Source organism: Capra hircus, chromosome 25, assembly GCF_001704415.2.
Source record: "Capra hircus breed San Clemente chromosome 25, ASM170441v1, whole genome shotgun sequence".
NCBI lineage: Eukaryota > Metazoa > Chordata > Mammalia > Artiodactyla > Bovidae > Capra > Capra hircus.
This window is the reverse complement of record NC_030832.1, coordinates 28,956,549-29,533,264: the sequence shown is the minus strand read 5'-3', so window position 1 is coordinate 29,533,264 and position 576,716 is coordinate 28,956,549. Positions and strand designations below refer to the sequence as shown.

Genomic DNA, 576,716 nt, shown 5'->3' with positions numbered 1-576,716 from the left:
AAGAAAAAATATTCTCAGAAACTTCTACTTTTTTTTTTTTTTAATGAGCATCGGCAACTTCATTTTTTTGGCTGCAAGGCATGTAGGATCTTAGTTCCCTGATGAACCAGCGTACCCGGCATTAGAAGTGTGAAGTCTTTTTTAAATTTAATTTAATTTATTTATTTTTGGCTGTGCTGGATCGTCACTGTTGCTTGGGGTTTTTCTCTAGCTATGGAGGCAGGGGACTACTCTCAGGTTGCCGTGTGAGGGCTTCTCACAGCAGTGCCTTCTCGTTGCAGAACATGGACTCGAGAGCGAGGGCTTAGTAGTTGGGGCACACAGGCTTAGTAACTTTGTGGCATGTGGGATCTTACCGGATCAGGGGTTGAACCCATGTCTCCTGCATTGGCAGGTGGATTCTTTATCACTGAGCCAAGAGGGAAGTCCAGGAAGTGTGAAGTTTTAACCACTAGACCTCCAGGGAAGTCCCAAATTTCCACCTTTCTATCAGAGAGGAGGAATCTTCTCAAGAATCCTGCTGGCTTACTATTGCATTGGCTAGAACTGTATTTACGTGGCTACTGTTAGCTACCAGGGCAGATGCAAATATTGTATTCCAGTCTGTAGCTTGTCTTTGAATTCTCTTAACATGTCTCTTGCAGAGCAAAAATTTTAAACTTTGATGAGGTCCCAATTTGTCGCTTTTTTCCTTACATGGATCAGACTTTTGGTTATCATGTCTAAGAACGCCTTCTCTAACTCAGATCATGAAAATTTTCTCTTGTGTCTAAATTACGTTTGCATTTTCTAGTTAGATCTGTGAGCCGTTTTGAATTAATTTCTACATGAGGTGTGAGGTCTCCCTGGCCCCATCGCTGAGTTACAAAGCAGAAGGGCAGATAAAGGGCAGAGACCACTGTCTGCAGCCAACACTGGCCATGCCTCTTAGAAGAGACACGTATTCTGAGAGCTGGAGGAAGCCCTCTGTTCCTGGGTGCCCCCTGGGCAGATGGCACTCACCTGGAGGGTGCCCTGGTCACTGCTGGCCCCTCCTGGCCATCAAAGCCATTCCATTGTCCCTTCTAACAGGGCCAAGACAGTAGCCTTTAAGATCACCATGATCTGACTTGTCCTGCCCAGAGCAGGCTCTGTGCTCAGGTGCATAAATATTTCAGGCTTTGCCGCTTAGTTATTAATGGAGTGAAATGAAAGGGAATTCTTTAGCCTCTCCCCTTCTCCACGGATTGAAAATGAGAGCCAGTATTTGAGAGGCTGGAGTGACTGGCGTTTAGGGACTTCGGATGCTGGCAGGAGTGGCCGATGGACTTGCTCTGTCCCGCCCTCATTATGGAAAAGGAGACACTGGCATCCTTGTCCCCAAACTGCGCAGAGCTGCCTTCTTTCCTTTTTTCTAATTTTAAAAATAATTTTATTTATTTATTTTTGGCTGTGCCTGATCTTTGTTGCTGAGCGCAGGCTTTTCTCTAGTTGCAGCAAGTGGGGGCTACTCTCTAGTCGCAACGTGTGGGCTTCTCATTGCAGTGGCTTTTGTTGAGGAGCATGGGTTCTAGGGCACGTGGGCTGAGTAGTGGTGGTTCCTGGGCTCTAGAGCACAGACTCAACAGTTGTGGCACAGGGGCTTACTTGCTCCGTGGCATGTGGGATCTTTTTGGAGCAGGGATTGAACCCATGTTTCTTTCATTGGCAGGTGGATTCTTTACCACTGAGCCACTAGGGAAGCCCCAGAGGTGCCTTCTTTTCCTTGCTCCTTCCAGACTATGCACCCCTGCTCTTGGGGGCAGGAGGGGTGGGTGCTGTCCTTTAACCTCTGTCTTCATTCCTCCATGGAACATATGTTCAACATGCACGTGGTTGACTGCAATGCCCACCTTCTGCAGCGTGAGCCTGGGGAACCCCCTGGAGAGCCCCACTTGGGGTGGGGCAGGACCCATTAGATGCTCTCAGATCACATCACTGAGCTATAGGCTGGCTGTACCATAGGCATTTGGCTTCCCACCCTGCCCTCGCCACTTCCTATCTCAGACCTGAAGAAGAGCCATTTCTCAGAGTGGTCCAGGGCCATAATTTCTGCGTCATCTTTGCCTCCTATGGGTTGGAAGGAGCCAGGAAGAACCGGCTTTTTCTGAGAGAGGAAGTGGGGGCAATGGTTTATCTTGCTGTTCCTTTTCATTTGGAACATAATACACCCCAGAAAGCTTAGACCCCACGCTGAAGAAACCAATTACACCGCACAGCATTTTTAGTGCTCCAAGTCTCTAAGCAAAGGAATAGGTGAGACATCGTCGTCATGGTAGCTAGTCACAAATTGTCTCTTAAAATAGTATCCGTGCTTCCTAAGAAGGGGCTTAATGCTTCCAGACTGGTAGTGAAGACATGCTATCACCAGGCATGCCCTCACCGGGCCACTGTTCCCCCAAGGTCTGGGAGGATGTCCTCTGGGTATCGAGAGGACCAGGAGACACCCTAACCCAGGCCACAGTTAAAGGGATTTAGTCTCAGAGATTCCTACTCTTGTCTCTTCATTAAAAAATCTTTGTTGAACACCTGCAATGTACCAGGTCCTGTCCTAGGCACTGAGGTAGTAATGGTGGACAAGACAACGGGCCACCGAACTCACAGGGCTTACGTTCCAGGGGTGATGACTGATTATCTACGGATGCAAAGAAATGACTAGAGTAAAGATGGAAGGAGAGACTGAGTGTATGTGTAAGGGGTGAGGGTGGGAGGCAACTCTCTCTTTTAAAAAAAACTTATTTATATTTTTGGCTGAGTTGGGTCGTTATTACTGAGTACGGGCTTTCTCAGGGCGGGTTGCAGTGAGCAGGGGCTGCTGTCTAGTTGTGTGCCTGGGCTTCTCACTGTGGTGGCTTCTCTTGTGATGGAGCCCAGGCTCTAGAGGGTGTGGGCTCAGTAGTGGAAGCACCTGGGCTCTAGAATGCAGGCTCAGTAGTTCATTGTGGCACCTGGGCTGACTGCTCCACAGCATGTGGAATCGTCCCAGACTAGGGATCTCTGTATTGGCATATTCTTAACCATTGGACCACCATGGAAGTCTAAGAAGCATCTGTTACATGGAGGGATCAGCAAGGATCTCTCTGAGATTTGAGAAATGGAGATGAGATAGGTATTTGGAGACCTTGATTCCTGGGGAGGCACTCTGTCCACCCCTGATGTGGTCTTCCACTCCTGCTTTCTCTCTGCCTTTCCTTCACCACACCCAGGGTCAGTCGAGGGGCTGATCAGATTAGCAGAGCTGGGAAGAACCAACCAGGTGTCCCTAGCTCTTCCCTATCCCTCCATCCCTTATTCTCCTCTCCTCTTCCATCTGAGGAGCAAGCTGCTCTGGGGTACAGGGCTTCTCCCCTGTTCCTCCATGCTGTCTTCTCTTGGCAAGACCTGCCTTTGCAGAGAGATTGGGTCTGAGTGGAGAGACTGTGACAGTTCTGGGGTCTGCAGACCATCCCATTTCTTCCTTCAGCTACATCCTCCAACATGGCATTTATCAGTCATAAAAATGAATTTTGATCTTCCTTTGTTATTTCTATATTATGTCTCTCGTTGTTCAGACTCAGAGTGGGAAGAGGAGAGCTTTTATTTGGTCCTTTTCCAAATCCCAACTTTGGAAGGGAGGCCCAGGATGAAGAAAAGAGAATGTGAGAAAAATCTGGGGCAGGAGGGAAACTGGCATGTTTGAAGACCAGACAGAGAGGTCAACTAGGAGAGTGTCAAAGATGAGTCAGAGAGCTGAGAGAGCTGGGTCCAGATACACAGCTCAGACACTTTGGGCTGGAATGTGCACAACGGGAAGCCAAGGGGAGGATTTGAAGCACTGGGGTGACATGAAGTGATTTCTATTAAGCAAAAAACAAAACAAAACCAGAGAAAGAAGACCAGCTAAAAGAATGCAACCGTTTTCTGGTGGCTTGGGAAAAGGTATGTGCCAAGAAGAGTAGCAGTTATAGCCTGGAGGTGGAGCTGAGAGGGCTTGTTGAAGGGTTAGAGGCATTTGGGAATGAAAGATTACAGAGAAAACTTAAGCAGCCACCTACTCCGGCTCAGTGAAGCTTAGTGATAGAGCTGTTGTTGCTGCTGCCGCTAAGGCGCTCCAGTCGTGTCCGACTCCGTGTGACTCCATAGACGGCAGCCCACCAGACTCCCCCGTCCCTGGGATTCTCCAGGCCAGAACACTGGAGTGGGTTGCCTTTTCCTTCTCCAATGCATGAAAGTGAAAAGTGAAAGGGAAGCCACTCAGTCGTGTCCGACTCTTCGCGACCCCATGGACTGCAGCCCACCAGGCTCCTCCACCCATGGGATTTTCCAGGCAAGAGTACTGGAGTGGGGTGCCATTGCCTTCTCCAGTGATAGGGCTAGGATATCTAATCAAGTTGTTCTGGGCATACACAGGACTTTGGTGGTGTGGCCATGGTCCAGGGGACAAGGGGTGAATACCCAAGAGGAAACCTGGTTAATAGCCCTAGGAAGAGGCCAGGGTACTAGCCTTGCTTTACATGAAGCCATGCCATTTGTTAAATGAATGCACCCTCCTATCTTATTCCATTAATGAATTACTGTCCTTCTGGTCTACCAAGCTAGACCCTTGGGCTCACTATCTATAGCATCTTTCTTCTAACTTTCTCTTTCTTTCCACATTCTCAGTCATTCACCACTCTACTCACCTCCCAACCCCCAATGTCTTTGCCATTTTCCTTCCGCATGTTTAGTGTGAACTTTCATCTCCTCCCTAGATTCTTACAACAGCTTCACTGCCCTCACTGGTTGCTCATTTTCATTCACCTTCTTGTCTTTCCATTCCATCCTTCAAACTGTCAGAATGGTCTTTCTAAGATATATAGGCTGAATCATGTAACTCTCCATCCGGAAAACAGTAGTATTGCTTAGTTTTGTAAAGAATAAAGCAAATTCCTTAGCAGGACATACAGCGTCCTTGATAATTCTTCCAGGCTGTTTCAGTTACTATGGCTGCAAAACCAACTGCCCCAAAACTTAGTGACTGAAAATCATGGCGTTAATTATGTTCATGGATAATGTGAGTCATGAATTCAGAAACAACTTGGGGTGTCTCATGCCACAGTTAGAGGTCAGCTGCAGGAATCTTCTGAAAGCTTGTCCAAGGCTGAGAGATCCATTTGCAAGGTGACTTACTCACAAGGCTGGCAAGTGATGATGGCTGTTGCCTAGAGGGCTCGGCTTCTATCCACAGGGCTGTTTGAGTGTCTCTGTGTCATGTCCACAGGATTCCCCTACAATGAATGATCCAAGAGGCCATGTAGAAGTTTCAATGCCTTTTATAATTTGGCTTTGGAGTCTGCATAGTACTTCTGTCATATTCTACTGGTCAAGGTGGTTCCAAAGTCCACCCAGGTTTAAGGAGAGGGAACAAAGATTCTTGTCTCTTGACAGAGAGGTGTCAGTGTCGTGAAGAGAAGAGCAAGTAAAGGATATCCCATCCTGTACTAAATCGGTGCAACCATCTTTGGAGGATGCAATCTGCCACTCTGGGCTCATTCTGGGCTCCACTCACTTGTTCACGGCTGAGCTACATATTTTCACAACTTTGTTTCTCTCTTCTGCCATTCCATTGACCAGACCCTTATCCACATCATCATCCCTCAAAATCAGCTCAACTAACACTTTCTGGTTGAACTTTCCCTGATCTTTCCAGGCAGAATGAATTCTCCTCCTTGTATGTTCCCACTGCATCCTGCTTATACCTTCACTTAGCATGTTTTCCTCTATGCTGTATGTGAAATCACTTATTTAAGAGCTTGTCTCTGGGACTTCCCTGGTGGTCCAGTGGCTAAGACTGCCCCCAGTGCAGGGGGTCCGGGTTCGGTCCCTGGTCAGGGAACTAGATCCCACATGCCGCAACGAAGAACAAAAAAAGATTCTGCATGCCTCAACTAAAAGGCTCGCGCATGCCACAGCAAAGATCCCGTGTGCTGCAACGAAGACCTGATGCAGCCAAATAAATATTTTTTTGAAATTAAAAAATAATAAATGGAATCATACAACATGTGGCCTTAAAAAGAAAAGTCTAGATCCTCCACGAGACTATTAAGTTTATCTTTCCATCTCCACTTCCTTGTACATGGTCAAGCCCAGAGGCAGTTCTGAATAATAACAATTGCCCAGAGGCAGTTCTGAATAATAACAATAATAACAATTATATGTACACCTGAGAGACGGCCCAGGTAAGATGGCTGTGCTGCTGGGGAAGGCTGTCAGGCCATGATTCTGTGGTGCTGTCAGTTTCTAGTTCCATCAGACTTGCTCCAAGTTCAAGTCAAGGGATTTCCATGGAGGAGCTCCGCTTCTGCATATTGACGCCAAAGCCGGTGCTCTTGACCGCTGTCCAGGGTTGAAATCGGGATGCAGAGTCTTATCTCGGAATTTTCCCTGGCCGGCTCTAGAGGGCAGCAGCCAAGGGGAAGAGCGTTTTTAGTTACAGTCAGGTGGCGCTAGCGGTAAAGAACCTGCCTGCCCGTGCAGGAGACATAGGAGATGCAGGTTCGAGCCCTGGGTTGAGACGATCCCCTGGAGAAGGGCCTGGCAACCCACCCCAGTATCCTTGCCTAGAGAACCTCATGGACAGAGGCACCTGGTGGCCCATAGTCCACAGGGTTGCAAAGAGTTGAACATGACTGAAGTACACAGCACGTGCACACACTTGCCCAGCCTCTACAACAGCCCAGCACTGCATATCCCTGATCTCAAATGTACTACATCCAGGAGAATTCTTAATTCCTTGTTTCCCCCACCAGACTCTGGCTCATCCCTTCCTTCCCCCAGTCTCCCCAGCCCTGAGACAGGCCCCCTTTGCTCAGTCGGGAAAGCCCTAGGACTGCTCTTCAGATCTACTCTCTTGTTCCCTCCCCATGCCACCTAGCCACCAGACCCAGCTCCACTACCTTGAATCTGACGGCTTCTCATCCCCTGCCACCAGCACTGTGGGCCAAGCCGCCGTCATCTTGCTGAGACAACTGGAGAGACTCCTGATGATGCTGACGGTTCTGTCTGCTTCTACATCCGCCTTTTCCAGCTGTCCTGGGGCCCATGTTGATGTGGTATCAAAGCGTAGCACATCCGAGTCCAAAGCTGCCGTAACAGTGGGTCCTGGAGCTTTAAAGAGATCCTAGAACTCTCAGGGTTGCTCAAAAGGAGTCTCTGGGACCTAGGAGAAAAGGGGTGTGTGTGACATGGTAGGCCACCAGACTTACATGAAGTCTTTGTACAAATTGTTAAAAGCAGCCCTCTTTGGGCAGCCTCTAGGCACCAGCCTGGCATCAGATAGGGTCTTTTTGCAAAACAAAAGGCACAGGACTTGGCCAATGAACCACACGATTCCAAATGAACCAGAAGGCACAAATGGTTTGGATTTTTGGTGCCTTTTGCAACCCAGAGTCTGCTCATATATGGCCTGTGGTAGGCTGAATAATGGACCTACCATTTTTAGCCCATTCTTTATCATTTGAAGAGTTTGCCTGCAATGCGCAAGACCTGGGTTAGATCCCTGGGTTGAGGGAATGGCGAACCACTCCAGTTATTTTTGCCTGGAGAATTCCATGGACAGGGGAGTGTAGCGGGCTACAGTCCGTGGGATCGCAAAGAGTCAGACATGGCTGAGCATCTCTCTCACACACACAACATACACAGGCTGAATAATGACCCTCCAAAAAATATTCACTTGTTAATCCCCAGACCTCATAAATGTTACCTTTCTGGTAAAAGGGGCTTACAGATGTGAATAAGTTAAGGATTCTGAGATAGGGAGATGCTCCTGGATTATTTGGGGGCCCCTAAGTCTCAGGTAACATTATGTGGAATTGTCTTAAAAAACCAACAAATGAGTCCATTTTTAAACAACCACCTCCTTTAAAAAAAAAAAAATTACAGGGCATGGTAGTATGGTAGTTCAGAGAAAGAATTGTGGTGATCAGCATCAACAAAATGCCATCAGTAAACTCATAAGGGATTTAAACCTGACTTAAGCTGATCATCTTTGGAGAAGGAAATGGCAACCCACTCCAGTATTCTTGCCTGGAGAATCCCATGGACAGAGGAACCTTGTGGGGTACAGTCCATGGGGTCGCAAGAGTCAGACACGACTGAGTGACTTTCACTCACTAAGTCTCAGGGGTCCTTGTAAGAGGCAGGTAAGGTGGTCCAATGAGGAGGTAGGAGGCAAGAGGATGGAGTGATTCAAAGCAGAGGTCATGAGCCAAGGGGGGCAGACGGTCACCAGAAGTCGAGGAGCCATGATAATGGGTTCCCTCAGGCCTCCAAAGGGATTAGCCCTGCAACATCCTGACTTTAATCCTATGAGACTGAGTTTGGACTTCTAACCTCCAGAACGGTACAATAATAAATCTGCGTTGCTTCAAGTTGCCAGGTCTGTAACTGGCTGCAGAGGCTTCAGGAAATGAATGCACAGCCCCCGTGCTGCCTGTTCTGGCGGGTGAGCCTTCTGGCTCCATCTGCGATGCGCGTGGGGATCCCAAGCAGGACTGTGTCTGAAGAAGGGATACTGCTGCTGAATGTATTTCAAACATCAAGTGCTGGATGGTAGACCAGATGAAGTCTTGTTTTCAGTGTTAAATTTACTGAAGTTGATAAATGCACTGTAGTTGTAAGAGAATATCTTTAGTCTCAGGAAATACACCCAGGAGCACTTAATATAATGTGTGGCACTTATTCTCAAATGATTTAGAAAAAAAGGGTGCATGTTTATATATATGTATACACGCACATATATATATATATATATATATATATATGAAAAGAGAGTATGTGATAAAGCAAATGGGGAAATATTCACAACAGGCAAGTCTCAGTAAAAGTATATATACATGGTCTCTGTATTCTTCTTGTGACCTGACTACAAGTTTGAAATTATTTCCAAATGTGTGCATGCATACTCAGTCGCTTTAGTTGTGTCCAACTCTTTTGTGACCCCATGGACTGTAGCCCACTAGGCTCCTCTGTCCATGGAACTCTCCAGGCAAGAATACTAGATTGGGTTGCCATACCCCTGTCCAGGGGATCTTTCCAGCCCAGGAATCGAACCTGTGTCTCCTGTATCTCCTGCATTGCAGGCTCATTCTTTACCTACGGAGCCACCTAGGAAGCCCTATTTCAAAATGACAAGGGGAAAAAAAAAAACGGTGCTGTGAACTAGCTCCTCTCAGGGTATAAGTGAGAACATGGAGGTGGTCAGGAGCTTACACATGGTCTCAAGAACAGTTTGTGGCTGAGCTGGAACAATGTTTTTTGAGGCAAATGCCCATGCAAAGTCATTGTATATGAAACTAGTTCATACTAAATTATTGATGACTTCCTGGCCTGTTCTCCTGGTCCTGGAATCTTGGCTACTTGAAAGTGTTTTGATTCTGCAGGCAGAGGCAGGGAATGATCTGGAAATGAGCCAGGTCTTCTATGAGTCATCTTGTCCGCAAGCATCCCATCATGGCATTATTTGCCACTATCCTGAGAGTGGAAATGTATATGATTAGCTAGATGTCCTTCCGCAAAGCCCCGGGGAAGGCTCTGTTTATTTGCTCAATCAGTCAATAAATGTTTACTGGACACACACATATGTGCTCAACGTATAAGAGCTGCTCACACAGATAATACGGCATGAACAAGAGAGATGGATCTTGGGTGGTTTCCTTTCAAGAGGAGAGAGAGAGACAACAAATAAACAAAAGGAAACAAAAGAAAAGCTTAGTGGTAAGTGACAAAAAGACAATAAAATAGTAGTAGAATAGGCTAGAATAGTAGCAGTTTTCAACTTTTTTTCCCAATTTTATTTGTTTATTTTTGAGTGTGCTGGGTCTTTGTCCCTGCTCAGACTTTTCTCTAGTTGCATCCATCATGTGGGCTCAGTAGTTGCATCTCCCAGGTTGTAGAGCACAGTAGTTGTAATATAAGGGTTTAGTTGCTCCAAGGCACGTGGGTGATCTTCCTGGATCAGGGATTGAACCCATGTCTCCTGCACTGGTGGGCAGATTCTTTACCACTGAGCCACCAGGGAAGCCCAATTTTTTTGATTATTTGTATCTGTCAAAAATTTTTGAACATCTGCCATACACACACACATTTAGACATATATGTAGTGGTTTATCAATGATACTCGGGCTTCCCTGGTGGCTCAGAGATTAAAGCGTCTGCCTCCAATGTGGGAAACCCGGGTTCGATCCCTGGGTTGGGAAGATCCCCTGGAGATGGAAATGGCAACCCACTCCAGTATTCTTGCCTGGAGAATCCCATGGACAGAGGAGCTTGGTAGGCTACAGTCCACGGGGTCACAAAGAGTCGGACACGACTGAGTGACTTCACTTTCACTTTCATCAATGATACTCATGTGCCTCTGTACTAATGCAGTATAAAATACACACAACATAAAAAATGTTATAAACATGGAGTAAAAAGTAATAGAAATAGAAACCCTACCACTTTCTTCTTACATCTGATTGTATCCTCTTTGGCACCCCAGCGTGTGTATCCTGTTCTAGGGATACTGAGAGAGGGGGAAAGGGAAGGGCTTGCTGTCAACAGTACAGTCAAGGACATTTTCTCTGAGACGGTACCACTCACCCTAAGACCTGACCAATGAGAAGGAGCCACCAAGAGATCTGGGGGAGAATCTTCCAGACGGAGGTGCCAGCATCTACGAGGCCCAGAGGAGGGAGCAGGTTTGGTGTTTCTGAAGAAGAGACAGACGGTGCGGGTGTCTGGAGCAGAGGGCCTGAGGAGCAGAATGGCCAGAGGGTGGTCTGTGGGGAGGACAGAGGCCAGATCCTGGAGGCCGGCAGACCACACTGGGCATATGGATTTTATTCTAAGCCCCCCGAAAACCATTAGAGGGTTTCCAGCAAGATGGTGGCGGGATCAGCTGTGCATTTTAAACCGTCTCACCAGCTGCTCCGTGGGAAGGGATCGTGGAGGCAGAATCAGAAGCAGTGAGACCGGGTCAGAATTTCTTGCAATAGTCCACGCGAGAGACGATGATGGCTTGCAGTCAGGAGGTGGCTGAAAAGGAAGTGGATGAATTGGGATATGTGTTGGAGGAAAAGCTGACAGGATTGGGTTGGAAACGGGGGTGACAGATGGGTGATGATGGGAGGAGAAGCATCAAGACTGACTCCTGGGTTTCCGGCCTGAGTCACCGGATGCAGAGTGGTGCCATTTACTTGTCTGAGGAAGTTGGGGTGAAGACGTAGTGCTCCCTTCTGCTCCAGATGGGGGAGGCAATAAGTAGGCGCTTGTGTATACAAGTCTGTGTATGCCCGTAGCGGGGATCAGGACCGTGAGTGTCACTTCAGCTGTCACAGGGGACAGAGGCGAGGTGACCGGGAAGGGCCGGTCCATGCGTGGCGTCCGAGGGCAGCCGGTGGGCAGCAGGGGGCAGCCAGGGAGCCCACGATAGGGAGGCCGTGCAGACGGGAAGTAGGTTATCATCCGAGAGAAACTGCACCCTCGTCAAGTTTTGCCCAGTTGGTTTCGGCCCAAATGGTTTCACATTGTGAAGCAATGCAGTTTCGCTGCAACCTAGAGCTGCCCCCGCGGTCCTGAAGGATGGACAGCTGGAGGGCCCTGGGCCCCTTTGCTGGAAGGCATGTCAAGGTCAGACCCTGGCAGCAGGTGGCCGGGTTGGTAGCCCCTGCATGCTGGCCCCTGAGGAAGGCCCAAGAAGACTCGCACACTCGGCCTCGTGTTCCCGCTGACTGCTGGCACTACAGCTGCTTCCCGGATCTGGAGCTCATGACATCTTGACAAATGATGCAGCCGGCAAAGCAAATCAACGTTCCAGCCAGAGAGATGCAGGCTTCCCCAGGGGCGGAGTGGGGGAATGGGGTGCGAATGCATTTGCCCACGAAGCGGGTGTGAAGCCCAGCCACGAATCCCTCCCATAAGAAATCGTGTTTTATTTTCTTATAACTGAACGTAATTTCTATGTCAAGTTCTCATGCCACCAGCGGCGGAAGACATTGCCTCTGCCAAGTCTGACTCCCCTTTCCTTGTGGCTGTGTCCAAATGCCAGGGCTCGCAGAGGCGGGAGGTGTTGGCGGGAGGTCAGGAGGGAGGCCTGTGGGTCTTGGTGTTGTCACCTGTGTGGGATGGCACATTCTCGTGTCCCTCCCGTCTTTGGTCATCTGTCCACTACCCTTGGGTCCAGCCGCGCTCGCTGCCTCTCCTGAGCCATCCTTGGGTCCGTGGCAGATATTCCACTGTGTCCCAGTTTCTGGGCCCTTGGAATGTCTGCTTCAGGCTCCTCTCCATATGGGGGTTCATGTCTCTTAAGTGCTGCAACAGGAGCTGTGATCCCATCATAGACAGCCTTCCCAGTTCAACACCTATAGCTGACTCGGCTTCTGTCCGATCACACTGGGCCTGGTGGTCCCGAACTTGGGCCACTTCTTGGGGTTCTTCCAGGTCACAGGCTGCTTCTCCTTTTGGGGGCCCGAGTGTATCTAGAAATTATGGCTGGAGGGGTCCCTGTGCTCTTTGCTGCCTGGTTGCTGATGTCCTAAGGGGCTAGAACTGCCAGCCTGCCATGCTGTGACTTAGCCCCTGTCCCCACATTTCCCTGACACTTGGCTCTTTTTGAAAAATATTTTTGGCTGCGCTGGGTCTTCGTTGCTGCTTGCGGGCTTCCTCTAGTTGCGGCAAGTGGGGGCTGTTCCCTAGTTGCAGTACGCTGGCTTCTCATCACTCTGGCTTCTCATGTTGGGGAGGATGGGCTCCAGAGCTCGGGCTCAGTAGTCATGGTGCACAGGCTTAGTTGCCCCTCAGCATGCGGAATCTTCCCAGACCAGGGATCGAACCCCTGTCTCCTGCATCGGCAGGTGGATTCTTAACCACTGGACCACCAGCGAGGTCCCACACTTGACTCTCAACAGAGGCAAACAAGGAGGATGGGGCAGAGACTGACCAATCAAGCAAAAATTGCTAGAGAACTTGCCCCACCATCCGTGTGTTAAGTTGGGTTTGCTTAAGGCAGAAAACTCACCTTCATTTACCGGGTTGCTTGGGGTTCAATTAGGTAGCAGCCTCAGTGTGGTTCCCTTTGTGAGGGGTTTGGAATGGAGCAATTTAAGTGTGTCTGTAGGCTGGGCCTAATGATGACTAGAGACCCAGTTTCTAGGTGAAAATTAGTCTAACAAGAGGACTTTCTCTTACAACTGCTTTTATGGTGAGTGTATTTTATGCCCACAAAAGCAGCTGAGCAGTGACAACTTTAATCCAACACAATAATTCATTGGTCTACAAAGCCTTGTATGTTGCAACCTGTTTTACTATCTGCATCCTCATAGGGGAGCCATAAACACCCCAAGAGACAGGCAAGCTGTGTGTTAGTTATCCCCATCTTGCCAACAGGGGAAAGTAACGACTGGGTATGGGATCTGTAATCTCCCACCTCTGCTCCGGCACCCTTTCAGCTCCCTGGTGCTCCATGGATAATATCTTCCCACTGAAGTGCTTGGTTTTACAACATGCGCTCTTGTGGACATAGCTACCCTGACCCACTCTGGCCAGCTGTAGACACTGCCTGGGATGCATGCTGACCCTCCTATGTTCTGCAGCCACAGGACGAATCCTTGTATTCCTGCCTCCAGTGCCAGAGATGAGAGAGCGATTCTAGCACTCAAGAGTGAGGGCCCACCTCAGCGTGGGCCAGGATCACTCGGGAACTTTAAAAAAACAACGTGTCTGCTATGGAAAGCAGCATGGAGGTTCCTCAGAAAACTAAAGATAGAATTACCCTATGGTCCAGCAATCCCACTCCTGCGCATATATCCAGACAAAACTATAATTCAAAAAGATATGTGCACCCTATATTCATAACAGCACTACTCAATAATAGCCAAGACACAGAAATAACCTCAATGTCCATTGACAGATGAATGGATAAAGAGGGTGAGAAGATGGGTACATAAGTACAATGGAATACTGCTCAGCCACAAAAAAGGATGAAATAATGCCATTTGCTACAACATGGATGCAAGTAGAGATGATTATACTAAGTGAAGTAAGTCAGACAGAGGAAGACAAATACCATAGGATGTCACTCATATGTGGAATCTGAAATAGGACAGAAGTGAAGTTATCTACAAAACAAATAGCTTCATGGACGCAGACAGCAGAATTGTGATTGCCAAAGGAGGGGTTAGGGGAGCGGTGGAGCGGAAGGTTGGAGCTGGCAGATGTAAGTTAGGTTAGGTGACCGGTTCAAGGAACAGCCCCAACTCTGAACCATGAGGCCTCACCACCTTGCTAGGAGGTCAGCTGGAGAGGGCAGGGGTGTCTGGGCCAGTCAAGGGCGAGTGTGGATCTGGGGCTGCAAAGACTTCCTCATCTGAGCCTCCTGCCTGTGGCTAGGGGAGAGCTCACCCCGCTGGCTTGTTGTGATGGTGAGATGAGGTCCCCTCTGCAGAGCACCCAGTACCGTGCTGGGAACCCAGTCATGCTTGCAGTGCGTTGGGGGGTCTGACTCTGAAACCCATCTTGTGCATATAGATCAGGTCAGAGGGGACGGGGGCGGGGGACGGTGGGGAGTCTAGGGGGAAGGCCTGGAAGACCCAGTGAGGAGATCTCGCTCTCTGACGGGACTTGCAGTGCCCCGCACCATGCTCCACAAAAACTGCTCCCTCGGCCGAAGCAGAATGTCGAACTAGAACTGGAAATGTGGCATTAAAAAATTGCCACAGCGGAACCAGCAGCCGTTGGGAATCCATGCAGTAATAAATTAAATGATGCTCCCAGCATATGTGGCTTCCTTCTGGCCTCTCAGGAACACATTTCAATATAAATAATTTACCAGGTAAAGGGATATTGAGCTGGCCACCCGGAGCTGCAGGAATAATAATAAATTCTGGTTTTGTGAGTCAAAGAGAGGTGCCACTTTGTAAAGCAAGGGCCCTGGACCAGGAGTCTGAAGTTATGGGCCCCTGTTTTGGGCTGGGTCATGGGACAGCAAACCCACTGAATGGCTTCAGGCAGACCCCCTCCACATCCCCCGGCCTCTGTCCTCCTTGCACAGTGCTCTGGCCAGAACATCGTGCAAGCGTTTTCCTCCACCTTCTCTTGCTTCCTGCTGTGCTCAGTTGGTCAGTCCTGTCCGAGTCTTTGCCACCCCATGACTGTAGCCCTCCAGGCTCCTCTGTCCATGGAATTTTACGGGCAAGAATACTGGAGTGGGCTGCCAGTTCCTTCTCCAGGGGATCTTCCTGATCCAAGGATCGAACCCTCGTCTCCTGCATTGACAGGGGGATCCTTTACCACTGGTGGCTCCCCAGATAGTGAGCACTTTGGTAAGTCAGGCTGACCGCAGGTTGTGTGAGGTGCGCTTCCCACACACCCATGCACACCCATGTGACACTGCAGAAAGAAGTCCTTCTCCTAAGTGTTACTGTGAACAGATGAAAAGTAATGCAAGTGATTTTCCAATGCAAGGGAGAGCAGAAGGCAAATGGTCAGGAGGGCGACGTGATAATGACCATGACCAAAGCCCCTGGCTGGAAACATTAACTGTCTCCTGGTGACAGTGTGGAGGAGGGGCAGCTCTCACCCCAGGAAAGGATCCGGGATGTATCCTTGGCGGTGTGTCTCCAAACCTCCCTCCTTTGGTTCCAGGCCAGCCTGGCTTCTTGGGCAGGTGGGTCAGCTTCTCTTCTTCTATCAGGACAGCGGTGCTGCTCTGAGCAGAGATGCTCCTGCTCTGTGACATCGCCAGACCCAGCAACCTCTTCCCGGGCCGCCCCCTGCCTCTGCTTCCTGCCCCAGCTCTTGTGTGGGCTGTCTTCTTCTCCAGAGTCGCTGATTTTTATTGCCACCACGTCCCAGAGCTGAGCCTCGGTCAGGAGCTGAGTGCTGGAGCCAACAAAGCCAGCCTGTCCCAACCATCTCAGCCAGGAAATGAGCACAGAGAGACATGAGAAGCTATTCAGCTCCAGACCAGAACCAGAAAACCTTTACATTCTAATTGTACCTCTATTCCAAAAGAGAATGTATTCCACGACACACTTTGTGATCAGAAATAGGTACTGAGTGCACCAAAAGTCACCTCAGGACACCAGAATTCTCTCTCTCCTTCTCTCATCCCTCCTTCTTTATGGAAATATTTCTCAAGCACATGGTGGGAGGAGGAAGCTCAAAGAGAGACAGAGAGGGTGGGGAGAGAAGACAGAGCCTCTGGTCTCCCACTGGAGACACGGAAACATTAGCCAACAATTTGAAAGCAGTGCATTAAGTGTAATCATAGAAGAAACACAGGCTGCAAAGAAGAAGCATCTTATTCGATTATGAAATAAATAAGATTTAACATCAGCAAAGCTTCCAAGGAGAGGCACTACTCAACCTGAGCTGCAAGAACAAGGTGGGGCTCAGAGCAGTCAAGGTGGGCCGGAGTAGCCTTCCAGACAGCACGGGCAAAGCAACCAGCCAGAGAGAGCAATGTCTGCAGCCGGGTGCAGTAGGATGGTGAGCCAGCCTGGAAAAGTCAAAGTGTTAGTTGCTCAGTCGTGTCTGACTCTTTGCCACCCCTTGGACTGTAGCCCACCAGGCTCCTCTGCCCATGGAATTCTCCAGGCAAGAGTACTGGAATGTGCTGCCATTCCCTTCTCTCAGGGATTAAACCTGAGTTTCCTGCATTGGCAGGCGGATTCTTTACCAGTGAGCCACCTGGGAAGCCTTGAGGCCAGCTTGGACTGCATCTGAAATGAGACAGAGGCATGGGCTGGGGTTCAGTGCAGAAGAAGAGATGGGATTCAAGGCTGAATTACAGGCACCAACTTGGGCAAAGGCAAGTGGTGGTACTGCTCCCAGCATTAAGCATGCGGAGGAAGATGAGGAAGAGGAGTGGGTGGGGGGAGACAGCCATTGTACAGCTTCTAGAACAGGAATGGCCTTCCTCAGAGGACAGCATCCCGCCAGACCCCACTATTGCCAATGACCCTGCCCTTTTACAGAGGAAACAACTGCCTTCCACAGTCTCCACGCACAGATCTTAACATTGCCCTCCAGAGCCACACAGAACATTTCTCTTCTCTCAGACAAATATTTGAAGACAACTTTTAGCAAAAAGAATGAATAAGAGGTGTGCGAAGGGTTGTAATTCAACTTCAAATGCTTAGAGTGTTTGTTATTTGGCCCAAAGCAGCCAAAAGCAGGCAGGCACTCCAGGCTGAGAGAACGTGACAGAAGCCTGAGCCTCTGGATGGGGGTTTTTCAGGGAGGGCCATGAACCCCCCGGCAGAACAGAGGAGGTGGCGCAGGAAGGAAAGGGGAAACGAGGAGGAGGAAGGGTGGGGGATGGCTTTGGAGGGAGGCAGGGTCAGACTCCAGCCCCTGGGAAGCCATGCTCCGATTGGTCAGGGGATTCCCAAAGGGTTAGCCTATCAGTGCTGAGAGTGATGATGTGATGGGCATGGCTGTGGTCTTGACCTTGGAGACTGTCTGGTCAAGAACAGAGGCCTGATAAGGTGGTGGGGACACACAGCTCCTCACTGGGAAGTGACAGAGACCAGAGAGAGACCCTACCTATGCCCCCATGCAGGGACATGTGAGGGGCCCGAGGAGACCTGGGAGGAGTCCACGGCGCTGTGGTCACAGACGATGCAAGAATTGGGACTGTGGAAGGCAGTGAGGTGGGGGTGGTGGTGATCAAAGAGACGCAATTTCTGATCACTCCTCTAAACCTCTTTACGAGGGCGGCCGTAAGCCGCAGATGGGGTAGATAAGAGCATAGACTTTTATTTTTTCACAGTTCTAGAGGCTAGACATCCAAGACCATGGTGTCAGCAGGGTTGGCTTCCTTTGAGACCTTTCTCCTAGGTTTGCAGACGGCTGTCCTTTCCCTGTGTTCGCACATGGCCTTCTCTTTGTGTATATTTTTGGTCTCTCTGGGTCTTTGTCGTTGCATGCATAGTTGTGGTGAGCAGGGGCTATTGTCTAGTTGTGGAGCGTGGGCTTCTTTTTGCAGTGGCTTCTCTTGTTGGGGAGCATGGGCCCTAGAGCACGTGGGCTTCAGTAGTTGGGGGACACTGGCTTAGTCGCTGTGTGGCATGTGGAATCCTCCCAGACCAGGGATCAAACCCATGTCCCTCTGCACTGGCAGGTGGATTCTCAAACACTGGATCACCAGGGAAGTCCCCTAATCTCCTCTTTTTATAAGGACACAAGTCATATTTGGTTCAGTTCAGTTCAGTTCAGTCGATCAGTTGTGTCCGACTCTTTGAGACCCCATGAATCGCAGCACACCAGACCTCCCTGTCCATCACCAACTCCCGGAGTTCACTCAGACTCACGTCCATCGAGTCAGTGATGCCATCCAGCCATCTCATCCTCTGTCGTCCCCTGCTCCTCCTGCCCCCAATCGCTCCCAGCATCAGAGTCTTTTCCAATGAGTCAACCCTTCATATGAGGTGGCCAAAGTACTGGAGTTTCAGCTTCAGCATCATTCCCTCCAAGGAAATCCCAGGGCTGATCTCTTTCAGGATGGACTGGTTGGATCTCCTTGCAGTCCAAAGGACTCTCAAGAGTCTTCTCCAACACCACATTTCAAAAGCATCAATTCTTTGGCTCTCAGCTTTGAGGCCCACTATAATGACCTCATGTTAGCTTAATTACCTATTCAAAGACCCTATCTCCCATTGACAGAGGAATGGATAATGAGATATATAGATATACACACACATACACATACTATATACACAATAAAATACTACTCAGCCATAGAAAACAATGAAATAATGCTGTCTGCAGCAACATGGATGGACCTAGAGATTATCATACAAAGTGAAGTAGGTCAGAGACAAATACCATATTATATCACTTATATGTGGAATCTAAAAAGATGGTACAAATAAACTTATTTACAAAGCAGAAAAAAAATTAAGACCCGATCTCAAAATATAATCATGTTCGGAGGTACTAGGAGTTAGAACTTCAACACATGAATTAGACAGGGAACACAATTTAGCCCATAACACCCTCTGAAACCAGGGACCATGTCTTCTATTTTCAATGCTCTTTTTATACAGCTCATTCTCAGACCCCAGACATATCTGACCCACATTAACTGACTTGAAAACCTAGTCTGGACCCAGCCGTAAAATATCCCTCATCTGTTCTCTTGACTTCTTATCACTTTTTCAGGGCCTGGGTGGAACCCCTTAGGCTCTGCCTAAACGTGCAGACTGAGTTAAGAGCTTTTAGTAAACCATGAAGCGTTTGTGAATGAAATCTATCAAAACCCTGCAAATTATTATTCATGCAGTTTTCATGTACAGAGTGATAACTTGTTGGGTTTTTCCCAGAAGCCTAGAGAGATTTCTTTTTTTTTTTTTTTCTCTTGTTCCAATGGAAGGTAGACATTAATAATCTTTAGGAGAGAAAGTTAATAATTCAATATGATGCATCATGGGCACATCTGTACAAAAGTATATCTGTCAATGTTTCAGGACATTTAGAGAAGGAAGTGACATGTCATGTTCCACTGCCTCTAGGCCCTCCAGAAAGGGCAGAGGAAGCCTTATCCATCAAGAAAATGGCTGGAGTTCTTTCTAAACTTTTTGGTGAAGCATGACTACTCAGAATGGATAGCTTTCTCTTTTCCCTGTTGGATGTCTCATTTGAAATGGGCATGAAGACTTGTTTCTGATTTCACTGGATGGATGAAATATACATTGAAGCTTGCTGTTATACTCAAACATAAGATATCATACATTTTTTATTTCCTATGCCTTGAAGACCCAAATTCATCAGAAACTTATTAATTCAAACTTGCCTTAAAGCTCCTGATTGCCAAAGGTTTTAAAAAGATTATAGCTTTGCTCTACGAGCCTACAGAAGAGCCTTCACATTATTAATAATAATGGCTAACATTTATAAAGTTCTTACTCTGAGCCAGGCGCTCCGCTGTATATTTTACATGGCATCATTTCGTTTAATTCTCATAGTAAGTCTGCGAGGTAAGGGTGATAATATCTCCATTTCCCCGCAGCTTAGACAGCTCATATAACTTGCCCAAGGTCACGTGGCTAGAAACTGTTGGAGCTGAGAGTCAGATCCGAGTCGGCCTGCTGCAGCCTGACTCTACAAAACCCCGGTCATAGCCTGCCATGGTCAAGGAAGACTGGGATCCAAGATGGCGGCCAGCTACTACTGTCTAGCACAGGGAACTCTGCTCAATATTCTGGAATAACCTCTATGGGAAAAGAATCTGAAAAAGTGGGCACATAACTGACTCACTTTCTGTACACCTGAAACTAACACAACATTGTAAAGCAACTACACTTCAGTAAAAATTAAAAAAAAAATTCATAGACATGCATACAAACTGGCGGTCAGGAATTCCTACTCTGTCACTTGATATAATATGTACTAGGGTTAGACTCTGTGCTAGATACTATTTATTTAAAAAAAGGAAAAGAAGCTGCCTTTCAGAGCCCCGAGCCTGGAGGGAAGGCAGCCCTGAACAGGGTAGATGGCTCCATGACAGGAAAGGCGCCTGATGCTATGTGAGCGTGAAGGGACAAGCAACTAATTGCCTGGGAAGAGAGCAGAGGTGCACGAGAGGAGGCCGCTGACCTTTGCCCTGAGTTTACAGGTAGAAGCAGAAATTTGCCAGGCAAACAAGGGTGGTAAAGGCACAGAAGACAGAATGATCACAGCTGTGAAAGGGCCTGGCTGGTTTGAGGAGCGGCGAAGAGTTCAGCAGGAGTGGTGAAGAATGACTGATGTTATCAGCTTGGAAGGCTGGATAGATGGTGATGTTAAGTGAGATCAGAGAGAGAAGAAGACGAGTCTGGTGATGGGGTGTGGGACACGGGGGGACCTGTGGTACTTTCCAGGTAGGTCAAGAGTAAGAGTTGATGGAGGCTTGGATTTGGGCGTCATTAATAGACAAGGGATTGTTGAAGCTGAAGCTGTTGAGAAGGTCACCCAGGGAGGCATGTAGAATGAGAAGATGAAGACAGCAAAGGAGAAGCTGTGGGGAAAAGCAAAATCCAGGGGAAGGCAGGGATGTTGGAACTGGACCAGAAGCCCAGGAGGATTTTCAGAGAGGTAAGGGGGAAACCAGGAAAGACTTTGAGACTGTGGATGGTTAACTGTGTTAGAGGCCTCGCAGAGCACTGGGGGTTGGGTCGGGGGTGGGGTGGGTGTTGGTGATAGTTCACTGGCAGAATTCTTGGTTTCTTATGTTTCAGCAAATGGTCCAGGTTGAAGAAGGAAGAGACTGACTCTGGAGAGACTTGACTATGTTGATGAGCTGAGTAGATGGAGGTGGAGAACAGGGGAGACAATGTCATTAAAGCGGAGATGGGTTAACAAGCTGAACCAGGAGAGGAAGAGGAGGACAGGGCTGAGAAGCTGGGCTCACACAGGGCAGCCAGTGTCTCTCAAAGGCAGGGGAGACAGATGGGTGACTCCACAGAGATGGGAAGGAAGGAAGGAAGTGAAGATGAAGGAATTCCTGGGTGGTGACTTCTGTTTGCCCTGAAAAGCTGGGGGAAGCTCACTTGCAAAGAGAAGGGTGGGGCAGGTAAGCTGTGAGAGAAGGATGATGGGGATGGTGAAAGTGAGTAAAAGCTGGTGAGAAAGGTGGGTCGGGGCTTGATAAGGGGCCGATGAGTGTGGTTAGGAGCTATACACCTGTGGCCTCATGACCTAAATATTTATGTGATTTTCCTTAGTAGCACCTGGCCCATTGGGAGGAAGATAAAAGAAAACTGACAGAAGACCTTGACCTGGAGGGTCTCCAGGCAGGAGTCGGGGATGACAGGGAGACAAGAGACATGCAAGTATCGGCAGCAGAGTCTTCATAGTGACAAGCGGGTCAGGCCGGGTAGGGAAGCCAACGGAGCAAGATGAAGAGGGCTGAAGGTTGATGAGAGTAAAGGATATCAATAGAAATCTCATTGAGACTTTTTTGAAAAGGCAGCAAGGAGAACAAAAGGGCTGGAGCTGGCAAGCCACATTATAAAACTCCTAGAAAAGAGCAATCTGGGTAAGGTTGGGGTCCAGGGTGGGACCAAGGACAGAGGAAGCTGGGCATGGAGGAGCCATCTTCCTGAGCTCTATCCATTCCCCTGGTCACACACACTTCCCCCAAGCTTGCGTCTGGCCCAGCTTCCAGGCTTCTCTCCCTGTGGAAGACGGATGGGGTGATCGAGGAGGACAAGCAAAGTCTGCGTGGTCTCCTGTCTCTGAAGCATGTGGTGCTGGCCCCCGTCTGACATGGGCCTCCACACTTCAGCCCTGGGCTCAGCTCACGGAACCAGTCTGACAGACGCCCAATGTCGCTAAACCCATCTTCTTCCACCCCTAGAGTTTGGGGGATCTCGTTAGGTAGGTGTGAGATGGGTGTGTGTTGGGTGCACGCCCAGTTGTTCTGACTCTTTGTAACCCCATGGACTGTAGCCTGCAAGGCTCTTCTGACCATGGAATTTTGCAGTGAAGAAATACAGGAGTCGATTGCCATGACATCCTCTTGGGGATCTTCTCAACCCAGGATCAAACCGGAGTCTCCCGTGCCTCCTGCATTGGCAGGCGGATTCTTTATCACTTGAGCCACCTGGGAAAATCCTGTGAGATGGATACACTGTTTATTTATTTTTTTATTATTAACTAGAACAGGGAAAGCGGAGAAGGCAATGGCACCCCACTCCAGTACTCTTGCCTGGAAAATCCCATGGATGGAGGAGGCTGGTAGGCTGCAGTCCATGGGGTTACTATGAGTCTGACACGACTGAGTGACTTCACTTTCACTTTTCACTTTCATGCACTGGAGAAGGAAATGGCAACCCACTCCAGTGTTCTTGCCTGGAGAATCGCAGGGACGGGGGAGCCTGGTGGGCTGTCATCTATGGGGCTGCACAGAGTTGGACACGACTGAAGCGACTTAGCAGCAGCAGCAGCAGAACAGGGAAAGAGGGCCAGAGCTGCCATCTGCAGAGATCACCGTGATGGGAATCAGCAGGGCTTATTGACTACAGGTGGGAAACCAGGTAGAAAGCCTGTCCCCCTCTTCCACCAACCACCCTCACTGGGCCACACCTGATCACTCAGAAGACTGGAAGCTGCGACTCTTGGGATGCACACTTTGGCAGTCTGTGGCCTGATGGAAGGCAAGCAGGCCCAGGGGCACTAGCCTCTGACAGGTTGTGGCAGGTGCCTCGCCTTCCCCAGGAGCAACATGAATTGGCCCCTCTCAGCCCTGCACCTGCCAAGAGCCGAAGACACTCTTCATGGCTGCAAACGCCTGCTCTGTTCATCTCAAAGTTCCTGGAATGTCTACAACATGCTCCTGCAGCCCTGGGCCTGAATGGATGAGGATCCCCTACAGAACACTGAGGGTGTAGGGTCAGAGGAGATGCGGTAATTGCCTGTGGCTGGGCCAAGGCCCCTGCTGGGAGAATGAAGGGGATTTGTTCTCTTTCTGTGAAAGAGACAGAACGCAGACAATGGAGAAGCATTCACAGGTTCCCAGTTCGATGGGCGGAGGTCTTGGCTCCATCAGAGCAGCCAGTGTGGCCAAGACTAGTTAAAGGTGACCACAAACCCCCTCCTCTGCCAGTCCTAAGTCTGATGTTTGTTTTTAATTTTTGGCCGCACCACGCGGCATGTGGGATCTTAGTTCCCAGACCATGAATTGAAACTGTGTCCCCTCCATTGGAATTGCAGTCTTAACTGCTCGACTCTCAGGGAAGTCCCTCCCAGCCCTAAGTCTGGATCTTGGGAAGCCAGGCTGGTTTACACCCCCTACACTGAGGCTTCCAAGCAATCAGACCAGAACTTGCTGGTTTCTTCCTGCTCTGTGATTCTGTGTCGAAAATGAAACATCTCAGACTCAATTGAACATGCAGTCCTGGATTTTTTTTTTCCTTCTTTGAGTGAAACTGTGATGGAGGTACAAAGTGCCGTTAGCTTTCTTTACCAGAGATTTCGCTCCAGAAAATGAACTCTGTTTCTTGGCAAGTGGTTCCAAAAATAAAGATGTTAAAAGTGATGCCTTCAGGGACTTCTAGGATGGCAGAGTGTCTCCAGACTGTGACTATCCTAAACACCATTGCTCTTAAAAAAAAAAACCAAAAGCAAAAAACCTCTTACCAAAAAAAGCAGAAGTTTTCGTTCTTACTGTTTTTTTTTTTAGTCTTTCAAAAACTACAAGCTTCCCAGTGGAAGGGAGTGATAAGGTGGCAAGTTGCCGAGGAGGTTTTCTTTCAGGGACAAACAGCCAGTCACTCCCAGTGGCTCTGGACTCCATCCTGCATTTGACTCAGCTTAGTTAGGGCTGGACTTCTAGACATTTCTCAAGCTTCTGTGTTCCCCACTGCAGACAGACCAACCATCTGTTCTGTAGATGAAATTCTGTTATTTACGAAGCCACATGGCAAGCTAACCATCAACCATGCCACAGATACATGTACAAGCAACACTGGTATTTTTCTGGCACCCGAGAAGACAAAAGAACCATCCCCCAATCTGCAACCACAACGAAACATTCAGGCATTTTGTTGAGTGTCCAAGAAACAGCAATGATTGGTTCAAAGAAATCTGAAGATCTCTCTAGGTGGTGTAGCCAGTGTTCAGTCACTAAGTCATGTCCAGCTCTTTGCAACCCCATGGCGTGGTGTTATTATGTCTTAACATAATAGAGGTTCTTTTATGAATGCATGTTTATTGGTAAAGCAATATGATTACGACATTAAAGCCACATAAAACAGAAATAGGCAACTTATAATATCATAACCTGAACACGACTATTATAAATAATACTGCAAGTACATTTAGTAATCAATCTTTATCCACGTCTCTGGTTATTGCCTAAGAATTTAACCCTAAAAGAGGCATTATTGGCTCTCAGAGCATGGGCATTTTTCAAGATTATTGATATATATTGCCAGATGGCTTTCCAGAAATAGTGTTTTATTTACCACCTCATTGTTAATGTACATTTCTTTGGTTATTAATGAGCTTAAGTGATACTTTAAATATTTATTAGCCATTGATATTTCTTTCTGTGCGTTGTTTACTTCCTTTGTCTCTCTACCTTTTTGTCAATTTGTATGAACTCTTTATTTATTAAGGCTCTCATATGTGTTGGCAACATTTCCCCATCTGTCCTTTAATTTTATTGATATTTGATATATAAAATTTTATAATGCTGTTTACAGCAACATGAAAACATGGCAACCCCCCCCAGGATTCTTGCCTGGGAATCCTATGAACAGAGGAGGCTGGTGGGCTACAGTCCATAGTGTGCAAGGACTGAAGCAACTTAGCACGCATGCATGCATGTAAGTCAGACAGAGAAAGACAAATATTGTATGATATCACTCATATATGGAACATAATCTTTAAAAAATTATATAATTTATTTACAAAACATAAACAGACTCACAGATTTTGAAAACAAACTAATGATTACCAGAAGGGAAACACTGGGCAGGGAGGGATAAATTAGAAGCTTGAGATTAACATACACACACCACTATATATAAAATAGATAACCAACAAGGACCTGTTGTATAGTATAGAGAACTGTACTCAATAGTCTGTAATAACCTATATGGGAAAAAAATCTGAGGCTTCCCTGGTGGCACTTGTGGTTAAGAATCTGCCTGCCAATGCAAGAGACATAGAGATGTGGGTTCAATCCCTGGGTTGGAAAGATCCCCTGGAGGAGGAAACGGCAACCCACTCCAGTATTTTCCTGGAGAATCCCATGGACAGAGGAGCCTGGCAGGCTATAGTCCATAGAGTCGCAAAGAGTCAGACTCAACTGAAGCAACTGAGCATGCACTCATATATACAACTGAATCACTAAGCTGTACACCTGAAACAAACACAACATTGTAAGTCAACTGTACTCCAATAAAATTCTTTAAATGAATTTTAGCAATTTATGTTCAAATATATCCAACTATTTATTATTATTTCTTAAATAACATATACCATTTATGGATCACCTATTACATGCCAGGCAATCCATAAGATGGTTAAGATTCTGCTCACCTGTTGCATGGGCCATGGGTTCGATCCCTGGTCAAGGAACTAAGATCCCACATGTTATGCAATGAGGCCAAAAAAAAAAAAAAAAAAAAAAAGAGCAAAGGGCTGGCCTTGAGTTGGGGTTTTATGCAGGGAGCAAGGCTGGGTCATTTAGCTCACCTACACACATTTCAGAGCGATCATAAGAGTATATTTTCCTGCTTCTCGGGATCTCTGGTGATTTAAAATTGTGTTTTCTTCCTTTACATATTGTGTTGAGCTTTCGGCAGGCAGACAAGCCACCTGTGGATCACTTTGATCCCTTTGAGCTTTGCTAGAGTGGATCTGTGCTTCCCCTATGGCTCAGCGGGTAAAGAACCCACCTGCAATGCAGTAGGCACAGCCCTGGGTTGGGAAGATCCCCTGGAGGAGGAAAACGGCAACCCATTCCAGTATTCTTGCCTGAAAAACTCCATGGGCAAAGGAGCCTGGCCGACTATGGTCCATGGGATCGCAGAGTCAGACAAGACTGAAGCGACTGAGCACGTACATAGCCAGTACCCAGCAAAAATCGGGGACCCCTGTGCACCTCTATGAAACACTTGTCATGCATAGCTCTGTCCTTTCCAGAACTCTGCCCTGAATTTCCAGCTGTGTCAGCCTCCCCAAGCTTCCAGCTCTATCTCCTCAGCTCAGAGAGGCTCTGTGTGTGTGCCCTTTCCCACTCCTGTGCTCTGGAAAGAGAGCTGGGCAGTCAGAGGGCCACCTCGTTTGTTTCTCTTCCCCCAGGATTCAAAGCCCTGTGCTACCAGTGCTGTGAAGTCTGAAAACACCTGATCCCTAGTCCGACACCTGGAAACAGTGTCCCGTTTCCTAGCTGTTTGTGGTGGAAGGTGAAGTCCAGCCCTTATTATTCCCAAATAGCCTAGCAAGAATGAGAGCAGTTCAAATACCACCAGCTAATCTGCTTGGTGAGTGAATGCCCCGACATGCTGTGTGAAAGAAGGCATGGCTCTCCTGCTCCCTTGGTTTGTCTTAGGGCCCTCAGCTTCATCCTGGTTCATCCTGTTTATAGAGATGTTTTCACACAGCATGGCCCCACGGGGCACGTCAACAGATTCATCTGGTGCTCATTCAAAGAACAAAGATCTGTTCTCACCGGAGGCAGAAGTGCCTGTTTGGACTTCCTGAGGTAAAGTATGTTATCTTCCAATGGAGTGGACTTTCAAATGGACATTTTTTCACTCTAGACAAGTTTTATATTATGGGCTGTTAGAAGTCAACCTCCTCCTAAGACACATTCTACTTAGATCCTTCCTCCCTATTTTTGGCCTCGTGGCATGCGGGATCTTCCCCAACCAGGGACTGAAGCCTCACTGCCTGCAGTGGAAGCTCGGAGTCTAATCACTGGACCACTATATCACCTCTTAGAGGCTCGGTGAACCTGCCTTTCTGCTCAGGAGTCTTGAATGAGGAGTTTTGCTCTACTTTTCAACTGGAGTTCCCAGAATGCTCTGCCACCAACATTGGACTATTTATGACCAATCGTTCCCACTTTAACCCAGGCCCTGCTTCTACCTAATGACATTTTATACCTTTCAGCTTTCTTCCATGGAAGAACCCAACATTATAAATCTGGGCAGGCTTGGTATTAAATTTTCGCTCTTCCTCCTGCAGTATAAAAGCCACGGCAGTCTTTACAGCTCTGAGCCTTGGTTCTCTCGTCTATCAATGACGGTGATGATTTTCACCTTGCAGTGTAGTTGGGGCAATGAAATGAGTGCATGCCTTTATTTTTCATTTCTCTGGAAACTCATCGCTCCATGGAAACTGCTCCTATCAAAGTCAACACCATCTATCAGGTACCAAACCTAAAGACCTTTTCTTTGGTCCTAATTTTACTAGGTGGCTCAGCAATGCTTGATATTATGACCACCTTTTCCTTTAAATACTTTAACAAACGTCATGACACCCTATTCTGCTAGTTTTACCTCTGGCTCTCTGGCTACTCCTTGGTTGGCTCACCTTCTTCTACCCCAACCTCCAAATCAGTGTTCTTTAGCTTTATATTACTTTTTATTTAAATTGATTTCAATTTAAAAAAATCCATAATGTACAGAATATTTGAGGACAGTGGCTCATGTACCTAATTTTAAGTAAATGTGCATATTGGAAGGAGAAGCTAAACATCTCTTTTGATGGAGGTGGAGTTGGAATTGCTTTAGAGGCTACCACTGCTGTAAATGTTGGAAATCCTCAAGGCTTGACTGTGAAACCTATTCTCTTCTTTTACACTGTCTCCCTAAATGCCCATTTCCAAATGGTGACCCACTCCAGTACTCTTGTCTGGAAAATCCCATGGACGGAGGAGGCTGGTAGGCTGCAGTCCATAGGGTTGCTAGGTGTCGGACACGACTGAGCGACTTCACTTTCACTTTTCACTTTCATGCATTGAAGAAGGAAATGGCAACCCACTCGAGTGTTCTTGCCTGGAGAATCCCAGGGATGAGGGAGCCTAGTGGGCTGCTGTCTATGGGGTCGCACAGAGTCGGACACAACTGAAGTGACTTAGCAGCAGCAGCAGCAACTCTGCAATTTACATGGGCATCCAGACTTCTCTCACAAGCCATAACTTGTATATTCAACCTCCTGTCGAATGATTTCCTATGTTTTTAGAGGACTTCTCAAACTAAAGAGCGCCCAAATGAAAATCTTTTGTCTTCTCACCTAAATAGGTGTTCTTCTTCCAGGCTTCTCCTCTCAGGTAATGTCATACCCATGATATCCCCCTATACTGGCTAGTTCTTTGAACATACAAAGCTTTTTCTGATGACCTTGTCTTCATTCCTGTCATCCCTCAACCTTTAGTCTCTCTCTTTTTTTTTTTTTTTTTGTCCTCATTGAAAATGATGTTCTATTGCTTTTGTTTTGTGGTTTGGTTTTTTGGCTGCAAGGCATGTAGGATCTTAGCTTCCCTGCCAGGGACTGAACCAGCACCTCCTGCAGTGGGGGTGTGGAGTCAACCACCGAACCACCAGGAAAGGCCCTGTGTGCCTAGTTTCTCATCAACCTTTGCGAGTCAGCAGAAAGACCACTTCCCCAGAGAGCCACTTACTCTGTGCTTCCTTTCAGGCATCTCTGTCCTTTTCTTACTAGCACTCTGATTCGCTTTTGGGGAAGCAAGTAGTCTTCATGGGTTGGGCTGTCAAGATGCCCGGTTTTCCTAATTAATTTCCACCAGGCCTCCAAGGAGTTGACACATGACGAAAGCTAAACCAATTTGCTTCTCTCTCTCTCTCTCAGAACTTTGAATTTTGGTCAGATGAGTCCAAGGAAATAGAATAGTGGGAACACACTTCTTCTGAGAGTGATGCCCAGGCGAGTCTGCCTATTCATTTGGGCTCCCAGATCCCAGAACTGCCATGGTTTCTGATTTTCCAAGACTTGCTTATTCAGCGTTTACTCTGATTTTTCTGGGCTAAAAGTAAATTGATTTCATTTGATTAAATTCCTTGTTTTTAAATGAGTCAGCATGTCTTTCTATTATTTACTCTCAAAGAAAGCTAATGGACACATACCCCAGTCTAAATTAGGCCCCACCTCTTATTCTGTCTTACATAGCACCCACATTAGTTTCCAAAGGCTTACAAAGTACCATGACTTGGGTGGCTTAAAACAGCAGAAATCAGGGGTGGGGTGGGGGTGGGGAGCTTTGGGAGAGAGGGGAATATATGTATACATATAGCTGATGTGCGTTGTTGTACAGCCGAAACTAACACAACATTGTAAAGCAACTATACTCCAACAAAAAGGGCCCCTATCACCTATGAAGTATTCTCGGCAAAGTAACAAAACTCGGACTCTCACCAGGCTTCTAGGTCTAGCCAGAATTTTAAAGAAAGCAATGGGGATAGAGAAGCAGGTTTGACAATGCCAATGGAATCTGATTTATAAAACTGATAGATTTTCCAGGATTAAAGTCCCAGAGAAGAGAATGATGAATACCTCGTATTGACAGAGAAATGTCAGATGGCAATGTATACACACCGTTTAGCTCTAGATTACAAGTATACAAATCATTAAAATATTTATGATACAATGAAGGGTATTTGAAAATTGCTTGTATATCTAATGATATTAAAATACATTGTTTTATTTAGGTAGAATAATAATATTGCATTTACTTTTAAAATATTTTAGATGTGCATACTGAATTTGCTATGGGTAGAATTATATTGAAATTTATTCCAAAAAGTAATCTGCTGTGGGTGAAAGAAAGAAAAGTGAAGTCGCTCAGTCATGTCTGACTCTTTGCGACCCCGTGGACTGTAGCCCACAAGGCTCCTCCGTCCATGGGATTCTCCAGGCAAGAATACTGGAGTGGGTTGCCATTTCCTTCTCCAGGGGATCTTCCCAACCCAGGGATTGAACCCAGGTCTCCCACATTGCAGGCAGACGCTTTAACCTCTGAGCCGCCAGGGAATCTGTGGTGGGGGGCTGGGGGGCGGCAAAAATAGGTAGGGTTGCAGTTGAAGTAAAATTGACCCTGGGTTGATAATTATGTAATCTGGATAATGGTTATATGAAACTCAACATATTATTCACTCTACTTTGGAAATGTTTAGTTTCAAAAATGAGATTACATAAAGCCACTTTAAATAGAATCTAATGAAGCAATTAAGAAGACAGCAGAAATGTACTCTCTTACAGTTCTGGAGGCTGGACGTCTCAAGCCAAGGTGCTGGCAGGGCCCCGTGCTCTCTGGGGCCTCTAGTAGGATGATCCCTCCTTATCTCTTCTTAGCATCCAGTTGGCCCCTGGCGTGCCTTGGTTTCTGGTAGTGTAACTCCAGTCTCCGTCTCCCTTCTCACAGGGCCATCTTCCCTCTCTTTGTCTTCATGTGACTTCTCTATGCTTCTCTTTTCTTCCTAATAAGGACAGCGGTTGTGTTGGGTTAAGAGCCCACCCTGCTGTAGTATGACACATCTTAACTCAGCTAATTATATCTATAACTATCCTATTTCCAAACAAGTTTCCATTCTGAGGTCCTGGGGTGTTTTTAGGGGGAGTGGGGCATGGGACACAATTCAACCCATAATCACACCATACTTTTTCTTTGGTAGCAATTTCATTGTTTACAATTATATTTTGATTTGTGAGCTTACTTATTTAAAGCTTGTCTCCCCTATTAATCCATGACAGTAAAAACTGTGTCCAGTTGATCATCACTGTCTACCCAGAGCCTGGTACAGCTGGCATAACTATGATGCCAGATAGTGCACCCAGCTAATACCTGGTGCATCCAAGACTCCTTCTGGTTCTTTAAGGAATTGTTGGGATATTTTCCACTGTTAGTGTCTTATCAGAATCTATTGCATTCTTGGGATATTTTCCGTTGTTAGTATCTTATCAGATTCTATTGCATTCTGTACATGTCCAAGGACGGGATGAGGGTGGAGTTAAAATACCCAAGGGACCTGTATGCTCATCTTTAAGTATCATGAGGCATGCGCGGCTGAGGAGTGGAAAGGCCCTGCCAGGCTCCAGGTGTGTCTGAGGGGACCACGAGCTGCCACGTAAGAATAAGGCCTCCACTGTGATGCTGAGGGGCACAGACAGCCCCCAACCGTCTGGAGGAGTGTCTGCCTCGCTGCCAGTGCTCATCCTTTACCTCTGTCATCCATTTCCCATGGCAGGGCTTCCTCTGCCTGGCTCAGGGGTGGAATATGAATCAGGCTGTCCCCAGTATCCAGAATTAATCATTTCTCCTTCAGGTTGATTGTGTACCCCCAGAGAACTGAGTTGGACCAGAAGGTGTAGAATTTGTTTTCTAAAAAGATTCTCCAAGTTGGCAAAAATGTTCCTGCTGGTGGAGGGGGAATGGGTGAGCTAGGGAGGAGATTGTTAAAGGTTTGAAATAAGGGAAATGATTGTGGGGAGTTGAGATGAGATCTGACTGCTGGCCAATAGGAGGATGGCCAGGCAGGTAGTGGGAGATGAGGGGGGAACCAGATGGGATCAAGAATCAGGAATTCACAGTGGCATCTGTCTGGGGTGGGGAGTGGTCTAACTTTCTCTAGCAACTCAGTCCCCTGAGAACCAGAATGTGAACTTCATTGCTGCTGGGCGGTGCAATGGATGAGGGGAAGGACAAAAGTATTTTAGTATGGAAGAAAAAGAACTGAAGAAAGTAAGAGTATTAGAAGAAGAAATGAAGGGGTTGAGGAGAAATGGAGCAAAAGAAAGGGTATGGTGGTGGGACAGGCTGGGACCAGGACCCTCTGCCGAGTGCTTGCACCTGAACAAATGTCTTCTTGAGCAACAAAGTACAAAGAAAATTTTACAGGACTAAAAATAGCTATTTGCACGCTCAGTTGGGGCAAATTGTGGACAAAAAGATACAAAAAAAGACCCAAAACCCAGCTGCCCCTTCTGAAGAGCCAGGAACAAAAGCAGGGTACTACCCATGCACCCTGCACACAGCACCACCAAGGGGGTGGGCAGACCACATAAGCCATCTCCCCCACTGGAACCCTGGACCTGCCCCTGCCCTCACCCCATGAGGAACCAGCTTGCTCCCCTCGGGGAGTGAGAAATGGGATCTGTTGCTTGCTTTTACTTTCTTGCGCTGCCACAGGAGCCCTAGTGAAGCCTTGCCTGAGTTTCTTGTTTATCCTCTTTTCAGGATAGGCCAATAACTTCTATTCCTATTGATTAAGGAAGGCCAATAACTCAGGTCAGTAACAGTGAGATAAAGAAGGGAAGTGCTGAAAGGACTGAGCTTATAACACTTGAGTTTAAGATTTGAGAAGGCAGGTGTTCAGACTAAAGGGGAGAGAAAATCCAGTAGTGTGTGGCTGAATTGGAACGGTGGTGGAAGTGACTGGAATTCCAAGACCTGGGAAGGACAGCAGTGTTATAACTAAGTCTACCAGCCAACCATCCAGGCAGGCTTTGAGGCAATTGCTCTCATCAAGGGCCGTGATGACCTCCTGTTGCTGTGTCTCATCTCATCACATTTCACTTGTTGGCCCTTTGACAAGTTGACCATTCCCTCTTCCTGGAAATGCTTCCTTACTTGGTGCTCGGCTCTCCAACCTCTTGGCTTCCATCTCTCCTGCCCACTTCACTGGCCAGTCCTTATTTCCTTTGCTGGCTCCTCTTTCTGACCGCCTAACGTGCCCAGACTGCATCCCCAGACTGTCCTCTGCACTCTTGCTTAGATGTTCCCTTCCAGTACCGTGGCTTAACTGTGACCCACACCCTCATGTCTCCCAGTTTACATTCCTAGTTTTCACTTTGCTCTGAATTTCAGGCATCAGGGTCCAAAGGCTTCCTTGATTTTTCCCCTTAGGTGCCGCATTGGCACCTCAGTTTTAACTTGTCCAGAAAAAGAAGTCATGATTTTCCCTGCTTAAAAGTTCACCTCTATTGGTCTTCATCCTAGGAACTGGTGACTCCATCCTTCCTGTTCCTCAGATTTGGTGCAAGATGCTAAGCTTCTTTGTGTTTCTGTTTTCTCATTTATAAAACAGAGTGAATGATGGTACTTACTGTATAGGGATCCTGTAAGGACTAATTAATTATTGCATTTAAAGCACTTAACATTGTGTCCCAAATATTCCATAGTTGTGGTCTATTATTGCTATTAATATATATATGCAAAATCCTGACTCTGTATTGCCTTCATTAACTGATAATGAACTCCTGATAATGTAACTGACTTAAAATGGAGTTGTTCTTGCTTAAAAACCACTTAGTCTGGCTTAATAAGAGTTCAAGATCAGTGTGGGCACATAGGACTGGGGAAGGTTAAGAAATTCCTTACGCTGTTTTAAATTTTGTTTTGGTGGCCAAAACATCTGGATAAAAATGAGCATTTCATCTGGACAAAAATGAGCATTTCTGCTTTCAGACATTCTGAGTCTGTGAGGCCAAATGTCTGGTTTTTGGCAACCTTGGGGAAACCCATTCCCCAGGCAGCCTGTGCTGGGGCCCTGGCAGGGTCTTGTGGCCAAAGGCCCAGGCTACAGTGTAAGAGTGGGCGGTGGGAAGAGATCCCTGGCTAAGCTTTGTTCCAGGGTCTGGAATTTAAACAAATCCTGTTTTCAATTATCTAAATATTTCCTAGAAAACAGATGTTTAACATCACATAGCTGTAATATGCCAATAATCAGCTAAAATTCCCAAGCAGCCAAGAGAAAAGTGGAAAAGAACCATCCCTCTGCTGGAGGGTAGTTACAAAGGTTTTTACTGCTGGGATTCTGTACTTTCTTTTTTCCCTTTTACAAACCCTTAGGAGTATTCTTCAGCTGTGAGGGGGGATGCCACGGCAGAGCTCCCAACAGTTTCTCCTTCAGTTGCCATCACAGTCACCCCATCCCCTTGTACATGGATCTCAAGTTGGGAAAGTATTCTTCCCACCCTCATGTTTGGAGAATGCCCTTCTTGGTTGAGAAGGCCAGCCTCTTCCACCAAAATACGCAATGGAGGGAATGCCTTCAAAGGATTAAGGAGAACTGGAACTGCCCTTCTGGACAATCCAGTAAGGCTGCTCCTTAGGGACTCAACAGAATGACAGAGGTCTCAGGCAGATCTTCTCAGCTCCAGGATGGTAGTTAAAGCAACTTGAAGGAGCACCCTTTAAATTTCAAGAAAGAAATCAATAAACCAAGGGCTGCTAAATTTAAACTGCTCAAAGGAAATCAAACACAGAATCTGGAGAGAGAATCAGTTCACTTCAGTTGCACAGTCTGACATGACTGAGTCCGACTGTGCAACCCCATGGACTGCAGCACCCCAGGCTTCCCTGTCCAGCACCGACTCCTGGAGCTTACTCAAACTCATGTCCATTGAGTCAGTGATGCCATTCCAACCATCTCATCCTCTGTCACCCCCTTCTCCTCCTGCCCTCAATCTCTCCCAGCATCAGGGTCTTTTCCAATGAGTCAGCTCTTCGAATCAGGTGGCCAAAGTATTAGACTTTCAGCTTCATTCATTAGTCCTTCCAATGAATATTCAGCATTGATTTCCTTTAGGACTGACAGGTTTGATCTTCATGCTGTCCAAGGGACTCTCAACAGTTTTCTCTAGCATCACATTTCGAAAGCATCAGTTCTTCAGCACCCAACTTTTTTATGGTCCAACTTTCACATCCCCATCTGACTGGAAAAACCGTATCTTTGACTATATTTATCTTTGTCACAAAGTGATGTCTCTCCTTTATAATACACTGTCTAGGTTGGTCATAGCTTTTCTTCCAAGTAGCAAGTGTCTTTTAATTTCATGGCTGCAGTCACCATATGCAGTGATTTTGGAACCCAAGAAAGTAAAATCTGTCACTGTTTGCAATTTTTCCCCCATCTATTTGCCATGAAGTGATGGGACCAGATGCCATGATCTTTGTTTTCTGAATGTTGAATTTTAAGCCAGCTTTTTCACTCTCCTCTTTCACCCACGTCAAGAAGCTCTTTAGTTCCTCTTCACTCTCTGACATTAGAGTGGTATCATTTGCATACGTGAGGCTGTTAATATTTCTCCCAGCAATCTTGATTCCACCTTGTGAGTCATCCAGCCTGGCATTTTACATGATGTACTCTGCATATAAGTTAAATAATCCAAGTAGAAGGGGCATAAACAGGGCCGGAGAAAAAGAAGGGGAAGGGGGCTGTAGTAATGTATGTGTCTATGAATCCCCACCATGAAATGAACCACATCATAAGCGTGCAGGTATTTTGTGTACATTACCTCTGTGAATAGACCCGTTTCATCTTCAATTTACCACTAAATACTTGGTATTATTTAAATACTAAATATTTAAGCACCTGGTTTATGCCCACAGCCTGACAGATGACTGGAGCTTCAGTGCCTTTATTTTTCATTAATCCAGCCAAAACTTACTGAAGCAGATGGGGTGGGTGGGGGGCAGTCCTACTGCAGAACCTGCCACAAGTCCTATCACTGGATCCTGCTGGCCAGCAAAAGATACAGGGAAATTACGTTACAAAAACTTGAAGGGAATAAAAAAAGAAAGAACAAAGACCCCAGAGCAGGGGTTCCCAATCTCTGGGATCTAAATGAGTAATGATCTGAGGTGGAGCTGAGGTAATAACAGAGCATACAGTAAGTAAATGTAATGCATTGAATCATCCTAAACCATCACCCCTGCCCCAGTTCATAGAAAAAACGCGTTCCGTGAAACTGGTCCCTGGTGCCGAAAAGGTTGGGGACCACTGCTCCAAAGAATAAAAGTGGTACATGGTAGGTGAGGGGCTTCTGTGCCTGATGTCAGGGAAAGGTTTGAGAGACAGGAGTGAACCTGCACATACAAAAAATAATCGCCCTCCTCTCCAAGCAGAGTCCCTTTGAGAGTGAATTAGTTACATCATTTTCCTGGAAATATGCTAGCTGTGTTTATCATGAACCCCAAAATTTTCATACAATTTGAACAGTCACCTTTCTATTAGGAGCCAAGTTTAATAATCTGAAATAAGAAACTGTTTTGTATGCAAAGACGTGCATCTCAAAGTGTGGTCCTCAACACTCTTCATACACTATAATTACCTGGGGAGTTTTTCTTCTTTTAAAGGACTAGTGCCTAGGCCTCAACCCAAACCCGAGGGTGGAGCCAAAGTACAGCTAGTAGTGTTTGCTTTTGTGGTTGATAATTTGTTTTTCAACTCCCTGGATGGAGATCTTTCCTCACACTGGTCAGGACTATTTCAAATTTCATTACCTGTGAAATGTTGTCTGGACCCTCTACCCAACCCCACATTCCATCCCAGATACTCTATTTTCCTATTTCACTTTCTTCAAGGTTTATCATCTGTTTCTTTCTCTTGTCTTCTTTTTCCCTAAGGAGTTCTTATTTTTATTTGGTCTCTAATTCTGAGGAATTATACTTATGGTAGCTGTATGGTAGGAGGCTGGGGGCAGGCAATGGGTTGAGAGGCATCTGGTCCCATCACTTCATGGCAAATAGATGGGGGAAAAATTGCAAACAGTGACAGATTTTATTTTCTTGGGTTCCAAAATTTGGGTTTTAAAAATTTGCCATTTTTAAAAATTTATTTATTTTAACTTCTGGCCATACCCTACAGTGTGTGGGAGCTTAGTTCCCCAACGAGGGAGTTAATTCACACTCCTTGCACTGGAAGCTGGAGACTTAACCACTGAACTGCTGGAGAAGTCTGGCTGCTGGTTATTTAAATTCTAGCCTGGAGTGGCTATAAAGAAAGCTCTGCTGGCTTCTCTGGCTTCCTCGATTTCCCTCAGCAACAGTCAGAGACTCCTACCCTCCAGGCCAGTGGGGTTTCCACGACTCCTCCCGGGGCAGCCTCTTCAGTCCCTCAGGTCATCTGTTTAGAGGATGCTATGAAACCCCCCAGGCTTTGTTGCTTCACAACTCACCTTCTCTGTGGGTCAGAAGTCACACTAGAATTCTGCTCACCAGAATCTTCCATCAGCTACCACTTTTTCAGAGGGTAAGCTGGCAAGTTGTGCCCTTCCTTGTTCCTGGGAATTTTGGAGCTGTTTTTTCCCATTTCAATTATTTCTATTTTCCTTGGCTCATTTTGTTAGCCTGGGGAAGAGGAAGAATTATCAAGCCCATTTGACTCCTTATTGTTATCAGGAAGTCAGCCAAAAAATTTTCTTGGTAATGTAATAAAATGCTGATAATATGGTGTTCAATCCCCAAACCAGGCTAGATAGATAGAGACTATATTTAATACAAAAATTGTGGGCAGAAATACAACAAAATGATAACAGTTGCGGAATTTTTATGAAGAAATTTTGAAAGATTAGTTTAAAACTTTTAACTACTTCTCAAGTTTTCCACAACATTCTTATTTTGCTTTTACAGTGATAAAACATGCTGTTAAAAAAAAAAAAAACAACCAAAAGCTGTCCTTGGAGGCTGAACCCTTTATCACATAATTCAGCCATTGCTCAGATAGTAGAATTGTCTAGATTCCATGGCCTCTTCTTATGACTGTTATAATTGAGGCCCATCTTCACCCAAAGACTTGGGCTGGGCTTGGTAAATCAGTGAGTGATTGAGCTTGGAAATGCAATTTCACGCCACTGACAGAAAGTGTGGCTAAGTGGTTGGCTTGGAGGTCCCCTCCCAGGGAAGAGCCCCAAGCTATTTTGCACACTGACAACAGCTTAAGTTTCTGAAGTACGTCCCCTATGCCAGGACTCCACATGTTCAAGTGTACTTAATACACAGGACAACTCAAAGCATCTGGAATTCTTTCCATTCCAGTTTTGTAGATGAGAAAACCAAGGATAAGTAACTTTCTCAAGATCCTAGAGTATGTGGCAGTGGAAAAAAAGTAAAAGTGTTAGCTGCTCAGTCGTGTCCAACACTTTGTGACCCCCTGGACTATAAGCCTGCCAGGTTCCTCTGTCCATGGGTTTTCCAGGCAAGAATACTGGAGTGGGTAGCCATTCCCTTCTCTGGGGGATCTTTCTGACCCAAGGATCAAACCTGGGTCTCCTGCATTACAGGCAGATTCTTTACTGTCTACGTCACCCAGGAAGCAAACTTGAATCAAAACTCCAGAGCCCACCCTCTCAACTGCTATTCTGTACTAATCCTTGTAGAAGACGGTGGCCTCATTGGAAAGATCCAACATCCCAGGGAGATATGTTGAAGAGGGCAGGCGTGACAGATCTGGTATTATTTGTTCCAAGTTGATTGTTTAACTGCAGAGTGATGGAGTATGAATGACTAGGGGATGGAATGCTAGAGTATTATCTGATCTGTCCTCAAACACATGGACCCTTAACTCGTGCCAGGACTCAGCAAGGCCAATCCCTATAGCTGAAGGCACATTAATACTAATCAAGCATCTTCATAAAGATGCTCACCTGCTATTTTGCCTTGAGAGGGGAAGTTGGCCAAACAGGGCAGGACAGGGGTCATGGGTTCATCTGGTCCCCAGGATTTGTTATCTCAGAAGCATGCACCTGTGCTCACTGATGGTTAGAAAGTGTGGCGTCTTCTCTCTGCACTAACCCACACTCTTTGTCTCTGTGCACTAACACACTAATGGGCACTTAAGCATTTGGCATATTTTAGAAATAAGATAGGGCTCCAGTGCTCCACCTACAGGCTTCAGTGTGTGGGACGGTTCTTATTTCTCTCACTTCCCTGCCTTTTCTCTCTGTGTCCTCTTTAGTCTTCCTTTACCCTGACATTCCTCTTCTCCCCCTCTTTCTTAGCTCATCTGCCTTTAAACTGTACTCCTTAATCTTCTAAGAGGTCACAGATGCCTTTGAGAGTCTATGAAAGCTACCCTTCTCCCTGAGTAACTGTGCATATACACATACGTACACAGATTCACATACACATGTGCATGTATGTGGAAAGCTTTTTCACGGACTCATTATGCGCCTCTCTGCCTTCGTAAATTCCCTCATCTCTGGGTGGAATTATCCGTTCATACTTTCCAGTCCCCTGCAGATGAGAGCATCCATTTGGCTTCTACCATCCTCTTTACAGACTGGAGTGAGGGAGTGGTCCCTAGGCTCCTCTCCAGCTTTTCTGATGGTCAAACGATTACAGGCACAGATCCTGAGGATGGATCATCTGCATGAAAATCTTGGTTCTTTCCTTCAGTTCTATGCCCTTGAGCAAGTTTCTTCACCAACAAATAAAGAATAACTATACCTTCCCTATAGGGCTTTATTGTAATTTCTTGTGTTAATAAATATAAAAGCCCTTAGAACAATGGCTGGCAGGAAGGAAACTTCACTACTTGCCATTTTTACTATTTGAGGGCTCAGTGATAGAGGGAACAGAATGAGTCGCTGTTTTGCAAGCTCGTGGTAGCTTCTCCCCCTCCATCCTTGTTTCGGGCGGAGGGGCGCAGAACCGACTAAGAACAACCTTGAATAATTTAAACATCTAGGAAACACTGAAACCCTCTGGAGATGACTAAGATACACTTATGACCATCAGGGAGCTTAACGCTTAGCCCCAGAAATAAAATAACCCAAACAACTCCAATGCAAGGCAGAATTTGACAAATGGTTCAAGGGAGGAATAAATCCAAGACTGAGAACAAGATTCTGTCCAGCTTTGAGGGAGGGGAGAGGGGTGGGTTTGGGATGGGGGCCATGAAGAAGGCGCAGGGCAGGCTGGGGTGAGGAGCAAAGGATTTTGCAGCAGAAGTGGCGTGGAGAGGTTCCGAGGCTGCTGGTATTGGAGGGGTCTGGGAGACAAGCGAGTCTGGAAAGGACTGTCCTGGGAAGTGTCAGAAGAAATCTTAAATCTTTCACCACACATGTCTTAGAGATAATTTGGTTGCAAGAGCAGAAACCCGCTCAAGCAAACTTACATAAATAGCGATTTATTTTAAGCTAATATAGTTTCTCACAAAGCTCATGGAGATGAAGTAGAGGCAAGTCTCTCAAGAGATAAACTGGGAACCAGAAGAAGTACCCATCTGGGTATCTTTCACACTCTTTCCTTGTCCATCCACCGCCCCATCTCTCTGCCCTTCTGTGCCTTCATCACTTTCAAGACTGCCTCCCACGTGTCTCTCTATTCTCTCTGCTGCCTCCCCAGCATTCAGGATCTTGCAGTGGTGGTCCTACACCCATGTCCATGTGATTTCTGGGATCCATGTCCCTACAGACTGATTCCATCTCAGCAGGGTTGCTGTGTACGGTTGGGCAGGTTGTGCCCTATACAAGGGTTCTCTGCCAAGGGGGTGAGGGTGACTGACAGCAGAAGCCCAGTGAAATTCTCCCACTGATGTATATTGATCAAAGCAAGGCTCACGGACAACTTTCAAAGAAGATGGTGACTCGTTTTTCTGTCATGGATCCAGAAGGACTCTATGGGTCCAGAAATGTTTGGGAACAACTGGACGATCCCAGGGTCAGGAAGACCCCCTGGAGAAAGAAATGGCAACCCACTCCAGTATTCTTGCCTGAGAAATTCCATGGACAGAGGAGCCTGGCGGGCTACAGTCCATGGGGTCAAAAAAGAGCTGGTCACAACTTAGCAACTAAACAACAACCTGAAGTGGATCACATGGTAAAAAAAGTTTAAAGGATACAAAACTGTATTCAATGAGAATAATTTTCAGTATCAGCACATTCCCTTTAAGTGCTGAACATCTCATTCCTATTACGATATGGTGCAGAATATTCTGTGGCTGTATCACCATTTGTTTATGCTTTCTTTTTAAGGGACATTTGGGTTATTTTCAGTCTTTATATTGGATAGATAATGAGGCAGCTCATTTTATTGTATATATAAAGAGTTTTTTCATTTGAGAACATATATCTTTAGGATATAAGGAGAATCCAAAAATGATCATCTCCCACTGTTACAATAAGATAAAAGCTGACCAGGCATCACATTAATGACTTTTTGTGAACCTATCAGAGAGCTATAGTCACAAACAACTGTCCTGAAGAGACAACAGTGCCTGTAGAGAAACACAGGACCTGAGAATTTGCTTATCTCAAGGCAGAAACCACTGGATACCATATAACCTGGTAGAAGCATTAAACTAGAAGTTTTAGTGGTTTGCTGGAGACCAGATATGGACTAGGGCTTCCCTGGTGGTTCAGTAGGTAAAGAATCCGCCTGCAATGCAGGAGACCTGGGTTTGATCCCTGGGTTGGGAAGATTCCCTGGAGAAGGGAAAGGCTACCCACTCCAGTATTCTTGCTTGGAAAATCCCATGGACAGAGGAGCCTGGTGGGCTACAGTTCATGGAGTCTCAAAGAGTCAGACATGACTGAGTGACAAAGAGATGCAGACTAGTTTGACAGTGTGAGGCTCTGGGGGGCTATAACGTGGGCAAAGATTCTCAGCCTCTTTTGGGCTTTTCTTCCAAGAAACCCGCCAGGCCTCACATGAAGGTTGGGGAAAATTTAGAGACACTGGCTGTAGGAGGGGAATGACAGGCACTGCTGAAACTCCACAGAGCCTTTTCTTCCTTACAGAACAAAGTGTTTTATCTGCAGGTGGATGCACATTGCCAGAGGCCACTCTACCCAGCCTCAGCCTCCAGGTCTCACTCAGGGGAAATAAAAACTGGAACTTAGTCTGCAGGGATGTTCTCTTCAGAGATACAGATAGAAGATGTTGGAAGCTATTCACTGCTGCAGGGCAAAGGAAGGGGTAGAGGGATAAGACAGGGGAGAAGGGACAGAAGCCATTCCTAAGGCTATGATCCAAGATAGAGTATACCCCCTGCAACTCCAAAGACTGAGACTTCAACAGAACATTAGAGAAGGCTCTCTGTGCTCCATACCTACCAATGTGCTAGCAAGCTTTGGGTAATAATGATAGTAAGTAAATCATAGTCAGCACACAGATGGGGGAGCGCAAGAGGCAAAGACAAAATCTTGAAAATAACTGCAGAGGGAGAGAAAGAAGGAAAAAAAAAAAACACCTTACTAACAGAGCAACAGGATATGGCAGTTTTCTCCTCAGAAGCCATGCAAGCAAGAAGACAAGGGAAGAACACCTTTAAAATGTTGCAAGAAAAACACCTGCTGACCTAGAATTCTATATCCAGTGAAAATATGCTACAAACGCGAAGGAGAACTGCAGACGTTCTCAAACAAAAACAGTGAATTCCAGCAGGCCGCTATACAAAATATATCACAAGAGGTTCTTTAGGCAGAAGAAACACTATTAAGAGAGAAACTTAGATCTGCCCAAGGAAATCAAAAGGACTGGAAATGGGATAAAGGTAAAATATCATATTTTATCTTGTTTGTAACTGCTCTAAAACTGTGTAAAGCAGTAAGAGCAATGATGTATTGGTGTCTATATCATATGTAAATATTTGTCCACAGTGACACAAAGGAAGGAAGGAGCAAGGCGCATTCTGTTATAAGGTTCTTTCACTACATGTGAAGTGATATTATGATAAAATATCTTATTGTGATAAAAGATGGATTATTTAAAAAGTTTTATTGTGAGCCCTAAGGAAACCACTAGAAAAGTCAAAAAGAAATGTCAACAGAGAGGATAAAATGGAATCATAAGCTCATAAGCGTGTTTAATTAAAAACAGAGAAGGCAGGGCTTCCCTGGTAGTCCAGTGGTTAAGGATCTGCCTGCTAATGCAGGGGACAGGGGTTCAATTCCAGGTCTGGGAAGATCCCACATGCCAAGAGGCAACTAAGCCCGTGTGCCACATCTACTGAGCCCATGCACCCTAGAGTCTGTGCTCTGCAAAGAGAAGACACTGCAATGAGAAACCATGCACCACCGACTCGAGACCACCCCCACTTGTCTCAACTAGAGAAAGCTGGTGTGTTGCAATGAAGACCTAGTGCAGCCAAAAATAAATAAAATTAAAATACAAACCCCAAAAAAGCAGAGAAGGCAAAAAAAGGAGGAAATAACAACAACAAAAAAAAGAAAACATGTAGCAAAAAAGATAGATTTTAATCCAAAGATTCAACAGGCACTTTAAATGTGAATGGTATAAACACACAGTTAAAAGATATTATCAGATGGGATTTAAAAAAAACTACATGCTGTCCACAATAAGCCCATCTGAAATATAATGACAAGAATAGGTTAAACGAAAAGGGGTGGAGAAAATCTATCTTGAAAACATTAACCAAAAGAAAGCAGGAGTGGTTATACTAATTTTGGATAAAGTGAACTTTAGAATAAAGAAGATTATCAAGGATAGAGAGGGATATTATGTAATAATAAAAAGGTCAGTTCTCTAAAAACAAATAACATTCCCGCACCTGTATGAACCTAACAATGGACATTCAAAATACTTCAAGCAAAAATTGATAGGTCTGCAAGGAGAAGTAGCAAATCGACAGTTATAGCCGAAGACCTTAGCCCTCCTCTCTCGATGATTGCTAGAACAAGTAGGCCAAAACCAGAAGACAGGAAGAAACTTTCAACCAATTTGATCTAACTGACATTCATAGAATACCTTAACAATAGCAGAACACACGCTCACCGCAAGTGTATATGGATCATTCATCAAGAAAGACCATACTGCGGACATGAACTAAACCTTAACAAGTTTAAAGGAGTTTTTCTAGTCTTTTAAATATGCTGTCTTATGTCACATCAAAACTAAACAAGAAATTAATGACAGAAAGATACTGGGAAAAGCCCAAATAACTTAAACAATATACTTCTAAATAGCCCATGGGTCAAAAAAGAAGTCTCAAGGGAAACAAAAACATATTTTTGATGCAAATGAAACTATAACTTACCAAAATTTGTAGGCTGCAGCAACACTGCAGGATATATTAAAAAGTGTAAACATAGCACTTCTTTTAAACAACAAAAATCATAGTATACATCCTGTTTTATCACTGCGTTTTCCAACTCACAGTATACTGTGACTGTTTTTCTAGGTGCCTATTTTCAGGTGAACTGTGGGTTGAAACCAGGATTGTGAGGCCTGGGGAGTGAGAGCAAGGTGAAGGCTTGGAGGTGTTTGGACTAACGCCTCCACAAAACTCACTGGTAACAGGAAGGAGAAACATGGGGCAGCAGCCTGAGGACCCGCTGGATTGAGGAGTCCTATTTTAAGGATGGATGAAACCATCCTCTTGAAGAGCAAAATACAACTGGGAAAGTGAGAGGGGACTAAAGGGAGGAGGGAGGCAGAGGGGAGGGGTGCTTTTGCCAGGAGATGAGAGTGAAGGAGGGCAGGGTGGGTGAAGAGACAGAAAAACTGATGCAGAGGGGATGGAATTTAAAGGAGTTTTCTTTGTGCAATTCCAGTCTCCCCGAAGCAGATGAGGTCACTGGCTGAGTGCAGTTGAGACCCATGAGTGTTTGGGGCCTCCAGGAAGTGGAAACATTGGAGCAGGGGCTCTAGGAAATGCAGCAGGGAGCCAGCCAGAGCAGCAGTGAGATGCCTGAAGAATCTAAGCATCCACCCTGCTCTTTCCAGGACCACTCCTGACTCCCAGGGTGGGAAAGATGAGGGGGAGGCTTGGGCATGGCCAGGGTGCAGACAGCAAGGAGAGATGGGTACAGCACAGCCGTCTGGCCGAGAGGAAGCACACGCTGGTGTCCGGAACCAAAGGACAAAAGCAGGGGAAAGCTAGCTTTTGTGAGCACTGTGCTCTGCCATCTGCTCAGATGACCTGCCTTCTGACTTCTTACTTGAGGGCTGCCAGCTATTTTTGTTGTTTAGTTGCTAAGTTGTGTCTGACTCTTTGAGAGCCCATGGAAAGTAGCCCGTCAGGCTCCTCTGTCCATGGGATTTCCCAGGCAAGAATACTGGAGTGGGTTGCTATTTCCTACTCCAGGTGATGGCCTCTCCCCACCTCCATAATCTGTTTGGCCCTGCCTGGCTCATCATCCCATCCTCCTCATACCTGAGGGCTCCTGATCTCCAGATACAGACCCTCTTCGTCCCCAGATCCCAGGGAGCAGGGAAATCAAGCAATGACCCCCTGTATCCTTGAATTCCTCAGCAAGGCACTTGGGTTCTCCACTGACCCTGCCCCAAAATGTTCAGACAGCTTCCCATCACCCCTAGGTCCCACCTGCATGATTGTTCAGATTGACAATGTCTTGAGCATCCTGGGAGTCAGGCCCTTTGCTGGGTGCTAGGGGTGCAGAGATGGATCCACTCAAGCCACTGCTGGAACAGAGACAACAGGGGTAACCTCTACCTCATCCAAGCAAACGATGCCAGCACAGCAGTTTCCAACACAACAGAGGTCTGCGAAGGGCGGCTCTAGACGTGAGCCCTGTAGCACAGCAGGAGGGAACAGGGTGCATAGAAGGAACCCCAGGAGTAGAGGCTCAGAGTCCAGACAAGCCTGCAGTGTGGGGTCACCAGGATCAGGGCGACTAGAGCCCTGGGCCCCAGGGGCCCCCACCCGCAGGCTCGCATATGCTCTGCTGTGGGCTGGGCCCTGGTGCTGCCACTGCTTCGGTGTGACCAGGCAAGGTTTCCACTTGGTCTCAGATGCTGGCCCTGCTCTCAGGGCTGCTCAGCAATGTGGGGCCTGAGCCTCTGGCGTGGGCACTGTGCTCTGCGTCCCCTCACATGTATTCCTGCCTGTGGAAACCTCTCCCTTCCTTTCCTCAAGGCCTAGTGAACGTGGCGCGGGCAGACACTCGCACCCCTTGATCTGAGTTTAATGGACTGCATTTCCCAGCAGGGTCGCTCCCTCGGCCTGGGTGTCAATTTCTTCACCCTCCAGGCAGAGAGGGGGCCTCCATCCAGGTGCCTGCACCCCCAGTTTGCCCCACGTCACCCTCCCTCCTTCCCTCTGCTGAGTCTGCAGTGCATCCTAATTTTGCCAGAGGGACACACTGTGTACCGCAGTTCATCCTATGCTGATAATGTAATTATGTGATTATAGGATCATGTCAGTGGAACACCAGCCAGGGTGGGAAAAAAATCAAAGCTGGGTGTTGCAGGGAGAAGGTCCAAAATGTCTCTTCAGCAAGGCCTCTCTGGGCTCCCAGCCCAGGGCCTGAGGCCCCTGGACCGGGGAGGGAATTTGATGCAGCTGCCTGGCTGTTAAATGGAGGGAGGGGTAAGTGTGGACAGAGCCAGCCCCTCCCAGAGCAGCAGCCATGGAGCATAGTCCCCAACCAGCATGGAAAAATGGGGTCAGCCTCCAAGTGTTCAGGGACTTCTTCCCTTCCAAAGGTGGCCTTGATCTTTGTCTGGTGTGGTCCTCAAACCCCTGTTAAAGAGAGCAGAGAAACACCTCAAAGTACATTAACTTGTTAGTTAGGCATACTAACTAGCTCCTTAGTGCTTGACTGAGGGACTAGACCCTGGTCTATCTAAGTCAGTTTTAGTTGCTCAGTCATATCCCGACTCTTTGCGACCCCATGGACTGTAACCCACCAGACTCCTCTGTCCATGGGATTCTCCAGGCAAGAATACTGGAGTGGGTTGCCATTTCCTTCTCCAGGGAATCTTCCCGATCCAGGGATCACACCCACGTCTCTTGCATCTCCTGCAGTCCAGGTGGATTCTTTACCACTGAGCCACCAAGGAAGCGTTCTAACCCCAGAGAGAAGTGATTTTCCTTCCACTCAATGTCTCCTCCGGTAACTGCCCATCAGTCTGGTTCCTTTGGAGCTGAAGAATGGCAGGGAGGAGGCATGGATGCTTGCGCTGGGGCGAGCACAGTTCACCCCAACAGGGTACATGGACTCCCTCAGATAGTGCTTTTGATATGGCGAGTAATTGAATTCCCATGACATCCCTTTTCAATAGGTACCGTTCCTCTGATCTCGTATTCATGAGCAAACTGAAGCTTGTGTAAGTAATAAGGTTGAATAAGCAATAGCTGACTCCACACACGGGGCCCTGATCTTGCAGTCTATCTGCGGGAGTCAACTTTACATCCATCCTGGGACCTCTGGAATTGCAGTGACCTGAGCGGACCCACCAGAGAAGGCAATGGCACCCCACTCCAGTACTCTTGCCTGGAAAATCCCGTGGATGGAGGAGCCTGGTAGGCTGCAGTCCATGGGGTCTTGAAGAGTAGGACACGACTGAGTGACTTCAATTTCATGCATTGGAGAAGGAAATGGGAACCCACTCCAGTACTCTTGCCTGGAAAATCCCATGGACGGAGGAGCCTGGTGGGCTGCAGTCCGTGGGGTCGCTAGGAGTCGCACATGACTGAGCGACTTCCCTTTCACTTTTCACTTTCATGCATTGGAGAAGGAAATGGCAACCCACTCGAGTGTTCTTGCCTGGAGAATCCCAGGGATGGGGGAGCCTGGTGGGCTGCCATCTACGGGGTCGCACAGTCGGACACAACTGAAGTGACTTAGCAGCAGCAGCAGAGTGGACCCACCGCTCTGCCAGGGGAGGCAGGCTTTCATAGAAGTTGAAGGAGTATTACCAGTTCAGTTCAGTCGCTCAGTCATGTCCGACTATTTGCGACGCCATGAATCGCAGCACGCCAGGCCTCCCTGTCCATCACCAACTCCCGGAGTTCACTCAGACTCACGTCCATCCAGCCATCTCATCCTCTGTCATCCCCTTCTCCTCCTGCCCCTAATCCCTCCCAGCATCCGAGTCTTTTCCAATGAGTCAACTCTTCGCATGAGGTGGCCAAAGTACTGGAGTTTCAGCTTTAGCATCATTCCTTCCAAAGAAATCCCAGGGCTGATCTCCTTCAGAATGGACTGGTTGGATCTCCTTGCAGTCCAAGGGACTGTCAAGAGTCTTCTCCAACACCACAGTTCAAAAGCATCAATTCTTCGGCACTCAGCCTTCTTCACAGTCCAACTCTCACATCCATACATGACCACAGGAAAAACCATAGCCTTGACTAGACGGACCTTTGTTGGCAAAGTGATGTCTCTGCTTTTGAATATGCTGTCTAGGTTGGTCATAACTTTTCTTCCAAGGAGTATGCGTCTTTTAATTTCATGGCTGCAATCACCATCTGCAGTGATTTTGGAGCCCCCAAAAACAAAGTCTGACACTGTTTCCACTGTTTCCCCATCTATTTCCCATGAAGTGATGGGACCAGATGCCATGATCTTCGTTTTCTGAATGTTGAGCTTTAAGCCAACTTTTTCACTCTCTTCTTTCACTTTCATCAAGAGGCTTTTGAGTTCCTCTTCACTTTCTGCCATAAGGGTGGTGTCATTTGCATATCTGACGTTATTGATATTTCTCCCAGCAATCTTGATTCCAGCTTGTGTTTCTTCCAGCCCAGCATTTCTCATGATGTACTCTGCTTATAAGTTAAATAAGCAGGGTAACAATATACAGACTTGACGGACTCCTTTTCCTATTTGGAACCAGTCTGTTGTTCCATGTCCAGTTCTAACTGTTGCTTCCTGACCTGCATACAGATTTCTCAAGAGGCAGGTCAGATGGTCTGGTATTCCCATCTCTCTCAGAATTTTCCACAGTTTATTGTGATCCACATAGTCAAAGGCTTTGGCATAGTCAATAAAGCAGAAATAGATGTTTTTCTGGAACTCTCTTCCTTTTTCCATGATCCAGTGGATGTTGGCAATTTGATCTCTGGTTCCTCTGCCTTTTCTAAAACCAGCTTGAACATCAGGAAGTTCACGGTTCACGTATTGCTGAAGCCTGGCTTGGAGAATTTTGAGCATTACTTTACTAGCATGTGAGTTGAGTGCAATTGTGCGGTAGTTTGAGCATTCTTTTGCATTGCCTTCCTTTGGGATTGGAATGAAAACTGACCTTTTCCAGTTCTGTGGCCACTGCTGAGTTTTCCAAATTTGCTGGCATATTGAGTGCAGCACTTTCACAGCATCATCTTTCAGGATTTGAAATAGCTCAACTGGAATTCCATCACCTCCACTAGCTTTGTTTGTAGTGATGCTTTCTAAGGCCCACTTGACTTCACATTCCAGGATGTCTGGCTCTAGATTAGTGATCACATCATCATGATTATCTGGGTTGTGAAGATCTTTTTTGTACAGTTCTTCCGTGTATTCTTGCCACCTCTTCTTAATAACTTCTGCTTCTGTTAGGTCCATACCATTTCTGTCCTTTATCGAGCCCATATTTGCATGAAATGTTCCCTTGGAATCTCTAATTTTCTTGAAGAGACCTCTAGTCTTTCCCATTCTGTTCTTTTCCTCTATTTCTTTGCATTGATCACTGAAGAAGGCTTTCTTATCTCTTCTTGCTATTCTTTGGGATTCTGCATTCAGATGCTTATATCTTTCCTTTTCTCCTTTGTTTTTCGCCTCTCTTTTCACAGCTATTTGTAAGGCCTCCCCAGACAGCCATTGTGCTTTTTTGCATTTCTTTTCCATGGAGATGGTCTTGATCCCTGTCTCCTGTACAATGTCACAAACCTCATTCCATAGTTCATCAGGCACTCTATCTATCAGATCTAGGCCCTTAAATCTATTTCTCACTTCCACTGTACAATCATAACGGATTTGATTTAGGTCATACCTGAATGGTCTAGCAGTTTTCCCTACTTTCTTCAATTTGAGTCTGAATTTGGTAATAAGGAGTTCATGATCTGAGTCACAGTCAGCTCCTGGTCTTGTTTTTGTTGAGTGTATAGAGCTTCTCCATCTTTGGCTGCAAAGAATATAATCAATCTGATTTCAGCGTTGACCATCTGGTGATGTCCATGTGTAGAGTCTTCTCTTGCATTGTTGGAAGAGGGTGTTTGCTATGTATTACCGGAGGATGCTTACTCACCTGGGACCTCCTCTCTCCCAACTGTGGGAAAGATTTGCTTATGCAAAAATGTAGCTTCCCTAAAGTGAAGTGCTGGCTTTGAAGGGAAGGGTTCTTTGGGGGATGGCTTCAGACTGTGAAAATAAGTGAAAGCTGACTAGCAGAAAAAAAGAGAAAAAAATTCTAAGCACTGGGACTTCCTTGGTGGTCCAGTGGCTGAGACTCCCTGCTCCCAAAGCAGGGGGCCCAAATTCAATCCCTGGTCAGGGAACTAACTAGATTCCACATGCTGCAACTAAAGATCTTGCATACCAACAAATATTGAAGAGCCTGCATGCCACAACTAAGGCCCAGTACAGCCAAATAAATACATAAATAAATATTAAAAAAAGAATTCTAAATATTAAGGAGGAATGAATAGGTAGGTCCGGGGAGGACCCTCAACCTCACCCTTGTGGTGGCAGCTGCTAGCTTGGCCACAAAAAGCCACTCCTCAGCCCCCAGTGACCCTGAGAATTCCACTCCAGGGGGCAGCTACAGAGGAGTGCTAAGCTGCTGATTTTTAGTTACTAACTTTGGGGTTGAAAGGGGAAAGAGATAAGATGAAAAGGAGGGAGAAAGAAGATGTGTGTGGGGCTAGACAAGGAAGGAGGCAGACCCCTGTGAAATAGGCCAGGGGTACAGACAGCTCAATAATTGTCATACCCCCACTGACCGGGGCCTCTCACTTTCCTGTCTCTGCTGGCAGGATGGGCTTTCCAAGGCCAGGACCGTGAGCAAAGGATTTGTTCATGGAAATCCAAAGGGAGAGATAATGAGACTGGCCAGAGGCCCCCTCTCATCTCTTTTCTGGAAGCTCTCACTCCCAGGGGCCCCTTTCCCCTCCAAGAACCTCCCAGGACCTGGATTTCATTAAATACCAGGAGGTAAAACGCTTTCTAAGCATCTGTGAGATTTGAAGTCTTACAGGCCCGCATCAGTGGTTCTCAAAATGCAGGCCTTGGACGGGCACCGCTGGCAGCGCCTGGGGGCTTGTTAGAGCAGCAGAGGCAGCTGGATTCAATAGCAGTAGATTGGAAAGCGTCTCTCCTTCAGTAGTTACCCTCATCTGCTGATGCCCAGCTAAACTGCCCTTGTCCTGCAGAAGCAAGGAGAGACCAATATTGACCAAGCACATCGCTGTGCCAGGGATGGCGGCAAGCACTTCATTAAGACACCTCTGTTCTGCAGAGGCAGAGACTGAAGGTCAGAGAATTTCAATGGCTTGTCCAAGGCTGTACTGCCAGGAGGTCATGGGCTGGTGTCTCTGAACTCAGGTCTAACCCCTCTCTTCTGACTTACCAGTTTTTCTGGAGAAGCCGTCTTCCTTGGGGGATCCTTCCCGCTGGGAAACTGAGTCCAGGAGGCAGGTCAGCAGAGTCAGTGTCTTAAAACCCTTAAGGCCCTTTGAGGGCCTGTTTTCAACAGTTTTCAGAGCAGCTGTTTTCATGTCTTTTGATTTGGGGCTATCTTTGCATTCTGAAAAATTATCTTGGACCTCAAAAACCTTTTTTTACTGTGTGTGTGTGTGTGTGTGAAACCCAGTGATATTTGCCAGAGTAGAGACTAGAGCTAAGCAATCCTTAAAATACTAATTAATTCGTTGAAGGCCTGATCCTGAAGCTGAAGATCCAATACTCTGGCCACCTGATGCAATGAGTTAACTCATTGGAAAAGACCCTGATGCTGGCAAAGATTGAGGGCAGGAGGAGAAGGGGGTGACAGGATGAGATGGTTGGATGGCATCACCAAGTCAATGGACATGAGTCTGAGCAAACCCCAGGAGATAGAGGAGGAAAGGGAAGTCTGGTGTGCTGCAATCCATGGGGTTGCAAAGAGTTGGACACAACTTAGCAGCTGAAAAACCACAAACAAAAATAAGCCCATTACATACCATTACATATTAACATAAGTAATGTGTTTGGGGGAAAAAAATCAACCTAGTTTTTTTTAATAGTGAGAAAATGGCATTGTTTTACAGTTTCGTAAATCTAATATCTGGCTGCATTCTCATAGCTGCATTTAATCTGTTGTGATATCCAATGTCATTTAGCTTCTAGAAAACTCTACTGTAGGCTTGTGAGAGAATGAGGGAGAGAGGGCAAACATGTTCTTATCACTGTCAAGTAGTTTTGATCTTGCAGAGCCCCTGAAATGTCCTCAGGGACCCCAGAGCTCCCTGGTCTACACTTTGAGTAGGGCTGGACCAGAGAACGGCTGAGGAATCATCTCGAGTGCTTTCAGATGTTCACTTTTAGAATCTATCTTTCATAAGTAAAGACTGGATGATGGTCCCCAGTTTGGCTTCTGCTAGATTTTTTTAAACTTTTTATTCATCTTTGGCCGCACTGGCTCTTCGTTGCTGCGTGTGGGTTTTCTCTAGCTGTGGTGTACAGGTTTCTGTACAATGGCTTCTCTTGTTGCAGAGCGCGGGCTCGAGGGTGCTTGGACTTCAGTAGTTGCAACTCATGGGCTCCAGAGCAAGGCTCAGTAATTGTGGTGCATGGGCTCAGTTGCCCTGTGGCATGTGGGATCCTCCCCAACCAGACATGGAGCCAGCTTTCCCTGTATCACAAGGCAGACTTTCAACCACTGTGCCCACCAGGGAAGCCATCGGCCGGAATTTTATTTGGAGACTGAGAGAAGGGTTGCAGATGAGAGGGAGAGGAAGCAGACAGTGCTGGGTCACAGAACATGGTGCTGCCAGTCACCACTAAGAAAGAGTGGGTGGCTGGCAGCCTGCTGGGGTCTTTGCAGGCCTTCCCAGGGATGCCGCCCCTGGAGGAGGGATGCCCAGCCCAGATCTGATGCCAATGGCTAGTAGAGTCCACGACCAGCACAGCCCATGACCTAGCTGTGGCCTAAAGTCCATCCCAAGTCAGGCGTGTGTGGTGGAATCGCAGCCTCTAGAATATTCAACATGGGCAGGGCCCAGAAGTGGGGAAACTAAGGCCCGGAGAGGACCGCCTGTCTGAGATTTCACAGTGCTGTTCCTGGGAGAACTGACTGGGAAACCAGCGGCTACTTCTACCTGCTGACCTGAGGGATTCAATTTTCCAGCTGGGTGCATCCCTTGGGGGAAAACTGCTTCTCCGGGGGCAGCTCAGAGTCAGAGGAGAGGGGCCTTGAGCCAGGGCCAGTTGTGACCGTATGTTGTAGATCGAAGTAACCTCTTCCTTGGGCTTCCCTGGTGACTCAGTGGTAAAGAATCCACCTGCTAATGCAGGAGACACAGGTTCGACCCCTGGTCTGGAAAGATCCACTGAAGACGAAAATGGCAACCCACTCCAGTCTTCTTGCCTGGGAAATCCCATGGACAGAGGAGCCTGGTGGGCTTCAGTCCATAGGGTCACAAAAGAGTCAGACACAACTTAGCGACTGAACAACAACAACCTGTACCTTCGATGCTGTTTTCCCTGCTTCATACTTTAATAGTATCTCTGGGGACAAATGTGGTTTCCACACTCAACCAAGTCCAACACATCACCGTGGCAATAAACAGAGGGAAAGCTTCAGGCCTCCCTCCATGAGGTTCTTGGCTCTGCTGCTCTTCCCGCCCTCCTCCCTGCACCCATGTGCCCTCCCCTCTTCACCAGGCGTGGCCCAGGGCCTTTCCTTCCTCTTTGCCTTCCCTGATCATTTGCAACATCCCTTCTGCCACTGCTGAGATGCGTCAACAGCTCATGGTCCACGCCCTTTAAAAGCCCGTGATACCAGTGGAGAGAGGAAATTAAAGGAACACATGGATAGGCTGTGATATTCCCCAGGGATAAGCAGGAAACAGATAAGGCCAGGCACTTAGCCAGCTGTGAAAAGTGGGGAGATGCAGAGCACTGGAAAGCCCACACCTTGGAATGTGAAGCCAAGGGGCTGGGAGTGGCTGGAGGGGCTGAGAAGCTGGGGGACAGGGGTGTCCTTTGCCCTCACCACCAAGGAACTGGATCCTCAGTGATCTAGGTGGCCCAGGGCTGCAGGATCATAACACCTCCTACAAAAGAATTCAGTGTGGCTTCTCTAAATGTTAACAGCCACAATGATCTGTCTGTCCCATTGCCGGGCAGGAGTCTGCCTGTCTCTTGCCCCTGGTGAAGTAGGGATTCTCCAGGGACTAGACTGGGCTGATGGTGAGCCTTGTTCCAAGTAAGAGGAGACGAGGGGAGAGCTGGGAAAGGAGGGGCAGCTGGATCTGGAGGGAAGACGGATCTGGGCTCCGCGATTATTGCCTCTGGGTTAATTAGCACCTCTGGGCTTGTTACGGTGCCTGACAGTGCCCCTGCTCTCTAGGGACTTGGATGTAGGCCTCCCTTGGGGACTTCCAGAGCCAGGGCAGGCAAGCAATCTGTGTCTGGGTTGCTCACATCCCATGGTCCTCTCTCTCTCCACCCGGCATCTCCTTTCCTTCAGGTGGGATGATGGAGGAGGCTCCGACAGTCTCCTTGGATGGAGCCCTCTCTGTCACAAGGGTTTTGTTCAGCTGTTTTTCCATTTCAACCTCTTTGTCTCCAGAAAGCTATAAATTAAACGTTTAGATTTACCCTGTTTTGAAAATCCTCCCTGGGTTAAGATGATCACCGATTACAAATGTTTGGAGGATGAAAGTTTCTAAATCCCTGCCATCACGTGGCATCAACACTGAAATTCAAGGGTGGGTCGAGGGGAGCTGAGTGTGGGTTCTTGTAAAACATGGGCAGAGCTAGAAGGCAAACCCGAGGCTGTGTGAGTCACCCTGCCCTTCCCGTTTCACAGATGGAAACCTGAGGTCCACTTAAGGAGGGTAATGACAGGTCCAAGTGCTGGTTGAGACGGTACAGGACTTGAAGGGGATCTCATAGCTGGCTGCTGCAAGGGCGGTCTCTCTGAGCAATATTAGGGGTCCCTGTGCCCTTTGAAGCCTCTCCATGTTTGCTGGGGGTTGGGCCTGACAGAGGACCTCTTGGCCTGATGCTATTGGCAGGTTTGGGCTTCAGGGGGCCCTGGTTCTAGACAAACGTAGCCCCAGCCCGAGGCCTCTGTCTGCCAGCCTTCAGTGTCTCTGAAGGGTTCTTAGCCGAACGAGAGCCACACCTGCAGTATCAGCAGCCACGGCTGCCACTCACTGCCCACCTGCTGTGTTCCCAGACACCCACTCTCTACTGTCCCCAAACACCAGACATACGCTGTCACATTTAATTCTTACAACCCCATTTTGCAGCCTTGGAAACTGAGGCATGAAGTGGCTACAAGACTCACCTCAGATCCCATGTCAGTTCAAGGCATAGAGTTGGAGTTTGATTCTATGTCTAGTCCTAAAGCCTTCTTTTATTTATTTATTATTTATTTATTTATTTATTTATTTTTGCCACACCATGCAGCATGCAGGATCTTAGTTTCCTGACCAAGAATGAAACCTGCACCCCTTGCATTGGCAGCACTCTTAACCACTGGGCCACAGGGAAGTGCCATAAAGGCTTCTTTCTCAATTGGAGAGTTGATTTACAATATTGTTAGTTTCAGGTGTGCAGCAAGTGCAGCAAAGAATATATATATATATACATCCTTTTTCAGATTCATTTCCATTGTAAGTTATTATAAGATAATGAATATAGTTCCCTGTGCTATACAGTAAATCCTTGTAGCTTATCTATTCTGTATATAATAGTGTGTGTCTGTTAACCCCATACTCCTAATTTATTCTTCCCCGTCTCCTCTTTAGTAACCATAAGTGTATTTTCTGTGTCGATGAGTCTGTTTCTGTTTTGTAAATATTAATAAATTCATCTATATTTTAAGTGATATCTAAAGCCTTGCTTTTAACAACTATGATAGAAGCTTCTCCCCCAGAGCCCAAGGAGCAAAGGCAACTCCCAACTAGACTCTCAGGGGTGCACGTGCCATGGGGACCTCGGGACTGTATAAGGCTTTCACACCACAGCAGCCTCATCACTCGGGGTCCTCCAGAACTAGACACCAAGACAGGAACTAGACAAGCAGATTATGGGGAAATGCCCATGAGGGAAGGTAGGAAGGGAGTGGGCATGGGCTGGGGAGGACAAGAGACTGTAATGCAAGCCTGACCCCATGAAGGAGAGAGATGGAAGGGAAGAAGGAAAGAAGGTAGGTAGGCAGTAGGTGGATCTGGGGCTGTGTGTGGTGCTAACGTGGCTCTGGCGAGGCTGATGGGGATACTCAGCCAGGGTGCGAGTCTCCCAGGAGCTAGCTTGCCTGAGTGTCCTGAGAGCACTCAGATGGCTAGGAACACAGCCTTAGTGTAAAGGCCGTGATCATCTATCTCAGAGCACACCCGCTGGGGCCCCAGAGGGGCTCTGCAGATGCGTTTTCATGGTCTCCACAGAGCAATGCCTTTGCTGGTCAGAACCAAAGGCCTCCTGGGTTTGACTCATGAGGGTGCAAAACAATCAAGCTGACATACACAGGCAGACACAGTGATCCACCCAGAAAATGCCACTGGGCTCCCTTGCTTTCAAGCTCCAGCTGGACTCTCCATGGGCCCCATGGAGACAAACCCTCTGAAGCAGCTCACAGGAGGAGGGCAGTGCCCCCGGGTTCGATGATGGGAGCTGTCACGCTGCCAACCAGCAGGTGAGGAGAGAGGTGGTTGCAGGACCAGCCACAGGCATGGAGAGAAAACCAAGTCATCCGAGAAAAGAAGGGAGCATCCCACCCAGGAGGCTAAGTCATGAGGAGGTAGGATAGGAAGGGGGTTCAGGGATATGGAGAGGCTGAGTCAGGCTCCAGGAGGAGAATTCGATGGAAAGAAGCTGCAGGATGAGGCCTCACAGTATGTGTCCCCTCAACATCTGGGAAAAACAGAAGGGCCTTCAATGGTCTAATTGCCAGTTCCCCTCCCCGCTCTGCCGCTGCAGATAAGATGCCCACAGCCAAACCACCTTCCTTATCAAAGTGGCCAGGCACAGTTTCAATTTATCCTAAGTAGCGGACTTCTGTTCTCTCCAGCTCATGGAATTATTCAAGTAAGCCAATCACACCTTCCTGTGGGAACCAGGGTTCACCCCCACGCTCTTGATACTATGAAGCCTGCCTGGCCCAGCCCTTCCTTGTTTACTCAAGTGCCTGGTACAACCCCCATGTGGTCCTGTGTGGTGTGCAAAGAACGTTCTCTCCCTCCATGCTGTGAGTACATGTGATTCAGAAACAGCGGTTGATCTCATCTGCTCAGTGTCAGATATTGTGTGCTTAACCAAGTCTAGAGTCCAAGGGCAGGAATCCCTCCCGCATCAATTAGAAGAATAAGAAAAGGGAACACTTTTGCACTGTTGGTGGGAATATAAATTGATACAGCCACTATGGAGAACAGTATGGAGACTTTTTAAAAACTAGGAATAAAACTACCATATGACCCAGCAATCCCATGTACTCTACTTGCCATACCCCTAAGAAAACCATAATCCAAAAAGACACATGTATTCCAGTGTTCATTGCAGCACTATTTACAATAGCCAGGACATGGAAGCAATTTATATGTCCATCAACAGATGAATGGATAAAGAAGCTGTGGTACATATATACAATGGAATATTACTCAATGACAAAAAGGAAGAAATTAGAGTCAGTTGAACTGAGGTGGGTGAACCTAGCGCTTGCTATACAGAGTGAAGTAAGTCAGAAAGAGGAAAACAAATAACATATATTAAAGCATATATATGGAATCTGATGAACCTATTTGCAAGGCAGGAATAGAGATGCAGATATAGAGAAAGGTCTTCTGGACACAGTGGGGGAAGGAGCGGGTGGGACGAACTAAGAGAGTAGCACTGAAATATTCAGTTTAGTCCAGTCACTCAGTCGTGTCTGACTCTTTGCGACCCCATGAATTGCAGCACGCCAGGCCTCCCTGTCCATCACCAACTCCCGGAGTTCACTCAAACTCACGTCCATTGAGTCGGTGATGCCATCCAACCATCTCATCCTCTGGTGTCGCCTTCTCCTCCTGCCCCCAATCCCTCCCAGCATCAGGGTCTTTTCCAATGAGTCAACTCTTCGCATGAGGTGGCCAAATTAGTGGAGTTTCAGCTTTAGCATCATTCCTTCCAAAGATCACCCAGGCCTGATCTCCTTTAGAATGGACTTGTTGGATCTTCTTGCAGTCCAAGGGACTCTCAAGAGTCTTCTCCAACACCACAGTTCAGAAGTATCAATTCTTTGGCACTCAGCTTTCTTCACAGTCCAACTCTCACATCCATACATGACCACTGGAAAAACCATAGCCTTGACTAGACGGACCTTTGTTGGCAAAGTAATGTCTCTGCTTTTGAATATGCTGTCTAGGTTGGTCATAACTTTCCTTCCAAGGAGTAAATGTCTTTTAACATATATCAAATGTGTCAAATAGATAGCTAGTGGGAAGTTGTAGAGACTTTGGGGAACGTTTGAAAACTTCCAAAATAAAAAGTTAAATAGAAGCAAACAAATAAAGCAAATTGGCAAATAATGATGAAGCCAAGGCCAGGTAACTACCATGTAGGTCAGGAAATAAAAAACTGCCAGTTCCCCAAACCCTCTGTCCCCTTACCCTCGCCAGAGAGAACCATTATCCAGCTTCTGTGATGATCATTTCCCATTTCTTTATAGTTTCACTAAACAATAAAACCCAGTGTCGCCTGTTACTGAGTCATGTAAATGGAATCACATAGTCTGTGTTCTGTGACAAGAGGAAAAAGGATATGAAGATTGGGGGAGGGAGCAGGGCTGAAGTGGGAATGGTTTGAGTCTGTTCTTGTATGATTCGGGAAACTGAAGTCCAGAGAGGTGGAATTTTCACTCCTGGGCTCACAGGAGAAAGAGGCTGGACACGAGGTCTCCTGACCACAGGGCAGAGCTATTCTGCTTACCTAGCATTTTTGTTCAGGGTCATGTGTTAAGCAGGAGGACTGGAAGAGGGCCATCATAACAGCTTGAGTGAACTTCACGAGGACTTCTGGCCACCAGGTGGATCTCATGTGAGGCAGGCTGCTCAAGGTGGATTCAGCTCAAAGAGGTGTAGTTTGTGAAGGACCAAAATACTGCCACACAGAAGTGACAGAGAACACAGCCTAACCTTAAGGATAGTATCATAGGAAGGGGAGCCAATGCTTTACTCTACAGAAATGTAGGTGGTGCTACTACATAGCACCTCATAGCTCAGCACCTCATAGCTCTCTCATAGTTCAGTCGGTAAAGAATCTGCCTGCAATGCAGGAGACCCGGGTTCAATCCCTGGGTCGGGTAGATCCCCTGGAGATGGAAAAGGCAACCCACTCCAGTATTCTTGCCTGGAGAATCTCCATGGACAGAGGAGCCCGGCGGACTACAGTCCACAGGGTTGCAGAGAGTCAGACACAACTTAGCAACTGAGCACACAGCACAGGTGGTGCCAGAAGTGAAGAATCCTCCTGCCAATGCAGGAGATGCAAGAGACTTGGGTTCCATCTCTGGGTAGGGAAGATCCCCTGAAGGAGGAAATGCCAAACCACTCCAGTAGTCTTACCTGGAAAATCCCATGGACAGAGGAGCTTGGTGGGCTACAGTCCAAGGGGTCACAAAGAGTTGGACATGATCAAGTACATGCATGCATGCCATCTGTAACCTATGATGTAGGTAGGCTGAATAATGGCCCCCAGGCCGTCCATGTGCTGATACCTAGAATCTGTGGATATTACTTTAGCAAAACCTATTCGGGTGTCATTAAGTTGAGGACCTGGAGATGGGGAGATTTTCCTGCATTATATGGTGGTCCATAAATGCAAACACAAACATCCTTATAAGAAGGAGGAAGAGAGAGATCACAGACAGAAGGGGAGAAGGCAATGTGATCACAAAGGTAAAGGCTGGAGTGATACAGCTGCAAGCCAAGGAGTACCAGCCTCACCAGCATAACAAGAGGCAAGGAATGAGCCCTTCTTAGAGCCCGCGAAGAGAGCACAACCTTGCCAACAACAACTTGATCTGGGCTCAGTGAAACTGATTTCAGATTTCTGAGACTTCCGGCTTTCAGAACTGGTGAGAGAAGAAATCTGTATTGTAGGCTACCAATTTTGTGGCAATTTGTTACAGAGGACACAGGAAAATTATACAGATGTATGTGTCAAATATCTACAGTTCTAGGTACTTTAGATAAAAGAATAAATTAGACTTAGCCCCTTATGTCAAGAAATCTAAATAGTCTGATGGGAGGAGAGATATGTGAAGGGAGGCTTCTTGGAGGAGGTGGTGCTCAAATGTAGATTGAGCACTCTAAAGCCAATCTAAAAAGGATGAGCAGGAATTAACCAGCTGAAGAGAAGAAAGCACAGGCCAAGAGGAGGAGCAGCAGCTATACCATGAGGATGCACAGAAGCTCAGGAAGGTCTGAGAGCACTCAGAGGGCATGCAAACAGGAGTGATCCTCAAGGTTGCACTGTACAGAGGCTTCATGGAGACATGGCTGTCACAGGGTGACACTCTTCCTACCCCTCCACTGGGGACCGCATGGGAACTGACTCCTCGTGAATCAGGAATCAGGATTCCAATTGAAGCTGCCACACCAGCAGCAAAATGATGCCAGGTGTCCCCTGATTCTTCACATTTCTAACTTTCAACCTGGAGCCCAGGCAGAACACTTAGCTGAGCCGGGATGTGGTTCCATGCCTAGCTGCAAGGGAGGCGGGGAAAGTAAGTATTTTGCACTTTTGGCTTCTTGATAAAAGGTATGCTTGATTAAGAGAGCTCAGCAGCCAGAAAGAACAATTACCACCAGGACTGGAAATGAGGGGATGGATTTAAATGGCTTTGCAGACTTCCTCAGAGAAAAAGTGCCTCAACAACTGAAGGAAATTAGGAACTCCTGGTCATTAGGATTTTATTAACGCCTAAGGAGAGCCCTCAGAGAAGGCAATGACACCCCACTCCAGTACTCTTGCCTGGAAAATCCCATGGATGGAGGAGTCTGGTAGGCTGCAGTCCGTGGGGTCGCTAGGAGTCAGGCATGACTGAGCGACTTCACTTTCACTTTTCACTTTCATGTATTGGAGAAGGAAATGGCAACCCACTCCAGTGTTCTTGCCTGGAGAATCCCAGGGATGAGGGAGCCTGGTGGGCTGCCGTCTCTGGGGTTGCAGAGTCGGACACAACTGAAGCAACTTAGCACCAGCAGCAGCAGCAGCAAGGAGAGCCCTCCACTGCCTAAGCAGCTGCTCTGGCCCTGCAAGTTGAACGCTGCTCTCAGCCATTGCATGATGTTTTACGATCAGTGTACGTGAATGCTGTCCTTTAAAGACCACTGGCCATTATGGAAACAGTGAGTGTTTTCATCATCACTGCTTCTCTGATCAATCCAACCTGACATTTCACGTATTTTCTATTTCAGCTGAGAAGGCCACGGTTCATGTCTTTATCCTGAGCATCTCAGAAGGCTGAGGAGATGATCCTTGGGGCTACGTCTTGCCTAACAGGGATGTGGGAGATCCTGGGGGCATCTTGGGTTACTCAGTCTTTGTTAGGAGGCCCTAGTTCTTCTTAGAGGGATGCTCTCCCTGGAGGTGAATCTTTTCTTGCATCTTATTCTGCGAGGATTTCCTGAAGCCCAGACATTTGGGGAAGATTTCCCTTTTCCCAGAAAACTTGAACTCATACATCATCTTCATCATTGTTACAATAATCAAGTTTCATGGCTCAACAAGAACTATAGCATTCCTTCACATAAGACCACAACAGCCTCTTGAAGACATATATATTGTAATTCATTTCGCAGGTGGCTCAGAGGCTAAGGAATCCGCCTGCCATGCGGGAGACTCAGGGTCCATCCCTGGATTGGGAAGATCCCCTGGAGAAGGAAATGGCAATCCACTCTAGTATTCTTGCCTGGGAAATCCCATGGATAGAAGAGCCTGGTGGGCTATAGTCTATGGGGTCACAAAAAAGTTAGACAGGACTTAGCAACTAAAACAACAACTCAAATGTTGCCAAGAGGAGCCTGGTGGGCTACAGTCCACATGCTCTCACAGAGTTCGACACGATTGAGTGACGAAGACAAACACATTGTAATTCACTATTTTTTAATTTTTTTTTGGCTGCACTGCAGGTCTTGTGGGATCTTGGTTCCCTGATCAGGGACCAAACCCTGATCCCCAGTGAAAGCCTTGATTCCTAACCACTAGACTGCCAGGGATTGCTTTTTAATTCACATTTCATAGATGGGGAAACTGAGACAATGAGAGATTAAGTGATTTAGGTAATGAGGGCTCCGAGGTGTGGGTCAAGGCCAGAGAGAATTGTCTCTCTACGTACTTAATCTTAGCTCTGGTCACTCACAAGGGCATAGCAGGGCTCGACACTCAGGTCCTGCTACAGTGGCATAAAGGAACCCTCTGGGAAAGTGTGAAGAAAGGCAAGGGTTTGCAGCAACAAAATTACAGTTAGACCCCAGACACCTCGAGAGACATCGACACCTGCTGTGTGTGTGTGTTGGGGGTGGGGGTGTGGGTGGAGGGGGTGAGGATGAAGGGAGGGGCATTAAGCAAAAGCCAGTTCCATATTCAAGACTTGGGACAGAGGAACAATGGCCTCTTGGTCTTGAGTGGCCGAAGTGGCCGCGGCCCTGAGAGGCTGGCTCCTGGACGGTGGGGACTGGTCAACAGGGGTAGGAACAGGCAGAGGCAAGGGCAGACGCAGCAGCGCCAGGAGCATGGAGGGGCTTCTATCAGCTGTGAGGACTCTGCTCACAGCCAGGTTGGGGGCCTCAGTGCCGCAGCCCACGGGTGGAGGGCGGAGGTGACCCCTCTTGGAGCCACAAGCTGGCGGAGGCTGGGGTGCAGGCGGTCACATCTGTGCTCCTCGCCCTCCTCAGTCTCTGCCGGCTCCGCTGCCTTTCCGCTGTGTCCCTCGCATTTATCTTGGCCACTCGCCCTCTGTGGTGCTCACCGCTTGACCCCTCTCAGACATAAACATTAATGCTGTGGGGAGTAGTTATTAATAGCTCTGAGTTGTCACACGGCTAATTTAGGGGAGATAAACAGCTTTGCAGCTTTCATCTTCCCCAAATGAGAGAGAAAAGGGGAAAAAAAAAATTGCGGGTACCAAAATAGATGTTTCTGGATAGCAGCTTCTAACATGAGGACGACGCTGAGATTTCCCATTTATTTTATGTGCTGTGAAGTCAAATCATTTATAGGCAAAAACAAACACATTACTGAATTTAAAAAACAGATTATTTTAAAATGCTCTTTATATCTGGTAAAACTAATTGAGCAGGAAGTACGTGGTGGGGAAACATAACATCTGCATTTCAGAGGATGCTGGGCCCAAGGTAGGTGAGCTCACTAGGGTGTGGAATATGCTCACCCCATCTACTGTCTTTCTCATCCTTCGGCCTTCTCTCTGGCCAGTCAACTCATCACTGTCACAAGCTGGGTGCTAAACAATACAGCAGGATACAAATCTTGGCATGTAGAAGGGATCCTGACCCATTGCCTGCTGGTGCTCTAGTCTTGACCTTTGAGCCTCGTGTGCCTTAGCTGTCAGTGGAGAAAGTGTTTCCCTCATGGAAACAAATCAACACAGAGATGCTCCCTAAACCCAGAAGTGACTCATGTGTCTATTTATTTTTTTAATTTTATTTATTTATTTTTGGGGCCCTGGGTCTTTGTTGCTGTGCCTGGGGTTTCTCTGGTTGCGGTGAGCATGGTCTACTCTCTAGATCTGGCGCTTGGGCTTCTCACTGCAGTGACTTCTCTTGCTGCAGAGCCCAGGCTCTAGGCGCACAGTCTTCAGCAGGACATAGGTTTAGTCTCTCTGAGGCACATGGAATCTTCCCGGACCAGGGATCAAACCCACATCCCCTGCATTGGCAGGCAGATTCTGAACCACTGGACTCCCTGGGAAGTTCTCTTATGTCTCTTTAGAGTGGTGGCCTTCCTGTTCTTCAGCCACAGCTTGCAGCTGCAGGCACTGAAGACCACTTAACCCACCTGCACCCATATGCTTCCCCAGGGGGAAAAAAAATCACTCATCAAAATGAGAGAAAGGGCTCCTGCGGCTGGTGAGACACCGACAGGAAGTAAATGGTGTTAGCCTGTTGATTCGTTTCCGAAAATAAAGATGAACATAGCCAAATCCTAAACACAAGCCATGTTGCTGGGTCAGGAAACAAAAACAGCTGTCTCATTAGCCTGAGCTTTTTCTGTATGAGCGTGATGTGTTTCAGGAGACTCAATTTAGAGGCCAGCCCTAGGAGCCTCTGCAAGACTTCTGTGGACATCCAGGTTCCACAGACATCCTGTGATCTGTGCAGCGTGTGGAGGCCATTAGCAGTCTACACGGCTGCAGGCTTGGTAATCACTTCTCTAGGGTCTTAACTGAAAGTCTGGAGATGTGAGCCCCGTTTCAGACGTGCCCACTATGGGAGCCAATTCCACCAGAGTGGATTAAAGGTGTGAGTGGTAGGACAAATCTCTTCCTCTGTTAAAGCCGTCTTATCCTTGCCTTTTGAAGATGACACTGCTAAGCCACAGTCATCAGCATGTAAACGAGGAGCTGTTTTCCCAGGAGTGGAGGGGGATTTATCCTGTTCTGTCCACACGTTCTGGCCTGCTGCCTCTGCAAGATTTGTCAGGCACCTGGCCAAGGGCAAGAGAATTGTCTGTGCCCCAGAGCCTGGGATTCAGTAAACTGGCTGAGAAGGGAGGTGCTGCTGTGGGTTTTTGAGCCAGCTTGGCTCATCAGACTCCAGAGGTACAGGCAGACATGGGGAGGGGGAAGAACCCCTGGAGGAAAAACAGGTGACACTTGGACAATGCGGGGTTCACAGGTGCCAACCCTTGTGCAGCCAAACATCTGCCTATGATTTGTGACTCCTCCACACTTAACTGGGCTCCCCTGGTGGCTCTGGGAGATGGTGAAGGACACGAAAGCCCGGCATACTGCAGTTCATAGGGTGGCAAGAGTCGGATATGACTTAGTGACTAAACAACAACAACAACAAGGAACCCAACTATTAATAGCCTCCTGTTGACCAGAAGCTTTACTGATAATATGAACAGTTGAGTAACATATATTTTGTATATTTATATATATATACACACACACACACACAGAGTTGAGTTCAGTCGCTCAGTTGCGTCTGACTCTTTGCAACCCCATGGACTGCAGCAGGCCAAGCTTCCCTGTCCATCACCAACTCCTCAGCCTACTCAGACTCATGTCCATTGAGTCGGTGACGTCATCCAACCATCTCACCTTCTGTCATCTCCCTCTCCTCCTGCCTTCAGTCTTTCCCAGCATTAGGATCTTTTCAAATGAGTCAGCTCTTCGCATGAGGTGGCCAAAGTACTGGAGTTTCAGCTTCAGCATCAGTCCTTCCAATGAACACCCAGGACTGATCTCCTTTAGGATGGACTGGTTGGATCTCCTTGTAGTCCAAGGGACCCTCAAGAGTCTTCTCCAACACCACAGTTCAAAAGCACCAGTTCTTTGGTGCTCAGCTTTCTTTACAGTTCTATATATATATATATATGCATATACATATATTTTATGCATTCATGACACCTTTTATATATATATATATATTTCTAGGCTACACAGTTCATCATTACCTTTCCAAATTTTCACAAATCTCCAAATTTTTTAAAAAGGATTCTGCTTCACTGAATGGTGTTTTCTTTAATTGATTTATTTATTTTTGGCTGCACCGGGTCTTCTTTGCTGTGCACAGTCTTCCTCTAGTTGTAGTGAGCGGGGACGATTCTTCACAGTAGTGCTCAGGCTTCTCATTGCGGTGGCTTCTCTTGCTGCAGAGTACAGGCTGTAGGCACATGGGCTTCAGGAGTTGCAGCATGTGGGCTCAATAGTCATGGCTCACAGACTTAGCTGCCCCAAGGCATGTGGAACCTTCCCAGATCACAGATTGAACCCATGTCCCCTGCTTTGGCAGCTGGATTCTTAAGCACTAGACCAACCAGGGAAATCCTTTCAATGTATTTATAGAAAAAAATCTGGTATAAGTTGGCCCATGCAGTTCAAACCTGTGCTGATGAAGGGGCAACGGTACCCAGATTTGCTTCATTGTGAAACTCTCAAAATCATTCATGTTAATCACAGCAATCTCCATGCAGCTTTTAATCAATGGCCTCATCCTTCTTTTTAATAACATCCTTAGCACCTTTTTTGGTGAAAATGCTAAATGGATTGAGGAAAATGCTAAATGGAGAGAGACATCATGGTGGTGCTGATTGTACAAAACAGTCAGCACTTGAGAAGTTTTAATAGAAAAACAAATGAAGACATTTACAAATAACTCTCCCACACCACACCTCATTCTACAAAGGCTCTGAGGTAGCTTGCGTACATACTCAGCTGTGTCCAACTCTTTTCGACCCCAAGGACCACTGTCCACCAGGCTCCTCTATTCATGGGATTTCTCAGGCAAGAATACTGGAGCAGGTTGCCATTTCCTTCTCCAGGGGATCTTCCTGACCCAGGGATCGAACCTGCTGTTACTGTGTCTGCTGCATTGGCAGGAGGATTCTGTGCCACTGAGCCACCTGGGAAGCCCTCTGAGGTAGCTTACAAGAATATAAATAATATGATAAATGAGATGAACTTTTAAATTATAGCTGGAGGAGGAAATGGCAACCCACTCCAGTACTTTTCCCTGGAAAATCCCATGGATGGAGGAGCGTGGTAGGCTACAGTCCATGAGGTTGCAAAGAGTTGGACACAACTGAGCGACTTCACTTCACTTTAAATTATAGCATAGGAAAATATAGATATAATAAAGAGATACATCTGGTAGAAACACAGAGTTATATATGATTAAATGAAGCAAAAAGTTAACTATTCAAATTGGGGAGAGTTTCTCATTTACGAAAATAAATCATAAATATAATTTATCACAAATATCACTGTTTTGATCCCTTTCCCTTGAATTATATTAATTCTTCAGGCCAAAACAAAATTTTCTGGACCAACGTGTCTAAAAATTTTTTTTGCCACACAGAACATCATGAGAAAGACAAAACAATGGGTTCAACATCATGCCTGCAGTAATGGAGAAGTGGGTTTGTGCAGTAGCTTCTTATAACATTCCTCAATGCGAGCAGAGGGGCCACTTAGGAAAGGCTGTTTTACAAATCATTGAGCTGGAAGACAGAGTGGTGGAAATCACTGCCATGGAACAGAATAAAAAAAAAAAGAATGAAAAGAAAAGAGGATAGTTTACGAGACCTCTGGAACAACATTAAACGTACCAACATTCACATCACAGGGGTCCCAGAAGGAGAAGAGGGAGAGAAAAGGCCTGAGAAAATATCTGAAGAATAGAAATAGAGTCACAAATGTAGAAAACATACTTATGGTTACCAGGGGGATGAGGATAAATTGGGAGATTGGGATTGACATATACACACTACTATATATAATATCTTATATTATAACTAGTAAGAACCTAGTGTATGGCACAGGGAACCCTACTCTATACTCTAATGACCTATATGGGAAAAGAATCTTAAAAAGAGTAGATATATGTATAACTGACTCACTTTGCTGTACACCTGAAACTAACACAACATTGTAAATCAACTCTACTCCAATACAAATTTTAAAGAAAGAGATAATAGCTGAAAACAAAGGAAATGATCACTCAAGTCCAGGAATCACAGAGAGTGTCATACAGAATTAACCTAAGGAAGAACACACCGAGGCACATAGTAATCAACTGACATAAATTAAGACAAAGAGAAAACATTAAAAGCAACAAGGGAAAAACAACAAATAACACACAAGGGAACTCCCATTAGACTAGCAGCTGGCTTTCCAGCAGAAACTCTATAGGCCAGAAAAGAATGGCATGATATAAAGTGATGAAAGAGAAAAGCCTACAACCAAGAACACTCTACCTAGCTAGGCTCTCATTTGGATTTGACAGCGAAATCAAAAGCTTTACAGACAAGCAAAAGCAAAGACTCTTGAGATTCCCCTGGTCTGCAAGGAGATCCAACCAGTTAACCCTAAAGGAAATCAACCCTGAATATTCATTGGAAGGACTGATGTTGAAACTGAAGCTCCAATACTTTGGCCACCTGATGCAAAGAACTGACTCACTGGAAAAGACCCTGATGCTGGGGAAGATTGAAGGCAGGAGCAGAGAGTGGCAGAGCACGAAGGGGTTAGATAGCATCACCGACTCAATGCACATGAATTTGAGCAAACTCCAGGAGATAGTGAAGGACGGGGAAACCTGGTGTGCTGCAGTCCATGGGGTCACAAAGAGTCAGACACAATCTAGCAACCAAACAACAGCAACAACAAAAGCTAAAAGAATCCAGGAAAGGCTCTTTTGCTGCAGAACTAAGCAATATGTAGTTCACCACTGGTTTAGGTCGAAAGTCCTCAAGTACACTTGATGTACCTGATGTAGATCAGAATTCTCTGCTAACTTGTTTAACAAAATATGTAGATACTCAGATTCAGTATCTTGTCATAGATTCAGACTCCATGAATTGAAGTGAGCATCTCTACTTTTAATGTTCTCCCCAGGGGCCTCTTACATCTTCCAAAGACTGAAAATCATTGGTCTGTTCTGGTCCTCAGACTCCATGAGCCTTGCCAGGCCACTGGTCCCACCAGCCAGGGTCCTTCTCTGGGGCTTCTTTTTAGATTTGCTTAACATATTGAGACACTTTGGGTAATTGCTTCAAAAGACACCCCACTGGACTTCCCCAAGTCAACAACCAAATCAATAATCTCTAGACATTTAAAGCTTTACTTTTATATTCCAGATCAGTGAGTGCAAGGAAACTTCCCCTGTGTCTTGAATTCTAGCAGATTTAAATTGTATTGCGTGAGTTAAAGTTGTATTCATTAAACACCAGGAAGGTAATTATGTTTGGGAAGATGTAAGTGCTTTCCCCCGTGGGTAGGAAGAAAGGCATATTAGAATCTCGACTGGATTCATTTTCCTTTCTCTTGGTAACTTTTCCCCTCCCGGGATGTTTTCTTTGTGTCTACATGGGGCTCCCAGTTCAGCAATTTGGCTGAAATAGCTAGCTGAAAATGAGTTAGCCGGGTTAACAAAAAGTTAATTAAGTTCGTTTCTTATTAATTAAATAAACACGTGTTTAACAAAAACTGGCCTTCAAAACCTACAAAACTATGACATGTACACAAAACTGTTCAATGAATCATTAAATATGTTAGCAAAATATACATTTAAACATTTATGAATGTAACTGGTGGCTAATTAAATTATGTTGCATTCACAGGATAAATACATGCAGTCATTAAAAGTAATCCATTCATCATAAAAAGGAACAAAGTACCGATGTTTTGTGAATGAGCCTCAAAAATATGCTGAGAGAGGGGAGTGATATTAACAAAATGGCAAATTGGATGTCCCCAGCTCACATCCGCACACACAAGTAACAATCCGTTGGCCATTCATGAGGTGGGAGCTTTAGGAACCAGGTAGAAGGCTGCAAAATCCTAGTGAAGCCCAAGACCCAAAAGAGCTGCTTTGAGGAGGCATGTCCATGTCCCAGTGGAAGGCTTGTTGAATGTGGTCCCACCTGCAGACTTTGGGATCCCCTTCCTTTGTGGACACAGCTCTAGCTTCTCTTGGTCATGGACCTGCAACCAGCCCCAATTGCCAAAAGACCTGGGAGGAAATCTACCCACCCATCCCCCTGGTAAGAAGCTCGCTGACATTGGTTCCAACTGCAGATTCTGAATCAGCCCTGTGACCCAACTGCAGTCCCCACTTGACCATAGTCCACAGTCAGCCCTGTCTCCCCTGGGACCCAGTGATGCCAGTCTGGATGCCTGATATCAGACTCACAAGCCTCAGTCCTGACTGTGAATCCTGAAGTAGCCCTGTGGCCAGCTCCACCACCCTTGTAGTGAGGGCTCAGACAAGGTTCTGCCTGTCCAGGAGCTGATCCAGGGACCTGGGAGGATCCAACAGGAGCCATGTTCATCTATGTCCCTGGGAACAGGCCTGCCTGCCACGCACCCGTGGCCCCAGCAGTGGCTACAGGTCCATGCTCCAGCCCCACTCAACTGATCCCAGAGGCCATCTCAGTAGGAGAAAGCCTTTACCTGCGAACATCAGCCTGTAAAGGTGTGTCTGCTCCTTCAGATGCAGACCTCAGCGTAAGGTTACATGGATCACGAAAAAATCAGGCAAACATGACACCACCAAAGGAAACTAACAAAGCCCTGGTAACTGGCCCCAAAGAAACAGAGATCACTTTTCGACCTTTTGGCTAAGGTCAAGTGTAGTACAGGGGCTTCCCAGGTGGCACAGTAGTAAAGAATCTGCCTCTCAATGCAGGAGATCCGAGAGACGCAGGTTCGAACCTGGGGTTGGGAAGATCCCCTACAGCAGGAAATGGCAACCTGCTCCAGTATTCCTGCCTGAAAAATCCCACGGACAGAGGAGCCTGGTGGGCTACAGTTCATGGGGTTGCAAAGAGTCAAACATGACTGAGCTACTGAGCACAGCACACATGAACTGCCTGACAAAGAATTCAAGATAATTTTCCAAAGAAGTTCAGTGAGCTGTGAGAAAACAAAGATGAGTCAACAAAATCAGGAAAACAAACAAAATGAAAATGTCCTCAAAGAAATAAAAATTATACAACTAGACAAAGAGAAAGTCTGGAGCTGAAGAATACAGAAGTGGAATGGAAAAATGCAATAAAGGTTCAACAGCACAGAAGACAGAATCCGTGACGAAAGTGGAGGGAAAGATCAGTGAATCTGAAGATAGCTCATTTGAAGTTATCCAGTCAGAGGAGAAAAAGGGGGGAAAAAAAAAGAATTTAAAAAGTGAAGAAAGCCAGCAGCATTTATGAAAACCATTGCTGCTGTTGTTCAGTCGCGTCCAACTCTTTTGTGACCCTACAGACTGTACCTGCCAGGCTCCTAGCTCTGTCCATGGAATTTCCCAGGCAAGAATACTGGAGTGGGTTGCCATTTCCTTTTCCAGGGGATCTTCCCAGGCCAGGGATTGAACCTGAATCTCCTGCACTGCAGGCTGATTCTTTACCTGCTGAGACACCCAGGAAGCCCTAAGAGAACCATAAAGTAAATCAATTTAGGGATTATGAGATTCTTGAAAGGAGAAAAGCAAGTTGAAGGGGTAGAAAGTTTATTTAAAGAAATAGTGGCTGAAAACCCTCAACCTGGGGAGGAATACGGACATCCAGCTTCATGAAAGTCAAAACTCTGTAAACAGGATCAATGCAAAGACAATTACACCAGACATATTACAGAAGTATCAAAAGTCAAAGACAGAATTTTGAAAGTATCAAGGGAAAAGTGATTTGTCATATACAAGGGAACCCTATAAGTCTATCAACAAATTTATCAGCAGAAACCTTGCTGCCAAGAGAGAGTGGGATGACGGAGTCAAGTCCTAAAAGATAAAACTGCCAACCTGGAATACTGCATCCTGAGAAGCTGTCCTATACGCTATTGATGCCTTGTGGAAAGCATACTAGATAACTAATGAGAACTTACTGGACTGTTCATTGCTGTAGTTCAGTCACTCAGTCGTGTTCAACTTTTTGTGACCCCATGGACTGCAGCATGCCAGGCTTCCCCGCCCTTCACTATCTCTCCTGGAGTTTGCTCAGATTCATGTACATTAAGTTGATGATACCATCCAACCATCTCATCTCTGTTGTCCCCTTCTGCCCTCAGTCTTTCTCAGCATCAGGGTCTTTTCCAGTGAGTTCACTCTTTACATCAGGTGACCAAAGTATTGGAGTTTCAGTTTCAGCATCAGTCCTTCCAGTGAAATTCAGGGTAGATTTCCTTTAGGATTGACTGGTTTCATCTCCTTGTTGTCCAAAGGACTCTCAAGAGTCTTCTCTAGCACCATAGTGCAAAAGCATCAATTCTTCAGCACCCAGCCTTCCTTATGGTCCAACTCTCACATCCATACATGACTACCGGAAAAACCAAAGCTTTGACTACATGGACCTTTGTCGGCCAAGTAAATGTCTCTGCTTTTCAATACGCTGTCTAGGTTTGTCATAGCTTTTCTTCCAAGGAGCAGCCATCTTTTAATTTCATGGCTGCAGTCAACATCCGCAGTGATTGTGGAGCCCAAGAAAATAAAGTCTGTCATTGTTTCCATTTTTTCCCCATGTATTTACCATGAAGTGATGGAACTGGATGTTATGATCTTAGTGTTTTGAATGTTGAGTTAGCACCAGAAACTCTATACTTAGTGCTCTGGGTGACCTAAGTGGGAAGGAAATCAATAAAAGATGGGATGTATGTATATGTACAGCTGATTCACTTTGCTGTACAGTAGAAACTAACAACATTGTAAAGCAACTATATTCCAATAAAAACAAGAAAAGAAAAGCTGTCCTACAGAAATGAAAGAGAGATAAAGACTTTATCAGATGAACAAAAGCTGAGTTCAGTGCAGTTCAGTCACTCAGTCCTACTCTTTGCGACCCCATGGACTGCAGCACGCCAGGCTTCCCCATCCATCACTAACTTCCGGAGCCTGCTCAAGCTCATGTCCATCGAGTCAGTGATGCCATCCAACCATCTCATCCTCTGTTGTGTCCTTCTTCTCCTGCCTTCAACCTTTCCCAGCATCAGGGTCTTTTCAAATGAGTCAGTTCTTTGCATCAGGTGGCCAAAGTATTGGAGCTTCAGCTTCAGTATCAGTCCTTCCAATTAATATTCAGGGTTGATTTCCTTTAGGATGGACTGGTTGGATCTCCTTGCAGTCCAAGGGACTCTCAAGGGTCTTCTCCAACACCACAGTTCAAAAGCATCAATTCTTCCGCACTCAACTTTCTTTATAGTCCAACACTCACATCCATACGTGACCACTGGGCAAAACGGTCATTATCATCAGACCTACCTTACAAAATGCAAAAGGGAGTTCTTCCAGTTGAAACAAAGGGATATTAATTAATAACATGAAAATGTATGGAACTATAAAACTCACTGGTGAAGGTAAGCACATTGGATGTACAATATAAAAAGATGTAAATTGTGACAACAATAATATAAAATGAAGGGGGAGCAAAAGTGTAGAGTTTTGTACACAACTGAAGTTATAAAATTAACATACACTGTTACAGTTTATTACGCTATTTTATGTATGACTCACGGTAACCTCAAAGGAAAAAAGTCTCTAGTAGATACACAAAGAGAAAGAGAAAGAAGCCAGGAACTTTCCCAGTAGACTAATGTCTGGAACTCCATGCTCCTAATGCAGGGGGCCTGGGTTCAATCCCTGGTCAGGGAATGAGATCTCACATGCCAAAACTAAGCCCCAGCACAGCCAAATGAATAAATGAATAAAAATAACTATTTAAAAAAGAGAAAGAAGTGAAAAAATACCACTACAAAAAATTACCAAGTCACAAAGGAAGATAGCTAGAGAGGGAGAAAGGAACAAAAAAACTACAAAACATTCAGAGAACAATGAACAAAACAGCAATAGTAAGTCCTTAGTGACCATTAATTGCTCTAAAGATATATGGATTAAATTCTCCAATCAAAAGATATACAGTGACTGAATGGGGAAATAAAAAAACAAAACAGATCCAACTGTATGCTGCCTATAGGAGACTCACTTGCCTTAAAGAAATATACCACTATTCTTTATATCCCTTTCTTGAAACTAAAGGGATGGAAAAAGGTATTCTATGTAAAGGTTAACCAAAAGGGAGTGAGAGGGGCTGTGTTGATACCAGACAAAATTGACTGTAAGTCAAAAGAGAGATTCAGGTGGTTACAAGAGAGATTTCCCAGTGGTTAGTACTCTGCACTTCTACTGCAGAGGGCCCAGGTTTGATCCCGGGTTCGGGAACTAAGATTACAAGTCACACGGTGTGGCAAAACAAACAAACAAAAGTGTCACATGAAACAAAGAAGGTCATTATATGATGATGAAAGGGTCAATTTAACAGGAAGACATAAAATCATAAAAATACGTGCAACCAGCATCAGAGTCCCCAAATGTATGAAAGTATTCTCTAAAGGTGATCTGGACCTGGAAAAATACACGCTGAACTGAACTCAGTGGAGAGAAAAGAATACCACATGGTGAGTTAGGGGTGGGCGCTGTGGGGTGGAAAGACCTTTAGCCCCTCCAGGCCTTGGTTTCTGTATTATTCAAGCTCCCCCCGAGAAACAGAATCAATAGGAGATACATATTACATATATAATGCTCACATACCTATGAAATCATATAGGAACAGCTCATGTGATTATGGAAGCTGAAAATTCCTATGACCTGCCATCTGCAAGCTGGAGACCCAGGAAAGCCTGTGGTGTAATTCAGTCCAAGTCCAAAGGCATGGGGACCAGGAACCCCGGGGTCTTGTGGCAAGAGAAGGATGACCCAGCTTAAGCCATGAGAACAAATTTGCCTTTCCTCTGATTTTTTGTTCTACTCAGGACCCCGATGGATTGAATGATGCCAGTCTGTTTTATTCAGTCCATTGATTCAAACACTAATCTTTTCCAGGAGCATCTTCACGGATACACCCAGAAATCATGTTTCACCAGCTAACTGGGTATCCCTTAGTGTTGTCAAGTTGACATAAAATTAACCATCACAGTCTCCTTTCTTATAAAATGATAAAGTTGGAATTCAATGATCTATAACATTTGCTCTTTCTGGAGCCAACATTCACTCTGAGGTTCTAACTCCATCGCCCAGAGTGTCCTGCCAGCCCTGATCCTGCCTATTTCCCCTCGTCCCTTTCCCGTGTCCACTGTCACCGAGAGCTTTAGAGCCTGGCGACACCAGCTGCATGCTGCGGCCTGGGTCTGTTACATCTGCTCACTCTTCGGGGCGTCCTGACTTTTTGTTCTTCACGGGTCTTTGAGAGGACATGGGCCTGTGGATTGATCAGACAGCCCTGCTCTGCTGACCCAAAGCCTGCTGCTCAGAAAATCACAGGTAAAGCCTCTGACGGCACCATTAGTATGAGTCATCGTGCTGTTCAGGCCCAGGACAAAGTGGGGGAGAGAAGGGTGTAATTTCCCTAAACACACACTCTCCTGCAGAGTAATTACTTGGCAGCCCACATAATTCTGGGGGGCCAGAACTCCTCTTGAACCAAGCACAGCCTTGAACCAAGCATTGCCATATTCTGTCTGAAGAAAGATAGCTGCTCCTTAGTCAAAGATGCAAGGATGAGAAACAAATGGAAAAACAAATAACGCGGGGAGGCAGGATTTTTTTGGGGGGAGGCAGGATTTTTTTTTTTTTTTTGCATCGTGCGCTGCTCAAAGGCTGAGTAGACACCCACACGCTTCACTGTTCTGGACTTCAGTACAAGCCCAAACAGAAGACCTCTCTAGCTTCCAAGCAAGTCAGTTTCTCCAAAGGACAGCACTGCTGATGGCATATGACACTTTCACCCGTACATGTCTCTCCCAACCTGTGGAAATACGCCCGAGGTTCCTCCCCAACCCTGGCCTGTCATCACCTCTGTTCTGTGTTATGGATCTGGGCCTTGGTCTGTGGGTTGACCACCTCAGGCCCTGGTTTCCTCTCTTGTAAAATGATAAGGTTGGAACAAACAACCTGTAAATTTTGCTCCTTCTAGAGCCAACATTCCATGGTTCTATCTCCATTGGCCAGGGTGTTCTTCTGACCCTCATACTGCCCCCTTGACCCTTTCCTACCCACTGTAGTTGAGAGGGGTGGATATTTGAAAACACTGAAGACATACCACCATGGTTTCAGTGATTTAACATAATACAGGTACAATAAATACCAGCGCAGTGAGGTTATTCCCATTATCCTTCCTTGACTATTCATACAGTAATGGATTTTGGGCTTCTGCTTTGGGCATGGCTTGGCACTGGGCTCTGTGAAACTGAACAGAATCAAAGGTTCACTTGAAGATATTCAGCCCTCATGAACTGAGTGGGAATGTGTGGGCTGACACAAGAGAATAAAAGAAGCCCAGAGAAGTGGAAGATGCACGTGGATGGAGGTGGAGAGAAGTACTTGGGAGCAAGGTGGGGCTGACATTGGGCCTTCAAAGATGGGTGGGACCTGGATGGGCAGAAAGAACCCAAGAAAGAGGGCAGGGGGAGAAGGTAACATTTGTGCTTAGGTGGCAGTGAAGACCCTGTGCTATCTGGAACAGAAATTACATGTTGGAAATGAGGTGAAGTAAAATAGAGGTGGTTGTAATTATGCACATAAAGCACCTGGCCCACTAAAGAGCTCGTTGTTGTTGTTGTTGTTGTTGTTGTTGTTGTTGTTGCTCAGTCTCGTCTGACTCTCTGTGACCCCATGGACTACAGCATGTCAGGCCTCCCTGTCCTTCACCATCTCCCGGAGCTTGCTCAAACTTATGTCTATTGAGTCGGTGATGCCATCCAACCATCTCATCCTCTGTCATCTGCTTCTCCTCCCACCTTCAATCTTTCCCAGCATCAGGGTCTTTTCCAATGACCCAGTTCTTCATATCAGGTAGCCAAAGTATTGGAATTTCAGCTTCAGCATCAGTCCTTCCAATGAATATTCAGGACTGATTTCCTTTAGGATGGACTGGTTGGATCTCCTTGCAGTCCAAGGGACTCTCAAGAGTCTTCTCCAACAACAGTTCAAAAGCATCAATTCTTTGGCGCTCAGCTTTCTTTATAGTCCAACTCTCACATCTGTACATGACCACTGGAAAAACCATAGCTTCGACTAGACAGACCTTTGTTGGCAAAGTAATGTTTCTGCTTCTTAATATGCTGTCTAGGTTGATCATAACTTTTCTTCCAAGGAGCACGTGTTTTTTAATTTCATGGCTGCAGTCACCATCTGCAGTCATTTGGGAGTCCCCCAAAATAAAGTCTCTTACTGTTTCCATTGTTTCCGCATCTATCTGCCATGAAGTGATGGGACCAGATGCCATGATCTTCGTTTTTTCTGAATGTTGAGTTTCAAGCTAAACTTTTCACTCTCCTCTTTCACTTTCATCAAGAGGCTCTTTAGCTCTTCACTTTCTGCCATAAGGGTAGTGTCATCTGCATATCTGAGGTTATTGATATTTCTCCCAGCAATCTTGATTCCAGCTTGTGCTTCATCCAGCCCAGCATTTCTCATGATGTACTCTGCATATAAATTAAATAAGCAGGGTGACAATAAACAGCCTTGACATACTCCTTTCCCAATTTGGAACCAGTCTGTTGTTTCATGTCCAGTTCTAACTGTTGCCTCCTGACCTGCATACAGATTTCTCAGGAAGTAGGTAAGGTAGTCTGGTATTCCCCTCTCGAATAATTTTCCAGTTTGTTGTGATCCATGCAGTCAAAGGCTTTGCATAGTTAATAAAGCAGATGTAGGTTTTTTTCTGGAACTTTCTTGCTTTTTCGATGATCCAGCGGTTGTTGGCAACTTGATCTCTGGTTCCTCTGCCTTTTCTAAATCCAGCTTGAACATCTGGAGGGTCATAGTTCACATACTGTTGAAGCCCAGCTGGGAGAATTTTGAGCATTGCTTTGCTAGTGTGTGAGACGAGTGCAATTGTGCAGTAGTTTGAACGTTTTTTGGGATTGCCTTTCTTTGGGATTGGAATGAAGAATGACCTTTTCCAGTCCTGTGGCCACTGCTGAGTTTTCCAGATTTGCTGGCATATTGAGCGCAGCACTTTCACAGCATCGTCTTTTAGGATTTGAAATAGCTCAACTGGAATTTCATTACCTCCACTAGTTTTGTTCATAGAGATACTTCCTAAGGCCCACTTGACTTTGCATTCCAGGGTGTCTGGCTCTCGGTGAGTGATCAAACCATCATGATTATCTGGGTCGTGAAGATCTTTTTTGCATAGTTCTTCTGTGTATTCTTGCCACCTCTTCTTAATATCTTCTGCTTCTGTTAGGTCCATACCATTTCTGTCCTTTATTGTGTCCATCTTTGCATGAAATGTTCCCTTGGTATCTCTAATTTTCTTGAAGTTTTTCTTTTCTTCATCTCTAGTCTTTCCCATTCTATTGTTTTCCTCTATCTCTCTGCATTGATCACTGAGGAAGGCTTTCTTCTCTCTCTTTGCTATTCTTTGGAACTCTGCATTCAAATGGGTATATCTTGCCTTTCCTCCTTTGCCTTTAGCTTCTCTTCTTTTCTCAGCTATTTTTAAGGTCTTCTCAGACAACCATTTTGCCTTTTGCATTTCTTTTTCTTGGGGACAGTCTTGATCCCTGCCTCCTGTACAATGTCACAAACCTCTATCCATAGTTCTTCAGACACTCTGTCTATCAGATCTAATCCCGTGAATCTATTTGTCACTTCCACTATATAATTGTAAAAGATTTCATTTAGGTCATGCCTGAATGGTCTAGTGGTTTTCTGTACTTTCTTCAATTTAAGGCTGAATTTAGCAATAAGGAGTACCTGATCTGAGCCACAGTCAGCTCCCAGTCTTGTATTTGCTGACTGTATAGAGCTTCTCCATCTTTGGCTGCAGAGAATATAATCTTTAGGTTATCTCATTTAATTCTTCTATCATCCCTCTGAGTGGATCTTATTATCTCTTTTGTAAAGGGGAACAAACTGTGACTCAGAGAGGTTATATAACTTGCCAACAGTCACACAGCTAATATTAGAAGGAAGGGTCATGGCTTCTGAATTTAAATCCAAGTTCCTTTTCTTCTGCAATGCTTTGAAAGCCAGATTACAGTGGCCATTTACTGATAAGCCAGCCAGCAGGAGGGAAGGCCCAGGACTCTAGACTCACAAAGGAACCATTGTAACTTCTGTTTTCTCATGTTGTCCCAGCAATTTTTACCTGATTGCCTGACCTGGCATAGAGCCATGGGCTTCTGAGAGGAACAGCTGGAGAGCAGACAGGGTAAAGCACATGTCCAACATGAAGGATTGGTCTGACTAGGAACTTTGAGGTAGACTGGACCAATCGTGGAGGAGAAAAACTCAGTTGGAGGAAGTTAATTCATGGAGAATGCACCACTTCAAGATTCTTTTTACATATTAAGTGCTTTATTGAGTGCCTACTCTGAGCTAGGCACTAGGTCAGGTCCTACTTTTTCTTCTTTAATGTCATGGTCAGCCAGGCCCACAATGTCTCATCATCTTTCAACACCTTCCCTCTGTGCCCTCCCACTGTTCTGACTTACCATTATAAATTCATTTGCTGATCACCTATAATGTAGTCAGTGCTATGTTAGGTTTCGATGAAACACACACACAAATGACCTGCTCCCAACTTCCGGTAGGAAAATGAAAAAATTAACTAATAGGATAGAGTTAAAACTAGACGTCTCTGGAAACACACACACACACACACACACACACACACACAGAAGGCTCTGAAATAGACACAAAATAAATATTGAAATATGAAATGTAATTGGAATGGCATTTAAAATTATTGGATAGTGCAAAGATAACACACAAATTGGAAGGCCTTAAACTTGGATCCCTAACCTATACAATAAATTCTGGATGGACAAAGAGTTAAATATAAAGAAGAAAACCCATAAGAAGATATTGGAAGACCATGTTTCTCTCCCCTAAGGATGGGAGAGATTTTTCTAAGTGTAAAATCCAGGAAAGAAATAATATAAAAATATCAATAGATCTAACTTCACAATTTAAAAAAAAATATACACACAAAGAAAAATACTATAAACAATATTGATGGAGGTCTTCCAGGGCAATTTGATGCTGTGAGTTCACGGTTGAATGATGCTCTTTGCGAGAAACTCAGCAATGATGGATAAAACACAAAAGGGAAAACTGAAAGATGGATTGGGGCTCAAGTACAGGATAAACGTCTTTGTGGATTGGACACAGCAGAAAAACAAGCTGAAGCCATGGGCTTGCTGGATCCTGGGTACAGAATCAGGCTGAGAGTGGGGTGTCTAAGCTAAAATCACTGCTCTGTTTGAAAACAGTTGCTGAAGAGAGGCCTACAAACATCACAGAAGCAGGCTGAAAGCAAAATGCAACAGAATGCTGCTGAAGGAAAACATTTTCAGATCCTACATCTCATAAGAACTTGCATCAAGATCACATAAATAATTGTTACAGTCTAACAAAAAAAGACAAAAAGCAATTATACATGGGCAAAGGATTTGAATAGCCGTTTCTCCAAAGAAAATACTCAAGTGGCCAATAAATAAATGAGAAGGTGCTCAACTTCCCTCTTGAGTCATCAGGGAAATGCAAAGCAAAACCACTTCATAGTCATTGTTATTGTTAATTCACAAAATCCTGCCTGACATTTTTGTGACCCCATGGACTGCAGCCCACCAGAGGAGCCTAGTGGGCTACAGTTCATGGGATTTCCCAGGCAAGAATACTGGAGTGCCATTCCCTTCAGGAGATCTTCCTGACCCGGGGATCAAACCTGCGTCTCCTACGTCTCCTACATTGCAGGCAGATTCTTTACCACTGAGCCACCAGGGAAGGCCCCAATTAGCATATGACCGTGGAATTCCATTCCTAGGTATATAGTCAAGGTGTAAATTCCCGTGTAAAAATGTATATAGAAATTATCATAGCAGGTGCTGTTTTCCCTCCAAATTCATGTTGGAAGCCCTATCACCCAGTGGGAGGATATTTGGAGATATTAATAATTCGGTTTAGACAAGGTTGTTGGAAAACACCCTGATGCTGGGAAAGATTGAGGGCAGGAGGAGACGAGGGGGTTGGACAGAGGATGAGATGGTTAGATGGCATCATCAACTCAATGAACATGAGTTTGAGCAAACTCCAAGAGATAGAAAAGGACAGGGAAGCCTGGCGTGCTGCAGTCCATAGTGCTACAAAGAGTCAGACTCTTAGTGACCGGACAACAACAGTGAGAGTCGGGCCTCTGTGATGGGATTAGTACCCTCATAAGAGACACCAGGAGAGCTTGCTCTCTATCTCTGCCATGTGAGGACCCAGCAAGAAGGTGGCCAGGGACTTCCCTGCTGGTCCAGTGGTTAAGATTCTGCAGGAGGTACAACTAAGATCCCAGGTGCCACACAGCATGGCCACAAAGTTGAAAAATAAAAACAATAAATAAAATTTTTTAAAAAAGAGAAGGTGGCCATCTGCAAGCCAGGAAGGTAGTTTTCACCAACCATGCAGGCACCCAAACTCAAAACTGCAGCCTCCAGAATCATGAAAAAGAAATGTGTAGCTTTAGCCACCTAGTCTAGAGTATTTTGTTATGGCAGCCTGAGCTAAGACAGATTTTTAGAACCAAAAAGTGGGATGCGTGATGGTTGTGTGCTCAGTCGTGTCTGCCTCTTTGTGACCCCATGGACTATACCCCACCAGGCTCCTCTGTCCATGGGGTTTTCCAGGTAAGAATATCAGAGCAGGTTGCCATTTCCTCCTCCAGGGGCTCTTCCCAACCCAGGGACTGAAGCTGTGTCTCCTACGTCTCCTGCAGATTCTTTACCACTGAGACACCAGGGAAGCCCAAGAAGTGGGGTGCTGCTGTAGCAAATAGCTAAATACATGGAAGCAGCTTTGGAACTGGGTAATGGGTAGAAGCTAAAAGAGTTCTGAGGTCCGTGCTAGAACTACGGCCATTATGATTCTGACATTCATTCCAATGCATGGGGTTGTTGTTTCTTTAACCCACACCAAGCCCAAGCAATTCTCTGACACAGCAGGGTGTCCTACAATTTAACTCGATTCTGATACTATCTACCTGGAATAGAATCAGACCTCACAGGTTAAGGGCTCAGTTCCAGAAGACTGCTCACAATTCAGATGCCAATCGTAAGTACAGGTTGTTACCTGTGCTTCTGACTGTAAATCAGAGGTTCCCAGGACCCCTTTCTTGGGTCTGACTCATTTGCACAGAACTCAGGAAACCAGTTTATGCACTAGATTACTACTACAAAGGATATTAAAGGAGACAAATCAATTGCCAGATGAAGAGAAATATAGGGTGTGGTTCTGAACAAAGGAGCTTCTGTCCTCATGGAGCTAGGAGCCTGGCATGGCAGCACACGGATGCACTCTGGTTCACCAACCTGGAAATGCCCTGAACCCCCTCCTTTTGGGTTTTTATGGAGGCTTCATGACATGGACACGACTGAATAAATCACTGGCCGTTGGCAGTTAAACTCGATTTCCAGCCTCTCTCCCCCACACGATGCCCAGGGACGGGACTGAAGCTTAATCCTCTAATCACATGGTTGGTTCTCTGTTGATTGGCCTAAGGTGACCTAAGGGCTTTCCAAAAGTCACTCAGTTAACATAAAAAAGACACCTTTAAAGCTCTCCTCACTCTGGACATTCCAAGGCTTTTAGGAACTCTGTTTTACGAACAGGGATGATGATGAAATATGTATTTCTTGTTACAAATCACAATATCACAGATGTTCATGGTGATTCTGGTGAGGAACCTGATGGACATGAGGACCATGATGTTGAAAACTGGAGGAAAGGCAAGCCTTGCTTTAAAGTGGCAAAGAACTTGGCTGACCTATGTTCTAGAGTTTCATGGAACGTAGAGCTTGTGAATGATGAAGCTGGACATTTAGCTGAGATCATTCTAAGCAAAGAGTATAAGGAGCAGCTTGGTTCTTCCTGATTCCTTATAGAAAAATACAAAAGGAGAGAGATAAATTGAAGAAGAAATTGTTAAGCCAAAAGGAACCTGGCTTTGAAGACTTGGGACATTCTCAAACTATACGCATATTGCAAAAGACGAGAAAACTTTGTTCTATAGAGAATACTAACGGTGTGATGGAGCAACTGTTTGCTAAAGAGATCATGGGTGCAACTCATGAATATAATCAACCCTCTTGGAAGAAGCAGAAAAATAGAGATGGTACTATCCCGGCAAAGACACTGCCAGTATAAAGTCACAGGGTCAGAGAAAGTGGGATGGAGTTAAGGAATGCTTTCCTACTTCTTGGATTCTACAGAACTAGACCAATATTGAAATACTCAGCTATGAACACGCACTATTCTTCCTTAAAAAAGGAAAAACGACCATAAAGGCCATTCAGAGATCATCAGGATTGCCTCCTCAGTTTCAGAGTGAGGTCACTGCCTCTATTTCAACTGGCTGGACAGCCTCCACTAGGGTGGAGGGCTGGATTGACAAGAACCTTGGAGGCAAGACCCCTGCCTGAAGAGAAGGCACGATTGCCACCTGAATGTATCATAAGATCAGGACTGCCACCTCAGTGGGTCCAGAAGATGGGATAACAGGCCAAAGAAGATTATAAGCCTACAGATGCAATTTTCCTTGCAGAGTTTTGGACTTGCTTGGGACCTGCCACCCCTTCATTCCTTCCTACCTCACCCTTTCAGCATGGCAATGTCTATCTTGTGCCCTAATTATATTGCACATAATTTGTTGGGTTTCACAAGTTCACAGGTAGAAAGGAGTTTTCCTTGACTGGGATGATATTTAGATAACTCTTTAGAATTTAGACATTAAAGTTGACGCTGCAATGAAGTTTGGAGGCCTGTTTAAGGTGAAATTAATGTATGTTTTCGGTAAGGAAAAAGTTGAGTAACCTTAATGCTAACAGTATTAAGAGATCATTTGCAAGAAGAATACCAATAACTTATGAACTTATGAAAGCAAATTTAACATCACTACAGAAATGCAGATTGAAGCAGCAATGAAGTATACTTTTTTTACTACCAAATTCTAGGCATTTTCCCTTAGGAAGTGGCTAGGAATTCTATAAAACTTTATTTTCAGAAATATTATTCACGGTTCGTTAGAATGATGAAAAAAGATACAGCAATAAGGTGCATGCCTCTGCCTAAGCCAGATATCTGGGAGAATTTTTTGATTCATTTTATCCTTTTACTCCCCATTACCTAATACTGATAGTTCTGCTCACTAAATGCAATGTCACACATTTTTGCTTCACATTTTAGCATCTGTGAAAGTGGGATGTGTCTTACAGCCACTGCCAGCCAAGGGGCAGTCATGATGGAGCTGTCATGGTCTACAGGTGCTCATCAACGCTCGTAGAAATAAATAGGTGTCACATTCTTTTCATAAGCTTTGTAAATGCTATATAAACTTCACATGTGCAAACAAACTGAGAAATGCATACCCATCTCAAAAGTACTGTCTTAGTACAAGTTAGAGCAAATGGAGATGAATCTAAGTAGGCTACATGCGTGCTAAGTCACTTCAGTTGTGTCTGACTCTTTATGATCCTATGGACTGTAGCCCGTTGGGCTCCTCTGTCCAAGGGATTTTCCAAGTAAGAATAGTGGAGTGGGTGGCCATTTCCTCTTCCAGGGAATAGTCCCAACCCAGGGATTGAACCCGTGTCTTTTTTTGTCTACAGCATTAGCAGGTGGGTACTTTACCACCAGCGCCACCCAACCCCTAAGCAGGTTAAGTTAGGCAATGTCAAAATCATGCATTTATATCTAAGGTAACTTCCTAAGGTGACATAGGACAAATCTAAGCAGACTGTTTGAAACAAGCAAAAAAATTACACTTTTAATTCAAATGGAATGGGAGTTAGGGTGAGTTTAGACAAAACTAAGGAGTTTGACTCAAACAAGCTCAGAATCTATCAGTCTTCTTAAAACCAATTCCTTATGAGGCTTTAAAGCAAGTTCTAGTTGATTCTAAACAGCTTATATGAAACCAAGCTCAAAATCCCTTGTTCACATCAAACAAAAGTCCTCATTGCTCCTTAGAACTAATTAATACGAAACTAAATAGTTTATATTAAACCAAATGCAGACTCAAACATTCTTTTCAAAAGTAACATCCTAGGATGAGTTAGAGTGTGTATCATTGGAAATAAGCACTCTATGTGAAATAAGGCTCGAAATCCCCCATTTCAAACACAACTTCTAAGCTTCATAGTTACTATGTGCAAATAAGACAGAAAAAATGTTTGTTGCCTTGGTTATCGAGGGGTCACTGGATGTAGTGACGATGTGTTGCCCACCCCTTGAAAGTCAGAGCTGGATGCTCGGATGAAAGGATAATCTTAGCAGCTCCTTGAGGAAAGCACGTGAGGGACATGTTAAGGAGGATGTGTAGGTACCCTAAAGCAGGCATCCTCAACCTCCACAATATAATACCTGACGATCTGAGGTGGAGCTGATGTAACAACAATAGAAATAAAGTGCACAATAAATGTAATGTGCTTGAATCATCCCCAAACCCCCTTGGTCCATGGAAAACTAATCTTCCACAAAACCAGTCCCTGGTGCCAAAAAGATTGAGGATTTCTGGTCTAAAGGAATGTACAATGATGGGACAAAAAGTTAATATCCTCACTGTGTAAAGGGCTAATGAGAATCTGTAGGAAAAACTGTGAGTCTGCAATAGAGGAACTGGCCAAGAACAGAGCTCACAAAGGAGGAAAGGTAATCAGCCAAGAAATATTTGAAACATATATAACCTCGAAGGAAATCAGAAAATGCAAATGAGGACAAGGAGTTAATTTTGCTTCTCAGATTACCAAAGATGGAAATGGCAAACTCTCACTGTCGCTTCAGATCAGTCCAGTCGCTCAGTCGTGTCCGACGCTTTGCGACCCCATGAACCGCAGCACGCCAGGCCTCCTTGTCCATCACCAACTCCTGGAGTTCACTCAGACTCACGTCCATCGAGTCCGTGATGCCATCCAGCCATCTCATCCTCTGGCGTCCCCTGCTCCTCCTGCCCCCAATCCCTCCTAGCACCAGAGTCTTTTCCAATGAGTCAACTCTTCGCATGAGGTGGCCGAAGTACTGGAGTTTCAGCTTTAGCATCAGTCCTTCCAATGAACACCCAGGACTGATTTCCTTTAGAATGGACTGGTTGGATCTCCTTGCTGTCCAAGGGACTCTCAAGAGTCTTCTCCAACACCACAGTTCATAAGCATCAATTCTTCAGCACTCAGCTTTCTTCACCATCCAACTCTCACATCCATACATGACCACAGGAAAAACCACTGTTGCTTAGGTTACAGTAAAACAAAAAACTGTTTGTCCCCCTTCTGGGAGGGCTCATGGAAGCAGTCTGTCTGGAAACCCATTTGCTAACACGCAAAAGGAGCCTGAGACACATCCACACCTTGCTTATTTATGCAAAAATAAAAAATATAGGAAGGATAAACCAAAAAGTAACCAAATTGGTTATCTATGGGGGCGGGGCACGGTGGGGGAAAAGTATAAAAAAGGGGAAAGAGGAAGGAAATCTTAGGGACAGGAAGAAAAAGACCCTTGCCTGAGTATATGTACCTTCTATATAGTTCTGAACTTTAGAAACAAAGTAATGCTTTACATGCGTTTCCCTGGTGGCTCAGTGGCAGAGAATCTGCCTGCCAATGCAGAAGACACGGGTTCAATCCCTGGTCCGGGAAGATCCCCTGGAGAAGGAAATGGCAATGCCCTCCAGTATTGTTGCCCCCAAATCCTCAGGGATAGAGGAGCCTGGTGGGCTACAGTCCTTGGAGTCACAAAGAGTCAGACACGACTTAGGAATTAAACAACAACAATGCCTTGCTGCTGCTGCTGCTACTAAGTCCCTTCAGTCGTGTCTGACTCTGTGCGACCCCACAGACGGCAGCCCACCAGGCTCCCCCATCCCTGGGATTCTCCAGGCAAGAATACTGGAGTGGGGTGCCATTTCCTTCTCCAATGCATGAAAGTGAAAAGTGAAAGTGAAGTCGCTCAGTCGTGTCCGACTCTTAGTGACCCCATGGACTGCAGCCTACCAGGCTCCTCCGTCCATGGGATTTTCCAGGCAAGAGTACTGGAGTGGGGTGCCATTGCCCTCTCCAACAATGCCTTACATACCCCCAAATTCATAAATAATTAAAAATAATTCAGGATGTGGGGAGATTCCCAAACAATACAGATAGCAACAAACAAATCTAATTATGTTACAAATGATTAACCATACTGAACATAGTAGGGAAGAAAGGCACTAACCTTAGTAACTCTGGAAAATATAATTTTGACTAGATATTGTAAGACTAAAGACCCAAAGAATGATACATACACTGTGCTCAAACTGATAAGTGTGTTTCCCTCAGGGATTTGGGGTAACAACTAGGAAACTATGTGTATACTAGGATGGGAGAAATAAATAAATACACTGTAGACAGTATCTGCAGGGCTTCTCATTGTCAGAGAAAGAAGTTGCAAATAAGGAAAAGGCGAAGACAGAATCAACTCTGGTTTGGGATTGCAATGGGAGGCATCAATATGAACTCATAGTCCTCAGACAGAAAAATGCAGAAATGCAGAAATAAGCATGAAGTTGTTTGTATGTATGTATTAGTATAGTTTCATAAAATTTCTAGCTTTTGTCCACCAAGAAGGCCTACAGGCAGTGAGGCGGTGGCAATGAGGACAATTAGCAACTAGACCTTCTCTTCTAAATACCCAGTGAAAAGAACCAGACTTGTTGGAGAAGTGAATGATTCCAGAACTGGGGCAGGGAAAAATGCAAGATGAGCCTGGAGCATCTTGCGTTGCCAGAAATTAAGGAAGTGCTCAACAGGAAAGAAAACACTGAAGAAGCCTCTAATAGCCAAAGTTAGAACAGATGTAGCAGCAAACCAACTATATTGTTGGATTTTTAACTCTTAGAGTGAAAAACAAAGAAACAAAGAAAAGAAAAGAAAATCTTTGAGTCTATGTTGATTCCAAAAAATAACTGAATAAATACATTAATAAGTGTAAAAGAATAACTCCTTTTTACAGAAGAATTCCAATCCATGAGTGTAAGAGGAATAAAGACAATTTTAAAAAGGCAAACACCACAGTAATACCTGTAAGCAAGTTCCACCAACAGATGCTAAAATTAGTAGTAAAAAATTGACATTAATTGCACTTCTATACACTAGCAATAGGCTTCCCTGCTAGTTCAGTTGGTAAAGAATCTGCCTGCAATGCAGGAGACCCTGGTTCGATTCCTGGATCAGGAAGATCTGCTGGAGAACAGATAGGCTACCCACTCCAGTATTCTTGGGCTTCCCTGGTGGCTCAGCTGGTAAAGAATCTGCCTGCAATGCAGGAGATCTGGGTTCGATCCCTGGGTTGGGAAGATCCACTGGAGAAAGAAAAGGCTACCCATTCCAGTACTCTGGCCTGGAGAATTCCATGGACTGTATAGCCCATGGGGTCGCCAAGAGTCAGACACGACTAAGCAACTTTCAAAAAATAAAAACACTAGCAATGAATCATCTGAAAAGGAAATTCTTATAATAGCATCTGAAAAGAATTAAATGCTTTGCAATAAATCTGATCAAGGAGGTAAGACGTATACAGTGAAAACTAGAACACTTTGCTGAAAGAAATCAAAGAATACACAAGTGGAGAGACATCCATGTTCATACACTGGAAAACTTAACATTGTTGAGATGTCCATACAACCCAAAGCAATCTATAGACTGAATATCATCCGTATCAAAACCCCAATGGTGGTTTTTTTTTCCAGAAATAGAAAAACATTTCCTAAAATGCATATGGAATCTGAAGGGGCTCAAAATAGCCAAAGTCATTTTGAAAGAGAAGAATAAAGTTGGTGGACCCACACTTTTTAATTTTAAAACATTAAAAACCTACACTAAACAAAGGATACAGACAGACATATTGACCAATTGAAAAGAGAGTCTAATAACAAATACTGAGTATATGATCAAATGATCTTTGATAAGGGTACCAAGGCCACTCAACAGAGAAAGAACAGTCTCTTCATACCATGATGCTAGGGAAACTTGATATCTACATTCCAAAGAATGAAATTGGGCCCTTATCTTATACAATTATTAACCAAAATTGAACTACAAAAATTCATTTTTAGTACAAAGTTTATCTAAAAATGAATTAAAGACATAGATGTAATATCTAAAACTATAAAATACTTTTTTAAAAAGAAAATGTAGGGAAAACCTTCATGACATTGGACTTGGCAATGATCTCTTGGATATGACACCAAAAACACAGGCAGTCAAAGCAAAAATAGATAAATGGGACTGTGTCAAACTTTAAAAACTTTTATGCATCAAAGAATACCATCAATAGAATGAAAAGGCAACCTACAGAATGGGAGCTAACTGCCAATTATATCTCTGATAACGGGTTAATACTCAGAATATATAAAGCACTACAACTCAACAATAAAATCAAATTAATCAGTTTAAAAAAGGGCAAAGGACTTGAATTGAACTTTCTCCAAAGATGATACACAAATGACCAAGAAGCATATGAAAAGACTGTCAACAGTGCTAGTTATCAGGGGAAAAAAAAATCAAACCACAGTGAATACTACCTCACACCCTTCAGGACGGCTATTATTTAAAAGACCAAAAAACAAAACAAAACTGGAAAATAACAACTGTTGACAACGGTGTGGAGAAATTGAAACTTCGTACTCTGTTGGTGGGATTACCAAATGGTGCAGCTGCTATGGAAAGCAGGTAGATGTTCCTCAAAAACGTAAACATAGAACTACCATATGATCCTGAAATCCCACTTCTGGGCATGTAGATTCAAATGAACTGAAATCAGAGTCTTGAAGAAGAGATATCTGCACACCCATGTTCATAGAAGCATTCTTCACAACAGCCAGGAGGTGGAAACAATCCAGATGTTGGTCAACAGATGAGTGGATAAACAAAATGGGGTATACCCAAATAATGGAACACTAGTCGGGCTTAAAAAGAAAGGAAAGCCTAGCATACGCTACAACATGGATGGACCTCGAGGACATTATGCCAAGTGACGTGAAGCCAGTCACCAGACAGGTCCTGCACGATTCCACTCCTGTGAAGCACCTACAATCGTCACATTCATAGAAACAGCAGGGAGAATGTGGTTACCAGGAGCTAGGGGTGGGCGGGGAGTGGGGGAAATGGAGCTGTTACTTAATGAGTTTAGTTTCAAATTTGTGAGGAAAAACGTTCTGGAGATCTGTTTCACAACAGATGTGAATATACTAAATGCGAATGTGAACACTACTGGACTGCACACTTCAAAATACTAAAAATGGTAACTTTTACAATAAATTGGTAAAAACGGCTTTTACAATAAAAATAAATAAACTTTGAGAAGAAAGAGGATATTTGCATAGAGTTAACAGATAAATGGGCTTCCCTGGTACCTCAGTGGTAAAGAACCCACCTGTCAATGCAGTAGACCTGGGTTTGATCTCTGGACCAGGAAGGTCCCCTGGAGAAGGAAATGGTAACCTACTCCAGTATTCTTGCCTGGGAAAATCCCATGGATAAAGGAGCCTGGGGGGCTGCAGTCCATGGGGTCGCAAAAGAGCTGGATACGAGTAAGCACCTAAGCATAAGCACCTGGGTATCATCTGTTAAGATGCTGGATACGCACGTACACACACGTTAATGTCAATTTGACTTTTCCCTTCTGGTTCAGAATCAAATCTAGTGCCAAATGTTGTATTTGGTTGTGTCTGTTTAGTCTCTTTCAGTCAATTTGCCTCTTTACTTTTTCATGCTGCTGGCTTTTTTGAAGAGCCTGTGTTCTTCAAAGATCCCCCAGAGCTCATCTGTCTTGCAGAATGCATTACACTCTGAATTTCTCAGATTACTTCCTTATAGTGTCACTTGACTCTATCCTCCTTGTTTTCTTTCAGCTAGAGTTTGGCAATGGCACCCCACTCCAGTACTCTTGCCTGGAAAATCCCATGGACGGAGGAGCCTGGTGGGCTGCAGTCCATGGGGTCGCTAAGAGTTGGACACGACTGAGCGACTTCCCTTTCACTTTTCACTTTCATGCACTGGAGAAGGAAATGGCAACCCACTCCAGTGTTCTTGCCTGGAGAATCCCAGGGACAGGGGAGCCTGGTGGCCACCATCTATGGGGTCGCACAGAGTCGGACACGACTGAAGGGACAACAGTAGTAGTAGCAGAGTTTAACTCCAGAGCCACACTGTACAATATGGTGGTTACTGGCCCCATGTGGCAATTGGGCCCTTGAAATGTATCTAGGGTGACCAAGGAACTGAATTTTTACTTTCCTACAGCTTTAATTAATTTATATTTAAAAACAGATACTCTTTACATTCTTTGGGAATTTTCAAAGTAGTATCAGTCACATGCAGATCTATTTTTTTTTCACTGTATGTTATGAACACTGATTTGGCTATCTGATTCAGGTATAAAATACAAACTGAATTTTGAAGACTTAGAGATGAAAAGGAATTCATCCATCCGTCCACAAATCTGAATTCAAGCAGTGGTTAGGAAATGCAGTGAAACACACAATTTTAAAAAGTCAGAGAGGCAGAGGCAAAAGCAGGCTGAAAAATGACTCACCAGGTGGGAATCCTCTATCTCTTACTCACCAGTGTATCTGTACTATCTGCACAATACTGGCATGGCTAATGGGTATTTGCAGAATAAATGAGAGACAGGGAAGGAGTGACCAAATCGTCCGGCCTTCAAGGAAGGAAGAATGGCTTTCTTTGCTCAGAGAGCTAAGGGGGCTCTTCCCAGTGGAGCAGCCAGCAAGAACAGGCCAACAATGATGCCCTACTGTTATTATTTAAAAAGTGACTTGAGGGACCTCTCTGGTTGTCCACTGGTTAAGACCCCATGCTTCCACTGTAGGTTGCACGGGTTTGATCTCTGGTTGGGGAACTAAGATCCCACATGCTGTTCTGTGAAGCCAAAAAAAAAAAAAAAAAAAAGACTCAAGTGAACAGAGTCAGGGAGGGCTGGGAAAACCAGGCAAGAGCCCAGGAGAGCATTCAGGGTCCCCGGCACTGACTCTGCCCATACAGCAGGGCTGCCAAGCGGGGCGGGGAGAGAGTAATGGAGGGAAACAGGACCTGGACTTTGGACGTTCTAAGAGTGGGCTTGTTTTGGCTAAAACGACCCCTGGGGTGGGGGCAGCCCGGTCGGGTCTCCACCTGGACGTGGCTCCTGGCAAGCAGGGGTGCAGGGTGACACTTGCGTTGGCAAGTGTCCTGGCCTGGCAAGCTGCATCTGGCCCGCCTGTGCCCAGGACAGACAGACAGACAGAGCGACAGCAGCAGAGACCCTCCTGTCTCTCTTGGGCACCACATTTGTCTCTCTTTCCTGATGGAGGGATTGGCAGGTTGAGAACTACCACATTTTATCGCAAGAGTTTACTGGGCCAGGTACTTGTGCTCCAGATAGTCTAATCATGATGCAAACTTTGCAACGTAGGTCTTATTAGCCTCCTTTTAGAAAGGAAGACATTTGGGTTCAGATAGGTTGAATAGGTTGAATAGTTTACCTAAGGTCACAAAACTGGTCAGTGTCTGTGCTGGCTTCTGAGAGTAGCTGAGCCCCAAATTGACACTCTTTTTTTTTCCCATTTCTCTAGCTTTCTTGAGAGAGAAGACTATGTAATTACAGTTCCTGTCTGGGTTGTCTTTGCACAGCTCTGGTATCTGTGCCCTACAATAATTTCCTCTTATTAAGTTGTGCTGCTCTGGAAGTATATTTGCCACTGTCTGCATTTATATGTAAACATAAATATTATATATATGCCTACTACATATATATTGCAGTTTTTCTAATTACATTATAGGAAGGAAGTCTTGCCATCCAAATGTCTGGTTCACATTACTAGAAGCTTGACAGAAAAACTATTAAATCATAGCTCAACTGACACCAAGCGATTCCTCAGAAAAATGGTTTTCCACATTTGAATCAAATCCGACCCCTCGAACGGCATGGGAACTGTCTTCTTGGAAGACGAGCGCTTCCAATCAGTGTCAGGCTTTATTGTTTACTACAAAATTGTAGCCTTGGCTTGAGCTGCCAAATTCTGGGAAGGCAACGCTATGCCTGTCTAAGTGCTTTTATCTAAACATTCTTCCATTGAAAGGTTGAGTGTTTCTGTTTGAGAGGGCTTCAGTTTTATAATGATCAGAAAGGGGAGGGGGGCATTGATGCTCCGGTTCCCCCACTGAAGAGCATGGTCCATGGAAAGCATTTAAGAGACACTGAACAACAAGATCCACTTTAAACCACAAATAAACTTCATGGTGACGAGGTCTGGGAAAACTGTGTTTTTCAGAGCTCTTGAAGACTGCTACGTTAAAATGTGAGTTGAATGCGTACACTTTTTTTCCCACTTCCTTCCTCAGTCCCACTGAGACTGTAGAAAAGAGATTTTAAAACAAACATGTAAACACAAAGGTATGGGGAAAATAGATGAGAAGATAGCAAAAAATATTTGGCAGATGGATGGAAACAGATGTATGTTTGGAGACTGACTGAGGAAATCCAATAAAGCTACATCCTAAGCCACAGTGGGCAGAGCTGTGAACAGTGCTGATATGTCTTGCAAAATTCTTAAGAGCTGCAGAAAGTGGTACCTCTGAGCGCAGGGGGAAGGCGGTGGCCAGAGTGAGAGAGCTGGATAAAAACCAAAAAGATCCAAAAGGAGGGAAGTTGAGGAATTATAGCTCTGGGACCTACATCCTTCTGTGTGTAGAATCCAAAGCCAGCCTGAGATGCCTAAGCGAGGCAAAGCCTTCTGTGTGTTTCTTTCCACATCGGCCTAACATTAAACACACTAAGTAAAATCTGTTAAAATAAATGTCAAAAAGCAACTTTTTGTAAACAGAGTGAGACTCTGCAGATTAATTGTACATGTATAAGAATTAGTGTGTTTTTCAAATATTGTATGGTGGCTCAGTGGTAAAAGAATCCTCCTGCCAATGCTAGCGATGTGGGTTTGATTTCTGGGACAGGAGCAAAGAACCCTTGGAGAAGGAAATGGCAATCCACTCCAGTGTTCTTGCCTAGGAAATCCCATGGACAGAGGAACCTGGTGGGCTACAGTCCATAGGGTCGCAAAAGAGTCACAGACAACTTAAGTGTCTAAGCAACAACAACATATTAATGCATGTATGTGGAATCTAGAAAAATGGTACAGATGAGCCTCTCTGCAGAGCAGGAATAGAGATACAGACGTAAAGAATGCAGACACAGCAGGGGAAGGGGACGGTGGGATGAACTGGGAGATTAGGACTGACACATATACCTGCATGCGTGCTTAGCAGCTCAGTCGTGTCTGACTATTTGCAGCCCCACAGACTATAGTCCACTAGGCTCCTCTTGTCCATGGAGTATTCCAGGCAAGACTACTGGAGTGGGTTGCCGTCTCTTACTCCAGGGGATCTTCCTGACCCAGAGATCATGCCCGTGTCACTGTGTCTCCTGCACCAGCAGTCAGTCAGTCCAGTCGCTCAGCCGTGTCCGACTCTCTGTGACCCCGTGGACTGCAGCACGCCAGGCTTCCCTGTCCATCACCAACTCCCGGTGCTTGCTCAAACTCATGCCTATCAAGTCGGTGATGCCATCCAACCATCTCATCCTCAGAGATGAGAACCAACCATCTCATCTTCTGTCGTCCCCTTCTCCTCCTAATCAGTCTTTCCCATCATCCGGGTCTTTTCCAATGAGTCAGTTCTTTGCATCAGGTGGCCAAAGTATTGGAGCTTCAGCTTCAACATCAGTCCTTTCCATCAGTCGTTCCAATGCACTGGCAGGCGGGTTCCTTACCACTAGCGGCACCTGGGAAGTTTATATATACATGGTCCTGCGTAAAACAGATAGCTGTTGGGAACTGGCTACATAGCACAAGGAGCTCAGCCTGGTGCGCTATGAAGACCTAGAGGAGTGGGACTGTGGGGTGTGTGGAAGGCAGGTGCAAGAGGGAGGGAATAGATGCACGCATAGAGCTGAGTCACTCCGTTGCACAGCAGAGACCAACATAACCTGGAAAAGCAAATATACTCCAATTTAAAAAAAAGACTTACTGTGTTTTTGCCCCATCAGTTTAAATCCTCTCACTGCCTCTGATGGTTGGTGGTGGGAAGTTTCTAAAGTATAGAACTCTGGGGAATGTCTCAAATTTCCTATAACTAAAAGAAAAATCTCCACCTAAAGGCCACACAGCTGCTGATAGAAAAACTGTCAGCTTCCTAGAATTTCTTTCTTGCCACCAACTGCTATAAACACCTTTGGGTGTTTCTGAAATTCACCGAGAATTATCTTCTAGAAATAATACTGAAAAAGTCTCTGTCTGGGCTTGGCGGTTTGATTTTTCAGCTATCTGAATTTAGTTCTTGGTCAAATATAGTAACCTGCCATAGCATCAGCACCAATGTTATTATGAAACAGCATAGAAATAATTTTTATGACAGGTTTGAGTAGTAAATAGAGAAACAGCTTAGTGTGGCATAGCATTTTTTGATTTTAAGTGAAAGAATCTCCTTGAAAGGGAGATTAAAAAAATATCTTTAATATACTTCAAGCATTGACTCAAATTATTTTTTGTTACTGAAACATATACAAACATTAAAACAAGACATAAATTCTTTGTGTTTATAGCTCTTAAGCTATATATAAAGCCAAAAGAGATACTCAAATTTAAACAAAATAGAGCAAAAAAAAAAAAAACCCAATATTTTAAAATTGATGGAGTTCTCTATAGTTTGGATATAGAAGGTCATGGCAGGACTTCTTCCCTGGAGGTACAGTGGACAGGAATCTGCCTGCCAATGCAGGGGACATGGGTTCAATCCCTGGTCAGAAAACACTCCACATGCTGCAGAACAATGAAACCTGCTAGCTGCAACTTCTGAGCCAACATCCTTCAACTGCTGAAGTCCACACACCCTAGAGCCCGTGCTCCACAGGACGCCGCAGTGAGAAGCCCGTGTACTGCAACAAAAAGCAGCCCCTGCTCGCTGTGACTAGAGGAAGCCCGCCCATGGCAACAAGACCCAGCACAGCCAAAACCAATCAGTAATTTAAAAACGAAGGTCATGGCAGATTACTGCTCTTGTCATAATGACTAGAAAATAACTGGATAAAGGGAAACATTTTAAAGATTCCTCTGATGCCCTCTTGCAACACCTACCATCTTACTTGGGTTTCTCTTACCTTGGGCGTGGGGTATTTCTTCAAGGCTGCTCCAGCAAAGCACAGCCACTGCTCCTTACCTTGGATGAGGGGTATCTCCTTACCGCCACCATTCCTGACCTTCAACGTGGGATAGCTCCTCTAGGCCCTCCTGTGCCTGAGCAGCCACTGCTCCTCCGGTTGTTCCTCCCAGCTGCCAGCCCTGGCCTCGGGCGTGGAAACCATACTCACAGAAAACTAGTCAATCTAATCACACTAGGACCATAGCCTTGTCTAACTCAATGAAACCAAGCCATGCCTGCGGGGCAACCCAAGACGGGCGGGTCATGGTGGAGAGGTCTGACAGAATGTGGTTCACTAGAGAAGGGAATGGCAAACCACCTCAGTATTCTTGCCTCGAGAACCCCATGAACAGTATGAAAAGGCAAAATGATAGGATACCAAAAGAGGAACTCCCCAGGTCATTAGGTGCCCAATATGCTACTAGAGATCAGTGGAGAAATAACTCCAAAAAGAATGAACGGATGGAGCCAAAGCAAAAACAATACCCAGTTGTGGATGTGACTGGTGATAGAAGCAAGATCCGATGCTGTAAAGAGCAATATTGCATAGGAACCTCGAATGTCAGGTCTATGAATCAAGGAAAATTGGAAGTGGTCAAACAAGAGATGGCAAGGGTGAACGTTGACATTCTAGGAATCAGCGAACTAAAGTGGACTGGAATGGGTGAATTTAACTCAGATGACCATTATATCTACTACTGTGGGCAGGAATCCCGCAGAAGAAATGGAGTAGCCATCATGGTCAACAAAAGAGTCCGAAATGCAGTGCTTGGATGCAATCTCAAAAACGACAGAATGATCTCTGTTCGTTTCCAAGGCAAACCATTCAATATCACAGTTATCCAAGTCTATGCCCCAACCAGTAACGCTGAAGAAGCTGAAGTTGAATGGTTTTATGAAGACCTACAAGACCTTTTAGAACTAACACCCCAAAAAGATGTCCTTTTCATAATAGGGGACTGGAATGCAAAAGTAGGAAGTCAAGAAACACCTGGAGTAACAGGCAAATTTGGCCTTGGAATGCGGAATGAAGCAGGGCAAAGACTAATAGAGTTTTGCCAAGAAAATGCACTGGTCATAGCAAACACCCTCTTCCAACAACACAAGAGACGACTCTACACATGGACATCACCAGATGGTCAATATCGAAACCAGAATGATTATATTCTTTGCAGCCAAAGATGGAGAAGCTCTAAACAGTCAACAAAAACATAGCCCAGGAGCTGACTGTGGCTCAGATCATGAACTCCTTATTACCAAATTCAGACTCAAATTGAAGAAACTAGGGAAAACTGCTAGACCATTCAGCTATGACCTAAATCAAATCCCTTATGATTATACAGTGGAAGTGAGAAATAGATTTAAGGGCCTAGATCTGATAGACAGAGTGCCTGATGAACTATGGAATGAGGTTCCTGACATTGTACAGGAGACAGGGATCAAGACCATCCCCAAGAAAAAGAAATGCAAAAAAGCAAAATGGCTGTCTGGGGAGGTCTTACAAATAGCTGTGAAAAGAAGAGAGGTGAAAAGCAAAGGAGAAAAGGAAAGATATAAGCATCTGAATGCAGAGTTCCAAAGAATAGCAAGAAGAGATAAGAAAGCCTTCTTCAGTGATCAATGCAAAGAAATAGAGGAAAAGAACAGAATGGGAAAGACTAGAGGTCTCTTCAAGAAAATCAGAGATACCAAGGGAACATTTCATGCAAAGATGGGCTCGATAAAGGACAGAAATGGTATGGACCTAACAGAAGCAGAAGTTATTAAGAAGAGGTGGCAAGAATACATGGAAGAACTGTACAAAAAAGATCTTCACAACCCAGATAATCATGATGATGTGATCACTAATCTAGACCCAGACATCTTGAAATGTGAAGTCAAGTGGGCCTTAGAAAGCATCACTACAAACAAAGCTAGTGGAGGTGATGGAATTCCAGTGGAGCTGTTTCAAATCCTAAAAGATGATGCTGTGAAAGTGCTGCACTCAATATGCCAGCAAATTTGGAAAACTCAGTAGTGGCCACAGGACTGGAAAAGGTCAGTTTTCATTCCAATCCCAAAGAAAGGCAATGCAAAAGAATGCTCAAACTACCGCACAATTGCACTCATCTCACACGCTAGTTAAGTAATGCTCAAAATTCTCCAAGCCACACTTCAGCAATACGTGAACTGTGAACTTCCTGATGTTCAAGCTGGTTTTAGAAAAGGCACAGGAACCAGAGATCAAATTGCCAACATCCATTGGATCATGGAAAAAGGAAGAGAGTTCCAGAAAAACATCTATTTCTGCTTTATTGACTATGCCAAAGCCTTTGACTGTGTGGATCACAATAAACTGTGGAAAATTCTGAGAGAGATGGGAATACCAGACCACCTAACCTGCCTCTTGAGAAATCTGTATGCAGGACAGGAAGCAACAGTTAGAACTGGATATGGAACAACAGATTGGTTCCAAATAGGAAAAGGAGTGCATCAAGGCTGTATATTGTCACCCTGCTTATTTAACTTCCATGCAGAGTACATCATGAGAAACGCTGGACTGGAAGAAACACAAGCTGGAATCAAGATTGCCGGGAGAAATATCAATAACCTCAGATATGCAGATGACACCACCCTTATGGCAGAAAGTGAAGAGGAGCTAAAAAGCCTCTTGATGAAAGTGAAAGAGGAGAGTGAAAAAGTTGGCTTAAAGCTCAACATTCAGAAAACAAAGATCATGGCATCTGGTCCCATCACTTCATGGGAAATAGATGGGGAAACAGTGGAAACAGTGTCAGACTTTATTTTTGGGGGCTCCAAAATCACTGCAGATGGTGACTGCAGCCATGAAATTAAAAGACACTTACTCCTTAGAAGAAAAGTTATGACCAACGTAGGTAGTATATTCAAAAGCAGAGACATTACTTTGCCGATTAAAGTCCGTCTAGTCAAGGCTATGGTTTTTCCTGTGGTCATGTATGGATATGAGAGTTGGACTGTGAATTGCATTCAGAATAGCACTGAAGAACTGATGCTATTGAACTGTGGTGTTGGAGAAGACTCTTGAGAGTCCCTTGGACTGCAAGGAGATCCAACCAGTCCATTCTGAAGGAGATCAACCCTGGGACTTCTTTGGAAGGAATGATGCTAAAGCTGAAGCTCCAGTACTTTGGCCACCTCATGCAAAGAGTTGACTCATTGGAAAAGACTCTGATGCTGGGAGGGATTGGGGGCAGGAGGAGAAGGGGAAGACCGAGGAAGAGATGGCTGGATGGCATCACTGACTCAATGGACGTGAGTCTGAGTGAACTCCGGGAGATGGTGATGGACAGGGAGGCCTGGCGTGCTGCAATTCATGGGGTCGCAAAGAGTCAGACACGACTGAGTGACTGAACTGAACTGAACTGAACTTTAAAGATTCCAGAGAGCTGTGGGTGCATATAAATTAAAAAGAATAAATTCCAGGAAGGAGAAAGCCCTTTCTAGGTGAGCAGAGATCAGCAAGCTTCCTTCCTAAAGGAATCTGCCAAGTTTGGTCACAAGTAGAGGCTCAGGCTTTCCATAGGCAGGTAATTTAGCAAAATTCATGTGGTGGGAAACTGGGAGGTGAGAGAAACCATCTTCCACTTCATGACAAGCCAAAACGTCATTAAAAATTTCAATGGCTTCTCTCTTCCTCATAAAGTTTACCAGGGTAGTGATTAAGACTAGGGTTCGGCTATAAAGGCAGAAAAAGGGTCCCTACAACCTTCTCATTTGGGGAAGGACCACCATTGGAGGGGGTGACCCTGAAATAAACATAAGACAAGTCTTGCCCTCAACAGAAACATAAGCCAAGTCTCACCCTCAATATTCTTGGAAGCAAAGGAGAACTGTAACTGCACCTGAAACACGGCCCCAGCGCAGCTCTGTTCCTTCAGAGAGAAAAGAGCGTGTATTTTCTGGGAAAATAGCCTAGTCTCAGTCTCTGTGGCTCTTACAGAAAACATCCAGCAGACAATAAAGAATAAGTGATTTGCAAGGAAACAGTAAAATATGGTTCATAATCAAGAGAAATAACATTCCACTGAAACAGACATGCAGACAATCCCTGTTTTAGAATTAGCAGAGAACCTTAAAATAATCATTATAGATGTGTTTTTTTAATAAAAAATTTAAAAATCTAGACAATGATGAACAAAAAGAGAAATTCAACAAATAAATAGAATCTATATCATGAACCAAATGTTATCCTGGAACTTAAAATATACAATATTTGGAAGGAAGAATGGAAGGGGAGGTGGGCAAGAGGGGAGACAGGCCCCAAAAGCAAGTCTAAAACTGGGCACAATGATCAATTATTGGACTCTAGAAATTGGCCAAAGTTATACAAAAAATTCAATTGCGTTTTCTTTTTATTTATTGAAAGGATAATTGCTTTACAGAATTTTGTTGTTTTCTGTCAAACCCCAACATGAATCAGCCACAGGTCTACATATATGCCCTCCCTTTTGAAACTCCCTCCCATCTCCCTCCCCATCTCACCCCTCTAGATTGATACAGAGCCCCTGTTTGAGTTTCCTGAGCCATACAGCATATTCCCATTGGCTATCTATTTTATACATGGTAATGTAAGTTTCCACATTTGAGAAAAACAACTGGGCTTCAGGTGAGAACAGAGGGAATCTATGGCGTTTTAGCCTGGTGCTTTTGTGCTTAGCTGCTTAGTCATGTCTGACTCTTTGCAACACTGCGGTCTGTAGTCCAACAGGCTCTTCTGTCCATGGGAATTCTCCAGGCCAGAATACTGGAGTGGGTTGCCATGCTCTCCTCCAGGGAATCTTCCCAACCCAGGGATCGAACCTAGGTCTCCCACATTGCAGGCGGATTCTTTACCATCTGGAGCCACTTCTATATGCCATACTTCCCTCCTCAGCTCTACCTAGGCAAGCCAAGAAATCCTTCAGCTTTACTGCTGAAAGGGTCTGACTTGATTTGTTGTTAAATCCAGAAAACCACACTCAGGGCATTCTTGAAAACTATAGCACTCATGGTAGCAAACCATCAGAAAAAGCCAATGTTTTAATTAGCCTGTTACTGCACTGAGAAACAGATGAGGCATCTTAGCCAGAAAGAGATCCAGGGAATGAGACAGCCATAATGGGCTTTGATGAGCTTGCTGGTAACCTGGAAATTTATATGCATGCTCAAGAATGCTCAGAAATTCAGAAGAGACTGGGGAGGACCCTAACGATCTCCCCTACATGTATAGAAGGCCCAGGAGAAAGTCTGAACTAGGACCAGGACCAGCTAGATAATTTACAGAGCCTGTTTGTTCCAAAAGTGCAAATGCAGGAGTCCTTGTCAGAAAATTATAATGAATTTCAAGATGGCAATAAAACCGCATTAAACCATGAGGCCCTTCTGAGCAAGGGACCCCACATGACTGTATAGGACACACACTCATAAAACTGGCTCTGGCTGGAGCTTTCCATACAGTCTGAGCTTTGATGTGTTTCCCAAACTAAACAGAAATTGGTAAAGAGTAGAAGATTTACTGGCTAAACGTAGGCTTAAACATAAACAAACAAAAAGCACTGAAAACTGAATAAACACACTAGTAATTATACACTGTGGGGGAGAGAGTCTATAAAATTAATATGGGTAAATCACTAAGCAAACAGAAACAGCAGCAGTATCTCAGGAGAGAATAGAATCCAGATTTGTTACAATATATTACCTAAAATATTTAGTTTTCAAAAACATATAAACTATGAGACATGCAAAGAAACAAAGGGTGACCCATACCCAGGAAACAAAGAAGTCAGTCGAAACTGTCTCTAAGTTTGACTGCTGGTATTAGCAGCTGAGACTTGAAAGAAGTTACAAATATGTTAAAAGAACAAAAGGAAACCAAGTTTAATAAAGTGTAATGACAATTTCTCAAAGGAATATCAAGAAAAAAGACATAAACATAAAACACATGAATAAATAAGAACATGAGGATTCTGAAATTGAACAGTCCTGAAATGAAAAAAAATTAGAGGGGTTAAAAAGTAGATGTGATATGAGTTGGCAGAAGACAGAATCAGTGAACTTGAAGAAAGACCAATAAAAATGATCTAAATTTCAGGTAAGAATGAAGAAAAGGGAACAGCATCTCAGAGACCTAGGGAAAACCATCAGGTAAAAGCAAAAGGGAGTTCCAGGAGCAGAAAAGAGAGAGAAAGGGACAGAAAAAAAAATAAAGAAATAATGGATGAAATCTCAAATTGCATTAAAGACATTAATCAACTATATCCAAGAAGTTCCTTGAACTCTATTTATTATAAGCACAAAGATATCCAAACCTAGGTACATCAGATGAGGGAAATTAAAAATCTAAATAAATAAAGAGACATTCCATATTCACGTGTAGGAGTATCGATATTAAGATGACAGTTCTCCCAAGTTGTGCAGCAAATTCAATGCAATCCCTATCAAATCCAAGCAGGACTTTTCGGAGGAGAAACTAACAAGCTACTGCTAAAATTTATATGGAAATTTTAAAAACTTAGAATAGCCCAAGCAATTTTGAACAAAAACAAAGTTTGAGAACTTCCAGTAGCTGATTTCATAACTCTTTATAATCAAGAAAGTGATATATTAATGCAAGTATCAAAGTGACAGTGTTAGTGGCTCAGTTGTGTCTGACTCTGCGACCCCACAGACTGTAGCCCACCAGGCTTTTATGTCCATGGGATTCTCCAGGAAAGGCAGCCATTCCCTTCTCCAGGGTATCTTCCCAACCTGGGGATCAAACCCAGGTCTCCTGCATTGCAGGCAGATTCTTTACCATCTGAGCCACCAGGGAACATATATTAATGGGACTGAATAGAATGTCCAGAAATAAATCCTTACATTTATGGTCAATTGATTAGTGCGTGCAAACTCAGCTTAACTAGTTGCTTGTCTCCTCTGGTGGTTGGAGGATCCAGGCCTCTGCCTCAGTGGGAGCTTTGCTGGGAGCATGGATTGGGCTGCTGCCTGTGCCTAGGCCATGAGGCACATTCAGTACTTGAGCCTCAGTCAGATGAGTGGGACTCGGGCTGTGGCTCTAAGCAGATGGGCTTCCCCACCGCTGACCTTCCAGAAAAGCCGGGATCAGCTTCTGGTTCGTGTGTTTACTGGCCGTTACTATGGCTATACTGATGCAGGTAACTGAGATGTCCATAAGATGGCAGTGAGTCTAGGAACCTACACTACAGTAGTATTAAACAGTCCATGAAAACTCCTTATACATAATACATAAGCAGGAGTCTATGGAGGAAATCCTCAGTGTGGCCGCTTTTTTGTCATGTTGGAGAATGTTTAATCCTACAGAGGAAAAAATATACATTAAGGATACATAAAGAATAGCCTGGGCTTCCCTGATAGCTCAGTTGGTAAAGAATCCACCTGCAATGCGGGAGACCTGGGTTTGATCCCTGGGTTGGGAAGATCCCCTGGAGAAGGGAAAGGCTACCCACTCCAGTATTCTGGCCTGTGGTTTAGTGGTTTAGTCACTAAGTCGTGTCCGACTTTTGCAACCCCATGGACTGTAGCCCACCAGGCTTCTCGGTCCATGAGATTTTCCAGGCAAGAATACTGGAGTGGATTGCCATTTCCTTCTCCAGTATTCTGGCCTAGAGAACTCCACTTACTGTAGAGCCCATAGGGTTGCAAAGAGTCAGACATGACTAAGTGACTTTTATTTTCACTTTCAAAGAATAATCTAGTTGTGTCAACTCTTTGTGACCCCGTGGACTGTAGCCCGCTAGGCTCCTCAGTCCACGGAATTCTCCAGTCAAGAATACTGGAGTGGGTTGCCATTCTCTTCTCCAGGGGATCTTCCCTACCCAGGGATCGAACCCAGGTCTCCTGCATTGCAGGCAGATTCTTAACCATGTGAGCTACCAAGGAAGCCCCATTAGCCCATGATATATAGCCAGAATTCCTAAGGAATGTGAAGTTTAGACAGTAATTAAGCAGGTAACCTGAAAAGTGTTTCCTCTGGAAAAAAAAATGCAATACTTAAAAATGTTACTTATAGAAAGGGATGAAAGTAGGTACACATCATGCCCCCACTAGCATGACAGCTGTTTTATCCCCAAATTGGTTATTCACTGGTGTACCCCACATCTGGCCCACATCTACTCTGCCCAAGAAATGCAGATGAAATTCCACAGGTGTTCATTACTCTAGTTGGTGCCTCAGCTGTAGGTGGGCATACTTGTCCCTGATTTTCCATCATAGAGCAAATAAAGGGGTTTATTGACCCCAGGTTCCTCCATCCTCTTGCTTCCTTGTATGAACTGAACTGTGGTCATAGTAACCGCAGCATGTACTAGAAAGGCTGATGTGGGAGAGAGAGGATGAGAGAGAGAGAGAGAAAGAAAGAGAAAAAAAATGAATACAATCAGATTTCACGTTGCATACTTCTATACCATCTCCATCTCTTCTTCCTGGCTGCTTTCTGGGTGTTTTAAGCACCTTATTCTGGTCTCTGGGTCTTTCTGTTCTGTGACCTCCGGCAGATTCTGCCAGATAATTCACTTGAGTATCATTTCCTCAAAGTAATTTCCCACATGACACCATTATTGGCTACCTCAAGCCAGAAACTATTTGTGATTGTTCAGACTCGCTTATTTTAGCAACTCAATATAATAGGAAACTAAGATAGATTTACCAAACCATGAACGGATTTGCTGAATGTTTGAAACCTAAAAAAGATAATTTCTCCCTGGTTTCTCAATACTGAGAAAACATCTTATTTTATCTGTTCACTGTTATCATGATTCACTTGTCTCTCTACAGTCTCATTCTTGGTTATATTTTTAGATTGAAATAATTTCCTACAGTTGAAATTCATTTAAATGATATAACGTAGTATATTTTCAATGTTGTATTAAGCCCATATTTTAAGAGTATTAAGGAGATCAGTTTCAAATCCAAGACACTTTGGTTTTTCTTTTTCTCTCTCCTTTCTTTCTGTCCTTTCTCTTCCTTCTCTTTCTCTTTCCTCCCCTTTCTGACTTTTTTCTTTCCCTTCCTTTGCTTCCCTAAACAATTCAGTCCTGAGGCTGTTAGATAAAACATTGCAATTGAGGTATCTATGGTGAAAATCATGATGGCAAGAGTGGGGTGGGGAGGGTATCCATACAGGGATGGCCAGAGTGGGATATCAGAGCCATAACAGGGTCATATACCAAATTTGATTCTAGGTTCATTATAGAATTAAATGTGGGGAATGAAACAACAAAACTTCTAGAAAATAATATGAAAGAAAACTTTATAAGCCTTGAATATGGAAACATTTCTTAATCAGGGCCATGAAACTAACATATTAATAAAAGAGATTAAACATTAAAAACAAGAACTTTGTTCAAGAAAAAGCACCATTAAGAGAACAAAAAGGCAATCAACAGGGCAGCAGAAGAAATCTGCAATACAAATAAACAACAAAAGGGCTTATGAAAGAATATATAAACAACGCCAGCAAATCGATGAGAAAAAGTCAGGGAACAGAAGATAAAAATTGACAAGGGTCTTGAACAAGTACTTCAAAAAAGAGTACTGATGAATTTATTTTCAGGGCAGCAATGGAGAAACAGACATAGAGTACAGACCTATGGACATGGGGGGAGGAGAGGAGGGAGAAGGGGAGATGTACGGAGAGCGTAACAGAAATTTACAATACCTTATGTCAAATAGATAGCTAATGGGAATTTGCTTATGACTCAGGGAACTCAAACAGGGGCTCTGTGACAGGATGAAGGATGGAATGGGGAGGAAGATGGGAGGGAGGCCCGAGAGGGAGGGGACATGTGTGTACCATTCTTGTTGATGTATGACAGAAGACCACAAAATTCTGTAAATCAATTATCCTTCAATTAAAAAAAACTTTTTAAAAAGAGTGTACCTTCCAAAGAAGACATACAGATGGTCAATAAACACATGAAAGGATGCTCAACATCACTCATTATTAGAGAAATGCAAATCAAAACTATAATGAGGTATCGCCTCATACCAGTCAGAATGGCCATCACCAAAAAAATCTACAAACAATAAATGCTTGGAGAGGATGTGGAGAAAAGGTGACCCTCTTGTACTGTTGGTGGGAATGTAAATTGATACAGCCACCATGGAGAACAGTATGGAGGTTCCTTAAAAAAGTAGCAATAAAACTACCATATGACCCAACAATCCCACTACTGGGCATATACCCTGAGGAAACCATAACTGAAAAAGACACATGTACCCCAGTGTTCTTTGTAGCACTATTTACAATAGCTAGGGCATGGAAGCTAGATGTCCATCAGTAGATGAATGGATAAAGACGGTATGGTACATATATGCGTACCTTTTGTTGCCAGTATCACTGATGAACACAGACACAAAAACCTTCAACAAAATACTAGCAAACCGAATTCAACAACACATTAAAAGGTACGCATACACGATAGCCACTCAGTCATGTCCAACTCTTTGGGACCCCATAGCCTGCCAGGATCCTTTGTCCATGGGATTATCCTGGCAAGAATACTGGAGTGGGTTGCCATTTCCTCCTCCAGGGGATCCTCCCGACCCAGGGATCGAACCCACGTCTCCTGCAGCTCCTGTATTAGCAGGTGGATTGCTTAACCACTGAGCCACTGGGAAGCCCCATGGTACATACATACAATGGAATATTACTCAGCCACCAAGAAGAATGAAATTGGGTCATCTGTAGTGACGTGGATGGATCTAGAGGCTGTCATACAGAGTGAAGTAAGTCAGAGAGAGAAAAACAAATATATAATAACGCATATAGATGAAACCTAGAAAAATGGTATTGATGAACCTATTTGCAGGGAAGGAGTGGAGATGCAGATACAGAGAATGGACTTGCGGACACAGCGGGGGAAGGAGAAACTGGGATGAATGGGCAAAGTAACACAGACATATACACACCACCATGTGCAAAACAGATAGCTGGTGAGAAGCTGCTGTGTAACACAGGGAGCCCAGCCAAGTGCTCTATGATGATCTAGAGAGGTGTGGCGGTGGGGTGGGGAGGGAGGCAATGTATGTATCATTATGGCTGATTTGCATTGTTGTACACCATAAACCATCATGATATTATAAAGTAATTTTCTTCCAATTAAAAATAAATTTTAAAAAGGGCATACTTAAACATCCAATAATCATATGAAAAGGTATTAAATGTCACTAGTAATCATGAAAATGCAAATTAAAACCACAAAGTTATACCACTGCATATCTACCAGCGTGGCTAACATTTAAAAGTCTGACAATAACACATTTGTTGGCAAAGATGTTAAGCAAGAAGAATTCTCCTATACTATTTGTGATAGTGTAAATTGTTAAAACAACTTTGGAAAATAGTTTTTTAAGATATATTAAATTTAAAGACGCACATGACCAAAAAAATTCACTCCTAAAAATTCAACCCAATATGAATGCATCCTTATGTGTGCTAAAAAACATAAATAAGAATGTTCTTGAAAGCATTACTCATACAACGTGCTGCTGCTGCTAAGTCGCTTCAGTCGTGCCCGACTCTGTGCGACCCCAGAAACGGCAGCCCACCAGGCTCCTCTGACCATGGGATTTTTCAGGCAAAAGTACTGGAGTGGGGTGCCATTGCCTTCTCCATATAACATGCTAGTAATAAAGAACTTGTAATCAAACTATATATACCTTCTTGTGCACCAAGAAGAAAATAACCAACAGGAAAAGCATATAAACACTTTTCAAAATAATAATACAAATGGCCAATAACATTTGAAAAGATGTTAACCTTGTTAATCACCAGGAAAATGCAAACGAAAACCCCTATTCAGCAACACTATCCACCTACTTGACTAGCCAAAGGCAACCAGGGAAATTTGAACGGTTTGACACTGAAACCATCTGCATGGTTAGAGCTCTCCTGTATTGCTGGTGGGAGTTCAAGCTTTTTGCAAATCAGTTTGAACTGAAGTTAGGCATCCCATGACCCTATGACATAGTTATTCTTCCACTTTTAGGTACATACCTAAAGGAAATATGGACACATTCATGGCAGCCTCATTTCTGTGATGGTCCTAAAATGAGACAACCCAAGTCCCTAGATAAGTCAGTTGTGATACAGTGATTCAGTGGAACACTCGACAGCAACAGAAATGGACCAACCAGATCTACATACAACCAGCCAAGTGGACCTCATAAATATAATGTTGAAAGATGCAGGCATGAAGAATGCGTAATGTATGAAGCCAAACAAACAGGAAAAAGGCCAAAAGGCTTCGCAGGCAAATTCAATCATTTAGAGAAAAGTTGATAACCTATCCTTCTCAAACTAGTCCAAAAACTGCAGAGGAAGGAACACTCCCATGCTCATTCTACAAGGTCATCATCACCCCGAATTCCAAAAGCAAAGACATCACACAAAAAAAGAAAATGACATGCCAGTATCACTGATGAACACAGACACAAAAACCTTCAACAAAATACTAGCAAACCGAATTCAACAACACATTAAAAGAATCATACACCATGATCAAGTGGGATTTATCCCAGGGATGCAAAGATTCTTCATTCTATGTAAATCAATCAATGTGATATACCACATTAATAAACTGAAGAATAAAAAGCATGTGATCATCTCAATCAGTTCAGTTCAGTCACTCAGTCGTGTCAACTCTCTTTGACCCCATGGACTGCAGCACCCCAGGCTTCCCTGTCCATCACCAATTCCCGGAGTTTACTCAAACTCATGTCCATTGAGTTGGTGATGCCATCCAACCATCTCATCCTCTGTCGTCCCCTTGTCCTCCCACCTTCAATCTTTTCCAGCATCAGGGTCTTTTCCAATCAGTCAGTTCTTTGCATCAGGTGGCCAAAGTATTGGAGTTTCAGCTTCAGCATCAGTCCTTCCAATGAATATTCAGGATTGATTTCCTTCTCAATAGATGCAGGAAAAAGGGAAATAATGTGATTAGGGATGTGTGATTAGGTAGTAAAACTGTAAGAAAAAACAAGGAAGTGCTTACCATCCACAAAGACTGTCTCCTCGGCCAAACTGTAGCTGGGTTTCTAGGACCCTCTTTTCGACTTCATCTCAACCTTGGCTTATAACAACTGCAGACTCTCACTGCATTCCCTCACATTCAAAGGCTTCAATAAATACTAACACAGTTTCTAGCAGCAAAAGGCTCATCCCTAAGGTGACCTAAGTCCCCTTAAAGCGCCTGCCTGAGAAAGTGCAAGGCTGCCAAGAGGATTTACTGTTTGTTCTAGCCAACCCCTGAAGATAGGCCCCCAGCCATGCTTCTTACAGCAGGAGCTAAAAATCCTTCCTCTGTCCTTTTGAGATGTATCTGTACCTCTTACAGCTCGGAACTGTCCTTCTCAAGCACCTGAAAGCCATTCCTTTAAAATGTGATCTTTACAAAGCACAGAGGCCCAGTCTTGTGGGAGGAGGGGAATCCTAAGGATAATTGCCAGTGAACAAACACACCTTCCCTAATCAGCACTGATACTAATCAAGCCTTTGTAATATTTCACTCACCTGACTCTATTGAGCCCCTACTTTCTCCCTACTCACTCATCCTTGCTTTAGGGCAGTGGTCCCCCATATGTTTGGCAACAGGGACCAGTTTCTTGGAAGCCCATTTTTCCAAGGTCCAGAGTTGGGGGTGGGGTTGGTTTGGAGATAATTCAAGTGTGTTACATTGATGGTGCCCTTTATTTCTATTATTATTACGTTGTGATATACAATAAATAATTATACAACTCATCACAATGCAGTATCAGTGGGAGCCCTGAGCTTGTTTTCCTGCAACGAGAGGCTGTAAATACAGATGAAGCTTCACTCACTCACCCGCCGCTCACCTCCTGCTGTGTGGCCTGATTCCTAACAGGCCACGGACTGGACCCCTGCTTTAATAGACAGTACCCAGCCACCTCTGTGCAAATCAAAGTTAAATTCCAGCTGGGCCCTCTTTCCTGCTTCAATAGCATATTGCTGGTCAAAGTCTGTCCCCTCAGCACTTTAACTGGCGTCTGGCTTTGTTTATCTCTGACGTAAAAATGGGGGTGGGGGAGGCGGAGAGGGATGGCTAGGGTGCAAAGCTAGCTCCTGATGCTGAACTTCTGGTTCTTGACTAGGGTATTGGTGACACAAGGGGCTTCTTGCTGTTGAATCCTTGCCCATTTCTGATTTGTAACCACTTCTGTAGGTGTGTTACATTTCATCAATTTTTTTCTCTTTTGATTTGTTTTTAATTGAAGGATAATTGCTTGATAATGTTTTGTGAGTGTCTGCCATACATCCACACGAATCAGCCATAGATACACTCTCCCTCTTGAACCTTCCTCCGACCTCCCACCCTATCCCACCCTTCTAGGTTGTCACAGAGCTCCAGGTTGAGCCTGCTACATCATACAGTAAAGCACTTTTGATTTGTGGCCATTTCTGTAGATGTGTTATGTTCCACTATTTTTAAAAAGGATTTTTTTTTTTAAAGCAAATTGACTCTACTTCCCCCTGGGAGGCTGGTACACAACCAATAGAATGTAAACACAAGTGCTGCTTATTATCAGCATCAGGAGAAAAACTGTGAGGATTTGGGTGTTGCTGATATGATTTACAGTAAGGAAGAATTAGATTTTCATGTATTTGCAACATTTCTGAGAAGCCACTTAGATTAGATTTTAAACTGTTGCTATTGACTCTTTCTACACGCTTAATGGTTTCTTTACATTTCCTGAAGTGTGTATTATAGCACAGGAACCTCCTAGGGACTAGGATCCTAGTAAACCTTGGACTGTGAAGGAAGTTGTGTCTTGCTGTTATTCTTTGTTTTTTCTTTAAATAGTCACCTCCTTGCACAACCACACCAAAACTATCTGTAGCACAACCATCAGTGAAAAAGAACAAAACCTGTCAGAAAAGATCTTCTACAACTAAAGACGTAAAGACACCAGTCGGAGGGATGGAATCATGATGTAACCAAGTCCCGTAATCCCCGAGTTGAGTGACCTACAAACTGGAGAACAGTTATAATGCAGAGGAGCTTTCCAAGGTGGCACTAGTGGTGAAGAAACCGCCTGCCAATTCAGGAGAACCAAGAGACACAGATTCCATACCTGGGTTGGGAAGATCCCCTGGAGTAGGAAATAGCAACCCATTCCAGTATTCCTTCCCTGGAGAATTCCATGGGCAGGTGAGCCCCACAAGCTACGGTCTTTGGGGCCACAAAGAGTTGGACACGACTGAGTGAGCACAAGGAGAGTTTGCCCCACAGGAGCGAGAGTTCTGAGTCCCATCTCAGGCTCTCAGACCTGGGGGTTCGGCACTGGGAAGAAGAGGGCCCAGAGGGCTTGGCTCTGTAGGCCCCTGGGGCTTAATTTTAGGAGCCCCAAGGGACTGGAGGAATAGAGATTTACTCTTAGAGGGTGCACACAGAATCTCACACATACTGGGACCCCGGGCAGGAGCAGTAACTTGATAGGAGCCTGGGTCAGACCTACATGCTGGTCTTAGAGGCTCTGCTGGGGAAGTGGGGGCAGCTGTGACTCACCCTGGGGACACCTACCGTAGCAGCAGCCATATTTGGGAGCTTGTCCAACCGCGCAGATGCCGACGTGGGCGGGGCCCACGGCTCAGTAGCGCCAAGACCTGACCCCGCCCACAGCCTGCGGGTGTCAGCGCCGGAAGCCTCGGCCAGCCCCAACACCTAACTGGGTGAGGACACAGCCCCGCTCATCAGCAGCGGTTGTTGTTCATTCACTCAGTCGTGTCTGACACTCCGTGACCCCACCGACTGCAGCACACCCGGCTCCTCTGTCCTCCACTGTCTCCCAGCATTTGCTCACATTCATGTCCACTGAGTCAGTCTAACCTTCTCATCCTCTGCCACCCCCTTCTCCTCCTGCCCTCAATCTTTCCCAGCATCAGGGTCTTTTCCAATGAGTCGGCTGTTCGCATCAGGTGGCCAGAGTATTGGAGCTTCAGCCTCAGCGTCAGTCCTTCCAATGAATATTCAGGGTTGATTTCCTTTAGGATTGGCTGGCTTGATCTCCTTGCTGTCCCAGGGATTCTCAAGAGTCTTCTCCAGCCCCACAGTTTGAAAGCATCAATTCTTCAGCACTCAGCTTTCTTTATAGTCCAGCTCTCACATCTGTACATGACTATGGGAAAAACCATAGCTTTGCTTATGGACCTTTGTCAGCAAAGTGATGTGTCTGCTTTTTAGCATGCTGTCTAGGTTTGTCATAGCTTTCCTCCCAACAACAAGCGTCTTTTAATTTCATGGCTGCAGATGCTGCCTTAAGTCTTCCCAGGCCCACAGCTGCCTCTGGATCTGTATCTAGAGACAGCCCTGCCCAGGGATGGGCCAAGACCCAGTTCCACCCACCAGCAGGGAAGCCCTGGCCCTGCCCCCCAGGAAGCCTGCTCTAGCCACGAGACCAGCTTCTGCCACCAGGGGGCAGACCCCAGACACAAGAAAACCACAGTCCCACTGCCTGCAGACCAAGGCTGCCCACAGTAGGCTAGACCTTGCCCTGGGACCCACTAGCAGACCAACACAAGCTTCAGGACACCCTGTACCCAAGTATGTCAGAGCAACCCTTCACCCCACCCCTGCAGTGATCTGACACCACCTCTGGCATCCCTGGGCGCTGTACCCAGACTCCAGAGTGCAGCTCTGCCTGCCAGTAGGCCTGCACTAACCCCAGGACCTGGCTTCACCCCCCTGTGGAGGGGGTGGGGAGGATCAGCCCCAGAGTCTTCTGGACACTGAATCCGCCCACCAATGATCCAGTACTATCCCCAGGGTTCCCTGGGGTTCTGCAGTCAGTCACTTCATGACCGAAACCTGCTAACCATGTCAACAGCATCCATACAAGGTATGGCTTGACAACACAGCAAGACAGGAGATAACCAAGCCTACCAGATATATTCACATTATAGGAGTCCCAGAAGAGAGAGAAAGGGGCTGAGCGCATATTTAGAAACATAATAGCTGAAAACTTCCCTACCCTAAGAAAGGAAGCAGTCACCCAAGTCCAGAAAGTGCAGAGGCCCGTACAGGATGAACCCAAAGAGGAACACACCAAGACACACTGTAATTCACATGACAAAAATGAAAGAAAAAATATGAAAAGCAGCAGTGGAAAAACAACGAATAACATACAAGGGAACTCCCATAAGGCTATCAGCTGATTTTTCAGTAGAAACTCGGTAGGCACGGCACAATATATTCAAAGTGGTGAAAGGGGAAAATCTACAACCAAGAACACTCTACTCAGCAAGATGCTCCTTCAGATTTGATGGAGAAGTCAAAAGCTTTACAGACAAGCAAAAAACTAAGAGTTTAGCACCACCAAACCAACTTTACAACAAATAAAAGAACGTCTTTAGGCAAAATAAGAAAAGGCCACAACTAGAAATGAGAAAATCACAAAATGAAAAGCTCACCAGTAAAGGCAAACAGATAGAAAAGGCAGGAAATCATCCACAGGCAAAGGAAGTTAAAAGACAAAAGCGGCAAAATCCTCTATGTTCACAATAAGCATTAAGGGATACACATAACAATTGGATGTAAAATATGATGTCAAAAACAGTAGTTGGGAGAGAGGAGGGTACAAATGCAGGGGTTTAAAAACTCATTAGAAATTAAGAGATCAGCAACTTAAAATGGCACAGCGGTTCAGTCGTGTCTGACTCTTTATGACTCTATCTATAGCCTGCCAAGGCTCCTCTGTCCATGGGATTCTTCAGCCAAGAATACTAGAGCAGGTTGCTATGCCCTCCTCCAGGGAATCTTCCTGACCTAGGAATTGAGCCTGAGGCTCTTGCATCTCCTGCATTGGCAGGCACGTTCTCTACTACTAGAGGCACCCGGGAACCATATATATATATACCTCATGGTAATGGCAAACCAAAAATTTGTAATAGATGTACGTACAAGAAAGACAAAGGGATCCAAAGACAGTCGCCATGAAAGACAGTTGTCAAATCACAAGAGAAGAGAACAAAAAAGGGAGAGATGGCATGAGAAAGAAAAAAATAAATAAATTAAAAAAATAAAATAAAAAAACAATGAATAAAATGGCAATAAGAATATATGTATCAATAATTACCTAATTATGAACTAAATCCTCCCACCAAAACACATAAACTGGCTAAATGGATATAGAAACAAGACCCCTATAATGCTGCCTACAAGAGACTCACTTTAGATATAGAAACACATAGAGAATGAAGATAAGGGGATGCAAAAAGTTATCCCATGAGAACAGAAACCAGAATAAAGCCAGAGTAGCAAAACTTAGACAAAACAGACTTTAAAATAAAGACTGTTAACAGTTCAGTTCAGTTCAGTTGCTCAGTCGTGTCCAACTCTTTGCGACCCCGTGAATTGCAGCACGCCAGGCCTCCCTGTCCATCACCAACTCCCGGAGTTCACTCAGACTCACGTCCATTGAGTCAGTGATACCATCCAGCCATCTCATCCTCTGTCGTCCCCTTCTCCTCCTGCCCCCAATCCCTCCCAGCATCAGAGTCTTTTCCAATGAGTCAACTCTTTTCATGAGGTGGCCAAAGTACTGGAGTTTCAGCTTTAGCATCATTCCTTCCAAAGAAATCCCAGGGCTGATCTCCTTCAGAATGGACTGGCTGGATCTTGCAGCATAATTTACAATTGTCAAGATTCGGAAGCAACTCAAGCATCCATCAACAGATGAATGGATTAAGAAGAGGTGGTATGTATACACACAGTAGAATACTGCTCAATCATGAAAAAGAATGAAAATTTCCCATTTGCTGCAATATGGATACTTTTGGAAAGCATTATGTTAAGTCAGACAGAGGAAGACAAACATTGTATGATATCACTTATATATGGAATCTAAAATACAATAAACTAGTAAATAAAGCAAAACAGAAGCAGACTCACAGACATAGAGAATGAACTAGTGGTTACCAGTGCAAGACGGAGAAGGGAAGGACAATATAGGGAGAGGGAAAAAAAAGGGGGAGTGTTATATGAAATCCCCTGGATAAGGGAATGGCAACCCACTCCAGTATTCTTGCCTGGAGAATTCCACAGTCAGAGGAGCCTGGTGAGCTATAGTCCATGAGGTCACAAAGAGTTGGATACAACTGCACAATTAACACTTTGTGTGAAATCGTGTGTGTGAAACTTTTGAAAACGATAAAGCACTATAAAATGTAAAGAATCTTTTATTCAATGAAATAAAAAACACGTCAATAACTACATCAGTCATGCTTTCATCTCTGTGGATACATGATCAACAGCCATTAGTTGGCTATTGGGTTGGCCAGAAAGTTTCTTCTTTCAGAAAATTGCAAATGAACTTTCTGGCCAACCCAATATTTCCATCAGTCTGCCCTCGAGTTTAACTAATAATATAAATTGAGTCCATTGTAAGAAGTCCTGGATACTCCAGCCCCTTCCAAATTTCTAGCCAGCAATCATTTCCCTCCCTTTTTGCCCCCAAGGCCTGTCTTGGACCCCAGCCCCAAACAGCAAATAAACTTTGGATGAAGTTTCTGAAAACAGCCTTGGAATTTCCTTCTGGGCTGTATGCCTCAGGACCATTACAAGAGAGGGCTCAACTGATCTATCCTGCAAAGACAAAGGAGAAACGACTACTTGACTTTTAAAACCTCTATTCCAACTGTGAGATTCTGCAGTTTCCTGATTAGACAGAATGAAGGATGGAAGCCTGGCATTTACCCATTAAAGCAATGACGAGTAGGTCTAATTTGTGGCATCTCTAACTGATAGTTTGCATTTTAAGGTTAAGATATTTTATGGCTTCCAGATGGTCAGCTAACTTCCAGCCAGAGGAACATTACTGCAGAGTTTAAGAATAGCTATGATGCAAAGAGAGATTTTAATTATCATGTGAAGGAGCTAATTAAAAAGACATACAGTAGTCGGCTTTTCACATGCTCAAGCCTATAAAAATCAGTAGTTTAAAAAATTACCTTAAGGAGGAAATTGGAAAATTATTCAATTTGAACCAGAGACACTTGAGGAATTTCTCAAATTAGGGAACTGGAATTAGGTTAACTGCTTGTTTCTAGATGCCTTGATTTCCATGTTGTTCCTTCTATTCTGTTTTATGGCACAAACTCATGAAGGTTCTTTGAGTCTTTTCGCCTCTGTTTTAAAAAAACATTTATTTGGCTGTGTGGGGTCTTAGCACATGGGCTCTTCCTTGGGTCAAGCAGGATCTTTTTTTGTGTTGCACGGACTCTCCAGTTGCTGCGCATGGGTTCCAGATCACACGGGTTCAGTTCCTGTGATGCTCAGGCTTATTTGCTCCATAGCATACGAGATCTCAGTTCCTTGACCAGGGATCGCACCCCTGCATTGCAAGGTGGATTCTTTTTTTTTTTTTTGGCTATGCCAGGTCTTAGTTGCAGCATGTGGGATCTAGTTCCTTGACCAAGGATTGAACCCAGGGCCCCTACATTGGGAAGATGAAGTTTTAGCCAGTGGACAAACTAGGAAGCCCCTGCAAGGTGGATTCTTAACCACTGGACCAGCAGGGAAATCCCTCTTTTTGCTTGTTAGTTTATTTCTGGGAAAAGGCAGAGTCTCTTCAATCAATCAAGCAAGCAAGCAAGCAATTGATCAATTTCTATGTCTCTGAACTTGACATCTGTATTCAGATCCAGATTCTTCCACATACTGGATGACCTTGGGAAAAGCACATAACATCTGAGCCTCAGCTTCCTGGTTTGTAAAATGATATGCCCTCTCCTTAGGGTTTCTGGGGCATACCATGAGGCAATAAGTTAGGCACATCTGCAGAGCTTTAGCATTTGCAGCTATTCACAGATGAGTTCAAGCACAGCAGAAGAGGGGTAACTAGTGGGTGGAATTCTACAGGCAGATATTCTGCAAGGCATTGTCTTCTCTGTGACTTCCTCTCCCTGGCTCCTGAGCTCTGCAGCACAGAAATATTTTGCAAGAGCATCAGAGGTTGCTGTTTGTAGGAGGGATGGGCAAAAAATCTTGTTGCAGTACACTGAACTCTCTGGATTTAATGATACAGAGCCAGAGAGCTATTGAACTGTGACATAGTGACCTTGAATCAACACAGTCTCCCCACTTCCCTACATGAGACATCAAGACCTCCTCACTCACCCATCCCATTTTTTCTGTTTGGCACCTTGGTGTAGTACTGGAATGAAAAGCTGAAAATGGCCAGCAAAGTCAATTTAAAAACCCCATTCATACTTTTTAACTTTGTGGACTCCAGTTGTCTTTTTTTTTTTTTTTTTTTTTTTGCCTTTTGTAAAAGTTGAAATACAGTTGATTTGCAATGTTGCGTTAGTTTCAGGGTACAGCAAAATGATTCAGTTATACGTGTGTGTGTGTATGTGCGTATGTGTTTGTGTGTGTGTTTATGTGTGTGTGTGCTCAGTCATTCAGTCGTGTCTGACTCTCCTGCACCCCATGGATAGGAGCCCACCAGGCTCCTCTGTCCATGGAAATTTCCAGGCAAAGATATGGGAGTGGGTTGCAATTTTCTTCTCCAAGGGATCTTCCCGACCCAGGGATCAAACCTGTGTCTCTTGCATCTCCTGCGCTGGCAGGCAGATTCTTTACCCAGGAAGTCCTTTATTCTTTTCTTCAGTTCTTCTCCACTGTAGGTTATTACAAGATATTGAAGTAGTTCCCTGTGCTACACAGTAGGGCCTTGTTGTTTATTTTATTTGTGCTAAATCGCTTCAGTTGTGTCTGACTCTTTATGACCTCATGGACTGTAGCCCATCAAGCTCCTCTGTCCATGGGATTCTCCAGGCAAGAATACTGGAGTGGGTTGCCGTGTCCTCCTCCAGGGGATCTTCCCAACCTAGGAATCGAACTCTCATTTACCACTAGCGCCACCTGGGAAGCTCATCTATTTTGTATATAGTAGTATCTCAGAGAGGGCAATGGCCCCCCACTCCAATACTCTTGCCTAGAAAATCCCATGGACGGAGGAGCCTGGTGAGCTGCAGTCCATGAGGTCGCTAAAAGTCGGACACAACTGAGCGACTTCACTTTCACTTTTCACTTTCATGCATTAGAGAAGGAAATGGCAACCCACTCCAGTATTCTTGCCTGGAGAATCCCAGGGACGGGGGAGCCTGGTAGGAGGCCATCTATGGGATCGCACAGAGTCAGACACGACTGAAGCGACTTAGCAGCAGCAGCAGCAGCAACAGTATATATCTGTTAATCCCAAACTCCTAATTTATCCGTCCCTGCCTTTCCCCTTTGGAAACAGTAAGTTTGTCTTCTGTATCTGTGAGTCTATTTCTCGTTTGTAAATAAGCTTATTTGTATCAGGCCTCCGGGTTTCTGAAAGTCGCTCTAGGCTCTCCATGCTTCCTTTCCCTGCTTCCCATTGCAACTTGACCCAGGGACTTCATTTAACCTGAACAAACCTGAAGACCCCACATATGTCAGTCCTGCTTAGAGGCTGATGTTTCTACAACCCGGTCTCCTCCATAGCTCTGCTAAGTGCAATAGGCTTGGCCAGATGCTATGAAAGGAAAAACATCCCTTCTCCTCTTGCTCCTTGTTGGAAACCTAATTTATTTGGCACCGAGCCTTCCTCTTGATGAATAATCCACAGCCTGTGGAATCTTTACATTTCTGAGGGGGTCGGTGGTTGGAAGCTGGCGGGGTGATGCTGTAGTGCAGAGGTCTAATGGACAGCATGGTGACTGGAGTTAGCAATCCTGAACTGAACACTGAATTTTGCTAAAAAAGTGATTTCAGTTACTCTCATCACAGGAAAAAAAGCATATGAGGAGATGTGTTAATTTGCTTAATTGCAGTCATCATTTCACTTGCTATATATACATACATATCAAATCATTGTGTTGTACACCCTAAATATAAATAATTTTATATAAGAATAAAATTTAATAAATAGCTAACATCTTTATCTTAAAAGTGGCAGTTGTTATTATGAATGCATATATTTATTTTAAGTCATTGAAATTGTGCTTAAAATAGGTATCATTTATTTATCATTTTTGGAATTTATAGCACAATAAAACTGATTTTAAAAAAGAACAAAAGTCTACAAACAATAAATGCTGGAGAGGGTGTGGAGAAAAGGGAACCTTCTTACATTGTTGGTGGGAATGCAAACTAGTACAGCCACTATGGAGAACAGTGTGGAGATTCCTTAAAAGACTGGAAGTAGAACTGCCATATGACCCAGCAATCCCACTGCTGGGCATACACACCAAGGAAACTAGAACTGAAAGAGACATGTGTACCCCAGTGTTCATCGCAGCAGTTTACAATAGCCAGGACATGGAAGTAACCTAGATGTCCATCAGCAGACGAATGGATAAGAAAGCTGTTCCTATACACAGTGGAACATTACTCAACCATTATAAAGAATGCATTTGAATCGAAGAATATATATATTATCATGAATATTATCATGTCTATACATGTATACAAAGAACACGTATATTATCAAAGAATTAAACTGGAGCCTATTATACAGAGTGAGGTAAGTCAGAAAGAAAAACAGTGTACTAACGCATATACATGGAATTTAGAAAGATGGTAACGATAACCCTGTATGCGAGACAGCAAAAGAGACACAGATGTAAAGACAGACTTTTGGACTCTGTGGGAGAAGGCGAGGGTGGGATGATTTGAGAGAATAGCATTGAAACATGTATATTATCATATGTGACACAGATCGCCAGTCCAGGTTCGATAAATGAGACAGGGTGCTCAGGCTGGCGCGCTGGGATGGCCCAGAGGGATGGGATGGGGAGGGAGGTGGGAGGGGGGTTCAGGATGGGGGACACATGTACATCTGTGGCTGATTCATGTGAATGTATGGCAAAAACCACTAAAGTATTGTAAAGTAATTAGCCTCCAATTAAAATAAATAATTTTTTTAAAAGAAGAATAACGGGACAAATTAGGAGAGTAGCCTCGACATATACACACTCCCATGTGTAAAACAGATAGCTAGTGGGAAGCTGCTGCTGCAGCACGGGGAGCTCAGCTCGGAGCTCTACGATGACCTAGAGGAGTGAGATGGGGGTGGAGGGAGGTCCAAGAGGGAGGAGACATATGTGCACATATGGCTGATTGACCTCGCTGTATGGCAGAAACCAACACTACATTTTAGAGCAATTATACTCCAATAAATACAATTAAAAAGAAAGAAAGAAGGAAAGAGAAAGAAAGAGCAGGAAAGCACAACTCTGAACCCAAACCCATACACACAAACCAAAAATATTGCTAAGATTTCTGAGTAGGCTGTTACCACGGGGGAAAAGGAACTAAAACAGCGAGAAGGCAACTCAGCTGTACCGAATCAGAACTAGTTCATGTTTCTTCAGGAAGAATCTTTTCCTTCCAGGATAATTTTCCCCTCCAGAGTCATTCGCATGCAACTGTCTTTTCCCAAATTAAACAGTGGTCTGGCTGGTAACGTCTGAAGGACAGACAGCAGTTAGGTGGTTCTCTATAAAATTACATCTATCAAGCTGAGCAAAACCAAGTTACTTGTAAGTGGCAGAAGATAAAGGGAACTCAGGGGTTTCTGAACTCAGAAAATGCCAGCTAACATGCTTTTATAGGTCTGCACTGAGACATGAATATTCTAAGCTTGGGGATGTTCTTTGTGGGTCTGGAAGGCACAGGGCAGATGTTGCCTTTATAGATACCCACAAAGAAGTTCTCCCATGTATTGGCCATAAAAAGACTTTCACCTCCCAGGAGATTAAAAAATCTCCTTTGTTCTGTTTTATAGGAATAAAAACCTGCACATACAACAGCAGACACGAATCAGCTTCCAGTGGAGATGCTCTGTATTTCAGGCTGAAGAATATAAACAAGGGCCACTGTGGGTTAGCCTTATGACCCGTTCAGACCAGGGTCTATTCCTTTATTTCTTCCGTTCATTAATTCACTTGTCTTTTCACCCAATAGGCATCATGAAACCACTGCCTGCCATGTGTCAAGGAGACAGGATATGGCTCTGACTTAAAAAAAAAAAATGTTACTTATTTAAATTTTAAATTTTTGGCTGTGCCGGGTCTTTGCTGCTGCACATGGGCTTTCTCTAGTTGCGGTGTGTGGGTTTCTCACTGTGGTGGTTTCTCTCGTTGTAGAGCATGGACTCTACAGTCTGTGAGCTCAGTAGCTGCGGCACATGAGCTTAGTTGCTCCCTCTGCATGTGGGATCTTCCGGACCAGGGATCAAACCCATGTCTCTTGCATTGGCAGGCAGATTCTTAGCCATTGGACCACCAGGGATGTCCCCAGTTCTGACTTTAAATCTCTCAGTGTGTTTGGTGAGAGCAATACGAACAAATGAGCACAATGCAACATGATCACTGAGGTGAACGTTCACGGAACTGTGGGAATACAGACAAAGGAGTAATTAACACGCCCTAGGCAATTAGGATGATTTTTCACATGCAGACACACACAGACACACACACAAAGATACTCATCTGACAGAGATGTCTAGGGCCAGTTTGGTGAGAAGCCTGTGACTTTCAATATTCCCTTTAACAACCACAGTGAGTACGGTAACCAAGCAGACCCTAGGAGGCCTTCCCAGAAGACACCCCCCCACACACACAACTTTGTCCTCCACCTGCCTTTTGTCTGTAGAAAAACTTTAGCCCAAGAATAAATTTAATCAGAGAAGTGTGAAAATGCAGAAAGAGAAACAGTCAAGCAAGACAAAATAATAATACTTTAGCCATTAAACAAAGTCAAGGACTTTTAGTTCTTCCTTGAGGATTATAGATAATATTCTGAGCCAAGCCCTTTTGAGCTGTTTTGCTGATACTGAAACCCCCACCAGGTAGAAGAAGTTAGTTGTATGCTGCCTACAAGCACGTAGACCCCCCTTTGCAACCCCATAGACTATACAGCCCATCAAATTCTCCAGGCCAGAATACTGGAGTGGGTATCCGTCCCCTTCTCTAGGGGATCTTCCCAACCCAGGAATCGAACCAGGGTCTCCTGCACTGCAGGCAGATTCTTTACCAACTGAACTATCAGGGAAGCCTTGTGTTGACAACAACCCCCGCCCCCCGCCAATCCTACCCAGACCAGTTGAAACTGAAAGGTTAATGATACTGTCTTCCAATTACCTCACTATCAATCAATCAGAAGAATGTCTAAGAGCTGGTCATGCCCAGCTCCTTGAACATTGTAAGAGGGCTCACTACCCCTCCAGGGTGTGACACACAGTCTTGAGGGCCTGCAGTGGTCTCCTTTGCCTGGCAAAGCAATAGAGCCATTTCTTTGTAATTCACCCCAAACTCTGTCTGCTAGATTTAATCCAGCCCCAGTGCTTGGCCCCCAAATTTTGGCAACAGTGTATCATCTATGGATTTCTCTAAACCCATCTAAACCTGAAAATAACAGAAAAATAAGTGAAGTTGTTCAGAGTGTCTCCAATTCTGGGATGAAGAGGATGGACAATCTTATTTCCATCATCCTGTTGAAGCATAAGCCATCTTTTTGGGTATGAAGAAAATAGCACTTTGGTGTAATGTATTCATTCATTTACTGTGTGTGGATGAACTTATTGATTGCCATTATGCAATTACACAGATGCATTTCCCCCTAAATCCTAAAGCTTAGATTTGCTTATGTCATTCTTGACGTCCATTCTTCTTTCTGGCTTTCCTTTTCTCCTTTTTTTCTTTGACATGACTTCAATCTGCTTGTCCTTCTAGGCAGTTTGTCATTGTTTAGTCGCTATGTTGTGTCTGGCTCTTTTGCAACCCCATGGACTGTAGCCCGCCAGACTCCTCTCTGTTCATGGGATTTCCTAGGCAAGAATACTGGAGTGGGTTGCCATTTTCTTCTCCAGGGGATCTTTCTGACCCAGGGATCAAATCCTCGTCTCTTACATTGGCAGGCAGATTCTTCACCACTGATCCACCAGGGAAGCCCTCTCCTAGGCAAACAGATCAATAGAAAAAAAACAAGTCCCTGGGAAATTTTGCAGTGACATTCTGAAAATGCAGGTTAATGATAGAGGACTCTGGAGCTGGCTGTATAATGGAAGAGGGAGGGTCCTGCTCTGCCCACTGGTTTCTCCAACAGTGGCCCACTCCTCCCAGCTGTAGATGCTTGAGGTCTCTCCAAAGGCTCAACTCCTTTCCCGGGGCTGAAAGCCAGCCTGGCTTTGAGATGTCACTGAGAGGCCAGGACATAGGGAGATGGTATGGAATAAGGTTCAGGAGTTCAGTCAGCATCTGGTGGGCCATGCTGCTGATCTGGACATGCAGATAAGACTCTCCTTGCCTCCTGGTTCTCTCTCTGATTCCTGCCTGGTAGCTGTTAGTTCAGATGCCCTTCTTTTTTCCTGGTTGGTCTCCTCTCCCAGGGAAGTATTCAGGCCCCTGTCCTCCTAACCTGTGACCAGGGGTCTATGACCTGATAGCAGACCCGTGTGGTATGGATCAGGTCTTCCTGTCCCCAGGTGGTCTGGGGCTCAGTCACTGGACCTATCACAGTTCCTCGGGTACCACATCTCCTCTGCCTGCCTGGGCCTCCTCCATGCCTGCTGTTGATTCTGCCCACACCCTCAGTGCCTGCTGCCACACCCCTCTTGCCTCCCTTCAACCCTAGGAACACCGTCCTGTGAATGGCGCCCAGCCCCACCTCCACAAAGAAGACTGCCCTCAGTCTGCCTCATTCCCCTAGAGTTGGGGCCCCTGTATAATGATGAAAAAGTCATTTGCGAGGCTTTCTTCAGTTTGTTTGGGGCAGTGTTTGCTGATGTATGATGCCCAGATCTCTAATGGAATCTGAGAAAAACGAGGTGGTCTGTGGACGGGCCATAGTCTGTAAAAAGGTTAATCCCTCAATGTGCATTATGAGCAAAGATAGCTTCAAAACGAACCCATGAAGAACAACAGTGGCCTACCATGGTTCAGAGCATGAAGGTTAGGGTTAAATTACTGGCTTTAAACCCTGGCTTTTCCACTTACCAGTTGTGGGAGCTTGGCAGTTACTAAACGGCTCTGTGCCTCAGTTTCCCAATGCGTTAAATAGGCATGGCAAGGACTTCCCTGGCAGTCTCCTGGTTAAGGCACCACACTTCCAAGGCAGGGGACACAGGTTCCATCCCTGGTTGGGGGAAAAAGATCCCGCACACAGTAGGGTGTGCCAAAACATAAACAAACAAATAAACACACACGTCAACGCCCAAATGGCTCTTTAAAAATGATAATGTAGTAATATATTAAATTATATCTGATATATTATCAGATAATATAGTATCTGATATAGGGCTCTTATGAGGATTAAAATGAGTTAATGCGTGTGAAACATTAAATAACTTAAAACACATGTGTTAAAAGAATGACACATTGTAAACATCTAATAAAATTGGCTTTTTTTACCTTGTGGCTATTATTGTCCAAAATGCAGTTAATTGAAGAGAAAAGTGAGTTTGTTTAGTTAAAAATTTTCTGCATAATAATACCACTGGTGCATGTGTGTGTTTTAGCTGCTCAGTCGTGTCTGACTCTTTGTGACCCTGTAGCCCACCAGGCTCCTCTGTCTGTGGAATTCTCCAGGCAAGAATATTGGAGTGGGTAGCCATTCCCTTCTCCAAGGGAATCATCCTGACCTAGGACCCATGTCTCCTGCATTGCAGGCAAATTCGTTACCATCTGAGCCACCAGGGAAGCCCAATACAATTGGTATGTAAACAGTAAAAGAGTTGTAAATATATCCATTAGGGATGGTTGTGGTTGCCATGAGCAAACCCCCAAGTTCAGTGGCTTCAAGTGCAAGAATTTTATTATTTTCTTTGCAATACAGGATAGCTGTTTCCAGTTCACAGGTACATTTGCTCCATGTAGTGTTCAGAGCTCCAGGGTCCCTCCATCCTGAGGCTCCTCTTGCCCCTTTGGGTCTCCTCATCACCTGCACGGTCAAGGTTGTGTTGCCATCTTCAGGTTCTAGCACACAGAAAAGGCAAGGAGAAGAGTGTCTTAAAGTCCTTGACCCAGCCCTAGCCACACCGCTTCAGCTCACATCTCACTGGCTACAACTTACTCTTACTACATTCATACCTAACTGCCGGGGCGGGGACCAAGAAGAGGAGCGCAGCTGTGTCCCAGGGTATACGGGCTTCCCGGGTGGCTCAGTGGTAAAGAATCTTCCTGACAGTACAAAAGAAGCAGGAGAATCGGGTTCAATTCTTGGGTCAGGAAGACCCCCTGGAGTAGGAAATGGCAACCCATTCCACCGTTCTTGCCTGGAGAATTCCATGGACAGAGGAGCCTGGTGGGCCGCGCAGTCCATGAGGTTGCAAAGAGTTAGACATGACTGCGCACACACACACAGACACACATAACTGCTTTATAATTATATAATTGTATAATGTTGTATTAGTTTCTTCTGCACAAAGAAGTGACTCAGCTATATGTACACATATACCTCCTCCCTCTTGGACCTCCCTCCCACCCCCACCTCCCATCTCACCCCACTCCAGAGCGCCGAGCTGAGCTCCCTTCGCTGTGCAGAAGCTTCCCGCTGGCTATCTACTTTACATATGGTGAGATGTATGTTTCAGGGCTGCTCTCTCGGTTTGTCTCATCCTCCATGTCCCCCACGGTGTCCACATGGCTGGCCTCTACAGCTGCATCTCTGTCCTTGCCCTGCAAATAGGCTCACCTAGACCATTTTTCTAGATGCCACATATATACATTAATGTACAATATTTGTTTCCCTCTTCCTGACTTACTTCATTCTGTATGACAGACTCTAGGTCCATCCATATCTCTACAATGGCCCAATTTTATTCTTTTTTATGGTTAATATTCCATTGTATACATGTACCACAGTTTCTTTAGCCAATTATCGATGGTCAGCGTCAAAAATCAACAAACGATAAATGCCGGAGAGGGTGTGGAGAAAAGGGAACTCCCTTGCACTGTTGGGGGGAATGTAAATTGATACAGCTATTATGGAGAACAGTATGAAGATTCCTTTAAAAAAACTGAAAATAGAACTACCATACTACCCAGCAATCCCACTCCTGGGCATATCTCTTGAGAAAGCCATAATTCAAAAAGATATATGTACCCCAACATTCATTGCAGCGCTACTTACAATAGTCAAGACATACAAGTAACCTGAATGTATCCCAGGTTTTGACAGGGAACTCGCTGACTCTGAGTATAAACAACCAAAATTTGGGAAACATTGCTTATGGTGGGGGGAGCTGGCGAGGTGGCAGGATTCTTTTTAAGTCCAAGGCCAAGAAGCAAATTGGTAGTTAATGGATTCCCTGTGACAGGAAAGACCTGAAGAGTTTGGGGCCTATGGAGAGTTAACACTGAGTTTTACTTTTCTCTGTTCTCCTTTATAATTCTCATGATGCTCTCTGCTCTTAGGGAAAAGCTGTTACATACTTCCTTTGAACTGGGGTTGACTGGGACATGAAAGATGGGTGATGGAGAGAATAATGTTCCCTACAACACCACAAACATGTTATCACCCTAATCGCCAGAACCTATGAATGTATTAGCTCACATGACAATTTTATTATTTTTTCTTTTCAAATTAATATTTCTATTTCATTTGGAAAACCAGCTGGAAGTGGAATCACTAGATTGTATGGTAGTTCTAGTTTTAATTTTTTGAGGAGCCATATACTGTTTTTCATGGTGATGGCGCCAATTTACATTTCCTCCAGCAGTACACGAGGGTTCCCTTTTCTCTGTCTCCTTGCCAGTTCACGCTATTTCTTGTCCTTTTGACAATAGCCATTCTGACTAGTGTGACATGATATCTCATTGTGGCTTTGATTGACATTTCCCTTATGATTAGTTACGTAGAACATGTTTTCATGTGTTTGTTGGCAATCTGTATGTCTCCTTTAGGAAAATGGCTAGTTAGGTCCTTTGCCCATTTTTTCAATCAGATAGCTAATTTTTTTCTTTTTGATTTGAGTTGTATGAGTTCTTTATATACCTTTGGATATTAAGGTATATACCTTTGGATATTAAGTGGGGTATTTTGTTTGCAAATATTTTAGGTAATTTGAAAAAATGGAGAAAGTTTAAGGCAATTTTTCACAGTGGCAAAAGAAAACTAATACAGAGACCTCTTGGTTGAGAAAAATATTGAAGAGGGGGCATGCAGATGTGGAAAAATATTGACTGGGAAACCAAGGGTTTTAAGGACAAGGTGACAAGTACAGTCAGGAAAAGGTGAGTGATCCCCAGGAGTCTTAACCTTAGAAGGACTGGGAGAGGGCACTGGACTTCCTACAGCAACTGTGATGGAGGATGTTAAAGAAAAGAGTAACTGAGGAGCCTGGAGAACTTCGGGACAATTGGTTTTCGTGTCCTTGGCGATGGAGTAAGTTAAGCATGCTGCTGCTGCTAAATCACTTCAGTCGTCGCCGACTCTGTGCAACCCCATAGACGGCAGCCCACCAGGTTCCCCCGTTCCTGGCATTCTCCAGGCAAGAACACTGGAGTGGGTTGCCATTTCCTTCCCCAAAGCAAGAAAGTAAAAAGTGAAAGTGAAGTCACTCAGTCATGTCTGACTCTCAGTGACCCCATGGGCTGCAGCCTACCAGGCTCCTCTGGCCATGGGATTTTTCCAGGCAAGAGTACCGGAGTGGGTTGCCATTGCCTTCTCCGAGTTAAGGGTGGCGCTCAGTCGTGACTGACTCTTTGCGACCCCATGGACTGTAGCCTATCAGGCTCCTCTGTCCATGGGATTTTCCAGGCAAGAGTGCTGGAGTGGATTGCCATTGCCTTCTCCAGGGTATCTCCCCGACCCAGGGATCAAACCCGGGTCTCTCACATTCCAGGCAGACACTTTACCGTCTGAGCCACCAGGGAAGCCCAAGACAAAAATCCCATTAACTTCTACTTATTCCAGAAATTCTGCCTGTACCACGAGAACTCTAGTAACCTTGCTCTTCTCCAGAGTACTTGCAGAGTGTTTGGGCTGTTCCACATGAACTGTTAAAAATTATGCTTTCCTGAGTATTTTCACTAAACAAGTTGTTGCATTCAGCAAAATAACCAAGGAAGTTGCAGTTGCCAAGTTTACCTCCAGAGACTTCATGGAAGCACCCAGCAGAGCTAGTCCTGAGGTAAGCCACTAACCACTGGAGACAGGTCCTTGTTTTTTATCCACCAGCAGATACAGGTTGACTGGGGGAAAAAAGAGTCACAACGTGAATTGGTTGGGAGCAAAATGTACAACATGAGTTAAACTTTTATTGGTGGCAAAATGAGGACTATAAACTGGGAAACTGCATCTCAAATATCTCTGAGAAACCCTTTCAAAGAGCTGGGGGGAAGGTTGTATATATATGATTTTGGTAAAGGAGGAGTACTTGCAATTAAGCACATATTTTTTGCAGAAGGTTACTGCTAATCACAAGGAGCAGATGTCCTACCATGAAGGATTTTAGTGCTTTTCTAGATAGAAGGAGATATAAGATTTGGGCTTATAAAATCAGCTTCTGAAAATACCTATTTGAAGACCTGTTCTGCCAGTTTTTGCCAGAGCACAAGAGTGCATTATTGCTGATCTCCACCCTGAACTCCTTTCAGGGGGCATTGAAGGTCAGCAGCTGCAAGGGCTCATGATTTAATCCTTATAGAGGTAGATGGCAAGTGCCAGCTTGTAGCTCCAATACTTTGGCCACCTGTTGTGAAGATCTAGCTCATTGGAAAGAACCCTGATGCTGGGAAAGATTGAAGGCAAAAGGAGAATGAGGAAGCATAGAACGAGATGGTTAGACAGCATTACTGACTCAACAGACATGAATTTGAGCAAACTCCAGGAGATAGTGGAAGACAGGGGAGCCTGGAATTCTGCAGTTCATGGGGATGCAAAGAGTCAGACACGACTTAGTGATTGAACAACAACAATGTGTAGTTGGCGTATGTAACAAGAAAGGCATTGTGAAGTGTTGAAATACACATTTAAGATGACTCTGGAGAGTCAAGGTCAGATTGTGGACAGGGGAAACAGAGTTCTAGTCCTTAAAAAGAGGATGCAGCTCAGTGGTTGAACAAATGCCTCTAGTTGCCCTTCTCTGACCCTGGACACCCACATCTGCTATGGTTAACTGGAGCAGGGCTTGCCAGGTAGGACTAGAGCTGGCGTGGGGCCTGGGGGGTGATCAGGAAGTGGGGCTGCAGAGTGGAGGGGCTTTGTGGCTGCCCCTCTCGTGGATGGGCTTCCCAAGAGGCTCAGTGGTAAAGAATCCGCCTTCCAGTGCAGGCAGATGCAAGAGATGCAGGTTTGATCCCTGGGTCGGGAAGATCCTCTGGAGGAGGAAACGGCAACCCACTCGAGTATTCTTAATTGGAGAATCCATGGACAGAGAAGCCTGGTGGGCCACAGTCCGTACAGTCCCAAAGAGCTGGACATGACTGAGCGAGCACAAACACAGTCTCACGGATGGTTCCAGGCCCCGGTCATTCTTGTTCTTTCTGAGCTGCCTGGCCCACTCAGGCCAGGGTCCTGCTGATCCCTGTCACCATCACACAGCATCTGTGTGGTCCATGACACAAAGACCCAGTCTGTTGGCCTCTTCTTCACACCCTCACCCCACAGCCAGAGCAAGCACTGGTCCTATGAAGGCTTTTAGTCATAGCAACAGCTGGCTATGAACAGATTAGGCTTCCCAGGTGGTACTAGTGGTGAGGAACCTGCCTGCCAATGCAGGAGACATAAGAGGTGCAGGTTTCATCCTTGGGTTGGGAAGATCCCCTGGAAGAGGGCATGACAACCCACTCAGTATTCTTGCCCGGAGAATCCCATGGACAGAGGAGCCTGGTGGGCTGCAGTCTGTGGAGTCACAGTCAGACATGACTGAAGTGACTTAGCAGACAGACAGTGAAAAGTCACCTTCCTTGCTCCTTCTCTATAAGTTTCTCCTTTTAGCACGCAGGAATCTGGCAGCTCTTTTGGTTTCTATCAATGTTAATTAAGTTAAGGAAAGTTGTGTACTTAAATACAATAGAGGCTTGTGCATATGAAGGACTGGGGTAAGATTCATCTACACTTGAGAAGAATGTCAGGGCCCAGGCATTTCCCAGCAAAGGAGCCATCCTTGGGAGGAGCGTGGGGATCCCTGAGTGAGAATTAGAAGGGGTCCAGCAGCACGTAGGAGGGAAGGATGCTACCCCAGCAGCTCCTTGGACTTGGTCCCCTGGAAGACTTTTGACTCTGAACACACGTAGGCCCAGCCCACCAGCCACCCCCATCATTAGGCCTTGTTGTTTCACCTAAGTGTTATTTACTTATTAAGATTTTTTTATATGGATCATTTTTAAAGTCTTTATTGAATTTGTTACAATACTGCTTATGTTTTGATTTTTTGGCCATGAGACATCTGGGATCTTAGCTCCTCAACCAGAGAACAAACCCACACCCCCTGAAGTGGAAAAAGTTAGTCACTCAGTCCTGACTCTTTGTGACCCCATGGACTGTAGCCCACCAGGCTCCTCTGTCCATGGGATTCTCTGGGCAAGAATACTGAGTGGGTTGCCATTTCCTTCTCCAGGGGATCTTCCCAACCCAGGGATCAAGCCCAGGTCTCCTGCATTGCAGGGAGACTCTTTACCTACTGAGCCACCAGGGAAGCCGTGGAAGGCAAAGCGTTAATCCCTGGACCACCCGGGACTCCCTCTCCTAAGTGCGATTGAATAATTTTGGTTTGTGATTTGTTTGCTAGATATTTGCCTCAACTTCACTAGACTGTAAGCTTCCTGAGGGCAGGGAATATGCGTCCAGAATACCCTGCAGGCAGTGGCACACCAGGAAGTACTCAATAAATGCAATTAATGAATAAGTCAAGGACTAGATACTTTGCAGATTTGTAGATATGTTTGTGGGTAATTTTTCCATAAAAAGGGGCATATGTTCAGGCTCTCTGATCAGGTTCCATCCAGTGAGGACTGGGATGCTAAAAGGGCCTTAAAAGGGCCTTTTGAGTTTTCGAAGGAATCTAACTTCTGGCAGAAAGGAAGCATTTTAGGGAAAAATACAAGCTGAGGGCTGCCGTGAAACTTGGCCTGTAGGCAAGGATTGCTTTTTCATGTCAGATACTACCAGGAAAAGATACGAATGGGGCTACAGCGCATGGAGTTGCAAAGAGTTGAACACAACTGAAGCGACTTAGCACAACCAATATTAATTGGGCGATGAGAGGCTGAAGTACAAGGACCTGACCATGTGTGACTATAGAACTCTGACCCTCAAACCCTCCAGCAACCAGCCTGGGAAGCCCAAATGTAGTACTGATACCAGTGGCTCAGAGTGGTCAGCATTTGGTCAGTAACTCCCTGCTTCTCTAATTTTTCTTCCCACTTAGGTCCCAATTTGAAAGTGAAAGTGAAGTCGCTCTGTCGTGTCTGACTCTTTGCGACCCCGTGGACTGTAGCCTGCCAGGCTCCTCCGTCAATGGGATTCTCCAGGCAAGAATACTGGAGGGGGTTGCCATTTCCTTCTCCAGGGGATCTTCCTGACCCAGGGATCGAACCCAGGTCTCCTATATTGCAGGCAGACGCTTTAACCTCTGAGCCACCAGGGAAGCCCTTGGGGCCAATCAAATAAAGCCAAGTATGTTCCCTTAACCAATCACAAAGGAAGCCCTGCTGCTCGTCTTCCTGCCTCCACCTTCTCCAGGCCAACAGCCTCCAGTCGGGCCATATGTGAAGCCTCCCCTTCCCCTTTCCTTTCCACTGTAAAAAGCTTTCCCTCTCCTCTGCTTGCCTTTGAGTCTCTGCCAAACACAAGAGAGGGTGGCTGACTCCTGTCAGTGAAAGAATGTGGCCTGCCATACCGGTAAACAAAGGACATTGCAGCCATCAAGCCATCATACCACAGCTGCCCTGACCATGAGCCCTGGGAGGAACTCAGGAGAGAAACAGGATATCCCCATGAAGCCATCAGCCACTGCTGCCACCCTCCCGGCCCCCAACAGTGCACCCTGAGAAGACTCAGGCTGGGAGCACATGCGATACTGGGCCCAGATAACTGAGGTGCCTGTTAAAGGAAAGATTTAAAGAGCCCAGACGTTGGCCTCTTCCCATACATAGAAAAACACCAAACTCATTAACTTGAGACATCTGATTTTCTTTAATTAATAGTAATCTTATCATGTTCTGACTATCTGATCTTTGTTGCAAGAAAGAAAAGAAAGTGAAGTCACTCAGTAGTGTCCGACTCTTTGTGAACCCATAAACTGTAACCTGCCAGGCTCCTCTGTCCATGGGATTTTCCAGGTAAGAGCACTGGAATGGATAGCTGCTCCCTTCTCCAGGGGATCTTCCCAACCCAGGGACTGAACCAGGGTCTCCTGTATTGCAGGCAGACTCTTTACTGTCTGAGCCACCAGGAAAGCTCCTACATATACTGTCTCCTCTCTTACTTCTTCTGAACAATTTCTCAGAGTTGTCTGAGAGGTCACATTTTGGGCTTAAGCCCTCTGTTCTGTCTTCCAAATAAAACAACTTTTAGGTTGTGAAGATTTTTCTTTCTTCAGTCGACACTTGCAACAGCAAATTGAATATACAGTCTTTGCTTGTCCTCAGTTGAATTATCTGGGTTTATTTCCATACTGTTGACTATAGCCTGTGCTGTGCTTCGTTGCTCAGTTGTGTCCGACTCTTTGCAGCCCCATGGACTGCAGCCCACCAGGCTCCTCTGTCCATGGGGATTCTCCAGGTCAGATACTGGAGTGGGTTGCCATGCCCTTCTTCAAGGGATCTTCCCAACCTAGGGATCAAACCCAGGTCTCCTGCATTGCAGGTGGATTCTTCACTATCTGAGCCACCAGGGAAGCCTAGCCCTGTGCTAAGTGGTTTATACGTATTTATCCTTGTAACTGGGCTTCCCAAGTGGTACTAGAGGTAAAGACCCCACCTGCCAACGCAGGAGACATAAGAGACATGGGTTCAGTCCCTGGGTTGGGAAGATCCCCTGGAAGAGGGTGTGGCAACCCACTCCAGAATTCTTGCCTGGCGAATCCCCACCGACAGAGGAGCCTGGTGGGCTACAGTCCATAGGGTCACAGAGAGTCAGACATCACTGAAGCAACTTAGCATGCAGGTACACATCCTTGCAACTTCAGGAGGTAACAGTATGGATATTATCCCTGTTTTACAGCAGAGGAAACAGATGCGACCCAGAGAAGTTAACTAACTTGCTCAGAATCACAGAGCTGAGTGGTGAGTCTAGGTGGATGTGTATGTGGTGCCTGGCACACAATGCAGACCCTTGGCACACTCAGAAGCGTGGTCTCTCCCTGTTTATTTATCCCCCTCATTGTAGTCTTTCCCCCACTGTACTGTGACTCCTTGAAGTGGAGGAAAGAATAGAGTCTGTCTTTTTCTTTAAAACGAAACTTTGGCATTGAAACATGTATATTACCATATGTGAAACAGATCTCCAGTCCAGGTTTGATGCATGAGGCAGGGTGCTCAGGGCCAGTGCACTGGGATGACCCTGAGGGATGGGATGGGGAGGGAGGGGGGTTCCGGACGGGGGACACATGTACACCCATGGCTGATTCATGTCAATGTATGGTAAAAACCAGTACAATATTGTAAAGTAATTAGCCTCCAATTAAGATTAATTAATTAAAAAAACAATAACAACAACAACAACCAAAAGAATGACAACAATAAAAAAGAAACTCTAGTAAGATCCTTCCCCAGTGTATAATATCAAATTATTACTCTGTATACTTTAGATTCTTAATTTTTTTGTCACTGATACTGCCAATAAAGTTGAGGGGAAATAAGCAAATGAATAAAACCCCTCCGATGAAATAAGAAAAAGCTAAATACTATGTAACCTCTTAATGTGAAATCTGAAAATGAAACACAAACCTGGAATCATACAGAGAAGAGATTGGGGGTTGCCGGACATGAGGGCTAGTGGGAGAAATGAGTGAAGGTGGCCAGAAGGTAGACACTTCCAGTTATAAGATAAATGCCATGGGAATGTAATGCACAGCATGGTGACTATAGTCAAAGATACTGTTTTGTTTATTGGTGAGTTGCTAAGAGAGCAGATCTTCAAAGTTCTCATCATAAAGAAAAAATTTGTAACTTGCATGGTGATGGATGTTAACTAGATTTCTTGGCATGAACATATCACAGTATATACAAATATCAAATGATTATGTTGTACACCTGAACCTAACTTAATGATGGATTCCAATTATATCTCAATTAAAAAAAAATCAAATAACAACTCCAATATCTGCTGTAATGTTCAGGCATTTATGAGAGTGAGGGCTCAACCTCTCTGCTTCTGGAAGAATAACTAGATTGGCAAAGCCACAGGATAGAGATGAACCCCTGGTTTCCCTTGATGAACTTTCAACTATTTTTTTTTTAAAAGACAAACTGTACTGTATTATAATTAAAAGGTTTCTTCTTCAATAAAACACTATTAATAGAACTAAAATATTTACAAATAATTTTCTGACAAAGGACTTACATCCAAAATATATAATCTCAAAACTAACAAGAAAACAAACCATTCAGTTTTTTAAAAACTGGTCCAAAGATTTAAACAGACATTGCACCAATTAAGATATTTAGATGGCAAAGTGTTTTTAACTTTGGTGATGGATTAGGGTGAGATGTGAGAGGTTCTAACAGGCAAGCAAAAGTAACACTCCAGGCAAAGCGGCGTGTCATCTGGATCATGGCTGATGAATGAAAAATATATCTGGAATCAAAACCCTTGGTGACCTATGGACAGAAATATATCTATTTCCTTCCTTTCAGGTTGCTATGCAAACAGCTATACTAATAAGCCTGTTTTAAAAGTGTTCGTGCATGTTCCCACATGGATATTGCCATATGCAAAACAGATGGCCAGTGGGAATTTGCTGTGTGACGTAGGGAGCTCAACCCAGTGCTCTGTGACAGCCTAGTGGGATGGGATGGGGTGGGACATGGGAGGGAGGTTAAAGAGGGAGGGGACATGTGTATACATGTGGCTGATTCATAGTGATGTGTGGCAGAAACCAGGACAATACTATAAAACAATTATCCTCCATTAAATTTTTTTTAAAATGTTTGTAGTTTAGCTGAAATTTATGCTTAGAAAGATTTTTGGACCCATCCACAAGAAATTTCTTATTTTAAAGCTGAGAATTGATTTGGTTCTTGGGAACAGGGGGAATGAAACCCAGATTCCCTGATGAGCAGGCCACACAGCCACTGAGGTCTAATTTTGTTGGTTTTACTAGCTGGACTGGGGGCAAGTGGCATGTAGACAGATGGCAGTCATTGATTGAGGGAGGTCACCCACACTTTCAGGAGCCTCTGGGCATAGAGCGATTGATGACTCTGTAAATGGCCCCTTTAATCTCTGTGTATGTAGTTTAAGTGGCTAGGTGTGCTCCTTTGGGGTGTGAGAATTTACTCAGCAGGCAGAAGCTATTTAGTTCCATTCCTTCAGTTCAACATTCATACAGCATGTTGGCTTTAGTCCAGAGTTTTCTTTCTTCCATCAAGACATGCAAGCAACTGGAGAGCTCCATCAAACTTGCTTGCCTTGACACCACTGATGTTATAAGCAGCTGCCTACAATAAATATTCAGCTGCTTATGTTTTTGCATATCTAACATATGCCAACAGGTTCTTCAAATTTTGGTGTCATTGACCACCACTGAGAATCTGATGGAAGTTATGAGTGTTTCCTCCTATAATTAAGAGTGTCTACAAACTTCTGGAATCTTCTAGACCTCTCTGGGGAGTGAAGCTGATTAGGGACATGGAACAGTTCTTTTAAGCAGAATGAGGATCCAGTTCATGCTATACACTCTATATACCACCATCAGTTGGTAATGTCCCCACACTTGGGGGTAATGTGGTTTTCCCAGGTGACCTTTTTGTCTGGGTGGTACTGATTCAAAGGTGGGTATTTTTTAGATGTTTTATTTTAATTCTTATTATTATTTTGCTGCACTGCTGGGCATGCAGGATCTTGGTGCCTGGACCAGGGATGGAACCCTTGCTCCTGCAATGGAAGTGAGGAGTCTTAACCACTGGACCACTGGGGAAGTCCCCGGGTATTGACAGGCCGGGGGCAGTGGGAGACCCTGTCTGTGAGTGTGTGTGAATCGTGGCCACTCCTGAGAACTGTGTTTGAAATAAAGGAGTGACTAGATCTCGAATAACCAGGAAGGATACAGAAGGAACTCAAGTGGAGATGTAAGGGCTTAGATGCTTGGGAGGCAGAGAGGGGTAGCTGATGGCTGGAAAATCTGTTTGGTTGGAATTGAGAATAAAAAAGCAGTGGACACAGGGCGGAATTTCAGGGCAGGATTGCATAAGCGCAGCACTTCTGTGTGGTGACAGGATTCAGGGTGTACTATGACAGGGGGTCACTCAATGGGTCTATAATGTCAGTTGTCACTTAGAAATGTAGAAGCTGTCAGAAGGCATGTGGAATGTGAGGGGAGAAGCCTATAAGATTGATGATAAGGGATTTCCTGGTGGTCCAGTGATTGAAAATCCACCTTCCAACGCAGAGGGTGGAGGTTTGATACCTGGTTGGGGAGCTAAGTTTGCATGTGCTGTGGGGCAACTAAGCCTGTGTGCCATGAGAGATCCTGCATGCCACGAGTAAGACCTGATGCAGCCAAAAATTAAAAAATACATAAACATATATATTTTTAAAGCTTCTTGATAAAACCATGAGTTAATTTGGGTAAGGGACACCTCTGGCTTTAGGGGGATGAAAAGAAATCTCACTGGAGTTAAATCTTGCCTAGAAACTTTGTTCTTGTTGTTCAGTCTGTTGGACTCTTTGTGACCCCATGAACTGAAGCACACCAGGCCTCCCTGTCTCTCACCATCTCCCGGAGTTCGCCCAAGTTCATGTCCATTGAATCCATGATACTATCCCAACCATTTCATCCTCTGTCATCCCCTTCTCCTTTTGCCTTCAGTCTTTCCCAGAACCAGGGTCTTTTCCAATGAGTTGACTGAGGCTATTTCTTCTGTTTTGCTTCCAGCATCCTACTCCTAAATGTGCTTATGCTTGGGAATCAGACCCACCATAGTTTAGAACCACTTACTATTGGCCTCTTAGCTTCTGCAACAGAAGAAATAGAACTTTTCTGTAACAGAGGGGAATGGGGTGAGTTTTAGGTGAATTTGCTTGGCACTGGTGTGAAAACCCTTCATCCAAGTTTTCAACTTGGACAACCCTGAAGTGTCCCAGAAAACCCAGAGATGTCTGCATTGAGAAGATAGCTTACAACTGCACATGCTAAGACTGTTTTGAGGCTGGTCTAGGATTAAACAAACTTGGATGGAAGAAGAGAAATGAGGGCTGTCCTGTCTGACTCACTATCTGGAGTTGCTGAGGGCATCTGTGCATGATGTAAGATTCAGTTTTCTATTTGTTTGTCAGCCTGTGAAAGGACACTGAAATTACCAATGTCGTGCTGGTGCTTAGCTGCTAAGTCATGTTCGACTCTTTGTGACCCCATGGACTATAGCCTACCAGTCTCCTTTATCTACGGGAATTTTTTCCAGGCAAGAATACTGGAGTAGTTGCCATTTCCTCCTCCAGGGGATCTTACCAACCCAGGGATGGAAACTGTGTCTCCTACATTGCAGGAGAATTCTTTACCACTGAGCCATCAGGAAATCCCTGAAATTATCAATAAACCTGTCTAAATTTGGGGGGATAAAAGACAGCCCATCCGTCATCCAGTCTCAGGGTTACAGTTAGAATTAGGTTTAAGGCTCTAAACTGACACCTTAGCCCATTGCCTCAACCTTCCCACCTGCATCTCTATGGCTGAATGAAAGTTCAAACCCTATTTTTGCATGAGCTTCTCTTGACTGGGCTAGCTTCCATCTGAATGTGTGGTTATAACATCTAACTCAACTCGGTATTCAGTGAGATAACCTAGAGACTGTGCCTGGCCCAGTGTCTGTCTTACAACCTCTCAATAAACTGGGGTTTCTTCCTACTCAGCCTCTTTTGTGCCCAACACGTGAGGTTAAAAACTGTCCCTTATGTCTTCTGATGTGGCTTTTTCATCTAACAGTTTTGTAGTCACTTTCTTGTAGATTATACAAAGCAAAACCTATGGAACCTGGACAAAGAGTACCAAGGGAATAGAACTAAAAGATTGTTACATTTTTTTCACGCACTTTTCAATGTTGAAAATCAACATTTAAAATAACAAATCAGCAAAAAATCATAAAACCCCAACAGTAACATGAAAACAAAAACAAAAACAACTTTAATGAGATCGAAATAGGTAGAAACCACCAGATTTATTGGGCTTCATTGCCAGATCTAATCTTTGTTGGTTGACAGCCTGTTCTTTTCCAGGCCCAAGGAACCAAAGAGATCAGCGCGGGGTTTTGAATTTCAGCATCAGGAGCTCCTGACTTTGGGAAGAAGAGATTTCGGAAATCCAGTCGCCAAGATACGCTTCTTATGATAAAACGCGTATAGAGGTGGGGGCTGGACACAGAAACCGTCGCCTGGACGATGAACGAACCAACCAGCCCACCAACGCCCGGTTTGGCTCCCAAAGTAACGGAATCCGAGTCTCCAGGCCAGATTTTCCCTCTAGCCATTCCTGGCCACGCAAAGCGGAGCTGCGAGCACACAGAAAGGGATGTCTTCATCGCCAGCCGGGATGGAACAAACCCGCCCGCTCGGGGAGTGCTGAGAACCAAAGGGTCCCTCCAACGCGGGCAGCCGTCACCATGACTTGACGGCCCCCATCCCGCGCGGCCCGCACTCTCCCGGCGCCCCCACCCTTTCCGGGTGCGCGCGCACAAGCCGGCGAGCCGGGGAGCTGTGCGCCCGGCAGCCTGCGGGCGGCGGCGGCCGACTGGCTCGCGGGGAGAGGGGTGGCCAGGAGGGCCGGAGGAGGAGCTGGCGCTGCAGCCGGGCCCCCTCGGGCCGCGCCCCGCCTTCTGCCGCCACCTGCGCGTCCCCTCCGGGCTCTCGCGCCCCGGGGCTGTGTGGGCTCTCCCTGCCGCAGCGGCGGTATCACCGCGTCCACCAATTAGAAGACTCGGCGTTTGGCTCCTTGGGGCGCGGGAAGAGCGGCAGGCGCTGCCGGTTCTGGCGAGCGGAGGGTGCGCCGACGCGCGTCCCTCCCCGCCGCGCTCCCCGCGACGTTCGTGGAGGGGGGTATACAGAACTGCTGTGACTTTCGAGGTCCGACTCCGCCTTCCGGCTAGCCTCTCGACGCGCCAGCTCGGAGAGAGGCCGGCGTGACCGGCAGGCCCCGAAGGCTCACTGCGTGGGCTCAGGACTTGGAACGTGTCCGGGAGCCCGCGGCGCTGTGCGCGCTGGTGAGTTTGGCGGCGGGGTGCGGTGTCCCTGGGCGCGAGGGGGCGGAGAGGACGTCGCGCTCTGCCCCTTCGCCCGCCCCCTAGTGCTGCCCCCACTTTAAGAGTAATTGAGACTTGAGCGTGACTGCGGAGCCGCGAGGATGCGGGCGCTGGCCACGGGCTATTCCTCAGCCCGGCGTGATGGAACGGGTCGGTGAGCGTAACAAAGGCGCCCGCCCCGGGGAGTCGGTCCTCCGCTGAAGACCGCGGCCGGCGCTCCGCGACGGCTGCCTGCGGACTAGGCTAGTGGCTGTGCGGCCGGAGGCGCGGTGCGCTCCTCCGCGGGCGGGCGACGAACCCTGAGCCCGACACCTGCGCGCCGCTCCCGCCGCGGCGCCGGGGCAGCCCCGCCTGCCGGCCCCTGCGTCCTCAGCCCGGCTCCCGGCGGCCGGAGGTCCAGCGGCGAACCACTTGCTGGTGCAGAGGAGAGACACCCGGCCCCTCGCCGAGAAGCCGAGGCGACCGGTAGGGGCTGCGCGCCGAGGACCGAGTAGGCATCTTGGGGAGCAGTTCTGCAGACCGAGGGCTTTCACGTGAGCCATCTCTCTCTCCCCGCGACCGCCCGGACCTCCTAACCGTCTACGCTGCCCCAGCCTCCGCGCCGTGGGGCCGGGAGCGGCTGGTATCCTCGCCAGCCGTCCGGAGCGCTTGGCTCACACGCACGGCCCCCGGCTGCCCCGCGCCTCGCCAGAGCCCGAAGGGGCGCGGGTCCGGGGCGAGGGCCGGCTGGGCGTGTTTGATGGCTTCACTGAGAAGAGTCAAAGTGCTGTTGGTGTTGAACTTGATCGCGGTGGCCGGCTTCGTGCTCTTCTTGGCCAAGTGCCGGCCCATCTCGGTGCGCAGCGGAGACTCCTTCCATGAGATTCGGCCGCGGGCCGAGGCCGCTAACCTTAGCGCGCACAGCGCCAGCCCCATCCAGGATGCGGTCCTGAAGCGCCTCTCGCTGCTCGAGGACATTGTCTACCGGCAACTAAACGGTAAGGACGCGCGCGGATGCCCACGGGGTTCAGCGTGGGCATCCGGTCCACCCCCGGGGGCCCTGCGCGCGGGGCGGGAGGCAGACCTCCTGGCTCCCGCGCGCTCCCTGTTACTCTTCCTGCCCCGTCTCGGCCAGGAGGCCGGGGCTGCTGGAAAGAATCCCCGGCTTCTTTTCTGTGCTCCAGCTGTAAGTTTGCTTTTATCGTGGAAACACGTCAGCACAGCTGGCTCCAGGTCTCCGCGTGCCGGCATCATTACCTGGCCAGTTGGCCCCAAGTGCGGAAACTAGACGCGCGGCCGAATGGGACTGGAGGCGCAGGCGACTTAAGGGAGGAAATAGCTCTTACAGCTTAGCCTTTGGTGGGGTCGGACAGGGAGGGGCCATTGGCGGGCTTAAACGTCTGCAAAAGTCGAGGCCTTAGGTCTGGAGCTAACGCGCTTTGGTAGTGCGCTGACGGAATGTTCTCTCTCTAGGAGGCAGCCTGTTCAGCTAGTAACGAGGACCCCTCCCTTCCCGGCGCTGCCTCGGTGAAGCTGCTATTAAAAACTTCCGGATTCCCCTCCCTCCCGCCAGCCCCGAGAGCTGCCCGAGGGGAACTGTTAAAGTTCGCGGTGGGTAGGGGAAGCAGGTTTTTAAGGAACGTAGCCAAGAGAGGTGTGCCATCCAATCAGTAATAGTTATCAGGATCTGTCCCAGCTAAAATGTTCTCACTGCTTCAGGAGGAAAGGAAGTCTTTTAACACCCCCTGGTCACATCTGGTCCAGGAGCTGATGGATCATTGGACATTTGTTGCCCCCAAGGTCAGAATATTACTCACTGGAGTATGGGCAGCTCTCCAGGGTCCACATGCCTGGTATCCAAGGCAGATTCAAGGCTGCTATCTCCTTTCCTGAGCTTCTAACTCATGTTCTTATGGTAATTCCAGAGCTGTGTGTGCTAAGTCGCTTCAGTCCTGTCCAACTCTTTGCAACCCCGTGGACTGTAACCCACTAGGCTCCTCTGTGCATGGGATTATCCAGGCCAGAATACTGGAGTGGGTTGCTATGCCCTCCTCCTGAGGATCTTCCCAATGGAGGAATTGAACCCATGTCTCTTATATCTCCTGCATTGTCAGGCCGGTTCTTTACCACTAGAGCCACCCCAGCAGCTCCAGTTCCAGAGCTACTGATAGTCATAAAGATAGTGATCGTAATTATCTGTGAAGTTCTTACTGTGTGCCAGACTCGGTGCCAAGAGGTTACAAGTGCATTATCTCATTGAGTGTTCACATCAGTCCAGCGTGGTTCTTTCCATTTCCCATATTAGAAATAAGACAAGAAGGCTTGGAGAGGTTAGTTAACCTGAGGTAAGTTGCCTGAGGTCCTGCTGCTGGTAAGTGGCAGAGTCTGGAGTCAGAACCCCATGTCTGGTTGACCAGAGAGCCAGTGTTTATGACAGCTTCCATCGAATGTCTCCTCCTAGTTATAAGGAGTCTTCACTTTGATGACATTAGTAAGACCTGGCTTGGCTCAACCACTGTCCTCCCTGCAGTTGGAGCTAGAGACCAGCCCGGTGGCAGGCAGAGAGAAGGATATCTTCTTCCCACTTTCCAATGATCCCTTCTGGGTCCTTCCAGGTGGGATGGGGTCAGATTTGAAAGCATCCTCTGAAATGACCCCTTGAGCTTCTTGATATCACTCAACAAGTATCGAGGGGAATCCTTGAACTTGTACCTGCAGTGGGATGCTGCAATCCCACTGACCTCCAGCAGACAGCAGGGCCTGGCTGTAGGTGTGGACCAGCTGTAGGTGTTGTCTGTGGGGGTCTGGTGGGAGCTCTTCTCCTGTGTGTGCAAGAACCAAGGCACAAAATGATACAAAAGCCCGCAATTCATTTCTGGAGGAACTGGATGCTTATGGGATGGGCCTTATTACTTTACACAGATCTGGGCCATAGACTGATCCATAGGCCCCAAAAGAGCGCACAAGATATCTGGCTCCCTTAAGTGTCAGGCTATACCCAAGGACACAAGTCATTTCAGTTAGGTAACAGAATATGATATACACCCCATCAGTGCCCCAAATAGGAATAATAAAATGCTAAGTGGTATTCACTAAGAGCCACTGACACGCTGGGGCTCGTTTGGTCTTTCCAGCAACACTAAGGATAGGTGCTGATACTCCCCTTTAGGGGAGTATTCCCTGGTGGCTCAGACCGTAAAGAATCTGCCTGCAATGCAGGAGACCGGGGTTTGATCCCTGGGTTGGGAAGATCCCGTGGAGAAGGAAATGGCTACCCACTGCAGTATTCTGGCCTGGAGAATTCCATGTAGCCTGGTAGGCTACAGTCCATGGAGTTGCAAAGAGTTAGATACAACTGAGCAACTAACACTCCTCTTTAAGTAACTTGCTCATAATCACCCAAGTGATTATGAACAGGGAATTGAAGTTCTGACAGAACTGGGATAGTCTGGTTCCAGAATTGAGGTTCTCAGCTGCTTCACTGGCTTGTCTTAATCTTTTTCTTTTTTTAATGTGGACCATTTTTAATGGTCCAAACAATAAAGAATTTGTTACAATACTCCTTCTGTTTTATATTTTGGTTTTTTGGCTGCAAGGTATACGGGCGCTTAGCTCCCCGAACAGGGATCAAACCTGCACCTGTTGCATTGAAAGGTGAAGTCTTAACCACTGGACTGCCAGGGAAGTCCCAATCTTAGGTGTGCTTCAGAGTCACAAAACTCCAATACTTTGGCCACCTAATGTGAAGAACTGACTCATTGGAAAAGACCCTGATGCTGGGAAAGATTGAAGGCAGGAGGAGAAGGGGACAATAGAGGATGAGATGGTTGGATGGCGTCACCGACTCTATGGACATGAGTTTGAGTAAGCTCTAGGAGTTGGTGATGGACAGGGAAGCCTGGCATGCTGCTGTCCATGGGGTCACAAAAAGTCGGACATGACTGATCGACTGAACTAAACTGAACTGAGAGTCACACGGAGGGCCTTTTAAGATGTAGATTTCTAGGCCCCACCCACAGAGTCTCTGATTCAGTAGCTTTGGGGTGGGGGGCCCTGAGACTGTATCTTGGGCAAGCCTGTGGCCTGAACCATGACCCAGAGCCCTCTGCTGCCTATGCCAGGCAGAGCGAAGAGGAAAACCCACTTGCCTGTTGGTGGGAATCAGAGTGAGGACTTTCGGAAAGCTGAGAGTTTGCTTCAGATGGACTGGGGTCCTGGCCTCTTTCCCTGTGTGCTCTTCTGCCCTGTAAGCAATTTCCCCATCCGGCGTGGGGATGACCACCACCAGGGACTGGTTGCCTGGGTTAGAAAGAAGAGTTTTCTTGACTTGCAGCCTCTGAGGGGAAGCAGGCAGGAAGACTGGCTTTCGAGCTTTTCCTGCACAAGCCAGGAATTCAAGCTGCAATTAGATAGGTGTTGTCTTTCTGGCTGACAAGTGTAATTTGCAGTGACCTTCCCCCTCTCCACCCCACTCACAGCGCTCCATCCTCTGCCTGTGCATGTTTTGGGCACAGCGGGTCCCACCTGTTGATTCTGTAGGCCTGCTGAGGTCTCCTGCTGCGGCGGGAGGGTGCGGAGATGGGACTTGGGTTCCTGTGTCTGCTTGTGCTGCGGCGTCTCCACTCCTTGCTACTGAAGGAGGACAAGGAGACCTAGACCTTGGTGCTCCTTATTGTTTGGGAATTAATGGAGGGCTTAAGAGAGCCAAGCATTGGGCATACAGGAGGGGCCCAGCCCCCTGGGTACCAAGTGGGAGCTGGTGTTTTAATGATGTTCAGGTTTCTCAGATCTTTCCTGGGGACTCTTATGAAGTTCAAGCAGGAGACACAGCACAGCCATCTGTAGTGTCCTCTCACCCTGGAAACAGTTTCTTGGGTGTCCTGCAAGGGCCCCTCTGGGCTGGGGGCGCCATGGGTGATCCAGACTTCCTCATAACGGGCCTCTCTGCTAAAACTTATAGTGCCTGTCTTTTTTTTTTTTTTCAATTTTTTATTTTTTTACTTTACAATACCGTATTGGTTTTGCCATATATTGACATGAATCCACCACAGGTGTACATGAGTTCGCATCCCTGAACCCCCCTCCCACCTCCCTCCCCATATCATCTCTCTGGGTCATCCCAGTGCACCAGCCCCAAGCATCCCGTATCCTGTATCGAACCTAGACTAGCGATTCATTTCTTACATGATAGTATACATGTTTCAATGCCATTCTCCCAAATCATCCCACCCTCGCCCTCTCCCACAGAGTCCAAAAGTCTGTTCTTTACATCTGTGTCTCTTTTGCTGTCTCGCATACAGCGTTATCATTACCATCTTTCTAAATTCCATATATATGTGTTAGTATACTGTATTGGTGTTTTTCTTTCTGGCTTACTTCACTCTGTATAATCGGCTCCAGTTTCATCCACCTCATTAGAACTGATTCAAATGTATTCTTTTTAATGGCTGAGTAATACTCCATTGTGTATATGTACCACAGTTTTCTTATCCATTCGTCTGCTGATAAATATCTAGGTTGCTTCCATATCCTGGCTATTATAAACAGTGCTGCGATGAACATTGGGGTACACGTGTCTCTTTCAATTCTGGTTTCCTCGGTGTGTATGCCCAGCAGTGGGATTGCTGGGTCATAAGGCAGTTCTATTTGCAGTTTTTAAAGGAATCTCCACACTGTTCTCCATAGTGGCTGTACTAGTTTGCCTTCCCACCAACAGTGTAAGAGGGTTCCCTTTTCTCCACACCCTCTCCAGCATTTATTGCTTGTAGCCTTTTGGATCACAGCCATTCTGACTGGTGTGAAATGGTACCTCATTGTGGTCTTAATTTACATTGTTCTGATAATGAGTGATGTTGAGCACCTTTTCATGTGTTTGTTAGCCATCCGTATGTCTTCTTTGGAGAAAGTGGTTGCACGCTGTGGTTATTTTGTTTTTCTTAATGCAGGCTGAGAAGGACACTTTAAAGGGGATGTGGAAAAGCTGAAATGGAGGGAAAGCACACTGAGATGATTTTGTCCTCTCCCCTGCAGCCTCGCTCTGACATCTGCCCTTCCATCTTTACCGTTGGGCACCCACTGCTGCCCCCTTACTGCTGCTGTAGTGCCCTTTAACCCAAGCCCCAGCCTCTGTTCTCTCACCCTCCTTTTCGGGACTCTGGCTGTCTGCATGGACAGCACTGCTTGCAAAGGGCCCAAGACCTTCCAGGAGTTGTGTGTTTCCTGAGGAACTGTGATCAAGCCTGGAGGCTGATAGTCAAGGCTGACCACTGTCAGCCCATGTTCCCACTCTGGCCCAGTGCTTCTGCCTCCTCCAGCCAGGTCCATCCACTTGCTGAAATAGCCCTGCATTTGTCTTAGGGCTTCATCTTCCGTGTTTCAGGTCCATTCTTTGAGAAGTGCTGGTTGTCCTGGTTTGCTCTCCTCACCTGCTTCCTACATTCATGTGTCCTTTAAAGCTTGACTCAAGGTCACTGCCTGGGGGCGGAAGGTTGTGCCAAGTCCCACCGTCTGAGCTCTTCCTGCGCCAGGTTGCTTGAAGCTTTCTTGCCCATGTCCATTGCACCCATTGCACTCTGGTGCCTCGGTGGCTTTACCTTTTGAGTTCAGAGCTGGACTACAGGAGTTTTGAGGACTTGAACCGTATTTTGAACTATTTAATACCGTGCCCATCCTTCGGCATCTGTCATAACACCCTGTATGGCATGTGGGCAAAAAGGTTTACTGGTTGATTAGTTGGATGGAAGCTAGTTTTAGGAGCTAAATGGTAACCATAGAGGACATAACCTTGACTCTGTAAAGACTGGATTATGTGGGGTGGATGTGGTTGGAGGAAGGAGCTGGAGAGACTTAGCTGGGGAGAGTGAGTGTGAGGTAGTCATCTTGCCTGCAACTATCTTGAGGCCACCCCTCGTCCTTCACCAGACCCTGACTAAAGGGCGCTAGAACCTTCAGAGGAGCCTGGAAGTGAAGCAGTTAGCCAGGTTAAAGACCAGCACGGTTCAGTATGCTATTTGTGAATGTGTGGTTTTATAACATGCTGGTTTTATGTTCCTTTTCTCTCTAGAGTAGAATTAATTCATATTTTATCATGGAAATTTTAGAAAACCCAAAACCATTATGCAGAAGAAAATAATATTGTGTTAATTTTTTTTTTTAATGGTGGGTTTGTACTGACGTTAGGAAAACAGACGAAGGGACAGAGTTCCTGATAGAATTCCCATGTAACTCTGTACAGTGCTTTTGGCTGTCTGTCACCAGCTGAGGACGTTATTTGTTTTCTGTCATTTTAGAGCTGAGAAAGGTGAGACTTAGAGAATGCTGTGTGACTTGGCCATGATGACACAGACAGTGAGGGGCAGAGTCAAGATTCCAGAATATCATGGTCCTTTTCCCAGGTTCAGCATCCCCCGATAGGTCAGGATGAAGGTGGTGGGCGGTCATGTGCCCCATGCAAGCCCCGAGCTCTGGCTGGTGACCTCGTCCCTCATCCACGCCCTGGTGCAGGGACTCACAAGGGCACATGTGACTACTCCATCCGGTAAGCCTAGGGCCCTGCTGTCGTAAGAGGAAATGCAATCGATTGAGGTTAGGTTCCAAATTTAGATTTCACAAGGATATTGAATAGAAGCAGGGTTGCTTGAAGAAATTGAAAACCTTTGCGGGCATGGAGAGGAGTCAAAATTACGCAGCCTGGTCCTGCCCCCAAGCCACACAGACAGATGAAGCTGGAGTCGGAGCTGCAGGAAACCGACACGTTCCCAAACAAGCCACCTGCAGCCCGCCCAGCCTGCCGTGTCAGCCAGGCCCACGAGGCGGAGAAAGTGAGTGGCGCCGAAGGACAGGGCAGAGGTGTGTTCTCTGGGCCTTTGAGGTGGCATTGGAAGGAGAGGGATCGTATACTGAAAGCATCTCTTCCTGGATGCCAGAGCTGACCCTGAGCTGTTTCTTCTTTCCTGGAATATATGTGTGCTCATATAGATGGTTGAGCTGGAGGGTACTAGCATTCCCAATGGGAAGGAGGTAAGGGGGAGAGAGCTGAGGGCACGTGTTTGCATTAAAATCACTCCTTGCAGGTGAGCCTCAGAAGGGTACCAGGGCAGTGTGAGTCATAGGAGCTGCATGTAGGCTTTCATTGGGGCTTCCAGGTGGCTCAGTGGTAGAGTCCACCCGCCAGTGCAGGAGATGTAGGTTCGATCCCTAAGTCAGGATCCTTGAATAGTGAAAGTATTTATCCCAGGTGGCTCAGTGGCAAAGAATCTGCCTGCAATGCAGGAGATGTGGGTTCAATCCCTGGGTAGGAAAGATCCCCTGGGGAAGGAAATGATAACCTACTTCGTATTCTTGCTTGGGAAATCCCAAACAACAACAGGCTTTCATCAGGGCTCAGTGGCCAGCAGGGACCCGGGTGTGTGGAAGGCTGATCAGCAGAGCCAGGGGCTGGGCGCTGGAGGGAGGCTCACTTCTTTTACCTCCGACGGACTGATCACATCTGGTGGCTTCCAGAGAGATGGGAGGCCCGGTTCTTGGACAGCCTTGGGATACAGGCACATCTGTGTTGGCCAGTGTGTGTGCCGGGCACCCTGCCAGCAGGGGCAGCTGCCGCCTGCCCGGCCCAGAATAACTGAGGAGAGGCCACTAGCGTCATTGTCGAGGAAGAACTCTGATGCCCTGACCTGTGCCGTGGCCAAATCTGGAGTGTCCTTTGTGGACAGGGAAAAGGCTCGGCAATTAGAGCCAAGAGTGACGATGGAGAGGTGGGGCGTGGGCACAGTGGAGCCCACATCTAATGGAGAAACACCTAAGGTCAGACACCTCTGAGTCTTTGAGAATATAATATTGGGAGAAAGGGTGTTCTCTTGGGCGGCAGACAGTCTGGGTTTGATGACTGGTTCTGTCACTTATTAACTGTGTGACCTACCTTGGGCAGACTTGTGGGCACAGACTTGTGGGCACAGCGGGTGAAGGAGAAGGGGACCGAATCGAGAGTAGCATTGACATGTATACACTATCGTGTGTAAAGTAGATGGTGATAGCTTCACCACCATTTCTCAGCTGTGAAATGGGGATGCTGTGAGTCAGGTTGAGCAGGGATTCACAATGAATCCGTGCCATGAGCCACGGTGCCCAATGTGTGGCAGCTGGGAGAAGGCTTTTTTTTAATTGGAGGATAATTGCTTAACAAGTGTTGTGTTGGTTTCTGCTGTACATCAGTGTCCATGCATGTGTGTGCTCAGTCATGTCTGACTCTTTGTGACCCCATAGACTGAAGCCTGCCAGGCTCCTCTGTCCGTGGAATTTTTCAGGCAAGAATATTGGAGTGGGTTGCCATTTCCTCCTCTAGGGGATCTTCCCATGTCTCTTGTGTCTCCTGCATTGGCAAGCAGATTCTTTAGCACTGGAACACCTGGGAAGCCCTACAACGTGAATCAGCCATAAGAGTCCCCGCTCCTGAGCTTTCCTCCCCCACCTTGGCCCCATCCCACCCTTCTGTAATAGGTGGTCACAGAGTGCCAGGCTGAGCTCCCTGTGCTGAACAGCAGCTTCCCACCAGCTATCTGTTTGACACACAAGAGTGTATATATGGCAATGCTACTGTCGATTCGCTCCCCCTCCTCCACCCGCTGTGCCCACAAGTCTGTTCTCCACACGTGCATCTCAATTTCTGCGCTGCAAATAGGCTCATCAGTACCACATGTGTTAAAATGCGGTATTTGTTTTCCTCGTTGTGACTGACCTCACTCTGTATGACAGGCTCTAGGTTCACCCACTTCAGTTCAACTGACTCAACCTATTAATGACTAATATTCCATTGTACATATGTACCACAACTTCGTCATCCATTTACCTGGTGATGGACATCTAGGTTGCAGAAAGGAGCCTTTGCTTGCTTGTTTCTCATCATATGTCTGATGCTGAGAAGTCCCCTGGCCCATAATAGGTGCTCAGCAGATATATCTGGAAGGGATGCATGAACAGTTGTGCTGGTCCTTGTTACCTGAGGTGTAAATCTCAAGATAGGGCAGGAAAGGTCTGTTTTGCTCTTAGATTGCTTAACCTCTTTGAATCAACCTAGGATTCTTCTCTTTTTCATGGTTTTGTCCGAGGCTGAATTCTGTTTCTCTCTTCCTTCTATCTTCTTCTTCTCCATCTTCCCCTTAAGTTATAGTAGTGGTGCCTTTGGATAATCGCTTTTGAGGCCTGGGAGAAGAAATGGTCGCCTGTATATATCAAATCCCATTGCACAAATGTTGGTCATTTCCATCTATTTGTGAGTACTTCCTCACTGCGGGGTGTGGATTAGCTGCATGCATGCAGAGATGTAGATGGCATGCCCACCTAGACATCTGTGGTCCAGTTGGAAGGGTGGGTTTGTAGTTTCACCAGGTGTACATGAAGTTTTGGAGGTAGAATGAGTATGGCGGTGGTGAGACCTGACCTGGCCCTCAGTAGGTGCTTGACCAAGCAGTGCTGAACTTGAAGGCGAGGACTTCAAAGTTTTAACACATAGACCAGAGGACCCAGGTAGTGAGACCGCTTGGGGGCCTGTCATAGAAGGTGGTCAGGCAGGGCGATTGACATGGGGAATGAGTAGAGGCAGAGATGAGTGAGGGGACAGAAGGAAGGCCGTGTGACCTTCATTGGCCACGTGGAGCTTGTTTAGAGGACCGAATGGAGGCTCAACCCTGCCAGGCTTCAGCCTCTGGCTGAGTTAGAGGTAATTCTGTAGATGTGGGGACCTATTGGATGAAGTGGTCACTGCAGTGATGACGTAAGGGGATCGATGTTGTGTTGGGATTTAATGTGCACTCAAATAGGTGGGAAAGTGAGTTAGAATCCAACAATAGGTAGAAAGTTCTGGTGTCGCCAGCCCAGCCATGACTCTGGTTCAGGACTCAATGAGCCCTCTGAGCCTCAGTGATTCCAGGTGCCCTTCCCTTCTGACCTCTCTCCTTGGCCACATCCTGAGTTGGCCCTTTGGAAAATCAGAATCAGCCCTTGGCACTCTGAGCTGCATGCTCCCCACCCTGTGGGGAGCTCCCCAACTCCATGAGTCCACGGAGGTGTACTCAGTCCTTCAGCCACGCCCAGGTTTCAGCCTTTCCTCTGGTTCCAGCCTTTCACATCGGCCTGGATGGGAATTCTCTTCCTAGCTCCTCCAGGATCCTCGCCTCTGTGCCCTCTGCTTCATCCATCTCGCGGTCCCCTAGTCCCGGATTGGCTGATTCCCAAGGAAAGGCCCACACAGGCAGGCGTTGGTGCCCTCTCCATGCCCTCTGCAGTCTTAGGTTGGCCCTGAGCTTGCCCAGCACCTGCTGGTAGGTCTTCGTTTCTGTTCCCCATTTGTTTCTGAGTCAAAGAGGAAGCAGGAGTGGACTGGAGGGATTCTGTGGTGGTGATAGATGGGCAGCGTTCTCTGCTCCAAACCCGTCTCCTCCCGCCCCTCCCCTGCTACTGCTCTTGGGTGACCCAGAAGCCTGTCTGTTCCAGCTGCTGCGGCAGCAGCCCCCTGCCTGGAGGCGCTAGCCCAGCTGTGGCTGTTGCAGCCACAGTCCCTACAGATCTGCCTTCCGAGGCCACCAGCGGGCATCTGGGTCCTCCTGCATTTCATGGATTCAGCTGGAGTGCCCTGTCACAGGAGAAGACCTGCTTCCTGTGCCGAGGGGACCAAATGATGGAACTCAGAAAATCAACTGGGGATGCCAGCTCCCCACAGGGTGGCCCTTGATGGGGGAATAGGAGCACCCCATCAGCTGGGAAGGCATTTCTGAATTCTGGGTAGCACTTGAAAAAAAATGCAGGACTCACTTGGTTGATAGACCTTCCTCTGCTTTTGTTATGACACCTCGCAGGTCTTTAGACTGCTTGACATGTGGATGACAATTGGCTTAGCCACTGATAGAGAAGTTTTCCCTTTTAATAATGTCCCTGTCATGGCTAACTGCAGAGCCTCAGCCTTGCCATGCATGAGTAATAAACTGCCGCCGTAATTACAGGCGGTCACAGCCAGACGCCAGCACACGAGCTTGCTGACAGTTAACAGGGAGCAGGGTTCCAGAAGAGCCTCCTTCCAGCCCTGCCTCCGACACAATGGCTAATCGTGTGATTAGTGTTTACTGAGGGCTGTCTCATGGCTACCTGTGGCTTGTTAGGTGCTGTACTTTGCTGCCGGAAAGAGTGTGAATAACAGTTAGGAGACTGGGGATCTACTTCTCTGTATTTCTAGGGACCAAAGTGTCAATAAGAGCGGCATGACTTTAGGGGACTACCCTGGTGGTCCAGTGGCTAAGAATCCCCACTCCCAATGCCGGGGGTCCGGGTTCCATCCCTGGTCAGGGAACTGAAAGTTTGCATGCTCCAACTAGAGATCCTGCATGCTGTAACTAAGAGCTGGCACAGCCAAATAAAGAAAATACATACTTTTTAACAAAGAGCTACGTGACTTTAGGGTCTTTCGACTTTCAGATTTTGAATAATGCTCCCCTCCTCCCACCCTATCCTATTAAAATCTCACGCATCCTCTAAGAACCAATTCAGATGTCCTTTATTCCTTGAAACCTTCTCTGCCACCTTGTCAGAATTAGTTGTCCCGTCTTCTGGGCTCTTGTGGTACTCTGTGTGGGTCTACCTTTAGCTGTTGTTTATCTCTGCCTTGCATTCGAATGAATTATTTACATGGCAACAGTTTGCAAGGGAATAGGTTTTATTCATTAACATTTTCTATTTTTATTTTTTTATTGAGTTACAGTTGAGGTATAATATAAGTTACAGATGTACAACATAGTGATTCACAGTTTATAAGGGTCACACTTCAGTTCTAGTTATTATAAAACGTTGGGTATATGCCCTGTGTTGTGCAAGATATACTTGTAATTTATTTATTTTATACAATAGTTTGTATTTCTTAATCTCCTACCCCTATCTTCCCCCTCCCCCATTCCGTGTCCCCGCTGGTAACCACTCATTTGTTCTGTATGTCTGTGAGTCTGTTTCTTTTTTGTTATATTCACTAGTTTGTTTTATATTTTAGATTCCACATATAAGTGATATTATACAGTATTTGTCTTTCTCTTTCTGACTTATTTCACTAAGCCTAATACCCTGCTGGTTCATCTATGTTGTTGCAAATGGGAAAATTTTATTATTTTTATGGCTGAATAGTATTCCACTGTATATTTTAAAAGCCTTCTCTATGTCATTTAGAAATTAATTCATCAGCAAGTAACTTGTTTTCACTTAACAAGTCCAGAAGTAGTGGTAACCAGCACTGGTCTGGAACTGTGACATCATCATGATGACATTATAATGTCACAGTCCATTATATTTTCTCGGTCATTTCTTCATGGTTACAAGATGGCTGCAGTAGTTCCAGTCATTGCATCTTTGTATAAGGTAGGGTGTACTGTGCCACTGGTCACATCTCCTATTGTTTAATCAGGGAAGAAAATCTTTTCCAGAAGGCTTCCTGCTAAGCTCATGTGGTCCAGAGAATGACCACATGGCCAACCTTACTTCAAGAGAATAGTTGCTTTTCAGAGAAAGTAAGTATGGTGGAGGCAAAAGAGAAGCAGAGAAGGAATGGTGTTTGCATTGTGAAACTGTGGTATCTGCCATCTCTACACTCCCAATATCTTTTCAGCAAATAGTAAAATAAAGTAAGACTCTATGCTGTCTAGAAATTCAGTAAACTAAAATATTAAGTCCTTGGGCATTCCGGTTAACTTGGATTTGATCTGAAGACATCTCATACATTGAAACTACCGTGTACAACCACATTTTGTCAGTGCTGAGATGCACACTTTTACATTTCTGAAATTGAATTCACTTTATGATCGGTAGTGTGTCACAGTTTAATTGGTAGCACTTTCCTCTTTTCTGGGTACATGAAAATGGTGTCGCTGACGGCTGAAGGCATGTTAGATTTGATGAAATATAATATATGATCTTTGTAAACATACATGTTGTACCATATGCAGTGTTTTCGTTGGACATCTAATACATATCCTAGGGATTCCCTGGTGGCTCAGTAGTAAAGAATCCACCTGCCAATGCAGGAGACGTAGGTTCTATTCCAGGGTTGGGAAGACCCCCTGCAGGAGGAAATGGTAACCCGCTCCAGTATTCTTGCTGGAAAAAGCCCATGGACGGAGGAGCCTGGCAGGCTACAGTCTTTAGGGTCACAGAGAGTGCTTGTGGCTGAGCACGTGCACACCTGATACATATCCAGTGTTGCGTGTTGCTTAAGTCCACATCAAACCTGTGCACATTATTATACCCATTTGACAGTTGAGGAAGCTGAAACTCAGAAAGCATTTGTCCAGAGACAGCCACCAGCTGCTTTTATCTGTTTTCGTTGGTGAAGTTGGCACTTTCTCACTTCAAGGTGTGGGACTTGGTCCCAAGTAGCATTGGTGGCTGGTCCAGGAATTGCCGAGGGAGGCGTGGGGATGCATTTCAGGAAGGCAGCAGGGACCCTGGCTTCCCTTATTTTTAGCAGCTACTGGTGTGTATAAAGTTGTAAAGCTGCTAATTCTAGAGCTTTGAATTATGCTGTGTGAGCATTAAATCCAGGCCATAATTAGAACAAAATGTGAGAAAAGTGAAATTGATATTAAGTTAATTAAAAGGCTTTGCTTATATTTGCAAGGAAATTAGCACAACGAGATTGCTGACAAGTGCACATTGTTAATTTCTTCTTCATTTGGGCAACTCTCAGCAGGCCTGGGGCAAGCTTTGTTCCTGGCTTCTGCCCTGTGCCCTCCCGCCCACTGAATCTCCATCCTATTGGTATCATGGTGGCTTTAGTTGGGCCAGATGCAATATCATCTTCTGATGGTCATTTTTTAACAGATACTAAGCTTTGAAGAGGAACCACCCTATCCCATTGAGGGCTCAGGCCCTTGAGGTGTGTATATGGTGCTTCACAGCTCTGTGTTGAGGTGTAGCCGATGCAATTGATGGAGGTGGTTCCTTCACGTCCTGAAGGTATTCCGTTTGGCCCAGCACTCCCAGGTCATTCCTGTTCATCATCTTGACCTAGGTCACAGATTGGGTTGGCATGTACAGAGTAGAACTTTAATCTGGAATTCCTGGAAGGGTGGAGACTGTCTTTCTCATGGAACCATTTATACCAGATCAGGGTCTGGATTAGGGAGGTGGATATTAGGTAACCTAGAACTACCTTGGTCTTTGGTTGGGGTGGCATTGTCAATGCTGTATCACTGAGAGACTGTGTTTTCCTCTTGGGCACAGAGCTTATCTTCAGGCTTCCAGCAGTTACGTGGGGGAGGGGGGGGGATATGACTGAGTTCTGGGCATTGGAAGATAAGAGGAAGTGATGTTTGCCACTGTCAAACTAGGCCCACAAAATATGCCATGGGGTCCTCCATGCGTTCCCTCTTTACCTTCCTGTAGTGGCCTTGGAGTCTTCATCTTCATGGCAGAAAGGATGGAAGGATCCTCAATCCCTGAATGACTGTGTGAAACAGTAGCATCCTGTCTTTCCCAGCCCTCTCTTGATATCTCTGTGCATTGGATGTTTGTGTTAAGCCATTGAGATCTTGGAGCTTATCTGTTGTGACAGCTAGTGTTAATCATCCTGGCTAATTCAATTAGGCAGGTCTGGAACACTAGTCTCCCTGAGTCACAGGACAGTCTGTCTCCATCCTTGATGAACATGACCAGCAGATACTGAGCAATCAGTGGGCTGGGATAAGGTGGTTGAATTAAAAGCCACCTGGCTGCAGACCTGCTTCTCTTTCTCTGCTCCTGGCTTTAAGAAAGCAGTCTTGTTTTTCAGTGTCCCAGTGTTCTATTTACAGAATGATGGAATGATTATAATCATCTCCTACTTATGCTCCATGTTGGAGCTGAGGGCTAAGTATTGAAATATGGCTAAGTTGTTTGCAATTATAAACAACTAAATAATATATGCATTGTCTTTATTACGGCTTCAGCTGATAGGCACTGGCATTCTTCAAGATGAGACAAACTGAAAAGGTTAGTTTAAGAATTAGCAATTAAAAAAAATCATGATCTTTGCTGCCACTGAATTTTAAATCATGCAAACATTTATGTTTGTGCCAAAGATCCACAATTTCCTTTAGAGCAATTACTGAAATGCATTCACAAGATAAAAATGGAGTTTGGGGAAGAATATTTAAGAGCTCTCTAATGATGTTAAAAACTTTGCTAATTTGCCAAGTTGTTCGGAAATCCACTTCAGTTTTTTTTCCTGCCTACCCATCTTCCTGCAATTGAACTGGTTCCAGGAGATTTGAAGAAAGGGTCTGAAACTAATATGAAAAATACACGAATCTCATGAAATATAGTTTCAAGAGTCTTTTCCTTTTCCTTCATTAGCTGAAGGTGAACACTGGGGAAGGTTTAAGAACCCTCGGGCTGTGTTTGCTTGCACAAAACCGTCTGGGGAGAAAACAAAAGCTAAACAGTAGTTACTAAGGGGTGGTTTGGATTAAACGCGTTTCATTTATTACTCTTTGGTGGCTTGTATGCACAGACCCTTAGGAAGGAGTAGACCGTCTTCATTTCTTCATCCTCATCCTCCTTACTCAGATCTCAGCTTGGCACAACTGCATCCAGGGAACGCTTGTGGTCCCCTCAGCATCCCTGCCCCGTGGGTGTGCCAGCTTCCCATGGGTCCTGGGGGTCCAGATTCATCCTTCCTCTTTACACCAGAAAGGATCTAGTGTAATGGTGTGCATTCCATTAGTTAAGTTCACGGTTACCTCTCATGGATGGATCTCTTGAAAGCCTAATCCTCAGTGGAGAAAGTTCAATAGCATTGAGTTCCAGGCAAGAGACAGACATGCAACTCTGACCCCATCAGCTGACCCCACCAGCTACTTCCCTAACCATATGACCTCTGGGAGGGTTGGCATACAGTGGACTGAGTACGGGCTTTCCAGTTAGGTGGATGAAATCTCAAACTTCCTTATGGCTACTTAACAGAGCTAAGCCAAAGCTTGGATTTAGGGCAACTTACATAAACTGAGCCCCAGTTTGCCCATCTAGAAGACAGCCGCTGTGTTCAGAAGTGTGATAAAGCCTGTGCAAGATGGTACTTGTCAAATACCTTGAGGAGTGCCTGTATTTAGGAGAATGTTGATAAACAGTTTTATTAATACCATAGCAGTGTTAACAGAACCATTTCCTGCTTTTTGAAACAAATATTTAGTTCTTCCAAGACTCCACTTTCTCCCTGCTGAACTCTAGAGAAGATTTAAAGTCTGTTCAAGTTGTATAATTTTATGGATCAGAAAGGTAGTCCATGAATTGCAGTGTCTTTTCATGTGGCTAGTCAGGATTGGTTAGATTTGCACCTTTTGGCAGCAATACAGAGTTCAATCTAAAGAAAGAAGTGATTTTCCTAGGTGTGGTGGTTTTAAAACGTATCTGCAAATTCTTTGACACCATTCCCGGCAAAGGTGGAGTTGAATTCCTCTCCCGTTGATTATTATGGGTTGATCTGAGTGACTTCCTTCTAGTGAGTGGAGTTGAATGGAGGTGATGTTGCATGACTTCTGAGGTGGGATCATGAAGGGTGACAGCCTTCCGACCTGATGCTCTCTCTGAGGACGTGCATCTTTGAAGCCTTGAGGCATCTTTGAAGCCTAAAACCCAGGCTGCACTGAAGCTACCATGCTGGAGAGGCATGTGGAGAGAGATAGAGACTGAGAGATGGAGAGGGTGGTCCAAGAAGTCTTACCTGTTCCAGCTCTCAGTTGGTTCTGTCTTCCCAGTGAACGAGCCAGACACATAAGCGAACAAGCCTTAGTAGCCCCAGGACCTCCTACCCCCACTGCCTTCCAGCCTCCCCAGCGGATGTCGTGGAACAGCCATGAGCCTTTCCCTCTCTACGCCCTGCCTGAATTGCAGATTCATGAGCAAAATAAATATATCGGTTGTTTGAAGCCACTAGCTTTTGAGGTGGTTTGTTACATAGCAATAAATAACTGGAACACTGGGTCACTCTCCTTGTGTTTAATCAAGTGTTTTTTTTTTTCCTCCTCACCATAAGAAATGAAGGGTTTGATGATGATAACAGTGTTAATAGTAATAAACGTAACAATAGCTAACATTTATTTATTTATTTTTTTTACAATAGCTAACATTTATTGTGCCCTTGCTAAAAGTACCCAGCACCATGCTGAAGACTTAAATGAACATAAAAGTAGATAATGAATATTTTCGCTAAGTCTTAGTTTTACATACCACTGATAGACTGCCGATAGCAGCCTGACTATTGCAGATGGGGTTAGGTTGGCCAAGAAGCTGAGGCATCCTTTAACTAAGTTTCTCCTTTAGCCTGAACCACTGTATTTAGGTGGGAGAGGAAAGGAGCCCAGCCCTGGTGGCTCCTGCCCACGTGGATATTACTTATTTAACACAGAACATCATGTCTTCTCTCATGGACCCTCGCACCAGAGTTTCCAATATTGCGCTATTTCAGGTCTTTTAGCAGAAACAAGCAGAGAAGGCAATGGCACCCCACTCCAGTACTCTTGCCTGGAAAATCCCATGGATGGAGGAGCCTGGTGGGCTGCAGTCCTTGGGGTCGCTAAGAGTCAGATACGACTGAGCGACTTCACTTTCACTTTTCACTTTCATGCATTGGAGAAGGAAATGGCAACCCACTCCAGTGTTCTTGCCTGGAGAATCCCAGGGACAGTGGAGCCTGATGGGCTGCCGTCTATGGGGTCGCACAGAGTTGGACACGACTGAAGTGACTTAGCAGCAGCAGCAGCAGCAGCAGAAACAAGAACACACTTGACAGAGCCTGTTTTTGTAGGAGACAGATGATTTCCTACTTTTCGGGGAGCCTGGAGAATTTGGTGTTTCTGCAAAGGATACATACTGCAAACCTATAGAATACTTTATTCTGCAGAACTTTCAGTAACATTGCAAACTTCTTTTATTCTAGTTAAGTAGAGTGGAATGTAGTAGCTTGTCTGAATTATAACAGAAGAAACAACTCAATATCCCACTTTTCCCAGAGTGAGAACATTTTTTATTTCAGTCTTAACTCGAATACACACGATATCTATGATGTCAACACTGACTATAGACTGAAAGTGAAAGTATTAGTTGCTCAGTTGTGTCCAACTCTTTGTTACTCTATGGAAGGGCTGTAGCCCAACAGGCTCTGCTGTCCATAGGATTCTCCTAGCAAGAATACTGGAAGTGAAGGAGGAAACAGAACAGGCTCCATCTTGAAAGCAAGACTCCATCATGGGCTGGACTGTGGACTTTGAGCTATGTGCCCTCTATCTGTGGAAACGACATACAAACTGGAAAATGAGACCCCGCTGGATGAAGGAGCCTCAGGACTTGTACCTAGACTCTCCATTGCCTAAAAGAATATGCTAATTATCTCTGTAACGGAACAAAGTCATAAATCCCATTATGCTTATCGGGGTATGACCACAGGCCTATTGATAAATGTCCACTGTTTAACTATCTAGGCTTATGACACATGAATCATGGGCTAACTTTGATCGTATCTCTCTTTTACCTTGTCCAGACTAGTTTCAAGGAATTTGGGGAGGTGGGTTTGAGCATGTACACTTACGGTATGTAAGGTTTACAAAAACTGGTCGGGGTCCTTGGCTAAGAGGAGACTCCGCCTTGGGCCCGCTGGTGTAATAAACAGCACTCCACTACCTGCTTTGTCCTTCTGAGTGAGTTTGTTTCCCGGAACACGTGGCTACAGCAGAAGGGGTTGCCATGTCCTCCTCCAGGGGATCTTTCTGACCCAGGGATCGAACCTGGGTCTCCTGCATTGCAGGTGGATTCTTTACTATCTGAGCCACTGGAGAAACCCTGACTACAGGCTAGGATGCTATAGGTCAGTGGCTCCCGTGCCTGTCCCAGCTTCCTGTTGACTTGGGGAACTTTAGGAAAAACATACCAGTTCTCAGAACCCTTTGCCTGGAGGTTCACATTTGGCAGATGTGGAGTGGGACTTGGAAATCCTTATTTTTCAGAAGCTCGGTGGGTGATTCTGAAGTGCAGCTGGGAGCCACGGGGATGGTTGACTTCTGCACTTTGAAGTACTTTCTAGTCCTTTCCTGGTGCTAGAAACTTTAAAGCCTTTGTACCTGTGAACTACTTCTTGGAGGGTAGCTATCTATCACTGCTCGTTTCAATGTCTGCATCTGCAAAGGAAAAAAAAAATTCATTTTATAGGGCTGTTGGGAGGATTGTGTGCTATGCTGTGCTTAGTTGTTCGGTCATGTCCGACTCTTCGCAACCCTTTGGACTATAGCCCTCCTAGCGCCTTTGTCCATGGGATTTTTCAAGCAAGAATACTGGAATGGGTTGCCATTTTCCTCCTCCAGGGGATCTTCCTGACCCAAGGATAAAACACGTGTCTCCAGCATTGGCAGGTGGATTCTTTACCCACTGAGCCATCAGGGAAGCCTGTTGGGAGGAATAGATGAGTTTATGCACACAGGGTGTCACTTATGTTCCTGGCTCCTAGTAGATGATGATGATGGCTGTGATGGTGATTTGCTTTCTAACACTTGATTAACTTCATTACCAGCACTTGCCTGTTAATTTCAAGATTTCAAAAGGCACCTTCAAAACAGATTTCTTTTTTTTTTTTCCTAATTAAAAGAACATTTAACATGAGAACCTACCTTCTTGATATGGGCATTGCTATGGCTCGTGTTTTGGTTGCTCAGGCAGTTGGCACTCCTTTTGGGGCTTATGGCACCTTCTGTTCTGCCAGCACCGAGCCTTCATCTCATGCCAACTGGGGTGTCTTTTGTTTGATAAGCTGAATCTGGGTGCGTATATTTCATTCTATTTGCTCAGAAAACAATTTTTTAACTTTTCATGTAAAGCCTACTTTTCCTCTCTTTGTTTAGTGGCTAAGTTGTGTCCGACTCTTGCAACCCCATGGACTGTAGCCCGCCAGGCTCCTCTGTCCATGGAATTCTCCAGGCAAGAATACTGGAGTGGGATTGCCATTTCCTTCTCCAGGGGATCTTCCCAACCCAGGAATTGAACCCGGGTCTCCTGCATTGCAGGCCAATTCTTTACCAACTGAGCTATGAGGGAAGCTTTTCCTCTACCATTTCCTAAATCCGTATATGGTAGTATTGATCTTCTGGGTTTATAAACAGGTTGTTGTTGTTATTGTTCAGTCGCTAAGTCATGTCCGACTCTTTGCGACCCTATGGACTGCATGCACGTCTTCCCTGTCCTTCACTATCTCCTGGAACTTGCTCAAACTCATGTCCATTGAGTCGATGATGCCATCCGACCATCTCATCTTCTGTCATCCCCTTCTCCTGCCTCCAGTCTTTCCCAGCATCAGGGTCTTTCCCAATTAGTCAGCTCTTTGCATCAGGCGGCCAAAGTATTGGAGCTTCAGCATCAGACCTTCCAATGAACATTCAAGGTTGATTTCCTTTAGGATTGTCTGGTTTGCTCTCCTTGCTGTCCACAGGACTCTCAAGAGTCTTCTCCGTTACCACAGTTCGAAAGCATTAATTCTTCATGAAGAAGGACCCTCAGCCTTCTTTATGGTTCAGCTCTCACATCTGTACATGACTACTGGAAAAACTATAGCTTTGACTGTAGGGACCTTTCTCTGCATAGTGATGTCTCTGCTTTTTAATATGCTGTCTAGGTTTGTCATAACTTTTCTTCCTAGGATTTACGGTGTCGTGTTGATTTCTGCTGTACAGCAAAGTGACACAGCTATACACATATATACATTGTGTTTTATATTCTGTTCCATTATGGTTTACCCCAGCGTATTGAACGCAGTTCTCTGTGCTTGACTATGAGTTTGGGTTTAGTCGATGCAAACTATTACATATTCAATAGATAAATCACAAGAAACCTTCCATATTTTAGAAACTTTTCCAAATCTTTGGTGGTTGTCTTGCCCACAGCTAGTTGTCTGCCTTCTTTTCTAGCTGTTGAGTTTTTCTGAAGCATTCAACTTGGTTTTCAAGGAAACAATCACCCCCTTTCTTGTCCCACTCATAATGTCATCAATTTATGTAATTTAATAGAATTACATAATTACAGTAACAAGCACAGCTGGCATGAAGAGGTTTGAGGAAAAAACCAACAAACGTTGGCAGGTATACAACTCATGGGTGAGGGAAGAAGCAGAAAGGCTCGTTAGAGAGAGGGGTGCCTACCAGCCTGGCTGACAGTGCCCTGGGTGTCTACCTTTATTCTCTTTTACAGAAGTGATGGTGGAGAGCGTGGTTTCCAGCGTCAGTCAAGAGAGCCTCTGTTGTGTGAAATGAGCATGTTCACTGTGGTAACAGGGAGAGACGGAAATGAGAAAATAAAATGGTTATCATTCTACAGCATTAAAATAACAGTGTGTGCATGTGTGCACTCAGTCGTGTCTGACTCTTTGTGACCTCGTGGACTGTAGCCTGCCAGGCTCCTCTGTCCAAGGAATTTCCAGGCAATAATGCTGGAATGGGTTGCCATTTCCTACTGCAGGACATCTTCTTGACCCAGGGTTTGAACTCGTGTCTCTTGTGTCTCCTATATTGGCAGGTGGATTCTTTACCTCTGAGCCACCTAGGAAGCCCCCTAATAATAGCATGTTGCTGCTTTTTGCCCTATAAACATTTTTACATCTTAAAGATCATACTCTTATTTATTTATTGAAGTATAGCTATGTACAGTATCATGTTAGTTTCAAGTGTACAGAGATTCAATTATATATATGTCTCTGTGTATATATACACATAGATATATAGGTTATTACAGAATATTGTGCAGCATTTCCTGTGCTACACAATAGGACCTTGTTGGTTATCTGTTTTTATGTATAATAGTGTGTATATGCTAATCCCAAACTCGTAATTTATCCCTCCCTTCATCACCATTTCCCCCTTTGTGACTGTGAGTTTGTTTTCTATGTCTGCGAGTCTCTTTCTGTCTCGTAAATAAGTTCACTTGTGTCATTGATACTGATACTTCAACATTTGCCTCCCATGCTTCCTCTTAAAACATTGTTATATAAATATGTCTCCACATTATTAAACATCTCATTCACATTAATTTTAGTTGTTATATATCACTTTCATGCAATGGTTTGACCCATAAGTCACTTTCTCACTTCCCTGTAGGCAAAGATATACATTGCTCTATTAGAAAAAACTCCGATTATTTTCTTCCTGAGCAGGCAAAAATTCACTTCTTTCCTCCTCTTTGTCTCCTTTATTGCCCTCATAGACTACTTTGTTGTAATTAAAAAAAAAGTATTGGAATATAGTTGATGTACAATGTTGGGTTAGTTTCAGGTATACAGCAAAGTAAATCAGTTTTATATATATCCACTCTCTTTTTGGTTTGTTTTTGATTCTTTTCCCATATAGGCCATTGCAGAGTATTGAGCAGAGTTTCTTGTGCTGTGCAGCAGGTTCTTATTAATCTGTTTTCTGTATAGTAGTGTGTAATGTCGATCCCAGTCTCCGAGTTTATCATTCTCCTGACCAGAAATCCCATGGACAGAGAAGCTTTGTGGGCAAACAGTTCATGGGATCGCAAAAGAGCTGGACACGGCTTAGCAACTAAATAATGACAAATACTGTTTTACACACTTGGTCACCAAATGGGTGGAGGTTTTCCCGCACCAAACAGTTCTCTGTGCCACCAGCTGGGTATCCTACAGTTCAGCTCAATTCTGACAGCTGCTGCCGCCAAGTCGCTTCAGTCGTGTCCAGTTCTGTGACCCCGTGGACTGTAGCCCGCCAGGCTCCTCTGTCCATGGGATTCTGCAGGCAAGAATCCTGGAGCGGGTTGCCGTGTCCTCCTCCAGAGGATCTTACCATCCCAGGGAGCAAACCCATATCTCTTGTGTCTCCTGCATTGGTGGGTGGGTTCTTTACCACTGGTGCCCCCCAGGGAAGCCCTAATTCTGACATTACCTTGAGATAGAATGAAATTCTACAGGTTAAGGATTCAGTTCCACAAGGCTGCCTCCCCCCACCACTCACTTCAGATGCTAGGGTTTGATCACTTTGCTAGTGTGGCTCACAGAACTCAGAGCAGCATTTTAGTTACTTTTACCATCTAGTTATAAAAGGATACGCTGAAGGGTACAGATGGACATCCAGATGGGAGAGCTGAGTTGGGCGAGATGTGTGGGAAGAGGTGAGGAGCCTCGGGGCCCTCCCCACCTACCACCCTCCCAGCACCTCCGAGTGCCCACCAACCTGGAAGCTCTCTGAACCTTGTACTTTGGGGCTCTTACGGAGGTTCATTATCATCTTATTAACTCCATTTTCAGTCCTTCCCTCTCCTCAAGAGAATGTGAGCGAGCTGAAAATTCCAAGCTTCTAATCGTGGCTTGGTCTTTCTGGTGACCAGCTCCCATCCAAGAGCCATCCAGGAGTCACCTCATTAGGACCAAAGACACTCCTGTTACCCAGGAAATTCTACCGGTTTCAGGAGATCTGTGCCAGGAACTGAGGTCAAAGGCCAAAATTAGCACAAAAGACGCTTCTAGTATTCTTCTCACTTAAGAAATTCCAAGAGTCTCAGAAACTCTGCCAGGAATTGGAGGCAGAGAACAAATAGATATTTTCTATTGTCTTACAATTGCTTTCAGATTTTATTATAAATAATGATCTGATAAATATCTTTATATATAGAACTTTATATCCAGTGTCAGAAATAGCCTCAATGAGGAATAATTAAGCCAAAAGATATGGGATTTTTAAAGGCTCTAGATATATTTGGCAAACTGATTTCCATTACGCTTTTACCATTTTATACTTTCACCAATGGGCTTCCCTGGTGGCTCAGATGGTAAAGAGTCTGCCTGTAGTACAGGAGACCCAGAGTTCAATTCCTGGGTCAGGAAGATCTCCTGGAGCAGGGAATAGCTATCTACTCCAGTATTCTTGCCTGGAGAATTCCATGGACAAGAGGAGCCTGGCAAGCTACAGTCCATGGGGTCGCAAAGAGTCGAACAGGACTGTTATTCACCAATAATGCACAAAAAGTCCTGGTGTTACCTTATCCTCTTTCACAAGGACTAGATATTATAATTTCTAAAACCTTGCTATTTTGATAAGCAATCACATCTTCTTGTTTTAGCGTGCATTTTCTTGATTGGTAGTGAGACTGAATATTTTTCCAAATATTTATTTGCATTTGCATTATTGTAAAAATTTTAAGTTCTGATTGATCTGTTAAAAACAGAATTTCTCTGTTGATTAATTCAATTGTTGATTTGCATTTTTTTAAGTAGTGAAGAAATGATCTCTGTGTTCAGTGTTTAGTATAAATAGGCTTTTCAAACTGATTGCTTACTTATTCATGTTGATGATTTTTTTTGGATGGGTTATATAGGTTTTACATTTTCATAAAGCATTTAATCTTACAGTTTTTTTCTCATTCAGTGTTGAAAAATATTCACATATCTTTTTCTGGTTTTTTTAAGAATTAAGTTTAATTTTTAGCATATGACTAAAAATACATGGAAATTATGCTTGGAAATTATCCTTGAGACATGAGGTTCTAACTTGATCTTTTTCACTTATTTAAGTTATTTCAGCCATTGATTTGTCATCCTCCTTTATCTTGCTCTCAATTGTTAGATATAAAAAAGATAATGTTTCTGAGATGTCTGTTCTGCTGTAGTGCTATATCTGTATCTGAATGATTACCATGTTCCATTAATTATGTGATCATATTATCCCCATCATTTCTCATTTCTTCCTTTTTTTTTTTTTTTTTTTTTTTTACTTTTTAAGAGATACTATTGCTGTTTCTTTTTGGTCACAATGTCTACATATTGGAATTCTTACTTTTGTTTGTCTTTCAAAGACCAGTAACCTTCCCGAGAGAAAAGGTACATGGATGATGCATTTTCAGAGATATTGTTTGGTTTATTGTTTTTGCCTTTACACACACACACACACACACACACACACACACACACACACACACATATATACCTTGGCTAACTATACAATTTCTTTGTCAGAATCTTTCCTCTGAAAGCTGTGACATTTAGTATTGCAGTGCATAAGTCCAGATAGTCTGTCTGTCCATCCATCCATCCACCCACTCATGTAATTTATGTGAAAGTTGCTCAGGTGTGTCCAGCTCTTTGCAACCCCATGGACTGTAGCCAGCCAGACTCCTCTGTCCGTGGAATTCTCCAGGCAAGAATATTGAAGTGGGTTGCCACTCCCTTCTCCGGGGGATCTTCCCAACCCAGGGATCAAGCCCAGGTCTCCTGCATTGCAGGCAGATTCTTACCATCTGAGCTACCAGGGAAGTCCAGTAATTTATGGGGCCCAGTGAAAAATGAAAATGCAGGTACCCTGGTCAGCAATTATTAGCAGTTTCAAGATGGTGGTAGCAGAGCAGTAGACCAAGTGCCAGGGCCCTTCGAAGGGCAGGGCTCTGTGTGCCTGCGTGAAGTCCCTGTGGAGGCAGCCCTGCAGTCGGTCATCCATCTCATGGATACTTACTGAGCGTTTCCACTTTGTTTTGTGTGCTTTGAGGGAAAGAGCCCTCCAGATACTGACAGTCAGTGAAGGACACAAGCATGTCAGCTGTGGCATCATTAGTACTTGATGGAGGTTTGCATGAGATCTGTGGATGCACAGAGTAGAGAGAACTCCACCAGACCAGCTTCTAGAGAAAGATTCTGGAGGAGATGGTACTTGCAGATGTCCTAAGACTTTTGCACTGGGTGATACAAAGAGCCTTTGGAGGGTTTTGAGCTCCAAGAAGTGACATGCTCCAATTCAAATGCTTTTAAGAGAACACCTTGCTGTATAGATATGATGCTTTAGGAGACCAGGGTGAAAGCAAGAGTGGAAGCAGTTAGGAGGCTATTAAAATACTCCAGGCAAGGGAAGGTGGCAATGGTGTCCAGAGACCTGTTTGGAAAAGTGAAAGTGGTGAGAAAGCAGTCATGGTCTAGATATATTTCGAAGACAGTATTGTGACAATCTGTGGGTGAAATAAATACGAGATAAGAGAGAGAGAGCAGTTAAGGATAGCTCTGAGTTTTAATTGAATTAGAGAAATGGAATCACCATTCACTAAGATGGGGAAGCCTTGCAGGGGAGCAGGTTTGGTGGGGGAAGATGAAGCATCCAACATGAGCTTGAGATACTTATTAAACATCTTACTTGCCTATGAATATACCAAACAAAATGTATCCTGTTAAACAACATACTTATTAAAGTGGAGATACTGAACGGACAGTTGGATGTGCAAGTCTAGATTTGGGTTTGATTGAAGGGAGGGAAGGAAGAGGCTTTGCCAAGGAGGTTGTTGAAAAGAGAAGATAAGAAAGACATGGTCAGTAAAATGTTCCTGGTGACTGGATACAGAGAGAAGACAGAAACAGATTTAGACAATGAAACTGACCAGCTTTTAAAGGACCTTTCTCTCTCGTTCATTAGCCAAAGAGGGGTCTTGTGGAATATAGGGTCAGAATTCTTTCTTTTGGAAAAAGCCAATCTTGAAAGTGTTTCTTCTTGGTCAGATTCCTGTGGGAGATATTGAAGGTAATTTCTTGATATTTATTTATGATCAAGACAGAATTACTGGCACTTAAGTGTTGCATTATTAATGATTTAGGAGGAAATGACGTCTTTCAGAAACACCAGTTCTGAAGGCCTGTTCGATAGAGGCCAGGTAGTAAATTACTTTTCAGTGACCCACCTAAAGAGTTGATGCATTTTTGAAAGGGGTTGCAGTGATTACCTTCTATGGGTTGGGTCCAGGCAGTCATGACTTTGGAAGCAAGTCTAGGGTCAATTTCAGTATGACGCTTCAGCACATTTTATTTTATTAAAGGATTTATTTATTTATTTTTACTTCTGGCCGCCAGCTTTCTATATTTTCAGGGAGTGGGGAGATACTCTCTAGTTATGGTGCACGGGCTTCTCATCGCAGTGGCTTCTCTTACTGTGGAGCACGGACAGGCTCTGGGATGACCAGCGTCAGTAGTTGCAGCTCATAGACTCAGTAGCTGTGGCTTGTGGGCTCCAGAGAGCGGGCCCAGTAGTTGTGGAGCATGGGTTCAGTTGCTTATGTGGGATCTTCTGGGACCAGGGATCCAACCCATGTTCATTGATAGGTGGATTCTTAACCACTGAACCACCAGGAAAGCACTCAGTTAGACGGGCTTTCTAGAACCTGTAGATTTGGAACTGAAACAGGCATTTCTAAGACACAGGAAAGAGCCAGCTAGGTATTAGGTCTTTCTGGCCCGACTGGATGTCTGACTGTCTAGTTCCAGGCAGAGTGGTGAATTATACGGGGGAAAAATACACATCCCCTTTCAAACTTGAGACTTTTTTTTTTTGCAGAGAAGGGAACTCTGGGAGAAGTGCCCTGAAGTGGGACTTGCTGTGTGTATTCTGACTCCAGGAGGAAACTCAATGAGGGGACAGAGACCATACTGATAAACTCAGTGAGGGACCCAGATAAATAGTCAGGGAGCCTGGTGAGTATGGGTGTGTGATGTGACAAGGTATTTCTGTTATCATTATCTCAGTATTTCACTCACTTTCAAAGGAGAGGTTAAGTTATCTGAGGACATTTTTGCTGTGTTCTGAAATGGATTAAAACCCGTCTGTGTTTCCAGTGAGTGATTTAAATATTGTATAGCTCATTTATAATTGAATAAGAATGTGGTAGCTCTTTCCAGATTTTAAAGGCATTCTCTGCGAAAGGGCTGTTTTGTTTTCTCCTTTTCAAATAAACATGAATTAGCATAAGAAATAAGGAGCCTGTGAAAGGAATCAATAAAATTAACTGGAATTGGATTTCACACTTTGAATGCCTTACACGTTCTTCTTAGGGGAGATACGGAGAAACAGGTAATCAGTTCAGAGAGAAGCTCAAGCTCATAAAAGAGTGACCTACTTCCAGAAGATGAATATTTAAAATAAAAAAAGGCTTGAGAAATAATTCGCTTTACATTGATGGACCACAGCTCCAAATAACAGGGAAGCCTAACAAAAAGGCTTTTTTTTTTTTCTCCTGGGATTGGAAAGGGCCAGTCTGGCATTGTCATAGGGGTAGCTCAGAAGGGTGAAGAGGAAGATTGGGCTTGGAGTCTGAAGATCTTGGTTTGAGTTCTTTTTTTTTTTCAGATTTTTTAAAAAAATGTGGACCATTTTTAGTCTTTATTGTATTTGTTACAGTATTATTTCTGTTGTTTATGTTCTGGTTTTTCGACTAAGAGGTGTGTGTGATTGTAGTTCCCTGACCAGGAATTGAACCCTCACCCCCTGCATTGGAAGGCAAAGTCTCAACCACTGGACCATCAGGGAAGTCCCTTGGTTGAGTTCTGATGTTGCTGATTATTTTATTTCAAATATGTGTTTTAGTTTCGACCTGGAAACTCTTTTGCTTTGCATTGCAAATAGAATAGACTTGGTTTTTAGTGTTGGAATCACACCTGTTTAATTTCTTAGATAGAACAGTGAAGCAGGAATCTAGGAGTTCAGGGCAAGCTTACAGAATCTACCTGCAGTGTGGGAGATGTGGGTTCGACCACTGGGTTGGGAAGATCCCCTGGAGAAGGAAATGGCAACCCACTCCAGTATTCTTGCCTGGGACATCCCAACAGTCCATGAAGTCTCCAAAGAGTCCGGCACGACTCAGTGAGGAAACAACAACCATCACAACCACCTAGTGTAAATATTTAAGGAGAAGCGTGGTGAATTGTCTTCCTTCTGAAGAGCTGTCCTTTGCAGAGTTGTCCCAACCTCATCCTTAAATTGTAGTATGCCCATCTGTGGATTTTTCTTCTGCAAGTGAATCTTGGTGGTCAATGTCAAGTGGCTTGATAGAGACAAAAATGAAGCTGTCTGTTTATCTGACAAGTAATGCTGAGTTTCCTCCAGAATAAAATGGGGATACCCACCTTATATGTTCAGAAATCTCCATTCCTCTTTATTTACTTGGAATTTTTATAAGTTCTAATGTTGTTTTTTTTTTTAAGAAAAAAAGAAAACATTTTATTTGACTGCACTATGTGACTTGTGGGCTCTTAGTTGCTGACCAGGGATTGAACCCATGCTCTCAGCACTAAAGTATGAAGTCCTAAGCCCTGGATTACCAGGGAATTCCTTAAAATTAAAAAAAAAAAAAAATCGCTTGAGGTGTAATTAACATGATATAAACTGCAAATGTTGAGTGGGTATGATTTAATAAGTTTTTATGTATACATGTGGGCTTACTTGGTGGCTCAGCTGGTACAGAACCCTGCTGCCAATGCAGGAGACCCAAGAGGCACGGATTCCATCCCTGGGTTGGGAAGATCTCTTGGAGAAGGAAATGGGAACCCACTCCAGTATTCTTGCCTGGAAAATCCTATGGACAGAGGAGCCGGGTGGTCTACAGTCTGTGAGGTAGCAAAGAGTCAGACATGACCGAATACGTGTATGTGCGTGTGCACACACACACACAGTGTATTCATGCACCCCTAAAACCATCACCACAATCAAGTGAATAAACGTATTATTACCCCCAAAAGTTGCCATGTGCACTTTTGTAATTCTGTCCACCTGCCCCTTCCATCCATCTTTCCCCAGGCAATTACTTATCTGCCTTCTGTCACTGTAGATTAGTTTGCATTTTTCCTGAGTTTTAGATAAAGGGGATAATATAGTGTATATTCTTTTTTGGCTGACTTCTTTCACTCAGCATAATTGTTTTGAGACTCATCCATGTTGTAGTGTGTATCAATAATTCATTGCTTTTTATTGCTGAATAGATTCCATTATAGGGATAAGCCACAGCTTGTTTATCTTGTTGATGGACATTGGATTGTCTCCAAATTTTGGCTATGCCAAAGAAGACTGACAGGAGCATTCGTGCAGAAGGCTTTGGGTGAATGTAACTTTCATTTTTCTCAAGTAAATACCTAGACTCGGAATGGCTAGATCATACAGTAAATATATATTTAATTTTTTAAGAAACTGCCAACCTTTTTTCCATTTCATATTTCCTCCAACAGTGTATGAAAGTTCCAGTTCCTTCAGATCCTTATCTACACTTTTACATTTTAGCCATTTGAATGTGTGTAGTGATACTTCTTTGTGGTTCTCAGTTGCATTTCCTGAATGACTAATGATGTTGAGCATCTTCTTGTGTGTTTCTTTGCCATCTGTTTACCTCCTTGGTGAAGGCTCTGTTAAAAACTTTTCATGTATTTTCTCTCTTTTTTTTTTAATTATTGAATTTTGAGAATTCTTTATATCTTCTGGATAGAAGTACCTTATCAGATGTGTCACTTACAAATATTTGCCTCTAGTCTGTGGCTTTTGTTTTCATTTTAAATGTCTTTCCAGGAGAGGTTTTAAATCTTGATGAAGTCTGATTGTCCATTTGTTCTTTTATGGACCATGCTTTTGGTATCCTATATAAAAAAATCTTTGCCTAACCAGTTGACACCAAAGTTTTCTTTAATGTTTTATTTTTTACATTTCCTAGTTTCAGGATTTACCTTTAGATCTGTGATCTGTCTTGAGTTTGTTTTGGTATATGAACAAAGTTATGGATTGAAGTGCCTTTTTGTGAATGGGTATCCAGTTGTTCTAGCATCATTTGTTGAAAAAATTATCCTTTCTTCATGAATTGCTTTGGTACCTTTGTTGAAGATCAGTTGTCTGTATATGTGTAGGCCTATTTATGAACACCTTATTCTGTTCCATTGCTGTGCTCATCTGCATTTGCAACAATACCACACTATTCTGATTACTGTAGTTTTATAAGTCTTGCAATGGATGGTATTAGTCCTCCAACTTTGTACTTCCTTAAATTGTTTTGGCTGTTCGCAGTCCTTTATATTTCCTAAAGAATTTTGGAACCAGTGAGTTTCTGCAAGTGCGGATAAACCCCAATTGGTCATCTGTTAATTTTGTAATTATTTTTATTTTTAATTGGAATATAGTTGATTTACATTGTTAGTTTCAGGTATATGGCAACATGATTCAGTTATACATCTATATATATGTGTGTCTATTCAGTTATACACACATACATATATCACTTTTCAGATTCTTTTCCATTAGGTGTTGAATATAGTCCCCTGTGCTGTGGTCCAGCAGGTCCTTGTTGCTTATCTATGTTATATATAGTAATGCATATCTGTTAATTCTGAACTCCTAATTTATCTCCCTCTACCAGCAATCTTTTAAATTTAGTGCTGTATTTGATTTGCTAAGATTTCATTTATAATTACTGCATCTGTATATCTGTTGACTGGTAGCAATGGACATTTTTCCCTGGACCTTTATGAGTTCTGGGTATTTTTACCTCTAATCCTTCTGGGAGGTTCTTTCCCCAGCCTCGGATCCTTTTTTCATACAAATGCACTGACCGATCTTCAGCTGACACAGGAGGGTCCCCTCTGCAGATCTCTGGAATTCTCTCTCTGTTCAGCTCTCTCCTCTCCAGCACGCTGCCTTGGTTTCCGTGGACTCTCATCTTTATCCCCTCAACCCAGGGAAGCTGCCGCATGCCTGGGTTCCCACCCCCCACACTGTGGTCTGGAAGTGGCTCTCGAGGTCATGGCTCACCTCATCTGTTTCCTGTCTCTTAGGGATCACTGTACTTTGTTGCCTGATACCCAGTGTCTTGAGAAGGGTTCTCTTTATATATTTTGGGGTTATTTGCTGGTTTTAGGTGGGAGAGTAAATTTTGTCTCTGTTACTTCATTTCGGAGAAGGCAATGGCACCCCACTCTGGTATTTTACCTGGAAAATCCCATGGATGGAGGAGGCTGGTAGGCTGCAGTCCAGAAGGTCGCTTAGAGTTGGACACGACTAAGCAATTTCACTTTCACTTTTCACATTCATGCACTGGAGAAGGAAATGGCAACCCACTCCAGTGTTCTTGCCTGGAGAATCCCAGGGACGGGGGAGCCTGGGGGGCTGCCGTCTCTGGGGTCGCACAGAGTCGGACATGACTGAAGCGACTTAGCAGCAGAAGTCCCTTACTTGGGTTTTACATCATGATTTACATCGTTTTGTTTACTTTTTAAATGGGCTGTTGCTGTGGCCAGGCTGTCTGACCTTTCTTTATGTGAGTGCAAGTTCTATTCATCCAGTCTCCTTCCTTTGTGTTACATTTACAACACATTGTCTTAACTTATGTTTTTTTAAAAAATTGTTTTGTTTTTTGTTTCTTGTTCCTGTTTGACTGTAGTTTCCATGTGGAGTATGGCTGAGTTTTATTATATTTATGTCTTGCCTTGATAGTAAATGTGTTTATAAGATGAGTGGATGAATGAATGAGAGTGAACTTTTCCATTTCCGTAAGAATATATAGGATATTGTTCTCCCCTCCCCTCTCAAAGAAGTAGATCAAAAAAGGGTATGTTCTAAGACCGAAGCTCTATTTAAAATTTAGCTTATTTTGAATTTTAAGTGTGTGTTCAAGTGTGCGTGCATGAATGCATGCTGTAATGATGGGGTGCTTGGTGTTTTAACACTGGTAAAGGGATGGCTCATTGGGAGTTAAATTGCCCCTCAAATAATTCATGGTGTTTGATAAATTTCTCTCCAGGCGATACAGGTCTGGGAACATATGGTCCTGAACTTTTCTTTTTAATGGACATTTACGAAACAAATACCATTATACTTTATAGCTATTTTAAATACTCTGTGCTGTTTAGTTCTTTTTTTCACTTTTATTGTTAAATGGGATAGAGGCAGATGATTACATAACTGCATGATACATGATTAGTGGAAAGTCTTTATGGGAATTTTCTGTGTTCAGGGTGCCTAGTGAGATCGAGGGAAGAACAGTCCTAGAGAAAAAAAATTTCATAGAGGGAGTATCTCTATGAGTAATTATTTTAGAAAGAAAATGTATGTCTCAGAAATATGCTGATTAGAAATTCTTGATTTCTAGTTACCTGTAAGTTACTAATTTGAGAGGTGAATTACCATGTACTTTGGCCAATTCTTCGTGATTTGTGTTTATAGCTACTGCAGAATATAAAATGTAAAGTGAATGCAAGCTGGGCTTTTCATCTCAGTGAACAGTTTGGAAGCTTGCATCCCACTGTAATGGAATTCGCTGTGTAGCACCAAAGGATTTTTTGATTCTGAAGTTTTAGTGCTGTTTACTTTTGCTTTATTTGAGAAAGGTGCTTGGATGCTGCCAGAGACGACTGAGAATTGCTTGTAACTATATTAGAAACACAGGCTTCCCAGGTGGCGCTAGTGGAAAAGAACCAGCCTGCCAGTGCAGGAGAACAGAAGAGACATGAGTTCAATCCCTGGATTAGGAAGATCCCTGGAGGAGGGCGTGGCAGCTCATTCCAGTATTCTTGCCTGGAGAATTCCATGGACAGAGGAGCCCGGAGGGATACAGTCAGTAAGGTCACACAGAGTTGGACACGACTGAGGAGACTTAGCACACACACATATTAGAAATACACACGATGCGCTGAGTGTGAAAGTGAGGGTGTGTAGGTTGTAAATCACTCCTGGGTTATTGCTGGGTGGAAATGGTTTTTCTTTAACTGATTTTTGTGATCCCATTTGTAAAGAGAGATCGTGAAGAATGCGGGAGTATAGGGGGTTTGCAGCCAGGACGACATGAATGAAAGTTTCTAGAGTGTTTTCCTTGACTTGTTTTGATTTTCCATTTGGTTTGGATTTACCTTCTGGAAAGAATGCCTGCCTGCCCCCTACCTGATCTTTATGCTTGACTCTTCAGTTGTTGGCATTACCTGTATGTGCTAAATGTGAGAAAGATTTTTTGGAAAAGAAAGATATTGAGGACTAGATAAGAGATAACCTTGTAGGACAAAAGAAAATATGATGTAGGAAGAATTTCATAAGAGGGCAAAAAATGAAAGAGTTGAAGGTGTATGTGTTCATAAGAACCATTGGTAAAGTTAGCCAGGTTCAGAAATGGATTATAAGAGCCCCCAAATAATCCTTTTCTGTTTCTAGTTTTATCTAAGAATCTTGGCTATGCCCCAAAGCAATGGATAGATGCTTTAAAAAAAAAAATGAGTATTGTGTCATTGAAAATATTTTTTTTGTTTTTTTAAAAAACTTACATTGTATAGTTGATTTACAATGTTGTTACTTTTTGTTCTATAACAGAGTGATTCAGTTATACATACACATATAAACATTCCTTTCCATTATGGCTTAGTAAAAGTAAAGTCGTTCAGTTGTGTCCGACTCTTTGTGACCCCATGGACTGTAGCCCACCAGGCTCCTCCGTCCATGAGATTCTCCAGGCAAGAGTACTAGAGTGGGTTGCCATTTCCTTCTCCAGGCGATCTTCCCAACCCAGGGATCGAACCCGGGTCTCCTGAATTCCAGGCAGACGCTTTAACCTCTGAGCCACCAGGGAATTGAATATAGTTCCCTACCTTGTTGGTTTTGATTTCTCTTTAGTGCTGAAGGCCTCGTAAAGACTAAGCCCTCTAGAACGAAAGCTGCCTGAGGGCAAGACTGTGTCACCATCTCGTAGTTTCACAATGCTTTACACATTATAAGAGCTTAATACATGTTCACTGAATAAATAAACATCCCTTAGCTTTGGTGTGCTAAGTCGCTTCACTTGTGTACAACTCTTTGCAACCCTACGGACTGTAGCTCACCAGGCTCCTCTGTCCGTAGGATTCTCCAGGCAAGAATATTGGAAGGGGTCACCATTTCCTTCTCCAGAGGATCTTCCCAGCTCAGGGACTGAACCCTCATGTCTTATCTCCTGCATTGGTAGGCAGGTTCTTTACTACTAGCGCCACTACTAGCTTTGGAATTGCATGCAAACCTCATGATCTTTTAAATGAACAGAGTACACTGATTACTCAGAAAAGCAGTTTGAGTGCCTTTGAGATGTCTTGGTGCTTTGTGTTTGGTTTAGAATGAGGATGTTGTTCTGTCCTGAATGCAAAGAGAAGAGAGGTTATGAAGGAACTGACAGCGGGACAAGGAAATCCAGGAGAAGACGGGGATTTGGGTTTTATGCCACTGTCAAGTGACTATATCAGAGAAGGCGATGGCACCCCGCTCCAGCACTCTTGCCTGGAGAATCCCATGGACGGGGGAACCTGGTAGGCTGCAGTCCCTGGGGTCACGAAAAGTCGGGCACGACTGAGTGACTTCCCTTTCACTTTTCACTTTCATGCATTGGAGAAGGAAATGGCACCCCACTCCAGTGTTCTTGCCTGGAGAATCCCAGGGACGGGGGAGTCTGGTGGGCTGCCATCTGTGGGGTCGCACAGAGTCGGACACGACTGAAGTGACTTAGCAGCAGCAGCAGCAGCAGCAGCAGCAAGTAACTATATATTTCTTGTTATCATGATTAAGATTGCTCTGTTTTAAGAGGAGGAAGTCTTTTCCTTTTTTATGGTCACAACACAATGTTCTGTGTAGCTGCTGGACCCTGTCCCTGGACACTGTCTTGCCTGTTCTAGGAGAACCTGGGGTGATGAAATGCAATGATTCGGCTGTTTCTATGAGCCTCAGATGGGGAAGGTGGTGCAGGTTGCAACCTCAGGAATTCTCAGGACTTGGTGGAATGTTCTGGACTTGGATCCTGGAATCCCCAGCCATGTCAGTGGGAAACAAGATGGCGTGCTTGCCCTCCTGGGGTCGTGGTATGACCATGGCTTTTAACTCGTAGGCTGTGCGTATTTTGAGAAGATGATATGTGTCATTGCTTCCCGGGATGAGAGAGTGTTTAACCTAATGATGTGACTAAATAGTTTATCTTTCTAATATTTTTATCTTTGCCATTAAAAAGAAGCCACATGAGCACAGGGGCTTTTTCTGATGTATTTACTTTGTATCCTCAAAACCTAGAGCGGTCCTTGGAAGAGGGTAGGCACTCAGTAGATGTCAGTTGAATTTGGAGATTGTGTAACTACAATCAGTGGGGATCAGGTGAGGGTGGGAGAGAATGAGGAGGACTGAGTACACTTGTGCTTGAAGTGGGTTCTGTCTGAGGTTTTTTCTTTGAGACGACTTAAGAGACTCTTCAGTGCATTCTGTGTCCCAGTGAAACGAAGCAGGACCCCGTGTCCTCCACCTGCCTTTTGTTTGTCAAAAAACTTTAACCAAAGAGTAAGTTTAACCAGAGAAGTGAGAAAATGCAGAAGCAAAGAAAAGTAGGAGAAAATAATAATAGTTTAGTTGGTAAGCAAGGGCTTCCCTGGTGGCTCAGATGGTAAGGAATCTACCTACAATGAGGGAGACCCGGGTTCAATCATTGGGTGGAGAAGATCCCCTGGAGAAGGGAATGACTACCCACTGAAGTATTCTTGCCTGGAGAATTCCATGGACAGAGGAGCCTGGTGGGCTGCAGTTCATGGAGTAGCCAAGAGTTGGACACGACTGAGCGACTAGTACACACACATACACAGTAAGCAAAGTCAGGAACCTTTAGTTTCCTCTTAAGGGCTATAGATAATATTCTGGGCCATATCCTGTGAGCTGCTTGTGTATACAGAAACCCCTACCAGGTGGAAGAAATTTGCTACATGGTGACCAGACAGCAGCCATGACATAAACTGCTGTAATTCCGAGAATTGGCCTCAAGGAAATGGAAGCAAAGCAACCCTGCAACTGAATATTAACCATACTTAGAACAGTCAAAATGGCACTGATCAGACCACTGCATGACCAATTTCAAGATGACTGTCAGAGCTGACTGTGCTGTTTCTGCATATAGCCCCCTGCTTCCATCTATAAAAGCTCTTGTTCCCTGATTGTCAGGGGCTTCCCTGGTGGCTCAGGTGGTAAAGAATCTGCCTGCAATGTGGGAGACCCATGTTTGATTCCTGGGTCAGGAAGATTCCCTGGAGAAGAATGGCTACCCACTGCAGTATTCTTACCTGGAGAATCCCATGGGCAGAGGAGCCTGGTGGGCTGCAGTCCATGGGGTTGCAAAGAGTCGGACACAACTGAGCAGCTAACACTTTCACTGATTAGATGGCCTTTGGACAGGAGTCCATCCCTCCTCTCCCCTTACCCCCCAGCCCCCCACCAGCCGCCCTGGTTGCCAGGATCCAAAATAAAGCAAACGTTCCTTTCCACTAACCTTGCCTCTTTATTGGCTTTTGAGGGGTGAGCAGCCAGACCCAACTTTTGGTTACACCAACACGGTGTCTGGCATCAAGTGGACCAGTGGGTGCCACCCTGCCCTGCCCTTGAGAAGGTCTTACTCAAGCTGGAGTGAGATGATGGGGAGTAAACCATAGCCACTGGAGTGCTCCTATGGGGTCTGCTTGGAATACTGGGGGAAGGAGGGGGCATCTGAACGGAGTGTTGACGTTTTCACAGAATGACGGAAAAAGAAGACAGAGAGGAGTTCCTCTATGCAGAGGTCATAGCAGAGCGTTGGCAGTAAGGTGTGGGATCTTGGCCATGGGGTTGCAGAAGAGCTGGACATGGCTTACCGAGTAAACAACAGCAATTGTAAGCCTGTTACAGTACAGTACTATGTAGCCGATGGTGATAGTTGGGTACCTCGCTGATTTTGTTGGACTTACGAACAAGTTGGACTTATGAATATGGCCTCAGAACAGAACTCATTTGTATGTAGGGGACTTCCTCTATTGCTGTTGACCCTTTTTTGGAAAATGTAGTCTGTCTAAGGGCTGAAATAACAAAACTTGTAGTTTGATGTGGGGGAAAAGGAAAATCAAGGAGTCTGAAATGACACCCAGACACCTACAGTGAGGGTCATCTTTCATAGAAAGGCAATATATTGGGTTGGCCAAAAAGCTCATTTGGGTTCCATACCCAAATGAACTTTATGGCCAACCCAACAGATAGCGGGACAGACCCCACCAGGAAAGGGGAGATGATAAGGAAGAAGTTTGGGGTCTTATTGATTTGTCAGTAAAACCTGCATCAGAATAGCTTTATAAGCTGTAAAGTCATAGATGCAGTATCATTCTAGGATTGGTCAGCTGAGTTTCCTAATAATAGTTTTCTGATAGCTTTGAACTGAGTTGGGTTTCCTGGCCTCTCTCCCTGCTGAGAGTGCTGGGACTGTCAGCATTTGCTTCCTTCAGTGGAGTCAGAGCCACCAATCAGAACCCAGCACTTACTGAATTCATCCACCAGGCAATTACTGAGCACCTGTGGTATGCTGGGACCGAAAGACTTCAAGTGTAAACTGAAGGCCAACATTGCTTGAAAAAGCGTTGTCTCTAGGAGTGACGATGCCTGGGGCTACATGCTGATCACCAACCTCCAAGTATACAGAGCTCTGAGCAGGAGCAGATGTGAGCTATGCCCACTGGGCTCTCCTCGCCTCTGGGTTCCGCATGGTGTGCCCTGTTGCTGGTGTCTCTTGGAGCATGTATACTTTTGCCCCGAAGGAGAGGGCAAGCCACACCATATGGGACGTTGATAGACCCTGGGCTTTCTTGATTCCCAGGTCAGACTCAGGATCAACAAGGTTCCATCCCTTCCTGCATCTCTAGGGCAGAGAGCAGAGCCAGTGCCCAGATGACCCTGAGCAGTATCACTGTCTGCATCCACCCGGGTGTCCCAGGAAGCCTGCTTCCCTGGGAACACTGCACCCTACTCCTCACTCCTGACTTCTACCTCTGGAATCTGATTTAGTATCATCCTTCCTGGGTAGGTTCTGGTACATATATATATTTAATGTTTATTTAGTTTTGGGCTGTGTTGAGTCTTTGTTGCGGCATGCGGAATCTTCACTGCAGGTTCACCGGGGTTCTGGAGCTCCTGGACTCAAGTAATTGCGGCGCATGGGCTTAGTGGCTCTGCGGCATGTGGGATCCTCCCCAACCAGTGGAAGGCAGATTCTTAACCACTGGACCATCAGGAAGTCCCCCTGGTTCTGTTTATTCTGCTTCACTGTAGCTTGTACATAAGTGACTCTCATTCAAGTTAGAAAGCCCTGAAATGTAGAAAGAATTCTATTGAAGGGAGGAGCCTTTCTGCCTAGAGAGAAGAGGGACGTTTCTTTGAGAAGACAGTTGAGCTGTACTTTGAGAGTCAGAGTTGGACATCTGAGATGACAGAGATGATCGAATAAACATTCCGGTTAAGAGTACCAGCTTGGAAAAAAACAGGGAACAGGACAGAGGGATGTTTTGTTCTAAATGATTATCAGCAATCTGCTTAAAAGAGCACATGGATAATTTGTGTGAGGTTATTTATGTCTTGAAATTCTTATTAAGATTATTGCATCCTGCCTGTATACGGACATTAGCTTTTATCAAGAAACCTGAGTAGACCCACTCAACTGAATTTAGGCTATAGAGTATGTCTTATGTGAATAGAATCATCAAATTGGGAACATTTTGCCAGAACATTTTTAGTCGAAACTTTTGAGATGTTTTGGAAAGAGTTGTAGCATTTTAAAATCAACACTGAAGTTTGATATAGAATGAGTATTTATTTCTGTTGAAATTAAGGAAAATAAACCAGAGGGGTAAAGTTTGCTTGCATAAAGATTTAAGTGATCTTCTAAACTGTGTATTTTCCATCATCCTCTGTTCTTTATTCAGAGACCATTGCATGCATGTCATTTCCAGTGATATTCATGCCTTCCTGTAGATTTGAATTACCATCTGCAGTCATTTTTCCTTTAGGCTGAAGAACTTCCTTTAGCATTTTTGTACTGCAGGTCTGCTTATGATGAATTCTCTAATTTTGTTGATCTGAAAATACCTTTATTTCATTTTCATTTTTGAAGGATGGTTTTGCTGCATGTTGAATTCTGGGTTGACAGGGTTCTTTTGCTCAGTGTATTAAAGATACCATTCCACTGTCTTCTGTCCTCCATGGTTTCTGATGGGAAGTTCACCATTTTGATTATTTTTATTATTGTCTTCTTGGTCATTTTTATTATTTTTCCCAGAGATGTACCATGTCATTTTTTTCTGGCTGTTTTTAGGATGCTAACTTTTACATTTTAGCAGTTTGTTTGGATGCAGTCTTCTTTATCCTACTTATGTTTTGTTGGGTTTTGTAAATCTGTGTTTGTCTTTCATTAAATTTGGAAGTTTTACATTTGTTTCTTAAAAACGTATTCCAGCCCCATTATCTGTTTCCGCTGCTTCTGATACTCCAAATTTAAGTTGAATTGATTGATTTGTCACACAAATTTCCGAGGCTCTGTTTATTTTTCTTCAATTTATTTTTCTGTTCTTCAGGTTAGTTTCTGTTGATCTATCTTAAAGTTCACTGATTCATCTGCTATCACCGATGTGCTGTTAATATCATTCCAATTATTGTTGACAGTTATTGTTAATTTCTATTTTTAAAATTTTCATTTGGTTCTGTTTGCATAGTATCTAGTTTTCTGCGATCTCTCAGTTCAGTTCAGTTCAGTCGCTCAGGTGTGTCTGACTCTTTGTGACCCCATGGACTGCAGCATGCCAAGCTTCCCTGTCCATCACCAACTCCCGGAACTGGCTCAGACTTGATGTCCATCAAGTCGGTGATGCCATCCAACCATCTCATCCTCTGTTGTCTCCTTCTCCTCCTGCCTTCAATCTTTCCCAGCATCAGGGTCTTTTCCAGTGAGTCAGTTCTTTGCATCAGGTGGCCAAAGTATTGGAGTTTCAGCTTCAGCATCAGTCCTTCCAATGAATATTCAGGACTGATCTCCTTTAGGATGGACTGGTTGGATCTCCTTGGAGTCCAAGGGACTCTCAAGAGTCTTCTCCAACACCATAGTTCAGAAGCATCAATTTTTCAGCACTCAAGTTTCTTTATAGTCCAACACTCATCCATACATGACTACTGGAAAAACCATAGCTTTGACTAGATGGACCTTTGTCGGCAGCTCAGATCTCTCAGCTGCTTATTAATTGTGTATGTATTTTCATTAAAATTTTTTTGAACATTCGTACAATAACTGCTTTTAAGTCCTTGTTTGGATTTAAACATCTGGATCATCTTTGAGTTAATTTAAAAATTACCTTTGAAAAAAAATTACCTTTGTATAAGATGGATTATATTTTGCATGTTTAGTGACTTAAAATTGGTTCTTAGTCATTATGAGATACATGTTTTAGAAATTCTGGATCCTGTTCTGTTCCTTTCAATAAGATTTTTGTTCTGACAGTTGACTTGGCTGGTTTCAAAGTCCAAGCTCAGAGCCTTGTGCTGGGGAGCAACTGACATCTCCACTTATTTCATTTCCAGTTGCTGCTTTTTCATATCACCTCCTGAGGTCTCTCACCTCCACGTATAGCTTAGAAGTCAGCCAGAAATTTGGGTGAATTTGCACACAGATTTTCTGGGCTCACCCCATCTATAGTTGCTTTTCTCCCAGGATTTTACCGGTAACTTTTTGGCTATTCTTCTGGCCACTGAGTTTTCCTCTGATGCTTCAAGCCAGTTAAGGCTGTGGCTTTCTGCCATTCCTGTGTGTGTGCTAAGTCACTTCAGTCATGTTCGACTCTTGTGACTGTATGGACCGTAGCCCACCAGGCTCCTCCATCCATGGGATTCTCCAGGCAAGAATATTGGAGTAGGTTGCCATGCCCTCCTCTAGGGGATCTTCCTGATCTAGGGTTTGAACTTGAGCCTTTCATATCTCCTACATCGGCAGGTGAGTTCTTTACCACTAGCGCCACCTGGGAAACCCGCCATCCCTAGATACCTGCAAATTGGGTAGTGCCTCCTGGGTTGGGAAGATCCCCTGGAGAAGGAAATGACAACCCACTCCAGTATTTTTGCCTGGAAAATCCCATGGACGGAGGAGCATGGCAGGCATAGTCCATGGGGTGGCAAAGAGTTGAACATGACTGAGCAACCAACACTTCAAGCAAAGGCTCACCTTCAGCAATTGTCTTTCAAAGGTAGACTCTTGTCCATTTTCTGCCTGCTTTTGGGCCCTCTCTAGTACCTTTAAATACTTTCTTTTTAAAAAATTGTTAATATGTTTTGTCTAGATTTGATCATTGTTACCTGCAAAAGAGTTAGTCTGTACAAACTATTCAGACATTGAAAGCCAGAGTCAACAGTTAGATTTTCTTTACAGGTTTATTGAGGTATAATTGCCATCTAATAAACAATGCATATTTAAAATCTACAGTTTGATACACTTTAATACATGTTTACACTCTAGACCATCACTGCAATCAGATAATGGTAAGTTTTTGAGTTTTATTAAGATGTCATATGAAAATGAGTGGTAGGAAATAGGCTATGTCATGCTTTGTATTTTACAGGTTGCTTTCAAAAGCAGTATCTCATTTTGGTCTTCACTGTACTCCTGAGTTATGGACTTATGTTTGTTTCTCACCCATCCTCCAAGTTCATAGGTTGAAATCCTGACTCCCCATATGATAGCATTAGGAGATGGGGCCTTTGGAGGGTGAGTAGGTCATGAGGTGGAGTCCTTATGAATGGAATTAGTCCCTTGAATAAGAAGAGACGGGAGAACTTGCTTTCTTTCTCTGCTCCCCACCGTGTCAGGATGCCATTAAGGTGGCCATCTCCAAACCAGGAAGCAGCGTTCACCACATACAGAATCTGCTGGCACCTTGGACTGCCTAGCCTCCAGGACTGTGAGCAATAAAGATTTGTTGTTTGAGCTATCCAGTCTCTGGTAAACTGTCCCTGAACTAAGATACCTTGTGAATGTCCAGTGGGGTTTCTTTTTTCATAAATTAAAAAAAATTTAATGTTATAATTGGAGTATAATTGCTTTACAATGTTGTGTCAATTTCTGACATACAACAAAGTGAATCAGCTATATGTGTACATATTAATATATTCCCTCCCTCTTGAGCCTCCCTTCCATCCCTCTAGGTCATTACAGAGCACCGAGCTGAGCTCCATGTGCCGTACAGCAACTTCCCACTAACTGTCTCTTTTACACATGGCAGTGTATATGTGTGTTCTGGGCTGAATTTCCAGCTCCCACCTCACCATCCTTACCCCTGACAAAGTCATGTGTTTAAGTCCTAACCTGTAGAGCCTCTGAACGTCATCATATTTGGAGGTAGGGTGTTTTGTTGTTTAGTCGCTGATTCGTGTCTGACTCTCTTGCCACCCCATGGGCTGTAGGCCACCAGGCTCCTCTGTCCATGGGATTTTCTGGACAAGAATACTGGAGTATGTTGCCATTTCCTCCTCCAGGGGATCGTCCTGACCCAGAGATTGAACCTGCATCTCTTGCATTGGCAGACAGATTCTTTACCACTGAGCCACCAGGGACACTTCCCGAAGCTTGCTTCCAAACCACTAAATCAACACTTCCCTAACTGGCCTGTGCATCAGAATCACCGTCTGAGGCCTGGAGTGGTCCCTCTCCCCGGTCTGTGTTTCCAACAGGTCCTGCTGAGTCTGCAGGCTCAGGGCCACACTTGGAGAGGTAACTGCTCAAGGTCAAGTGAACCTTTGCGAATTCCGCCGTCTGCCCTTTCTTCTTTGCGGCTGACTGTATGTGAATGTATTCCTCCCAGCCTTGTCGACTGCAGTCGACAGTCAGAGAGGTGTCTTTGGGATCATTAATCATGACTTAACATTTGTAAGAAGTCTACTTTATGACTTTGCCTGAACTCTGGAGCCTTGTTTCGGGGGCCCCTCGGGGAACGTTTGGGGAGCACGGCACGTTCTGCGGCAGATTCTTCGTGAGCAAACGAGACAGCTTTCCAAATGGTACAGCGGCGGCTGTGGCCTGGGGAGGGCAGAGCTGGCTGTTCTGGCAGCTGATGCAGTGGGAGGTTCTGGAATTCTGTGATGCTTATTAGATTATCTGCAGAATCTTTGCAAATCCTGGGGAGGGTGTCCTGACATCTTCCCAATTTGTTGGGCTACTTCTTGGATTTCCTTTTGGATTGCAAAGAAAATTATGTGTCTGTTTGTGAATCACTTAATGTTTAAAGGCTTTGCAAGCAGGGTCTTTGGCTGTAGAGGGTAATTGGTTATTTCTTAGAAGGGACCGTGTGTGTTTCATGTCAGGGCTGTTGGGGCGCTGTGGACCTTGCAGAATGCCATGACTCTTCCGTGATTTTAAGACTCAGATGTGCAGAGGCATGGGTTCAGCTTTTTTTCCATTTAGTTCAGCTTATGGCAGGAGCCACGCCTGAGACATGACAGTGTCATTTCTCCAGCAACTAAGCCTGAACCATTGGCAGCACACCCCCTCTCTGGCTGGACATTTAACTGTTTCACCCACCTGGTCCAGGGCAGCTGATGGCTTTGGTGGTCGCATCCATTCCTCCCCCAGCCCCCAGTGTGGTGCTTTAAGACAGGAGGAACCACCCTGAGCAAACAGCACTGGCCTGGACCAGTGGTCCAGACCTTGAAGTCTTCCCAGTTCTTGCCTCTCAGTTTGGACGGTATATATTTTACGAAGGCTCCCCAGGCCTGTGTTTTAAAGATGCAGGGACCTTACAGGGTTGTTGAATTCCTCCTAAGGAGTTTTCCCCTTTAGCGTTTCTCTATGTGAGAGTTGATTCTGGCTTTTCCAAGACCCTGATGTCTGAGCCCTTCAAGAACTCATCTGAGTTGTACCCCCAACCCTCCCCTCGGCCAGAGTCTAGTGTCTGCTGCTGCTTGTCTTTAAAAATCAACAGATGGATAAATGACATCAGCAACCGCACCTTCACTAGAGAACTGCCACACCGTGTGTTCCGGGCTGAGTTGTCATTCTCCCTCTCCCCAACTAAAGGCGTTTTAAGTCTTAACCTGTAGAGCCTCCGAATGGAACCGTGTTTGCAGGTAAGGTCTTTCCTGCTGTTGTTTAGTCGAGTTGCTCGGTCATGTCCAACTCTTTTGCGACCCCGGGGACTGTAGCCCTCCAGGCTCCTCTGTCTATGGACTTTTCCAGGCCAGAATACTGGAGTGGGTTGCCATTTCCTTCTCCTGGGGATCTTCCCAACCCAGGGACTGAACCCTCGGGTCCTGAACTGCAGGTGGATTCCTTATGACTGAGCCACCTGGGAAACCCGGTAAGGTCTTTAATGAGGTCATTAAATTGAAAAGAGGTCTTTAGGGGTGGGTCCTAATCCAGTGGGACAGAGTCTTTATAATAAAGAGGAAGGGTGGACACAGAAGGAAGGACACAGTGAAACAGTGGCCGTCTACAAGGCCAGGGAGAGAGGCCTCGGAAGAAACCCACCCCGCCCACACCTGATCTCTCATTGCAGCCTCCAGCCTGTGAGAAAGCAAATGCCCTTTGTTTAAGCCACTGAGTCTGTGGCACTTTGTTAAGGCAGCCAACAAGCTCATGGGTTTCCCATCTGGCACTAGTGATAAAGAATCCACCTGCCAATAGATGCAGGTTTGATCCCTGAGTTCGGACAGATCCCCTGGAGTAGGAAATGGTATCCCACTGCAGTATTCTTGCCTGGAAAAATCCCATAGACAGAGGACCCTGGTGGGCTACAGTCCATGGGGCTGCAAAGAGTTGGATGTGACTGAGTGCGTGCACGCGCGCACGCACACACACGCACACGCACACATCCAGGCTAGTGTACACACACACACATACACTCACACACACACACACACACACACCCCGGGCTAGTGTATACACACACACACACACACACCAGGCTGATACACACACACACACACACACACCAGGCTAGTGTACACACCCCCCCCCACACACACACCAGGCTAGTGTACACACACACACACACACACACACCAGGCTAGTGTACACCCACACCCACACCCACACCAGGCTAGTGTACACATACACACACACACACACCAAGCTAATACACACACACACACACACCAGGTTAGTGTACACACACACACACACACACCAGGTTAGTGTACACACACACACACATACACACCAGGCGAGTGTACACATACACACACACACACCAGGCTAATACACACACACACACACACACACCAGGCTAGTGTACACACACACACACACCCAGGCTAGTGTATACACACACACTCACACACACACACACCAGGCTGATACACACACACCCACCAGGCTAGTGTACACACACACACACACACACCAGGCTAGTGTACACACACACACACACCAGGCTAGTGTACACCCACACCCACACACCAGGCTAGTGTACACACACACACCAGGCTAGTGTACACATACACACACACACACACACACCAGGCTAGTGTACACACACACACACACCAGGCTGATACACACACACACACACCAGGCTAGTGTACACACACACACACACCCAGGCTAGTGTACACACACACACACACCCCAGGCTAGTGTATACACACACACTCACACACACACACACCAGGTGGATACACACACACACACATACCAGGCTAGTGTACACACACACACACACACACACACACCCCAGGCTAGTGTATACACACACACACACACACACACACACCAGGCTAGTGTACACATACACACACACACACACACCAGGCTAATACACACACCCACCAGGCTAGTGTACGCACACACACACGCACCAGGCTAGTACACAGTGTCGGGAACTCCCTGGTAGTCCAGTGGTCAGGGCTCTTCTTCCACTGCAGAGGACAAGGGTTTAGTCCTGGTGACAGACGAAGGTCCCGCATGCCGCATGGTGAAAACAAAACAGAAAAGCCCCCAAACCACAGTGTCGTGCCCCTGAAGGAACCCAGATCTTTCAGATGATTTATCGCCTTTCTGGGCCCACTTATTCCGTCTTCTTCAGTTCTGTCCTTTAGGCCTATGCAGAAAGCTGTAATCAGACGCAGGCTCTGCTGGTTGTTGTCTCCACTGACACACTTAACCGTAGGTGAACCCTCCCCATCTTCAGCTCAGCCATCTAAGGGACTTACCCTCTAGGGAGAGGCTCTGTGGGGTTGGAGAATGCCCTCTTAGACTAAATTTGCCAACTTTGCCAATCCTCAGCGCAGCTTTCTGACTTTCTTTTCTTTTCTCAAGGTGGGGAACAGCTGGTTACCTTGAAAAGGCCATGAGATTGGGGTCTACACACATACACCACTGACACTGTGTATAAGATAGATAACTAATGAGCACCTACTGTATAGCCCAGGAAACTCCATTCAGCACTCTGTGGGGACCTAGATGGGAAGGAAATCCAAAAAAGAGGGGATATATGTATAGGTATAGCTGATTCACTTTGCTGTACAGTAGAAATTAACAGTGTAAAGCCCTTATACACCAAACAAATTAATTTAAAAAATAAACAATAAAGGGCATGGTCTTGAAAATGAAAGGCTGTGGACCTTTCCCTTCTTAGTTTTGGTGTACTGCAGGTATTATTAAAGACCTACTTTACATGATTCTATGAGTAGCCATACATGCAAATGCTGAGCCAGTGGCATTACCTAGAACTCTAAATTGACTCCTACAGCAACACTAAAAACTGCCTGGGAAATGATAGAGGGCAGTTCAGGGCTGAGTCTGGAATCAGCCAGCCATGCAAACTGTGGGAACAGGTGACAGGCATGATCTCATGTTCTACAACTCAGTTTCCATGTCTGAAAAATGGGCGGTAATCACTCCCTGGTGATCCAGTGATTAAGAGTTCCCCTTTGCAGTTCAGGAGACGTGGGTTCGATCCCTGGTCAAGGAAGTAAGATTCCACATACCACACGACAACTAAGCCTGAGAGCCTCAACTAGAGTTCAGCAAAAGACTCCACATGCACCCCAACAAAAGATCCCACATGCCTCAACAAAGACCCAGTGCAGCCAAATAAATAAATATTTAAAAGTATTAGACAAATAATTACAGTCATCCATAGGGTCATTGGGCTTCCCAGATGGCACTAGTGGTAAAGAATCTGTCTGTTGATGCAGGAGACATAAGAGAGGCAGGTTCCATCCCTGAGTCGGGAAGATTCCCCTGGAGGAGGGCATGGCAACCCACTCCAGTATTCTTGCTTGGAGAATCCTGTGGACAAGGGAGCCCTGGGGCTACAGTCCATGGGGTCGCAAAGAGTCAGACATGAGTGAGACAACTTAGCATGCATGCACACACGCATGGGGTCATTATGTATTTCTACACTTAGACAGAGAGTATATGAAGCAGAAGCTCTGCCAGAATGAACACTCAGGAAAAGTTAGTTAACTCTTAGCATTATTACTTTCATAGTAAAGACCTCCAGGCTAATTCAAGATTCCTATGTGCCCTCTGAATCACCAGAGATACGTAAAACAAGGGTGATTATAATCTTTATGTTAAGTATCAGTTATTCTTTTTTTTTTTTCCAGTTATTCTATTTAGGATCTCCAAAAATGGTAATCCATGTAATTGGATATGGAACCTGTCTTTGAACAAAGAGAATCAGCTTTTTTTGTGGGGTCTTAAGTCCTTCAATGTGTATTTCCTGGTTAGCTTCCTTTGTTATGTAGAACCAGAAGCTAAAATTGCATCTCTTTCTAAATTTTCTTTCTCCTCCCCAAAAGGACAAAACACTTACCTACTTGGGTTTAGGATCTAGGACCCAGATGTTCACGGTGAGCTGGGCGGTGGCAAAACCTTGTGCATAAGTGAGTGGCCTCTTTTGCTTTCTCCCATCCAGGCTGAGCTGGGCTGTGCCTCCTGGGGGAGGCCTGACTGTCTTAATGTCCGTGCTCTCCTCCTGTGGGTGCTCCATGGAGCATTGCATTTTGGGTTTGGGCTTAGCAGATGGAAGAGACTCTTAGAGCTCTATCCAAGGACTCCTAAACCAACCAGATTTCACTTTGCATTGGCCATTGCCTTTGTGTGTGTGTGTGTAGATCCGACTCTTGTGACCCCAAGGACCAGTCTCCTCTCTCCATAGGATTCTCCAGGCAAGAATACTGGAGTGGCTTGCCATAGCTTCCTCCAGAGGATCTTCCAGACCTGGGGATTGAATGTGTGTTTCCTGCACTGCAGGCGAATTCTTTACCACTGAGCTACTGGGGAAGCCCATGATTTCCCTATGCAGTACCAAAATGAAAGTGGGATTTGAGCCGATCAACACTGTAATGGAAAATAAGTATTTTCCCTGTGGCAAGAAGCAAGAAATGCTGGGCTTGTTGCATCCTGCAACTCTTTCCCTTGAGACAGAGCCTGTGTTTCTCTTATTTTCTCTTTTTCTCCCCAAAGATAAACACCCAGGCAGGTAGCTGCCCCTAACCCCGCTCCCTAAATCCCTTTCCTGTTTTCTCTGGATTTTGTATTTAAGAGTCTAAGTCGTAAATCCCTGACAAATGGACCTAGCCACAGGGTGAGAAGGCATTAACTGGAAAAAAAAAAAAGGCAACATTTCCAAGTTAGTAGATGCTTTAGAATGATTAATTAAACAAGAAAATCCGGGATAAAGATACAGTGAAACTTGCAAGGGACAAGTAGAAATCTCTCCTGAATTATGCTCGCCTTTGCCTGCTTTGTCTATTTAGATCATCGTTCTTTTGCTCAGTAGCTTTGTTTTCAGAGAAGCCACAAACATAAGCTGTTTCCTAGTATTATCTTTTTCCTCCTGTCCATTTTCCACTGTGGGATACTTTGTTCTTTTGAGAGTATTTGTTTTTGTTGTTTAGTCTCTTGGTCATGTCTGAATCTTTGCGGCCCCATGGACTGTAGCCCTCCCCTGTCTATGGGATTCTCCAGGCAAGAGTACTGGAGTGGGTTGCCATTTCCTTCTCCAAGGGATCTTCTGGAGCCAGGGCTTGAACTTGCATCTCCTGCATTGTTAGGGAGATTCTTTTCCATTGAGCCACCAGGGAAGTCCTTTGAGAGTGTAGCTTGTGCATAAAAGTCAAGAGTTTCTGTCCTGCTAGTGTGCCGAGGACAGTGCTGCTTGCTGAGAACCATGTCACTTTACATGTTGAAATGTTTGTAGCAAAACTCTGGACACATCATTGGGTCACTGGACACAAGTATACGTCACAAGAAATGGGTCCTGGGGACATGAAGATGCAGGGGGAGCCGTATCCCTCTCGGTAGGGAATCTTAGTTTAAATGTAAAATACCCCTGGGTACATTAAGTATCTCTGTATTAATTCATGTCCCATAGCTAATAAAGAAGATAAAACAAGGTTTTGAAACAAGAAAGAGAGGAAGGCTGTATGTACAAAAGGGTTTGATGCTTCTTGTAAGACAGCCTTTCTCCTGGTCCTTCACTCAAGTCGTTTCTGCCAACAGAGGCAATGGGGTGGTATGCCTGGTGTTTAGGTGCCAGAGGGGTTGACGAGAACTAGAGACTGACTGGTCTGCTGTCTCAGTTCCTGGAGAGGATGGGCAGATGAAGTGTGGGAGGCAGGGGCGATCTTGGCCATGAGAACTGACCGGTCATTGTGGTCCAGTGGCGGTTGCAGGCAGAGAGCAAGCAAGGATGCAGGTCACTGATGCTGTGGCCATGCTCTGAACAGGCCTCTCAAAGGATGTTTTGGGTGAGAAGTCAGGAGAAGGGTTGCCCTGTCCTCACCCCTGCCTCAGGCAGAGCATCTTTACTTTGAACTTCTTATGTATCGGGCATGTCCCATAGGACTGTTTGAACAAAGACCATAGATAAAATAAGGTTAACAACCACTTCTTCTGAGGAATCCCAAAAGACTTGAGGCTTGGTCATTAGCAACAGCTGGTCATTAAGGAAAAGCAGCTGCACAACACGAGCTTGAACTTGAATTTGAAATGTGAAGCTAAGAATGCACAGAGTCCAAAAAGAGAGAGAACTCAATTTAGAGCGAAGATCCTGCCCTTCTGTTTCTTTAAAAAAAAGTTTTTTTTTTTTTTTTAGTATTTCTAAATTGGGGTGTAATTTACATATAGAGTGAAACGCACAGAACTTAACTGTACAGTTTGATCAGTTTGGACAAATCTGATTCATTTGTGTAATCCACACCCCACCAATATGTAATAGAAAAATTCCGTCATGCCAGAAAATTCTCTTTGTACCTCTCTCTGGTGAGTTTTCCGCATCTACCAGAAACAAGCATGATTTTGACATTTTTGGTTATAAATTAGTTCCCGCTGTTCTAGAATTTCACAGAAATGAAATCATAAAGTGTATACTCTTTTTTCTTCACTCAGCTTAATGTTTTTGCATTTATCTTTGTTAGGGGTCTGTAAGCTTTTTCTTAAAGGAGCAGATAGTAAATATTTCAGGCTTGCTGGTGGTCACAGGGTCTCCGGCAATATGCAAATAACTGGGGGCAGTTCTGTTTCAGTAAAACTTCATTTACAAAAATGAGTCACTTGTTTGCGGGTATAATTTGCTGACCCCTAATTGGTGTCATTTTGTTTATCAAGAGTCTTGTCCTTTTTTATTTCTGAGAAGTACTCCGTGTGTGGCTATATCATAGTTTATTTATTTATTTTCCTGTAGATGGATAGCTACCCAGGCCCTTTCCAGTTTGAGGCTTTTATAAATTAAACTGCTATGAATGTTTTTGTGTAAGACTTTTGTGTGCCTCAATTTTAATTTCTCTTGAATAAAAATCAAGAAGTGGAAGTTACTGTGTCATAACTCTCGAAAGAGGGGCTTCCTGGGTGGCTCAGTGGTAAAGAATCCGCCTGCCAATGCAGGAGACGTGGGTTCTATCCCTGGGTCGGGAAGATCCCCTGAAGGAGACAATGGCAACCCACTCCAGTATTCTTTCCTGGGAAATTCCATGGACAGAGGAGTCTGGAGGGCTAGTCCATGGGGTTGCGAAGAGTCAGACACAACTGAGCGGCTGAGCACATATGCATGCAAGTCTTGAAGAAGCTGCCAGATAGATTTACAAGGTCATTTCACCAAGGTACGCTTTTGTCAGCAACATCTGAGAGTTCCGGTTGCTCCTCACCCTTGTAGCATTCAGTGTTGTCAATCTTCTTCATGTTAGCCGTTATAGTGGGTGTGGAGTGGTGTCTTATCACACTCTGCCTGCTTCTGGATTGATGGGCTTCGCATTGTCTTTATTTCAAGACACATCTCTTACAGTTATTAACCTCTCAGGCGTTCAGTACCCTCTCCTTACACACAGAGGGCTTCCCAAGTGGCTCAGTGGTAAAGAACCCACCTGCCAATGCAGGAGACACGGGTTCAGTCCCTGGGTTGGGAAGACCTCCTGGAGGAGGAAATGGCAACCCACTCCAGTATGCTTCCCTGGGAAATCCCATAGACAGAGGAGCCTGGCGGGCTCCATACAGTCCATGGGGTCGCAAAATGTTAAACGCGACTTAGCTACTGAGCACAAGCACCGTACACAGAACCTGGGTGAGTAAGTGGCATGCATTGACCGAGAATCTCTGACAGTGTGTATTTTGGTCTTAAACCATCATCTACTTGAATTGTCCACATGAGTCAGATTTTACACTGATACCCGTTTGCTTTCTTTGCTGTAAAGACTCCACTTCCTTGACTCAGTTGATGGAACAGAGCTGGGAGAAAGAAGGCAGCAGTGACATCATTTCTGGTTTCACAAATGCCGTGGGCTTTCTTCCTTCAGAGCTTTCAGACCAGGCTGGCTCTCATTTATTGAAATACTCAGTCAATTCTTTCCTGCCATATGGTTGATTTTCCCTGAGGGTGAGGGGAAGGATTGAGAAAAGAGACTCATATGCTGCTGGTTATTCTGTTGTGTTTGGATGTGGAGTTTAATTTGTGTTGGAAAATAGCAGTATTCTTATTTCATTGATTTCTTTCTTCCTTCTTTTATAAAAGGAAAGAATGAAAGCTGGGAAATTAACTACAGAAATAGCAAGTGAATGATAAAATAATGAGTTGTTGGTCCATGTGCGGTTAAAAAAGGAAGAATGTTTTACTTTCTTTTGATGTGAATTGACAAAAAGCACACTGACTTGTATCAGTGCGGTTCCTTAGATATAAAGCTTTATTGTATCTGCTCCCTTGCTAACTAGTAAAAATAACCCTGTGATGTTATCAGATATGATGCTCCTTTCATAAGTGAGGAACCTGAAGGTCACAGGGGTGTGGTAACTTGTCCACAGTTGCTTAGCCTGGATTATGGTCCTGGTTGAATAGGAATCTGAAATTCCAAATTTAAAGGTTTGTTGTAAGATACTTCAGAGAATTTTTTTTTAGAATGACTAATTTCCCCCCTCATTTTGGAAAAAGAGATAAGGGATTGTAAAAGAAAAGTTTTTGGATCTTCAAGGTCAAATAATGCTGATGTAGGAAGGTACAGTATTGAAATTATTGGAAGAAGAAAGGACAGGTAGGTTTTGGGGAAGTAACCTTTACATAGAGATTCGTCTATGTGATGAAAGAAAGACTGTCTTTGGCATTGCTGCCTACCAGTGGGGACCTGATGTGATGGGGTGACAGTCTGGGCTCTGATGAACAGTCTGATGGAGCATCTGTCCCTGGAGAGGTCATTTAATCCCTCTGTGCCTCTGTTATCTCATCTGTAAAATGGGTTCTTGGATATGATCTTTTCTCTTTCTGTTTCTAAACTTCACTCATTATCTAATGTACGTTTAGTTTTAGTTGCTCCCTTGAATTAAAGAGTGATGTCTTTCTCATCCTTTGGTATTGATGACCATCAGTCTCTAGTGTGGCCTCAGATTTGTCCTATTGGAGTGAAGTTCTTACGGAAGGAATTAAATGGACCAAGAGATGGATAAGAGCTGTTTGTCCCTGTGTCTGGAGACACTATAATGGACTCTGGCCACAGCTTCTGACTCTTGAATCCATCTTTAGATCCAGGGCTATGAGTTGATATAGAAACACACTTGCCCAGCTCTGGCCTGGAATGGAGGGAGTAAGTGGAGAGGCAATAGTAGCTAATAAATACATTATATATATATATGTATATATACACATGTACATGTGTGCTAAGCCACTTCAGTTGTGTCTGACTCTGCGACCCTATGAACTGCAGCCTGCCAGGGTCCTCTGTCCATGGGATTCTCCAGGCAAGAACACTGGAGTGGGTTGCTGTGCCATCCTCCATGGGATATTCCCAACCCAGGGATCAAACCTGTGTCTCATAGGTCTCCTGTATTAGGCAGAGGGGGTTCTTTACCAATAGTGCCACCTGGAAAGCCATATGTATATATATATATATATATATATATGGCCTATGCCTGGTGCCTGATCAGAACTTAACATTCATTGCTTACCTTATTGAAAGTCACTCAGTCATGTCCAACTCTTTGTGACCCCACGGACTATACAGTCCATGGAATTCTCCAGGCTAGAACACTGGAGTGGGTAGCCTTTCCCTTCTCCAGGGGATCTTTCCAACCCAGGGATTGAACCCAGGTCTCCTGCACTGCAGGTGGATTCTTTACTAGCCGAGCCACAGGGGAAGCCCAGGAATACTGGAGTGGATAGCCTATCCCTTCTCTAGCGGATCTTCCTGACTCAGGAATGGAACTGGGGTCTCATGCATTGCAGGCAGATTCTTTACCAACTGAGCTATCAGGGAAGCCCCACTTACCTTATTATGCCCTCATAATAACTCTGAGGACTATGATTAACCCCATTTCACAGATGAAGTCTGCCTAAAGCCGTAAGGTGCCAGAGCTGGGATCTGAACCTAGGCTGGGTAACTCTGGAGCCTAAACTCTTAACCATTATTTCACAAGTAGTCACAAAATAATAATATTGATAAGCCAATTTCTTGATGCTTACTTGTGGCCAGGCACAGTGTCGAGAACTATCCATGTATTAGGAAGCTGTGGGGAGAGGGGAAGTTTGGCTGGCAGGATGGACCATCTACTTACCTGTCCTCCTATCCATCTTCCTATCTGCCCACCTATTCTCCCAGGTATTCACCCACCCAACCAGCCATCTATCCAGCCAGCCAGCCATTCACCTGCCCACTCAGCTACTGAGCCAACCATTCACCTATCTCTCTAGCCACCCATCCTGCTATCCACCCAACATCGTATACTAGCAGGCTGTAGAGTTATAAAGAAGAATAAAACCTCTTGCCTTCTCTTAAGAGGTTGATGTCACTGTAATAGAAACTCTCTTTCCTGTCTTGATTAAAGTAAAACGTGCACTTCTTCTTAGTGAGTTCATAGTCAATTCCCTTTGGATTAATACTGCTGCGTCTCTATAAACACCTATTTTCCCAGCAGAGAAAGCTGCTAATTTCTTGAAGTCAAGGCACAAATGTTTTTAACTCAGTACCTTGTGTTGAAAAGCAATTCCTTCCAAACAAGCTTTCATAGCTTCTTTGTGATAACGGCAGGTTATTCTTGGAGTAAGGATGCTTCCTTTTAGAATCCTCCGCTATGTAATCAGGTTATCTTGAAATGTCTGTGCCTGACCAGTGGTCCTGGCTGGGCAGGCAGTGTGCGGAAGGTGTTTTCGCAGTGATGGATCACCCCAGTTTGGTCTGCCTATGCTGTGTGCTCGTCACCGTTGTGAGCACCCCTGTAAATAATTCCAGAATAACATTCCTTGGGACCCTGTGGCCAGGTACGATTTTGGCCTTCACTGCACATATCTGTGGGTGTGACATGCTTTAACGATTTCTCAAAGCCAGCTCGGAAGAATTTAAAGTGGTATATTTGCTCTGTGTGTACTTTTATCCTGCAAAAGTGTTTTAAAAATTGCACTATAAACTTCTATTACTGTGTCCAAATTATTTTCATCTCTCCTTATCCTCATTCCATCTTTATTTAAACACATGGACCTTTTTACATGGTTGAAGTTATTATGGATATTCAATTTTTTCAGCTTCACATTACTTGGTAAATGTTCTTTCTTGCTCCTACATGGCTGTAATGACCCTGTAATAGTCCATGGTTTAATATACCTTTATTGCTTTTCCATTTTCTATTGCTGGATTTTAGATCATTTCTATCTTTCGAAAATAACCAAATGCGTCTTGCCATTCTTAGCATCTGTGTACGGAAAGGGTAAAAAAAAACCACAAGCAAACTCTTTTTTTCTTCTTTTAAATATTTACATACATTTATGTGATTGGGCTATTGTCATAATTTTAATTACTCTTTATATAACTAGTCAGACTTTCTTTCCACAGAATTGAGCCAATTTACTCACCTGGCTGCCAAAGCCAGGCTTCCTGATTTTTCTTTGTTTTTCCAATTTAATAATTTTTCAAGAATTTGTCCACTGTTTTGATTTGCATTTCTGTAATTACCAACACCATTAAACCTATTTTCATTTACCATTTTCAGTTACTGTCTTACTAAAAGAGTGTTCACCCACATGTTCATGTTTGGGTTGTAGACAGGTGGAATATTTTTCCTTTGTATGAGGTATTTGTATATATGGGGCTTCCCTGGTGGCTCAGTGGTAAAGAACATGATTTAGCAACTGAACAGCAGCAGTTTGTATATATACTGGGTTTGTTTTTTTTTTTCCCTATGTGTGTAATAATAATATTTATGTCTGAGTTTTTCAATGCTAATGTCTGCCTTTTATTTAAGGTTTTCTAGGCTTAAAAGTTGATAAAAGTTATAAAATTACATGTACTAGTAACTGCTGCTTGCTTAGTACTCAGATATTTATTGAGTGAATGAATATTTATCTTTCCTTTGAAATCTCTCTAATAATAATACCTTTAAAAGCCTTTTACTTGGAGAAGAATACTTTGTTTTATTCTAGTTTTTCCTGTGGTTTGATTGGTTGTTTTTAGTTGTTTTTTTTCTTACTAAATTTAGGTTTAATATGGATCTAAGCTTATTTTTCTACATTTTGCTGTTTAGTTTCTATTATGTACGTTATTAAATTTTATTTTACTTTTCCATTTATTTAATTCTCTAGAAGTTTGGATCTACTTCTGGGGTCTCTTTTTTGCCTCACCCATCTGAGACTTGGCTTTAAGCCATTATTACTGTCTCTGATATGTTTGTTTTGAGCATTTTCTAGTATATAATGGAGAAAATTCCCTTTATTCATTCCTTTTTATTTATTCTTTCCCTCCAATACTAATATATTTCTCTTTTTTTGCAATTCTTAACTGGATTTTATATAAAGCAGTATAAATAAGTAAAAAAAAGTTTTATGGAGCCAAAGGATTATAAAGGGCAGCTTTCCTTTCTCTAGTTCCAGTGAAATATAATAGAGAAGCTTTAGTTATATTTTAAAAAATGCATCATACGTAACTGATTGTGGTAATCTATATATACACACACATATATATAAATGTATTTATATATATATAATCATTATGTTGTGAACCCAATGAATACAATGTTTATGTCAATTATATCTCACTAATAAAAAAAATCATCACCCTGATGATATTACAACAATAGTAAAGAAAATAAAGTGGAAAACTTACTCACAGTCACCTTGAAGTCACGTTTTCTTGAAGTGCACCTGTGTGTGACCTAAGTCTCCCAGTCGTGTCTGACTCTTTGTGACCCCATGGACTGTAGCCCGCCAGGCTCCTCTGGCCATGAGATTCTCTTTGCCATGCCCTCCTCCCGGGGATCTTTCCAACCTGGGGATCGCACCTGTTTCTCTTATGTCTCCTGACTTGACAGGCAGGCTCTTTACCATTATCACCATCTGAGAAGCCCTAAATGCAAACAGTCCTGTTTAAATGTACATTAAATTTTACACAGTTTTTAATTTTAGCTTAATTTAGTTTCTATTTTAAATTTATCCATTTAACTTTATATTACAAAGATTTCTCTGCATTATTATGCTTTAATAATGGTTGTTTTACATGAGTCAGTAAACTATTACATTGAGTCATTGTTTGGCAATTTACTTAACTAGTTCTTTAGCTAAATAATTCAGCTGTTTGTAACATTTTGCTATTATAGATAATGCAGTAATAAACTTTGTAGTCCATATGGCTTTTTCTTGTTGAGAATGATTTTTTAGAATATGTCACCAAAATGAAGTCACTAGGCCAAATCATATAGACATACAAGTGTTCATAGAAATTGCCACATTGCTCTCCCAGTTTGAGAATATGTACAAATTGTGTAATGTAAACAAATGTTTGGTGAATTTTACCACAGCTTTGCTTTTTCAGAAAATATATATTCATAAACATATATTGCTATACATATTTCATAAAATATATATTCATGCATATAACTATCTATATAGCAATATATATTTTATATCATAAAATATACATTTGTATGTTATATTACTATAAACATTTCATAAATGTATATTCATACATATATAGCTCTATTTATATCAATATATTTCATAAAACATATTCGTATATATGTAGCAATAGTCATTCTTGTATGCATGAAATTAGGGCTTCCCAGGTGGCATAGTGGGAAAGAATCTGCCTACCAATGCAGGAGACTTGGGTTCGATTCCTGGGTTAGGAAGATCCCCTGGAGTAGGAAATGGCAACCCACTCCAGTATTTTTGCCTGGGAAATCCCGTGGACACAGGAGCTTGGCAGGTTACAGTCCACGGGTCACAAAGAGTCAGACATGACTGAGTGACTAAGACACACACACACACACATATGTATGTGTGTGTGTATTTATGCATGCAAGGTGATCACATAATTTCAGTTTGCATTTCTTTGAGACTGAACTTTTCTCCTTTGGTTCAATTGTGTGGGACTTCTTTGTTCACTGTTGGCTGCGCTGGGTCTTTGCGGCCGAGTGGGTGTTCTCTAGCTGTGGCAAGCAGGGCCTGCTCTCTAGCTGCAGTGCACGGGATTCTCACTGCAGTGACTTCGCTTGTTGGGGAGCACAGGGTGTAGGTACACAGGCTTCAGGAGTTGATGCCTGCTGGCTCAGTAGTTGTGGCGCATGGGTTTAGTTGCCTCGAGGCCTGTAGGATCTCCCGGACCAGGGATCGATCCCGTGTCCCATGCATTGGCAGGCAGATTCTAATCCACTGTGCCACCAGAGAAGTCTAGTGATACTACTCTTTGAAGTGAAACTCATTCCCTAAATCCCTCCTCAGGAATTCTCTCCTAGGCAATACATAGCCCTGATTCTAATAGTATTATTTTATTTTTAGGGTTTTCTCACCAGTGATGACATTTCTGTGAGGTGCAGGGAGGCGGCAGTTCTGTCGTCAGGACGGCCAAGGTGGCGGTTTCTAGGGCAGCTGTGATGAAGACCTCTACCTGGGCAGACTCCTTTATATCACTGGCTGTAGGATACTGACCATCTCTGCATTCTGCCACTTTCTCCCTTTGTTTTTCTCTCTTTATTCAAGATCCCCCTCTTCTCCTGAAGACTGCTCAGCGAAGTTCAGTCTCTCTGGAATCCACCAGTCGAATTTGTGATGCCTTTCTCTCCTCCCATCAAAGAGAGCCTTTCTTTGAGCCTGCCTTCAATTGATTGTTTTGTATCTTAGGAAGCAATCTATATTTAGATTGTAATGCAATTTCAATGACTTTTTCTTTTATAACTTTTAAGTTTGTTTGACTGTATCTTTGCTTTATTTTCGACATCACGTATTATTGTGTTGGAGCTTCCAGGGTGGCTCAAGTGGTAAAAAATCCACCTGCCAATGCAGGAGATGCAGGTTGAATCCCTGGGTTGAGAAGATCCTCTGGAGGAGAAAATGGTGACCCACCCCAGTATTCTTGCTGGGATAATCCCTTGGACAGAGGAGCCTGGTGGGCTACAGCCCATGGGGTTGCAAAGAGTTGGACATGACTGAAGCTACTGAGCATGTGCCCGTACGTACATTATTGTGTTACAGCCCTCTTCTTTCCCATCACCTGCCCCTGCCTTGCGATCTTCTGCTATGCAGAGTCAGAATAATTTCCTTTACGCTCATCTTCTGTAGTGATGGAGAAGATAGATACCGTAGCTCATTCTTCTTTTACTATGTTCTAAGGACTAAAGTGAGTTCATCAAGCACAGTGGATGGTCGGGGTGACGGAAGCTGGTCTGGGTGGCGGTGAGGCTAGAGGAGGGTACCTGTCATTCTTGTCAGGCAGACAGTCTGAGCAGAGGCTTCCAGAGGCAAGAGTCAAATGCCACTCTCAGTGTCTGCGGGGGCTGGCGTGTAGGGAGAAATGGGCGGAGAACCAGTCACCCGTCTTTGGGGGCTCTCTGTGCCACGCTCTTGGATGTGAACTTGATCTTTGAGGCATGATGAGCCATGGGAGATAAGCCAGCATCTTTCTGAGATGGAGGAGCAAAGGTTCATTGAAGAAGGTTTTCTGATCACTGCCTTTGCCTGGGTATTTGTCATAGACACACATTTAGAGCCATTGGTGTACATTCAGATTACGAGATGGATACACAGTCATAGTTCAGTTCAGTCATTCAGTCGTGTCCCATTCTTTGCAACCCCATAGACTGCAGCATGCCAGGCTTCCCTGTCCATCACCAATTCCCAGAGCTTGCTCAAACTCATGTCCATCGAGTCTGTGATGCCATCCAACCATATCATCCTCTGTCACTCCCTTCTCCTGCCTTCAATCTTTCCCAGCATCAGGGTCTTTTTCCAGTGAGTCAGTTCTTCTCATGAGGGGGCCAAAGCAGTAGAGCTTCAGCTTCAGCATCAGTCCTTCGAGTGAATATTCAAGACTTCAGGATTGACCGGTTGGATCTCCTTGCAGTCCAAGGGACTCTCAAGAGTCTTCTCCAACACCACAGTTTAAAACACAGTCGTAACTGTTGATTTAAATGTGATGGTCCCCAGAATAACATGGAGAGAGAACGCCTCCTCCCACAGAGAGACCAATCGAGGGAGATGGTGCCTCCCCTCCAATAACTACTTTAATCAAAACAAATCAGGCAGACTGACCCATATAGACAAACCCCCCCAAATAAGCGTATATGACACGGCTTTTGCACTGCATTTTACTTAATGTAATAAGTGCTTATAAATAAAGTCATACGCTGTCTTTCTTTTCTTATGTAAGCTGTTTCATATTTTATGGGATAATATGAGCTTCCAGGAATGGAATCTCCATTTGTAACATTAAACTCACAGGAAAGGCATCATCGATTTGTAATTATTTGACTTGGTACCTTTGTCCAATAATTGATTAGGTTGAACTGGCCCTTTTCTTGTGAAAAGGGCTGGAGAGTAAATATTTTCAGCTCTGCAGGCCATATGGTCTCTGTCACAGCTGGGCAAGTCTGCCACTGCATGTGAAAGCAACCATAGGCATTTCATAAACAAAAGAGCAGGGCCATGTGCCAATAAAACTTTATTTTCAGACAGTGAAATTTCATATAATTTCCATGTATCACAAAATATTATTCTTTGAATGTTTTTTCAATCCTTAAAAATATTAAAGTATTCTTAGCTTATGGACAGTACAAAAACAGGCAGTGGGCTGGATTTGGGATCAATTTAGTGACCCATTGGCTTGGGCTTCCCTGGTGGATGGCTCAGATGGTAAAGAATCTGCCTGCAATGCAGGAGACCTGGGTTTGATCCCGGAGTCCAGGGGATCAAATGGGAACGACAATGCATTCCAGTATTCTTGCCTGGAGAATTCCATGGACAGAGGAGCCTGATGGGCTACAGTCCTTGGGGTCACCAAGAGTGGGACATGACTGAGAGACTCACACTTTCACTTTCACTTAGCTTAGATTGTAATTCACCCAGGGTCTGGATAGTTAAGATTTACTGAACATGTTCTATTGCTTGGTAATATGCTTCATGCTTTTCATAAGTCAGTGTACATAATTCTTAGGAAAACTCTGAATTGTGTATTTATTTGTTTACAGATGGGAAGACTGAGACTTACTGAGGTTAAATCACTTACTTGCCCAAGGTTAGGTATAATGTTGCTGTTTTTGAGGAATTTACAGGCTTGTAGGGAATGCAGTGGGTAATTAAGCTATTTTGTAATTGTAATAGGATGTCATTATCATTCAACTAATAAGTAAACTCCCTAGAGACAACATATTAATAAAGCCTGATTTGAGCTTAGCTGTTGGGCTGTCATTCTTGATGATGGTGTTGGAGACAGGAGAGTTGAAGTATGAATCCGGCTCTGCCACTTGGAAGTACAGTGGCCTCTGAGTTATTCATCTTTGCTATGCCAGTTTCTTCGCTTGTAAACAGAAATACAAGTTGTGTTTACATTTATTGAAATTTATTGTATCTCTTTTAGTGTTTGGAAGGGTTTTGTGAGTATATGTGTCAATATATGTATAATTTTTTATTTTCCTTTCTATAATTGCTTGTTTTCTCCCCAATTATTTTTTTCTTTTTAAACGTTTATTGTTAATTGGAAGATAATTACTTTACAATATTGTGTTGGTTTCTGCCATATATCAACATGATCTCCCCAATTACTGATTTGTTTAAATTTTATATTTCTCATTGGCTTGTGTTTTAAAGTTTAAAATGGATGACTGAATTCTGAGAGTATGATTTCATGGTCTATCACTAAAACAGATTCTCTGCCGTGCTGTACATGGGCAGCCTGTTTTTATGTATTTTACCAGCATTTATTATTTGAGCAATGTTCAGCATTCTCTGGTTTTCAGTTCTCAGTGTGCCTTTATAATGACCATATATAATTTAATAAATTTACACCGGAAGCTAACACAACATTGTTAATCAACTATAGTCCAAAATAAAAAGTTTTAAAAAAGGAAAAGAAAAGATTTAAGTTAATTAAATTAGTTAATGTTAATGTAAATCAATTTTTACTCATACACTTAGCAGTCTAGCCATTTTTGCTTTTAAAAAAAGTCTGGGGACTTCCCTGGTGGTCCAGTGGTTAAGACTCTGTGCTTCCAATGCAACGAGCGAGTTTGATCCCTGGTTGGGGAATCAGAATCCTTCATGCCACTTGGCACAGCCAGAAAATATTTTAAAAATTAAAAAAAATCTGCACGCATCCTTTTATATTCACTTTTGGTTCATGTGTAATAGATTTTGCTGTTTAATCTAGCTAGAAACTCTTTCCTCCCAACCATGGGATAATAATTATATTCTTTTGTATTTGCTGTAACATTTGGATCATCTTCTGTCATCTTAATTTTTATTTTCAGTTTTATAGTTGTTTTGACATCTCTTTCCAATTATGACTACATAATCCTGGCCGTTCCTCAACAGCCTTACTCCTTTTTTTTTTAATCCTCCTATTCGCTTCATTTTTTGAGTAACCAGGCTCTTTGCACTGTAATATTGCTGAATCCAATGGATTAGCAAATGCTCATTTCTATGTACATATGTTTAAATTTTTAACCACTTAAACCAGCAACTTTGATTGATTTAAACCATCACCTTTGAAAAGTTTTTAAAACAAAATTATTCATAGGTAAGATGTACAACATGACGATTTGGTATACACACACATAGTGAAATGATTACTCCAGTCAAGCTAGTCTAATCTATCATCTTCTTCCAGAGTTACCATTTTTTATGTGTGTGTGATGAGAGCTCCTGAAATCTACTCTTTTAGCAAATTTCCAGCATCCAATACAGTATCATTAACTGTAGTCACCATATTGTACACTAGACCTCCAGAACTTACTCATCTTATAGCTGGAAGTTTATACCCTTTGACTGACATTTCCCTATTTCCCCTACCTCCCCTTCCCTGGTAACCACCATTGTCCTCTTTGCTTCTGTGTTTTCCAATTTTTATTTATTTATTTTTGACCATGCAGCATGTGGAATTTTAGTTCACAACTAGGGTTTGAACTCACCCCCCCTGCATTGCAAGAGTGACATCTTTACCACTGGACCCCCAGGGAAGTCCTTCAGCTTTTTAAGATTCTACATAGCTTCCCAGGTGGCTCAATGGTAAAGAACCTGCCTGCCAATGCAGGAGACATGGGTTCAATTCTTGGGTTGAGAAGATCCCTTGGAGAAGGAAATGGCAACCCTCTCCAGTTTTCTTGCTGGGAAATTCCGTGGACAGAGAAACCTGGCGGGCTACAATCCATGGGGTTGCAAAAGAATCAGACACGATTTAGTGACTAAACAACAATGTCAGTAATTGGGATGCTCTCCATGGAAGAAGAACAGCTGTGGTCCCCAACTCCCCAGGCTGTCCCCAGCCTTTCCTCCATCCATTTAAACTTCTGAAGCTCAGGCACCTATTTTCTTTCCTTCTCAGTAGCTTTGTCTTGGAGAAGGCAATGGCAGCCCACTCCAGTACTCTAGCCTGGAAAATCCCATGGATGGAGGAGCCTGGTAGGCTGCAGTCCATGGGGTCGAAAAGAGTTGGACACTGAGCGACTTCACTTTCACTTTTCACTTTCATGCATTGGAGAAGGAAATGGCAACCCACTCCAGTGTTCTTGCCTGGAGAATCCCAGGGACGGGGGAGCCTGGTGAGCTGCCATCTATGAGGTCGCACAGAGTTGGACACGACTGAAGTGACTTAGCAGCAGCAGCTTTGTGTTTGAAGCCACACTGGGCATGGTTCTCATTGATCTGTGATTGTACTCATTCTTACAATTCCTCACCGTGTGGCAGCCCTTCCCGTTAGTGCCCTTTATTTATCTTTCAGAGTTAGCATTTCAGCTCCGTTGCTGCTTTGAAGTCATTTCAGAAGGGAAATTTGTCAGTAAGAGGTGTGAGTGATAAACAGTGCCTTCAGGCATCAGACTTATTTACGTCCTTTTGTTGAAGGCCTCTGAAGTGACAGCTTTGCAGGATAAAGAATACCTGAAGTCTCTGTTTTTATTTTTGAGGGTTTCTGCCTATCGCTAAGGTCTAAGACAAGAATGATGAGAAACAGCTTATTTGTTGTGCTTCTTTGGATGTGACCTGCTCTTTGATTTTTAGTGGATTAAGGAGACATTTGGGGCTTCCCATGTGGCTCAGTGGTAAAAGGATCCACCTGCCAATGAAAGGAGACGCAGGAGATCAGGGTTCGATCCCTGGGTCAGGAAGATCCCTTAGAGGAGGAAATGGTAACCCATTCCAGGATTTTTGCCTGGGAATTTACATGGACAGGGGAGCAAGGCGGGCTACAGTCCTTGAAGTGGCAAAGAATCGGACACGACTGAGCATGCTCACATGCATCTAAGGAGGCATTTCCTGGGAGAGAAATTGGTGTCTTTCTCCTTGCATGTGGATTCTCCGAGGAATGCATGAGCCCCTTTCATCTCCAACCTAAGATTTTAAGCAACTGGTTCCTTCTAGGACACTTTTCCTTCTTTCTTTTTAAAGAAAGAAATGGAAAATTTTATTTGAGCCAAATTAGCTTTCCTGGTGGGTCAGACAGTAAAGAATCCACCTTCTATGCTGGAGACCTGGTTTCCATCTCTGAGTTGGGAAGATCCCCTGGAGGAGGGCATGACGACCCACTCCAGTATTCTTGCCTGGAGAATCCCTATGGATGGAGGGCCCTGGAAGGCAAAGAGTCGGACACGACTGAGTGGCTAAGCACTCACAGTTTTATAACCTGTGAAGGGCATTTCAGAAAACTCAGAGAACGCTTCTGCCCGTTAGACATCCAGGCACAGTTATCTAAGTTTTTTTGAGACAGAGGTTGTTCATTACATGACATATTACTGACCATTTACATGACTCAGCTCTGCAAGTAGAGAGTGGTTGGTCATTGTGACCCCTTTACAAGATCAAGGAGTGTTATCTTCTAAGTTGTCTTGTGGGTGCGATGAGAAAGTGTTTATCGCAAATGGGTTAATCAGGTATTTCTGCCAAAGGAGGAGGTTTGGTCGAAGCCTAATGCAGATACACGGTACACAGTAAAGTTACTTACTTCCTGATTCATCTTTTAGAGACGCCCTGGCCCACCTTTTAGAGATGTCCTTGCCAGGCTTCCCATTGTTGTGTAGTTTATGTCTCCCCTACATTGGTTTAGCTTTCTTCCATCCTCCAGAGTGTTGCTCCATTGATGCAGCATTTGCAGAAACAGTTCTACCAGTGATTGCATTTCTGGAATGTTCTTAATTGTGTTATCATTTTATCATAGTCTTCTTGGAAACTCCAGGCTAATCTTGATTGATTTTTGTAATGCACTCTTTCATCTCTACCAGAAAAGATGCCAACTGTCTGAATGCCATTATTGAGTCTGGTAGCTGTTACAGTTTTGCTTATCAAATGTGGTTCCGGTTCCATGGGCCCACCCATCCCTGGCCAGCTCCCAGAGTTTTGCACTAATGCCGTATATAATACATTTTCATCCATCCTAGGTTTTTAAATTTGCTTTTACTGTGCTAAAATTTATTTTTTCCGTTTTGTTTTCTGTTTTATGAGTATTGTTAATGGAAGAGCCTGTTTTGCCATTTGAAAACTGTTTTCATTACGATTATTTTTCAGAATGGTCTATTATTGTATTTGTATTTTTCCCTGATGTAACTATTACTGTAAATGATTGAGAGTTTATTATGTTCACTTTTATTTTAGTTGTATTGTGATAATAAAATTTAAAATTCTACACAGAAGTAGAAAGGATTATATAATGCTCCCCCAGGTACAACATGTAGAGACCCATGTACCACGCTGCGTCAGTAATGATCAGTTTTCCTTTCTTGCTTTGTTCCTACTCCACCGACTTCCCTTGTTTGTTCCGGAGTATTTTAAAGCAAATCCCAGATACCTTGTTGGCCTTCCCAGGTAGCGCTAGTGGTAAAGAACCTGCCTGCCTTGGCAGGAGACGTAAGAGACTCAGATTCGATCGCTGGGTCAGGAAGATCCTCTGGAGGAGGGCATGGCAACCCATTCCAATATTCTTGCCTGGAGACTCCCATGGACAGAGGAGCCTGGTGGGCTACAGTCCACAGGGTTGCAAAGCATCAGACACGACTGAGCGACTTAGCATGCCTGCAGATACCATGTCATTTCACCTGCAAATGTCAGATATTAGATTTCTGGGCATGGCTGATGTTTCTTCATGGTGTCATTTAATGTGCTCCCTTAGGCCCAGTGGTGGTGTTTTTTTTTTTTTTTTTCTCAAGCCATGTAGCTTGCAGGATTGTAGTTCCCCATACAGGAATTGAACCCAGAAGCCTAACCGCAGAGCACCAGGGAACTCCCATAGATCCCCTACCTCTTATAAACTGGGAGCGGGATCAAGGGCAGGGCTTCTTAACCTTTTTGACCATATGACCCCTTTACAATCTTAAAAATTATCTAGGACCCCCCAGATGCTTTTACTTATGTGAGTTGTATCTACTGATACTATGTTAGAAATTAAGACAGACTTCTTAACACACAGCTGGATACAGGCTGACTCTCCACTGACTGTAAATGATGCCACCATGTGTCATGGGGCTTCTGTATACTTCTGAGAACCCCTCTGTATACTTGGGAGAGAATGAGTGTGAAAGAGACAGTATCTTCATATTACTGAGAAAATATCTGGGGTCCTGTGGAATCTGTGAAGTAGTCCTGGGGACCCGCAGAAGTTCCACATCACAGTTTGAGGACTGCTTATCGAGAGACTCAATTACATTCAGATTCATCCTTTTCTGGGTGGAGAAAGGCAAGAAGAATACACCTAGGTGATACTGTGTGTTCTTACTGAGTCCCATCAGGGGCAGGTGCGGTCTGATTGACCTGTTACTGATGCTGAGATTGATCTGAGTTATAGATGAGACCAGAGAGTTGGGCCCTGTTTTGGTGATGGTTTCATGTGCCTTTGAAAAAACAGTATATTCTTCTGTTTCTCCTGTTGTAAGCTTATAGTGAGTTCGTTCTATTTCCTCAGTTGCTTTATTTAAGTATTTTAATTTTTCACTTGGTTACCATATTATTCTGAGTATTCTAATTTGGCCCTATTTCTGTGAAAAAATTTTTTTTCTAGAATGTGTGACATTTTTGCCTTTTATATATATTATATTATAATGTTTTCGATGCAACTTTAATATCTTATTCATTTTTAGTACTTTACTGTTATATGCTTTCCTTATATAAATACATGTTTATTTAGTTTCTATTTTGTTTTTACTTAACTTTTCTGGATTAAATTTTCATATGTGAGTATAATGTTGCACTTGCTTTTGATTAACCCAGTTTTGTACTTTAATCTTGGGTGTTTGTTTCCATGAGCCTTCTGTAATCAGCATATTCTTGTGTCTGATTTACCTCAATGGAGAATTTCCTTCTTCTTTATCAGACCAATTAGATTGTTAATGTCTGAGGCTGTGACTCTTCTATTTGAAATACCGGATATCATTCCAGTGTTTACACCTTTTATTTCTTGCTTCTCTTCGTCCTGTCTTCCTCTTTAAGATTGTGCATTAAAGTACCTAACTCATCTGTACATTCATTGTTACTGAGAAATCCCAGCAATAGGGAAATGAAGAAACAGAAAGCTCTGTCCTGAACTTCTCGCGCCCCATGCTAGTTAGCACTGCTGCTGGTTCAGCATGTGCCTTTCCAAAGCTGTGTCTATGCAGTTATCCCCAAGTACTGGCCCGCATAGACATAAAAGTAAATGCTTGTTTTTTTTTTTTTTCGTGGTTTCAAAATATGATAAATGGGTACGTACACTGCGTGTTTTTCTGCAACTTACTTTACTTTTAACCTGACAGTATGTCTTGAAGATCTGTCTCTGTTGGTAAAATAGCTCTGAATGCATTCTTCTAGATGCCGCTTGGCCTCGTGTAGGTTCACTACAGTTTATTTGACCAGACTGCTGTTGATGGACTTTAAGATGTTTCCATTGTTTTCCTATGGCAACCGCTGCCGCAGTTATCATCTTTGTTGCAGCTTGTTTGGGATATTTATAGTGTTTTTCCACATAGAAACCTAGAAACAGGAATACCCAGTAAAAAGTTCTGTACATCTTGAACAGTAATAGATACCACCAGGTTCTCCCAACTACACCAAAGTGGTGAATTTTCTGTTCTCATATCTTGTCGGTTTTCCCACAGGGTTGTTTGTAGGCATGAATTTTATTTTTAAAATTTATATTTCTCCTTCCTTTATTTCCGTGGCAAATATTTGCTTCCAGTGTTTTGTGTGGCTTTTAGCTTCATCTGCATGTTAAATGTTTTAATCTTTTAGAATTTGTTAATTTCTTTCTGCAATAAAATTCCTCAGTCCCTTTAAAATGGTTTCTGTTTGTCTTCTGCATGCAGTACTTTAAAAGTTGTAATGTCTTTTGACATCTTGAGATTTAATTCCAACACCATTGTCACTCATGCCAGACAGATAACCTCCTCACTGCAGATTTCTGGAGAGGTCTGGAGAAGGTGGGTTAAGGACGCGGTGGTGGCAGTGGCGGGGGGGCCGGGGACGGTTTACAGGACCCTGAATCTGGCTCTTTTCTTGTGCTCTGTCCGCAGCTGCCAGTATCTTGTGCTCTCTAATCTCTCTATGATGTTTCAGGCCTGTGTTGGTATGTGTGTTATTTTCCAGCTGGAATGGACCCTGCTTTTGTTTGGCTGCTGTTTATTGAGTGATGGGAATGTGCAGGGCACCCTGAGAGGTACATCAAATAAGTCATCTCTGCTGCTCCTCACGCTCCTGCAAGGGCCAGTATGTTCCTCTCCAAAGGCGATCTTTGATGCACCATTCCTCCTCGTACCCTGCCAGTGCCTAACGCCCTCCAACACTGCAGTCACGCTGGCCTTGGCTTGCTCTAGCCAGTACAGTGTGGTGAAGTGAGGTCATGCTGATTCTGGGTGTTTAGCGTTAAGAAAGTCAGTGTGCAAAGGAGTAAAGCTATACCTATGGTAGACACGTTGGCCAACCATTGGCCAAACTTTATCTGAGAAAAAAAAAAATGGTGCCAAAGTCAAATAAGTTGGGGACATTCTACTCATCATTTCTCTGGCTTGGATATTTACAGTGGGGATTAGCAGGTGAGATGCTGGGAGAAGTCTTAGACTTTAGAAATCTGTTTAACCTTCTCTAATAGAACATTTTTGCAAACCTGCTTCAATTTATTGCTAAATGTCTGTAGAAATATGATGTATTGGACTTCCCTGATGGTCCAGTGATAGGAATCCACCTGCTTATGCAGAGGAAATGGATTTGATCCCTGATCTAGAAAGATTCCACACGCTGTGGGGCAACTGAGGCCGTGCGCCGCGCCTACTGAAGCCCGTACGCCCCAGAGCCTGTGCGCTGCAACCGGAGAAGCCGCCGCAGCGAGAAGCCCATGCACCTCGAAGAAGAGTAGCCCTGACTCAGTGCAACTAGAGAAAGCCTGAGTGTAGCAGTGAAGACCCAGCGCAGCCCAAATAAATAAATTAAAAAGGAAAATTTTAAGACATATGGTGTGTAGTTTATAAGAGAAAGTCATTTGCTTTACCTGGAAGTTGATAGCAAGAAAGACAGAAGGCTGTCTAATATCCTGAAAGCACAGTCTTTGGGTTCAGAAACCCTGGTTCAAATACTCCGCTAACCTACCTACTGGCTTTGTGGCCTCAATGAGTTACTTAACCTCTCTGTGCCTTTGTAAACTGAAAATTGAATCTGCTTTTACTTCTAAGCATTTTATTTCTAACTCATGTAAAATATCTTGATGCAGAATAGACAGTAGCCATGCGTTTACTTACAAAAAAAAGAAGGCCTGTGTACCCTTGCGTAACTGGGGCCACTGTGTACGAGAGAGGCCCTGATCCTAATGGAAACAGAGAAGGGGAGCGAGGCCACCTGTGCCAGTGTCCAGCTGAGCCCATGTTTCTGTCCATCCCGGCCCAGGTCCCAAACTGTTAGTGAAGCTGTCTTGGGTGCTGCAGTATCATCCCACATCTGACTGTAGCCACAGTAACAGCTGAGCCCAGCCAACACACAGAATCACGAGAAATAATAAAATAAGGGTGGTTTTAAAATGCTAGGTTTAGGAATGGTTTCTTCTGCTGCAAGAGGTCACTGAAGCAGGTGAGGCATAAATAATTGCTTTAAGTATATTAGGGCTAGAGACTATTTAAAGGACGAACTAGTAATAATGTTAACAATAGCCATCATCCAGTGAAGTGTTTACAGTGGTCCAGGCATGATGTAGATATTTACATACATTCCGCATGGTAAACTGCTCCATGCCCTTCAGGGATCATAAAAGCTTTAATAAGAACATGAGTATTAGCAGCTACTATTTACTGAGCAGCTAAAACAGGCTGGACAGTCTCTCTAGGTACTTTGCGTGCATTATTCCCTGGCCAACTCCCGCTCATCCTTTAGGGCTGTGTCTGGAGTGGGGAGCTGGGTTCCTATAGTGGCTGAGTCATGCCCCTGTCTCCCTTTCCTTGGAGGGCAGCTGCTCCACAGCTGTGAGCATGTGGCACCATGACCTGTCTCTCTGCCCCCTCTCTCCTGGTACCTGCGTGTTATGGTTGCTGTTTGCATCTGTATTTAGCCTTTGTCTTCTTATGACTCTGTATGGCTTGCTCCCCAGCAGCCCAGGAAACGATGACAACATGTTGAATCTTGCACAACTTCTACAGTTAATAATTGCCTCACTTTCCCCCTTTCCTTGTTTGGATGTTTTTGTTTGAGCTTTTGGGTTACTGCTTCAGACGCTCTAACAAAATGGTAACCCCCTCTGAATGCTCTTTTCCACATGGTCAAGCACATTAATTCCATTTTCTGTTGTAGCTTTGTTCTTTCCTTGAAGATGATCTTCCCAGCGCCCTGGGGTGCCTGGTGGACAGCCTCCTGGGAATTCCTGGGCATTCCCTCTGCCTCTTACTGGGCTCAGTGCCCAGTTTCCACGAGCCACTCTCTTTCTTTCCCTCTCTCTCTTTTTAAATTTGCTCCCTTGGGATCTTTGGTTCGAGTATGTATTCCTTTATTAAATATTTACCTCCTTCGTTTTCTCTGTTCTCTATTTTCTGGGCTGCTTCTACATCAAATGCTAAACTTCCTTGCCTGAACCTATGATGTTTCTTATTTCTCGACTTTAGGCCTTTTTATCCAATTTCCTGGGAGATCTGGTCTCCTAACTAAGCTTAAAATGTAAAAATTTTGCTGTTTTAAGATTCTGAAATATTGTCCCATGCTTCAGTGAACCTCTTCTGAACACCCTGTTTCTATTCTGTGAGTGTTGTGTCTCTCCCTCACGTCTCCGAGCATTATGGGGTGATTTCCCATGCTCTGCCCGAGGTCTGCATGCTCCACGTTCTGAGTGTCTGTCATCTGTTGCCTTGGCATCTGTCCTCTTGTCTGTCATTAATTTTCCTCAAGGCCTGGTGATGCTTTCTTCTTTCATACTGAGGAAGAAGTTGCTAAGAACATTTGGGTGTTTTTTTTTTCATTGTAGGGTAGAACAACCAATGGTTCCCACCAGTGGGCAACTCAAGCAGGTGGGCTGCTGTTTCCTTGGATGTAATGGGCTGAACTTTGTCTCTCCCTAAATTCATCTGTTGAAGTCTTTACCCCCAACACCTCAGAATGTGACTGTGTTTGGAGATAGGACTTTGAAAGAGGGAGTTAAGTTAAATGAGGTCATTCAGATGAGTCCTAATCCAATCTGACCAATGTCCAGATAAGGAGAGGAGCTTAGGACAGAGAGGCCCGCAGAGGGAAGACCATGTGAAGGTATAGGGAGACGATGACCATCTAAAACCCTAGGAGAGAGACTTCAGAAGACACCAACCATGCTGGCATCTTGATTTCAGACTTCTAGCCTCCGGGACTGAGAAAATAAACTTCCATTGTTGAAGCCAGCCATTCTGTGGTACTTTGTTACACAGCTTGAGCTGACTGATACACCAGAGGATGCTCGCATGTCAGTATCTGTAGTTCTTTTCTCTGGGGCCTTTCAGGTTTTCTGGAGAAGACACACCCAACCTTCAGCAGGGTTGTAGGCCTGCCTCTGTGCATGTGGGAGCTCGTGACGGATTTCAAGGCAGGGAGCTAGATTCCCGTGTGACTTCCTTTCCCTTTGACCCCTCACCTTCCTCTGTGCCTGAAGCTCTGGCACTGGAACCTCTAGTGAGAAGATGCAGTCAGCTGTCTGGATGGAATACGCACGAGGGATGGAAGGTTGAGGGCAGGGGCATAGTTGTACCTGATATAAAACTGCAGCCGTGCTTCATTCTTAACCCTACACTCTGTCCTCGCATTCTTGAGCCTTCTGTTTCTGGGCACGAACTGGTATCTTTCTCTGCTGTTAGTTGGTCTTCCGCTTTGCTGGATCCTCCTCTCTCTTTCAAATTTCAGTTCGTACTGCCTGTCTCTAGTTCAGTCTCTCCTACTTCTTGTCCTTGTAAGTCCATAGATTTCCCCTCTGTGGACAAGAAGGGAATTTATTGGTTCAAGGAAGTGAGTAGTCCAGGAGTGGGGGGCGTGAGCATCATTATGCAGTGGACAAATGGGATCTAAGACCTATTTCTTTCCATCTCTCCGTGCTGCTGCCCCAGGATAAGCTTCATTTTTAACTCTCTATTTTGAAGCAATTTTAGACTTACTGAAGAGTTGTAAAAATAGTACAGTGAGTTCCCTAATGATGACATCTTATATAACATTGGTATGACTAGCCAAACTAAGAAAGTAACACTGGTACAACACCAAGCTGAATGCTAAACTGAATCTGATAACTAAATGGTAGACCTGATTCAGATTTTATCAGATTTTTCAGTAATGTTATTTATTTCCCAGATCTAATCCAGGATCCTACCCTGTATTTGTCCAATTTTCTTAGTCTCTTCTAATCTGTCAACTTCCCCTGTGTTTCACTTTTTAACAGCTCTGTATTTTATAGAATATCTCTTAATTTGGGCTTGTCTGGCATTTTCTTATGATTTGATTGAGGTTTGGGATTTGGGGGAAGGACACCACAGAGGTGCTGAGCCCTCCCTGTGCCTCACATCAGGAGGTACCTAATGTCTATATGACCAGTGATGTTCGTTTGATCACTTAATAACGTGGTGTCCACCATGTTTCCCCTGTAAAATTCCAGTGGAGGGCAAAGCTTTCTTCTTTTAATTAATATGTATTTGGGGGATACTTGGAAGCAATGCAAGTATCCTATTTCTCCTTGAACTTTTGCTGATTATTATTTTAAAAAATATTTATTTGACTGGGCCTGGTCTTAGTTGTGGCACTAAGGATGTTTGATCTTTGTTGTAGCATGCGGGATCTTTGATTGCAACGTGCAAACTCTTAGTTGTGGCGTGTGGGATCTAGTTCCCTGAACAGGGATCGAACCCAGGCCCCCTGCATTGGGAGTTCAGAGTCATAGCCACTGGACCACCAGGGAGGTCCCTTTCCCATTATTCTTAACACTCATTGGTGAACATTGCCTGCATTGATGATTACTGTGGTTTCTAAGAGAGATTTTCTTTTTCTCTCATTCCTTCCACGCTTCTTTAAAAAAATTTTTTTTTATTGTAGTATAGTTGATTTACAATGTTGTGTTAGTTTCAGGTGTACAGCAAAGTGAATCAGTTATACATGTACATATATCCACTCTTTTTAAGATTCTTTTCCCATTTAGATCATTACAGAGTACTGAGTAGAGATCCCTGTGCTATACAGTGGGTCCTTATTAGTTATCTATTTTATATATAGCCGTGTGTATGTGTCCATCCCAGTCTCCCATTTATCCCCCTCCTTTCCCTGGTAACCTTAATTTTGTTTCTTGTATCTTTAACTCTTATTTCTGTTTTGTAAATCAGTTCATTTGTATCTTTTTTCTTTTTACGATTTCACATATAAGCAGAAATTGATACAAACGAACTGTTTTTCCTGCTGTATGTGACTTACTTCACTATGTATGATAATATTTTAGGTCCAGCTATGTTGCTGCAAATCACATTAGTTCATTCTTTTTTATGACTGAGTCATATTCCACTGAAGATATGTACCATATCTTCCTTATCGATTCCTCTGCCTGTGGACATTTAGGTTGCTTCATGTCTCGGCTGTTATAAATAATGCTGCAAACTTCCACCCTTCTGAACTGGAATTCTTCTTTCAGGAAGACTTGTCCCTTCTCCTTCCTTTTTTTGCTTATCTCAATGATTTATTCCTATCAGTATGGACTTGCTGAATATTTTATTCTTTGGGCTGTATTTAAGGCTATGTGTGTTTCTCTTTTTGCTCAGGTTGTTGTAGCATTGGTCATAGCTAGCTCATTCAGGTTGTCTTTTTTTTCTTGTGTCCTTTCAATGTGCCTCTTTTTTTTTTTTTAACGTTTCCTTACTGACACCACAAGATGCTTCAAGCTCATCTGTTATAGTCCATAGACGTAAAAATTTTTTTACTTCTGTTTTGATAAGGTTTCAGGAGGCAGAGAAGAAGCATGTGTTCAACAAAATGTTTTCCTTAAATTTTTTGATTGTAAAGATTTTCTGTTTCTTATGATGTTATGGTTAATTAATTTATATTTACTATTGTCTAAATAAATAATCTCTGAGTAGACATCTGTTTGAAGGAGTACATCCAGTCCCTGTCTTTCCAAAATAGTAACATGAATTTCCTCACTCATCCTTATCCTGGTGCACTTGAAACTAACCATACTTCTAACTCCAGCACAGAACCCTACTTGATTTAAGATATTTGCAACATTTCATCTTGGTCAGAAACGCCAAACCAAAAGAAAACCTTTTCTAGGGCTTCTTGGAAGAAGCTTTCTCTTTCTTCCGTAGAAGCAACCAGAAGAAATGTTTTCTCTTTCCTTGGATGGTGATGTGTTCTCAGATCTGGAACTGCTGCAGCCATTTTGCCACCGTGAGTTAAGAGCTGGGAGCTGCTACAGGGCGCCATCTCCATGTAGAGCCTGAGGGTGAAGCCCACCCAGGAAGGAGAAAGAGACTGAAAGAACCAGCACATTAAAAATAAATTAATCTGTGTTATTTATAATAGTGAGAAATTAGAAATAATCAATCCCTCAATAAGGGCATGGCAGATATAACCAATGGTATGTAACCTAATGGAATAAGTGTAATGATTAAATATGCTAATGAAAATTATAATCAAATCAAATAACATAAAATTTGCACATGACATTATGAGAAGTGAAAAAATCTGGTTACAAAATTATATATATCATTTTTTAACCCTGCAAATAAAAAACACTGGTTTTGAACAATTGAATTATGATTTTTCTTCCTTTTTTTCCTCTCCCTTCCAAACGTAATAACATAAGAAAATTCAAACATTAAAATATAAGGCCTAAAACTCAACAGAGTTGCCAAACTGCCCGCTTTTCTTTATTTTGTCAAGTTATTTAACAATATAGAAAAGATTAGGGACTTCCCTGATGGTCCAGTGGTTAAGAATCCGCCTTGCAATGCAGGAGATGTGGGTTCGATCCCTGGTCTGGGAACTAAGATCGCACATGCTGTGGAACAACTAAGCCCTCGGGCCACAAAGAGAGAACTCGTGTGCCACAGCAGAAGATCCTGCATGCCAAAACAAGGACCCAAGGAGGGCAAATAAATAAAAAGTATTTTTAAAAGCCTTAAAAAAATAAATTTGAAAAGTTCATGTTGAATTGCTGCTGTAGGAAGCTTCACCTGGACTCCGTTCCGTTTGGTCATCCAGCTCATGAACCAAAATATTCCCTTTATCGTTGAAGCCAATTTGCTCCTTTTCCTGGCACCTTCATTCCTGGCTAGCATAATCTCATTCTCACAGGAATTGTGCTTCACTACCTTAAATGTGCGAGAAGGGCGTGCTGTGGAGATAGGTGTGATCTCCCCTGATCTGCACCTGGTGCGGAGCAGTCATATCTTATTTTCCATTTCCAGGTTGGCAAGCGGTTTCTGCTGTGTCGTAATGGTAGTGATGGCTTGGGAACTGCTGCTTTGACATCTGAGATGTTTGTGGCTATAAACTCACTGCCCTGGGCCTTCTTGTAGATAGGTAGCATTCAGTCCAATCTGTAAATAGGACTGCATGTTCGTGTTCACCCACGGAGCTGCTCTGTACCATGTTATTTAAGACATGTCTCCAAATATCTTGTTGCAGTGGATGACACAGCCGACCCTTTGAGCAAGCAATTACATCTTAGAATATTATCTCAAGGAAGTAAGCAGACAAGTGTGTAGTACACAGGGAAAGAGTGTGCCTGAAGGTTATTTCAGTGTTGTTACTACCCAAGAAAATCGAGTATGGCATAAATGACCAATAATGGGTAATTGGTTAAGTAAATTATGGCACATTCATGCAATGGCATGCTATGCAGACATTTAATGACGATGTTGATGTATATTTTTTGACATGAAATGTTGTTGATGATGCATTGTTAGGTTAAAAAGTTACATACAGTAAGTATAGTATGATTGCATTTTGTAAAAAATTATAGTAGATAAGAAGTTAGAGATTCTGTTATAGGGTATTTTTTGTCCTTTTGATTACTTGCTTATTTTTCTGAATCAAATAAATATCACTTATGTGTATTATTAGTAAAACTGGTATATTAATAAAAGAGTAATATATTAATTTCTATGTAGTAATATATGTGCACGCTCAGTCTCTAAGTTGTGTCTGACTCTCTGCGACCCCGAGGACTACAGCCCACCAGGTTCCTCTGTCCATGGGATTTTCCAGGCAAGAATACTGGAGTGGGTTGCTCTTTCCTTCTCCAGGGGATCTTCCCAACCCAGGGATCGAACCCATGTCTCTTGTGTCTCCTGCATTGGCAGGTGGATTCTTTACCACTGAGCCACTTGAGAAGCCGTGTGTGTGTGTGCGCACATGCACGCTCAGTTGTGTCCAACTCTTTGCAATCTACTAATATATTAATTAAAACAAAAATGAGTTATATGACACAAGTGTCCTTCTTTGGGAACTTGCATTTTTGAGCAATGAGTTGAGTATGTAAGAGGTGATTAATAAGTGATCATTTAATGAACTGTTGGGCCTCCCTTGTCGCTCAGACAGTAAAGAATCTGCCTGCAATGCAGGAGACATGGGTTCAATCTCTGGGTTGGGAAGATCCCCTGAAAAAGGGAATTAGCTACTCACTCCAGTATTCTTGTCTGAAGAATTCTGTGAACAGAGGAGCCTGGTGGGCTGAAGTCCATGGGGGTCACAAAAAGTCAGACAGAACTGAGGGACTGACACTTTTTAGTGAACTGTTGAAGTCTTAAGTGTCTGTAAGTAGGATAATTTTCCCACCACTCACTTGCCCTCTGGGCACTTGGCTTGAGCATCTGGGGGTGGGGAGGTGAGACTTCCTTGGGGAGCAGCAGAGCAAAGGTGAGTATAAAAAGCAATGACCTGGATTCTCACTCGGGAACTTTCATTTCCTGTCTTTGTCATCTAGTCCCTGGTTACACTGGGGCAAGGAAATGGCTTCTCGGCTTCATAGCAGTGCAGTAACAAGAGAGGTAATTTACCTGAAAGAGCCTTACAAAATGTCATTGGAAAGCCTCTGTGCACCTTTCAGATGTTGTTTGGAAAAGAGCTGCGATGTCGGCCGTGTTCATTCATTTCTTAGGTTGACTCTGTACCACCCCGTGCTGCCTTCTTATGCAGGAGTCCCCAACCCTGGGGATCTAATGCCTGTTAATCTGAGGTGGAGCTGATGTAACGATAGTAGAACTCAAGTGCATGATAAATATAATGCTCTTGAATCATCCTGAAACCACCTCCTTCCCCAGTCCATGGAGAAATTGTCTTCCACGAAACCAATCACCGGTGCCATAAAGGATGGGAACCATTGTTCTAATGAATGAAGATGCATCATTGGAATGGGAGAAGCTGGCATCATCATCATCTCTATTCTTTGAGCCCCTCCCAAGATTCCATCTTTCAAGCATTGAGTAGGGAGAATCTGGAGGTTGAGTGGCAGGTTCCTGGGAGAGTTCGGGGGAGAACCCGGTTCTCTTGAGGTCAGTCTGTCTGCCTCCCTTGGGCATCCTGTCTGAATACCTGCCTCATCCCTCTCTACTGCTTTGCACGGATGTACAATTTGGATGCTTCGGGTGCTTTGTAAGCCGTGATTCTGTTCCTTTGGCAAGAGACCCCTGTTATTCTTCCTACCCTCTCTGCTTGATGGCTTCATGTCGTTTGCTCCCACCATTTGATGTGATTTGATGGTGTACAGCATGAGGTTCCTCCAGCCATTCCTGCCTGTTAAGCAAGCATATATTTCTGGGATTGATGTTTTAATTTAATGAAACACATTCTAATGAGGGTCAGCTGCAGCCATGAATTTTTAATGAATGATTTGCTGAAAAGCACTTCAAATGGTAACAGCCTGTGTTTGGCTGAATAAGTCCGAGATCCTAAATTCCAGCACGTGGATTGAATGAAACCCAGGGCGAGATTCCGCTGGCCTTGTCTCCTTAGGCTGTGTGCCACAGTCAGGCCCTTGGCATCTATGGCGGTGGCTCTTGGATGCCTCTTGCCCAGGGGTCCCTTTCGTTGTAATAAGTAGAGAACGTTCAGGATCCTTCAGCCCAGAGAAAGAGGAAACAATGGTCCCCAGAGGATCCCAGCTCGGTATTTGCTCCAGGGACCCACCTTCAGATCATCAGGAGGGCCTTGCTTGGTGTAAATGTGGGTGTGTGCATGTGTGTACACACGCATGTGTGTACACACGCATGTGTGTGTTGCCGACTCAGGTTGGGGGAAGAGTTCAGAGTCTCAGCGAAGGAACCTGGGGCTGACACAGCTGGTACCCTGCTGATAAGCCACTCTCCTTTGTATTAGTTTCCTGCAGCTGCTGTAACAGCAGCTTAGAACAACAGATGCTTGTTCGCTCATAGTTCTGGAGGCTGGTGTCCAAAGTCATTGGACTGAAATTAAGGTGTCAGCAGGGCGCTGATACCTCGAGATGCTCCAGGGGAGAGGCTCTTGCTTCTTGCATTTTCTGTTGGCTGCCGGCATTCCTTGGCCTGGGTCCATCTCTATTCTTCAAGGTTAGCATCTTCACATCTCTCTCCGCTCTGTCTTCATCTCATCTTCTTACCTCCTGTGTGTGTCTGGTGAATTTCCCCCTGCCTTCTTCATGGAAGGACACTTGGGATTGACTTCAGGGTCCACCTGGATAATTCAGGAGAACCTCCCCATCTCAAGATTATTAACTTGACCACATCGGCAGGGACCCCTTTTCCAAATAGATTGTTTTCAGAGGTTCCAGGGATTTGGACCTGCTGTTTGGGGGAATCCATCAATGTGCAACATTCCTTCTGTCTCCCTGGCAAGGTCCTGATTTGATCCTGCTTGGCCAGTTCCTCTTCCCAGGTGGCACTCGTGGTAAAGAACCCACCTGCCGATGCAGGAGACATAAGAGAGGTGGGTTTGATCCCTGGGTTGGGAAGATCCCCTGGGAGGAGGGCATGGCAACCCACTCCCATGTTCTTGCCTGGAGAATCCCATGGACAGAGGAACTGGGTGGGCTGCAGTCCATGGGGTCGCAAAGAGTTGGGCACGCACACACGGCCAGTTCCTCTATTGAGGTCTATTCCCCTGCATCTTGCTGGTCTGGGAGGGGAGGGGCACATTGACATTAGGCATCCAAGATTTGTTTTTGTCTTTGACAAAGACAGCAGCACAAGGAAGGTGTCCTTTGCTCTTTCTTTTCTGCTTTTCTTTTTTCTGGGTGCTCTGAGGACCTGACTCTTAGAGGTGATGTAGCCTTTTTACAGTCCTGGTAGGATGTCTGAGAGAATCGCAGAGCTCAGGCAAGACTGCCCGTCTCCACGTCTCTCTGGCTTAAGCCGCTGCTTGTTGAGAGATGCAGCCAGAAGGCTGTTCACTGACCTGGAATCCACTGGGGAGCTTCCTTCTGCCCTCGCTGACAGGCCAACCTGACCTCAGTGGCCTTGGGGCGGGATCGGGTTACCACGGACTCAGTCTGGATCCCAGTCATCTCTTGGAGTATTTTTAGGCTCTTTCAGTGGCCAGAGCACATTTGAGCAGCAGCTGTTGGCCACACGGTTTGGTCACAGGCTGTGCTGTTTTTGAGCTTTGCTGTCTGGTAGCCGGTGGGTCTGAATGATAAGGTCAAGTCAGGGAAATCCACGTGTGGAAGACAAACTTCAGGATTCTTATGAGTCATTTCTCTTCTTGATGTGGAGGGAAGTCCCCAGCTATCCCCAGCAGCCCTTGATGTCCAGGCAAACAGAAGAACAGGATACCCTGACTCTTCAAAGGGTTTCTGTATCAATTCAGCAGATATTAAGTGTGTGCTGGTAGCTGGGCCCTGGTCACAGGTACGGGCTGTAAGAAGGAGTGGGACTCTACCCACATTGTTCATAAAGTTTGGTGTCTGTGACAAGCTGCGCCCAGGGTGGGTCCAGTTCCTTTTTAAGTCACCCCACATTTAGAAAGAAAATAATGGGATGGAGCCAAGAGCAGCATCCTGCATCTCTGATGGGCTCAGACTGACTGAGCCAAATGCCAGCCCACCCTGACTCCCTAACTTTAACCCTTTACAGGGCAGATTTTAGGCATTACCCAGTCCAGACCAAAAACTGTGTGGAGCCAGTGGCTGAGGCTTATGGAAGAATGGACAAGAGACAAGAGAATGGAGTGGGTTTGAACTGGAGAAGAGAAAGCCAAGGCTGTATCTTGTAGTAGTATTATTACTGTTTCTGCTCTGTGCATCTCCCCACCCCCACCAATCTGTCAGCATTGGACAGATGCTGAGTGTCCAAATATAAGATAATTGGTTAAAATTAAAATAGGGTCATATCGGTTAAGAAAACATTCAGCCTCAAGAAACAGAAAACCAACTAACAGCAACTTAAATAGGGAGTTTGTTTTACCCAAGATCAAGAATTTGGGAATGGGCTGCTACTGCATAGAGTCAGAAGTTGAATAGCAGAGATTCCCTCATGGCCGCGAAGAGGCTGCCACAGCTCCAGACATACCACCTATGTTCAAGAAAGAGGATTGGAAGTTGGCACCAGCATCAGGGTAACAACAGCTTTCTCAGGCTTCCTTCCCCATTTCCCGCATTAGATTTTTTTTCCTTTATCTCTTTGGTCAGAATTTTGTCACCTGGCTAGTCACAGCTTCAGAGGAGGTTGGGATGGTGAGTATTTAGGGGCTGGCACAACACTGCTTGTGGAGCTTTAGTATCTGGGCACCTGCAGAAGAAGAGGATTGTGAGAAGTAAACCCTACCAAGGAGGCAAGGATGGAATCCAGGCTCACCCCTGGGTGTAGTTCAGGTGCCATAATCTTCTGGTTCTGCAGATCCCCATCCCTGATGGGTCCAGAGATAGACCATGTAGGACAGTGGTTCTCAAAGTGTCCCTAGAAGAGCATGATCAGTATCACCTGGAAACTCATTAGACATGTAAATTCTCAGGCCCCTCCTAGACCTCTTGGATTAGAAATTCTAGGGTGAGGGACCAGTGCTCTGTATGTTAAGAAGCTCTCTGGGTGATCCTGGTCCACATTTGGATTTCAGAACCGCAGATTTAGGGGTGGGAAAGTCTGAGATCAGGATACCAGCAAGGGCAGGTTCTGGTGAGAGCCTTCTTTCTGGCTTGTGGTCACCAAGCCAGAAAGGTCAAGAGGTCCCCTTCTTGCTGTGTCCTCACATGGTGGAAAGGAAGAGATGGAGGGAAACCCTGCTTCCAGCCTCATCTCCATCCTACCATCATCTCTTTAGGGGTAGGGATTCAACATGAGAATTTTCAGGGCACACCAACATTCGCTCCAAAACAATGGGATGGTAGGGTCTGGGTGGCTGTTCTCCCTTGGGACATAGGAGAGTCTGTAGCATCTCCAGCTCTAAGTCAGCATCCACTTTGGAGAATTCTCAGGTTGCCATGGTGACCAGTAAGCACTGGGAAGCTTAGTGGGAGGGTCGTCAACTAAACCTCCAAGGTGAGCCCTGTGTTGCCTTCTCCCCTTGGACTTGACTTCTTGTCCCCCTTTCTATAATCACCGCCCATCTCACTGGGGCAAGGGTGACAGCTTCTCTTGGGGCCTTGGTGGTCAGTGTCAACGGAGGGCACAGCCTTTCAGAGCATGCTGTACCTCCACTGACCGCCCCAGGGTCCCTTGTATTTTAGCAGAGGTGTGGAGGGGACATCAGAAGGAGTGGGAGGCTAGGGGGTGGGATTTCATAGGTGATTTCACATGGTGATGTATGTGTCCTTGTGTGTGTGCTAAATAGCTAGGCCACCTGGGAATTCCCCTCATCCCTTCCTTTTTGAATGTGGAGTCTGTGAGTTATTCAGCTCTGGGCTTCATGGACTACAGTGCCAGATTGAGGACCACTCCCAACTTTGTAGTCTTGCACCCTGTTTTCACAGAACTGGGATGAGATAGAGGAAGGAGAGAACAGAGCTGGAGCTGGGGATCACCTTTCCTAGACGGCCCATCCTGGACCGCCATCTTGTCCTCTGTCCTGAAGGCTCCAAAGGTGACGTCTGGGTGAAGGACTCATTAACTGGAAATCACATTCAATAGAAGTAGACCCTAGGATTCCAGTGGGTTAAACTGCAAAGAGAGCTACAACTCTAGGGGTTTATGTTGGCATGACTAGCACAAGGGCTTCCCAGGTGGTGCTAGCGGTAAAGAACCTGCCTGCCAGTACAGGAGACTTAAGAGACATGGGTTTGATCCCTGGGTCGGGAAGATCCCCTGGAGGAGGGCATAGCAACCCACTCAGGAGAATTCCACAGACAGAGAAGCCTGGCTGTGGGTTATTGTTCATAGGATCACCAACTCAGACGCGACTGGAGTGACTTAGCATGCATGACCAGCACAACAGCTCTCTGTTGACCATATGGAAAGCCAAAGAATAGTAGAAGGTTACTTTGTGAGTCTGGAATCCAGACAAGGGAGCCAGATGAATCAGGGTGTGATGCCCCCAGTCTAGGACAGCCGTTATATCCATGTTGCCTCCTGGAGGGTGATCTTGTCTTTGGGGCTCTCATTCTGGGATTCCAGGCTAAGCTTGGTTCTTTGGCGTACACACTATGGCTTTAGCTGTTTAATACAGTGGACCAGCCTACCGTGTGGGAGCCATCCTGTCTCATTTGGGTGACTTTGCACATTCAATTTCTGAGTTAGCATGTTCTGACATTACACTTGATCTTGGAGGAGGAACAGGATGTGAAGGGCGGGGTAGGGTGAAGGGAGGGAAACGAAGCTCTAACTACCATGCGCTGGTCAGATGTTATGGAATGGATCTTCGTCTATGGGCATAGCTAACCATTGCTTATGGAGCTTTCTGCAGTAATAAACCACGGAAGTGGACCATATGACTCTGTTCCCACTGTTGAAGCAAGCTGCAGTATAGGATGCTGCTTCCTGAGTTTGGGGACAAGTTTGGGGACATTAAATGGCTTTTTGTGCCTTGACTTCCCCTGCCTAGGGACCGTTGGGTCTCCTGCCTGTTAGCAGACACTGGAGGCTTAACTTTGCCCTTAATGACAAAAACTCAGTCTTCTCATCTTGGTTCGGTGCTGGGTTGGGAAAGAGACCCTCGGTCCAGGCTTTGAGACTTTGCTACACAGCAGCCTCTCTTACTCTGTATCTCTAGTCTTCATACTGCAACAATATTTCATTTTGCTGTTTCTGTTTGCTAAGGACCTGAAGTGACTTGGATGGAATTAACGTGGGAATAAATGATGTATGAAATGAGAAATCTTTGTCCGGTTCTGCGCAGGGACGGGAGAGGGGGAAAGAGGGCCATTGACAGAAGCATCACTGTACAGAATTAGTGCCGATGAGATGGAAAAGGCAGAAAAATGAGACAAAGGATCGTTAGATAGTTTCCTTCTTTTTTATTGAAAAGTCAGGCTTTTACCAGTCTCCCATCATGCCTGCCTTTCAGGCTCTCAGAGGTGGAAAGTGGATCTTAACACTAAATGATATCCACTTAGTCCAGCCTCTGGCCTATGTTTTGTGGGGGTCTAGCACAGGGAAGGATTTTGAAGGTGTATTTTTCTCCTTTCAGCCCTTCCTCCCTCTCGGGTGACCCCCTCCCCCCGCCGCCTTCCCTTGAGTTATCAGTAACCCTCATCCTTTCATCTCTTTTGCTTTGAAAAATCTGCTCTCTAAGAAAAGGAGCTTACAGGCTCATCCGCACTGAGGTTTACTTTGTGGACAGGGCTTCATTGCTTGCTTCTCTTGGGGTATTTTGATTTCGAATGGTGTGAAATCAAGATCCAAGAGCTGAACTTGGGAAACTGGAACATTTTACACCAGAAAGCAGGCCGTATCTTCTCGAGGTGCACGTCCTTGGGGTTCAGCCACATGATCTCACTTCTCATAGCCCCTTGGCTGGATGAGCCCTGTCTTGTTTTGGGGGTGCTTTCCGCATGCTCTGCAAACCACGCATTCTGGGTGGCCACACCCTCTGTTGGTTGTAAGACTGCGTGCGTGAGTCTTTATCCGAGGAGGAGACAGTTGCATTGTTTTGCCCCAGAGCTTCCACCTGTCCCACCTGGAGGGCTGGCTGAGCTGGTGTCCCCTCTGTCACCAGGTGCTTCTGAATCTCCAGATGAAATCTCCAGGCTGTGCCATTGATCTGAACCAGAGCGACACTAACAAGAAGCATGGAATCCGGGCCAGCCCTCAGTGGCGGAGGTGGGGGGGCACCTGCCCTTGACTTCACTCATAGCACTTCTGTGGGGTGTTTACAAAAACCGCACCTGCTGCTTTGCTGATGGTCGTGCTGGGGGAAAAAAATCACCATCACCATCTAAACAGTTGGAAGGAGAGAAGAAAAGAAAGCTAGTCCTAGGAAGGCAATGAGCCGTCCTCCGCTCTATTTTTGTCTCTGCTCCATGCTCGCTGAGTGTCCTTGAGGGACTTGCCTCCTTTCTTTGTCTTGGTTTGTTCCTGCCCTGGCAAAATTTCATGCATTGCTCGCCAGAACTCCCAGGAAATCTTATGCATTCCTGACAGTGCTCAAGCACATGCTTCATGGGAGGCCAGAGAATGGGAGGTGGGGCCGTTGGTCATGAGAGGGGAGCGGCAGTCATCAGATTGTAAGCACATTGAATCCTTCTTTGTTCTGCCCTGAAAGAGGGTCTCATTGTCCCCATCTGTAACCTAGAGAGACTTCCCCTTCATGAACCGCGTGGTGGGCAGAGTAGCTGACACCTGCCGACTGTTTACTGAATACTCTACACCCGCTTTGTGTGCATGGTTTTACTTGCTTCCTATTTTTAAGATAAGAGAATTGGCACTCAGCGGGATCCAGTCATTTTCCTGGAGCAGGATGGGATGGTTTCTCATTTTCAGGCCCCAGTCTACAGCCTAGCACATACTAGGTGCTCTGTAGAAAGTGAAAGTGTTAATTGCTCAGTCTTGCCTGACTCTTTGTGACCTCATGGACTCTAGCCCACCAGGCTCCTCTGTCCATGAGATTCTCCAGGCAAGATGACTGGAGTGGGTTGCCATTTCTTTCTCCAGGGGATCTTCTCAACCCAGGGATCGAACCAGGTCTCCTGCATTGCAGGCAGATTCTTTTATCGTCTGAGCCACCAGGTAAGCCCATATACGTACACAGTGGATGGCTAAATCAGAGCTGGGGACCCTGGGGGTGTTATCTATCCATGCTCTGCCTCTGCCTTTTGTTGTCTTGATTTATTAATAATTGCCTGTAAAATAGGTGTGTGGACCAGATGCCTGGACCCCAGGATGTGAGAGGTGATGGTTTAAGGAAGGTGGTTGTCAGCACCCCTGTCTACCCCTCCTGAGTTTGAAATCACTTGAGAGAGAAGCATAGAAATCAGGACAGTGGAGTTAAAAAAAAAAATATATATATATATATACATATATACATATATATACTTTATTAGTGACAGAAGTTGGCTGGAAGGGTGTTGCTTAAATCTGTGGCCAGAGTGGGTTTTCTGCTATTTCATCCCAGAATGAAACTTACCTGTAGAACACAGCCAGAGCTGGTCAGTTCCCCTGTGGGACAAAGCTAGTTCACTGGTAGAGCACAGACCATACCCTGTCTGTGGCAGGCAGAGGAGAGAGAGAGAGAGAGAGAGAGAGAGAGAGAGAGAGAGAGAGAGAGAGAGAAAGAGAATGAGGGCTCCCAGGTAGGCTGATCCAAGTGCAGTGATTTTCTTCCCTACTCTTTCCATCGGGTGGGTCATTATGGTTCTGGGGTGGGGGCAGGGAATGTGAGGTGTGGGAGAGAGGTGACTTCTGAAGCCTTTCACCTTTGCATCTGGCTACATTCAGTATTTGTTAAACTGATGGGTTAATTATAAGAGGCTGAGGGACTGCAGGTTCCTGAGCCATAGCATCTGTCAGATTCTGTCTTTGCTCTTGACCCCAGAAAATGATGAAATGACACCTCACTTTATATGCAGGTAAAACTCTGCCATTATCATCACAAGGAGGTCATGATAAGCAGCCTTTGAGGTGGACCCCGGGATTCCAGCCTTCCGTATGTACACACTTGTGGAGGAGGGCATGGCAACCCACTCCAGTATTCTTGCCTGGAGAATCCCATGGACAGAGGAGCCTGGTGGGCAGTAGTCCATAGGTCAGCAAAGAGTCCAGCATGATTGAAGTGACTCAGCATCCATGCATGATCCTCTCTCCCAAGGGAGGTAGAACTGTTGATTTCTTCTAATGAATACTGTATAGCAAGTATGCCACATGACCCTTGTGAAATTAGATTATAAAGCGACTGTGGCTTCCATCTGGGGGCTGCCCTCAGATCACTCACCTGGGAGAGCCAGCTGCCACGTCAAGATACAGCCCCGTAGAGAGGCCCATGTGGCCAAGGATGGAGGTCTGTCAGACACGCATGTGAGCCTGGAAGAGCCTTCATCCCACTCATCTCCCCGCCAAGCTTTCAGATGAGACAGCAGCCCTGGCTGACAATTCAGTTGCATCCCAGTGAGAAACCTGGAGCCGGAGACACCAAGCTAAGCTGTGCCCAGATCTCCGACCCTTAGAAACTGTGAGGTGATAAATACTATTTAATTCAGAAAATATTTGTTTATTTATTTGGCTGCGTCAGGCCTTAGTGGTGGGATGCCGGATCTCCGTTGTATCATATGGATCTTTCCTTGCAGTGCACGGGCCCTCCAGTTGTGGCGTGAGGGTTCTGGAGCTTGTGGGCTCAGTAGTTGCGGTACACAGGCTCAGTTGCTCCAAGATCCCCAAGGCATGCGGGATCTTTATTCCCTGATCAGGAATAACACCCACATCCCCTGCATTTCAGGGTGGGTTCTTAACCTCTGGACCACCAGTGAAGTCCCGACAAATACTATTTTAAGCCACTACGTTTTGGAGTAATTTTTTTACGTGATGATAGATAACTAATACAGAAGTCCCGATAAAGACTATTTTTAAGGCACTACGTTTTGGAATAATTTTTTATGCGATGATGGATAACTAGTACAGATGTCCCAAAAAATACTATTTTAAGCCACTGCATTTTGGAGTAATCTTTTATGCGATGATAGATAACTAAGACAGAAGTTCCCTCTCCCTGCACAAAGGGTCCTATAAAGTATTAATAGCATGGCCAGGAAGGCCCGGTGAAGTCTTAACCACACTCTCTTTTATTCAAAAAGAACCAAGCTGCTGAATCAGCTCAGCCAAACCACACCCAGGATTTTGTTTTGTTTTCACCCCAAGCGCCAGACTGGGGACACACAGGAACTGGAGCATGTGATGAGGTTCTGCAAACAGGTTTAAAAATTACATTCCTAGCTCACACGGTGAAATTTAAGCCATCCATTTAGGAAACACTGAGCATAGCTGGGAAAATGATTTTTATGTTATTACTCTTCAAGAACAAAGTGATAAGTGACTTTGGAGTTGGAGGAGGTGGTGGTTCGCAGAGTTTATGAAAAATAAGCTGTCATCTTCGCCCTAAATTACATCAGAGTCGCTGGGAGTTAGAACTCAGTTTTCCTAAATTTGGGTGTTTTAAGGGACCTTGGACATATTGAAATAAAAGGATGCCTCACAGTTATGCAGAAATTACTTTTCGCACCTCCTTCCTTAGAGGATGGGACATTAAAAGCATGCTCGCTCACTCTCTTAAATTCCTACCAGGTAGCTACTGTGCGGTGCCTGGGGAAGAGCTGGAAATAGACAGAGATACATGTGTGTTGCCCCAGTCTCCTGAGCCCAGACTGGAGGAATTGTCAATTATATTTAGATAAGACATAGCTCAGATATCAGGTATACTTTCTAGTGGCTTTTGGGATATCTGGTTGTTCTGTTTCCTGGTCTCTGAGCCTGCCCATAAGATCTTGGAAAGTGTCTTGTTTTACCTACATATGTAGCAAAGCTATTCCCAAAGGCAAACATTCCCAAGGAGACTAATGCCCTTGGGTGACCCTTTGCCTTCTCGTTTCCTCTTTCCTCCCTGGTTTGGCTGATCTGGGAAGGGCTGTGATGGGAGAGTTGTTCAGTTAAGTGAGCTCTTTGGGGACAGACATCATGCTTTCTTTGTGGCCTTCACTTTTTGCAGCGAGGATTGTTTGTGGTCCCCCAGCCTGGCTTCTGAGCACCCCATCTTCCCTAGATATAGATGCTTTATGGCTGGATACACGGCTACCTGGAAGATCACTACATTTCCCAGCACTGTGGCTCCAGAGATGGGAGCTGATAAGATTTGCCCTGTGCTGTTTCCACACTTGTCCTCATTGGAGGGAGAATGCATTCCTCTTCCCCCTCCCTGCTGAATGCACGTGTAGTTTTGAGCCACCTTGGACTACAAGGAAGAGGGTGACACGCTAAGTGTGGCGCGGAAGAGGAAAACAAGGTTGCTACCTGCCTTGCTTCCGCCCCCGCCAGCGTCATTTCTGGTCTCCATCACACACAGTAGTTAGCATCCTGACTCGTACCCCTTTATCTCTCCCGGGATGCCTGGAGAAGGTACTCAGGATTTGCTGAATTATGGGGTTGGACACAAGTCGCCACCCTGGGTAAAGACAACCTCTGCAGATAACCTCTGCCTTCCTTCTTCAGTCTGTCGCCTCCAGCCACTTAGATCATTAGAGTAGGAAAGAATCTTCTAGGTCATCTCTCTAGTCCCCCCTTCACTAGCATCAATTTCTGCACATTTTTCTTGGCCAGTCTAGCTCCCAGCTTGATGATGCTTAACATTACAGGGCAGTCTTAGGGGCTTTTTGGTTTGTTTTGGCTGAACCTCGAAGGATGTGGGATCTTAGTTCCCTGACCAGGGATTGAATGCATATCCCCTGCAGTGGAAGCTTGGAGTCTTAACCCCTGGACTGCCAGGGAAGTCCCTATGGGGCAGTTTTTAAAAAATGATTTATTTATTTACGGCTGCCCTGGATCTTCCTTGCTGCGCTTGGGCCTTCCCCAGTTGTGTGAGCAGGGCTGCTCTCTAGTTGTGTGTGAGGGCTGCTCATTGCAGTGGCTTCTCTTGTTGCACAGCACGGGCTCTAGATCCACAGGCTTCAGTAGTTGTGGCACAGAGGCTTAGTTGTCCCACGACATGTGGGATCTTCCTACACCAGGGATTGAACCCGTGTCCCCTGCATTGGCATGCGGATTCTTCCCCACTGAGCCACCAGAGAAGCCCTATGGGGCAGTCTTAATTATACCAACCTCCACCTTTGATCTTATCCATGTTTTCCCTTTCGAGCCCTCTCCAAATAGTACACTGGGGGCAGATTTTTCAGGGAGGCAGTGACAAACAGTGTGCAAGCTCATGTAAAAATGAAAAATGTCCATTAATGTCAGGACCGAAGCACCTCTATTGGACTTGACAGTTCAGAGGTCGTGGGTATCTTGGCCTCTGAAAAAAGGGGTGGCAGCCAGATGGAAGTGGGCTGAGATGTGAGGTGGGAAAATGAGAAAAGGGAGCTGATGGATTGAGATCTGATCGGAAGAGAGTTGGAGGCGCCGGGTTACAGGAAGTGTTTGCTGTGTCTTTCATTAGGACTCGAGGGAATTGAACAGATTTGGCAGCTACGAGAGTTCAGACTGAGGGGAGAGGGAAAGAGGCAGGGCAGAGAAGGTGCGGCTGAAGAATCGTTGTCCCTGGAGAGGGGGGAGGGCAGTGGGAGTGAAATTGGGCTGCTCGACTGTGAGCAGATGGAGAGACATTTCATCCTTTGTGGCCAGAAGGAGGGAGGAGAGATGTGCCAAAAGGGATTTGCTATGAAGCCCTAACAAATCTTTTTTGTCCAGAAGCCCAGGGAGATAAGTTTGGTGGAATTAATGAGGTAGGAGGCAAGGTTGTGTGCCGAGTACGGGGTGAACTTGCAACAAGAAGCTGGAGTGATGTGGTGACCATTTGCAACAGCTGTGATGGGCGAGGGAGGGGAAGCCTTAAAGACCTGTATGAGGGCTGACCACGGTGCCCAGCTGATGTGCTAGAGCTTCCAAAACTCACTTGTAGAGACATTTCACATGACTTGTGTGTGTCCATGGTGACACAGGCCCCGAGGTTGTGGATTTTAGTTTTCATCCAGGGCTCGGGTTGGGTGATACTCTGTAAGGCCAGGGTTGCTTGGGAGTGGAAATGAGAGTTAAAGAACAGTGCATGGGACTTCCCTGGTGGTCCAGTGGTTAAGACTTCGCCTTCCAATGCAGGAGGTGCAAAATTGATCACTGCTCAGGGAGCTAAGATTCCACATGCCTTGTGGCGGGAAAACCAAAACGTGAGACAGAAGCAGTATTGTAACAGATTTAGTAAAGACTTTAAAAATGATCCGCACTAGACTTCCCAGGTGGCGCTAGTGGTAGACAATCTGCCTGCCAGTGCAGGACACGGAAGTGACACAAGTTCGATCCCTGGGTTGGGAAGATCCCGTGGAGTAGGAAATGGAAACCCGCTCCAATATTCCTGCCTGGAAAATTCCGAGGATGGGGAGCCTGGTGGGCTCCATCCATGGGGTCACAAAGAGTCAGATATGACCAAGTGACTAAGCACACATGCATCAAAAAAATTTAAAAAATAAAAAAAGAACATTGCAGGGGCTGACCTTGGGCTCTAGGCCGGTAGAGGAAGGGCACTGCAGGAGACGCTGCCTTGTTAGGGCAGTTTCCCCTGAAGGCAGGGATACATGTAGGGAGGTGGAAGACTCTGCCCAGGTTTCTTCCAGATGTGGACAGGGAACATGTCCTTCTGGCCCCAGAAGATGCTGTCTTTATCTCATTAGGACAGGCCTGTGTGTTTTCCTGCCCATCCACCTTTGGTCTTCAGTCTAGTCTCTTCCTTGAATCTCCTGACCTCCCGCTGCCCCCACCCCTGCCCTAGGGTCCAGCCCCCACCACTCCATGCCCATCCCTATTTGGTAGAGGTTTCTCCTGGCTGAGCAGGCATTGTCTGGACTGTTTTAGATCAGTTCTTCTCGGCTGTCTCACCATGAGTCTGCTGTCCTCATGGAGAAAGCTTGCCATTGTCATTCTGGCTTTGACTGAGCGCCCAGACCCTGTCGGCTCTTCCCAGCCCTCAGAGATCTGAGACCATCGCATCCCATTCTGGGACTTGCTCATTCTTTTAGGAGAGAGGGAGAGCTTGGAGGGCAGGAGCTGAGGTTTGAAGTCATATAGACACAAATTTGACCTTCACTCTGGTGGGCTACAGTCCATGGGGTCACAAAGAGTCAGACACGACTGAAGCGATTGAGAACGCATGCACACAGTGACTGCCCTTTATTAGCTGTGTTGAGCTGAGCAAATTATTCAGCCTCTTTTTTCTCATCTGTAAAACGGTGGTAGTAGAAGTTCCAACTTCTTAGCCTTGGGGTGACAAATAAAAGAGTTTCCACGAGAGCTTTGTGGGGATGAAGCTCTCAGAATGAACACAGCCTGTGGGATGCCTAACATTGCCAAAACTTGGATTAGAAATCAACCAAAGAAACCATCCATTTGTTGGGAAGGACTGCCCCATGAAGAAATGGGTATTTTTAAGGAAAAGCAATTTGTCCCTGTCCCATAGCCCCACCCTAGACACTCCCAAATTCCCCAGGTGTTTGTGTTGTTTATGGAGTCATAGACAACAAGCCATTCAGTAATTACATTCCAGTCTTGGGCATCCAGTCACCCTCGTCTTGTCCCCACCGGCTGTGTGGAACCTTTGTCACAGCCCACAAATCGTGTGATTGCGATCTGTGGTTTGTTCTAACTGAATGCACTCTGCGTAGTAATTGAGAGGATTCTGTGGCAGCCCTGGTAAGAATATGTGCTGAAAAGATGGGCTCTTTTCAAAACCAACTTGATGTGGGGACCGCTGGGCCATTTTTTCCTCACCCAAGATGTAAAGGAGGGGAAGGGTCTGAGGTTGTCCACTTTAATGGAGACCCTGCAAGCAAATCTATGGGCTGCTGGGAAAGGAAGAGGCAGGCAGAATATACAGCCCCAGGCTGAGAGCCGTTGGAGAAACACTGTTTGGCTGGGAAGTGGTGGGGGCCCTGAAGGCTTGTGTTACTCCTGAGTTTCTATGAACGGTTCTGTGGATACTGGGGACTGGCCCAGTTGGGTGTTTGGGTTTTTTGGCTCTCTGATGGGCAAAGGCTAGAGATAATTAAATAAAAGCCTGTGTGTAAATCGGTATTTCAAATTAGCTTTCTGGAAATGAAAAAAAATGGAGGAAAAATAAAGGGCAGAAAACACCCTAAAAACATAGGAAACCAGTAGGTGAAGGCTAGCGTGAATTGTGAAATTTTGAGAGAGAAATTTTTGCAAAGAAATACTTGTTCCCAATATAGTTAAAATTTTACCAGAACCCATAGGCTCCCAGCATTCTGGTGGCCTTGTAAATTTAGAGTCACACTTTTGAAAAGCCATTTGGAAGTGCATCTCATGAGCCATAAAAATATTTCATACCTTCTGAGCTAGTAATCTCCCTTCTGGGAATCTATCCTAAGGCCATCAATCTGAAAGAAAAAAAAAAGTAGCACATGCATAAAAATGCTGATTGCCTCATTGCTTTTAATATTAAGAATTTGGGAGCCAACTCAAAGGCCAACAGGAATGGAATGGCCGTTGAAATGATGGTACATCGAATCACAGAGTATTATGCATTCATTAACATTATAATTATGAATACCATGTAGAAGCATGCATATATCTGAAATATTAATAGCAACCTCTTATAAGTGAAAGTAAGCATAATGTAAGATGCTGTCCGAACTGTGATTTATTTATAAAGATTTGTACATATGAATAGGGCCTGGAAGGAATGTGCAGAAAATGAGAATGAAGGCTTCCTGGGGTGAAAACAGGAGGGCTTGTTTTTCCTTTTTGAGTATCTTCAGTATTGCCGCTAGAGGTCAGATCCTAGTTCTGTCGCTGGCTCATGTCCGTTTTTGTCATCTGTGAAATGGCGATGTTACCACCTGTCTCCTTCCACGTTCTGTTCATGGCCCATCCGTCCATTCTTTTAGACTTCTCCATCCCCCTGGGGTAAGTACTTACAGACAGGCAGGAGAGCTTGAACTTATAAGTCACTGGGGGTGGGGTTGGACTTCCAGATTCACGTGGTTTGACTCCAAAGGCAGCGCCCTTACTTACCTCTCCATCCAGTCTGCTTCCCCTCTGCTTTCCTGACGCTTCCTAAGTGTGCTGTGAGAGCTGAGGTAATGTATGCTCCCTTTGGGCCCGGCATTTAGTACAAATTCAGTAAACAGTAGCTGCTAATCACCATCCTCATTATAATGTTTGCGTGATAAAGTAATAAGAAAAAATAGCAAAAGTAGAATTGGTACCTTGGGGTTCATGGAGACACTGAGTAAAACTCCCAGATAATATTTCCAGATACCTGTCCTCTTGGAATGAATTCTTAAGGTCCATCTTTAAACCACGGCATCTGTTACAGATTTTCTGTTATGTGGGATAAGCATGCCTTCTGCAATGATACCTAAACTATCGCCTTAGTTCAACAAAGCCTTAGTATAATGAACACTGGATACTTTCAGCTTAGATGAGGCCAAAGTAATTCTGATTTTTTAACCAGCTGGGTCAGAAACAACAATCGCTCACTCTAGTTAGATCTTTCTCTCTCTCTTTTTAAAAAAGTATTTATTTGGCTTCTCCCGGTCTTAGTTGCGACACAGAATCTTTTAGTTATGGCATGTGGGATCTAGTTCCCTGACCAGAGATCCAACCTGGGCCCCCTGCACTGGGAACATGGTCTTAGCCACTGGACCGTCAGGGAAGTCCCTTTCTTTTCTTATATGATGCTTTGTCTTTCTTTGACACTCTATCCTTCTTTCAAAGCATTTTCATATTTACTGTTTTCTCTGCTGAAGTTGGCAAGCTATGTGATTGGTCTCCCCATTTAACAGATTGTACTTTCTCATTTAAAAAAAATTTTATGCTGATTGGTGAGAAATTTTGAGCACACTCTCTAATACCTGTATATTTGTTGATTTATAAATTATATGCACAGACCACAGTACTGAGGGATCATCTGTAAAAGCATGAGATGATAAGATGAAATAAGCAGTGTATAAAAAATAGTTTTCATAATGTTTTATTTAATAGCATCAGTTCAGTTCAGTTCAGTTCAGTCTCTCAGTCATGTCCGACTCTGCAACCCCATGAATCGCAGCATGCCAGGCCTCCCTGTCCATCACCAACTCCTGGAGTTCACTCAGACTCACATCCATCGAATCAGTGATGCCATCCAGCCATCTCATCCTCTGTCGTCCCCTTCTCTGCCCCCAATCCCTCCCAGCATCAGCGTCTTTTCCAATGAGTCAACTCTTCACGTGAGGTGGCCAAAGTACTGGAGTTTCTGCTTTAGCATCATTCCTTCCGAAGAAATCCCAGGGCTGATCTCCTTCAGAATGGACTGGTTGGATATCCTTGCAGTCCAAGGGACTGTCAAGAGTCTTCTCCAACACCACAGTTCAAAAGCATCAATTCTTCGGTGCTCAGCTTTCTTCTAATAGCATAGGAGACCTTTTTGTTCTCGTTAAAATATCATGACTAGTCATATTTTCAATCAGAGCAGTGTGAGGCGATATATTTTACTATTTTCAAAATCTTGATTTAATACTTTGTGTTACAGTAATTCAAATGTCTGATTTTAATTCACTTATTCTTGGGCTCAGTAGCTGAAAAGGTACCTTGAGATGTGTAGAGCCAAGTGGAAGAAGTTCATAGATGATGGTGCTTACTAAATTATGAGTCTCATTTTTCAATCTCATCCATGTATTATGCAAAGGTTTTTGTTGAAATTCAGAAGCTAAATTTCCATTTCTCATGATGTCAGCCACTTGTTCTTGTAAACTAACTGAAAGGTGCCATATTTTAATATTTTTAACAAATAGGTTCAAAGCCTGTCGAAATTCTTCATTTGGAAAATGTTTAAAAGACTAGACAGATCCATTTCCAAGTTTTTGAAGTGTGCAGATATGAATTTTTATAAATCAAACTACAGCACTTTCAGCTACAAATCATTAATCATGGAAATGTTTCTCAACGTCCATTTTCAAAATGCCTCTCCAGTAGAACACTTCTCTTTTTTTGGGAAAACATTGCTCTCTCATCCACTGTTAAAATGTCATCTGTACCTTGAGGGAACAAATTAAGTATGTTTATTTTTCCTGAAAATGTCGTCTGGATACCATATGCTCTTGATAGTCACCTATCATCTAAGAATAAATAGGTCATCAAATTTTGAACTCAAAAAAAGAATGCATAATATATTTTTATATTTGTAACTCCTCTAAAGTTCTTTGACACTCGATAACCAGCAAACTTCTGGGTGTCCCAGAAGATAGAGGTCACTGCCTGTTTTGTTCACAAAGTTAGGTGAAAATGCAACTGCATTGGGATTTCCCTCAGGGTCCATTGGTTAAGACTTCGCCTTCCAATGCAGGGGGTGCAGGTTCAATCCCTGCATGGGAAGCTGAGATCCCACCTATCTTGTGGCCAAAAAAAGCAGAGCATAAAACAGAAGCAGTATTGTAACAAATTAAATAAAGACTTTAAAATATTCCACATCCACAAAATCTTTAAAAAAAAGATGCAACTGTATTTTAAATACCTTGTGGGTTTTTGTTTTTGTTTTTGTTTTGCTTTTTAAGATTTTATTAATTTATTTTTAATTGGAGAATAATTGCTTTGTAATATTCTTTTGGCTTCTGCCATACAACAACGTGAATCAGCCATAAGTATACATAGGTCCTCTCCCTCTTGGACCTTCCCACCCAGCCCCCGACCCCCATCCTACGCCTCCCGGCTGTCACAGAGTACGGTTGAGCTCCTGTGTTATATAGCAACTTTCCATTAGCTATTTTGGGCTTCCCTGGTAAAGAATCTGCCTGCAATGCTGGAGACCCAGATTCGATCCCTGGGTCAGGAAGATCCTCTGGAGCAGGGAATGGCTATGAAGTCTAGTATTCTTGCCTGGAGAATTCCATGGACAGAGGAGCCTGGTGGGTTACAGTCCATGGGGTTGCAAAGAGCTGGACTGAGTGACGAACACTTTCGTTAGCCATCATGCATATGGTAATGTGTATGTTTCAATGCGACGTCTCAGTTTGTCCCACCTTCTCCTTCCCCTGCTGTGTCCAGAGTCTGTCTCTATGTCTCAGTCTCTATTCCTGCCCTGCAAATAGGTTCCTCAGTCCCATTTTTCTAGATTCCATTTGTATGCGTTAATATACAATATTGTTTTTCTCTTTCTGACTTACTTCACTCTTATAACAGGCTCTAGGTTCATCCACCTCACTAGAACTGACTCTAATGTGTTCCTTGTCTTTTTACAGTTGGTATCCTGAAGGCTTTGGTGCTACAGTCTTGCTACAGTCACTGGCCGGGGTGGTGGAGAGAGTGAATTTCTAGGTGCTCCTAGGTCTGTTCCTGTATCTCCCAAACCCTGCTTTGATTCAGGCAGAGCAGCCACTGCATCAGGAGCTACATTCAGACAGATTCCCTCTGGAACTAGATTCTCATTTAAGAAGCTGTTCAGTTCTGAATATGAATTTACTGTAAATCTTTCATTAATCGACTCCCACAAAAACTTGCACTTTGTGTGTGGCATTACAGAGATGGAATCTAGGAAATGCCACAGACTGAACTATTATGAACCTGTCACCCCAGGGAACCGAGCTAACCCTCATGCTGTGTGAATCTTTCTCGTGTTTCTGTCTTCAGATTGTCACCAATGTTTTCCATACATTTTCAAAGATATTTGCTGACAAGGACATGCGTGCATTTAATTTATGGCCAGATCGCGGAGCTTGTGATGGTTCAGCTAGCTTTGCTGCTGCTGGGAGCACAAAAGCTCACCCAGGTGGCTTCTCTGCCTTTTGCAGTCGAGTCAGAAACCTTCAAAGAGAGTCAAGCTGTTTATATTTGGTTGGAGGAAAATTTGGAAGGTGCTTGGATTGTGTCTGGTATAATGTTAAATATCACTGAAAACATTGTGAGATGTGTCTTCAATTTCTGTATGTTTCATTTTTAAATGTCATCTCAAGGGAGACAGTTTCTTGCTATGCTTAGTTAATAGCTCAAGGCACAATCTAGTCTTTTTCTTTGTTCTAACATAGTATTTAATTTTTATTTTTTAAAAGTTTTTATTGGAATATAGTTGATTTTCTATGTTGTGTTAGTTTCAGGTGTACCGCACAGTGAATTGTTAAACATATACCTATATCCATTCTGTTTTTAGATTCTTTTCCCATATAGGCCATTACAGAGTATTAAGTAACATTCCTTGTGCTATACAGTAGGTCCTTATTAGTCATCTATTAAATTTGGCTCAGATGGTAAATAGTCTGCCTGCAATGCAGAAGATCTGGGTTCAAAACCTGGTTTGAGATGGTTTCTTGGAGAAGGGAAAGGCAACCCACTCCAGTGTTCTTGCCTGGAGAATCCCAGGGATGGCGGAGCCTGGTGGGCTGCTGTCTATGGGGTTGCACAGAGTCGGACACGACTGAAGCAACTTAGCAGCAGCAGCAGCAATATATATTGGAGAGGGAAGTGGCAACCCACTCCAGTGTTCTTGCCTGGAGAATCCTAGGGACAGGGGAGCCTAGTGGGCTGCCGTCTATGGGGTTGCACAGAGTCGGACACGACTGAAGTGACTTAGCAGCAGCAGCAGCAGCAGCAGTGTATATATGTCCATACTGATTTCCCGATTTATTCCTTCCCCCACTTACCTGCTAGTAAGCACAAGTTTGCTTTCTACATCTGGGGCTCTATTTCTGTTTTGTAAATAAGTTCATTTGCACCCTTTTTTTAAGATTCTAAAGGCATCACTGATTCAATGGACATGAATTTGAACAAGCTCTGGGAGATGGTGAAGGACAGGGAAGCCTGGTATGCTGCAGTCCTTGGGGTTGCAAAGAGTCGGACATGACTGAGCGATTGAACTGGACTGAACTTTTAGATTCTACATATAAGCAATATCATGTGATACTTATCTTTGTCTGTCTGACCCCCTTCACTTAGTTTTCTTAAGGTTAGGGTCACTATTTGATAGTGGATCTGCACCCGTGTGTTTAAATACTTTTAAAATTTTTATTGAGGTATAGTTGCTTTACAATGTTATGTTAGTTTCTCAATATTCTTCTTGATGCTTCCTTTTTTTTTTTTTTTACCAGATCTGTCAGATTAGCATTGTTTTGACCTTGTATCCCGGCTGGGGCTTTTCTGGTGGCTCAGTGGTAAAGAACCTGCCTGCCAGTGTAGGAGATGTGAGTTTGTCCCTGATTTGGGAAGATTCCCTGAAGATGGGAGTGGCTCCCGTGCCAGTATTCTTGCCTGGGAAATCCCATGGACAGGGGACCCTGGTGGGTTACAGTCCGTGGGGTCACAGAGTCTGACATGACTTAGTGACTAAACAGCAACATTGTGGCTGAAGCCCAGTTCCCATCTGCAGGTAAACAGTCGACTTTGCCCTGTTGGGCTGTCATCTTGTGTTTGCCTCTCTGTCATTATCCTCAGTGCACAGGTTCTTGGCCAAAATCTTTGAAGTCTCTGATCTGTTTGATGGGGGCTAGTTTTGTGAAACCAGTGTCCTAGAATCTATCCACTTACTGCACAGGAGTGTATAAATTGCATGTTCAGTAGAGGCTCTGATAACATCTGAGCAGGGGTGTTCCTGTTGCTTCCTCCAGGCTGTCGAGTTGCCGGACTCACTGGGAGTAGCCCATGGTCTCATCATACATGACATCACCCCTAGAGGGATGCCATGGCCAATGTGTGTTATATTCAGTTAGACCCAATATCCTTTTCTTGTTTTCAGATCAATAAGCATTACTCTAACAGAAGTTGTAGTAAAGGCTTTTGTAGCCTTTTATCTGCAATTCTGAAACTCAAAACTGATGGTATCTAAGCTCCCAAAATGTGTAATCTCAAGAGTGAACCCTCATGGGAACCAAGGGCTTGGGATCATAATGGTGTTCAGTGGGGGTCTATTGATTGTGACAAGTGTGGGGGTGTTGAGTGTGGTTGGGGGGGGCAGTGCCTGTGTGGGGGCTGGGCATACATAGAATATCTCTGTACCTTCCTCTCTATTTTGCTGTGAACCTAAATTTGCTCTAAAAAAATAAAAATTGTTAATAATGATTTTTTAAAAGGTAATAAAACCTAGTCCGAACTGAACAAAAGGCTATTATAGTATGCCTTTATTCCATTTGGCATGACTGTGTTTTTGCGGGAGACCTGGGTTCGATTCCTGGGTTGGGAAGATCCCCTGGAGAAGGAAATAGCAACCCACTCCAGTATTCTTGCCTGGAAAAATCCCATGGACGGAGGAGCTTGGTTGGCTACTGTCCATGGGGTCGCAGAGTCAGGCATGACTGAGCGACTTCACTATCTACTATCTATCTATCTAATAAAACCTAGTCCAAACTGAACAAAAGGCTATTTATAGTATGCCTTTATTCCATTCGGCATGACTGTGTTTACTATATGTAAGGCAGGAATATTCACATGTGGATCTGGGGTGCTGGCCGAGGCCCATCAAGGAGCATTAGGTCTTATAGTTTAAAGTAACATACTGGGACTTCCCTGTGGTCTAATGGTTAAGAATCTACCCTCCAAAGCAGGGGACGTGGATTTGATCCCTAATTTGGGAAGATCTCACATGCCTCAGGGCAACTAAGCCCACGAGCCACAACCACTGAGCCTGAGTGCCCTAGAGCTGATTCTCTGCCACAAGAGAAGCCACTGCAATGAGAAGCCCATGCACTGCAAAGAAGAGTAGCCCCTGTCGCTGCAACCAGAGAAAGCCGGGCAACAAAGACCCAGCACAGCCAAAAATAAATGAATAAATGTATAAGAAAATAAGAGTAACGTCTTTCTAAAACCTCAAAAATTCTAATTCTGAAGTCCACCTGAGCCCAAGGTTTTGGATATGGGGCTGTGACTCCCTGTTCTCTTCCCATAGCCCTGTGGACTGTTCTGGTCTCCTTGTATCCAGTGTTTAGCCTGTGGACAGTGCACCCCATGCCCAGGGGAGTTGGCACTTACTCCAGGTCAACCAGCATTTTCTGGAAACAGAAAATGAGGCAGGGGCCAGGGCTGCTTTCTCTGAATCCCACATCCTGTTGCCCATCTGAGGAGAAGATTCTGGATCTGCTTGAAACCCCAAGCTTCCCCAAGAGAACATGTATATGTCGGTGGCCTTCTGCCAAGACAAGACTTCATTTCCTGCCAGCGTCAGCTGTGAGAGGTGCCGTCAGCAACTGAGAAGATTCCAAAGTCACAGAATGTTCAAGTCGGAACATTTTGTCAATGGATTCATTTCCATTTCACTCACCCATTCAACAAATTATTTATTGATCCTCTGCTGAGAATGGAACTGAGGTTGGGGGTGTCAAGAGGAAGAGTCTGTTCATCTCAGCCTGCTCTGAAGGTGTTTGCAGTTGTCTGTAGGACATACACGCAGATTGCAAGCATACAAGTCCATGGTAACTGCTTGTGGAGTCATGGGAGACAGCCTTCTTCCTCTGTGGACAAGTGAGCCTGGGCTTAGGAGGCGAAAAGAGCTCTTCACTGGAAACTTGATGGTTGGCCAGGACTTTCTCAGGTCAGTTGTTTGGAGAAGGCATTCCTTTTGCAGGAGCAGCATGGTATCCACTGGGAAGAGAAAAGCACAACCTAAAAGTTGAGAATTATTGTTTTTTTTTCTTTTGCTGTTGTTGTTTTTTAAATTACCATTTAGTTTTAAAGTTTTAAAAATTTATTTTTTAGTTTTTGGCCACCACATGGCATGCAAGATCTTAGTTCCCCAACCAGGGATCGAACCTGCACTATCTGGAGTAGAGGTACAGAGTCTTAACTGCTGGACTACCAGGGAAGTCTGAGGATTATGTTTTATTTGGCAGACATACTGAGGACTTGAGCCTGGGAGACAGCCTCTCAGATAGCTCTGAGGGATTGTTCTGGAGAGGTAAGGGAAGAGCCAGAATCTATAGGATCCTGTTGTTTTGCAAAGAGACAAAACCCAGAAAACCAACCAAAAAAACACCCCCTAAAACAAAAAACAAAACGAAACGAAAACCTAGGTAGTCTCAGGACATCAAAAGATGACTACTAATTAAAGAAAATGAGACAGCTCAAGTTAATGAATTTAGTGCTTTTCTTTGTATGGGAAGATGCAAGAGTCAGGACTCATTGAGATCATGCTTTGATATTCACCTCAGGTATCTAGGGCTGGTATCCTGTTTTTCTCCAGTCTGAATCCCCAGGGCTCATGGTTGGGGGCAGCTGCGGTGGATGATGGTTTGATGGCCGAAAGATTCTTTACTGATAAGGCAGGTGACATCTGTCATCCACAGCAGCTAAGGCCATGGTGCCGGCTGGGAGACATCTCAGTACATCTTAGTATATTTCAACAACTCAGTATTATTGGGAGTTAATGTGAGAAGTAAGAGAGGTGGGAGATTGAAGCCAGCCTGGTTAACGTGAGTCCTATCACCCAGACCCTGTGCTGAAGGGATGTAGATGTCCAGCATGGAACTAGTGAACCCATTTGAGCAGGGGAAAGACTCATTTGTCCTGAGTGCTCCCTAACACTTGGCCATCGCTGGAATTCCTTTTTCAGCATCCCTGCTGGATGATTGAGTGGCCTCTGCTTGGCCACTTCTGGGGGATGTTATTTGGTTAACACAGAAATTAATTTCTTTTATGCAGCTCCCAATTTGTAACCTGCACTGGTTCTGAAGGCTGATATTTTAAGCCTGTCGGCACAACTTCAACTTGTTCTTTTTTGGGGAAATGGGTGCGAGATACTTCAATTAAATTCCTTCTGCATTCTCATTTTTCACACCAGTTGTCTTATTATTCTTAACTATTATTAAAAGGAATGATAAAAAGTAATTAACCATCTGGAACAGATTCGTGCCTCCATTAGTCAGGGCATCCATTATAAAACCTCCCCAAAGTTCAGCCTTGGAAATAAATTCTCCAAGTAGGTGGATTAGCTAATGAATTTTTCTTCTCCAAAGGCAAGTATATTTTTCCCAGCACAGCCAGAACTTCCATTGTCCATTTGTCAAAGAGGGAAAAAGTAGAAGTGAAAACTGAAATGGCTTGTCAATATAATTTACCAAGTAAAAGCTGTAGAGTTGATATGGTTTTTGTAAGGCTTCTGCGTTATACTTTTCCACTAATATTGGTGGATTTAGTCTGACACTTAGCATTGGCTTTGCGAAGATAACTATATTCAGTCAATGCTGCCTTCAGGGCACCTGGAAGGCACCCCTGGTCACTTCTAGTCCATGATGGAGAAGCTGGAGATGGGTTTGGAGCAGGAAATTACCAAGAGCAGAGTGTCAGAACCTCAGCTTGTCTCCTGTGGGTCTCACTGTGAGTTTTAGGAGGGCTTGGAATTTGACACAATGAGGAAATTACATTGCTCGGGGGTCAGCTTTGTGTGCTGCCTGACTTCAGTGAATCACTCGCTCCCACGCCATCCTGGGCATGGTCAGGCTGACTGACTCCTGGAAGACCTGTGTGGCACTGTGGCCCTAGTATGTTGACCCTCCATGTTAGCCTTTTGTATTCAACACAGGTAAACCCAGATGGTCACTTCCCTCTGCCACCTCTCTGGCCTCCCACCATTGCTGACACCCAGAAACTGACATGGAATTCATGAGGAGTGCCTCCAGGCAACTCCTCCAGATTCAAGGCTGCCTTGAGCTTACATGAGCTCAGACCCCAAAAGTTCCTCCTTGGGGAGAAGCAGCTGGCCTCTGCTGCTTCTTCCTGGATACAAAGCACAAGGCCAGACCTCCATAGGCCAGGAGGCTGACTGCCACCCCCTCCCCCATTGTCTGTGTCAAAAAGACCCATTTGCTTGTCACCAGATCCGAAACCCTTCATGAGGCTCATGATTTCTCAAAAGTGCCATGCTGGTCTGTGTCCACGAATGAACTCTGTCTGCTTCATGAACTCTTTCTCAGTTTTGTATTAGCCTGATAAGGCTTAACTCAAGTATGATTTCTTTCATGAACGCTGGCTAATGCTAGCTTCAACTCAGTTCTATTCAACAAATATTTATAGAGCATCTTTTGTATTCTGAGCTGTGTGCTGCACTCGGAGGATCCAGGGTTGAATGAAGCATGGATCTGTCCCCAGGGAGTTCTCGGTTGATAGATGCATGAATGGAAAGATTAAACATAAACATGCAGAGTGCTAGAGAGAGGTCTCAGGCATGTGCCACAGGGGCCTGGAGAAAAGAACACCTTAACATCTACTTGGGAGGCTTAGAGAAACCTTCCAAGGGAGGATGATATTTATGCTGGCTCTTGATACATTTGTAGGAGTTTGCCAAGTTGAAAGCGGGATGAGGGAGTGGGGAGGATAGTTGAGGTGGAAAGGATACAGACAGAAGCAAGACTTGAAAAGTCATGGGGTGGGGGCTTGATGTGTTTCTGGGGACTGATGCTCGGGGTGTAGGTACAGGGAGGAAGCATGACGCTGGAGCCTCTCGTGAAGTTGCAGTTGCCTTAGACACTGAGCCTGGTACGTGGTGTCCACTGGGCAGGGGCGGGGCAGGTTGTGGACCCTGGGTGAGTTCACCAGCGAGAGCTGGAGCACGGAGCTTCCACCTGCAGGAAGAGTGATGAAATCTGAATTCCTAGGTGACTCCAAGCCTAGAAGTGTCAAAGACAGGGGTCAAAGCCACAGGTCCCTGAGGGAGAGGAGGGAGTGAAGTATGAGAAGAAACAGAACAGTTTGTTTTTGCCAGGTGTGAACGAATGACTGCCTTTTCTGGTTTCATGCCCGGATGCCTTTTCTCTTCATATAGATTACATGCTGCTTGAAGGTGGGGGGATGGCTTTAAATTACTTTAAAAAATGTTTTCTTTTTTTCTTTAATGTATTATTTGTGTGAAAAGTATTATAAACCTGTTAGGTGCATGCCAAGGCACTTCAGTCATGTCCGAATCTTTGTGACCCCATGGACTGTAGCCCGCCAGGCTCCTCTATCCATGGGATTCTCCAGGCAAGAATACTGAAGTGGGTTGCCATGCCCTCCTTCAGGAGGATCTTCCTGCCCAGGGATCAGATCAAATCACATCTGCGTTTCTTACGCTGGCAGGTGGGTTCTTTACTACTAGCGCCACCTGGGAAGCCCTATTACAGTACTATATGGCCAATTGTGTTAGTCGGGTACCTCAACTAACTTTGTTGGATTTACGAACAAATTGGACTTATAAATGTGCTCTCAGAACAGAACTTGTTCATATGTTGGGGACTTACTGTGAGGCTCCCCAGACAAGAGGCAGAAGCTGCAGGAGTATCGTCAAGGAGCCGCCTCCTCTGGGTGGGAGAGCCCAGCAGCTGATCAGCAATAGTGTCTCTTCCAGTCTGGGGTTCTACACATCTCTTGATGTTTCTGTAATTCTGCCATTCTCCCCTGGCTCCCAGGAGAGGCCTGACTCTGAAGACATGAGAGGATGAGAGGGTGGCTGACTGACACCCAGCCTAGTCTTCATTGTTTCAGTGCGTGGGAGCCGTTTGCCAAAAGAAATTGGGGAAGGTATTTTTAGCCAAGGCATTTGCTTTCATGGGACCCAGTTTCCTAGAAATGTTCCATCCCTTCCCTTTCGTGTCACACCTTACCGTCCCCCAGGATTCTTTCTCCTTAGGGTGCTATTTGGATTATTTTCGTTTTTGTCTCTTAAGCCCATTTGATTCCAGAAGGATTAAAACACAGGTGTTGGATTTCAGGACTTCCCCTAGTGGCTCAGCGGTAAAGATCTGCCTGCATACAGGAGATGAAGGTTCCATCCCTGGATCAGGAAGATCTCCTGGAGGAAGGCATGATAACCCACTCCAGTATTCTTGCCTGGAGAATCCCACGGACACAGGAGCCTGATGGGCTACAGTCTGTAGGGCTGCAAAGAGTTGGACATGACTGAAATGACTGAGCATGCAAGCACACACATTCTGGATTTCAGTATACAGGGACAACACCTTACAGTGTCCTGTCGACTGTCTCAGAAAATACCTCCTCCCAAGTGGGCTGCTGGCTTTGGAGCAGGGCTCTCAGCCTTGCACTTTGGAATCACTTGGAAAGTGAAAGTCTTTCAGTCATGTCTGACTGTTTGCAGTGCCATGGACTATACAGTCCATGGAATTCTCCTGGCCTGAATCCTGGAGTGGGTAGCCTTTCTCTTCTCCAGGGGATCTTCCCAACCCAGGGATCGAACCCAGGTCTCCCGAATTGCAGGTGGACTCTTTATCAGCTGAGCCACCAGGAAGACTTAAGAATATACTGAAGTGGGGAGCCTATCCCTTCTGCAGTGGATCTTTCTGACTCAGGAATCGAACTGGGGTCTCCTGTATTGCAGGTGGATTCTTTACCAGCTGAGTTACCAGGGAATCACTTGGGAACAGTGGAAAAACTCCTAGTGTCCAGGTGGATGCAGACTGGTTGGTGGGGTCCAATGCCAGAGGGTTTTAATGTGGGCTGGGTGGTTCCAACATGTAGTCAGGTCTTAGAATCACAGCTTAAGATACATTCTGGATTCCCCCTGGCAGGACCCCTTGGCTCCTGTTTAATTTTGGACCTTAAAGGCATTGAGCAAAGTGGCTTGCGGTTCTCCCACCTGCAGCCCATGTTCTTTGAGGAAGTGATTTGACTTCTTGGAGCCCCTTAAAGTTGGCCACTCTTCAGGGTCTGAGCATTCAGTAGACGTTTCCTCTCTCATAGACCGTCTTTGTTGGCAAAGCAGGAGGGTATAGCCTGTATCTAGTTTTGTTGTCAGTCATTCCCCCAGTATTGTTATGGTTCCGGTTTGTTCTGGTCTCACCTGGGCAGGTACATCCCTGGGATTACAGAGGTCATGAAGGCAAACAGTCCCATAAATGGCTATTGTAAAAATGTGATAAATTCTGAAGACATTCTTTATGGGGAATCCTGTATGATGATAGAGTGCAGTGTGGCTAACTTGGCATAGGGAGGAAATTGAAGGCTGGACACAGCGAGCAGAATCACACCAGAAGGATGACTGATGAGCAGAGATTTTCCTGGCGGAGAGGAAAGCTCAAGGTAGTGTCATCTGAGCAGGGAGCATGTGCAAAGGCCCTGGGTCTGGAAACAATCTAGCCTTTTTTGGGAAAGACTTATGGAGTTCAGGGTGGCTTGAAGCATCAGGTCTGGGGGTGGAGGCCTGGTGGGAGCCGAGGTGGGAGAGGTAGGTCAGTGCCGCCTCCATCTACTGTGGGTTTGATATTTGTCTTTTAAGAAATGAGGGCATGGACTTCCCTGGTAGTCCAGTGGTTGCGAGTCCGCCTGCCAAAGCACGGGACACAGCTTTGACCCCTGAACCAGGAAGATCCCACGTGCCTCAGGGCAACTAAGCCTGTGCAGCGCAGCTACTGAGCCAACAGCCTGGAGCCTGTGCAGCAAGAGAAGCCGTGGCAGTACTGCGCAGCACAGTGGGGAGAGTAGCCCCCGACGGCCGCAGCTAGAGAGAAGCCTGGCAAGGAAGCAAGCCCAGCAAGGAAGTCCCAGTGCAGCCAAAAATAAATAAGTAAATAATTTTTTTTAAAAAAAGAAATGAGGGCAGGTGTTAGTCACTTGTCATATTTCTTCCATAACAAATGACTACAGACTTAGTGTCTGAAAACGACCCAGAGGCACTCTTTACAATGATCGTGGTCGGAAGTCCGGGATTAGTCTTACCAGGGCTTAAATCAACGTGTTGGTGGGGCTGCACTCATTCTAGAAGCTCCAGAGGAGGACTGAATCAGTACCTTGCCTCTCCCAGCTTCTGGAGGCTGCTGCTTTCCTTGACCATAGCTACGTCCCTCTAGTCTCTGCTTTTGTGGTCCCCTGGCCTCCTCTGACTTTCATTCTCCAGCATCCCTCTTTAAGGACCCTCGTGATTACAGGGGGCTCAGCCAGTCAACCCAGGATAATCTCTCCAGCCCAAGATCCTCCACCTTCAAAGCTCCTTTTGCCACAGAAGGTAACATTCATAGGTTCTGGGCATTAGAGTGTGGATACCCCTTGGGAGTCATTATTCAGCCTACCACAGGGCATCTGAAAAATGCTAAGTCATCCACACAAGGGGAGAGCAATCCAAGCTCTGCTGGTCCCCAAGGCCTTGTAAGGGTTGCAGAGGGCCTGAACCCAAAGGGTGTGCCATTGCGGGTGGAGAGGAAATGGAGACTTGAATTGGGAGGAAAGAAATTGGTAGGAATTCAGTAGTGGAGGCTGACACAGAAGACGCTGAGCAAAACTCTGAGGTTGAAGATGGTGTCATTACGATTTGTTTGCTTCTTTTTATATTGAAGTATAGTTGATTTACATGTTGTGTTCATTTCTGCTATACAGGAAGGTGATTCAGTTATATACATATGTGGCTTCCTAGGTGGCGTAAGTGGTAAAGAACCCTCCTGCCAATGAAGGAGATGTAAGAGACGTGGGTTCAATCCCTGGGTCAGGAAGATCCCCTGGTGGAGGGCGTGGCAACCCACTCCAGTATCCTTGCCTGGAGAATCTCATGGACAGAGGAGCCTGGCAGGCTATGGTCCATAGGGTCACAAAGTATTGGACATGGCTGAAGTGACTTGGCACAGTATATGCATATATATATATATATATATATATATATATTCTTTTTTCATATTCTTTTCTATTATAGTTTATCACAGGATATTGAGTATAGTTCTCTGTGCTCTACAGTAGGACCTTGTTGTTTATCCATTCTCTGTATAATAGTTTGCGTCTGTTAATCCCTAACCCCTCCTCCATCCCTCTCCCACCCCTGCGCCCCTCTTGGCAACCATAAGTCTGTCCTCAAGTCTGTGAGTCTGTTTCTGTTTCATAGATAAGTTCTAAAAGGGTGTCACTCTTAGTGGTCTTGTGACTCAAGAGAATGGGTGCAGGTCCTTTCATCTCCTCACCTGCCTCACTTCTCTGGCCTTTAGAACTTTCAGGATCCTTCCCTGGCATGTGGAGTGCTACCCTCGAGTTCCCAAAGCACCCCTCCTGCTTCCCGTTAGCCCACCACATGCGGTCTGGACATCAGGCTTACTCACCTGGCTCATGTGTTAAGCTACAAGTTTCTCGAGCAGCTTGTGAGATGTTGGCTGCCTAGCAGGCTCTGGTTCTGGTCTGTTGAATTCCTCCATTTGTATGTAGAGGTTTGGACTCACTTACGCAGCCCTGAAGCTGAGAACCAGGAGATCTGCTGTTGCTAAGACCCCCTTTTCACCCTTATGCCTTCCCAGAACGACAACAGGGGCTGAGTTATTAGCCTTGATCTCACCGGTTATTAATTCTTTAGTTTTCGCCCCTTCAGGAAGTCTTGTATATTCCAGGATGTCATGAAGTCTTTAAAATGGGTATAAATAAACCTAATAGCTGGAAATGATGTGAAAGTCATTGATCAAGGAAGGATAATTCAGCTGGAAATGTGAGAAGGCAGTTTTCAAGACAGCTTGCCTGAGTGTTTCCAAGAAATGTGCTCTCCCTTGAGATGCTACTTCTTGCATCTGATTCAGTAAATATCTGTTCTGTTCACTTGCTGATGGGTTTTTGAACCTCTTTGTCTCCTGTGTGTTCTGCCTCTTTCTCAGCCTCCCTTCTGCTTACTCCTTAAAGCCATGGAGAAGAATAATTTCCTTTATTTAAAAAGCAAGGAGTGGGATGCTGAAGAGAACTTTTCCTTTTGCTTGGGAATTCAGGTTTCTGCCCTCAAGCTGAGAGCCATCAGGGAGAATTTTCTATTATTCATAGAGAAGGTAGAGCCCTTAGGGGAATATCTATCCCAACATAGCAAGATTGGTCCAGCGCTTCAACAGCCTTTCCTCTGTAGAAATAAGATGAGTTCTTGGAGGAGACAGTTAGGGGAGAGAGAGGCTGTTTCTGCTTCTCTCCCAATAGGAGTGAATCCCCTCCAGGTCAAATGGGACGATCTAAGCAGAACATGCATAGAGACTGAGGGTACCATCCTGGAGAGGAGGCTGGCATCTCCCTCCCTGGCTGGATGCTTGCTGAGTCGCAGCTCTCATAGGTCCATCTTTGGACCAGTGAGCAGAGTTTGATGCAAATGTTCCTGGGAGTCTCTGAGGTGGGGAAGATAAATTGACCTGAGTTCCCTGGCTTGGGGAGACCTCTGTGGACATGGGGAAATTCTAAAGTCAGGAGGCCAGCGGGAAGCAGGGTGGCTGCCCTGCATGGTCTCCCCTACCCACATGGGAAGCAGGTGTGAGTTTCCTGGGGATACCTGGAGGCCTGGGCGGGGGGGAAAGGGACAGCCTGGAAAGGGGGTCTGCTCTGGAGCAGACGTGGGCACTGAGACTGTCAAGGTCAAGTCCAGTAAAGTTCATGGAAGAGTGAACATCCCTGATGGTCCAGTGGCTAAGACTCTGCACCCCCAGTTCCAGGGGCTGGGGTTCGATCCCTGGTCAGAGAACTAGATCCCACATGCTATAACTGAGAGTTTGCATGCTGCAACTCAAAGACCCTGCATGCTGCAACTAAAACCTGGTGCAGCCAAATAAATACATATTTAAAAAAGTTCCTAGAGGATCTGATCCCCATATCATGGAGCACACAGTGGCAGGGCCTGGACGGACCCCTCAGATGTGCGCTACAAGGAAGCCCATCTTCAGTCGCCTGCCAGGAAGTAATGACAGACAGCAGCAACAAAGTCTGAAAGACGGAAGTATGCTTCTCTGGTTCTGTCTGATCCACTCTCCCTCCGCCGTGGTCTTGGAGGAGCTGAGAGGCAGGTGGGAGCAGGGTAAGGAATTGGGGAGGACCGGTCAGCAGCCCCTCTGCCTGTGCAGGTGCTCACCCCTCCCATGGGGTCAAAGCTGATGGGAGGAAGGAAGCTGGGAACCGGATGTAAAGGGAAGGGTTCACACTGGGCTGCGCTGCACCATTGAAATCTCAAAACTGAGTCGTAATTTCCTAACATATTTTGTTCTTGTAACTGAACGTTGAGCGGGAGGCTGAGGGGTCTGCTCCAGATTATCACTGGGCAAAGGGGGGAGATGGCAGAGTACCGCAGAGGCAACGGAGGGAAGAAAAATGGAGCCATTTGCCTTCTTATTCCATGGAGTTCAACCCATTCAATAAATTTGTTACAAAACCTGACAGGAGCACAATGCAGGGTATCAACTCGGGCTCAGAGATTTAATACAGCCTATCAGCTGCTTTGTGATGATTTAGAGGCTTTAGAAATCTGTGTCCATGCAAGCATGTATGTGCACGCATGTATGTGCACGCATGTGTGTGTTTGTATATATCATGTCTCTGTGTAATAACACAGGGCAGGTACTTTTAAATGTCTCCCTGCTGCCCCACACATATGATAAATGTGCTTGAAGCTCATTTAATCCTCACAACAACGTTATGAGTTGATACTATTATTAGCACTATTTTACAGAGAGGAAACTGAAGCACAGAGAGGTTAAGACACTTACCTAGGGGCACACAGCCACTGTGGAGGAGTGGGGATCTGCTCCTAGACCGTCTGGCTCCCTGGACCATTCTCTGTCTTTCCCTCTCTCTCTGCCCTTTTCCACTCTTCCCCCTCCCATCATCTCCATCATCTCCATTTTTCAATTTCTTTTTATAGAATTTTACAAACATACAGAGTGGAGAGAGTAATATAATGAACTCGAGATACACTCACTCAGCCTCAGTGATTCTCAATTTATAAACTGTGCTCTGAATCCCCACACTCTTTTGCCTCTTTTAGCAGATTTGTTTGAGGTGGTGGATATTTGCTGAGCGGATGGATTAAAAAAAAATAGTTGAAGAGTAATTGCCATTTGATACTGAACAGAAGGGCTTAGCTTTGGTTTAAGCTGTTCATTTCCCCTCCCACATTCTGAAGTTCAGCTGCAGGAAAAAATAAAAGTAATTCAAGTAATTTAAATTCTGCATGCTGACTTAGTTTTGTCCTCATCTTATCTGACCTTATTTAGTCAGACAAGAAAGAAAAGAAAAAGAAAAGGAAAGGATCAGGAGGGCATTTTCTGAGGATTTCATCCTGACCCTTTAAATGAATCTTCCATTTATACTTATATAATTGTTTCATATTGGGTAATCTTAATAATATCAAATTTCATTTCTAAAGTGAGCTGACAGAAGCTTTTAAAGACTCACTCATTCAAATGTGTTAGCGAAGCTGAGAATAACAATTTACTGCCAGTTCATTTCCTTTCAATATTTTCTGCCTGAGGGTGCTGCACTTTTCCTTTAAAAAAAACCCCACAGTTACAGTGAAAATCACATACCCTGGTCCCAGATCCCTGCCCTGAATTCTTTAATGTAAGAAAGGACCACCCCCTAGAATTTGCTGAGCACAGCCTCAGCATCTTCCTTGCTCTTTCTGTGAGGGTTTTGATGCTCAGAGAGGAACTGGGGCTCCCAAAGGGGCATCGCTGGCCAGAGGCACATAACACCCTGGTCATCCCACCCCACATCCAATCTCTGCTTGCTCTCAAATACCTCATGTCTAAGAAGTGGGCTTTGCTAAAGTGCCAGAAGGAGTTTTTGAAGGAGCGTGATCTTATGGGAGTGAATTTAAAAACATCTGACCCCTGTTCAGGTTTTTCCCTTTAGGTGAAATTTATCAAAGACTAAGTTACATATGTGATTGTCATTCAGTCACTAAGTCATGTCCCACTTTTGTGACCCCATGAACCGCAGCACGCCAGGCTTCCCTGTCCTTTACTGTCTCCTGGAGTTTGCTCAAACTCTTGTCTGCTGAGTCAGTGATGCCATTCAGCCATCTCATCCTCTGTCACTCCCTTCTCCTGCCTTCAGTCTTTGCCAGCATCAAAGTCTTTTCCAGTGAGTCGGTTCTTCGCACCAGGTGGTGAAAGTATTGGAGCTTCAGCTTCAGCATCAGTCCTTCCAATGAATTTTCAGGGTTGATTTCCTTTAGGATTGACTTGTTGGATCTCCTTGCTGTTCGAGGGGCTCTCAGGAGTCTTCTCTAGCACCACAGCTTGAACGAATCAGTTCTTCTGCACTCAGCCTTCTTTATGGTCCAAGTCTCTAATTTGCATATAAAATTTGCCTTTGTTGGTGTATAGTTCCATTCCTTTTTATAATGAATGCAGCTATAGGACTTCCCTGGTGTTGCAGTGGTTAAGACTCCATGCTCCAAATGCAGGGGACATGGGTTCAATCCCTGGTCAGGGAACATCCCACATGCCGCATGGTATGGCCAAAACAAAATGTACGCAGCCATGTGTCTCTCACTTGAGTTGAGATAGGGAGCAGTTCTATCACCCTACAAACTTCCTTTGCACCCTGCCGCAGTCAGTCCTCAGCCCTGTCCTCAGACAGCCCCTGATCTGCTCTCTGCGTCTGTGATTTTCATTCCTAGAATGTCATAAATGTGGAGTCCTACAGCATGTAGCCTTTTCTTTATCCCCTGAGCCACCAGGGGAGACCAGCATGTAGCCTTTTGGGTCTGGCCTCTTGCATTCAGTAAACCGCTTTTGCGATTCATTGCCATGGTTGCCATCTATCAGAAATTCATTCCCTTCTTATTAACGCTGAGTAGTTTTCCAGTGTATGGATGGACAGTTGGGTTATTTCCTGTTTGGGGAGATCATGAATAAAGCTGCATGCATTGGCAGTCTGTGTGTGAACATCTGTTTTCATTTCTTTTGGATGGACGCCTTAGTGTGGAATCACTGGGCCATCTGGTGAGTGCTTGTTATTCTCAGCAGTAGTGTATCAGAGTTCTAGTTGCTCCACTTCCTTGTCAGCACTTGTTATTATCTGGTATTCTTTTAACCATTCTATTATGTATGCAGATGTCGTGCAGATTTTTGTATGTGGAAGGGCAGGGATGCTTTGCTAAAAAGTTAGCTTCAGTTATTGCCCTATAAGCCTCTTTCTCCTGTACGCATTCAGCTTATAGTTCAGGAACTTGACTGCAGGCTTCCCTGGGCTCAGGTGTACTTTGTGTCGCCAAAAGTGAGGCTTTAGTGAGAGACTTTGCTGTGGAATGCTTGGTGAAGTGGGCAAGGCAACAGGGCTGATGAGGGCCCATGTGGCGGGTGGTAAAAACCCTCTGAGAAGCCCGGGACCAAATTCCCGTTCTGCTACTTATCATGCCTGTATGTGTGTCTGTATGCTCAGCCGTGTCCTATTCTTTTCGACCTGACCCCGTGGACTGTAGCCCGCCAGGCTCCTCTGTCCGTGGGATTTCCCAGGCAAGAATACTGGAGTGGGTTGCCATTTCCTACTCCAGGGGATCCTCTCAGGGATCGAACTCATGTGTCTTGCATCTCCTGCATTGGCAGGCAGATTTTTTTACCACTGAGCCATCATGCCTATAACATCCTACAAATCATTTAAAGCCTGCACCTGTCTGTCCCCTTCTATGAAATGGATATAATTGTAGCTTGCTTTCCCACCCTCCAGAGAGTGAAGAAGAACCTTGAAAACAAAAGGTGCAATCTGAAGAAGAAAAGAGGGCATGATTATTTGTATTGCTAGCAAGCCATTTTTATTGCTGTTGGCTAAAACCCCAGGATTGAAATAAAGCATTACTGTTATTAGCAATGAAGGTCGACAAGACTGTTTTTCATTTACTTTGTTATTTTTAACCATTTTATAGACATATAATTCCATGGAAATGTCACGAAGGCTGCTTGGAGTAGAAGCTGCATATTCCATTGTGATTTTCAATATAAAATTCACTTTAGGTGTAGGCGACCTCTTGTAATCACTCACCTTGCCTCTGAAATGTTATTGGAGACCTTGCTCCAATTTCAAACACTGTCAACTCTTGCTCATAAAAGGAGCTGTTTATATAGTTTGTGGATTATTCCTTTTCCCTCTTGGACCATTTGTTTTACTGTTCAATGCCAACCTCAGTTGGTTCAGACAGGAGAAATGGAGGATCATGAAATGTAGGCTGGATTATCTTCTCCCTGTTATGCCTGTAGTTGAAACTTTGGCGGAAATGTATTTTTTGGGGTCCTCTGGGGATTTAAATTATTCATGCTCTGCCCGCTTTCTCTGTTCACAAAGTCAGCAAAGAGTTGACGAAGGTGGACAGAGAGATATTCTCGTTTGTGGTCTATGGGATCTGTGCTCTATCCACCAGAACTGTTCAGAGAGGAGACGAGGTGAAATTTCTTAGGAGCTTAGTTCTCCTAAGGGACTTTGGAGGCAACAAATATTTCTTTCTGGGAAGTAGAAAAAAGAGGCAGAATAAAGAGCCTTTGGCTGAGCATTCTTTTGATCAGCTGTGAAAAAAGTTTGTTACTGATGGTCAAAATAGTGGCATTTCTAAACAGTTTTCTGTTAACATGATTGTGTGTGTGTGTGTGTGTGTGTGTGAGAGAGAGAGAGAGAGAGAATCATAGGTTTCCAATGACCTCCATTTTAATTACAGAGATTCATTTCTGAGACATCCAGCCGGAGAAAGTGCCTGACTTCTAAGCCCAGTGAGCACCGCATTTAAGAATACTCATGTTCCTGTCAAGCAGTACACACTCTCTAGTGGAGGGGAGGGAAGGAGGCATGTGGTGGCGGGCGGGGCTTGGTACAGATCATCCCGCCCTGGTCTATCTCAGGCCTCCAGTGGTTGACAGCCAGCTTGCAAAGCTTCTGCATATTGAATAGCCGGCTCTGGCAGAGCCTAGTCCTGCCCACACTCATTTCAAGGGACATTCTGCTTCTCTTAGCGCTCCACTGTCACGGGTTCAATTTCCCCTCATAAGACATTTGTCAAGAGCGTAGCTCTCGACGTCAGCGCACGTGTTACTAGGTCAGAAGGCGTTCAGAGATGTCTCCTGACTGGTTTCCGTGGTCTGATGGGAAAACTCGCTGGTTTGTACCCTGGTGTCTTTGCGTGGGTGCACCGGGCCTGCGATGCTGCAGGAGCTGGGAGGGCAGGAGAGCTCAGGGCTTTCTTCTGATTTGCATTTCAAAGGGAAGACCGGAAGTCCTTGAAAAAAAAGTTATCTGATGGGCAGTGTGGTTATCGAGGTAGTAGTGATGGGGACCAGCCTGGGCCCTAGACATCCACAGCTGAGCAGACCCCAGCCCCTGCCCTCTGATCCCTGGTCTGCACAGAGCGGGGTCACCAAGACTCTCAGGAGTCAGGGCCCCGAGCTGACTGCTGTGTGATATCAGTGCTGGGGGCCCTGCTGAAATGAATGCAGGAGTGACGTGTTTGCCTCCTTCCCTCCTAGCAATTAGTTTAGTTCACAGAGTCTCCGTTCCCTTCTTGGTCAAGTAGGTATAGTAATCCCTCCCTTTCAGGGGAGTGGGGGTCCCCGATCTTCAACAGCAGCATCGCTTGCCAGTTTGTTGGAAATGCAGATTGTTGGAAATGTACCACCCCAGACCCCAAGGACCTGTGTTTGCCCAGTCCCGTGGGTGATGCTGATGCCCACTCAGGTGTGAGACCCACTGAGTCCTGGAGCTATTTGCAGATGGCTGTAGCCCAGGTGTGAACGCTTAGCCCAGTGCCTGGCATGGGTGTGGGCTCTGCCCCCCGCAGCTCCAGGAAGGACACCGAGGAAGGTAACGTTTCAGTCTGTGGGTTGAGAAAGGGGGACAGATAATGGTACCAGGTCTATGGTGGTGACTTTGTGTGAGGGTGGGGCCAGGAGGGGAAGGAAGCAGGGTTACTTTTACAGGTCAAGTGAGAGAACCCCCTCTTTCTCAGGTGTAGGCTGCTTCATTCTATTCTTGCCCAGCTTAAAGAGCTCCCTTGAATAAGTTGGGGGCAGTGCTTTATTCTGACTCACAGAGCCCCTAAGAGAACTTGGCATCCATGGAATCAGAAGACAATTGCTTCTTGGCAGGAAAGCTATGAAGAACCTAGACAGTGTGTTGAAAAGCAAACATTACTCTGCTGAAAAGGTCCGTATAGTCGAGGCTATGGTCTTCCCAGTGGTCACTTACAGTTGGGAGAGCTGGACCATAAAGAAGGCAGAGCACCAAAGAATTGATGCTTTTGAACTGTGGTGCTGAAGAAGACTCCTAAAAGTCTCTCGGACAGCAAGGAGATCAAACCAGTCAGTCCCAAGGGCAATCGACCCTGAATACTCCTTGGAAGGACTGATGCTGAAGCTGAAGCTCCAGTATTTTGGTCATCTGATGCAAACAGCTGACTCATTGGAAAACTCCCTGATGCTGGGAAAGATTGAGGGCAGAAGGGGAAGAGGGTATCAGAGGGATGAAATGGTTGATGTCATCACCAATGTAATGGACATGAGCTTGGGTAAACTTCAGGAGATGGGGAGGGATGGGGAGGCCTGGCGTGCTGCCGTCCATGTGGTCTTGAAGAATTGGACATGACTGGGCAACTTAATAACAACAACATGAAGAGGCAGAAACAAAGGTGAGATGGACCACCCTTCCTGGAGTCCATACCCATCAGCTCCTGCCACCCCCATGCTCTTGTTCATTTCATTTTCTTCGTAGCACTTCTTACTTCCTACGCTTATGTTTATCATCTGTTGTTACCATATTTGCTTGACTCTTGTCTCTCCTGTCCAGCAGAATATCAGCGTTACGTAGGCAGAAATATTATCTGTTCTTTTTGCTGCCATCTCTCCAGTACCTTTGAACAATGGCCAGCTCATAATAGGTGTCCCCATAAATGTCTGTGGAAAGGGTGAATGGGATGGTGAGTGAGTATTCTGAGAAACAGCAAGTGTGCAAATCCAGGCACTTCAAAGATGTAAAGAACTGGGATTCACATCATAGTTTGTATATTTCTTTGGTGATCTGGAAGCACTGACAAAATTCATTAAAAAGTAGACAGCTAAATAAAATAGAAGCATCATACTTCTTGGTTTTGAAATATGTTACAGAGCTACAGTAACTAAAGCAGTATGGTATGGGCATAAAACAGACATGTAGACCAGTGGAACAGAAGAGGGGCCCAGAAATAAACCCCGCACATACAGTCAACTGATCTTTGATAAGGGTGCCAAGAACACACAGTGAAGAAAGGATAGTTTTTTCAATAATGGTGCTGGGAAAATTGAATATCCACCTGCAGAAGAATGAAACTGCACCATTATCTTACATCATATATAAAAGTCAACTCAAAATGTATTAAAGACTTAAGACCTGAAACTGTGAAACTCCTAGAAGAAAAGCTAGCAGAAGATCTTCTTGACATTGGTCTTAACAATGATTTCTTGGCTATGACACCAAAAGCAAAAACAACCAAAGCATGACTAGACTGATGCGACTACTTCAGACTAATAAGCTTCTGCACAGCAAAGGAAACAAATCCCAGAATGAAAAGGCAACTTAGAGAATGAGAGAAAATATGTGCAAACTCTTATCATATGTATGATAAGAGTTTAATCTCCAAAATACATAAGGAACTCCTATGACTCAATAGCAAAAAAAAAACCAAAATAATCTGATTAACATACAGGCAAAAACTTGAATAGGCATTTCTCCAAAGAAGATAAACAAACAGCCGACACATATATGAAAGAGTGCTCAGCATCACTAATCATCAGGGAAACAAAAATCAAGTGAGATACCACCTCACCCTTGGTAGGACAGCTGTTATCAAAAAAGCAAAAACAAAACCACAAATGTTGGTAAGGAGATAGAGAAATTGGAATCCTTGTACACTTTTGATGTGATATAAAATGGTGTAGTCTCTATGGAAAACAGTATGGACATTCTTCAAGAAATTAGCACTAGAACTCCCATATGATTTAGCAATCCTATTTCTGGGTATTTATCCGAAAGAACTGAAATCGGGGTGTTGAAGATATACCTGTACTGTCATGTTCATTGCAGCATTACTCACAATAGCCAAGAGGTGGAAACAACCTAAATATCTGTCAGTAGGTGATTAGATAAAGAAAATGTGGTATATATGTATAGTAGGATTTTATTCAGGCTTCAACAAGAACGAAATTCTGCCATCTGTGACAACACAGAGGAACCTGGAAGAGATTTTGTTGGCAAAATTGGTGTCACAGAAGGACAGATACATGGTATTAGTAGTCAAGCTCATAGATGTGGAGGTTAAATGGTGATTGCCAAGGGATGGGAGAGGGGAATTTGTTGTTCACTGAGTATCTATTTTGATTATGCAAGATAAGTTCTAGAGATCTGCTGTACAACATAGTACTTGTAGTTAGCAGAACTGTCCTGTGCACTTAAAAAAATGTGGTTAAGAGAGTAGATTGCATGTTAAATGTTCTCCTTGCCACCTCCCCCCAAAAGAAAAAACAAGGGGGCACAAGGAAGCATGCTTATCACTTTGACTACAGTGATGGTTTCATGAGTATATGCATGTGACTTAACTCATCAAATTATATATGTTAAAATATGTGCAGTGTTTGTATATCAATTATACTTCAGGAAATCTGAAGAAAAAGAGGAAAAAGGAAGGAAGGGAAGGAGAAAGAGAGAGAAGGAAGGAAGGAGCAAACAAAGAGGGAGGGAGGAGGGGAAAGAGGAAGAATGTAAGAAGGAAAGGAAGAAGACAGCTGTCCGGGAGGGGAGCGAGTTTTCTCCTTTCAGGACTAATGATGAGAGCAGCATTTCTCATCCAGTCCCCATCTGGGGTCTTGATTTTCATTTATCTTCATGCTGCTTTTGTGCCCTGCTTTTTCCCTCTGAAAGAAAGCATCTCAGTTACACAAAACGGAAGGAAACTTGAAATCCATTGTTTCTTCTTAGTTCGAAAAATTAAGTTGTGAACACAGCTTGTGTCTGGAGCCCAAGATAATTGGGAGTTTTTTCCCATAACTTCTTTTTTGATAGTGCTTAAGAAAAAAGGTTTCCCAGGTGGCTCAGTGACAGAGAATTCATCTACCAATGCAGGAGATGTGGGTTCGATCTCTGGGTCAGGCAGATCCCTTGCAGAAGGAAATGGCTACCCGCTGCAGTATTCTTGCCTGGAGAATCCCATGAACAGGGGAGCCTGGTGGGCTACAGTCCATAGGGTCGCAAAGAGTCAGACACACTGAGAACCAAGGCATGCACGTGTGTAGGGGCAGGAGTCAGGGAGGGATGAGGGATACGTCTGTAAGTAATAAGAACATTATATATTATTATATAGACATTATATATTGTTATTATATTTTATTTTATGTTACACAATATATTATTTTTATATTATATGTCTTGCTGCTGCTGCTAAGTTGCTTCAGTCGTGTCCGACTCTGTGCGGCCCCATAGACAGCAGCCCACCAGGCTCCGTTGTCCCTGGGATCCTCCAGGCAAGAACACTGGAGTGGGTTGCCATTTCCTTCTCCAATGCATGAAAGTGAAAAGTGAAAGTGAAGTCGCTCAGTCGTGTCTGACTCTTCGAAACCCCATGGACTGCAGCCTACCAGGCTCCTCCATCCATGGGATTTTCCGGGCAAGAACACTGGAGTGGGTTGCCATTGCCTTCTCTGATTGTATATCTTATGCATTGTGTATTATAACAGATAACAGTTCAGCTCAGTTTAGTTCAGTCGCTCAAGACTCTGCGACCGCATGAATTGCAGCACGCCAGGCCTCCCTGTCCATCACCAGCTCCTGGAGTTCACTCAAACTCATGTCCGTTGAGTTGGTGATGCCATCCAGCCATCTAATCCTCTGTTGTCCCCTTCTCTTCCTGCCCCCAATTCCTCCCAGCATCAGAGTCTTTTCCAATGAGTCAACTCTTCGCATGAGGTGGCCAAAGTACTGGAGTTTCAGCTTTAGCATCAGTCCTTCCAAAGAAATCCCAGGGCTGATCTCCTTCCGAATGGACTGGTTGGATCTCCTTGCAGTCCAAGGGACTCTCAAGAGTCTTCTCCAACACCACAGTTCAAAAGCATCAATTCTTCGGCACTCAGCCTTCTTCACAGTCCAACTCTCACATCCACACATGACCACAGGAAAAACCATAGCCTTGACTAGACGGACCTTAGTCGGCAAAGTAATGTCTCTGCTTTTGAATATGCTGTCTAGGTTGGTCATAATTTTCCTTCCAAGGAGTAAGCTTCTTTTAATTTCATGGCTGCAATCACCATCTGCACTGATTTTGGAGCCCAAAAAATAAAGTCTGACAGTGTTTCCACTGTTTCCCCATCTATTTCCCATGAAGTGATGGGAGCAGATGCCATGATCTTAGTTTTCTGAATGTTGAGCTTTAAGCCGACTTTTTCACTCTCCTCTTTCACTTTCATCAAAGGCTCTTTAGTTCCTATTCATTTTCTGCCATAAGGGTGGTGTCATCTGCATATCTGAGGTTATTGATATTTCTCCCGGCAATCTTGATTCCAGCTTGTGTTTCTTCCAGTCCAGCATTTCTCCTGATGTACTCTGCATAGAAGTTAAATAAGCAGGGTGACAATATACAGCCTTGACAGATATAATATCTAATAATTAATAATAATGCAATTAGTATATATACAGTAGGTGTTGATAATGTATATGTTGCTGTATATAATTATATAATATGTAATATATAATTATATAAATGCTATAGCTATAATGTAATTTATTAATATGATTACATTTAATATATACCAGAATAATAGTTGTGTTTTAATAATAAATTATTATCATTTGTATTGTAGTTATTAAATTGTTTATTAATAGAATACAATTATTATTATTATTTATTATGTATGTATGTAGATAGAAAAAGAGAGAGAAAGATATTTATTACGGGAATTGACTTGAGACACAGGTAAGCCAGTGGTATGATTCAGTCCGAGTTCAATGGCATGGGAACCAGAGGAGCTGATGGTGTAAATGCCAGTCTGAGGGCAGAAGATGAGCTAAGATGTCTTAGCTCAAGCAGTGAGCCAGGAAGTGAAGGGACACAGTCCTCCTTCCTCTGCCTTTTGTCCCATTCAGACCCTCAGAGGCTTAGATGATGCCCAGCCACGCTGGGGAGCTTGCATCTACTTTCCCGAGTCTACTGATGCAAGTGCTAGTCTCATCAGAAACCACCTCACAGACACACCCAGAAATAATATTTGATCTGGGCATCAAGGCCAGCCGAGTTGACATGTGTAATTAACCATCATGGCATGCTTTTACTTAGTCCTCTTGACAGCTCTATGAGTCAGTCCTGTGGTCAGTATCTGTTCACAGAGGAGGAGGAAGCCAAGTCCTGTTCTCACAAGCAGAGGATTGATTTGCTGCATAGATAAGAGCCACAGATGCCCAGAGGTGGTGGTGGTCTAACCAGGAGGGTAGATGGTTCAGCCCAGAAATCATAAAAGAAGAAAAGCAGAAAGCAGAGGATTGGCTGTTGGGAATACCCAACATGTAGGTCTGAGGGGCACTCAGAAATAAGGAACACCCAGTTGAAATAAATGCCATGTTATTACACAGTATTCAGTACCAGTAGGAAGCTCAGGCACCACCTCTGGTCTAAGACTGTATTCAGGTGGAGGCTGTTTCAGGCAGCTCAGGCTGCTATAACAAAAATACCATAGTCTGGGGAGGTGGGTCTATCTGTCCATCTGTCTAGTGGGTCTGTCTGTTCTGTCTTGAACATCAGACATTTGTTCCTTACAGTCTGGAGGCTGAGAAGTCTGAGATCAGGGTGCTAGTATGGTCAGGTTTAGGCTTCCCTGGTGGCTCAGTGGTAAAGAATCTACCTGCCAATGCAGGAGATGTGGGTTTGACCCCTGAGTCGGGAAGATAGATCTCCTGGAGGAGGACATGGCAACCCAGTCCAATATTCTTTCCTGGGAAATCCCATGGACAAGAGGAGCCTGGTGGGCTACAGTCCACTGGGTCTCAAAGAGTCAGACATGACTTGGCGACTGAGCATGCGCACACACACACGAAGCTAAAATTCCACATACAGGCCTCATGGCCAAAACACCCCAAACATAAAACAGAAGCAGCATTGTAACAAATTCAATAGAGACTTTAAAGAAAAATGGTCCATATCAGAAAACTCTTAAAAAATAGTCTTTTTCAAGGCCTGCCTAGCCATCCTCAAGAGCTCTAACTCCAGGAGAAATCCACTCCCGACTCTAAGCTCTGGTTGATTCCATGTCCTGCCCTCAGCCCCATGGTGTGCAGGCCATGGGTCCACACGGAGAGGCAATTGTGGCGGCCTTCTTGATGTTGGAAAGGAGATGGCCACCGCAGAGCTCCAGCACAGGGCCATCTTACTGAGGAAGGAGAGACGAAAGAAGGCCATTTAGCTCGAAGGAATTGGCTCCCTTGACCTCCAGCTCCAGTGCAGATGAGAAAATCGCGCTTTTCCTGGAATCAGCAAATGTCTCCATGCAGATGCATGGGCTGGAGAAAGTAATTTCAGCGCTGCCCCTGCGGCTTTGATGTGATATGGTTCCCACGTGCTTCCCAGCAAGTGACAGGGTCCCAGAAACAGCATCTCAGGCGAGCTCTAATGAGCATCAGGAGGAAATTCGTCGGCCCTTTTATTTGCGGTCTTCCGCCATCTCTCACCTTTCTCTTTGTGATCACATCACGGAACTGAGCCCTTTCCATAGTCAACTGAGTGTCAGGGCGCCACTGTTTCCTTCTGCCAGGGATGGTGTCCATGGTTTTGAATTTGGAAGAAAATCATGTTTTCTGCTATCAGAAAAATCCATTTTGACCCAGTGAAAGTGAAGTCGCTCAGTCACGTCTGACTCTGTGCAACCCCATGGACTGTAGCCTGCTGGGCTTTTCTGTCCATGGGATTTTCCAGGCAAGAATAATAGAGTGGGTTGCCATTTCCTTTCCCAGAGTAAAGAGGTTTTCCCTAACCAGGCTTCCCTGGTAGTTCAGTGAGTAAAGAATCCGCCTGCAATGCAGGAGACCCCGGTTCAATTCCTGGGTTGGGAAGATCCCCTGGAGAAGGGATAGTCTACCCACTCCAGTATTCTTGGGCTGCCCTGGTGGCTCAGACAGTAAAGAATCAGCCTGCAAAGCGCAAGACCTGGGTTTGATCTCTGGGTTGGGAAGATCCCTTGGAGGAGGGCATTTTGACCCAGCCACCTCACTATTGTTCCCTGTTGTGGGAACGATCTATGATTTTCTGTTTGTTTTGAAAATTCAGTTGGAATTAAAAAAAAAAAAGTGACCCATAGATTTCATGTTAGCTTCCTGGGATGAAGATGGGTGACCTGCCGGAGCCGATTCTACTCTGAAACAAACCTGATTCCTTGTCGTCCCTACCAGGGTCTGGGTCAGAGGACCCTGTATGTTAATAGTGATGTGTTAACTGTTTCATCCTCAAGGTTTGTCAAGCTTCCCCTTGGTGAAGAGTGAGAAGGCCCTCTTCCTCAGACTCTGGGATCTTTGCTGAAGCTTCCTTTCATGGATGCCCAAGAGGCGTCCATGTGGTTCAGGCCACCAGATGAAACCCCACATTCTCTCTGTGGGATGCTTTCTTTGATGAGCTCAAGCTCAGGCCAAAGCTCATTCATCCCAATTACAGCTGGCATGCTTGCAATTCCCAGTGGCGAGAATGGGACCAACGTGGGCTACTTTATTTCCAGTTCAGTTTAGCAACCCTTTGGGGTTTGAGACACAGCCATGTGGGGACTTTGATTATGCTGGGAGAGACTGGGGATCAGCAGAGTGTGGGGAGAGGAGTGCTAGGGAGAACGGAGAGGAAAGGGTGGTGGTCTTGGCTCCCATGAGAGCGTCTAGCACTGTGTCCCAGCATCTAGTGCTATGTCAGGCACATGGTGGATGCTCTTTCCATATGCATTGATAGGAGGAGTGGATGGATGGATCGACGGATGGATGGATGGATGGATGGATGGATGGATGGATGGACAGATGGATGAATGAATGGTTAGATGGTTGGATGGGTGGAGGGATGGATGGATGGAGGGGCCCTCAGCCAGTCTGGAGAGCCTGGAACATGTGTATACACCAAAAAGAAAACCCTGCACAAGGGTGGAGGAGGGAGGAAGGCTTGCAAACAGATTAGGGGTTGGGGAGAATGTGCCATATGGACTCAGGACTTGGTGATGAGTCCCCCTCAGGGGAGGAGGTGTCTGCCTCTTTAGGGAGGGTCAGATTTCAGACAGATAAGCTGTGGGGTGGGTGTGCGGCAAAGAGACTGAAACCATAGGGGATTACCTCTTGTGGGAGGGTGCCTTAGAGGCTACCTGGGGAATGATTGCTCGGAGGGAAGACAGGTTTGCCATGAGGGAGGGGCACTGGGCAGGGCAGGGTGAAGTTCACAAAGGAATGATGGCAGGAGGGGCTCTGAGCCTGACCAGGACACATAGGTGGTGGGATGGGGGGTGGCATTAGCTAGAGGAGCAGTCCTAGAGCCGAGGTGGGAAGAGCAAACAGCTGTGATGTTTCTCAGCAATGTGGTTCCCAAGACTCATTTCTTCTCCTTCCTTTCCCTTAAAACTGTGGTTCCAGTTTGGTGGTGGTTGAGTCTAAGTCGTGTCTGACTCTTTCGAACCCATGGGCTGTAGCCTGCTAGGCTCCTTTATCCATGGGATTCTCCAGGCAAGAATACTGGAGTGGGTTGCCATTTCCTTTTCCAGGGGATCTTCCCAACCTGATAATCAAACACGGGTCTCCTGCACTGCAGGCAGATTCCTTACCGACTGAGCTATGAGGGAAGCCTGTGGTTCCGTTTGGTCTTGGATTAATAGTACTAATTTTATTATACCATAAGCTACCTTCAAATTATTCTCAAGCTTAAAAAGCCACACTCTCGTCTCGGAGAGTCAGCATTGATGTGTACCTGGGTAATCCCATCTATTCCAGACAAAGCATTTTCTTAAAAAGTTCTAGACAAAGGGGTCTGTGAGTTTTGTAGTTAGAAGATTCTCTTTCTTCTGTGCAGGTGTGACACCCATTGTGGTTCAAATCCATTTTCTTTTGGTCCTCGGTGGAGAGGCTTTAAGATCAGTGCATATGTTTTTTTTGAAAGGAAATTTTGAGCTGTTTTTCATAAATGAATAAAACTGATGGCAATGAAAAATGTTCGAGTACTTAATGAGGAAGCTTTGGATTCATGGTTTATTGGGGCTTGAAGTTTATACAATTTTGGGTCCTTCTTTGAGAAAAAGAATGTAAAATTAGAAATACAGAATTAGGTGCAAAATAAATATTTATCTAGAATGAGAAAAAATTGTTTAAAAAGTGCCAAGTTAAAAAAGCTGACAAATATCAGCAACGTCAAATTCCCGGAAAATAATGTTTTTGTTGGCTACCCTGCATACCTCGATAATCTTCTTTTCTTACATTTTTGGACTACATGTTATTTGACTGACTCTTCATATGACAGCAATCTGGAATATCCTTTTCTGTTGAGAGAATTGAGAGGCAATTTAGTCTTTCTTTCAGGATGGTTGACTGATACTTTTGTTTTAAAGAGTTGGTACTTTAGAAAATGAGTTTTAGCTTCACAATTCAATATTGTCCATGTCGGGTACCTTTGTAGCGTGCTTGTCAATCTAGGGTGCCTTCTCTCCATTTGCTATGCCGGCTGGGAAAGATTGAAGGCAAAAGGGTAAGGGGGAGACAGAGAATGAGATGATTAAATAGCATCACCGATTCAATGGACATGAATTTGAGTCAACTCTGGCAGATAGTGGAGGACAGGGGAGCCTGGTGTACTGCAGTCCATGGGGTCGAAAAAAGTTGGACATGACTTAGGTACTGAACAACAGTATTCAGTATATTTTGAGTTGATGACATCAATTAGTGTTCTTGGAAGCTGTTATTATTCCAGGGAAGCTTAATAAAATCTGGGAGACTGGAAATGATTGTAAACATATTCCACTCAAGCTAAACCAAATGTATTAGGCTAAATTTCCCAAAGGCAAATTCTGATAAACTTCCCCTCACCGATTGCCACCCCCTGCCACCAGAATTGTGATAGGGAGCAAACTGAAGTGATGAGAGACAGTCATCTTAGGGACTTCCCTGGTAATCCAACGGTTAAGACTGCTTCCCATTAAGGGGGCATGAGTTCAATCCCTGGTCTGGAAACTAAGATCTTTTCAAAAAAATAAAAAAGAGAGAGAGACAGTCATCTTAGCAGATTGCAACCAAAGTATCTTGCTTTTGCAAATGTTGCAGAAACAAACTGACCTCCTGCGCACCCTGCAGGGGCTCTTTCAACACTTGGGAAGGGGCCAGTGTAAGTGAGGGGCCCCCGAAGCTTAAGCTTCAAAAGCTTGGTGGTAAATCCAGCTCTGTACCCTTTGATTACTGCTGAATGTGAATATTTACTAAATCCCTGGGCGAGGAACCTGGGATAGCACATCCTGTTTTTTTCTCTGTAATAGACCTTTAAATATTAAAAAAGAAATTTTTTTCCCCTTGAAATAGGCATTAAGAATCCTTGCCCAAATGATAATGACATTTCCTTCCATCTGTGTGGTGGTTTTACAGTTTGCAAGGGTTGACAATGCTTGATTTTATTTCATCACCACTCCGGCCCTGGGAGCTAGACAGGGCTGGTTTTATTCCTGTTTGCAAATAAGGAAGCTGGCTCTGAGCCTGCCAGGGTTTTTTCCATCTGCCTCTCAGGAGGAGCGTTTGCAGCAGGAGGTATTTAGGTGTGATCAAGGACCACCGGGCACCCGTCCACAGGCCTGGGACCATGCCAGCTGCAGCACAAGTTGCCCCTAAATTCTTGTCTTCAACCTTCCCGGGCCTCAGTTTCCTGATTCGTCACTGAGAAATGACCTCCCAGAGGTGACCTTTAAGGCCTTTTTTCTTGCACTCTCCTCTATTTCAAGGATCCCCAACCTCCAGGCTCGAATGCCTGATGATCTGAGGTGGAGCTGATGTAATGATGATAGAAAGTGAACAATAAATATAGTGAGCTTGAATCATCCCCAGACCATCCCTTTTCCTTGGTCTGTGGAAAAGTTTTGTCTTTCACGAAACCGGCCCCTGATGCCAAAAAGATTGGGAACCACTGCTCTGCTTCACCAAGAGGCGGGTTGCTGCCTCTTGTGTTCCAAAGAGAAGAAATGGAGATTTTACTCTCCTCATCTCTCTGACTCCTGATATCCTTTTACATCCTGGCATCATCTGATATCCTGTCAGTGTCTGTTTTCCTGACTAAGCCCTGAGCTGGCTAGGTCACTGCGAAAATTGTTTTCCTGCTTCTCTGACTTCAGAAGCAGAGCTCAGACAAGCAGGTATTTAAGCACCTGAGTCTCCCCAGATGGTCCCTCTGCAGGCTCCTGGGCCCAGTGGCATCGTGGTGGCCCTGCCTTTTTGGACAGTTCCTTGACTAGGGTTCTGCTGTCTCGTCCCCTTTTTCTTTTCTTTTAAAATTTATTTATTTGGTTGCGTCGGGTCTTGGTTGCAGCACGCAGCTCTTCTTTGCAGAGCACTGGCTTCTGTCTGGTTGTGGCGTGCAGGTTCCAGAGCCAGTGGGCTCTGGAATTACAGCATGTGGCTCTAGGTTGCTCCAATTGCTCCGTGGCACGTGGGAACTTAGTTCCTGGACCAGGGATGGAACTTGAGTCCCCTGCATTGCAAAGTGGATTCTTAACCACTGTGTTGCCAGGGAAATACTTCATCCCCTGCTTCAATGCATGCATTCACCTGGAAATTCAGAGGTTCCCACGATTTCAGAGCTGGGTTAGGGGACACACTTTGTTAGAGGAAGTCCTCCTGGAAGGTGCAGGGGAGGGGAATCCCTTGACCCCGGAAACATTTTATCTACATTTACTTATTTAATTTTACATGTAAATATAAAGGTATCTTTATATTTCAGTATTTACATTTAAGTGTTTCTTTTCTTAGTTTTTTTAAAATTTTCTTTTTCCAAAATGTTATATTTTTATTATGACAAAATTCGCATAACATACATTTCATCATTTTAAAGTGTGCAGGTCAGTGAATTTTAGTGCTTTCACGATGTGGTGTAACCATCACCACCATCTAATTCGAGAACATTTTCTTCACTGTCAGAGAAACTCCATGCCCTTCAGCTGTCAGATATTACATTTTTTAAAGGATTTGCTAAATCATGATGCCAAGGGTGTGCTTATATGTGTGTGTTTCTTCCTCTGAGGGGTGGAGTGGTGTCTGTCCTGGTGGGAGGTTCAGGAATGATTTTCTTTGGTGAACCTGCCCTGAATTGCAAAGCCTTCTTTCTCATTAGTGGCTGATGCTGTAAGAGTGAACTGGGGGAGATGCTCTCTGTGCGTGCTAAGTCATTTCAGTCTGACTCTTTGTGACCCTGTGTGCTATAGCCCGCCTGGCCCCTCTGTCCATGGGATTCTCCAGGCAAGAATACTGGAGTGGGTTGCTGTGCCCTTCTCCAGGGGATCTTCCCAACTCAGGTATCAAACCTGAGTCTCTTACATCTCCTCCATTGGCAGGCAGGTTCTTTACCTCTAGGGCCACGTGGGAAGATGCTCTAGGGAGGCCAGTAACAGCTGCTGTCGATGTGGTGGATGGGGAGGGAGAGTGGAGCCTGGGGTTGCCCCTCTGCTTCCTGAGCCCCGATGAGCCAGACTCAGTGCCGCAAGCAAGAAAGTTGAGCTGCAGAGGGGCTGTCTGCAGAGAGGCAGTGAGCCAAGGTCCTGGGTGGCTGGGCTATTAAAAGCTCCCTCCACAATTTTGACAAAAGCACCAGTGTTGGCTGGTCTCATCCTTTTTTAGATCCTTAGCTTCTGTTTCTGGGAAGCCTCCCTGAAGGTCCATTTACATGTGTTCTTCTATTCTCGCTGCACCCGTCTGCTGTGGATTATCTACTCCTCTTCTGCAAACTCGTATGTGCAAACTCCAGAGATCTGCATCCGTTTCGAAAGGTGATAATTGGAAACAGTATGGTTAGAGAGGCGTAATGCTGATAGACACAGCGCTCGTCTAGGCTCTCTGCCTGCTGTGTGACCCTGGCCAAATCACCTAGCTTCTCTGGGCTTTGGTTTGCTCACTTTTTGAAATTTTTATTTTATATTGGAACATAAGTGATTAACAGTGTTGTGTTAATTTCTGCTCTGTATGGCAAAGTGATTTAGCTTTACATATACATTGGAGTAGGAAATGGCACCCCACTCCAGTATTCTTGCCTGAAAGATTCCATGGGCAGAGAAGCCTGGTGGGCTATAGTCCATGGGGTCGCAAAGATTCAAACACGACTGACCATGTACATATACCTGTTCTTTTTCAAGCTCTCTTCCCATTTGGGTTATTACAGAATATTGAGCAGAGGTCTCTGTGCTATACTGTAAGTTCTTGTTGCATATCTGTTTTAAATATAGTCGTGTATGCATGTCAGTCCCAAACTCCCAATCATTTTTAAGTGAGTTGGTTGAAAGAGATGATCTGGAAGTAACAATACCTACTTCACAGACGTTGTTGTCAGGACTAAATGAGATAGTGCCTGGAAATCCATTGTCACAATGCCTGGCACAAAGCTTAGGTGCCCCCAATGGTTATTAATCAAAATATGATTATTAATGTACTGACCTTAATAAACTGGTGTATCGATCCAGAGTTAACACTCAGTTTCCCCAGCTCTATTTGGTAAATAATGGAGTCCTTAATTTGTAACACCTTTTTAAAATCATATATTAAGTTTTTTAAATGAAGTTTTCTTAGAGTATGGTTGCTTTACAATGTTGAGTTAGTTTCTGCTGTACATCAGAGTGGGTCTATGCATATACATATATCCCCTATGTTTTGGATTTCCTTCCCATTTATTTAGGTCATCGTGGAACACTGAGTAGAGCTCCCTGTGATATGCAGTAGGTTCTCATGAAAATTCTTATGTATCCTTGGTCGACTGCTGAACTGGTTCTGTTATCTTGGTCTGTTTGATCATTTTATTAGAATAACATCATTTTAATGATTACGGTTTAATGTCTTGGAGCGGTGCTTCTCACAATTTTAAAAGAATTTTGACTCTTCTTACCTCCCTGTTCTTCTGTATATTCTTAAGAACTATTTTGTTGGGTTGCCTCCAAATTTCATGGAGTGATTAGCATCTAGGTCTGTTATATCTACGCCTCGGTTTGTGAAATCTGGCTTCCTCACAATATTGTCTTACCATCTGGAAGGAGGGTGTACCTCTTCATTGGCTTAAATATTTTCTTTCTAAACATTGTCACCAGGGTTATTCCTACACACTTTTTAAAATTGAGGTATAATTGACAATATAACATTGCATTAGCTTCAGATAATGACTATATATATGATTATATATAATTATATGTAATGTGTGTAATTATATATAATCTGTGTATATTGCCAAATGATCACCACATTAAGTCTAGTTATAGAAATATATGTGGTATAGTGCACTCTGAAAGGTGTGTGTGTGTGTGTGTATGTGTGTATTGCTGTGTGCCGTGACCTTGGCCCCCATCGTGGCACATGAAGCTGCCGTGCCAGCAGATTCCTCTTCCCAAAGCTGCAGATGTCGAGAAAGATGGGGCTGGAGTTCCTCAGCCCAGTCCCCACCTGCCTGCCAGCGTTCTTACACCGTTGCATTGGTGGGTGAAGGAGAAGCCTCTCCTTACCCTTACCGTGGATGAAGTGAGAACTCTCAAGACCCTTCTTTCCCTTCAGGAAGGCACGTCTCACATGGGGTGCTGCTACAATCTCTGCCTTTGACTGCGCACTTTTTTGTCAGCCACAGTCTCAAAACTGATCTTATGAAACAAGAAGGATTTGGATCAAACTGTTCATAGAAGTCTTATTCAAAATAGCCCTAATTTGGAGACAACTGCAATGTCAATCAACAGGCAAATGAATAAGCAAACTATTATAATCAGATTATGGAATACTATTCAGCAATGAAAAGGAATGAACTACCAATGTGTGCAGCAAAATGGGTGAATCTGAAAATGTTCACGTTGAACAAAGGAAGCGTTCACAATAGGATTCCATTTTTAAAGTTCTAGAACAGCACGCATAAGCTCTGGTGATGAGGTGGCCCTGTGGTGGTTGTCTCTGGGGCCATATGGGCACTTTCTCCTGGGCTGGAAGTGTCCTAGATCTTGTCTCGGGTGATAGTTACGTGTTAGGTCTTCACAGTTATCAAAATGCACTGAACTTTCCATCTGTGTGTTTTATTGTAGGTAAGTTTTATATCCGTAAACTACATGGTCATGCTTTTGTGAAAAAGGAAAAAATTGGACGAATGAGATACTATTTCACAGCCCCTAGGCTATAGTCAAACAAGCAGAGAATAACATATTGGTAAGGATGTGAAAGGAGAAGGAAATGGCAGCCCACTCCAGTGTTCTTGCCTGGAGAATCCCAGGGACGGGGGAGCCTGGTGGGCTGCCGTATATGGGGTCACACAGAGTCGGACACGACTGAAGTGACTTAGCAGCAGCAAGGATGTGAAGAAATTGGAAATCTTGAACACTGCTGGTGAGAATAGAAAATGATGCAGCCACATGGAAGACTCTGGTGGTTCCTTAAAAAGTTAAACAGAATTAGTCTATGACCCAGCAATTTCTCTGCTAGGTATATGCCTCAAAGAATTGAAAACAGGTATTCGAACAAATACTTTTTCACAGACATTCATGTGCGCTTGCTCAGTTGCTTCAGTCATGTCCAACTCTCTGCAGCCCCGTGGACTGCAGACCACCAGGCTCCTCTGTCCGTAGGATTCTCCAGGCAGGAATGCTGGAGTGGATTGCCATGCCCTCCTCCAGGAGATCTTCCTGAACCAGGGATCAAACCCACATCTGCAGTGTCTCCTGCATTGCAGGCGGATTATTTTACTGCTGAGCCACCAGTAGAGCCCATAGACATTCATAGCAGCACAGTTTTTACCAAAAGATGAAAACAATCCCCTCAGAGGATGGATGGATGAACAGGATGTAGTCTTTCCATACAATGGAATACTGTTCCGGCAAGAAAGCAGTAAAGTTCTAATGTACTCTGCAATGCGGATGGACCTCAAAAACATTATGCTCATTGAAAGAAGCCCCCCTAAGTCACATATTAATTGATTTCATTTATGTGAAATATCTAGAGAGCAGATTAGTGGTTGCTAGTGACTGGGGGAGAGAATAGGGTGTGACTGCTTAGTGCGTGTGGAGTCCCCCTAAGAATGATGCGAATGTTTTGGAACTGGGTGTGTTGGTTGTGCAGTATTGCCAATGTATTAAAGAAGGAAAGATAGCGCTGTCGTGTCTGACTCTTGCAACCCTGTGGCCTGTAGCCCACCAGGCTCCTCTGTCCGTGGGATTCTCCAGGCAAGAATACTGACTGGAGTGGGTTGCCATTTCCTTCTCCAGGGGAATCTCTGAACTGTACACTTTAAAATGGTTAATTTTATGTTACGAAACTTCACCTTATTGAAAAAAATCAGTACAACATGAACAAAAAAAACCTAAGGGAACAAAGAAATATGGTAGCCGAAATAAAATATGAGTTTGATTCAAGAAAAAGATGTACTGAAGTAGAAGTTGAGAGCCTGCCTCAGGAGTCAGAAACGCATCTTAGCAGCTCCCAGGGTTGGTCCTGTGTAGAAACTGCTCCTTCCCTTATTTGGGTTATCCGCCAGAGTCACTGGAGGACAGCCACAGCCAGAGTTTCCCGTCTTCCTTCCGAGTGACTGGGTTTTTCTCTTTCTTGGGGTCAAGGTGTGTTCAGATCACTGTTTATATTTTTCAGTCTGTCTCCATCATTTGTATATCATGTCTGTTTCTAGTGACTGCAATGTGTGTGTGTGTGTGTGTGTGTGTGTGTGTGTGTGTGTGTGTTCACAGACCTGTATGCCTTCTCTATTGATGGAAATTTATCTTGGGCACAGGGTTGCCTGTTTGAGAGGTGGCAGACTATTTTTAACCCCTAAAAGGACTTCCCTGGTGGCCCAGCGGTTAGGAATCTGCCTGCCAATGCGGGGGACATGGGTTCGATCCCTGGTTCGGGAAGATTCCACATGCCACGGAGCCACTGAGCCTGTGAGCCACAACTGCTGAGCCCATGTACTGCAACTCCTGAAGCCTGTGTGCCCAAGAGCCGGTGCTCCTCAGCAAGAGGAGCCTTCGCAGTGAGAAGCCCCGCACCGCAACTAGAGAACAGCCCCCACTCGCCGCAACGAAGGAAAGCCTGCGTGCAGCAGCCAAGACCCAGCACAGCCAAAGATAGATAAATAAATAAAATATTAAGAAGTAACAGTAGCTGCCTGAGGGAGCTGGGCAGGGAGACAGGGTTGCTGGTGTGACGGTGGGTCTGCTCATCTCTGGGAGGGGGTTTCATGCCAGTGACCTGTGGATGCCGAGTCACTTCGCTTGTAACTGCCCAGCAGAGTTGTGATCACGAGAGGGCGGGGACTTCTTGGCTACACAGGCCTAGAAAGGAAGGCTCCACTCCTGGACCTTAGAGCACCTGGGCCCACTCCTGAGTATACAGGTGAGCAGCCTGCATGCGAAGGAAGGTGAAGAACCTTGAGAAGAGCTGGGTTCCACCAAGACCAATGCTCTTGGCATATTATTAACCTTTCCTCTGGGGGTATTTGGGTCTGCCTGTACTTAATCCTTCTGTCATGAGTCCTTATGTCCAGAGAGCATGGGAACTGCTATTTATGACGTTACCTCCAATGAATGAGGTGCTCATCAAACTCATGGATTCCTCCCAGTGGACCTATGAGGTGGGGATTATCTGCCCCATTGAAGACATAGGGAAAAATGACTCCCTGGTGGCTCAGACGGTAAAAAAAAAAAAATCTGCCTGCAGTGCAGAAGACCCAGGTTCGATCCCTGCATCAGGAAGATCCCCTGGAGTAGAAAATGGCAGCCCACTCCAGTATTCGTACCTGGAGAATCCCAAGAACAGAGGAGCCTGGCTACAGACCATGGGGTTGCAAAGAGTCGGACACGACTGAGTGACTAACGCTGCCACTTGAAGAGATAAGGAAACTGAGTCTTACACCAAAGGGATTTGTGACACAAGGGTCAGCCACCTCCCAACCCCTGTGCATCATAACCCTACAACCTTGGTTTTGTAGACTCTGTTACTCAGTTGCGTCCAGCTCTTTGCGGTCCCATGGACTATAGCCTGCCAGGCTCCTCTCTCCGTTGGATTCTCCAGCAAGAATACTGGAGTGGGTTGCCGTGTCCTTCTCCAGAGGATCTTTCTGACCCAGGGATTGAACCTGGGTCTCCTGCATCGCAGGCAGATTCTTTACTATCTGAGCCACCAGGGGATGTCTGCTATAAGCTGGGCACTGGGCACACATGTTCTGCCCTCGGGGGATGCGCGGGCTGCACCAGAAGGCAGTCTGTGCTGTTTCCTCCACAGTTGGAGAATCAGTGGGTTTAGTGCGGACATAGTGTGTGGTGGACAGCGCGCCAAGGGTCAGGGGAGCTGTGTGTCCTTCTCAGGCCTGTACGCTTTGTTCTCTGGCGTCACCCTCATCATTACGGCATCACTGAGCCTGCCCTTCCTTCGGGCCTGGCACCAACGGAGACAGATGCCTGCTCTGTTCAACCAGACTTTAGGGGGAGATGATTTAAACTGCTTTGATGGCACCTTTGGAAGTTGGGGCTTCTTTCAGTAATTTAGGGTGAAAGAATATGTGCTTTCATTGTAGAGAGAAGGTGGACCTGGGCTCCAGCCTTGAAGTCTTTCTTTCTACAAGGAGACATGTTAAGTTTAAAAATCAAGAGGACACGGAAACGCATGCTGGAAAACAAGAAACCTGTTTGTGTTTTTCTGGCATGTCCCTCCCTCTCTGCTAGAGTGAACATGGCTGAGCTTTTCCGAATCACTGACTATTGGACGTTCATGGGCTTAGACAGGGTAACAAATGGAAGAGGGTTATTTTCTGATCCTAATAAGTGAGAAACAGCTGTTCCTCCTGGCTTGGGAGGCAAGTCATTTGTTTTCTCCACGCACACTCGCACACATATGTACACATCGTTACCCACATGCTGCAAGGGAAAATTAAAAATTGCGCACAGTGTTTCTAAGTAAGCTTTTTTTTTTTTTTTTTTGGCTGCACAGAAAGGCACACAGGATCTTAGTTCCTTGACAGGGAATCGAACACATGTTCTCTGCAGTGGAAACTCAGAGTTCTAACCACTGGACTATCAGAGAGTCCCACACAGTGTTTCTAAAAGGCTAAGAAGAGGAAAGAGATTTTTATCAACCATGATTCGCATTGCTGCATCTCCTTGTAGTATGCACACACTATGTTTACGTTCTAAGCATACAGAGCGTGTTCATGGCGTGGACTTGAGGCTGGTCTTGAGCTTCCAGAACTCCCTGCCAGAGCTGAGGAGACATAAGCTGCTTTAATGGCCTTGGAAACTGGAATAGGTCCTTTTCCATAACTTAGCATCGGCCATTTATTTCACTTTGTGCATACATGCTCAGTAGTGTCCGACTCTGTGACACTATGGACTGTAGCCCGCCAGGTTCCTCTGTCCATGGAATTTTCCATGCAAGAATACTGGAACGGGTTGCCATTTTTTACTCCAGTCTCACTTTACCAGATGGCTATTTTTAAAATGAGTTATGTTTACTCTAGTAATGTTTAAAGTAATTATCGATAAGGAGGGGTTTGTTGTTGCCATTTTGTTGGTTTCTGTTAGTCTTACCGTCCTTTTGTCTTTCAACATATGTAAAGTTTCTGTTAAGCAAGATGAACATGTTATACCGATCTTCTGTACAATGTTGCACCTGTATTTAGCAATGCAACATTGGACACCTAAAAGTTTCTTTAGAGGGTGGATCTCATGTTAAATGTTCTTAGCACACTACAGTACAATTTTTAAAAAAGAATGATGTAAATGGTAGATAAAGAATATGTGTCAGTGAAAAACGAATTTAACTCTCATTTGAATCAACAACTTATCGGTAGCTTCTGCTTTTTACTAAGGAGAGGAAGATTGAGAACTTGCTGTGAACAGTAACTTTGATTTTTTGGGAGCTTTTTATTTTACCTTGGAATAGAGTTGATTAACAATGTTGTGCTAGATTCCTTTGTATAAAGACATGTATCCATTCTTTTTCAAATTTCTTTCTACTTGGGTTGTTACATAATGCTGAGCAGAGTTCCCTGTGCTATACAGTAGGTCCTGGCTGGTTGTCCATTCAGCAGTGTGTATGTGTCAGCTCCGAACTCCCTCACTATCCCTTCCCCCATCACATCCTTCCCACCCACTAACCATGAGTTCGATGAACGGTAACTTTGAAAAAGTAGTCTCAGTAGGTATGAAGCATGAACAAAAACAGTGAGATCGTTTCTTTCTTTTTTTTTTTTTGAGATCGTTTCTTCAACACAGACTAAAATCTGTATTTCAGAATGTGCATTCTCAAAGATAGTTCTAATTAACTTTGATCATGGTGTAATATTAAACAGTCATTTCAAGGCTTGAAAGATAGAAGCATGCAAGTATTAGGCTGGGTATGCACACACACCCTCTCTTGGTTATTCTTAGCACTTATGTCTTGTTCCTTGCTGCAAAACCCAGATCTTGTAACCACATAGAATGTTACTGCAGTGGGGAAAGATTGCTGGACTGATTTGGTGTAAAGCTGGAAATATTATTTTACTGAGTTTTATTAGTTTTGGTAAATATATTATTTTCTGAAACATAGCCTGACTCTGCTGTTAAAAAATTTGTCTAAAATTGAGTCTCTGTTGAACTTGCCTCATTTCATGCATTTGTTATCTGGGGCAGAGATTTTCATGCACGTAATTGGTGTACTAAGATCTTTACAAATATGATGGCTTCTGTAGGTCAGGCATGGCAGGTTTATTTATACCTCTTAATTGCTTTCATTTCATTTTCTTCACAAATTACACCACAGTGAAATTAGCCAGCCCATTTGGAGTGAATGATCCCTAAGACTGAATTGGAGGGGTCTGTTCATGACAGCAGCTTGGATCTACATTGGATTGCTTGAGGGGGAAGCAAGCAGGGTCAGATACAAACAGGGTCATTTTTCCAACTTGTGCTGGAGAGATGTCTGACTCTAATCTTCCTTGTTAATGCGGTAATTATAGATACTTAGCCCACTGATCTGTTACTTGGGAGTGGTTCACACAGTCTCTGATATCAAGGAATTACTCCCTCTGTTTCTGTGTGACTCCAATTAGGTTGGACTCCCCTGTAAAGCCCTGGAGAATGAAATGGCAACCCACTCCAGTATTCTTGCTTGGAACATCCCATGGACAGAGGAGCCTGGCGGGCTACAGACCATGGGGTCACAAGAGTCAGACATGATTTAGCAACTAAACCATCGCCACCCCTGTAAAGGGGCTTCCCAGATGGCGCTAGTGGTAAAGAACCCGTCTGTCAATGTAGGAGACTCAAGAGATACAGGTTTGATCCCTGGGTGGGAAAGATCCCCTGGAGGAGGGCATGGCAACCCTCCCCAGTTTTCTTGCCTAGAGAATCCCACGGACAGAGGAGCCTGGCAGACTACAGTCCATGTGGCCGCAGAGAGTCAGACATGACTGAGTGATTGAGCGTACACACACACCCTTCTAAAGAGGAAGCCCTTAAGTTTGATCAAGAGCCACGTTCCTTGCAAAACTTGACCCAGCACATTTGAGATTAGCCCTTGGAATTTCTCTTTTCTAGAAGTCCGGCAACAAACCTTGGTGCCTTTTTCTTTCCAGGATTCAGATAATAGCTAAACTCCTCAGGGACAGCTGTGAGGCAGGTATTTTAAAAACAACCACATTTGAGTTGTCTGGGTCTGCAAACAAGTTAGTTGGTTCGTTAGTTCAGTCGCTCAGTCGTGTCCGACAGCTCTTATTCCTCCACGCTGGTCTTAGGGAACACATGTGGATGTGGGTCCATTAAATTATGAAACGAGGATGTCTCTCAAGAATGGATGCAGAGTTAATCTCTCTGACTCATCTCAGGCCCACCTTGCTAGACTGACCCAAGGCACGCCTTGTTTCTGCTCTTTTGCGCGCGTGCTCGGTCGCTCAGTTTTCAGCTCTTTGCAGTTCTATGGGCTGTATCCCACCTCCTCTGTCTGTGGGATTTCCCAGGCAAGAATACTGGAGTGGGTTGCTGTTTCCTCCTTCAGGGGATCTTCCTGACCCAGGGATCGCACCTGCGTCTCCTGCATTGGTGGGAGGATTCCTCACCACTGAGTCGTTTTACTCTTTGGGTAGCCACAAGCTTGATGTTTGCAAGCACCCCTTCATCAGAGAATCAGTAGTAGTCAAGCAGTATTCATTCATTCACTGGTTAGTTTGTCCTTTTACCCAACAAATAGTGTTTGCACATCTACAAAGTGCCAGGCATGCCTTAGGCTCTGGGAACACAATGTTCCAGGGCATTAAAGCTTATTTTCTGGGGAGACTGACAAACAGATACCTACATAAGACAGGGATAAGGGCTAGAAAGAAAAGAGAGACAGAGTCGGGAGTAGAGAGTGCTGGGAAATGCCTTCTTTCTTTTTTACTTATATGAATACTTTTTTTTTTTTATCAGCAGTGCCTCTCACTCATTCACTCACTAAAATGCTCAGTCACAGCTCTTTTGTGACTCTCTGAACTGTAGCCCACCAGGCTCCTCTGTCCATGGAATTCTCGAGGCAAGAATACTGGAGTGGATTGCTATTTCCTCCTCCAGGGGATCTTCCCGACCTAGGGATTGAACCCACAAGAGTGTGTCTCCTGCATTGGCAGACAGATTCTTTATACTCTAGGATACTTTATTTTTATTAATTTTTTAAAGATTATATATTTTTTGCAGTGGGTCCTTGTTGGCTATTTATTTTAAATATAGCAGTGTGTACATGTTAATCTCAAGGACTCCCCATCTATCCCTCCCCTCCACCCTTCCCCCCTGGTAGCTATAAAGTCACTCTCTAAGTCTGTAAGTCTGTTTTGTAAGTAAGTTCATTCATATCATTTATTTTTTTAGATCCCACATAAGCATCTTCTTTAAAGTGATATTTGAGCAAAGATCTCAAAGTAGGCAGGGAGGAAGCCATGCAGACATCTAGGGACAGGGGACTTTAGTTGGAGGACACAACACTCGCAAAGGCCCTGAGGCAGGAGCCTCCTTGGCATCATTAATGAGCCACAGGGTGGCCACGGTAGTTTAGGGGAGGGCAGGTGAGGGGGTGTGATAGGAGATGAGTTAGGGAGGTGGCAGAAGGCTACGGAGACCTTTGCTGTACCTCCAAAGGCTGGACTGGGCTGTCAAAAAAATGCATAATGCAAGAGTTGAGAATTTTATTTGAGGCAGTCAGTCAGTTCAGTTGCTCAGTCATGTCTGACTCTGCAACCCCATGGACTCCAGCACGCCAGGCTTCCCTATCCGTCACCAACTCGCTGAGCTTGCTCAAACTCACATCCATCGAGTTGGTGATGCCATCCAACCATCTCATCCTCTGTCATCCCCTTCTCCTCCTCCTTTCAATCTTTCCCAGCATCAGGACCTTTTCCAATGAATGAGGACCATAGCCCAAGAGACAGCACCCAAGTAGCTTTGAGAAACTGCTCCAAAGAGGTAGGGGAGAAGGTCAGTATATATGTGATTTTGGTAAAGGGGGAGTACATGCAATCAAGCATGTGTTTTTTTCAGAGGATTGCTGCTAGTCACAAGGAGCAGACATCACCATGAAGGCTTTTAATGCTTTTCTAGATATGAGGAGATAGAAGAATTGGGTTCCTAAAATCGGCTCCTGAAAATATCTATCTAAAGACCTGTTCTGCCAGTTTTTCCCAGAGCACAGAATGCCTCATTTCTGCTCTCCACCTTGAACTCGTTTCAGAGAGTGTTGAAAATTAGAAGCTGCAGCAGCACACGACTTAATCCTTGTAGAGGCAGATGGCAGGTGCCCATGGCAAGTGCCAATTTGTATTAATAGTTCACAGGGCCATGGAAAGGACTTTGACCTTTGCTCTGAGTGAGTGGTAAGGAGGGTGACCGAAGACGTGTCATGATCTTGTTCATACTTTTACAACATCACTCTGAACTCTGTGTTGAAAATTTTAAGAGAGGGATCAAGAAGAGGTGGGAAGTAGGGAAGATGGGTAGACAGTTTTCGGGGGGAGATGGTGGTGACTGGGTGGAAGGAAGTGATCGATTTTGGATGTGTTTCAAAGGTAGGGCAGACAAAGGTTCCCTGAGCCCTTGGTAGGGGAGAGGGAAGGAGCAGAGACTAAGCCAGGCACCTGGAAGTGTTATGCTGCCCCCACTGAGCTGGGAAGGTAATTTGGGGTGAATCAAGGAAGGGCTTTGGGAATTTGTGTTTGGACATGTTGAGTTTGGGACACCCGTTAGACAGCCAGGATGAGATGTTTTATGCACAGTTGGAGTTGAGGGGAGGTGTTTGGAATGGATGGATCATCAACATATAGGGGATGTTCAGAGTCACAGGGCTGGCTTTAAGGGACTGAGAGTGTCCTGAGAAGAGGACAGGGCTGAGCGGAGCCTGCGACCATATTTTGAAGCCGGAAAATGAGAAAGAATTACCGAAGGAGACTTTCGTGCACCTCATCCATGACCGTTTATGCCTTCAGAAATAAATCCCTTTTCAGAAGTTCAGTTGAGGGGGTGGGGTTGGGGAGAGGACAAAATTATATGTGTGCGCTCTGTCTGCAGTGTTTACCCAGAAATTTAGTATTTTTTACCCACTGAGAAAAGACAAAGCCCAGAGGTGGGGAAGAGAAGTTAGGGATAAAAAATACCGACTTCTAATTTGGAAGAGTCAATACTTGTATATATTGATCTAAAGCTAAATTAAGTGAAAAGGGGTGGAGAAATGAATCAGGGATTCATCTCTGTGTAGGTGGAACCTGAAGGCTCTGGGATTGGGGGAGGGGGAGAGGACAGCATTGGTTCCGGTGATGGATCTCTCTCTTTGCAGCTTGAATGGCCTTGGGGAAATTCCTAATGATCCTCAGTAACGATAGTGTTAGTCACTCAGTCGTGTCTGACTCTTTGTGACCCTATGGACTGTAGCCCACCAGGCTCCTCTCTCCATGGAATTCTCTGGGCAAGAATACTGGAGTGGGTTGCCATTTCCTTCTCCAGGGCATCTTCCCAACCCAGGGATTGAACATGCCTCTCCCGCACTGCAGGCAGACTCCTCACCTACTGAGCCGCCAAGGAAGCCCAGTGATCCTCAATAGGTGTCTGTATATTTTTGGTGACATTCAGTCAATGGATGAAACACTGAACATAGAGAGGGCTTTGTGACATAGGGTTACTTACACGGTTTTGTTAGAAATACTCCAGAGGCATCATTCTTAGGCTATTTTAAGGCCTGATCAACTGGGAACCACTCAGTTTTCAGGTCTCCCAAGATGCGCATTACCTGTGTTTGCTTACCTGTGCTGAGGGAATACTTGGAGTTTGGAGGCCTTTGGTTTGTGCTTCTTTTCCCAGTGTTTGTGTTGAAAAATGATCTCCTAAATGAGCATCCATTGCATGTTCATTATTTTAAGCTTAGAGATTCAGTACTTTTCTTCTGTGGGTGTTATAGACTGAACTGTGCCCCCCCCCCCTAAAATTCATATGTTGAAGCTCTAACACAAAGTACCTCAGAATACAGAGCTTCCTTGGTGGCTGAGAAGGTAGAGAGATTCTAATGCCTGAAGTTCAGGAAACCCAGGTTGGAGCCCTGGGTCAGGCTGGGTTGGGAAGATCCCCTGGAGAAGGGAATGGCTACCCACTCCAGTATTCTTCCCTGTAGAATTCCACAGACAGAAGGAGCCTGGCAAACTACAGTCCATGGGGTTGCAAAGAGACAGACACAACTGAGCAACTGTATTTGAAGACAGAGTCTTTACAGAGGTAATTAAGTTAAAATGAGGCCATTAGGATGGTCCTAATCCAACTCAATCTGACTTGTGTCCTTATAAGAAGAGGAGATTAAGACAAAGACATGCAGAGGGAAGGCCATATGAAGACATAGGGAGAAAATGGCCATCTCCAAACCAAGGAGGGTCCTCAGGAAAGCCAACCGTGCTGGCACTTTGATTGTGAGCTTGTAGGCCTCCAGAACTGTGAGGAAGTCAATTTCTGTTGTATAAGCCCCCTAGTTTTTTCAGATGAATACAATGGGGAAACAAACAGAAAAAGAAGTTTGCGATAGAAGTAGATGAAGATATAGATACAAGTGTATGGATATTTAAAATTAAATGCCTTAATCCCCAACTTCATTATTTTTCTCCTATCAAGCATAATCCGATTTGGCAAAAAAAGCTTTGAGCACATGTTAATTTCGCTGGTTTCTTAAGATAGGTTTATTTATCTATTTTTTCACACTCCTACTCCCAGGATTAGTCAATTAGTAGATGCAAATATGAAACTTTATATATTAGCAAAACCTGACCCCACTTCTTTCTTCCTGGGGTGACTCTCCTTAAAGTGAAAGTGAAGTTGCCCAGTCGTGCCCGACTCTTTGCGACCCCATGGATAGTAGCCTGTCCCAAGCTCCTCCATCCGTGGGATTTTCAAGGCAAGAGTACTGCAATGGGTTGTCATTTCCTTCTCCAGGGAATCTTCCCAACGCAGGGATCGAACCTAGGTCTCTTGCATTGTAGACAGACGCTTTACCATCTGAGCCACCGGGGAAGTCAAGTTGTAGATTAAATCCAGTTCCAGGCTAAAGTGCCACAGTTTCTCTTTTCTCTTCCAGGCTGACCCCACTGCAAGAATGCATTTTTCTTTTCTTTAGTATGGCAGACTGTCCTGGAAATTCACAGGAGTGACATTGTTAGCAGTTGTTCTGAAAATCTGGCCCTATCTTTTTTTTTTTTTTTTTTTTTTGCAGAGATGTGTCTCTGACCTGCCTTTGAAGAGTAAAATTGTCACCTGGGTTCTTCACAGTGCCAGGTTTTTGGTGGCTGTCCGGAAGTCAGCCAGGGCAGGGCCTCTTTCGGATATTGTCCTCACAGCTCCATGGGGGTCAGTGGTCATGGACCCTCCAGGCTGGTCATCTGGCGTCATGGGTTTTGACCTTGGAGCTGAAGAGTTTCAGTGTTTCAGCTAACATTCAGATTTCAGGAGTGATGGATTTAGCCGACTGGCCATTTGATCCAGCTATCCCACTCCCATTATAGATATATATGAAAGAACTGGAAGTAGGATCTCAGAGAGATATTTGCATTAACATAGCACTTTATTCATAGCAGCATTAGTCACCATAGCCCAAAGGTGGAAGCAACCCAAATGTCCATGTAGGGATGAAGACTATTTCCCTGACATTCTGCCACTTCTTTTTTTTAAATTTAAATTCAGGTTCCCTAGAAAGCCACTGGCTGTTATAAACAGGAGAGCATCTTAACTTAATTTACATTAAAATTTCTTTAAATTGTGGTTAAAATATACATAATGTATATGTAACATAAAATTTACCACCTTAATCATTTTAATTGTGTATTCACAAAATGTTAAGTACATTCACATTGTCATGCAAGCAATCACCAGAACTCTTTCATCTTCCTAAACTGATTCCCTGAAGGAAGAAATGGCAACCCGTTCCAGCATTCCTGCCTGGGACAGCGGAGCCTGGTGGGCTGCAGTCCATGAACTCACAAAAGAGTCAGACACGACCTAGTGACTAAACAACAATGACAGACTGTGTGTCTGTATCTGTCTCTGTATCTGTGGGTGTATGCTCAGTCACTTCAGTTGTGTCTGACTCTTTGCGACCCCACGACTCTAGCCTGCCAGGCTCCTTTGTCCATGGGATTCTCCACGCAAGAATACTGGATCAGGTTGCCATTTCCTATTCCAGAGCATCTTCCCATCCCAGGAACCGAACTCAGGTCTCTCGTGTCTCCTGCTGTCTCTGTCTCCGTATCTGTCTGAAAGTGGGATGCTGGATCATATGGTAATCCTGTTCTTAGCTTTTCTGAGGGACTGCCATACTGTTTTCCACAGCAGCTGCACCGTCTTACATTCCCACCAACAGGGTACAGGGTTCCAGTTACTCCGTGTCCTCGACCATACTTGCTATATTCTGTTTTTCCAGCACAGCCACCCTGCTGGGTGTGAGGTGGTAAGTCACGGTGGTTTCTGCCACGATTTCAAGGGCCTGATGTGTGTGCGTTACATCGTCAGATGTCTTACTCTGCAGAGACAGTAAGACCCAGTTCCTGCCACAAGGGACAACTCTCATGGTCTGTTGAAGAAGAGAGGCAGCTAGATAGAATATTGTAACATGGCATGACAAGTGTTGTGATGGGGACAAGTCTTAAGAGGACACAGCGTGGGTGCAATCAAGGAAGACTTCCCAGAGGTGGGGGTACTTCTTTTTAAATTTAATTTATTTCTGTCTGTACTAGGTCTTCATTGCTGCACATGGGCTTTCTCTATTTGCAGCAAACAGGGGCTACTCTCTAGCTGCGGTGTGTTACCACAATTCTCATCGTGGTAGCTTCTCTTATTAACGGAGCACGGGCTCTAGGGCACGTGGGGTCAGTAGTTGTGGCACACAGGCTTAGCTGCCCCGTGGCATGTGAAATCTTCCCAAACCAGGGATGGATCTGATGTCCCCTTCATTGGCAGGCAGATTCTTATCCATGGGACTACCAGGAGAACATTCAGGGGTATGTCTTAAAGCATTCTCTAAAGCCTACTTTGGAACAAGGACCTAGAAAAATGAGAAACTAAACTTAAACTCTTAAGCGGTTGATGGATTTGGGTTAGAGCCATATATTTTTTTTTTTTTTTTTGGAATAGAATGACGTTTGAGGCATTTTTCCTCTCTGTCTGTATGTCTCCTTGGCTCTGAAATGTTGTAAAGGTCACTTAATTGGGATACTTACTTTACAGTTTCTGGTTATCAGAAAGAAGCCAAGCTCAGATCCCTGGGGCCGGTAAATAGGTGGGAGGTGCTCATGGAGCCTGACCCAGGCGAGGTATGTTTGGTATTTCATCCATTCTGGGGACGTTTGAAGGTTCTGGGTCCCGGGAGTCTGTCACATGGGGGGAGGTGCTGTGACAAGATTTGGAGAGAGCAACAAAGCACAGAGAGGCTGCTATTTAAGAATAGTGCTATTCTTATTGTGGTGACTCACACTTGTCAAACCTTTGAGGCTCTCTGCAGAGGAAGAAAGTGTTGGATTGCAGCTTGGAGGTGGGCAGTGTGGCTCCCGGTCCTAGGGTGGAGGCTGTGTGTGATCTCACCCATGTTTCTGCCCAGGTGGCACTTGTGGTAAAGAACCCGTCTGCCTACACAGGAGACAAAAGAGATGCAGGTTCAGTTCTGGGGCTGGAGAGAACCCTTGGAGGAGGGCATGGCAACCCACTCCAGTATTCTTGCCTGGAGAATCCCATGGAGAGAGGAGCCTGGCAGACTACAGTCCATGGGGTCACTCAGAGCCGGACATGACTGAAGTGACTTAGCATGGATGCGCTGCATTTTGTAAACGAGGAATCTGACTTCCAGGGTGGTGGAGAGATTTCCCAGGGCAGCACAGCTCATATATGTAGAGCTGCGAGGGGGAAGCAGTGGGAGAACCTTCCCTGGACGCATTCTAATTCTTGAGATGGGCTAAGAAGTAGCTGGAACATTCATTTTAAAGGTTGAGCATGGATGTGCTCAGCAGTCACTGAATGGCAGAAGCAGAAGAGTCTTCAGCAAAGTAGCATCTTGGTGATCGCTGAGAGAGAGCATCAGTCAAGAGTACCACGCTCCTTCCCACATCACCTGCCCTGTCCCTCTGTCTGCTTCCACCAGATCCTTTCATCATCACCTGTGTACCTGGATGGAAATCTTGATTGTAACTCCAGCTTCAACATTACTGGCAATAAAAAGTCCTGGAAATTTTAGCAGAGTTGTCTGTGATTATGTATTGGTTTTCTACGGCTGCTGTAACAAAATCCATATGCTGGGTGGCTAAAAGCAGTGGTCCCCAATCTTTTTGTCACCAGGGACCTGTTTCCTGGAAGACAATTTTTCCATGTACCAGTGGGGGGATGGATTCAACATGATTCAAGTGCATCACATTCATTGTGCACTTTTTTTTTTTACATTAGCTCCTCCTTGGATCATTAGGCATTAGATTCCAGAGGTTAGGGACTGCTAGCTTAAAGAACAGAAATGTATCGCATCACAGATGGGAAGCTGGAAGTCTGAGATTAAGGTGCTGGCAGGGTTGGCTTCTCCTGAGGCCTCTCTCCTTTACTTGCAGACAGCCGCCCTCTTCACATCCGCATCTCTGTGTGCCCGCCCCTGGTGTCTCTTCCTCTCCTTAAAGGACACCAGTCAGATTGCACTAGGGCCCATCTTCACAGCTTCATTTAATTTAATCACCTCTTTGGAGCCCTTCTCTCCAAATACAAATACCTTCTGAGGTGCTGGGAATTGGGACTTCAACATAAAACAGCAGGTACAGGGCATGCTACCTGTTCTGTTAGCATAGCATCCTCCTCACCTGTTGCACTTTACTTAACTGAAATGAGTTACTTGTATAACTAGGGGCTTTCCTGGTAGCTCAGCTGGTAAAGAATCTGCCTGCAATGCAGGAGACCCCAGTTCAATTCCTGGGTCAGGAAGACCCACTGGAGAAGGCATAAGCTACGCACTCCAGTATTCTTGGACTTCCCTGGTGGCTCAGCTGGTAAAGAATCTGCCTGCAATGTGGGAGACCTGAGTTTGATCCCTGAGTTGGGAAGATCCCCTGGAAAAGGGAATGGCTACCCACCCCAGTATTCTGGCCTGGAGAATTCCATGGACTGGATAGTCCATGAGGTCACAAAGAGTCGGACACGACTGAATGACTTTCACTCCCTTGTGTAATTAGTTGCTTAATATTCATCTGCCCCTTTAGGCTGGGCTTGCCTGGTGGCTGAGTTATAAAGAATCTGCCTGCAATGCAGGAGACTCAGCTTCAATCCCTGGGTCGGGAAGAAATGACTAACCCACTCCAGTATTCTTGTCTGGGAAATCCCATGGCCAGAGGAACCTGGTGGGCTACAGTCCATGGGGTCACAAAAGAGCTAGACACTACTTAGCAACTAAACAACAAACAAGCCTTTAGGCTGTAAGAGGCGTGAGATGGAATTGTGTCTGTTTTACTTGTGGCTAAAGCTCTAGGTTTGGAGCATAATAGATTCTCAATAAACCTATATTGGTTGAAGGCAGGAATGAATCTTTTCCTCTGTTCCACTTGCTGTGCCCTTTCCCATGTCTCCTCCACCCACCCACAGCTCCCTTCCTACCTCTGCTTATTAGTGGGACACATACTGGCCATGCTTGTTGAACATGGCAGGTAAGGGCTTCCCCAAAGAAAGATTGATAAAATCTCAACTCAAGAATCCATGCTAGGGAGCACCGCAGACTTTTCCACTTGTTGAACTAGGGCCATCATTTCTTACCATCCTTGAATATTGTGACCATGAATACGTTATTCTAAGCCTATATGGATCTCTCAGTTCACTGAATCATCCTAAACATTATTTTCAGGAAGTCTGTATTTTGACCACTGAAGGAAGCCATGTGGATGCATCTCAGCTTCCTGTCCATACTGTAGCTTCCAGGAGAGCAAGGCTAAATCTCAGGATACTTTTTCCTTCCAGATACCCAGGTGGCACTAGAGGTAAAGAACCCGCCTGCCAGTGTAGGAGACACAGGTTCAATCCCTGGGCCAGGAAGATCCCGGGGGGAGAAAATGGCAACCCACTCCAGTATTCTTGCCTGGAGAATCCCATGGGCAGAGGAACCTAGTGGATTACAGTCCATAGGGTCACAAAGAGATGGACACAACTGAGTGACTTAGCACACACGCACCCATCTGAGTTCCTGGAATGACTTTTTTCCAGGAAGTTGACACTGGAGAGATTAAATGAGAAAAGATAGTGATGTAGGAATAAAGATCCTTCCACAGCTTGGCCAACTGTCCAAGGCAACAAGGATCCACTGTGCTTGTTTCTCTTTAGGATAGAACGATAAGAATGAAAGTCTCAGAAAAAAAAAAAAAAACAACCACAAACTTCCATGTATCAGGTGAATACTCTGCAAAGGAGACTTTTTGCCCTTAAAATCTGGTGAACTATAGCTCAGTCAAAGCTAATGAGGGGAGAGAGCGAGCTAGTCTGGGGAGAAAATGCAGATTGACTCAGAGTTTCTTTCTCCGAAGGCAATTTGCATGACAATGATTACATATTGGGTTGGAGGCTCTTTGGCTTTCTTCCAGAGCAACTATTGTGGATGCGGAGCCCCTTTAGAAACCTGGTTTTAAAAGGAAATTAAATGTGAAGGGTTGCATTGCTGTCGCTGTTAGCCTTGGGAAGGGATTAGAGGGGACGCTTTGTCATGCGAAATGTCGGGAAAATTCATGAGGAGATCCGCAGGTTGTCTGCTTGATAAAAAATCTAACCCCCCCTAATGGATTTTGAAAAAGGTAATTTAATTTTAGCTCATGATTAGCTATCATAGGCAGGGGTGAGGCGGGTAATGCCCTTCATCTTTCTGGGGACTGTGAGTTTTTCTACCTTTATAAAATAAAATGCAACCGAAATACAATTTTTGTCTATAGTTTATGACTCTGCAGACAGTGGAATGGGAAAGTTTATAGTCATTATTCCTGAAGAATAGAAAACTGTCTGTGAGAGATCATGACACAAAACAGCTTCTAATTTATTTGGCAAGAGTAACTTCTTAGGCTGGCTGCCCTGGTGGCTGAGTGGTAATGAATCCACCTGCAGCGCAGCAGATGCAGGAGACGTGGGTTCGATCCCTGGGTTGGGAACATCCCCTGGATTCTATGGACTGAGGAGCCTGGCGGGCTGCGGTCCATAATGTCACAAAGAGTTGGACACAGCTGAGCGGCACAGCAACTTATTAGGCAGGAGAGAGTTAGAGAACTGTGCAGAGGAAAGGAAGCAGAAGGAAATTTTAGGTGGGTGATGTACAGATAGATGGAGAAATACGTGGATAGGGAGATGGAGCGCTGGAGCTCATATATTGGACTTCTATATGTCCCAGTAGTGAAAGAAGCAAAGACCTTTGTTGTATTAGTCTCAGGCAACTGTGTTAGGGCCCAGAGAGGCTGCTCTGGGCTTGATGATCATAAAACTTTAATGTGAGCACAAGAAAGTTGAGGAAAGAGGAATAGAGTCCTTACTATTAGGTTGGCCAAAATGTTCGTTTGGTTTTCCATACCATCTTAAAAAAAAAAAAAAAAGAAAGAAACTTTTTGACCAGCCTAGTTTTTTTTTTTTTTTGCTGCATTCTTTTTGTTATTTTATTTTTCTATTATTTTTAAAGATATAATTCACATGCCTTAAATTCACCCTTTAAAAATATACGAATCAGCATTTGCTAATTCTAGGGTGTTTTCATCAGCCCCGCCCCCCCAACCCCGCTCCGCCAAACAAACTTCGTAACCATTAGCAACTCGTTTTCCACCTTGCCCCTGGACACCACTAATTCTGTTTTTCTTTCTCTATGCTTTTGCCTATTGGGGACATTTCACATAATGCAGCCATACAATATATTTGATTTTCTGTCTGACTTCTTTACGTGGCATTTTGTTTTCAGGGTTTATCCATGTAAGGGTGTGTATCAATACTACATTCCTTTCTTTATTTGTTTAACTTAACACCTTTAATGGTCCAAATATTCAGGGAAATGCAAAATAAGTGTCTGTGTTCTTGAGGAATTATATCTGCGAGGAACACACTGAAAAACTCAATTATTTGGGCAAAAAGATTGGTAGGAGGCAAGAAATACACACTGAATTCCTGTTGCTGATGAGGTCTTATCCCCAAAGTCTTCTCTATGAAGTGGGAATAATATTACCTCTCTCATCCTTTTTTAGAAACTCTGTTTTGTTGAGGTGTAACTGACGTGTGACATTATATTAGTTTCAGGTGTACAGCATAGTGATTCACTACATGTATACATTGTGCAATGATCATTCTTTTTTATGACTAAAAAACATTCCACTTTAGGGATGTACCACATTTTCTTTATTCATTTGGTGATGGATATGTGAGCTGTTTCTTCTTTGGGACTGTTGTAAATAATGCTGCTGTGAGCATTTGTGCGCCAGCGCTCATGGGAGAAATGTTTTTATTTCTCGAGAGTGTACATCTAAGAGTGGGGTGGCTGGGTCATATGCTATCTCTGTGTTAACCTTTGAGGAACTGTTGAACTATTTTCAAAAATAGCCACATGATGGTACTTTCCAACCAGTGATATACAAGAACGTCCTTTCACTTGGGATATATTTCTTTATATTCCTCCATTTGGCAAGAATAACAAAAACAGAGCCAAAAGTGAAGAATGGGGAGAATGATAACTAAGAAATGACAAAACGAAACCATGGATCAGTGCTATTTGGGTTTCTAATCTAAGGCAGGTGTGGGTGGGTGGGTGTGGCCTGAGACAGCAGATACTGTCTCAAGGTGGTGAGCCTTGAGAATGTCCAGCTGCTCCCACCTAGTGGAGCTCCAGGGACCACAGTCAGGGACCAGTCCCGCGCATTCTGTCCTCGCTCTGGTTCTGATCCACAGCATCCTCCTGGGCCCCAGACGTCCTGTGAGGCTCTTGGCTTCCCTTGGTTTCTGCCCTGATTCCAGCGGCAGACACAGCAGAAAGGCTAGTTACTTGGCAGAGATCCTGCTGCAGAGCTGGACGCAGCGCTTCTGCCCAAGGCTGGTTGACCGCGTTACTTGATAAGGGGCTGGCTTCAAGTAACCCCCACCAAGTCCTGGGGCAGGAATTTGGGGTGCAGTCCTAGGGGAGATCCCACATGTGGTCATATAACAATAACTTCAGTGATCTCTCTTTTTCTCTGTCTTTTCTTCTGGGCCATGGCATGGCATGTGGGATCTCAGTTTCTGGATGGAACCCACGCCCCCTACATTGGAAGTGTGGAGTCTTAACCACTGGACCACCAGGGGAGTCCATCTCTCTCTCTCTTGAACACTCAGAGCCTCCATTTCTTATCCTGTAAAGAAGGAATAAAGAGTATAAGCTCATTTGACAGATACACCAAGAGGATAGCATAGCGCTTGGCAGACAGCAGGGGCTCAAACAGTTGAGGAGACCAAGACCAACAGTGCAAACACATTTTAAGCCTCTACTGATGTCACAGCCACTAGTCCCTTTTTGGCGTAAGCAAGTCTTATGATCAAGCTTAGAGTTATGGGTGGGGAAGTACGCTCTGCCCAGCCAGATGGTCAGGCTTAATGTTAATGAGGTGGGATGGGTACTTCTCCCAGGGGTGTGGGGGCAGAGAGTCTATATTTGTTGAACAAAAGTCCAAGGTACTACCTTGGGGATGTGCTTAAAGGAGAGGAGAAAAAAATTCCCTTATAAGTAAATGGAATCTTGTCATAGGGTCTTTTTGTGAGAAACTGGATGTGTTTTTCAAACTTGTGGTGCTTCTGAATAGCATAGGTATTTTATTTTAAAGTTGAGAATAGGTATCTTATTTTAAAGTTCTAATAGTTTATTAGGAATGATGGTGGTGGTGATGGTGGTAAGGTGATAGTGACGGTAGTGATGGACGTGATGGTGGGGTGTGTATGTGTTTGTGTATGTTGAAAGATCGTGATACTGATAATTTTGGTGGGTGAAGGAAGTAGCGATGTTTTCCTAGGGTGGTTCATTCTTGTTTGTCTTACTCTTCCTTATTGTTGCCTGAATTCATAATTTACTTTCTCTGATATGAACACAGTGTCATGTGGATCTACACGTATGCTATTTTAAAATTATATGCTTTTTGCAGAATTTGGTAAAGGTTAGTGTTGCTAATGTTCACTGCCCTCTCTCTCTCCTCTTTAACCCCCTTGCTAGGAATAAAATCCTAGGTGGGCTCGGGGCATGAGAAGGGAGGAGAGGAATTTCCTCTGAAAGCCATCAGACCCGACAGGTGCTGAGCGAATGTGGCAGGTGGCCTGGACTGCAGAGTCTTGTGTGCATTTGACGCCAGCAGATTTCTTAGGTTGTGGCAGAGGGCTTTCTTCAGTTCAGCATGTTTCCTAAGCAGCCCTGGGTCAGCTTTATTTTCCTTTTGTGTAGTTTTGTAAGTGATGTGTGGCTAAGTGACACAGTTAACCTGCGAAGCCAGGGTCTTTCATCCATCTGCTCTGAGCAATCCTGACAATTGCCAAACTTTTCTTTATTTTGTTAGAAATACTCTTTTCACTTCCACACTCAGGCAGATGCATCAGCCAGAGCCTGGGCCAGGCCAAAGACATTTATTTATCACCTCCGCACACAGGGGGTTGTTTATGCCAATGTTTGCTTGGCATCGAGAGTGGGATTCAGGACTTTTTGATCCTTTTCATCGCAGTGGCATGAAATCTGAGAGTGCATTTCATTAATGCATGCTTGGCAGCCTGGTATACAGAAACCCGGATCTGTATCCACCCCTTGCCACTTTAAGTGACCTAAAGAACATTCTTCATCCTCATTGGGCCTCCCTTCTCCTATATGATGACTGTGGACGGGGCTATTCTTAGGCTCAAATTAAATGATCTTTGTAGAAAGATTCCAGGAAGTCTAAAGTTCATAATACGTATAAGATATGTCATTTTGAATAAAACTGCAGTTTGAAAATTTATAGACAGTTTGTTCCAAAGGGACTTCAAGCAAATAACAGTGATTCATATCCCTTGGAACTGTAAAGCCTGCATGAGCAGTTTGGATAATGGGCAGAAATGTACTTCCAGGATTCTGGCTCCGGGGGTGGGGAGCACATGTCGAGAGACTTATTAGTCATCGCTTTGTCTTCTGGGACAGAATCCAGCAGTGGATGGCCATCTGTTATGGAATGAAAGTGTGTGTTCCCCCCACCCCTCCAGTTCATATGTTGTGACCCTAACCCCCCAATGTGATGATGTTAGGAGGTGGAGACTTTTGGAATTAAATAGGGTTAGATGAGATCATGGTTAGATAGCATCACTGACTCAGTGGACATGAACTTGAGAAAACTATAGGAGATAGTGGAGACAAGGAAGCCTGGCGTGCTGCAGTCCATGGGGTCGCAAAGAGTCAGACACAACTTAGAAACTGTACAATGACAATGAACAAGATGAGATCATGGGTTGGGTCCCCCGATGGAATTAATATCCTTATAAGAAGAAGAAAGGACAGACGGTTCGCTCCTCCTCTGTCATGTGAGGACACAACAAGGAAGTGGCTGTCTGCAGGCCCTCACCAAGGACCCAGCATGCCGGCCCCTTAATGTTGAACTTCCCAGCCTCTGGAATTCTGACAAATGTCTGTTATTTAACCTAGTGGTCCTCAGTCTTTTTGGCACCAGGGACCAGCTTCATGGGAGACATTTTTTCCATGGACCTGGTTGGGGGGATGATTTCCGGCTGATTCAAGTGCATTACATTTATCATGCACTCTGTTTCTATTTTTATTACACCAGCTCCACCTCGGATCATCAGGCATTAGATCCCAGAGATTTCAGTTCAGTTCAGTTCAGTTCAGTCGCTCAGTCGTGTCCGACTCTTTGCGACCCCATGAATTGCTGCACGCCAGGCCTCCCTGTCCATCACCAACTCCCGGAGTTCACTCAGACTCACGTCACTCAGACTCACGTCCATCGAGTCAGTGATGCCATCCAGCCATCTCATCTTCTGTCGTCCCCTTCTCCTCCTGCCCCCAATCTCTCCCAGCATCAAAGTCTTTTCCAGTGAGTCAACTCTTCGCATGAGGGGGCCAAAGTACTGGAGTTTCAGCTTTAGCATCATTCCTTCCAAAGAAATCCCAGGGCTGATCTCCTTCAGAATGGACTGGTTGGATCTCCTTGCAGTCCAAGGGACTCTCAAGAGTCTTCTCCAACACCACAGTTCAAAAGCATCAATTCTTTGGGGCTCAGCCTTCTTCACAGTGCAACTCTCACATCCATACATGACTGCAGGAAAAACCATAGCCTTGACTAGATGGACCTTAGTCGGCAAAGTAATGTCTCTGCTTTTTAATATGCTATCTAGGTTGATCATAACTTTTCTTCCAAGGAGTAAGCGTCTTTTAATTTCATGGCTGCAGTCACCATCTGCAGTGATTTTGGAGCCCCCCAAAAATAAAGTCTGACACTGTTTCCACTGTTTCCCCATCTATTTCCCATGAAGTGATGGGACCAGATGCCATGATCTTCGTTTTCTGAATGTTGAGCTTTAAGCCAACTTTTTCACTCTCCTCTTTCACTTTCATCAAGAGGCTTTTTAGCTCCTCTTCACTTTCTGCCATGAGGGTGGTATCATCTGCATATCTGAGGTTATTGATATTTCTCCTGGCTATCTTGATTCCAGCTTGTGTTTCTTCCAGTCCAGCGTTTCTCATGATGTACTGTGCATAGAAGTTAAATAAGCAGGGTGACAATATACAGCCTTGACGGACTCCTTTTCCGATTTGGAACCAGTCTGTTGTTCCATGTCCAGTTCTAACTGTTGCTTCCTGACCTGCATACAGATTTCTCAGGAGGCAGGTCAGGTGGTCTGGTACTCCCATCTCTCCCAGAATTTTCCACAGTTGATTGTGATCCACACAGTCAAAGGCTTTGTCATAGTCAATAAAGCAGAAATAGATGTTTTTCTGGAACTCTCTTGCTTTTTCCATGATCCAGCGGATGTTGGCAATTTGATCTCTGCTTCCTCAGCCTTTTCTAAAACCAGCTTGAACATCAGGAAGTTCACGGTTCACGTATTGCTGAAGCCTGGCTTGGAGAATTTTGAGCATGACTTTACTAGCGTGTGAGATGAGTGCAATTGTGCAATAGGACCCCTGATTTAAGCCACTTAGTCTTTAGTATTTTGTTATAGTAGCCCAAGGAGACTAAGTATCGGGGAAGTTTTGAAAACATGGTTGTATAAAGGTGGTTGAAGGAATGTATACGTTTAGTCTGGACAAAAATGAAGACAGGTCGTGATAATGCCTTGAAATATTTGAAAATTACATGGAAGTGTAATTATTGCATGACAGGTGTAGAAGAGAGAAGTAGGACCACTGAATAGAAGAAGCCGAGCTACACATTTCTTAAAAATTCAATTGATTTAAACCAGAAAATAAAAGAAAAACAATTCACCTATTTCTTCTACCCCCTACCTTCTGCCTCTGACAACCACCAGTCAGTTCTCTGCATCAGTGAGCTTGATAAGTGTGTATTTGTAGATTTCGGTCTTCCACCGTACCACCCTGAATAGACTTGATTTCCATCTGTAGATTTCAGGCATGATAGAGATCATATGCTATTTGTCTTTCTCTGTCTGACTTATTTCGTTTAGCATAATGCCCTCAAGGTCCCTTCACGTTGTTTTAAATTGCAAGATTTCATTCTTTTTTTATGGCTGACTAATACCCCATTATGGAGAAGGCAATGGCACCCCACTCCAGTACTCTTGCCTGGAAAATCTCATGGGCGGAATAGCCTGGTAGGCTGCAGTCCATGGGGTCGCGAAGAGTCGGACAGGACTGAGCGACTTCACTTTCACTTTTCACTTTCATGCACTGGAGAAGGAAAAGGCAACCCGCTCCAGAGTTCTTGCCTGGAGAATCCCAGAGTCGGGGGAGCCTAGTGGGCTGCCGTCTATGGGGTTGCACAGAGTCAGACATGACTGAAGTGGCTTAGCAGCAGCAGCAATACCCCATTATGTGTATATATTGTATATATGCCACAGCTTCTTTATCCATTCTTCCATTGATGGACACTTAGGCTGTTTCCATATCTTGGCTATTGGCAATAATGCTGCAATGAACAGGATGGTGCAGTTAGCTTTTCAAGGTATTGTTTTCATTTTCTTCAGCTAGATACCCAGAGACGGAATTGCCAAATCATATGGTAGCTCTGTTTTTAATTTTTTTGTGGAATCTCTGTACTGTTTTTTGTAGTGGTCGCACCAATTCACATTCCCACCAGCAGTGAACATGAGTTCCTTTTTCCCTACACCATTCTAGTCTTTTTGATAACAGCCACTGTGACAGGTGTGAGGTGACCTCTCATTGTGGTTTTGATTTGCATTTCCCTGGTGGCAAATGATGTAGGCCCTCTTTTCATGTACAGTAAGTCCCCTACATACACACCTTCAAGTTGTGAACTTCTAGAGATGTGGCTGACTGTGCATTCCATCAGTGTCAGGTGTGAGTGACATTGCAGCTTGCCTTCCATTTCCTATTACTGACAGTCCTTCAGCTTTACGGTCTCTCGCCCACCTTCCTCCTCCAGTCAGTAACTCTTCGTGCTTGTTCACTCAATGCCAGCCCCTGTATGCCAGCTGTTGTACTACCATACTTTTCAAGGTACTGTACTATAAGATTTAAAGTGAAAACGAAAGTGAAGTCGCTCAGTCGTGTCTGACTCTTTGCGACCCTATGGACTGTAGCTCACCAGGCTCCTCCATCCATGGAATTTTCTAGGCAAGAGTACTGGAGTGGGTTGCCATTTCCTTCTCCAGGGGATCTTCCCAACCCAGGGATCGAACCCAGGTCTCCCCCGCATTTCAGGCAGACTCTTTGCCGTCTGAGTCACCAGGGGATCCCATAAGATTTAAAATGTATCCTTTATTTTTTGTGTTTGTTTTTTAATGTACTGCTTGTGTGAAAAGTATTATAAACCTATTACAGTACAGTACTATACAGCTGATTGTGTTAGTTGGATACCTAGGCTAACTTTGCTGGACTGACAAAATGCGCTCTCAGAACAGAACTGGTCTGTGTGTAGGGGACTTAACGGTATTTGTCTTAGAGGATGATTTATTCATTTCTCTTCCATCAGGAAGCAACTGATGTAACTGAACTCCTAAGCCTTCATTGAAGATATTAAGACTAACATAACCTTTGGACATCATGTCTGGGAAGCACTGAGCATACAGGACAGAAAATGTCAAAATCAGCATAAGAATGCAGATGTCAACAGATGTCAAGATCATCATACTAGTATATGAACTGGGGAATCAATAATGATTTGACATCAGTCCATGAAGCAGTGTTTACCCATTTCCGACAGACATGTCTCCAGGAGATTTCTGTATCAACACTAGAACCTGGTCATATATTTGGGCAGCCCAGCTTATCCTGCACTTACTCATTTATTCACTTGCTTTTTGGTTATCTGTCCATTCATTCATGTGTATAGCATACATGAGGTGCATGTATGTGCGAGGCTGTCTGTAAGACGCAGAGATGTCTTCCTGTGAACAGGAAGCCTGTGTCCTTGTAAGTGAACAGCTGAGGACGCCTGTAACAGGATGGGAGTAAGGGTGTGGTTGAGATTTCTTACCAAGGAGCGGCATCTGATTTTCTGGCCTGGGTAGTTCTCTGCAAGGGTTTGCAGGGTTGTATAGAATAACAAGGGTGACTGCCAAAGGCACTGAGGGGCAGTGGCTCTGTAGAAGCCTCAGAAGAGGGTGGGACAGCTAAAAGGAGGCAGCAGAGAAGGAAGTGGAATCTGAGGCTGGGCAGGGAATCAGCTAGTGAGTGACTTTGTATATTGCGTGAGAATTTTTGGAATTTTTCCCCCATAGGCAGCAGGAATGCACTAATGAATTTTAAGCAAGCAGTGGTCAGCTGTGTTTGTTAGAAAGCTCACTTTGCAAGACATGGGGTTATGTGTTGACTGCAGTAACTCAAGGAAGAGATGACATGTGCCTTTGAATCTGGTTGGTGACAAAAGGGATGCAGGGAAGGAACAGAGTCCCAAGATAAGGGAGGGACTGCCCCGGTGGTTCAGTGGTTAGATTTCTTCTTCTAGTGTTGGGCTAGTTCGATCCCTGGTTGGGAGCTCACCCACATGGCTCGTAGCCAAAATACCAAGGCAGAGAACAGAAGCAGTGTTGTGGCAAATTCAATAAAAACTTTAAAAATGGTCTACATCAAAAAAAAAATCTTAAAGAAAAAACTGCCACAAACAAAAAATAATCCAAAGATAGGTGAGAACTAGCACCAGGGGTAATTTGAGAAATGAATTTGAAATATTATAGTTAGATAGATAGATACAGCAGACATTTATATAGTTAGCATGTATGTTTAACATTAATAGTATACATATATACACATAATTAAAGTGCTTAGTATAATGCTTTGTGTCTAATGAAAATTTGTCTGTAAAACTAACAGTTGTATACAAAAATGGTGCTTCCACTCTCTTTTGTCAATATTTCTAGACAAGCTTTTCTGTTCCGTTGACCTGCCTGTCATTTCTTGTTTCATTATCTCACTGTCCTTTTAAAAACTAATTTTTATTGCAGTGTATTTGATTTACAATGATGTAATTAGTTTCAGGTGTACAGTAAAGTGAATCAGTTATAATGTACCTATATGCACTGTTTCTTAGATTCCTTTTCCATATAGGTAATTACAAGTATTGAGTAGAGTTCCAGGTGCTATACAGTAGGTCCTTATTAATTACCTGTTTTATACACAGTAGTGTGTATGATGGCTCAGCTGGTGCAGAATTTGCCTGCAATGAGGGAGACCTGGGTTTGATCCCTGGGTAGAGCAGATCCCCTGGAGAAGGGAACAGTCGCTCATTCCAGTATTCTGGCTGGAGAAGTCCATGGACTGTATAGTCCACGGGGTCGCAAAAACCTGGACATGACCGAGCGACTTTCACAATATGTCAATCCCTCTCCCAATTTATCCCTCCCCCCGTCTTCCTGCTTGGTAACCATAAGTTTACTTTCTACATCTAGAACTCTATTTCTGGTTTTGTAAATAAATTCATTGTATCAGTTTTTCAGATTCCACATATGAGTAATATCATGTATTTGTCCATTTAGCTTCACTGAGTATAATCTCTGAGTTCATCCATGTCACTGCAAATGATATTATTTCTTTTTATGACCAAGTAATATTTCATTACACATACACACGCACACATGTGTATACATTATCTTAGTTATTAGAGCTTTTCATAATTAAATAATAAATTTAATAATGTAGTCTGCACACATTTATCACGTATCCCGTCTGTCTCTGTGGTCACATTGGCTTCCTCGAGCCACGAGTGGTCCCCTCACTCTCCCAAGAGTACATGGAATCCCAAGAATAAATCTGGAATTATTGCTCACTACTTATGGCTTATGGCTGCAACTTCCTGATTTGTCTGTATGTTTTGTCAGTTTTTCAAATGCTTTAGCATCATGTGGAATCTCCCTGGGACTCTGTGATCTTCAGGAGGCATTAGGGCCTCTGTCAAGACCACCCCCCCCCAACACATGCTTGCCCTCTGGAAGAAGGCCACGCAACATGCTAGGCTCTTTGGCTGTGTGTGTGTGTGGGCGGGGGTGGGGGGTGGGGGGGTTCACTGACACTAGGCTGTGGCTGCCAAGATGAAGAGGAGCTTTATGAGTTGACAAGGTACCAGATTGCGTTGTGTTTTCATCTCTGTCCTGGAGTTTGTGTGTCTGTTGTGAGTCCTGATTTCTGAAAGAATAATGCTGGTTATCAGTAAACTCATCAGTTTAAACTGTAACCCTGGAGAAAATGATGGCCTTAGTTATATGGAGGGAGGTGGGGAGGCAGCTGGGAGTGGATTTACAACCTGGGTTCTTTACTTTTTGCTGCCACTATGGAGCCTTTGTAGCTTGGGCCAACCGAACATAGAAGTGAGCAGAGTGATTTACTCTTGCTGGAGGGTTATCAAATTATCAAGCCAGGGCACCTCGGGATTTCTGGGCTTCGTGTGAGATGAATGATGCCGCTCCCTCATCCACATGAGGTATCCTCAGAAATTTGGTGTTGACTGCATTAAAAAGGAATTTCTAAAATTCCAAAAGTGGAGGTTATTTTTATTAATGTTTGGAAAATTGGATGGCTATTTGAGAGAGAGAGAGATATACAGTTTAGAGCCTTACCTCTCTGCATCTATGTAATATTTCCTCCTAGTCACCACATCACTTGAATTATTATTGCTTTATTTCTTAACTTAATATTGGATAAGGCACCCCCCTTTTTCTTTTTAAACAAAATGTCCAAGTGTTATCACCTCTGTGTTCTTCTGGGTTAATTTTAGAACCTTTTGTTCTGTTTCAGAAAAAGATTCTATTTGGAATTACATTAGATCCATACATTAAAAAGAAGTAATGGTATCTTTGTAACATTCCATCTTCTAAGTAAAAATATATCTCTCTGCTGTTTATGTGTGTTTTATTTCATCCATTTAATGAAATCTCATAGTTTTCCTCCTATTGTTTAGAGTTCTAAGTGCATTGTAATATTTGTTGCTTCTACAAATAGAATTTTTTACATTTTAGATTCTGGTTGGTTACAGCCAGAAAACAAAATACTGCCCTAGAAGTTCTTATGTCGCTGGCTTGTCCATCTCTAAGGTCACCAGGGCCCTTTTCTCTGCCAAACCAAATGGCCTTTTCCAGGCTTGATTTCCCTGTGACATTCATCAGTGTGAACTCTCTTTTTCTTTATGAATATAAATGTAATATGCAGTCTTAATCCCTCTTCTCTGCTCCTAGTAGATGTCTTCCCCTCCCTCCGCCCCGTGTATTTAATTTTCTGTCTTGACATCACTTTATAATAGATGGCTCCAATTTCAGTCTCCAGATCTCATTTCTACTCATCCATATGCTCAACCATTTGGGTTTTTTTTTTTTTTGACTTGTTGTTGTTGTTGTTGATGTCGTTGTTGTTAGTTGTTGCTATTGTTGTTAGTTGTTACGTACAAGATCTTTAGTTGTTGCATTTGAACTATTAGTTGCAGCATGTGGGATCTAGTTCCCTAACCAGGAATTGAGCCCAGGCCCCCTGTATTGGAAGCATAGAATCTTAGCCACTGGACCACCAGGAAAGTCCCTCTTAAGAACTTTCTACAGGTCAGGCACTAGGGGGACCACATGCCTGCCCTTAAAGAGAGTATCTAGTTGTGGTACCATGGGGGAAGTCTTCCTGTGGGTGTGAGTAAGATGCTGTGTCTGTCAGTATCCCAGCCAGAAACAAGTGGCACACCCAGAAGGGCTGACTGAAGAGATTTTAGCAAAACATTTACAAAGATTTGGGAAGAGTTAAGGGAAATCAGCAAGGCATGGCCAGGCTTGGTGTATGACTCCAGGGCTAGCAACAGAAGGGAAGCAGTTGCCATGCCAACGCCTGAAGGCTCCGGAAGAGAGCGTGGTTAACAGAACACGGGATTGGCTCTAACCCTAGGCTAACCGTCGGAGATGCCTGTCTGAACACGACTGTGCCACAGAAGAACGCAGTCTCCACCAAACCACACCTGGGTGGGAGGGAGCTGGGGGCCAAACACCCCAGCCTCTCTCTCTTCTCGACCATCAGTCTTCTCAAGGTAGCTCCTGGTGGTTAAGCCCAACCCAAAGCCAGAAGTCTAAAGGAACGCTTGATACTGTCCATATAGGTCTTATCTTCTGGGGCATGAAGCAGAGAAACAGGGTGGAGAGAAACACGAAGAATATTCAGTAAAGGTGCTAGGGGATGGCTGACCTTAATTTGTTCTTCTTTCTTCTTCACCTTCAACTTCTTGCCAATACCATCCCTTGGCTTTGCAGTCTTCGGCTCCAGTAACTCAGGAGGCAGTGCCTAAGGGACAAGAAGGCAATGCCAAGTCCTCTCTAATCTGGTTCCAAGCACCCACCCCATTCTCTTCCTTCCTTCCCCTCTTTCTTCTTTTTGTCAATTGCGGCTTCCATGCCTACAAGTTCACATCCATCTGCTGTGGCTACAGTTGCTTCTGGCCAAAAAGCACAAGGCACTTTCAGAAAAGAAAGTTCCCTGGGTGCATGGAGTCATCCCAACTTGCCCTCGTGGCATCTCTTCCCAGCCAAGTAAAGACCAACCTGAGTCTTGTTGATAAACTTGAACTTATATTTGTTGTTGCCATCCATTTCCGGGGCCTGCTAAGTAAGCACATTAAAATGCCAGTGAACATTTTTGCTGCTTTGTTGAACCTTTCTGGCAGATTCAATTGGGGGGAAAATGGGAGCACATGGACCACAAAATATATAATTCGTAGTTGTCACATTGCACTCTGGAGAATGATCTTTTTTTGAGACTGCTACATGGGTACCTTTCATGATGGAAGAAATAATGCCTCAGAAAGGGGAAAAAAAGTCTCACTGGGAGGTTTCATTCCCTAAGTGTCCTTGGTGGGATTAGCCTGCATTCCTAGTCTTAATTCCTATGCCCTTTTGTAATAAATTCCCTCCCCGGCTCCTCTGCCTGCACTGGAAAGGCTGCCTATGGAAGGGTGCTGGGCAAACAGCTGAGACACATTGTATCTTTGAGGTGGCATTTAATGACTGGGGAATGGAAGATATCTCTTTAGACTGGACAAAAGAGATACTGTATAGCCAAGGAGAGAAAAAGGAGTCCACAGATGAAATAAGCAGAAGAATCCGATGTTTTCCATGAAAGCCGTTGAGTTATATTGAAGGTCAATTCTGTCTCATTGGCCAGCCTCTCTCCTTGACCCTTGGGTTCCATGCTGGCCAGAAATCCACAGAGGACTGAGGTTGTGGCTTTCAAGAAAAAGCTGCAAATATTGGGCAAGGAAAGGGAAACCCAGGATGAGTGAGTGAAAGTGCACGAAACAAGAAGAAAAACCCACAGAGTATCGTCTCTTTTTCATCTTTTAAAATTATGTCATATTCTGTACATCATATATATTGGGCTTCCCCTGGTGAATTTAGTGGTAAAGAACCTGTCTGCCAGTGCTGCAGACATAAGAGAAGTGGGTTTGGTCCCTGGGTTGGGACGATCCCGTGGGGGAGGGCATGGCAACCCACTCCAGTATTGTTGCCTGGAGAATTCTGGGACAGAGGAGCCCGGTGGGGTACAGTCCATGGGGCCGCAAAGAGTTGGACATGACTGAGCGGCTAACACAACAAGACTCAGGTAGGGGTTCTGACCACATTTAAGGTAGGTTAGTCTGAGCTATGCTCTTCAGTAGGTTAGATGTTTCAAATGCATTTTCAACCTAGGATATTTTCAATTTATGATGGATTTATCAGGATGTAACTCTTTTGTAAACTGAGGAAGTTCTGTATTTCATTTTTATTGCTAGATATTATCACATTGTCTGAATAAACCACATTTTGTTTTATTCATTTGTCAGGTGATAGACACTTAGCTAGTATGAATAATGCTTCTCTGAACATTTGTGTACAAGTTTTTGTGTGGGCATATCTTTCCATTTTTCTTGGGTATATACCTAAAAATGGAATTGCTGGGTCATATGGTACAACTATACTTAGCATTTTGAAGAACTTCCAAGCTGTTTAACAAAGTAAGTGCACAATTTTACATTTCCACCAGCAATGTCCTTTCATGGGTGATTTAAAAATCCAACACAGGTGTCTGTCCTTGACATTTGAAGAGTTTTTGTAGATTTTGGAGCACAGCAGAGGTGATGTTATTGGAATGGTTGGTGCACAATGATGTGGAATGAGAGGTTAAAGACCAGGAAGCAGAAAGTGTTGGAGTAATCCAGTTCTCAGTTGACAGTTCCTCTGTTTGGATGGTGACAGGCAGAAAAGATGTCAGGGTTCCTGAGGAACACAGTGGACAGTGGAAAAGATTCTTAGGTAGAAAAATGATGTCCACTTGAGATCAACCCCGAGGTCCCTGCTTAAGCTTTGCTTTTTGATTTTGTTTCACAGAAAATGAATTAGTAGTTTCAGAGGAGTGAGGAAGAGACTACAGGTCTTTCCATTATGGGGTGGCGGACCGTCATGTGACCAGAGCAGACTTACTGGTCTTTAACTTGCTTGGGAATGCTTTCCTGGGAGGTCAGCATCCTCCTAGGCTCTGTGGGCTGCCCATCATGAAAGCTGAGGATGCTGTTGACATCTCTGGTCCATGGTCTTCCTACCAGTGGCAGCAGTGGGACTTTTGTGGACAAAGTGTGTGTGTGTGTGTGTGTGTGTGTGTGCGCGCACGCGCGCACGCATGCGTGCATGTGAGCACACCTAAGGGTGGACAGAGAAGCTTGAACATTTAAAACAGTGAAAGAGAATAAGAGCCCTTCACAACAAAAGTTTTCAAGCCAAGAAATAAAACCTCCTCTAACTGTAGGATTTAAAAATTACCCATCAAGCTGTTTATCGTATAAATGGAACAATAGGTATAAAGCTGCCACCATCCCCGGAACCTGCAATTGCTCAGTGAAGCTTGTTACCGAGGCCTCCTACTCTACTTGGCATGGTTGTCACCCTTATGGGCTTTTCTTCTCTGTGATTTATTCTCAAACACTTTTGTATTTCCTTTTGCCATTTAGATGAGATTTAAATAAAACCATTAGGTATAGAACAGTGTTAGACGGTTACACACTTTAAACTCATGATAAAATCAATCTGTATATTATTCTCTTCAAATGAAGCAAAAACACCTGCTGTCTGGCAGTTCCTTATTACTGACTGTTCTTATTCTGCATTGTTACCGGGCATCTACTGGAATATCTAGCCTTGTGGTAATTGCTCATGAAGACAGGAAATTGGGCAGGGATGACAGGCCCTGTTCTGCCCATTTTTGGTCCGCATGTGTCCTGCTTTTGGCAGTCTCTCCCTTTTAGAGACCCCATCCTGGTACCCGATCCACCCTAGTTCCCAAAAAGAAGGAGAGGTGCTTCCTGAACGTAACCAGCCTTAACCTCACACCTCAGACTTCCTTTGTTGTTGTTGTTGAGTTGCTCAGTCATGTCAGACTCTCTGCAACCCCATGAACTATAACACACCAGGCTTCCCTATCCTTCAGTATCTCCTTGAGCTTGCTCAAACTCATGTCCATTGAGTCAGTGATGCCATCCCACCTTCTCATCCTCTGTCGCCCCCTTCTCCTCCTGCCCTCAGTCTTTCCCAGCGTCAGGGTCTTTTCCAGTGAGTGAGCTGTTCACATCAGGTGGCCCAAATATCGGAGCTTCACCTTCAGCATCAGTCCTTCCAACGAATAGTCAGGGTTGATTTCCTTTAGGATGGACTGGTTTGATCTCCTTGCTGTCCAGGAGTCTTCTCCAACACCACAGTGTCAAAGTGTTGATGCTTTGGTGCTCAGCCTTCTTTATGGTCCAGCTCTCACATCCGTACATGACTACTGGAAAAACCATAGCTTTGACTATACGGACCTTTGTCATTGCTTTGACTTTCCTCTTAATCTAATTTTTAATTATTTTTTTCTAGTCTTTATTCAATTTTTGCAGTATTGGTTCCATTTTTTGGTGTGGTTTTTTTTTTTTTTTTGCCCCAAGGCGCATGGGATATTAGGTCCATGATCAGGGATCAAACCCTTGTCCCCTGCAATGGAAGGTGAAGTCTCGACCCGTGGCTACCAGGGAAGTCCCGTTCCTCTCAGTTTAAATGTTCTCAGGGCATATTCCCAATATTGATAAGTTGAGGACATAATCTTTTCTGCCACGGGTAATGTTAAAATTTCCGCTGAAGCTGTACTGTAGCCTGAGTAACATATCCTGGTATGGTGGTTTTCAACTCTTTTTTTTCCCCTCTGTCTTTTTCTAGGTTTATCCAAATCCCTTGGGCTCATTGAAGGTTATGGTGGGCGGGGCAAAGGAGGCCTTCCTGCCACCCTTTCCCCTGCGGAAGAAGAAAAAGCCAAGGGACCCCATGAGAAGTATGGCTACAATTCCTACCTCAGTGAAAAAATTTCACTGGATCGTTCCATTCCGGATTATCGTCCCACCAAGTAAGTTCTGATTCGATCGCTCAGAGGAGTTGGCTTTATAGTGTAAACGCGTGTCTATGACATTATCTCCTGCTGTTTGTAACTAGTAGAGAAGCTTTTATCTCATGAGTCTCCTCTGTAATCAATAAATGAAGCTTCCCAGGTGGCTCAGTGGTGATGAATCTGCCTGCCAGGGCAGATGTAGGTACCACCCCTGTTGGGAAGATCCCTTGGAGAAAGAAATGACAACCCCGTCCAGTATCTTACCTGGAAATGCTATGGACAGAGGAGCCTGCTGGGCTAAAGTCCATGGAGTCACAAAGAGCTGGCCACAACTAAGCGCATATACACACAAACAAAATCAGTAAATAGTGCTATTGATTATAAAAATAAAGCTAAGTAAATTTTTAAATTTTAATACAAATAGTACAGAAACATAATCCAAAAAAATTTTAAGTAAAAAAAAAAAAAAAAACTACCATGACCTCATGACCTAGAGGCAGTGACTGGTAAAATCTTAGCATCTTGTCCTTGAGTCTATTTTTCTATGCAGGTTATGAAACTATATTTCTTGTATCCTTTTTTCATGCAACATTATTTCACAAGCATTTTCTGGTGTTATTAGTTATGATCATTGTTTCAATTGTTGTAAATTTAGGTTTTTTTCTAATTTTCTTTATTATAAATAACACTGATGAATATCTCCCCTTTCAAGTCTTTATGTACGTTGATATATTTATTTTCATTTTAAAAAAATTTATTTTACTTATTTGTTTTTGGCTGCGCTGGGTCTCCATTACTGCCCGCGGACTTTCTCTAGTTGCAGCCAGCTGGGCCTGCTCTTCATTGCGGTACCCAGGCTTCTCATTCTGGTGGCTTCTGTTTTTGTGGAGCAAGGGCTCCAGCGCGTGGGCTTCAGTAGTTGTGACGTACGGGCTTAGTTGCTCTGCAACACGTGGGGTTTTCCTGGACCAGGGATGGAACCTGCGTCGCCTGCATTGGCAGACGGACTCTTATCCACTGCGCCATCAGGGAAGTCCAGACATTTGCTTTCTTAATCCACACTTCTTTTTTTTTTTAATATATATATATGTATTTATTTATTTATTTTAAATTTAAATTTATTTATTTTAATTGGAGGCTAATTACTTTACAATATTGTATTGGTTTTGCCATAATCAACATGAATCCGCCACAGGTGTACACGTGTTCCCCATCCTGAGCCCCCCTCCCACCTCCCTCCCTGTACCATCCGTCTGGGTCATCCACACGTCTAATGGTATAATCCTTAGATCACCTTGTGGGAATACTTTTGGAGGCTCTGGATACACAGAGAGATGTTTTCCTCCAGAAACTTTATAGCAATTTCTGCTGCTATTAGAATTTTACCTGACCCTTCCCAAACTAGCATTTCAATAATGCTTTTCCTAGCTGGTGGATGAGAAAGTACATCCTGTGATTGTTTCAACATGTAATTTTTGTGCGAGAGTCTTACCTTTGAAACAGTTCGTTTGCCTCGTGGTTGGTTTATGAGAGGTCTTTGTTCTGTTCTCTCAGATTTAAGAATTACTTGTTTTCTCCTTGGGAAAGAGAGAAGAGAGATTGGTGGGAAAATCAAGATGCTGGGGGAAATAATCCTATTTTCTAGTCAGTAGTCCTCCTTGGCTTCTCAAACAGATGCTTCAGCTTCTGTTAGATTTGTGCTGTCTCTCTTTTTTCATTTAGAGTGTGCCCTTGCTTAGACTAGATTATTTCTTTTTCAAATGGATTTTGTACAAATCAGTTAAGTATCCTGGTTACTGAGAAAAATAGATTCAAGATAAAGAAAATTATCTTAAATGGATTTAAAATTGCAGCATTAGCTGAGAAACCTGTTAAATCTCTCTCTCTGCCTAATAAGCATATCTTCATTTCGAATCACTAGGAAAACATACATCACCCCTGTTGCAAGCTATTTTGTGTTCCTGGACGTTTGCTTTGAAAAACATCTGGCTGTTTTCATTTCCTGGTGCTCTCTGATTAGCCTTTCTTATTTGGACGTTGGCAAATAAACACAGCCGTATTTTTTGTACTCCTTTGAGAATGAAGATGCTTCTAACATGGAGCTTAGTGGAAACGGGTCAGTTGAACGGTATCAGTGAGCACCTATTAAGTGCCAGATGGTTTTCCCCACACTGGAGGCAGGACTTTGGATAAGATGGTCCTTGCCTGCTTACTTCTTGTCTAGGGAGGGAGATACCTGTACAAGTAGATTAATTCAGCACACTGTGATCTATATGGGTGTGTCAGGCCAGAGACATACACAATATGTACAGGGAAGATCTAGGCAGGTTTCCCACTGGAGATGATATCTGACCTTAATCTTGAAGTTCCATGAAGGATTGGAAAATTATAGAGAGGAGACAGATAAAGACAAGTAAGTAGGGGAACATCAAGAGCAGAGCTGTGGGTGCAGATAAAAACATGGCTCACCCAGGGAGGAATGTAGAGCTCTGCAGTGCTCTTTAGTGTGGCCTGGTAGCTTGAATAACCCCTTAGATCTGGTCCCTCAAGGCAGTTTCTTAGATGATAGTAAAGGACTAGAGTGCATGGCAGCCTATAAGGGACAAAAACAGGTTAGGCTCTCACAGCAGGGAAGTTCAGTTCAGTTCAGTCGCTTAGTTGTATCCGACTCTTTGTGACCCCATGGACTGCAGCACGCCAGGCCTCCCTGTCCATCACCAACTCCTGGAGTTCACCCAAACTCACGTCCATTGAGTTGGTAACTCCATCCAACCATCTCATCCTTTGTTGTCCCCTTCTCTGCCTGCCCTCAATCTTTCCCATCATCAGGGTCTTTTCAAATGAGTCAGCTCTTCGCTTCAGCTGGCCAAAGTACAGTTTCAGCTTCAACATCAGTCCTCCCAATGAACACCCAGGACTGGTCTCCTTTAGGATGGATTGGTTTTATCTCCTTGCAGTCCAGGGGACTCTCAAGAGTCTTCTCCAACACCACAGTTCAAAAGCATCAATTCTTCAGCGCTCAGCTTTCTTTATAGTCCAACTCTCACATCCATACATGACCACTGGAAAAACCATAGCCTTGACTAGATGGACCTTTGTTGGCAAAGTAATGTCTCTGCTTTTTAATATGCTGTCTAGGTTGGTCATAACTTTCCTTCCAAGGAGCACACGTCTTTTAATTTCATAGCTACGGTCACTATCTGCAGTGATTTGGGAGCCCCCCAAAATAAAGTCTCTCACTGTTTCCCCATCCATGTCCCATGAAGTAATGAGACCAGATGCCATGACCTTGGTTTTCTGAATGTTGAGCTTTAAGCTAACTTTGTCACTCTCCTCTTTCACTTTCATCAAGAGGCTCTTTAGTTCTTCACTTTCTGCCATAAGGGTGGTGTCATCTGCATATCTGAGATTATTGATATTTCTCCTGGCAATCTTGATTCCAGCTTGTGCTTCAAAAAGCAAGAGAATTCCAGAAAAGCATCTATTTCTGCTTTATTGAGTATGCCAAAGCCTTTGACTGTGTGGATCACAATAAACTGTGGAAAATTCTGAAAGAGATAGGTATACCAGACCACCTGACGTGCCTGTTGAGAAATCTGTATGCAGGTCAGGAAGCAACAGTTAGAACTGGACATGGGACAACAGAGTGGTTCCAAATAGGAAAAGGAGTACATCAAGGCTGTATATTGTCATCCTGCTTATTTAACTTATATGCAGAGTACATCATGAGAAATGCTGGGCTGGCAAGGAAGAAGCACCCACAAAGATTTGGAAGGTGGAAAGAGGGTGAATGAATGGTAGCTGACAGAGCAAACTGGATGAGGCTGAGACCCATCCTTCTAGTGTGATGGGAAGCAGTGGGGAGGGCAGAATGATATAGCCTGATCACACCTCAGAAACCAGAGACTTAGGAACTGGAGGTTCTGGGTCCTTCTGATGACTGAAGGGAGATTTGAATAGAAGGATTACAGCTATATCCCCAGATCCTTTCCTCAGATTTACACAGCCAGAGACTGCCCTTTGCTACCTGGTGGAATATGGGAGGTTTATTCTCTGGAGAAGATGAATGCTGGGCTTTAGTTCATAAGATGACAGAGGATGCAGGTCAAGAAGCAACAGTTAGAACCAGATATGGAAAAACAGACTGGTTCCAAATTGGGAAGGGAGTATGTCAAGGCCGTGTATTGTCAGCCTGCTTATTTAACTTACATGCAGAGTACATCATGCGAAATGCTGGGCTGGAGGAAGCACAAGCTGGAATCAAGATTGCCAGGAGAAATATCAAAAATCTCAGATATGCAGATGACACCACCCTTATGGCAGAAAGCAAAGAGGAACAAAAGACCCTCTTGATGAAAGTGAAAGAGGAGAGTGACAAAGTTGACTTAAAACTCAACATTCAGAAAACTAAGATCATGGCATCTGGTCCCATCACTTCATGGCAAATAGATGGGGAAACAATGGAAATAGTGAGAGACTTTATTTTGGGGGGCTCCAAAATCAATGCAGATGGTGACTGCAGCCTTGAAATTAAAAGACGTGTGCTCCTTGGAAGAAAAGCTATGACCAACCTAGAGAGCATATTATAAGACAGAGACATTACTTTGCCAACAAAGGTCCATCTAGTCAAAGCTATTGTTTTTCCAATAGTCATGTATGGATGTGATAGTTGGACTATAAAGAAAGCTGAGTGCAGAAGAATTGATGCTTTTGAACTGTGGTGTTGGAGAAGACTCTTGAGAGTCCCTTAGACTGCAAGGAGATCCAACCAGTCCATCTTAAAGGATATCAATCAGTCCTGGGTGTTCACTGGAAGGACTGATGTTGAAGCTGAAACTCCAGTACTTTGGCCATCTGATGCGAAGATCAGACTTATTTGAAAAGACCCTGATGCTGGGAATGATTGAGTGCAGGCGGAGAAGGGGACGGCAGAGGATGAGATAGTTGGATGGCATCACTGACTCAAGGACATGAGTTTGAGCAGGTTCTGGGAGTTGGTGATGGACAGGGAGGCCTGGCGTGCTGCAGTCCATGGGGTCGCAAAGAGTCAGACATGACTGAGCGACTGAACTGAACTGATGACAGAGGACAGGGCTGTATACTACACGAGGACACCCTTGGCATCGTTACCTCTGCAAGTGTTTACACTCCTGGAACCTGGTGGGCTGCCGTCTATGGGGTCTCACAGAGTTGGACACGACTGAAGTGACTTAGCAGCAGCAGCAGTCAAGAGTCAGAAAAAGCCACTCTGAGGAAGAAGCCATCCAACCTAAGGAAAGCAGTAGATCCAGAAGTTCCCTTCCATCCCCGAAATAGCTGGGTTCTGCTCATTAAACGTTAGTAAGGCTCCATCCATCTACCTAGACCTGTCTTACTCTAAAATCAGAAAGGAGAACCAGGATCTGTAGACATTTCAGGAGAATATTATATAGGACCCTGATGACAACAACTGCGATAGAAAAGGCATTTGGAGGAAAGAGACTAAGAACAAACTTTAAAACTATAATTAATGTCTTAATTCATGAAGTGTTTTATTTTATTCACAAAACAAAAATCAAGTGCTATGTTCAAGTAATAATCAGAGAAAAATAGAGATCTTGGAAGTTAAAAATAAGGTAGAAATAAATAGTTCAATGAAAGGTTAGGTAAATAAATTATTGTGGTGATATAAACTATTGTGATCCCATCACAGTTTATACAAATATCAAATCAATATGTTAAACACCTGAAACATACAATGTTAGTCATCATGCTGTACATTCCATCTACGACTCACTTGTATTATAACTGGAGTTTGTGCTTTTTGACTCTTCATCAGTCACTAGTCAGGCCCCCCTCACCTCTGGCAACTATGATCTGTTCTTTTGTTTGTAAAGAGCCTGCATACAAGTGAGATCTTACAGCATTTCTCTGCTGACCCACTTCACTTAGCATAATGCCCTTAAAGTCTATTCATATCATTGCAATTGAGATTTCATTCTTTTTATGGCTGAATATTATGTTATATATCTATGTATCACATTTTCTTTATCCATTCATCCATCGATGGACACTTTGTTTCCATATTATGGCTTTTGTAAATAATGCTGCAGTGAATGTAGAGAGGGCAAATATATTTTTTGAATTAGTGGGTTTTTTTTTAATGTGTAAATACCCAGAAATGGAATTGCTAGATCATACGGTAGTTCTATTTTTAATTTTTTGAGGAAATTTCACACTGCTTTCTAAAGTGGCTATACCAATTTTCATATCTAGCACAGGGCACAAGGGTTCCCTTTTCTCCACATCCTCACCAACACTTGTTATTTCTAGTTCTTTTGTTGTTATTGTTAATTGCCACTCTATAATACCAGGTGTGATATCTCATTGTAGTATAAGAAAATGAAATCTTCATGGTCAGAAACAGAAAGTCAATTGAAAATGTCTAAAATTTAAACATCCGGAAATAGTAGCATAATGATTGCTATTTAGAAACATTGAGATTACAGAAAGGGGATGAGGCTGTGTACATCTTGTTTTAATAAAATAAAAGTTTCGGGACTTGCCTAGCAGTCCAGTGGTTAAGACTGCCTTCTAATGCAGGGGTCGTGGTTTCTATCCCTGGTAGGGGAGCTAGGATCCCACATGTCTCATGGCCAAAAAACTGAAACATAAAAAGAAACAATATTGTAACAAATTCATTAAAGACTTTAAAAATGGTCTGCATCAAAAAAAATCTTAAAAAATTTTTATAAATAAAATTTTAATGAAGCAATAAATGTAAATGTATACCAAAATATTAAGGGCAAGATTAGGAAGGGTGAAAGTGTGATAGAAGAAAGAGGAGAACTGTGTTGAAGGACATGACCACCTCTGCCTTTTTAGAATCTGGGGAGGTATACGGAGGCTGAATTTGAAGGTGAAATTAAAGTGGAACTTGAGAGCTTGCCCACATGCCATACATGGCGAACAGAGGTAGCATTATAAATTCTGGGCTCCACAGCGAAAGACACCGAATTAACCTTGGTTAATTGTAAATTAATCCTTGCCAACAAATGGTGGCAAACGCCTTGCCTGTAGAAGCTGCTCCTCTGATATTTGAGCCCAGGGCATATGAGGGGAGACAGCTATCTGGAGCCAGAGTAGTTCCCTTTCTCCCGCTGCAGCCCAGGCCCTGGAGAAATTGTGCCCCCATGGGCAAGACCTTTATTGTGACACGCCCCAAAAGCTCTCTCAGGTTTAGAGAATTTAAATGGGCTAATTTCATTGCATTTTTATAGAGCACCTCAAGTTGCTCTAATTCTTATTGTTTTATTATTCTACTCTCTACAGAATTGTTTCTCTCATAAATATGAATGAACTGGGGGGTAATCTTGGGATTAACCATTTGTGTGTCATATTTCATGCAAATAGGTTCCAAAATGAGTTTTATTTCAATTCCATGATTTTCTTTCTTCCCTTGGACGGATATTTTAAATTTGGATGAACCCCCAACTGCCAGTCTTTCCACTTTCATTTCCTTCACTGCTTTAAAGGAGAGAAAGATCTCATCTCTCAGAATATGGATATGTATTCTGCCTTGTTTTGTGTTCCTTTCCCATGATTCTTACATTTTGCTCCTCCATCATCTAGAGTTTATTTTCCATTATGGTATGAGGTATGTATCTTTTGTTTCAAATGTCTGTCCCTTATTTTTTCAAAGTAGCTTTTTCAAAATGAGTTTGGAAATAACTCTTTCTCTTATTTGGAGCTGTTCAATGGAATACATTTTGTACTTTTTTGTACACAAGTGGGCTTGTTTTCTAGGCTCCGTGCTATTTCTTTGGTCTATTTTTTTTTCCATTTTCTTTTCTTTGTTTTTTTTTTAAAAGATCATTGAAAATGACTTTTGACCGACATCCCCAGTCTGCCCGAGTTAAAGGCATGATGAGGAACAAGGCACAGCTCGGCCCCCTGGGGAGTCAAAGTGAGTGGGGCAGTCAGGTGGTGTTTTGTGGTCCTTTGAGATGTTTTCTGGGAGAGTCAGAGGGCAGTGAAGAGATGACCTTGATCTTAATGGTGGACAGGGGTTCTCCCTCTCTAGAGAAGACAGAAAATTGGAGAGAGTGAGCGGCACATGGAGGAGAACTGGGGAAGTTCTTGATTTGGGGGCTGGGAAAACAGCACAGAAACTCTGGGTTGAGTGATAGACTCTCCAGAGTGAATCATGGAAGAGGTTGGAGAGGAAGGAGGAAGCAGATTGTGGAGCATGCTATGTGCCAACCCCACCTTGGGTAGGAACTTTCATCCTTGTCATTGGATGCCAATGAAGGATTTGGGGCAAGATGGTGTTATTGTGATGTGTGTGCTCAGTCATGTCCAACTCTTTGCGACCCCATAGACTGTAGCGCACCAGGCTCCTCTGTTCATAGGATTTTCCAGGCAGGAATACTGGAGTGGGTTGCCATTTCCTCCTCCAGGGGATCTTTCTGACCCAGGGATCGAACCAGCATTGCAGGAAGATTCTTCACTGCTTGATCCATTGGGAAAGCCCATTGTAATTTTTTTCTTTAAAAATTAATATTTAACTGTGGCAAGAATGTGAGAAAGGTTAGAGGAGTTGGAAGCTGGGAGCAGGATGGCTAAATAAAATCTCTTCTTTTCCCACTCAATACCTGCTGAGTGCCAACTCTTTGCTAGGCATTGCCAGACAGAAGAGAAAGACTTTGATAATATGGTGAGTGTTTTACAAGGGCCTCATTCCTTTCATAGAAGTGACTTTCTGTAACAAACCAGGGACTAAGACGGGATGGAGTGGAAGTTCCAGAAAAACTTTTTAAGAATCATCAAGATGAGTCAGTTAATTGGATAGAGGGGAAGAGGGTGCAATCAGAAGTTTCTAGCTTGGGAGACAGTGGAAGTGATTTCATTAAGCGAAAGAGAGAATCCTGCAGAGAGTTTCATGTTTTGAAGAGACTCGGTGGAGGGGAGAACAATGCTGCTTGTCCAGGGGTCCCCATAGTTATGACTTTCTTGAGGGAACCAGGAGATGAATATGTCCAGCTTGGCTTTATTCATTATTTGACTCTGTGTGTGCAAGCAAGGAGATGATGTTTGCAACACCAGAAGCCAGACAAGGCTTTATTAACCCCACTCCATTCCCTTGCCAGCGTATCCCATTCTATATCATATCATGACATATTAATTATCCACTTGCCCACTTATCTCATAATATGGGGGAGGGGCCAACCAGCAGCACAGAAATCTGTCTGAGCTTATTAAAGCCACAGCTGAGATCCCTGCCTACATTTTATGGCTTGTTTCTTCCTCCCAGACCATGTAGGTAATTTACGGGCAGTTTCTACTGCTGTTATCTTCAATTTCTCCTTTGGCCTCCTGCTTATAAATCCCTGATGTCAAGTTTCTTTGGAATTCATTTTGCTTCACTCACAAAGTCTCCTCTTTGCTTTATTGTCACCATTTGAAGCTGTTATAGGCCACCAATGTCTGTTTTGGGCATATACAGCATGAGATGTCTGTGGACTATCTTCAGATCATGTCTGTCAGACAACTGTATGTTTGGGTCTGAGGGTCAGGAAGGATGCTCTGGCCCAACGACGGAGATTTTGAATCATCCAAGTCCAGTGGGTATTTTAGGCTGAGTTTGTGTGTGTGTGTGCAAGTTATGATGTTATCATTTAGTGGAATGCATCTACTCATTGTTCACGACCCAACTCAAGTTGTCCATTTCCTGTGAAAAGGACACATTTGATAATTACAGCTGTGACTGGGCTTTTTTTTCTCCTAAATTATTTCTCTGAGGATACATATCCTACATCTCATACGCTGGTCTTCAGATAGACTGAAAGCACCTTTAAAAGCTCAAGAATCTCATGTTAAACTTTTCTCTTTCATAAACATGGGCACAGAGGGTAGTCGTCCAATAAATCCTTGTTGGTTGAAATAATAAGTAGTTGCCTGCTTAGGAATGTCTTTGAATCACTAACCACGATAATTATTCCCTTTTATTGACCGCCTTTTATGTTTTTGTCACTGTGCTGCGTGTTTTATTGATCTTGTTTGAATTTAACCACTTGTTGAAGTAGCTGTGACCATGTCTGTTTTATAAATGAGGGAAGGGACACTGGGGCAGTGAACCAGCCTGCCTGAGGCCACACAGCCTGATCATGCTGGAGCCTGGATTCGAACCCCGCTGAGTGGATGTCTTCAGGGCCTGTGCACATCCCCCCACACAGGGTTGCCTCTGCTTACCCATCCATATCTGTGTGATGGAACTTTCTGCTCCATGCTGGTATACACTAGAAGGAAAAAAATTCCCGAGCCTTCGAGATGGGACTATTCCTTCAGGGAAGTGCGTGTGCGTGCATACATGCACACCTATGTGTGTATGTGCGTGTGTATGTGTGTGTGTACGTGTGTGCATGTATGTGTTTACTTGTGTGTTCACCTCCAACATTTTCTTTGCTTGTTTCCTGTTTACCACTTCCAACTCTACCCAAATTCCACTGCCAAAGGGGCTGTATCTTGAATTTGATTAACTGTTGCCCGTTAAGACCTACTGGTGCTGTGCTGTGCTTAGCTTGACTCTTTGCGACCCCGTGGACTGTAGCCCACCAGGCTCCTCTGTCTGTCCATGGGGATTCTCCAGGCAAGAATACTGGAATGGGTAACCTATCATTTCTCCAGGGGATCTTCCCAACTCAGGAATTGAACCGGGATCTCCTGCTTTGCAGGAAAATTCTTTACCATCTGAGCTACCAGGGAAGCCCCAAACCTCCTGGTATATACTGTAATATAATTGAAATCCTCTCTAAGGGATATGGAATTTTGATGGGGATAAAATTCAGGGAAAATAACTATTGTAATGTTACTAGGTTCAGAAAGTGTCTCACCAGAGAGTTAATTTCACCTACAGGCATAACCAGGACAAACTTCTTTGGCTAGAGCTGGTTCTTACCTAGTTTGAAGGGTGGGAGAGTGAAGAGAAATCTGAATGGGATGGGGGGGTACCCTCCTTTTCAGTACTCAAGAGTGGTAATTCCTGAAATATTTGTTACTGAATGTTTGTCCCATTTTCATGAGTTCCCCAGGTCCAAAGAGTGTGTCTGAGTCACTTAAAAACATTTAATGAGAGTTTTTCATGGAGGTCAAGAGCACAGACTTGGAAACATGACTGAGTCTAATTCCTGCTTTGTGTCTTAAAAGCTCTGTGACCTTGGGCAAGTTGTTTAACCTTTCTGTGCCTCTGTTTCCTCATATGTGAAATACTGATATTGACTTCATAGAATTGTTATGAAGAGTAAATCAATCTTTACATATGACCTGCAGAGACTAATATATCAGGCATTACTTTGGGACCTTCTCATGAATCAATGATATCTGATCAATAAGTGTTGTGATTATTTTTTAAAAGCTCCTTTACCTTACATATCCCTATCCTTAAAATATCATGAAGATTTAATGACAGAATCTTTATGAAAGTGGGGCTTCCCTTGTGGCTCAGCTGGTAGAGTATCCTTCTTCAATGCAGGAGACCTGGGTTCCATCCCTGGGTTGGGAAGATCCCCTGGAGAAGGGAAACTGGAGAATTCCATGGACTGTGTAGTCCATGGGATTGCAAAGAGTCAGACACGACTGGGCGACTTTCACTTTCTTTAGGAAAGTATCTACCCAAATGAAATGTGGGTACATCTGTGTGCCTCACTCCAATATGGAAAACACGAGTCTGCAGTGATGGCTATTCCCTTGTCCCCAGGTCAGCATGGAATTCCAGGGCACCTGGCCTGAGAAAGGCGTCAGGCTGTGGTGAGCACCTGGGAAGGAACGCTTGCTTCCTAAGGCTCTTCCAGGGCCGATTGGGAGGCTTAGCTTTGAGATTCGCTGTGGCTTCCCTATTGAGGAAGGCCAATTAAGTTAACCTTAAAAATGCATTCCAGTATACATTAGGGGCAGACAAATACTATTGATTCCCCTTGTACAGAGTACTTAGAATAGTCAAATTCATAGTCAGAAAGTACATGGGTAGATGTCAGGGGCCTTAAGTAGGTGGGTGATGGGGTGGGGGTTGGCTTGTTGCTGTTGTTCAGTCGCTAAGTTGTGCCCAACTCTTTGTGATCCCATGGACTGCAGCACGCCAGGCTTCCCCATTCTTCACTATCTCCCAGAGTTTGCTCAAACTCACGTCCGTTGAGTCGATGATGCCATCCAACCATCTCATCCTCTGTTGCCCCCTTCTCCTCCTGCCCTCAGTCTTTCTCAGCATCAGCGTCTTTGCCAATGAGTCAGCTCTTTGCATCAGATGGACAGAGTTTCAGTTTAGGAAGGGGAAAAATTCAGGAGATAGATGATCGTGAGAGTTACACAACAATGTCAATGTACTTAGTGCCACTGAACTGCACAGTTAAATATGGTAAAAGTAGTATGTTTCATATTATGTGCCTTTTACTACAATAAAAAAAATTTTTTTAAAGGAAGGCTAGTGGAGTGGAGGGCAGTTGCCTCCTGCCTCCATTCAGCCGTCATCCACAGTGATCAGACCAAAAGCACAGTGTAGTGTCTGTTGTTACTTTTTCACAAGGTGAAATGGTTATTTTTTCCGCAGATATGAAAATCATCTATTCAATGAAAAGGATTGAATAGTAAAAAAAAAAAAAAAAAAAAAAAAAACCCACACATGTTAAAGTGTTTCACAAAGGGAGGTCTTTGGAACTTGTTAAAAATGTAGGTTGCTGGGCCCTATGGAGTTCCTGGGCTGAAGTCCTGGCTGCTTTCTATGAATTCATTCCCTCTGTTGAGACCCTCTGAGATGGTAAGGAGAGTTTTGAAAGAGCGGGCATTGTTCAACTGTGGCCTTCACTGCAGAAAGCCTGTATTCTCGGTGAAGTTTTGATTTTTTGAGACTGTCCGTGAAGCTGCTCCAATGTAGAGTTTGACTGGGTCTCAGAAACCGACTGTAGGTAAAGGGGGAAGGGTGGGGGTAGGGAGTGCAGCTGGGAGAGGGCTCCCCCGCTCCAGGTTGGGGTGGGGTCTGGGTGGCACAAAGACCACCCTTTGCTGCCACCATCTGCTCCTGTCTCAGTACTCGAAACTGTTAATAGTCAAGGGGCAGATGACTCCATTGTCAACATGTCCTGCCCATTACACAAAGATGGGAATCTCAGAAAAACTATGATGATTCTGACTGTTCGTGGGGTAAACGTGTCAGAAACTTCAAGAGGGAGATGTAGAAGCTTGGAGAGGGCCTGCATCCCACCTTGGTTCCTGGTCTCCCTACACGGGAAAGCCTGACACAGATTCTCAACCTTCACTGGGCAGTGATATCACCTGGGTGTGTTTAACTTTGGGAACCCATACTCCACCCCAGAGTGTATGCGTGGATTCAGAACCCATGGATTCAGAGGACTATTGTAATTAAATCAGAACCCCTGGGAGTGGGGGCTCAAACATCAGTATTAACTTCTGTTTTCATGCTTTTAATTTCTTTTCAGCTACACTGGGTCTTTGTTGTGGCATGCAGGCTTCTCTAGTTGCAGCGTTCGGGCTTAGTTGCCCTGAGGCTTGTGGGATCTTAGTTCCCCATCCAGGGATAGAACCTGAGCCCCCTGCATTCAAAGGCGAATTCTTAACCACTGGACCGCCAGGGAAGCACCTCCCTTAATTTCTTGTTCATAGGCTCTCCAGGTAACCTCTGAGTACTTGATGTGAAGATCGACACAGGAGAATTGTAGGAGAACAGCTCACCTCGTGTCATTCTGAGAAATTTCCATAGTGCCTGTTACTGGGGACTCTAGGCTTGAAACCTACAGCCTGTGTGTTTCTAGGGGGCTTTCCTGCCTGCTTAGTCCCATATTCTTACACTGTGTTCACATTCTTCCACTGTGTCCCATATTCTTGCAGTGTACTCTGAGATAAAATGACCTCAGGCAGCAGACACACACACACACGCCCCCTATAAGAAAGCCCACTCTCAGGAAGCAGACACACACAATGTCTCAAAACATGAAGAACCACCTTCTTTGCACTGGAATCACCAAGGCTGCTGCTGGCAGGTTTAAAGCGTCGTCTTGGCCCAGCTACAGAGCTGGTAGACTGGCAGATCTGCATTGTTTCACAGGCTCCCTGAATGATTCTTATTTTTAAATTTGGAGGATCTTGGGCTCTGCCATTTCCTGAGATTCTGTAGAGGCAGATGGAAGAGGAAATGAGGGTCGGAACAGGGTAAAGATTCCCATGCTTGAGATGTTCCTCTCCTTTGCTGGTTTATCTTGTGTCCCGTCCCTCTGTATGGCTTCTTCCTTTCCGTCCCATATCCTTGAGTGCGTCTGTTTATTTAGTGAATGAAAATGAATAGAAACTGACCTCATTTTGAATGACTTTCCTTTTATAATTTCATTATACCCCATAAAATGGTTGAAACTCTCTGGGGGTGTTTCAAATGCAGAGATTTAGAGTCGAAAGATAAATATGAAGCTGAGATACTATCAGCATTACGAGGAGTATCATTAATATGATGGGGATCAAGGACTTAGCTAATTTCCAGGAAAAGATTCTAATGTCTCCTGAAGATATTGCCAGCCTGGCTGCCCCCAAGTTTATGAATTGGCAAAGTTAATTTAATTCTTTATTGGAAGTCTGAAAAGATTCTCATCTGAACGCATTAAAGTGAGGCTACAAAAAGAGTCCCCTTTATTTCTCTGTTCTAGAGAGCTTTCTGGACAAGTTTCAATTTCTTGCGTGGGAATCTTGCAATCAGTGGGGAGAAACAAACATCCACATAAATGGATCTGCTCTGTGGTCTGTTTACAACCAACATGGTCATTGAATTCCAGGTTCTCTTTCCCCAGATGTAGGTGTGACTATGGAAAATGGAATTCTCATAAATGAACTTAGAGCCTTGAAATCAAACCAATGTTGGGATTTCCAGCAGTGGTGGTTCCTGCTTCTACGGCCCTCTGAGTACTTGATGTGAGGACTGACACAGGAGAATTGTAGGAGAACAGCTCACCTCGTGTCATTCTGAGAAATTCCCATAATGCCTGTTACTGGGGACTCTAGACTTGAAACCTACAGCCTGTATGTTTCTAGAGGGCTTTTCTTGTCTGCTTAGTCGCACTGTGCCCCATACTCTTGCAGTGTAATCTGAGATAAAATGACCTTGGGCAGTAGATACACACACAGACACACACACACACACACACCCTGGAATAAAGCCCACTGTAGCCTATACAAGCCAGTTTTAGCCATCCCCCTAACTCCACCCTGATGTATCTAGTGGATAGTTATGTGAACTATTTTCCTGGAAACATTTGTTTCTCAGTCATGAATATAATCAATAGAGCAAACGTCTCTGCCATCACAACACCTTTTCTTATGTGTGAAGTTGGTTGTTTTTGCTCTGTGAGTGGAGTAAACGTGTCCCGAAGTGGCAGCAGGAGAATGCCACCGTACTTTGTAACAAGGTGAGATTTACAGTGCCGTAAGAGCTGGAGGGATGAAGAAGGCTTCTGGTGGAACGAGCAAAATGGGCTAAATTCAGGCATTAATGAGTGTGTTCTATGTGCACTGCAAAGGGGGACAGGCTTATCAGTATCACAGATGGAATGTCCTCAGAGTTAATTTAGAAGAAATTCTGATCAGCCAACAGAACTTTGAGGATGGATGCAGCGAAAAGGAGACTGTGGCATATGGAGAGAACATATTTGTTCTTGCAAAATCAGTAGAAAATGTTTAATGTCATCATAACCTCATTTGCATAAAAATAGTCATCGGCAGCAAACCAAATGAAAGCAAAGGAAGACATGATGGAACCAGTGTGTTTCATTTCATTATGAATAATATAAATAATTCAATTGAATAAATAAATACAAAATTGCTTCGAGTACATGTACTGCGAATTATTATCCTTGGAAAATTCCTTTCATTGGTGTATGTGGTGATGATGAAGTCATGTGATCTGCCTCCGTGGGCAGCATCGCCTATATACTTGACCCCTGATAATAATATTGAGCCCTCCGTAACTCTCCAGTGTTTTGTGGATTCGAATGAATTTCTTAGGAGCGCAGTCCTATTTCATACCATAACCTTGAAGAAGTTAAATCAGCCGTGGCTTATCGTCATGGTGAATCTGATCCCTCTTTGCATGTGCATCTGCTTGAGCAATTTCTGGTAACGGGTGGTTTTATAAGTCTGGGACTATGCTAGGCTAGACGTGTAATTCTTACTAAATATTTGGAACCCTAGTGGCAAAATCGGAGCCGTTGTTTTTGTCTTACAAACTCTTATCCAGAGAATTCTTGTGTAAGTATACTTTGTGACATGGAGAAAATGGATGGGATTTGTTAGTTGATTGATTTCAACCAGCGTTTTCAAGGACCATGTAGGTAGCCTTGGGAGTTATAACAGTATGACACAGTCACTGATGTATTTGAATTTATCATCCACTCTGTAAATATTCATTGAGTAGCTCCAATCTACTAGCATCTATGTTGGATGCTAAGATGGCAGTGCAAACCAGAACAAACTGGGAAAAAAGCAAACACAGGTCATAATATGTTGTGATAATTGCATTAAAGTAAATAAACAAGATGCTTATATTTGGAATAGGTGGAAATGAGGGTATACTTTAAAGAGGTTCCACTGAGAAAGTAGAGGAGCTGAGGATGGAGCCAGCAATGCCAGTATCTGGCAGAAAAACTCTCCTGACAGAAAGAGTGATCCTTAGACCCCGAGTTTGGAGTGGATTTGGCTTTATTTAGGAAGTGATAGGAGATACTGGCAAATGGTTTGAGGAGGATGGAGAAGTATGTAGGAACCAGATGGTGAGGGCCGTGGGCAATGATAAAAAATTTGGGATTTATTCCATCTTGGGTTGAAACTCTGTCTGGAATCTTAGGAGGTGACCTTATTGTGGAACTAGGGTCTTTGCAAATGAAATTAGTCAAAATGAGGTCAAACTAGATGAGGGTGTGTCCTAAATCCAGGATGACTGGTGTCCTCATAAGGAGAGGAGAGACACGAGGATGCAGATAGACCCAGAAGGAAGAAGACTGTGGGAAGACACAGGCAGAGATTAGAGCAATGCTTCTAGAGGCCAGGGAACACCAAGGATTGTCAGCAATATCCAGAAGCTCTGAAAAGGCAGGGATGGATTCTTCCCTAGAGCCTTCAGAGCCTGGCCCTGCCAAACACCATGATTTCAGACTTCTGGCCTCCAAAACTGTGATAGAATGAATTTCTCCTGCTCAAAGTCATCCAGTTTGTGATACTTTGTGGTGGCAGCCCTAGGAAACTCAGGATAAGAGTAACGGAAGCTGCTGCAGATTTGATACAGGGAGGTGTTGTGATCGGGTTTATATGTATCTTTTAAAAAAAATGTTTGATGTGGACCTTTTTAAAAGTCTTTATTGAATTTGTTACAATATTATTTCTGTTTTCTGTTTTGATTTTTGACTGCGAGGCTTATCGGATCTTAGCTTCCCTACCAGGGATTGAATGTGCACCCCCTGCATTGGAAGGCAAAGTCTTTACCACTGGACCACCAGGGAAGTCCCTGGTTCATATTTTTAAAAGGTCATTCTGTTTGCTGTTGGAGAATGGGCTACAGAGAACAAGAGAAAACAAGGAGACCAGTTGGGAAGATAGTTCGGGTAGGAGGCAACAGTGATTCCAAATAGGGTGAGCATAGTTGAGATGGAGAAAGAAGACAGGGATTCACATTGGACTTAATCACAGGAGACTTCTGGGTTTCAGATGGAAATGCATGGGAGAAGGTGGTCATTTACTAAGCTGAGGAAGACTGGGAAACAAACAGATTTGGGGAGATATTTTTACGGATTCTACTTTGAATATGTTAAGTTTGACTTGGCTTGCAGTCATGAGATTGGAGATATCAAAGAGGTGACTGACTGATGATTGTGGAACTCAAGAGAGAGATGGGAATCGGAGACATGCCTTTGGAGGCCTCAGCATAGAGATGGCCATCAAAGCTGAGGTCACTTAGGAAAGCTGGAGATGTGGCTAGGGCCCAGTGTTGAGTGCCGTGTCACTTCAGCTAAATGCAGAGAAGTATGAGAGAACCTCAGCAAAAGATGTGGAGAAAGAACATGAGGAAGAAATCCGGGAGAATGCAGTGACACAGAGAGTATTTCTAGAAGGAAGGAGTGGTTCTTAGCAGTGACTGGTACAGAGATGCCAGAAATGATCAGTGTATTTGACAACAGGAAGTTCTTTGATGATCTTGGCAAAGGTATTTAACCCTGATTGGGGTTGGTTAAAAAAGGAATGAGGGGCAGTGGCCGAGAGGAGCTACCCCACGCCTGAGGTCAGGGGTGGCAGCTGAGAAGGCCAGGGGCAGTGGCTGGGAGGAGCTACCACACGCCCGAGGTCAGGGCGGCGGCCCAGAGTAGCTATCCCATGTCCGAGGTCAGGGGCGGTGGCCGAGGGGAGCTACCCCACGTCCAAGGAGTGGCGGCTGCGCGGGTGCAGGAGGGCCAAGAGGAGCTACTCCACATTCAAGGTCAGGAGGGGTGACCTCGTCCAAGGTAAGGAGCAGCGGTTGCGCTTTGCTGGAGCAGCTGTGAAGAGATACCCCACGTCCAAGGTAAGAGAAACCCAAGTAAGACGGTAGGTGTTGCAAGAGGGCAGACACACTGAAACCATAATCACAGAAAACTAGCCAATCTGATCACACAGACCACAGCCTTGTCTAACTCAGTGAAACTAAGCCATGCCATGTGGGGCCATCCAAGATGGACGGGTCATGGTGGAGAGGTCTGACAGAATGTGGTCCACTGGAGAAGGTCATGGTGGAGAGGTCTGACAAAACGTGGTCCAATGGCAAACCACTTCAGTACTCTTGCCTTGAGAACCCCATGAACAGTATGAAAAGGCAAAATGATAGGAACCTGAAAGGGGAACTCCCCAGGTCAGTAGCTGCCCAACATGCTACAGGAGATCAGTGGAGAAATAACTCCAGAAAGACTGAAGAGATGGAGCCAAAGCAGAAACAATACCCAGTTGTGGGTGTGACTGGTGATAGAAGCAAGGTCCAATGCTGTAAAGAACAATTTTTCATAGGAACCTGGAATGTCAGGTCCATGAATCAAGGCAAATTGGAAGTGGTCAAACAAGAGATGGCAAGAGTGAATGTTGACATTCTAGAAATCAGCGAACTAAAATGGACTGGAATGGGTGAATTTAACTCAGATGACCGTTAAATCTACTACTGCAGGCAGGAATCCCTTAGAAGAAATGGAGTAGACATCATGGTCAACAAAAGAGTCTGAAATGCAGTACTTGGATGCAATCTCAAAAACGACAGAATGATCTCTATTTGTTTCCAAGGCAAACCATTCAGTATCATGGTGATCCAAGCCTATGCCCCAACCAGTAATGCTGAAGACGCTGAAGTTGAACGGTTCTATGAAGACCTACAAGACCTTTTAGAACTAACACCCCCAAAAGATGTCCTTTTCATTATGCTGCTACTGCTGCTATGTTGCTTCAGTTGTGTCCAACTCTGTGCGACCCCAGAGACGGCAGCCCACCAGGCTCCCCCGTCCCTGGGATTCTCCAAGCAAGAACACTGGAGTGGGTTGCCATTTTCTTCTCCAGCCCATGAAAGTGAAAAGTGAAAGTGAAGTCGATCAGTCGTGTCTGACCCTCAGCGACCCCATGGACTGCAGCCCACCAGGCTCCTCCATCCATGGGATTTTCCAGACGAGACTACTGGAGTGGGGTGCCATTGCCTTGGAATGCAAAAGTAGGAAGTCAAGGGATATCTGGAGTAACAGGCAAATTTGGCCTTGGAGTACAGAATGAAGCAGGGCAAAGGCTAATAGAGTTTTGCCAAGAGAATGCACTGGTCATAGAAAACACCCTCTTCCAATCACACAAGATAAGACTCTACACATGGACATCATCAGATGGTCAATACCAAAATCAGATTGATTATATTCTTTGCAGCCAAAGATGGAGAAGCTCTATACAGTCAGCAAAAACAAGACCGGGAGCTGACTGTGGCTCAGATCATGAACTCCTTATTGCCAAATTCAGACTTATTTTGAAGAAAGTAGGGAAAACCACTAGACCATTCAGGTATGACCTATATCAAATCCCTTATGATTAACAGTGGAAGTGAGAAATAGATTTAAGGGACTAGATCTGATAGATAGAGTGCCTGATGAACTATGGAATGAGGTTCGTGACATTGTACAGGAGACAGGGATCAAGACCATCCCCATGGAAAAGAAATGCAAAAAAGCAAAATGGCTGTCTGAGGAGGCCTTATAAATACCTGTGAAAAGAAGAGAAGCGAAAAGCAATGGAGAAAAGGAAAGATATTCCCATTTGAATGCAGAGTTCCAAAGAATAGCAAAGAGAGATAAGAAAGCCTTCCTCAGTGATCAATGCAAGGAAATAGAGGAAAAGAACAGAATGGGAAAGACTAGAGATCTCTTCAAGAAAATTAGAGATACCAAGGGAACAGTTCATGCAAAGATGGGCTCAATGAAGGACAAAAGTGGTATGGACCTAACAGAAGCAGAAGATATTAAGAAGAGGTGGCAAGAATACACAGAAGAACTATACAAAAAAGATCTTCACGACCCAGATAATCACGATGGTGTGATCACTCACCTAGAGCCAGACATCCTGGAATGTGAAGTCAAGTGGGCCTTAGAAAGCATCCCTATGAACAAAGCTAGTGGAGGTGATGGAATTCCAGTTGAGCTATTTCAAATCCTGAAAGATGATGCTGTGAAAGTGCTGCACTCAATATGCCAGCAAATTTGGAAAGCTCAGCAGTGGCCACAGGACTGGAAAATGTGTTTTCATTCCAATTCCAAAGAAAGGCAATGCCAAAGAATGCTCAAACTACTGCACAGTTGTGCTCATCTCACAATACGTGAACCATGAACTTCCTGATGTTCAAGCTGGTTTTAGAAAAGGCAGAGGAAGCAGAGATCAAATTGTCAACATCTGCTGGATCATCGAAAAAGCAAGAGAGTTTCAGAAAAACATGTATTTCTGCTTTATTGACCATGCCAAAGCCTTTGACTGTGTAGATCACAATAAACTGCGGAAAATTCTGAAAGAAATGGGAATACCAGACCACTTGACCTTCCTCTTGAGAAATCTATATGCAGGTCAGGAAGCAACAGTTAGAACTGGACATGGAACAACAGACTGGTTCCAAATAGGAAAAGGAGTATGTCAAGGCTGTATATTGTTGCCCTCCTTATTTAACTTATATGCAGAGTACATCATGAGAAACGCTGGACTGGAAGAAGCACAAGCTGGAATCAAGGTTGCTGGGAGAAATATCAATAACCTCAGATATGCAGATGACACCACCCTTATGGCAGAAAGTGAAGAGGAGCTAAAAAGCCTCTTGATGAAAGTGAAAGAGGAGAGCGAAAAAGTTGGCTTAAAGCTCAGCATTCAGAAAACTAAGATCATGGCATCCGGTCCCATCACCTCATGGCAAATAGATGGGGAAACAGTGGAAACCAGTGTCAGACTATTTTTTGGGGATCCGAAATCACTGCAGATCGTGATTGCAGCCATGAAATTAAAAGATGCTTACTCCTTGGAAGGAAAGTTATGACCAACCTAGATAGCATATTAAAAAGCAGAGACATTACTTTGCCAACAAAGGTCCATCTAGTCAAGGCTATGGTTTTTCCAGTGGTCATGCATAGATGTGAGAGCTGGACTGTGAAGAAAGCTGAGTGCCGAAGGATTGATGCTTTTGAACTGTGGTGCTGGAGAAGACTCTTGAGTCCCTTGGACTGCAAGGAGATCCAACCAGTCCATCCTAAAGGAGACCAGTCCTAGGTGTTCATTGAAAGGACTGATGCTGAGGCTGAAACTCCAATACTTTGGCCACCTGATGCGAAGAGTTGACTCACTGGAAAAGACCCTGATGCTGGGAGGGATTGAGGGCAGGAGAAGGGGACAACAGAGGATGAGATGGCAGGATGGCATCACCGACTTGATGCACATGAGTTTGAGTGAACTCCGGGAGTTGGTGATGGGCAGGGAGGCCTGGCGTGCTGTGATTCATGGGGTCACAAAGAGTCGGATACGACTGAGTGACTGAACTGAACTGAACTGAAGGAAGGAATGGGAGGGAGGAAGTGGAGAGAGCAAATAACTAGTCTTGATGGATTTTATTGGGAAGGGGAGAAGAGTAGTGGGTTGCGCCTGAGGGCTTTGGGAATCAGAGGAGGTTGTTTTTATGATCATTATTTTAAGATTTTTGTTTTTATATAACTTCACACTTACAAAAATGTTGCAAGAATAGTACAAAAACTTCTACGTATCCTTTACCCCAATTCCACAAACGTGAACATTTTACAGCCTTTAGATCTCTAAGAAAGTGAAAGTCGCTCACTTGTGTCTGACACTTTGTGACCCCGTGGGCTGTAGCCTGCCAGGTTCCACTGTCCATTCCTCGAATTCTCCAGGCAAGAATACTGGAGTGGGTAGTAGTATAGTGTTAGTTGCTCAGTCGTGTTCAACTCTTTGTGACCGCACGGACTGTAGTCCGCCAGGCCCCTCTGTCCATGGGATTCTCCAGGCAAGAATACTGGAGTCGATTGCCATTCCCTTCTCCAGAGGATCTTCCCGACTCAGGGACTGGGTCTCCTGTATTGCAAGCAGATTTTTTACCTTCTGAGTTACAGGGAAGATCTGGATCCACTGGATCCATGATCCAGACCTTCCCTGGATCCATGGAGTCTCCTGTATTGCAAGCAGATTTTTTACCTTCTGAGTTACAGGGAAGATCTGGATCCACTGGATCCATGATCCAGACCTTCCCTGGATCCATGGAGTGGTAGCCACTGAAGTGGGTAGCCTATCCCTTCTCCAGCAGATCTCCCTGACCTGGAATTGAACCGGGGTCTCCTGCATTGCAGGGGGATTCTTTACCAGCTGAGCTATCAGGGAACCCCTATGCATGTACTTTTTTTCCTGAAGCGTTTAAGAATAAGTTCCAGACATGTTGCCCTTTTCCCTCTAAATAGTGTGCATATCCTAAGAACAAGGGCTTTCCAGGTAGCTCAGCTGGTAAAGAAGCCTGCAGGGCAGGAAACCCCGGTTGATTCCTGGGTTGAGAAGTTCCCCTGGAGAAGGGATAGGCTACCCACTGCAGTATTCTTGGGATTCCCTGTTGGCTCTGACGGTAAAAGAATCCACCCCCAATGCTGGAGACACCTGGGTTCGATCCCTGGGTTTGGGATGATCCCCTGGAGTAGGGCATGGCAACCCACTCCAGTATTCTTGCCTGGAGAATCCCCATGGACAGAGGAGCCTGGCAGGCTACAGTCCACTGAAAGAGTCAAGACACAACTGAGTGACTACTCACAGCATGGCACAGCATCCTAAGAACAAGGGCATTTTCTTACATAACCACGGTACAATATGATATTATAGTTTCTACTATCTGTAGATCTTATTTGGATTTCAGCATCTCAGTAAGGTCCTTTATAGAAGAAGAAAGTCCTAGATCAGGTATTACATTCATTTTTCAGGATTTTTTTTGCTTTGAAATGGTCCTGCAGTATTTCATTGTCTTTCATGATGGTGACAATTTTGAAGACTGCAGTCCATTTTGAAAAATGTCTCTCCATTTGGATTCATCTGTTTCTTTGGAATTAGATTCAGGCTCTGCTGTTGTGCAGGATTGCTACAGAAGTGATGTGTTTATCTTAGTGCATCTTATGAGGAGGCACATAGGATCTATTTGTCTCATTCTTGGGGGTGTTAATGTTGATCATTTGGTTATAGGTGATGTCTGCCTGGTAGTTGATTACATTTCCTGATTCTTCTAGTAGAATGTTGAATTAGAAGAGCAAAGTGGCACCCATGCCTTATTCCTGACATGATTAGACCTTAATACAAGCGCCTCTTGTATATTCTCCTTAAAATACTGGCTTTATAACTGATATAGTTGTTTACCATGTTAAGAATATCCATCAATTCTTTTGTTTTTATTAAGAGAGTCGAATTTTGGAAGATTTTTAAAGTACTTTCACTGTCTAAACAAATAATCATAGATTTTTTTTCTCCCCATATCTATTAGACTACTGGATTTCCTAATATTGAACCAAATTTGCATTCCTAGAAAAATTCTGCTAGGTCATAATGTAGGTTTTCTTAATGTAATATTTATTAGCTTATTACCTAAAATTTTGCAGTAATATTTATAATTCTCTCTCTTTTCATACTGTCCTTAAGAGATTTAGATATTAAAAATTACAAGAAGAATTAGGAAATTTTCTTTCCTTTTCAATGCTCTGAAACAGTTTTTGGAGCATTAGGACTGCAGAGTCTTTGAAAGTTCGGTAGAATTCACTTGTGAAACCATCTGGTCCTGATGGTTTTTAATGCAGTAGTTTCTTGATGTTTTTCTCTATTTCTCCTGGGGCAATAGGTCTATTAAGGTTTTCTGTCTCTAACAAAGTCAACTTTGGCAAACTGCCTTTCCCTAGGAAGTTCTCCATTTCATCCAGGTTTTCGAATTTATTTGCAGACATCTGCAAATTAGTCTCACTTTAAAAAAAAAATCCTTGTTTCAGTAGTTATTTCTCTTTTTTCTTGTTTCATTAGGAAAATTTATAAATTAGCTAAAAGTTGTCTTATTTTGATGATTACTTTCTAAAAGCCAGAATTGTGATTAATTGATTGAATTTTTGGGTTTTCTTTTCCTCTCACTCATTGACTTCTGCTTTTATCGTTTTACTTTTTCCCTTGTATTCCTTTTGGTTAACTTTGTTGTTCTTTTCCTAGCTTTCTGAACTGGTAAGGAAGTTCAAGTATTTTTACTGCTAAAAGTTTATAAGGCTTTGAATATTCTTCTTATTGCTTGAAAGTGTCCTCCTGATTTTTCTATGTGGTATTTTCATTGTCATTACTTTAGAAATGTAAAAATTTTGGTTTGCATTTAACTTTGGCCTTAAGATTTGTTTATTGGAAACTTGGTCTCAAGTTTCCAGGTGGATGACTTTAAAAAATTATTAATAATTTTAAATTTTATTGCATTTTGATCAGAGTGCTGTTCATAATACTTCCATTCTGTGAAACACTGATGTTTCCTTTGGGACTGTTTTTTATAACTCTTTCCCTGAAGTTGAAAAGAAGGTTTATTGTCTATTTTCTGAGAGTAAAGTTTGAATATCTGTAAGTTCTATCTTATTGATTATGTTACTTAAATCTATATTTTTACCCATTGTCTCTTTGATTTGCTTATACTTAGAGTGGAGCATTAATATCTACTATTATTATGGGTTCTGCCCTCTGTCTTTTGTGTGTACTTGACTGATGCATAAAGATTGTTGCTATATTTTTTGGTGCATAAATATGAAAACTTGTTATATCTTCACTGTGAATTGTGGCCTTTAGCATTTAAAAATGACCTTTGTCATATTTAATTTGTTGCATTTAATACTTTTGGTTTGAATTTTACTTTTTGTGATATATCAGGATAACCACCCCTGCTTTATTTTTTTTACTCAAAGATAATATGAAGCTTAGGGGGTTCTCTGTCTTATAGTAATACTATAATTTTGTCGGCCATAGCCTGCCAAGCTCCTCTGTCCATGGGGATTCTCCAGGCAAGAATAATGGAGTGGGTTGTCATGCCCTTCTCCAGGGGATCTTCCTGACCCAGGGATCGAACCCATGTCTCTATGTCTCCTACACTGGCAGGTGGGTTCTTTACCACTAGCACCACCTGGGAAGCCCATTTGTCTTTTAAGCCATCATTTATTACTTTTTTATGTTATGCTAGTTTTTTTATTGTTTGTAGATATTAGATTCAAGATTTATACTGATGGGATGTTTACCTACATCAGTGGAACAGTGGCATCAAAGTCCCTTGAGGCTCTTGTTGAACTATAGATTCCTGGGCTTAACTCCTAGTCAGTACCCTGTATTGACTAAACTAGAATCTCTGGAACCAGGGCTCAGAAATGTGTATTTCAAATAATACCTCAGAGGGTTCTCATTATCTCTGAAGTTTCAGAGTTACTGATACAGATGATAAAAAATATAAAGTCAGATTTGAAATAACTGCTGTTGGCCACAACACTGCAAACAGAAATTTGGGGGACTTTGGGTAACTCACACAGTATTTATGTGTCCCTTTGCGTTGTTCATTTATACATTCATTCAACAAGAACTTATTGCCACCAGTGACTTCTATCAGGATCTTTTGCTTCTTGATGTGAATTATAGCCATCGGATGCTTGGTAAATCAGAAAGAGAAAAACAAATATATTAAGTCGCATACATGGAATCTACAAAAATGGTAATTGAGGTGCCCGAATAGAGTTGCAGACAGTGAGAACAGACTTGTAGATTTGGAAGGAAAGGGGAGGGTGGGATGAATTGGGAAACTGAGACTGACATACATACACCACTATGTGTAAACTAGATAGCTATTGGGAAGCTGCTGTATAGCGCAGGGAGCTCAGGTCAGTGCTGTGTGGTGACCCGGATGGGTGGGATGGGTGGGGAAGGGAGGCTCAAGTGGGAAGGGGTATATAAGAGCCAGCTTAAGACTAAATATTAAAAGAACTGAGATCATGGCATCTGACCCCGTTACTGCATGGCAAATAGAATGGGAAAAGGTGGAAGTAGTGACAGAGTTCCTCTTCTTGGTCTCCAAAATCACTGCAGATGGGCGATTGCAGCCATGAAATCAGCAGACAGTTGCTTCTTGGCAGGAAAGCGATGACAAACCTAGACGAATGCTGAAAAGCAGAGACGTTACTCTGCCGACAAAGGTCTGTATAGTCAAGGCTATGGTCTTCCCAGTGGTCATGTACGATCGTGAGAGCTGGACTGTAACGGCAGAGCACCAGAAATTGATGCCTTCGAACTGTGGCGCTAGAGAAGACTCCTAAAGTCCCTTCGACAGCAAGATCGGACCAGTCAATCTTAAGGGAGAGCGACCCTGAATATTCCCTGGAAGGACTGATGCTGAAGCTGAAGCCCTCCAGTATTTTGGTCTTCTGATGCAAACAGATGACTCATTAGAAAAGTCCCTGATGCTGGGAAAGATTGAGGGCAGAAGGAGAAGAGGGCATCAGAGGAGGAGATGGCTGGATGGCATCACCGATGCAATGAACATGAACTTGGGCACACTCCTGGAGATGGTGAGGGACAGATAGGCCTGGTGTGCTACAGTTCATGCGGTCGCACAGAGTCGGACAGGACTGGGCTACTGAACAACAACATATAACTGATTCATGTTGTTGTACTTTAAGTTTAAAATAATCTCTCCATATATGTGTTTTACAGCTTTTTATTAAGAGGAACAAATGGCAATCCAATATCTGAGAGTGAAAAAAAAAAAAGCATTTTCAGCATCTGTCATTATAAACAGATCAGGCCAATTTCCTGTGTCTCGTCTGCCTGCTGTATTTAGAGTTATAAATGATGCTTCACAGCCATGCTCCTGGGAACTTGGAAAATGACTTTTCTGTCACAAACTGGTTCTTCCGTCTAGGTTCCTGCTTCAGAGAGTCATCTGAACCAGAAGTCACACTTCTTCCTTTTATTCGTGAGTCGTGAAGGTGAACATCATCTGGACTGGTCATCTTAATATCTGGATGATCAGATGAAATAATTTTTAAACAAAGGAGTTCAGTAAGAGTCCTTATAAAACAGCAAATGCATCAAGCTGTGTTTAGTCGATGTAATCTTCAGAACTGTGTGGGTTTTCATTATATTTGGTAGAGCAATGTGAAATTGCCAGTTTCAGCCAGAAATGGCAGTTTTATATGGGGCAACCTAAACCTTCAGTGTTTTCCAACTTGGCCCTGTGTATGATTTAGCTAGTGACTCCCCATTAATCCGAGTAGTCAGGTAACCACACTGTGCCTTTTTCTCCATTATGGATAAATTATTTACTTAGTGACAACTTGTCAGATTTTTTTAAAAGTTCTTCTTATGCACCAAAGGCTAAATGAATTATTTCACACTTGACTGGAAGACCTCAAATGGTTTCAGTGATATAAATAGAAATCAACCCAGGATTGGATTAGCATTAAAAAAAAATGGAGTTTTGCATTTTCACTGTGATTTGGGAGACTGCAAGCTTCATCCGTGTGCCTCTCATGGCAAGTTTCAGCACTTAAAACCCACTAACACCATTTTTCCAAGTCCTCAAATGGCCTCAAAGTTCCCTTCCCCTTTTCATGCTCTTTTCTGTTCCCTGTTGGCTCAAATGGTAAAGAATCTGCCTGCAATGCAGGAGACCCGGGATCAATCTCTGGGTCTGGAAGATCTCCTGGAGAAGGGAATGGAGTATTCTTGCCTGGAGAATTCCATGGACAGCGGGCTCCTCTGTGTCCATAGGGTCACAAAGAGTCGGACACAAGTGAGCAACTAACACTTTCTGTTCTTTCTCACTGTAATTCTTGGGAAGAATTCAGTTTAACAAACCGTGATTGCATTGTTACGATGGGGTAGACACAGAGCTGAGAGCTTGAAGAATGAAGAAATGAACAAGACATGCTACCTAAATGCAAGGGGTTTTTAATCTAGTATGAGAAGTGGGCGTGTGTGACTGTAATACTTGGCAGAATGAAATCGCCTTGACTTTGAGTTTCCATTGAGCCTTTACTTCAGTTGGGTAGATTGAATATCTCTGGCTGCAGGTTGCAAATCCTTTTGACTACAGCACAAACAATATATGTTATAAATAGCATTGCATCTTGACTGCAGATGAACTCAGAGAGAGAATGGGCAGAGAGGAACAGAAAAGGTTGAACAGTTTGTCCGGCCATTTGTTTATGAGATCGAACTGCACCCTAGTGCTGTGCACGGAAGAGGCAGCCTCTTTGCCTGTATGAGATGTTGCCTCCGTGACTGAAACACTTCTGGTGAGCGTGTCTGTGTGCAAACTCCCATTCTGCCCGTAAGCGTGTGTGTTCATGCTTAACTGATTCAACGACTCCGTTTCCCCAACATATTACACCAAATGTACTTAACAGCAATTAGAATGTTTGCCGCCCGCTGTGTGCACATCTCCCCAGAAAACAAAACTCTCCTAAATGGCAGGATAAGTAATTCTGAAGATTAAAGCCGGCGATTTGCAGAGTGCTTGGTTCGTTTGCTTCCTGCAAATATCAAGATTAACAAAGAAATTCACTGATCCCATTTCGCCTCCTTGGAGCTGGTGCATCAGCCTCAGGGAGTCCAGCACACATGGCTTTCCTTTCTGGCCAAGATGCTGATTTAGTGGCATTTCTCTTGGCAAAGGTGTCTCAAGAAAACAAATCAGTTTATGTATATTTTTAGAGGAAATACTCCACCCAACTCTTTTGCAGTGACAGCCTTCTCAATGGATTCTGAAGAAAGCATGGCCAGTTCATAGCCATTGAAAGGGCAACTCAGGTCCCAACTCAGAGAGTGTGCCCTGCCTGTGTGATGCTGACTGGTCCCAGCCACCCTGGACATACTTTCCTCCAGCTGTGAACACTTGCCCTTCAACCAGATGCTTCCATCTCTAACATTGTTAATTTACCCAAGAACCAATATTTATGGCATCTGGTCCCATCACTTCATGGCAGATAGATGGGAGAAAAAGTGGAAACAGTGACAGGTTTTATTTTCTTGGGCGCCAAAGTCTCTGTGGAGGGTGAGTGCAGCCACAAAATTAAAAGACGCTTGCTCCTTGGAAGAAAAGCTATGACCAACCTAGAGAGCATAGTGAAAAGCAGACACATCACTTTGCCGACAAATGTCCATGTAGTCAAAGCTATGGTTTTTCCAGTAGTCATGTATTGCTGTGAGAGCTGGATCATAAAGATTGCTAAGTGCTGAAGAATTGATGCTTTTGAATTGTGCTGCTGGGGAAGACTGTTGACAATCCCTTGGACAGCAAGGAGATCAAACCAGTCAATCCTAAAGGAAATCTATCCTGAATATTCATCGGAAGGTCTGCTGCTGAAGCTGAAGCACCAATACTTTGGCCAACTGGTGGGAAGAGCTGACTCGTTGGAAAGGACCCTGATGCTGGGAAAGATTAGAGGCAGGAGGAGAAGTGCGTGACAGAGGATGACATGGTTGAATAACATCATCAACTCAGTGGACATGAGTTTGAGCAAATTCTGGGAGCTAGTGGAGGACAGGGAAGCCTGGTGTGCTGCAGTCCATGGGGTCACAAAGAGTCGGACATAATTGAGCAACTGACCATCAAAAGGAAGTCAGATAAGGAAGACGAGTCTTTGGAGCCAGCCCCCTGCTTCAGGAAGGCTTCATATGTATCAGGACAGACGAGACTACTGAGAGGTGGCTTCCCTGGGGCTAGGGTCTTCCTTAGTCTTGACCTTTCGAGCCAGGCTGTCAGCCCCCTCTCATATACTGGCTGGTCCAGGCATTGAGCTTCCTATTGTGAACACTGGTTGCAAACTTTTGGCTCAATATACTGATCTCTTTACTCCTCAGATTTGGTGACCTACCGTCTCAATTCCTGGCATTTTGGACCTTTGTGCTCCTATACAGTTGTTGTTTTTTTTTTTTCTTTGCCAACTCTGTCTTGATGAAGTCTCTTGCTTCAGCCCTAAACCTCACAGGACTTGGTGGCCTCCATCAACATCCCACTGGAGCCTAAGTCAGCCCTGCTTCAGTGAGATGTTTATGTAGGGGGCGCATTCCCAGTGGAACACCATTTTGCCCAGTGGTGGCATTCCTATAAATATTCCTTGGGACCAATGTACAGACAGTTCGCTACATTGTTTTTTTCATTAGAACTCATGTGTAATTACTCATCACAGCAATTTTTAAACACCCACACAGACGCAGTCAGGGCATTAAGTGTCTTAGGAGGAGAAGAGTTGGATGTACAGACATTGATTTGGAAAATAAGTCATTACTTTGCCTGCTAGACCTTAGCATGCTTTCTGCCCATAGTCAGGCCTCCTGGCAAAAGGAGGAACAAGGTTCTTCAAGGGTGTAGGTGCACAGGACCAGAGGGACTGATTGCCTGGGGCTGAATGCTGAATGAAAATTCCTCTTTTTATTTTATTTATTTATTTAGCTGTGCCAGGCAGCATGTGGGATCTTAGTTCCCCAACCATGGATCAAACCTGCACCCACTGCATTGGAAGGCAAGAGTCTTAACCACTGGACGCCATGGAAGTCCCAAGATTCTTCTTTTTAAACCTGCTTCCCTGCGCCTTCCTTTCCTTTCACTCCCAGTCTTCTGGAAGGAAACATCTTGATTCAGTGGATCTCTCATCCCTTCCAGGACTCTGCATAGACCTTGGAGATATTGTGGGTTCTGCTCCAGACCCCTGCAAATAAAATCAATAACACAAAAAATCGAGTCACACAACTTTTTGGTTTCCCAGTCCATAGAAAAACTATACTTACAGTATACTGTAGTCTGTTCAGGCATTATGTCTAAAAAATGGACGTACCTTAATTAAAACTACTTTATTGCTGTAATACAAATGTCAGTCACCATCTGAGCCTTCAGTGAGCAATAGGTAACCTTTTTGCAACAGTTAACATCAAAGATCACTGATCACAGATCATCATAACAAGTATAATAATAGTGAAAAAGTTTGGAGTGTTGTGAGAATGACCAAAATGTGACACAGAGATGCAAAGTGAGCAAATGCAGTTGAAAACCCGCGCCAGTAGCCTTGTTGGACATGGAGATACTGATGGGCAGGGGAGCCTGGCGTGCTGCAGTCGATGGAGTCGCAAGGAGTCAGACATGACTTAGCAACTGAACAGCAACAGCGTATGTTGTTGTGTCGTTTCCTTGCTCAACAGTCCTTGATATCCTGGCCTCCCACTGCTCCCAGATCGCGTCTGAATTTTATCTTCTTTTTCTTTATTTTTGTTATTTTTTTCTTAAAGATGTTTTTGGCCTGGAGGCATGTGGAACATTGATTCCCAACCAGGGGTTGAACCTGCACCCTCTGCATTGGAAGGTAAAGCCTCAACCACTGGACTGCCAGGGAAGTCCCAGGTCTGAGTTTTATAAACCACCTTCAGTGTACGTGGCTGACTGCTGTTTCCTTTTCCTCACTGCCGTCACCCTCTGAAACCCCTGTTTCTATTTCCTGTCAGGGCACTATACATTTTCTCTCCTCTGTTTTTGCACACGCTACTCATGTGATTTTGCTTCAAGAGTTTCTCCCTTAGTCTTCTCTCTCTCTTCACAGGCCCTCACCTGGAAATTACCTCTTCATGCTTCATGGCCCAGATCAAATTTTATCTCCTCTGCGAACCCTTTCCTGGGTGGGCCCCCATCTATCTCCTTGCAGGCAGAACTAAACTCCCAGAGCATCCTGAAGAGACCTCCCTTGTGACATTTATCATCCCGTAATCATAATTATGATTTGCCTATCTTTCCGCCTTACAGAGCTATGAGCTTTAGGGAGCTAGGGAGGTCTAAAAAACTTTCTCTGTCTTCAACACGTTGCTGGTCCGTAATTGATGTTCAGTGTGAGCAAATGTCACAGTTAAGCTAATGTTTCCTGGTGATACAGATACACTTGTCCTTTGGTGTGTTAAAAATAAAGGAGCAGGCTTTTTGGGTGAATACATGATCCATGTTAAATCACGGGATAGGCTTTGCCTTCCATCTGTCATAAGCATTGAGATGTATTTGTACTGCTTAGTTTTCTAGGAGCTTTCTCTCTCCTGGATCTTGCTAGTGGGGCAAAATAAAAAAATGTTTGGAATGAAATAAAGTCACCATCCTCAGCCAGGTGGGCTGCTTCTACAGGGATCTGATGTGGCAACTTCAAACAGGCCAAGGAGGTACCCTGGAGGGGGCTCCGTTTCCTCTGCAATCTATGATTGTAGATTCTTATTTTGGGGGGAATAAGGCAAAAACCTTTTAATGTAATTTTTCTAACTTGTAACAACATTCAAATTAATGTTCACAATGATATAGTAGTACTCAGGTTTTTACAAACTATTTACACACAGGTTCCCCAGTGGCTCAGCAGGTAAAGAATCCGCCTGCCAGTTCAGGAGATGTGGGAGATGCAGGTTCGATCCCTGGGTCACAAAGATCCCCTGGAGGAGGGCAGGGCAACCTGCTCCAGTATTCTTGCTTGGAGCATCCTATGGACAGAGGAGCCAGGCATCTATAGGGTTGCAGAGTTGGACACGACTGAAGTTACTTAGCAAGCATGTGTTATTTACGCATGTCTGAGAGATGGTACAAGTGGCAGGAGGAATTCTACAGGATTTTGAGAAACCAATGGATTTGAGATTTAAAGAGAATTGAAGTCTTTTCAGGCCATTTTACTCCAGAGCAGAAGTACATCCTCAGGTTAAAAATTGGTCATCCACGGTATTAGACTGTTTTATAAATGGTTATTAACAGGTGAGACTGGAGGCTTGGAAACCTCAGTTGGATGGCTCAGTTTCCTTATATAATGCAAGGCTTGGGTTTCTATTCCTTGTGAAGCATTTATTCTCCTTGTAAACAGCAGTTCCCGTAACCTTAAGAAATTGGCATATATCTGGAGCTAACTGGGTTTTTATCAAGTGACAGTCATTTGATGTTTAAGTTTCTCATGCCTTTTCAAAGCCACATGTTGTCTAACAGAGGCAGGTCTGTGAGTGATTGACTTCATGTTTATTATACAAGGCCATTAAGAAATAGCTTCTGGATAGAGAAGAAGTTGGGAGGTCCATTTCAGCGGCAGGTATGCTTGTTGTCTAGAATGAATAACTTGGAGATCAGACCATGTCATCTTGCTCCCACACCTGCCTTTGAAAAGAGAATAGTTGTGATTTTGGTTTTGACTCAGAATTCTATTTCCAGTTGTCGTCTCAGAGGGCAAGCTGTGGGAGGGCGTGGGGGTGTTGATTGTTTAAGCCAATTGATGTCACACTCATGAAAAAAATCCAAGAGTATAGCCAAGCTTTGCTGTTCCCTTTAATTTTGCAATATGGTCCTGTCATCATACGTTAATGTAAATTGATGTGTTTTTCTGTGCTATACTTGCTCACTCTAAAAAAATAAGAACAGAAAATGTATAAAGAAGCCAGAAAAAATTATTGATAATTTCACCACCCAGAGGCAAAATGACATCTCATTATTGTTTTAATTTTAATTTCTCTTATTACTCTTGAGGGTCCACCTCTTATGTTTATTTGTTTCTTTTGTTCTCTAAATTGCACGTTCATGTTTTTTGTTTGTTTACCTAATTATGTGCTTTGGGTTTTCATTATCTTTTATTCTTTTGTAATTGCTGTAAATTTTTTTTGCAATTTGCTGTTGTCTTAATTTTATCATTTTTGATAATCAGGTTTGCAACTGTTGTCAAACTGTTGCTCCTTCAACCAGAGCATATATGGATGTTCATTTTCTTTCTTTCTTTTTTTTTGCTTTCCTTATATTTTGAGTTCTAAAGTTCACTGTTTTCTCTATCTAATGTTTATTCTTCAGTGTGTTTAGAGGAGTGTGTGTGCCCGTTCATTCAGACATGTCTGATTCTTTGCGACTCCATGGACTGTAGCCTAACGGGCTCCTCTGTTCGTCAAATTTTTCAGGCAAGAATACTGAAGTAGGTTGCCATTTCCCACTCCAGGGGATCTTCCCGACCCAGGGATCAAACCAGTGTGTCTTATGTCTCCTGCATTGGCAAGCAGATTTTTACCACTAGCACCACCTGGGAAGCCTATTTAGAGGGGGAACTCTTACAGTTTTCCTCTATAGAGAGAGAGTAGTCCTAACACATTTTTTGGAATGATTCTTCCCCTACCCTTTGGTCTGTGGTATGTTCTTGGCATAAATCCTCTAAGATGAGCTTTGTTTCTGGTCTTTAAGTTTCACTTGTCGGTCAACTTGTTATTGATTAAATTATATTAGCTTTGTATTGGATTTTAGCATCGTGTTTGTCTGAGGGTTTCCTAAATACCCTTTTCCCCTCAGCGGTTTTGTTATGTATTCTTATCTGTTTACTCTTTGAAGTTAGTATTGAAGTTACAGGTCAGGTGCTGTAATGGTTTTCATAGGAAGCTTTCAAAAAGTAACATTCATAGTGTTTAAGTTATAAAAGTAATATATGTTCGGTGTGGACAATGGAGACGGCAGTGAAATATACAAGAAGCAGATGCCATTAAAATTCCTCCACCCCAACACTCCTTGATAAGTCATCTCTTTTCGCAAAGGCTGAAACAAGGGGCTTTGCAGTCAGGTGGATCTGGGTTGAAAGCCTCACTCTGTCTACCACTCACTTGTCTTTCGGCCTGTGACTCTGAACCTCGGTTTTCCCATAAGCAAAATGGGAATGCCTATATGACTGGCTCACTGGGAAGAGTGACAAGATGATGATACTCTGCAAAGTGCTTGGCGCGGTGGGCAGCTGCATTGGCTGGGCTCACACACGCAGAACTGTGTGTCCCGTGCTGTTTGTCACTTAGCACCCAGCCTCCGTTCTCATCTGGGACCAGAGGGCCAGCCTGGTGCTTCCTAGGTGATGGCCAAGGGCATAAGACTCTCTTGAGGGTCATTCTTGGAGCTGGCATGAGCACTTCCCCTTGTCCTGCTAGTTGGAACAGGTCGTGGGGCTGAGCTCAGATTCAATGGGTGGAGACATAGACTTCGCCTCTTTAGTGAGAACAACTTCAGAATTAAGTGGCAAAGCACCTGACTACCCTGCGAGGTGAAGAATTGGGGGCATTCATACATTCTGCCCACAGTAGAAACGGGATCTGCTAAGCTGCTTTAGTGGTTCAGAGAGGGAGAAGGCATTTTCTGTCCATTAAGACAGGCACCTCAACATGCAGAAAAGCTCATGGCATCCGGTCCCATCACTTCATGGCAAATAGATGGGGAAAAAATGGAAACTGTGACAGACTTTATTTCCCTGGGCTCCAAAATCACTGAGGTCAGTGACTGCAGCCATGAAATTAAAAGATGCTTGGTCCTTGGAAGAAAAGCTATGACAAACCTAGACAATGTATTAAAAAGCAGAGACCACTTTGCTGACAAAGGTGCAAATTGTCAAAGCTATGGTTTTTCCAGTAGTCATGGATGAATGTGAGAGTTGGACCGTAAAGAAGGGTGAGCACTGAAGAATTTATGTACTTTGTTTCTGGAGAAGAGTCTCGAGACTCCCTTGGACAGCAAGGAGATCATACCAGTCAATCCTAAAGGACATCAACTCTAAATCTTCATTGCAAGGACTGATGCTAAAGCTGAAGCTCCAATACTTTGGCCACCTTATGCGAAGAGCTGACTCATTTGGAAAAGACCCTGATGCTGGGAAAGACTGAGGGCAAGAGGAGAAGGGGAGAACGGAAGATGAGATGGTTGGATGGCATCATCGACTCAGTGGACATGGGTTTGAGCAAACTCCGGGAGATAGTGAAGGACAGGGAAGCCTGGTGTGCTGCAGTCCATGGAGTTGCAAAGAGTTGGACATGACTGAGTGACTGAACAACAGCAACAGCAAAGACAGGCACGGCTGAATTAAGGCTAAGCTGAGACTGGAGGGGCTGATGTGTTGGATTTGACTCAGAACAAGGAGGGCTCATCCTTGAGGAAGACTTTATGGGTGGAAGTAACAATGATAAAAGTAACAACAGTAATACATTTAGGAATTTGGGATGAACAGATACACACTACTATGCATATATACATGTGTGCTCCGTCATGTCTGACTCTTGCGACCCCATGGACTGTAGCCCTCCAGGCTCCTCTGTCCATGGGATTTTCTCAGGCAAGAATACTGGAGTGGGTTGCCGTTTCCTCTTCCTCCTCCTCCTTCCTGACCCAGGGACTGAACTCACATCTCTTACATCTCCTATATATAAAGTAGATAAACAACAGGGACCGCCTTACAGCACAGGAAACTGTATTCAGTATCTTATAATAGCCTAAAATGGAAAAGAATCGGAAAAAGAATAGATATATAACTGAATCACTTTGCTGTACACCTGCAGCTAGTGTAACATTGTAAATCAACTAACTATACTTGGATTTCGCAAATGGTGGGGAGGAAGGGGAGTGACAGTAATGCCAAGGACAAGAGGGATGGCCCAGGTGCACGAGTAAACAGAAGTGTTTTCAGGGTTAGTGTCAGTAGAAAGATGGGCTTGACTGGCCAATTTGGCCTGAACAATTAAAAGGAAAAATGGAAAAATAGCTAGTTTGGTAATATGCTTCTCGTTGCTATGCTAAAATGACAGGGTGACAGCCTTTAGAATGAGACTGGCACTTTGTGTGAGGGGCTGGGCATGAGAGGGAGGGGACTGACTGAGAACAGGGTGCTGTATGGCCCTCAGTTTCTATGCAGAATCTTTTTGACCAAATTTTGGATCTGCTGGGCTTTGGAACACCGCTGTTTATTATTTCTAATCTGAGTATTTTGCAATGTATTTATGTCCCTTCTGCAGCACTTGGGGTGGTCCCCTCTCATTCCACTCCGCTTAGAAAGGTTATAGGATAAATACTAGGTATGAATGGCTTAGGCAGCATTTCCTGTGTCTTAGGGACTTCCTTAGCTGTGGCCTGAAACTGTCTGCATGAATTTACCCTTAATTGTTTTTAGAAATTCTCCTCCTGAGCCATTGCTTAACTGAACCTGAGGGATTTTCTTTTCTTTTTCTGTTCTCTTCAGCTGAAGACAGCGCAAGAAGCTACATCATACCCAAGCAGAAGCATCCAGCAAGTGGGGAACCTGAATGGTGCCCCTGCCCCGGCCCCATATGTGTGATTCCCCTTCCGTTTTAGGGAGTGCGGTGCTGCACAGCGCAGGGGACTATGATTGGAACTGAGGCTAAAAATGGTGAATGAACCCTTTTGACTTAAAAAAGAAAACTTTGGAAGTTAGAGACAAGTAGGGTTGGTATTTTTTTTTTTTTTTGGTTGGTTGATTTGTTTTTTGTCCATGTTGGTACTCTAGTCTGCTTGAAACTGGCATAGTGGTTGCAGTGCTGAGTCTCAAGAATTTTCTGGCTAAAGATGATTGCCTTGCCCTTGGAAAAGCAACTCTTTACAACTCAGAGAAAGAGACTTCCCAGGAAGCCATGGAGTCAGTAGGTATTCAGTCCAAAAATCAGAAGTGCTTTGGGGAATAGTCCAAAATAAATATTTGTAGAAACCAGGCTGGCAGGGGAGGCATAGAGCTTTGTTGACCCCATGGTGCTTGCAAACAGGGTGTGGGTCTGGCACTGGTCTTGACCAGGGCGGGGGGCTGCAACTCACAATGTCCTCTCTGCTCTGTGGCCTGGGTTCTTCCCCTCCCACTGTGCTCCTGTGGGAAGCCAGTGGGGCCCAGAAAAAACAAATCCCCCTTCACCCACAACATCCTGTATCTAATTTCTGGAGCTTTTCCTGGGGCTCCCTGGACCCTGAGGTAAGAACCCTTGCCGTACTTGGAACAGGCTGAGTCTTGATTCATGAAAATTGCCCCAATACAGTTGATAGGCAGGGTGCATGCAGACTCAAATGCTGAAGTGGGCAGTTCGTCTCGGAGAGTGCTCTGTGTGGGAAGTAAGTTAATGAGGTGTGCTGCTCCTTCCTGGATGAACTGAGCTCAAACAGAGAAAATTAAGCCACTCAGCAAAGTGTGCATTTTCCCTAATAATGAGAGATCCAAAAGAGGGGCCTCATACATCTCATTTATTCAGCCCCTTATCTTGTTTTGCAAGGTTTGCTGTTACTAAAAATGATATCCCTCTTTCCTAGGAGTATAGGCAGGGCTTGATGAGGAGGGAAGAAGGAAAGAGAATTTGGGCCTGGGTAATGCACTTGACCCCAGCAGCCTTCAGAATTTGAGCTCAGATTAGTCAGTCAAGGGAGAAGCTGTGTTCAGGATCCTATCCTTTTTAAGTGTGGAGGTGCCATCACCGATGTTCTAATTGCAAGAGGAGATAAATGATACCTTTGATCATAAGAGGAGTGGAGGGAATATATTGGGAAGACAGGAGGGTTTTTATCTGTTCATTCACTAACTGTTTATCTACCAACTATTTTGCTGGGCTCTGGGCAAACAGAAAAGGAAGAAGATCCCCTGGAGAAGACCCCCTGGCCACCCTGCAATGGTGGAGGACAGAGATGAAGAGTGACAGGATGACAGAGGGCAGAGGGAGAGAAAGGGACAAAGGAGAGGGCCCTGACATGCTGCTGGGAGTCTGGGAGAGCTGCCTGGAGCTGGGCTGAGGGAAGAGGGCAGGCTAGGCAGGAGGAAGGGCACTTTAGGCAGAGAGAAAGGTATGCGAACTGAGAGGCAGCATTTCTGTTTCTGGGAAATACAAATATTAATCCTCCCAGGGAGGAGATGAACCTGGAGAGGTGAGCCGGGGGTCTGAACTTAGATGTCATGCAAAGACGTTTGAAGCTAATTCCAAAAGCTACAGAGAGCCAAAGAGATAGTGGAAATATGAGTAGTAGGATTTCATTAGCATCTTAGATCGTTCTGCTAGTGGGGTGGATAGAATGGGGTTGAGGTGCAGATAGACAAGCTGGAGGCTGGGGACCAGTTAGGTGGCCTTGAGTGTCATTCAGGAGAGACTGATGATGAATAGAGGGGTAGAAGTAGAAATAGGGATGGAGGGGAGCGTCATAAAGAGATCCTAAAGATGGCAGAATCTTTAGGGCTTGACATGTTGAACGTGCTGTGATTTTGACTTGACTCCCAAAGAGAAAGAGTGGTACCTCTCAATGAAGACAGGGAGGTACAGAGAGAGCAGGTGTCAGTTTTAGGAAGGCTGTATTTGGGGTGCTGATGAGACATCCAAGTGGAGAAGCCCAGTGGGAAACAGAAGCTTGAAGCATCTAGAGATGTGGGTTTGAAAGTTGATGGCATCAGGGTTGGAGTCATAGGCTGGGATGAGGTCACCCAGGAAGGGTTGATCAAGTGAGACTAGCAGAGAGTGGAAGATGGAGCCTTTAGGAATTTTAGAATTTGGAGTATTAGCAGAAAAGAGCAACCTTTAACATGAACAGGTGGCCAGGGCAGATCCTCCAGTGGAGGAAAAAGCAGAGATGGGGATGAAAATGGCAAGGGTGCCAGGATCCAGGGGTAAATACTGTTTCTGGAAGGGGAGAGGCAACCGTGTTTAACCGTGTTAAACACTGCGGAGAGGATCATCAGCTGGGGTGAAGCTGGGAAATCTCCATTGACTCTGGCCACCTAGCTGTCACTGGAAATTAACAAGAGCAGTTTTAGCAGAATAGGATACCTAGGAGTTAAATAACGGTGGGATGGGGGATGAATGACAGATAAAGGAGAGAGCCGAAGAGGGCAGATGATGGGGATTAAGGCAGCGGGGCAAGGGAGTTTATGGATGAAAATGGGAAAGACTTGGGTCCCTTCTTTGAGAAGAAGAAGTCAGTGAAGGGAGAGTGAAGCTAGAGGAGAGAGAATAATGGATGGAGCAGGGCGTTTGGAGGGGAGGAGGCTGGAGAATCCACAGCGTGGATGAGGGGGTTACCTCTGACCTCCTGAGCCTGTTTCCTTCAAGGCTGAGTTCAGAGGTTGATAGGTTTGTAGGTGGTGAGGGGAATCAGGGAAGTGCTTCTCACATTTCCACGTGGTGTGCAGAAACCACTTGCAGAACTTGGTCAGGATCTCTGAGCCAGTGGTTCTAGGTGGGCCGAAAACGTGCGTTTCTTTCTTTCTTTAACTTTTTATTTTGTATTGGGATATAGCTGATTAACAATGTTGTAATAGTTTCAGGTGGACAGTGAAGAGATTCAACCATACATATACACATATCTGTTCTCCCCCAAACCTCCCTCCCATCCAGGCTGCCCCATAAGTTTGAGCAGAGTTCACTGTGCTCTACAGTAGCTGTTCAAAAATGTGCATTTCTATCAGGCTGCCCAGGAATGCTGCTGCTGTTACAGGCCTGCGACTGCACTTGGAAATCCCTGCTGGTGGCCTGATTCCCTCTGTGGGGTAGGAGGGACCTGCAAGAGGGAGATTGCCTGGAGGGAAGGGAAGAAAGTGGAAAGTAGGGATGGGACGGGGATCGGGGAATTGAGAGTTCTGACCTGCCTTGAAGGGTGCAGGGCAGCGACCAGGGCCCTGGGGGACTAGGGACCTTGGATGTGTCTTGTCACCACGGCCGTGATGGGCCTGCTTCCTCCGCTCCTGTGTGTGCAAAGGAGAGGAAAGTCAGATGAACAATTGGTTTGCAGCTGGGGTTCTTCCAGGCTGGTGAGAAAGCAAGCCAGGGGAGTGGGTGGAGGATGAAGGCAGGGGTGAAGGGACGTGCGTAGATTTTAGCTGAGCAAGAGTGCGAGCAGAGCTGATACAGAGCGACAACGGAGTGGCCCAGGCCCGGGCGGTCTCATCGAGGTCAAAGAGTGGGTGCTTGAGGGGGACACGGTGGGGAGAACTGGAAGGCAAGGAGGTTGTGGCTGTTGGAGGTGGAGACAGCCTTGGTGCAGCGGCTCTGGACAGTGAGAGGCCGTGGAGTTTTGAGATAATTCCACTGCCCAACAAGGGGAGTCCTTCTGGTCATCTCTCGTCACGCGCCAGAGGCTCCCTTTCTGTGCTGAGGTGGTGTCTGAGGCTGTGACAGGAAGGAGAGATTGGAAAGACAGGATTCTAATGAGACATGACACCTCAATTTGGTGTAAACTTTTTTTTCCAAACCACCATAGGGCAGTGTATCAGTGAGGATCCTCCAGAGAAATAGAACTAATAAGATATCTATTTGTCTGCCTGTCTACCTACCTATTTTTCCATCCATCCATCCATCCATCCATCCATCCATCTGTCCGTCCACTCTCTAGATCAGGCAGGCTGGTCTTTCCATTGGTGGGTACATTGCATTTTCCCAGGGCTCTCAAAGCCTGAGTTCACCTAATCCTTAGAAGGACCTTAGCCAGGCACCCAGAGCTAATTACAGTGAGGCTAATGTGGACAGTTTCAGACATGAAGAAGCGTGAGCTGTGTGGCCAGGGTGACAGGTTCAGCCTGTGGCAGAGAGCTTTTTACTGCTGAGATGCCCCCACAATTTACTGAATGGCCACCTTGACCATGAAGGGGCAAGATCGGGGTCCCCGTTTCCCAGAGAGTCCCAGGAGTCCTGCTCAGCAGAGGGAATTGCCTGTTCCAGCCGAGAGGCTTAACCCACAACTCAGCCTCAGTGGCAGCCTGATCCCATTGCCTGTAGCCAGAGAAGATGCTGCTGTTGGTACGATGCCATCTGGCCTCTTTGCTTCTTCATTTCCAGGGCCAGAATCTGTTAAAAGCCCAAGAAACCAGGCCCAGGAGTGCATGCTCAGAGTAGGTGGGTGTGTACGGTGGGGGTGCTCGCGTGTATGGTGAGGAACGGCCTGGGAGGAAGCAGCCGCCAGCCTGCCCGCTCAGGATGGCTGCCGGCCACATCGAGGGGGCTCCGAGGGACCTTCTGGGATGTGCCCCCTCCCCCGGATCAGCACACAGTAAATGGGATGATTCTTACCAACAGCCCGTGAGCCTGTCAATAACCATTCTAATCTCCTCGGCAGCCCCCAGAAGTGAATTTACAGCGTCGTGGTAAAAATGAGGCTGCGTGATCAATGGATCCCTGGACAGTCTCCTCCAGGAGACACAAATGTACTTTGTAACAAAACTTTATTTTCTTCTGAAAATTGCCTACATGATTAATATGGCCCGACACATCCCAAGCTGTTCGGCATAAAAAACAGCTGTATTTCCTGCTCCCTCTTCAGTACTGCTTCCCTCTCACTCCATCCCTTCATCTTGTCCTCTTTGTTTTGCTTTGGAACATATTGTCTCATACATTGTACAGTCTCACACATGGAGGAAGAGGATGTGTTTGAAATGCACTAGCTCTGTCTTCCATTCTGCTCTGTTTCCACTTGGTATTTCAAAGTGGCTCAAACTAGACATAAAACCAAATTCCCCAGTGCTCCAGGGAGAGAGCACCGGCGCTTCCATCATTGAGCCATGCAGAGCCGGATCCCAGGGTACCAGTGTCCTCTCTTACATCATCAGGCGCCTCCAGGGGGGCCCAGGCTCTACACCCCTGAGTCCAGCCTGGATGAAGAACATTCTTCTCTTGAACCCCCGGGGTTCCCAGCTGGTGCTAGTGGTGAAGAAACCATCTGCCAACGTGGGAGACATAAGAGATGCAGGTTCACTCCCTGGATCAGGAAGATTCCCTGGAGGAGGGCATGGCAACCCACTCTAGTATTCTTGCCTGCAGAATCCCATGGACAGAGGAGCCTGGCAGGCTATAGTCCATAGGGTCACAAAACAGCTGGACACGACTGAAGTGACTTAGTGCACCCCTGAAGGCCTGTCTTCAGAGATGGGGAAGTTGCTGGATGTTAGAAGGGAGGACCTTTTAGATCCCATATCTGTACCCCAGGCAGATTCTAGGAACGCTTGCAAGAAGAGTTAGAGTGTGTCAGGCAGGACTGTCATAGTGGATAGAAGATTTTTGTTAGTTTCACGTCTTATTTTTTTATTGTTTATTTATTTTATTAATTTCATGTTTCATGTCTCTTCCCAGTGTGTAAGCTCCATGAGAGTAGAGGTCTCCTGTCTAGTGCTGGGCACTTAGTAGGTCCAAGAGATGCCTTAGTTTGGGTTCTCCCACAAACCGACTGTGAAACAAAGACTTGAGACACATTAGTTTCTTTGGGCAGGGGAAAGAGCACCACTAAGGGGGAGGAGAACTGAGAAGGGAAGGCATCCCCCAAAGTGGGTGTTATGAAAGTTGTGAATGATGGAGAGTAATCCCACGGGGGAAAAGCTCTAGGGGCCCCTGTAAAACCCACTCCTCAGAGTCAACCAGCTCAAGGGCTGAGGCAGCTGGGGGTATTTATACCTCACTTCCCAGCCACCTCTGGATGAGAACTATGGTGGTGTGTGTGTACATCCATCAGTCACGTCCAACTCATTGCAACCCCATGGACTGTAGCCCGCCAGGCTCCTCTGTCCATAGGATTCTCCAGGTAAGAATACTCAGAATAGGTGGGTGTGTGTATACTGAAATGAGACCAGGTGGTACATGTCTGGGTATGGCCTCCAGCCTCATGCTTCCTATGGGGTGGTAAATTTGGGAGACGTGAAGCTGGTTTTCTTAACTGTCTCCACCTTAGGGTTTTTTCCTCAGTTCTTAGCCAAGAGAGGCCAAGAGGGAACCAACGATTCTTGGCCTGGGAGAACATGTACCAGGACCCAGCTGGGATCCTTACCGCCTGCAGCCACAATGCCTCTGCCTTTCTCCTTCCACTGACTCTGCTCTTCCCTGCTCTCTTCCTTCAGGTGTAAGGAGCTGAAGTACTCCAAGGAGCTGCCCCAGATATCCATCATATTTATCTTCGTGAACGAGGCCCTGTCGGTGATCCTGCGCTCAGTTCACAGCGCAGTCAACCACACGCCGACCCACCTGCTGAAGGAAATCATCCTAGTGGATGACAACAGTGACGAAGGTATGGGGGCTGCCAGCCTGCGTGCCATTTTTTGAAAAGATGCAAGGACACAACGCACAATGTCAACGAGGGGATGTGCCCTTATTTCATTCCATCCTGAGCCCAAGTGTCTTTGTCTCCTGTCTCTGGGGCATAGCTGTGGAATGGGGGCTGTTTGGGAGGAATTAATTCAAGCAAACCTCCAGGGCAGGGGTCTCCCAGTCCCCCCAGGCTGCACAGCAGGAGGTGAGTCGCAGGCCAGCTCATGAGCAAAGGTTCATCTGTATTTACAGCCGCTCCCCATCGCTCACATTACTGCATGAGTTCCACCTCCTGTCAGATCAGCGGCGGCATTAGATTCTCATAGTAGCGCCAGCCCTACTGTGAATTGCACAGGCGAGGGATATAGGTTGCATGCCCCTTATGAGAATCATCTGGAAACTATACCCATCTCCACGGAAAAATTGTCTCCCACGAAATCTATCCCTGCTGCCAAAATGGTTGGGGACCACTGCTCTAGGGCTCCTAAGAATGAGTAACTGGTTATGTGTCTGGACGAATTCCCCTCCTCGTATTACCTAAAGTAGATGACATGGAAGAGCTGAATTCCTCTGCAGTCCCCCCCACCCCGTCTCCCTTGTCCTTTTCTGAGAGGCAGAAGAGAAAGGAAAGTTCTGTCCTGTGATGGGAACTGTTCATCATATGTCAGAATTTCCTTCTGTGCCACTGTGCCCAAAATGACTGTCGGTAGAAGTGCACCATGTTTGCAGATCTTTTCGCGTTCACTTCTGCTAGGAATAATGGCTCAATTAAAAAATAGAAAACAAGCAAATATTGGAGAGCAATAACAAAATGCCTTTGAAGTCCTTGGAGATGGAGGTCTGGTGTCAAGGTGGTTTTAGAGGGCTTGCTTTGGCTAACTGTGCCTTTGTTTTGCCTCTCCGCCTACAAAACTCACTGCAGGGAGAAACCCACACGAGCTGAGGACCCCAAAGGAAGGCAGCCAGTGTGCATGCTTCAGGCCAGGGAGGTTTATCTTCTGAGAAGTGGAAGGATTAGGGGCAAACTGAACTCCTTGCTTTCGTTGTGATCAGTAGATTACCCTGTGCTCCTGGGTCAGGAGAGGGTGAAGTAAAGGCCGGACGGTGTCATGGATCCTGTTGGGAACCTGATTATCTTCAGGAGCTCCGAGGAGTCTATCACATTTCGTCAGCCCAGGAGTTGAAGTCCCCTTGCCCCTTCTGAACCTGTTGACTGTTTCCAGGGAAGGGTTTGATTAGGTCTGGACCCAGTAATGCACCCTCAGGGCATCACCATCTTCTGGGCCTCCAGAGTTTGAGGGCTAATGAGTCATTTGCTGGATTTTTCATATCCTTATTTCCCTCCCTTTTTCTCTGGCCATTTCATGATCTATTTTCTTCTAAAACTGACCTTGAGAGTCTTCTTGGGAGAAGGCGGTTCTTTCAGTTCCCTGAAGCCTCCTAAGTCGCGGCTCCACTGGCATTCTCTGCAGCCTCTCAGCTTGCACCTGCAGACCTCTGGCTTCAGACGTACTTACCAACTCTCTGCAAGGAATCCTGGCTCATACTTCCACTCCATTTGCTGGCTAGTCCCACTTACTCCCCAGGTGTCCCCTATCTGTCACTTCATGGGAGATTCCTTTGTTGCCATCCTGAGACACTTGCTCTGTGCTGCCTCAGCTCCCTGTACTTCCTGGAGCACACAGCATGTGAGGTCACTGTGTCCTGCACAGCTGGGCAGGGTCTGGTTTCACAGGGCCTGGCTGGTAGCCCACCCTCTGTGAGTCTGACCCTGTTACTGAACAAAAGTTCGTGTGCCCAACACACAGTGAGGTCAAACCAACAGAAACACTGGAGCTTGGAGCAGACAGGGCTATGCAAGGAGACAGGTGGTTCATGCTTAAAAAGCCCCAAACTCCTGGTAACATTTCAGCAAAGCACTTTTAAAGGCAGGGGAGGGAGGCACCATGTTAGTCGTCACCAACTTCTTGGTGTTGGAATCCTTTGTTCTTGCAGCTGTCCACTAGGCCAGGTCAGGATGCTTCTGTAAACCTCCAAGGAGACTAATGTTATTCTCTGTTCTGCAACTTTTATCTCTGGATGAATGGAAAAATGTTATACCCTTAAAGGTTAGAGTCTTGAAAATAGGCTGTCTTGTATGTTTCAGGCTATAGGCAACATTCTTTTACAAAAGGTGCAGAGCCAGCCTGGCTAAGCATGACAGGCAACAGAGCACAAAGGTTAAAGTAAAAGGAAGAGATCTAACATGGAGTCAGATTTGTTCTTCCATTTACAGCTCACCTGGACCGTAAGCAATGAAGCTGAACAGGGCTGGAAAAGGGGTATTAGGGGCTAGGGAAGTGACCAGAGGTGGTGCAGAGCAGAGCTGGAAGACCCAGAGCAGAAAGCAGACAGTAGGTTCTAGACTGAACTGGGGAGAGGACACTACCCCAGTGGGGCCCCTTCTCCAAGGGGAGATCTCGGCAGACTCAGCCTGCGAGAAGATGTGGAAGGATAAGCTAGTGTCAACCAGAACATGAGCTCTGAGAGAACAGGGGTCTCCGGTAGATGTCTTAGTGTGGGTTCCCCCAGAACAGCCGCTGAAACTAAGATTTGAGGGCAGTAGTTTCTTTGGGAGGTAAAGTGCGTCATCAGAGAAGTAGGGAAGTAAGACAAAGAAGGGAAGGCAAAGCCAGAGTTTACGCCCACCCCTCAAGAGGCCATCTACTCAAGGGCGAGGGAGCTGGGGTATTGATACACCTTTAGCATCAGATGCTTTCACATCAGCACCTCCTGGAACCCTGACTTGGAAGAAGTTCTGCATCATGAGATCTGGGGTGGGTCTAAGAATTTACATTTTTCACAAGCTTCCTGATGTGCTACTGGTGTAGGGACCACACTTTGAAACCCACTGGGTTAAGTGCCATTTCAGTGGTTCATACTTCAGGTCTAAATGAAGATGTTAAGTGGGTGAGAAAAAGTGGGGAAGAGGTATTTGTTTCAGTCTGATCCTCAAGTTAATTCTCATTCATCTTCCCCTGTCCCCTGAGCTACCTAGGCAACCCAGAATGGACTACATTAATAGAGTTTTCCTCTTTTCTTTCCCAGGTTTAGCATCTATATTTTTCTCCAGGCTAAACGTGCCTTCTCTTTATCTGGAAGAGGAATTTAACTTTTTTTTTTCTTTGTGACGAGTATTAACAGATTTTGTAAATGTTCTATACACACTTGAAAAGATCCCCCCACACACACACTGTAATCATGAAAATGAATTCCTGCCAGACATCAATTTTGTGTATTTAGCTAGACTATGAGTTTATTTTCTTACGTCTTTTCAATAATGGTGTTTTAAAATCTCCTTCTACAATATCCTCTCCTTCCTGGGTTCTTAATAGCATTTGATTTCTATATCTTGTTGTCAGTTTCTTTGGCAACTATAGATTTGTATCTGCCTGGCTTCACTATTAGCAGTGGTTGTTACCATTATGTAATGCTCCCTTTGTCTTAAAAACATGCTTTTTTCCCCCTGCATGAATATCGTTTGTCTAACATTAATATTGTTATCCCTGCTTACCTTCTGTCTGAATTTGATTAAAACATTTTTTCAAGCCTTACCAATTTTTTTCCCTGATCTGAAAAGTAATGCACGCTCTATGTAGGGACATTTGAATCTATCAAAAAGTGCATATAATTGGACAAAAACAAATACCAAAGAGACTAACCAGAAGCAACTGCTCATTTACCCATGTTCTCACCTCTTTTTTTCATGCATGTTTTACATGAAGCTCCTATAATAAAAACAAGTTAATCTTTTTCTTGTTTTCCTTCCCTGAACTGTGAAGCAGAAATATCCCTTTTTATTAAAAAAAAAGTTCTGCAGCCATCATTTTAATGAGGGTAGAATGGTTCTTTCTCAGGCCAGTAAAGACCAGCTCAGGTGAGAACTGTAGCCCTTCACTTCCATGTGATCACATACATTCAAGGAAAAAAAATAGGCTTTTAAAGGAATTAAAAAAAAAAAAAAAAGACTGGCTCAGGGAAAAGGGCAAATAGTCAGGTGACTCTGGATCTGTGTACACAGGTAAATCAGGAACTTTCCTAATTAGTTTTTTTTCCTAAGTCATTTGTTTCATTCACCTTGAATATTGACATTGGCCTACATTAAGCCCAAGGAAGGGGCAATTCTTGGTATCCTTGTGAGTTATTTATACTGAAATCACTCCTATGTGGCCACATCTGACCTTTCTAGCAGCTTCCTTCTTGGCATCTTTCTCATCTGGAGGCCCTGGCGCCACTGTCTTCTTCTTCTCCCGTCTTCCTCTTTCTGCTTCACTTGGGATCACTCATGGTTCTCTGACTTTCCAGGTAGCTCAGCTGATTAAAAAAAAAATCCTCCTGCAAGGTAGGAGACCTGGATTTGATCCCTGGGTTGGGAAGATCCCCTGGAGGAAGGCATGGCAACCCACTCTGGTATTCTTGCCTGGAGAATCCCCATGGACCGAGGAACCAAGAGCCTGGTGGGCTACAGTCCATGGGGTCACAAAGAGTTGGACACAGCTGACCAACTGAACAGCAACAAAGGCTTACAAAAGCTTCTTCTGGGGAAGGCATCTCGGTCATCAGTGACCCCAGAGAAGCACAGGGCTCACCCTGGTGGGGGCACCTGGCAGGGCTACTGTGTGAACCAGATAGTGGGTATAAGGCAGAAAGCTGGACAGATGGAATGAACTGACCTGTGTTTTCTGCTTCTGACCTCATCAGAGTGTACTGCCTGCCTTCGGGGGAAGTATCAGGATGAAATCAATGTCCTCAGCTGATCCAGGCAGTGAGTGTGGAGTACCAGCACACACTTAGCCTCTGGTCAGAACATCTAGTTATAGGGAAGAATGGGGACCAGACTCATTCGAATGATCTACCCTCAGCTCTAAGTGTGGTCAGGTTGCAGGGCAGATAGTAATAATAGCCCCCAACACATCTGCATCCAGTCACACCACGCCCATATGGACAGTGGCCATGGTGCGTGTATCTCTTCCTCGTCCTCCTGGAGCTCTCTTTTGCCCCCCACCTATGTTTGATTCCATCTCTCTTTCTTGGTTTATGTTGTTATTTTGGTGAAACTCAATGTCTCAGGCTTCCTGAGAAATCTTATAAGGAAGATAGAATCTTTTGAGATCATCCATGTCTGAAAGAAGCTTTGTCCTAATCTTTCTTAGGACAGAAAGATGATGTGTGAATGATGACCTGATTGAATTAGATATCACTTTTCTTTTTTTTTTCAGAATGTTGATGGGTTTGCGCCATTATTTTCCATCTTTTAGTGTTTTTTAGAAGAAACGGAGTCCTGATTCCTTAATCTTTTGCATGTTTCTTTCCTTTCCGGAATCTTCATTTTGTTTGGAAATTCACAATGATGAGCCTTGTAGGTTCATTTTCATCCTTTGGTCATTCAGTGGCATCAGTGTGGAATCTACTGTCAGTTTTTGGAAAATTTCTTAGAATATTTAATTGGTAATTCCTCCCCATTCTTCTCAATTCTCTCTTTAGGCATCTCCCATTATATTCCATTATTAAACCTCCTAGATTGAAACCCCTAATTTTCTTATCTTCTCTCTGCCATCTTTCCTTATCTTTTTGATCTAATATATTTGCTTTCTTCAATTTTATTTCCTTTCCCCTCTTTTCAGTTTTTTCATTTCTGCTATCACGATTTTGCTTCCAAGTCCTCATTTTTATTCTCTGAAAGTTTCTTTTTATAGTGTATTGTTTTTATTTAATGGAAGCAATATGTTTTCTGATCCCTTGGAGGATATTAATAATGTCTTGTTTGTTTTTTCAGTTTTCTCCCTGTGTAGTCTGTTTCCACAGGGTGCTTTTTTTTTTTTTCCCTCTTTGTTATGTAGTTTCTATCTCCCACCTTGGGGGCTTTCTTGCATGTCCAGCTAGCCTATTGTCTGCTCATGATTACCTCTTAAAAGGTGATTAGACAGCCAGGGGCTGGAGGAGAGAAAAATGGGGCATTATTGTATCATGGATTCAGAGTTTCAGTTTGAGAAGGTGAAAAAGTTCTGGAGATGGATGGTGGTGGTGTGCTTGTACAACAATGTGATTATATTTACTCTCATTGAACTGTAAAGTAAAATTTCACACTATATATACGTGTACACACACACTCACACACACACACACACACACACACACACACTGAGTGTTTAGACTTCCTAGGTTTGGCAGCAGAGGCATCAGACACATCTGTCAATCTGTGAATCCCCTTTCCAGGCTCCCTAGCTTTGTGGCTGATGTCTCACCTTGTGTCTTCTCTGATCTTGAAGGTCATAGGTTTGTTTATTTCATTTTTGAATCCCTTTCCTATAGTCTTCAGCAGCTTGTGTCAAATTTGTGAGTTACATTCATCATCTTATCTCAGAAATTCTATATTCATTTTTAAGAACTTTCATAGAAATTGACTTTGTTCTCCAACTGCATATACTGTCTCATGAAAAGTATGTGAAAGTGTCTCTTTCTTTGTATCCTCACCAACACTAGACCTCATTCATCTTTGTCATCTTTGCTGTTCTGGTGAGTCACAAATGCATATCATTTTTCATTTTAAATCTGCATTTTTGGAATGTTAGTGGTGTTGAACACTTTTTCGTATATTTGACCATATTTTCTTTCTTAGTGGATTTGCCTGCTAATGACACTCAATTTTTTTCTATTGGAATATTTATCTTATTGATTTATAAGAACTTTGTATATATTAAAAAAACTTTTTGCCTTCATTTTATAGATACTTCTCTCAATTTAAGCTCTCACTTTAATTTGTTGACAATGTTTTTAGACAAGCATAAATTGTGCATTTTAATATAGTCAAATCCATCAGTCTTTTCCTTGAGGAATGTCCTAAGGAAGTTATTTATAATCCTTAGAAGGTACAAATATTTATGCATATTTTCTTATAGGTAAACATTCCTTTTTAAAGTAAATTCCAACAAACTAAATATTTTTATATCAGGTCTGAGAAAGTTTTCGTCTAGAGACTCCTGTCTGAAAGTATGGTTATCTAGAGGTATTTAATAATTCATCCTCACCATTTATTTGAAATATTTGTTTTCATATGCTAAAATATTTTAGATTTGGAAGCATTGAGACTGAATCACATGAGGACTGATTGGTTATGAAGGAGGGTAAACAAGAGGGAGGAGTCAGAGAGGAGTCCCAGGGTCCTGGCTACAGAGACAGGACAGGTTGGTGCTCTCCATTAAGATAAGCAATATGGTGGCCCAGTGGTAAAGAATCTGCCTGCCAGTGCAGGAGGCACAAGAGACACATGTTCGACCCCTGGGTCAGGAAGATCCCCTGGAGAAGGAAATGGCAACCCACTGCAGTATTCTTGCCTAGAAAACCCCATGGACAGAGGACCCTGGTGGGCTATCGTCCATGGCATCGCAGAGTCAGACATGACTGAGCAACTGAACCACCACCAGGTTTGGGAGAGGGACTGAGTTCACCTTTTGGATATGTCAAGTCCAGATTCCCTTGGAACTTTGCTGTGCCTTCCAAACTGAAGGGTAACATTAGCCGTTAAGTTGAAATAATATTAGAAACTTCTTCATTTCCACTATTATAATCTTTAATGCATAAAATTATATGCATAATACATGTCTAATCAGTAGTTTCTAACTTTTTAAAAAACTTTTTTCCTCTTTTCCTTATGCAGTATGTGGAGGTCTTGGCTAAGGCACCTACCTTTTCTGAGCTTGAGTAAATTGTGGGTGATAGTGGCTTTTATGCAGAGTTTAAATTATGGGCTTTCTTGGTGATACTTGTAAAGCACATTGTACTGAGTTGGCCAAAAAGTGGTTCAGGTTTCTCCGTAAGATAGTATGGAAAATCCTGAATGAAGTTTTGGACAATCCAGTAAAAGTTCTGGCAGTATAATCAAACGTGTAACTATTGAGTGTGCTTGTGGTGTTACTTGATTTGCCAACTCCAGCTGATTCCTCAACATCTATTTTTGCGTCACCTCCACTGAGAAGCCTTCCTGGATTTCCTAGATGTAGCTGGGTTGGGGACCCTCTCAGCCTCTGCTCCTGGACATCAGTGTATCATTTGGCTCAGCACTTAGCTCACTGTATTATCCCCGTGCACTTGCCCGTCTCTCAACTGAGGGCAAGAACCAGAGCCCTTCTGCACTTGTGTCCCCAGTGCCTTGTGTACTGCCGAGTTACAGGGCTGGCTGGATCTGTTCCTTTAAAAGGTACGTGTGCAAAGCAGTGTTTGTACTTCCCCTGGCGTCATCCTGGGAGTTTTTGTGTTTAGCTTTGTTCTATTGAATTGGCCAAAAAGTTCATCGGCGGTTTCCATATAAAAACCCGAATGAACTTTTTGGCCAACCCAATACATATCTTGGCTTCCGTGCCCTTGTGTTCGTTTAGATCTCAAAAGCCACCTGTCTCCAGTCGTCAAGATTTGCGTCTCTTGGTGCCCTGGGCGGGCGTAGACCTCGTCACTCACAGTTCCCCGTGAGTGAGCACCCCCGATCAAGCGCTTCTCTTGGTTGTGTGTTCACTGGTTGAAAGCACGATGTATCGAGTTAGAAAACTCTTTTCAATGGGAGGCTCAACCCTCCGGGCTTTCAAAAGGGATTTTAGAGAAGGCATACTGACATTGTTTGCTTTTCTTCTTGGTTTATCATTGCAGAGATAGGAGAGGTCTTGTGTTTTGGGAAGATAACATTTTTTCCTGTGTTGAGGCTCTGAATGAAGTAGCCAAGGGACACCTTGTTATCACTCTGCTCCATACCGGGCCAGGCTTCCTTACTGGAATAGCACCTGCCTCTCCCCAACCTGTAAAGAGCCTTACTAATTGGAAATAATACTTGATTTTTTTTCCCCAACCAGATCACTGCAGTGTGACAGCATTTGCTCTGTGGGTCTGTAACCACAATTAGGTTGTACATTTGCACTTCTCCCTGTGGTATTTTCAGGCCATGGGGAGAAGAGGAGGAGTGAGTGTATCTTTACACTAGAGATAATGTGAGAACTCAGCTACACCTTCCTATGTTAACTGCTTAAAAAAAACAACACAAAACCTCGTTATTTTCAAATAATTTTAGATTCACAAAAAGTTGCAAAAATGTACAAGGGGTCTGTGCCCTTCTCTGAGTTTCCCCCACTGGTAACCTCTTGCAAAGCTCTAGTACAGGGACTTCCCTGATGGTCCAGTGGTTAAGAATCCTTCTTGCAATGCGGCGGATGAAAGTTTGATCCCTGATCAGGGAACTAACATCCCACATGCCGCATTGCAGCTAGAGACTCTGCACTGCAATGAAGGATCCCCAGTTTCTTTAGTCCTTCATCAGTGGAAGGAGATTTGGGTGCTGTGGACATTGGTGTACAGATGTTGATACAAAAATAAATTTTCCTTTATCTGGGATAAATGCTTAAGGGTCTCATTGCTTGAATTACGGTAAACATACATTCAGTCAAACTTTCTGGTCATTTATTCCATCTATGTGACGACTTCTCTACAGATTAATTGTGCGTCTTCCAGCCAAACTTCCAGTGGAGGAAAAGTTTCTGTTTTAACTTTGGCGACCTTGACTGTGATACCAAGGGGAATGGGTTGCATTCCTACAGAACCAGGAGTAATTAAAAAGCTAAGTTGAGAGACTTCCCCAGTGGTCCATGGGTTAAGACTCTGCACTTCCAGTGCAGGGGGCACTGGTTCGATCTCTGGTTGGGGAACTAATATCCCATATGCTGTGTAGCCAAAAAAAAATTTTTTTTTAATGTATGTTGAAAGTTTTGCCTTGGGATCAGATTTGGTTTTCCATTAGATAAGACCCACTGGGCTTCTCAGGTGGCGCTAGTGGTAAGGAATCCACATGCCAGTGTATGAAATGCAAGAGACTCGGGTTTGATCCCTGGGTTGAGAAGATCCCCTAGAGGAGGAAGTGGCAGCCCACTCCAGTATTCTTGCCTGGAAAATTCCATGGACAGGGGAGCCTGGCGGGCTACAGTCCATGAGTTGCAAAGAGTCGTACACGACTGAATAACTAAACACACACACACAAGACCCAACAATACAAGGTCCTGGAGGGGATTATACACCCTCAGAGATGAGAAGGAAGCTGGGCCCAGGGAAAGTGAGACCCAGGCACTCAGACATAATAGTGTTCTTCTTCCCGGGCTCCGCTGTCTCTGAGCTCCTCCTCCCCCTGTTGGCTTGGGAATACTGGCCGCCTCCAGTTTTCCAGGCCATCTGGAGGGAAGCATGGCTGCAAAGATGGCCCAATGTTGACACTGTAATTACAGCTTCAGTCATTGTAGGGGGACAGGACCACCTCTCCAGGGGAATCCCAGGGAAGGGAATTGGTGCTCTAGTTTGGGTCAGATGGCCTTCACTGGACCTGCCAACTGTGGCAGGAGGACAGGGTAATGCATAGAACTACCACACTCCAGTAACCCTGGGGGAAATCTCAAGAAACAGAGGGAGCAGGGTGGACAGGCACACCATGGACCTTGTATGTTGTAATCACATCCATGGGATTCACGCTTGGGGCTCCCACAAGTTGGGGAAATCAGTGAGGCCTTTGAGAAGGATGTGGCCCTTGAGTTGGATCATGAGAGACAGTTGGAACTTGGAAATGTGGATGGGAGGGAACAGCAGTGAAGGGAAGTAGACGAACCTGGATCTCAGGGCACAAATGCTTGAAACGTAGAGATGTTATAGACCAGGGTTCTTGGCTTCCTTGTGCTTAGTCACTCAGTCGTATCTGACTCTTTGTGACCCCATTGACTGTAGCCCACCAGACTCCTCTGTCCATGGGGATTCTCCAGGCAAGAATACTGGAGTAGGTTCCCATGCCCTCCTCCAGGGGATCTTCCCAACCCAGGGATTGAACCCAGTCTCCCACATTGCCAGCAGATTCTTTACCATCTGAGCCACCAGGGAAGCCTTGTTGCCATGCCCTCCTCCAGTGGATCATCCCAACCCAGGGGTCAAACCCAGGTCTCCTGCATTGCCTGCGGATTCTTTACTGTCTGAGCCACGAGGGAATAGAATTTCATCAGAGGCCAGACAAGAAACTCAGGCGGCGCTTTATTGGGGACCCTGCTGAAGCAGAGGGGAACAATAACAAGCAACAGGTTCCCTTGCTTGCTGGCTCCCTGAGGTGGGGGTCCAGCTTAGTCCCTACATGCGAAGAGGGCAGGGGTGGGTGCAGGGGCGGCTAAGCTAGTTAGCCCACCCCTTAGGTGGTGTTGTGTGCAGCGGGTCTGTGCAGTACCCTGCTTTTGCTCCAGGTTCTTCCAAAGTGGCAGTTGGGTATTTTGGGCTCTTTGGAGCTTTTGTCCAGAATTTGCCCCAACCGCAGTTTCACACAGTCATTTTTAGTCTCATGCAGTCTTTTTGTATTCGGTTGCTCAGGGAGAGATGTATTCAAATGCAGGCATTGCAGCACTGCAGCAGAGGGTCCCAGCTCCCAGCCTGTCCCAGAGAGGAAGGCGGGCAGTGGGATTCAACATGTAAGAATTGATGGAGCTTCAGAGAGAGAGCGCCCCAGTCAGAGATGGGGGACTTGCTGAGCCACAGGATTGAAGAGCGGCAGCATGATTGCGTCCTGTGACAATGCTGAGCAGCCTCAGAGCAGGAGGGATTAAAAATAACAAGGCTCCTTCAACAGCCTGGCTGGGGATGGGGATCGGGTGAGACAGAGGGAGAGGTGAGTCAAGGGAGCCCAAGGGTTGGTGGAAATACAGTCAGAAAGGCCAGGCGTGGCCACTTTCACCTTTGTTCCGCAAGGAGCAGCATTGGAGCTTTAATCTTATTTTTTTTGGAAAAGTGAGGTGGGTCCTGAGTTGGTCCTGACGAGAGAGTCTTTAGATTGCTTTAGCTCTGAGCTCTGGGCAGTTTGCTGGGCAGAGGCTCTTTGGCCTCAGGCTGTGCTGCAGAGTCCGGGAGGGTACGTGCCGGGCACCTGCACGCAGGTTGGAACAAAGCCTTCCTTATCTCTGACCCTCGGGGCACCATGGCTGCTTTCTGGATCTGATGGCCAGGTCCTGCCTGGCCGCTAGTTTCCTTGTTTTACACACATGGGAGGACATCTGGCTTCAAGCAGGCCTGCGAGTGAAGGATGCCTGGAGGAAGTCAAGGAACCCTGGGGTGGGGGGCATAAACACAGAGGGGCCTGACGTGCCATTCACCCTCCTGGGCACGGCTCCATGGTGCTAACTGAGCACACATCTCCTGGAGTCTAGACCACACCCTCTTGACACTGGGAGATGCTCACTGATACCCATTAAAAAAAGAAGTTCATGGCCCTAGGGACTGTCACACAGAGTCAGAAAGAGAAAAACAAGCATTATATATTAAGCACATATATGTGGATTCTAGAGAAACTGTACAGATGAGCTTATTCGCAGGAATAGAGACACAGACGCAGAGAACAAATATATGGACACTGAGGTAGGGAAGGGCTTCCCTGGTAGTTCAGAGGTTAAAGCATCTGCCTGCAATGTGGGAGACCCGAGTTCAAACCCTGGGTTGGGAAGATCCCCTGGAGAAGGAAATGGCATCCCACTCCAGTATTCTTGCCTGGAGAATCCCATGGACGGAGGAGCCTGGTGGGCTGCAGTCCACAGGGTCGCAAAGAGTCGGACACGACTGAGCGACTTCACTTTCTTTCTTTCACTTTCTAAGGTAGGAAAAGGGGGTGGGATGGATTGGGAGATTGAGATTGACATATTTACACTACTGTGTATAAAATGGGTAACTAATAAGAGCCTACTGTATAGCACAGGGAATTCTTCCCAATGCTCTGTGGTGACCTAAAAGGGAGGGAAATCCAGAAAAGAGGGGATATATGTATAGGTATAGCTGATTCACTTGGCTTACAGTAGAAACTAATACAACATTGTAAAGCAACTATACTCTGATAAAAAGAAAAAAATAATAAAGAATTTGCAGGAGTCGGGGCTCCTACTCAGCCGTCCTGGTCCTGGAACTGGGACTCTGGAGGAGTCCCTGGCAAGAGTCACCTCTCTCTGTGCTTTCCTTCTTCCTCCTGGTTCAAGACTCCCTCCCCACCGTCGAAGCCCTCCTGTCCCCTTGCCAGAGTCATCCCCTTGTTTCCCAAGACATGTCTATTCTCTGTTCACCCGTATAAAGAGACACATGCAATAAAAAACAAGTAACAAGTTTGACATGTATTAAGTGTCTTCTGTGTGCCAGGCCCTGAGCTAAGTGCTTTGCAGTCATCCTCTTATTTAACACCCTAAACAACCCTCTCAGGTAGGAACCATTGTTGTTCAGTTGCTAAGTTGCATCCGACTCTTTGCGACCCCATGGACCACAGCACGCCAGGCTTCCCTCTCTTTTCACCATCTCCCAGAGTTTGCTCAAACTCATGTCCATTGAGTCGGTGATGCCATCCAGCCATCTCATCCTCTGTCATCCCCTTTTCCTCCTGCCTTCAATCTTTCCCAGCATCAGGTTCTTTTCCAGTGAGTTGGCGCTTCCCATCAGGTGGCCAAAATATTGAAGCTTCAGCTTCAGCATCAGTCCTTCCAATGAATATTCAGGGTTGATTTCCTTTAGGATTGACTGGTTTGATCTCCTTGCAGTCCAAGGGACTCTCAAGAGTCTTCTTCAGCACCATAGTTCAAAAGCATCGGTTCTTTGGTGCTCAGCCTTTTTTTTATTGTCCAGATCTCACATCCATATGTGACTACTGGAAAAACCATAGCTTTGACTGTACGGACTTTTGTAGGCAAAGTAATGTCTCTGCTTTTTAATACACTGTCTAGGTTTGTCATAGCTTTTCTTCCAAGAAGCCAGCGTCTTTTAATGTCATGGCTGCAGTCACCATCCACAGTGATTTTGGAGCCCGGGTTCCATCCCTGGGTTCCAGAAGGTCCCCTGGAGAAGGCAGTGGCTACCCACTCCAGTATTCTTGCCTGGAGAATTCCATGGGCAGAGGAGCCTGGTGGGCTACAGTCCATGGGGTCACAAAAAGTCAGAGATAACTAAGCGACTTTCATTTCACTTCAAAGGACCCATACTGCCTTTGACCTTGGAGAAATCAGGGCTCTGAATACAGAGGTACCCAAAATATCAGAAAAGGGGAGACTGACCAGATAACTTACTCTTATTCCATTCCTGCCTGACAACTGCATTTAAGGAAAACTCCAAGAAGTAGCCAAACGCTGAGCTCTGGCCCTGCTCTCTCCAGGGTTTCCTGTGTGCCAATTTGCTCCCCCTGAGCACCGCCCCTGCCTCCAGATGGTGAGTTCGGTTATTTCAGAGAAGAAATTTGCCAGCTTCAGAGAGTTCAGAATCAATATCACAGTAAATAAGAAACATAATGAAAGAAAAACACACTCCAGGCTGTAGACAAATTTTATCGCTTAAATTCACATGTTATTATTAGAATCAGCTGCAAGTACCAGATTTTCAACTGCCTTTTGATGGGGTGAGATAGGGGAATGCTCTTAATTTGGGGGAGCAATCTGGAGCCACCCCCAAAGAGGCATTACGATATTTTCCTGTGGGGTTGGGCTTCTTGTTTGTTTTTTTTTTTTTTTTTTTTTTTAGGTGAAATTTAAATGGAAGAAGCAGTAGAGAGGAATTTCTTAACAAAGGAATAAAAGCAGAGATGGCTTTCCTTTTCAAAGTCTCTTTCCTGAATGCACTGCTCCGTGTGATATATTTAGTTTAACACTTCGGTATTTTGCACCTCACATCTTTTTTCTTGCTTCTTTTCGTCTTTTGCTTTCTTTTCTCCTTGCTTTGATCTCACTGTGGCATCGCCTTTAAAATGCTTTCATACATGCCGAAAGCATCCCTTTTTAATCTCCCCCATTCTTCCTGAAGTTTCTAGCTCTCGCCTCGCCTCTTTTTTCACTCCCATAGTCAGACAATGCATTATTTAAGTCCGCAAAACTGAGAGATGCCCGGAGAATAAAACATGCAACGTAGCCATCGTCTGTGTTATCTTGTCTTGTGTTTCCACATGCTTGCTCTCGCCCTCTCCATGGATGTTATTTTTTAACTTTTTATTTTATATTGGAGTATAGCCAATTAACAATGTTGTGATAGTTTCAGGTGGACAGCAAAGGACTCAGCTATACATATCCAAGTATCCATTCTCCCCCAAACTCCCCTCCCATCCAGGCTGCCTCATAACATTGAGCAGAGTTCCTTGTGCTCTACAATAGGTCCTTGTTGGTTATCCATTTTAAATACAGCAGTGTGTACATGTCCGTCCCAAACTCCCCAACTGTCCCTCCTCCCCATCCTTCCCCCTGGCAGCTGTAAGTTTGCTAAGTCTGTGAGTCTGTTTCTAATTTGTAAATAAGTTCATTTGTATCATTTCTTTATAGAGTCTTCATATAAGGCATGTCACACAATATTTCTCCTTCTCTGACTTATTTCACTCCGTATGACAACCTCATGGATGTTCCTGCCTGCATGCTAAGTCACTTCAGTCGTGTCCAACTCTTTGTGACCCTATCGACTGTAGCCCGCCAGGCTCCTCTGTCCGTGGGATTCTCCAGGCAGGAATATTGGAGTGGGTTGCCATGGCCCTCCTCCAGGGTAATTACCCCACCCAGAGACTGAAACTTTGTCTCTTACGTCTCCTGCATTGGCAGGCAGGTTCTTTATGACTAGCGCCACCTGGGAAGTCCATGGATGTTCTTAAGGGCTAGGATTTCAGAGACAGGTCCATGCAATGGAGGGTGGTGCAGGGGCAGAGGAGGGGAGCAGGGGCGGGGGGTGCCTCTTAGGCTATTGCTGTCCCTTCAGAGTTTGGTGAGAGGAGGAGTCTTGATGGCATCATGGATGATTCACACATTAAAAAAAAAACTCATAAAAAGCACTGCAGAAACATAGGGCATCAGGCCTGATGGCTGTGCTGAACCTGCATTTTGGACGGTGGTTTTCCCCTCTGCTAACTCAAGACCCCCAACCGTGGTAAGCTGGAAGTTTCCATCAGGGATGGGGAGAAAGGCTCGTGTCAGAGTCAGGGGGACTCTAGCGGTGTGAACACAGATCCAAGGGCTGGATCCTCCTCTCAGAGAAACCAGAACCCCCTTGGATGAATCTGGAGGGGTTTTGTAAATAAGCTTCCAGTCAACCAAATAGCCAAAATGGGGATCAAAAAAGCTAACAGGCAGCAGAATGAGGAATCAGACCTTCAGTAAGGCCAAGGAATTTAAAGTCACACCTTAAAAAAAAAACACAAAAATTTGCTTACCCTCACCCTCAAAGTCAACCAGGACTTAAAGACACAGAAAGGCCACATCTTGTTATGACTCCAGTTTCTGAAATATCCAGAACAGACGCATTCATGGAGATGGAAAGCAGATTAGTGGTGCCGGGGGCTGGAAAGTGGGCCAGACATGGAGATTGACTGCATAATGGATGTGGGGTTTCCTTTGGGGGTAATGAGAGTTTCTGAAACTAGATAGGGGTGATGGTTGAGCCATCACTGTGAATGCACGTGATGCCCTTGTAACTTTAAAGTGGTCGAAAGGTTAATTTTATGTGTATCTTAACATGGTAAAACCAGTGAAAGAAAAAAATCAAGCAGTGCTTTTGAGAAGTTCGAGGTTTGACTTCTGGTCAGCCCCACCAAGCCCAGAAAATTAGATTCGTTTAGGGCAGTCCAGGAACCTGCATCACCTGCCCGGTGATTCCTAGGTAGAGGAAACTCACACTCTGCAGAACAATGGCTTTGAGGCAGATGGTTTTGTTTTTCGGGTTTTTTTTTTTTTAATTGGAACATGCCATATGCGCTGTTTTCTCGTCCCAGCTGTCACAACCCATGCATTCGCAGTGAGCAGTATGCCCACACCTCAGCAGCTGTTGGCGGGGAGGAGTGTTGGTTCTAAGTGGCTGTGGTGGTGATGGTGCTGCTGACGGCAGCAGAGGCAGTGTTGGTGGAATCGTAGCACTCGTCATTGTAACGGACTGTGGGAGTGAGAGCAGAAGCCAGGAACCCCCGGGTCCTTGTTGAAGGGCTTGATGGGGAGGTTGCTCCATGTGAGGGGTGGGTGGAAGGAAGCCATCAGGATCCCAGTTTGGGCAAGACAAACCCCTCACTGTCTAGACTCAAGTCATCTCCAAGGGGCTCCATCTTTCAGACAAGGTGGAACAAGAAGGCCCGGGCAAAAGCAGAGACTAGCAGTGGCCAACACTGGGATTATGGAGCGTCTGCTCATTTCGGATAAGACCTATTTCATGAGCAGGGGTTAACTCGTCACAGATGGGGTTGGATAAGGGACTGGCTCTAAGTCAGAGCTACTCCGAGAGTGTTCACCAGAACAGCAGTGGCAGCCCCGTGGAGCTTGTTAGAAATGTGAATTCTTGGGCCACACCCCAGACCTACTGGCAATTCTCATGCATATGGCATATATATATATATGTAAAGGTATATATATATGTATATATGCATGTATATATACACATATAGCTGATTCACTTTGCTGTACAGCAGAAATTAACACAACATTGTAAATCAGTTATGTGTGCTAAGTCACTTCGGTCATGTCCAAGTCTTTGTGACACTATGGACTGGAACCCTCCAGGCTCCTCTGTCCATGGGATTCTCCAGACAAGAATACTGGAGTGAGTTGCCATATCCTCCTCCAGGGGATCCTCCCAACTCAGGAATTGAACCAGCGTCTCTTATGTCTCCTGCATTGGCAGGTGGGTTCTTTACCACTAACACCGCCTGGGAAGCCCAACTATACTCCAATAAATTTTTTTAAATTAGTGCATTAAAAAAAGAAGAAACAACATCTAAACTTGGACTGATTATCTTGAGTCTCCATACCTTGAGGAGAATTGCACATTCAGTAAGTCTCATTGTCAAGACTTGACACCTAGGAGGGTTGAGAGGTAGAGATGGAGTCCAATCCCGGACAGTGTGGCCACTTCCAAGCTCACATCCATGTGGTGCCCAGGTTCATGCACATGTTTTGGGAGCACCTGGAGATGAGTCTTCTAGGTCAACACTTTTCTCTGAACAGGGTTTAGAGACAGGGGACTAGACTGATGTTTTATTCTCCAATACCACTGAAACTGCAGAGTCTGGATAAAATTCTGTAATAATGATTTTTGCTTTCGTTCTCACTGTCTGTAACTTTCATGTTGCAATATGTACTCCTTAAGTCTGGATGACGGCTGTTCCTTTTATTGTGAAGAAGCAGATAGAGCTCCCTTCTGGTCCGTTCCGATGAAGGGCAGTAGTTGCCTCTCCCCTCTTGACCTCAGATGTTATTGATCCAAACCTTAAGAAACACAAGCATTCCCAAATGGCTCTAGACCAGTTTAGGATTGGATTTGATAACACTCATAGGTAAACATTTATTTTTGCAAAGTTGCTGTTTTAGTCACTGAGTCATGTCCAAACCTTTTGTGAGCCTGTGGACTGTAGCCTGCGAGACCCCTCTATGCAGGGAATTTCCCAGGCAAGCATACTGGAACAGGTTTTCATTTCCTCCTCCAGGGGATCCTCAAGACCCAGGTGGATTCTGTACCACTGAGCCATCAGGGAAGCCCATAGAATTGAGTTTTCATTGTCTTCTCTGAGTCTGCCAGTGAGAAAAATCTTACGTAAAATGTTTTTCGTGCTGTCATTATAATGTCCAGGAGTGGTCCGTCTGTTAAGGATGATAAAGGGTCTTAGGTGATGGATGTGACATTTCTTACTGCTGTCAGATTGAGGATTTGTTTCCTTCCATGATGAGCCTGGGGGCCTTGTTTTCCTTCGGTCAGCTTGTGGACTTTCTTGCTTTAAACTGAAAAGTGAAAGTGTTAGTCGCTCAGTCATGTCCAACCCTTTAAGATCCCATGGTAGCCCACCAGGCGCCTCTGTCCATAGAATTCTCCAAGCAAGAACACTGGAGTGGGTAGCCATCCGCCTCTCCAGAGGATCTTCCCAACCCAGGGATCGTACCCCCATCACCTGCATTGCAGGCAGATTCTTTACCATCTGAGCCAAGGAAGTGACTTCTAAATCTCAACACCCTGGTGCCCTCAAGCTGTCACATCTCTGTTCCACCAGGACCAACTTTTCTAGAAATTAGTCCTGAGCTGTCCTGCTCATTCACTTCTTCCTAAACTCACCCTGTCCCCAAAGGACCCAGCTGTATTCAGAAGGGAATTCATTTTTTTTTCCTCACTGGTCCCGTTGATCTGAATTTGTCTAGATCACGTGGCCTGTTCTTAGCTCTCATTTTCTCTAACGCATTTGACTTTCCTAACATTGGCTGTTGAACAACTCTTCAGAATAGGGATTGTGTCATTGTCAGCCATGGAGGCGCTCTGTAAATATTTGTGACATGAATGCACAGCTTCTCCTTTTGGAAACTCTACCCTTCATTTGGGCTTCCCAGGTAGACTAGTGGTAAAGAACCCGCCTGCCAATGCGGGAGATGCAAGAGATGCTGGTTTGATCCCTGAGTCAGGAAGATCCCCTGGAGGAGGGCATGGGAACCCACTCTAGTATTCTTGCCAGGAAATCCCATGGACAGAGGGATCTGGCGGGCTACAGTCCATGGGGTCACAAAGAGTCAGACAAGACTGAAGCGACTTAGCCCAAACCCGTGGTATGATTCTGCCGCTGTGATGCTGTTTGTAGCTTTTCTCGTCCTCTAACTCTGCCCCCTGCCTCCTGAATACACACATTCCCCAGAGCTGGATCTGAAGTCTTCTGGAACTCTACGTCTCCTAAGCAGTCATCTCTTCCCACTGTGTCCACAGTACTCTGTGCCCCTGTAACCCTTTCCCTCTGTGGCCTTTTTTTTTTTTTTTGGCTCTTAGCTTCTGAATATTGGAATTTTTTGAACATGTCTCATCTCCTTACCCAGAGTGTAAGCATCTTGAGAAAGTTCTTGTGTTCAGATTGATTTTAAATCCAGGCAGGGAAACAACCCAATACTTTAGGAGGTCCAAAATCACATACAGGGCCTGGGAAGTGAAGCCTTCTGTGTCATTGGTTCTTGGACCTTGCTAATCGGATGCTGGCATCTCACTGTGTTCCCATGACAGCCCCCAGGCTGTCACTTCAGTTGTTTGGAACAATGTGTTCCTAAATCTTGTAAGTTGGAAGCTGGTGACTACTGCTATAGAATGATAGTGGCTAGACTTTAAAATGGTATTGATTAGCTAGAAAGATGCATTGTTGTTGATGGAGAGTTAAAGCTAGACCTATATGAATAATATTAATAATAGGCCAATTGGTATTAGAAATAAGATTTTGAATGCATATAAAGGGTCTTATATGTAAATCTTATTTATTCTTTTTTTTTTTTTTAATCTTTTTTGACTGTGCCAGATCTTCCCAGGTGGCGCTAGTGGTCAAGAACCAGTCTGCCATAGTAGGAGGCATAAGAGACACGGATTTGATCCCTGGGTTGGGAAGATCCCCTGCAGGAGGAAATGGCAACCCAAAGGGCATTTGCTAAAAGTTGCCATGTATAAGTAGCAAGTGAGGGGTCTGTACAACATTTGTAAATACAATCTTTGGAGTTTTTCTAGAGCAGAGTCAGAGGTGACAATGTCTCCTAACGTATTGTCTGTGGACCACTCCCATCTGAGTCACCTGGGCTGTTTCCAGATCCGGAAACTGTCCCAGGCCAGGGTGGGTCCTTGGAGTGTGTGTATTTTGGAATTCCCTCTCTGCCAACCCTTCCCTGCTTGTCTTTCTACACCTGCTGATTTTCCCCCCATTTTTATTGAGATACAATTGACATACAGCACTATGTAAGTTTAGGGTGTGCAGTATAATGATTTGCCTGACATATATTGTGAAGCTTCCCTGGTGGCTCAGCCAGTAAAGAATCTGCCTGCAATACAGGAGACCTGGATTCAATCCCTGGGTTGGGAAGATCCCCTGGAGAAGGGAAAGGCTACCCCCTTCAGTATTCTGGCCTGGAGAATTCTATGGATTGTATAGTCCATGGGGTCACAAAGAGTCAGACATGACTGAGTGGCTTTCACTTTCATATTGTGAAGTAATTGCTTCAGTAAGCTTAGTTAACATCCTTGTCTCATACTGCTATTAAAAAATAGAAACAAAACATGTGGGGTATTTTTCCTTTATGATGAGATGATGATTCTCAAGGACACAAGGGTATCCCTTTATGTCTGTGGAGTTAGACACATTTGGCCTGTGATTCATCTCTTCTGTTCCTCGGTTGTGCCCTTGGAACAGGTTAGCCTCCCTAAGACTATTCTTTTTAAAAAAATGTTTATTTGTATATATGTGTTTATTTATTTTTGGCTGTGCTGGGTCTTTGTTGCTATGCAAGGGCTTTCTCTAATTGCAGACTACAGGAGCTACTCTGTTGCTGTGCAAGGGCTTCTCATTACAGTGGCTTCTCTTGTTGTGGAGCAAGGGCTTCAGAGCGCAGGCTCAGGAGTTGTGGTGCATGAGCTTAGTTGCCCTGCAGCTTGTGAGGTCTTCCCCAGGGATCAAAGCCATGTCCCCTGCACTGCAAGGTGGATTCTTAACCAGTGGACCACCAGGGCAGCCCACTTCCTAAGACTGTTCTTAATTTGCAAAGTGGAATTCATGTAGTAAATTAATGGGATTAATCTAGCCACCACCTAGGTTGCTGTAAGGATTAAATTAGATCATATAAATAATGCTCTTTGTACCACCTGCTGGTGGCAGAAGGGAGCGTTCAATCCTGTTGGTGTTTCTTTTGCCATCACGGTAGCGTTTCTACTGCTGGGCGAAGATTTGACATCCTATGACCAAAGCACAAACCCTGTTAATGTTGCATCTAGGGTGTAACTATGGGTCTGGACCTCCCAGAACACATCCTGTGAGGACTAGTGTACGTGCAGGTGGGAAAAACCATATAAAGTGGATAAACAGGACCCAGGAGATAATGCAAGCACAGAAATGCTGGCCAAGAAAGGAGGGGGGAGCAGAAAGAAAAGAAATCTCGAAGGACATCAGTCAGAGATGCCTTCTGACTCACACAGACCCAGTTGTCCTTTTTACTAAAATGACTAACATGCAAACTTGTCTTGAGTCTCTGGACTGTCTGAAGATCTGTTGCCCACACAGTGGGTTGGATGCACGTTTGACCTGTTTATGGATCTTCCCGTGTTTTGTCATTTGCAGAGGAGCTGAAGGCCCCCTTGGAGGAGTATGTCCACAAACGCTACCCCGGGCTGGTGAAGGTGGTGAGAAACCAGAAAAGAGAGGGACTGATCCGAGCTCGTATTGAGGGCTGGAAGGTGGCCACTGGCCAGGTCACCGGCTTCTTTGATGCCCACGTGGAGTTCACCGCTGGCTGGTAGGTCACAAGCTAAAACCCGAAGCACTTGGGACCTGCAGCATGGTCAGGAGGCCTGGAGTCTGGGAGGTGGGCGCACTTTGCCTGTTTCTTCTGGGGCCCCGGGAAGGATGAGGAAGGGCGGGTGAAAAGAAGGTGAGACCATAGTTTGGGATAAAACTGGGAAGCAGGGAGAAATACATCTGCTGTTTACTCAGTCTATCATTGTCATCCTTGCCGTCATCATCCTATCCTATCAGGGTCATCATCATTACCATCATGAAAATCCCTGTGAAAATGATATATTAGTTAGACGGAACTCAAGATGCCCCTTGCTAAGAAGACAAGGCAGTCATATTCCTGATGTTCTCTTTTGCTGATTTGTTTGTTTCCATTTCTGGGGAGGATGGTTAACTATTATGGGGGGGGGGGGAAGATTCATTTATAATTCTGCCTACTCAGGCAAAGCTTCCTAGAATTTATGGGATCGTCTTTAACATCATTTAGAGGAAGAGAAGGGTTTCTCTCTGCCAACATGCCCTGCCTGACTTCCTGGTAAAAAGAACAATATGAGAGAAATTGGGGAGCACACACGGAGGAGAAGATTCTGTTTGTAAGAGAGTGAAGCATCCAAAATGCCCAAATCAGTCAATGAGCATGTTAAAATTAGGTTCAAGCTTTACAGTTATATGATTATTTCTAACTGCTGCTGCTGCTAAGTCACTTCAGTCGTGTCCAACTCTGTGCGACCCCAGAGACAGCAGCCCACCAGGCTCCCCCATCCCTGGGATTCTCCAGGCAAGAACACTGGAGTGGGTTGCCATTTCCTTCTCCATTTCTAACTAACCAATGGTAAATCAAGTCAGAGGTTAAACCCCTACCCCAGGTTGCAGAGGGTTAGTAAGAAGCAGAGTCTTTAACTTCATTAATGTTGGGACTTCCCTGGTGATCCAGTGGTTGATGCCCTACGCTTCCACTACAAGGGATCCAAGTTTGATCCTTGTTTGGGGAACTAAGATCCCTTGTGCCGCCCGATACAGCCAAGAAAAAGGAATGATAGCATCTCAAATATGAGCGGTCTCACAGTACCCTATTTGAAAAGCCCATGTCCCATCACTAATTAAACACTGAAATGTCTATTCTTCATTTGAAACCAACTTTAGAATCCTTTTAATGGCAGGAGAAAAGGAGGGTTTTGCACGTGAGCACACAATGTTTTGGAACCTGGGGTCACCGTAAGCACTGGCCCTTTCCCGTGCACGCAGGCACCTGTTACCATCTCAGAGCCCAGTTTTCTTCCTTGTTTTTTTCTGTTGCTGTCAGACCCTGATACACACAGTTGTTGGTCTGCAGCCCTGACCTCTCCTTAGCCTCGTTGTTATCTTGTAATCATTCTCAAAGTGTGGTCCCCAGACCAGCATCATCTGGAAACTTGTTAGAAATATATATCCTTGGGTTCCACCCAGACCTATGACATCAGAAGCTCGAGGGGTGGGACCCAGCAATCTGCTTTAACCAGCCCCGACCCAAAGACTCTGCTGCTCACTCAAGTTTGGGAACTCTTGAGCAAGAACCCTTCTGAACACATGTAGCCTTAGCCTTGCCCTGTCTCACCTTTTCCTCCACATCATCCTCTCCTCATTTCTTTTCTGTCCAATCAGGTGGCACCACCATGCCCCCATCACTCAGTTCTCTCTCCATCATGTTGTGTTAACTTATCCAATCCCCCTCCAGCTTTAGCTGGTTTTGCCTTCTGTTTCACACGTCCGCCTGTTCCTCTCTGTCTTGACCTCCACATTCCTGGACAGCATGTCATCGGAGTGACTTGAATATGGTGGAGAAGATGGTCTAAGTGTGGAAGGGATGAGTTGTCTACTGGGGAGAAATCAAGGCAGGCTTCTTGGGAGATGTGGCACTCTATGTGGGTGGCTAGACTTCCTACCCAGGCACAAGGGCATTCCTGGAGGACAACAGCAAGAGTGAGGGCTTGGAAGGGGCAGAGCTCTGAAGCACATCTAGAAATTGTGAGTCGGTCCCATTTGGCATCAGCTTCTATGGGGTGTGCAAAAGTATCAGAGGCAGTAAATGGCTCCGGGTATATTTTATTGCTCATTTTAAATAGAAAGATGAGATGTGCCAACAGGTAATTCAATAGCTGCAAATGAAAAGAGATGGGATGGAGGCCGAGCTTTCTCATTATTCTTCCAAATAATGCAAAGGAATGGGATTTTCGCTTGACTCCCTTCCAAAGCCTGTGCTCTGTTCTAAGCAGGGAGATTAATGCCCTGGTTTCTGAGAGCCATCTTTTCCTTCTCGAATGTGGGAAATGATCCCTTCCTACATCTGCCTCGGAGAACACACCCTGGCAAGGGTGTCTGGCCATCTGCTTTCTCCTGAGCTGGCAGGGGTGCTCCTTGAACCCTGAGCCAGGTCCCTGCCTCTCTCCTGCTGCAGCCCTGAGGAGGCAGGCTCGCTGAGAGGCAGGATTCTGCCCACTTTTGCATTCAATTAGTTCCTGCCAGCCATCCCGAACCCATCCAATTAGATGCCTTTTAAGAAATCAATTAAATAATCAATTAAAACAACTGAAATAGTCACACGCACAAAGAAGCTAGTGAAATGCATATTGAAACCAGGCCATCAAGGGTAGAAGTGACCTATTTGGGGAAAGACAATTCAGCTCCTGCAGGAAAAAGAAAACCGGAGGCATCGGCCAGTGCCAGAGGGGAAACTGAAAACTATGAAACTGCAGGCCAGTGCAGATTCTCTCAGGATGGCCTGGCCTTGACTTAGACACTGTGGGTATAAAAGACAGGCCAAACTTGCTAGGCCAGAGGCCCTGGGTTCTCAGTTCTCGCCTCCAGCCTTTCAAGCCAGCACAGGTGACACTGTGGTGACCCCACAGGGGTGAGGGCTTGAGCTGCAGGCTACGGGGCTCATTAAAAGCCACCTGATCCATCGAGAGCTGCCTCCTTGTGAGTTCCAGCGTGCCCAAAGCCCAGCCTTCAGCTAGGATGCTTCTGTTCATTGTGGTCTTGACGTCTGAGCCAGTGGGGGTGCAGGTGAGCCTCAGGAGTGAGATTTTTTTTTATTTATTTATGTTTTGGCTGTAGTGGGTCTCTGTTACTGCACTCGAGCTTTTTCTAATTGTGCTGAGCGGGGTCTACTCTTCACTGGGTGCACGGGCTTCTCACTGTGGTGGCTTCTCTGGTTGCAGAGCACGGGCTCTAGGGAGCCCGTGATGCTAACTTTTGACCTGGGTTGATATTGCAGGGTCTTCTAAAGGATGTTTCCCAGTAGTTCCCGGGCTCTAGAGTGCTGGCTCAGTGACTGTGGTGCCCCAGGCTAGTTGCCCCACTGCACGTGGGGTCTTCCCGGACCAGGGATGGAACCGGTGTCCCTTGTGTTGCAGGGTGGATCCTTAACCACTGGACTACCAGGGAAGCCCAGGAGAGAGATTTTTCTTTCTACTTCTCTGTGTTTCAGGGCCGAACCGGTCCTCTCGCGGATCCAGGAGAACCGGAGGCGTGTGATCCTTCCCTCCATCGACAACATCAAGCAGGACACCTTCGAGGTGCAGCGGTATGAGAACTCGGCCCACGGGTACAGCTGGGAGCTGTGGTGCATGTACATCAGCCCCCCGAAAGACTGGTGGGACGCCGGAGACCCCTCCCTCCCCATCAGGTCTGTGCCAAGGGCACATGCCCTGCAGGCCTTTGCGTCCCCAGATCCCAGGGCAGGGAGGGAGGGAGAGAGCCTGGGAGAAACCACCTGGGGATGGAGCTGCAGCGGGGAAAACAGCTGCTTGAGGATTGGGGATGCTTTCCCACTGATGTTTTCTTCTTGAGAAAAGATGCTGCATTTTACTTCTTTTTAACTAAAAATTTTCTGCCTCAGCTTATCAAACAGCAGTCCTGAAGGATGGCAGTCAATAGGAACATTCACACTTTTTTCTTCTTCCTCATATTCTGTTGAACTGTGTTCAGGAGCTTTTAAGCATGGAGTTGAAAAGGTATTAATTCCTGGGACTTTTCCATACTTGGATGCTTTATAATTACCGTGATGTAGGAACACTTAGACAAAGGACATTTTTTGTGTGGCACCTGCCCCCCCCGACGGGTAACCCAGGGCCTTTGGACAGCTTGGTGTAGGACTTTTGCCCCAAACCCCAGCCAGCTTCCCTTGGAGGCAAGGAGATAAGTCCTTTGTGGTGGACCAGTTGGGAAGGTGAAATATAAGGGACGGTGAATGAAGTTGGCAGATTTTGATGCCATATTCGTTTCCTGTGGCTGCTATAATAAATGAACATGAATTTACTGGCTTGAAACTGCAGTCCCCAGCCTTTTTGGCACCAGGGAGCAGTTTTGTGGAAGACAGTTTTTCTACAGACCGGGAGTGGGGGAGATGGTTTCAGGATGATTGGAGCCCATTACACTTATTGTGCACTTTATTTCTGTTATTATTACATTGTGATATATAATGAAGTGGGCTTCCCTGGTGGCTCAGATGGTAAAGAATCTGCCTGCAGTGCAGGAGACCAAGGTTAGATAACTGGGTCAGGAAGATCCCCTGGAGAAAGGAATGGCTATCCACTCCAGTATTCTTGCCTAGAGAATTCCACGGACAGAGGAGCTTGATGGGCTACAGTTCATGGTGTCACAAAGAGTCAGGCATGACTGAGTGACTAATGCTTTCACTTTCATAAAATGCAATAATTATACACCGTATACACTATTATTCACCATAATGCAGGATCAGATCATTAGGTGTTAGGTTCTCATAGTGCAGTTCAGTTCAGTTCAGTCGCTCAGCCGTGTCCGACTCTTTGCGACCCCATGAATCGCAGCACACCAGGCCTCCCTGTTCATCACCATCTCCCGGAGTTCACTCAGACTCACGTCCATCGAGTCCGTGATGCCATCCAGCCATCTCATCCTCTGTCGTCCCCTTCTCCTCCTGCCCCCAATCCCTCCCAGCATCAGAGTCTTTTCCAATGAGTCAACTCTTCAGATGAGGTGGCCAAAGTACTGGAGTTTCAGCTTTAGCATCATTCCTTCCAAAGAAATCCCAGGGCTGATCTCCTTCAGAATGGACTGGTTGGATCTCCTTGCAGTCCAAGGGACTCTCAAGAGTCTTCTCCAACACCACAGTTCAAAAGCATCAATTCTTCGGGGCTCAGCCTTCTTCACAGTCCAACTCTCACATCCATACATGACCACAGGAAAAACCATAGCCTTGACTCGACGGACCTTAGTCAGCAAAGTAATGTCTCTGCTTTTGAATACTGTCTAGGTTGGTCATAACTTTCCTTCCAAGGAGTAAGCGTCTTTTAGTCTCATGGCTACAATCACCATCTGCAGTGATTTTGGAGCCCCCCAAAATAAAGTCTGACACTGTTTCCACTGTTTCCACATCTATTTCCCAGGTTCTCATAAGGAAGCGCACAACCTAGGTCCTTCACACGCGTAGTTCACTGTAGATTCTCCCATGAGAATCTAATGCCTCCTCTGATCTGATGGGAGGAAATGCAAGTGATGGGGAGCTGCTGTAAACACAGTGAAGCTTTGCTCGCTTGCCTGCCTGCAGCTCTCCTCCTGCTGTGCAGCCCGGTCCCTTACAGGCCACAGACCGGTACCGGTTCATGGCCCAAGGGTTGGGGACCCCTGGCTTAAAGCACAGAAATTTATTTTCTTATATCCTACAGGCAGTAATCTGCAGTGACCCTTACAGAGCTCAACGCAAGGTGTCTGCAGGTGGGTTCTCCTGGAGACTGGAAGGGAGAATCCACTTCCTTGCCTTGTCCAGCTTCTAAAGGCTGTTCTCATTCCTTGGCTCATGGCTACTGTGTCACTTTCTCCCCCTGCTTCCTTTGTCACGTGGCCACCTTCTTCCCTTGACTTTCCTGACTTCCTCCCATAGGGGCCTTTGTGATGACAGTTGGGATCAATGTGAATAACCCACAACAATCTCCCTCTTCTTGAGATCCTGTACTTAATCATATCTGTGAAGCCATTTTTTCTATATAAGGTAATATAAGCAGGTTCCAGAGATGAGATATGGATATTTTTCAGGAGGAAGGGAGCAGGGGGTATTGTTCAACCCACCACAAATGCTTTGATTTTCAAACAAGGTGTTACCCGAGTTATGGTTCAATATTTTTTATGAGTTCTATGTGAGAATCAAAACTGATTTAATATCTTCATGGTTCTGTGTTCAAAGAGATGGAAGGGGCCATCTTATTCATTCTTTGCCCTTGTTTGGGGGATGTGTTTGTTGGTATAAAGGGGCAATTGTGGAACAGGAGTGAGGATTTTCTGCAAGGATCCATGAAGTTCTTTCTTAGTTTATAAAATTTTGATAAACCAGGGTAGGGTTTTGAAATGGACAGACACCTGTTCGAACCAGTCAATCCTAAAGGAAATCAACCCTGAATAATCATTGGAAGGACTAATGAAGCTGAAGCTCTAATACTTTGGCCACTTGATGCGAAGAGATGACTCATTGGAAAAGACCCTGATGCTGGGAAAGATTGAATGCAATAGAAGAGAGCAGCAGAGGATGAGATGGTTAGATAGCACCACCAACTCAATGGATATGAATCTGAACAAACTCCGGGAGAGAGTGAAGGACAGGAAAGCCTGGCATGCTGCAGTCCATGGGATCACAAAGAATCAGACATGACTTAGTGACTGAACAACAACCCTTGTTCCATATTCTCTTATTTGCTAGTGCAGATTGAAAGCTGACAGACTGTATTAGGGTAGAGCTACCGATGAGCCGATTTTATGTAACAGAGAAGGTAACCTTTGGGGCTAATAACTTGCTCAGCTGGGGATGTCTCATAGCTCAGTTCCCATCCCGACCTAGATGTTCAGTGGCTTCGTATACTGTGGCAGGGCTGCACTCTCAGATTTCTGCAAATAATAATGTAGACTCATCACTAAGGTATTATCTGAAAACCAAAGCATAACCTTAAGGGATATTTGGTTGAGATATCCTTTCACACCCATCAGGATGGCTACCATAGTTTTTAAAGAGATAAATAACAAGCGTTGGCAAGAATGTGGAGAAGCTGGAATCCTTGAGTATTGCTGGTGGGGAGATAAAAAAAGTGCAGCGGCTATGGAAAACGGTGTAATCATCCTTAAAAATTAAAAATAGAGTTATCATATGGTCCAGCAGTTCTGCTTATGGGTTTATACCCCCAAAAAATTGAAAGGGGGTCTCAAAGGAATATTTGCACACTCGTGTTCATAGCAGTGTTATTCACAATCAACAAAAGGTGGAAGTAACCTAAAGGTCCATTAACAGATAAATGGATAAACAAAATTATAATGAAATATTATTCAACCTTAAGAAAAGGAAAGAGGACTTCCCTGGTGGTACAGTGGATAAGGATCCGCCTGCCACTGCAGGGGACACAGGTTCGATCCTTGGTCTGGGACCATCTCACATGCTGAGGATCAACTAAAGCCCGTGCGCCACAACTACTGAACCTGCCCTCTAGAGCGGACTGCTGAAGCCCATATGCCCTGGAGCCCTTGCCTCTCAATGAGAGAGATCACCAGAATGAGAAGCTCATGCAGTGCAGCTGGAGAGTAGCCCCCACTCACCACGACTAGAGAAAATGGAAGATGCAGTGCACCCAAAAATCAATCAAGAAATAATTTTAAAAAAGAAAGAAGGGAATTTTGACTCATGCTACAACATGGATGACCCTTGGGCACTATATGCTAAGTGAAATAAACCAGTCATGGAAAGACAGATGCTATATGAGCTCACTCCTATGAAGTACCTAGAATAGCCAAATTCAGAGAGACGGGGTAGAGTGGTGGTTTCCAGGGGCCGGGGAGAATGGGAAAATGGGTACTTGTTATTTAGTGGGTGTAGGGTTTCACTTTTGCCAGATGAAATGAGTTCTGGAATCTGGTTGCACAGTCTGCAAATGTATTTAATGCTGCTGAACTGTACACATAAAAATGGTTAAGAACAGTACATTTTGTGTTATGCGATTTGTAACAGGATTAAAATGGGACATGCCTAAAGACCCCAAGGCCTTCAGATCTTGAAGGGACAGGGTTCAGGCAATGGATTCAAAGTCAGTTTCATATTTCTGGCCACGCACTGCTTCCTCCCTGACACACAGGGAGGCTGACCTCCAGCTGTGACATAAGGGAATGAAAGTGTGGCAGTGGCAAAGAAATGGACACAGTGCGGTGCTTTGGGCTTCCCAGGTGGCTCGGCGGTGGAGGATCTGCCTGCCGACGCAGCAGATGCAGGAGACTCCACTTTGATCCCTGGGTTGAGAAGATCACCTTGAGGAAGAAATGGCAATCCATTCCCATATTTTTGCCAGGAAAACTCCATGAACAGAGGAGCCTGATGAGCTACAGTCCATGGGGTCACAAAAGAGTCGGACATGACTGAGCTACTGAGTCCACACACACACACGCACACACACAAAGTGCTTTATAATACCCAGAACACACAACTATCCCTACATATGTGAGGCACTAGGCAAAAATTGATCTTGTATTTTATGTAACATTAAGATGATTAATATGCATTTTTAAAAGACTCAAAAAATGGAGTCGTGATCATGAGTCGTTAACATGACATGCATCTCTGATGTACACAATAGAATTGAATATTAATGATCTCTTTTTAATGTATCATAACTTATGAAATGCTTAATTTGTTAATAGTTGATGGAGCTATTTAACTGAAGGAAGGACTTTTTATGGCCCTTCTGATGTTATTAAGCAGATACAATACTCTTTCTTAAATGTCAGGATGTGATGGTTTCCCATTCTCTTTGTGATTTCAGTATTTTAATAGTAATGGTTTCAATCTGGTAAAGGATGGGGTGAAGAGAACTTTTTCACCATCCAAATGACATTAGATTGGATGAATCTTTAGCTACTGAGTCTTCCCAGTAGACAATACAAATACCGGAGATGCTGCATTCAGGGGATGCATATTCTTTCTGTTTCACTCTTTTCTTTCTCTTTCTTCCTATATATCTTTTTTTCCCTTCCTGTTTGGTAATCAGGGCCAAAACACAAAACACAAAAAAATACTGCTAGATATTCAACCTGTTTCTCCCAGTGGAAGATCCTTTCTTTATCATTCTTAATTCGTTACTAGTCTGCGTGCTTTATGAAGCCAGGCCTGTAGCTTTTCTGTTGTAACCCGGAGAATAATAAGTACTTGGCACTTTGCAGGGATACTGAAACTGTTTAGTGAATGAACAAATAGATAAGGGATGGATCAGCATCTTTTCTGGCTTCCGTGTCTGGTTTCCAGGATTCACACATCTTTGTCCTAAACGGGAGGAGAGGGGGCTACTTCCACAGACAGGGTCCCCATCTGCCCCACCAGCGACCTTTCCCTTGCTTAGCACGAGTGAGGCACCAATGAGGGTGTTTCTCCACTGCCAGGATCACTGACCACCAGGCTTGGGGTTAGATGGTAGGATACCACCCTCTCTCCTTGGAGAGGGGATTCAGGGTACAGCTCACTCCAGAGATTCTCTCCAGACACATTCCTCTCCCAGACTTCACTTACTCACTCTCATTTGTCAGCTAGCTGGTTTTTGATTATCTGCTTTGGACCTCTTTTTGCATGATTTCTCGGAATACAGCGTCTATCGCCTGAACATCCTCAGCCCCGATATGGACATGGTGGTTTTGTAGCTGTCATACCTGACTCTTTCAACCCCGTGGACTGTAGCCCTGTCCATGGGATTTTCTAGGCAAAAATACAAGAGTGGATTGCCTTTTCCTTCTCCAAAGGATCTTCTCAACCCAGGGATCGAACCCGGGTCTCCTGCATTGTGGGACGGACTCCTGAACTGCAAGTGGATTCTGTACCAACTGAGCTACAAGGGAAATACAGTATGGGCATAATAGGTCCCATTTTAACACAGTGCATACAGCTGAGGGCACGAAGCAAGGAGAGAAGGAGGATATGAGGACACAGAAAGGAGGGGTGGCGCTGATTGGGAAGGAAGAACCCTGAAGAGGGAGTAGGGGGTGGAGTCAAGGACACAAGAGTGGTTTGGTATTGAAGGGCCGGAAGAGAGAGCTTATCCTGGGTGACCCACATTTTCCTTAGGAATTGAGAGGAAATCATTGCTAAGAGTAAAAGGTAGATCTTGAATGAGGTGCTACAGAAAAAAATGGCAAAAGTCTCTGAAGTGGATGAGCCTAGAGCCTGTTATACAGAGTGAATTAGTCAAAAAAAAGAAAAAACAAATATTGTATATTAATGCGTGTATATGGAGCCAGAAAAAAATGGTACTGATGAAACTATTTGTAGTGCAGGAATTGAGACACAGACATAGAGAACAGGCTTGTGGGCCTGGAGGGGGAAGGAAAGGGTGGGATGATCTGAGAGAGTGGCATTGGAACATACACACTACCACGTGTAAGTGTTTAGCACAGGGAGCTCACTCAGTGCTCTGTGATGGTCTGGAGGGGTGGGATGGGGAAGGTGGGTGGGAGGGAGGCTCAAGAGAGAGGGGATATATGTATATTAATGGCTGGTTCACATAGTTGTATGGCAGAAACCAGCACAACATTGTAAAGCAATTATCCTCCTATTAAAAACACATTAAAAAATAAAGATCTGGAATAATTGCCAAGAGAAATGGGAATGGGTGAGCTGACCAGGAACCCCAAAACTAACTGATGACTGCTTTGAGGGCCAAGAAATGTAAAATCAATAGATTTTCCATGACGGTTTCTTGACAAAAAACTGCTATGAACTCCATTGTGCTTTAATGCCAAGTTAAACTGTATTATTCATACATTATGTCCATAGATGTGAAAAATAGTAGCAACGATAAGGAAGAGGGATATAATATCTTTAGCCTGAAGGCGCCATGAATTCCTGGGCACCTGCCTTAGCTCAGCAGCCTTCAGAGATCTGTAGCTCACGGCTTGGGAACCGCTGATCTTCACAGTTCTTTCCAACTGTATAATCTCATGACTTTGACCATGGGAGGGAAGGGTGTGTGGAGCTGTCAGAGGTGGGATGTTTTACAGCACGTTGCTTTCAGGGCACTGGCTGAAGCTGAGTCATCAGGCATCTTCTGGGATGTGCCAGTGGTGCCCGCCTGCTCTGTGTCAGGGGACCCTGTAATTAGTGACATTACTCATTAATAACTAATTCAAGCTGATGATTAACAATTAGCAATCCTTAATCCAACATATAATTTGATCATAAATTACAAGGTACAGAGACCATTAAAGCCTGTTAGACTCTGAGAGTTGAAAGGGCTGTCCTGGAAATGTATAGCTGTTGGAATCTCAAATTCTGTGTGCAAGTGTATACAAAAGGAGAAGGTAATTTTTTTCCTGTAGAGGAAGAATGACTAGCTTACAGAGAGGAAATCTTTAAGTGAAGAATTGGGTTTTCTTAGACTTGGAAACAACGCTGTCATTCCTGATAGCTCAGTTGGTAAAGAATCCACTTGCAGTGCAGGAGACCCCGGTTCGATTCCTGGGTCGGGAACATCCGCTGGTGAAGGGATAGCTACCCACTGCAGTATCCTTGGGCTTCCCTTGTGGCTCAGCTGGTAAAGAATCTGCCTGCCATGCGGAAGACCTGGGTTCGATCCCTGGGTTGGGAAGATCCCCTGGAGAAGGGAAGGGCTACCCGGTATCCTGGCCTGGAGAATTCCATGGACTGTATAGTCCATGGGGTCACAAAGAGTCGGACATGACTGAGTGACTTTAACTTTCACTTTCCTGTGCATCAGCAGATATATTTTAGGAATCAACTATGTGTTCAGCCTTGTGGTGGAAACTTCTGGGGTGGAGGTTCATAATGATAGATTGCACGATCCTCTTAGGGGAGTTCCTGGACTAGTTGGAGACATAGGGCTCAAGCGTGCATAATCACACATTAGTGCAGGTAAATGCGATTTGTCGAAGGGGGGAAGCTTTGTGAGTGCAGTGGTTTTGGGTGTCTGTGCTTGTGCTCATTTGCTCCGTCATGTCTGACTCTTTGTGACCCCATGGACTGTAGCCTGCCAGGCTCCTCTGACCATGGAATTCTCCAGGCAAGAATACTGGAGTGGATTGTCATTTCCTTCTTCAGAGAATCTTCTTGACCCAGGTATCCAACCCACATCTCTTGTGCCTCCTGCATTGGCAGGTGGATTCTTTATCACTGAGCAACCTGGGGTGGTTAGGAAAGCTTATAAAAACCATCAGTAATGCTGGAATTTTCTATGTGCCTGCATTTTTCTTTTGTTTTACACAATACAAATCCATGTACACCTCCTACTAGCCCTACAAGATAAGTATCCTTACCATTCTCATTTCACAGGTATGCTACTGAGGGGCAGGGGCAGTGCTTTCTTTATTCAAGGTTGCATGTCCAGTAAGAGATGAATCTGGAATTTGGATATAGTGGGTTCAGAGTCTATGCCCTTCCACACTGTGCTCTTTCTTCTGGAAAGGGAGTGACTTGTTGAGTCTTGCAAGCTGCAGGGGATTTTCCCTGGCAAAGAATATGGGAGATGACACAATTCGAGGTCAGCTTAGAAAATGAGTGTGTTTGAAGTCTCCATGACTACCCTCGGGTTTGACAATCCATTAGAAGGATTCATACCACTCAGAAAAGCAATCATGCTCATGGTTATGGATTATTTCAGTGAAAGAATACATATTAGAATCAGCCAAGCAAAAAGAGGCATATGGCTGAGTCCAGGAGAAACCAAGCATGAGCTTCTGGCTGTCCCCTCGCTGTGGAGTTGCACAGATAGTGCTTTAGTCTCCCAGAGGTGACATGTAACAACACATAAGGTATTGCCAACTGGGGAAGCTCACTGGAGCCTTGGTATTCCTGGTTTTTACTGGGAGTCAGTCCTGTAGGCATGGAGCACCCATGTGATTGAATTTGGCTACTCAGTCTCCACTCCTCCTCACCTCCCTCTGCAGAAGTTGAGCTAATTACAGCATGACCCAGGGCCTCAGAGATACCCTTATTGGGCAGGCTATTCCAAGGGTTTAGTGGTTATCTTCCAGGAGCCTGGCAAGGGTCAGTTCTTTCTTTGGGATGTGCCGAGTTTGAGCAACTCAAGTCCACTGAGTTCCTCTACTGACAGCACAGCAAAGATGTTGTGGGTGTTTAGGGTTGGGTATGGAGACAAAGGTAGAGAATGTGCATTTTAAAATGAAGGGAAAAATAAAGTAGAGGGAAGATGGAAGACCGAGTAACTTGAAACAGGAGATCCACGTTGTGGAGAGACAAAAAGAGCAGTCTGGGTTCCATCCGCTGATCCAATGAGCCAAAATGAATTTGAATAAAAAGCTAATTGGGAGAGATAAAAAGTATATTAGTGGTTGCCTAGGGGTGGGAGATGCGTGGTGAGAGAAATGACTGTTAATGAGAACAAACAGGGTTTGGGGGGCATGATAAAAATGTTCCAAAAGTGATTTTGATGCTGATTGCACAACTCTGTGAACATACTGGAATCTGTTGAATTGTAGGCTTTACATAAATGGATTGTATGGAACGTGAATTCTACCTTAGGACCTGGTGGCCATCGACAGATAGCAGATGGCCAGTCTTGCAACAAGATGAAGATAGTCAGATATTAATTCTTGGCTCAGAGTCTTGTGTGGTGTCCCCTTTGGGGAGCAGGGGAAGTGGCAGGACAGGACAACACAGAGAACACAAGGAGATAAAACTGGGATCCAATTCCAGAGCAGCAGAAGTTGCCATGGTTGACTCAGAAGCAGGGATTCAGAAGCCATGGCACATCCTGGGCAGAAGTTGAATATCTCGCGCAGGCAGACCCACCATTACCATTGACCTGCCTGGATGGTGTATATGATACTGACAAAGTGCAGTGCACTGTGGGTAAAGGACTGGGTCTGAAGACCACAGTGGTCAGGACTTCGATTTGAGTCTAGGAAAGGAGAGTCAGAAAAGGAGTCTAGCACAGGGGCCAAGGGAAGCCTGTCACAATTCAGGAAGAGAAGAATCATGGTAGAAAAGCTAACCATCCTCCACCTTCTTTTCCTTCCCCCGACATCTTCCCAATAATAGGAACGGCTTGCTCGATTTTGCCACCAACAGGGTCTGTGTCATTAGGCAGGTCAGTCACCATCTGCATAAATGAGCTTTTAATTTTCTTATCCATAAAACCTACCCAGCATTTGAAGGTATATTGTTCCTATAGTGGAAAATTTTCATAACAAAGCTCTTGGTCCCTCAGATGAAAAGCTCTAATTGTAAGCTCTCTCTGAGTTTATGGTGTGAGGTGTTGTAGATAATTAAATGTTTCGGTTAATAGAGTTCTACAGCAGAAGCAAGACATGGGAAAATTTACAGCTAAAAATCCTCTACAGGATTCTACTTGCTTTCTTCAGGGGACAGTCCTAGAGGAACCCTGTTGATAGAAAGTGTTGATTCAGTCAACACTGTGAGGTTTCATGCCCCTCTAGTTTCTGAGGTACAGTAAAGTGAATCAGTTATACATACACATATATCCACTCTTTGTTGATTCTTTTCAGAGGACTCAGTAGAGTTCCCTGTGCTGTACAGTAAGTCCTTATTAGTTATCTTTTTTATATACAGTAGTGTGTATATAGTTGTGGGTGTTTAGGGTCTGGTATGGAGACAAAGGTAGAGTAGTCCCAGCAGCCCCCATCTTGTCCCCTCTTTGGCCCCTTTGGTAACCATAAGTTTATTTTCTACATCTGTGACTCTATTTCTGGTTTGTAAATAAGTTCATTTCTACCATTTTGTTAGATTCCACACGTAAGCAATATTATATACCTGTCTTTGACCTAGTTCACTTAATATGATAATCTCTATGCTGTAAATGACATTATTTTATTCTTTTGGTTAGTTGTGCATTGTATATATGTATCGCATTTTCTTTCTCCATTCATCTGTCAATGGACATGTAGATTGCTTCTGTGTACTAGCTATTGTGAATAGTGCTGCAGTGAACATCGGGGTGTGCACCTTTTCAAATTATGTTTTCCTCCAGATATATGCCCAGGAGTGGGATTGCTGGATCATGCGGTAGCTCTGTTTTTAGTCTTATAAGGAACCTCCATACTCTTCTCCATAATGCCTGCACCAATTTACATTCCCACCAACAGCGTAAGAGGGTTCCCTTTTAAGGAGAGGCATTTTTAATGCCGTGGGGATTTGCACAGAAAAGTAAAGGAACCACATTTGCCAAGTCAGTCTCTTGAGGGAGGCTGTTCATTATAGAATGAACTACGCTTTTACAATGGTGAGCACACTGCTTTTGGGAAATTAATGGTATTTCTTGACATCGTCTCTGTACCTTCAGTGCCATCTGAGTAGATCAATTTTCCTTTCTGCGTGACACACTGATATCGCTGCTAGACGCTTTTCCTTTGGAAGCAAAATTCCTAGGCAGTGCCCTGGAGCAAGAGTGGAGCTTGCAGGGTGACTATTCCAGGCACTGACAAGCATCATCTTGCCTCCATCAACCAAAGTGTGTTGTGACAGCTCACAGCAGCCACATAGGTGAATCTGAATAGTTGTGAAGGTTTTCCTCTTCACCCGCAGAGAGGTTCAGTCTGGTGGGCTACCGAGAGCAGGTGAGTTTCACTTTGAAAAGTGAAAGTGTTCACCACTCTGTCATGTCTAACTCTTTGCGACCCCATGTACTGTTGTAGCCTGCCAGGCTCCTTCATCCATGGAATTTTCCAGGCAAGAATACTGGGGTGGGTTGCCATTTCCTTCTCCAGGGGATCTTTCTGACCCAGGGATTAAACCCAGGTCTCCCACATTGCAGGCAGACTCTTTGCCATCTGAGCCACCAGGGAAGCCAGATTTTTTTTTAAATGGGAGACACTTTATCTCTGAATTAAATGTCTTGTTCCTGAGTTATTCCTGGACATGAATAGGGGAGCAGCAGTACTATTAATTTTAGCAAATTGATCTGGTGGGGAAGCAACAGTAGGACTCAGGTTCCTCTTTGGTTGGAGCTGGATGGGTGTGATTTCAGGTATGTCGGGAGAAGTAGGCTCCAGCTTTTAATTCTAATATCTTTAATCCCTCCTTTTTGATGATTCCAGACTGTATTGTCTTCTGGGTTCTTTTCTTTCGTTGTATTTATTTATTTATTGGTTTGGGCTGCTCTGGGTCTTCGTTGCAGTGCTTGGGCATCTCGTTGCGTTGGCTTCTTTTGTTCCAGAGCAGAGCTGCAGAGCGTGTGGCCTTCGGTAGTTGCGGTGCAGGGGCTTAGCTGCCCTGCAGCGGGTGGGATCTTCCCAGACCAGGAACTGAACCTGTGTCCCCTGCATTGGCAGGCAGATTCTTAACCACTGGGCCACCAAGGAAGTCCTTCTGGGCTATTTTACATTCCTTCTTTCCCCTGCCCTTTCTTCTCGTTCCTTTTTTCCACTCCACCCTCAAAGCCCAAAAAGTAACTGGACGAGACTCTCAGATTGAGTTCAGAGCACTTGGGGAGGGCTTCTGTCTTTCAAGACTGGTTAGTCCCTATCAGGCCTCACCAGTTGGCACAGCCTTTATGTTCAAAGCTCCACTTGGAGCCTAGCCCTCATCCATTTTCACCCCTCTTTTATGGAAATTCAGGAACACAGGACTCATTTCTCTTAGATGGGAGAGAAAGCAAATAGCATTTTCTTTCCAAGCTCAGGAAGTTCATCATAAGCACTGATGGCAGAGCCTGTAGTGACTTTTTCCCCCAAATAATGAACTGTCAGCAGCCCTGCGTACACAAATGACCATTTGCTATTACCTTCCTGGACACAGAGACATTCTTCATCCTGGGGACCCAGCACCGTTTTGAAAGCTGCAGAAGTTTTTACCCAGACATTTTCAAAGTAGGGAGATTCAGCTGACACTTTTGCAATCTCTCTCTGGAGTTTTAGGTCACAATCTTCACTCTTTTTGCTGCCAACGTGGCTCTAAAAATAGCTTCTGCAACCAAGCACAGGAGAAGTCAGGGACAATGAATTTCATTTTCTCCGAGAACTCCAGGCTCCTGTGCCTTCAACCACCCTGGTGGCATATCCTCATAGCAGCAGAGAGGCTGTGCCCAGCTTGGCTTGCTGTTTTGAACAATGTAACTACCAGTTCTGCACGATGAAGCCCCTTCAAAGTATTTTGAGAACAGGTGGTGTAGGAGGCCCAGGAAAGCTCACCCACCCAGGAGGCCCTTTATAGACTTGGTAGGATGCTCAAGTCGGCATTTTGGAGTCTGACTTCTGTGCATGAAGTTCAATGGACCCCAGGTTCCTAAGAAGTTTAGCTTAAAGAAAAAAGGAGAGAGATGTTTCTTGAGTGTCTTTTATTAACACTGAATTTCTGACTGCAGCATACGTGTTAGCTGCGGGCAGTTTCCTAAACAGAGCTCGCTGGGGGTGAGCCAGTCCCATGCTCCAGCCATACCTGAGGTTTCAGGTGGAGGGAAGGGTTCTGAGAATGACTCCCAGCAGGTGACAGCTTTTCACTTTAGAGGTCAACCCCATCTCCAATCGTAATTCAGTTTATCCTAATTCAGTCGTTTGGTGTCTATTTATTTATTCATCGATCCATTCATCATTCATGTAATCATTTATTTTGCCATTGCTCGGTAAAGGTTTCTAGGAAGTTGCTTTCATCGGTACTGAAAAACAAGCTGACAGTAACTCTTAATCCAGACGTTACAATTCCTTGTCTACATCCGACCCCATCCCACCCGCTACAGGACATCCCCACAGCGATGTATGTGATGATGAAGTGAAGGTAAGTGACAAGGCAGTGAGGCCAAAGAAAGGTGATGAGCATGAACTTTTTCTCGCCATCTCTGGTATCCTCTCCTCAATTAAATGCTCTGATGTGGAGGTAAAAGATAAATGATCACTTCTGCCATTAGGTTGTTACAAAATTGCTACAGTTTTAAATCTGTCTTGGACAGGGAAGAGCAGACTACTGAATCATTCATTCACTCTCCGGCAAATACTGATTAAGCCCTTACTACACGCCAGGCTGAGCCAATTCAGAAAGGGGCTAGGGACTGCTGCTGGGTTTGGGTTACTAGCAATAGTTCATTTCTTTGGAAATGCTCAGCCTCTTCAGGAAACAATGTTCATCTCAGGTGGTTTGTGAGTGTGTGAGGACACATAGACTTATTTCCCCTAAATCAGTGATCTCCCACTCTTTTGGCACCAGGGACCGATTTCGTGGAAGACAATTTTTCCATGGACATCCGGGCAGGGAAAGGATGGTTCAGGTGGTAATGTGACCCTTGGGAAGCAATGGGACACTGCTCACTTCCTGCTGTGCTGCTCAGTTCTGAAACAGGCTGAGAACGACTGGTCCATGGCCTGGGGGTTGGGGACCCCTGCCCTAAATGGCTGAGCAGAAGCCTCAGGGTCTTTGTGTGTCTCTCTTTCCCTTTAACAGGGTCCTTAGCCCTCCTGACTGTCGTCACTGGCAGAGGTATGCAGCTGGCCTAACTTGTGATGAGGGCTTATCTCCCTTAGGTCCTCGTGGCCCATACTGGCTGCAGACACCTGAGCTTAGGTCACGTTTCCCCCCACCTCTCCCAGTCTCCGCTGCTGGCTCATCTGGGAGGGGGACCCCCTGCTGCTCCTCTGGCTTTCTCTCAGCCCCACTTCCCTCCGTGGAGCTGAGCCTCCTGTCACATGGCCACACCGCACCATAATGGGCTAAGCACCATAATGCTTAGAGCAGAACATCACCTCCTGAAGGCTTTGCCTCTTGCAGAGCAAAGAGAAGGGCATTTCTGAAGGAGGGCTGCGCCCTAAGCCCTGCTTCACCCGGGTTTTGGAGGATAAGTGGGGACAGCAGTAAGGACCCATGTCTTTGGCCAGCCCTGCCTCAGGCCCCCAGCTTGTTCTCTCTCTGGCTCCTCTGAGATCCCTGCCATACCTTCTGGTCTGCACACCCAGCCCTGCTCTAGGTCCTGGGCCAGGACGTCTGACATGGGGGTCAGGGTGCAACTCCAGTGACTGTGCTGTGAGCTGAGAAGCCGGGTTCCCATCCTGACGTGTCAGCCGCTGAGCATCCTAGCCAGATCTCCTTCCTTCCGCTTGCCACCGCTACTCCCATTCTACTCCCTTCTACGAGCCTCTCGGGTGGTGTCCCCACCTGACACGCTCCAGTCCACCAGGGTGCCCTGTTCACAGACTCCTCTGACTTCCTGAGAGCTGGGGCCTTTCTGCCTCTGGCCAGTTGGTCACTTGGGATACCAGCTGTGCAGGGAGCCCTGGGCTTCTGGAAGTATCTGCAGTGCCTGCCTGCCTGCCTGCCCTGGAGTCACACCTCTGAATACTGCTTTCTATTGGCCTGGGGTGCCCCCTGCCCCAGCCCCAAGACGGGCCTTGGGATTCCTAGTGTCCCAACGGATCGCTGAGCTCCGGTTGTAAATTGCTGGGACCCTCAAATGCAGTGGTTTTGCCTGAAGGGCTGAACTTTTTCAGACCACCTCTGTGTCTCTGTGACTGATATATAACATTCCTCGACTCCAAACCTTGCCTTGACTTTTCCAACCCCTGTCTAGGTGTATCTCCTTGTATATACATGCTTCTAAGTTGTGAAAGAGGGTGGTCTCATTGACTGAATTTTTATGTGACTAAGACATCCACATTCTCCTCTTCCAAAACCCCATAGTAGTTTCTTAAAAATAACTATGCATAGAAGGGGGGGGGGAAGCTTTAAATCTTGTTATCTCTGAAAAACTGGAATATTGGCCTGAAGAAACTCAAAACTGCAGAGGCTTCAAATCCTAAAGAATATGAGGAAGGAGGAGCTGAGGCTGACAGCCATGAAATTAGAGCTCTGTAATTTGTCTATAGGCTTTCAGGAGTGGAAAAAAATAAGAATAATTTTCTGCCCTGCTTCTAATCCAGACGTTGTCTTCCAGCCCAGCAGAGATGAACAAGGGCAGTGACGAGGAGACAAGAGAATTTTAAAACCACATTGTAAAAATACCTTTTTTATTAAGTATTCATGGTAAAATGTATTATGTATGCATGGTAAGTTTAATATTCATTGAGAAAATTTAAAAATAAAAAGGAAGATTAGATAATCACTCATAATCACACCACCCAGTGATAACCACTATTAATATTTCATTAGTTTCTTACATGTTTTAAATTATTTTGTAGCTTTATAAAGATTATCGATGGATGTGTTTAAAAAGTCAAACATATCTTCTACAAGGCTTTGCTCATTCTTTGGCGGCATCACCCTCCACTCTTGTAAATGATCCTTTTGTTTACTTCTCTGTCACTATCCTTATAGTTCTACTTCTTGTTTTTTGAGGTTAAGTGTGATTTCTTGACTTCCTGCTGTGAAAGATGATATAATAACTCTTTGCCATTCTCCCATACCCATTTGCATTTACACATCCCCTCATTCTTTCCCCTGTCCTCCATTATAATTGTATTGTAATTTTGTTCAGATCGTTTTTTTTAAGACATGATTTTCTTTTTTTAATTTTTCTGGACATGCCCTGTGGCACGCGGGGTCTTAGTTCCCCAGCCAGGGATGGGACCCACATCGCCTGCAGTGGAAGTGTGGCGTCTTAAGCACTGGACCCCCAGAGAAGTTCCTAGATCATTTTTTTTTTGGTATATTTTGGTTATTTCGCTTTTCCTGCACAGCTTTTTGTGTTCTGTGTACTGAATGATTGCCTTTTTTTTGTTGTTTGCTTGCTTACTTTGTTCTCTATATACTTTTCACTAACTCCATCCCAAACCCTCTGCCTCTTGTCTGAATTTTCTCTCAATCCTCTCAGTCACATTAGATATTCCATCCAGTTCATCTTTTTGAAAGGAAACTTTCCAGAGCGCTCTGACCCCTTCCATCGGAACTGGCTGCCCACTGGAACACAGGTGCTTAGGTTCCCTTCACTTCTCACCTATATTGTATCCCCTATGTTCTGATCTCATGTCTTTTCTTTCTTTTTTTTCCCCCCTTGGCTTATTCCCTCATTTTAGTGTTCATGTCTTCAAGCAAATCTTTTAGTCTTTGTGTATCTAAAAATGCCTAGATTCCCACTTTCCACTTGGAAAGATTTTCCCTCATGTTCTGTTGTCTCCAAACTTCCAGAGTGGCTATTTGGAAGTGCAGGCTCATTCTGACTGCTGGTTCTTTAAAGGTGGCTTATCTTTATCTCTTTAGAAATCCTTTTATCCCAGGTATTCTGAAATTTCAAGATGATGTGCTTTGGGAGAGATTTACTTTTTATCCATGATACTGAACCCTCAGTAGAACCTTCCAATGGAAACTCATGTTCATTGTTGATATTCTTGTTGTGTGTGTGTGTGTTCTCCATTTTTTGCAACTCTTTTTATTAATATTTGGGTGTTGAATCTCTTGGACTGGTCCTCTGGTTTTCTTATCTTTTACTTTCTTATTTTTCATTTTTTTGTGTTTTGACTATACTTTCTCGGAAATTTCCTTAACTTTCTTTTCCTGTTTTTGCATTTTAATTTTCAAGTGTTCGTATTGATTTTTTGTTACAGCATCTGGTTCTTTTTTTTTATAGCTACAATATATTATCTGAGGATATTAATGCTACATTTAAAAAATAAAAGCATGCATATCTCTCAAGCATAATATTAAATCAAAGAATCCAGATCCCAAAGAGAATACATAGTTTCATTCTTTTATATAAATTTCAAAATCAAGCACAGCTAATCTACAGTGTTGTTACTCAGGATGTGAGCAGACAACAAGAAGGTCATGACTGAGAGAGCACACAGAGGGATTCTGGGATACTGGCCATCTTCTATTTCTTGACTTGATGATGCTTAAATGGATATATTCTATTCGTGAAAACTGATAGAAGCCAGACACTTGAGATTTGCACACTTTTCTGTAGGTCTGTTCTACCTCAATAAAAAACGTTCATTAGAAATAATTCTGAAGTCTTTATAATTCTAATAATTTTTGCTCCTTTTCTTGTTTTTATTTTTCAAGGTAGAGCATTACATTGTGAACAACTAAGCATAAAGTTTCTTGTTTCTCTCTTTTCACTGTATTTAACTTTTTTATTGCCTCCACTGCAATCTGCTAAATAATACTAAATATGAATAGTGACAGCAGGTCTTTATTTCATTCCTGTGAGTGTTTCACCATTATGCCTAAGACTGGATATTTGTCTTGAAGAGATAGCCAGTTCGGGAAATTTTCTTTCTAATTTACCCAGAGTTTTTCTTGGGAATACATATTGAATGCTTTCACATGGCTTGTTTGTTTGTTTGTTTGTTGGCATTTATATGTTTTTTTCTCTTGGCTTTTTAATATTTTGAATTACATTAATAAATTATCTAAGATAGGGCCATTTAGTATCCCCGAAATAAATTCTACTTGGTCCTAGTGTGTTAGTTGTTAGATTTTGGTTAAAAAGCTCAACACTCAATTAGTCAAAGTTATATGTAGTCTTCTCTTTTGTGTGTTCTTTTTTTTTTTTTAATAACAGCATTGTTGAGATTTAATTCATGTCATCCATTATATCTGTTTAAAGTGTACAACTAAATGGTTTTTAGTATATTCACCAAGTTGGGCTTCCCTGCTAGCTCAGTTGATAAAGAATCCACCTGCATTGCACGAGATTCCAGTTCGATTCCTGGGTTGGGAAGATCCCCTGGAGAAGGGATAGGGATGGGCTACCCACTCCAGTATTCTTGGGCTTCCCTGGTGGCTCAGCTCGTAAAGAATCTGGCTGCAATGTGGGAAACCTGGGTTTGATCCCTGGGATGGAAAGATCCCCTGGAGAAGGGAAAGGCTACCTACTCCGGTATTCTGGCCTGGAGAATTCCAGGGACTATATAGTCCGTGATGTCGCCAAGTTGGACACAACTGGGTGACTTTCACTTTTCACCAAGTTGTGCAATCGTCACCATGATTTTAGTACATGATCATCACCTTAAATCTATTACTCATATCCCCTGATCCCCACGGTCCTCAATCCACTAATCTGTCTCTATGGATTTGCCTGCTCTGGACATTTCATATAAATAGAAAAAGTGGTATTTTGGTGACTGGATTCTTTCACTTAGCATAATGTTTCCAAGGTGTGTGTAAAATGGATTTACTGCTTTTATCGTGAGCATTATACCTGCTTGGAGATAATTACAAACTTTTGCATTTTTCTTTTATGTTCTGGGCTGCTTCATATTCCATGGTATTTTTTATTCCTCAAAAAATTGACAGAATGTACTTGTAGTACAATCTGGGTCTAGTGCCTTTTTGGATGGTAATTCTTGATGACTTTTCCAGGCTTTTCAATGAATAGTCTGTGCCAGCATGCTTCCTCTCAGAAAGCTTTCTGTAGTGACAGTCTGCCATTCATTTGTCATTAAAACATTTAAAAGCTTTTTTACAATTGTAGTCAAAGCCCTTTTCTCAATCCCTATGGCATTTATATGGTTTTTATTACCTTTTAAAATTAGATTTAATTGTAAAATCTATTTCATTGGCCTTTTTAAAGAATCAGCTCCTTATTTATCAGGTTTTTTTTTTTCTTCCCTGTATATGGATTCTACAGTTTGTTTTGTCTCTTCATCTGTTACCCTTGCTTTCTTGCTTTTTATGCTTCTTATTTGAAAAAAAAGTCAGTTCATTTATTTTCCTTTTGTCTTGCTTAATAGCAGAAGCATTTACTGTAATGTGTTATGTGTTTTCCTCTTGAGCATAAAGCTTCCCACACCTCATAAGTTTTTATATTTGAGTTAGAATTGTCACTATTTTGTCAATATTATAAGATTTCAATTTTTATTGCCTCTTCAATCTAAAAATTATTTAGAAGTATTTTTTATAACCCAACATTTAAATGTTAGTTTTTCAAAATGTTAAGCTTCTATTCTTCACTTCTTGCTTTAACTGCATTGTGATGATTTTCTAAAGTTTAATTATTTCATTATTATTAAGACTTTGGATCAACGTTTAAAATGATTATTGGAAAACAAGTTGTATTTTCATTGGGTTGTCCATTGGGGAAAAAAATACTATTTTTCACTCATTGGTTTTTGCTTCTGGTTTGACCCTAAGTAGTGGTGCAAGCTGGGTGAGCTGGGGTGGACTTCTGTCTACTTTCAGTATCTTATGAGGGTGAGACTCTCCAGTGGGTAACAGGTCCAGGTGCTCCGGAACAAAAGTAATTCACGTTGCATTTTTTTTCCTGACAAGTTTTGTTTTGTAAAGTGTGAAAGTGAAAGTCACACAGTTGTGTCCGATTCTTTGTGACCCCACGGACTATATAGTCCATGGAATTCTCCAGGCCAGAATACTGGAGTGGGTAGCCGTTCCCGTCTCCAGGGGATGTTCCCAACCCAGAGATAAAACCCAGGTCTCCCACATTACAGGGGATTCTTTACCAGCTGAGCCACCAGGGAAGCCCAGGGAAGTAGTCAGCGTGTTTGCCCTGCGGAAGGCTGGGTTCCAGTCTCACTGTGTAGGTTCAAGCCAGTCTGAGTTGCATAGTTTCAGAGATACATAGTCATGGATATTAGACAAACACTTAAAATGAGCTGAGTACAAAATGGAGACTGGAGACAGGATGTAAGAATGGGCCTTTCATTTTTCTTAAGCAGAAAGTGTTGAAACAGATTGTTGACCCACTGCACTCTCTTCTCATTAAGAAACCAAGTATTTAATGACTTATAAGTATTCAAAACAGGGAGGTGATAGTAGAAGGATTTCTTAAAAGTTGAGAAAAGCAGTCCTTCATCCAAAAGGCTTTAGAAGAGCACTTGTACAGTGATTGCTGAGGGCTGTGGTTTTCTTTCATGTGTATATTAATTCACTGTCCTTTTTCTCAATGGGCCATGGACAGACATACATCATTTAAATTAGCATAAAAAGTCAGAAATGGGACCTCCATTAACGTATCCTCAGGAGGGAGTGAGCACTTCCCACAGGATTGCCTGATGCCATTGCCTCCCTGGAGCTGGGCAAGCCTGGCCAGCACCACCTGCTGACTTCTTCCAGGTTCTCTGCCTTTTGCCATCAGATTCCAGAGAGTCATCCCCAGCAAGTTCTTCATCTTAACACTTTCCTCTACAGATGCCCCAGTGAGGCTGGGTTCTTGATCATACAACTGCTATGAATCTGTTGCCTGATTCTCTGGGACAAGAAATGACTCTTTGGTTTGGGGATCAATTGAAAACTGTCTTAATCAGCTAGATGTGCGAAAATGTCTTCACTTACCATCCCTATTTCCACCTATTTTATCAAGGGCATGAAAGTCCTGGGAAAGCAGAGCAGACCTTTGTGCTCAGTCATGGTGGGGATAAGAGTGTCTCCAGGTCACAGACCCACCCTTTGTGTCAATCTGAAGGATGCTCCCTGCTGCCCAACCTTCCAGAGGCATCTGTGCAACCATTCCTTGTTAGGGCACCGGGGGGCAAAGGTCTTCTGTACAGTCATGCTCATCCACACCCCAGCCATTCATCCCCTCCATTCAACAGGCACTAAACATTTTTATGACATTTGTTTAGTGATAAGGAAGACATTATCCAAGGCTATTGCAATAGGAGTCATCTCTCATAATAGGGGAGGGAGGTCAAACTCAGCTCTGAATACAAGAACAATGGGGATGTATAGCCAAGAAGCAGAGTTTCAGGGCCAGTGGATAGAAAATTACTAAGAGGAACATCAAGAGAAGAAGGATTCTTTTCTGTTGTTGTTCATTTTTATAGGAGTATGGTTGCTTTACAATGTGTTAGTTTCTATTGTACAGCAAACTGAATTAGCTATATGTATGCGTATACCTGTCTTTTTTGGATTTCCTTCCCATTTAGGTCGCCACAGAGTGCTGAGTGGAGTTCCCTGGGCTATACAGCAGATTCACATTAGCTATCTATTTTATACATAGTATTGATTGTGTGTGTGTGTGTGTGTGTGTGTGTGTGTGTGTGTGTGTGTGTGTAAATCCCAATCTCCCAGTTCTTCCCTCCACCACTCCTTTCCAAGTGGGAGAGTTCTTGCTAAACTGAGCTAATAGGTTCTTGCTGAAGGCAGGCCAAGGATTTAGACATGAAAGGTATGAGAGGAAGATCTTGATTAAATAACTCCTCTTTACAATGACTTCTCACCATCCATGTGTCAACTGAAAAAAAAAAAAAAAGCGCAACATGAGAGTTGTGAAAGTGAAAATTGCTCTGTCGTGTCCGACTCTTTGTGACGCCGTGGACTGCAGCCCGCCAGGCTCCTCTGTCCATGGGATTCTCCAGGCAAGAACACGAGTGGGTTGCCGTTCCCTCCTCCAGGGGATCCTCCTTCACCCAGGGATCAAACCCTGTGGTCTCCTACATGGCAGGTAGATTCTTTAATGTCTGAGCCACCAGGGAAGTATTTGGGGCAAATGAGGACAACAGGGCATTCTAGACAGCTCTGAGAAACTGCTCCACAGAGGTAGAGGGAAGGTCGGTATATATATGATTTTAATGAGTGGTAGGGTGTTGTGCAGTCAAGCATACATTTTGGCAGAGGTTTGCTGCTAGTCACAAGGAGCGGATGTCACCATTAATGATTTTAGTGCTTTCCTAGGTAGGAGGAGATGCGAGAATTGGTCTCCTGAAATCTTCTCTTGAAATTATCTAGCTATCTGAAGACGTGCTCTGCCAGTTTTTCCCAGAGCACTGAAATGAGTGACTCATTTCTGCTCTCCACCCTGAACTCCTATCAGGGCGTGTTGAAGGTCAGCAGCTGCAGCAGCTCATGATTCAGTCCTTGTAGACAAAGATGGCAAGTGCCAATTTGTAGTTGGCACTCGCTGAAACTGGACTCAGCAAGGATGGACATAGAAGGCCAAGGTCTAGGCATGGTGAAGAAGAGGACTCAGAGGAGCATGATTAAAGTTTGGTCAAGGAGAGAGTCTTCGTCAAGGGACGTCCGCCTGTGGCCCTTGCCCTCCGTGCCCAAGGTAGACCTGACCTCTAAGCAGGGGTGCACTGGGGGCTTTCTTTACAGATGCCCCTGGAACAGAAAGGAGCTCTTCCACTGACCCTCAATTCCCGCTCCCCCAGCACAGCTTTCAGACCACAAAGATTTGCTGGGAAAACTATCTTTTCCTTTTTTCCCATCCCCTTGTGCCAAGACAAGGGCAGAGGCTAAAACACTCCCTGGCCCTCCTTTCATGCTTCCCCTCTCTGACTCCTGTGTGGTCCATGGGTGGCATCAGGATCCTTAAAACCTTGGTGCTAGCGGATGGATGCGAAACAGGGAGGAGATGCCTTTCTTTTCTGATTGTTTCCCATCCTCCTGTTATTGTCTCCAGCCTCCTAAACACACTTCAGTTCCAGAGTCTCAACATAAGCTAAAGAAGAAAAACTTTAAGGAATCTTAATTTAACCTACTCAGCTTGCACTTTTGAGAGTTTGCCAGGTCTATTTCTTCTTCTTTTCTTTTTTTCTTTTTTGGCCAGGCTGCATGGTTTGTGGGTTCTTAGCTTCCCAACCAGGGATTGAACCCAGGTCACCCCTGTGAAAGGACAAGGTCCTAACCACTGGACCACCAGGGAGTTCCCCAGATCTACTTCTTCATACATGAAGCTTGATAGCCTTCTCTGTACCCAAGATGACTGTAGACACATATCAATGGGATGAAGCTTTCCCACCCAATTCTGTCTCTTCCTATTCTGTCTAAGCTACCAGCACCTGACATGGGTGGGAATGAAGCTCCGAAACAGCTTCCTTCTCTCATCAGGGTTGCTTAGTAGAAACATTAGCTCTTGCTTTGCTTTCTACTCACCAGCTTTCTTTCTTCCTCAGTTCTAATCCCTCTTTCATGTTCCGTCTCTACATAGTTCTTAGGTGGACAGCAGTAATGGCTCCAGGATCTATAAAGTCGGAAAGCTGTCCTTTTCCATCCCAGGGACAGTTGTCTAGTTGGAAAGGGGCTGGGGTTAGATTGAGCAACATGTCTTAGGGCCGTTTGCATATCAGCTCTGCACATCAGGAAGGTCAGCTGTGTCTTCTAAATAGGCTTTTATTCATATAAGACCCACAGGAGATGGAGTACATGCTCTCTGCCTGTATTATAAAAACATTGCTAAGAACAGCTGGGTTAGTTTGGGTCACTGGGGGACACAGCTATGACTGCAAAATAGTGACCGTAAGGAGAGAAACTCAAGGGCAGGAAGCCCTCTTTTTCATGCAAAGTACAGAATCACCTTGTTTTACATAAGAGATGTGTGCTTGGAAAAATGACCGTTGAGATGATTTCTGTACTTGAACCCTATCTGTTTGACCCCTTCCTCATGGCAGGATTCAGCTTCATGAGCTACCAGCTTAGTGATGGAAAGAGGTTTGGGATTCTGGGGGCCTGCGGCTTGTGCAAAGACTTCCATTCTAGAGAACAGGAAACATGGAAAGCCAAAGAAACATCAGTCTTTGGGTAGACCTGGAGTCTAAGCGAAACCGTGTGACTTGGACTGGAACTTGAACCTACAGTCGTTTACCTGAGATCACACACTTGGTTTTAGGACTTACTGAAGCTCAGGTTCTTGATGTCTCATTGCAGAAAGAACTCAATGAGAGACAAAGTGATAGGTAAGAAATGCCTTTCTTTAGAGAGAGAGACACTCAACAGACAAACTGTGGGCCATCTCAGAAGGCGAGAGAGGCTTTGAAATATGGTGTGGTTTTTATGGGCTGGGTAGTTTCATGGGTTAATGTGTTGGCAAATTATTCATTTTGGGAAGAGGCAGAAATTCACGGGAATTGGGCCTGCCCACTTTTGGTGTCTGACGGTCGGCCCCAGAACTGTCATGACGCCAGGTGGGTGTGTCACTTAGCTGATGTATTGCCGTGGCTTCCCAGGTGGCTCAGTGGTAAAGAATCCACCTGCCAATGAGGAGACGTGGGTTCGATTCCTGGGTCAGGAACATCCCATGGAGGAGGAAATGGCAGCCCACTCCGGTATCCTAGCTTGGGAAATCCCATGGACAGAGGAGCCTAGCAGGCTGCAGTCCGTGGGGTCACGAACAGTCGGACGTGACTGAGTGTAAGCATGCACACGTGCACGTGGTGAGGCTCAAGGTCTTCTGGAAATCACATATTCTGCCATCTTGACCTGGTTGATTCTAACCAGTTTTCATCATATCCTATGGCTGCTGCTGCTGCTAAGTCGCTTCAGCCGTGTCCGACTCGCTATGTCATTCTTTTTAAAGTCTGTGTCCTGCCCCCTTCTCTACTGTTTCATAAATGCTGGGAAAATCAGACGTGGATGACAGCTTGATGGGGGCCAAGGGATTTCAGAGCCAAGGCATCCAGGGTGGTGTCTACACAGACTGGCAAATGACATGGGGGTTCTCAATGGGGCTTCTGCCCCACCGGGACCTTGTACCTGGCTTTTATGAATTAGCATGTGGGAGTGAATGTGGGTATGTTCTGGGGGTCATTCTTGATATCATAGACGGACTCCTCCGGACTCTCACTGGCTTGTGCTGCTGGCCTGGCCATTCACAGCGTCTGTCCCTGCATGGTGAGTTTGGGGTCTCCACCGGGGCTGCCCTTACTCTTTCATTCATTCGCCTTGTGGTCGGTCAGTCGTTCGTTCTCCCTTCCCTTCAGTTAAAATGCATTGAGCTCTTCCTGTTTGCTGGCTTCAAGGCCATGATCCGAAGTCAAAAACAGAAGCTCCTGCCTCTTAAGGAGCTCAGAGGTTGGTGGGGGAGAGAGACATTTACCCCATCATCAGAGAAACGAACTCACAACTGCAAACTGAGATAAGTGCCTGGCTCGTAAAGATGTGATGTGAGAAGGTTATGGGGACGCATTCCCTGCCACAGGGACATTGCAGCAGAGATACAACATGGATGTGAAACACTTAGATCAATAGGCAAAAGGATGGGGGGGGGGAGGATGGTCTAGGTTCTGGGAGGGAATGGTCAGTGGAGGTTCAGAGCAGGGGAGGGAAAAATATCAGTTTCTAGGAACTGCTAGGGGGTCAGTGTTGCTGAAGGGATAGAGGAGCCATGTAAAAGAAGGTTCTGGAGTCCCAGAGGCCTGGGTTCAAATGTTGGCTCTACTGTGTCACTTTGGGCAAGTTATTTAAACTTTATAAGAAGCCTTGGGTTTTGTCATTTGTAAATTAACACTAATACCACCATGGTGATTGTACTGCATTCAGTTCAGTTCAGTTGCTCAGTTGTGTCCGACCCTTTGCAGCCCCATGAACTGCAGCACACCAGGCCTCCCTGTCCCTCACCAACACCCGGAGTTCACCCAAACCCATTCCATTGAGTCAGTGACGCCATCCAGCCATCTCATCCTCCGTCGTCCCCTTCTCCTCCTGCCCTCAATCTTTCCCAGCATCAGAGTCTTTTCAAATGAGTCAGCTCTTTGCATCAGGTGGCCAAAGTACTGGAGTTTCAGCTTCAACATAAGTCCTTCCAATTTGTAAGAAAGTAGATCTTACATGTTCTCAGCACAAAATAGAAATTATAGTTATTAATATAAATTAAAATTTTATATGGTGTGCTAGCTCTTAGTTTCAACTTGGGGGATCTTAGTTCCCTGACCAGGGATTGAACCCAAGCCCGCTGGGTTGGGAGTGTGAAGTCTTAACCACTGGACCACTGTGGAAGTCTCTTAAATTTTTTTCTAAAAGATAGTTACATGAAGTGATTGGGGGTGTTAACTCACCCTGCCGTACTAATTAGTTCTCAGTTTATACATGTATCAAATCATTACTTTGTACACCTTAAACATACACAGTGCTATATGTCAATTTTATCTTAATTAAGCCTTGAAAGAGGGCTTGAGAAGGACTTAGAGAGGACATGTCAGCCCGCTCCAGTATTCTTGCCTGGAGAATCCTGTGGACAGAGGAGCCTGGCGCGCTACAGTCCATGGGATTGCAGAGTCAGACCCAACGTACTGACTAAACCACAAAAGCCTCAAAACAATAGTAACAGTAGTATGTATCCCTAGGGCCTTAATATCAGCCACTATTTGTGGTCTTTAAATAAAACTGAGGCCAGGGATCAGAGGACCAATGGGACTTTATCATACAATTACAAATATTGTTCATCAGGAAAAAAAAATAGTTGGTCTCAACATCTTTGGTACCCTTACATTTAAGAGTGTAGTCTGAGTAGGAAATTAATAGCAATGATGTACTTAAAAATAAGAAAAGATATAAATACAATGTTAAGATTGGGGGGGGGGCGGTTGAGTTGGTTAGTTGGTTGGTTGTTTGGTTTTTGTTCTTTCTAGTGATTGAGGGAGAAACACCACTGGACGTGGAAGCCAAGTTGAAGGGTGCACTTGGATGGGAAGTCCCTTGGCTTTGGCCAGTCGGTAGATTTCTCTCTGGTTGTTCAGACCCAGATTCAGGAAGAAGAACTCTTTTTAAACTACAAGGTTTTAGAGATGAAAAAATTGATCCAAGCAGAAGGAGCAAGATGATGCTAAAAACCCACAACCTAGGCAGATATTTAAAGTGGATTGGAAAACAAACAGACTGGAGAACTTGCACAGCTGAAAGACACCCATGGAAACCTGAATTCTGAAAAGAAGTGATGGAGAATCACAGACGAAGTCATCTGTCTGACTTTTGGATTTCAGAGAGTGAGAGTGTGTGTTTTGCGTATTGAATAATACTTAGACTGTTATTAAAAAAAAAACAAAAACAGCCCAATCATTGATTCTCCCTCTTTCCTTTTTATTTTTTGCTTTTTTTCATGCACATTCATTAAATTTGAGATGCAGTAATGGCCTTCCCTGGGTCCGGAAAATACCCTGGAGAAGGAAATGGCAACCCACTCCAGTATTCTTGCCTGGAGAACCCCATGGACGGAGGAGCCTGGTAGGTTACAGTCCACGGGGTCGCAAAGAGTCGGACACGACTGAGCGACTTCACTTTCACTGGCCTGAAATCCTGCCGGTCTGATTCCCTGCATCACAGATAATCTGTTGGATACATATAGTTTTGAAATATAATTATGCACGGTCCAATGTGACTGGGTCCCTGTTTTTATCCCTCATCCTAGAAGTAGAGCTCAGCACTGAATCTTCTAAAAACAAATTCGGCTCCATGGAGCATGTTTTGTGTAAAATAGATTTCACAGGCAATTAACACGAGAGGTATTGTAGAGAAGGCCATGTCACGTGCCACATTAGAACTAGACATAATTGCCATTAAAACCTGATTCTACCCTTCAGGTTCCTCACTGGCTCCAAGTGACCTCCCCCTCCTCCCCTGATATCTTTCTCTGCTTCTCTGACACTAAGTACATTACCTCTTAGCTTTTCCAATCTGATTTTCTCAAGCCCGTCATCTCTTTCAGCAAACAAAGGAACCTTCTAGAGCTCCATCCTTAGCAGTTGGGGATTTTAAGTATCCCATAATGCTTTTCTGCCATTAGATGTTTACTTTCCAGTTTGCATATGTGTGTTGGCTCAATCCTAATATTTGCATTTGATGATTGTGTTCTGAAATAAGAGGAAAATACTCCAGCTCTCCTCAGCCAAACCAGTCACTATATCTAAGGAAGCCTTAGATATCTCAGGAAGCCTTATCTGCAGCTTCATTTTTCACATGGTTTGTCATGGAAGATGTTTCCTGAACTCGCAAAGCAAACGCCAAGCATTTATGGACTCATGGCAAAGCTGATCTGACGGGACCTTACAGGTTTTTTAGTCTGAAAGTGAAAGTCACTCAGTTGTGTCTGACTCTTTCCCACCCCATGGACTATACAATCCATGGAATTCTCCAGGCCAGAATGCCAGAGTGGGTAGCCTTTCCCTTCTCCAGGGTATCTTCCCAACCCAAGGATCGAACCCAGGTCTCCTGCATTGCAAGCGGATTCTTTACCAGCTGAGCCACAAGGGAAGCCCAAGAATACTGGAGTGGGTAGCCTATCCCTTCTCCAGTGGATCTTTCCGATCCAAGAATCAAACTGGGGTCTCCTGCATTGCAGGTGGATTCTTTACCAACTGAGCTATGAGGGAAGCAAAAGTCACTCAGTCCTGTCCAACTCTTTGTGACCCCATGGAGTTCTCCAGGTCAGAATAGTGGAGTCGGTAGCTTTTTCCCTTCTCCAGCAGATCTTCCCAACCTAGGAATAGAACCAGGATCTCCTGCATTGCAGGTGGATTCTTTACCAGCTGAGCTATCAGGGAAGTCCTTAGCTACCACATTATAACAGTACAATACAGTTGCTCCCCAAGCCACATCATCCTTCCTAGCTGTGTGACCTTGGACAAATCTTCTGACCTCTCTGGAACTCAATTTTGTCATCTTTATTTTTTTAACTTTTTATTTTGTATTGGAGTATAATGATTAACAATGTTGTAATAGTTTTGGGTGGACAGCAAAGGAACTCAGCCATACACATTTACATGTATCCATTCTCCTCCCCCAAACTCCTTTCCCATCCAGGCTGAATCTTATCATTTTTAAAATGGGAAAAATAGCAGCAGTCTTCTAATGGGCTAGCCATGAGGATTAATGAGTTAATATTGCAGAAGTGTAATTTTCAAAAAGGTATAATCAGGTCTTACATGTAAATATCAATTGAAAACACAACATTTTATTCAAGATGTTAAACAATAAGATGTCAAGCCCAGTTCAAATGAAATTTTGATTTGCAAAGATTTATATTCTTTTCAGAAAAAAATTTATCACAAGTGGCATCTGTACTGTTCTCAGTTTTCTAGAATGTGGCAGACATTTCTGCAGGGGGTGGCTGACTAACGCTCCCCCGCTCCCCCCCAACCAGAGATATCCATATTCATTAGGACTGTTGCCCAGAACCTGTGACTGTTACATGGAAAAAGTGATTTTGCAGATGTGACTGAAGTAAAGGTTTTGAGATGAAAAGATTATCCTAGATCATCCTGTGTGTTGTGTGCTAAGTCACTTTAGTTGTGGCCAACTCTTTTTGACCCTGTGGACCCTTGCCTGCCAGGCTCCTCTGTCTATGGGAGTCTCTAGGCAAGAATACTGGAGTGAATTGCCATTTCCTTCTGCAGGAGATCTTACTGACCCAGGGATCGAACCCACATCTCTTACATTTCATGCATTAGCAGGATGGTTCTTTATCACTAGTGCCACCTGAAAAGCCCTGACTGGAACCACATGTATCGCCAAAGAGAGATTTGGCGTACACTCATGTGTGCACACACACATACACACACCAGGGAGCAGTGTGACCTCAGAGGCAGAGTGGAGTGCTGTGACCACCAGCCAAGGAATGCCAGCAACCATCACATACTGGAAGAAACAGGAATAGAATCTCTCCTGCCGAGTGTGAAGGGCAAGGTCATGGTTTCAGCCCAGTGAAACTCAGAATAAATTTCTGTTGTTTGAAAGCCACCCAGTTTGTGGCAGTTTGTTATAGCAGCTCCAGCAGTTGACTGCAGAGTTGTCAAATAGCTCCCTCAACAGAAAGTCAGTCAAAGATGCCCTCTCCCCTGAGGTTCTGCTGGACCACACCCAGCCTTTCACTGAAAGGATCAGGAATCTCCTAGCCATCCCCAAGTTCAGACAGTTCTTCCTAGTAGTCCTGGGATATCTGTAAAGTCTAAAGTGCTCAGAGTATATATAAAGCATCTGATCATAGTAAGGTTTACTATGTAAGTCTTTTATCATTGTTGCTTTCATTTGCTCAGGCGTGTCCGACTCTTTGTGACCCCCTGGACTACCGAACACCAGGTTTCCCGGTGCTTCACCATCTCCCAGAGTTTGCTCAAACTCATGTCCTTTGACTCGGTGATGCCACCCAACCATCTCATCCTCTGTCATCCCCTTTTCCTCCTGCCCTCACTCTTCCCCAGCATCAGGGTCTTTTCCAGTGAGTCTTTTGTTAATACTAATTATCTATCATTGTTGTCACCACCATCATAGTTGTGACTATCATCTTCATTTTCGTTCCTGTTCCCAGTTGATCCTTTTCAGTTGGTGAACTGTGTGATTCAGGACCCAGTGATTCAGTTGGCTGATGGGGATCTGTGACCCATGAAAGAGAATAATGAATAGAATTATGAGTGAAAGGATGATCACTCTAGTTGGAGATTATGGCTCCAGGTCTTAGGTGGAGGTGGAAGGTGTTAGCAGTGGTGGGTTTGTGTTATCCAAGCCTCTCAGCTGCTGGGGAGACACAGACAGCGAAAAGGACAATTACATGAAAAGATGCGTGATTTTCAATGAACAAAAGTCATGGAGAGCGCCCATAGGATATAAAAATGCTTGCTCACAAATCCCCTGAATAGCAGAAGCAAGTGCCTCATTGCTAGCTTAAAAGGAGGTTGTATTTTTTTTTTAATGAATGAGGATAAAACATAGGTTGATGAGAATGCTCAAGAAGTGGAGTCTGACATTTAATAGAATTTTGAATCAGTCTAGGACTCTACTTCGCAAGGGAGTGGGTGAAGATTTTGTCCTCGGAGGGACCTTTGCAATCAATTTTGGCCATCACAGCTAGGAGTGCTACTGGCATCTAGTCAGTAGAGGGCAGGCATACTGTTAAACATCCTGGCAGGCACAGGACAGTCCATAACAAAGAATTACACAGCCCAAGATGTGAAGAGTGCTGAGGCTAGGAAGCTTGCATCCAGGAGAGTCTGAGACTCAGAGCCCTGGAAGGAAGTGTAGAAACCACAGAGTCAATGATTTTCAAATGACATTGTTCAGGTCCCACAGGGTGTGATGAGGAGGTCATAGTGTCTGTGGTGGGGCCAGAGGGGAGGGGGAGGGGTTCTCCGGGCAATGCCCACTGCATCACCCCATCATCACCCCTCTCTCCTCTGCTCTTTTGTTGATGGCAGATTGCATATTTCAGCTGGCCCTCCTGCTGCTCAACAGAAGTTTGAAAATAATTGATGTGTTTTAATCCTTCCATTTTGTACTTGAACAATAGGCCTTTGACTGTTATAGCACAGGTCACAGTTCCAGGTGGGGACCCAAGACCCTGGCTTCCCTGGTGCTGTCGCTCACCCTCTCATGTATCCACTCTGACTCTGTTAGTAAAATCTATGGGGTTTCAAACCCATGTCTGAAAATCTTCCAGGTGTGAACTGATGTAAGTTTCTGACCATAACAAACACATCAAACTGGATACAATGAAAGAGTTCTTCATTGATTGAGAATCTTACTGAGACCATTCACTGAGAGGTCTCCTGTGCCTACCTGTACTTGGCTCTGAACACTTAGAGACTCTAGGATTTACAGCTGAAATGATCCAATTCCAGTACATACTCTGGAAGTTGGAGTTTTAAATAAATCCACAGCTGATGTTTTTGCCTCTTCTGAACCACAGAGTGGTAAGGGCCAGAAAAAACTAGGGACCCCCTGGGGGTCCTGCTATCTGTTGTCTCTCACCCTGCTTGATGGCTGCCTAGCACCTGGGCCCCACCTTCCTTATACTTTGGGGGAACTTCCACTGTGAGTCTCTCCTTTCCAAGCTCCAAGTAGAAACTAGCTTTCCCACCTCCCTTGCAGCTAAGGCCAGTCTGAGAATCATCTTCTCTAATCAGACTCAGCTACCGGGACCTTGGGGAGATAGTGAGAGGAGGAGGTGTCGTGACTATTCTGGCCACAGGGAGGAGAAGCCTCTGAGAGGAGAAGTGGTGCCTGTCTTTGTTGTGGCATCTTGTTCTCACCCAGAACGGCAGCTGAGTTTATGCATCCTTTCATAAATTCCTGTTCTGCTAAATGAGCTAAGGCCAGCTGCAGATTGGAACTCAGAAGCCCATCTGCTGCAGAAGGAGAGAAACAATAGAACCATCTCAGAGGCCAAATCCCTTTGCATTTCTGCATTTTGGGGAAATACTCAACTGTAACCATCAGACAAGCGTTCACGGCTCCAGTCTCTTCCCTGTTGCCCACTTTCATGAGGCAGGCTTGGGCAGAACAACGTAACAGGAGTATCTTTTCTGTGCAAGAACAGTGGCTTTATTTGCAGCAACTAGGGTGGACATAGAGATTATTCTGCTATGTGAAGTAAGTCAGACAAAGACAAACACCATATGATATCACTTATATATGGAATCTGAAATATGACACAAATGAATTTCTCTACAAAACGGAAACAGACTCATACATAAAAAGCAAACTTATGGTTACCAAAAGGGGAAGTGGTGGTGGCAGGGAGGGTGGAATTAGATACAAACTACTATATATAAAATAAATAAACAACAAGGTCCTACTGTATAGCCCAGGGAACTATATTCAACATGCTGTAATAAACCATAATGGAAAAGAATACATATATATGTATAACTGAATCATTTTGCTGTACAGCAGAAAGTAACACATTTTGTAAATCAACTATACTTCAGTAATAATAATAATAAAAGACTATTGGCTTTATGACAGAGCCTTGCACAGCCTATGGTGACCATATGGATGACTGTCTCAATCTCTATCCTTGAATTTCAAAAAATATTTCAAGTGAAAAAACCAAAAAGTTAATTTTTTAAAAATAGTATAAATTTTTTTTTTTTTAATTTTTCACTGTATTTCTCAACACATAGGGTTTCAGGTGGGCTCTGTCTTAGGTTCTTGGTGGAAGCCATAGCGAACTGGCCACAACAGGCTGACAGCGCTGCCTTGATTACAGCTTGGCATGGCTTCAGATGACACTCAAGGCATTGATGCAGGTGAGATAGTCTGTGAGTGATCTATACAGCACAGACCTTTTCTTTTCAGCTGGTCCTTGAGAAAGAAGTCTCCCTAATTCAGTCTTAGAGGAGGACTCTTTTTTTTTTTTTTTTCTTGCTGGAGCTCATTCATTTGCAAATAAAAGGATGCTTCAATGTCTGTTGAAATGTCCAGAGGTTGTAACATAGATTATGTTTGCTGAGATGAGGTCTAACTGGTACTCAGATGTATAACCAATGTTGCATTTGAATGGACCAGGACTTGAAGAATCTGCTCTGGGTTACTCTGATGTCCTCAGGCTTCAGGGTCCACTTTGGGGCTGCTCCAGCTGTTTTTCTAGAAAGTGTTCCAGTGGAGACACTGCACCAGATTTGCTTTTGTGAGGAATGTCATGTCTCTCACGAGGCTGATGGAGCCATGTTCTTTCTCCTTTGAAGTAAACTCCTTCTCAGCCAACCAGGTCTCTCCTTTGAGAAGACGCCTTTGGTTCCAAGTGTGCTTTGGCCCTTTGAGGACTTTAACTCGCATTTTCTAGGCAATGCTAAATAACACCATTGGGCCCATGGTTAAAACTTGGTCCCGGGGATGGTCACAGGCTCTTGGGAACCCCTCTGAGGACTCCCGCACAGTTCTGGCAGGATCGTGCCATCAGTTCTCCTCGCCACCAGCACGATGCTCCCCACTTTTCTTGCCTGATCCCCTGTGGGGTTTCTCCTGTTGCTTTGATACCCTAAATGCCAGCACCATGGGTAGAACAGTGCCCATGGCTGGCACAACTGTTCACGGTCACCCAAGGTGCTTCAGCAACCCATGTGGCCTGTCAGTGAAGCCATTGGTGTCTGATGTCAAGGTCTTTGTCCCTCTCATCATTGCAAAAGTGGCCAGTGCCTATCCTGCTGAGGCCTGTGCTTTCAAAACCCATCAGAGATTTTCCTGAAAAAGCCCTTTCACCACAGCCCGGTCAGCACAGAGTTCAAGAGCTGGGAGCCTTTGCAGCCTGCCTGTGAAGATCATAAAGTAAAGATACCACATACCCTGGGCTTGCAGTCACCTCTCTCTTTTGAATGTGGTCTCCCAGCTTTGTACTAAGCCAGTGCACTTTCTCAGGAGGTAGCTAGGAGTCCTTCATGAAAGCCCACCTGATGAGTCCTTCCAGCGGACCCAGCTTAGATAAAAGCTGGGGGTGGTGGCTTGGGGGTGTGTTGGCTTGGCTTGGCTAACTATGCTTCCTCCGATTCCCTTCCTTGTGTGTTTTCTAGTAGGATGGACCACAAGAGAGATTCCTAGGGGAGATATGGACAATGGAGGTGAAACAGCAGCCATTCTGTGACTCACGTACATTTTCGATCCTCTGCTGCCTCCACTTGTTAGCTGCTCTGCAGCTGCTCCACCCTTCCTGAGAGCCTCTTTAGGGCCTACACCTTCTAGGTCTAGTGTGTGTGTGTTTAGTTCCACAATGCAGGGCCTTGGCTTCTGCAGGAAGCCAGGCCACCTGGGTTAGAGGCAACGAGATCCTTTGATGAGTTTCATTCATCCTTCTGGGCTGCAGCTCGTGCTTGGGGTCTCCAGCGTGTCCTTGTAAAAAATGTTTATTTTTATATTGGAGTATAATTGATTTACAATTTTTGTGTTAGTTTCGGGGTTACAATAAAGTAATTCAGTTATACACACATGTATTCTGTTTCAGATGCTTTTCCCTTGTAGGTTATTACAGAGTGTTGAGTATAGAGTTCCCTGTGCTATACAGTAGGTCCTGTTGATTATCGATTTTATATAACAGTGGTGTGTACATGTTAATCCCAACCTCTTAATTTATCCCTCCCCCCACCTTTCCCGTTTGGTAACCATAAATCTGTTCTCTATGTCTGTGAGTTTGTTTCTGATTGGTAAATGAATTCATTTGTATCTTTTTTTTAAGATTCTACATATAAGTGAGATCATATGATATTTGTCTTTCTCTGTCTGACTTATTTCACTTAGTTTGATAATCTCTAGAGCCATCCATGTTGTTGCAAATGGCATTATTTCATTCTTCTTTGTGACTGAATAATATCCCCTTGTATATGTGTGCCACAGCTTCTTTACCCACTCATCTGTCCATAGACATTTAAGCTGTTTCCATGTGCTGGCTATTGTAAATAGTACTGCGATCAACACTGAGATGCATGTATTTATTTTAAATTATGATTTTCTCTAGCCCAGGAGAGGGCTTGGATTCCAGCTTGTTCTTGCTTCTTCATCTTATAACCTTCGTCTCCCCTTCCTGACCATCTGCTCTGTGAGATTCAAGCTCCAACATCGAGCATGAAGATTACAGCCTTCCAGAGACTGCCTAGCCATCTCCCGTAGTTGTGTAGGGTCAATTCTCTGTAACAAGCCGTATATCTATGTATCTGTACATCTGCGTCTCTTTCTCCTAGTTGGTCTTGTCGGCTTGAACCCTGACTGTGCACTGAGCACCCTGCTTCAGATATTTTAGTGCCTCTAGCTCACTAATTTGAGATCTTACTTTGGCCTCTGCCTTCAGTCTGATCACAAGTGTGACAGTCCTAGTTTCAGAAACAGACTGATCTCATCAGCCGACTTTGGAGTCAGGTATTCACTATGGGGAATGACTCACATGCTCCGAGCCTCGTTCTTCATCTGAACAAAGTTCATCTGAATGCCCGATATCACCGAGGGGGGTTGTAAGAACTGACAAGGATTGACTGAGATCAAGTGTAGAAGGTGAGGTGCTAACTAGAATAAGCCCTCACTAGACAGAATGGTGGCAAGATAGAATAACTAGATAGAGTGAAAGAGAACTAGAGAGAATGATCAGATGATGGAGCGATGCCGGCAGAGCCCTGTAAGCATTTGTAGAGCACATGGGGGGTACAGGCAGGGTAGGACAGCATCTTGGAGGACCAGGTTGGTGTTTCATGGGCAAGGGGAGCCAGTCCCTTCAAAACACTGGCCTCTGATGCCCTGGGCTCTATCTCCTGCCTGTTTTCCTGGGTGTTTTTGGTGATACTGAGTAGCTGGGGCACAGATGGTGGGAGTGGAGGGAAGGGTGGCAGTGGAGGTGGGTTCATTTTTCCTTAGGGAATGTAAGAAATTGTCAGGGCGACTGCTTTCCACCAGTTGCATTTTACAGCTTATGATTTGTAGTGAGGGCTATCCTGGCCCGAGAAGCACGCAGCATTATTTATACGTTTGTTCCCTGCCTTGTTCTGGAGAAGATTTAAAGTAGCTGCACACCCTGGTAAATCAATCTACTGTCTGTGCCAGGGGAGAGGCTGGGTTCCATTCTCAGCTCAGGCAGGTTGGCCAGGTGGAAGTGGCCCTTAGTGGCAGACCCCAGCACCATCTTGATGCATTTGGAGAAGACACCCTGAGCAGCTGTGCAGAGGATCTGTTCAAACACAGGTTGCTGCACTCCACACAGAATTTTGCAATTTATTAGGTCTAGGGCAACACTGTTGTTCAGTTGCTAAGTCCTGTCCATCTCTTTGTGACCCCAAGGACTGTAGCATGCCAGGCTTCCTTCCTTCACTATCTCCCAGAGTTTGTTCAAACTCATGTTCATTGAGTTGATGATGCCATCCAACCATCTCATCCTCTATCATCCCCTTCCCTTCCTGCCCTCAATCTTTCCCAGCATCAGGGTCTTTTCCAGTGAGTCAGCTCTTTGCATCAGATGGCCAAAGTATTGGAGCTTCAGCTTCAGCATCAGTCCTTCCAATGGATATTCAGGGTTGATTTATTTTAGGATTGACTGGTTTGATCTCCTTGCTGCCCAAAGGATTTGCATTTCTAATATGTCACTGGATAATACTGAGGCTACTGGTCTGGGGGCAAGGCTTTGAGAAGCACTGACCTGGAGAAATCTGCTCTGAGATCTTTCTTCTGTAAATAGGAGCTGGATCCCATGTCCATGCTTCCAGGCGTACCTGGATCTGTCTTAGGTCCTCTTCCCTAGCCCAGAGCTGCCTCATTGTACCCATTTTCCTGAAATGCACCCTGTGCTAGAACTTTCCAACCTTGACACCCATAGAAGCACTCAATTCTTTTTTTCCTCTTAGTTTTTATTTTTTAAATTTATTTGTTAGCACTGGGTCATCGTTGCTGCAAGTGGGCTTTCTCTAGTGGCGAGCAGGGGCTACCCTTGGTTGCGGTGCATGGGCTTCTCATTGTGGGGGCTTCTCTTGTGGCTCTCAGAGCACAGGTTCTAGGGCTCACGGGCTTCAGTAGTTGCAGTGCACGGACTTAGTTGCCTACAGCATGTGGAATCTTCCTGGACCAGGAATTGAACTCATGTCCCCTGTATTGGCAGGCAGATTCTCAAGCACGGGACCACCAGGGAAGCCTTGTTTTTATTTTTATTTGTAATATTTATTCATTTGGCTACACCAGGTCTTAGTTGCAGCACATGAGGTCTTTTTAATTGCAGCATGCAAACTCTCAGTTGCGGCATGGGAGATCTAGTTCCCGGATGAGGGATAGAACCTGGGCCCCCTGTGTTGAGAGCATGGAGTTGAGCCACTGGACCACCAGGGAAGTCCTGGCCTCATTTTAATTTGATTACCTCTTTAAAGACCTGTCTCCAAACGTAGTCACATTCTAACATACAGGGGCAATAAGGACTTATGTGAACTGGGGAGGAGGCGGGGCGCATGACTCAGCCCATGTTGCACACAGCCGGCTAAGGTCAGTGGTAGTTACTGCTGTTACCCACACTTGCCTTCACTGCTGTGGGCCAATGGGAAGCCAGAAGTGATGGGATATCCTCTATGGGGCACCAGCAGGAGCAGCTCGCTTTGGGAACCCAGGTGCTGGTTGCAGTGATTTGTCCTGCAGATGGCTGGGACCTGAGGAAGAAGCACGCCCACTCTATACAATTATTCTGTGTAAAAGGCAGTTTGCAAAGCACACAGTGCCACATGATTCTACTTCAAAAGGGTGTGTGTGCACATGGGCATGTGTGATCACGCCTCTTATCTGTGCACGCAAAGAACTCAGATGTGACAGCCCACGTGGGCTGGAAGATGGGTGACTGCCATTTCACAAAGTCCTTACTAGCGTTTTCCATGTTTTCTATGACGCATCTTGGTGTACTTTTATAATATACAAGCGAGAAAGGGTTAGAGGACCCAGAAAAAGGAAGATACTGAAAAGGTGGATGTTGGTGTCAGTGAATAGAATTTGGATTTCTGAGCCAGGACTTGAAATGTTAGAGTGATGGGCAGGGGGGTACAAGGAGAGAATGGAATGTACATTTGCCGAGAGTCGGGATAAACAAAAGCAGAGGGTCAGGATATGGTGGAGGCTGGGAGCAGAGGACCCGTAGATGTGATTACAAAGCTGTGACAATGAACTATTAGGCTGTCTTAGAAAACCTTGGAGACGGATGTTCTAGAGGAGCCAGGTAACTGCATCCAAGAGATGAATAGGGCTGAAATAGATGGCATTTAAGGGTCCCCCTAACCCTGAGATTCTGTGGCTCCATGAAAATGCAAAACCCCTGAGTTAAGCTATCTTTGAGGACACAGTGACATTTGATGCTAAGAGCATCTGTTGATATTTTCTTTGAAATCTGCACTCTGCCAACTCCACCTGTAAGGATGACCCGCAAGACTTTGAAATACTTTGTGAATCTCCATAGCAACTCTTTCGGCAGAAGTATATTCTTAGGAGGCTCCAGAGGCAGGAAGACAGTGAGACAGTATTTTTTTCATCCCCGAGCGTCATGTCCAAGTTAACTACCATTTAATGAAATGTCATTTCTTTCTTAAATCTTCCTTTTTCCTGCTTCTTAATACCAGTCAACAGAATTTGTAGGTGCATTAAGTGTGGGGAAAGAGAAAAGGGTGACAGAGGATGAGATGGTCGGATGGCATCACTAATTCTATGGACATGACTTTGGACAAACTCCGGGAGATGGTGAGGGACAGGAAGGCCAGGCATGCTGTAATCCATGGGGTCGCAAAGAGTCGGACATGACTTGGTGACTGAACAACAACCAGTGTGGGGAGAATGAAGATGAGAGAAGAATTGAGAATCTCTAGACCCTTAGCTTGAGCCATGCAGTGAAGGATGGGGATGCCATTTCCTGAGGTGGCAGAGACTTGAGGGGATGTATGCTAGAGGGCTTGCTGTTGTTCAGGGGGTGACTTGCTAGTTTTATCTTGGCTGTGTTGCATCTGAGATGCCTGCTGGACCTTCACGTGGACATGCTGAAGTGGGCGGCTAGATATATGAGTCCACAGGATTCAGGGCTGGTGTGAGAGATTTGGAAGCTCATTATCATTATTTAAACTTGTGAGGCTGAGAAAGATGGCTTAGAGAAGATGGGAAGTTACATAGAGAGAAAAGCGGAAAAGAAGCAGCGCACAGAGAGCTGGGGACACCCGCACAGAGAGAAGGATTAGCCCAAGAGCACAGGAGACCCACGAGCGTGCAGGGCACCTGTGGCCAAAAGGGAAAGTGACGAATCCTGTGCCCCAGCCAGAAGCACCGTCCTGGACACCTGCTGTCCCTCGGCCTCCATGTCCCGTTCAGCTCTCAGCGCTACATCCTGAATCTCTCTCGTCTCTGCCCCGCTGCCTCTCGGTCTCGGTGCTGCAGCCACCCTAGACTCAGCGGCTGCCTCTTTTCTCTGCCCTTCTGCTGGAACCTTCAGACTGGTTTGCCTCCATCCCTTTCCGACATTCTCTCAAAATCCCTGGGTTTTTGTCAAAATGCAAATTGGATCACACACCATGTGCTTGAGTGCTCACGCCCTACATCATGCAGTGGGTTAGCTCAGCTTTTAGGATTAGAACTCTCATCCTTTATTGGCCCACGCAGTCTGGGTGCCCTGGTCATAGCTACCTCTCCAGCCCCAGCTGGACCAATTTGATCCCTCATTTTGTTTGGTTTCACCCCACCAGCCCTCCTCCTCTTCTTCCTGCCACATCACTGACTGCCACAGGGCCTTTGCACACGCTTGTCCCCCTCCTGGGATGTCTTGTCTTCCCTCTTCCGCCAGTTAATTCCTGCTCATCACTCAGAAGTCAGCTCTTCTGGAGAACCTGCAGAGCCTTCCTGTTCAGAACAGATTCTTTTTAGGGCTTCCCTCGTGGCTCAGCGGTAAAGAATCTGCCTGCCAATGCAGCAGATCAGTCCCTGGTCCTGGAAGAGCCCACGTGTTGAGGAGCAGCTGAGCCGTGTACCACAACTGTCGAACCTGCGCTCTAGAGCCCTGGAGCTGCAACTACTGAAGCCCGCGCGCCCCGAGAACCAGTGCTCCAAGACAGGAGAAGCCAGTGCGTTGAGAAGCCTGCATGTTATAACTAGAGAGTAACCTGCTCACCCCAACTCGAGAGCAACCTGCTCAGCACAACTAGAGAAAGCCTGTGTAGCAACAAAGACCCAGCACACAGGCCGCCCCCCCCAAATTAATTAATTAATTTAGAAAATTTTTTTAAAGCTTCTTATAAGTTTTTAGCATGTGCCTCTCCTTTGGAGTGTCCAACGCCAGCAATTCTGCAGTTAATTGTGTGATTATTTGATTACATTTTCCTCCTGCATAAAAGCCCTTTGAAGGTCCTCTGTAGATGCTTCTTCTCAGAGGACTTAACAAAAGATGTGAGGACAGAGAGAGAAAGAAGCAATGGCATCTGCTAACATTTCTCTTCAGTGAAGGCAATGGCACTCCACTTCAGTACTCTTGCCTGGAAAATCCCACGGACGGAGGAGCCTGGTGGGTTGCAGTCCATGGGGTCGCTAAGAGTTGGACACGACTGAGTGACTTCACTTTCACTTTTCACTTTCATGCATTGGAGAAGGCAATGGCAACCCACTCCAGTGTTCTTGCCTGGAGAATCCCAGGGACGAGGGAACCTGGTGGGCTGCCGTCTATGGGGTCGCACAGAGTCAGACACGACTGAAGCTACTTAGCAGCAGCACCACCATTTCTCTTAGCTCCTTTGTAAGTATTTCAGGATACATACCTGAAATGCGGAATCCACAGGCTTCATTGCTCTAGTTTTTTATTTTCCCTCTTTCTGCATCTTGGCTAAAGCAAAACCAAGAATCAAAAGCAGGCAGGAGGCCACACCACCTGAGCTACAGAAGGAAGGCTTCAAAAAGCCATGTTTGTTGCATGAGAAGGTGTGAGGTTAACCCACCCCTCCCTCCCCTACTTGGACACACAGTTTTGACCCTGAACTTATTTGGGAATTTTGTTTTTTTAGATAGGTTGGTCAAAACGTTCATTTGAGTTTTTCCATAAGATCATGTGAGCTTCAAAAACCTGAGCTTTTTGGCCAACCCAATACAATGAAAATGAAGTTCAGCCAAAATGATGAATAACACTTGTATTTATGTATGCCACTGAGGTGTTTCTGGAGAAAACCTTGTCATAGGTCTGAAAATTTTTTTAAATGGTTCTGCTGAAAGTAAACACTTACCCCAGCCCCTTTTGGCCCTCAAGTTTGAAATTTTTTGTGTGTGTGGGTTGCCTTAATACACCAAGAAAATCAACAGGCTGGTGTCTGTGGACACAGCTGGGTCCCCGAGCCAGTGTATTGCTCAGTTATCCAGCCATGTTCTTTTAACGCAACAGTCACTTTTGTCTTCTGATTACCTACTTACTACCTGCTGGATAAAAGAATAGTCTAGAACATTTCACATTTTCCCACAGGAGGAAAGGAGCTACAAGGCAGATCTGTATGGCTGGGAAGTGTTTGCAGAGGAGATGAGGGAGAGAAAGGAAGCGTCTCCTTCTAGGATAAGCCTAATTGTTTTAAGAAGGGGGATTTTAAATTCTGTACACCCGGGATCCGCATTCAGCTCATAGGCTTTGCTAAGCTTGTGTGACAGGATAATCTCCTTTGTTCAATGCCCGAAAAGGATATTTTCTGCATTATTAGACAAGTCAATGAAGATAAAATATTAACTATTTTAAGCTGCTCTAGTCCACCCCCAAGAAATTAAGCTGCTGCATTCTAATCATGCCTGGCTTTTCTTGTCCTAATGAGACAAGAAATGGTTAAGCTAAGCTGTGTGAGATGGGGCTAAGCTGCCAGTGTGAGATGTTGAGTTTGCTAGGGTCCACAGCCATCCCCCAACTTGTTACGAGCAGGCTTCACCTTTTCTCTGCTTTACATCTTTCCCTGGGGTGACCTGTAATGCTTGGGGACCTTGTTTCCAGGCCAAGAAAGAAATGAGATCTAATTGAAGACCACAGGGGTGTGACATCCATCAGCATATTTCTAAAAGACATCTTAGGAGTCTTTTGTGAGTACGGTAAGGTAAGCCAGCTAATTCTGGGTCGAGGTTTTGGCACCTTGGAAACGTCATAGCAAATTCCTCAAGCAGAAACTGCTGGTCCTGGATTTGTATCGGTGACTCTGTGCCATTTCCCACTGGCTGTTTAAGACAGAGGCGCGATGCAGAGCCTTGCACATTTTTCTGGTTCCTTCGAAGTGGGAGCAGCCTTGAAAACCAGAGGGGTGAACACACACAGCCTTTTCTGGCAGGTCTGCTGAGCCCTCGTGGTTGGTGGGAGCTGCTGTCCTTGGTTTAGGTGACTGTTTGTGGTCCCTACCAGCACCAGCCTTGATGAGCCAGGTCCTTTGGGTCCCTGGCCTTGCTCAGCTAGGGGTTTTGCAGGTTAGGAATCTGTAGGCTATGGACAGTCTTCCTGCTTCACTTTCCTCCAGAGGATCATGATCCCTCCCCATGACAAGCCTCAGACCCAAGAATTGCATTCTGGAGCATCTCGCGTTCCTGGGAAAAGAGCATGAATGCCATTGTGTGTGTGCTGAGTGCATCATGCGTGTGCGTGTGTACATGTGTGTGTGTATGGACAGCTCCTCATCCAGTCGCTCACCAATCCACCCCACTACCTCCTCTCTCTGTTAGTTCTTGTGCTCGGCAATGTTCTGCGTGTTTATATTTGCTGTCTTATTTAATCTTCACAAAAATGTTTATAAAGTGGGTGTAATTGTCTCCGTTTTGTAGCTAAGGAAACACTTGGCTTCCTTGAGTCTTAAACTTGCCCAAAGCTAATAGGTTTGTGGCAGAGCGAGGATTCCAACCAGAGCCTATGTCTTAGTGGCCAGTGCCCCTAAAGACCCCGAGGCTGGGATTTGAGGCAAGCCACTTGCAAGGGGGGAAGATTCCAGAAAGCACAGGGGAGGGGAAGGCGGTCAGAGAGGCTTTGGGAGCCTAGAGAACCTGCATGGAACACCGACAGCATTTTCCCAGGAGTGAAGAGGACTTGGAGTCTTTTTTTTAAGAGCTTTATTGTGATGTAATTTATATGCCAAACAATTCTCCCATTTAAAGAGTGGACCTCACTGACTTTTGCTGTGTTCACGAAGCTGTGAATATACATCACCACAGTCAACTTTAGAACACATCCATCACCCCAGAAAGAAACCTCCTGCTTGTCAGCCACCATCCTCTGCCTCCTACATCCCTCCCAGCCCTAAACAACTACCGGTCTACTTCTGTGTCCGTGGATTCGCCAAACACTGGGGGTTTTGCTCAAATCCTGTCCTCCATCCCTTGGATCACTGCTGGCTGTTGATTAACTGGCACATCTGGTCTGTCCAGAGTGCAAGCTCACAGGCCAATCTTGTGTCCACCCAGGAAACACAGAACAATCCATCCCCAGGCAGAGAAGCCTGGAAGCTGAAGACCTCAGGAGGTGGGGGTGGGGGCAGTGCTCTGGGCTGTGGGTGGGTTCCGACAGCATCGCCTTACCGTGGTGCTGCCCTCTGCTGCCGCGGTCCTCTTCCCATCCAAGTTATCTTTGCTTCTTTCCCATAGAGTGCACCTCTTTCTTCCAAGATCCCGGGCGACTGTTGTGAAGTCTCCCCTCATGTTCGTCCCGTTTACTGCATCTTCTTCCCAGGTGGGAGGGTCCGTGGCTTTAGAAAGGATGGTGCGTTTCCTCTCTGAGATCTGAAGGAGGAGACTGTTCAGCTGAGCAGAGTTCTTGGGGAAGAGCATCCACAGGCAACCTGGGGAAGCAGGAACAGGCTTGGAGTTTGCAAGGCTCAGATAGCAAACCAGAGGGCTGGAGCTCCTGAGGGGTAAGGGTCATGATGAAGTTTGGAGAGGGTGGGAGTAAGATGCTGCACGCAGACTCTTGGTGGCCTTGGTAAGATGTTTGGGTTTTATTCCAGAAGCAATGGGAAGCCTTGAAGAGCATTAATTAGCAGGGAGGCGACCAGATCTGACCTCCTGTTGGGACCTAGTCCGTCTGCTTGTGACTTCATCCCTTCAGCCCTGGATTCCTGTTAGCCTTCTCCAACCCCCCTGGTCCTCATCGAGTCATTAAACTCCAACCCCATGATGTGCCACTAGCACCCTTGTTGACTCAAACACACTTTGTGCAGATTAGTAAAAGGCACGAGACATTTTACTGCCATCTGCTGGATAACCGTCATAATTAAATTACACATCTGTGGCTGTTCAGCCCCTAAGTCGTGTCCAGTTCTTTTCGACCCCGCAGACTGCAGTGCACCAGGCTTCCATGTCCTTCGCTATCTCCCAGAGTTTGTTCAGATTCATGTCCATTGAGTCAGTGATTCTACCTACCATCTCATCCTCTGCCACCCTCTTCTTTTGCCTTCAACCTTTCCCAGCATCAGGGTCTTTTCCAGTGAGTTGGCTCTGCCCATCAGGTGGCCAAAGTATTGGAGCTTCAGCTTCAGCAACAATCTTTCCAATGAATATTCAGGGTTGATTCCCTTTAGGAATAACTGGTTTGGTCTCCTTGTGGTCCAGGGGACTCTGAAGAGTCTTCTCCAGCACCACAATTCAAAAGCATCACTTCTTCGGCACTCAGCCTTCTTTATGGTCCAACTCTCACATCCATGCTTGACGGCTGGAAAAAACATAGCTTTGACTAGACGGATCTTTGTCGGTAAAGGGATGTCTTTGCTTTTTAACACACTGTCTAGGTTTGTCATGGCTTTCCTTCAAAGGAACAAGCGTCTTGTTTAAGCGTCTAATTTCATGGCTGCAATCAAAATCCATGATGATTTTGAAGCTGAAGAAAATAAAATCTGTGGTGGTGCCCCCTAACTTTGGGCAGTGCGCAACCTGTTCCTACACGTGTGGCCGCCCTGCCTGCCCCCAGCAGACTTCTCTGACTCTATCACTTGGAGTAGTGAGGGTTCCCTTCTCTTATCAGACATCTCAGTGTTCTGTTTCTGCTAGATGCTTCTGATGGTCACTGGCACGTGCCACTGTACTCCCTCCTAGAACCTGGGTCCCATCTCCCTATATAGAAAGGAGTTCTTTCTTTCTTTTTTTAAGACAGTAATTTTATTTACTTATTCATTTACTGTCTGCACCACGTGGTACACAGGATCTTCCTGATCAGGGATCGAACCCACGCCCCCTGCCATGGAAGGAAAGGAGTCTTAGCCACTGGACCACCGGGGAAGTCCACTTGCTTTCTTTTTTTAATGTATTTTTAATGTGAATTTTTTTTAACAATATTTGGACTGCAGAGATATCCAACCAGGCCATCTTAAAGGAAATCAGTCCTGGATGTTCATTGGAAAGACTGGTGCTAAAGCTGAAACTCCAATACTTTGGCCACCTGATGCAAAGAACTGACTCATTTGAAAAGACCCTGATGCTGGGAAGGATTGAAGGCAGGAGGAGAAGGGGAAGACAGAGGATGAGATGGTTGGATGGCATCACCGACTCGATGGGCATGAGTTTGAGCAAGCTCTGGGAGTTGGTGATGGACAGGGAAGCCTGGCGTGCTGCAGTCCATGGGGTCACAAAGAGTCGGACACGACTGAGTGACTGAACTGAACTGATTTTTATTTTTGGCCACACCTTGCAGCATGTGGGATCTTAGTTTCCTGATCAGAGAGCGAACCCACACCCCCCTGCACTGGAAGGTGGAGACATAATCACTGAACCGCCAGGGAAGTCCTTAAATGTATTTGTATTGAGATATAGTTGAAATTTTTTAACTTAAATGATTTTTTTTACCTGCAGTAGAGTTCGTTCCCTCGCACTGACTGTATTATGTCCCGCTCATTTGGGGTCCGTTCTCCTGGCATCACTGAGGTCACCCTTCCTTGCCCAGCTGTTCAGAGGTGTGACAGTGAAAGATAGCTTAGCGGGTGGTCTTTCCAGCTCTCACCTCATCACCTGTGTGGACAGCCCCTAGCTTGGAGCACCAAGGTCAGCCTGGCTGCCTGGACCTCACGAAAGACCCGCAGGCTCCACCTTTCAGGGAGCTACCTCGTGAGAAAATATCTTCCTGCATCATTAGACAGACGTTCAGAGGCAGCTTCGATTTCAGCTCTCTGCTTCCTTGTTCTGGGGGCCCTTCATAGACAGGGGGTGAGAAATATTTTGAGGCTGGGAATATTTTCCAGGCTCTCAGCTCCACCACCTGGGAAGTGGCCCACTTATCCTGTTCAGCTTTGCCCCAGTTATCCTGAGCTGTGCTCCCGGTGCTGCCCTGGGCATTGATTTCTCTCCCTTCTGACAGCCAGGCGTGGACTTGGCTCCGTGTGTGTGTGTGTGTGTGTGTGTGCGCGCGCGCGCGCGCTGGGGATGAGGGATGGTGCAAGGGGTGCATGGGGAGAAACAGGCCCGAGGCCCAGGCCGCCTGTCAAGGGGAATATTTCATTGTTGTCAGATGGGCCAAGATTCCTTTAGCTACAACCTGGCTTCCTCTTTGGGAGCTCTGCGATTTCCCAAAATGGCACATGGAAACTAAAACACTACATTAAATAGCATTTCTGTGCAATGAAAACACATTAAAATGGCAATTAAGTTTCCCAAACAACCTTCTCCGTGTTCCCGCGTTGGTTCGGCTGTTTGTGGAGCTCTTCAAGGATGGTCTGTTGTAACTAAAGGCTGAGTCGTCTTTTTAGGGAATGAGCCTTGTGCTATGGGAGGCGAGGAACCCTGCACTCTAAATCTTTTCTTCTTCCCCTGGCGATTTCAGTTTGTTTTTAATGTTCAGCTGTTTATTATGGAAATTTTCAAGCACTTGCCAAAGTGGAGAGAACAGTAAAACTCCATGGACCCATCACCCAGCATCAGCAATGATCAACTCACAGGCCATCTCCCTTGGGTTGTTCTTCTTTCCTGATAGGTATTAGTTATCATTTTTCTAAAGAGAAAAACCATGTGGGACAGTTCTGAGAAGAAAAATTGACATGGACTAAAAGCTTTCTGATAAACTATAATGAAAAAGAATTGAAAAAAGAATATATATATAACATATATATGTGCATGATCATTTTGATATATACCTGAAACTAACACAGTATTTAAATCAACTATACTTCCATAAAGATAAATAAATAAAAGCTTCCTGAGGATTCCCTTGGTGGTGCAGTGATTAAGACTAAGCCTTCCAATGCAGGAGATATGGCTTCAATCCCTGGTATCAGGGCTAAGATCCCATATGCCTCATGGCCAGAAAACCAAGACGAAAAAAAACAGAAACAATATTGTAACAAATTCAGTAAAAACTTAAACAAACCAAGGAAAAAAGCTTTCTGGATCCCAGGACTGTGAATGCAGTGATTTCTAAGATAAATTGTACCCAGGCCCTAAGGAGCTTAAGATCTGGTTAAGAAAACTGGTTAGTCAACTCTAAAAAGTTATGATGTGGTTGGTGTTATTGCCCCTGTAAGGCAGTATGGGGTCTTGTGGGATGAAGGGGTCCTAACCTAGCTGGAGAGTGATCAGGGAGGCATCCTGGTCAAACCTGAATGGGTAGGCATTAGCCAGGTGAAAGAAGAGCCTTTTGAACTGATGAACAGTGTTCCTTGCTTTTCAGGACCGGGGGTCTTGCTGTCAGAGACGCCTTCCTTGGGAGATGAGGTGCTGGGTCCTATTGGCTCTGCCATCATAAATCTCCACCGTCTGTCCCCTCTTACCTGTGCCTTCACTGGATGCTCATCCCATCCCTCTCTCTTGGCAAACTGACTCACTCCTCTCAGCCTCATACCTGGTTAGTGTTTCTGAAACCTGCTTTTATTCTGTCGTTACCTCGCTCAGCCTTGCTCTGCCTGCAGCCACGTCCCATCCTGCACAAGATCAAAATCCAAATGCCTTGGTTGAGTCTCCAGATTTAAATTTCTTGCTTTGGTCTGTTTCGTTTGGACGATGAGACTCCTCCCACTGGATTCTCACCACCCTGTGGTTCATTTGCAAGGGAGCGAAATGTCGTGGCTCATTAAAGGGAGAGAAATGTCATGAGCTGGTGAGGAGCTGGAGTTGACATTCCCCAGAAGTGCACCCTTCCCTCCCCCTGACTCCCCTGGGGGCTGTGCAGCTGCTAGGAGACCCCTCTAGGTAGTTGCACGACTTGTCTCCTGTCAAAGCTTGTCCGTGTATAACAGGCTACCTCAGCCCCATTTCTCTGTGTCTTTCATTTTGTCCCTTGTGGTCTCTGTGGTCTAGAAAGGACCTCGTTAGTGCTTGCAATAGGGCCTTTCAAGGTTGGGCTTCTTAAGAACATTCCTGAAGGTTCCGACAGGACCTCTGATGGTCCCCCACCTCTCCTCAATCAGGGATGCAGGTCCTCTTTAATTGGATCATCTTTTCTTTTTCTCCTTTGCTTTCCTCGCAGGGAGAGGAGAGATACTACGTTTCTCCTCCTGATAGCTAAGGAATTTAGTAATTTATTGTTCAGTATCTGTGGTGATTAGTAGCAGAGGAGGATTAGGACTTGGGTCTCACTGTCTCGGAAGAGTCATGGAAGAGTCCTCAGCCTGTCATGGAGGCTCACAGGGTCATGGAATCGACAGTAGAACTCCTTCATTCTAGAAAAATTCATCTAAGGGGTGGAGAAACAGCCTTTCTTCTGCTTCTTCTCCTTGGTTGCCTCTTGGAGAGCTTGCTACAGATTGCAGGGCCTCCGTCAGAAGGCAGAGGGGCCAGGAATGCATCTTATACTCCTTGGGTATGGGGGCGTTTCTTGGGAAAGATGGAACTAGGCAGGAAATACTCTGCCACAAGTTTGGCAGAGTAGCCCCCCAGCCCCCCACCACGGTGGGCACCCACTTCTATTCTGCCTGTCGCCCGCTCACCCACCGCAGAGTCCCTGTTCATCCCAGGATTCCTGCTTTGTCCTTTGGGGCTGGAGGTACCACATTCATCCTAGCTAGAAGCTACTCTCTTCTCCTAGTCTTGCCCTTGGTATCTTCAAGCTTTGAGCTCATAGCTCCCCGCTCTGGGGTTTCCTGGGCCACCTGGGATGAATGTCCTCTTGGCCAACGTTATCTTGTCTCTTGCATCACTATTTCTCGGAGTCTGAAGTCACCCCAGAGGCAGCTGACAGTTGTGTAGGGACGTCAGAGCCTCGGGAGGGGACTCTGCTTCCTCTGCTTATTTGCCCATCTTACTGATTTCCACGTGCAAATGTTTTAGGAATGACACTTCAAGGTGTCCTTTTTCCAATCCACTTCATCAAATTCTCATTTTAGTTTTGTGGTGGTTGTTTTCCCTATTAGATTAGACATCGCTATGTAAGACTTGAGGGAGTATGGGCAGGATAAATTAAGTGTTTGGGATTAGCAGATACAAACTGCTATATATAAAATATACAACAAGGTCCAACAGTATAGCCCAGGGAACTATATTTAATATCCTATAATAAACCATAGTGGAAAAGAATGTTAAAAAATGTATATATGTGTATAACTGAATCACTTTGCTGTACACTAGAAATTCACACAGCATTGTAAATCAACTATATTTCAGTTTTTTTTAAAAAGTCTTAAGATTAATATAGGATGATGAAGGTCAATCATTTAATAAAAAATATTTATTGACTAAAACTAGAGTGGTCTCTCCTTCTCCGTGGGGGATACATTCCATGAACCCCAGTGGATGCCTGAAACAGTGGATGGTATCAAACCCCGTAAAATGACCTTTTTCCCTATACATACAAACCTGTGATAGAGTGTAATTCATAAAACAATTACAGTAAGCGATTAACAACAGCAACTAACAATAAAATAGAACAATTACAATAGCATATTATAATAAGAGTTACTTGAATGTGGTCTCTCACTGAACACATCTTATTGTAGACATATAATGCCTTTTCCATATTAAACATGTATCACCTACTGTGGCCCTAACTTTCGCGGTTTCAAGTGCAACAGCAAAGCTAGAGTGAATTTCTTTTCCCTTTGTCACAGTCTCACGGATAGGAGGTTCTGTCTTCCCGTGGACCTTAGCAGCCTCAGCCTTTTTCCCCCCTTTCATTATGAAGCTGAGAAGTTTCGCCTTTTCACTTAAAAGGAGCACTTTACGGCTTCTCCTTGGCACAAATTGGCACATCGCTCCTCGTGTGCTTTGGGGCCATTATTAAGTAAAATAAGGGTCACTTGAATCTAAGCCCTGTGACTCCTCGACAGTCCATCGGGTAACCAAGGCGGCTACTAAGTAACTGAGGGGAGGGATACGCGGACAATGGAGCGATTCACCTGCCAGTTGGGATGGAGTATGGAACTGTTTATTTTTCGAGTTTTCCATTTAGTGTTTTTCGACCATGATTGACCACAAATAATTTTTTTTCACTTTTTATTTTGTATTGGGGTATCGCTGATTAACAGTGTTGCGATAATTTCAGCCATGAGTCCCCAACAAAGGGACGCAGCCATGCCTGTGCTTGTATCCATTCTCCCCCAAACTCCTCTTCCATCCAGGCTGCCACATAACCCTGAGCAGAGCTTCCTGTGCTATACGCTAGGACTTTGTTGATTATCCGTTTTAAATATAGCAGTGTGTACATGTCCATCCCAAACTCCCTGACTACCGCTACCTCCCATCCTTCTCCCCTGACCACAGGTGATTTAAACCTCAGAAGGCGAAGCCCTGGATAAGAGGGGATGACTGTTCCTGTGCCAGGGGCTATTGCAGATGTAGGGATCTCAGTGGTGAAGGATACAGAGAACCCCTTAAACCTGAATCTGTGACCAGTGTTCTGTAGGAAATTGAGTAGATCGACATGAGTGTGACATGCTGCGGGGAAGTTCAGGAAAGACCGGCATAGGAAAAGGGACCAGGAGTTCTCATCTCCAGGGGAGCAGCTTATGAAAGCCCCCCACGGAAGAGAGTGTTTGGCGCCTTGTGGAGGAGGAGAGAGGCTGCAGTGGTGGGGGAGCAGAGAAGGCGGCCAGGGCCAGATCAGGGCGGGGGCCTTCTCTGCCAGGGCAAACAGGGAGTGTTTTATTCTTAGCTCAAGGAGAAGCCTTTAGAGGGTTTTACACAGGGGCATGGGTGATCTGATCCAGTTTATAAAAATAGAAATGAAGTGCCAAGGATTCATCTGTAAGGACCAGCCCGTGTATATTCTCTCATTTTCTACTGATTCTGCTCATTGGTTTCCCTTGATTTCTGCAGAAGACAGTTACTTGGTCTTCATATCATCATTTTAAACTAGTCTTTTCTTTCTGGATTTCAGGTTCTCAGCCGGAAAATTACTTTCCCCATGGAACTCTGGTAGGGTGAATTGCCATGACTTCAAGTCATCTTAGGGCTTCCCAGGTGGCGCTAGTGGGAAAGAACCCACCTGCCAATGAAGGAGACACAAGAGGTGCCTGTCCAATCCCTGGGTCGGTAAGATCCCCTGGAAGAGGGCATGGCAACCCACGCCAGTAGTCTTGCCTGGAGAATTCCAAGGACAGAGGAGCCTGGCGGGCTACAGTCCACAGGGTCGCAAAGAGTCAGACACGGCTGAAGCGACTTAGCATGAATGCAAGTCATCTTAACCCTCTCTGTTTGATTGTGGAGCTTGTGAAAGTCCTGGATAAGTCATGAGATTTAATCACTCAAGAGCCACAGTCTAGCCTGTGCTCCTCAAATCAATATGGCTGGAAATTGCTATTTCCAGAACGTCTTCTCACACGATGACTCACCAGGAAGCTTCAGGATAGCTGTAAAGCTCCCAAACATCACAGCTTTCTCTAAATATGATTCCGATAGACTCTCACATGGCCCTAGGGTGGGAGGAGAAAAGATGGATGTTCTGAAAAACACATCTTTCTGAAAGCCCACTGCCAGGCAAGATTAAAACCTTTGTCTGGAAGGAAATTGGAAGATTCTCTGGGTTCCAATAAAAGATTCCATGCCTATTTTAAACCTGTCCCTTGCTTGGATTAGGTCAATGGTTTAATCAGTAAACACTGGCCAATTCATTCGTTTATTCTCACATTCATTCTTTTGGTTACCACACCCCCTGCCAGCTGTCCTGAAAAGCGCTGAGAGCAGAAAGACGTCATTTCTTCCCTGCAAGAAATCACAGGGACTCTTCAGGGTTGTGGCTGAGAAAATTTAGGAATATTCCTGATTTCCAGGTTAAAGTGTTAACATCAAGTAGGGGGGAATGCCTTCAGAGCTGAAAAAAAAAGCCAGGAGGAAGCAGTCAAGTTGGCCTGGGGCTGGGGGCGGGGGGCAACGCTGGTAACAAGCAGAAAAGTGTGATCCAGAGGTGGGTTCAGCACTTATTCTAAGGAGATGCTTGTAATACCATGTCCGTGTGGATGTGGAAGGGGTAGGAAGGATGGAGATGCAGAAATGAGCTGGGGGACTTTCCTGGTGATGGTTGGGAATCTGTCTTGCAATGAGGGAGACGTGGGTTTGATCCCTGGTCCAGGAACTAGGATTCCACATGCCACAGGGCAGCTAAGTACATGCACCACAACTACCGAGCCACGGCTCCTGAAGCCCACGCGCCTAGAGCCTGTGCTCTGCAGCAAGAGAAGCCACTGCAATGAGAAGCCCGTGCACCGCAAAGATCGTAGGGTTTACACTGTGCCACGACAGAGCCTCAGTGCAGCCTAAATTGATTAATTTTTAAAAAAGGAATGAGCCAGGGCCATTATATAACCAGAAGGCAACAATATTCATTCATTCAGTGAACATTTATCTTGCACTAACTGTGCTGGGCTTTGTACACGGCTCTGAGAAGCCAGTGAGGTGCAGCCCTGGCCCACCAAGAGTTCACAGTTCAAGGGGAGACATCCATTTAGATAGTTAAGTATAAAACACTGAGGTTAGACTGTGGCAGATTTAGACACAGTCCCATGTGGACCTAGAGTCGGGGGGCTTCCCATCCTATGTCACCTCTCCCAGCCTCTTCCTAGAGTTCCATGTTAAGGGAGGCGGGATGGGACCAGTATAGGCAAGGAGGTTGGAAGCGGGATGCTGTGTGTGGAAGTTACAAATGCATCTTTGAAGTGGACGATGGGAAAGGCGGGTAGATGCAGGTGCCACCCTGCTTTGCCCTGGATCCTGATGCCAGTAAGCTGATATCGTACTCTCGGTCGGGGTGATTCCTGGAAAGATTACTAGGTGGAGGTGGAGGTTTGGAGTCTGCTGCAAACATGGAGGGAGAAGATGGGGTGTGGGTTACAGGGGCCCAGCAAAAGGACTGTCAGGAAGAGAGATGAAGAAAGAGTGAGCAGGAGCAGCCAGCGGATGGCTTGGGTTCAGTTTGACTGAGTTGATGTCCTTCTGTTTCACCGTGGAACCTACAATAAAATCTGCTAAGGGGGTCAGGGGGATCTTTGGACCTTCTCTGCAGGTAGGTGGGGGTGGGAAGTCTCCCTGAAAGAATGAGGGAGATTCCTGAGGGCCATGGAGAGCCTGATGGTTCTGGATGTGTGTGTGTGTGTGTGCGTGTACACGCACAGCGGGTGCTAGGAGTTCAGAATGTCACATACACCTCTTTGTGGCACCACAGAGCTGTGATGCCAGACAGATGCCAGCTGTCTTGGCAGGTTCCAGGGCTGGCAAGCGTTTACATCTGCATTTGTGTATACTGGTGAGTCAGACAAAGGCCAGGCTGAACACACCTGTCCCTGGGTGGCCAGAGTGGCCAGGCAGGTCTGCCTGATACAGAGGCTGCCTTCCCTGTTCTTGCTCACCTGCCCAGGGAACCTCCTTCAGCCCCTGCTTACCTTTCCTGGGGTCCGGGCCACAGATTTGCAGGGTCTGACTGGTACCCCATCTTTGTATTAACTGACCGCTGCTGCCCACACCTTCTCCATGGAAAGTCCTTGGAATGTGGGACCAACGTGGCGGCCTGTCTGCCCCCTTGTGGGTAAGAACAGGCGTTCAATCCGATGGCAGTGACTGGATCCGGCTGCTGACGAAGTTTGTCCTCCGCTGTCTTCCTCTTGGACTTCTCATGTCCAGGCTCCAAGCCCAACATGTGTCACCACCCTGGCTTTCTGGGGAATGGCTTCTTCCTGACACATTTGGTGGCAGGTTGAATATCATCAATCATACCGTAAGGAAAAGTCGCAGATTACTAGTTGATGGCACTGTGGTGCTTATGACATATCTGAAACCGGAACAGATGGCCTGTATTAAAAGTGTAACTGTAGAGTAAAGTACTCCCACAATCCTAGAGACTGTTTTCCCCTCAAGTTTTGCTTCTCGAAGGAGTCATAGAACGTTAGACCATAAGGGCCCCTGGAAAGCTTCTCGTCCAGATGTCCCATTTTGCAAACAAAGAAACCGGAGTCCAATGACGTTGAGTGATTTGCCCAAGGTCACTGAGCTAGTTAGTGGTGAAGCTGAGAATAAAACTGGAGCCCCTGACATTCAATCCGGTGTTCTTTCTGCAGTACCCTGGGACCTGGGGATCTGCTTGGTCTTCTTTCAAGAGAAAAAAAGCAGAATATGCCAGAAGCCCACAGCGTTGATGTGTTCCTGGCACAACAGCAGGGCTGAGCCACAGACAGTCCTCACATCCTTTCTGCAGTGATGCAGGTGACTCTTCGGGCCTCGGCTGGCGTGACCTGATCACCCAGGTTCACTAGCCCTCTCCTGAGGCCAGTGAGGTGATCACAGAGCCCAGGCCTCCCCCCTGGTGGAGTCTAGGTTCACCTGGGATGGTTCCTCTATTTTCTTTCTTTTTTTGCTGTTTGTTTATTTTTGGCCATGCTAGGTCTCCATAGCTGCACTCGGGCTATATCTAGATGTGGTGCAGGGGCTTCTCAGTGAGATGGTTTCCCTTCTTGCTGAGCACGGGCACTAGGGCACGTGGGCTCAGTAGCGGTGGTACATGGGCTTAGTTGCCCTGAGGCATGTGGAATCTTCCCGGGCCGGAGATCAAACCTGTCTCCTCTGCCTTGGCAGGGAGATTCTTATCCACTGGACCACCAGAATAGTCCCTGAGATATGATTCATTGAGAATGTTTGGATCAGTAGGGGAATAAATTATCCAAGTTAATGGTTCTCAAAGTTTCCTTCTTGGACCAGCAGCATCAGCATCCCCTGAAAACGTAATAGAAATACAAGTCCTCAGCTCCTTTGGGCTTCCCTGGTGGCTCAGACGGTAAAGAATTTGCCTGCAGTGCAGGAGACCTGGCTTCGATCCCTGGGTTGGGAATATCCCCTTGAGAGGGGAATGGCTGCCCATTCCAGTATTCTTGCCTGGGGATAAAACAGGCTGGTAGGCTGCAGTCCTTGGGGTCACAAAAGAGTTGGACGTGACTGAGCAGCTCTCTTATTTACCCCAGTCCTAGTAATGGGGAAACTCTGGGGGGCGCCGCAATTCCTCCAAGTGACTCTGATGCCACCCATGTCAGAAGACCACTGGTCCAGGCTGTCCCCAGTACACAGAGCTCCAGCAGAACTCTACCCAACGTCCATGCATGACCTTGGTCTTGCTGAACAGGTGGCCATGGTAGATCAGATGGATTTCCTTAAACATTTGGTTCTTACCTTTGGAGAAAGATCCATTGGAGGAGGGCATGGCAAACCACTCCAACATTCTTGCCTGGAAAAAATATCCCGTGGACAGAGGAGCCTGGCGGGCCACAGTCCATTGGGTCACAAAGAGTAGGACATGGCTGAAGCAACTTAGCACACCCGCACTTGGAGGAAGATGTCCAAGGAAGTGAAATCATTGTGTTCCTGAGATTATAACTCCTCTGTTTTAACCTGTGAAGAATAGTGAGAGCCTTCTCCATGCAGCTCCCTGGTTTATGTGGGAGCAACAGGCACTAGCTTTCATTGTTGCATAGTTAATGCTGCTTCGCTTTGCTTTCTTTTTGTTTGCTTTGGCCCGGTGAACCTTTGCCCATCTTTTTAACCTTTCTGTGTCTTTCTGTTTTCAGCATGTTGCTTGTGAGTAGCACGTGGGTGGATTTTGTTTTTAAGCTCCGCATAAGAATTTTTCCTTTTTAGGGTAGGATCCTGAACTCAGGAAAAAGCACCGTCGCCCTTCTTTGTGTTCTGGTTTATGCCTTCTACCTGCATACGCCCTTGGCCCTCACTTTCTTTTCCTCTGCTGTCTGTTTTTGTTTTTCTCTTCTCCTATGATTTGGAAAGCATATGTTTTCCTTTGTGTTCTATTACTTTTGTTTATATTTTCAAAAACACTTGAAGCCTCTCTCTATATATAGTAGTTCCATTTTAATTTATTTATTTTAAAATTTTTTATTGGGATATAGTTGACTTACCTTGTGGTATTTCAGGTGTATAGCAAAGTGAATCAGTTATCCACGTACATATATACTCTCTTTTTTTCGGATTCTTTTCCAGATAGGCCGGAGTATTGAGTAGTTTCCTGTGCATGTTCTTATTAGCTTTCTGTTTTATATGTAGTAAGGTGTCTGTGTCAATCCCAGCCTCCCTATAGAGATTAAATCATTGTATGTAGTCAGGTGACTTTTTTTATTAAAAGCATATCTGGAAAGGTTTTACAAGTTAGTAAATATAGATTTATTTCAGTTTTATCTGTTTCATAACATACTATAGGGCCAACATTATGCAAACCTTATTTTATGAACATTTATTAGGTTTTAACTATTTTTATATTAAAAGTAAAGATATAATTAATGTTCTCCTTCTTGTTCACATACATAACATATTGTCAAGTTGACTTGCTGCAGCCTATAATTTTTAAGTGATTAAACTTGAGAAGGAATCCCTATGGGTTGATTTCCCAAACGAGGCAAGATGTTAACTCATTTAAGTTTGTCCTGTCATTTTTCTTCTCTGCTCCATTCCTTCTCTCTGTTAACAAATAAGAGGATGTAAGCCTACATTATTATCAGTTTATTAATTGTTACATTAGTCCTCTCTTTGAAATATAAGATTGAGTTACAGGTACCTCTGTCATCACATTTATTATAATTATGAGACTTACTTAAATGTTTTTAGTGCCAGCACACAAATTCTTTTCATCCAAAATGTTTCCACTTTTCCTTTTTGGTTTGGATTTTTCTTTTAATAGGATGTTCGACTTTTTTCTCAGAAAAGAGTTGATGTGACTGCTGCTTACAGATGGTGCCAGAAATAGAAACAGGACCTGGGTCATTTCAATTTCCTTCTCTCTCTCAACCACTGACTTCTTTACCGGAATCTACAGCCAGTTCTTCACAGACTGGTTGAACCTACCCAGATGACCAGGCAAAGCTTCTCACTTTAAGATGCAAAATATATTCTTTTGTTAAACAAGAGTCACACCAAGCTCTCAACATTTCCAGACTCCACCCTGCCTCACTTGTTTAACCAACAAGGTTCTGTTCAGTTCAGTTGCTCAGTCGTGTCCGACTCTTTGCGACCCCATGAATCGCAGCACGCCAGGCCTCCCTGTCCATCACCAACTCCCGGAGTTCACTCAGACTCACGTCCATCGAGTCAGTGATGCCATCCAGCCATCTCATCCTCTCTTGTCCCCTTCTCCTCCTGCCCCTAATCCCTCTCAGCATCAGAGTCTTTTCCAATGAGTCAACTCTGCATGAAGTGGCCAAAGTACTGGAGTTTCAGCTTTAGCATCATTCCTTCCAAAGAAATCCCAGGGCTGATCTCCTTCAGAATGGACTGGTTGGCTCTCCTTGTTACATCTCCTTAAAATGCTCTTCTTGTCTCCCAATGCCCAGAAAGGCTTAGCTCTCCTGGTGCCACTTCCTCTAGGAAGCCCACCTTCATCTCCAAATTTGATATCATCTTTCTACAGCCCCTCCATCTGAACCTCCCTTATGTCAGTGATCATTTTCTTTGCTTTATTAGTTATTAAATTTCTTATCCCTATCACTTCTGTCAGCCTCTGAGTTCTGAGTCTTTCATTAGAGTTTTAAGATAAAATAGAGTCCTATTTATTTTTGTGTCCAGCCTATATCTAGCATAATGTATTGCTCATAAAAGACACGCCACCCACTGTTGTAATAATTACGATTGTTGCTGGAGATATTCAATAAACCCTGAATGAAGAACCTTAATTCAGCTTTCGTGGGAACATCCCTTCAGTAAAATGTTAAAAGGGAAGGAAGGTCTAAAGATAGTTCAGTATGATATATAAAAATCACATGGGAAAACCATTATACAGATCGTTAAGCAATACAAATCCACAGAAGAGAAAAATTAAAACCAAGTCATCACGGAACGCCATTGTTATAAGTGTGAAGAATGACTGGTTTCCCCCTGGTTATGTGAGACCAGCCCTCTGAGAATGTCATTAGGTTTCTTGGGAGGTAATTGAAAGAGGATTGAGGATTTCAAAGCCATGCTACATGGAGATCCATTTTTTCCTTCAACTCTGGCCTAATTATTATCCTGTCCTCCACAGGCTGACGTTGAAGCCTCACTTTACTCCTGACTTCAAGGCTTGTGTAAACTTTTAACTGTCTTTTCTCACTGTGCTCATTTTATAGTTGGTTTGTTAATAAATATTTGCCATCTGTAGCCAGTCTGCAGATGTAACAAAATCTTAAAATGTCTGCAGTAGGAAGTGAGACAGGAACCTGGCATTTCATCACAAGAGACCTTGATTTTCTCCTTAAAAACTCACATATGTGTGTGTACTCTCTCTTTCTTGCATATACACATGCACACACACACACTCACACGCTCACACTCCTTATTGTCATTCCCCTTTTGTATTTATCCTTTCTCCACTTTTGAAACATGACTGCTGAACCAAGATTTTTACCAAAATTCCCTTCCATTTTGAGGGCCCCAATTATTGAGGCCAGTGTGCCAAGCTCAGAGGGTCTCTGCAGGGGAGATATCAACCAGGCAGAGAGCCCAAAAATGACTCAAAACAGGTTGGGGCTCCAGTGTCTCCTTACCATCTGGGATCCAGGATTTTGGAGCCCCCTTGGACTTCATTGTTGCAGCTTTTGGTATCGCCTCATCGTCTGGGAATTCTTTCTGTTTCTCATACTTCTGTTTTCTTGGCTAGAAGGTTTCAGGCAAGTGTAATACATGTGTGTATCTCTGACCTTAGATCTGGCGTGGTGTCCCGTGAGCTGATCTCAGCTCAGGATGCTCCCTCGGATGGGGCCAATATTCCAGTCTTTTGCTTTTGCATCAGCAACAACCAAGTTAGGAAGAGTGCTTATGCTCAGTTATGTTGCATAACCAGTGACCTTGAATCTTGGTGGCCTCACCAATAGAAGGTCATTGTTGCTCATGTCACACGTCGTCTACAGGCAACCTTATAACTCTTCTTCAGGCTGTGGATTGACTGGGACTCTGTTCTATGTCGTCTTGTTCAGGGACCCAGCTATAGAGTCACATCTGTGGGTACACGGTATTCTTATAGAGGGGGCAGGAGCAATCGGAGCAGTCCACACATGGGCACTTGAAGATCCTGTTTGAATACAGCATGCGTCACCTCCATTTACACACCATTGACCCAACCAAGTCACATGACCAAGATCATGGTCAGTGAGGAGGGGAGTACCCGGGAAATCATGGTCATAGCGGTGACTAGATGAACAATTTTGTCCAGTTAGTACAGTCCATCTCCCTTTGTAACTCTGATATGTTTAGGAGGAATCAGAGATCCTAGTGAATTTAGGTACCAAATCGTAGCTATTACCTGCAGCACCAAAGAGTAGTTTGGTTCGGTGAGTGGATGAATAGATAAATGTATAACTATCCATTTGTAGAAATGTGAGGAGACTTACAGTAAAGGCACAGGTATCTAAGACTTAAACTATGTGACTTAAGATTAAATGTGTGCAAAAAAAGATGGAGTATAAAATAAAGTATAAGTTTACATATAAAACATATGAACTTGCTTGCAAAGCAGAAACAGAGACACAGATGAGAGAACAAACATGGATACATGGGGGATGGAATGAATTGGGAGATTTGGATTAATATATATATATATACTCATTGGGTTTTTTTTTCTTTTTTTTAACTGTTTATTAGATTTTTTTTTTTGAACCGTGGACTATTTTTTAAAGTCTTTATTGAATTTGTTACAATGTTGCTTCTGTTTTATGTTTTGGTTTTTTGGCTGAGAGGCATGTGGGATTTTAGCTCCCTGACCAGAGGTGGAACACACACCCCCTGCACTGAAAGGCAAAAGTCTTAACCACTGGACCAGACTGCCAGGGAAGTCCCTATATACACTATTGATACTGTGTATAAAATAGGTAGCTAATAAGAACCTACTATATAGCACAGGGTACTCTACTCAGTGCTCTGTGGTGACCTAGATGGGGAGGAAATCTAAAAAGGAGGGGATATGTGTATATATATAACTGATTAACTTTGCTGTACAGCAGAAACTAGCATGACCTTGTAAAGCAACTATACTCCGAGATCCGTGGGATTTTCCAGGCAAGAATAATGGAGTGGGCTGCCATTTCCTTCTCCAGGGGATCTTCCCAACCCAGGGATCGAACCTGGGTCTTCTGCATTGCAGACAGATGCTTTACCATCTGAGCCACTAGAGTGATCCTATATACTCCAATAGAAATTAATTAAAAAAAAAAAAAACAGAAATATGAAGCTTCTGTGATAGAAATGGCCCCTACCTCACAGTCAGGGCCAAGAAAGAGGGATGGAATACCCAGTTCACATCTAGTGCTGGTGAGGTGTGTGCAGCTTTCCCAGCTCTGAGCTTCTAGAACATTTATGATCTGGTTCTTTGCAGAAAGGGAATCAGCAGCCTCTCGACTCAGTAGCAGATTACACATGCTGTGTGCATCCCTTCTGTAAGCGGGAAGGTCGGGGGCATGTGTTAGAGCACCGCTAGGTAATTAATAATCCGTGAATTTTAGTCCTGTTTACTTTAGTGTTTGCAAAGCTAATTACGCAATCAAGAATTCATTGTTACAAACATGCTGTTTAAGTTTAACTCGAGGGCTTCTCTATCGAAAGCTTCTGAAGTATAAATGCCAAGAAAATGTAAACATAGTTTTGTTTAAAAATAAAGATTAATTGTGATCATCAAAGTAGAACATTTGCAAAACAATGAGCTTTGTGCTTAGAAAGGTCAACAGGAATAGATAAATTGGTTTGTGACTCAGGCTACGTTTAGCTCCTTTCTCCTACTTACCTGGTCACCTGTCACATGATGAGATTTTGACTGAAAAGGTGGCAAGAAGGAGTCCCTTCTGTCCCTTCAGGATGGTTAATATGTTTCTGGTCATCTGGGTTAACGGAGATTTTAAGTTGAAGTCATCTCTAAAACTGTGATTTCTGTTATTCTGGTTAATTGTGAGAGAACAGGTTTTATGTCTATCTGTACAACATACACACAGACTTCTCTTGAAGACATTTTAGGAAGGATGTTACGAGGTAAATACCTCATTCCCCTTCTCAGTTACTCTTAGAAAGTATGGTCGGGGAACACCCACATCAGCTCACTCGAGGGGCTCGGTTAATCATCACTGATTGCACAGACCCTCTAAATCAGCATCTTTTGGAGGAGCTCAGGAATTCTATTTTTAACAAGCTCTCCAGTTGATTCCTAAGCACATGGTGATCTAGATAAGCATTGTCCAAATAGAGCTTTCTAACTATGATGAAAATGTTCCATATTTGCACCGCCCAATATGGTAGCCACATGAGCCCTTGAAATGGAACCAGTGCAACTGAGTAACTGAATTCTTCACTTAGTTTTATTTTTGTTAATCGATTTTAAAATTTGCATCTCACCATGTGGTCAGTGGCTACTGCATTGGAAGTGCAGAGACAGATGACAGTTAAATAACACTAGCAGCTGTAGCAACAGGACCAAGAGCCAATTGTATATGACTCGACTCTTGGACTTTTCAAGTTTACCAGACGTCAGACACTAGTCTAGGTCCTTTCCATGCAGTAACACATTTAAGCCTCACAAAATTCTAGGCTATTTCCTAAAGGTAGTGGGTCAGTCAGGAACATGGTAGCCAGCCTGGGATTGCAAACAGAGCGAGTATTTTTTTTTTCATTGCCGTATGGTTGCTTTGTAGTGTTGTGTTAGCTTCTCCTGTACAGCAAAGTGAATCAGAGATACCCAAAGACACACACACACACCCACGCACACACATGAGCTTCCATGGTGGCAGGCGACCTGGGTTTTATCCCTGGGACAGGAAGAAGGAAATGGCAACCCACTCTAGTATTCTTGCCTGAAATCCCATGGACAGAAGAACCTAGCGGGCTACACATGGGGTAGCAAAAGAGTCAGACACAACTTAGCGACTAAACAAGCATATATGTGTGTATATATATATATACTCTGTTTTAGATTCTTTCCCATATAGGCCATTACAGAGTACTGAGTAGACTTCCCTGTGCTATACAGCAGGTCTTTATTAGTTATCTATGCTATGTATAGTAGTGTGTATATGTCAGTCCGCCTCCCATTTATCTCTTGCTCCCTATCCCCTGGTAACCCTAAGTTTGCTTTCTCCATCTATGACTCTACTTCTGTTTTCTAATAAGTCCGTGTGCTCAGTTCACCTGGGGATGCAGTGCAGGTGGAACTGGACCTCTGAGGCTCCCTGGAATTTGGAACTCTTGTCTTCCTTTGCTTCTAGAGTGATGCAGCTCCAAGCTGGAGACAGAAAATGAATCCTGTTTCCTTCTCCTGATGTCCAGCCTCCTGCCAGTGCCTCCCATTGGCAAACGTCTAATTTTATGGCACATAGAATCTGTATAACCTGATTTAATCAGAATCTAATCAGAAATCCAATCAGAATATAATCAGGCAAAGAGATCTGGGAAATGTCATTCGGGTACTTCCTGTCCCAGTATCACAGTGCCGTATTGAGAAATGTGGGCTTGGCACTGAGGGAGGCTAGAAAAATTACCTGAAGAGAATTTCTTGATTAGCATGTCTCTCTCTGTTTCTTTTTCTTTTTGGTTAAACCGCATGGCCTGTGGGATCCCAATTCCCTGGCCCAGGGATAAAATCCAGGTCTTCTGCAGTGAAAGCTCGGAGTCTTAACCACTGGACCACCAGGAAATTCCCTGGCACTTCTCTCTCTTTTTAAATTAAGGTCTATTGGAGTATGGTTGCTTTACAATGCTGTGTTAATTTCTACTGCGCAGCAAATGAGTCAGCAGGCATACATATAAATATAGGCCCTCCCTTCTGGACTTCCTTCCCATCAGTCACCACAGTGCATTAAGTAGACTTCCTGTGCTAAGCAGTGTGTTCTCATTAGTTTTCTATTTTACGTGTGTGTGCTAAGTCACTCAGTTGTATCCGACCCCATGGAATATAGCCTGCCAGGCCCCTCTTAGTGTATATGTGTCAATCTCAATTTCCCAATTCCTCCCACCTCTCCTTCCCCGTTGGTATCCATATATTTGTCCTCATGTCTGTGTCTCTTTCTGCTTCACAAATAAGATCATCTGTACCATTTTTATAGATTCCACATATATGCGTTCATATACAATACTTGTTTCTCTCTTCCTGACTTACTCCTGTATGACAGTCTCCAGGTCCATCCATGTCTCTGCAAATGACCCAATTTTGTTCCTTTTTATGGCTGAGTAGATAGCATATTCAAAAGCAGAGACATTACTTTGCTGACTAAGGTCCATCTAGTCAAGGCTATGGTTTTTCCAGTAGTCATGTATGGATGTGAGAGTTGGACTGTGAAGAAGGCTGAGCCCCGAAGAATTGATGCGTTTGAACTGTGGTGTTGGAGAAGACTCTTGAGAGTCCCTTGGACTGCAAGGAGATCCAACCAGTCCATTCTGAAGGAGATCAGCCCTGGGATTTCTTTGGAAGGAATGATGCTAAAGCTGAAGCTCCAGTACTTTGGCCACCTCATGCAAAGAGTTGACTCATTGGAAAAGACTCTGATGCTGGGAGGGATTGGGGGCAGGAGGAGAAGGGGACAACCCAGGATGAGATGGCTGGATGGCATCACTGACTCGATGGACGTAAATCTGAGTGAACTCCGGGAGTTGGTGATGGACAGGGAGGCCTGGTGTACTGCGATTCATGGGGTCTCAAAGAGTCAGACACGACTGAGCGACTGAACTGAATATTCCATTGTATGTGCTGCTGCTGAGTCGCTTCAGTCATGCCCAACTGTTTGCAACCCCATGGACTGTAGCCTGCCAGGCTTCTCTGACCATGGGATTCTCCAGGCAAGAATACTGGAGTAGGTTGCCATGCCCTCCTCCAGAGGGTCTTCCTGACCCAGGAATTGAACCCTTATGATCAATCTCTTACATCTTCTGCATTAGCAGGCAGGTTCTTTGCCACTAGTGCCACCTGGGAAGCCCCAATCCATTGAATATATCTACCAAACCTTCTTTCTCTGTTCTCTTTTGATAGAGATTTAGGTTGTTTCCACATCCTAGTTATTGTAAGCAGTGCTGCTATGAACATTGGAGTGCTTGTATCTTTTTGAATTATGCTTTTCTCTGGGTGTATGTCCAGCAGTGGGATTCCTAGCGCATCTCTTAAACCTGCATATGTCTAACTGTGTGAATGAAATCATCACTTTCCAAGCTCAGTGGCACAGATCAGACTGTGTCTCCTGAGATGGTTTGGGTCTAAAGAGCCAGATCTTGACTGGTTGTTAATTTCCACATTCCCCTCAGTGGGGGTCTGTGCAGAAGTGTAAATGCACAAGAGGGCTACCAGCCCCTTTCATGGACATGTCATCCCTGTTTTGCTGACTGGTTTCTTCTGTGATAAGCCTTGAGTCTCTCGTGCAGAGCTTAAAGCTCTAGAGGTAATTCCAAGGAGCCTGTTTCTTGCTTTCCCCTGGGTCCACTCCTATCCACAGCCCTCTAAAGCTTGCTGCTCCCTGTGAGGAGGGAAAAAAGGCATAAAAAGTACATGGAAGAGAAGTTGCCTCTTGCTTCACCTGTTTGCGGTTTCTGTGCTTCTCTCAGTAAAAGGCCCGTTGCCTTAGTAGGACCTCTCTGTCTCCTCCTTCTGGCCAAGCTCTTCATCTCTGGAGATGGACCGGGCTGAGCGTGTACCCCCACCTCCACCCACAACCCCATATAGGGACCAGAGTAGCTGATGCTTGAGTTTCTCTTTTACCAACACTCAGACCAAACATTCAGAAATATACTTCTTAATAAAAATTTCTCTGAGAGAGATGGGAGGGAGAGGGATGGACTGGGCATCTGGGGTTGGTTGTTGCTGTTGCAGTTATTGTTCAGTTGCCAAGCTGTGTCTAACTCTTTGAGACCCTATCAACTGCAGCACGCCAGGCTTTCCTTTCCTTCACTATCTCCTGGGAGTTTGCTCAAGCTCATGTCCATTTAGTCGGTGATGCCAGCCATCTGACCATCTCATCCTCTGTCACCCCCATCTCCTCCTGCCTTCAATCTTTCCCAGCATCAGAGTCTTTTCCAATGAGTTGGCTCTTCGCATTAGGTGGCCAAAGTATTGGAATTTTAGCTTTAGCATCAGTCCTTCCAATGAATATTCAGTATTGATTTCCTTCCCCTGGGGTTGGTAGATGAAAACTATTGCATTTAGAATGGATAAACAACAATGTCCTGCTGTATAGCACAGAAAACTGTATTTGATATCCTGTGATAAACTATAATGAAAAAGAATATTTAAAAAGAATATATATATGTATAGCTGAGTCACTGCCGCAGAGATTGACCCCACATTGGAAATCAACTATACGTCAATAAAAATAAATAAAAATAAATTTAAATTTTTGAATTACATAAGAGAACTTATCTTCATCATATGAGTTAAAAGTCTTCCCATGGAAGTGAAGCTAAGGCACTGAGATAGGAACCAACAGGAGTCAGTATTATGAGTGACCAGCTCATGAATTTCTTTAACTGGAGGGGAGCAAATATGTGTCCTTCTTCCCTGCCAGAATTTGTAAAATAAATATGAAGTATAATGTCTTAGAAAATAGACATGAGATCAATGGACTAATGCAGCAGATAATGACAAACTTTTAAATTCCAATTTCTGGCTCCTGGAACCAATAATTTCAGAGCTCTACTCTTTCTCGGGGACTTTGGGAAAATATTCTCTTTCCCTTGCATTGCAGTGTTGACCCACAGACTCTCATCCTCAGGAGACATGCAGGGCAAAATGGTTGATTATAGGCTTGGGTTGGCAGCTGGAACCTGTTTTCCATCCTTACAGCTGGAGGCAGAAGAATGCGCACAGATCACAGGTGTACATCTGGAAGCTTCGTTTCTGAGCCTCTGCTGGGCTAAGGTGGCATCGTGTCTTTGCCCCATGCCTGGGGCATTGAACATTTGCTCTTGCGCGTTTGTTTGGGAGTTCTTTGCATGCATTTTTCACGTTGAGTCTCAGTACTACCTTCTCCCTTCTCTGATCACTTGGGAGAACTACGCTTCTATGATACAGTACATCATGTCCCTTCTGGGCATATTTCCAACCTCTAGTTTTTTGGGGAGTTTTAGTCTCCTAAGGAAGAATGGTACAACCCAGTGTCTTTTCTCCTACAATAGTAAGAGCCAAGCTGCCCAGCTTTTTTTCTCTCTCTATCCCTGAGCCTTTTTGCCAATGGGAAGATGGTGAGGAAGCATCGTATAGCTTTCTCGTCATCCTTCAAGAGATCAAGAACACTATGTTTCAAGAGAGAGGCCAGAGTTACACTTGTCCATCTAGCCCCACTGGCTTGTGATTAATAACTGTTTCAGTCAGATTTGGGCCATAGCTTGCCTGAATCCAAGCTTTAAAATGATTAGAAATTTTTAGGTTCTTCTGTATTTTCAACCCATCTCACTACATGCCATGGTGGATATGAGCCAGAGGCTAACTGACCTCTGAATACAGTTCATGCGATTCTTATTCTTCTGTCTCTTTGTTCTGAAGTATTTCCCGGGTTCATGCTCCCTGGCAGAAGAGGACACCAGATTAGATCTGCATGGAAAAAAGGAGCAGTTGAGTAAAATCTGGTACATTTCCTTTAACTTCTAAGCATTTTTACTGTGAAGTCAAAGTCTATAAAAGATCTGTTGGGGGACCATTGCGTTCTGCTCTCAACGGATAATTGTACAAACAATAAGTCATCCCACTTTGTGATGCTTCCTTCTAACATATGGCTTGGTGATGACCATGCTGTCTTGGTCTCTAGCGTGTGCATCAAACATCTGTGTTAGGAAAAGTGCTGGGCATGAAATCTGAGGTTGTGTGGTCACGATTTCATTTTATCTGCTTATTAAGAAGACAGATGTCATTTCTGAACCAGGTGTCAAGACCTTACCAGGGGTTACTTAGCAATTGGATAGGAATTGGTAAGCATTAAGTATTTCTGCACCTGATACCGACCTCCCCAGGGCAGTTTAATTTGTAGAAATAAATACATTTAATCTCCAACTATTGGAATTTTTTGACTCTGTGTACAGTAATGCTGAAGCTGTATCTATATAACACCCCAGCCAGGCCATTATCCAAGTGTGTTTAGTCATAAAACCCAATGAATTCAGTCTAACAACTCATTTTATGACTCAACTGACTGTCTTAACAATCAGTCGGTTTGGGTATTTAGCTATCAGAGATTAAAGACTAAACATCAATGGCTGTTCATAGCAGGAGAGATTGTTTATCAGCTTTAGTCTCTATGCTTTTCATGAGATTCTTTTTCTTGGAGATACAGGGAGGCAGCCTTCATTAGTAGACTAATTCCCCCAGGTTTCTGAGTCTACCCAATACCCTGCATTTGGGGGGGCTCCTGCATCTGGGCCTCCTCCTTTGTCTAGACACAGCTGGAGCAGCCTGGCACAGATGTCCAGCCTTGGACACAGTCGTTTGTTCATTGTTCAGGGGGAAGTGGGGAAGACAGACCTTCAGCCTTAAAGAGCTCTTCCTGTAATGGGGTGCACACAGATATAGATGAGTTGGAAGTGACTAAAAGCCCTTGAAAGGCTGAGTGATGGCAAGAGCTTGGAAAAACGTAGACTCGGAAGAATCAGCTCCTTCACATTCCGTTTGAAACCCAATGCCGTTTCCAGCACTGTACTCCATCCTTCATCCTTCTGGAAGGATGAAATGGCCTCATTTCTTTAGCCCTTAAAAGCTGACGGCATGTGGATATCTACTGCACCTCTCTCCTTTGTCCTCATTGGGGATAAGAGACCAAGAGCTCCACACTGAGCCTTCCTGGCAGATGTGGACGGGGCAGATAGCAGAGCAAAAGTGCATGGAAAATATCATCAATTAACCTAATAAAGTTGAGTTAAAGGCCTTTAAACTTGAGAGTGAGTTCAGTGTCTGTGAAAGCTCTTCCTAGTCCCTTGAAGTGATGAAATAAAATGATCAATCACCCTTATCAGCCTCCCTTTTTTGGGTGATGTGGTGGCGGGAACAGTTTCTCCATTGGCAGATTAGCCTCGTTTTATGAAGGGTTTTCCCAGTCCCTTCACTTGCGGTGAGTTCAGGATCTGAGCCCCCGAAATGAGTTCTCCTTCTCTCACCTCACATCCGATCGGAGGGCTGGGAGGAGCAGAACGTGTCAGCAGTGCGTGCCGACCGCCCTTTAGGTACTGCCCTGGTCCTTGGAGCAGGGAGATTTGCTTGGAGGCTGAGTTTTGTGTTGTTGTTGTTTTTTTAATGTTAAAATTACAAAAATAGAAAAACATTTGTTGTAAAAAAAAAATTCATCCCTTGGAGAATTGTATAAACTGAAAGTCACTTATCTTACTTCCTTTCTCTGTGTGCTCCGACTCTTTGTGACACAGTGGGCTGTAGCCTGCCAAGCTCCTCTGTCCATGGGATTTCCCAGGCAAGAATAATGAAGTGGGTTGCCATGCCCTCCTCTAGGGGATCTTCTCGACCCGGGAGTGAACCCTGTCTCCTGCTTTGCAGGCAGATTCATTACCCACTGAGAAGATTCACTACCCATTACCTGGGAAGCCCTCCTGCCTTTGAACTGTTTGTATATAGTCAACCTTTGTGCGTTTACCAATAAGTGTACCTGCGCATCTAGCATATACCTGTGCTTATAGGCATATATAACACATTTAATGTAAATTCAACAAATATCTTCCAACAAATATATAATATATATATACAAATATGTACACATATATGAGCTTCCCTGGTAGCTCAGCCGGTAAAGAATCTGCCCGCAATGCAGAAGACCCCAGTTCGATTCCTGGGTCAGGAAGATCCCCTGGAAAAGGGATAGGCTACCCAGTTAAGTATTCTTGGGCTTCTCTGGTGGCTCGGATGGTAAAGAACTCACCTGCAGTGTGAGAGACCTGGGTTCAATCCCTGGGTTGGGAAAATCTCCTGGAGGATGGCACGGCAACCCACTCTAGTATTCTTGCCTGGAGAATCCCCATGGACAGAGGACCCTGGCAGGCTACAGTCCACGGGGTCTCAAAGAGTTGGACACGACAGAGCAACTGAGCACAGCGCATTTTTAGATTGAAGTTTAGTTGATTTACAATGTTGCATTAGTTTCAGATGTACAGCAAAGTGAATCAGGTATACATGTATACATATATACATATACATATATACATATATACATATATATACACATATATACATATGTACATACATATATACATACATATACACACGCACACATTTCTTTTTCAGAGTCTTTTTCATTAAGAGTTATTTCAAGATACTGATACAGTTCCCTATGCTATACAGTAGGCCCTTGTTGTTGAGTCTTTCTTATGTGTGTGAGTGTGTATATGTCAATACCAGTCTCCCAATTTATCCCTCCTCCCGCTTTCTTCTTTGGTAACTGTAAGTTTATTTTCTGTGTCTGTGAGTCTGTTTCTTCCAACAAATACTGGGTTGACCAGAAAGTTCATTTGTAGTAAGAGGTTATGGAAAAACCCAAACGAACTTTTTGGCCAACTCACTATTTTGATGGTACCTGCAATGTGCCAGACTCCTAGTGAATAATGATTCACATTATTCTGCAGCCTGCCTTTTTAAACTTAATCTCCATCAAGGACACATATCCATAGCTGGAATTTAGTTCTACCTCAGTCCCTTTAACAGTTGAATGCCATCTCCTTCATCTCATAAACAAATACTGATGAAACACCTGCCATATGCCAGCACAGTTCTGGTTGCTGAGCTTAGGGCAGTACACAGGACAGAAGGACGTCCATCTGTCCTTGGAGCCTTTTAATCAGAACCTGTTGTTGGGTACTATGTTGTTTTTATTTTTTTATTCCAAGAAATTCAATAGTGATTAGCCTTACGTGTCTATTTCATAGACATATACACATGTATATACACAGATATATCTAGGGCAGTTTCCTCAAAGAAGAAGTGTTCTGTTCAGTCCTATAAGCATGTCTCTGTTAAAATTCACAAACAGAACTGGAGATTTGAACTGCCCATGAAGGCAGTGTTCACCAATGTACCACTTTCCTCCTTAACACAAGGCTCCTTACGGTCAATAGCATGACAGATCCACTTTGACTTTGAATCTGTACTTTGCATTTGCTGGTCCCTGAGTCTTTAAGCCACCACACCCCTTCTGTTCTCACTTCCAGCCCCATTTCTATGAGGTAATGTGACCACAATTCTACTCTTTCTCAATCTGGGATGACGTAAGGAAACAGAACCTGGAACGTCTTTCTGTGCCTTCTTCCTGAAACCCCCAATGTGTTCAGACTGCAAATCTGAAACCATAATGAAAAGGACAATTTAATTATAAATACAATCACGTAGCGACTTGAACGCCATTTCTTTCTGAATTCCTGTTGCTCCGGTGGCTCAGAGGTTAAAGCGTCTGCCTGGAATGCAGAAAACCTGGGTTTGATCCCTGGGTCGGGAAGATCCCCTGGAGAAGGCAATGGCAACCCACTCCAGTACTCTTGCCTGGAGAATCCCATGGAGGGAGGAGCCTGGTAGGCTACAGTCCATGGGGTCGCAAAGAGTCGGACACGACTGAGTGACTTGACTTTACTTACTTCCTATGATTACACAGGGAGGCCCTTTGCAGAGAAGACTTCTTGAAGCAGTGCCCAGTCTCTCAGTCATGTCCGACTCTTTGCGATCCCGTGGACTGTAGCCCACTAGGCTTCTTTGTCCATGGGATTTTTTAGGCAAGAATACTGGAGTAGGTTGCCATTTCCTCCTCTGACAGTCAGGATTGGGGGTGGCGGAGGAGTCTGCCTGACCCAAGGATTGAACCCATGTCTCCTGTGGCTCCTGCCTTGCTGAGGGGCTCTTTACTCACTGAGCCATCAGGGAAGCCCTCATGAAGAAGCGTTACCAAAGGAAGAAAGTCCGGCTCAGGCCCATCCATTCATTTACTACCCAACAAATATTTACAGAGCACGTACTCAGTGAAAGATGTTGTGTTAAGTGCCATTGGTGATCTTTAAGGGGACTAGAACATGAGCACATTTTTAGGGCAGGAGAGCTCAAAACTGTAGGTGAATCAACTAGAGCAGGAACCATGGGTCTGCATTCCCCTTGCCCTGCCTTTAAAAATATTCATTTAGTGCTAGCTGTGCTGAGTCTCTGTTGCTGCTCTGGCTTTCCTCTAGTCGTGGTGCTTCGGCTTCCCCTTAGGGTGGCTTCTCCGGTTGTAAGCACAGGTTCTAGGGCACGCGAGCTTCAGTAGTTGTGGCGCCAGGCTCTAGCGCACAGGCTCAATAATTATGGCTCATGGGCTTAGTTGTTCCACGGCATGTGGAATCTTCCCGGATCAGGCATCAAACCTGTGTCTCCTACATTGGCAGGCAGATTCTTCACCAATGAGCCACCAGGGAAGCCCCTTGACCTGCCCTTGGGAGAATTAAAATATAGAACAGATGTTTTGCAAGTAGATTTATTCAGACTCCTTTTGCCAAGGTTAATGAATCCAGAGGCTCATCAGATTTAAGATCCCACCTGGGAGATGTGTTGAATCCCAATAACTTATCAATTTGGAATGACAGAATATAGAAATCAAGCCTGTTTGATGAATGAGGCGTGTCTAAGGAAGAAGACAGCTGTATAGTTTGTTTCCATGTCTCTGGGGGCAAATGCTTGACCTTTTAAAAACAGAGCCCACACTCCCAAAGAATTTCATTTTCCCTTGTCCTTTGGTCAGAGAGTTGCAATAACCCATGGTTGACTTATGGTCTCAACCTACGGTTGAAAGTATGTTTCTTATCTTGTGCCCTGCCTGTGAAATTGACCCTGACATAGTTTTCATCCACTCATTTTTTCTTAAAATAGGGAGGAAATGAATGAAGCATTGTCTCCCTCCCACCCAAAATGATGAAGCACAGAGTGGTAGGAGTTCATTCTGAGAACCGGATGAAGTCAGCAACCCACCTTTTTTGCAAGCCAGCCCAGGCTAGTTCTGCCTAAGCAGAAAGAAAGTGTTAGTCGCTTGGTCCTGGCCGACTCTTTGTAACCCCATGGACTGTAGCCCGCCAGGGTCCTCCGTCTATGGAATTCTCCAGGCAAGCGTACTGGAGTGGGTCACCTTCTCCCTTCTCTTTTTGACCCAGGGATTGAACCCAGGTGTCACCGTCTGAACCACCAGGGAAGGCCTAAGCAGATAGAGGGGCTCTCAAAACCAAGAAGGAAAGTTGCTTTGTGGTTCTGACCTGAGTCTGTGGTTGACTTCACACTGAAGTCAACTGAGACTAAGTTGGCAAATTTCTCTCCATTATCATCCACTTGGCAACTCCTATAGTCTGAATTTGTGTCCCCCACCCCCAGCCCCAGATTCATATGTTGTAATGCCAATGCCCAGTGTGATGGTATTAGGAGACGGGGCCTTTGGGAGGTGATTATGTACAGTAATGAAGGCAGGGCCCTCATGAATGAGATTGATATCCTTATTAAAAAGGCCTGAGAACTCTCCTGTTCCTTCTACTATGGGAAGACACTGAGAGGCTTGCAACCCAAAAGAGAGTTCTTACCTGACCATACTGGTACCCCAATCTCAGACTTGCAGCCTCCAATAATGTGAGAAATAAATTTCTGTTGTTTATATGCTACCCTGCCTGTGGTACTTTGTTACAGCAACCCAAACAGACTTAAGACAGCATCTCTCTTTCATTAAGAAATATTCACCAAGAGGGGGAAGACTCGGTTTTTGAAGATCCTCTTTGATTTCCAACTTCATCATTGATGAGCTGTATGATTTTGTCTAAGTCCCTCAAATCTTTGTTAGCTTCCATCTTTTCATCTGTAGGATGAGTAATTTAATACCTGTTAATACCCGTACCTTTATCAAATGGATTTTTTTAAAGATCAAGTGAGTGATAGGAATTAACCTCTAAAGCTTTATTTATGAATTATAAAGCGTTATTTGAATGTAGATCACTTAGTAATTTGCACCGCTGTTGGCAACAGGGAGACATTGCCCAAGCTCCAGTAGCTTGCTGGCTAACGCTGGCATATGGCAGGAGCCAGCTTTCATATCTCTTAATCTCTTTTGCGTATTTTCCTTCTCTTTATAGGCTCTAGGGGTAATTTCATCAGTCTCTCCCTTTGTTCACTCTGTTTCTCTCTTCAGCTATGTAATTTACTATTTGGCTTTGCTATTACAAATTTATTATTTGCAGATTTACTGGTTGTCTAGTTAGCTGTCTGCTGTGTTTTTAATTCCAGGGACTACATTTCTCATTTCTAGAGGTTTTGTTTGATTGTTTTTCACTTCTGCTTATTTTTCATAAGGTCTTCTTATGTTTTTGATCCTAATTTTTATGTTTTTAATTATTTTGAACAGTATTTTATAGTCTCTGATACTTCAGGGGGGTTGTTTCCCCTTCTACCCATTTTGACTTCTGTGGCTGGACTAATAATAAAATGGACACAAGATAGGTTATCAGGAGAAAAAGAAACGAATTTTAATTCGTGTGTGTGGAGGTCTTATAGAAGTGGAACCTCAGACATGACCAAAGCAGGCAGCTTTTAGCTAATACAGTAAGTTTGTGAAGGAATTGATAAGACAGAATAACTTGTGTCTTGGGTTCCCAGTTAGTGGAGACTCTAAACAGAGTCTGGGCTGAGGGTAGCAAATTAAAGAAGTAACAAAGGTTGTTATATCTCAGCCTGAATTCCTTGTCTTTGGCAATAAGGGTGGCCTTCTACCTCCAGACACAGGGAATGCCCCTCTCACTTGAGAAATCTATTTCCAGCTTTCAGAGTGACAAAAGGGAAGTCGGAGTGCCCCTCTTGCACTGGCTTTTTTTTTTTTTCAGCACAGCCAATTTAGTATTTATTTATTATTTGTTATTTGGCTGCACTGTCTTACTGTGTCGCGTGGGATCTTTGATCTTCATTGCAGCATGCCAGCTGTTAGTTGCAGCATGCGGGATCTAGTTCCCTGACTGGGGCTCAAACCCGGGCCCTCCCTGCATTGACAGTGCAGAGTCTTAGCCGCTGGACCACCAGGGAAACCCCTTGACTCTTAAGTCACTTTAATTCAAAACAATCAACATGCCACTGTGACACATTCTGGGATGGTCTGCCCTGATTCCCAGGAGAGTTCTGTTATTTCAGGTCCTCAGGGGTTCTGATCCTACTGTATTCTCTGACTCTCAGTCACAGTAGATTGTTTCCTTGCTGCTGCTGCTAAGTCGCTTCAGTCGTGTCCGACTCTGCGACCCCAGAGACGGCAGCCCACCAGGCTCCCCCGTCCCTTGGATTCTCCAGGCTGGAACACTGGAGTGGGCTGCCATTTCCTTCTCCAATGCATGAAAGTGAAAAGTGAAAGTGAAGTCGCTCAGTTGTGTCCGACTCTTAGCGACCCCATGGCTTGTAGCCCACCAGGCTCCCCTGCCCATGGGATTTTCCAGGCGAGAGTACTGGAGTGGGGTGCCATTGCCTTCTCCGAGACTGTTTCCTTAGACTTTTGTAATTTTAGATAATGAGTTCAGTGGAGCGTCTGTGGTCTCGCTCTGAGTTGAATGGGGGTCTCTCCAGTGAGGTTTTGCACTTATCTTTGCCAGTCACTCCTAGTTGTCACCAGCTGTGAACTATTAGGTCTCATGTAAATTTCTAGGCTGCTTGTTTGCTGACCATACAGCTAATTAAATTAAAATAGCAAACTCCTTTAGGGACACTGTGAATTTTCAGGGGTCACTTTTTTTTATGCCCAGAGCTCAGGAAGAGACAGACAAATTTCCTTGTGTTTCCTTGGGACTTTGTTTAGAGCAGATTTTTCTGAATGCAGACAGCCTACTTAATCGCTGTTGAGAGTCAGAGAGCTTGGCATTTTCTTAGTTGTTTTAGAGTAAGGCACCCAACTTCTCTGAACTTCAGTATTCCCAGTCCTCAACAACAGGTACTATTACTCATCTAAAATCGTTGCTATGAGAATCAGATGGGATCACGAATATATGGTGAAACTCATGACCTCGAAGCCTCTATAGAAAAAGCGGATCGTCAGCAGTAGCTGTTCTTGAGTGCCAAGATGAGCAAACTTCAGACCCAGAATGACTTAACCTTGGCACTGCCGGATGAAGCATACACAGGCCGTTAGCCTCTTCTCAAAAACCCTTTCATGGGTCCTCTTGACCACATCTAGGTAAATTTGCCTGCCTTTAAACGTTAGAAGAGCTAAGCAGTTTATTTTTGTCTTTGTCACTTTCTTAAATTCTGTCCCAAACTTAAGAGTTTGGTCCCTGGTGTCACCCTGCAGCAGGAAAGAAACTGAAGCAGAGAGAGGAGGGACCATCACCATTTTCACTGATAATGAAGGTAATTTTCGGAGGGCAAGGAAAGCACGGTAAAAGCTATCTCACGTAATGGCTTTCATTACCCATCCTCTCCTCTTTTCTAAATAATAGGTTATTAGCCACATGCAACAGGGCAGAAGCTAATTGTTTCATACTTTTCAAATAAAGAAATGAGTCGTACATGGAGATTTCTTAAAGACACTTCTAGCGCTAGTTGTGAATTGGTTTAGTTGAGAGCCTCTTGGAAGAGTTCAGAGTTCGTGAAGACTGAGAGTTCTGCTTATCTTTTCATTTTCTTGAGCATTAGAGATACATTCCTGTCTTGCTCTACCCCCCAAATGATGGCAAAGACACAACCTGTTCTAGTTGTTGTTTTTTTTTCAATTTTTGGCTGCACCCCAGGCTGGCATGTGGGAACTTAGTCTCCCCATCAGGGATTGAACTCACGCCTCTGCATTGGAAGGCAGAGTCTTAACCATTGGACCACTAGGGAAGTCCCGACACAACTTTTCCGTGCATCTCTATGCCCAGGGTTATCTAGGTGTGACCTTGTGCCAAGCTCCATGCCTCCTTTCCTTTCTCTGTCGAGAGGGAGGAGACTGGCTGGTTGTGGGATCCAGCATTTCCAATCATTTTCTCAGTGACCTAGAAGCAAGCATCTTCTAAGCCTTTGACCTGCTGATCTACGAGGGGATTAATTCCTGACTCTCTCCTCTACAAGATTACCATGAGACTCTAATAAAATAGGCAAAATGGGAATTTGGGATTAACATATACACACTACTATATATGGGGCTTCCCAGGTGGCACAAGTGGTAAAGAACCCACCTGCCAATGCAAGAGACATAAGAGATGCCGGGTTGATCCCTGGGTCAGGAAGATCCCCTGGAGGAAAGCATGGCAACCCAACTCCATTGGTCATCTTGCCTGGAGAATCTCCATGAAGCCTGGCAGGCTACAGTCCATAGAGCTGCAAAGAGTCAGATGCGACTGAAGTGACTTAGCATGCACACACTACTGTATATAAAACAGATAATCAAGAAGGACCTCCTGAATAACACGTGGAACTCTACTCAATATTCTGGATTAACCTATATGGACAAAGAACCTGAAAAAGAGTGGATATACGTATATGTATACCTGATTCACTTTGCTGTACACCTGAAACTAACACAACAGTGTAAATCAGCTACACTCCAATATACAATAAAATTTAAACTGAAAAAATAAAATAGGCAAACTTGGAAAGTGTGGAATCTGGCACAAATAGAAAAGAAAAAAAGATTCAGTTGGGGTGTTATATTGTCTGTGTTCGACTGTGTGCAGAAAATGGTTAACATAACAGGTCTCACCGTTTATTCTTAAAAAGGCCTACTTAAGGGGACTTCCTTGGCAGCCCAGTGATTAAGACCTCACTTCCAGTGCAGCTGGTGTGGGTTTGATCCCTGGTCAGGGAACTAAAATCCTGTATGACTTGCTGCAGAGCCAAAAAAAAAAAAAAAAAGGCCTGTTTACAAGGTTGGCCCTTGGCCAGGATCTTGGGTATCTGATACATGTAACTCACTACACCTAAACTGTTTGAACAAACAGTATGGCTTATGCTGAGTGCCTGCTTGTTCTCTGATTGGCTGGAATCTTGGTATTTGCTAAAGATCATCGCCCTCCGAGTAAACCCCTAGGCACTGAGTCTCTGATGAGCCTTCCTGGTAGATGGCATTTCACACCATTTTGTTGCTGGGGAAATCGTGTGCCATGTGACTCCACTGGGAGAGGATCTTGAAAGCATCTGCCTGGTTTCTCCCAGACTTTGTTCCTCATCCCTTTCCTTTGTTGATTTTTCTTTGTATCTTTTTTTATGTAATGAATCATAGCCATGGATGTGACCGTATGTTGCATCCTATGAATCTTCCTAGTGAACGCTCAAACCTGCTGGAGTAACAGTGCCCCGGACCCCCCTAATCATGTCCATCGTACCCTCGACTACATAGGACTCAGAGCACAGGCTGCGATTCTCAACAGGGCTTGTGACTCAGAGAAGGAACAGAAGACGGGGGCCTGGTGGAAGCTGGAGGGAGGCAGGCTGGAGGAGCTGGGAAGGTAGGCCTTCCCTGGAGACCAGAGACCGGATCCTGGAAGGTCAGGGAGATGCTAGAGCTGGAGGGAGGAGGGGGCAGGAAGAATCCGCCCAATGGAGCACTTGCCCCAGGGGAGGACCAGCCCCATCACTGCTCTGTGGACCACTCCTGTAGTGTGGGTCTCCCCAGGAAAGGGCCACAACTCACCCAAAGGTGATGCAAACAGGGGAAGAAGGTCAGGTGGAGAGAAAACTCCTAGGGCCTTACCTAAGGGATCCTGGGTTCCTGTCCTTTCTGTACCACCGGTGGTTTGCTACGTTTTACTTCCTTTGTGCCTCAGTTTCCTCATCTTTAAATGGGGATATGAATGGCCTCTACTGCATAGGTTGTTGGGAAGATTAGGAGAAATAATCTATGTAAATGCTTAGAACAGTGCCTTGTTGTTGTTTAGTTGCTAAGTTGTGTCTGACTGCCACCCCATGGACTGTAGATGGGGGCTTCCCCAGTGGCTCAGCGGTTAAGAATCTGCCTGCAATGCAGGAGACAGAGGAGACGTGGGTTCAAACTGTGGGTCAGAAAGATCCCCTGGAGGAGGAAATGGCAACCCACTCCAGTGTTCTTGCCTGGGAAATCCCATGAACAGAGGAGCCTAGCAGACTATAGTCCATAGGGTTGCAGAGAGTCAGACACAACTGAAGCAACTTAGCACGCACAGACTGTAGATCACCAAGCTCCTCTCTCCATGGAATTTTTCCAGGCAAGAAATACTAAAGGGGATTCCCTTCTCCAGGGGATCTTCCCAACCCAGGGATCAAACTTAATCTCCTGCATTGGCAGGTGGATTCTTTACCACTGAGCTACCAGGAAGCCCAGAAGAGTACCTAGGACTTGGAAAATACTCAATTAATGTGAGCTGTGATGCCATTGGTGGCAAAGCAGCAAATTTAGTGGCTCAAAAACCACTGACCTTCAGGTAGCAGAGGCTACTCACAGTGGACAGGGGAGGAGAGGTACCCCCAGGCTCATAGAAACCAGCTGAAATGGTAGCTGCCCAGACAGTCCTGGGGGGTTACACTTCTGCTCTGATTTTTACCCTCCGGCTCCTCACTCTGTATCTGGACTTGACTCTGACCCTGAACTTGGATTTTCTGGCCTCTCTCTGGAAAATGTTTAGAGCCTTGTCTTTGAAACTCTCAGCCCAGCTGGGCTGCTAGGCACATCCCAGTCCTGTACAGAAGACTAGCCTCACGCCTGATCTCTGGCTTCCATCTCTGCCAAGCTCCCTCCTCCTAACCAGCTGCTTCTCATGAGTTGAAGCTGTTCTCAGTATCTCATTCCTTTCTGGCCTCCTCTCAAAGTCTCCGGTGACAGAATTATTCTGCTCTTTTGGACCCAACTTGATGTGTGGATGGCAGGGATGCAATGCAGTCATCATATCCATTAAAGGCTGACACGGGTGCTACTGCTGATTCACGGTACCCGAGCTCTCCCATCACTAAAGGCTGCAGGCACGATGCCTGATTAGGAAAAAAGCAAGATGGCCATTTGCCTGTGGAGATGGGGGTGGGGGAAGACACAGGGAAAATGAAAAACCAAACAATACCAAACCAGCCAAAGGATGGTTACAGACCACAGGTACTCTAGAGGTGGAGAGCCCCTGTGCTGAGCTGATCAAAGCATTCGTGGAGGCAGAGGGGCTGACATGACATGTGTGTGCTCAGTCGTGTCCAGCTCTTTGGGACCTCACAGACTGTAGCCCACCAGGGTCCTCTGAACATAAGAATTACTAGAGTGGGTTGCCGTTTCCTACTGCAGGGGATCTTGCCTACTCAGGATAGACCTGTGTCTCCTATGTCTCCGTCATTGGCAGGCGGATTCTTTACTACAGGTGCCACATGGGAAGCCCAGAGGGGCTGAAGCTAACCCCATAAAATATAAGGGCTTAAATAGAAAGGAGCAGAAGATGGACTAAACACAGTGCTGTGCGTGCTAAGTCGCTTCAGTGGGGTCTGACTCTTTGCGACTCTATGGACTGGAGCCTGCCAGGCTCCTCTGTCCATGGGATTCTCCAGGCAAGAATACTGAAGAGGGTTGCTGTGCCCCTCCTCCAGGGGATCTTCCTGACCCAGTCATTGAACCTGAGTATCTTTTCTTTAAATTTAAATTAATTAATTTATTTTAATTGGAGGCTAATTACTTTATAATACTGTAGTGGTTTCTGCCATACATTGGCATGAATCAGCCATGGGTGTATGTCTCCTGCATCGGCAGATGAGTTCTTTACCACCAGCACCACCTGGGAAGCCCGGACTAAAACACAGAGGAGGAAACAAAACTGCTCTTGGCTGTTGACTGAGGACTCACAGAAGGGACTGTAGATAAGAAATGTGGAAAACTAGGAAGGGTCCAGATCTCTGCCAGCCTTGAATGTTGCCTGGGAGTTTGGGATCCATCAGGCAGGTGTTGGGGAGACCTTGAAAGTGAGCGTGAGAGTGACCTTTGCGAGGCTATTGCTCGTGCACTGGGAGGGGGCTGGGAGGAGGCATTTCGGGAATGGTGTTTTGAAGCTGAGCCAGCTGGTCTCATTGTGCTTACAGTGTCCTGTCTCGTCTTCCTCCGAGCAGAGCCCTTTAAAAAGGAATGATTTCATTAAGGGAAAAAAGGCAGCCAAAATCCCATTCCTGTAGCATATTGCTTAATGACATGTGTTACATCTTCATGTAATTATCAGCTAATCAGCCTTGGAAGGAAATAATGGACTGTGGTTGATTTCGCTGACCCAGGAAGAGTGTGAGGGTGTGTGAGAGGCCCTGAGTTTCTGGGGCTTCTGGGCCCAGTGCAGCCCTTTGCCAACCTTTGGACCCTCGTGACCACTTGGGTTCTGGGACGGTGGACAGTATGGTCCGTATTTCTTGTGCTCTGGCTGTTATTTTAATCAGTCTCCTACATGCACCCCAAGCCTGGCTGGCCAGGGTTATCCGGCCTTCTGGACACCTGCTTCTTTGTCAAGTCGATTCCTGAGTGGAATTCCAGAGGCTTTCATGGACTTTTTAGCTGGTGTGTAACAGCAGTGTTGTCCTGGCTTCTGCTGTACGATGACTATCCCTTCCCTCTTGAACCTCCCTTCCTGCATCCATTCCGCCCCTCTAGGTCATCACAGGGCACTGAGCTGAGCTTCCGGTGCTTTACAGCAGGTTCCCACGAGCTCTCTGTTTTACGCTGTAGGGTAGATATGTCAACGCTACTCTCCCAGTTCATCCCACTCTCCCCTCCGCCCACTATTTCCACATGTCGATTCTCTGCATCTGCATCTCGGCTCCTGCCCTGGGAATAGGTTCATCTGTACACTTTCCTAGATTCTACATATGTACAGTGGAATATTGTTGTTGTTTGGTTGCTAAGTAATGTCCAACTCTTTGTGACCCCATGGACTGTATGTAGCCTGCCGGGCTCCTCTGTCCGTGGAATTTCCCAGGCAAGAATACTGAAGTGGTTGCTTGTTTCCTTCTCCAGAGGATCGTCCTGACCCAGAGATCGAACCTGTGTCTCCTGCATTGGCAGGCAGGTTCTCTACCCCTGTGCCACCAGGGAAGCCCACAATAGAATATTCAGTTCAGTTCAGTTCAGTCGCTCAGTCGTGTCTGACTCTTTGCGACCCCATGAATCACAGCACACCAGGCCTCCCTGTCCGTCACCAACTCCTGGAGTTCACTCAGACTCATGTCCATCGAGTCGGTGATGCCGTCCAGCAATCTCATCCTCTATCGTCCCCTTCTCCTCCTGCCCCCAATCCCTCCCAGCACCAGAGTCTTTTCCAATGAGTCAACTCTTCGCATGAGGTGGCCAAAGTATTGGAGTTTCAGCTTTAGCATCCATCCTTCCAAAGAACACCCAGGGCTGATCTCCTTTAGAATGGACTGATTGGATCTCCTTCCAGTCCAAGGGACTCTCAAGAGTCTTCTCCAACACCACAGTTCAAAAGCATCAATTCTTCGGTGCTCAGCTTTCTTCACAGTCTAAGTCTTGCATCCATACATGACCACAGGAAAAACCATAGCCTTGACTGAATGGACCTTTGTTGGCAAAGTAATGTCTCTGCTTTTCAATATGCTGTCTAGGTTGGTCATAACTTTTCTTCCAAGGAGTAAGCGTCTTTTAATTTCATGGCTGCAATCACCATCTGCAGTGATTTTGGAGCCCAAAAAGATAAAGTCTGACACTGTTTCCACTGTTTCCCCATCTATTACTCAGCCATAAAAAGGAATGAAGTTGGGTCATTTGTAGAGATGTGGATGGACCTAGAGTCTGTCATACAGAGTGAAGTTAAATCAGAAAGAGAAAAAAAGGCCATGTGTAGAATCTAGAAAAGTAGCCCAGAGGCTTTTAGACCCAAGGAGGTCGAAGAGGTGATAGGGGAAAGTTTTCCTTCATGAGCTTCTTGGTCAAGCATCTATAAGACCATGAGAAAAGATCAAAAGATCATAATATAAACCTGATTATAGAATAAGATTTAGTGTCTTCTTATGCTAAAGAGTGTTTCTTTTCTCTCCTTGAGTTGTGTTGGAAATGCCCTCCTTGTTACCCCAGCTGGGTATATAGCAGGCCCAGGAAGGGATGCTGCTGCTGCTGCTGCTGCTGCTGCTGCTGCTGCTGCTGCTAAGTCACTTCAGTCGTGTCCGACTCTGTGCGACCCCATAGACGGCAGCCCATCAGGCTCCACCATCCCTGGGATTCTCCAGACAAGAACACTAGAGTGGGTTGCCATTTCCTTCTCCAATGCATGAAAGTGAAAAGTGAAAGTGAAGTCGCTCAGTTGTGTCCGACTCCTGGCGACCCCATGGACTGCAGCCCACCAGGCTCCTCCATCCATGGGACCCTCCAGGCAAGAGTACTGGAGTGGGGTGCCATTGCCTTCTCCTCAGGAAGGGATGGGGCCATGCCAAAACCCTGGAAGGATATTTCTGGGAAAAGAATTTCATTCTATTTACATGTTCTCCTGTTAGGAGAACAAAAGAAAAGATTTAGAAGGAAAACTTGGCAGTCTGTCCAGAGAAGAGCAGCTGTATACTCACCTCACTCAAGTAACACCATATTTGAACTTTAACCATCTCCTGTCTTTGAGTGCATTAATGCCAACATAACAGAATAATTAGGATGTGACCCATACAGGGTGAGTGTAGCTCACTTCTGTATTCACTGCTGATGTTTGTGTTCCTAGTCCTGATCTTCAGACCAAAAATGGAACTTTAAAAGGCGACTCAGCCTCTCAGCTCCCTTTCTGACTGGTATGCACCTCCATGGACAGAAGAGCCTGGCTTGCAAAGAGTCGGACACGACTGAGCCACTGACACACACAGGTACCTCCAAGCAGAAGCAAACCCTCTCCTGGATTTCTGTCTCTTACTTCTCTTCTCAGATCTCAACTCGGTAACTTCCATTTGTTCGTCTTTATTAAGATTTAAATTTTTCGTCCAGTTTCTTCCATGGTTTTCAGCTATAGAGTTGTCCAAATCACATAATCTGATATTCTCAGAGGCAGACATCATTATGCCTCTCTAAGGTGTATTCCTAAGGATGGAATTTCTAGATCCAATGCATGTCCATTTCTGAGAATTCTGTAACATATAGCCAAATTATTTCCCGGAAAAGTTGTTTTTCCTATGTGATTCCTTTGTTCTTTTTTCCTTAGTGTTCTGCTGATGTCTTAAGAGTCCATTTATTCTCCTAAGTACTCTCAATACTTCCAAGTATTCCGTTGTCATTACTTAACCACTAAGTTGTGTCCAGCTCTTTTGTGACCCCGTGGCCAGTAGCCCACCAGGCTTCTCTGTCCATGGATTTCCCAGGCAAGAATACTGGAGTGGGTTGCCATTTCCTTCTCCAGGGGATCTTCCTGACCCAGAGATCGAACTCATGTCTCCTGCATTGACAGGCGGATTCTTTACTGCTGAGCTACCAGGAAAGCCCTATGGTTTTAACTTGTGGTTGCAAGTCAGATGTAAAAATATTGACTTATTTTTTCATATTTGAATTTAACTTGGTCTCCTGTTTGAAAGGATTTAAACTTGAAACTCCTGTTTCACTGATGATGGAAAAGGACACTAATCTTGTCACTTCAAGGTAACTCAGTTTCTTCCAGTCTAATCTCCATCTCTTTGAAGTCAATTGCTCAGTAAAATCAGGATTAAACAGTCTATATTCTTTGGAAGGGCCCCGCTTCCTCCTCACAGGATGACCTCCTGCTTCCCTCTTGAATAACATCTCCCCAGGTGGCGCTAAGGTAAAGAACCCACCTGCCAGCACAGGAGATATAAGAGGCAGGGGTTCGATCCCTAGGTTGGGAAGATCTCTTGGAGTGGCAACCCACTCCAATATTCTTGCCTGGAAAATTCCATGGACAGAGGAGCCTGGCGGGCTACAGTCCATGGGGCCACAAAGGGTCGGACACACCTAGTCAGAGCGAGGGGAGCTGGCCATGGAGAGAGGTGCTGGGCTCCAGGCTGCCCTCTGAAACCTTCTGACCCCTGCTGACTTATACAACCCCATCTTCAGATTCTGTATTCACTGCTGATGTTGGTCCTGGTCCCCATATCCACCCATATCCATCCTCTAGTTTCCTGCCTCTTCATGACCCAGCCTGCTCACTGTTTCACCACCCTTTCCCTGGGGAATCCAGGAACATCAGAATTCCCTGTGACACCAGAAGCTGGCTCTGAGCCCTGGGAATGCTATTGTAGGTCTTCTTTCTGCCTAAGTAGCTCTCCGCCATGTCTGCCCCACTCTAGGCATCCTGCAAGACCGCAAGACCTTCTCCCTCCCCGCAGGGTGCTAGTCAGCAAGCAGAGCACCATCTCTGCTGCCTTCCCGGCCTCAAGTCTATTTGCAAGGCTTTCCCTCCCCACCCTGACTTCCAACCTGAGCAGGAGGACCCCAAGAGGTCTTCCCTCAGGTCTGGTCTTTTCTCCACTCTCCTTTCAGCCTTCAACCCAGGAAAAACTAGCCTCCTTTTGGGATTGCAAACATCCCATCTGCCGTGGTTCTCAACCCTCGTTGCACTTTGGACTCAAAGGTGGAGGTAGAACAATTGAATCAGAGGAGCTGGAAGAGAGCCCGAGCGCAGGTTATTTTTCAAAGCTCCCAGGTGAGCCTAAGGTGAGCGAGCGTTGAGATCCGTGACCTTGTTACCTCCTCCATCCTCTGGCCTGACTGCCCTCCTCAGTATTTTCAAGGGATGCTCCAAGTTTAGAAAATACTTTCTCGAGTGTATGGTTCATGCTCTTGAAATCCTGGCTTCAAGACTGTTTCAAAAGTTAGCTTCAAGGGTCGGTTTTATCAGCATGGTGGAAAATGAACATCTTTCTACTTCTTTTCATCCTAATCTTAAAGCATCCCACTCCTGTCTCAAAGCTGCTGACCTCAGGTGGCCTCAGCCTGCAGCAGCTTGAAGCAGGATTTTGATTTCCCTCCAGAGACTGAGGCTAGGTCATGTCAGTGAGAGTGCTAAGTCCTGGGCTTCCTGGTAGCTCAGCTGGTATAGAATCTGCCTGCGATGCAAGAGATCCCAGTTCAATTCCTGGGTCAGAAAGATCTGCTGGAGAAGGGATAGGCTACCCACTCCAATACTCTTGGGCTTTGCTTGCAGCTCAGATGGTAAAGAATTCGCCTGCAATGCAGGAGACCTGAGTTCGATCCCTGGGTTGGGAAGATCCCCTGGAGAAGGGAAAGGCTATACCCACTCCAGTATTCTGACCTGGAAAATTCCATGGACTGTATAGGCAATGGGGTCACAAAGAGTCAGACACGACTGAGTGATTTTCACTTTTCAGACCACAAGGGACCAGTGGCCAGTGACAGGACTCCAGGCCATCAGCTGTGTAGAAATGAATTCCCAATAAAGACAGAAAGTAGTGAAACATACAAAGTGTTTATTAGGGAAAAAAAAAAAGAGTATGTGTAGATAGACAGACTCAGAGAGAATCACACCCATGGTGATTTTAATCACTTGTATGAGGCATTTCATCCAAGTTTCCCTTGGCTAGTCATCTTTGCTTTGCCTGCTTCTGAGTCTGTATTGGGCTTATCTCAACATCTTCCTATGTGTGTGCACACATCTCAGCCAAAATGGATTCCAGCAAAGAGGACTGTGAGTAGGTTGATATCACCTACTATGGGGTGGTGCCCCCTCCCTTTCTGACCTTCAAGGAACCTTTCTACGGCTGTGTAGTGGGAATGTCTCCTTGACCTTGAGAATGAGAAATATGTGGCCTCTGTCTTTTATGTAGGCAGGGCCCCGCTTCTCCTCCTTCTTGCTATTTTGGAGTATCTGTCCACAGGAAGTGACCTCTGGCTGATCAGCCTGAGGTCCAGATAGCTCCTGTCTCACTACAACTGCCTCTGGATGAAACAGCAAATCTGGAATAAAAAAGTCCTCTCACATAGTTCATAATATATTATTATTCTACTTGACTATTTTTTGGTAACTGTTTTTTACTACTAATTTAGCCCTTAAATAAGCGAGGCCGTCAGAAAGCTGTGTTCTTATGCTGACCTCATTTTGGCCTTGGAAACAGTTGTTCTTATCCTATTATACTTGGGTAAGTGCTATGAGGGTTTCCCTGGTGGCACAGACGGTATAGAATCTGCCTGCAATGCAGGAGACTGAGGTTCAGTCCCTGGGTTAGAAAGATCCCCTGGAGAAGGGAATGGCTGCCCACTCCAGTATTCTTGCCTGGAGAATTCCATGGACAGAGGAGCCTGGCGGGCTACAGTCCATGGGGTCACAAAGAGTCAGCCATGACTGAGCAACTAACACTTTCGAATGCTATGAACCGCTGCTAAGAAGTCCTTTAAGAGGTATATTTGTGGAGCTTATATTACTGAAGTGGTGGTGTGAGGAAATTGCTTATCAAGTTATTTAGTAGAGAAATTTCTCTTGAGTCTTCCTGGCCAGCTAGTGTGCATACATGCATGAGTGCTAAGCTGCTTCAAGCTAAGTTGCTTCAGTTGTATCTGACCCTATGCAACCCGGTGGCTCTATGCCAGGCTTCTTTGTCCATGGGGATTCTCCAGGCAAGAATACTGACGTGGGTTGCTATGCCTTCCTCCAGGTGATCTTCCGACCCAAGGACTGAACCCACGCTTCTTATGTCTCCTGCATTGTTAGGCAGGGTCTTTACCACTAGTACCACCTGGGTAGCCCAGCCAAGCACCTATATTTCTCTTAAAAAAAATCTTTTAGACACTGCAGATCTTGCCAGTACTTCTGTCTGCAGTGACACAGAGCTGACTTTGTGGTCTCCCTTATTAAGCAATGATTTTGTGCACTAAGCTCACCCCTAAAGGTATCATCTTATCCTGCTCATTTTCCCTTTGTCCTTTTGTTCCCATTTACTTATGTTTTAATTTTATCTTATCCCATAGTGCCTGCATTTATATAGGCTATTCTAAAACCTTCTCAAGAAAATTCACATGCACAAGTATCAATACTCTTCCTTTTGTACCGGAGGAAAAATAATTTTCCCTCTACCGTTCTAGGTTCTTGCCCGAGAAGCGCCCATCCTGTAATAAAAAAGATTAATAGGAGAAAAGCATAATTCTGTTTAATAACCAGTATGCTTCCTATATACATGGGAGATACCCAAGAAAACCGAGTAATTCCCGAAATGGCCGAGGCCACCACCTTAAATACCATCTCCAGCTAAAGACAGAAGATGTTACGGAGGGAGGGAAGGCCTGTTAATGGGAGGTGACCAAGAAAAGCACAGTAAACAGGGCGAGGTTTGTGACATAGAGTAAAGCTAGCATCAGTGTCACTAAGGAGAGTATCTAAAGATTCAGGGTCATCCTTTTGTTCCTGGTGTTCAGAGAGAGATATCCTTACAAATGGAGATTTCTTTTCTGAATGTAAATTTCTCTTTCAAAAGAGTAACTTCTAGATTTTTCTGAGCTTCTAAGTCTGCTGTTTCTTAAAAAATAACCAGCTCAAGATAATCCCATGCCCAAGAGGCGTATTTTGGGGTGGCATATTCTGCTAGCCCTTCACTTTCTTTTATAGAACAAAACATGTGTCGCATGTGTCGCGAGCCTGATGCCATTTTCAAGTGTATGGCCCAAAGCATTTATCAAATGTGTTCTTACATCAGCTCTGGAAGCGAGAACAAGGCTGTTATCCCCCATCCATCTTCCACATCATTCTCTCCCCTGAGCTCCTTATCTATTCTTTTCCAAGTTACCTTCTGCCAGTCGCCAGATAGGTACCAAGTTGCTCAATGTAGGCATCTGCACTCCCCTCTACAGCTCCTGTTCTAGAACAGAATTCAGCAAAAATTTTTCTGTACAGGGCAAAATAGTCGGTATTTTTAGGCTTTAGGAACCAAGAGAAGCTAAATCAAAGATATTATGGATACTTACTTCTAAACAAAAGGAAAACCAACTTCTACAAATATTTTACTGGTGGAATTCAAAATATTATAATAATGAGTTCAGTGTTTTGGAGTCTGGGTCTGCTAAAGAGGAAACTGGAATTTTTTGCTGGGGGAGATGTAATGTTTTGCCTCACTGAGATTCATCATCTTCAAATGGATTATAGATGTTCATCTGTGAAAAATGTTCTTAGGGCTCTGGCTGGACAAAAACAGTCAGAATCTTGTTCTGGACTTTTTGTCTTTTTCTCTTCCCCAAATAGTCACCCAATCTATGTTTCATCTCACAAGATAGCGTGTGTGTGTGTGTGTGTGTGTGTGTGTGTGCACACCATATATACATCGATGGCTGATAATTATTTAATATCTTACCACTTCTCCAGAAACTTGATGCTTTTACCAAAATCACTGTCAATGAATTCTTTGCAAATTGGTTTCTCAAAGCCTAAATAAACTATGATTAGCAAAGAACAAAAGTGTTATGCTGAGAAAATTGTCATAAGAAATATCTTAGTGCAGAGTTTTGCTAGGGTCTCTGTTTTAATAAATCCAGCCCAGGCAAATCAGTGAGCCAAAGAAAAGCATTTGGGACTGACAAGTTCAATCCCCACTGGCGTTTTCTGCATCTGTGAAAAATCACACTGCAGAGAGACGAGCGCTGCCTTTAACCTCCACCAGAAAAGGCTCTTAATACCCGGGCAGTCCACTTCCCAATCTGGAGGAAGTTGTTTCAGCGTGAATTATCTTTTGAGCCACAAAAGGGAACGTGCTCCCTCCATTTATCAGGCAAAGCTCTGGCCTTTGGGTCCCATTTTCTGGTGCGAAATGTATGTGCCGGATCCAGCATTTGATTTTTTAAAAAGGCAGCGGTACTTACCCTTTTGGTATTTATATGTAGAGCAGAAGCAAATGGAACTCTGAGTATTAAATTACTGTACTGGGCCAGTTGAGAATTCTGTGCGAGCCAGCCAGCTCCTTCCCCCAAATTGTATTTTTACTGTTCAGCAGCTGCAAGTTCCCAGAAATCTTCAAAGCGGGACCGCTTTATCTGACCCAGTGCAAGAGCTCGTAGCTGCTGCCAGTTTTCACTGATCTTGTCTGGAAAGCAGCGGGATGCCTAGGACGGTGTGGGATCAGACATCACCAGATCGCTTCTGACTCCATACTGATTTGCATGTGTTTACCCTTGAACGGTTTTCCCTTAACCTTTAGCCTCAGTTTCTTCAGCTGGAAAATGGGGCTAATAATAACCACCAAGTAGAGCTACCAAAATCACTGTGGATGGTGACTGCAGTCATGAAATTAAAAGACACTTGCTTCTTGGAAGGAAGGGTATGACAAACCTAGACAGTGTGTTAAAAAGCAAAGACATCATTTTGCCGACAAAGGTCTATCTTGTCAAAGCTATGGTTTTTCCAGTAGTTGTGTACGGATGTGAGAGGTGGACCATAAAGAAGGTTGAGTGCTGAAGAATGGATGCTTTCTAATTGTGGTGTTGGAGAAAACTCTTGAGAGTCCCTTGGACAGCGAGGAGATCAAACCAGTCAATCCTAAAGGAAATCAACCCTGAATATTCACTGGAAGGACTGATGCTGAATCTGAAGCTCCAGTACTTTGGCCGCCTGATATGAAGAGCCGACTCATTGGAAAAGACTCTGATATTGGAAAAGGTTGAGAACAGGAGGAGAAGTGAGAGGCAGAGGATGAGATGGTTGGATGGCATCGCTGACTCAGTGGACATGAACTTGGGAGAACTCCAGGAGATGGTGAGGGACAGGGAGGCCTGGCATGCTGCAGTCTACGGAGTTACAAAGAGTCGGACACGACCTAGGGACTGAGCAACTATGAAAGAGCTACTTTGAGGATTAGAAGCAGTTATAAACTGTCTTCCTGCAGCACCAGACACACCTGCTTGCTCAGTTCAGGCCGCTGTTGCTCTGGGTGCTGAGGTCCCTACCGGGTTCTCCCCTCTCACCCCGCCCTGTCTTTTGGTCACTTTAGATACCAGTGTCTATGCCAGAGGGTGACTGAGGAGGGCGACATTCACGTCAGGAACTTGTGTTTATTAGGAAATGCTATAAAAGAACTCATGATGTGTGATGCTATAACAAAATGCACTGAAATAAGTGCATTTTGATTAACCAAGCCAGGTATTGCCAGAAAAGTGATGAAACCCCTAAAATACCCAGTGCTTGTTGGACCCTGAGAAGATGATTTGACAGAAATTCATACAAAGACAACCCCAGGGATGGCGTTGAGTAGTCTGTGCTTCTACAAATGGGGCCTTGGAGTTAGAAGATGCTCAGCTAACAGGCCTGGGTATTAGCTGAAGCAGAGCTGAGACCAAGGAAAATGGCAGCTGTTTGAGCCTGAGGTCAGGGAAAGGCAAAAAGGCCCAGAGAAAAGATAAAATAGAAAGCAGTGTAATCGCTGGACCCCCGGCTCCTGAACCGTCAGCCAGACATGCATTTGGAGACATGACCACCCAGGGAGTTAGCTGGGAGCTCCAAGAGCGGCAGTGGGTATGAGGTGGGGAGGGCAAAGACTAACTGTCCAGCCCCTGTATCCTGTGGTGATGACAACAGCCAGCCACACTGTGACGCGAATACACCCTGGTATTGTGGTAGGAGCAGTCGATGAAAAGGGTGGAAGGAAGACCCTTCCTGATGAGGGCTTTGTTCTAAAGGCAGCTCGTTGCTTTGTCCACAGGCCACAGATACACAGTCACAATTTTTGAGCTCCCTCTTTCCCCTGTACCTGCTGGAGTTTTCTCCTCCTACAGCCTTGCTCATGCATACAGATATAGGTATAGGTATAAACGGGCTTCCCAAGTGGTGCTAGTGATAAAGAACCTGCCTGCCAATTCAGGAGATGTAAGAGACGTAGGTTCGATCCCTGGGTTGGGAAGATTTGCTGGAGGAGGGCACAGCACCCCACTCCAGTACTCTTGCCTGAAAAATCCCATGGACAGAGGAACCTGGCAGGCTACAGTCCTCGGGGTTGCAAAGAGCTGGGCACAACTGAAATGACTTAGCACATACGCATAGGTTTAGGTTGGGCTTCCCTGGTGGATCAGACGGTAAAGAATCTGCCTGCGATGAGGGAGACCCAGGCTCAATCCCTGGGTTGAAGATTGCCTGGAGAAGGAAATGGCAACCCACTCCAGTATTCTGGCCTAGGAAATCCGTAGACAAAGGAGTCTGGCAAGCCCTAGTCCGTGGAGTCACAAAGAGTCGGACATGACTGAGCAACTAGCGCTTAGATATAGGTAGGCCCTCTGCCCATGGGATTCTCCAGGCAAGAATATATGGATTGGGTTGCCATTCGCTTCTCCAGGGGATCTTCCTGACCCAGAAATTGAGCTGGGTCTCCTGCATTGCAGGCAGATTCTTTACCATCTGAGCCACCAAGGAAGCCTGTAGATACAGACATAAAGATGTATAGCTATAATTCCATGACTTCAACCAGAAACCGTTTTTACTAAGGAACAACAGGAAATAGTGTTTGTTGCTTCCCCATTAGGATAATCTCCTGCTGTTTTTTTGTGTTTTTTTTTTTTTATCTCCACATGTGCTCAGCACTTAGTCTAACAAAGGCATCCTCCATTGCCTGGAAATGCTGGTTGACCAGATGAACAAGTTGCAGGGATGAGCAGGCACACTTGACCCCTATTCAGATCTTTTCTGTGCGTCGAGGATAAGGTGTTGAGTTGAAGAGGTGCCAGGAGCATCAGGGAGAGGGCATCTCTCACAGACAACACAGTCAGAGACACAGACTGTGACCTCAGGGCCAAGAGGAGGTGACCTCAGGATGGGCTGGGGCCTCTGTGGGGCAGGCTGGACGGGCCCCTGCAACTACTCCTCTTTCCTTGGCGTGTTTTTACAACCCACCCCTGACCCTGACCTCAGACTTCACACCTTTATACCACAAGGTGTACTAGACTTTCTTATTTCTCTTTCCTCCTAGAACTCAGCCTTCCTTCACTGTCCAGCTCATTCTAGACCCAAAATATTCCTGGAGTGACGCCGTTGGCCAGGATACCCCCTCACCAGTTCCTCCCTCTTTGTCCCCTCTCCCCCTCCGTCATTTATCCTTCTGCTTAACTTTAAGTTCTTTTTTTGTAATATTTATTTATTTGGCTGCACGAGGTCTTGGCAGCATACGGGATCTTTCATCTTCGTTGCGGCATGTGAACGCTTAGTTGCGGCATGTGGGATCTAGTTCCCTGACCAGGGATCGAACCTGGGCCCCCTGCATTGGGAGCGTGGAGTCTTAGTCACTGCACCACCAAGGAAGTCCTTTTTTTAAAGTTTTTGATAACACTTCACATGTGTTGAGTACATCATGCTGCCTGGAGACCATCTGTTTTCATCTCATCAGATTCTTACCACGGTGCTTTTAAGTCTTCAGGGCAAAGTCTCATGCCCAGTTTACTGATAAAGAGACTGAGTCACAGACGGTTGGATGACTGCCCAGCAGGACAGTTAGATTAATGTGCTTTCCCTGAGCCCTAGGACCCTGTGTCCCTGCCCATCCTAGAGTGAGCATCTTGGTGCTGTGCCCTTGATCCCAGATTAAAAATACGCTGTTTGGGTTAAAATTGGGAATATCTTGGGACCTTATCTCCAGAGTGCCAGAAAATCTGACTCCATGAATAGAAGGTCAGGATGGAGGTAGGTCCACTCCTCCAGGCTCCTGCTTTCTCATGGCAATAGGAAAATTTATGTTCCCATTTATAATGGGAATCAAAGGAAGCTTAAGGATTGTTATCACCAGCTCCGCATTTTTTTACTGAGGTAAGATGCTTATGCAATTTATCATCTTAAGTGTAAAATTCAGTGACATTAAGTACATTCATAATATTTTGCAACCATCACCACTGTGTACTCACAGAACAGTTTCATCTTCCCAAATGGGAAGCCTGTGTCCGTTAAGTGGTCACTCCCTACTATCCCCTCCCCCTTGCCCTTGGCAACCACCAATCTGCCTTCTATCTCTATAAATTTGCCTGTTCTAGACATTTCATACAGTGAAATCATATGTGACCTTCTTTCTTCTATTACTTAGAATAATGTTTTCAAGTTTCATCCATGTTATAGCCTGTCTCAGAGCTGTTATCCATTGTATGGGTGGGCCACATACATTTTGCTTATCCATCCATCCACTGGTGGACATTTGAGTTGTTTCAACTTTTTGGCTACTGTGAAGAATGCTACTGTGAACACATGTGTACAAGTGGTTGTTGGAATCTCTGTTTTTAATTATTCTGAGTGTATTCCTGGGGGTCTGACTGGAGCAGAGAGGGCAAGGAAAAGCTGAGAAACTCAGACTGTCTAGACGGAGCCTGGGAATATATTGTGAGACCCTAGCTTTTACTCTGAAGGAAATGGGGAATCATTGGAGGGTTTCCAGCAAACGCATAGCCTGAGCTGACTTATGTTTCCGTAGAGCCTTGAGAGTTGATTGCATGAGAGCAAAGTGGAAGCCAGTTAGGAGCCGTGGCGGTAATCCAGGCAATGGAACGATGATGGCTCAGTTGACATGGTGGTGGGAGAAGATGGTGAGAGATCATCAGATCCAAATTTATTTGGAAGGTAGAGCCATAAGGACTCCTGACCAATTGGCACCAAGGCCAACACCAAGGTCTTTACCCCAGCACTTGGAAGAATGGAGTCAGAGTTGCCTAAATAGGAAAGAGAGGTGGGATGGGCTTGAGTGGAGGGTAGGTTAACAATTCCTTTCTAGCCATGTCTAAGGGATCTCTTAGACGTAATGAGACACTGAGCAGGCAATTGGATGTACCCAGTCTGAGTGCAGAGTAAGGATTCAGACAGGAGTGTATATTTGGAAACTATTGGAATATAAATGCTGTTGAAAGCCAAGAATGCAAACATGATCATCAAAGAGTGAGTATAGATGGAGAAGAAGAGAGAACCAAGGACTCTGCCCTGGAGTCCTCCTCCTCCTCACCTCAGAGAGAAAAGAAAGAGTCAAGAAGGAAGATCGGAAGGGGCATCTAGGAACACATCCAGGTGTGGAGAGCCTGCTTCCAAGGAAAGAGGATGGTCTGCTGTGTCAGATGCAGCTAGGAGCTCACACATGATGAGGACTGGGAACTGGCCACTCAGTTTCAGATGAGTCATCTCTGACTCTGACAGATTCACTCGCAGCAGAGTGGTGAGGATGAGAGCCTCCTTGAGTGGCTCAGGAGAGAACGGGAGAGGAAATCGGAGGCATCAGATATAGACAGCTCTGAAAGGGGGCTTTGCTGTAAAGGGGAGCAGAAAGTGAGGAGAGACAGCTGTAAGGAAAGTGGGTCAAAAGAGAAGGGGATTGTAGACTGTGAACGGCTTGGAACGAGCCAGCCAAGAGGGAAGATGGTAACTGTGGGTGTTATTCTAAAATGTACCCAGGATTTTAAAATTCAAAGATGGTGAGGACAACAAAGTGGAAGATTATTGCCATTAAAAAGACAGTTTTTCACTCTCGGTTTTCAAGAGGAGGAGGCCTGCCATGCCATGCATGCCATCTGGGGAAGAACCCGAGGCAGTTAGGAGGAGAAGCAGTGAAGGGACAGCGTGAGCCGAGGCCTTTTTTTTTTTCCCAGTTTATTTATGTATTTTTGGTTGCACTGGGTCTTCTCAGTTGCAGTGAGCAGGGGCTACTTTCTGGTTCCCATGCAAGGGTTTCTCATTCCCATGGCGTCTCTTGCGGAGCATCAGTCCTAGGTGTATGGGCTCAGGTGTCGCACTCACAGACGCTAGAGCGCAGACTCAGTTCTTGACCACCACGGAAGCCCCTTTTCTTATTTTCTAAATTCTTGATGCTTTGGCACTTAACTGGGGAGAGACCACCCCTCCCAGGACTAGCCAGTTCTAAGAGAGTGCAAAAGACCCGCTGGGAGAGTGCCTTTCCTCTGCAAACTAACCAGCCCGGAGCCCACATTCCCAGCCACCTCCTCTACCTGTCTTTCACTCCAGGAGAAAACAGCCTTCCTCCCTGATCATCCCAGGGCAGGGAACCAGACAGCAGGAGAGAGCTCCCTAACCTCCCAATACTCCAACCAGCCAGTCGTCAGCCAGATCAGCTGCTTGCGTTGCCTGACCCATTTCTTCCAGAAGAAACCACAATAAGGACTCTGAGCTCAGACTTCCCTGGTGGTCCACTGGTGAGGAACCTGCCTGCCAGTACAGGAGACACGGGTTCGATCCCTGATCCAGGAGAATCCCACATGCCATGGAGCAGCCAAGCCCGTGCACCTAGAGTGCATGTTCCACAACAAGGGAAGCCGGGGCAGTGGGAGCCTGAGCGCTATCCAGTCCATGGAATTCTCCAGGCCAGAACACTGGAGTGGGTAGCCGTTCCCTTCTCCAGGGGATCTTCCCAACCCAGGGATCGAACCCAGGTCTTCCGCATTGTAGGCAAATTCTTTACCAGCTGAGTCACAAGGAAGCCTTTGTGGAAATAAGGAAAGATATTTAATATAGGTGTGTTTAGGGGAGAAAGGATTGCAGGAGTGAGGATGAGAGTAGTGAGAGTAGCAAGAGAGGATGGGAGGAGGGCTTGGCCTCAGCTAAGAGCAAGAACAGTTCAGTTACAACCAAAGGGTGACCACACCCCGAAGCGCATGGGTGCGAGAGCTGGGGACATTCTCTTTTGTTTGTTGATTTCTCAAGGAAATAAGAAGCAAGGTTGCCGGTTGAGAGGGAGAGGAGGGGAGGAGGTGTTTGCCAGTGGAGAACAAGCTGGGGCAGAGTCTTCTAGGAGTGATGGAGGAGGAACTTGGGCCCTGGAGCAGGATCGCAGGGCAGCTCTGAGGACCCATCAGACACACACAGAGCCCTGAATTTAAGGAGAAGTCAGCCAACAGAGAGATGCGATTATTGGCATCAGTTTTGCCAACAAAGCAAAGTGGGAGTGGGGAAGCCAGCCCACTCCTAAAACAACCAACTATGGCTTTGGACTTGGGGGGCGGGGAGAATGCAAGAGGAGGGAGTCCGTCGTCGAGGTGGCAGGGCCAGTGGACTGCGGGTCCCAGGGGAGTGGGAAGAGGGATAAATCTGGTGAACTTGAGGAGGTGAACTGGAACAGCAGGGGTTGGATGAGAGAGTGGAGTGCTTATGGCCAGAGAACGCAGCTGATTTTTGTTTGTTTTCTTATTTTTGTCAAGCTGTATTTTCTGTAACTGGAGAAGGCAATGGCAGCCCACTCCAGTACTCTTGCCTGGAGCATCCCATTTTCTGTAAGACGTATGTATTTGTATTTTGCAACGTAATTTTTTTTCACAAAAGATAAATGTGCTTTTAAGGGTGTGGGTAGGATTTGGACAGATGGAGGTGGTCTTGTGGGGGACATTTCTGGAGAAGGTCGGCCGGGCATAAATTGGGATGCGTTTCCTGATCAATGAATTGCGCCGTGTAACTGGCCATGGTCTCTAAAGGGCCGCTGGCAGGAAAGATGTTGAGGAGGGCGGAGATGCTAAGGCAGAGCATGTACTTCACCCAGGAGAGGGTGGGGAGCCAGTGAAGGGGTTCGAGGGTGGACACATCCAGAACACAGATGGGCCCTTTGTCACCAACGAGGAGAGGAAGCAGTGGCGGTGACAAAGCCCTGCATTTCTGGGTGGAAGTTCCTGCGTCTGCCTCCCTGTCTCTCCCTTTCTTATCTCTCTGTCAGCTGGAGCAGTTGTGGTGTGTTGCATATATTCTTTGGAACAGCAACAATAAAAGCAATTATTTTTAATTTCTGCGCTTCTCCTCTGTAATGGAGCTATTAGACTTTGGCAGATCCCTTAATATGATTATCCTTTTTGAATGATTTCTAATTGAAATGTTTGCGCTGATGGTGGTAATTGCAGTGGAGTTTGAAGAACGAGGCTGTAGACTCACATTCCAGGAGCTCATCAACCGTAGCCTGTGCTCCTCGGCAGGTGGGGGCAAAAGCCCGGAGGGGACGCAGGGCCCCGGCGACTTCTTGGTTCTGGTTACAAGGACGGGTCTGGCTCACCCTGCCAACAGGGTGGCAGGTCCCAGTAGGGCCAGTCAGGGGCTTCCCGTTGAGAAGATGACAGCTGTCCATCATCAATCCAGAATTCAAAGCAGTCACCCCGCCTGATTGCCAGCAATGCTGACTGGCCCAGCCGAGGTGAGGATATGCCTTGTAATGATTTATTTCATCTCTGCATCAACCAGTGAAGCATCGGCCACCTGCTTGAGCCTTGCCCCTGCTTTTGGCATCGCAGGGTTGCCTCCAAGCCCTTCTGTTTGCAGGACCGGGGTCTTGGCTTAGCAGGGAGGCCACTCCCCAGGGGCTGGTCTCCCAGGCTGTTTCCAGTCCCTCTTCTACACCATCTGTGTCAAGCTTGGCCTCAGTTAGGACACCGGGATGTGAACCGATACCCGGGCACCCTCCTGACACTGTGGCAAGTTGTTGTTGTTGTTGTTAATATTCATTCATTTATTTGCTGTGCCGGGGGTTAGCTGCAGCAGGCAGGATCTTCACTGTCATGCAAGATCGTTCGTTGTGCTGCATGGACTCTCTAGTCACGGTGCATGGGCTTCAGTAGTTGCAACACTCAGGCTTAGTGTCTCTCTCCCCAAGGGTGTGGAATCTTAATTCCCTGACTTGGGATCGAACCTGCGTCATCCCTTGCATGGCAAGGCAGTTCTTAAACCACTGAACCACCAGGGAAACCCCTCGTGGCAGGTTTTTGACCATGGCCTTTAGGGGACCTTTCCACATGCCACCAACGGCAATAATGGTCACACGCTCATTACGCATCTTCAGTGCATGGGGACCAGCCTCCTGCCCTTCTTCATCTTTGAGTTTTGACGGCCTGCCAGGATGCAGACAGTGGGCTGCTTGGCTGTGGCCTCTTGGTGGGGCCTCGTGCCAGTTGGGTGGCTGCTGTGGCCAAGTTTTAATGAGAAGGCCCTAGGGGAACCCTCCTTCCCATTGTGGGGAATCCTGGAGCTTCTGTATTCTGAATGAATACACTGAACAGAGCTGTGAGCAGCAGGTGGGGGACCCAAGGGGACTCATACAGTGAATCCGTCTCTCTCTGTCACCGCAACCAACACATAAAATATCATCCAGGTAAAGCCAGTTGCGTGAAAAGAGCAGGCTGCATGATAGCAGAAGGTGTTTCCTAAAGGGCGATGTGAGAGATGCTGGGAGGAGGAAGCATCCTGTGTCCTTGACAGTGAAAGGCTAGGGCCTGAGTCCTTCCTGCCTCTCTGCCTCCTCTTCTCCATCTTCCTCCCCTCCCTCCATCTCTTCCCCTCCTTCTTCTCTGTTTATTCCTCTGTCTCTCCCCCTAGTGACTGCACACTCCCCTGCTGTCCTTGGCTTCAAGTTCAGGTCAGCCAGTTCGTCCCTGGGACATCACGGAGCCCTTCACCACCAGGGGCGGTCATCAGATCTATTATACTCATTCATTCATTCACCAACATCTAGCTGTAATGTCAGCAAGGCGCTCACTCCTGGGAATACAATGAGAAACCAGAGAAATAATTTCTCTGCTCTTGGAGACCTGATGGTTCAAGAGGGAGCTGGGTCCGCAGGATGGGTCTGCTGGTACAAACACAAAATCCTGAGTCCCGTCTCTGTAAGTCTGGTTCCGTGATCTGGGCTGCACCTGGGAAGCTGCGTTTTTCTAAGGAGCCATCCGGGTGATGCTGGTGGATCCTAGGCCAATCTCAGAGAAACATTCTTTTCAGTCTTGAGGCTGTGCCTAGAACCACCTGTTCAAGAGTGCTGGTTGACAGCTGTGCACTGTGGTTCTAACTGCCCTGCTGGTCCTTGGGCAGTTAGAAAGTTTAGTGTCTTAGAGAAGGATCTTACCACACATGCGTGATCATTTTGGGAATTTTCAGATGTCACACTTAAGGGTTGGAGAGTATTCTAACTTCTCAGGATTTCTCGATGTGCTCAGCAGTGGCTCTCTAGAAACCTGGGGTGACCCTGCTGCTCCCTCCCATTCCCCCTTCTCTTCCGTCTCTCGTCCTCTCAGGACCACTCCAGGCGCACCTGTTGCTGGCATTTCTCCATTTCCTGAGTGACCCTGGCTTGTAACTCTCCCAGAGGGAATCTTCTCCGCAGTTTGCCTCTTCTGGCCGTCTGATGAAACATCCACCCTCCCCCAGATCAGAAGTGGCAGGGAGGGGAGATCGTTGTTATTGTTCAGTTGCTAACTCTTGTCCAACTCTTTGCAACCCCATGACTGCAGCACACCAGGCTTCCCTGTCCTTCACCATCTCCCAGAGTTTCCTCAAACTCATGTCCATTGAGTCGGTGATGCTATCCAACCCTCTCACCCTCTGTTGCTCCCTTTTCTTCCTGCCCTCAATTTTTCCCAGCATCCAGTGAGTCGGCTCTTCCTATCAGGTGGCCACTGTATTGGCACTTCAGTTTCAGCACCAGTCCTTCTAATGAATATTCAGAGTTGATTTCCTTTAGGATTGACTGGTTTGATCTCCTTGCTCTCCAAGGGACTCTCAAGAATCCTCTCCAGCACCACCATTCCAAAGCATCCATTCTTTGACTCTCAGCCTTCTTTATGGTCCATCTCTCACATCCGTTCATGACTACTGGAAAAATCATAGCTTTGACTAGACAGCTGCTTGTCAGCAACGTGATGTCTCTTATGCTGTCCAGGTTTATCATAGCTTTGCTATTCACCTGCAAAGAACAGAAACACACCCCGTTTAAGTCAAGGAAGACAGATCACAAAGACGCAAGGGGCTCTCACATCACCCAGGGCCAGAGTGTGGAGCCAGGCCAGTCAGCAGGTGGGCAGCCCAGGACTCCAGGCTGCCCTGCACTCCCTGGTCTCACCCCTCCGAGGGGCATCTGCCTCCCTCTGCTCAGCCGTCCGTGTGCACAGGGACTACCGGAGCTGCCCCCAAATGGCAGCCTGAGCCCTACAGATGGCTGAGACCCTCTAGTTCTAACTCCCGGCACGGTCTCAATTGCAAGTTTCAGAAAAGCATAATTTGATTGACCCTACTTGGGATCCATGCTCACTCCTGGTTCAGTTAACCGAGACAGGGGCTGGACTTCATGTGCTTTTCCAGGAGAGGGGCCAGCTGCTTCTCTGAGAGGGGCCAAGAGCCGCAGGGAATGCTTGACAGTGAAGTGGTTGCTGTTCCGGGGTAGCTAGTGCCCCCAAAGAGGGTGATATCCTGTGTCCGTAGGCGTGATTGGTGTGAGATTGCTGGGAAAACGCGGAGGACGAAGGAGCAGTATTATTGAGCTCCTGCCCTCTCTGCACTGGTCTCATTGCATGTCTTTTCACAGCGGTGCTCTGCAGAGACTTAACTGGGATCCAGAGGCTCCATTCACCTCACACAAGTTCAGTGTTCCATGGCAGCACCCGCATTCATCAAACTTGGCCCCTTCAACTCTCAACACTGGTCTTTCCGTTGACCCCACTGCTGCCACACCACGTGGGTACCAAGAAGTATCCCCCGGGGTCAGAAATCTGGACATTAAAGTCAAGCTCGCGATCTGAAGGAGCAGATAAAGATCTGTTGTTGAGATCTATAGTTCAGTTCAGGAGAATCCCACCTAACAGCTTCCTAGCAGCCCCAGTGGACTTTCATGGGGCTTCCCGTTTGAGACATCTCTGTCGCCTAGGAAAGCATCTCACCAGCATTTCTGGCCTTTGGCAGACTGGGGTTTTACTGGCTCTTTGACAAAGCCATTTCTGGGGAGTGCAGTGAGGCAGAAAGACTAAAATGAAGGGCTTTGAGAGGCGGATGGTCCTGACCTCTGCTCTGTGATTCATGCTGGGTCGCTCATTCTCCTCGGGCTTCAGCAGGAGAGGTCTTCCCTCATTCACACAACCGTGGGGGTTTTTAAATGAGACAGTGCGTGAAATGTGCTCTGCGCTCATGCTGGAGACAGTAATCACTCAATAAACGGCAGCCATAATAACAGTAATAATAATAACTAGTTGCTTGAATGCAGGATGTTTCTCTGTGTCCTACAGCACCAGTAAAATGCCTTAAAGGAGGCTGCTTCTATTTCTTCTTCTCCTTCCCACTCCTCACCCTCCTTTTCCTGTCCCTCTTCCCTTTTCCCTCCTCCCTCCTTTCTCCTTCCTCTTCCCCCTCATCCCCTTCCTCTTCCTCTCCCTCCTTCTCCTTCTTCAAGTGAGATTCAATTGGATAACGTGGTGCAAGTTTAAAGTATATAGCATGTTGTTTTGATCTCCATACTACAACAAGGTAACCACCGTAGCATTAGCTAATGCCTCTGTTTTTCAGTCGCTAAGTCACGTCCAACTCTTTGTGACCCCATGGTCTGCAGCACGCCAGGCTCCCCTGTCCTTTACTATCTCCCAGAGTTTGCTCAAACTCATATCCATTGAAATAGTGTTGCTGTCTAACCATCTCATCCTCTACTGCCTCCTTCTCTTGCCCTCAGTCTTGCCCAGCATCAGGGTCTTTTCCAGTGAATTGGCTCTTCACATCAAGTGGCCAAAGTATTGGAGCTTCAGCTTCAGCATCAGTCCTTCCAATGAATATTCAGGGTTAATTTCCTGTAAGATTAACTAGCTTGATCTCCTTGCTGTCCAAGGGAGTCTTAAGAGTCTTCTCTAGCACCACAATTCAAAAGCATCAATTCTTTGGTGCTCAGCCATCTTTATTGTCCAGCTCTCTAACAGGTCACATACTTATCATTTCTTTTTTTTATGGTGAGAATATTTAATATCTACTCTTAGCAACTTTGAGTATATAGTACAATATTCTTAATAATAATTACGATGCTATGCATGAGAGCCTTGGAACTTGTTTATTTTCTCACTGCAAGTGTAGACCCTTTGGCCAATATCCCCCAATTCCTCCACCCTGCCTCCAGCCCCTGGCAACCACCAGTCCACTCTCTGAGTAGATTCTATGAGTTTGACTTTTTTAGATTCCACATATAAGCAAGATATACAGTATTTGTCCGACTTATTCCACTCAGCATAATGCCCTCAAGGTCCAGAAGTGTTGTTGCAAATTGGAGAAAAGGATTTCCTTTCTCATGGCAGAGTAATATTCCGTTTTCTATGTATCACGTGACTATTGCTTCTGTCTGTCTCTCCTGCAGGACACCAGCCATGATCGGCTGCTCATTTGTGGTCAACAGGAAGTTCTTTGGTGAAATCGGTCTTCTGGACCCTGGGATGGATGTGTATGGAGGAGAAAATATCGAACTTGGAATCAAGGTCTGTGACATGGTGTCCTTTCTTCTTAGTCTGTTCACGTTTGTGAGCAGTACTACCTGGTCATTTTTGATGTGTGTTTAAAGCTTCCTTAGCTGGGTGAATTACAGAATGGTTCACCCCACTTCTGTTCCTAAAGATTTTCCCGCAGGATTGGTATCCCCCCACCCCTTAGACAGAAGAGACCTGGGCTTTACCCACTTCAAGAAGTTGAACAATTTGGCCATGCCTGGGTGAGCCAATCTAGACATCAGCTAGAGAATATGGTTCCTACTTCCATCCAGTTTCATTCTCTCCTTAAATCTTCCTTAAAATTAAATTATCTCCTTAAATTAGAATTTCCTGCCTACATATTTGGACAGTTCATGTACATGAAAGAACCATTAAGATGCCAGAGGAGAGAAGGATCATGTTCTGTGAGACTCTCCTATTTCTTTGAAAGGTTTCTAAGGAGGCTGTTGGGGAAGAGGGAAGAGGAGGAAGATGCAGAAGGGGCTCTTGCTGGCCCCACGTTCAGATCAGCTCCATTGCTTCAGCTGGGTTTTGTTTAAAATTCTGTTTGAAAAATGAATTTCACTCTAAAAAAAAGAAGGGGGGGCATATTGATGCATTCCAGCCTCTTCAGGTTAGAGTTAGATAAATGGATGTCAGTGAAGGTTTGGGTGAGGGGAATCCTTTAGGACCTGGTCACCACTTAACTGGTGTGTCTTCCTGCATACCACAAAGAGGGGGCTCCTGGGGGTTCCCATTTAGGGTCACTGGGTCCCCACTGGCCCCTGTCCTGAACTTTTGAGTACCTAGGAAGTAAGCTTGTTGGAAACGACTTGGACACAATTGTAAGGTTTAGGTTTATTGAATTTCTTCCTCCTTCCTCTGCTGGAATCTCCTTTTTGCGCTGCCAGGCAGGTACCCAGCACAGAATCCCTACCCACAATCAAAGCCTGTTCTCCGTGTCAGATTTCACTCGTTATCCCTAATTGCTCAGAACATTTAAGATACCCTGCCAGCCCCTCATCTATACTTACACCCCCCTTCATGGAATGTAAGACTTTGTGTTCTTATGATGTAATGAGCCTCCAAGATGCAGGAGCGAAGGGGATGGTGGGGAATTTACATAAGATTTCTTTGAAAGCCCAGCAATTAAAAATCCCATGGATATGTGATCGCACCTAGTGTACTCAGCACTTAATCCATTTGGAATTTAATTGATGGAAAAGATCTGGACCCAGAATGTTGAACTTGGCCTCTAACTTCAGTTTCTACCCTGGTCCCATCTCCTTGTTCCACCATCTTCCTTAGCTCTCATCTGCTTCTAGCATGCCAGAGAATTGACTCTTTTATTATGTATATTGTATTTCTGTAACTTTACTAACCAGATTGCAAGCTTTATGGGGCACGGAACTTCATGGTGCTCACCTTTGCATCCCAGGCACATAGGACCATGCTTCACACAGGGCTCAATAGTTATCCATTAGATTGATGACTGACTAGGCACCTGAAGGGACCCAGCATGTGTGGAAGTAGTGAGACATTGTGGAGACAAGCCCAGTGGTTAAATGGAAGATGATAACTTATCCAGGTACTTCCTTATGAAAGGAAGGAGCTGAAGGAAGCCCTGCATTGAGATAGTTAAGCTTTTTTAAATGTTTCAAAATTTTATGATAGTTTATAAAATCATGCGTTTATTTATATATAATGTTTATAAAATTAAAATTTATGATAATTTGGTAGATTGTTGATTTTTTAAATTTTTAATATTTTATTAAGAGGGATTTGAATGTCTCTGTAATAGTGTGAGAAGGACCCCTGTGGAGGGTAAGACGACACCAATAGAGGGGAGAACAGGATGATTGATGGAACACTGTCCTCACGGAGGCAGGGGCACAGGTGGAGGGGTTATGGGGACAGGAGGGACCCCCAGATTTGATTGCTACGGCAGGCTGTGCTCTGTGGAAAACAGAGGTGGAAACATCAGGACCGACTGCTAAGGTGCTCAGATGTTGGTCTCCCCACGCGTAAAGGTATTTTCTGTGCATCGACCTGGAACCCGCAAAGGTCTGGGTGTGAGGCTCTGCCAGGCTCCGTGGTGGTGGCGGTGATGGCAGTCCTGCGTGGCTGCCCTATCCCTGCACGAGGGGTGGGGCCTATCAGTTTCGCCCTGCGGCAGCACCACCCAGTACAGCACCGCCCCTGGCCACCAGCTGAGGGCGCCCGTGAGTCCCCGCGCCGCACCTCCGAGGGACAGGCTGGAGTGATGGGTTCCAGAGCCTGCTCCCTGGCTTGTCTTCTACAGGTCTGCTCAGCTCCTGACTGCTCTCCAGACGTCTTTGTGAAGGCGTCGGATGGAGGCGCCTGCATCCTCCCGTCGTGTGCAATCACGTCTCTTATCTCAGGCACCTCCAGCATCCACGCTGGAGATTTGGGAATGTTTATGCTCTTATTTCCTGTAGCCCTACAGTCCCTAAGCTTTTTGGCACCAGGAACCGGTTTTGTGGAAGGCAGTCTTTACACGGATGGTGTTCCGGGTGGTGGTTCAGGTGGTAATGCAAGCAGTGCGTGCCTGCTCAATCGCTTCAGTTGTGTCTGACCCTTTGCAGCCCTGCTGACCATAGCCCGCCAGGCTCCGGCATCCGTGGGATTCTCCAGGCAAGAATACTGGAGTGGGTAGCCATTTCCTCCTCCATGGGATCTTCCCGTCCCAGGGACTGAGCCTGGGTCTCCTGTATTGCAAGTAGATTCTTTACCATTTGAGCCACCAGCGAAGCCCTCACCTTAACCAACTTCCTGGCACATACTTATCTATTCTCAGAAAGGAGCCCAGGAAAGAGTCCACATCCTTCAAGCACCCCCTCCCTTGAAAAATAGATTATTATGAAAGCCATCCCTGCTGCCTGAGAAAAATCAGAGCTTTATGTAATATATACACTCATATATACATATATAAAATTGTATAAAGTGTACACAGATACATTTATACAGCTTAACCTATAATAACCTGCAAGAAATAAATCATATGCTTTAGCTATGAGGGGAAATTTTAATTTGAGAACACTTACCTTTTCTTTGGACTTCCCTGGTGGCTCAGATGGTAAAGGGTCTGTCTACAATGCGGGAGACCTGGGTTCGATCCCTGGGTCGGAAAGATCCCCTGGAGAAAGAAATGGCAATCCACTCCAGTACTATTGCCTGGAAAATCCCATGGACAGAGGAGCCTGGTAGGCTACAGTCCATGGGGTCATAGGTCCATCAGTGATCAAACTATTCTCTGACATTTTTCATTACCTTTTAATTCCATCCTCAGAAATTAAAGAATAGGAAGAATTGAAAGCCTTGCTGTGGTTCAGGGGAGGGGGGGAAACAGCAGGGTTTACTCTAGGGCTATTGCTTGGATGGAAGGCAAGCTTGCCCGTGACCAAAGCAATCAATACAGTGGAGAGAGGGGGGTGGGTAGAAATGCTTTCTAGGACTGAAGATAAATGAAATCAGAAATTGAAAGGTTTCATCGTGCTCTAGTAACATTAATCGGCAACTATTAATGATGTATAGTATGGTAACATGTCTAAATGGTAAGAGGAAAAACTTCAAGGAGAAAAGACCAGATAGATTACTTTTAAGTGGTGTCAGATGGCTTCAGGTTTCTCCAATATATCCGTCTTCTTGGGGATGAAAAGGCACTGTCTTATTCTGAACCCTCATATAAAAGAATGACTGACGCACACCACTGCTGAATCCTGCCTCCCTGAATCGGAAAGAAAGGCAACAGAAAGATGCGGTCAGATCCTCCAGCCATCAGGAAAAGTCTTAGCTTGTCAGGAATCTCAAGGACTGAATACAAGGCAGAATTCCTATGTGTGCACATTGTTGTTGGAAATATTTTTGAAACCAGCGACCCATGATGGAGGTGAAGTCAGCAAGAGGGTGGTGGGTGAGAGAGGGGCACTGAGGCATGATAACCTTCTTACCTGGCCCAGCCCAGCCCCCAGGACCTTTCTCTTGGTGCAACTTTTGCAGGAGGCTCCACAGAAGTCCTAGGTAAAGGATTCAGACTCATGTCATGGTGAATGACCCCTTGGAAGGGAATGGCTCCCCACTCCAGTATTTTTACCTGGAGAATTCCATGGGCAGAGGAGCCTGGCAGGCTATAGTCCATGAGGTTGCAGAGAGTCAGACACAACTGAGCAACTAACACATACATACATACATACACACACACACACACAGAGATACACACACACAGAGTGAATGATGGACAATGGATGTGTGTGTTTTATTTTACACCAGGTGAGAATGATGTTCTTAAAATGCAGAGTTTGAGCTCGGTGCCACAACTGCTGGTGGCATAGTTCACGGTACCCCCAGACCCACATTGTCCTGAGGAGTTGGGATGCCATTCTTAAGACTCCAGTGGGCCCAAGATTGGCATCTCTGCCATCTTGCCCAGCCCAGTGCACTTGAGCTGAAGGTGCTGAAGACCTTCAGGCTAGCCCACAGACTCAGGCTCTATGAGTCCCCATGCCAACCGGAATACCTTCAGCAGTAGACTTGATAATCAGGGGGCAGACGGTATAAACAGTCCTGATCTGACTCTGAAAGTTCAAGTATCACGAGTGCCAGTGTCTGAGAGTGAAGATGAATATCTCAGCTCAAGTAGAAGCGGCTCTGACCAGCCCTGTTGACTGATGCTCTGATCCCCACCCCAGCCACTCCTCTGTCCACGGGCTTTGGGACTTATCATCCAGCATCCATTTTACCCATGGAGGATTCTCCCTGCCCGCTCTGAGACCCCTGACATCAGAATCCCCCATGTCCGGAAGCCGCCTGTGACCTTTGTCTTCCATTGGGATCTCTTGGGCTAGAGTCCGCTCTATCTGTTGGATGTTGTGGTTGGATAACGATCACTCCTGGAAGCAGACCACCAGTTCAGTCGCATCTGCCTTATCCTTAGACTGCATGAGTCCTTTCTCTGCTGTTGATGGTCATCTCTGACTATGGGAATATCTTCACGATGTAAGGTTAGAGTATACCTGTGATAAAACTCAGAGCAAAAGTCCTTGGTCTTGTTTAGATAGAATCAGCTTTGGGGTTTCACAGACTAGTCTTTAATCTGGATCCGTATATTAATATTTCAGGTGAGCAGCAGTTCAACTGAATGCTTTTGGATATAATAGGGAGGCGTGTTGAGAGCCCTCTCCGCTCTAACAGACACTGAACTAGGGAGACCACAGCAGGCAGACGTGGCTTCTATCTCCATAAGATTTATGGTCAGGCAGAAAAATCATTCATTTAGCAAATAATTACCAATGTAATAGGTGTGAAAAGATAGGTAAGAGGAAAATAAGAAGATAGCAAAGGAATATAACCTACCCTAGGCAGTTGGGAAGCTCCTTCTTAAGGAAATGAGATTGAAGACTTGAAAAATGTGTTGAATTTAGATAGGTCAAGAAGGTGTGGGAGTGGAGTGTAGGAATAAGAATATTCCAGGCAGTTTTAGTTATATGAGATGATTAAGGTCTAGAGATTTATTGTATAGCATAGTACCTGTAGTTAATAATGCAGTGTGTCCTTAAAATTTTGCTGAAGGTAGATTTTATGCTGTGTTCTTTTCACAAAATGTTTATTTACTGAGATATAATTGACATACATCACTGTGTACAGTAATAATAAAGAATGCAGGAGGAAATGTTTGAAAGTGATACATATGTTGATAGCATAGATTGTGGTTATATTCCCAGGTGGCACAGTGGTGAGAAACCCACCTGGCAGTGCAAGAGACTCAAGAGACGCGGGTTTGATCCCTGGGTTGGGAAGATCCCCTGGAGGAAGGCGTGGCAATCCACTCCAGTTCTGTGGCCTGGAGAATCCCTGTGGACAGAGGAGCCTGCTGGGCTACAGTCCATGGGGTAGCAAAGAGTCGTAACTGAGCACACAGAAACACTGACGCGATGGTTTCCCAGGGTTATGCTTGTCTCCAAACGCATCAAATAGTTGACATTAAATATGTACAGCTTTTCAATATCAATCATGCCTCAATAAAACAGATTTTAAAAGAAAAGAATATATTCCAGGCAGAGAGAAAAGCATTTGCAGAGGTTTGGCATTCTGAGAAGGAAATGCATTCTGGAAACTGTGAGGTATTCCAGGTGGCTGGAAAAGGTAAATGTTAGGGAAAGCTTATTAGATGCAGCGGCAGCAATCTTGAGTGGCATCTAGATTATGCAAGATCTTTAAACAGGTATTTGGCTTTTTCTTAAGGACCACTGTGAATATTTTGAAAGGGAAAAAAAGAAGACATATGTGATAAAGAGAAAGACATCTGTGTGTGTGTGTGTGTGTGTGTGTGGTGTGTGTGTCTATATATAGTCCCATGTTGGACCTATAACCAAGATCCTTTGGAAGCATTTAAGGTGAGTGTGGCTATCAGACTGTTTTTATGTAAGAAAGATCTTTATCACCATGAAAAGATCTCGATTGCCATGTCAAAATGGATGATAGAACTGAATGGACTCAGAGGAGAGCCAGTAGGCGGGCCTAAACTGTGGTTTGGGCAGCGAGAGAGAAATGGACAAATTCAGAAAGCAGAAGAGACAGGATCTGAGGGTTGAGTGTAGAGAGGGGATGAAAGCGAGCCAGGGACAAGGTGGACTCCCAAGTTACTGGCTTGAACAATTGGGAGATGCTGGTGCTCTTCTTGGAGATGAGGAGGTCTGAATGAAGGGACAAGACGATGCTTTCTGTGTGAGAGGGGTCCCGACACCATCCAGTTCATCCAGTAGGCAGCTGGGTGTGTGGAGATTAAACAAAGGAGAGAGGACAAAGCGTGAGATAGACTTGGGCATCTTCTGTACATAGATTATATTTGAAGTTGCAAGAAGGAAGGGGTTGCCTAGAGAAAGGAGGAGAGGGGATAAGACAGAAATCCAGGAAGAAAAAAAACAACCCACCTTTAGGGCGTGGAAAGTAGTTGGAGAAACAACTAAGAAGAAGAAGCCCAGAGCAGGCATGGAGAAGAAGGGGTGGATCCAGGTGCCATTCAGGGGCATAATGAACAAGGACCTGGTGTTGACTCAGCGCGAGGAATGAATGGGAGGAGAGTGTGGTAGACCTCCCAGGTCTCTGAGCAGCCAGATAGATTCACTTAGAAAACACTGGCAGAGAAGAAGGTGTGTCGGTGAAAATTCGAGTAATTCCATTTTAGAAATGTTGAGTCCTCTGTGACTTGGCCACAAGATGTTGAAAGAACATAGGAGTAAGGTGGGGTTCCAACTGAGAGCGTGAATTGGAACAGGGTTCTAGGACAAGTGTGGCGTGTTCATCATCCCATCCCGGGGTCTACTGGACCTAAGCAGGGCTTAGGATTTGGGCTGACTTAACAGCGGTAGGACGTGGTGATTCCTTTTATGATATGAGCCCATGGCTTACAGCAAACAGTAGCCATAGGTGCTATACCTAAAGAATTAAAGAGTTAGGAAAATAGTGATTTTTTTAAAATTGAGGACTCATCTCTTTTTTTCTGAAATATTTTGGGGAAAAGATGTTTAGATGTTTTTTAAGATGTTTAGAACTTTGGAATCTCTGCTCCATACTCCAGTTTCATGCAAGGATGTGAGTTTCTAGATGCTCGTCCAATCCACCTGCCTTGCCTGTTTGTATGGCACCTCCCAAAAGGAGATGGCGAAGCCAGCACTGGAGCCAGAGCTCGTGAGCCACCTACCTGTAAACACTTAAAATCTGCAGTGACGCGTGGTTTTTCCAGCCTTCACTGCTCCATGACATATACCTCACAGTACAGAGTGGTGCTTTGTAGGAAAGAGCAGCAGAAGGTTCATTTAAACAGAGATTGCTGGCATTAGACAGGAGGACCATTTTGCTATCTTTATTGAAATGTATTGCTATCCTCTTAAGTAAGAAAAATAGACATATAGATACAGATATATAGAGGAAGCTGAAAAAACACACACATGCATGAATACACACACACACACACACACACACACACACACACACACACACACACACACACTCCAAAAGAAGCCTTCCCTGAGAGATCTTACAAAAGACAACCAGCAACGTGATGTCAGTTGTAGAATAAAATGGTTTCCATAGAGTTTCTAAAATTCTTCAATTTCAGAATTGTATACAGGCTGGGAATTCCACCCCCAGTGGATGAGGGGTTTAGATAATATCGTCTCTTGCTATTTTTCCCCCACAAAACAAATTGGAGAATGAAGAATTGTCATTACATTTTATGTTAGTTTCCCTTATTTTAATTCAACATTTTATTATGGAAAATTTGAAACATAACAAAAATAGAACAGTCTAATGAATCCGAATGTACAAATGGTTCAGCTTCAACAAATATCAACATTTTGCTGTGTGTTTCCCAGCTACTGCCTCTCAGCCTTCAAAAAGCAAATCCCCAGACATCAAATTGTTCTGCCTGTAAAAATTTTAGAGTGCATTGCTAACATAGAGGGACTCTTTTAAAGCATAGGCTCAAAATAAATTTCCACGTAGTAAAATTCATTACCCAGTTCATGTTTCTCAAAAGTATTTCTCAAAATTCTGTGCGATTTTTCTCAGCAACAACAGTATCATTGATGACTTGTTCAAGCAGCATTCCAAACAAGGTCTGCAGATTGCATTTGATTGATATCCCTGTTTTTAATTTTTATTTTTTTTAATTTTTAATTGCAGTATAGTTGTTTACAATATTTAGTTAGTTTCATGTGTACAGCAAAGTGATTCAGCTATATATATTTTCAGGCTCTTTTCCGTTATAAGTTATTGTAAGATATTGAATAGTGTTCCCTTTTGTTGTTGTTCAGTCGCTAAGTCATGTCCAACTCTTTTGTGAGCACAGGGTGGGTAGCCCACCTGGCTCCTCTGTCCATGGAATTTTCCAGGCAAGAATACTGAAGTGGGTTGCCATTTCCTTTTCCAGGGGAATCTTCCCAACCCAGGTATTGAACCCACATATCCTTCATTGCAGGCAGATTCTTTTCCACTGAGCCACCTGGGAAGCCCATGCTATACAGTAAATCCTTGTTGTTTATGTTTTTTATATAGAGATGTGTGTCTGTTAATCCCATACTCCTAATTTATCCCCCTGACCCATATGCTCTTAAGTATCTTTTAATCTGTAACATTTCCCCTTACTTTTATTATTCTCATGTCATTCATTTACTGAAGATATCAAACCATTTGTCTTGTAAAAGTTTGCACTGTCTGGACTTGGCAGATGATCTTACTTAATGTCTTTAACATGTTCGTCTCATCTCCATTTTGTCTAAACTGTAATTAGATCTGGCAGGTTGATTAGACTCGGTTTCCTTCATCTACCCCCTTTCTTCTTTCCTGCAAGAACACTTCAGGTGATGCTGTAAACTTCCTATCACATCACGTCAGGAGATACATACAATCTGGTTGTCTGGATTTTAGTGTTGTTAAGCTTCAACAGTGGGTCCATGTGTTTTCAGCCTGATTCATCCATTATAAAATTCCCCATCATCCTTTCACCTAGTGATTTTAGCAGCCACTGACAATCCTTGCCCAGATCCATTATTTCATTAAGGCTTACAAATGGTGATTTTAAAATTTTACATTCATCCTGCGTTTATAAAACATAATTCTGTTACTAAAAAAGAATTTACCCTCATCACCTGTTTGGATAGTCCCAAATATAGTTCAGATAGGAAAGGCAGAAGAAATGCTTGATTCTTTCCTCTTATTTAAACAGTTTTAGAATAATAAGTTGATGACATAGCAGCCTCCAAAGGTGACCAATGGGCTTTTCTCCAGTAGAATTATTTTTTAAAAATAGATATTTTATGTTTCTAAATCCATTACAGTCATTATTCATTTTTTGCTCATTTTGTTTGTTTTTATCAAAGCCTTACTTAATACAGTAAAATGCACAGATTTTCAGTCTTCAGTCAAATGGGCTTCACAGTTATGTGCATCCCAATAATTGCCTCCCAAAACGTGATATTGAAGATGTCCTTTGCCTGTGAAAGTCCCCTGTTGTCATTTTCCTATATTTTTCCTCTACTTCCCTACATCACCCACTTTAGGCAACCGTTTTCTGATTTTCACCACCTTAGGTTAGTTGTGTCTATTCTAGAAATTCTCATAAATGGAATCATGCCTTACATGCGCTAATCCTCATCGTTATTGTTGTCTAGTGTCTTAGCCATATACAACTCTTTTGTGACCCCATGGACTAGCCCACCGGGCTTTTCTGGCCATGGGATTTCCCAGGCAAGAATACTGGAGTAGGTTGCCATTTCCTTCTCCAGGGACTCTTTCCAACCCAGGGATCGAACGTGGGTCTTCTGCTTTACAGGAAGATTCTTCACTGCTGAGCCACTGGGAAGTCCTTAATCTTCCAGCTAATGAATGTTTATGAGATTCCTCCATGTTGTTGTATCTAATCAGAAACTCGTCCCTTTTTATTGCCGAGAATTACTCCATTGTATGGGCTTCCCTGGTAGCTTACTTATTAAAGAATCTGCCTGCAATGCAGGAGACTGGGGTTCGATCCCTGAGTTGGAAATGGCAGTTCACTCCAGTATTCTTGCCTGGAAAATCCCATGGATGGAGGAGCCTGGCGGACCATAGTCCATGGGGTCACAAGAATCGGGCACAACTTAGTGACCAAAGCACCACCACTCCATCATGTAAAAATATGATCATTTGTTTATTCATTTTTCCTGCTGAAGGATTGTTGGGTTCTTACCAATTTAGGACTGTTATGAAAAAACATGTTTTTTTTGGACATATGTTTAGATTCTGTTGGGTAAATACATAACAACTGAATAGTTAGAATATGGGAAAGATGTATGTTTAACTTTTAAGAAATGGTTAAACAAGTGTCTAAAGTGTTTGGGTCATTTTCCACTTTCACCAGTTATTGTGTGAGAGTTCCAGGTGTCCACATTTTGCCAGTATTTGGTGGTGTCGGTATTTGTTTCAACGAATCCATTAGGTTTGAGTTGGTATCTCAGTGTTTTCGTTTGCAGTTCCTTAATAGCTGATGACATTGAACATTTTCTCTTGTGCTTAAGAATAATTTGCACAACATCTTTTGCCCATTTTAAAACATTGTTTTATTTTGTTTTGTGGCTCATTTATACAGATTCATTATGTGTTCTGATTATGATCTCTTTTTCGGATATGTAGTGTATATATGTGTGTGTGTGTAAGTATATGTAAGCCACTTTGTGGCTTATCTATTCATTTTCCACTGTGTTTTCTTCTGGAAGCTTTATGGCTTTAGCTTTTGCATTTATGTCTATCATCCATAAAGCCCTGGAGAAAACAAAAGAGAATATCTTGAGGGGTATGCAGTACTTTTTAGACTGGATACGAAAGCATGAACAGTTTTTAAACAAAGTGCTAGTTTGGATTTAATCAAAATTTAAAATTTCAGCTCAGTTAAAAAAGAGGCAAGCCACACACTGAGAAAAATATTTACAGTGGCTATATCTGACAAAGGAATCTTATCCAGACTATATACAATGACACCTAAAAGTTAAGACTAAAAAAATGGCAACACATCTGAAGAGCCACTTCACAGAGCTTCCTAGCTTTCTGGCCCAAGAGGTTTCAGTTTTGTCCTGTATATTTCATGTCCCAAACCTGGAATCAGCCATTACTCTAAGGACCCCTGGCTCCCCTTCGTGGGAGATAGAGACCAAAGTCTTGTCAGTGAAGATGCTCATTACTTCTAAGACTTTTCAGAAAAGCTGGATAACACTGACCTTTTTAGAAAGAAAAATGTAAGTCATTCTTTCATACTAGTATTCCCAGTTTAAATTTATGACTACAGAAGTTTTACTTCTTTGATTTTGTGCTTATCTTTCACTGAAAGCTTTATTCTAATTGACAGAATGAGTGTGATTCTTATTGACGTAACTTCTCATTTGCTTTATCTCACTATACATATTATATATGCATATATAGTGTGTGTTCTACTCTCACTCCATATCTATCTATATACGTATATATGTATATATATATGATTTCAGTATAAGAACGCCAGCTAACAAGTTGACTGAATGAAATTCAGTATTTCTTTGTATTTTGTATTGTCCTTAGGATATATTTCCACAAGTCACGTGTGGTCAACGCTCTGTTTTAAAGGTGTTTGGAATCATTTTTCTCTGTGTAATTATGCCGCTTCCTTGATGTAGGATGTTAGAGCTTAATTTCAATGAACAACAAAGTTCACTTTTTTTCTATTTTACTGAGGTTACAGGTCAGGTAACTGAACTTATTTGACCTAAAGTTTTGGCTATTTTTTAAGACTTTTTTAAAGAACAGTTTTATGTGTGCAGCAAAGTTGACAGGAGAGTAGAGATTTCCCCACACATGCACCGCTTGTCCCATTGTAACATCCCTGACCAGAGCGCTACATTTATTACAGGAGATGAGTCTACACAGACCTACCCTAATCACCCAAAGTCCCTAGTGTACATTATGGCTCACTCTTAGTGTTGCACATTTTATGGGTTTGGGCAATGACAGGGATCATCATTGTAGTGTCGTACAGATTTTTCACTGCCCTAAAATTTTACTGTGCGCCACTTATTCATACTCCCACCCCCACTCGCTGACAACCACTGATCTTTTTATTGTGTCCGTAATCTTGCTCTTTCCCAAATGTCTAGTTGTAATTTTACAGTATGTAGCCTTTCCAGATTGACTTCCTTCATAGTAATTTGCATTTGAAGTCCCCCCATATCTTTTCAGGAACTGATTGCTGGTTTTTTTTAGTGCTGAATAATATTCCATCATTTGGATATACCACAGTTTATTGATTTATCTATTCATCTTGGTTGCTTCAACGATTTGAAAATTATGACTAAAACTGCTATAAACATCTGTGTGAAATCGGTAGCATTGTATATTCATGGCAGTGTGTACCAAGTACTCTGCTTCTAGGCTGATTTCTGCCCAACACCCTCTCTGGCTTTTGCTTCAGTGATATCCAGAAACCCATACTGCCAGAGAAGCTGCGAGTCTGTCCTGCTGCTTCACAATGGACTCATTTGGTGTGTAAATCGTCCCTTCACTGAGTTCACCTTCACTGAGGCTGAGCTTGTGTATCTGATTCACTGTAGGCTCTGGGATTATTCCTGTTGTTAGAGCTTTGGGGAAAAAAAATCCAACAACTGCTAAACATGAAAAAATACTCCCTCTACCTCGTCCCCCACAAAAAAAAAAGAAAAAAATCATCTTATTGATTGATTAAATCCTTGCATACCAAAGCTAAGCCAGAGAGGAGAAATTGCCCAGATATTGATAAAGACAGGGCCCCCAAAATTCTGAAAGTGGGCAGAGAAGATCAAGAAACACCTACACCATTATCAACAAGTAAAGGGACACCAGAGAGAAGAGAAGAGGGTAGTGGCGAGCAGAAACCACAGGCTGGACCTTCTCTATAACTTTCACTGTTGCAGTACTTTTTTGCACCACAGTCTGTACTCGGTGCTTAAGAAGAAATTTGGGCCTTTCCCACACATGCATTTATTTTCATGTATGTATGTATGTTTATTTATTTGGCTTCATCGGGTCTTATGTGTGATACACGGGATATCAGTTCCATCATGCAGATCTTTCGCTGCGGCACATGGACTCTCTAGTTGTGATGTGCAGGCTTAGTTGCCCTGCAACATGTGGGATCTTAGTTCCCCAACGTCAAACCCATGTCCCCTGCATTGTAAGGTGGATTCTTAACCATGGGACCACCAGGTGAGTCCCCACAGACGCATTTAAAGGGGAGAGATACACATTTCAAACTAATATCTGCTGTCAGTTGGCACTGAGTTTGTGGCAGAAAACTGCTCGCAGGCGCTTTACAAACATGAGATTCTTCAGTCTTCATGAGAATCGTGTAAATTAGTCATTAAAGTGAAAGTGAAGTCACTCAATCGTGTCCGACCCTTTGCCACCATGGACTATGCCTGCCATGCTCCTCCGTCCATGGCATTCTCCAGGCAAGAATACTGGAGTGGGTTGCCATTTCCTTCTCCAGGGGACCTTCTGGACCCAGGGATCAAACCCAGGTCTCCCACATTGCAGGCAAACGCTTTTATCTCTGCACCACCAGGGAAGCCCTTAAATTAGTCATTATTGATCCCATTTTACAGATGATACCGGGATTGTTAGAAGGCAGGTAATTTGTCCAAGATCTTACAGCTGATAAACAGGGGAGCCAGAAGTCAAAGCCACTTTGTCTGACTCTAAAGCTCTCTGAGGTTTTCTCTCACCTATTGCTTAGAATATTTATTCATCCCAGGCGCTGCATCCCTCTACCCTTAGGATGGAGGTGACAACACTGGCGATTATGTAATGGTGTCATCATACAGTAGATGCTCAAGGTGTTGACTGTATATAATACATGTCATAAAGTACTTCCATTTGCAGAAGATACAATGCTCATGATTCCCATGTAGACACGCAGATAGATCCCATGCCCATTCATCTCTATCATGTAATACACTGCTTCGTATATAGAGAACTGTAGTTATGCAATAAACACAAATGTGTTTGAAACAGCATGAAATTGGATTCCCTCATCCATAAATTGTGTTATATTTATGTCTAAGTTATAGCTGAAGGAACAGACCCACGATGTTGATATTTTTATAAATGGTGTCTAATGTATTTCTATTAAAGGGAGATATATTTGCTGTGCTGAAATGTATTATCATAATAGCCAAACCATTTACTCTACCACTGGAAAATAGTGTGGTGTTCTGTCTGGAATTTCACTTGCCTGCTCCCAGACTGCTAGATCTCTTGTAAATCATCGTAGGCGTCTGTGAGTTATTTTATAGGAAGCATCCATCTATTTTTACAACTCTGAAAATTCTGTCACTCTCATTCATCTCCCTGGGAATAAAGCAATAATTTGATTCCCTATAAATGTGAACCTGGATTTACACCATTCTCTCCAGGTGCGACTGTAGTGACGTGGGTGATTTATTTATAGCTCTGGGTTTCTGGGGCAGGGGACAGGATGGTAGTAGCATCCTTGCCCTGTGTGTTTGTTTCCATTTTCCACTATTTTTACACAAAAGGGGTTGGGAATTAGCCTGTCCCGATTCTATTTAGTTGTTTTGTTCCCTGGATGCAGTGGGCTTGGTAGAATGCCATGCCACAAAGAACAGCCACCAAGGTCCTGAACCGTTCCATTCAGCCCTAGATCTAGTAGTTGGCTGGAGGTCTGCACACATGAGCCTTGGGCATGGTGATGTGCTCAGTCTTCAGGAAAACTGCCATTGCAAAATTGGCAGGGCTTCCACGGGACAATAGTTGACTGTCTAGGGGAATCTCAGATATTTGCTGTCAGATGGATATAGCCCATTGGACAAACCCAGGTTACCCATCTTTGATGTCCCATCTTCTGGCCCATTGAAGGAGAGCTTGCCTGGGGAATGTCAGTGTTTTATCCCCTCTTCCCTCGCTAAGATGCCAAGGTGGGAGATGTCCTTAGCTGCCCGGAATCCTTTGAGACCAAGGCTATTTGGGCTTGGAAATCTGATGTTTCCAGAACCAGGGACGTGGGCAGGGGGAAGAGAGCTTGCATAATCACTAGAATGAGGAAGTAGGGGCATGAGGAGGAACTGGGGCTGGAGTGTGTAGCCAGAGAAAATTGGAGAGCCAGGAAGACCAGAGGAAGAAATGATAGACCAGGCATGAAATGTGGGAAGAAATCCCAGAAGAGTTCCTGAGACAGGTGGGTTCTGGTGCCCTGGGCTGGCTCCCCCGTGCATTCTGAAGCATGATGCTTGGGTGGGATGGCTACACTTAAAGGTCATTGCAATAGGGCAGCCCTTCACTCAGCTGCAATACCCGCTGAGACCTGGATTCAAGCAGGAAAGCACCTCTGGCATCTGTTTATCATGTTCTGAATCTGAAAGGTTTGTGCTGGGTCACGTGTGCATGTTCGGTCGCTCAGTCATGTCTCTTTTGCAACCCCGTGAACTGTAGCCGGCCAGGCTCCTCTCTCCATGGAATTTTCCAGGCAAGAATACTGGAGTGAGTTGCCATTTCCAGGGGATCTTCCCAACCCAGGGATCAAACCCGCATCTCCTGCACTTTCTGCTCTGGCAGAAGATTCTTTACCACTGTGCCACCTGGGAAGCCCTTGGGCTGGGGGCTTTCCCTAATTGGAACCATTTGTTCTTAAAGGTCATTTCCTGTGATAAATATTGTACACCAGGCTATCTAGCAAGGAAACTCTTTGTTTATGCTAATGGCCACTATTTTTGTGGAAACTCATTTAATACCGTTTGTTTGGAAATATGCTGGATGGATTTGCTGATGGTGACCCTCAGCTTTGAAGCTACCATCTACCTGTGTGTAAAATGCCTTGTATGGGCACATCTTCCAATGACAGCTATGCGTAGCCACTGTCTGCTTTGCAGAGCATGAAATGGTACTCTGTTTGACTATTTCATAATTAATTCCCTCCCCTTTGGAAAATCTAAAAGGGAAATATATTGTGCATTTGACAACACCATACATTTTTAAGTACTCAGGCTTAGAAATACATCTATGTGACAAAAATGAAAAGAATTAAAAACCTCAGATATTTTTCAAAACTTGCATTTAGTGTCTTTTTAACCTTTTGGAAGAGAGACACATTCAAATTCCATTCCTCCTACTTGAACAACCATGTAGGAAATTACAAAGGTCCATTCTATTGATGCGAAAGAAGCCAAAAGAATGTGCAGATTTCAGTGAAAGGCTATTATTTTCTTTTTAAAATGGTTTTACCTCCACTGATGCTCACACCAAGTTCTCCTTTATTTTTTTTTTCTTACCCAGAAAATCAGCCAGTCCTTCGGGCTTGGAATGGTTATAGCAAATTTGGAGCTCTTTTTGAGAAAGTTATCAAAGAAAAATTAGCCCAGAGGCAAGATGCTCAGGCTGCTTTAAAACTGGCAGCTATGAAAAACTCTAGTAAAACTGTTAAGATAGGACGAGATCTATACCCAGGCAGGAAATTGAAAGGCCCAGCTTCCTAAGATCCAGATGATGGAAGAGTTGGAGGGCCTTGAGGGAGTTATTTGATATTCCAGTTCTAGTTGCATGGAAAATAGCCCCTAAGTGAGTGACTTAAGTAATAACCATCATTTCATTATCCCTCTTGTGAGTGAAGAATTCGGACAGGGCACAATGTGTTACGAGATGAATTGTGGCTTCCTCCAAGGGATACTGAAGTCCTAATTTCCTGTACCTGAGATTGTGACCTTATTTGGAAATAAGGTCTCTGCAAATGTAATCAAGATAACATGAAGTCATTAGGACTGGCTCTCGTCTGGTATGACCATTGTTTGGGTAAGAAAGGAGAGACTTCCCTGGTGGTACAGTGGATGGGAATCTGCCTGCTAGTGCAGGGGACATGGCTTTAATCCCTGGTCTGGGAAGATTCCACATGCCACGGAGCAACTGATCCCTGGGCCACAACTGCTGAGTCCACGCTCTCGAGCTTGCGAGCCGCAGCTACTGAAGCCTGCAAGCCTGGAGCCCGTGCTCTGCCACGAGAAGCCACCGCAATCAGAAAGCCACACAACGCAATGAAGAGAAGCCCCCGTTTGCCGCAACTAGGGAAAGCTGGCACACAGCAAGGAAGACCCAGCGCAACCAAAAATAAAATAAATAAATAAATTATTTTAAAAAACGAAGAAGACACAGACACAATGAGAACATGTTATGACAACAGCAGCAGAGATTGGAGCTATGCAGCCAAGGAATGTGAAAGAACACGGAGAACTGAATTGATGGCTCAGATGGTTAAGAATCCACCTGCAAGTCAGGAGAACTGGATTCGATCCCTGGGTTGGGAAGATTCTCTGAAGAAGGAGATGGCCGCCCCCTCCAGTAATCTTGCGTGGGAAATCCCATGGACAGAGGAGCCTGGCGGATTACAGTTCATGGGATCGCAAAGAGTTGGGCATGGCTGAGTGACTGAGCACACACCCCACCGCAGCTTGGCTGGATTAGACATCTGCCGTCCAAGGGAAAGAGACTGGGACAGGCTCTGTAGTCTCTCCTCCCTCCCTTCCCCTGTGGGCTCTGCCGTCTCCTTTGTGTGGTGTCCCTTCTGCCAATCTGATCCTTGCACCCTTGGTCTGGTCTTCCAGCCTAGAAGGAGTGGCATTTAGTCTAATAGGCATTTCTGGAGTCCTGTGTGCAAGGCAGTGAGCTGAGTGTTGCATCAGGCCCTGTGCTGGCAGAGAGGAAAGGCTGAGGGCCTCATTGGCAGTGGAGGTGCGGTCTCAGCCAGTCTCTCAAGGAGCCCTGAGTTCGTGTCTTATGCCGTTGCTGCATACTGCATGCCAGCTTAAGAAAGGCCCTTCCGCCTACAAGAGCAGCTCCGAAACCAGCCACAGCCCAGCTGAATTTTCAGCCTAGGAGACTTCTGCTGGCGGTGAGGCTCCTAGTGGTCTCAAGCGTCAGGGTTTCTCACCTGGACACTGTTGACCTGTGGGGCTGGGTAATTCCTTGTCTGGGGTGGGGAGGGGGTGTCCTATGTGTTGTAGGCTGTTTCGCAGCATCCCTGGCCTCTACCCACCCCCGCAAGAAGCAAGTAATGCCCACTCCTCGCCCACCAAAAATGTCTTCCAAAGTTGCCAGTTGTCTTCCAAAGTTGCCAGATGTCCCTTGGGAGAGGGAAAGGGAATAAAGTTGGCCTTGGTGGAGAACCACTGATGGAGATCATGCCTTCTCCCTGGGGCAGTGTGGCCCCTGCAGTAACACTGGTTCTTTTCTTTTTTAATGTTTATTTATTCTTTATTTATTTGGCCATGCCGAGTCTTAGTTGCGGCACATGGGTTATTTTAGTTGTGGCCGGTGGGATCTAGTTTCCCAACCAAGGATCGAACCTGGGTCGCCTGCATTGGGAGCTCAGAGTCCAGAGTCTTAACCACTTAACCACCAGGGACGTAACACTGATTCTTGAAGGGGGCAGATCTTAACTATTACAGTGGTTTGTAACGCTTCAAAGGGCCACAGTAGGTATACAAACAGCACATCCGTGGTACTCAGAGAGGAAGATTAGCAAAGGGGGGCGGGAAAGGAGTGATAATAAAAAACAAGATTGAGAAGTACTGATTTAGACCAAAGGGGAGCCAGTTTTTCCAGAGGCTGTAGGAAGGGAATTTGGAGATTGAAATAGGAAACCAGCGGTCACAGTGGGCACAGGGGACCACTCATCACCACAACAACTAACTCGAGTCACTGACCACGTGCCAGGCACTGGGCCAGCTGGTTTCAGGCACACAAGCAATGCCATGCACAATAAGCGCTCTTATTTATTTCCCACATTACAGCTGGGAAGCGGAGGCACATGCAGAGTAACAGTGAACTCTGAATGTCCAGAGGCCATGCCCTTGACTTCAGTGGGTCAGAGCCAATTAGGTGAGAAGGGCTTGCCCCTTGGAGTGTAATTCGGGTTCAAGAGAGCAGGGAAACTCTGGGACACGATGGAGACAGAGCTGGGAACAGGGGAGAGGAAAGCATGACTGTGGGATGTGAATCAGAACAAAATTGAAAATTGAGAGATTAGGAGGGAGGGAGGGAGCTGAGGACCCACAGCATGGAACCTCAGAGTTCAGTGTGATCCTTCACTTGACGTCTCCGGGTGCCTTTTTCACCCCAACAGCTATAGAGCTGGGTTGCAGCAAGCTTGGCCAAGCTAGCTGCAAACGAATTCTTTCCCAGGCAAGGCTGGCCTTGGCCTGGCCTTTCACACCTGCTAAGTAAATCAGGATGCCTCCTGACTTCCCCCTGGGCCTGTCTCAACTGATGTCTTTCTTCTCCCTAGCTCAAGATCTTGTAGGGGAGGAATTCTGTGAGCATCCGTCATTTTTTTTAAAAAAAAAAGTAAAGTTTTCACACCCAAGCTATATTATCTGCAAAGAGAAATAATACTATATCATGCCGTTTGGGGGGGGCAAATAGGGCTTCCCTGGTGGCTCAGATGGCAAAGAATCCGCCTGCAATGCAAGAGACCCAGATTCGATCCCTGGGTCAGGAAGATCCCCTGGAGAAGGGAATGGCCACCCACTCCTGTAATCTTGCCTGGAGAATCCTATGGACAGAGGGGCCTGGCGGGCTACAGCCCATGGGGTCACAAAGAGTCGGATGTGACCGAGCAACTAAACACAGAAGGGCACAACTATTACTGCCTCTCAGACTCCAAACTTGAGCTATTTCTATTCTGTTCAGAGCACCCATTGCTGGGGAGGCAGCTCCCAGTGCCCCCCACCCCAGCACCCACCCCAAACAGATCAACCCTTCTTTGTTCACCAGTGGTGACCTGGGAAGACGGCAAAAGCTGCATCTTTGATGTTTCAACTTTGAAAAAGTTGCTTTAATGTAGAGTAATTAGAGCATTTCAAACTAGGAATGGAGTAATGGTAACTGACTCTCTGTGTTGCTCTCTCCTAGATGGTTCTTGCACACAGATTAGCATATGGCTCCTCTCTCTCCCTCTCTGTCTCTCTAGCTGTTTAAAGGTTCCAGAGTGCTTGCAGACACGTTCCAAGGGAGATACCCCATCAGATCACTTTCAGGCTCAGGTTCAGTGTAGGGGTCTTTTGGGAAGGGACATAAAAGTTCATATGTCAGCCTGTACTTGAATTCCTCTGGTGACAAGGTGCTCATCACCTGACGCCTCTCTTATCGCGAGACTCATCAGACCACTGATACTGGTCCTACAAAGGGCCCCCGTCTCAGAATGCTGACCAGAAGCCAGGTACCATGCCAAGTGCCCATCGCTTTATTTAATGCTTAGATCTGCCCAGTGAGCTCCTAGTATCACCAGTGCACAGACGGGAAAGCAAATGGAGAACCAAGACATCAGACTCAGGCAGAATGAACCATCGTGCAATATTGCTTTAGAGCTTATTTCACGGTAGCTTTAAGCAGTGTCTCCCTGTGGGTCTTGTTTGGGGCATGGTTCTACCCACTGGAGCTCCGCCATGTAAGTTCAGTTCCTCTTCTGACAAAATTCCTTCAGATAGAAGACCCCAATGGTGTGCTCTCCCCCACCCCATTCCCCACCACTCCCCTCTTCTGTAGGATAAACATACACAGTTCTTCTCTGGTTCTGATCTCATGTTTTGAATCTCCTACCATCCAGGACCTTCTCCTCTTGTATTGCCCAGAAAAAGCACTGTTCTTTTTTTAAAAAATATATATTTATTTATTCGGCTGCCGAGGTCTTAGTTGCAGCATGCGAGATTTTCAGTTGCAGCATGTGGGATCTAGTTCCCCCACTGGGCATCCAACCTAGGCCCCCTGCTTTGGAAATGCAGAGTCTTAGCCTTTGGACCACGAGGGAAAGAAAAGAACTGTTGCCCAGAAAAGAACCTGACTCTTCATATACGGCCAAGATCTGGGTGGGGGGCAAGGAATATATCCTTTTCCTTATTCTCAAAGTTATGGGTTAGGCTTTAGATTACATCTTACTGTGGATACTGAGTAGATAAACCCACCTGTTTTCTCACTGAAAAACAAATGTTTAGGGGAATTTCCTTCAGAGCTAATCACCAAAGAAGGCCACATTGAGAACTGTGAGTCAGGGATACCTAGAAAGCTGTCCCTATTCTTCACCCTCAGACTTGACCAGTCCTTCATCAATGTGGGTTTTTTGGTCTCACTGGGTCTTCGTTGCTTCTCGAGTTTTCTCTACTTGCAGTGAGCAGGGGCTACACCTTGTTGTGGTGAATGGGCTTCTCATTGCAGAGGCTTATCTTGTGAAGCAGAGGCTCCTCTTGTGGAGCAGAGGCTCTAGGGACACAGGCTTCAGTAGTTGTGGTACACGGGCTTAGTTGCTCTGTGGCACGTGGAATCTTCCCAGAGCAAGGATTGAACCAGCGTCCCCTGCGTTGGCAAGCGGATTCTTATCCACTGCACCACCAGAGAAGTCCTTAACACTGTATTTAAACTTAAGGAAGACTTGCTTTTGTGCCAACATTCTGTTTATTCATTCATTCAATATTTAGAGAGCAGTTGTGCACCTAGAAGGTTTCAAGCAGAGCCCTGAGTTTGAGGGTATACTATAAGGAAGTTATAGGTCTTATTCCCAAAGAAGAAAAGAAAGGAATCCATACATAGAAGAAAGTGTGATGGGCCCCATATTGCAGATGTGCCAAGACCCCCTGGGATTACAGAAGAGGATTCCAGGGTTAGGAGGTCCAGAATCACATCTGGCTACACCCTAAAAGACACATGGGGGTAATTTTATTTTCCAGGAGAAGAAAAAGGCGTGATCAGAGAGAAGAGAAATTCATTTAGCCTAAGGGATGCTCTCCAAGATCAAGGGAGGCAAGTTAATAAAAATCGTATCGGCAGAGGCTTACCAATTTAAATATTTATGGACTGCAACTAAGAGTGTGCATTCTTTCAGACACTACTCACCTCATTCTGAGTCCGTCACCGTTTGTGGCTGGTGTGTTCCGATGGCCAGCATTTAACGTGAAGAGAGTAAAAGAGACTCACGGCTCTTGGCAGTGTTATCTTTTTGTGAAACTGTCCTTTCTGCGTCCACTGGAGGGATGTTCTGTTTTTATTGATCTTTTGTACCATCTGATCTTATCTCACAGCAGAGATGGTACGTCTCAATTTTTGTAGAGTATGTAAAGGTTCTTACTGCAGCATCTCGGTGTCCTGATCATAGTGTCTCATCACTCAGTTGGCCTGATTACCCGTCTTTCTCACCCTCTGCCTCTCTCATACATTAATGGTCATGTGATTGGCAAATATTTCTTAGATTCTTGGTTTTGCTGAATTTCCTTCTGTCAGTTTTAGCCACTGATTTGATTCACTAATTTGATTGATTTGATTCACAGTGAATCAAAGCCACTAACTTTGATTCATACTCACACACATGCCCACATGTACACACACACACACACACACACACACACACACACACACGAATCCTGTTTTGATTTATCTTGCTCAAAATCTTGGATTACAAGTCTCTACTACACAGTGAGATAGACTGAAACATTCAAGATGACACAGGCAGTATTAATGGAGCTTATGATGAATCTGAAAAGAGGGACAGTGTCAGGGAGAGACAAAGCTAAACACTATTTGGTGGTCAGAAATAAATGACCCATTTCCCCCCAATTGGATGTCTTGTTAAAATACAAGTTGATATGACCCAAGATGGTGATGTGGCGAGAAGCCCATTAAAAATACTTCTAATAGTGCCTAAGAAATAAAAGAGTTTTATCATCAATTCAGTGGACTCAAGAAAGTATGTGGACAAAGAGAAAAAAAATCTAAAGCCTATGAAAACGTTTTGTAACACAAAAGAATAAAAGCTTACAGGCACATCTAAATGATTTCTTACTTGAAAGGTAGGAAACCATTATTACAAATTCTCAATGAGATGGAGGGGGGCTTTATATCTGCTAATCATAAACAGAGTGGCACATAAGAAAATGGAGTTAAAACTGTATAAGAGACCATGGGTTAAAAAGCAAAATTAACACTGAAGAAGATAAAGAGATAAATATTTCCAGAAGAATGTGAGAAAAGATGACTGGCATGATAATAAAACATAGAGACAGAATCTCATAATGAAAGAAGTTCTCAAAGAAAAAGAGGGAAAGAATCCCCAGATGAAAGGAGCATAAGAAGAATTTCCTGTCTCTTGATTTTTTTACTCTTCCTTTTTCCCACGTGGCTCTAGTAGTAAAGAACTCTCCTGCAAAATGCAGGAGACGTAAGGGATCTGGGTTCAATCCCTGGGTTGGGAAGATCCCCTAGAGGAGGGCAAGGCAACCCATTCCAATATTTTTGCCTGGAGAATCCCATGGACAGAGGAGCCTGGCAGGCTGCAGTCCATGGCATCATAAGGAGTCAGACACAACTAAAGTGACTTAACACACTTGCACGCATGCACCACAGCAGACCAAATATGAACCAAACTTCCTTCCTTCCAAGGAGACACAACGATATTTCCTAAGGAACCATATCAATCAGGATAAGATAAACTGTGCTACAATAACAACTATACCCTGAACTTTAAGTGGCTTCACACAGAGAAATTAGGGGGCTTCCCTGGCTGTGCGTGGTTAGGATGTCATGCTTCCACTGCAGGGGCATGGGTTCAATCCCTAGTCAGGGAACTAAGACCCCACATGCCTTGTGGAGCAGCTTAAAAAATATTTCTCCTGACCAGTGACCACACAGCTTCTGAACATGTGTCTCCACCTCTTTATTTTCCTTCACATCCAATTCATCCAGGGGTTCCTGAGAACCCTGACTGTCTCTGAACAACACCTGCTCTCTCTGACCGTTGCCAACCCTCATTTATACCATTATTTCTGCCCCCTGGGATTTTTCGCCATCTCCTCTTTCTGAAATAGATAAAGACCTGCTGTTCCTCTCGTGAGATACATTTACTGTATCCCTAGTGCTGTCAGATTGAAATCTGTCCTCTGCACATGGGTACTCAAGATCCCCCAGAGGACCCCGGTCCAATGCATTGATTTCAAGATCCAGGTCAAGTGCCAGTTACCTCCAGTTACAAGTCATCACTCATTCCAGCCCCAGATGCCCACCCTTGCCCATAGACAGTGTGACATTATTGTATCTTAGACAAACACACTTCCTTTGTCTTGCCTTTGTTCCCAGTAGCTTTTATAAGCTTCCTTCCCACGCCCGCCCTACTGCCTTCATGAATCTTTTTGCCTCCCCTCTTCCTCACAATGCCTGAGAAGAATGCCTTTAGCACAGAAATGTAAGACAAATGTTTGCTAGATGATGAAGAATCCTTCTCGGGGTCAGTTGCAGACACTAAGAAAGCTTCTACTTGCTTGTTGGCATTAATATAGTAAACATTTGGGAAAAGGAAGGTGAAAGTTGCTCAGTCATGTCTGACTCTTTGTGACCCCATGGACTATACAGTCCATGGAATTCTCCAGGCCAGAACACTGGAGTGGGTAGCCTTTCCTTTCTCCAGGGGATCTTCCCAACCCAGGGATTGAACCCAGGTCTCCTGCATTTCGGGCAGATTCTTTACCAGCTGAGCCACAAGAGAAGCCCAAGAATACTGGAGTGGGTAGCCTATCCCTTCTGCAGGGGATCTTCCTGACCCAGGAATCAAACCGGGGTCTCCTGCATTACAGATGGATTCTTTACCAACTGAGCCACCAGGGAAGCCTTGGGAAAAGGAGAAAATGGCATATTATCTAGTGCCATGAAAATGCGAAAGGCATTCAGAGAAAGAAGGAGACGGTAAGGTGGGATAACCCTGCTGGCCTTACAGAAGGGAAAACCTTGGAACAAGCGGTTAGGAATTTCTTCCTAGAGGAATATGACCCAAATCAGGGAGAGGTTGTCAGTGAGGTGACAGTGGAGGGACCACTTTAGCTGCAGGGAACAGTCCCCAGTGAGGAGCACAGATGAGTGTGGAGACACACCCAGCCACAATGTGGGTGATAGTTGGCCCCATCTCGTGTCTCTAAAGCATCAGTGGAGGAAGAAATTGGTATCATTAAGACCAAGGAAGGTCTCTTTGTTCTTGGAAAATATTCTCAACTGGCATTAACCTTGTCAGTGAGTTCAAATGGAACATTCCCCCAGTGTAGAAAACTTTACTGTTTGCAGAGTTAGACTAAGGGTGTAGAGGAATTTGAGGTCGGACCCTGAGACAGTGTGAGTGGGAGAAGAGGGAATTTGACCGAAGTATTTGGATTTTTCCCTGTGTTGGTTTTCATCCCACAACAGCTAAATCTAGTCCGACACACACTCCATCGAAAGTGCTGTGCATGTGGAAATAGCCCTTTAGATGCTTAGCATTACTCATTTTCTATGGCGCATAATTACTCTGCCTGCATTTCAGTACAGATGACTGGCCATCAGCACGTGCTCTTTGTGCGCCTTGTTAAAATTGGTTAAATCAAAGGAATGCGTGGAGAAGAGATGGTGTTTAGCCATCTATCGTGCTGATGTTCTGATTAGGCATAAGCTTTTTAGCATACTGTGTCAATGAGATGCGTTGTTGTATTAATAAGCTGCAAATCCTAAATAATTGCTTGATAGAATGAGAATCTGAAGCGGCAGTTTCCTTTCCAGAATGCTGATTATTCTTCGCAGACATAGAAGGCAGGGGGAAACCCACATTCATTTCCCTTTGGAAAGGAAAGGACGTCTTAGCCTGGCATGTTGATGGAAAGCACTTAAAATATCCTCAGTCGTTCTTTGTCTCCCTTCATCTGAGCTTCTGGTTTGTCAGACATCAGCTGGGTGACGAGAAGACTTCTACATGAACCACTTAAGTTTCTATCTGCCGATCCCCAGGAATGACAAACAGGGCTTCTTTTTTCTGGTCAGAGAATGGAAATTCTGTTTCCAGAGCCGGCAGAGTCCCCAGGCACAAAGGCAGCTTCCCCTGAGAGTCGTAACCCAAAGGTGGGGGACTTGGCCCCTCTTTCCCTCATCTTCAGGCTCCAGCAGACAGTTCTGATGCAGGGAGGCTCAGCTCTGAATCCAAGCCAGCCCTGGTTGTTGGTTCCAATTAAAAAGCAGTTGCAATCCCAGCAGTTCAAGGCTGAAGCCCAAAATACAACATGTTCAAAAAAGCAGGATCTTTTTCTGAGAAGCAGTTACTCCATAAAGGGTTGGATGCTGCCAGGGAGGGCTGATGAGCATCCGTGTATAGGTGATAAAAAATTTAAAGTTCAGCGAAGAAACCCAGAGTAGATGATTTACTTTGCAGTTGTTTGGAGATGGCAATCAGGGTTTTCTGTTGTTGATTTTTCCCCCCTCTGGCGTTAAATAGCCCATTTATTAGAGGACAAATAGGAATTGACCTTTTGCTAGACAGCGAGGAAACAGAGCCATCACATTAAGAAAATCAAATGCAAAAATGCCAAAGGGTCTACATTAACCAGCTCTGGGAAGCAGTGTTACTCTCCAGGCACGTCAGCCGAAGCAGCATCCATCTTTCCTTGGGCAGTTGCCGCTTTCCGTGAGGACCAATGAGGACACAGAGCTAGGAGAGGCATTCCAGATCACTGCGTTCAGTCTCCTCCACTGGTTGACCGGCTACGTCTGGATATTTTTAGTCACCCCCCTCTATCTTGTTTGGCTCCAGGACACATAATTAAAAAAAAAAATCAAGTATAAAAAAGTCAAAGCAGTGAGAGTCAAGAATCCTGGTTTATTTCAGGTCTGGCTCATTCACCAGCTAGAACAACTCTTTGAACCTCTCTGGGTGTTGGAAGTGCAACTAGCCAATTTTATTTTAGTCCTGATAGTCCAGGATTTTATGATAAAATCCTCTAACCTCTATAGTGCTTTATTAACTCAGTCTTCCTTGCCACTTTAATAGGTAGATTACCATTATTATCACCATTTTTTTCCCAGACAAGGGAACTGAGGCACAAACAGATTAAATAACTTGTCTAAGATCATAGGGGGTTTGCAGAAAAGAGTCCACGTGCATTGCAGGAGATGCAGGTTTGATCCCTGGATCAGTAAGATCCCCTGGAGGAGGACATGGAAACTCACTCCAGTATTCTTGCCTGAGAAATCCCATGAACAGAGGAGCCAGGCAGACTATGGTCCCTGCATCACAAAGAGTCCAACATGATCCTGGAGTGACTGAGCATGCACGCACACTAAGATCATACAGCTGGCAAATAGTAAAACGAGCTATTAACATCACAATTTCAGAAATTACATGTTATGATATGAGGAGCTAGAAAAACCTCAAAGTTTGGTTTAAAAAGGACTACCACCTTATTAAGAAATTGTATAAATAAATACCACTGACAAGTTGTTTTTAGAAAGTTAGTGTTTTTAAAACTTAGTGTTTCATCACAAACAAAGTTTGTGTTTCAAAACCCCCCAAAAAAGGTCTTAATTCCCAGTTCTTTTTTAATGTGAATATATTAAGTTATGCCAACCCTCGTTTTTCTTCTAGAGCTCATTCCTGGGGTCATTTCCATCCTCACCCAATTTTCCTTAAGGGAGAAATCATTGACTGTTACCTTCGAAGACAACTTGTTTCAAGACCAGTGTGACTGGCAAGAATCATCTGGCACCAATGCGCTGGCTTCTGGTGGGGAGGAGCGTTGCCTGGAAGGGATGGTGCGGGTGGCGAGGGGCAGGGGGTGAAGAGGCAAGGGTCAGCAGAGCTCTCAGAGGCTAATTCATCGCCAGTGCTCTGGTGTAGCTAAACAGACTGTCTGTCATATTTAATTTTGGATGTGATTGTTCAGCTGGGGACTTAACCTGCTTCCAAATCCGCAAGGCTGCTCTGCCCACCTTGTCCCAGGCTCTGTCAGCGTGTTACTCTTCCAGCCCTCCATCCGCTGGCCAGCCCCCAGATCCCCTGGGAAGCCAGCGCCAGGTGTGGCTTTTCCAGCCTGTGGGGCACCTTAGAGCACCCAGACTCTCGTTCCTGTCTACTCTTTGTCTGTATGCTGTCATGTCCAACTCTTTGCAACTCGATGGACTATAGCCCTCCAGGCCCTTCTGTCCATGGGATTTTCCCAGCAGTAACAGTGGAGCTGGTTGCCAGGCCCTCCTCCAGGGGATCTTCCCAATCCAGGGATCAAACCCACATCTCCTGCATTATTGGCAGATTCTTTACCGCTGAGCTACCAGGGAAGCCCTATCTGCTCTTTAGAAGTAAAGTACTAGATTGGTCAAAAATGTCGTTCAGATTTTTCTGTAAGATGTTACAGAAAAACCCAAATGAACTTTTTGGCAACCCAGTACTTTCTGATTGCCTTGCTTTGCATCAGCTTCTTTTCTCTCCAAAGGGCTCTGAATGAATGAGGCCGTGAGAAGAGGCATGGCTTTCTCTTGGCTTGACAGGTGGAAAGAAGCAAGGTTTCCACTGATGATTCCAAGTGGAGGAGGCTTAGTTCTCATCTTGGCCACCTCTGACAAAGCCAGGTGTAGCCTAAGGCAAGAGGAAGAGTCCTGAGCATGGGCTCAGAAACCTCGATTCCAGTTCTAAGTGGTGCTTGAATGGGCACAACCACACCTCTGTCACATGGAGGGTCTGTCTAGCTGATCTGACAGGTGGATGGGACGGGAGGCCCTTGAGATAATACCTATCAGGGCTCCATGTAAATATTGTAATACAGTTTTAAAGGTTATGCTCCACTTACAGTTACTACAAAATATTGGCTCTATTCTCTGCATTGCACAATCCATCCTTATAGCCAATCTTTCCTTACACCCAGCAGTTTGTACCTCCCACGCCCCTACGCTTATATTGCCGCTTCTCTCCTCCCCACTAGCAATCACTAGTTTGCTGTCCATGTTTGTGAGTCTCTTTTTTGTTTTATTCATTAGTTTGTTGTATTTTTTTTAGGTTCCACATGTAAGTGATAACCATACAATATTTGTCTTTCTCTGTCTGACTTATTTCACTTAGCATAATGCCCTCCCTGTCTATCCATGTTGCTGCCAGTGGCAAAAATGTTGTTCTTTTTTATGGCTGAATAGTATTCCGTTGTGTTTACGTATACCACATCCAGTTTATCTACTCACCTGTTGAAGGACACTGCACATGCGTGTCTGGTGGGTGGTCTCGCACTGCTGCCTCAACCAGACAAGAGTGGGGGTCTCACTAGAATCTGGACCTGTTCTTGGAGCCTGAGGTGGGCAGTTTACAATGGTGCCTCAAGGTAAGCTGGAAGTTGGCTAGAACCAAGGTTTCCTCCCCTTTTTCCCAGGCACCATTTTTCATCTTACAGACTGTCTAGTCTCCTCCCCTTTGAGCTCTGGTTTCCCCTCCTCTTCTCATCCAGACTCCTGGAAATAAAAGACGGGCTTCACATACCACTGCCCCTCGCCTTCAATGTTCCTTCTTCTGTCAACCAAGAAAACACCAGTTCTCCAGCCGCCTCTGCCCAGGGACTCCCACATGGAGCCCAAGGTGAGGCCCTGTCACCCTCTTTATCACTCATCTTATGAGTAAAATCCCAAAAGAAGGAGCAAAGTTTCCTCCCTTCCTGTTTATCCTTAAAAATTAGTTGCAAGTGTGAAATGACATAGATCCCTTCACGTTGCCTTTGGTGTTATATTTTGAAATATGAACCTTTCTGCTTTCTTTTTTATCAATATATTTCTCATCATTCACCATTTCTGAAAGTTTTCTTGAGATCATTTTTCGCACCCAGAGAGTAATTTTGAAATAAGGTGGTGAGAAAATAAGAAAGGCACCAAATCTTTTTGACAGAGAAGGAATAATTGTCCGAAGCGTAAAGGCTTCTCTGTGTCAAGTTTCTGCCGACCTCCTCAGCTATTCTGGTTGTCGTTCTTTTCCAGCACCAGCAAGCACTTCTTTTCTCCTTTGGATAAGTATCAGTTTCATTCTGATTCTCAGTTTCCATAGGCTTGCAAATTCAGATCACACTGAAGACCAAATTACTGGCTTTGGGACAATGGCCTTTGTCCGATTGCTAATCGGCCATTTAGTGTATAACTCAAAGGATGGAATTTGGGTCTGAGATTTTACTGGGTTGCATTTTTTTAAAAAAACTCAGTTAATTATAGGCTTAAGTCGTATATTTGAATGCAGATATGAGAGATACAGCAATCCCACATTTTAATTGGATCCTTAGGTAAAGAGAGCTTGAGCCAGGTATTAATTCAGTGTGAACAACTTCAGTGGGAGCTCACTTCCTTTTTAAATGCCTGGCTTTCTTTTTTCTCCCTTGCCTTACATCTGTGCTCTCATGGCGCCCAGAACATCTTTTTCTTCTCAGTGTGCTTGAAATACTTTGTAATTGCTTCCTCAGTTCCCTCATCTGTGCTATTGCAAGCCGCCTAAGAAGAGGGCCTGTGTGTGTCTTATTCATAAATGTACCCTTTGGGCAACTTCATGTGGTGCCTGGCATGCCATTGGCCTTTAAGAAACTTTTGTAGGATGGATGGAAAGATGGATGAGTGGATGGATGGACAGATCAACAGATGCATGGGTATATGAACTGATGGATCACAGAAGAGTGAATGGATGGATAGACCAGTGGATGGATGGATGGTAAGATGGACAGTGAATACAAAAATATTTATTTTCCTATCTTCATTTTTTGGAAACTGTGATAAGATCATAGCATCCTTGAGTAGAAATACAACCTTCATTTTGTCTTAAAGTGTCCCCTGGGCCTCTCTTCCAGATTGGCCACATGGTGTATCTCTAGGAAAGGGCTTTTGTCTTTTGTAGTCAAGTTCAGTAAAGTGTCTTTCCTTTGACTCTGGTTTCTGGGGCTTAATATTTCCATCTGTCAACCAGAAAAAGAGAATGTCCTTCCTGGATAGATGCCTTGGAACCTGTTTGTTTTTCAACTCCTTGGGAGATGAAGAACCAGTAGCCCCCGAGTCAGTCAGCTCAGCTACTTTGCTGGGGGGATTTCTGACACTTGGTGCTTTGGAGTGATGGCTTCAGAGCAAATCATATGGGGTAAAAAGACAGCACAGAATCTACATGAATGGAGTCCCCAGAGTATACAACACGGTGGCCCTGCCTTTGGGCAGGTGGAAGGCCTATTGTGCAGGCTAACATTATGAGGTCGCTCCACTGTATCCATCAAACTGTTCTAGGCATTCTTTTTCTTGGGCTTTCTGAGCACAAAATGATGGTCTTGCTATATATATGGGAGCAGAAAATGAGAGCATACTTTCCCAAGCGGAAGGACATCAGTTCAAACACTGGACACAAAGGTTGCTAAGATTTACTGAGAGTGGCTGGACCCCTGAGTCTGCAGAAGAAATCCTTTTGTCCTTAGGATGAGTGGCCTTTGCCCACCAGCCCTTGATGAGCCTGCTTTCACTCACGCCTTTGCGTCTCTTAGCTTGTGTTGGCTTTATTCTCGAAGCATCCACCTGCCCTGACACCTGTCTGGCCTCACTACAACTTGAAGCTTCTCTCCAGGTCGTTTCAGGATCTGACACTTTCTGGATGTGGCATCTCTCAGGAGCTGACCTGACTCTGTCTGGTTTGGGCTTGATCACTCTCACTCACAAGCTGAGAGACTGCCCTTTGGGTCTGGTTTGAACCAGGAGGCATTAGAACGACTGGGATGATTGCAAACTCTTCAAAAAAATCCTCCATAAATGTGGATTCTCCCAGCCAGTCTTAAGATGCTGTAGCAGTGGGGAATGGACAGTGGGCTCTTTGGCAGTGTTTAGAACACCTCTTATAAACTCTGGGCTGGGCTTGGAGGATTCACAGGGAGTTGGGTCAGGGTCTTCATGCCTGGACTTTCCTGACTGGCCCATCTGCTCATGACACCCCCTCTCTGCCCCTCCTTGCCATCTCTTCCTGTCTGCATGCTATTCCTCTCCACATCCAGATTCTCTTCTTTGCATGAGTGCAGTGTTTGACCTGTAGCATGAGTCATCTGCCCCTTCCCGTCTTCCTGGATCTGGACATGACCCTTCCTTTCAAACTCTGAGCTCCTCTGCCCCCTGAGAATGGATGTTGCATCGTATTCTGTCTGTACAGCATAGCCATAAAGAGCACAGACTGTAGCATCAGGCTTCCTGAATGCAAACCCTTTATCTGCAGTTTACTAGCTATGTGGCCTTGGGCAAGTTACTTAACCTCTCTGTGCTTTCTATTCCTCATCAGCAAAATGAGGTGAACAAGAGTACCCAGTTCCTAGAGTTGTGAGGATTTAAATAAATTTGTTGTTGTTGTTCAATCGCCAAGTCATGTCCTACTCTTTGTGACCCCATGGACTACAGCACGCCAGGCCTCCCTGTCCCTCACCACCTCCCAGAGTTTGCTCAGACTCATGTCCATTAAGTCAGTGATGCCATCCAACCATCTCATCCTCTGTCATCCCCTTCTCCTCCTGTCTTCAGTCTTTCCCAGCATCAGAGTGTTTTCCAATGAGTCGACTCTTTATCACGTGGCCAAAGTACTGGAGCTTCAGCTTCAACATCAGCCCTTCTAATGAATATTCGGGGCTGTTTTGCTTTAGGATTGACTGGTTGGATCTCCTTGCAGTCCAAGGGACTCTCAGAGTCTTCTCCAGCACCGCAGTTCAAAAGCATCAATTCTTTGGTGCTTTTATTTATTTATTAAATAAATAAATACATACATACGATGACTAAAACAGTGCTTGCTTGGCAGGGAGGAAATGCGTAGTCGGTGTCAGCTCTGCTCACAGCTACCTGGCACGGAGGTCCTGGGAAACATGCACTCAGTGAGCCTTTGTGTGTGTGCAGACTTGCACACACACACAATCGTGGGGCCTGCCGCCTTGCTTCTCAACCCTATTTCCACCATCTCCCTCCTCCCTTCTCCCCTCACCAGGCGATAGCAAAAGGAAAGACCAAAATTCAGGTTGCTGAAAGACCTCAAAGATGAATCTATAGTGAACCAAGAACCCTCATCAGAATGAGAACTCAGAATGTCCCTCAGGATGTCAAGGAAGCTGGCAGGAGAGGGCCTGCCACAGATGGAGCAGGTCAGGGCCACCAGGGCACGTCTTGATGGCTTTATGGGGTGAGCACGCTGCAGGTAGCTCAGAGGGGAGGGTTTCCCACATTTGTGTTTTCTGCGCAGCACCAGTGACCCACACCCCAGATGGCCCACTGGGCTCCCCCTGGCTTGCCTGGAGATGTCCGGATGATACGCAGTGAGTGGTTGCAGGGCAAATGATCAGCAGAGCAAGAGCACTGGGGAACACCGGTGGGCGTGACCAGAGCCGCCTCCTCCTCATCTATCAAAGAATCACAAAACCCAGCAGGTAGATGATAGATAAGGAAACCTACCAGCATCCATAGTTTAAAAATCAGCGTAATGCCTTATCTGTAACATACAAGGGAGATATGGGAAAAGAGATTCACAAGAATAGGTATGTTTCAGTGCTTGGCACAACAACTAGCTGACAAGAGCACCCACACAGATTTCCAGATCCCTCCTGGGGGCAGCGCCTGCCTCACCCAGCACCCCAACAGTGTTCTCAAGCTATCTGTGCCATGCATTCTCATCAAGAGTGATGTGGTCCCCAACAGGTTGAAAATTGGCTCTTGGAGGGGAATGCAAAAAGGGTACTATTCCTTCTATGTGTAAATCACAAGCATATATACAGCCCACAAACAGATACACAGAATGAATATCTCTGGTGTTAAAAATTCATGATGGAAGCAGAGCGGGTGGGGAAAGAGGAGATCTAAAATGCTCCACAGGAGGGCGATAGTGGAAAAAAGGGCTGAGAAACACTGATGTCTAGTAAAAGACCAGATCGTTTCTTATTTCCAATCTATCGCAAACTGATATATATTTTTATAAAAATGCAATAAACATGAATTACTAGAAAAATAAGATGGGGAAAAAAGAAACAAACATAAGCCCCCAGTTTTCATTACTAGATTCAACAGATGTAAAATTGCTCAGAATTGCTAGAAATGCTTTTAAAGCTGAGGGCTCAGTGGTAAAGAATCCACCTGCCGATGGAGGAGACGCAAGTTCAATCCCTGGCCAGGAAGATCCCCTGGAGAAGGAAGTGGCAACCCATTCCAGTATTCTTGCCTGGGAACCCCATGGACAGAGGAGCCTGGCAGGTTACAGTCCACGGGGTCACAAAAGAGTCAGACATGACTTAGCGACTGAACAACAACACTTTCCATTAGAGTTGTCTCTTTTTTGCAGACTGCTGGTGGACAGACTGTGGTCACACTTTGGGAAGTGCTGGCATGGGGGTACTGGGGTGAGAGAGAAGCACCCCAGCACTTATTTTTGTGGACTTATTTTTTGTGACCGTCCACTGGATGGAAACAAGGCCCCTAGGACCAGAGTTCTGCTGGGCTTTGTTAGGATTGGAACATATTGAGTGGGCAATTTCATCAGATTTTACAGAATGTAAAAATGAACCGGCAAGTGGAAACATAGCCGGGGAGGCAGCTGGGATAATTGGCCCTCATGAACACGCAAGAAGTGCTCTTCTAAAAATACTGGGGTGACACTGAAAAGGCAGGCCTGGGACTCAGCTCAGCATGAGTTGAAAATGGCAAGGACAAAATGTTTGCATCCTCCCGTGCTATCCAACAGCCGTGGAGCTTGGCACGGAGGACTCCAGAGAGGTGCCATTTTGGATGTAAAGAAACAGCGAGTCCGATGCAGGCTCCACTGTTGGATTCCAACCCCAGAATTCTTTGTGTTGATGATCAGAGTGTAAACGCAGGTGCAGGTTCTTCCTCTGAGCATTCGCTCACTCAGCAGGTATTCATTGGACACTTACTGTGTGCCTGGCCCCGTTCTGACACCAACATGCACAGTGAACACAAGACACAGTGCCTGCCCTGATGGAGCAGACGATACATATTATGGAGCCAATGGGGAGACATTGGGGTTTAGGGGAGACACTTTTTAAAAAATATTTATTTATTTATTTGGCTGCATAGCGTCTCAGTTGCAGTACAGTCATTGCAACACGAGGGCTCTAGCGTGCGTGTGCTCAGTACTTGTGGCATTCAGGCTTAGTTGCTCCATGGCTTGTGGGACCTTAGTTCCCTGACCAGGGATCGATCCCGAGTCTCCTACATCGCAAGGCAGATTCTTGACCACTGGCCCATCAGGGAAGTCCCAGAGAGGCTGTGCTGAACAGTGTAGACCAGGAATGTTTTTAGGATAAGGAAGTATACAAGTGGTAGACCCGAGTGAGGTCAAGGGACAAGTGATGTGGGTTTCTGGGAGAAGATTGCCGCGTGGTTAAGTCACAGTGAGTGCAGAGGCCCTGTGGCATGAATGAGCTTGGCCTAGCTAAGGAGCAGAGGGAGGTCAGTGTGACTCGAGGGACATGAGCAGAGGCCAGAGAGGAGATTCAGGGCAGAAGAGGGCAGACCATCAGCCGTTGTCTGGATTGTGGTGTGTACTCTGAGTATGGTGGGGCCTGGGGAGGGTTTTTAACAGTGGATGGATGAGTTTGACTGATGCTCTGAAAGGATCCATCATTGCTATATGGGGATTCTACTGGGATGAGAGCAGAAACAGGGGTCCAGTGTGGCAGTCAGGGTGGTAATAATCCAGGTAAGATCAGCAGGTGGCTTCAACTCAGATGGGCAACTGGAGGTGCTTGAAGCTGATGGCAAAGTTCGAGGAAGAGAAAAATTAGCCAGCAACCCCTCTAAAAGATTTTGAGGGCCCCAATACCCTCCACAAGGACCCAGGAGCCACATCAAATGGGGATCTTTGAAAGGATCCAGAGATGTTTAACCTCCGGAGAAAAGAAAAAAGATGCCCTTACAAGGAGGATCATTATGGCTTTAGATCAGGGCCCCTGTCCCGCCAAGCTCTCCCACCATGGAACAGGCTGCTGCAGCAATGACAAGCTCCCGTCACATCCCGTGGGACCCCCTCATTAGGATGCCATGGGCACTGGGAGCCGCTCCAGATCAGAGTCGCCTGTGCATTGCATTGTCCATGAGATACGCATGGGGTTCTCTTTTCAGTTGCTGGGATTTGAATATTGAGCAAGATCCCATCTCATCCTTCGGAGTGGAATTCATTGCTCTGAGCAGGTGGAAGTGTTCCTAGAGCAGTTCCCATCAGGCTTAGGATGAAGAGCGTGATAGCTGTGGCCAAGCTTGGAAGCAGAAGCACTGTTAGCCACACGTAATTGATCTGTGGGTCAGTGTGCATCGGGGAGGAGGAGAGAGCCAGGCACTTCCTGGACATAGAAAATGTGACCAGAGCTGGGTAAGTGAAGAAGAGCAGTGGGGGATGCAGAAGGTGCCTCCATCTCCTGGATGGACTCATTCCCTGAAGTGGAAACTGGGGAAGCATGCGAGGTGAGCTGAGAACCTGCGGGATGGGAAAAAGTGAAAGTGTTAGTAGCTCAGTTGTGTCCGACCCTTTGCCACCCCATGGACTATGCCTGCCAGGCTCCTCCGTCCATGGCATTCTCCAGGCAAGAATACTAGAGTGGGTTGCCATTTCCTTCTCCAGGGGATCTTCCCAACCCAGGGATTGAACCTAGGTCTCCTGCCTTGCAGGAAGGTTCTTCACCTTCTGAGCCATGAGGGAAGTCCTGTAGGGTGGCAGTCTGTCTTTATTGAACTTTGTGACATTTTGCTCATTGTGGATTTTGTGTGTGCTATTTTTAATTTTTAAAATATCGCATCAGAATCTTATTTATCTCCATCCTTGAGTTTTTAGGGCTCCCCTTAAATGTTACATGCAGACAGTCCCTCACTTGCCTCACTCCAGGCTCAGCCCTGCTCTGGTTTGGGGAGGCTTCCCAGGGTGGGGCATTTGCAGGCAATGTGGGAAGTTTGCATCATAGAATTGGAGGAAGGGGCTTTGAAATCACAGCCCATTTATCCTGACACTTACAAAGGGGCAGACTGAGGCTAGCAGAGTCCTGAAGTTGGCTGATGTGTTCAGGGAGGGCTCCCCGGGGACTCCTCTGAATCTGGAACAAAGTTCTTCTACGCAGACGGGAGCATTAAGAGGCATAAGCAGCCGAGGAAATGAACACAGCCGTCGGAACGTGCCACCTCGTTATTTGTTTATTTAGGAGGATTGCTGTTCTCGCTGCTAATCTTCATATCACATGCCTCATTGCCCTCTGAAGGCCCTGAGAGGTTTCTCGTAGCATTTATTTGGCCATGTTTGTTCTGAAGTCCTGTTTCTGGTTTCTCATTACTCGCCTGCCTGGAAGTATCAGAAAGGAAAGGAATTGTAGGAGAGGCAGGCCAGCCAATGGCACATCCAGGGCCATTGGCCATTGACCTTGGCAGGTAAGAAGCCAAGGACAGAAAGCCCTCCCCTCCACCCACCCCCCCACCTACTTTCTATGTGAAACAAGTGCTCAGCACCACCAGGAATTGTGAGAGCAGGGTGGCAGCCCTGCGTGGGAGACAAAGGAGGGAGACTGGTGCCCATGCTTGGAGGGGGACCCACAGCACAGGGAACCTCCTCCTTAGAAAGCACCTCTCCCTCCCTGCCTGGGTTCAAAGCTGCCAGGCATACTGGCAGGGTCCCCAGAGGCCTGGAGAGAAGACCAGCTCCCTGGGAGGGATGATGCCTTGGGCACTGGGTGACCTGGCCTCATTGGCGAGGCAGGTCCTCCCTGAGAACCCGTGGGCTTGCCCCCATGTTTTCTGCATTTCCTGCCTCCCCAGACCTCAGCCCTAGGCTACTCTTTCAGCATTGATGCCTCCTTACTTTACATTTCATGGGCCATCGGATTATTTACCAATGTCTTAGATCCTGGTGGGAGACACTCACCCTCTCTGCCCTTTCTCTGCAAGACTATCCTGGGCCCAAGTCACCCAGCATCACCAGACAGTTGTCTTCAGCCCTCTGACACTGAGTTCTTATTTATAAATACGCAGCATTAAATTTCATTAAATTCTGTTTTCTCCCTCAAAAACTAGTTCCAGCAAGGTCTATTTCCTGCCGCATGTGGCACCCAGCTGTCATCCTTGGGTGGGGTGAGGGGGTGAGATGCAGTCCTGCTCTCTGCCCTGAGGTTGGAACTTCTGGGGTCTGAAGTCCCAGGTGCCCAATTGGGGTCACTTTCTGTACGAAGGGCCCACCAAAGCCACTGATGGAGAGAGATGCTGATGGAGATCTCTGTTCTCAGAAGCCCCCTTGTTGCCAGTGAATTTGAGGTTCTTGCTTTATCGCGAAAGAATTCAGAGATGAAGTAATAGGTAAGAAGCGAATTTATTTAGAGAGAAACACACTCCATAGGCAGAGGGTAGGCCATCTCAGAGGGCTGGAGAGCACTTCAAAATATGGCATGGTTAGTTTTTATGGGTTGGATAATTTCATAGGCTAATAAGTGAGAAGATTATTCCAGTTATTTGGGTGGAGATTTCCAGAAATTGGGTCATCACCTACTTTTTGTCCTTTTATGGTTAGCCTCAGAACTGTAATGGTGCTGGGGAGTGTATCATTTAGCATATGCTAATGTATTACAATGAGTGTATGATGAGGTTCAAGGTCTACTGGAAGTCAACTTGTCTGCTATCTCAGACCTGTTTGGTTCTGATCAGTTTATGCCATATCCACAAGCTGTGCTCAGTCATTTCAATCATGTCCGACTCTTTGCGACCCTATGGACTGTAGCCCACCAGGCTCCTCTGTCCATGGGATTCTCCAGGCAAGAATACTGGAGTGGGCTACCGTGCCCTCCTCCAGGGGATCTTCCCAACCCAGGGATGGAACCCTCATCTCTTATGTCTCCTGCATTGGCAGCCAGGTTCCTTACCACTAGCACCACCTGGAAAGCCCATAGGCTATGTCATTCTTCTAAAGGTGGTGCCCTGCCTCCTTCCATCCTGTTTCACCTTAAGCACACCAGAGCTGGAGCATCAAGTGGCCTCAGGACACTTGTGAGATCCTAGCAAGGACCACACAATACTGAGGTCTGGATACCAGGGAACTTAAACCTATGCATGCCACGAATAAAATGTATTCAGGAAGAGGTCTGAGAAATTTGGGGGATAGGAGAACAACAGATAAATTGGAGAAACAAGGATTATTTTCCCTGCGTGTTGAGGACTACATCATGGGGGGTAATGATGATTCACAAATCCAAAGTGATGGTCCACATCCTGCCACTCCTTTGCTGAGCAGCAGAAATTATTTAACTTCTCATAGCTTCGGTTTTTCATTTGTAAAGTGAAAAGTATAAAAGTAATTTGATAGAATGATTGTGAGAATTAAATGAAATAACCTATAAAGTACCTACTTCAAGACCTTGCACAGCGGAGATGTAATTATTATTTTTTAGATTGTAATGGTCATAGTCACAAAAGATGTTCCAGCATCATTGTCAGACCTCATGGATCATCAGACTGACTTGGGGAATCACTCTTCTATTCAGAACCCAGACTTCCTGAGAATCCTGGCTCTGATGATTAATATTCTGCTTATTCAATAAATGCCTGCGATGTCAGAGACACCCCCTCTATGCTGGGCTTCTGATGAGAAATCCCAGATTGAGTGACCTGACAGTGTGATGGGGACGTAAACAAGGAAACAGCAGGCAGAATGGAGACACTGTGTCTGGAGTAGTGGAGGAGACCTCTAGGGGTGGGGTGCAGCCCTAAGGGGAGAGGGGGGAGGGAAGCTTCCAGAGAGGGCATCTTTGTGGTGGGACCTGAGGATGAGGGGGAGGGATGGAGGGTGGGTGAGAAGTCTTGTCATCAGGCAGAATTGCAGATGGCAGGGCCCCTGGGCCACAAAGGACTGTTCTGGGAGGGGACAGAGAGCCTTTCACTGCAGCTAGGGCATCAGCCCCCTGGAGAAGGGAATGGCCACCCACTCCAGTATCCTTGCCTGGAGAATTCCATGAACAGAGGAGCCTGGGGTCACAAGGAGTTGGACAAGACTGAGCAACTAATAGTTCCACTTTCAGGATATCAGTGGGTGGCGGGGGTGGGGCGTGTCACAGGAGCAGATCGGCAGTGACCTGGTCTGCCAGGCTTTGTGGGTGGATTTTAGACCTTCTCCCGAGGTCGCATGGAGCCCCTGGAGATGGAAAATGGGCAGAGCTGAGGTGTGTTGGGCTCCTTGAAAGCTCACTCTGGCAGGGGTGTGGAGCACGGGCAGGTCATGACAGAGATGCAAGGAGACCAGTCAGGACGGCCCTGTGGTCCTTCCGGGAGGATGCTGGGTAGGGAGTGGCAGTGGGGATAGAAAGAAGCAAATGCTTTCAGAAGCTGTTCTGGAGGCAAGCTCACCAGATCCTGGTGACAAGTTGGCTTTGCTATTAAAGGAGAATGAAGCTCCCAGGTTTCTTCTCTGAACAGCTGGGTTAGGTCTTGGGTTCTGTTTCCTGAGATGGCATGAGCAAATTTATGGTGAGTTTGGGACTAAGTGTCTGAGGTCTGTGACCCAAGCGGACAGAGGGATGAGCAGACCGTTGGATTTACCGGTCTGATGTTCAACTTCCCCAGCAGGAAGCTAGCAACTGACCAGGGAGGACATGGGAGAGGAGCCCTGGGTACCCCAGCATGGAAAGGGAGAGCCCTTCTGGGAGGCTGAGAAGGAGCAGCCTGCATGGCAGAGAGGACCGCAGGAAAGTGGCCCCGTAGCAGCCGAGGAGCAGAAGAGTTCCAAGAATCCAACTGCCTCTTGCCAGCTCCCTGCTCCCTTCTTGGCTGAGTCACCTTCACCTCCTGCCTGGATTATTGCAGGAGCCTTCTCTCGGGTCTCCCTGCCTCTCCTCCACCCTGCTTCCCACAACCCATCTCAACACAGCAATCAGAGCGATGCTCTTACCGCTTAAGTCAGGTCACAGCACTCCTCTGCTCCAGAACCATCAATGGCTTCCCATTTCCCTCGGAGTAAAAGCTTGAGTCCTTTCAGTTTCCTACACAGACCCTCTGAGAATTGTCTTCATCTCTTCCTCTTCCTCCCACCTTCACTTCCACCGCTCCACTGACCTCCTCGACATTCCTCAAGCTCCCTTGTCAGGCTCCTACCATCAGACTTCTGATCCAGTTCTTCTCAGCATCTGGAATGCTCTTCCCACAGAGATCTCTCACCTCCTTCATGCCTACAACCTGTCTCACCTCCTGCCCACACCCCAACCCTGCCGAGTCCCCCACACCACTTTACTTCTCTTCTCCATAGACTTCCCACCTTCCAATGTGCTACATAATGTACTTATGTATTGTAGGTATTGTTTAATATATATCTGCCCTTGCTAGAATATTCACTCTCTGGGCAGGGATCTTTAGTGTTTTTTTTCCCGCTGGAACTGATACAGCTTCCCTGGCGGCTCTGATGGTAAAGAATCTGCTTGCAATGCAGGAGACCCAGCTTCGATCCCTGGGTCAGGAAGATTCCCTGGAGGAGGGCACGGCAATCCACTCTGGTATTCTTGCCTGGAGAATTCCGCGGGCAGAGGAGCCTGGCGGGCTACAGTCCGTGGGGTCGCATAGAGTCGGACGTGACTGAGCAACTAACACACACCCGATACACAGTATATACTCGATGGAATGAATGCGATGGGTCAGCAAGACCGAGAACTACGTATGATAAGGAGTTCCAGGTGCTCTTGGATTTAGCAGGAAGGGAATCTTTCACACTAGGGAGAGCAGATTTCCCTATAGAGGAAGGTGGGAGTCTGGGGCTGTGCACTTTCCCACCTGGTGGCTTCTGTTGAAACGCAGTAAATGCAGGCAATAGTGTCAACAGAGGAGTGGATAAAGAAGATATGGTACCTATATATAGTGGAATATCACTCAGCCATAAAAAGGAAAGAAATTGCCTCATTTGCAGGGACATGGATGGACCTAGAGACTATCGTACAGACGTAAGTCAGAAAGAGAGAAACAAATACCATATATGAACACATATATGTGGAATCTAGAAAAATGGTATAGATGATCTTATTTGCAAAGCAGAAATAGAGACACAGACCTAGAGAACAAGTATATGGACACAAGGGCTTCCCTGATAGCTCAGTTGGTAAAGAATCTGCCTGCAGTGCAGGAGACCTGGGTTCAGTTCCTGGGTTGGGAAGATCCCCTGGAGAAGGGAAAGGCTACCCACTCCAGTATTCTGGCCTGGAGAATTCCAAGGACTGGATAGTCCATGAGGTTGCAAAGAGTTGGACATGACAGAGCGACTTTCACTTTTCAGTTTCAAGGGGGAAGGGGGAGAGTGCGAGGAATTGGGAAATTGAGATCGACACAAGTACACTATTGATACGGTGTATGAAATAGATAACTAATGAGCGCCTACTGTATAGCACAGGGGACTCTGCTGAATGCACTGGGGTGGCCTGAAGGAAGTCCAAAAGGGAGGGGATGTATGTGTATGTATAGCTGATTCATTTTGCTGTACTTGAGAAACTAACACAACATTGTCAAGCATCCATAAGTGAAAGTCTCTCTGTCATGTCCAACTCTGCAACTCCGTGGACTGTAGCCTCCAGGCTCCTCTGTCCATGGAATTCTCCAGGCCAGAATACCGAGTGGGTAGACTTTCCCTTCTCCAGTGGATCTTCCCGACCCAGGGGTCGAACCCAGGTCTCCCCCATTGCAGGAAGATTCTTTACCATCTGAGCCAGCAGGGAAGCCCAAAAATACTGGAGTGGATAGCCTATCTCTTCTCCAGTGGATCTTCCCAACCCAGAAATTGAACTGGGGTCTCCTGCATTGCAGGAGGATTCTTTACCAGCTGAGTTACCAGGGAAAGCAACCATACTCCAATAAAAATTAATTTTGAAAGAATAAAAAGGCATCAGCTGAAAGTGAGGGGTAGTTGGAGATTGGAGGAGAATGGGGAAGATTAAAATAGCAGCCATGAGAACCAAAGAGAGATCTTCCCATGGAGACCTACTAGGCTTCCCCAACAGTATTTAGGGCCCCCTTGAGGTTGGAAGGAATGATGCTAAAGCAGAAACTGCAGTACTTTGGCCACCTCATGTGAAGAGTTGACTCATTGGAAAAGACTCTGATGCTGGGATGGATTGGGGGCAGGAGGAAAAGGGGACGACAGAGGATGAGATGGCTGGATGGCATCACCGACTCGATGGACATGAGTTTGAGTGAACTCTGGGAGATGGTGATGGACAGGGAGGCCTGGTGTGCTGCGATTCATGGGGTTGCAAAGAGTTGGACACAACTGAGCAACTGAACTGAACTGAACTGAGGTTAATTACGTACGTTTATGAAGGCAGCTCTGTGTGTTTATGAGATTTTTCTCCAATAGTGTTTAGTAGTTTGGGTATTGGTCCAGGCAATGCAGACTCTTGGTCTAATCCAACATAATGGTTTTGCCAAGAGAGTGCAAAGGAGGGTAGAGATACAGAGGTAAAATGAGAGGGTTCCAGAAAGAATTCCAAGTAATGGAGAATGGACTAAGCTGAGCCGAATTGGAAGACCTAGACAGAGCCCAGGTAGGAAGGATGGAATGTGCAGACAGCGGGGTTCAGATCCTCCAACTGGTTTCTTCCTCGCTGAGCGATTGCGCCTCCGCTTAATTTATAAAGGTGATAGAACGATGGCACAGAGGGACCACTGCCCCGGAAGAGAAGTTTACTGGTGCTTGCACTTCTAGAAATGAGGGGCATGCCCCATGTCGGGAGGCAGAAGGAGTGAGGGGAAGGCCTGGCCAAAGCCTTTACTGGGGTTCCCACCAGGATGGCTCACGGGGCAGGGTAAACCGTTTAGGACTGGCCAGTTTGAGTAACTCTGGCAGCCTGGATCACAGGGGCTGTCCCAAGTGTCTGGTGCCTGTCCCTGGGTAATTCAGAGCAGGGTAAACCCCTACTTGGTCACTGAGAGTTAAGTAAGGAGATGGATCGCAGTACGGGCCCTGGATGGCAGGAGAGAGGTTAAAAATGTGGCTGTTAGTTTGGTGCCATGCCTAACGGATGCTACACAGACAAACAGAGACAGAGTCTAAGAGAGCACAGTTAGGACACCGGGTGTCTTCGGGTTTTTGAGGGGGAGTTGTTTTATTTAAATTTATTTATTTATTCTAGCTGTGCTCGGGTTTGTTGTGGTGTGCGGGGTTTTCCCTGCAGTTCAAAGGATTCTCTAGTTGTGGCAAGTGGACTCTCTAGTTGTGGCCCGTGGGCTTACCTGCTCTCTGGCATGTGGGATCTTTGTTCCCCAACCAGGGATCGAACCCACAGCCCCTGCATTGGAAGGCAGATGCTTTACCACAGGACTGCCAGGAAATCCCATGGATACTGGGTATCCGTGGACAATTTGCTAAAACTCTCTTTGCCTCACTTTCTTTGTTTCTAAAATAGGAAACATAACAGCACATTCCTCATTATGTTATTATGTGATTGAGTTAGTAATGAATTAATAAATGTAAAGTGCTTACAATACAGTTAAGCTTTAACTCTCATTACTTTGTTATTATTATTTCATCAGTATAGGCGTCATGGTGTGAGGCCCCTCCTTCTGAAAAGGTTTAGTAGGAGTAACTGAATTAGTGAAGCCGAAGAAAAGGAGCCTGGGGTCAGAGTGGGTCCCTCTGCATTGGTCAGGGAGGAACTGTGGAGCAGGATACTGTCGTAGAGCGTGAGGATCAGCGGAGACAGGGAGTTTGGGATATTTCTTGGCACCGGCTCTGTATGCAGCTCACGAGTTGGCATCATGTACAATGTGCCGTGCACAGCCCGCGTTTTAGACCATCTGCTCCATCTGTGAAATAGTGGCACAAATAAAGAGTGTTATTATAGATGAGGAAAGGGGGCTGTCCCTCCCTTGGAGGGTTAGGAAAGTGCTTCCTGTGGGGAGAGGGGAGTTCTCTGGGCCTTGAAAAGTGGGTGGAATTTGACAGGGCAGAGAGGACAGGAGAGGAGGGGGGTCCTGGTGTGGATACAGCGTGGGCAGTGGCTGAGTTTAGAATAGACAGGAGCACATACAGTGAGTGTAACCGGGATGATGCAGGAGGTGAGTTTAGGAGTGTCAGCTTGGGCTGGAGGAACACAAGGAAATAATGAAATGGACCATTCAGTGTGGGTATCTGCCCTCAGTGTACACTGAGGCCTCTAAGTCTGGATCCTGGGAACTGAGGCTTGTGATGCTATGTGAGGGAAGAACGTTGCTTTGGGAAAGGAGTCAACAGAAAAAAAGATCTGAGATGTTAGTGGCACTGGGCAGTTTTATGAGAATCTTCTGAGGATGAAGCTGTGTCTGGGCAAACCACACCCTCATCACCAGAGTGCAAACCTGGGAGAGAGACTCCACTGTCTCCTCTCCTGGCGATTTGGGCTGTGCCCACTGGTGTCCTGGAGACGGCAGCTGTCCATCCTCTTTAGGCTGGTGTTTCTGTCCCATCCACCAGAGATTCTGATGCAGGGTAGTTGTACAAGGAAGCCCTTGGGGACGGCTCTGCTCACTCCAGCAGGTGGAGCTGAACTCCTTTTTCCCTCTGTCATGGAGGTGAATAATTGTCAGCAGCCCAAGAAACACTGCAACCCACCTAAGGCGCAGCACGCAGCTGAAAATGGCAAGCAAGAAATGCTCCAAGCTATGGAAAGTATTGTGAGCATCACAAAATCCTGTTACCCCAGGATCTATTGCAAAGCTCAGCACAGCAAACTTTCCAGTGTCCGTAAACCGCTGTTCTTAGTCGCAATGTGAAGCTTGGAGTTTTTGCTTTGTCCAGATGTGCTTAGTCACTCAGTCATGTCCAACTCTTTGCAACCCCATGAACTGTAGCCCACCAGGCTCCTCTGTCTATGGGGATTCTCCAGGTCAGAATCCTGGAGTGAGTTGCCATGCCCTCCTCAACAATGCGTAAACCAAAGCGGATAACCCAGGCTTGTCCAGGACATTAACCCAGAACCTCTCACACCCGAAGCGAGAATCATGTCCCTAAACCAACGAGCCACTCCTTTATCCCGTTGAACCTTCAGTTAATCTCATCAGAGGGGGAGGTACTCTGACAAGCAAAGGGAAGGGTGGTTGATGATGGGAAGAATGTGGCCCTTTTCATGAATAGATCTCTGGTACCATTCACACTGAATAAGGATAATCATTCCTTGCAATCTGGGAACTGTGTTATGTAGAAAATTAGGATGAGTATAAAAACAAAGCAAGGGTGGGGAAAAAAAAACTAACTTTCATCTGAGAATGCCAGAATGCTGACAAAGAGATAAATCATGCAGTATTTTTCCCTTGTGGGATTTGCATGAATGTGATTTCTTGTGGTTACTATTCCACTAGCAATCGTTAATTTTTAAATCAATCATTTAATACAGTCCCTTTTGCCTGGAAGAACAGATCAAAATATCCACGCAAGCTCTGCATTGCCAAGGAAAATCACGTACCTCTTCAGCTTGATTCTGCCTCTTGGAAAACCTGTTGTGGAGAGATGAGAAAAAAAAAAAAAAACCTCTTGAAATCTACATTAAAATTTTTTTAGATGGTAGTTGCCTGTAACCTCCAAACAAGGGTGTTTAGCCTGGAGTCCCCATGTCTCTGATGGGTCTGATAAGATAGGATGGTCTAGCAGCTTGGTCAGGAATGTCAAATGTATATTTTATGTTCACTCATCTCTAACTGACATTAGCAATTATTTGTTATGAATGGAGGCCATAGGTCTCTGGACCATTGCTTCTGTCTCCAGTAGTAAGCACAGACTTGCATATATCACACCCTAGATCTTATTGTTTTTGTTCAGTCGCTCAGTCGTGTCCGACTCTTTGTGACCCCATCAACTGCAGCACGCCGGGCTTCCCTGTCCTTCACCATCTCCCGGAGCTTGCTCAAACCCATGTCCATTGAGTCGATGATGCCATCCAACCATCTCATCCTCTGTCCCCCACCCCCGCTTCTCCTGCCCTCGATCTTTCCCAGCATCAGGCTCTTTACTAATGAGTTGGCTCTTTGCATCAGGTGGCCGGAGTATTGGAGCTTCAGCTTCAGTCCTTCCTGGACAGGCTGACGTGTCACCAGGAGTACAAGGTCCAGGGCTGTCTACTGATGCCCCTTCTGTGATGCTAAGAAAGCAGCATCCCTCGTGCTACCCCCACTTCTTCCCTTGGAATGTAACGTCCTGTTTTGTGGAAGAAGCCCCTTCCTGTCTGCACGCCAGAAAGTGCTTTTCCCCCATATGGAAGCTCTTTAACCAAAACTCCTGTTTCCGAGAGGGGATTTGGAAAGGTTTCCCAAAGCAGGCCTCTAAGCTAATGACAGAAGGTGCTACAATTTCATGGGCAACTAACTACTTCAAGATGAATTTTTTTCAAAGAATGTTTTCCTTTACAGCAGCTGTCATCTCCAACCTTTTGGGCACCAGGGACCGGTTTCAAAGAAGACAGTTTTTCCACGGACTGGCTTGGGAAGGGGGATGGTTTCAGAATGATGCAAGCCCAGTGGGGTCTCTTCTCCTATGAGAATCTAACACTCCCACTGATCGGACAGGAGATGGAACTCAGGTAGCAATGTGAGCGATGGGAAGCGGCTGTAAATACAGATGAAGCTTCGCTGGCTTGCCCACCATTCACCTCCTGCTGTTCGGCCTGGTTGCTAACAGGCCCTGAACCAGTGTCAGTCCGTGGTCTGAGGTGGGGACCGCTGCTTTACAGACTTGCCCTGGATTCTCCACAGAAGTGCGCTGGGATGAAACCCAGGGAAAACGGAGGAGGGATATTGTATTCGTTTGCTAAGGCTGCCACAGCAAAGCCCTGCAGCCTAGGTGCCTTAAACAACGGAAGTGTTCTCTCTCTCCTGGAGGCTAGAAGTTCAGGATCAAGGTGTCAGCAGAGCTGCTTTCCCCCTCGGTGTGTAGTTGGAGAGTTCTCTCTGCGCACTCCTATGTTGCTCCGAGTGTGTGTGCCTGTCTTTGTCCTAATCTTTTTTGTTTTTGTTTTTTTCTTTTGATGTGGACCATTTTTAAAATCTTTATTGAATTGGTTACAGTATTGCTTCTGTTTTATGTTTTTGGTGTTTCGGCCACGAGGCACGTGGGGTCTTAACCCCCTAAATGAAAGTTGTTCAATCGTGTCTGACTCTTTCAGACTTCATGGACTATACCGTCCATGGAATTCTCCAGGCCAGAATACTGGAATGGGTAATTTTTCCCTTCTCCATGGGTAATCTTTTCCTTCTCCGGGGGATCTTCTCAACCCAGGGATCGAACCCGAGTCTCCCACAATACAGGCAGATTCTTTACCATCTGAGCCACCAGGGAAGCCCCTTAACTCCCCAACCAAGGATCAAACCCGCACCCTTGTGTTGGAAGGCAAAGTCCTGACCACTGGACCACCAGGGAAGTCCCCTCCTCTTCTTATAAAGATACTGGTCATACTGGATTAGGGCCCCACCCACCCTGATGACTTCAGTAAACCTTAAGTTGGCTTCCCCTGTGACTCAACTGGTAAAGAATCTGCCTGCAATGCTGGAGATCTGGGTTCGATCCCTGGGTTGGGAAGACCCCCTGGAGAAGGGAAAGGCTTCCCACTCCAGTATTCTGGCCTGGAGAATTCCATGGACTGTGTATAGTCCATGGGGTCGCAAAGAGTCAGACACATCTGAGCGACTTGCACTCACTCACTCAGACCTTAAGTTCCGTCTTTTAAGTTTCTGTCTCCAAATCCAGTCACATTCGGAGGTCCTGGGAGCGAGGGCTTCAACGAATCAATTGGCCAGGGGTTAGGTGTGTGTGTGGAGGGGTGCATTTTCCCCACAGCAGTCATGATTCCTTCCTGCCCCCCTGAGCGCTTGTCCTAGGACCCAGGGTGACAAGAAAATGCAGGAACACAGGGCATCTGTTAAGTATGTCAGACACATGAACTTCAATCACGGGCTGGGTTGTGTTTCAAATTCTCCAGGACAAAAGCCTAGAGGCAGCCTTTGAAGCAACCCAGTGCTGCTGGTTCCTTAAGGTGTCGAGATCAATGCCATTCACTGGCTTTCTGAGAACTATCAAAACCCAACCCCACACATCCCAGGATTTTCACAAAAGGGAAAAGGAGGGGATGCATTCGAGATGATACAGTGACATTCCTGTGTTTCCTCTGAGCCAGAGAGCGGATAGACATGGTGCGGTCAGGCTGGCCTTTTTGGACCATGCTTTCTGTGAATGGGAAGTGAGTTCACACGTTCGGTCCCACGGACTCGGTGGGAGCCCGGCCACCAGCAGCTTACAGCCGCAGAAGTCAGCAGGTGGAAGAGACAGCATTTTACAGTTGTTCCAATAGAACCCAGGCCTGGAAGATACGCCGGATACAACTTTCGGAGAGCAAGAACAAAGCAGTGCTGGGCAGAGCTGTTTAAAAATTTAAAAGACTATTTCCCTTTATCCGTGCTGCTGCTGGCCAAACGTTTCAGCTGTTTGCCAAACATGAAAGGGACCCCACGCAGGGCAGAGGACCACGTGGGGTGGGGGCACATCGCGGCCATCAGCATGCAGGTGCAGTAACCAGCCTCCGAGGATGCTCAGAAGTGGATTGTTTTCTGAGAGAGAAACAGAAATGAAATTACCAGGTTGGAAGGAACCTCTGGGAGGCCACTTGCTTCAGGTCATCTAATCCATTCAAAGCCTGGGATTCCTGTAGACATTTTCAAATTCTACACACTTTCAAGTCAAAACAAGGGATGGAGCGTCTCTAGGGCTGGTAATTCTGGCTGCTAGAAGAGGCAAACCTCTTAATCTCACTGGCTTCACTGCGAGTTTATTTTTTTAAGTATTTTTTAAAATTCATTTTTGGCTGCACTGGGTCTTTGTTGCTGCGTTGCAGGCTTTCTCTAGTTGCCGCGAATGGGGGCTGCTCCTTAGCTGCATCGTGTGAGCTTCTCACTGCGGGAGCTCCTCTTGCTGCAGAACACGGCCTGTAGGAGCGGGGCTCAGGAGTTGTGGTGCACAGGCTTAGCTGCTCTACGACACGTGGGATCTTCCCAGACCAGGGATCAGATTCATGTCCCCTGCATTGGCAGACTGTCAACCGCTGGACCACTAGGGGAGTCTCTCTTTGAGAATTTAACAAAAACCCATTGTGGATGCTCAGGGTGGAAAGGTAGCCTTCCTTGTGGTCACTTGGGGACTTGGGCTTCTTCTCCATGTGGCTTCTCCACCTATTACAGGTGACTTCCAAGTCCCTGGGCAGTGGGGGAGAGAGGATGAAGAAAGCACACTGGCTTTTCAGCCACATCAGCCTTGGGGGATGCACCTCCCCTAGGCTCTGTCTTAAGGCCACACCTCTGGGGGTGGGGTGGGTGGAGATTAAGGCCACACGTCCCAAGAGGCCGTGCTGCCCAGGTTACAGCCTTTGTGGTGCAGTCTGCAGGAACTCCTGCAATTGACACTGGCAAAGGTTGGCCTCATCTTTGCCATGAGTGGTGCCATGTTTGGGTTTGGTTTGTCAGCGGACAGGTACGTGCCCAAGGAGACCATCCACTATTCTCTGGTCTGTCTGACACCAAAACAGAAGTTGGAATTTATTAAGAGGGATGGAGACTCATCATCTTCTTGGCGTACGAGTGTCCTCTCCCATTGTAAGAATCCTTTCCTGATCAAAGTTCTAAGGTTTACACCAAAAAAATTTAAGAGATGGTGAAATCTACTGATGCTGTAACCCATCAGGCCCCGGGCCGCTAGCCTCAGGCTCAGATTGACTCAGGAGGGTCATCTGATGGTTCTTAGTTTCCTTTTGTGCCCAGACCCAAGTGAACTGGGATCTGCATTTGTCTTTCCCTGGCTCTGAATCATTCAGCATCTCCCAAGAGCATTGACTGGCAGGATGATCTGGAATTTCTGGTCTTTAGACTCTGCTATGGAGGCAGCATTCTGACTCCTAAGGCCAACCCTGTCTGGTTCCTGTTGGTTATCATAATGACTGGATCATTTACTTTGCCCCCAAGTCCCTGAATCCTGACGCTCCATCCTGTGTCTTTCCTGACTCACAGCTTATGATCAGTCTTAGAAAACCCACACTTCCCTGATATCTGTGGCTCCTAACCCAATTACTTGTCCAACATTTTAAAAAATTAATTGACATTTTTGGCCAATGATAGTAGCAGACCTTAAAAAAGCAGATGTCTTTTTAGAAATATATATATATATAAACTCTATTATATATATATATAATATATAAACATAACTCTACTTCAATAAAAAATAAAAATTAAAGAGAAAAAGAACCAAATCTAATTCACTGTCCTCCTGTGGTTAAGCCTGGTTCATCCACATCCTACCAGCTCCTCTTTAATCCCAGGCAAAATGCAGACTGGATGATAGAAGAGCATGGATGCGTACATGGAGAAATGAATACAAGGTTATCACTGCCCCCACCCTGCCACCTCCTTGTGGCTGCTTCCACCCCAAGATTCTAGAGCAGTTCTCAACACTCTGCTGGAATTCCAGTTGTAAGCTCTGAGGACAGAACAAAGACTACGTGTAGGATCCATGTCTCAATTGCCTTTATATCCCTGGCAGCATTTAGCTCCAAGCTCTAGTCTTAGTATACATATATGTAGCTTAAATGACTAAGAGAGGGAAATTGCTAGAATTACCAGTTGGGTGCTGGAAGTACAAAGATGGATAAAATGCTTGATATCTACTTGATCAGAGCTGCTCTTTGCAAGGAGGGATAGGCCAAAGGGAGGAGTCTGTAACGAGGTCAGAGACGGAAGGAGCCAGAGAAAGCCAGCATGGGGCAGTCTTAAGTACAGGGAAAGAGAGAGAGAAGTGAGCAATGGGGGAAGACAGGGCCAAAATGACCCCAAGGGGGCTGATTGAGGCTGCTTTGAGCTGTTTTTCTAACATAGAAGCCCAGACCTCTCTGACAGTTACGTGCTAGCAGCCTAGATAGTAAGGCTGGGAAAAAATTTTAAGTCGATGAGCATAAACCTGATATTATTTATTTTCCTCCCCAATATTATTCTTTTACACGCACAAGCAACAGCAACAAAAATCAAAAGAAAGGAATAAAGAGCTTTTCCAACACTCTTTTCATGCTCCATCAATCAAGCTGCTTTCAATATGTGTTTCTCTCCTCCTGTGAAATCACATGTCATTTGCCAAGCTTTGTTTTAATTCCTCATCTCGCATTAAGAGAAATGACTTGGATCAACAGGCAGTAGAACTCAGGTATTTTAGAGGTTCTCACCTCTGTGGTATTTAAATTGAAATATGTCTTGAGGTCCATATTGGTAAATCCTATTTCTGAGAAACAATCATAAATAAAAGAGAGGTTTGAAATTGAATCTTTGGAAAAGGACGTGTGAAGGAAAGCCAGTATGTGTCCATCCAATTTAGTGGGATGGAATGTGCGTTTAAACTGGGAAAAACCAGCTCACCATCTCCAGGCTGGCAGAGGGGAGCACCAAGGATCAGGGGTGATCCTGTCCATCTGGGAAGTGGGTTATCAGGGAGTCTCAAAAAAGACTGGAAGGACAGAAGTAACAAAGTAAATGTTCTCTTAGCCAGAAATCTGCATTGTTTTGAACAGATCTTTGCCAACAGACAAAAGGTTAAAATTTGCAAACTCTTGGATCACAGAATGGGGTTGTTGATGTAAGTTCTGCGTTGAGCATTCCTCCAACGCTGCTTTCAATGTGGTAGATAGGTTTTAATGGTTTCCAAAGTGACTTCAATCTGATACCAGGAAGAATTCCTGTCCATGGGGAGGAGACATTGGGAGACCAGCTCCAGAGCTTCAGGGCTTCACTCTGAGAGGATGAAAGGGGCCCCAGCACTGGGCTTCCAGTTTCTCAGGGTCTCATACTAGGTCAGGCCTTGACGGGAGCCTGTGAAACTAAGGACTCTGGAGGTGAGGGTCAGGGGGCTCCCCCCTCCCTGCCAGGCTGGAGTATTGGGGTTACACCTTTTCATTTAGTGTTCTAGACTGCAGGATGTGGTCACAGGAAACACATCAGTTTACTTAATTCTCAGTTCTTTGACTCTCCTCTCCTCACTTTTTTAGGGGTAAACTGTTTTCTCTCCTATATTCCAAATCTACATGACAAAATCTAGAGAAACGTCTCTTTTCTCCTCTTCTGAGATGAAGAAAGGTGTCAGTGACATCTCCTTTTACTTCAGGTATCTGTCCTCATGAATTGGAAAGAAAGCTTACTGAAAACGACTGGAGGCCTTCACAGAGAAGCCCGCCCCTTTCCGTCTGGCTGACCTGTCAGCTGTCTGGAATTTTCCCATTGGAGAGAATTCCCAGGGTTCCTTATTCTCATGCTGAGGAAAGCCAAACATGACTTACTTTACAATAAAGCAGCGTCCTGCAAGACAGCAGAGTAGGGTACCGCTTCGTCCCTGGGTGACCGGAGAGATGCAGAACTGCCTTGCTAGGTTTGGCTGAGACACCAAGATGAACAGTCTCAGGCACCTTGTGGGAGAGGGAGAAAGTGACTTGGTTGATGTTACACAGCTAGTTTTTGGAGGAGGCAGAGCAAGAATGTTGCCCTCTGCTGCCTGGTTCATTCCTCTGCACCTCACTGCCCTCTCCACGTCTGCCCTACACAGAGTCCGTGGAAGAGGCTGCCCGTAAGGAATGATTTGAAAGACCTTACACATTGGAATGGAGAAGGCGATGGCACCCCACTCCAGTACTCTTGCCTGGAAAATTCCATGGGTGGAGGAGCCTGGTAGGCTGCAGTCTGTGGGGTCGCGAAGAGTCGGACACGACTGAGCGACTTCACTTTCACTTTCATGCGTTGGAGAAGGAAATGTCAACCCACTCCAGTGTTCTTGCCTGGAGAATCCCAAGAATGGCAGAGCCTGGTGGGCTGCCATCTATGGGGTCACACAGAGTCGGACACGACTGAAGCGACTTAGCAGCAGCAGCACATTGGAATCCAAAAAGATGACGAAGTGCGAGATAAGAGAAAGAGAAAAGACCCTGGAAGCCTACTTCATTTTCACTCTGAGGCCTCAGCTCATCATATGAAGATAAACTATCCAATTAAAAATTGGATGGAGAATCTGAATAGACTTCTCTGCAGACAGACAAATGGCCAAGAAGTGCAAGAGAAAGTGCTCAACATCATTAGCCATTGGGGAGATGCAAATCAAAGCCATAATATGATGCTGCTTCACACTCACTAGGATGGCTCTAATCAAAAAGATGGACAGTGACAAGGGTTAGCAAGGACGGGGAGAACTAAGAACCTCATTACACTGCTGGGCGTAATGTAGAACGGTGCAGCCGCTTTGGAGAAGTCTAGTAGATCCTCAAAAGGTTAAACATCAATGTACCCTATGACCCAGCAATGCCACTTCTAGGGTAGGTACCCAGGGGAAATGATAACATATATCCCTATATATAAAAACCTGTATATGGATATTCATGGCAGGGTTATTTTTAATTGTCCAATGGAAACAACCCGAGTGGCCATCAACTAATAAATGTATAAACAAAATGTAGGACATCTATACAATGGAATAGTATTCTACTGTATAAAGCAATGCAGTAATTCATTGCAGCATGGATAAAACATGAAAACATGACGCTAAGAAGAACTCAACCATCTGAGATCTTCCCCAAGCTCAGCTTTGCTTTTTGCAGTCCTCCTGAAAAGTGAAAGTGAAAGTAAAAGTCATTCAGTCGTGTCTGACTCTTTGCGACCCCTCCCCAAACTGGAATCCATCCCTTGAATCCCAAACTGGAATCTATCCCTTGAATCTTCTTTTCCCCATCTCTCTGTGTATACATTCGTTTATCTATTTTTGTTACAGCTTTGTTGAGATATTCACATACTGTTAGAGTTCACCCATTTAAAGTGTTCAAGTCATTGGTTTTTAGTAGATTCAAAATGTTTTGCAGCATTTGCTATAATCAATATTAGAACATTGTCATCACCCTAAAAGGAAACTCCGTCCCCACTAGCAGTCACTCTATTCCTGTGACCCTACCTGCAGCCCTTGGCAACCATCGATTTACTTTCTGTCTCTATGAGTTTTCTTTTACTGGACATTTCGTATAAACAGAATCAAATAATATACAGTCCTTTGTGACCAGCTGTTTCACTTACGTAATGTCAGAGTTCGTCCATGTTGTAGCATGTGTCTAAATGTTGTTCTTACTGTTAAATAATATTCCATTGTATGAATGTACTGTATTTTGTTTATCCATTCATCAGTCAATAAATCTTTGCCTAATCCTAGGTCATAGAAATTTACTCTTGTGTTTTCTTTCAAGAGTTGTATAGTTTTGGCTCTTACATTTAGGTCTTTGATCCATTTTGAGTTAATTTTTTAAGTATTTATTTACTTATTTGTTTGTTTTTATAATTTCACAGCAGCTTTCTTTGTAGCATAACTAAACTCAGAACAACTATCAAGAGATACATGGAAAAAAACTCTAGTATATCCATACAAGGGAATATGACTCAACAATAAAAAGGAGTAAACTATGGGTATGAAGTGAAATGGAGTGAAAGTTTCTCAGTCCTGTCCGACTCTTTGCGACCCCACTCCATGCGACTATATAGTCCATGGAGTTCTCCAGGCCAGGATATTGGAGTGGGTAGCTGTTCTCTTCTCCAGGGTGTCTTCCCAAGCAGGGATCGAACCCAGGTCTCCTGCATTGCAGGTGGATTCTTCACCATCTGAGCCACCAAGGAACCCCAAACTATTGATACATGCAGCTATAAAGATCAATCTCAGAATACCTTTTGCTGGATATAAGCCAGACAACCAAAGAGTGCATTTGGCTGCACCTGGTCATATTTGCAGCACACGGGATCTTCTGTCTTCATTGCAGCATGCATTCGATTTTAATTGTAGCATACAGTATCTTTTAGTGGTGGCAAGCAGACTCTTAGCTGCAGCATGTGGGATCTAGTACCCTAACCAGGGATCAAACCCAGGTCCCCTGCATTGGGACTGCCAAGTCTCAGCCATTGGACCACCAGGGAAGTTCCCATTTTGAGTTAATTTTTGTATATGTTATGAGGTAGTGGTCCAAAATCACTGGTTTGCATGTTGTCCCGGAACAGTTTTTGGAAAACTATTTCCCCCCCTCTGAATTGTCTTGGTGCTAACCACAGATGTGAGGGTTTATTCCTGGACTCTCAATGGATTCTGTTCTGTTGATCTATATGTCTTCCTCATTGCAGTGCCACACTGTCCTGATTATGGTAGCTCTGTGACAAATTTTGAGATCAGAAATGGAAGTCCTCTGAGTTTGTTCTTTTCTAGGTTATTTTGGGCCCCTTGTATGTCTGTATCAAATTTAGAACCAGTTTGTTCATTTCTGCCAAGAAGCCATTGGGTGTTTTAAATAAAGATTGTGTTGAATATTTAAATCCATTTGGGAAGTACTGCTAACTTAACTATATTAAGTCTTCTAATCTGTGAACATGGGATGTCTTTCCATTCATTCTCAGAATCTTGAAACTGTCCAGGGTTGCATATCCTGGAATTCTGTGGGTTTGTGTATTGCCCACTCCTGGGAGTTCAGCCACCTTCTTTCACCGTGTAAGGTGTCTTGCCTTTATCACCCCCACAGACTTCCTTGCCATATTTTGCTTCCCTGACTTGGCTTCTTCTACTGCCAGCAGCTGGGTTTGTCCCAACTCATGGGAGCATCTAGTTGTCAGGTCACGAATCAAACTAGTCTGGACCGCCCAGTGTCTACAGTCTCTTAGCCCCCAGTCTCCTCCTTGAAGAAACAGGCAAGGTGAGGATTCTTGATTATGGTGAGAGTTTTCCATCTGTATCATTTCTCTGTGGGGTAGCCAAAGGTTGGGTAATAGAAGCAGAAGTGTGTGCGTGCACGCACACACACACACACACACACGCACACACACACACACACACTTGCATGCATTTGCCACTAAATTCAATCAGTAAAGGCCCAGAGGAGGTATGCAAACACTCAAGAAGGTCCCAGTATCCTCACGGAGGGAGTTTGGGAAACTAAGGGTAGAAGAGCTTGAAGTGGGTCTGTGCTGACCTCACACACTCAGTGGCACTCTCATTTACAGAGAGGATATGGGAGAGTCTCACAGATCGCTGCAACTTCTCTGTGTCTTCTTCCTCTTCTCCTTCATCAGTACCAGGAAGTTCATTTTTACAAATTAGTCCTTTTATTTAAAAATATGTTTATTTATTTATTTTATTTTTGGCTTCCCTGGGTCTTCCTTTCTGCACGAGGGCTTTCTCCAGGTGCGGCGAGCCGGGCCAACTCTCTAGTTTCAGCGCACAGCCTTCTCCTTGCGGTGGTTTCTGCTGTTGCACAGCACAGTCTCCGGGGTGCATGTGCTCACTAATTGTGCACACAGCCTAGTTGCCCTTCACCATGTGGACTCTTCCCAGGCTAGAGACGGAACCTGTGTCCCTTGCACTGGCAGGGGGATTCCTAACCACTGGACCACCAGGGAAATCCCAACAAATTAGCCTTTCTTGACAACTGGAAATATTTTGTTTGTCCTGCGTGGGACCAAGAGAAGTTAGATGGTCCCATTTTCCTCTGGGAGCAGGGCCATTTGATCCTGGAAGCCTGCTGTGCCCCTGAAGAAGATGACAAGTTGTCACCTCCTTAACTTCTCAGCTTTCCACTTAAATATTCCAGCCACAAGTGCCACCTGAATATGATGGCACTGGATGGATGCTTCCAGAAGGCCGGGCATCTGTGCTCTTAAGAGACTCCAAAATAGAGCATGTTGATAATGTAGAGTTAGGCCATTGTAGACTTTGTGCTTCCATGAATAGAGATGGTCTGTTATTTTCATTTGAATTTTCCCTTATAGTTCTATAGGGCACAGCTTCAGATTGGAAATAAAACCTTCACAGGTGCTGATTGTGCTCTACTGGGAAATTCAGAAAACCCATGTCACCAGGGGCACCTCACATGTATGGGTGTTTCTTAGGAAGAGATAGATTTTAATATTCTGAGCTGCTGTATCTGTAAGAGAAATTCCTCCAAACCTTTTTTTTCTACCAGTTTTAGTCAGGGGAGGTTAAGCTCTAATGCAGTAGCAAACCAACCCCGAAATCTCCATGGCTTTATATAATAAGATACATTTCTCACTCATCCTGTCTCCCAAACTGCTGCTTTCAAGTTGAGGGTGGGGGGAAGCAGTGGTCTTTGGGAATTTCTCTGTTGGGTTGATGAAGTCCTTATCCCCGCAGGTGTGGCTGTGTGGGGGCAGCATGGAGGTCCTGCCTTGCTCACGGGTGGCCCACATCGAGCGGAAGAAGAAGCCATACAACAGCAACATCGGCTTCTACACCAAGAGGAACGCTCTACGGGTTGCCGAAGTCTGGATGGACGACTACAAGTCTCACGTGTACATAGCGTGGAATCTGCCGCTAGAGGTAGGACCTTCCCCAACACCCTAGAACACTGACCTTGTGCTTGACCGATCACTGATCCCTTTGCTAAGCTGATGCTTCCTCCCCAGAAAGATGCTCACCCTTGCAGGATTATAAATATACTTTGAGGTGGCTCACAGATCTCCAGGTTTCAGAACCCCTGCTTTACGTGGGGATTGGCACCGTGGAAATCTCTAAATCCATTGACAGAGATTAGAAGGATCATAGTGTGTTAATTCCAGTCTCATTATATTCATCTTGACGCTGAGTGTCAAGACCTGCTCCTGAGCGTGTATTGTGTCTAGAAGATGCTAGGCACCAGACTCCATCGTCCACACTCACTTCCCACAGAGCTCCAGCCACCCCGTGAGGTAGGTCCCAACTGCACGCTGGATCCTTGTCTACACAGCTCTTCAATTCTCTTCCATATTCTGCCCAGAATATAATCTCAGAAAATTCCCATTGCCACAGCCCCACAGGAGTCTTATACAACAGTTGTGCACAGGCTTGTTTGGAATCCCAGCCTTGCCGCTTGTGATTATGACATGTTGAACAAATTTAATTATCATCTCTATATCTTAGGTTCCTCCGTTATCAAGTGGGGATTATAGCAAGCCCTCCTTCCTTTAGGTCGATTGTGAAAACTAAATTGGAAGTACTTAACCTGAGTATTAAGTACTAAAGCTAAGGACATGCGATGTACTTGGAGCAATGCCTGGCACAGGATGTGAAATGTTGGCGAGCATTTTTGTCCTCATAGCCCAGTTTGGTCACCTGTACTCTCAGCCATAGTCAGGTTTGTCTGTTCAGCTGGAGCTCCTGTAGGTGTCCCAGCCGTGGAATTGTTCCCACTGAGAAATGGCAGCCCCTGTGTTTCAGGAGGCTGGAACCCCAGATAACAGAAGTGCAGTCGAATATGTCTAGATTTGTGGATAAACAGGATAAAAGTGAAGAATTTTTTATCACTGTTGTTACAATTATTAAAATAATGTTCTAAAGCACTGAAAAGAAAACCCCCTTCCGGCCACATAGCACTTTATAGCCGTTAAACTAGAAGTGATTTTCCACATTATTGTATAAAATAGCAACCTTTGCTGAGCCCTTTATACTGTCCCAGGCACTCGCTAAGGTTCTTGTTTGCAATATCTCATTTACCTCTCATAACAACCTCACGACAGAGGAACTACCTGCCCTGAAGTCCTCATCTGTAGAGTCGAGATTGTTAACCTTGATCTCATAGGGCTCCTGGGAAGATAAAAATGAGACTTAAAACAGAGTATAACAAATCCTGTGTTCAGTAACTGCTAGTTTGATGTGAACCTATTATGTCCATTTTACAGATGGGTAAACCGAAACTCTGGTAAGTTAAATTGACTTCCTTAAGGTCTGACAGGGCAGGGATGTGAAATGGTGTCTTCGTTCTGCTCTGCCCACAGCCCGGTGCCATCAGTGGAACAAGTGTTATTTTTCTTGTTTGCGATGAGAGCAGTGACCTAGGATGGGCAGGTGACTGGGTCAGAAGAACTCAAGGCTGGTCTCCCAATGCTTTCTCCATCGTTACAAACCACCTCAGGTCCCTAATGCCAGTGTTCCCTACCTGGCTTTTCACAAATGACCATCCTCATTAATCTTGCTAAGTATATTAAAATAAAGAGTTAAAATATCACTGCCCAGGTTTGCCTTTGAATGTTAATAAGTTTGACATTTAAAGGGACTTTTCTTTTAAAAGTCCCTGTTTGACTGCCAAAGAAGAAATCTTAATGAAATCATTTAAACTCTTCTCCTCTTGCTCGAAAATGCTGCTTGGCTGCCATCTTAGTGAAGAGGGTATCCTGTCTCGACCGGGTCAGAGCCGTCTTGTGGCTGACTCTGGAGTCGTATTTCAGCTACTTTATTTTCCCCTGTCAGCACACAGCAGCCCATTACAGGTTCATTTCTGTAAAAGCAGAGTGAATTATTCATTAGAACATCATTACAAGCTTTGCAATGGAAAATTATTTTCACATCTGCATATAATGAACTTCACAAAGAGCCTGCAAAGGGGGGAAGGGGAATCACCCATGTACAACAAAGAAAGGCAGGAGGTGGTTATAGGCATTTCTTTTCTTGTCTTAATCAAATAATTCCTGTAATAATTGGGGCTGAGAGTCACTGAAGAAATGGCAGAGATGGAGCCGGGAAAGCAGGTTGTCAGTATCCGTGTGTTCTGGGATTCCTTTCATGGGGATGAGGAAGGCTGGCTTGGGGGCTGCATACTGTGTCCGGGGGGACAGTACTGGCTAGCTCAGGGCTAAAGGATCACCTTTGGGCTTCGGATTTCTCTCTGATGGTTTCCCTGAAGGTGACACTGCCCGTCTTCTGCTCTGGCCAGAGCCTCCCAATCACTAAACCCTTTGCTTACTTTCAGAATCCAGGAATTGACATTGGCGATGTCTCCGAAAGAAGAGCCTTAAGGAAAAGTTTAAAGTGTAAGAATTTCCAGTGGTATCTGGACCACGTCTACCCAGAAATGCGAAGATACAATAACACCGTTGCCTACGGGGAGGTAATGAAAACCACACTTGCTCTGACTTGGATGGCTGTGCAGGGGGCCGTGGATCACTTGGCTGGGGGGTGAATGACGAAGTCATTCACTCAGTCATTCAGTGATTAGTTTTTCTAGAGGTGCCGGCCTTCACAGCAAGGCTCTCACCAGCTGGTGTGAATGAGTTGTGAATTGTGCGTGCGTGCTCAGTCACATCCGACTGTTTGCGATCCCCCCTGGACTGTAGCCCTCCAGGATCCTCTGTCCATGGAATTCCCCAGGCAAAAATATTGGAGTGGGTTGCCATTTCCTGCTTCAGGGGATCTTCCCAGCCCAGGGAATTGAACCCTCGTCCCTTTGTCTCCTGCAGTGCAGGCAGATTCTTTACCACTGAGCCCCCAGGGAAGCCCCGCCAACTGTTGGCGAGACACACGTAATAAATGTCGTGATGGGGACGTGGGCCATCACTTGGCCTGCGGTGTGGGGTGGGCCATAAATTGTGTCTAGGGCATTGTGGGGTACCCTGGGGCCCGTGCTGAGACACTGAGCGGCAAGTTGGGTGTAAAGAGAGGCAGAGACTAGACCTGTCTCTCCAGGGCCCACTGCTGTGTACACCAAAGAAAGGATACAGATGCTCCTCTCGGATTTTCTATGCTGAGACAATGTCAGTTTTCTGAACATTAAACAGATTGACCTTTCTCATAGTACAGATGGCATAAATCTGCATTTTGAAAACAGCAACAATAGCAGTGCACACTTAAAATGTGCCCTCCTGTTCTAAGTGTCTTTCACATTTGAGTTCAGTCATCCTCACTCTATCAGGTAGCAGTGTTATTTCCATCTCATTGATAAGAACACTGAGACTTAGAGACATTAAATTATCTAAAGTCTCATAGCTTATAAATCACGAAGCCAGGATTAGACTTAAGCATTCTAATCCCAAAGATAATGTGTACATTTGGATGTATGGTCTGATTTGTTACATGTGTGTATATATTTCTTTTTCCTAAAAATATTTATTTTTATGTGTGTGTGTCTGTGTGTGTGCACGCGCACGTGCGTGCATGTGCTCAGTTGTGTCCAACTCTTTGCGGCCCCATGGACTGTAGCCTGCCAGGTTTATACATATACTTTTTATATACACATCTATTTGTATTGGTATATGTGTGTGTGTGTGTGTATATATATATAGATGTATATATGTATATATAATTTTTTTTAAACTAAAACCAGACTGTCCACAATGCCTTATAATTTAAATAGAGAATATTTTCCTGTGTCCTTAAGCACTTTTCTGCAACATTATTAATGGCTGTATAAGATGGTATAAAATATATATATTTTAAACTAATATCAGACTGTCCACAATGCCTTATAATTTGAAATGTTACTAATAATAGAGAATATTTTCCTGTGTCCTTAAGCACTTTTCTACAACATTATTAATGGCTGTATAAGATGGTATAAAATATATATATATATATATATTTTAAACTAAAATCAGGCTGTCCACATATGCCTCATAATTTGAAATGTTACTAACGAGACAATATTTTCCTGTGCGGTTAAGCCTTTTTATGCAACCTTATCAACAGCTGTATAAGATGGTACCTTTTGTGTATGGCTGTGTTTTGCTTGAAAACATAGACATTTGTGTTGTTTCTCTTTTTTTTTAAATATTGTAAGCACCACTGCTGACAACGTGCATGTATGTAAGCCTGTATCCCTGTGTTTTTGGATGAGGGGTTGGTGACACAGACTCTGGTCAGAGCTCAGGGAGCCGGGTGCTCCGGACCCAACAGATGCCCCACTAGCTCTGCAGCTGGATTTCTTCCCAGGTCTCCCTGGAAGTCCTGAGGCTGGGAAAACCCTCATGGGCTTAGAGCATTTCGTTTTTCTACAGTTGTGCATTTTTCTATTTTATGGGAGAAACCTTTCGGAGGAATTAAGTCAGCCCCAGGTTAAATCATCAAAGTGCAGGCAAAGTGTTCCTTCCAAGCTGGAATCTGGATGTGGAGCTTGCTTCTTATGGGGCTTCCCAGGTGGCTCAGTGGTCAAGAGTTCACCTGCCATTGCAGGAGCTGCGAGAGACATGGGTTTGATCCCTGAGTCGGGAAGCTCCCCTGGAGGAGGAAATGGCTACCCACTCCAGTATTCTTTCCTGGAAAATCCCACGGACAGAGGAGCCTGGTCAGCTACAGTCCATGGAGTCGTAAAGAGATGGATAAGTTTGAGCAACTGAGCATGCACACCCACAAGTGTAGTGGTTGGGGACGCACGAAGATTCTAGAGCCAGCCTGCTGGATTCAAGCCCAAGTGGCTCCTTTTAGTGTCTGTCCCCTCATCTGTAAAATGAGGGTGTGAAAGTACCTACTGGTTGTTGGGTTGGGGTTGTTGGGAAGATGAAAAACAAGACGCCATATACAGACTTCTTAGAACAGTACCTGGTACATCCTACTAGCTATTAACAGGCGCACACTGCTTTGTCTTCCTTAAAATAAAAACATGTTTCTTTTTGTTTTTGGTTTTCAAAGATCAAACATAAAGATCACATGGAAAAACAGTGGGCGGTGAAAGGATTATTCATAAGACAATTGGGTAAATCACCCAGCTCTTTGGAAAAGAGAACAATTTAGATTCTTAAAGCAAATCCCAAAGTATATTTCAGATGGACTGTAAGCATTAAATGAAAGAAAAGAAGCCATAATGGAACCATCCAGAAATAGATATGAATCTGAACTGTTAAAGGGGAAGGGCTTTCTAAGAGTGAAAGCTATGGAAGAGAATGCAAAGGAAAATGACATTTGATGTGGGCTCATAAATATTAAAATAACCTATATATCAGCTGAATGGAGAAATAATATGCCAAGGTGGAAATCTGTATATCATAAATACGATAGATGAATGGATAATATCATTAATGTATAATGAACTCCACAAATAGATTTTAAATGAAATTTTTTATTTAAATGAGAAAACATCCCCAAAGAAAAAGAGACAAAGTACAAGAGAAAATACAAGTGGGTGAAATTTTTATATTTATTTCATAATCAAAGAAATTTTAAAAAATTTAAAATACACCGGGGTAAAAAATAACATAAAATACACTGAGGTAGCTTTTTGTCTTCGGAGAAAGCAATGGCAACCCACTCCAATACTCTTGCCTGGCAAATCCCATGGACAGAGGAACCTGGTAGGCTGCAGTCTGTGGGGTCTCTAGGAGTCAGACACGACTGAGTGACTTCATTTTCACTTTTCACTTTCATGCATTGGAGAAGGAAATGGCAACCCACTCCAGTGTTCTTGCCTGGAGAATCCCAGGGATGGGGGAGCCTGGTGGGCTGTCGTCTATGGGGTCTCACAGAGTCGGACACAACTGAAGCGATTTAGCAGCAGCAGCAGCAGCTTTTTGTCTTACACCAAAAGAACAAAGATTCATTTTTGGAATATCTGTTGGTGCTTTGCCAGTCAGGTCTTGATAATATAAAAACCACAGATCCTCTGATGAGAGTGCAAATTGAAACAAGCTTTTTAAAAAGCAATTTGAACTACATGTATTAAAAGGCTTAATGATAGTCATACTTCCTCTCCATTCTTATCCCAAGCAAATAATCTGAAATGAGGACAAAGATTTGCAAGTAACATTGTTCATCTCAGGGAGTTTTATTTCCTCGATTGAACATTTGAATTTAACTTGAAGGTTAGTTAAATTGTAGTTTGCCGTATTTTGCAGCATTTCAGAAGATCTATACAGAAGTTTGATGCAAGAAAAATATTGATAGTATAAGCCTTAAGAGAAAAAAGTCAGGATTATGAAATTAGACTAGCCACTATTTTAGATCAGTAGTAAAGAATCCACCTGCAATGCAGAAGACATGGGTTCAATCCCTGGCCCGGGAAGATCCTCCAGAGAACAAAATGGCAACCCATTCCTGGGAAATCCCATGAACAAAGGAGCCTGGTGGCCTGCAGTCCATGGGGTCACAAAAGAGTTGGACACGACTTAAGGGACTAAACAGCAACAAAAAAGCAAGACAGGAGTATGGGAGGGGAAACTTCTACACAGGGGACAGGCAGTTTTTAATGTGGTATTTTCTCACATTTTCTCAATTATCACTAATGTTTATATGATAATTTTATGATTAGAAGAAAAATAGTCACGAAAAGAGGAACAAAAAAATGATAAAATGCTAGGAGGCTAGGGCAGCGTTCCACAGGCTGTGCCCTGCGCGATTTCACATGAAGCAGAGTGTAAGTGACATCTCTGGAGCTGATGGTTGGAATGGCCTTAGAGGTGACATAGAGATCATAATCTGATTTTTTTGGAGGAGGGAAAGCTTTTGTTTTTGCAAATTTTCCTATCTTTTTTTTTTAATTTTAAATTTTTATTTTGACTTTATTTTACTTTACAATACTGTATTGGTTTTGCCATACATTGACATGAATCCACCACAGGTGTACATGCGTTCTCAAACATGAACTCCCCGCCCACCTCCCTCCCCATAACATCTCTCTGGGTCATCCCCATGCACCAGCCCCAAGCATCCTGTATCCTGCATCGGACATAAATTCAATACATTCAGTATCCAGAAAATATAAAAACAAAACTTATTTCAAATCCCAATTCCCAGCTATGATCAGTGTTAACATGTCAGGGCACTGGCCTCTGTGACGCCTTCTGTGGTTGCTGAGCCCACCATTTACTGAAGTATATTTCAGATGGACGACAGTATTAAGTGGAAGAAATCAAACTGAGTCAAATTCAGCCTGGTAACAAAATCTAGCATTATTTAGACAACTCTGATTTAACGCTCCTGTGGGTTCTTTTCACTACACCCTGCCTGACCACCTACTCTGTGTATACTTTCTCTCTTTTTTTCAGATTTTATTTTATTTACTTTTTTTTTTTCACTTTACAGTATTGTATTGGTTTTGCCATACTTGCTGCCTTTTGTTTTTCATGTGCGATTCTGTGTGAGTGTTTTTTTGTAGGCCACTGAATATTTCTGGTTTTAATGCTCCAGTCTCCTTCCTCAGGTTTTAACTCTGTTTGGAGGCTTTTTAAAAAGCTTTCTAGTCCTGTAAACTGTATATATCCTGTTCTTAGTCACATTTTGGTAACTTCTATTTTTTAAAAAAAATTCTAATTTAAAGGGTTTTTTAAACTTCTTTTGGCAGTGCCCCATGGCATGTGGGATCTTAGTTCCCCTACCAGGGAAGGCACCAGTGCCCCCTGCATTGGAAATATGGACTCTAAAATGACATTTTAATTTAACTATGCTTCAGTAAGGCTTCCCAGTTGGCGCTAGTGGTAAAGAACCTGCCTGCCAATGCAGGAGACTTAAGAGACATGGTTCGATCCATAGTTCAGGAAGATTCCCTGGAGAAGGAAATGGCAGACCACCCTAGTATTCTTGCCTGGAGAATCCCATGGGCAGAGGAGCCTGGTGGGCTACAATCCATGGGGTCCCAAAGAATCAGAAATGACTGAAGTAACTGAGCATGCATGCGTATTTCAGTAAAAGCTGAAGCTCCAATACTGTAGCCACCTGATGCGAAGAGCCAGCTCATTAGAAAAGACCTTGATGCTGGGAAACACTGAGGGCAAGAGGAGAAGGGGGCGACAGAGGATGAGGTGGTTGGATGGCATCACTGACTCAGTAGACATGAGTTCGAGCAAACTCTGGGAGATAATAAAAGACAGGGGAGTCTGGTGTGCTGCAATTCATGGGGTTGCAAAGAGTTGGACACAACTTAGAGACTGAACAACATACTTCAATAAAAAGAAAAAAAATGTAAAACGAAAGATATGCAAATACATTATGTCCTGACTCACATGTGTAAGATATTGCCTTCCCAATGCACAAGCGCTTCGATGTGTACAGAAACATTAAGCCACCAACTGTTGCTCAAAATTCTGTGCTTGGCTCATCTGGAAAAACCGCTGCTCCCTAGTTCACTTTTGCTCGTCTTTTTTTTTTTTCTTTAAGCATTATTTATATGAAATACAACACACATAAATATACATAAACCCAACATGTGCAGCATAATAATATAGAGTAAAACTCCATGTAGACATCCCCTGAGTGAAAAATAGACCATCATTAGCATCTCTTTCACTTAATCCTTTTTAACATTGAGCTCAGGAGTCGCCTCCTCTTAGTCTCTGAAGCCTCAGATGGGGTGAGGGCATCTCTTCACTGCCCTGGCATCATTCCCTTATTGTACTACCTCTTCCTGCGTCTGTCTCTCTCTTCAGCCCATCCTTCAGAGCAGGTACTCTTTTGGTTTTTTCAGTCTTTGATTGTTAAATTTAGCACAATACCAACCCCTTACCAGATTCAGGAAACATTTATTAGGTTACTGCACAATAGATTTGTTTGCATAAACATCAGGAGAAAATTTAGAAGACTAGCATTGTGATATCATTATATGGAACACATATGCCATAAAACATTAATATTCTTAATATGTAAAGAGCTCTTACAAATCTATAATAAAACCACTTGAGATCTCAATGGGGAAATAAACCAATAATCCTCAAAAAGGGAAATAATTGCCAAACATGAAGCCTCCCAACTTACCATTCAGTATAAATTTATAAAAATAGGATACGTTTTGTCAGTCCTCCAAACAATATTTTTTAGTTAATTTTATCACCTCTAAATTTTACTTATTTTTAAAACATTGTTAGACTTCATTAGGCATTTCTACCATATTGTTCTTCTGTATACAAAAAAGAGAAGAATACAAGCAAAATGCCTGGGTAAAAGTATTGCTAAAATTTCATCACTTTCAAAAATCTATCTCTTCTGAATTACTTTTTTACTCAGAAGTTGTCTGTGTTTCTCCATATAATTAATCTTTGCACCACTGAAAGCACTGGCAACACGCATTTCTTAAAGCACCAATTAATATAAAGGGACTAAAGCTGTGGTGGTAAGCTGTGGTCTCCTAAGCTAGCTTTGTCATTCCTTAAAGATTGCTTGCTTTGGACCATCTTTGGAATGTCTAATTCAACACTTCTCTCTATACCCCTTTTAATGGACTTTTGGAATCTTAGGTTTAAAAGAATGCTTCTCTTCAAAAAGAAAGAAAAAGAGAATCCATCCTAGGTATTTCAAACACAAGTATTTAAGACAAGGAATTGGTTCCAGGAGAAAAGGGATGATATTCAGCTATCAGAAGCTGCCTTTCCTGTGGCTTGAAACCAGTAGGCTACAAAAAAAATGCTCCTCTACTGATTTTTTTTTTCCCCAAGCTGGTGTTCTTTTTCTTTCTCTCTCTCCAGCTTTATTGACCTATAATTGACATGCTGCTGCTAAGTCGCTTCAGTCGTGTCCGACTCTGTGCGACCCCATAGACGGCAGCTCACCAGGTTTCCCCGTCCCTGGGATTCTCCAGGCAAGAACACTGGAGTGGGTTGCCATTGCCTTCTCCAATGCATGAAAGTGAAAAGTGAAAGGGAAGCCGCTCAGTCGTGTCCGACTCTTAGCGACCCCATGGACTGCAGCCTACCAGGCTCCTCCGTCCATGGGATTTTCCAGGCAAGAGTACTGGAGTGGGGTGCCATTTGAAGTGTTAATCGCTCAGTCGTGTCCTTACCCTTTGTGACCCCATGAACTGTAGCCCACCAGGCTCCTCTGTCCATGGGATTCTCCAGGCAAGAATACTGAAGTGGGTTGCCATTCCCTTCTCCAGGGGATCTTCCCCATCCAGGGATTCAACTCGGGTCTCTCCACTGCAGGCAGATTCTTTACTGTCTGAAACACCAGAGAAGCTAATATTGTATAAGTTTAAGTGGTATAATCTCCACAGTAACAGTCGCAACCACCTCAGGTCACCCCAGGTTGCCATCTTGAGTGAACCTGGCGGGAGGTGCAAGATGAACTAGCCAATGGGAGACTTGTGTTTTCACAGCCCTTGGGCCCTGTGTGTGTTAGTCGCTTAGTCCAGTCCGACTCTGTGCGACCCCACGAACTGTAGCCCCCCAGGCTTCTCTGTCCATGGAATTCTGCCAGCCAGAATACTGGAGTGGGTAGCCTGTCCGTTCTCCAGGGGATCATCCCAACCCAGGGATCGAACCCAGGTCTCCGGCATTGCAGGAGGATTCTTTACCAGGTGAGACACAAAGGAAGCCACAAGGGAAGCAGATTCTTTACCGTTTGAGCTACAGGGAAGTCTGGTTCAGATGGTAAAGTGTCTGCCCGCAATGCAGGAGACCCGGTTTCAATCCCTGGGTCAGGAAGATCCCTGGAGAGGGAAATGGCAACTCACTCCAGTACTCTTGCCTGGAAAATCCCATAGGTGGAGGAGCCTGGTAGGCTACAGTTCATGAAGTCGCAAAGAGTCGGACACGACTGAGCGACTTCACTTTAAATGGTACAACTTGTTAATTTGATACCTTTACGTATTGCAAAATTACCACCATAATGTTTGCTAACATGTCACATATGCTGAGAATGAGGGATTATGTGCTTGGTGGGGTACACGGTCACAGGCAGAGGGTCAGTGCCCACACCACCCACTGGAGGACTGTCTTTCTTGCTAAATGATCTCCTCTAAGATTCAAGCTTTGGTCCTTTCTTGGGGGTGGGGGTGTGGAGGGGAGGTCTCATGGCATCTGCATTAAGAAGTCAGAACCAAGTTGAGGTGGAGTGGTGGGTGGGGAGCAGTCGCTCCACAAGATGAGATCTGACGGGTCCTGTTTGGCCTGTTCCCGCAGCTTCGCAACAACAAGGCAAAAGACGTCTGCTTGGACCAGGGGCCAATGGAGAACCACACGGCAATACTATACCCGTGCCACGGCTGGGGACCCCAGGTAGGAGCCCTGTCTCTGACCAGGAAGGGAGTTAAGTTCACTGCACCTACTGGGATTCGTAGGACTTCTGGAAACTTCTTTTGTCTTCTCCTTTGGTAGCTATTGACTGTTCTGAGCAGGTGAGGGGCTTTCTGGTGGTTTCTCTACAGGAACGAGGGAGAAGATTCACAGGTGGCTGCATCAGCACAGATATTAAGAGGATAAAGGGGCACTCTCCTACGGAAAGGAAACTGTGCTTACATTTTGGTATCATTTGCTAATAGGCAAATAGATGTCACATATACGTATGTTTACTGATAACAAAGCAAGCCTGCTTACAACATCAAAGAAAGAGTTAGCCGCTTCTCTCGTGAGAACCTGATTGGTGTGTCTGTTCCGAAAGGCCATCGTAAGCTTTTCTTTCATGTTTATTTATCTATTCGGTTGCACTGGGTCTTATTTGCCACACACAGGATCTGTAGCTGTGGTATGTGGGACGTAGTTCCCTGACCAGGGATCGAACCCAGGCCCCCTGCACTGGGAGTGTGGAGTCTTAGCCACCGTCATCAGTTTGGTGGTGAGTATGGCCCGGTCTGCAAGCACTGGTACAGTGCCGAGCCTTGACTGGGAGGGAGTGATGTGCTGGCAGTAACATTTTAGAGAACACACGAGTCTTCTGGTCTCTCAGGAGACAGCAAAGATAACCAAAGAGGGCAAAACAGTCGACCAACACAGTAAGAATAGAACTTGGTAAATGAATTTCCTCTGACAGCTTTGTGTTAGCCCGTGGTGTGCGTGTGCCTGCGTGTGTGCATGGACGTGTGCGCCGGGAGAGCTCAGCAGGTCCTCTGGCACTGGGAGAAAACAGATCCAAAGACATCATTAGACTTGACATGCGTGAAAATGTAAAACACTTTTATGTTAACCAGGAGTAATAAAAGGCACGCCACAAACTGGGAAGACATATTCAATTTCAGAGGCACACGAGGTGGTTGGTACTAAGCCAGACTCATACTCTCCTTTTGTTCGTCTGTGAAAGGAAGACCGTGGACACAATGCCCTGTAAGCTCCCTTCACCTCTCTCATGTTTTCTGAACATACACGTTCACCTGCAAGTTCACGTGCATCAGGCGTACACACATCCTCTCATGTGTATTCGTGGCTCATGGGTTTGCTCAGCTCTGGACACTTGTGCTCTCCTGTTAAGCTGGCATCTGGAAAGAGACGAGCCGTATTTCCTTTGCTGTCACCGCAGGTAGTTCTCATAATCCAGACCCCGCTCCCTTCATTGTGTGACTGGTCCTCTGAAAGTAATTCCAGGCAGATTGAATCCTGAGTCCTTTGCTCCTTGTGGTCACTCTAGGAGACAAGCAGGCAGCGTGGAGAAACTGAGGCACGAAGATGCCTGTGAGCAAAGCCGACCAGAACCCAGGCACTTTAAATTCAAATCCAGTCCACTGAATTCAAGATAATTTCCTGCTTACTCCCTGCCCAGACAGGAACTGGTCACCGAGTTCTCTCCTGCTGGGAGCTTTGGCCTTCATAGCCCAGTGCAGAAAATACCTAGAATTCATCTTTTACCCACCCCTCCTGCATTCACGAACTTTTCCAAATGGATGCTCCTGCCACTTAGTTGATGATGGGACAGCAAACCAAATCAGGCTCGTCCTTAATCCCCCCAGTTCTGGGAGGAACACCTGTGCGCATGGGCCATGGTGATTTTCCATCAGCTGATTTTGTGAAAGCAAATCTAATCTTTTTTTTTTTTTTTTTCTGTTCTACCACATGTCCTGAATTAGAGTGCAGCCTTGGTACTGCTTGCTCTCCACCTGCCAGGCTGCCTCTCCCCTCGCTCATCAAGCTTTCCTCCTATTCTTCCCAAACCCACTCGCCCTAGGCTCTAAGTGTTTCCCCACCAGTCATGTGTCCTGACGTGCTTTTAAACCACCTCGCAACATGCTGTGGGCAAACTGAATCAAAGCTCCTGTAACTAGGCGTGTTTCACAGACATTGTTAGCTTAATTAATGGACTCTGTGTTGTAATTTATTATCAGACAGCAATTAAACAGAGATAAAATAGGCACTGAGGAGGGTAATTTCCTGTCTTCAACATATGTTTGTCAACAAGATGGAAATGGTTCCCGGCCTCTCAGAAGAGCCTGCTCAGTCACGAGCTAGTCACCGGCCTTGCTCTGGTCTGGTTACTACTTTGCATCAGACAAATATCAGTTTCTTTTCTGAGCCAGTGTGTTTTTTAAAGGTATTTTTCTTTAAACTGGCTCTTTTATCTTTAAATAAACTTTATATCACAGGCATAGAAAAAATAGATGTCAAGGGCACAATAGTAGCCTTTGGTGTCAGCTTGATCCTATTGAGAGTGGGAGGTTTTCTCTAAGGAGACCCAGGGCTCCCCTCCCCCAGCTTTTGCCATCTTGGGCCCAGGTCTAGCGTGGGGTGGGGGGTGGCGGGGTGACTTCACTGGAACAGCCACGGTCTTCCTGCCAGGGTATTGGCTGTGGGATTGGCCTCCTCTGCCAGCCCCTTCTTGCTCTCTCTTCCAGTCTACCTGGTCAACCTATCAACCTTCCCCATTCTGGAAGGCAAAGATCAAGAAGAGAGCACAGCGTGGGCAGCACTGGGCCCGGGGCATCGTTCCTTTAATTCTCCTCCAATGGCTCTGGGCCTCCTCTCAAGTCCTTGTGTCCGAGCTGCTGCCTGAGGTCCCTACGATGCAGTCCACGCCAGCTCTCTGGATAGTGCCGTGGCTGGCTTGAGACAGGGAACAAAAGTGATGATAAACCCATTTCTGGTTTGTGTGTGTGTATGAAGTCGCTCAGTCGTGTCTGACTCTTTGCGACCCCATGGACTGTACCCTACCAGGCTCCTCTGTCCATGGGATTTTCCAGGCAAGAGTACTGGAATGGATTGCCATTTCCTTCTCCAGGGGATCTTCCCAACCCAGGAATCGAACCCAGGTCTCCCACATTGTAGACAGACGCTTTACCATCTAAGCCACCAGGGAAGTCCTTGGGCAGGACTTTAATCCTGTACCTGTCAGGCAGGTAGTGACCACCCTCCCCCCAGCTCTGTCTGACTGTCCTCTGTCTGACTGTTTGTGACCCCAGGAACTGTAGCCCACCAGGCTCCTCTGTCCATGGGATTTTCTAGGCAAGAATACTGCAGTGGGTAGCCATTTCCTTCTCCAGGGGATCTTCCCAAACCAGGGGTCAAACCTGCATATATTGCATTTCCTGAATTGACAGGTGGATTCTTTACCACTAGCGCCAACAGGAAGCCCCAGGGCAGCCAATAGGGACAGAGTATTGAGAGCCAGGATGAAGGGCAGGACTCCCCACCCAGCATTTCAGCCATGGTCCACAGGGAGCTACCAGGCATTACAAATGCTGATCCCTGAGTCCAACCCCAGACCTACTGAAGGTGGGGCCCTGGGAATCTGCATATTCACAGGCATCTCCAGATGCTTTCTTTTTCCATCAACACCATTTATTGAGCATCCGTCATGGGCGAGGCTATAAGGTAGTGATCCCGTGTCCCTGTTTGCCCACATAACATAGATTAATGCCTAGCGTGTGCTTATGCTCAGTCATGGCTGACTCTTCGTGACCCCATGGCCAAGCTCCTCTGTCCATGCAATTTTCCAGGCAAGAATGCTGGAGTGCGTTGCCATTTTCTATTCCAGGGGATCTTCTCCACCCAAGGGGCAAACCCGCATCTCCTGTGTCTCCTGCCTTGGCAGGCAGGCTCTTTATTACTGGCGCCACCTGGGAAGCCCTATGCCTCGTATACCAGCCTGGTGTTTGTTTTTTTTTTTTTTTTCAATTTATAATGCTATTTCAGTTTTTATGTAATGTTGTTTCACTTTTAAGGTTAATTTTAAGGTTAATTCGTTCTTTTTATAATGTGGCTTTGCAAGTTTCTTTTAAAGTTTTATTTTCAATACTTTTTAGTATTTCACAGGACTTTTTGCACTGCCCCACTGTGCTTCTTTGAGAGCCACAGGAGAGAACAGTCTTAAGCAATTTTTTTTAATGTGGGTCATTTTTAAAGTCTTTATTGAATTTGTTACCATATTGCTTCTGTTTTAAGTTTTGGATTTTTGGTCATAAGATACATGGGATCTTAGCTCCTCAACCAGGGATCGAACCCACCCCCTCTGCATTGGAAGGCAAAGTCTTAGCCACTGGACAGCTAGGGAAGTCCAAGTTTTGCAAGTTGTTGACAAGGCATATGGTCAAGTAACCCCACCACAATCAAGAGCAGTTCTGTACCGCCCCAACACTCCCCTGAAGCCCCTCCTCGTTTGTCCCTTCCTCTGCCCTCAAGTGCTTTTATCCACCTCCAAGTTGAGGATCAACTTCGCTGGGAGTGTTCCCATGTACCATCCGCACAGCCTCACCGATTCCAGTGCGGTCTCCTCCTCCCTGAGCTAAGGACCACAGTGCCCAGCAGCCACGCCATGGACAGGGCATGGCCAACATGAGTTCCGAGTGCAGGGCCCTGGGGACTCCACACAGCACTCTCTGAAAGAGCTCCAAGCTCTAATGGGGCCTTCTGGAGACGAGGTATGCCCCTTGGAGAGGAACTGACAGGAGCCAGCTCTGTTTAGGAGCTCCCCAGTGAGTTCCAGGGAGGGCATCACAGGTCTCCCCTGTTTGTCCGCCTGTCAGCACTAGTCTTCCTCTCCCCTCTTTTCTGAGAAGCACACATTCCCTCCCCCAGCTAATTCATCAGCAGAGTGATAGATGAGAATTCCTTTATCCCGTAATTAAATGTAATCTGATCTTGGGCTTCCTCTGATGGCTTCATCGTTTAAGTGATCCATCATTCAAACACCTTGTCACGATGATGCATTTTGCCAATAAGGTACTAGTGCCCCCATGGAGTGATGGGGCTTAGTGTGTGGAAGGCACTTGGAAAACGCCAAAGTTAATGACACCCAGCAGCCTCCGCTTCCAGATAAAGTCGTGTAAGTGGTGGGGTGCAGGGGATGGATCCTCGGAGAGCATGTTGGAGTTTGCACCCCAGGGCGAGGTGGCTTTGCCCTGGCAAGCAGACTCGTGATTCTGGGAGCAAACCTCTCACCTTCTGTAAGAAGCAAACCCTACAATCCCTCAACTCCTGGAAACCGCTACAAAGCAGGGAAACCTTAGCTCTTGAGGGAAACCAGTGTTGGAGGAGCAAGGGCAGGTATTTGTTTATGTCTGGGAAACCTACACACATGCAAAAGAGATCACAGAAAGCAGGAGGACCACACCAGGGACACCCTGGAGCGGGACACCCTGGAGCGGGACACCCTGGATCAGGACACGCTGGAGCGGGACACCCTGGAGCAGGACACCCTGGAGCAGGACACCCTGGATCAGGACACGCTGGAGCGGGACACCCTGGAGCTTCTGTGCTGCTGTGTTGCCACTGCCTGTCTCTTATGCAATATTTTGGGCTCCCTTGATGGCTCAGTGGCAAAGAATCCACCTGCAATACAAGAGACTCGGGTTCGATCCCTGGGTTGGAAAGATCCCCTGGAGGAGGAAATAGCAACCCACTCCAGTATTCTTGCCTAGAAAATCCCATGGACAGAGGAGCCTGGAGGGCTACAGTCCATGGAGTTGCAAAGAGTTGGACACGACTGAGACAGCTGAGCATGCACACACCTGCAATATTAAAAACCAAAAAAACCTCCCCTTGCATTCCAGAGCAACACTATAAATCCGTGATGCCTCGCTGCAGATTCTCTTTTTGTTGTTGTTGTTCTTCTAACTCATCTTCTCTCAAAATATTCAAAACATTTCTGGGTTTTTTATGTCAGGGCTCTGAGCTCTTGCCTCCTGGGCTGTCCCTTCATCCAGTACTCTTGAGCATCCCTCACGCCCACCCTCTCTGCAGACCCGGGAGAAGAGCAGAGTTACTTCCCTTCTGCTCCCTGAGATTTGGTGGGGGACCCCAGCCTTTTTGTCTGCCATCTGTTTTGCTTTTCCATTTCCACTCCCTGGTTCTCGCTTTCTAATCACCCCTGAAAAGTGGATCTCGCAGACCACATACAGAGAACAAGTGCCTGACGTCTTGGATGGCATGGAGAACTAAAGGCACGTGTATTTGGTTTTGCTTAAGGGGGCCTCCAGGTTAAGGAGGAATTCCTGTACGTTTCCTTTCTTGCCAGAAGGGGTTGATGAGCTCTTCTTTCCAGAAAATCAAAGTTACAGTCCTAAGTTGTTTTCCAGTGGAGATTCTTGGCTAAAAGTTTTACCTCTCCTTAGAAGCTGAATTGATCTTCCTCCAAACACCAAAAGTGATCCAGGCGGGTTTTTGTTTGTTTTTGGCTGCAATGCGCAGCATGCAGGATCCTAGTTCCCAAACCAGGGATCGAACCTGCGCCCCCTGAGTTGAAAGCACGAGTATTAGCCACTGTTCCACCAGGGAAGTTCCAGGCAGGTTTTTGTGTTACTATTAGGCTTGGAATAAAGAACTCAGGACACTAGGATGGTGGCCACATTAGCAGCTGAGCCTTCCTGCCTCACCCAGAGCTTTTCAGTTCAAAGTGAGTCACTCCTTACCTTTTTCTTGTTTCCTAAATGTGCAACACCTAATTGGTGAGTTTGAAAAAGAAAAATTTAAATCATCTATAATTCTACCACCTTCAAACAACCATTATCATTTCTGAGGCTTGCTTTCAGCGTTTTTCCCCCCAAGGAAACATGTTGATTTGTTAAGGTGGTTCTCCTATCACTGAATTAGTAAGAAAACATCGCTACTTCTGAAGGATGACAAGGAGGGAAGGTGAAACCACCTAGAGAAAAGGGCTCTGTGTTCTTAGCGCCATGACACGCAGCAAAGCAAGTGCCAACTGTTCAAATAGCCTCATTCCCTGACTGTTCAGTTCAGACAGTTCTGAACATGCCAACTCGGTGCTGAGGGCAGAGCTGCAGAGGCCAGTGGGGCTCCGGCCGTGTCCCAGGGGACAGCGGGGTAGGGGTCCTGGGACAGACCCTAGTGCTGCTCCGTGTTTGGTGGGTGATGGAGCCAGAGTGCTGGACCCCAGAAAGGCAGGTGTCTCTGCATTCATTGCAAGTAGCAAGCGCATTGTCTGGAAATACTGCGCTTTAATCCAGCACAACGGGCCTTCCCTGGTGACCCAGTGGTCCAGTGGTTAGGAATCTGCCTTCCAGGGCAGGAGATGTGGGTTCTATCCCTGATAGGGGAACTCAGATCCCACATGCCGCAGAGCAGCTAAGACCTCACAGCACAGCTAGAGAAGCCTGCAGTGAAGACCCAGCAGAGCCAAAAATAAAAATCCAGCATGATGAGTCATAATGGTGAGGAGAGAGGCCTTGGGGACCACCACCCCGCTAGAATCTGACCCGATTTACAGGAAACATATTGAATTCTACAGCATGCCTTTAAGCTCCCAGATCAATTTTTTTAAAACAGTGATTATTTATGTATTGTGCTGTTGTTGTGCTGGGTCTTCATCGCTGCATACAAGCTTTCTCTAGTTGTGGCGAGCGAGGACTACTGTCTGGTTGCCGGTACAGGCCTCTCATTGCCGTGGCTTCTCTTGTTGCACAGCACAGGCTGTAGGGCACCCAGGCTTCATGGCTTATTGCCCCCATGGCATGTGGCATCTTCCCGAACCAGGGATCAGACCCATGTCCCCTGCATTGGCAGGTGAATTCCTACCCAATGTACCACCAGGGAAATCCCCAGATAGACTTTACAGTCAACTTTGTTGAAGTATAAGGTTGGTACAGTAAATTGCATTGCTTAAAGTGTACAATTGGCTGAGTTCTGGCAGGAGCATGCACCTATGAAATCCCTTGCTTAATCAAAATACAGAAAGTTTCTGTTGCATTTCCATTTTTTTCTTAATTTATGTTTAATTGAAGGGCAATTACAGTATTGTGTCGGTTTCTGCCATACATCAACATTGATCAGCCACAGGTATACATATGTCCCCTCCCTCGTGAGCCTCCTTCACATCTCCCACTCCATCCCACCTTTTCTCTAGGTTGTCACACAGCCCCAGTTTGAGTTCCCTGAGTCATACAGCAAATTCCCACTGGCTATCTGTTTTACGTATGTTAGTGTGTACGTCTGCATTTCCATTGTCGTCCCTAAAGATTCCTCCTGCTCCTTTTCTCCACCCCAATCCTAGGCAGCCACCATGCATACACTCTGATACAGTTGAAATTTTTTTTTTTCTCTGAATTGAATTGAGTTCTGGCATGCCCTGGACAGTGATGAAGAAAGTCTGTTTGTTTATAAAAATGTACACGTGTCCTCATAGTCCCCAGAAACCACTCTCATGGCTTCAGCCACACAACAAACAAACAAATTCACCCCAGAGCAGTTCTCAATCAATGGAACCCATCTCTCTGTCTCCTGGGTAGAAGCTAGATAAACTGCATTTTTCAGTTACCAATGGTTTTCTACCCTGACTAGGCCTGATTTTGAAATGATGAGAGAGACCCTTAATATGAAAGCAATTGCGAGCCATGTGTTTATTGACAATCCGATAGGTTTTGCCGTGTTCCAAAGTCATTCCACAATTATTTGGCTGGCTTTTGTTTATTTGGCTATAACCTGCATATTTTAGTTTTCCCTCAAGGCTGTTAAACGTGGGTTAATAGTTTTATGCACCTCTTCAATCATTTCAAATAGAAAATTCCTTTTTCTCCTAAATGAGAATTAATTGTATTTGAGCTCAAAGGGTTTTTTTTTTCCTAATGCATTAGGGTTGTGAATAATGACATTTATTTCTCCTCATGGGCCCAGCAGCCAAATCTAAAATAATCCTATTCAATTCAAAAGACATTTATAGAGCATTTGCTTTTTGCAAGATACTTTTCTTGGTCCTATGGCATGTAAAAATGAGTAGAATGCTGCGGTGCTGAAAAAAACAAAGACAAAAATCTCTAACAGGGAAAGACACATTAATAGAACATAGAAATATATAAATTGAAATAGATCACATGATGGGGTGGCTTTGTGGAAGGAAGGGAGATGGGGTAGGAGTAGGTATAATTGGGGGGATTAGGTTTCAAAATAAGAATTTTTAAAAATAATTTTATTCATTTTTGGTTGTCCGGGTCTTCCTTGCTCTGCACAGGCTTTCTCTAGCTGCGGCAAGCTATTCTTTAGTTGCAGCACACAGGCCTTTCTTGATGGGAAGCAAGGGCTCTAGAGTGAGCGGACTTCAGTAGTTGCAGCTCGCAGGTTCTAGAGCGTGGGGTCAGTAGTTGTGGCACACGGACTTAGATGCTGTTCAGCATGTGGAATCTCCCCAGACCAGGGATTGAACCTGTGTGCCCTGTATGGGCAGGCAGATTCTTAACCACTGGACCACCAGAGATGTCCCGTGTATACAGGAAAGACTGGTGGCTGTTTTTGAGAATCTTCAAGTCGTCTGTCAGACTAAGCCAAGAAACCAAGAGTTAAAACTGAAAAGATGAGTTGGGGAACCCTATAGCAAAAGATCATGGTTGAGAAAGTGTATTCGTAAAATACAGTGGCAGTGGGAGCTGCTGCAAGTGGAGGCAGAGAATGGTAGGATTTGAATGTGCAGGATCAGGGAGGACAGATGGAAATGGGGAAGGGCTGGAGGGAAGAGGACCAGTCACAAGCCTACTTCAGCAGTTCAGGTCCCACAATCAGCTGGGATCTTAGGAGGAAATGCCTAAGAAGCTGGCCCTTCTTACCTGTGGTTCCAAACCTGCAGATTGAACCAACCGATCATATTATACATATTTCTTGAAAACATCCACATGTAAGTGGACCTGTGTAGTTCAAACCTGTGTTGTCCAGTAGTCAACTGTACACCCAAGAGGGGACTTCCCTGATGGTCCGGTGGTTGAGACGTCAATGCAGCGGGCAAGGGTTCAATCCCTGGTTGGGGAACTAAGATCCAACCCAGGGAACTAAGATCCCATGTATAGAGTGGGCAAAAATAAATAAATAAATAAACAAAAGAGCAAGAGAGAAAACCTGTATAACCAAGAGAACTGACGTTCACACCAAAACTTATACATGACTGTTTGTAGTGGTGTAATTTAGCCCCAAAGTGGAAACAGAACCAAGCATCCATTCCCTGGTGTGAGAAACTGCCCTCCCCTAGAACAGAAATCCTGCAGTACCCTCCTCTCCTGCCCTGCCCACCTGGCTGGGGGCTGGGGGCTGGCCTTTACAGGTCTTAGAAGTCTGGGTCTCCCTGTTTTCATGGCCTGAAAGACGTCAGAAAGGAGAGCTTCTAATCCCAGTGGCATTTAGCTTCGCTCTTTAAACATCTGGGTCACAGATACGCTCAGTTAATTAATGTTCTTAGCGCTGCTTGTGTGCCTGCTGGATAATAGATTGATTCATAATTTCAATAAGCAGCTGTGTATATCTTTCCCCTGAACATAAAGGCAGCTTGCTGTCATTCATCACTTTGCATTTGGTGAATTTGAATATATTCAGAGAGACATTGTCAAAGGAGGGATGGGGGAGGGCTTCTGATTTTTTTTTTGAACCATTTTGCCTGTAACAATTACTCTGATTTGAAACTAATTTGGATTTAAAACACATGTTAACCACATCTCTCTCTCTCTCATGGGCATTTAATAAACTCCCTATCACTTGTTTCTGAGGGGATTAGGAAGACTCCCTTTGGGGATCAGAGCAGAGGGTTTCTGAGCAGTTTTTACTGGAAGAGAAATCCCCTACGGAGGATCTTATCCCCTGGAGAAAAGGCATATGTGTCCTGGGCAGGGCTGTTTTTCTGCTCCATTTCTGGCCAGAAATGCCCAGGATCTCAGAAGCCCAGGATCAATCTGAGAGGAGGTCCCTCCGCTGCTCAGCTCCTGGGCCAGGGCTGCCAACCACTGGGTCTCTGGGAACCCAAGGATAGAAGCCAGAGCCCAGGCAGGTTGACCAGATGTCTTCAGGCTTGTTTCCTCTCCTTTAAAACAGGAAGAGTAGTAGCACCTAACCCATAGGTTGTTGTAGAAATTACATTGTTTCTTCTCTGGGGCCAAGGATGCCGCCAACACATGCTGGCTGGTAATATTATTTTGTAATGGATTAGGGATCTCTTGTTTATTGATGATCATCACTGCAGCTTCAGCCCCTTGTAGGATCGTGAGAACAAACATAAAGGTTGCGCTTGCATCTCGCCAGCCTGCACTGGAATCATCTCAGTGGGAACACAGCCTCATCCTTGTATCTCCACTGCCTGTCCCTAGGCTGGGCACACAGAGGACATGTTTGTGGAGTTTCAGGAAATAGCCGTGGCTGCATTTTGTAAATGTTGATATTCATCCCGTTTGTCGTATGCTCATTCACAAACATGTCGGGAGCCCTTGGTCTGTGATTGTCTCCTAGGAAGGAATGAAATAAATTAGACACAGTCCCTGCCCCCAAAGGAATGTGAAAGGCAGGTGAATGTATTTGTTCAAAAATTAGAATACAGGGATTTAAACAACATGAGCAGGCAAGAGGGGCCAAGACACCAAACTAGTATGGACTCACAATTAGTTGTGCCAAGGGTTGGCAGGTGACATTATCTGTGTATCAGAGAGCTACTGCTGTGTAATAACTACCCCCAAACCTTAGTGGCATAAAACAGTATACATGTATTAGTGCTTATGAGTCTAAAGATCAGGTGAGCAGTGATCTGGACCAGGCTCAGATGCTTTGGGTTGGATTCACTCATGTGTCTCCCATCAGCTAGCAGACTGGCTGAACGCTGTCTGATCCATGATGACCTCGTCTATTCGTCTGATGGTTGACCGGCTGGTTGGTTGAACCACACGTCTATCATCCTCTAGCAGGCCAGCCTGGGCTTACTGCCACGGTGGCAGTAGGGTTCCAGGAGGGTGGAAATTTGCAAGCTGTATACCAGGAACAAACACGTCCTCCTTTCTGCTACTTTCTGTTGGTCAAAGCAAGGCAAGTCACAAGGCCAACCAGTATTCCAGGATGAGGAGAGAGACTCCACTTCTTAATAGAAATTCCAGCAAAGTCATGTCGTCCAGAAAGATGTGGCCACTTTGGCAATCCATCCCATGCTACCTACCATTTGTTGCAGTACGTGGAGCACAGGGCAAAGCCCAGCACTGGACTGCACATTTAGGGTATTTTCATCATTAGAAATAACATTGCAGTAAATCCCCTGGAGGAGGAAACACCAACCCGTTCCAGTATTCTTGCCGGGAAAATTCCGTAGACAGAGGAGCTTGCTACAGTCCTTGGGGTCACAAACAGTCAAACATGACTGAGCATGCAAAATACCCTGTATGTAAATTTTTTCTTCAAGCTTTACTGATGTAACTGGCATACAGCACTGTATAAGTTTAAGGTGTACAGCATAATGATTTGACTTACATCTTGAAATGATCATCAGAGTAAGCTTAGTGAGCATCCATCAATTCACATGGATACAAAATTAAAGAAGTGGAAAAAGAAAATTTTTTTTCTTGTGATGAGAACTCAGGATTTACTGTTTTAACTTTCATATGTAATATACAGCAGTTAATTATATTTATCATGATGTACATTACATCCTTAGTACTTACGTATCTCATAGGTGGAAGTTTGTACTCCATGACTGCCTTTATCCAGGTCCTCCTCCTCCCCTACCCTCCCTACATAAACTTTTGTTCACAGTTATAATTATTTTCTTGGGATAGTTGGAAGGTTTTTTGTTTGTTTGTTTGGGTTTTTTTTTTTTTTTTTTTTTTTTTTGGCTGTGCCACAGAGTTACAGGATCTTAGTTCCCCGACCAGGGATTGAACCTGGGCCCTCATCAATGAAAGCACCAAGTCCTAACCACTGGACTTCCAGGGAATTCCCAAGATTTTTTAAAGTAGATTGATTGGATCAAAGGAGAGAAACATTTTTAAAGTGCAGAGTTCATATTTTGAAATTCCTTTTTGAAAGGTGGTAGTCATTTACCCTCCCTCCAGCCCATCTTAGGCTCACCTTGACAAAATACAGATACTCTCTTTTTTTTTTAATATGGTGTCTCATTGTTTTGATTTTTATTTATTTTAACACCTAACATGTTGAATGCTTTTTAACATGCCTGTTTCTTCTTCAGTGAGCTGCCTCTTTGGGCCCTTTTCCAGCAGGGTAGATTTAATTGATCCCAGTTAACAAATGAGGAGGAAATGGAGGCTCAGAGAGGTCAAGTGACTTGTTCAGGTTGGCCCAGCCAGCTGGAAGCAGAGCCAACATTAGAATTCGAATATCTCGCTTTTTCATTTATTCCTGCTCCCCGTGTGGTTGAACAGAAGGCCAGACTCCTGAAACACTGACCATAGATATGCTTAGGAAGAAGTCAGAGAGGGGCCCAGGGAATCTGTGTCCAGACTTCGCAAGCCAAGGGCCTCCTGGGCGGGGCATTCTTATGAGTGGGGTTGGGGCAGGGTCGGGGGCAGTGCCAGGCCTGAGACGGTGGCCGGGACTGCAGCCCGGACAGTTGTGGGGCACCCATGTCCCCTCGTGGTCTCACCTCTGCTTCCCACAACTCTGCTGCTCTGCTTTCTTCCCAGCTGGCTCGCTACACCAAGGAGGGCTTCCTGCACTTGGGTGCCCTGGGGACCACCACGCTCCTCCCTGACACCCGCTGCCTGGTGGACAACGCCAAGAGTCGGCTGCCCCAGCTCCTGGACTGCGACAAGGTCAAGAGCAGCCTGTACAAGCGCTGGAACTTCATCCAGGTGAGCCCTCCACGGACAGGCTGGGCAGGCAGTCTGGAGCAGGTGAGGATGGCACAGGCTTCCCCTGGAAGGGCAGCAACAAAGTGCAACCCAAGGTCTCCCAGCTTGAGGCCAGGCGCTAGACTCAAAGCCTGTCAGGGGGATCCCAGGGGCCTTCCCCTCTTAGTGCCAGGCACTATGGTAATTCTCTCTTTCTCTCTACCCACTTGCCCCCTCCTTTCCCTGTCTCTGGCTCTCCCTGTCTCTGTGTGTCTCTCTCTATCTCTGTCTCTCTCTTTCTCATTCTCTGTATCTTTCTCTGTCTCTCTGTCTCTCTCTCTCTCTGTCTGCCCTAATCTCTGTCTCTCTGTCTCTGCTGTCTTTCTGTGGTCCTGTCTCTGTCTCTCCATCACGCGCTCTCTGTCTCCCTCTCCTCTTTTTGGCTCTCTCATCCTCTGTATCTTTCTCTATTTCTGTCTCTCTACCTCTCTGTCTCTCTGTCCTTCTCTCTGTCTCTCTCCGTCGTCCATCTTTCTCTGGCCCTGTCTCTGTTTCTCCATCGCTGTCTCTCTGTCTCCCTGTCTGTCTGTCTGTCTGTCTGTCTGTCTGTCTCTCCTCCTCTCACCCTGGCATCCTCCCAGAATGGCGCCATCATGAACAGAGGCACGGGGCGCTGCCTGGAGGTGGAGAACCGAGGCCTGGCGGGCATTGACCTCACGCTCCGCAGCTGCACGGGGCAGAGGTGGACGATCAAGAACTCCATCAAGTAGTCTGGGGAGCCGGGCCCCCGGGACAGGGCCTGCCATGCTCTGGACCAGCCACACCGGGGGAGAAACAGCGAGACACCGGGGGGTGCTCGGTGGGGCTTCTCCAGGGCAGCCCAGGGCCCCCGGTGGAGACTCTGCCTCTTCATCAGGCATCCAGCTTCCCGAGGCTCACGCACCCTGGGAAAGGCCCCTGACCCTTCTCTGGGAACCCAGAAGCCGAGTCTTCTGCAGCCCAGATGTGGATCTGGTACCAAGCGACACATCACATCTCCTCTTGGGCATCTTCCCACCCGCCGTCAGGACGGGACTGGCAGAGGCCCCTCCTTTTTCTCATCTCCCTTCAACAAAGGGGAGGGGGCTGGGCCACATCCTCGCTCCTCCTCCTCCAAGAAGGCAGCAAGGCCCTGGGACTCAGTTTCCCCCAGGTTGCCTCTGTCCAGATGCCCATTTACAGCCCAAGATCACCACCCCAAACCTTTCCAGCCGATGGCCTTGGACTTCGCTGGACTCTCACCCCTGAGATGACCTGGGAGGATGCGTCCCTGGTCACCTGGGCACTAAGGTGCCTATGTGCCAGCTCTTCCGCCTGTGTCCTCAAGAGGGAGCCAGAGAGCACACGGCCGGCCTCGGTTGTGAGGGGCCCCAGCTGGAACGGGCTGTTCTGCCCTGCCTCCCCAGGGACCGAGCATCCCCCAGACACGCAGTGAACTGCTGCCGCGGGGGCGGCAAACAGCCTCCACCTGGAACTTAAGGACTGCCATCAGCACGGCACGGGGGGCCAAGACCCTGGAGGATGCTCATCTCGTGTCTCCCCGCACTCTGCTGGCTGACGGGAGAAGGCAGCCGAGTCCTCGCAGAAGAGTAATCGTATTTTTCCGATTGCCCTCTGGTTAGGGTGCACTTATAAATCAAGAGTTAATATATGGACGCGTGTGCATGCGTATGAGGGTGTGTGCGTGGTGGGGCGCGTTAGAGCGTGCATGTGTGTGCGTGTGTGTGTCCGGGTGTGTGCGTCTGAGTGCATGGTAGAACAGACGTAGAGGTGTGGCCCTGGACTTGTCGCTTTATTGCCCACCCGGATCAGATCAAGGATGCGAAGAAGCTTGCCGGAGGTGGGGGAGGGGGTGGCCACGGTCATTGGCCGGGAGGATGTGGCTGGGCCTTGCCCGGTGTGCCGCCCCAGATGGAAGGCTGCCCTTCCGCCGGTTCCCATCTGTCTCCCTCATGCTGTCCAGACAAGCCCGGCCCGGAACCAAACTCTGTCCCTGCCCAGTTTGGGGTTCACAGTGTCTCATTTGGTGGCATCTTACTGGTGAAAGTTCCCCCCCACTTGTGAAATAAATACATGTGAGCAATTCCCATCTCAGCCTGGTTCGCTCTTTTTTATTTTTAATTGGAGGATAATTGCTTTACAATGTTATGTTAGTTTCTGCTGTACAACAACGTGAATTAGCCGTAGATATACACACATTCCCTCCCTCTTGAGCCTCCGCCCGTCACCTCCCACCAATCCCACCCTCCTAGGTCATCACAGAGCGCTGAGCTGAGCTCCTGTGTTACATACCAGCTTCCCACTAGCTCTCATGGGGTTCTCTGGTGGCTCAGTGGTTAGGAATCCGCCTGCCAATGAAGGAAACATGGGTTCCATCCCTGGGTCGTGGAAGAGCCCCTGGAGAAGGAAATAGCAACCCACTCCCAGTATTCTTGCTTGGGAAATCCCATGGACAGAGGAACCCGGCAGGCTATATTCCTGCGCGGCTGCAAACTAGTCAGACACGACTTAGCGACTAAACAACAGCTAGCTGTCTATTTTATACATGGTAGTGTATTATGTCAACGCTACTGTCTCAATTCGTACCCCACCCCCCCCCCGCCTCCCCTTGCTGTGCCCACAAATCCGTTCTCTAATCTGCCTCTCTGTTCCTGCTCTATGAATACACTCATCGGTATCATTTTTCCAGAGCTCGGGCCAGGAGGCAGTTCTTGGGACTTGGCAGAGGGCTTCTGGTTGATTAAAGGCAAAGATGGTTCACTCTGTGGTGCTGGGACACAGCCAGCCTGCCCTTGCACTCATCTCCGCCCAAAGCAGGACAGAACTTGACATTTGGCATCTGCTTGCTAACTCCCTGTTGACTCCAGATTAGAAGGGTCAGGTAGGTGAGGACAGCTGTGTGGCAGAGGAGGATTGCAGGTGACCCAGCTGATCACCCTGATCCACCCCTTCCTGCTTCCCGCAGCCACTCCGCCTCTCGAGACCAGGGAGCCTGCGGTGGAGCAGCTGCAGCTTCTGTTTGTGGAAAAGTGAAATCTGAAAAGACAGGAGGCCTTCTGTCCTAGAAATGGGACTGGAAGGAAATGGACTGAAGTCCCTTTGGCACTGACAGCCCCCAGGCCCTTCCCTTCCGGGAAGCCAAGAAGATCTAACTTGTTGGGTGTCCCCTGACCCCCAGACATGCTTGTCAGTGGCCCTTTGTGGACCTGTGTGAGAATCGGCATCCATGAGCACATTGATGGAAAATTCTGTTGTTTGGTGATGTATTCATTGAACTTATTGTCAGGGGACTTCCCTGGGGGTCTGGTGGTTAAGACTCTGTGCTTCCACTGAAGGGGGTACCGGTTCAGTCCCTGGTTGGGGAGCTGAGATCCCACATGCTGCAGGGCATAGCCAAAAAATAAAGTTTTTTAAATAATAAAAAAAAAAACTTTTAAAAACTTAAATGTCAGAATCTCAGGGTAACTATTAAGCCCAAAGAACCAAGGATCAGCAGGTCCCCAGGTGAGGTCAAGGAGGTCTACGTAGTATTCCAAGGTGGCGCTTTGGAGAGGAGGGGGGCAGTCCTGCCCTGACTGAGCCAATCTCCCCCTACCCACCATGGGCCTCAAGGCAGAAACTCAAAAAGGGCAAATATTCCATTTTACCATTAGCTGAGATGTTGAGCCTAAATCCTCATGAGGTACTCAAAGAGCCCTTGTGGGATCCTTCATCCTCCAGGAAATGGGCCAAAACAGACTCTGACCAAAGGAGCACAGACCTGTTCTGTGTCTCCCAGCATCCACACTCTGGTTCCCCAGTGGAGTCGGAGCCCCACCCCCGACATGATCACTGTGTGCTGGGCTCCTTTGCACTCCCCAAGGCTGCACCCCTAGCCTGTGGAGAGCAGGAAGTGCCCTGGAGTTTTCCAGAGAGAATTCCTGCGTTTCTTTTTTTTAAATGTATTTATTTTTTTGGCTGCACCAGATCTTAGCTGTGTCATGCGAGATCTTCAGTCTTTGTTGCAGCACGCAGGATCTTTAGTTTCAGCATGTGAACTCTTAGTTGTGGCACATGGGACCTGATTCCCTGACCAGGGATCAAACCTGGGCCCCCTGCATTGGGAGCTCAGAGTCTTAGCCACTGGACCAGCAGGGAAGCCCTGAGAATGACTGCTTTCCTTCGGGGTCACAGGATAGCAGGCAGGATGCTTGGGTGTGCTTGTGTACATGGGGGTGGGGAATGAGGGTGCTGGTTTAGGACCGTGGGAGGCTCTTAGCTTCCTGCCACCAGTACGTGTCCTCCAAATCCTGGCTCTGTGCCTCAGTTCCAGTGTCCAGCTGTCCATTCATATCAGCACTGGCTCCCCCCAAAGGGCGGAGCCTGAGGCCAGTGTCCAATCAACATCCTCTTCACCCCACAGCATCCCCATGGACCTGAAGGCTTGGGGGTGGCTGGCCAGTGGCCAAGGCAGAGAAGAGGAATTAACTGTAGCCAGAGGAGGAGGAGAGAAAAGACAAGCAGGGTCCCAGGGGAGCTTTAGGTCTCAGTGCTTTGGGGGAATGCAGAAGTTCCAGAGACCCACATCTCTGCGTGATGACATGGCTGCAGGCTGCAAGCATCAGGCTTGAGTTCTGACAACCCTTGGGCATCTCCCTCCATCCACACAGTCCTCTCACATGGGCACTGCCCACTCTCCTGTCTAGTGGCCAATTCCTTCTCTTTCATTGTTTCCCCTCAATTTATATGGGGAAAAAAATATCAGAGATGGTATTCCTAATCCAGGCCCAAGCCATCAAAGCTGATGCCTTTGAATGTGTTATTTCTCAAGTCTGTTAGTCACTTAGCCATGTCTGACTCTTTTCAACCCCATGGACTGTAGCATACCAAACTCCTATGTCCATGGAATTCTCCAGGCAAGAATGCTGGAGTGGGTAGCCATTTTCTTTTCCAGGGGAACTTCCTGATCTAGGGATTAAACCTGGGTCTCCTGCAATTTAGGCTGAGTCTTTACCATCTGAAGAATTGATGCTTTTGAACTGTGGTGTTGGAGAAGACTCTTGAGAGTCCCTTGGACAGCGAGGAGATCCAGCCAGTCCTTCCTAAAGGAAATCAGTCCTGAATATTCATTGGAAGGACTGATGCTGAAGCTGAAACTCCAATACATTGGCCACCTGATGCAAAGAACTGACTCATTGGAAAAGACCCTGATGCTGGAAAAGATTGAAGGCAGGAGGAGAAGGGGACGACAGAGGATGAGATGGTTGGATGGCATCACCGACTCAATGGGCATGAGTTTGCTCTGGGAGTTGGTGATGGACAGGGAAGCCTGGCGTGCTACAGTCCATGGGGCTACAAAGAGTCAGACACGACTGAGCAACTGAACTGAACTTACCATCTGAGCCACCAGGAAACTGATTCAGGGGGATAGAGAAGGAGAAGAGACAGAAAGGACAGAGAACCTCAGTTTGGGCCAGAAGCCACCAATGTTAAGCCAGGACTCCAAACCCTTTGACTTGGGTTTCTGAAGCCATGTTTTTTCAGCTGATTATTTTTCTCGTTAATCCTGAAAAGTAACCCTTTTTCACAAAGGACAGAAGTCAGGACTGGGCAGAGCAGGCAACTTCCCCAAGGCTGCCTAGTGATCAGTTGTCCCTGATTTGCATGCATTTTCGACTCCTTCCACTTCGCTTTCCAGGGCTGCTCTGACAGTGGCTGAGTGCCAGCAGCCCAGCGTGAACTGGGGAGGAGCTCAGAGTCTGCATGAGGAGCCAGGTGGTCTGGAAACTGCCAGGTGGCCAGACTCAGGTTCCGGATCCCCACTCATTGCCAGCATGTCAGCCCCCTGCTTTGACTTGAGCTTCACATGAGCAGCTGGGCTGGCTGATCACCAGCTCCTTATCAGCTGCCCCTTCCTCTCATCCGGAACACAGATCCCTGAGTCTCTCAGCACTCTGCTTTCTCACTTAGGTAAGTTTCAGAGAGCTCCATAGAGGGACTGGTTATTGTTGTTGTGCTAAGTTGTGTCCAAGTCATTGCAACCACATGGACTGCAGCACGCCAGGCTTCCCTGTCCTTTGCCATCTCCCGGAGTTTGCTCAGACTCATGTCCACCCAGTCGGTGAGGTCATCCAACCGTTTCATCCTCTGTCGTACCCTTCTCCTCCTGCCCTCTGATCCTTCCCAGCAACAGAGTCTTTTCCAAAGATCTGGCTCTTCGCAACAGGCGGCCAACGTATTGGAGCTTCAGTATCAGTCCTTCCAATGAATATTCAGGGTTGATTTCCTTTAGGATTGACTGCTTTGATTGCCTTGCTGTCCAAGGAACTCTCAAGAGTCCTCTCCAGCACCACAATTCGAAAGTATCAATTCTTTGGTGCTCAGCCTTCTTTATGGTCCAACTCTCATTTCCATACATGACTACTTCGAAAACCATAGCTTTGACTATATGGACCTCTGTCAGCAAGGTGACATCTCTGCTTTCTGACATGTTGTCTAGGTTTGTCATAGCTTTTCTGGACGCCAAACTGGGTTCAGTTCAACAAATATATTTGGACACCTATTCTGTGTCCTTTTTAAGACTACTTGGAGGGAGGGAAGAAGAAAGGGAGGGAAGCAGGGAGGGAGGGAGAGAGGACCGGAAGGAGGAAGGAAGAAAGAGGAAAAGGGAGCAAACGAAGAAACAGCAGCTCAAAGATACTGAGCAAGTGGAAGGCACCGGGATGAATGACTGCCATGGTCTTTACCCTTTAAAGCTTTTATCTGAAAGAAGAAGACACACACAGGATATTGGGCCTCGCCACCCCTGGAGCTGGGGCAGCCAGGAGATGGGGTTTATGCCTATTGGCATAAATGGGTTCCTGGCATGTTAGCAGATTCCAGTATTCTTTCCCCAAAGAGGTTCCAGCTGCTGGAGGGAGCTTACAGATGTGGCTCTCACTTCACTTCATCTGCTGCCCACTGATGTGGTCCCCCAGCCCTGTCCAAGCACAGTGCCGAGAAGAGGACGTGAGAAAACCAGACAGGCATCACTGAGGCTGCTGCCAGTTCCAGGACCCCGGAGGCTGTCAGGCTTGCCAGTCAGCATTGCCCTTTAAAAAATGGTTGGACTTTCTTGTTACTCCAGGGTCAAAATACCATCTAATTCACTCTCGCATTGGATGCCCGCCTACCTGTCCAGGTAATTACTCAGCATTAGCTTGATAAACTCTCGAGTCAGCTCATCCTAGGGCAGCAAACTCTTTCTGACAGTGAACCAAGCAAAGTCTGAGTCTCACTAACCACTTCTCACTGTTCTGAAAACAACATCAGGTGTGAGAGAGGTGTGTGTGTGTATGCTCAGTCGTGTACAACCCTTTGCAACCCCAGGGACCGTAGCCCACCAGGCTCCTCTGTCATGGAATTTTCCCTGCAAGAATGCTGGAGCAGAATGCCATTTCCTCCTCCAGGGGATCTTTCCAGCCTGGAGATCGAACTCACGTCTGTTGCACCTCCTGCATTGGCAGGCAGATTCTTTACCACTGAGCCACCTGGGAAGCAAAAACAAGATTCATTCCCCTTTTACATCTGCCTGGTACCTTAAGTCAGGGCCCCCTTGGAGCTTTCATGCTGCTGGTTGTCTCTGAGAGAGAAGCAACCAGTATTCCCTTGGTGGCAACTTTATCACAGACAGAACTCATCTCTGCTACCTGGTGAAGTGATTCACTTTCTTGGCTGGGAGGCCACATTCCATGGGCCACAGACTGAAACCCCAATAGCACCAAGCCCTGTGTTAGACTATATTTTTCCTATCCGTACATACCTGTGACAAAGTTCATACATTAGACACAGTGAGAGATCAATAACAATAACTAGTAATAACAGCATGGGGAAAACGTCCCTGGTGGACCAATGGTTAAGACTTTGCTTTCCAGCGCAGAGGGTGTGAGTTTGATCCCTGGCTGGGGAGTCAAGATCCCACAGGCCTCTTGGCCCAACAACCAAAAGATTAAAGCAGAAGCAATGTTGTAACAAATGTCCAGGCTTTTATTAAATGTACAGGCTGCTCTGCTCAAAACTTTCTTGCCAGACTTTTTTGCCCTAAAAAACACACAAAGGAGAGAATGCAACTTCCCCGTGCTGGCCCACGTCACCAAACCAAGGTTCTGGTGCCCAAATTCACATCTCCAGGTTTCTCCACATCATTCCATCCCGACCTCTCTAATTCAGAATTCCGGATAGTTGAGTCTGTTTGCCTGGACATTTGCTCTTATGAGTGAAGCTTAGAAAATGAAGGCTATTTAGCTGCATGGCTGCACAGTGGCCCCTGAGACCCCCTTGGACATACATCCCACCACTCTGATACTTACACCCACTTCTTGGATGTTCTGTGAAGCATGCCCCCTGTCTAGCACCAAGGTGGAAACCAGAAAAAAGTTCTGATTCCCATGTGCACTGAGAATGTATCTCCTTTCCATTCTATTACAATTCAGGGTCTCGTGGCCCCCAGAAGCCCAATCCTAACATACCATGAATTTGCCCAAATAAGTGAGATTCTTAATCTGTCTTGGGACTGTTTCTAGAATTCGTTTCAAGGATGGAATTGTTGCTGCAGCCCCTGGAGAGAACCTGCATTTCTTTCTGGAGCATTTTCCACGAGGTTCTCATCAGTAACCGGCACAGCGCTAGGCTGGAAGCAGGCAGGGAGCAGAGGAAATTTGTTCTCTGAACAAGCCTGGGTGAGAAAAGACCAAAAACTTCCGCTTCCCCTCCACCCCGAGCTCAGGTGGTGCCCAGCCTGACCCTGACCCTGACAGTGACCCTGAGGGAATCTCAGGTCCTTGTGGCTCTCCCAGCGCATGTGGCAGTCTCCTGAAGGCGTCAGACAGGGCCCAGCCCTTGCCAGCTGTGGGACAGATGTGCGCGATGCCCTCTCAGCGGAAGGAAGCTGCCATCTCCCTGCAGGAAGTAGTCTGCGCTTCCGGTCGTTGTGGTGGGAAGTTTGTTATCGCTGCCGTTCTTTGGTTTTGTTCGAGGCTGAAGTTCTGGGGCTTCGTTTTAAGTTTGCTGCTGAAAAACCTTTCTTATCCCCAAAAGAGTTAGGGTGAGGAGGTCTCCCGCCGGTAGCTAGACTGGGCAAAGGTGAGCGTGGGCGAGTCTCTCATCAAGCACAAAGCGTGCTTGGTTTTGTTTTAGCTTTGCCATTTTTTGTTTGCTAGTTTCTTCTGCTTTCCCTGAATTGTCACCGTTGCTGGGCTGGTTTCCGCATCAGTCTAGTGAACTGCTGATTCTGGGGCGAGGGTCGGGGAGGGAGGGGGCTTTGCAGGCAGGACAGGGCCAGCCGTGTGCCTGTGAGCGGGGCACGGAGAGTGTCATTGTCACCGTAGCTCTAATGGCCACCTCTATTTAAGCATGTGCTGTGTGCAGGCTGTAGGCAAAGGCTTTCTTTTTTTTTTTCCTTAACTTTAATTTTTAATTGGCGAATAATTACTTTACAATATTGTGATGGCGTCTGCCACACGTCAACATGAGTCAGCCACAGATATACATATGTCCACTCCCTCTTGAACCTCCCTCCCCATCCCACCCACCCCTCTAGGCTGTCACAGAGCACCAGCTTTGGGTTCCCTGCATCATACAGCAAAGACTTACAAGCACCCTCTCTCTTGATTGTCCCAGCGACCTCCCGGCCAGGACTGTTGTTTTCCCTTTACAAGTAAGGATACTCAGGCTCAGAGAGGTCCAAGCTTGTCCTGAAGTCATGGAGTCTGGAAGGAGCAGCTTTGCAATTCAAATTCACTCGAAAGCACTTGTTCCTAACCACTTGGCAACACTACCTGCCCAGCAGCTTTGCTCCAAGGCCTCTCTTCTAACATGAAAGGCTCTGAGAAGAGAAGAGGAGGAATCATACAAATAGACTTATTTACAAAACAGAAACTGACTCACAGACTTGGAGAACCAAAGTACTATTGCCAGCGGGGGAAGGGTGGGGGAAAGGGATAGTTAGGGAGTTTGCAGTCAACATGTACACACTGTTACAGTTAAAGTGGATAACCAACAAGGTCCTACTGTAAAGCGCAGGGAACTATATTCCATATCTTATGATAAGCCTTAGTGGAAAAATATGAGAAAGTGTATGTATATATAACTGAGTCACTTTGCTGTACAGTAGAAATTTACACAACATTGTAGATCAACTATACGTCAATAAACTAAATTTTAAAAAAAGAGAATCTCCCCATCCAGAGAGGCCCCCTCAAACTACTGATTTTTAAAAAACATTTAATTTCTAATTGGGGTATAACTGAAGAACAAGCCATGTTGTGACATTTTCAGGTGAACAGTGAAGGGACTCAGCCTGACATATACATGGATCCATTCCCCCAAGCTACTGTTCATTGCACTTACGAAATACTTCCCTACCTTTTCCTTGCATATGGGTAACTATAGCTTCATGGATATCACGCACAATGGGGTCACGACACAATGAAATATAATGGGATAAGTTGACGTTCCCGTACTTTGGTCTAAAAAGCCAGCTGTACTAATGCGTGCTGGGGGAGATACAGCTTAGCAAGCATCAAGTATAAAAAACGAAACGGGCTTTATAAAGTAGCTGCCTTGGTAGGGGTCAGCGGTCTCCAGAAGAAGTCAATGGGATCTTAGGAAAATCCAGGAGGAATGGTGGTCCTGCCACCTTAGAGTCCCCTGAAAGGAGGGAAGCTGGGAGAGTATAGCGCCTGAACAGCATGTCTTATTAAGGAAGAAACCAAGTATGTTGGAGGAGATGGTCATTTCTCTGAAGACTCAGTGCTATGGGGGCGGGAGGGGGTGAACACCCATGGGAGATGGTTTGGATTTGTTTCTTTTTATGACCCAGAGATTCAGAATGGGGCCAAATGGATGGAAGCCAGGCTACAGCTGTGAGCTCATGGTAACAATCTGCCTTTTAACAGAGCCATCCACCCAAAGCTGGGATCAGGTCTCAGGAGGGAGCGAGTTGTGTTCCTGGAGAAGTTCAAGCAGAATGGGTGCCCCTTAAGGTTACTGCCAGTCCTGCGCTTATGTGACTCCACTGGGGAACCTTCTGACGGCTCCCCATCCCAGCTTCCAGTGCTGGTAAGAAGGTGAGCTGTATGCTGGTTGACAGAAGAGGGTGTCAGAAGCACGTCTTTTCATGAAGATGCACATGACAGCTGAGAGATCAAAGTTATCCTTGTCACATGTCACTTTTGAAGAGAACGCCTTGACAGTTCATAGTTTATTTAACAGGATGACTCACAAAGAAGAAAATAAAATATCATTTTTTTCAAAAGACATTGCTACATATTTAATGATGGGCCAAGTAAAAATGTGCATTCCTAAGTTTTTGCTTTCAAAAAATGAAACAGGCTTATATTAGGTCTAGCAGTGAAAAGAAGAAATGATCACAGACTCATAGTTTTAAAATTTCTCCATGGGAAGAGGCAAATCTCAGGTACAGAAGAATTCCAAATAAATTATGGAGATTCTTCAGTCTCAGAAGAGGGAGCCTGACTCCCCACTCCGTATTACTTGTGACATCGTTCCAAAGAACACAGTTTGGAAAGCAGAGCGGGGAGAGAAACTTCACAGCGGAGGAAACTGACAGTAGATCGCTGTAGCCCCGCGATCAAGGTCAATGTGAACAGAACAGGTCCTGCGGACCATATAACGGGAAGGGCACTTTAACTCTGTGGTCTTCACCCAAAAACCCCACAACCACAGGCAAACCATTATTTTTTTAAAAAAACTTAAGACGAATTGCACTAAAGGAGCATCTGAAAAATACCGGTCCAGCCTTCCTCAGAAACGATCGAGGTCATCCAAAACAAAGATTGTCTGAGAAACTGTCACAGTCAAGAGGTACTGAGGAGACATGGAAACTAACGTCATGCGATGCCCTGGATGGGCTCCTAGAACAATAAAAAAGACATTGGGTAAAAAAAGAAGTTAAGGAAATGTGAATAAATTACGGACTGCAGTGAATAATGATATCAATATCGATTCATTAATTATAACAAATACATCATAATAATGTAAGGTGTTAAGAATAGGGGAAGCTGTGAGTTTGGGGGTATATTATGAGAATTCTGTACTATCTGTTTCATTTTTATGTAAATCTAAAACTGTTCTAAATAAGTCTGCTACTAAAATTTAAAAAAAAAGTGTTTCATAACTGGAATATCAGGAGTAGAGAAGAGTCTTTGGGAACATTAAACATTGGGAACCAATCAAATGCTGGTTGCAGATTTCTTTGGTGTGACCTTTCTAACAAAAAATGGTATGATATTACAATAGGCATCTTCCTTATTTTACAATAGGATCATAACGAATAAGCTTTACAGAATATTCAGTGGCTTCATCAGTTTTCCCAAGGACCCTTCTTGATTCCTGATATTTCAGTTACAGAACACTTTTGCCTTAATAGAGAACACTTGGGATTGCGGATGTGTGGGGGGCTGG

At 45.2% G+C, this 576,716-nt stretch overlaps 1 protein-coding gene across 1 annotated transcript; it reads left to right on the top strand.

The window, feature by feature from the left end:
• Positions 138,889–566,370, top strand: WBSCR17 (Williams-Beuren syndrome chromosome region 17). Its single transcript, XM_018041001.1, has 11 exons — positions 138,889–140,434; positions 306,560–306,743; positions 350,933–351,099; positions 373,243–373,417; positions 376,883–377,080; positions 480,393–480,510; positions 539,039–539,224; positions 541,629–541,766; positions 550,471–550,566; positions 564,090–564,257; positions 564,878–566,370. Exons 1-11 carry the CDS (start codon positions 140,197–140,199, stop codon positions 565,004–565,006), a joined length of 1,797 nt encoding a protein of 598 aa, XP_017896490.1. The 5' UTR covers positions 138,889–140,196; the 3' UTR covers positions 565,007–566,370.

Excerpts from the sequence above, each read along its gene's own strand:
- WBSCR17 (XM_018041001.1), top strand. The coding sequence starts at position 140,197 with ATGGCTTCACTGAGAAGAGTCAAAGTGCTGTTGGTGTTGAACTTGATC. Across the intron at positions 480,511-539,038 it reads ATATCGAACTTGGAATCAAG|GTGTGGCTGTGTGGGGGCAG; the intron begins GTCTGTGACATG and ends TTATCCCCGCAG. Across the intron at positions 564,258-564,877 it reads AGCGCTGGAACTTCATCCAG|AATGGCGCCATCATGAACAG; the intron begins GTGAGCCCTCCA and ends GCATCCTCCCAG.